This window comes from Phascolarctos cinereus, unplaced genomic scaffold (assembly GCF_003287225.1).
Source record: "Phascolarctos cinereus isolate Bilbo 61053 unplaced genomic scaffold, phaCin_HiC Scaffold_4;HRSCAF=312, whole genome shotgun sequence".
Taxonomy (NCBI): domain Eukaryota; kingdom Metazoa; phylum Chordata; class Mammalia; order Diprotodontia; family Phascolarctidae; genus Phascolarctos; species Phascolarctos cinereus.
Window position 1 is genome coordinate 265,572,721 of NW_027555847.1, and position 576,716 is coordinate 266,149,436.

Below are 576,716 nucleotides of genomic sequence, written 5' to 3' on the forward strand. Positions count from 1 at the left end.
TGGTGAGTCCTCCACAAACAGAGGGTGAACACTGGTTTCCTGTATCCAAGCAGCCACCATATGATAAGTAGATGGAGTCTGTTAGCCCAACTGGAAGGGTGGGAGGTAAGACTCTTGCTCTAAGGTCACTTAGTACAAATCCCTCTTTTTTACAGATGGGGAAAATGAGGTCCAGAAGTGTAAAGTGACCTGACCAAGATTAATTACTCAACTAGCTGGGTTTTTATTCTAATTTGTTCACTTGTATTTTCAGTCATGTCTAACTTTTCGTGACTCCATTTTTTTTTAAATGTTGGTTGTTGGTGGTGGTAGTGGTTTTTTTTTTCAAAGATAATGGAGTGGTTTGCCATTTCCTTTTCCAGCTCATTTTACAGATGAGGAAACAGAGGCAAACAGGGTTAAGTGACTTTCCCAGTGTCACACAGGTAGTGTTACTAAGTGCTGAGGCCAGACTTGAACTCCGGAAGATGTCTTCCTGACTCCCAGCCTGGCACTCTATCCATTGGGTCACCTAGCTACCTATTCAACTAGCTAATTATAACAAATTTAGGAGCAGAACCCAGTTCTCCTGATTCCCAGTCTAGTGTTTTTCCCACTACACCAGAGGTGACAAACACACCAGATTAAACAAATAACAATGTAAATTAAAATTTAAAATTTTTTAATTAAAAAAATTACATTTAAAAAGTAACCCAACATGTGGCCAGCAGGGATCCTTATGTACTGATTAGTTGCCCCATATTTCTATTTGATTGTGACTTCATTGACTATACCATGCCATAGACCCCTGTCTTATGGACACCAGGGGGAAAATTAAATTGGGAGAGATTTGGGGAGAAGGAAGTAACACAATGACATGTTTTAGAAAGATTAATTTGAGAGTGGTGGGAAAGATGAATTTACCAGGAAATTATATTTGCCCCATCTTGTGCCCTTTTCCATTCAGTTCTATTATTCAAAAAAATAAGTGAATCAGTCAAGCATCTAACAGTAGTCTTAAATATCAATAATTAATTTCAGACTAGAATGGAGCAATTATTCTTCTGTGTAAAACCTGAAAAAGGAACTAATGGATTTAAATTAAATGCTCAATCTAGGCATAACAAAGACAATGGAATGAAAAAATGCCAGATCATGAATAAAGTAGTCATTTTGGAGTCAAGCCAGATCCTTTTTTATGCTTGAGATCCATATAGCTGACATGTCCAGTTCTTCTAGCTCTTATGTGCAATAAGCTCTTTGGCCACTTGATAAATATTATTTGTTGATGATAATACTAATGATGGATTACAAGATTTTAAAGATTTATATAAAGTTATTTCCTATAGTTTTTGGCAGCTCTATAGCCTGTATTTATAACCTTACCCCCCAGTTCAGATAGTTATTCAGCTCTGAGGCACAAGGATCTAGGTATGTATCTTTGAGGCATCTGCTTGGGGTGAGGGGTGCCATAGAACAAAGAAGGTGGATCCTATGGAAAGTCCCACTTTGGCCATGTCAACTGGTTAAGTAGATTATTGATTGAGGGGAATGATGATTAAGGGGAAGGGAGTAAGCATTTATTAAGACACACTGTCCTAAATGCTTTACAAATATCTCATTTGATCTTTACAACAACCCTGAGGTAGGTGCTATTATTATCCCCCATTTACAGTTGAGGAAACTGAGGCAGACATAGGTTAGATGACTTGCTCAGGGTCACACAACTAGTACATGTCTGAAGATGGATTTGAGTTTAGGTCTGTGTGAGTTTAATTAGATGGATTAATTAAAGAGTGAGAAGTACATCCCCAGGGAAAGATGTAGAATAATCACTCTGGAAAATTGTGATTGTAGAAAAAAGCCTCATAGTGTTTATTGCAAAACAGAAGGCTTTATCTTTTAATTCCTAGGACTAAGAATTGACCCTCCATGAGAACATAAGCCATAATTGGGGCTTCAGCTGTTGCAGAATAGTCTAGACTAGGGAAGGAAGGAGAATGGTAGATCAGGCAGAACCCGAGGGTCAGTGAAGGCTGGGGAACTGAACATGGGAGCAAAGAGTGAGTTATTCTAGGGGACAGAAATCTCACTGTGGGTTCAAGCTTATAAGTAGGCAGAACTAAGAAAATAAGTGCTTTAATTGAAAAAACACTTCCCTTGCTTTTTTGCAGAGGTGGTAGACTATGGTTATATAATGTAACATATAGCATACCTCATTTTATTGCATGTTTCATATGTTATATTTTTGCAAATTTGCTACCCTGCATCAAGCAGGTTTATCAGCACCGTTTTCCCAACAGTATGTGCTCATGTTTTATCTTTGTGTCACATTTTGGTAATTCTTTCGGTATTTCAAAATTTTTCATAATTATTATATATTATGGTGATCTGTGATTAATGATCTTTGTTGTTACTATTGTAACTCTTTAACTGTAATTGTAAACTGTTTGTGGTCACCATGAACCACACCCATATAAGATGGTGACCTTAATTGATAAATGTTGTGGATGTTCTGACTGCTCTGGATATGATTGCTATTAACAGAAGGCTCAAACTGAACCTAAGATCTATGCTAACCAAGTTATTTTTCTGGGCAGGGCTGGGCAGAGTATTTGGTATTTGGCAGAGTGTTATGTAGCAAGCTGGGGCCATTTCCAGTCATCTTGATCTATGTCTTGCCACTGGACCCAGATGGCTTGAGAGGAGAAAGTGAGGCTGATGACCCTGCACAGCCCTCCCTCACTTAAATCCATTTGTAAATCATGGCATCATCTTCCTGATGTCATGGTCCTCTTGGAGAATGAAGGACAAACAAACAACCTGTAAGTAGTCCAAGCTGCTCCACTAGGAACCCAACCGGTCAGTTCTAAGTTGGGCAACTCAGCTCCTTCCTTTCCTCAACCCCTTCTCCTTTTCTCTTCTCTTCTCTTCTCTCCTCTTCTCTTCTCTTCTCTTCTCTTCTCTTCTCTTCTCTTCTCTTCTCTTCTCTTCTCTTCTCTTCTCTTCTCTTCTCTTCTCTTCTCTTCTCTTCTCTTCTCTTCTCTTCTCTTCTCTTCTCTTCTCTTCTCTTCTCTTCTCTTCTCTTCTCTTTCCCTTCCTTTCCCTTTGCTCTCCCCCTATCCACATATGGTGTCATGCCCTTACATGCCAGCACTCTGCTCAAAGGAATGTAAATTTTGATGGCTGAAACCTAGCAAGATATGTTGGTATTTACTAGCTAGATATCTTTCTTAAAGACCATGCCTTAAACCCAATTCACTCTGACTGTCATTGAATGGCCAACAATTGTTTGTTGTTGTTGTTTGTCATTCACTTTTGAAGAGGACCTTGACAACAGGAAGATGATGCCAGGACTTACAAGTGAATTGGATTTAAGTGAGGGAGAGCAGCCTCACTTTCTCCTCTTGAGCCATCTGGATCAGGATGACTGGAGTTGGCCCCCCCAGGCCAACTATAGGTCCCAGCCCAAGTACCACTTAGTGGTCATTGTTTGGGCCTTGATGGCTCAGAGTGAATGTAAATAGTAATTTTCTTCTATTTTGGTCAGAAACCCTGAGGGTCTTTCCTTCCAGGATTGATTTTTTTTTTAATAGATAAAAGGGGCCATTCCTTGACTCACTTCTTAACTAGCCTTAATCACTGAATGGGTGTTGCCTCAGTCAAAGTGAGACCTGGGAAAGACCTTAACTTAAAAAGGCCAAGGTCTCCCACTTTATCTTGGGCCATCTCCAGTCATCCTGACCTATACTTTGCCACTGGACTCAGATGGCTGTGGAGGAGAAAGTGAGGCTGGTGACAGTGCACAGCCTTCCCTCACTTAAACCCAATTAATTTGCAAGTCATGGCATCATCTTCCTGATGTCATGGTCCTCTTCGAGAAAGAAGGACAAACAACAACAATGTAGCAAGCAGTAGGTAGATGTCCAGGTATGTGTATAATAGCCGTGGGGGAATTCAGCAATTATTAGGGACTCGGTTGTGGGGAAACTAATGGTCAAGGGCAGGAAATTATTTCTATCTCATTTGTTTTCTAAGTTCTCTACTGCCTTTAGCATTTTCTCCCAACAGACTGTAATTAGCCTTCAACAAGCTGATGGGGATAGGGACTAGAAATGGACCTGTGGTTTAATTGATTAAAGGGAATTCTAAGCTGAGGAAACTCTCCTTACCAATGCAGGTTAGCAACTTCTCTGCAATTTAGGGAACTGCCCAGAGCACCCAGATGTTGAGTGATTTACAGAGAGTTCTGTAGCTAGTCTGTGTCAGATCCATGCTTGGATCCAGGTTTTCCTGGCACTGAGGGCAACTGTCTCTCCACTATGCTGCTACAGCTGCCATTTCAATAAACTGATGATAAAATAAGACAAAAACACCATGAAACAAACTCCAGATCTAAGCTAAAAAGAAGTTCTGGTTAGGCAAATAGATTCCAGGACAGACTTTTAAAATAGTGTTAGTTAATTAAGGCTATATAGTTACCAAGGTTACCCATGTAGTAAGTAGCAGAGCCAGGATTTAAACCCAGGTCTTCTGACTCATAATAATAATAATACTAATCGCTAAAATTTACCTAGCACATTAAGTTTTGCAAAGTGTTTTTCATATATCATTTGATCCTCACAAAAACTTTGTGAAGTAGATATTATTATTGTTGTTGCTACTATTATTACTCCCATTTTGCAGATATGGAAACTGAAGATTAGGGACATTAAATAACTTGACCAAGTCAAACAGCTAGATTAAGCAGTATTTGAATTCAGGTCTTTCAAACTCAAGGTCCAGCACCTAACCTTTCACCACTGTGCTGCAGAATCCAACATTCTCCCTATGGTACGATGCTGCCTCTCCACCAGTCCATCAGATGCTCCCCTTTTGAATGTTTAAAAAAGTGAAACTGATTTGTGATGCCCAAGGATATATTCCATAACCTTACTGTTTCTTTTTCATCACTCAACTCACGTCTCAGCTCACAGATGCCACCTTTAGATTTTAAGCTAACACTACTTTTCCTTACTCCCAAGCTTGTGAAGACTTTTCCAGATGGAGTGGGCAGATGAGAATAATGTGTTGCAATGGCCATGAAGGCAGCTGAAGCAGGTGCTGTGGAGCATTTAGAACTTGGTCAGACAGTAAAGACACCAAGGAAGACACTGCGTCCCAGGCCATTGCCAGACATCTTGACTTTTGTCCTGCCGTTGGACTTCAATGACTCTGGAAAGAGAGTGAGGCTGCTGACTTTATACAACTCTGCTTCACTTAAATCCAATTCACGTGCGAGTCAAGACATCATCCATGAGGTCACTGGTCCTCTTCCAAACTGAAGGATGAACAACACAACTTCTCCTTGCTACGTGGGATCCTCAATCTCTAGGTCCCTGGTAGGAGGGTAGAATACTACAGTATTTCTTCATCCTACCCATTCTTCAACCATTCTGTAGAGCAATTTGGAACTATGCCCAAAGGAGTATAAAACCATGCATATCTTTTGACATAGCAATACCACTACTAGGTCTGTATCCCAAAAGAGATTTAAAAAAATAAAAAGGAAAAGGAGCTATATTTGCAAAAATATTTATAGCAGCTCCTTTCTAGGGGTAAAGGATTAGAAATTGAAGGGATGCCCATCAATTAGGGAATGATTGAACAAGTTATGGTATATGATTATGATGGAATACTATTGTACTGTAAGAAATGATGAGCAGGATGCTCTCAGAAAAACCTGGAAAGACTTGCATGGGTTGATGCAAAATGAAATGTATTGGGTACAAAGTAACAGCAATATTGTAAGATGATCAGCTGTGAAGGACTTAGTTATTCTCAGCGATACAATGATCCAAGACAACTCTGAAGGACTTAGGATGAAAATGTTATCCATCCCCAGAGAAAGAACTGATGGTGTCTGAATACAGATTGAAGCATACTTTTTTTTTAACTTTATTTTTCTTGAGGTTTTTTTTGTCTATGTTTTCTTTCAAAACATGACTATTATGTTTTGCATGTCTATGCATGTATAACCTATATTGAATTGCTTGCCTTCTCAATGTGGGATGGGGAGTGGGAGGGAAAGAATTTGGAACTCAAAATTTTAAAAACAAATGTTAAAAAATTTGTTTTTACCTGCAACTGGGGAAAAATTAAATAATAAATAAATACAGAAAAAAAGTCCTAGCATTGTTGCTGCTCATCACATAGTGAGTGTCTCCTGCGTTGGTGTGCGGTTGCATTCACTTTCTCCCTGTTCAATGCCACTAATGACTGAAGACTTATCAAAAAATATGACTCTTGCTTCTCTTAGACTGGAGACAAAGTGATGATGGTTAATTGCTGTGCATCATGTGACAAACAGGAGAGCATGTGTAGTGGCAATCCACCCACCAAGTTACATGATGGGCACAATAGTGACTAGTAGAGGGCAGGTTAATCGGGGCATGGACAAAACATCGTTACATCTTTACTTTCTTTTACATTCTCTACATTTTTCGAGGGCCACCTGAAATCCTTTGGTGGGCCGCAAGCAGCTCGTGGGCTAGATGTTGTACAGGCCTGAAATACATACTCCTTTGCCTCGCATTTAAGTCCCCCAGAATCTGGCTCCAACCTTATTTTATACTAATCCTCTTAATGTACTTCTCCAGCCATATTTCATACTACTCTTAATGCACTCTACATTTGAGCCACACTGGATTATTAACTGTTCCCTGATCTTGACGATCCATCTTCTTTTTAAAAGATAAACATTTTCTTAATGCTTAAAAAAATTGCTATCATTTCCCAATGATTACCAATCACCCCTCCCCATAGAACTCTCTCTTTAAAAAAAAAAGAATACGAGGGCAGCTAGGTGGCACAGTGGATAGAGCACCAGCCCTGGATTCAGGAGGACCTGAGTTCAAATCTGGCCTCGGACACGTAACACTAGCTGTGTGACCCTGGGCAAGTCACTTAACCCCATTGCCTAAGCAAAAAAAAAATACAATTAAGTAAAGCAAATCAATACATTGGCCATGTGTGACAGTCTCATTCCACATTTGTAGTTTAACACCTCTCTACTGATGTGAGGGAGACAAACTAATTCACCTTACATAGCATCAGGATATACCTTCTAGTATTATAGTATACCTTACCTTAATTACAGTTTTAGATTTGCTGCCTAAAAAGATTGATGCACTTCCCCAAAATCTCAGTGACACACTTAAAAAGCAAATGTTAAGGTGTGGAGAAGACTTATCAGAACTCTAATCCCATCTATTATATGTTGACTTAAATTAACTCTGTTGCATCTATTGATAAAATCATATGATTTTTGTTGTTTTTGTTATTAATGTGGCCAATTAGATTTATAATTTTCCTAATGTTGAACCAGCTCTGCATTCCTGGTATAAATTCATCCTGATCATAGTGTATGCTTCTATAGTGTCCTTGCTACTATTTAATTTAAAATTTTTGCATCTATATTCATTAGAGATACCAGTCTATAGTTTTCTTTCTCTGTTTTGACTCTCTCCAGTTTAGGTATCAAGACTATATTTATTTTATAGAGGAATTTATTTGGACTCCTTCTTTTCTTATTCTTTTAAAATAGTTTATAAAGTAATGGAATTAATTGTTCTTTAAATATTTGTTAGAATTCAATTATTAATCTCTTTGGGAGTTCATATATGGATTGTTTAATTTCTTTTTGTAAGATAAAGTTATTTAAGTAGTCAATTTCCTTTTCTATTAATCTGGGAAATTTTTATTTTTGTAATTACTCATCCATTTCATTGATTTTTAAAAAATATATATGTATATATGTATATGTTTATACATATGTATATTTCAATCAGCAAGAGTCTTCCTTCTCTCCACACTCACCTGCCCCCCACAACCCAATCCTCTCTAATTAAGAATGACAGAAAAACAAAATTCCTGTTATAAATGTGTGAGTTAGGCAAAACGAATTTCTACATTGGCCATGTCCCTCCTACCTCCTCTCCCCCAAATATGTCTCATTCTGCACTCTGAGTCCTTCACCTTCATTAGAATGCAGGTATCATATTTCCTTATTAGATCTCTGGAACCATGGTTGGTTGCTACACTGATCAGAGTCCCTAATTTTTTTTTCAGTTGCTTGTTTTTTACCATATTGTTGTCATTATATAAATTATTCTCCTAGTTCATTCTGTATCAGTTCATATAAGTCTTCTCAGGTTTCTCTAAAACCATTCTGTTCATCATTTCTTAGACTATAATAGTATTCCATCACATTTATATACTATAACTTACTCAGCAGTTTCCCAATTTATAGACACTACTTTGGTTTCCCACTCTTGGCCACATCAAAAAGAGCTATAAATATTTTTGTACATTAATTAGAATTTGTTTTGCTTAAGACTCATCCTTCTCTTAATATACCTTCTTTCTAATTCCCCCTCTTTACCTTTACTTCCTCTGTCCTTGTTGAGTGAAAGTTATTTCTGTGTCCAACTCCGTGTGTGTGTATGTATGTGTGTGTGTGTGTGTGTGTGTGTGTGTGTGTATTCTTCCCTCATTTAGCCTGTTCAGAGGAGAGTGAAGGTACAAGTGTCAGCTCCTTCCTCCCACCCTGTCCCCTCTTTGTATAGATGTCTACTTGTACACCCTGATTATGTGAAGTAATTCCCCCTAAACTTTCTTTCCCTCCTCCCCTTACCCCAGTATATTCTTTTTTTCTTCTCTTTTTATTTTCTCTTATCACCTAGCCATAAGAGAATCAGTTTCAGGCTTTGCTAATTAGACTTCCTCTATGACCTCTGGTGATAATAGAGATCAGAGGAGTCACATGTATTATCTTCCCATATTTGAATGTAAGTAGTTTATCCTTTTACTCCTTTATCATTATTCATGCTTACCTTTTTATATTTCTCTTACCCCTGTATTTGAACTTCGAAGTTCTACACAGCTCTGGTCTTTTCATTAGGAATTCTTGAAAATGCTTTATTTCATTGAAGATCCATTTTCCTTCCCTATAATATTATACTCACAGGGACAGCTAGGTTGTGTAGTGAATAGAGCACTGGGTTGGGTGTCAAGAAGAATCATCTTCGTGAGTTCAAATTCAGCTTCACTTAGCTGTATAACCCTGGGCAAGTCATTAACCATATTTGCCTGTTTCCTCATCTGCAAAATGAGCTGGAAAAGGAAATTGTAAACCACTCCAGCATTTTTGCCAAGAAAACCCCAAATGGGGTCATGAAGAGTCTGAAAATGACTGAAAGGATTATACTGATTTTTTTCTGGGGAAGTTATTCTTGGTTGTACACCTAGATCCTTTGCCTTCTCAAATATCATATTCTAAGCTCACCACTTCTTTATAAGAGTGGCTGCTAAATCATGAGTAATCCTGATGATAGCTCCTTGGCACTTTTTTTTTGGATGCTTGCAGTGTTTTGTTTTGTTTTTTTCCTTTGACCTAGAAACTCTGCATTTTGGCTATAATATTCCTAGGAGTTTTCATTTTGTGATTTCTTCCAAGAGATGACCAGTGTATTCTTTCTATTTCCGTTTTGTCCTCTGGTTCCTTAAAACCAGAGCAGTAATTCAGGCAGTTTTCTTTCAAAATTTCTTAAAATTGATGTCTATGATGCCTAGGCTCTTTTTTTGGTCATAGTGTTCAGGTAGTACAATAATTCTTAAAATTTTCTCCTTAATCTGTTTTCCAGGTCAGTTGTTTTAGCTGTGAGATACCTTTCATTTTCTTCTATTTTTTCAATCCTTTGATTTAAAAAAAAACAGTTCCTGTTGTATCCTAGAATAATTGGCTTCTTTTTGGTCCATTCTAATTCTCAGGGAGCTATTTTCTTAGGCAAGATTTTGTACCTCTTGTACCAAGCTGTTAATTATCTTTCCAATTCTTTTTTTTTCATAGTTCTCATTTCTTTTCTATTTTTTTGATCTAACATTCTTGTTTCATTATAAAGATTTTTAACTCTTTTTTAAAACCCTTGTTTCATTTCTTCCAGGAATTCTAATTGGATTTGTGCCTGAGCTATGTTTTTCTTTGACATTTTGCTTTTAGATGTTTGGGAGTTATTATTCTCTTCTTCTGGATTTGTGTCCTCAGCATCTCTGTCACCGTAATAGCTTTTTGTGGTAGGATTCTTTTTGTTTATTTGCTCTTTCTTCCAGCATATTTCCTGACCTTGAACTTGATGTTAAGTCTGGGCTGTGAGCATTTACGGAGGAAAGGTATGGGCTGGTTCTATTGTATTTTCTTAAGGATTTAAAAGTTAGGTAGTTGCTACTCCCTTCCTTCCTCCCTTCTGTGAGAGATGATCTCTCAGAAGTGAAGCCTCCTGAAAGGGTTAATAGTTCTTGTTAATAGTTCTTGATTGTTGCTTTCAAACCCCCCCCCCATTTTTAAGTACTTAGCAGAAAGAATAGCCCTACCCCCAACCTGAACTGCATGCCCTTGCAAAACTTCCCACCTTTTCTTGTCTCTGGGCAAACTTGTGTCCATGAATAGATTGTGTCCGCTGAAAGCCCAGCCAGTGGGATAAGGGGAAGGGAGCTAGGGAGGAGGAGCTTGCATTAGGGTATAAATAAGCCTTGATTTCTGTACTGAACTCATACTCTCCTGGCCGGCAGTGGCGACCAGGGGCAGTACCCTTTCTCATGAGAAAGCAATAAACTCCTTTCTACTTTCAAGGTATCTAAGTCTTTGTTTTTATTTTTGAGTAAGTGGTCTCTGTCCCACACACTTCCTTCTTTCTTTCTTTCCTCCGTCTCTCCCTCCTTCCCTCCTCCTGTCCACATGGGGAACCATGCACTTATATGTGGGTGCTCTGCCCAAAGGAAAGTAGATTTCTTGAAGGAGAGCTCTGGAAAAACCAGGCTTTGGTAAGGTCCATTGGGATTCAAATGGAGCTACTCTATGCCTTAAATCCAAATCATTCTGGCTGTCACTGATTTGCCAAAAATAAGTCCCAGCCCGAGCCTCTGTTGGTCATTGTCTGGGTTTTGGTGGCTCAGAGTCAGGGTAAATAGCAATTGTTTCTGTTCTGGCCAGAAATCCTGAGGGTTTTCCCCTCACAGATTGATTTTTTCCCTATGTTCTGCTATAAATTCCAACCATTTCATTTAGATGATCAGTTTTATTGGCATACAATTGGGCAAAATAGCACCCAATAATTTCTTTTACTTCTTATTCATTGGTTGTGAATTTCTGCCTTTCGTTTTTGATATTGGTAATTTGGTTTTTACTTTAAAAAAAATCAAGTTAGCTAATGGCTCCTCTATTTTATTGTTGTTAGTTTTTTTTAAAATGGGTCCTAGTTTTATTTATTAATTCAATTTTTTTTTGTCTTTCATTTTTGTTAAACTCTCTTTTGATTTTCAGGTTTTCTAATTCAATGTTTGATTAGGGGTTCTTAATTGGATGATCTAAGTTTTTTTTTTAAGTTGTATGCCCAGTTTTTTGATCTGCCTTTTTCTCTTTTATTAATGATAGTACTTAGAGAGATAAATTTTCCACTAAGTGCTACTTTGGCTACATCTCCCAAATTTGGTAGGTCGCTTCACTGTTATCATTATTTTTAATGAAGTTGCTGCTTTTACAATTTGGTCTTTGATCCTCCCATTCTTTAGGATTTTTATTTCATTTCCAATTAATTTTTAATCTTACTTCAAAGGTCCTTTATTGAATATAGTCTTTTAATTGCATTATGGTTGGCTGTTTTTCTGCATTTGTTTTTTGAGGTTTTCTGCTCTAATACATGGTCAGTTTTTGTGAAGGTGCCATACACATATGAGAATAGATATATTCCTTTCTTTTTCCAATCAACATTTTTCAGAAGTCTATCATATCTAAATTTTCTAAAAATCCATTTAGGTCTTTAATTTCTTTTTTTTTTTGGGGGGGAGGGTGGATTTATCTAGATTTGAAAGGGGTCAATTGAGGTTTTACTATTTATTTCTCCATATAACGAATTTAACTTTTAAGAATTTAGATATGATGCCATTTGAAGCATATATGTTTCATATTGATATTAATTCATTGTAGTACCTTTCAGCAAAATGCTGAAATACATGGATGAAATGTATTTCTGTACCCGATTCTATGTGTGTATGTATGTGTATTCTTTCCTCTTTTGACCAGTTCAGATGAAAGAGAAGTTCCAGTGTCAGCCACTCCCACTCCCTCTTCTTTGTTATATAAACTTCTACTTGGGTACCCCATTTTTGTGAGATAATTCTCCCCATTCTTCTTTTCCTTTCCTTCTTTCCCATGTATTCCTGTCTCCTTCCTTTTCCATTCTTCTGTTAAGATCATTAAAACATAACAGAATCGCTCCCAGGCCTTCAGTCTAATTAGACTCCCTTTATGACCCCTAATGATGATAGAATTCTGAGGGGATACATGTATCATTTCCCTATGTAAGAATGTAACTTGTCTTCTCTTTGGGAATACTTGAACATCTTCTATTTCATTAAAGATGCATTCCCCCACCCCCGATTATATTCGGTTTTGCTAGGTAAGTTATTCTTAGTTGTAAGTCTAGCTCTTTTGCCTTCTGGAATATCATACTTCAACTCTGCTCTTTTATAGTGGTGGCTGCTAAATCATGTGTAATGACGGTCATCAAGGACTGTGGCTCTTCAGTACAGTGTTTTTTTCTTTGACCTAGAAACTCTGAATTTTGGCTATAATATTCTTAGGAATTTTCATTTGGGGGTTTCTTTCAGGAAGTGATTGGTATATTTTTTTCATTTTCCACTTTGCCCTCTAATTTTAAGAAATCTGGGCAGTTTTCTTTTATTATTTCTTGAAATATGATGTCTAGATTCTGAAGAACTTATGATAAAAGTTGCTATTCACCTCCAGAGAAAGAATGGATGTAGTTTGAATGCAAATTGAAGCATATTATTTTTTACTTTCTTTATCTTTTTCATGGGTTTTGTTTCTGTTTTTGTTTTTTGTCTGTTTTCTTTCACAATATGACTACTGTGGAAATATATTTTGCATGACTGCACATGTATAACCTATATCAAATTGCTTGCTGTCTCAGTAAGCAGGAAAGGAATGAGAGAATTTGGAACTCTCAATTTTTTAAAAAATGAATGTTAAAAATTGTTTTTACATGTAATTGGAAAAAATATTTTTTAAAAAAAGAAATATGATGTCTTGGTTCTTATTTTGGTCATGGCTTTAAGGTAGGCCAGTGATTCTTAAATTATCTCTCCTTGATCTGTTTTCCAGTTCAGTTGTTGTTGCTATCAAATCTCACATTTTCTTCATTTTTTTCAGTCTTTTGATATTTCTTTGTTTAGATATTTCTGATGTCTCATAGAGTCATTAGCTTCTATTTGGTCAATTCTAATTTTCCTGGGAGTTATTTTTTTGGACAAGGTTGTGTTCTTCTTCTTCCAAGGAATTAATTAATTGTCTTTTTACATCATTCTTCTATAGCTCTCATTTCTTTTCCCATTTTTTCCTCTACCACTCTCATTTAGTTTTTAAAATAATTTTTTGCTTTTTTTTTTAAAAAAGCTCTTGCTTTATCTCTTCTAGGAATTTTGGTTGAACTTGTGCCTAACCTGGGTTTTTCTTTGAGGTTTTGCTTATAGATTTTTGGAGCTACTCTCCTTCTGAGTTTGTGTCTTGAGCTTCCCTGTTGCTTTATTGTGGTATTATTGGTTTTTTTTCCCTTTTTGTTCATCCTTCTAGCCTACTTCGGACTTGTGAGGTTAGACACTTCTGAGAGAGTAGACTGTCTGGCCTGAGTTGCTGTCCTCTTCCATCCTTCTGCTGCTTTCGAAGCTCAAGCTGGGGCCTTGCAAGCTTTCAGTGCTCTCATAGTGATATGATCTGGGATGAATTCTGCTTACTGACTTCTTAGTTTGAGTTTTATAAGTTCCGGATCTAGGTTTGGGTCTCTTGGCTTTTCCCTAGTGGGCAGTATTGGTAGACTGATGCTAGATTTAACTATTATCCACTTACTGAGAGGCTCTGCATCTTCAGATTGCCCGAACTGTAGGCTTCCCTTCGGGCTGGGATTCCTTCCCGTCTCATTCCACTGTAGGCTTTAGCTAGATCTGAGCCTCAACTCTGTTCTTGGGATTAGAAGGCTACTATATACTTCTGAACGTGTTCCTTATTTGGTACACAGCTAGGACCCAAGACTGTGATTGCTCCTCTCCTCTCTGCCACCTCCAGGTACACTTAACACAGTGCTTTGCATATAGTAAGCATTTAATAAATGCTTCCTTCCTTCATTTAGCCATTCATTCAGGTGGTATAGGACAAATTGCTACCACCAGGGGAAGATTGTTACTGATATGATTCTATAGGAGGTGGCATTCAAGTTGGGCTCGAAAGGAATTCTGCAGGTAAAGTCAGACCTTGGCTTGTGCTCACTAGTTCTGTTGTATACTTCTTGTTCTTGGTCTGGAGTCAATCTCCTGTCCTTCAATGACTGTTCTAAATAATGAGACGAGTAAGAGGACCCTAAGACTGAGGTTGCCTTCTCCATGGTCCTGAACTTAGACATTTGCTATGTTACTTCCCCCAACCCCATAACCACTCTGAGGGCACAATGTAGGGCACAGTACAAAAGTCTCCCACTCCTGGCACCTGGTCCCAACCTGGGCATCTGCCCTTTGCCAAGGCTACAGGAACGTGTCATTATTGTCCTGGCAGAGGTAAGACTCACATGCATTTTAAATCCTCTGCTAGACTGTGAGCACTTGAGAGCAGGGACTGTCTTTTTCCTTTCTTTGTATCCCCATCACTTAGTACAGTGCCCAGCAAGCGTATAGGCTTAATAAATGTTTATCAACTGACTTGACTTTTCTAACCCCAAAACTGCACCCCATATGGACTTGGGGGCTGGACCATGTCTATATGGTGGTAAGTGGGCCGATTGTCAGGTGTATATAATGTACATCTGTATAAAAAATAAGTGATCATTCGAAAAAACAACCCAGCAGGCAGGGTCAAGCTCTGGATTTGTCCCCTCCTGAGGGACTTTGACAGGCTGTTGACAGGTTGTCTTTGCAGGTTGGTGGTATTGGAATTAATGGGATGCTTGCTACCCACATCATTCTACGTCCTGGTTGAGTAAGGGTAGAAGAAACAGAAAGGGAAGCAGAAGTCTTGCCCCTGTCAATAGCCATCATCAGTCTATGCTAGTTTATTTGGTTGGCCTTTAGACTGAATTTTTCTGCTCCCTTGAATTGTCATGTATGTCCTGTGTCCAATTATAAACAAAAGAGCAGGCTGCCACCAAATCCACTTCTGATGATTAATGACAGAAGAAGGGAGAGATTCAGGAAAAAATTTTGGCTCCTAGAGATAGGAGACACATCCCTGTTTCAGCTTAGCTTGAGGGGAGGGAGAGGGAGGAGACACTTATCTTGTATGGATTTTTCAGAATGTTAAGACCCCTAGACAAGTGCAAGTTTCCATAAACAAGAGAGTACATAAATAGAGAAACATAATTCAAATACTCCTAGCTGCATTGAGATAGGACCTTGAGCCAAGCTAGGGAAGGACCATTCAAGTACAAATGAGGTGCCCATCCACCTATCAGAGTGGTTGCTGGAGTTTTATCCACACATCCTCTACTTCACAGGGGACATTATCTATTTCAAATGGAGCTCCATCTTACCTTTTATAAGGGAGTTTTCCCCTACACATGCTGTACACAGGACACATGGGCTGCCCACTACATGTCCTTTATATTTTTAAAGATGATATTATTGTATTTTTTTATAACATAAACACTCTCTAATATACTATGTTTTCCCCTTTCCCAAACATTCTTTCTATCAAAGAAAAATAAGAAATTTTTAGGGCAGCTAGGTGGTGCAGTGGATAGAGCTCCGGCCTTGGAGTCAGGAGGACCTAAGTTCAAATTTGGCCTCAGACACTTGACACTTACTAGCTGTGTGACCCTGGGCAACTTGTTTAACCTCAATCGCCTCACTTCAAAAAAAAAAAAGAAATTTTAAGAAAAACCAAGCACCCCAACATAGACAACATTTTGTACCCACAGTCCCCCCACCACTTCTTTACCAAGAGAATGGAAGTGTGTTTCATCATATGTCTTCTGGAATCAAGATTGGTCATTGAATTTCATGAGTTCAGATTGTGCCAAAGAAGTTAGAGTGAAGGAAGTGTGATGGGGTTGAATAGCTGAGGAGCAGGAAGGGTAATAATCACAGAGCCAGAATCTTATAAAATCAGATGAGTTTCAGGCTATTGTTGTTGTTCCTCCATCACACGGGTGATGTCTTGACTTTTGTGTAAATTGGATTTAAGTGAGCAGAGCTGTGCAAAAAGAATATCAGAAGAAGTAGTATCTGTGAAGGGAGTGTTGGGGCATGGGGGGAGTAGGTGTGGGGTGTGTATGAAGTAAGTGTCAAGATAACTGCTTTAGGAAATAGCATCTAGGGGTCCTGAAATTGCAGGAACAATCATGACCCACAGGATAGTATTTTCCTCCTCCTCCTTATCCCATTTATTGCTACATTTTCTTTTGATGCACCATGGAGTATCACAGTGTCCTCACAATTGAATCTCCTCAACATTGTCTGTGCCCAGCAAGCAGTTAAGTAAGGCAACACAAAAGAGTTGTTGTGACTGATGGAACCTTACATTTTAGCAATTTTCTATTTGTTAAAAGGACAGATGTGTTTAAACCATTTGCCACAGCAATTCTAATTAAATATAAAAAGCTGCACCATTAAAAAATTAGAGGAAAACAGAAAGTTAATATTGCTTACCTCCTTGCATAAGGGAAAAATTTGTAACCAGTTACAACAGAGAATATTAGGGTAAAGCACCGGACCTGTGATTTCATGAGTTAAGGAAAACTCCTGGGTGAGGAAACTTATCAATGCAGGTTGGCATTTGCCCTTTCCCCACTACTTTCTCCAGTTTGTAGTCTTAGAAAATTGCCGAAATCACTGAAAGGACAAGAGACTTGTCCAACCACTATGTATCAGAGGCAGGTTTTCTTGCTTTTGGAGTGGGCTTTGTATTCACCATGCCATACTGCCTTCCTGTTCAAGGTCTTTGGTCCTATGAGTAAACAATATTACAAAAGACAAGACAGACTATTTGGATTATGTAAAAACAATGCTTTTTTCATAAATGGAATATATGCAGAAAATAAAATATTAGAAAAGATATGGACTAGGAAAAAAATCTTTCCATGGAACTTCCCTAAACAAAAATCTAGTATCTATAAATAATTGACAACTATAAAATTTGAATAATTTCTCAATAGATAAATATTTGGTCAAAGGATATGAACTTTTTTCCAAAGAAGAAATAGAAACTATTCCAACTATCTAAAAAGTACTTAAATCTCTAGTCATCTGAGAAATGAAAATTAAAACAGCTCTGAAGTATAATTTTACCTATCACACTGGCAAATATAATATACTACAAAAATTCAATATTGGTAGAGATAAGAGGAAAGGGAACACCAATTCACTTCTGGTAATATAGAGATACCTGACCTTTTGTTACCCCATATAAATTTTGTTATATTATCTAATTCTATAAAGTGTTTTCTTGGTAATTTGGTTTGCATAGCAATAAATCTGTAGACTAATGTGGGTATTTTACCACATTGGGACAGCCTAACCCTGAAGACTGAATATCTCTCCAATTATTCCTTCTTGAAAATTGTTTTGTACTTTTATTTATTCATATAAGCCCAGTGTTTGTCTCAGAAGGTTAATTCCCAGAAACTTAAAGCATTTTATTGATATTTGAAATGAGATTTCTCTATCTCTTCTTTCTAATTTTTGTTTGTACTATGTATGGCAGCTAGGTGGCATAGTGGATAGTGCCTTGAGTTCAAATGTGCCCTCAAACACTTGACTAGCTGTGGGACCTTGGGCGAGTCCCTTTACCTTGTTTGCCTCAGTTTCCTTATCTGTAAAATAAGCTGGAGAAGGAAATGGAAAACCACTCCAGTATCTTTGCCAAGAAAACTCCAAATGGGGTCACAAAGAGTCAGATAAGACTGAATGACTAAACCACAACAAATACACAGAAATAATGAGAACTTTAATGGGTTTTTCTTGTATCTTGCTTTACTGAAATAATTAATTGTCCCCAGTTAATTTTTATTGGTTCCCCAGGTTTTCTGAGTAAACTATCATCTTATTTGAAAGCAGAGAAAACATCTTGCTATTAATTTTTTCCTTAATTTTTTTCTTGTCTTATTACTGTAATATTTTTATTACTGTGTTAATTAAAAATGACAACAATGGACATCTTTGCTTCACTTTTGATCTTACTGGGAAAACTTCCATTTTTTTCTGTTACAACACCATGTCTTGGTTTTAGATAAATGCTTTTATTAAGGAAAAGTCTTTTCATTCCTATGCCTTTTAAATAAAAAAAAGTATTATTGGTAGGTTTTGTTTCTACATTACATTTACAGATTACTCTCATTTCATGAGAATTCTTTTGTAACAAAGTAAAACAATTAAGTAAAACTAATAACACAATGACTTCATCTGAAAGTACATGCAACATTTCACATCTATACTACCCCTCTACCTCTCTCGTTAAAAAAAAATAAGCAATCTATTTTCTTTCTTTCCCATCCCATTGTAATAACATTTTTTCTTGTAATAAATAAGCATGATCTAATGAAATGAATTTCTTTAATGGTTTTATACATATATATGTATATATATATATGTGTGTGTATATATATATGTATATATATGTGTGTATGTGTATATATATATGTATATATATGTGTGTGTGTGTGTATATATATATATATATATATACACACACATGCCAGGTGATGCAGTGATTAGAGTGTTGGACCTGGAATCAGGAAGACCTGAGCTGAAATCTCGCTTCAGACACTTACTGGCTGTGTGACCTTGGGCAAGTCCCTTAACCCTGTTTGCTTCAGTTTGTTCATCTGTAAAATGAACTGGAGAAGGAAACGACAAACCACTCTAGTATCTTTACCAAGAAAACTCCACATGGGGTCACGAAGAGTTGAACATGACTAAGACAATTGAACAATCACACACACATATAGATACACACATATATGTGTGTGTATATATATATATATGTATGTATACATACACATATATCTGAATATATATATTCCTGCATTCTAATCCATCACCCCTCTATAATGGTTAGCATGTTTGCCTCCTTTAAAACAAACAGCGAACAAGCATATAGAGAAAGCACCTATGGTTAGACTTGTTTTTGCTGAAAGTACACTAGCCGTTTGTGGGCTGGAGCCTATTACTTTGACCCGCTGGGGTTTCTGACTAGGCAGGTTAATTCCTCTGTAGGCATCCTAGTGGCCTTCTGTCCCAAGGAGTCACCATATTGGTGCAGGACCTAGTTTAGACACCTGATTAGTCCACAGCAGTTCAAAACTCCTGAGATCAAGCAGTTAACCAGCCTCATTCTCTTGGGCATCAGGGATTACAGGCCTCAAAATCTGTCTTCTTCTTTACCGCCAACCAGCCCTTGGCCACCTTCTCTTTTCTTCCTGTACTCTCTCTCTTGGCAATTTCATTCACCTTTATGCTTCAACTATTACCTTTATGTAGCTGCATGTTCAATCTATATTCCCAGTCCTGATCACTGTCGTGAGCTCCAGAACTATATTTTGTCCCACTGGCACATCAAACTCAACATATCTAGAATGTAGTTTATTGTCTTTTACCTCAAACTTGTTCTTTCTTGCAACTTTATTTACTTCTGTTAGGCAGCGAGCTAGACCTGGAATCCAGAAAAGCTGAATTCAAATCCTGCCTCAGCCATTTACTGGCTGTGTGACCCAGGCTAAGTCACAATTTGCATAATCAAGAAAAATACTATCAGCTTCTTTTTCCTCATCTGTAAAATCAGTATAATAATATTACCTTATCAAGTTCTTTAGATAATCAAGTAAAATAATCTTTATAAAAGTTTTTTTTAAACAAACCTTGAAGTGCTATATATAGGCTAGTTGTTATTGGAGGTAACACCTGTCACCTCATCTCTGATCTAAAAACTTTAGAATTATTTTTGACTCTTTTATATTTTCTTATATCTAATCCTTCCCCAAATTCTGTTAATTCTACCACCACAATGATACACACACATGTATATGTACACACATGTATACATATTTACACATGTACACACATATGCCCCTTGATATATTTGCATATATTTTGTATCCATTTAGTGCAAATAATTGTTTCTTCTAATAGAATATATGCTCCCTCAGGTCAGAGACTATTTTACTTTTATCTTCATTGTTCCCAGAACTTAGGACAGTGCCTGGCACATACTAGGTGCTTAATAAATGTTTATGGACATGGATATAAATGTGTGCATGTATGTATGTGTGTACATATACTCGTATGTGTACATACGTACAGTTGTTATGTACTTATAATTACATGTGTACACACACATAAACACACTCACTCCAGTACAGGTCATTTTGACCACTGCCTTGAACTATAGCAATAGTCTCCAAACAGTAGTCTCCACTGCCACTGTCTTTCTTCTTCAATCTGAGTTTCAAATAATTTCTGGGCATCTTCCTCATTTATTGATTTGGTCATGTCATTCCTATTCTCAAATCCTTGCCTTGCCAGTTGCCTACTAGATATTGTTCACTTACTTTATCCTGGCGTAATACCACCTTGGGACCACTTTCCCAACTGCCATTAGCCAGCATTAGCAGGTTGCGTCCCCAGAGGAGGACAGTTAAGTAATCAAGTAAAATTCTCCTTCTTCTCCTCCCTTTTAGCTTGTTTTGTTTGTGATGAGGTTTTTGTTTTGTCATATTCTGCACTATTTTCTAAAAAGGATTTCTTTGCCTCCTTCCCTCCATTAATTCTCTTCTCTTTCTGTCTATTCTCAACTTTTATTCTTTGATTCATGGTCTATATGCTTATTTATTTCTTCTTGTCAGGGATATACTAGAGGGGATTCATGGATTGCATGTGAGATTAAACTACATGAACTTTGCAGTTCTTTGATACTTTTGAGTATATAGGATCATAGATTGAAAAGGGAAATGGACCTTAGAGATCATCTAGAAAACCTGTCTTCATTGTAAAGGTGATGAAATGGGGGTCCAAAAAGGTTGAGAGACTTTCCCCAAATTGTACAAGAATATGTGGCAGAGCTGAGCTTTGAACTCTGGCCCAAATCCAAACTGACTCCAAATCCAACCTTCTCGACACTAATATACTTTGAACTTCAGATATTTATGTGCCATTCTTATTCTGCCTTCTAGTTTCTGTGCTCCTACAGGGTATGCACTGTGTCTTGTTTACCTTTGTATCCTCCTCATAGTGACTAATAGAATGTAAGGGAAGGTAGATATAGTACAAAATTCACACCCCACTCCCCCAGTTCAGACCCTCATCATCTCTTACATGTTGTTTGTTGCATGTTGTATTGCAATGGTCTCCTATTAGGTCTTCCTGCTTTGATTCTCTCTGTTCCTTCTATGAAGCTGCCATATTATTTTGCTAAAACACACATCTGATCTTTTTTTCACTCTCCTACTCAAAAATCTTTTGCAAGTCCCCATTGCCTCTAGCATAATGCACAGAATCCTTAGCCTGGCTTCTAAAGACCTCCACAGTCTGGTTCCCAATTATCTTTGAAGATATTTCCAATTATTCCCATTCACATACTTAATTTTTCAGCCAAACTGGTGTACCAGCTATTCCCTGAACTAAACATGCCATCTGTTTGCATGTTGTTCAGTCACTTTTCAGCCATGTCTAACTCTTCACAACTCCATTTGGGGTTTTCTTGGCAGAAATACTGGAGTGGTTTGCCATTTCCTTCTCCAGCTCATTTTACAGATAGGGAAACTGAGGAAAACAGGGTTAAGTGACTTGCTCAGGGTCACATAGCTAGTAAGTGTCTGAGGTCAGATTTGAACTCAGGTCGTCCTGACTCCAGGCCCAGCACTCTATCTACCCTTGTATAGGCTCTCCCTCATGCCTGGAAGGCACTTCCTTCACACTTGGCTACAATCTACCTTTATAGCCTTGTTATACCTTACTCCCCTTCATCACTCTACAGCTAACCAGATTGGTGTTCTTGTGGTTCCTTACATGTTACCTCTCACCTTCTGTCGCTATACCTTTGAAACAGGCTGTTACCCATGACTGAAATGTAGGCCCTCTTCACCTCTACCTTGTTTGCTTCAAAGTACAGCTCAAGGCCCGAGGCCTTTCTCAATCCTCAGCTCCTAGTAGCTTCCTGCTCTTCCTCCACCCTCCCTGCCCCAGCAGATGCGCTTGTACTTATTTTGTATATTTGTATATATGTACATGGCCCCCTGTAGAAAATAAACATCGAAGGGATATTTCATTTTTGTCTCTGCACCATCGGCGTCTAGCAAAGTGCTCGGCCCACAGCGACATTTAATAAAATACTTGTTGATTGATTGACCTTAAAAATTTAAACTTCCTAGTATAACAGGGGTTTAGGGCACGCCCAGACCATCTGAAATGGAGGTGCTCATGTGGGAGATCCGCCAAAACTCTGGTACACTAACAGTCTTCAAGACAGCCTAGAAGCTACTTCTTGTATGTAGCTTTTCCTGAGTGGTGTGCGTGTGTGTGTGTGTGTGTGTTTGTGAGTGTATATGTATTTGTGTGTGCTGAACTGGTGTGTGTGTGCGCACACAAGTGCATATGTATTTGTGTGTTGAACTGGTATGTGTGCATACATGTGTTTGTGTGTGCATACGTGTGTGTTGAACTGGCATGTGTGTTTGTGTGTGCATACATGAGTGTATGCTTATGTATTTGTGTGTGCTGAACCCATTGCGTATGCATGCATGTTGAACTGGTATGTGAGTTTGTGTGTGCATATGTGTTTGTGTGCACTGAACTGGGGTATGTGTGTGCATGAATGTGTGCATTTTGAACTGGTATGTGTGTTTTGAATGCATACTTATTTGTGTGTGCTGAACTGGCGTGCATGTGCATGTGTTTATGTGTAGACATATGTTTGTGTGTGCATGTAACACATGTATGCACTTGCAAGTACATAGCTGTCTCTCTCCTGAAATTACTTTTTATTTTCTGATGATACACGCACAGGGCAGGTTCCTGGAGTCAGAGACTGTGTTGTGTTCAGTTTATTCCCCAGCACATAATACAGAAGTTTGAACATTCTAGGGGAGTCCAGACCTGTAATTTCATTGGTGTAGTGAGTTTCCTATGAGGAAACTCCTTCTACTACGCAGATCTGCAAACATTTTGCAAATTAGTCTTACAGAGTTGTAGCTAGATAGAGTGCTGGCTTGGAATCAGGGAAGATCTGAATTTGAATTTGGCTTCAGACTAGCTGTGTGACCCTGGGCAAGTCACTTAACCTCTGTTTGCCTCAGTTTCCTCATCTATAAAATAGGAATAGTAATAGTACCTACTTCCCATGGTTGCTGTACAGATCAAATGAGAAAATAATTGTAAAGCACTTAGTACAATGCCTTGTACATAATAAGTGCTATATAAATGTTGCTATTATTATTGTTGTTGTTATCACAGTTATCCCTTCTACATCTCGACTTTCCCTGTCACAGTTTCTATATATCAAGTGTTGGCATAAGAAATTAAATGGAAATTTGGGGGGAATTTTGCGGAAGCCACAGATAACACATGAAGGCCAGCAGATTACACAGAGCCTATGAGTACATGCTTAACCTAAATTTTGCAATAAGATGCTGTAAACACCACATAAAAAAAAAGAACTTAGACTTCTTTGGGTACAAAGGGAGGTCCAAAAATTTTACATGGATTTTCCAGATTGTGGTGGCGATATACTCCTAATCCTGTCAATGTGGAAGGGATAACTGTATTATTATTATTATTATTATTATTACAGTTATCATTGTTATTGTTGTTGTTATTGTTATTTACCATCATCATCATCATCATCATCATCATCATCATAATCATCATCGTTATACAACTTGCCGAGGGTCACATAGCCAGCAAGTTTTCAGAGATAAAACTCGACTCCTAGGCCAGCTCTCCATCTACTATACCAAGCTGCCTTGCTTAATAAATTTTTGATAAAATTAATTGAATTTTACTAATTCTTACGGTTTTTTCTTGTCTGAATCTGTGAATTTGGATGGTTTCAAGAAAAAAAAGAAATGTTCTACTCTTTTCTGGATTGTGGCTCAGAGTTCAGCCAGATGATGGCAGTAAAGGTTCGTCTCTGATTTCTCTGGGTAGGAGGGTGATTTTCTCTTTTCACCTCCTCTCCAGTTAATTCTGTTGTTTGAAAGAGACAATGTTTCATAGCTATTTCCATCAGGTTATATCCCCATTTTTGAATCTTTACCTTGGTACTTGGAAAGATCTGTGGTTTCTTCTCTGTGGGTACACTCTCTCCGCTGATGCAGGTCACAACCCCTTAATAGGCAACATGACCGAAAAATTCATCTTGGAGTAGTAGAGCTTTGGATGATAAAGCTTCTCTGCACTGAGCTAGGCTGGTCACTGAACAACTAACGTTTGGTCCGCCACCAGCTGCACTCAAAGCCTTCCCAGGTTTGTAGGACACATTGGAGCTTGCACTCTGTGGATATGACATTTGAGAACTCAGGGTTGCCTCCCTGCCAAAGTGGATTCTAGTGAAGGGATTTTTAAAAAATCTATTTATTTTTATAGTCAGGTTTGGAGAATAGCCTATGTTCTAAGGTAGGACAATCTGTAGCTCAACAGCTTGGATCTTGGAGAGGGAGAGCCGGGGGGAAAGCCTTTCAAGATATCTGAAAGACTGGGTGATATGTGAATGGTAACAATATTAGGATAACCTCTCTGTCCCCAAAATTAAAAAAGTTAAAAAAACACTTTATTTTTTTTTTTAAAAAGAATGACCTCTCTCTTTTTGCTATAATAGACCTCTGATTTCTTATTTGTTTTAACATTCATTTGAAAATATTTTTGAGTTCCAAATTCTTTCCTCCCTCCCACTCCTCCCCCACCCATTGAGAAAGCAAGCTATTTGATATCAATTATACCTGTGAAGTCATGCAAAACATTGTGAAGTCATGCAAAATGTTAAACCTATGATTTCAATGATATAGGGAAGTCTTGGTGAGAAAACACTTTCAATGCAGCTCTAAAATTTCTCTGTAATTAATAATAATAACTAGTATTTATATAGTTTGAGGTTTTGCAAAGTACTTTACAAGTTATGTTGTTTGATTCTCACGACAGTCTTATGAGGTAAATGCTAGTGTTATCTCCATTTTACAGATGAGGAAACTGATCCTGAAAAATTGATTCATCTAGGATCAGCGGGCTAATAAGTGTGTGAGGTAGGATTTGGATTAGTTTTCCTGACTTCAAATCCAGGACTTTATCCACTGGATGACCTAGCTGCCCCTATGGTACAAGGAGCTACCTATTTATAGTCTTAAACGGTTGCTTGGGGACACTTAGAGATGAAGAGATTTGCCCTGACTCACACAGATAATGTGTCAGAAATAGGATTTGAATCCAGGTCTTTCAGATGTGAGGCAGGCTCTCTATCCATCGAGACCAGCTTAGGCTTAGTATTGGTAAAAATGCTCCTCTATCTTAGAGGCAGTTAGTGATCGTTGTGCATAAAGCACTGGGCCTAGAGTTAGGAAAATTTGAGTTCAAACCTGGCTTCTGACTCTTACTAGCTGAGTGACCCTGGACAAGTCACTTAACTTCTGCCTGTCTCAGTTTGCTCAACTGTAAAATTGGGGCAGCTAGGTGGCACAGTGGATAGGGTGCCAGGCCTGTCAGGAAGATTCCTCTTCATGAGTTCAAATCTGGCCTCAGCTGTGTGACCCTGGGCAAGTTGCTTAACCCTGTTTGCCTCAGTTTCCTCATCTGTAAATTGAGCTGGAGAAGGAAATGGCAAACCACTCCAGTATCTTTGTCAAGAAACCCAAATGGAGTTATTAATGAAAAATGACTTAACAACAACAAAAATAGGGATGTTACTGGCTCCTCCCCCACCCACCCCACTGGGAATTACAACAACTTCTGGAGTTCTTGTGAAGATCAAATGAGGGAATATTTGTAAAGGCTTAGCCTGGCATATAGTAGACACTTAATAAATGCTTGCTTCCTTATTTTCAACCTTTGTACATTTAATGAAAGCTTTTGCATAGAAATCCTCATTGGTTGGTTAATTTCTATCTACATATCGTTGAATCAAAGCTCCTCTCAAGTGCCACCTCCTAAGTAGGGGGCCATTGATTGGGAAATAGCTGAACCAGTCTTGGTATATGATTGTGATGGAATATTACTGTGCTGTAAGAAGTGATGAGCAGGATGATTTCAGAAAGACCTGGAAAGACTTATATGAAATGATACAGAGTGAAGTGAGCAGAACCAGGAGAATGTTGTATACAATAACAGCAATATTGTAGAATGAAGAACTGTGAATGACTTAGTTCTTCTAGCAATACAATGATCCAAGGCAATCCCAAAGGACTCATAATGAAACATGCTGTCCACCTCCAGAGAAAGAACTGATATTGTCTGAATATAGACCAAAGTTTTCTATTTTCACTTTTCCTTTCTTTGTCTTCCTTCCTTCCTTCCTCCTTCCTTCCTTCCTTCCTTCCTTCTTTCCTTCTTTCCTTCCTTCTTCTTCCTTCCTTCCTTCCTTTCCTTCCTTCCTTCCTTCCTTCCTTCCTTCCTTCCTTCCTTCCTTCCTTCCTTCCTTCCTTCCTTCCTTCCTTCCTTCTTTCTTTCCTTCTTTCCTTCCTTCTTTCTTTCCTTCTTTCCTTCCTTTCTTCCTTCCTTCCTTCCTTCTTTCCTTCCTTCCTTCCTTCCTTCCTTCCTTCCTTCCTTCCTTCCTTCCTTCCTTCCTTCTTCCTTCCTTCTTCCTTCCTTCCTTCCTCTCTCTCTTTCTCTCTCTCTCTCTCTCTGTCTTTCTTTGAGTCTTCTTGTACAAAATGACTACTATAGAAATGTTTTACATGATTTCACATGTATAACCTATATCGGATTGCTTATCATCTCAGAGAAGGTAGAGGATAGAGAGAAAGAGAAGGATAGGATTTGGAACTCAGAACTTAAAAAAAAGTTTAAAATTTTGTTTTAACATGTAATTGGGGAAAAATATTTAAAAAAAAAGGCAAAGTAAAACATATTACATTTTTCCTAAGAACAAAACAAAACAAAACAAAGACTGCCTGGCATTGAGTGGCTTATCAACCGATCACTCAATCAACAAATGTGCCAGGCAATGCCTAGGTCCTGGGGATGCAAAGTCAAAAAGGAAACAGTCCTTGCTCTCAAGGAGGTTACATTTTTAATCAAAGAAACTGTGAGTTCCTTGAGAGCAGGGACGTTGTGTTCCCAGCACTTAGTATAGCATCTGGAACACTGTTGTTCAGTCACATTCAACTCTCTATGACCACACGAATCATACTGTAAATGAGGTTTTCTCATTAAAGATACTGGAGTGGTTTACCATTCCCTTCTCCAGTAGATTAAGGCAAACAGAGGTTAAGTGACTTGTCCAGGGTCACACAGCTAGTAAGTGTCTAAGGCTGAACTTGAACCCAGGTTTTCCTGACTCTAGGCCCAAGGCTCTATCCACTGAATCATCCAGCTGTTTCTTTGGAAGGCTCACTGAGAATATAGTAGGCAACTAATACATGTTTATTGACTAAACTGACTGAGACAATATTTACATAAACAAATAAATACAAGGTAATTTTATTAACAAATATTAACAAAATAAATACAAGGTAATTTTTTTTGAGGGGAAGAGGGTATAAGCAGTTGGGAGGATCAGGAAAAGCTTCATGTGGAAGGTGTTATGTGAGCTGAGTTTTGAAAGAAACAAGAGATCCAAGAGGTAGAAGTGAGAAGGGGTTTTGTTTCAGGCAGGGGAGCTAGTCTGTAAAAAAGTATAAAGATGAGAGATAGAGTCTTGTGCGTGAGGATACCAAGAAGTCTAGTTTGACTGGGTTCACAGGGTGTGGCAAGGGGGATGAGATACAATAAGGTTGGAAGGGTAGGTTGGGAAAGTTTTGAAGGACTTTAGAAACTGAACTGTGGAATTTATATTTCATCCTAGAGGCAAGAGAACTTACTGGGGAGGCATGGTCAGACCTACACTTTAGGAAAATCACTTTGGCAGCCAAATGGAACATGGATTGGAGGGGGAAACACTTGGGTCAAGGTCATCAATCAGGAAGCTATTACAGCAGACCAGTTGGTAAGGGGGACCTAAACTAGGATGGTGGCTGTCTGAGTAGAAAGAACAGGTGTAGAAAGGACAAGAATCAGTAATTAATGGGCAATGCCAAGGTTGTAACACCAACAGAAGGGTCTGTGCTTTGGGGGAAATATGGTGGATTTCATTTTGGATGCTGAGTTTGAGATTGTCTCCAGGACATCCAATTTGAAATACAGATATCCCTTCCATATTGCAAAGGGTAGGGGCATGGCAACCCACAATATATCAAAACTGCGATGGGGAAAGTTGCAATGTGGAAGGGATAACTGTAGGGATAACCCAGCAGTTTGGAGATATATGGGACTGTAGCTCAGGAGAGAAACTAGGGCTGGATCCATAGATTTGTGAGTCATCTGCATAGAGATGATACTTAAATAAATGGGGAGCTGACAAGGTAACCAAATGAGAGCGCATAGAAAGAAAATAGAGGCCTTGGGGTACACCCACAGTTAAAGGGCATGCTATGCAAGACCAACCTACAGAGGTGACTGAGGAGCCAGCTGTCAGACAGATTTGGAGGAGAGTCAAGATAAAGTAGTCACAAAAATCCAGAGAGGAAGAGGATGGCCAAGAGTGTCAGATGCTACGGAGACGTTGCAGAAGGCTGAGTTGTAAGAAAATGCCATCAGATTTCGCTCTTAAGACAGTCAGACAAGGAACATTTATTAAGTGCCTTCTATGTGCCAGGCACTGTGCCAAGTGCTGGGGAAATAAAGGCAGGCAAAAGTCAGTCCTTGTCCTCAAGGATCTCACAATCTAATGGGAAAAACAACCTGCAAACAACCCTGTACAAATAGGAAAAATTGGGGAAAAAATCGTCTGAGGGAAGGCACTAGAATTATGGGGTGTCAGGAAAGACTTCCTATAGAAGGTGAGATTTTAGCTGAGATTCGAAGGCAGGCAGGGAAGCCAGGAGGCAGAGATGATGAGAGACAGCATTCCAGACATGGGAGACAGCCAGTAAAAATGTTTAGACACAGGAGTTGGAGTTGTATAAGGAACAGCAAGGAAAACAATGTCATTGGATCACAGAGTACATGGGGCAGGGTGTAAAGTATACAAAGACTGGAAAGGTGAGTGAGGGGGGTCATGTTACAAAGGAGTTTGAATGCCAGACAGAGGATTTTGCATCTGATTCTGGAGGTGATACACACCCATTAGAGTTAACTGTGTAGGAAGACTGACAAGGCCAGACCCCGCCTTTAGGAAGATCATTCTGACAGCTGAGTAGAAGATGGATGGAGTGAGAAGAATCTTGTGGCAGGGAGACCAATCAGTAGGCTATTGCAATAGTCCAGGCCTGAGGTGATAAAGGCCTGCAAAGGATTGGTGGCAGTGTTAGAGGAGAAAAGAGGATGGGTGTGAGAGGCGTTTCAGAGGTAAAATCAACAGGCCTTGGCAACAGATTTGACATGGGGCATGAGAGAGAACGAGGAGTCTAGGATGACACTTAGGTTGTCAGCCCCGTTGACTGGTAGGATGGTGGTACCCTTAAAAGTAACAAGAAAGATCAGAACTAGGGTGGACTTGAGAGGAAAAGTAAGTTCGATTTTGGACATGTTGAGTTAAAGATATGGGATAAGCAGTTTGAGATGTCTACTAAGTGATCTTAAGTGGTACTTAAGGTACTTAACTTTGGTGAGAACTATTTCAGTTAAGTAAGATCAAAATCTAAATTGCAAAGGTTTAAGAATTGATTGAGAGGAGAAGAAATGGAAACAATAGGGGAAGGCAGCTTTTTCTAGGAGCGTGGAAAGGCACAAGAGCTTGAGGGGACTGATGTGGTCTAGCGAAGATTTTTTTTTAGGAGGGAGAAGATTTGAGCTTATAGACCAAAAGGAAGGAAATAGTAGAAAGAGACTGAAAACTGGGAAGGGGAGAGAGAAGAATAAGGAGGAGGAGGAGGAGGACGATGAGAACGAGGAAAGACAGAAAGAAACAGACAGACCGAGGGGGTGATTATAGAGGCATTCTGCTGGAAAAGACTAGAGGGGATGAGATAGAGGGTACATTTAGAGGAATTGACCTTGACAAAGAGAAAGGTCATAGCTTCCTTAGACACTGGAAAAAAGAAGAGAATGAGGAATATTGTCATGGGGTTTTGAGGATATAGAAAAAGAGAGACTAGGAAACTCCTGGTGAATAGCTTCATTTCCTGTGTTCTTGCACAGCTGAACAGGCTTCTTGTACTTGACTCTCCTCAGCTTTACAAAATCTAATGAAATCTCACAAGACCATAAACCTCGAGCTGAAAAAATAAACAAGAATAATCTTCTTTTTTGAAATAAAAAGATTTCCAGATGCAAATATAGGAGGCATGCCCAGAGAAGAGTCATGCCAAAAGAATCCAAGTATTTGTGAGGGGATTCAGGCAGTCTTTTGTCTTTCCTATATATGAGATGGAAGAAAAACCCTAAAGTGCATGAACAGAGCAAGATGTGAGCAGGAATGATGGGGATGGGTGGAGAGAGGACCATAAGGAAAAAGGAGTTTTCCAGGTATGGTGCCCAAGATAAATGCAAACCAGTGGTGTAAGCAGCTGCTACCAGGTAAGTGCAGCTCTGTTCCAGAGGTGAGATAGGAGCTATGGTAGTGATGCTGAGCAGGGAGTGCTAGGCAGAAATCTGTGGAGCTAAAAGGCAGAGAGTTGAGAGAAGGGGATGGAGGCTGAGTGAGAGAGAATGCATTCCCCAGAAAGGAAGAGAGATGACAGTGGATCTGAGCCTGCAGGGCACAAAGAAGGAACTTGGCTATGTGGTGCCATGAGCTTTGCAGGGAATTTGACTGAATCTCTGGGATGGTGCAGAAGAAGGAAATGGCATTTGTTGGAAAGCAATCTATTCCTATTCCTTTGCTAGCTGATATTAGATATGAGTCGCTTTTCTGTCCTTTATATGTTTTGTAATAAATCTATTCTATGTCTAAATGCTTATTAATTGCCTGATGTTTACAAGAAAGCTGGAGTTAGAAACAAGCCTAATTCAGATAATTCCAAGGTTTCCACAGGCAAATGAACCATTTACTGAGAAATCTTCAGAACTGAGATTGGTCTGTGAGCCCAGAGTTGCAGTTCAATGCCACAGATTATACAGAATACAAAGTCTCATGCAAAAAATAAACTCATACTGGACAGAAGTAGCTCAGTTCCCTTGGCATATCAAGAAACTGAACTCAATCAACGTAGCAAACTGGGTCTGGACTTAAAGCCTTCAAGTTTTCAAGTGTCTGTGCATTTCATTGGTGTGGGTACTTCTTCCAATGATGAAGACCACAACCATTCTGGTAAAAGTTACCAAAACAGAGAAAGTCACCACTGCCCTGGAGACCAGTCTGGTGATGAGTCTCTGAAATTAGGCTGGTTCTTAGATGTCAGGTGTATAGTCCTTTGCCAGGTCCATTCTTTGTTTGTTGGCTAGGCAGTAGGATTAAGTGACTTGCTCAGGGTCACACAGCTAGTGAATATCATGTGTCTGAGACTGGATTTGAACTCCTGACTCCAGGGCCAGTGCTCTATCCACTGCACCACCTAGCTGCCCCATGCTAGGTCCATTCTTGAAATCTTTTTATGTTGGTAGACTCTGTGAGGGATTACTTTCCACTGGGATAGTCTTCAAGAAACTAGAATCAGATAATGTCATAAAGAGAAACTCAAAGAAAACTCCTAAATGCAACATTTTTAAATGGAAGAGCCAACTGAAGGTCAATCTTTATCATATAAATTATATGTATGTAATAAGGCTTTGGCACATGCTCAGATCACCTATGATTGAGTACCCAAGTGGGAGATGCAAAAGACCTGCTTCTGGTAGAAGATATTCTGTGTTTCCCTTCCAACATGGGTGGGAGCAATGTCTTCCACTGGCTGAGTACCTGGAATTGCCCATGTCTTTAAAACTATCAGACTGGGATAATCTCTCTCTCTCTCCCTCCCCTTCCTCCCCCCCCCATCTCTGTCTGTCTGTCTGTCTGTCTGTCTGTCTCTCTCCCCACTGAGGGAGGGCCATCTTCCCCTCCCCTTAGGCCCTATGGTCCCAAAAAGACTTGAGATTTTGGTCTTTTTCATTTGTCCTTTCAGTTTTAGGTTCAGGGAGTGGCATCCTGGACCCAGGACCTTGAGCTATGGGGACCTTGGAGTCAGGATTCCAGGCCAGAAGGAAAGCCCCAAGAAGACAAGGTCCCAGGATACAAGCTCAGGGAAGACTTTGAAGTTGGAACTTGATGGGACTAATGCTATATAGGAACTGAGCTCTGTTGTAACTTACCTTCCCCTTCCCTTGAGATAAGAAGAAATAGGGTGGATTATGCCCCTGAGTTGTTGGGGTGGGGTATGTGTATATGTTTATTCTTGCTATGCCTTTGAAGTAAAAATTCATTTGTAAAAACTAATTTAACTGTTAAGTGGTTAAAGGCAACTGGGGTATTGGAGGAGGGATGAAATGTAATATAACCAATCTTTAGGCAATGGGGGCCAGAGTAGCCACTCTTACATTTATATACATACATGTACCACTCAATTAAATATATGTACCAGGTACTGTGCTAGGTGCTGAAAAGAATACAAATACAAAATGAATACAAAAATGAAACTGTCTCTGCTTTCATGGCACTTACATTCTATTAGGGATTGGGAGACATGTAAATAAATAAACATATACAAAATAAATATGTGGTATTTTGGGGGATAGACACTAGCATTTGGGGGGATCAGGAAGGCCTCATGTACAAAGTAGCATTTGGGCAGATCTTTGAAGGATGCTAGAGATATTATAGGTGATGATGAGGAAGGAGTATGTTCTAGGCATAGGTAATAGCCTGTGAACAGGCACAGAGATGGAATATGGAATGCCATGAGTGAGGAAGAGCAAAATAAACAATTTGACGGGACTGTGGAATCTATGACTCTATAAGGGGGATCTCTCTCTCTCTCTCTCTCTCTCTCTCTCTCTCTCTCTCTCTCTCTCTCTCTCTCTCTCTCTCTCTCTCCCCCACCTCTGTCTTTCTCTCTCTGTCACTCTATATCCTATACAATAATTAAATATCTATATCCTCCATCAAAGTCCCACTTTAATTCCTCATCATCATGTTGTGGAATTGACATTCCTATGATAAATGCACTTTGCTTCTGGTCTGCCCTGACCATAAAGCTGAAAAGTCAAGGAGATATTAGAGGTAGATGAAAGAAGATGGTGATCAGGGTGGGGAGAGTTTCTTCCTTCATCTGGCCTGCCTGTGCCTACCCTCCCCTAGACCCACAAGTGATGGATTGGTTCACAAGAAGCAGCTGGAAGTGCTGGACATCAATAGGATGCTGAAAGGAGAACCGCTAATTGTAGGATCTTCTCTGTCTTCAACTAAATCCATATCCCAAACCAAAGAATTGAGGCTTGAGTTCTTGAGACTTAATATAAAGACTGGTCATAATGGAAGAATGAGTTGAACACTGAAAACTGGAATTACTATGTTGTCTCTGTCCTCCCTCACAGAAAGAGTGGCCAGACTCTAATCAAACTGAGCTATCCGTTTCTTGAACTGAAAGGTTCACTATGACTTGTATACCATCTGTGGGTTGCCTAGGTTTAGAAGTGGCTGTTGGCTTGAAGTCATGTGGTCCAGTATGGTACAGTGGGAATAACATTGGCTTTCCTCATATGTTAAATGAAGGGGTTGGGATAGACAGCTTCTGAGGGCTCTTCCAGCTGTAGCTCTAAAATCCTATGTTTTATTAGCTATCATTCATTACTTTTATTGTTCCTTTGATAAGAGACTATATCCGGTATCTCTGAATGCCTGTCTGTTTCTGTGGGGAATGACCCCTTCCAGCCTGTATCACATGACTAGAGCACAATGAAGAATAGGAAATCAGGGAAGAGTTGATATTTGTCAGAAGCAGGGTCTTGAGAGCGGATTCTGACTGGATAAATCCATAATATTCCCTACCTCCTAGATATCAAGTTGGCACACCTTCTTTGAGAACCAATGGCAGTTCATAACTTCCTCAGCACTTTACCTTGCTACATGGATTAGCTTTTCCCAGAGTGAGCACAGAAATGAGCAATTCCCAGGATGAGTGCAGAAATGCCTCCAGATTTTTTTTTAAAGGTTTGTTGATTTTTTTTTGTTGCATTTGACAGTATTTTATTTTGTTCAATTACATGTAAAGATAATTTTCAACATTTATTGTTGTAGGATTTTGAGGATTTTGTAGTATTTTTCTCTCTCCCCCTTCCCCAAGACAGTAAGCATTCTGATACAGGTTATACATGTACAATGATGTTAAACATATTTCCACATTAGTCATGTTGTGAAAGAAGAATCAGAATAAAAGAGAAAAACCACGAGAAAGAGAAAAACAAAAAACAGAAAAAAATGAAAATAGTATGCTCCGATCTATATTCAGACTCCATAGCTCTTTTTCTGGATGTGAATAGCATTCTCCATCACAAGTGTCTTGGAACGGTCTCGAATCATTGTATTGCTGAGAAGAGTTAAGTCTATCATAGTTGATCATTGCACAATGTTGCTGTTGTTGTATACAATGTTCTCCTGGTTCTGCTCACTTCACTCAGCATCACAGATCCATTTTTTAAAATTGTATCAGGATAGTGGCCATCAACACTGTTTGATTTTTTTTTTTTGGGTGAGGCAATTGGGGTTAATTGACTTGCCCAGAGTCACGCAGCTGGTAAGTATTGTGTCTGAGGCCACATTCGAACTCAGATCCTCCTGACTCTGGGGTTGGTGCTCTATCCATTGTGCTTCCTAGCTGCCCCTTGATTTTTTTAAAAAAGCTGAAGATAAGTTCTGGCAGATCACATGGACTATAGGAAGACCAGAGAGGCTAAATTCAGGGAAACATCACCAGATTGACCATAAGATGATGAATTTTGTGGGTACAGCCCTATCATTTACCGAGGCAAAGAGGGGTTTTGATTGGTGATGGTGAAGTAACTGCTCAATCTGATGAAATCATAGATCCTTGAAGTATTAAATAAATATTATATGAGAGCTGGTACCATATATTAGAAAGATCAATTGATTTGGAATAAAAAGATTTGGATTTAGTACCATTTCTGCCCACTTACTACTTGAGTGACCTTGGACAAGTGATGTAACCTTTTTAGGATTTCTCCTTTTCCATTTGGGAAATGAGAGGATTAGATTAGATGAACTGTAAGGTCAACTGTAGCTCTAAATAAGATGAACATCACACATACAGAAAAAGCAGGTGATAGAGTGGATGTACACTGAGGTATGTATCTTCTTCTAGAGTCCTATTCTGATGTCTTATCATGGGTAGATTCTGGGAGATAGCGCCAGAAAGGCCCAAGTTCTGTCAGGTTTTACCAGTGTGAAAAGGCCAAAAATTGACTACTGTCTTAGTTAAATTTGAAGAGACTTTATTATTTAAGAGAAGAGCCTATTATTATTTAAGAGCTGGCCACTGGGTAATGAATTTTTATGGAGGTTGGTAGATAAAGAAAATTTCTAAACTATCTACTAAATCATGGAGAGGTTGTGGGTGATACTTAAGACACACTCAAACACAGACCCCTTTTATAGGATATAGTACTTCACATTACTTGGGAAATGAAAGAATGAGGTACTAACTCATTTTTCAGGCCCAAAGAGAATGTATATAAGTAAGTTGTTGTGTTGCTTTCATTTGTGCCTGCCTCTTCGCAACTCCATCTGGGGTTTTCTTGGCAAAGATACTGGAGCGGTTTTCCAGCTAATTTTACAAATGAGCAAACTGAGGCAAACAGGGTTAAATGACTTGCCCAGGGTCATACAGCTAGTAAGGCTGGATTTGAACTCAGAACTTCCTGACTCCAGGCTAAGTGCTCTATCCACTGTACCACTTAGCTGCCCCATGTGCCACCTAGCTTTAAGTAAGGCAGTCCTTAAATTTATGTCTCCTTCTCTCTACTCAACTTAACTATTACCCTAATTTAAATTCTCATCATTTTTCATCAGGACTATTGCAATAGCTTCCTACTTGGTCTCCTCGACTCAAGTCTCTCCCCACTCCTATCCATCTTCCACACAGCTACCAAAGAGACTCTCATAAAGCCTAGGTCTGTCCTCCTATTTAATAAGTTCTGATGTCTTTCTATTACCACTACAATTGAATATAAACTACATATGGCATTTAAAGTCATTTGCAATCTGTCTCCCTTCTATCTTTCCAATCTTCTTACAGATTATTCCCCTTTACCTTCTCTACATTCCAGCCCTACTGGTTTATTTGCTGCTTCTCAAACATGTGCTCCATCTGTCATCTCTGTCTGTGCCTTTGCACTAATGATCCTTCACATTTATAATGCTCACTCTCCTCATTCCTGTCTCTTAGAGTACTTGACTGACTCAGGATACCTTTCCTGCTCTTCTGCAGGAGAACTGTCTTGATCTCCCCAGTTAAATCATTTCTCTGCTAAGGTACCTTCCATGTATTCTGAATGTATTTTGTATATATCAATTCATATACATGTTTTCTTCTGTATTGGAATGTAAGCTAACAGGGACTTTTTTTTCCTTCTTGGCATCCTTGGTACTTAGCATGGTGCCTGGCACATAGTAAATGCTTAATACATACTTAGGATATACATGTAGTAGGGAATTCTTTTCTCTCTTCTTCTCCCCACCTCTACCCTCATTCCCCTACTGCCCCCCCCCTTTCCATTGCTTGCAATATTTTCTCCTTGACCTGAGAGCTCTGGAATTTGGCTATAACCTGGGAGTTTTCATTCTGAGATCTTTTTCAGGAGGTGATTGGTAGATTCTTTCAATTTCCATTTTACCCTCTGGTTATAGAATATTAGGATGGTTTTCCTTGATCATTTCTTTCTTTTTTTTTTTTTGGCTAGGCAGTGGGGTTAAGTGACTTGCCCAGGGTCACACAGCTAGTGTTATGTGTCTGAGGCTGGATTTGAACTCAGGTCCTCCTGAATCCAGGGCCAGTGCTCTATCCACTGCGCCACCTAGCTGCCCCGCCTTGATCATTTCTTGAAAGATGATGTCTAGGCTGTTTTTTTGATCATGGCTTTTAGGTAGTCCAATAATTCTTAAATTATCTCTCTTGGATCTATTTTCCAGGTCCATTGTTTTTCCAATGAGATATTTCACATTTTCTTATTTTCTTTTTTCTTTTTTTGATTTTGTTTTATTGTTTCTTGATGTCTCATAAAGTCATTAGCTTCCACTTGCCCAATTCTAATTTTTAAGGAATTCTTTTCTTCAGTGAGCTTTTGTACCTCTCTTTCCATTTGGCCAATTCTGCTTTTCAACTGCCTCCCTTAAAAAAAGCAACAACAAAACAGAATAAACCTGCATTCAAATGCCGAGTCCATCTTATCTAACTCCCACTGTGGCTCTTTGGAATATCAGGAACCAAGAGACACATCTCTTCTATTAGAATCTAAGTACTTCGTCACTGTGTAACAATTGCTAACTGCTCAAATGCATGTACTTTTCAAGGTTTTTCTTGATGCTTGCGTTTGTATTGCAAAATATCTACTCAGCTCTAGCTTTTTCAGAAGGAATGGTTGAAAGTCTTCTATTCAATTGAAGATCCATTTCTCCCCCTTGTCATATTATACTCAGTTTTGTAGGGTAAATTGTTTTTGGTTATAAGCCTTTCCTTTTTGCTTTTGGAGTATCAGTTCAATATTTTTATTTTTTATAGTAATTGCAGCATTGTTTTATATCATCTTGACTATGATTCCTTGATATTTGAATTCTTTATCTCTGGATGCTTGCAGTATCTTTTTTTTTTTTTTTACTTGGAAGCTTTAGATTTTGGCAATTGTATTCCTGCATTTTTTGTTTTCTTTCGATACAGGATTTTTTGTCAGGAGTTGATTGTAGGATTCTTTCTATCTTTACTTTGCTTTTAGATGGTAACAGAACTAATTTTATTATGGTTGTTTGAATCTAGTTTTCAGAGAGTCTACTACCTGGGTGAATTTTTCTACCTTCTTTTCTGAGCTATTTATTCTCCTCCTAAGTTGATTTCTTTTTTTCTGACTATGTAGAACAGGCCATTCTTTGCCTCATTTCTTACCTACTTTTAATCACTGAATGGTCATTGCCTCAGTCAAACTGAGATCTGGGAAAGAACTTAGCTTAAAAGGCCAGGGACAGGCAGCTAGGTGGCGCAGTGGATAAAGCTCTGGCCTTGGAGTGAGGGGGACCTGAGTTCAAATCTGACCCCAGACACTTGACACTTACTAGCTGTGTGACCTTGGACAAGTCACTTAACCCCAATTGCCTCACCAAAAAAAAAAAGGCCAGGGTCCCCCACTTTATCTGGGGCCATCTCCCATCATCTTGATCTATATCTTGTCACTGGGCCCAGATGGCTCGAGAGGAGAAGGTGAAGCTGGTGACTTTGCACAGCGCTCCCTCACTGAAATCCAATCCACTTGCAAGTCATGGAATCACTTTCCTGATGTCATAGTCCTCTTGGAGAATGAAGGACAAACAACCACCACCACCACACTTTATTCTCATTTCGATTTTTCTCTCCAGAGTTATTTTAATTCTAATTCCATTTTTCCTCACTTGCTTCACTTCTTTTAGCCACTTTTGTAATCCTAAGCTATTTTATTCTCTAAGGTCCTGCTTGTCCATATGTCCATACCTTCTTTTTGTGGATTTACCTCTTGGGCTTTCCTATCCCATATTTTTTTCCTATTGTGTTTATTGTTTTCTTCTATTTACTTATATTTCCAGTTCTTGTATTGAAACTTTCTGCTAGGATTGGGTTCCATTTCCTTTTTTGGATGGGTTGGGTAGGTCTTATACGGTCTTATCTCTTCCATATTCTGGATGCTGTTCCCACCCCAGTTCTGGATGGGGTGACTGGTAGTAGGCCCCAGCCACTACCTCAATTTCTGGCTTCTGTCTCAGTTTCCTTGATGTCTATTGAAGGTGATGCCTTAGCCTCTCTCTTTCTCGCTAGATGCCGTGGGAGACCTTGGCCTTTTCAAGCTAAGGTCTTAACAGGTCTCAGTTTGACTGAAGAAACACCCATTCAGTGATTAGGGCTAGGTAAGAAATGAGGCAAAGAATGGCCTCCTTTTTGTAGTAAAAAAAAAATCAATCAAGGTTTCTGGCCAAAACAGAAACAATTGCTATTTACATTTACTCTGAGCCAATCAGGGCCCAAAAGATGACCAAGTATGGCTTGGCCTGGGACCTATTGTTGGCCAATCAATGAGAGCCAGAGTGATTTGGCTTTAAGGCAGGGATCCTTAAGGAACAACAAAAAAAAGGTTTCGGTTGATCAAAATTTATATTCCTTTGGGCAGAGCACCTGCAGGTAAGGGCAACTAGATGGCACAGTGGATAGAGCACCAGCCCTTAATTCAGGAGGATCTGAGTTCAAATATGGCCTCAGATACTTACTAGCTGTGTGACCCTGGGCAAGTCACTTAGTCCTGATTGCCTCCAAAAGTAATAAAATTTTTAAAAAAAACCCAACCTTGTAAAATAAAGATACTTATACTTCCAATACCCAATTTATAGGTCTACTATGAGGAAAATGCTTTGTAGATCTTAAGGGATTACATACATGCAACTTATTATTATCCTCGATGGAAGATTTGTGGCAAGAATTGCAAAGGGTGAGATGGTATGGAGGGGTTGCAAGTTGTCATTGTTTTGAGACTGGGTCTTGAAAAGACTCTCACTCAGGGTGAAAGTGTAGTGGCCTCTCAGTCTCTATCCCCCTACTGATTGGCATGGAAACTTTGACCTACTCCATTTCTGACCAGAGTTGGTTTGCTCCTCCTTAGGCAGCTTGGTTGTCCCTCCATTTCTAGTGGCTCCCTACACTGGTGCCAGATTTAGTGTGGACACTTGGTCAGCTCAGCCCTACTGCAGTCAGGACTCGCCAGCTCAAGGAACCCACCAGCCTCAGCATTTGCGAAGCTATGGGAAGTGTCTGCATTCATGCGATCGTGGATCCATTACGTTATCAAAGTAATGTATGAAAGAATCTAATGAACAGTGCTCTCCTCCTCCCCCTCCACCATTTACTTTTTTTGGGGGGGGCTAGGCAATGGGGTTAAATGACTTGCCCAGGGTCATACAGCTAGTAAGTATCAAGTGTCTGAGGCTGGGATTTGAACTCAGGTCCTCCTGACTCCAAGGCCGGAGCTCTATCTACTGCACCACCTAGCTGCCCCTTCCAGAATTTACTCTTCCTGGTCTCTTTCAAATCCCACTCATCGCCATAGGCCTTTAATCATCTTCCCCTTGAAATTACCTCCCTTCTACTCCATGTACATCTTGTATGTATCTAGTTATTTGCTTATTGTCTCTCCAATTAGAAAGTTAACTCCTTGAGGATAGGGACTTTTGTCTTTGTTTTGTTTTATCTTTCTTTGTATCCCCAATGCTCAGCACAGGGCGTGGCACATGGTAAACATTTAATAAGTAAGTGCTTTTTGATTGATAGATTGATTCATCAGCAGAGGGCTGGCTGGCCATTAGCAGATACATTATTTTTGTTTGTTTGGGTTGGCCATGGAAATTCATTACACTATATAGTGAGACACAGAAAGGTTGTTATCTGCACAGGAAAGGTGAGCATGAAACTCACACATATGAAAACATGGGTCACTTAAACGGCGAATTCCAACTCTTTTCTTTCATCCCTGTGGATATCAGTAACCACCTGGTATGGAGATTTTAATTTGGTCCTGATATCCCATACTTTTCTAAAGTGAAGAAAATGATTCCCAAATATTAGCTATTTGTGTTATTAGCTTTTGACAAGATGCAATTACCATATAAAAAAGTATAAAAGAGAAGCAGAAGGCCAGGCATGGTCAATAATTTTACTCATTCATGCATGGTACCAAAAAAAAAAAAGCACCACTCATCTGCCCCTAGAGCTTACAATTCAAACGATGGGATAGGGTAGACTCGGAAAAGGTACAAATTGCATGATGCATGAGGTGTACTGTAGCAACTCTTCCCCCTCCCCCTAATTTTGGAAGATAGCAGTGGTGCCCCAACCTGTAGGTTACCTACAAAGGGATGTCTCTTGCCTTAGACATGGGAGACTTCTTTTTAAGACTAGGATGCTCTGATTCTAAGTTTCTTCTTGAAACCATTATGACTTGGCATATAGCGCAGAGTAAGTCTCTTAACTTTGTTTTATCTTAGTTTCTCTATGGGCTAAACAGGGATGACACTTATTCCTTACTGCTCAACATCAGGAAGATGGGACCCCTTAAATCAGTGACATGAGAGGCCTTGTTTAGCCTGGGGGTACTGACTGGGTTTCATACTCATACCATTTTCTCAGGTCCTATGCCTCTGTTTAGAAATAAAATCAGACATAGAGCCTAATCTTTTCAAGTATCTTTATGGGGCCAAGAGAACAATGTTTGCATTAGGACTAAAGTAGATTTTGGCTACCGTTTAGCTGGGTCGTTAGGACTACGGTTCCCCAAATACTTACAGAAGTGATGAATTTGATTATTTGAGTAATAATACATATATTTTTTTGGCAGTGGTAGATGAATAGATCATGGCTGTCAGAATCATAGCATATCCAGTTAGAAAGCCATTCAGAGTATATTAAAATGACATAAAGGACTATTAAGTTGTCTTTTAAAGAAAGAAATTTCCATGCTCTATTAAATGCATTTAACAAGACACTTTTATATTAAAAGTTTCACATTAAATATACATCTTTATACATTTTATTACACAGAATGAAAACACTCACAATTTGCATTCAAAGTTTCCATGAAACTTTTAAATGGTAAATACCCAATACACAACTTACAGTAGTGACTGATAAGTGACAGGTGACACACAAAACAGCTGAATATAATTGGCACATATTCCACATGGAAGAACCATTGGGAGAACAGCATTTATGAGATTAGAGGTGAATATACCACTTTACCTACCTAGATTTCATCAGTGCTGAGGTCTTAAAGGCACCATTATAAAATAACATCACGCGTGGAGCTGGTTCATTTTGGACAAAACCCCCATTTTGCCTTCTCTCTTGCTATTTGGTGAACTAACTTTGAAGGGTGAAAAGGTTATGTATTCCAACAATCCAATGTGCTGTGTCTACCCAACAGCTGTCATTGGCTTGGTGCCCCAGAGACTAAATCTTCAATGGATTTCACAGGATAAATATAGCATGAGAAGTAAGACAAAGTTCCCTGATAACCCTTGTAATGTACCTTCTGTGGGTTCATCTATGAAGAAAGGGTGAGATTATTGGTGCAACTATTGCCTTTGCTTATCTGTGGGGTGTTCTGTTTGGACTGCCAAGAAAGGATCCAGGGAAATTAGCATGGACAGCCAAATGGCGCCCAGCAAGTCCAATGAATTCACTTCCCATAGAGCCATTAATAACTTTTGTTCTCAGGATGCCCTGTGCAAGGTCATACCAGAACTTGAGTCCAAACCCTTAAAAAAAGAATGTCATTTCATTTTGCAACTGATGGTGAACTTCTTTCAGTGAAATGACTTCACCTGTTCATCCTTCTTGGACTCTTCCTAAAATAATGACTCTGTTCTCTTGCTCTGTCAATGTTTTAACATCATGTGTGTTATTCAAAATGTTAAACCAAGGTGATGTGGAAGGACAGCATCACAAAAGTCTTTTAGAATGAACAAATGCAATGCTTCCAGCAATGATGGGCCCAGGTCCCATCAAGGTTTGTAGGAACAGCTCTGGGCAATTTAAGAAACTGGACTTTCAGAAAAAAAAAAGACAAAAGAGGGAGATAAGGTAGTATCTGTCAATTGGTCTTTGGGTCAGAAAGACCTAGGTCCTATCTCTGCCACAGAGGGGCAGGCTGCTGGTTATCAGCACTAGGGACAAATGACTGAATTTTGGAAAGTTGTAGATTTGCCTAGCAGGTCCCTACATCAATGAAATCACAGGCTACGATCCATTTGCCCCTCTCAAACAAAACAAAATAAATCTTGCAAAAGGCAGTTTTGTCAAAGATCTTTTCGTTAGTCAAGTTCTTTCTTTGTATAGTTCATACCCAAGTCTTTGAAGCACTTGGGGGAACTTGGAATCCACAGATCAGATTCTTTCCTCCTTAAGCCCTCCTTTTCTTCTTTAGAAGGCATATAGGTTTTCTGGGGCATTTGCTTTGAGCTACTAAATAGGGGGGGAAAAAAGGCATCCAAAATGGCCACTTTCTATTTACCAAGTGGTTGAATCTAACAGTGTCATAAGAAATTCTGTGGCTGGAGAAGCCATAAAATCATGGATTCAGAGCTGAAAGGGACACCAGTCCCCTCGTTTTAAAGATGAAGAAACTGAAGCTTCAGTTTTAAGTGACTTTCAGCTAAATTACATAGTTAACAAGTGTGAAAGGCGAGATTTGAACCCAGCTCTTCTTTTCCCCAGCACCAGCACTGTTACATATCTATATTCTGGTTTTAGATGGCATGCAACAACTCAAAAGGATTTTTTTCCTTCCTTAAGATAAAACACTGAGCAGCACTGAGATGCTATGACAGGCCTTCTTTTTCTCCTTATATGAAATAGAATTTAATTAGTATTTTCACTACTTGCTGCTGACAAGCTAGGCTTAGAACTAACCAAAAAAATCCCAAGTAATCTACATGTAAGTAGTCCTGAAAGAGAAAAATAGCTTCAATTGTTAGATGTTCAACAAAACTGAATAGAGGCTGACAGACAGGAAGCAGTCACAATTAGAGGAAGGGGGAGAGGTTCACCAAAAAAGACACAAACAAAAACTGGTAACGGAGAGAGAATCTGTAATAACACATTGCTTCTTCAACCTGCTCCGCTCTCTCAGCCCTCACCAAGGGGGATAGATTAGGAGTCTTGGGTAAACTTGATAATGATGACTGGTGAGCCACTGTGGCTTATAATCACATCAATAAGCAAAGACAAAGTCAGTGCAAACAAACTCCTGTTTTTATTTCAGATGCACATAGGGAGAGGAGCATTTTCTTAAGAAAAATTTTCATTAAAAAAAAAAGCCAAACAAACCAGTATTAATACTATCCAAAGAGAAGATATGACTCTCCAGATTAGGAAACTAATTTAGTTTGTGGAGATGTAATCGGTGGACTGCAAAGCTGCTGTAGACATTTGTATGACTCCAGACTTGCATATTTAAGAAGAATGGCTAATCGTGCAGGACATAATCCTTTCCATCCCTGGATGAGGGAGAGAAAAGATGACATCACTAACATGTTCTCTTGTCATGCTACCCTTGTGTGGCATTTCCATGCAAAATGCAGATTCAACTTACTTGCACGTCATAAAAAGGGCAGGCAAACACAAATCACACTGGGTAATCTGGTTTCATGGAATGTATCTGATAATACAAAATGGGACAAATCCTGTGGCTCTTTCCTTTGGAAACCTAACCAAGATTGCTAGCAGAGCACACCAGCTCAAGTAGACATTTCAGGTTCTGTCAGAAGTGCCTTCTCAGGGATAGGCTTCTTTAGAAGGTAGAAAAAAATATTTTTTTAGAAATGATCCTCCTGGTGATGAATGAGGAAAGTGCCATCCTCAACAAGAAAGCACTTCCTTTGGAAAGAAAGTTTGTGGACTGATAGAAACAATCACTGAACAATCCTTCCTGGGGTACGATAACAGCTTGCTTCCATAGCTCTAAGTCAGAACGTTGAGGTACAACTAAGCCACCTAAGAGGGCAATCTGATTTCTGGCCTCCATTTTTGTTGATGGGCATTAAAGTCTGTTCCAACTTCCCTTCTCACTAGTGTTGGGATTATCTAGACCAGGGGTGAGGAATCTGTGGCCTCAGGGCCACATGTGGCCTTCTAGATCCTCAAATACAGCCCTTTGATTGAATCCAAACTTCACAGAACAAATCCCTTTCATAAAATGATTTGTTCTGTAAAACTTGGACTCAGTCAAAAGGCCGCACCCCAGGACCTAGAAGGCCACAGGTTCCACCCCTGATCTAGATCAAATTCAAATCAGCGCATCAAAGGTTTTGCAGTCAGGAAGCAGAAGACATTAGCTCGAGAGCTAACGCTGGTCCCACCCCCTTCTGCTTTCCCATCAAGGAGTCAGTGTGGTCAGAGACTTCAGAACAAATGATTATTTAAAACCATTTTTTCCCCCATTCAGTGCTGAATCAAAGTCTGGTTGGTGAATGAGTGGGAAATAGTGTGAAAGAAAGGAGAATGAAATAGTGGACATTTTCATAGTTCTCTCATGGTCTGTACTCAATGCAGGTAAACTGCAAGTTACACAACCTTGCTCTGCCTCAATTACAAATGGAGAAACGTGGGATTAGACAGGTTGGTGGGCAGACTGGAGGCAGTTTCAGTGAGCTCTCTGAACAGGTTTGGCATTCGTGTGTGTTCATGGTTTTGTCATTTATCACATTCAGTATACCAGGCACTGTTAGGAAGTCTGGGAGGAGGGTTCAGAGTGTATTTCTGAAACAACATAATTTTGCTGATGGTTTTTTTTTTTGATGATAGCAGGACCTATCCAGGCCTTTGATGGTCTATTTCGCTATAAGGATAAGCCAGAATTTTGGTCACACTTCTTTATGTTAGGTAACCCTACCCACCTCCCACCCCACCCAATGCCTCTGAAAGGCCAGTTTTACTGTGTGCTACAAATTGTCTACTTAAGATTCATTTTGACTTAGAGAAATGGAAACCCCATTTCTAGGATGCTTTTCTATCCCTGAGGCAAAAAGGACATTGGGTATTGTGAGCTGGCTATTTTAGTGATACTCATTCATGCACTATTTGTGAAAATGAGATGAGATAAACAGTGATAGCCTTTGGAAGGCCCGAAACCCAAGTCCGCCCCTCCTCTTCCACTCTCATTGGAATAACTTAGTCTCATTAATGAAACCTTGGCCACAATGCACTAACTACCTTAAGGTAGAAGCCACAGTGTCAGACTTGGCTTCTGAATGAAACTTTGAGTGAGCAGATATACCCTTAGAGATTTATTGTTGTACCAAAGAAAAAAAAAGATTAAAAATATATATGTATATATATTAAACCACTATTTTATTTACATATCCTAGTCATAAATAATTGAACTCTTTCTGCTACTGCAAAATGATTCCATTAAAAAAGGTCTCCTACTCACATCAAGGGAAGAAAAAGAACTTTTTTGTTGGATTAGCCTAACCAACCATGTGTGAAAGCACACACACACACACACACACCCCCTGAGCCCACACATACACTCAAGCACACGTGCAGATACACACGCACGCAAACACACACACAGAGAAGAGGCAGATTTCTGAAGACTCCTGTGGGGAATGGGTTGAATGTGCTGTCATTCTCTAGGTCCTGAAAGGCCCAGCATCTGTCTGTTCTCATTATCGATAGGGGACAGTATAGCACCAGTGGAGAATTATCATCATCATCATCATCATCATTACTATTATTATTATTTTTTTTTTATCATACGCAGGTGTGAGTTCATGACAGCAGGAGAACAAAGAAATGAAAATCCTTGGAGCTCACTGTTTGATATAAGCTGCTTTGCTCTGTTTACCCTGGAAGGCATATCTTTGGATTTGAAAATATTTTAATTCACAGGAAATAAAAGGAGATGTGGGGGTAGGGGCTTAGATTATCTGCTATCACATTTAAATATGGTTCCTCCATCTCCTTAAATAGAAACATAGTTCTAAAGACATGCAGCAGTGCCAAAGTACCACTCTAATGATCTGAAGTCAATATATGGTGAAAAGCAAGTAACTTTCTGTTTCCTCTCTCAGTCCGGAGCTCTGGTCAATGCACAGGGTGGAGTTCTTGTTTGTCCGCTTCTCTGTGGCCTCCCTCCCATATGTGGGAAGAGGTGAGCAGGTCCTTCCTCTCATAGGGTTCGGACAGCCACAGGGTAGAGCAGGGACAAGTGTTCCGCTCCTTTGATGGGCAGTTTTTTGGTTGTGTAGTAGTGGATGACTTCAGGGACGCTGTCAAAAGGAGGGCTGTTCTGCCCCAGGATATATTTCTCTTTGGCTTTTGTCAGTTTCATGTGCATGAAGCCCTGGTTGCTCCTGTGAAGAAAGCAATGAGAGGTTATGTGGGTAAGGTTTGTAAGTGGAGAAATGTGCCAGGGAGAGGGTGCCATCTGTCAAGGCAAGATGAAGAGCAAATGTGAGGGGCAGAGGTGTTAGGAGATAACAGCTCTCTCTCAGAGGATCACCAGAATTAGTTGGAGACCATGCTAAGGGCTTCTGAATGGAAGGCTCCTCTGGAATAAGAGAACTGGAAACTGCAGGGGTGCCCGTCAGTTGGGGAATGGCTGAATAAGTTGTGGTATATGATTGTGATGGAATAGTACTGTGCTGTAAGAAATGAAAAGCTCGATGCTCTCGGAAAAACATGGAAAGACTTGCAAGAAATAATAACGAGTGAAATAAGCAGAACCGAGAGAACACTGTATACTGTAACAGCAATATTGTAAGAGCAACTTGGAGCAAATATTATTATTATTATTATTATTATTATTTTTTGTTTTGAACAGCTGATTAACAGGTTTACTTTGCCCTTACACCACAAAGATATGCAACAAAGATACTCTGGTTCTTATCTTCTCTGGTTGTACTTCCCCTTATATCCATATGGAAATGCATCTGGTCACCAGGGCAGGATATGGTGAAGGACAAGAAGTACTTTTGACTATTATAAATACCCGAATTAACTACAAAGGATCTATGAAGGTAGACACTACCTGCATCCAGAAAAAGAGCTAATAAATCAAAGTAAGTATAGAATGATTTCACCCCCCCCCAATGGTAGCCAACTCTAGGGTGGGGAGGGAAGGGAAGAAAAACAAAAGAAATTTACATGATAGCTTTCTTATATTTAAAAGGAATAGCAAGCTGTACATAATAGATTTGTAGTTTCATGGGCAATCATTTTTATATTTATACTATGTTATGGAAATGCTTGTTTTATTCCATAAATTAAATAAAACCCCACAAATAAATAAATAAATAAATTTCATAAATTAAATAAAAAAAGAGACTTGGGGCCAATCCAAATCCCAGCTTTCCTGCTTATTAGAACCCTGGGGTTGAGGAGTGCTTGCCAGATGCCAGAGATAACTATAGCTATGGATTCACTTCATCTTTTGAGCTCCAAAACTTTTATGTTTGAAATTTTATCTTTGACTAGGATCAAAGCCCAACACTTAGGTAAACTGAAACAACGCACTGTACTCCAAGGTCATGGTGATACCCCCGGCCACAAGGCTGACACCCCCCCAGATACTGGCAACTTCCTCGATCTCCCATCAATTTTTGCTACTGTGATGGAAATATGAGAATTCATATGTAGCAGGAAGTTGGAAATGCTGCTGGGGTCATCTCCAGCCAATCAGGACCCTTTCTACCTTTCTCTGTGTCAGTGTTGGGAGGGGATGCTCCTGGGTGACTATCAAAAAGGAGTGGGGTAACAGGCTTGTGGAAAAGGGTCAGGGCAGGTAGGCAGTCTGCATGAGTGTGAGAGAGAAGGAAATTAACTACTTCCATGATGTCCTTAGAAGTTTCTAGCTGGAAGAGGCCTTAGTCTAGGGGTTCTTAATCCTGTTTTTAATCATGGATCCTTTCGGCAGTCTGGTGAAACCTGGGAACCCTATCTCAGAATAATACATGTAAATGAAAAAAAAAATTACATAAGATTGCAAAGGAAACCAATTATTTTGAAAAAACAGTCATCTCTATCTGTCTGTCTGTCTGAAAATGAATTCAAGGTCCCCAGGGCAAGAACCTCTGAATCAAGTCCTTTGAGCTACTTAGAAGAAAAATGTTACCTAGAAAGAGACCATTATTAATTGAATCGTGACAATTGGTTGAGATATAATGGAAATTTTAAAGGATTTTTTTTTTATTAGGTAAGTATGCCACTTTGTTACATCCCTGCAGCTTGGTCAGATTTTTATAGGGCTTTAATGTGTGGTTACTATTGTGAATGCATAGCCTGGGAACAGCACTCACTGTTAACTTTATCCCTGTTTCAGCAGTAAACTAAAGCCATCACTGACCAAATATTTTGAATTCACATGCACAATAATGGACACTATGAAAAAAGAAAAGCCAGTGTGAAATGGTCATAGCAATAACAAGACTGCCTTCGTTCAATAACCAAGATCAACCCAATTGGATAATTTACATGGTATTAAGCAAACCTCTTGGCTTTACCCAAATTTTCATGCCATTCACAGCACGTATTCCTACATCAACTGGAGCAGATTATATCACTACAGACAGCAGGGACTCTTTAGGGAATACATCCTAAACAGTTTAATTCTTGATACTAAAATTTTTTGGGCCATGTAATGCCAGTGTGTAATAAGAAAAATTATGGCTATCTTATTACATACACACAGAGATATACACACATATGTGTGTGTATATGTCTATCTCTCTCTCTGTATCTATATATCTATATATCTATATCTCAATTAAAATTCTCATTTCAGTGTCATCACAGCAGCCATATTAGTATTATTTCAAGTGTTATTTAAAAATTTCCATTTTATGTCCACGTTTGATTCTCTTTGAAACAATTTAAGTAAATGCAGGCTCATATTTTTCAGATTTGTTGAGGCAATTCTCTGATGAAATGACCCTTCACTGAAGAGTAGAAATCACTGCAGGCACTGTAATTATAACATCACCAACCTAGAAATCTTGATTTAAATTTCAATTCTTTACAGGAATGACTTGCTTTTGAAACATAATTGCTCTCTAAGTGATTTCCTTTAAGCCAAGGGTGACATCTCTAAATACGTTTGCAGCAGCTATATTGTTCTGTCTCAATCATTCATCAAGCATTCCTTCTGCTAGTAAATGGTTTTAAGGTTCTACCCCCAAATAATTGTGATAAGAGAAATAAATGTATACCGTGTTGAGGAACCCAAATTCCAACAAATTTAGACCAACAGTCTTTTTAATGACCTATGTTTCAAGTGGGAGTGAAGATCGTGCAGAGAGTGCTAAAGACTGTTAAAGAGAGAAAGGTAGGGGAAAGGTGGGGACTTGAGGTCTTTTATACAGGCATAGGAATTCAACAAAAACTCATCACCACCATCATCATCAAGATGAAGAAGGGGGAGGAGGAGGAGGAGAAGAAGGAAGAGGAGGAGGAAGAGAGAGATGTAGGGAACTCTGAAAAATGTACCATGTGGGCCAATCCCCAGGACAACATGAGTAAATTACTCCAGGCAGACTGTATAAAACACAGTTCACAATCACAGCAAAAGCAACCTATGAGATGGTGAAATGCCTGGGGAAAAACCCCTTGGAAAATAGGAATGAAATCTGCTGATTGCCATATACAATACCATTTTTTACTACTGAAGTATACTGTAGTCCAACCTGCCTACTGCATATTATAATAAACAAGAAGCCCAGCCCCCAATACTTTAGTCACCTTATTAATCTCCTGCAGCTATGTGCACTTGCATGGCATGGGCATGTTTACAATCAGGGAACAACCAAATCCAGGAATAGGCTTTTGAGTGTCAGTGCCACATATTCCTGGAGTCTAGTCTTCACTGAATAGCTGGAGTTTATTCTAGGCTTGAAGGTCCTGTGTTGCCCCAGTAGATCTGGGAGAAACGGGATTTGTTCTAGGACTACTGATTTTGAATTCACTAGAACCCAGAGGGAAGGGGTCCAGTCTGAACCTCTGGGGTTCTGGCATCAAAGTACCAGGTTGCATCTAGTACCAAGGTTGCTTTGAGGGTAGGGGGAGCCATAGGATAATATAAACTTAATAATAACAACTTTATAACTGATAAAGATCTTTCCTCAAAAAACACTTCTGAGGTGTGTCATTCAAATATCAACTTTTATTATTGATGAGCTAGTTAAATGACCTATGGTCACGATGCTGGCTAGCAATGGAGCTTGGATGTGAAGTGGGTCTTCTGAATCTCATATTCTTTTCACTATACCATGGATATGCAGCCTGGGGCAATGGGAAGCACCTTCCATTTAGAGACTCGGGGAACCTGAGGCTGAGTGCCTGCCCCGCCACTTAACTGCTCGCATGACCTTGGGCAAATCATTTAACTTTTCTGGGTCTCAGTTTCCTCATCTGTAAAATGAAGAAGCTGGACCTCTAAGACCTTTTCCAGCTCCAGATCCGCTGGGATGTCAACCTCTCACAAATGGAACACAACCTCCTTTGCTTTCTTTTTAAGTGGGAGGATTTTAGGTGTAGGAGGGGAAACATGTGGTGTAATGATGTAACAGAGGCAGCTAAGTGGCACAGTGGATAGAGCATCAGGTCTGGAGTCAGAAGACTTGAGTTCAAATGTGGTCTCAGACACTTACCAGTTGTGTGACCTCGGACGAGTCACTTAACCTTATTCGCTTTAGTTTTCCTCATCTAAAATGAGCTGGAGAAGGAAATGGCAAACCATTGCACTATCTTTGCCAAGAAAACCCCAGGCGGGGTCATGAAGAATCAGACACAATTGAACAACAAGGTAAAGGCCACTGGAATAGGAAGGAAGGTAGGAAGCAAACATTTATTAAATACCTACTGGAAGCAAACATTTATTAAATACCTACTATGTGCCAGGCATTATGGTAAACATTTTATCTCATCCGATCCTCATAACAACCTGTGATGTAGGTGCTATCATTATCCCCATTTTACAGTTGGGAAACCTGAGGCTGACGGGATGAAGTGACCTGCCCCAGGGTCACATACAGAATACGTGTCTGAGGCTGGGCTTGAACTCAGATCTTCCTGACTCCAGGCCCCACACTCTGTGTCACCTTGCTGACTCACTGGGAGTCGGGAGACACGAGTTTTGGTTTGGGGTTGCCGTTAACGAGCCAAGTGATTGTCGTCTCTCTGCCCCTGCTTTACCCGGACACACAGGACATGTTCCCGCACAGACCTGCTGCACGATGGAGCTCTCTGATGCCTAGCAGTGCCGTCCTAGATGCCAGATCGCTGGCTCACCTTGGGACCAGTGTCATGGCAAGTAACGCCTTCAGAGAATGTTGTGAGGGGGAAGGAACCTTCACAGTCATCCAGTGCAGCTTCCACATTTTACAGAGGAGCAGACTGAGGCTCTAAGAGGGTATTACTTATCTGTACCAAAAACATGGCAGCTCTTTTTGTAGTGGCAAGGAACTGGAAACTATGAGGGTGCCCATCAGTTGGGGAATGGCTGTATGAATAATGGTGTCTGAATGTAAGGGAACATTCTGTGCCCTAAGAAATGAGGAAAAGGATCATTTTAGGGAACATCTGTATGAACTGATGCAGAAAGCAGTGAGCAGAAGCAGGAGAACAATTTACATGATCACAACAACACTGTTAAGACAAGCAGATACGAAAGACTTAAGAACTCTCATCAATGCAGCGAGAAACCACGAGGGCAGAGGATCGATGAGGAAGCATGTCCTCTTTCTGAGGACTTGCCCAGGGTCACACAGCTAGTAAGTGTCCAGTGTTTGGTCCGAGGCCAGATTTGAACTCAGGTCCTCCTGACTTCAGGGCCAGTGCTCTAACCATTGCACCACCTAGCTGCCCCCATATATATGAATTTTTGATCCTTGTCTGTGGAAAGACCTTTTGTTTTCTGGTTGAGATTCCCAGCAGGGCACAGTCAGATACCTCAGTGGAGTGGGTATGAAATTCACCCAACTGTACAAAATCATTTTTACCCCCTGGGTAAAGGACACTAAGCGGTACTCTTGACCCTGGTGATTATTATTGGTGTGGTGGTGAAAGAGCAGCCCCAAGATGTGTTTGTGATGTAGCAGTTACTGAGTGAATGAAGCAAAGTGGAGGGACAGGGAGAGAGATGGAAAGGGGGAAAAGAGAGGGGGAGGGGGGAAGAGAAAAAGAGAGGGAGAGGGAGGAAAGAAAAGGGGAGAGGGGTGAGAGAGGAGGGAAGGGAGAAAAAAAGGGGAGAGAGGTAGGGAGAGACAAAGGAAGGGAGGAAAGATATAAAGAGAAGGAGAGAGGGGAGAGGAAAAAAAATAAAGGGGGATGGGGCAGGTAGGTGGTACAGTAGATAGAATATTGGCCCTGGAGTCAGGAGGACCCAAATTCAAATCTCAGCCTCAGATACTTACTAGCTGTGTGACCCTGGGCAAGTCACTTAACCTCAATTGCCTCAAAAAAAAGAAAGGGGGATGGAGTCTGAGAGAAAGACAGGGGAAAGACATGGGGAGAAAGATAGGAGGAAGAGGGAGAGACAGGATGAGAAAGACAAGATAAAAGAGGGAAAGGCTTGAAGATCAGATGGAGTTAAGAGTGGAACTAAGGGAATCTGAATCTGATGTTTAGAGGGAATGATGGGAAGGGCAGCTTAGTGTAGATCCTAAGAGGGGAATTCCACGTTGGCTGTGAAGCAAAGCTAAAGCGATCCCTGCCTACAATAACAGATTTCTGAGGGCTGTAACAACCAAGCCCTGGCAGATACAGATCTATAACTGGTCCTGTTTTGAACCATCTCTACATGGGAAAAGAGATTGCCCTGGGACAAACTGAAAGTGCTTGTGACCATATGGGTGAAGGGGTCTGTGTCTCTTTGGGAAAATTAATTGTTCTATATTGGATGTGGAATCAAGAAGTAATATAAAATATATATAACATGTGTATTATATATATATATAATTGAAGGTTATTAAGTTCTTGTGCCAGATTTCTTAATTTGGGACCTAGCATCAGGGGAGAAAATGAACCCAGGTCTACCTGAAAATGACTCCAACATCTATGTTCAATCATATCCTATCTGCTGAGATATAACCAATTTGACTGTGACATTATTTAATATTGCAATGAAGGTGCTCAGCTCTCTTTTTGTGGCAGGCTTTTGTGTAGCCTAAAAGTCTTTGGTCTCTGTTTCTTAATGCCGACTCATATTTTACATCTATCTATCTATCTATCTATCTATCTATCTATCTATCTCTATCTATCTATCTATCTATCTATCTACTTTTTGCTATTCTTTTCTATGTCTACTTTTGTACTGACATCTCTAATACTAAAGTATGTGGTGGCAATTTGAAGGGTCTTACTGAGTCCTAGGAAAGCAGATGTAATCTGTCACCAGGGTTTAAGTCTTTCCAGAACCTGCAGGGATTTACGCTTCATTGGCACAGACTTCTAGAGAACCCAGGCTCCCCTCTATGCCAGGGTGAGTCACGGGAGTAGGACTCTAATTCCAAATCTGATGTCCTTTCCACTGTACCACACTGCCTCCCTAAAGCTCCCTGCTCAAAGGAAAACAGCCACTCATTTTATACCTTTTCACCCACCACACCCAGTCTTTCCTCCAACGGATCTAGGATTGTTTGTTAGATAGGACTTTATGGAGATCAATTAGTTCAAACACCCCCTCTCCACTGGCCCCCCAATTTACAAATGAGGAAACTGAGGCCTACAGACATTAAGTAACTTGCCAAGTCACAGAGGTGCCACGCAGAAGAGTCACAATTCAAATATAGGCCCCTCCCCTCCACAACCCTAAATCTCATTCTTTTTTGGCTGCCAAACACACAGAAAGGCTACGCCTTCACTCACTTGAACTGAATGATGTGAGGTCAGAAGGCAAAATTCTTGGACATAAAAGGAAAGGGTATGGAACGTGTTCTGTTCTGTTCCTGGCTGTCCATAAGTCATAGGATAAATGAGCAGGGACCCTGCCAGAACCATGTCTTTGGAGACCGGCTGGGAGAACATTATTTTTTCTCCTAAATGATTTCCTGGTTGAGGCTCCAAATATAAGGGCAACTCAAAATTTTGTTAATATATACCCAAGCATTCCAGGGTCTTAGGAGGAGGAAGGCGGGGGCAAAGAGAGGGTCCCATGTCCTGTGCTTGCTCATGCTGCAACAATATTATCTGTTTCAAAGACGCCTGGCAATCCAAGGTGACGCCTGAAAAGCCAGTGCTGACAGCTACTTTTCCAGACATGAGACAAGGTCCCATGCCATTTTCTTCTCCTCTGATAGAACATACTGAAGGAGCAAAATCACAATTATAGGGCTTTCCCTGGTGGGCGACCTGCCTAATTAATGCAGCCATGCTCTCTAATGATACATGATACAATCTATACCTATGTTCAGATATTTAATTATCATAACAAAAAGTAATTTCTGATCCTGGAGATTATCAAAAGCTCCTTGTTGGATGGGGCCTCATAACAAGGACCGTCCTCTCATAATAATCAAGATATTTAATAATACATCACACATCCTTGCAGCTGCTAGGGCACAGTGCCTGAAGCACTGTGCCTGCCCTTTGCCTCTCACTTTTAGACGTAATTGCTTAATGCATATTTCATGAAGAATACAGCATAATAGTTATGTTAAATCACCTCTTTTCATGATGAAATGACTTAAAATGCTTACATATAATATTTATGCAATAGAAAGCAAAGAAATTATCTTCTGGTGTCAATGATTATGATCCTGTTAAAAGAATCCACACACAGTAATAATTTTTTGTTCACCCTTTGGGACTAATGCTTATGATGATAGCTAGTATCTGTATAGAGCTATATGTAATGTTTACAAAGCACTTTACACCCACCTCAGTTGATCCTCCTAATAACCCTATAAGGCAAGTGCTATTATTACCCCCATTTTACAAAAGAGGAGACTGAGGCTGAGAGAGGCTAAGTGACTTACCTAGGATTACACTAAATGTCTGAGGTAGAATTAGAACTCATGTCTTCCTAACTCTCAGTTCAGTGCTCTATCCACCGAGCCAATGAAAGGGGAACGATGTTCATCTCTCAGAGTAAAAGCTGTATCCCCTGAGGACACCGATGGGAGATGGGGACACTCTAAGGGCAGACCTGGTGGTCTGTTGTCCAAGTAGACAATGTTTCCAATATCCATCCATTGCTATCTAAAGACTGAAAGAAGGCAGAAGTACTTTTCTTCTATTTTATTTCTTCTGTCTCTATCAAGGAAAAGGTCCTCTGAACAACAAAAGAAAACAACAGAGTGAACTAGAGACTTGAGAACCCCAAGCAGGGCCAAGGATGGTGACTTGCTGCCCGGAGGAGAAATCATGAGCGTGGTGGGGTGAGCACTTGATGTTTCCATGGGAGAGAGGGGATGGGGATGAGAAGTCAGACACGTGAAGGAGGCAGAGGGAGCTCTGCGTTCATCCATGCAGGAAAACACCACCAGTGATCCTGACCTCTCTCTAAGCTCGTATCTTGTTTAACAACGTATGAAACCACTTTGCTGGCCTCACTTTTTACTAGGGAAGCAATGTTGGCCCTTTGGAGAGTAATGTTCATTAAATGTAGTAATTAGAATAATGAACACTTGCAGTTATTAACTAATATCAAACTCATATTCTAAAAACAAATACAAAAATAACCCCAAAATGCAGGAAACCTTCTTGAATTCCCATTCTGAAGCAATTCATGGTTTTGACTACCTTCCCCGTGCTAGGCTTTAACCTTGTCCTGTACACCCCCATGGGATGCAAAAGGGTTTGTAAAGGCCAGGAAGGGAACACCATTATCTTACTCCCTGGAAGCCTAACACCAAGACTAGTTTGTAAGGATGTCAACTTTAGTTTCCCCCAATTCAAGTGAATCTCTCCAGTTCATCTCAGTATCTCCCCGTCTAATCATTCCAGTTCTTGAATTAGGAGGGGGAAGGAGAGAAAAACAAAAGAACAGAGGAAAAAAGTATTCTTCTCCTTCCCCTCACCCCAGCCTCATCCACAGCTTTTAAGGAACTCAAGATCAAAGCCACAGCTTTATTCCACCTTTTTCAAAATCTCTATTTGGTATTTCTATTTGTCTATAACAACTTCACCTTCATGAAACCGTATTTACTGATAATCACTTCTAAGAACTGAACTTAACCAACTTAAAAAAAAAAGACAAAAACAACCAACAAATAACAACAACCCCTAAACACACCAAAAACTGGTTACAATTGACCTGCTTCTAACACTTATTACGTATGTGGCCCTGGGCAAGTTACTTTATCTGCCTCACTTTCCTAATCTGTAAAATGGGGATAATAATAAGGCACCTACTTCCCTGGGTTGTTGTGAGGATCAAATGAAACAGTGCATGTGAAGCCCTTTGTACACCTCAAAGCCCTATGTGGATGTGAGCTATTATTATTAATGAGATTTTATGTACTAAAAACTCACTGCTACAAAAACAGTCTTTATAACTTGTGGTTTTTTTTTTTGTTGTTGTTCAGTTGATTTTAGTCATGTCCAACTCAAACCTCAAACCATTTGAGGTTTTCTTGGTGAAGACATTGGAGTGGTTTGCCATTTCCTTCTCCGGCTCATTTTACAGATGAGGAAACTGAGGCAGACAGGGTTAAATGACTTGCCCAAGGTCACACAGCTAGGAAGTGGCTGAGGCCAGATTTGAACTCAGAAACATGAGTCAGGCACATGATTCCAAGCCCAGTGCTCTATCCACTGAGCCACCTAGCTGCCCCTACAACTAGGTGGGAGGGTGGGATGTGGAGGGGGCAGACCAAGGTAAGAAGGCTTTAGTAAGAGGAATAACTTAAAGGGAATGAAAAGTCACTTTAGAAATAGCGATGCAGGGGGCAGCTAGATGGCACATCGGATAGAGCACCAGCCCTGGATTCAGGAAGACCTGAGTTCAAATCCGGCCTCAGATGCTTGACACTTATTAGCTGTGTGACCCTGGGCAAGTCACTTAACCTTGACTGCCTTGCCCCACCCCCTAAAAACAGAGAAGCGTATTTTGAAAGCTGCATATTCTCTCCTTCCCATTTTGTTTCGACTTGCCTATGTGGTACTGTAGTCAGTGTGCTGGACTTGGAATCAGCCTGCCATGGCATCAGGTTCTTCCTCTGACCCGGACCAGCTGTGTGACCATGGATAGAGCCCTTAATCTCTCTGAGTCTCAGTTTCCTCACCTCTAAAACAGGGATAATGATACTTGTAGGACCAATCTCGCAGGGTTGTTGCACGGTTCAAATGAGATAATGCATAGAAAGCCATTTGTGGACCTTAGAGCAAGGCAGAAATGTCAATTGTTATTGCCCCAAGGGAGCCTGACATTGGCTCCTAGTGACAATTGATACCTTCTGCAAGGCCCGTCCTCCCACCCCAAACTGTGCAATGACCTCCCCCCTGCATCTCCCCACTTCAGATGTGTTCTTTTCAAGAACAGAATCCAGAGTAATAGATTATTCTGCATCTGATATTCACTACTTTAGTGGAACAATGCACTCTTGCTGTGCCGTCTCATACCTTCCTTCTTTCTGCTCTCTGCCACCAAACACACCCTCACCCACAAACCTGTCCTGCCCCTGGACTTTGATGACTCCGGAAGAGAGAGTGAGGCTGACGACTTTGTGCACCTCTGCCTCGCTTAAATCCAATTCATGTGCAAGACGAGACATCACCCTCCTGATGAATCTGGACCTCTTCCAGAGCAAAGGATGAACAGCAGCAAGAACACATTGCAGATGAGGTAGCTGAGGCATTACGCAATTCACCCAGAGTCACAGTGCAGAACCAGAATTTGAATCCAGGTCCTCTGACTCTACATCCTGCCTTCTTGCTTGCAAAAAGAGATAGACTGCTGGTGACCTAACAGTTAACTGTATTGTTAGATGAAACGAAAGAACAAAGACAGTTCTTTCCTTTGAGAAAATAACTGTTATTGTTTGGACCTCAAGGATTCCCAGTTTATTTACAGACTGTACAGTAGAGGGGGCTGGGCACTTGTTTTTCTTTAGATCTAGAATCCAAAAGACAATGGAATTTTAAAAAGAAAAACGCCAAGTCTCCAAACACATGGAATGATTTGGATTGCTTTAAGGATCCCGGCTATGTATATTTTACAACACTAGGTTAAATATAAATTTATGGGACTATGTCAAAGCAAATATTTAAATAGCTAAACATGGACAGAATGTGGCCTAAATTTGGGCTATTCACTCAGGGTTAGAGGGGAGTTACAGCAGGCAGGTCTGACAAAACTGAGTTTGTATCAAACACTGATGCAATATGGAAAACTTCTAACGTTCTTTCCATTAGTAATGGGATAAATCTGTCATTTTATTAATAAACTCCCATTTGAAATAGCCTCCCTGAGAAAGCCTCTCATGCATGGATGCCAAGGGACTTAACTTCAGGGATCTTAATCTAGTGCCTGTGAAATAAAAAGAAAAATTAATAATTATTTCAATATGAGTTTTTTGGTAGTTCTATTTATTTTATTCATTTAAAAACATTATTCTGATAAGGGGTCCGTGACATAAAAAAGGTTATGACCTCCTGACAAACAACTGATGACTTTAGTATTCATGATGGAAAGGCCCACAGTCTCCGTGGCCAGTAAGCACCTAGTGAGGTAGTTTGTCCCCCACCATTTCCACCTGTTGTAGGTCTTCTCTTTGTCTGGGTCCTCTGTCCTTCCTTTTGGTCTGACGTTCAAGCGGTCCTTCCCCTCACCAAGGCCAACTTATTTTCTCTATATCTCAAAACACTCTTGATGGCTCCCCCACCCCCATTCTCTCTTCCTTTGTTGTTGTGAAGTCACTTTTCAGTTATATCTGACTCTTCGTTTTTCTTGGTTTTCTTGGCAGAGGTACTGAAGTGGTCTGCCATTTCCTTCTCCAGTTCATTTTACAGATGAGGAAACTGAGGCAAACTGGGTTAAGTGACTTGCTGAGGGTCACACAGCTAGTAAGTGTCTGAGGCCAGACTTGAACTCAGGAAGATAAGTCTTCCTCATTCCAAGCCTAGTGCTCTATCCACTGCACCACCTAGCTGCCCACTCATTTACTCCAGTCTATGATGAAGATGTGGTCCTTTGTGCCACCAGGGCTAACTCTTCTACGCATATCTTGGCTCCTTCCTCTCTCTCCCCATCTCTGACCTGACAGTCAGCCTTCTTTTTTCCCTAGTCTTCATTTTCTAACCCCACCTCCCCCCAAAAAAGATAAAACCATCACTCCTTCTGAATCTCCCTCTTTTTCTCAAGGCCACAACCACATAATCACCCAAATTTGTATTCCTGGAGTCAACCTCAAGTTCTTTCTCTCATCCCACATATCTAAGCAGTTGCTAAAAGCTTGTCAATTTTGCCTCCAAGGACTCTTGTATACTAATAATTAACAAATAATAATAACAACAATAATAATAGCTAACATTTATATAGCACCTACTATGTGCCAAGCATTGTGCTGAGTGCTTTTACAAATGTTATCTCATTACTCACCATTACCCCACCCCTCCCTGCCCAGTTCAAGCTTTCACCACCTCTAGCTTACCATGGTCTCCTAGTCTCAAGTAACTCCCCTCTCCAACCCAGCCTCCACACAGCTGCCAAAATGAATCCTGATGTGAGCCTGCCTGTCACTCTCCTTGTGACTCACTATGTCTAACGTAACTACCACGATGGCCATTTAAAGCTCTTCGCGACTTGGCTCCAACTGATCTTTGCACAATTACCCACCACACATTCTAGACAGAGCATAGCCAATCTGGCCCTCTTGTCGTTCCGCACTCCTTTTTCACCTCTGACTCTCAGAATCCCTAGTTTCCTTCAAAGCTCGGTGCAAAGATTACTTTCTACATGAAGTCTTTTGTGATCTCCCTGTAATGCCTCCCCAAAGGGAGGAATGGTTTCATTTTCATCTTAGTATTCCTGCTGCCTAGCACAGATCCTGGAACACAGCAGGCATTTAATAATTGCTTATTGATCATCACTGGAGTAGGAGATTTGCACTAGGGTGATAACAGATTTCACCTTATCCTACTACTTCACTTGTCCTCCCCCCAACCCAACTGCCATCCATGCTGTGAAAATTATAGTATACTGGATCGAAAATTGGAAGACCTGGCTTCAAATCTTACCTCTGATGGTTACTCCTTTTGCAACCTTGAGCACAGAACAACTTCCTTGGCTCTCAGTTTCTGCTGAATGGGGTTGGAATGGCATTTGAGATCCATAGTTCTAGATCGATCGATCGATCGATCGATCGATCTATCTATCTATCTATCCATCCGTCTATCCACCCATCCATCTAGGACCTTAAATCAAGGAGAGATCACAGAGTCAGCCCCTTTCCCAGGGTCACACAGCTAGTGAGTGGTAGAGGCAGTAATCAAACCCAGGTCCTTCTGAATCAAATCTAGAGCTCTTGCCCATATACTTTGCCTTGAGGGAAGGGACTGTGTCTCATTTGTCTCAGCCCTCTCATTACCCAGCATAATGCACTGCACATGGTAGCATGGATGTCAGAATGAAATAATGATATTAAACCTGTTTCCATTGTTCTCAAACTCTGTGCGTATGTCTATATTTTGAGCTTAAAAGCAAGAGGAAGTACACAGATATATGTAAGGAGGTAGGGAGGCTGGGGAGACTTTCAGCTACACTAAAATTATCCTCTGAGCCCCAGAGAAAACCTCACTATACGTGTTCCTCTGCCTGGGGGTGGCTGATGGGAGAGGAAGATGGCTTCTGTTGGACTGTCTTTAAAACTAGGGGTGCTTCCAGGGACATGACACAGGGTTTCTCTGGGGAAAACGGATATTTCACCACAAGAATCAGGGCAGCGAGGGAGCAGGTTAGCAGGTAACAACACATAGACTTGATACATTCCAGAGTACACATATGCACACGGATGCCAGTTATTTGGACCCCATTTGTACAGTGAGGAGGCTGGACCATAGGACATGACTTCTGGGGTCTTTTCCAACCCTTCCCAACCCATACAGTCAGTAAATCAAACCTAATAACCTAAACTTTGGGCACTTAGGTGGTACAGTGGATAGAGCACTGGGTCTAGAGTCAATACCTGAGTTCAAATCTGGCTTCAGATACTTCCTACTGTGTGACCTTGGGCAAGTCTCTTAACCCTGTTTGCCTCAGTTTCCTCCTCTGTAAAGTGAGCTGGAAAACGAAATGGCAAACTACTCCAGTATCTCTCCAAGAAAACCCCCAAATGGGGTCAAAATTAGTCAGACACAGCTGAAACAACTAAACAACAATAACAAAAACATTAATAACTTTCTTTGGGTTCCATGCATTATTCCCACTGCTGGGAAAGGAGTGTATTTTTTTTCTTTTTAATTAAAATTTCATTTCATTTCTTTCTTTCTTTCTTTTATTTTTTTTACCATATCTACATTTCCAATTGTATCTTCTTCTCTACTACACAGAGAGCCATCTTTATAATAAATAATAAAAAATAAAAAGTAGCAAAACTAATGAAGTCGACAACAACAGAAACACCTTTGGATGTTATCTGCACTGTTCCATCCTACCCCGAGTCTACAAAGAAGTGGGGCAGCTGCCTTCTCTTCTCCCTTCTTTGGGGCCAGCCTTAATCATTTCAATGTGGCAGCATTCACCGGTGATTGTCTGCTGCAGTCATTGTGTGTCTTCCTGGTCCTACTTCTTTACTTTGCAACACTTTGTACAAATCTTTCCACGAATCTGTGTTTATGACATTCATTGATTCTTACGGTACGATAATACTCCATAACATCCACGTACACCAACTTGCTTAGCTGTTCTCCAACTGACAGGCCTCTACATCGCTTCTAAATCTCTGTGCCTACAAAAAGCAGTGCTTTATTATTGTGATACTATGAATAACCGCACGCTGGCGAGGGAGGAAGTGGCTTTCACGTCCTGTAACACGGGGAAGCACCATGCACAGATTTTCTGATTCTCCCAGGCTTCCTAGATGGAGAGAAGTGAGAAAACTCCCTGGGCCCTTTGGGTCTCTCTCAGAAAGGTTATCTTAGAGTTACTACCTGTACGTATTATGTTTCTCATGTATTATATCTCTGTCTCATTTTCTCTACTAGACTGTAAACTCCTTGAAGATAGATTATTCTATGTGTTACGTACCCTTTAGCCGTGTGTTCAGCTGTTTCAGTCATGTCTGACTCTTCGTGACCCCATTCGGGATTTTTTTGGCAAAGGTATTGGAGTGCTTTGCCATTTCCTTCTCCAGCTGATTTTACAGATGAGGAAACTGAGGCAAACAGGGTGAAGTGACTTGCCTTAGGTCACACAGCGAAGTGAGTGTTTGAGGCCTGATTTGAAGTCAGGAAGATGAGTCTTCCCCACTGTACCACCTAGCTGGCCCTGGCCACGTAAACACCTGCAACTTGCCTCGAAGGCAGGAACTCTTGCTTTTTATTTCTTTTTATCTGCAGTGACTAGCACAGTGCCTTGCATGCAGTAGGAACTTAGCTGCTTTTTGAACCAAATTGCTGAAGGCAATGACTAGCATGCTAGTGGCTCCCTCCTTAGCTTTATGACTAAATATCAACTTCTTTGTTTGGCATTTAAAGCTCTTACAAGCTGCCCCTTTCCTACCTTTCCAGTCTTCTTACACCTGACTCTCCTTCACGGTCTCTATGTTCTAGGAACACACTGGCTTACCTGTAATGACTCAAATATGATGCTCCTCTCCTGTCTCCATGCCTGGCACAAAGTGTCATACGTGCCCAGAATGCTCTGCCCCCTCATCCACACCTCTGGTTTTCTTCATTTCCCTCAAGATTCAGCCCATGTCGAGGCAGCTAGGTGGCGCAGTGGATAGAGCACCGGCCTTGGAGTCAGGAGGACCTGAGTTCAGATCTGATCTCCAACCAGACACTTGACACTGACTAGATGTGTGACCCTGGGCTAGTCACTTAAGCCCATTGCCTAACACAAAAACAAAACAAAACAAAAACTTGCTGACTTGACCGGACTCAACCTTTTCTTTAGTACGTTTCCTGTGTTCTTGGTAGTATATCATACAGCCCTTGGTCTGCCGATCTTGACATCACACAGAGTAACACACTGAAATGAATACAGAAGGATGAAATTGGGAGAAAGGGCTAACCAAGCTCTGAGGAAGGAAACAGAGTTCTCATAATTCTGTTTCTCTTCAACAGAGGTCTCCACTTTTCATTTCTGTAAGTACAAGTAGGCTGGATTTCTGTTTCTAGACATCAGAAATATTATTCTGTGAAGGACCCACACCCAGGTTAATGTCTCTGAAGGGTGTGTGTGAACCTTCCAGCATGTGCCAAGGTGAACCATAAGGGAAACCCAGCACCAATCCCCTTCCCCTCTCCAAGGACCAAGAAGGTAGAGGAAGGATAATGCCCCCCAGGTATTGGGGAGAGAGGAGAGAAATGTAGAAATGCTTGCATATTTGCTCTAGTTATATCTTTGAAGTAAACATTCCTTTGCAAAATCTTCTGTTAGGTGAATCAATGGAGGGAACATAATTGGTAGAGGCTTGAGCCAATGGCAGTGACAGGGGCACCCCCTCCAACCTCCTAGGAGCAGTGAATGACTGAGGGAGGAGTGCAAAGTAACAGAACAGGCCCTGCCACAGAGGAGCCTGAGTGGTCACTGCACGTAACGGGAAATTCTGGAGCCTGAATCCGTTTAGTATCCTGCTCACTGCTATGTCGTCCTTATGCGCTGGGACTTGGAGCACTGCCCCTTCCTGACCTCCCCACCAGCCAGTGGCGAGAAGGGGCTGCCTCACATCGGGCTCGTGTGGACTAATTTTATTTCTGATAACCTGCTTAACAACAGGCTACCACATTTCTTTATTTTTTCTTTTCTGAAGGGAGACAGTACCTTAGACAAAAGATATCCAGAGTCTGGAACCTGGCAACAGGGGTTGACACATATTAGACCCCTTTCTCTCTAAATAATTTTATCAGTTCCTATGAGTTCAATTCCCATCTTCACACACCTCCATCACAGCTCCCTGTGACCTTGGGACAGGTCCTCATCTATCAAATGAGAAGTTTATATTACATGGCCTTTAAAGTTCCTTTCAGCTCTTAATCTAAGATCCCATGAGCCTGTGACTTGGGTCTGGTACTTTCTTATGATCTCTTTTTCTGTTAAAAAATTGGGAAACGTGCTTTGAAATCTCCTGGTGGGGTATTTTGACCTCCTTGGCTGGAAACTTCCTCCAAATTCAATGACAGATTCTGACATCAGGCTGATGGCACTTCCCTTTTTGTAGTGGTTTAAACTATTTAAAAAAAAACCAAAGCAGCAATTAAAGTTAATTTAATTTAGGGGCAGCTAGATGGATCAGTGGAGAGAGCACTGGGCCTAGAGTCAGGAAGACCTGAGTTCAAATTTGGCATCAGACATTTATCAGCAGTGTGACCCTGGGCAAGTCACTTAACCTGCCTTAATCCAGTGGAGAAGGAAATGGCGAATCACTCCAGTACCTTTGCTAAGAAAACCCCACAGACAATATGATATGGTCCATGGGGTCATGAAGAGTTGGACACAACCGAATGACAACAACAATTTAGCTTGAAATGACAAATTGAGTAGGCTCATTTATTGAGGTGGTCCCACTGCAGAAGTACTTTCAAACTATGCAGACAAACCATTTAAGATAAAGTGATTCTGGTCACAGTGGAAGTGTGGCACTGTGGGAAAAGGGATCGATTTGGAGCCAGAGGACCTGAGTTTGAATCTTAGCTGTGCCATCTGTAATCTGCGTAATCGCAGGGCCAGTTGCCCAATATCTCTGGGCCACAGTTTCCTCAGTTATAAAAACGAGAGGATTGGACTCAATAATCTCCATCAGAGAAGCCCTTCCAGCTCCAAGGCCTTTGACCCCATGACTCCGAGATCTCTATATTCATCTCTAGTGTTTCTTTCACACTCTAGTCCCATATGACCTGCCACCTATTTGTCACCTCAAAACGGATGTCCCAAAGGCATCTGAAACTCAATATGTCCCACACAACTCAATATCTCCCTGCTCTTCCAAATCTACTCATTTCTCCTGAACCTTTCTATGTGCCCTATCTTTTGGGCCTGCCCACAATGGCATTTTACTTGGCATACCTTGGGTGAAGCGTTTTGCAAGTTTGGGGGTCTTACGTCTGACCTTGAGGCTGAAAGGACTTGCGGGAAGAGAGAGGAAGCCAGTACAAGTGAAGCTGGGAAAAGCTGTTGTGATCAGCTGCTGTGGAGGAAGCTCTTCCTTTGCCAAGGGGAGCCGAGAAAGATGAATGGGGGTAGGGCTGTTGTGGGGCCATCGCAAAAGTGAGCCAAGGGATGAGAGAGTATCCTACACTGTTGACCAATGCATGAGCAGGGAAACAGAGCTTCTCATCTTCCTCTTCCTCCATTTTCTTTCTCCAAAGAGAAGACAGTTCTCCTGATGCCAGTACAGGGCCTTTTAATTTCCTTTTTACCCATTATACACACACATGTGCTGGTGTTAGATGCCATAAACTGTACCAAAGATATGCCCTATATGCTTTTTTTGGGTTCCTTTTGGGAAAGTAATCATGAGCTTGAGGGGAGGGGAAAGCTGCGGCTATACCTAGAGAGTGGTTTCAAAAGCCTAATTCCCAGAAGGGCGTAGGAGAGCAGGGCCACCCAGCCTCACCAGTTACCAGAGGATGTTACTATAGCAAAATAACAATGCTCCTAAGACCTAAATCCATGCAAGGGATGCTTCTGCTGAGGACACCAGCTTCCGTCCAATAACCCAGGCTTGCAGCCTCAGTCAGAGCGCTTGACAAGCCAACTCCCCCTCACTTGGCACTATCAGTTGCTAAGTTTTGTTGATTCTGCCTCCTCTCCCCTCACACAGCCACCACCCCACGTTCAGGCCCTCATCACCTCTCACTAATGCTGTTCCAACAGCCTAACTGATCCCTGACTCAAGTCTCTGCTCTCCAATCAAACCTCCATAAAGCCACCCAAAGTGGCGTTACTAAAGTGCAGGTCTGACCAGCTCCACTCTCAAGCTCCATAAACTTCCGCGGATCCATGTTACCTCTAGGATGCATGATAAATTCTTTTGTTGGGTCTGTAAAGTCCTTCACAATGTGGCTAGGGCAGTTAGGTGGGAAAGTGGACAGACCACTGGGCACGGAGTCAGGAAGACCTAAACTCGAATTCAGCTTCAGACACTTACTAGCTGGGTGACCCTGGGCAAGTCATGTAACCCTCCTTGCCTCAGTTTCCTCATCTGTAAAATGTGCTGGAGAAGGAAATGGCAAACCACTCCAGTCTTTGCCAAGAAGACCCCAAATGGGGTGATGAAAAGTCAAACATGACTGAAAAATCAACTGAACAACAACAACAAAAAATGGAGATAATAAATAGCACCTCCCTCCCAGAGTAGCTGTGGAGGATTGAATGACACACATGTAAAGCACTTAGCACAGTCAGTGCCTGGCACACAATAGATGCTTAATAAATAAATGCTTATTCCTTCCCTAGCCCCAGTACCTAGGACTGACTTTGGCACACAGTAGGTGCTTAATAAATGCTTGTTAATCACTATGTGGTTGTTGAATGAACCAGCCTAGGAATACTACTTAAATATGATTCCATGGAACTCTGTACTTGCAGTGGGTTTTCACAAAACCAGTTACATCTGTTTTTATGAAATGATGAACCTTCTGAAGGCTGGGACTGTTCCTTCTTTTGCTTTGTGTCCCCAGTGACACTAGGTACCACACATTTTGCATGTAAAGCAAGTCCAAGAAATGTTTGTTGAAAGATTTTGTTTTTCTTTTCTTCAGTGAAGGGTGAGGAGGTTGGAGTAAGGAAGGTTGACTGGCATTGCCAAAAGAAAAAAAGAAAAGAAAGAAAAGACGGTCATTGAAGAATTAAAAAAAAAATGCAGGGAAGAGGGCAGAATGAAATACAGATGCTGCTGTTTAAGCCAGAAGGAAGCACAGATAAACATGATGGTTTAGAAAGTTATATTTCAACAAATGCAGAATGAAGTACATAGAATCAGAACAACAAATACAACAGCAACATGGGAGAGACAAAAAATTTTGAAAGGTTTAAAATCTCGATGGGGGCAGCTAGGTGGCGCAGTGAATAGAACTCTGGCCTTGGAGTCAGGAGGACCTGAGTTCAAATCCAGCCTCAGACACTTAACACTTACTACCTGTGTGACCATGGCCAAGTCACTAAACCCCAATTGCCTCACCAAAGAAACCCCCCAAAAAACAAAACCAAAAAAAACTTAAAATCTCTCACTACTCATGATTCCAGGAGACTGATGCTGATCTATTTCCTACCTCCTGACATATAGGATGTGAAAGACATATTTTTTGGACATGGATAATTTGGTAATTTTGTTTTGTTTTATTTTATTACGAATAAATGTTATAAGGATTTTTTTCTTCTAAATGGGAGGGGAAGGAGGTAGAGAAAGTAAATGCTTGTTAACTGAAAAATAAAAAAGTTACATGTTAAAGTTATCATCTACTCAAAAGGAGAAAGTAAGCTGTATGCAACAGAGACTCACAGTTTCATAAACGATCCTCCTTTTCTGTTCTATTTTTTATATCGAAACGTTCATTTTATTGGAATGAAAGAAAATAAAAAAATTTAAAATGTCTGTTGAGTGAAACTGAATTCCCTTGTTGGTGTATCAGTTATTATGGAACCACTGACCTGCCTGATGCTTGGCATATAATTTTCCCTTCTCTGGGGATTTGGTTTCCTTATTTGCAAAATGAGTAGGTTAGATCTCTAAGGGCCCTTTTGGGGATAATAGTTGATGCTTCTGTGAATCACCATCACACACACACACACACACACACACACACACACACACACACACAAACACTCACACACATCCCCAGTAACTGCTTTCTGTAGGCTGGTGAGGTCTCCTACAAAAGCCTGGTTTCCATTCTTCACTCATGTTTTAAAAGAGCTGGTTCTAAATTTTCTGTGGTACTCTCTGAGCAGAAAAGAACTTGGATCTTTTTAGAAACCTGGTATTTGCAAACGTCTCACTTCTGTTATCTATTAAATCTTCTCTGGGTCTTTGTTTTACTATGGCACCGTGATTCTGCAGCTGCAGCCTGTGTTATAATTATTATAATTTAACATGTACAGAACGCCTCTGGTCTATACACGGAATAGAAAAAAAACCAAACCATATATGTTCCAGTTAAGGCAAGAATACACTTAAAAAAAAAAAGGGTCGAGGACATTATCACAGAAGATCAGGTGAATGTTATCTTTGGCAAGCTGCCACTTTCTAGGATGTTAAGAAACAGCAAATACAAAGATTCTTTTGTACTTCCACAAAATCTACCGGTCAGCAAGTATTTGCTGAGTGCCTTCTATGGATGTGTCCAGTGCCACAATGCTGGTAGAAATGCTTGTGTTCATATCTGTCTTTTTATTCCTGGCTCTGGAGCATTTTACTCTTAATTTTGAAAAAATCTATTGTTATGAGAGGGAGCTGGTGGTTAGAGAGCTGGCCTTGAATTTACAGTACCTGGGTTCAAGTATGGCCTCTGACACAGAGTGGCTCTTTGACTGGGCAGGTCTCAGAGACACGGGTCACTCTCTTAGACTCTAAATTGTAGAGGATGTGCCAACCTGTGCTGGCGAAGGGACTTTCCTCATTCAGGAGTTCTTCATAGCAATAAAATCACAGGTTCAGCAATTTTATTCAGAGATTCACCTCTTACCCTAAATTTGTTAATATATTTTATTTGGACATAATGGGCATTTTCTCATAAGCACCCAAGTAAATCCCTTTATACAACATAATTCCTTAAAAACCATTTATTGATCGACAGAAAAAAGGATCTATTAAAATATATATATTTCATTTGTACTTTATATCTATTTTGTACTTTAGAAATATAAAAGTGTGTATATATGCATATACTATATGTAAACACATGCACACATATTTCTATTGTTTGTACATAGTTTTTAAAAACTATATTGTCTCTTCCATTAGACTGTGAGTGCCTTGCGAGCTAAGTCTGTCTTTTGCCTTTTTCTGAATCCACAGAGCTTAGTACAGTGCCTGGCCCACAGCCCCCACTCCCATGTTTGTTGACTTGATGACACATTTTGTGTTTCTAATTCATCTCTCTCTTTGTTGGAGGGAGGAGGTGCGTTCCATCATCAGTCTTCTGAAGTCGTGGCCGATCACTGCTTTGGTCAGAATTCTGAGGGTTTTTCAATTTGTTTCTCCTTGTATTAGTTGGTCACTGCACAGATTGGGCTCCTGATTCTGTTCATTTCTACCAGTCTTTCCATATTTGTCTGAATGTGTAATATTCTTTATTTCTTTTGGCACAGTAACTTTACTACATTCATATACCAAAATTTGTTCAGTCCTTCGCCTCCTGATCGCTTCTAGTGTTCTGCTACCACAAAATGACTTTTGCTATAAGTGTTTCCAAATAATTTTTTTATAGAAAGGTTAATGACATAGAGTTGGAAGTTCAAGAAAGCACCTTTCTGATATTGTCCTAAGGTTTCAATACCTCCCACTAAATGAAATTCTGAAATAACTAAGGAAAGCTATGAAAAGAAGTTCAAAAGGTTAGAAAAGAAGTGATTCCTTCAGGTTTCGGGGGGCTGTGTGTGTATGTGTTAGTTTGTACACCACAAATACATGCATTAAACTTAATCCTATAAGTCATGACTTTAAAGTGATAAGACAAGTTGTTGTGTATGGCACAAGAAGCCATTCTTACCCTGTCGAGATTACTGGATATATTCATCTATGAGCTACTTATATGTAGGCTGAAGCACTGAAGCCTGGCCCCCAACAGTTTGGGGGAGTGGTGACTTAAGACCCTAAGGAAGAAATCATGGTCAATCCTAACAATAGAGGTTAGTAACAAAGGCTTAGATGGGTCAAGAATAACAGAGGAGGCAGTGTCACCTAATGAATGGAGTGCAAGACTTGGGTTCAAATCCTAGGGTCTGGCATGTGACCACGGGCAACATTTTAACGAACCTAGACCACTCAAAGCATTTAAGGGGCTACTCTCTGCCGGGCTCTGGAGATATAATGCTACCAATGACCTGGTTCTCATACTAAAATAATCCCATATCTTCAATGTATTGACTTAAAGACAATATGAAAAAGGGGCCCAGCCAGATACACACCAAGCTACACATATAGTCAGACCAGGATGTCATGCATGGCTCAAAACATTATTGTTACTCTGTTTGTTTTCTCTGACAAGGAGAATGAATTTACCCTGAAAATGACAGAACAAAAATATTTAATGGGGAGAAAATACTCAAGACTTGTGGGCAGCTAGGTAGCACAGCAGATAGAGTGCCAGACCTGAAGTCAGGAAAACTCATCTTCCTGAATTCAAACCCAGCCTCAGACACTTACTAGCTGTGTGACTCTGGGCAAGTTACTTAACCCTATTTGCCTCAGTTTCCTCATCTGTAAAATGAGCTGGAGAAGGAAATGGCAAGCCACTCTAGTATCTTTGCCAAGAAGACCCAAATGGGGTCATGAAGAGTGGAACACGATTGAAATGACTGAACAAAAAGATATCTAAGATAAGTACTGACATGGTAAGAAAGCACCTGGCCCTGATGGAATTCAAGTCATGTGTCCCAGATGAATTACATCCTTGGGTCCTGAAAGAACGGGCAGATATGATTGCTGACCTACCACCAGTGAAAACTGAAAGATTATACAAAAGGTGAGAGCTGTCACAAGACTGGAGAGGAGCAAGTGTTTCCTGATTTTCTTAAAAAAAAAAAAAAAGGAAGAGAACAGAACCTAAAATCTGAAGGCCAATGACTTTGACCTTGATTTCAAGAAACATTCCAGAATGGACTATTAAGGAGATTGGTTGGCAAATGTACAGAAAGGGAAATAATGATTACCAAGAGCCAGAGTGGTTTCATCAAGACTAAGTTATTCTGGATTAATCTCATTTTCTTTTGTGTCTGGGTTACTTAACTAGTGGATGAAGGGATTGCTGTCAATAAAGTTTACCTAGAGTTTTAGCAAATCTTTTGATTAAATGTTTCACAGTATTCTTGTGAAGACGATGTTGAGATATGGACCAGGCAATAATGCAATGAGACATTCAGAACTGTTCGGACAGCTGGACTGAAAGAGTAATTATTAAAGGTTCAACGTCAACTTGGCAGGAAGTCTCCAGCCGAGCACGCAAGGGATATTAAACAGCACAGGGCTTGGCCCTATGGTGTTTAATGTGTTTATTGGTGATCTGGATAAAGGCGCAGGCTTCTCATTTGCAGGTGACCCAAAGCTGGAAGGGGTAGCTAATAAAACAGATGACAGAGTTAGGATTCAGAAAGATTTCTTCAGGTAAGAATCCTGACTGAATCTAATAAGATTAAATTCAATAAGGTTAAGTACAACCTCTTAAGAGACTTTGGAGTACTGTATTCAGTACTGGCCCCCACAATATAAGGAGGACATTGATAAGCTCACTAGTGGCTTAAGACCTGGGTCACCAGGATAATAGTGAAAGGCCTTGAGTCCTTGTCATATGGAGACTGGCTGAAAAGTCTGGGGGTGGATGTTTAGCCTGGAGTGATCTAGGGCTCATTAAACTAAGACAATCTATTTCCTCGTGTTTGATTTGTGGTTTCTATGACCTTTTTTTTTTTTATAATGTGCATAAGAATATATTTGCTTCTTAGAATTTTATAAGTGTCATCATTCCTTGGGGGAATACAAATTAATTGGGTTTTCTTATTAGAGACTATATACATGTTTAGACATGTTTATCACACACGGCTATATTAACACAATCTTTTTCTGCATCTTAGGATGTTTGTATACCAGACCTCCACTCCCTACAGTGAGGATTCTTCTGTAGAATGCCCCTGGGAAAAGTTCTCAGCACTCCATCAGGGGGCCTTTCATCTTCACTTCAGAGGACAATCCAAGGCCATCTTCCTGGCATGGACCAGAACATTTAGAGGCAGAATTCCCAGAGGAAGAGATCCCGGGAGTCTCTTATCCATATTAATTGTCTGCTTTCCTATGTGCCTATACAGTTGTAACTGCTTTTCACTTTCTTTTGCTTTTGCCCCTAAAATCTGCTGAGATATTTCCTTCATTTATTCAATTATCGCTTCATAGATAAATGTCTACCTGGACCCAAACAGCCCCATAGCACCTGAGATCATAGATAAAGCCATACATAAACTCTGTTAGCCAGCCTGGAGTAAATTAGAAAATAATCCAATCTATATCCTCAGCTCCTTTGACTAATTACCGATGCTCTAAGATCTCCAAATCGTAAATCTGGAAGTTGAGGTAGCAGATAACACCTTACTTGTCTCCAATCTGCATTCTGAAACTCCTCAAACAGATAGAACAATGCAAACATACATTAGAGATGGGACTTCTCCTGTACAGGCAACCTGGCTTGGAAGAGTGCACCCGGGGGGTGTGGGGGGGGATGGGAGGAAGGGGAGGGACCAGGAAACAGTATGTTCTAGGATAGTTTGGATACTTCCACCATCTCAATAACCACCAACTCTTCCCAGACTCTGACCCCAAGAGGTTTGGAAGTGGCAGCACCCCCCAAGACCATCAGCCCTGCTTCTAGCCTGGGCTTCACATCCATAAGTGATGGGATCAAACATTTAGGAGAAGCGGCACACTTTCCTTACTGCCACCAGGGCTGGCTGCTGATGGACAGGTGAGTCCAAGAGTCCTAGGGATGGCAACACCCCCCAGACTTCTGGTCTTGCTTCTAGCCCAGTCCTGAAGCTGTCATCCTTGGAAGTAACCCCATGGAGATGCAGGTCCTATAGCCCACAGTTACAGAAGACTTGGAAAAGAAAGTTCTTGTCACCAAAGTCCTTGGCACTGTCAAATAGTTTGACATCAGAAAACAATGTATTTTTCAGCTTGCGGCTGAGACTTTTTATTTATGTTGTCTCCTCTATTAGAATGTGAGTTCCTTAAAAGCAGGGACTTTCTTACTTTTCTTGTTGTATATTCAAAGTTTAGTATAGTGCATATTGTAAGATCTTAATAAAATTTTTTCATCCATCTATCATCAAATCAGTCAATAAACATTTATTAAGCATCTACTCCGTACCAGGCCCTGTGCTAAGTGCTGGGAGTAGAAAGGCAAAAGACAAACTTTGCTTTCAAAGTACTCACAGTCTAAGTGGGGAGACAGCTTGCAAATAACTATGTACAGGATAAATTGGAAATATTCACCAGAGGGAAGGCACTAAAATTAAGGAGGATTGAGAAAGGTTTCCTGTAGAAGACTCCATCCATCTATTCATTCATGCAGATACGGATTTAGAGGACAGCTGTACCCCTCTCCAGCTGTCTGTGAAGGATATCCTTTACAAATATAATTTAGACCCTAAGTCTTGAGTCTGGGTTCTCTCATTTTCCCTTTCCTAGTGTGGAAGCTAAGATAACTACATAATCATTCATATGGAGGGGACTTTGCTACTGAATGTAGGAAATGAAATAGGCAGAAGAAGCTGATCGAATTTCATTTTTAAATCTCCATGAACTCACACAGAGCTATTATTCAAACTGTTATAGGAAGTGATTCTAATTTAAGAAGACTCAGGGGGGGCATCCTCGCTGACGGAGTATTTGAAGGGCTGTCATTTGGAGAAGGGATTAGATTTATTCTGTGGCCCCTGAGGATAGAATCGGGAGCAGCGGATGGCAAAGAGGCCAATTGGCCCGATGTCAAAAAACCTTGCTAATGGTTAGAACTGTCCAAAAGTCGAACGGGTGGCTGAGAAGTTTCCCCCTCCTTGGAGAGCTCCTAAGGGCCGGATGACTGTTTGTTGGGTGTGCTGAAGTGGGGATTCCTTTGGGGTACAGTTTGGACTAGACAGCCTCTGAGTTCCTTTCCAACTTGCAAATTCGGTGGTTCTAGGATTTTGGCATCATTTTCAACTTCCCACAAGGCAATGTCCAACCCTAAACAGGATCACTCAATGTGTTCACCAAGTTTGTCCTGAAATGCCTTCTGGGGACTTAAAACAATATTCAACCAGCCTTAAACACACGGTGATATACCAGAATGGAGGATATTTAAAATTATATGCTATAGGTACTGAAAGCAATTCCAAAGGAATTAAAAAAAGACTTTGAACAAAGGCAAAAAACCTGGCAGGGCAGAAATAATAACTGGCATTTATGTAACACTTTAAACTACTTCATATGAATTCTTTCATTTGGGTCTAACAAGAACTCTGTGAGGTAGGTGCTATACAGTGCTATTATCCTCATCTTAGAGGTGCACAAGCTGAAGCTCTAGTTAAGGGACCTGCTCATCATCATCATCATCAGTTAGTAAATGTCAGAGTAGGGGTTTGAACCGAGGTGGTGCAGTGCATAGAATGGCATGCCTGGAGTCAGGAAGACTCACCTTCTTGAGTGCAAATCTGGCCTTCCTAGCTGTGTGACCTTAGGCAAGTCATTTCACCCCATTTGCCTCAGTCGCCTCATCTTTAAAATGGGCTGGAGAAGGAAATGGCAAAACACTCCAGTATCTTTGGCAAGAAAACCTCAAATGGGGCCATGAAGAGTCAGACACGACTGAAACTGAGCAACAACAAAGTTACAATCTCTGACCCCGAGTGCAGTACTTTATCTACCATGTTATGCTGCTGTTCAAATAGTAAGTATATGCTCTCCAAAAGGGATAATTTTGAAGGGAAAAACACACGGTTGGATGGAAGTGCTGTTCTCCTCGCTTTTTTTTTTTCTGTTCTCTCTGCTAAAAAAAAATCATTCCCAACTTTCATTCTAGCCTATCTTTATGGACAAGTGGGAACAGCTGGTACCAGAGGCCCACACAACTGGGTGGATTCGGAATGAGTGGCATGACTATGCCCAAAGATTCTTGACTTAGGTCAACGTGAAGGAAGGTCTCTAGTGGAATGCCTCAAGGCTTCTCCTGGGCTTCTGTTCAACATTTTTATGAACGATTCAGATGAAGGCAGAGAAGACATGCTTATCAAAGTTGTTGATGACAAAGAAAGGAAAAATCATTTGCAGCTGGCATGAATCTGGGAAGGAAAACTAATATACTGCATGACAAAATTGGAATCCAAAAAAAAAAACCCAACCCTCTCCAAATCCAACCAAAATCCAACCTAAAAAACCCTCAACAAGTTAGAATGATGACCCAAATCTAATGAAGTAACATTTAATATGGATTATCATTAAATCCATAGTTTAGGGTTAAAAATCAATTGTACAGACATAAGGTGGAAGAAATATGGCTAGATTTGGTGCTGTCTCCCTTGTTAAATTATCTTATTATTTACACACACACACATACACTAGTATGTAAAACATAAGTTCCTTAGGGATAGGAGCCATGTATGTCTCTTTAACCTCAGCTTTTAACACAGTGCCTTGAAAACAGCAGGCACTTTTTTCGGGGGGGGGGCTAGGCAGTGGGGTTAAGTGACTCACCCAGGGTCACACAGCTAGTAAGTGTCAAGTGTCTAAGGCCCATTTGAACTCAGGTCCTCCTGATTCCAGTGCCAGTACTCTAATCTACTTCGTCATCTAGCTGCCCCAACAGCAGGCACTTTAATACAGTTTTGCTCAATTGACATAAATTCATAATTCAAACAAAAGACAATCACCTCCTAGGATTTTGGTGGGCTGCAAGCTAAATACAGGGTGTCCCAAAAGTCTTTGTGCTGTTTGAAGCTATTAATAAGGCTTTAATGGCTCGTTTTAAACAGTGTGACTCAGCAGCCATAGTAGCTAAGATGTTTAATACTGCTTCTGATACTTATTAGCCATGTGGCTATGGGCTAGGTCACTTAATTTCTCTGAACTTCAATTTTCTCATCTCTAAAATGGTGAAAATACTTATATTAGTTGCCTTACAGGGTTCCTTTTAAGGAAAGTGCTTTATAGACCTCAAAACATTCTATTAAGGTGAGCTATTGTTTTTAATAAAGAAGTAGAGTGAGTATGATAATACAAAGAGGGAGATGATGATACCACTGTACATGTATACGGTCCTGGGTCAGACCACATCTTAAGGTTTAAGTGAGGCAGAGCTGGGCAAAGTCTTTCGATGATTGGAGGAGAGCGTGAAGATGATGACTTTTCATAGCTCTGCCTCACTTAAATTCAAAGTCATGAGAAAGTCAAGATGTCACCTTCACGATGTCATTGGTCCTCTTGGAGAATGAAGGACAACCATGATCACCGTCACCACCACTACCACCATCTTGGTGCTGAGTTTGGGAATTCAGGTACACGCATCAGAAGGCACTCTGATAAGCTTGGGTACATCCAGAGAAGGGTAATAAGGATGGGGGGGACTCAAGACCATGGTGTGTGAGGAATAAAGAAGCAACTGAGCATGTTTGTTACTTTTGGTGAAAAGAAGTGTTAAGGGGGGACATAAAAACTCTCTTTAACTCTTAGGAGAGCTGACAGGAAGCAGAGGGTTTAGGTTTATATTACTCGGCCTTAGAAGACAAGAATCCCAACTGGCATTATTAATTGCTTATTATTAGCAAGTGACCTTGGGCAAGTCACAATCCCTCTGGGCCTCAGTTTCTTTTTCTGTAAAATGACAGGGTTGGACCAGACAGCCTCTGAGGCCCCTCCTTCCAGCTCTAGATGTTGGATCAAATAAAAATTACAGAGAGGCACATTTCAAGTCAACATAAGGGAAAACACTTCTGTCCAAAGTGGGATGAACTACCTCTGGGGATCCTTAAGTGGAAAATGGATAAGCATTTGTTAGTGATGTTGACAGAAAATTGAGGCTTTAGGCAGGGGTTTTGGGGAGATGCAAAAGAATAGCAGGATTGATACTAAAAAAGCTGACACTATATTTTAAATATATTTATTGACTTCCCATCTGGTTTGCATATTATGTCTCCAATTCCGTTTTCGCTAGAGTAATAAGTGCTTTCCTCCTTCCTACCCAGCATTCACTGCTGTAGTAATCTTTGCTGAAGCAATGAAATGGGTCAAAACTTTGAGCTATAAATTTCTGTTTATGCTTCATGAAACAAATCATTCCAGGGAACCCAATGATCTTGGGTGGGAGGATGGTGGGGGGGCACGTTTAGAGGGGCAGTCATAATATTTCTGAGAGAAGTTATGTGTATGCGTGTGTGTGTGTGTGTGTGTGTGTGTGTGTGTGTGTATGTAACTACAATTCCCAGGCAGCCCTTTTTAGTTCCATCTGACCCTAGCTGAAACGAAAGGCAAAAAAATTATGACTATTTGTTATGATTCAAATGCTGAATGAATACAAAGTAAAAGAAAGTGGACAGAAAACCAGCCATCCATGGAGTCAGAGAGACCTGGGTCCAAGTTCTAACACACACACACACACACACACACACACACACACACACCACACACACACACATACACATACACTCTCTCTCTCTCTCTCTCTCTCTCTCTCTCTCTCTCTCTCTCTCTCTCTCTCTCTCTCTCTCTCTGTCTCTCTCTCTGTCTCTCTCTCTCTCTCAATGTACCTACCCTGGGCAATTAAATTAAAGTCTTAGAGCTTTAGGCAACTTATGAAAACTATAAGTTGTAAACTCAGTCAGACAGTCTGATAAGCTTTTCAAATGCCTACTATGTACCAGGAAATGTACTAAGTTCTGGGAATACGAAGAAAGGCAAAAGATAAGAGCTGACAACCGATGAGGGAAGAGAACACAAAAACAATTACGTACAAACAAGCTCAATCTGAAGAGGGAGGGCACTAGAATTAAGGATTGGGAAAGGCAAAGCAGGTGCTCAATGCCCATTGGCATTGCTAGAGGGGATTTCCCCACTGGAAGTTTCTTATACCCATGAAATCACAGTTCTGGTTTGAAAGAAAGAAAGAGAGAAGTGAGACATGAAAGAACCTGTTTATGTTTTGGAATTAACACAAAAATATAACAGAAACATTAAATGTGACCTCTGTTAATAAATATCTCCTCTGTTTGGCATTTACAACCCATCCCAACCTGGTCCCTTCCTATTTTTCCAGTTTTCTTATATTTTATTTCCCCTCATAGAATCTACAATCTAGTCACAATGGCCTCCTTACTTCTTCAGCCATGACATTCCATTTCTCAAGCATTTCCTTTGTACAGGTGGTCACCCAGGCCTCTGATGCTATTTTCTCTATCTCCTGGCTTCCCTGAAGACTCAGCTCACATCGCACTTCTGTAGGAGGCCCTTCTTGTTCCCCCAATGGGTAAGGGACTGTCCCTTTGGGATTGCTTTCCAACTATGTTGTTTACGTCTTGTATGCACATAGTTACGTATTTGCTTTTTGGTTTCCCTACTAGACTGTGAGTTCCTTGAGGGAGGAACTGTTTGTCTTTGCCTTTCTTTGTATCTGCAGTGCTGAGCACAATGCCTGGCACATTGTATGTGCTTAACAACTGACTACTGGCATCTATTATGATTGAGGCCTTCTTTCTTTGGGGCTCCTGGACAAGACAATAAACAGCTGACATTTCTATTTGCTTTAAGGTGTATAAAGTATTCTACACACATTCTCTCTCATCTGAGTCTTTTTTAAAAAATAGCATTTTTTTTTCTAATTACATGTAAAGGCAAATTTTAACGTTCGTTTAAAAATTTTGAGTTTGAAATTTTCTCTCTCCCTCCCTCCCTCACCTCCCTGCTCTCTAAGGTAAGAAATTTGATATAGGTTATATACATGCAATCACGTGAAACATATTTCCACATTAGGGATAATAGAGTTACTTAGGGATAAAAGAGAAGATTAAAAGCTTTTTGTTTCCATTCTTGGCCAATGTGGGGAAACAGGCCTCTAGGCTAACCAGGTTAATAAAGTAAAGTTGCTGTTTGGTTATATTTTACAATATGACCCTTCCTGCCTATACTAGGGAGGCAGTACGCTATTTCCACTTGCTCAAGTCCTAGCTTTGGCTCCCTGTGTGTGACTCTGGGGAGGACACAATGACCATCACTGATTGATCAATTTATCTGTAAGGAAAAGAGCATCAATAAAGCACTTTCTAAGAAAGTTATGGGATATTATTTGTCATATGGAATGACAGATATGAAGAAGTCAGAGAAATGCAGAAATACTTGTATGCAATGATAGAGCAAAGAAAGCAGAATCAGAACACAAAACAATAAAATATCACTAATGTCACTTTGTCCCTCAGTTGTGCCTAATTGTTTTTCTTTTTTATGAGACAGAGTTCAATGACCAGAGGATATATTGGGAAATCAAAAAAGGGCACCAATAAAGTTTAAACATCCAGACAAGATCACTTTTCTGAGGCAAAAAAAAAAAAAGCTGTGACAATGTAAATGGAGAGCAGGCAGAGGGTGGCAGCGAAGAAAAGGCCTGTATATTGAGCATTTTCCAAGAAGTCTCCTCAAGGTGTGATCATGGTGGCAAAGGCACCTGACATTTCAAAGACCTGATTCAAAAGGAGATAAGGGTCCTACACATTTCTCTAGCTCTTTACTACTGCAGACCAAGCTAGGAAGTTCCACTGATAAGCCCATGAAGAGCAAGATGCATCCATCTAGCGGCATGGTGCCTTTCTTTGTTATCAGAGGTGTCCAGCGAACCAGAAATGACGTTTTTAGAACATACACACACAACAGTGAACAAATTGATCTGTCATTGTCCATCCAAGAGGAACTAATTATCCTGACATGCAAATCTCATCAGCTATGGAAATCATTCTGCTAATACATTCATTCATTCATTCAAACATGTACAAAGCGCTCACTAGTACCCAGGCAGGTACATAGAAAAGCAGAAATCAAAATGATATATCTCTACAGTTTTTATTAGGCAAAACATCACTGACACAAGCTTTAGAAATGAAATTTGGAAAGGTCCGTTTCATAGCTCTGTAATTTGGGCTCTGGACAGTGAGCCCTCATAGCTGCGGCTGATCTTCTTTTGGGGTGAGGGGAGAGGAAGCAATCTGTTCCTACAGGGTAAAGAAATTTCTCTTACTTAAATCTCCATCAAAATCTTTTCTCCACAAATAACACTGATTTATAGTCTGACATACAACAAAGACTTCATCTTATTGTTTGGCCAGGAACCTGATGACATTAATTATAGTTTTGCCAGTATGGCTGCAAGCAATAGAGCTCTCCGAACTTACTTATTCTTATGAGAGACTGAAAAACAATCCAGACTCTCATGAAAAAAAAACACACACACACACACACACACACACACACACACACACACACACATATAAATATAAAGCAGATGTTCAACATTCCCGGACAGTTTAAAAATGGTAATTAAAAAGGGATTATTCGAATATTGAGGAAGAAGAGAACCCCAAGTTCAGTTATGCTATAAAATGCACAAAAATCTCCTTTGCTCAGAAACTCTTCAGTGATTCCTAATGGCTGACTGAGTAAAGTTCAGGGCCTTCCAACATGCTGGTGACACTCTACCTCTTAAGCTTATCTCATATTACTCTCTTCCACATACTCTGTGTTTCAGCCCAGTTGGATTGCTCTTTGGTCTCTGGGCCGTGCTCACTGCTTCCTATACCTCGAATAAAGTCTTCCCTGCCTCCTGTTCACCTGAATTCCTAATCATCCTTTTAAAGGACAATGGAAATGGGGATGGCGGATGGAAGGGAACAATCATTTATTAAGTGCCTACTATGTGCCCGGGACCGTGCTAACTGCTTTTTACAAATATTGTTGCCTTTGATTCTCACAAGTACCCTAGGAGACAGGTGCTATCATCATCCCCCTTTTACCATTAAGGAAACTGAGGCAGATAGTGGGTTAAATGCCTTGCCCAGAGTCATATGGCTAGTAAGCTATTGTTGAATTGTTCAGGCATGTCTGACTGTTTATCACCCCATCTGGGGTTTTCTTGGCAGAGATACTGGAGTAGATTGCCCAGAGTCATACAGCTAGTAAGTGTCTGAGGCTGAATTTGAACTCGGGTCTTCCTAGCTCCAGGCCTAGCGCTCTGTGCACCATGGCACCACCTAACTGCCCTCTGCTGACATACTATCTCCCTTGAGCCTTCCTGATCCTCATTGTTGGTAATGACCTACCTACTTCACCTCATACAGCATCTTGTTTTGCATTTCTCTACTACACTTGTAGGGTAGCTCCTGGTGCAGTGGACAGGGTGCTGGGCCTGGAGTCAGGAAGACTCTTCTCAAATCCAGCTTCAGACACTTATGAGCTGTGTGACCCTGGGCAAGTCACTTAACCCTGTTTGTCTCAGTGTCCTCATCTGTAAAATGAATTGGAGGAGGAAATGGCAAACCACTCCAGTATCTTTATCAAGAAAACCCCAAATGGGGTCATGAAGAGTTGGACATGACTGAACAACAATAAATTACACTTAAAAGCATAATGTGGCTGGTTAGCATTATCATTTTATCTTGCTATTAGATTGTAAACTCCCTGAAGTCAGGGACCTTTATTTGCCTTATCTAAACATTCCATATCCTCCCCAGAAGATTAATACACATTTGCCAGTAGATGTTAGATTGAATGGAATCTTTTACGGTTCTATTTTCCAATGTCAATAACTTAAGCTTTCCAGAGTTTTAAATCAGTCACTGGAATAGTACCACCTGCCTAAAACTGTCATCTGCAATAGAACTGATCAATTACTACTGTAAAAAAATAATAAATCCCATTCCTATAGGCTTTAAGATTTACATAACACCAGTTATTACTGGGGAAAGGGAAAGAAAAAGACAATATGGCTAAATGTTAGTGCTTTTTACCTTGGGAGATCAAATTCATACATTCTTGGCTTAGGGCACAGGTGAAAAGAACATGGTGCTTCCTTCTCTCCATTCCTTATTTTCATATTATATCCATTTCTAAAACTCTTTATGGTTTGTTTTGGAACATGGGTTAGCCTGTGGAATAGATCACCACCTGATTTTTTTTTTTTTGGGGGGGACCAAAAGTATAAAAGGTGCACTCTTCTTGCAAAGGGCTTACAATTTGGTTCAGAAGACAGGACACACATTTTCTCACTCCCTTCAAGCCTCACTTCCAAAGTTCTCACTCTATTCAGAAGAGAGGCCCTTTCTAATCTTACTTAGAAAAGTAAGGTCATCAAATGAGTTCCTCTAACGTCTTGCCTTTTGACCTCAAAATGTCTCTATCTTCATCCATCCTATTTTTCTTTCTCAGAAGAAAGACTGTCTCATCTGGCTTCTGAGGCTTACACCTCCACTGGGTCCCTGGTTCTATCCTTTCTGTCTCTTCCAGGCCCTTGTTTTGTTAAATACAACTCAACAAACACTTAAGAATCTATTATGTGTAAGGTGCTATGCTAGGAACTGTGGACACAGAGATGAAATAAGGCAATCTCCATACTTGAGGAGCTTACAATCGAAAAAGGGAGGGAATATAATACAAATAATTAATATTTGGCAGAATGTGGTTCTATCAGAGTAGACCAAAATGAAAGCTCATTTCCAGCTGAGTTGGACCTTGAAGCAAGGGAAGGGTTTTGAGATAGAGAGTGACTGTATTCTAGGCACCCAGGCATGGGGGAATGTTGTCAAGAAAGCCCCTAAGACATGAGGGCTTAGAATAAGAATGGGGGACAGTTTATTACCTAGTCCAATTGGAATGGATATAACAGGTACTAATAAGGCTGGAAAGGTAGGCTGATACTGAATATCAAGATCAGGAGTTTCTAGCTTATTCACTAGGGCCACCAATCATGATCCACTTAAGGTTGTTTTTTCCCCCCCAGAAGAGTTAAACAATTTATGCATTCTTTCTTTTGTATCCTCCACCTTTTTTTCTCCCTCCTTACAGGCTCTTTTTCTTCTGGTCCATGACCTTGTTCAAATTTTGTTCTTTTTTTAATTACTTTTTTTTTTTGGTTAACATAACAATCACTAATAAACAGTCTTCCCTCGTGACAAATATGTACAGCCAAGTTTTAAAGACAATCAACACATCGGCCATGTCTGAAAATTCAAGTCTCAATTTGTACATTTAATCTACTGACCTCTTTGCCAAGAGATAGAGGGTATGTTACATCATCAGTCTTTTGAAGTCATGATTGGTCACTGACTTGATCAGAGTTATGACATCTTTTAAAGTTGTTCCCCTCCAAATTATTATTGTGCTCATCATCTAAGTTAATCTTCTGGAACTGTTCATTTCATTCTGCATTAGTTTATCTAAGTTTTTCCATATTTCTTGGACTCTCTCATATTCACCATTACTTATGGTGCAATAAAATTCAATTATATCCATATCCCATAATTTGTTTAGCTATTCCCCAATTGATAGAAACCTTGTTTGTTTCTAGTTCTTTGTTACAACAAAAAGTGCTGCTATATATTCTTGTACATATATTTCCTTTCCTTCTGTCTTTGATGTCAATGCTTTATTGTAGTATCTGTGGGTCAAAAGGTATACAGAGTTTAGTGACTTGTTTGGGTATAGTTCCTGTTTTTCTGTAGTCTTTCTGACAACTGTTATTTTCTCTTTTGTCACGTCTGCCAAGCTGATGGGTATGAGTTGGAACCTTAGTGTTGTTTTATTTTGAATTTGTCTTATTACTGATAACATATTTTTTTCACATGCTTGTTAATAGCTCGTGCTTATTCATTTGAAAAATGTCTGCATATTCTTTGATAATAATAGCTAATAATGATGGCTGGCATTTATAACAGCGCTTTAAGGCTTACAAAGTGCTTTACAAATATTATCTCATTTTATCCTCACAACAATCCTGGGAAATAGGTGCTATTATTATCCTCATTTTACAGATTGGGAAAATAGGCATAGAGTGGTTAAGTGACTTGACTTATGCAGAGTCACAGAGCTAATGTCTGTGGTGAGATTTGAATTCAGGACTTCCTGACTCCATTTCCAACACTCTATTCAGTGCACCAGCTAGCTGTCTTTGACCAAGTTATCTGTCACAGAATGGTTCTTATTCTTATATTTCTGTGTTAGTAGTTTAGATATTTTGGTGGACATTTATCAGTGAAATCTGCTGTGAAGATTTTCCCCGTTGTTTTCTATTCCTATTTATTTTTCCATTGGAAGAAATGCAATCACTGTTGTCCATTTTATCTTTTATGATCATTTCTACACTTTGTTTACTTGATAATTCTCCCCTTACTCACAGGTGTGAAGGCATCGCCTTCCTTTGTTCTCTGATTTATGTTTTTATGATATGACCTTTACCCTTAGGCCCTTTATTCACTTGGAATTTACATGTGGTTACATGGCATAAGATGTTGATCAAAACCTCATTTCTGCCAGAATGTTTTCTGGTTTTCACAGCCATTTTTGTCAAAGTCTTCGTCATCCTTAAAAGAAAAAAAAACAAAACAAAACCAAAAACCCCAAATCACTCCCCTCTAGACTTCAATGCCATACCCTACTGCCTATATTCTGACTGGGCCATACGTGCGACCGATTTCTGGTGTCAGGAAGCTTCAAATTTTCAAAACTTAAGCCATGGAACAACACCTTAGTTCCCCTTCCAGGTTTCTGGTCACCCCTTCAGTGTTAATACTGGCATATTCTCCTTTCTACTTGTATTGAAAAAAAGTAAGAATTCTCCAGAACTCTTTCTTGGGTTTGCTCATTAGGGGTTTTAGGGATCTCATCTCCCCTGTGACGTAGTCTTTTACTGGTCCCTCCTTGCTCTCTCACCCTGCGTGTGACATTTAGCAATAGTGGAATTACAGAATGTTAGCTCTAGAGAAGCACCTGGGCATTATCTAGTTCATCTTCCTTATCTTACAGATGAAGAGACTGAGGCCTAGGAAAGTTAAATGACTCAGCGAATTAGGACTACAGATTAGCCAGTCTAGCGATCTTTCTGCTCCCCGTTATCTCTTTTATGATTTTATTTGGACTGTTCTGTTTCCTCTTGGGAGGTGTTATGTCTTTACGGTGTGCTGTCCATTTTGTAGCCTCCTCCAGGGCACTGGTGAGGCTGCCTCATGTTTCTTTTGTCTCTTCTCATGGATCACTGTTAGGGTCATAGGATTTAGGGTTGGTGGGGGCCTGGGGGATCATCTCGTTCAGCCCTCTCTTTTTTATAGATTGGGAAACCGGGAGTCGGGTAAAATTGCATTTTGTTTTGCTAATGGACCAGCATGGATTTCAGATGATACTTTCTTTTTGGCTAGGCAATGGGATTAAGTGACTTGCCCAGGGTCACACAGCTAGTAAGTGTTATGTGTCTGAGGCCGGATTTGAACTCAGGTCCTTCTGACTCCAGGGCTGGTGCTCTATACACTGAGCCACCTGGCTACTCCTGATAGATACTTTTCAAAAAATGTTGTTGCTCTGTGGTGTCTGACGCTTCGTGACCTCATGGACCTCAGCATGCCAGGTCCTTCTACCCTCTACTATCTCTTGAAGTTTGTCCAAGCTCACGTTTGTTGTTTTCCATGATACCATCTATCCATCTCATCCTCTGCTGACCCCTTTTCCTTTTGCCTTCAATCTTTCCCAACAGCAGGGTCTTTTCCAGTGAGTCCCATTTTTTTTATCATGTGGCCAAAGTATTTTAGCTTCAGCTTCAGTATTATATTTAATGCATGTTTACACAGATGCAAACACATTTGTTCATGTTCATTGATTAATCTGATATTTTCTCTTTCAACTCCTCTGATTAAAGGGAGACGTTGTTACCAAGCTGACTTCAATCACTTCCCCTTTCCTTACAACAGAACAATCTGTTTTATCTAAGAAGCAATAGGGTTTACTGCAGCAAAGTACATTGGACTTAAAGAGTCCAAAGATACAGATTTGAATACTTGCTGTATGTACTGGCTGTGCAGTCTTGGGTAACTCACTCCACCTCAGTTTAATATGCCTCAGTTTGCTCATCTACAAAATGGGGACCCTACATGTCCATTTATCTCAAAAGGTTGACGTGAGGGTCAAATGATACCATGTATAAAAAGTGACGTGTGAATGGGAGTTAATGATTAAGATCAAGTTTGTAATTCCAGGTCCTAGCTTCCTCTTTCTGCTTCCTTTCCCAGACTAGGACTTGGCCTCATTCATTGCATCTCCCCACAGCTGAGCAAGATGCTTGGTATGTAGGCTCTCTGGATCAAATATTTAGAGCTAAAAGAGATCTTGGAAGTCATTTAGTCCATTCTTTTCATTTGACTGATAATGAAATTGAGGACCAGAGAAGCACTCTGCAGATAAGTATGGTTGAACAGAAATAACTCTACCTCTTCAAACTTATAGGGCCCTGATACTTTTAGTCAAAAGAGCAAGGGATCTGATGTCACTGCACTTAGTTTCTTGATCGACTATACTTTCTGTGAATGAATTTCAGTCAATGCACTTTCAGTTCAAGCATTCTATCTTCAAGAGTAGGATAAGGCTTTTGGCATTAGGAAGCATTAGGGCTACGTTTTGAGGAGGCAGGGAACCCTTTCCACTGACCATAAAATCATCCCATAGCCTCTTGGCCCACTTTGGGAATAAAATGTGATTTGGTCTTCTTTGGAATTAAATCAGACTTTACAGGATTACAGAGTTAGAGCTGGCAGCAACCCTACTGATAACGGTATCATGGACCTCAGAGTCTCCAGGATGGGATCACACAGGCAGAAAGTGGAGCCAAGAATCTGACCCCAAGGCTTCTAACCTCAGTCCAGAGTTCCTCTTCAGATTGGAGCAGTGCCACCAAAATGGCCAAACGTCTTATCATTTAGGATTTCAACCTGAGTGTAAGCTGAAGTCCGTTGCTAAAATTAAATGGCAAATAGAAACGGAGAGGTGGCACAACAGATAATGTTGGGTTTGGTGTTCCTAAGTTTTGGTTGGTTGCTTTTCAGTTGTGTCTGACTCTTTGTGACCCTGGTTTTTTTTTTTTTGGTCAAAGATACTGGAGTGGTTTGCCATGTCCGTCTCCAGCTTATTTTACAGATAAGGAAACTGAGGCAAACAGGGTTAAGTGACTTGCCCAGTGTTTGAGGTTAGATTTGAACTCAGGTCTTCCTGACTGCAGGACCAGCACTTTATCCACTCCACATCTAGCTGGCCTTGTCTGAGTCTTCCTGACTCCATCTGGGGTTTGCCTTTCCCAAGGTCACACAGGTTGTAAGCGTCTAAGGCCAGATTTGAACTCAAGAAAATGAAGTTTCCTGACTCTAGGCCTAATGCTTTATCCACTGTGCCACCTAGCGGCTGGGAGTCAGGATGGCTTGAGTTCAAATCCTGCCCAATTAATAGCTGTTTGATCTTAGCCAAGTTAGTCTCTCTCAGCCTCAGTTTTCTCATTTGCAAAATGGGGATTATAACAGCACCTACCTCATAGGACTGTTCTGAGGAACTAAAGAGATAAAATATGTAAAGTGCTTTGTAAACCCTTAAAGTGCTATATAAACACTAGCTATTATGATTATCATTCTTAAGAGCACCTGGGTTTAAATCCTAGTTTTATTATTTCCTATCTGTCAGATCTTAGGCAAATCTTCTGGCTCAGTTTCCTCATCTATAAAATGAGGGCGTTGGCACAGATGACTTTACAACTTCAAATCCACGTTCAATCTAAAGCAGTGGGCTGACTCCCAGATACAACAATATGGAAATTCAGTATGTGTAACGTGTCATGAAGTGTGGCAGACAGAGAGCTCTTCACGGACATGTATCAATCTGTTATGATGGATCCATCAAGCAGCTTTGAGCTGTGGGAGCATGCTAATGGTTTTCCTTTTCCTCCTTTTTTTTTTTAAAGGAAAATTATCATTTTCAATGAAAATATTTCTTATCACAACTGGCTATGCCAACCCACATTTGTTTCTGGTATTCTGATCTCATGAAGAAAATTTTAAAATAAATATGTTACCCTTAAAAGTAGTAGGCACACACTATGGCAATTGATTCATGATAGCACTCAAGAGTTGGGTCCACAGCAGTTCCCTGGGGAGACTTTTCTAATGAGCTGTGAATGTAAGTAGTGCTAAGACCTTTCACAACTCAGCTTTTAAAATCTGAGCTTCAAAAGCATCTTTCCCATTACAACAGGGGTAGTATGTATAAGAGCTATTTTATAACCTTAACAGCTAATCAACAAACTGAGGTAAGAATGAAAATGCTCATCATTAGCTACACACATCAGAGAGGACCAAGGGAGTAGGAAAAGAAGCCACGGTCCTAGAAATTGTACACATCAAGAAAAGGCAGAGCAGTATTACTTGACTGTGAAACCAATCATTTCAGACTCTAGAAGACATAGCATACATAACGGTAACAGTAGACATAATATTTTCTAATGGATTTTCAGAGCTATTTATCCAGCTTTTTTTAAAAAATTGATTTGAGGGCAAAGATGGTCATAAAAATAGAAGTATAGCTTTTCCAGGCACATGGTTGGACATTCTGTACCCTAAGGCAAACATTTGATTATTTTCAGCTAATTTCAATAGCTCTCTAGCCCTTTTGCAATGCAGGGGCTATTTAGGGGATGGAGAAAGAAGAAAAGAGAGAGAGGGAGAAGGAGGGAGGAGAAAGGGGAAAGGAGAAGGGGAGAGAAAGAAAAGAGAGAGAGATGAGAGGGGAGAAGGAAGGAGAGAAAAGGAAAAGAGAGAGGAAGAAGGGAAGAGAGGGGAAGGGAAGAAGGGAAGAAAGAAGACAGAGGAGAGAGAGAGAAAAGAGAGAGAATGAGAACACTGGGTAGTTCTCTTCCTTTTCTGGAGTCTAGCTTCCTCATCTTTGTTTTTTGTACTTTCCCCAATTGGATCAGAGCCAAAGGAATAATTAGACCTATGTCTCAAGCTCAATAACTGACCTTTCATCCAATTCAACAAATACTTATGGAGTACTTACTATGTGCTAGACTCCAAGTGTTGTTTTAGGGGCTGTCGGGGACACACAGAAAAAATCAGAAGACCTGGTCTTCTCTTCCAAGGAACTTACAGTCTTGTTAGGGATATGAGAAGCAGATTTGAAACAACACCACAATACTACAAGCTAATATTCCTTCACCTAACAAATAGGTATTCCCTCAGGGCACTCAGCTAAGCCAGGAGAGATACAAAGTCTAGATAAGTTTTGATCCCTTTCCAAGTGGAATGTAAGTCTTATAGAGGAAGAAGACATAAAGCCAGGTAAGTACGAGACATGAAAAGTGCACAAGGTGAAAAGCAAAGTGCTCCGTGAGGTCTGAGAGTGGGGCAATCAGGGAAGGATTCATGGACGAGGTGTCACAGGAGCTGGACTTTATAGGCTGGGTAGGCATATGCCACAGTACAAAAAAATAGTATAAAGATAATAATCCAGTCAATAAACATTTATTAAGTACCAGGCACTGTGCCAAGTGCTGGGAATACAAAAAGAGGCAAAAGACAGCCTCTGTCCTTAAGGAGCTAATAATCTAATGAGGGAGACAACAAATAAACAAATATATACAAACAACCTATATATAAATAAATAAAATTAACAGCCATATATGTGTACATATATAAAATTAACATTATAATATATAATATATAACATGATATATTTATATATAAATCATATATAATTTATATATATTATATAGAATTACATTTATATATAAATACATATATAAATTATATATGTATATATAATTAACAGCTATATATGCATATATATAAAATTAATAGCTATATATATGTGTGTGTATATATATATATATATAATATATATATAAATAAAATTAACAGCTATATATATGAAATGAACAGAGGAAAGGAAATAGAAATAAGAGAAAGGCTTCCTGTAGAAGGCAGGATTTTAGCTGAGACTTGAAGGAAACCAGAAGAAAGAAATGAGGAGGGACGGTACTCCAGGCATGGGAAACAACCAGAGAAAATGCCTGGAGCCGAGACACAGGCAGAGAGTCTTGTTCATGGAGCTAGGAGGCTGTAGGATACCAGAGTTTAGAGAGCTCAGTGCCATTAGCTAGAGCCACTGGAGAAAACTGAGGAAGAGGAGCTTGGGCTGGGCCCCGAAGGAGGAGGGGATGCAGGAATGCACTGTGAGAACAAAGATAAAGTCTGGGCCCCAAATGTTCATGTCTATTTTAGGGGGCAATGATCCAGCATAAAGGGCACTGCACCTGAATTTGGAATATCTGTGCTGGAGTCTCGCCTCAGCCCTTGGCTAACTGCATTATCTTGGGCAAGTCATTTTGCTTTTGAACCCCTTTCCTCAGGACCTCTAACCTTCCTTCCTCTAACATGATTCATTGAAGAGATTAGCCTAGAAGGAGCTGAGTGTTCTTTTCAGGAATCAGAGGGAAACTGGTTGAAAGGGGAAATTGGAGTCAGTTTGTAAAGGGCATTGAATGTGAGGCTTAGAAGTTCACATTTTTTTTCTGCAAGTGGATATTCTTAGAGATTTGGAGGTTTTAGATCGAGTGGATATTTTATGCAAATGAAGTGATTTAGGATACTTTAGAACTCCCTAAAAAATTCTTACAGGGGAAGTTAGCAGAATTTTGGACTAATAATCCTGTGCTATAGTTGTTTCTAACCTGATGTCATAGGATTTAGAGCTGGACGGGGCCTTATGGGTTTACTGTCAACCTCCTCATTTTACAGATGAGGAAACTGAGGCCTAAGTGATTCATTAGGTCATCGTGGTGGTGGAGTGGTGGAACCGCTGGGTCTCAGGAAGACTGCTTAGATGACTGCTATATTCATGATCTTTCCCCTTTCCCTCTCAAAATCTATTTTTTAAAATGAGTACTAGTTGAGATATAGAGGTGTGATGTGGTGGATTGAGTGCTGGGCTAGGATTTAGAAGACCTGTGTTCCAATCCTACCTTTCCTGTTACCTTGGATAAGTCATTTAACCTCTATCCTGGGTAATTCCCTCATCATTATTAATAAAACAATCAATGAACGTGTGTTTATTAAGTGCCTACTATGTGCTAGGCACTGTGGTTTCTAGCACAAGGGATGAACCAATCACTACTCACAAGAACTTACATTTTAATGAGGAAGACAACAAGGACATATATGAATATATATAATATAAATATAAAATAAACAGAAATATATACAAAGTAGTTAACTACAAGGGAGGGAGGGCGTTGGCAGCGGAGGAAGATCAGGAAGGGCTCCATGATGAAGATGGAGCCATTGGTACACCTTAAAGGAAGATGAGGGCTTTATGAGGTAGAAATAAGGAGGAAGTGCATACCAGGAATACAGGGTCATGGACAGTACAAAAGCATGGAAGTAGGATATAAAATACCGTGTGTGAGGAATAGGAAAAGGACCCATTTGGTTGGACTGCTGAGTATGGGAAGGGAAAGGTACAACACAGTAAGGAAAGATAGATTGGGGCCAGACTATATAGGGCTTTAAAAGCTACATGGAGGAATTTATATTTTATCCTAGAAGCAACAGGAAGCCACTGAAGCTGACTGAGTAAGAGAGTGACATGGTCAGGTCTATGGCTGAGGAAATGACTTTGGCAGCCGTGTGCAGAATAGACTGCAGTAGTGGGAAATGAAGCAGAGAACCCAATTAGGAGGCCAGTGCAATAATCTAGGTGAGAGGCGATGAGGGCTTGAGCTAAGCTGGTAGCTGTGTGAATGGAAAGACCATCACCTGGGAGGCAAGTCTGCACTGGTAGAGAGTTTCCATACTCAGAGTTTCTTCCCTTCCTTGGAAAGATCGCAGATATTTCCTGTATTTATGTATACTACTAAGGAAATTCCTTCTGAAGGCCCTCTAAAATACCAATTACAAATAAGAGGTAGAACAAAATTAAATTAGAGATAGAACAAAAACATTTCCAGTCTGTTCAACAATTTGTTTCTAGGTGTGAGCTCCCTGATGACGAACTGTGCTACTATTAGTACTGAGGTCACGGAGGTATTGACCATAGAACCAATCTTAGCACCATGTGTCTACTTGGAAAAAGGTAAATAGATCATAAATTTAGTGAGTCACAGTAAAAAAGATTCCTTAGAAAACTTAACTAAAAAAGGGTCAAGTTCTTATCTTGCTTTTCTTCATGATTATACAAAGGACACAAGGTGAAATTTATGGTAATTTTCCAGTTTTACCAGGAATCTATTTCTAGGGTAGGAGGGGAGTATAGCTTCATGATAACAGTTAATAAATATCTCATCATCCATGACCAAAATTTATTCTGAAGACTGATTTACCAAATCTTTTTTGGAAATTAGAGATAGCTGTCTTTAACCTTCTCAATAGCTTCTTTCTGGAACAATCCCCCCCCCCACCGCCTTTTTTGCTTAGTCAGAGGTTGCCATTTTCACTAAAGGGCAGCCTTTTTGTAATTGAGTAGAAAGAGCCATGGGTTGGGAGTCAGGAGTAGCATTTGAATCACAGCTCTGTTGCTAATGACTTGAACGACCACCGTTAAGTTACTTGATCTGTCTGGTTGCCTCATCTGTGAGATGAAGGGATTAGCTGAGTAGGAAGGTCCCTACCATTCGGGAAGTGTAGATCTCATACTTAGACTAAGCTTTCTGAAAGAGGAGGCATGTCCCTTTACTACGTGCTGCTGCCTCTTTCTGAACATCCCTTCCCCATTACTCAAATAACCCAGGCCCAGATAGATGACTTTTGCAGAAATCTATATTTTAAAGTATCTTGTTAGCAAGATGTTACAAACACAATTGAAGTCCCCCCCCCCCCATTTTGAGAAGCCATATAAGCCCTCAAAGCAAAGCAATTGGAGTATGTATTTCTTGGCTCCAGGGCATGCTGTTGAAATTTTTCCCTTTACAAGATGAACAGATTTAAGACATCTTGGAAGATTTACATGGAGTAATATGATATAATGGAAAAACCACTATGGATAGAATTGGGAAGGCTCTAAAACCCAACATAACCAAGAGATTCACTGCACTGCTCTGAGAACTGATACTGAAGCTCCGACTGGGCTTGAAGTAAGACAACTAAGTCTGCAAAAGTAAACTGAGCCTCATCAAAGGATATGTTTTGTATACATAGATTGTTCAAAACAGGCTTTAGGGCTGTGCCATGATGCCAGAACAGTGGGGAACATTCCTTCCTGGAATTCCAAAACTTGTTTTAGTGTTTCCCCATTCTTTGATGTGATCCTGTCTAATTATGGTTGACACCACCTCCTCCAGATCTACTCAGCTTCTGTCTACCCTTTCTTGGCTAGGACTCCTCACTTTTGGGAGATGTAATAGCACACACAAATGAGCACGCCAATGGACAGAAAGAAACCAATAGATGTTCTACCCTGATGTGGGACATACCTTAAAATGGCCTATTTTTTTCCTGACTAAAAGAAAGCCAATAAGGAAGGACCCTCCAGGTACCCACCATTTCAAGGGGTACACAATGTGGTTTGGTGATATACAATGGTAAGTGAAGTGATACAAGTAAGACTAGACTGGGGGGAATCATTCTTGAAGCCATGGAAGAATGGTGTGTTTTATTCAAGGCAAACAATTACAGCTGAGACTCTTCTAAATGAGTAAGAAAAGAAGCCCAATCTCTCCTTTTCTCCACAGAAATGGGAATAATTCAGTCAATAAACATTTATGAAGCACTTACTGTGTGCCAGGCACTGTGCTAAGTGCTGGGTCATATAAAAAGAAGCAGAAGCCCTCAAGGAGTTTATAATCTAATGGTGAAGACAATATGCAAACAACTGTATACAAACAAGCCATATAAAGGACAGCTAGGAAATCATTAATAGAGGGAAGGCACTAGAATTAAGAGGCGCTGAGAAAGGTTTCCTGTAGAAGGGGAGATATTAGTTGGAACTTAAAAGGAAGACAGGGACGTCAGTAACCCAGAAGCTTGGATGGGAAAAAGACGGTTTCTCTAGGAAGGACTCAAGAATCTGAACATTTCCTTTCCTATCACTCACTTCCTTCTCCGTAAGTCATATTTCTCTTCCTCCTAACTGCCCTAACAATTGGAACTGCTCTACCTTTCTTCCTTCGGTCCCCTAGGCCCTGAGGGCCCTGCCCGCTAAGTGACCAATCTCTTTGGCTGGGCTAACCCTAGCCTGAGCCAAATGCTACAGTGAAGACATATTATGAATGCTGAACTTTAAATTTCATCAAAATCTTTTCAGCCATGTGAAATAAATGAAACAATAATAAAATTTTCCATAGAACAAATATTAAAATAAACAATGCACCATTTTGGTGATTTCCATTTAATGTCAAATTTAATTAAAAAAAACCTTCTGTTTTTAATCTATTTCAAGCTGGCTTAGAAAGTGATGTAGGTCTGCCCCTGCATTCAGGAGGCCCTGACTATATGGCTTCCATTTAGTTAATAAGTTGGGGGAAATGTGCCTGAAGGCTATTTTTCTGTATTAAATCAACTCTCCTAAAGGTGTATTGTTGGTAATAAATTCGCTGATAATGAAAGTGTGGTCTGGTGCTCTTACACACCACAGGCCATGTAAGGAAATCAATACATTATGTAACAGAAGGCTTGTGATTTAGTAGGTATTGGCAGTAAATTACCCAGGAGCTTTTCTTTCACAGTTTGTCATCGGGCTGGGCAGGAAAAAAATATTTATGCTTTGATATTTATAGGAAATCAGCAAGTACCAAATAGCAGCTTTGGCACAATGTGAGCATGCTTTTGCTGCATCTTCTGTTTTGTTGCTGTTTTTTTAAATTATTGTGATGTAGTGCTTCATCAAAAACTGTGGTCTACTTTGTAGGAATCTGCCCCAAGTAGTGCTCATAACAAGTATGCCGTTCCTTTTTACACAAAATACCTATCATGGGATTTAGCAATCAGTTAATTAACAAGGATTTAATAAGTACCACTTTGTGTCAGGTACTGGGTTTTCTGGGAAAATTTCTTCCATTTATAATTGGTTGCTGATGTTGAGGATGGCAATTGTTATTACTATTTTAACAAACAATTTTCTGGTTTAAATTTAACACTAAGCCTATGGTGACAACTCAGAAAAGAAATGAGATTTTTCAAACCTGCTTTAATGTTTGAATGGATATTCAAAATTCTACTCTTCCTTAAGGTACCTGCTATGATAAAAAAGCTAATTCTAAACTTAGGTGAAAACCAAAAGCAAATGTACACATCACATTAAAAAAATAAACAATGAAAGAGTTTCGTCTTCCAGAAATGGTTCAATGGCACAGAAACCTTCTCTCCATATTTCTAACACACCTGGACTGAAAACAACTCTTTGGATGGTGACTGAAAAAGAACTGGTTTGTTTGAGTTCCTGATATTTATAATGAAAAGATAAAGAGAATGAGAACATAACCTTGGAGGGATGAGGGCTGGTGACTGGGTGGCAAATATCATAAAGGATTCAGAAGAGGGAACTGGGTGGGTGGGTAGGAGGTGGGCACTTCAAACTGGGAGAGAAAAATGAAGCGGACAAACAGTATAAGTAAAGAGGAATCTTTCTAATGAAATGAAGCTTAGAGAGCTATTTTTTAGATAGCACTGAATAAGAGAGTGCAAAGAAATCTCATCTGCTCTTCAGCTATGTACTAGGAAGGAGAAAGCTCGATTTAGGAATTTTTACAGTGGAAGACCAGGGGATTATTTCCTCTGAGAATGGCAGGAGGCAGCTTATATCTCTTACTATGTCCCAACATGGACCCTGCAGTCTGAAGCTTTGATCTCTTATCAACCATTACACACAGAAGCTCTAAGCTGTGCACTGAGTTTCCTTTATTGTCTAGAGACTAGAAAAGCCCTTTTGCAAATCACTTAGCTTCTCTGTAGTTCAGTTTTCCCATCTGCAAAATGGAGTCAACATCTACACAACTTACCTTATGGAATGATTTATTATTCATGGAACATTTCTTAATCACACTGAAGAAACTGTGCTGGGAACTGTGGATATGAAGTTTACAAAGTCTTTCCCTTCAAGTAATTAACATTCTTTTGAGGGTGGAGGGTGATACAGCGTATATGGAGATTAGCACCGAAAAACTAGGATACAAAATGGACAAAGGAGAGACCCTGATAAAATACACTAGGAAAACAGAAGGAAGGAGGGAGGGAGGGAGAAAGAAAGAAAGACAGACAGACAGACAGACAGACAGAAAGAAAGAAAGAAAGAAAGAAAGGGTTAAGAGAAGAAAAGGTTTTATGGCACCAGAGTTGAACATTCATGGAAGATATAAGGGAGGGAGTAGATGACCTATTCAATCACAAGCCCTTCCTTACATAATTGTATTGATTTCCTTACCTGACCCATAGACCAACATTTTCATTATCAATGAATTCATATAGAAGTGGAAAATGGCACATCAAGTTGAAATAGTAGTCCAATTTTCCCTGGAATCATATATTAAAGTGAGTATGTAAGCTCCTTGAGGCCAGGGACTCTTGTTTTTGTCTTTGTAGTCCCATTTGTAGCACAGAACTTCCCACATAGTAGGTGCTTTAACAGATGCTGATGAAGCAAGTAATGTGAAATAAATCTAGAAAGGTAGGTGGGAGTTATCATAACATGGAGCGCTTTAAATCAGAGGATAATGAATTTGTATTTTACCTTAGAGGCAACAGTGAGCCATTGATGGATCACTTTTGATCAGGGGAGTTATTCGCTCACATCTGTGCTTTTAGAAAGATTATTTTGGTAGCCAGGCGGTATATGGCTTGGAAAGGAGATAGACCCACTTAAGAGGCTAATAAAACAGCAAAGGGAGAGATGGTAAACAGAGATGTCAAAACATGTGGCCCACAACATGCCAAAGTGCATCCTGAACTAGAATAAAATGTAACTGGGAAATATTTAACCAAATAAATAAATATACAATAAAACAGATAACATTACATTTTAAAATGAAGTCAACATGCAGCCCACAGAGCTCCTCATGTACAGTCTAGTGGCCCCTGTTTCCATCTGAGTTTGACACCACTGATGATAAGGGCCTAAACCAGGCACTCAACAAGGCAAGAAACATTTCTTAAACACTCACTCTGTATCAGACGCTGCGGTCAGTTAGCGTAAAGGACATATATGAAAGATGCTGCAGAAGTAGCATTGACAAGCCTTGACCACTGATGGGATATGGGGGGTGAGGGAGATGGAAGAGTCATGGATGATTCAGGGATGACAAATCTAGATGACTAGGGGGATTCCAAAGAGAAACTGGCAAGTCTGAAGGAGGGTTTAAGTATGAACATAATGAATTACGTGTGGGGAATGCTGAGTTTGAGATGCCAACGGAACATCCAGGTGGAGAGGTCTAGCAGGCAGTTGGTGCTGTGAGACTAGTTCAGAAGAGAGATCAGGGTGGATGTACAGATTCTGAAATCTGTAGAGAGATAATAATTGAACCCATTGGAGTAGAGAAACTCACCAAAAGGAGAGAATGTATAGAGAGAGGAGAGAAGAGGGCCTGAGGGCAAAAAGGCCTGGAAGCCACACCATGGCTCTGAGGAAGAACACGGACAATGAAACAGCAAAAGAGAAAGACAAGTGGTCAGAGGTGATAGGAGAACCAGGGTAGTGTCATGAAAAGCCAGGGGGGAAAGAGAAGGAGCAAGATCTAGAAGAAATGGAAGGAAGGGGGAGGGGGAAGAGGAGATGGACAACAATCAAAAGCTACATAGAGCTCGAGAAAGAAGTCACTGACATTTAGCAGCTGGGAGGTCATTATTTGTGGCATCACCTTGGAAAGAGCAGTTTCAGTAGAACTGTGAGGCTGGAAACCTGAGTGAGGAGAAGAAATAGTGAGCCTAGATGACTAGGAGTTTGGCTGCAAAAGGAAGAAGAAATGTAAGATGGCAGCCTGAGGAGAAGGCAGAACTATTTTTTTTAAGTATGAGGGAGACCTGGTGTGTATGTGTGTCTGTATACACATATATGTATGGGTACATACATATACATATATGTATACACACATATGTATGTATATGGCTGGGAGAGATTGAAGATGAGAGGGTGGGAATGATGAAAGGTGTTAAACTCCTGGACACGACAGAAAGAAATTGGTTTGAGGGCACAAGGGGTAGGGTTGGTCTCATAACGAGAAGAAATGATGCTACAGCTTTGCTCCAAAGTCTTGAAAATGGAGACAAAGATGGTGAGGATGGTGATGTCAAGTAATTTTGAGGTATGGAGGACGGGAGATAGCATACCAGATGGTCTTGTTTGTAGCGATACAAAGTATCGCTATAAAGTATGCAAAGTACTGATAAACAAGAAAAAGTATTTTGAGGCAGTGAGGTAGAAGAGACAGGAGGTAGAGTGCTGGACTCAGAGTCAGGAAGGTCTGAAGTCAAATCCCATCTGAGACCCTGGGCAAGTCACTTAATGTCTCTCAGCCTCAGTTTCCTCATCTTTAAGATGAGGATAATGATATCACTGATCTTACAAGAGCTGTTGTGAGAACCATATGAGATAATATGTAAAGCACTTCATAAACCTTAAAATGGTATATAAATGCTAGCTACTATTATTATTACTACTGTTATTACTCAGGATTAGCCTGAAAAAGTCTAGTTAAAAATATATGGTATAGTTGAAACACTATAGACCCCCCAAATAAAAGAGGAAAGAAAAGAAGGGGAGAAAAAAGTATAGTGGAGGGGAAAAAGTACTGAGTTCAGTCAAAGCCAGAAGACTTAGGTTTGAATCCTGATTGCCATTTCCTCACTTAAGAGTTCAATGCCTCAGTTTCTCCATTGGCAAAACGAGGCAGCTGGACAAGATGATCTCTGAAGCTTCTCCTTTCTATTTCTGACATGCTGTGAGTCTGTAACCCCAGAGGAGAGTGGCAGCTGGTGGACTGACTTAAACAGAAAGTATAAATTATATCCAGCTACATTGTGGGCTAAAATGACTTTTGTGGGCTGTGCTGGAAACCTAACCATAAATTATAAGACTGTCTCTTGTGGAGACAATGTGTTTTTTAAATTCCAGAGGAAGAAAAAATGTGTCCTAAATTCCAAACAACTGATTTATAACACAACCACTTTGTAAGCTGGAAATTGTCCAATTACAGTGAATACAAAAAAGGGCTGCTTATTAAAAATCATTTTATTGAGCTGGTTATAATGATTTCCATTCAGTGATTAATTGTGTAAAACAAGAGCCTTTGATATAAGTCACTTCACCTCTCGGCGCTCCAGGCAGTTCTGAAGTTGCAAAGATGGCGATGATTGGCATGACTGGCATGGGTGGAGGGAGTTTCCTCATCCGAGGGCTCTCTATATCAATGAAATCACAAGTCCAGACCCTATCCTTAAGTATTCATTTCAACTGCTGGTGCTTTTAATTGCAGCTAAATAGAAAGAAGGAAGGCTTGCAGGTTCTTCTGGGAAAAACCAATAAAGCGGTTGGTGAAGTCGCTTTCATCTTGTGTCCAAAGGTAACCAGAAATATCATGTCATGGAACACTTATTTACTTCTCCTCGAACTGTTCACAGCTGAGAATATGCAGACTAACCACCATGAAAATAACTGGCATCTCCATATGCCAACTTTGGTTTCAGAGGATAAAGAAATAAAGGAATTCTATGAAAAACTTGACAAGAACCTTTAAACCTAGTCAACTGTTTCTTTGATGTCTGGTGTAACATGAAGGTAGACACCAAAACTGTGCTGAAGCATGTGGTTCAGGACCAAAAAACGAAAGGCCAAAGGTCTTTTGAATCCTCATAAGCCTCATGCCTAGGCATCATGAGTATTTTATTTAAGAAAGGCATTGGAAGACTCTGGACATGGTGAATAAACACATCATTTAAAAAAAATGAAACTGACTACATTTTAATGTGCAGGAAATGAGGGATTAAAGATGTAGTAGTCATTTCAGATGCAGCTGTTGGTCAGATCACTAACTAGAAGAAGCAAAAGTAAAAATAAATGCAAAAGATGAAAAGACATTGCATGTGACTATGGGAGATCCATCCAACCCATTTAAATAAGTTGTTGCAGGAGCAATCCTGAAAGCATCCCCAACTAACAGACACCATGACTTTTACATAGGGCCCAAAACCCGTGAAGGTTGTCCTGACTTTTCTGCTTTCGAGGAGGGTAAGGTACCTAGGCAGAACAGCCCTCTATGGCTCTGTCAGACACTACCTTCTTCAGTGGGCTGGCCTATGGCCAACAAGGAGAAAAAACGTGTTTTAAGAGCAAGCATATTGACTTCTCTTGTATCACTACATTGTGAGGCAGAGGGGCCTGTGTAACTCAGTGAAACTATGAACTACGCCAAGCAGGGTTATCCAACACGGACAGGTCACAGAGAAGAATTCTGACTCTGATTCACTGGAGAAGGAAATGACAAAGCACTCCAGTCTACTTGCCAAGAAAACCCCACGGATGGTATTTCCTGGCACGCCATGGTTCATTGCGTCATGAAGGGCTGGACATGACAGAATGACTCAACAACAACAACAAACAACATCAACGTCAACATTTCAGCTATTGGGGAGCTTAATGAGGTACTTATTAAAAATGAAGTTAATTAAACAAATGTGAGGAAGAGACTATATGATGCTGACTGATGCAGCATGACTGAGTTTGCATTGTCTATGTTTTGTTCTCCCCTCCAACTTCTGTGCACTCTTATGCCTTTACCAACCCTTCCCCCATCATATTTGTTGTTATTTTCTAATAATCTTCATTGTTTCCTGCTTGTGGCTGTCAGCAGCCACAAATCCAGATTAATTACATAACCAAACTCCAACCTGTCCATGGCTTGACAACCATCTCTTTTGCTCTATAAATCACTGAGGACCAAAATACCACATCCATATACATATCCGTGCTGGAATGCAGACTATCAACTCTTTCCATTCCTCCTTTCAGTCGTGGGGGGGGGGGGGGGGAGAAAGACACAACAAAAACCCCAAATTTGTCACTTGAGAGAAAAGTGCCAGAAGCAAACTCAACACAAACCCATTACTGCTCTGAAACTGTATTTAAATAACAGGATGTTATTAAATTATTAGTACCACACTGTATTTAAATAACAGTAACTGTATTTAAATGAAACTAGTTAAATAACAGGATATCATTAAATTATTAGTACAACATGATGCTGTGCATGCCCTACAAATTGGCCTGCTGTGACAGCCATCGTCTTCTGGAGCTCCTTCCTTAAGGAGCCAAGACTGTTTTTCTGCCACCCTTAGGGCATAAGTGACAACATTCACCTGGCAGTAAGTCTGGAACTGGGGAAGAGCCTCTATCAGAGCACTTTCTAAAGGACAAGGGAAGAGAAGGGCTAGGCAGAGCATAGCTGTTCACCCCTCTCTCTTACGATGTCTGCTCCACCCTAAATACCTTCTGGGACTTTTCAGAACAGATGAAATCAAATCCTCTTGGAACCTTCTTCCTCTTTGACAGCTGCGTCTGTCAGGGGGTGCTAAAGTGGGGAAGGGTAAGCGCTGTGTATTTGATTTGATTCTCTGAATAACGGGGGTGGGTGAGAGGAAGGAAATACTAAGGGGGTCAGAGAAATTCCTGTCATCTTCCCCATTCTACCTTGAAACAGATTAAGGCTGGGAAAGGGGAAACCACGACTGATTTACTTAAAAATAAGCAGTGTATTTTCTCTGCTGTTATATTTACTGGGTCTTCACAATCTGAAAGGGAAAAAAAAAGTCTTGTCAAGAGGACCAATGGATGACATGTTCTACAGGGAAAACAAAACATACCAAGAGCACTGAACAATTAAGAGAGGGGCTTTTAACAGGGTACCACAGTCTTGAATGAGCAGGCCTTGGTCTCCAAAGGTCAATAATTGACTGTGCAGAGTGATACTTCTGCTGAAACCCAAGAAACCTCCTCTGGTTCCTATTCTCCGAAAGGACCAAGGGGCATTACTACAGCTCTGAGACAGGCCTCGCTTAGCAATCATGGGGAACAGTGACGCACACTGTGGAGAGCTAGGAGTCCAGAAGCTAGGCCGAGTGACGTAAGGCTAAAATTATTATATAGCTAACAGAAGATAAAACTGGGCAGGGAGGCTATTATTAAGTTTCCCCATAGCATTCTTTTGTCCAAGCTGAATAAACATCATGATAATCCCTGAGCAGATGAAGAGATAGAGATGGTGAGAGGGTGACAGTGAGCAGCTCCTCACTGAAGACAGACTGAGAAAGAACAATAGAACAGGCTTGATATGCACCATGTACGGCTGAGGGCAGATCTTTTTGACTTAGAAAGGGTATAAGACTCTGAGCCATGTATTACCAAAGAGTGCCTCCTCTAGAATTTTTTTTGGTTTGCCTTTTTAGCGAGGCAATCGGGGTTAAGTGACTTGCCCAAGGTCACACAGCTAGTAAGTGTCAATTTTCTACAGCCAGATTTGAACTGAGGTCCTCCTGACTCCAAGGCTGGAACGCTATCCACTGTGCCACCAAGTTGCCCCAGGCCTCTAGAAGTTTTAAAGAAGTCTAAACTTAAAAACAAAACAAAACAGATTTTATGTATATCTTTTATTTATTACCCAGATTTCTCCTCCTATATCCCTTCCTCCCCCAGAGATCTGGTCCTTCCATGAAAATTTTTTTAAAAAAAAATAGTATTTTTTTTTTTGCAATTACATGTAAAGATCATTTTTAATACTCTTTTTTTTTTTAAAATTTGACTTCCAAATTCTCTCTCTCCCTCCCCTCCTTCCCTGAGATGGTAAGCAATTTGATATAGGTTATACCTATGTGATCATGTAAAACACGTGAAAGAATTTTTAAAAAGAAAAATGATAGAGGAATAATAGAAACAAATATCAGTAAAACCAGTCTTATACATTGAAAAAAATCTGTCATTATTTGCAATGTTCTATACCTGTGGACCTGCCAGTCAGCTCCACAAAAGATCAAGGGTGTGGGAGAAGAGGTGGAAAATGGATTTTTTGATACATCTTAATTATGTGGTACAAAGAACATTGAATTTGGAGTCCAGAGAACTAGGTCATTATTAGCTGTTTGGCCTTGGGCAAGTTACTTAACTTCTAAGAGCATCAATAAAAATGATCTGTAAAAAATCACTGTAATTATGTTAAAAAAAATCATCTGGGGGCAGCTAGGTGGCGCAGTAGACAGAGCACCAGCCCTGAAGTCAGGAGGACCTGAGTTCAAATCTGGCCTCAGACCAAACACTTGACACTTACTAGCTGTGTGACCCTGGGCAAGTCACTTAACCCCAATTGCCTTTAAAAAAGAATTTAAAAAATTATCTGTAAAATAGGGGATTGTACTAACTGATTTCTAAGAGGCCACCTGGCCCTGACAGTCGTTGATTCTCTCGCGGTCAGAATTTCTCACTGGTCCAACATAAAAACAGGGAATGATTCCTCTCCAAGGAAGGGAGCCCACACTGTGACTTTCCAGGGAAGCTGTCCTTCAAGTAAAATAAAACCAAATGTCTAAGTGATGGCCAATGCAGAATCTTGCCCAAATAACTCCTCAGGCAGAGACCAAACAAAAAGAGATGGAATGAAATGAGAAAGCAATGGGGAGTGACCCAAAGTTCATTTTGCCAATCCTTTCTCCCCTTCATGTTAAATCCCAAAGTCTTTGAAGTGTGATTTAATTTATATGCTCCTTTTTCCTTTGCAGAAAACTCATCAAAATCGTACTTGCTAAAAACTATTCAATATCCCAAAGTGCCTGAAGAGCCTTTTTAATGAGCCTTTTCAAGACTTTTCAACCCCCTCTCCCACTATAGTTTTTCTTAAAGACAAGAAACTGAGTCTTTATTTTTTTGGCCAAAGGTAAATGAGCTCTAGGCTCCTGATATGCTCAAACCTCACTTTCCTGAAGTCAGAGTAAACTCCACTTTGGTGATCCCCAGTGATTACATGGATGATGCCAACCTCAATATCTCTATCTTGGTTCACTGAAGTGGACACCTTTGGCACGTAGAGAAGCACAAAGTTATTTATATGCTGTTTCTTCCAGGAAGGAAGGTCAGATTCTTGAAGACAAGAGGACATTTGGTTTTTGTGTTTCTGTATCCCCAGCACCTACTAGAGTACCTGGTAACACAGCAAGGGCTTAATAACAAATGCTTGTTGAATTTAACTGAATTGAAACTGGCTTAATCTTTCTCCAAATACTAGCAAGAAGGGGATCAACAGAAAGGGTTAAGAGTTTAAAATATGCAGACAGGACCCCCCCCCCAAATTAACTGCTGCAATGCCTTTCATAATGTCTGGCCTTTTTACCACTGTATCCTTTTCTTATTACATGTGTAATGATACGGTTTTACTTCTCAGAATTTTGTAACTGCAAATGGCTATCTTTCCTCATTCAGAGGAATAGAGATGAATCAAAACTACTTGCTATAGAACATATATGCAATTATACATAGCTATGCTAAGTAAGGCCTTTATTTTCATGGTTGGCATATTAGCATTCTGCAAGTTTACTCCCTGTCCCCTATACGGTGAGTTAGCATTTCACATTTTCCAAGGGGAAAAAAAAAAGCCATCAGCGCCACTCTACGGCTGTTGACTCCTTAGCTCAGAGAGCTACAGGACGCTAGCCTTTTGGAAGTAACTGCCATACCAGTGAGTGTGAATCATCTTCTTTTTTTGTTTTGCTTTTTGCTAGGCAATGGGGTTAAGTGAGTTGCCCAGGGTCACACAGCTAGTAAGTGTCAAGTGTCTGAGAATGGATTTGAACTCAGGTCCTCCTGACTCCCGGGCCAGTGCTCTATCCACTGTGCCACCTAGCTGCCCCTGGGTGTGCATCCTCTAAGTGTTAACTGTTCTTTGTTTCCATCCCTACAGGGAGCTGACAAGACCTCTCCTTTTCCCAATAACTTCGGAGACAGCTTCTGTCTGGGCTCAGAGAGCCCCCTAGTATCTGGCATCATGGATAGGACCATTTGCAACTCTCTTATTAGCTAATTCTGGGGAAAATCAGAGAACATTCTACTCTCATATTCTCAACTCCATCCAGTTATCATACTGAGATCCCACTGCATAGACCTGGAAGCTGAGATCAAAGATGTTAACACTGTGCTCTCTTATCAATCACTATCCTAGAACCATAGAAAGGAGGAGTACTTATTAGAGATGAGACTTTTCCTAAAAGGAAAACAGAAGAAAAAAGTAAGAGTTGGTAAGTTATCTTTGGGGTGCCCACACTACCCCACTCCTGCTGCAGTCTGGAAACAGCTTTAGAGACTCAGAGCATCCCAATCCTGTCTAGAGCTGGCTAAAAAGACTTTCCTTCAACAACCCTCCTGTAGACACGCTAGTCTTGCATATGGGCATCTTTCTTCTTTCCTAATGTGAACATGTGGGTTACCATATAAACCAGGGGTTCTAAGCCGGTCATCTGGATGTCTAATGTTCATGGATCTCCAAGGACAGATTTCAAGTAGTTTATTAACTTAGATGGGTGAAAATATTTCTCTTTATTTTCACTAACTTCTAACTGAACTTCAGTAATTCCTTCAAATATTAAAAAGATTATTCTGAGAATGGGTCCATGACTTCACTAGAGTGCCAAAGGGGTCCATGTCACAAAAAAGATTCTGAATCCCAGACATTTGCTTCCAAACGAAGAACTGAAATAGGTGGAAGAAGCAGATATGTCTCCTCTTGATTTTTAAATTCCTTAAACTCAAGGAGTCCTCCTTCCAAATGCTGCAGTAAGTGGCTCTAATTTAGCATGATTTTAGGGGTTTTTTTGTGTGCTTCTTTTACAACATAGCACCTCCCCTTTTCCAAGTGGTAGGAAGAAGTGATGAGAGGTTTGGATTAATCCTTTATTAATTAAAGAGGAGGAAGAGGTGTTTGGAACATGGTGGCTAGTGGGGAGAGTGTGGGTGAGAGAGAGAGAGAAGGAGAGAGAGAGAGACACTCTGTGTATATGTGTGTGTGTGTGTGTTATGGGATCAGTGAAGGAGGACTGAAGGTGGAATTCTGGACTTGAACAGATTGTGAATATTTGGAGCTTTGGGGGCTGAGGGTGAAAAATGGTTATTCCCTTACTGTTCTATATCCCCCAGAAACATCATTCCATTTACCTACTCCGATTGTAAGGACACCACCAACTACAAAGCTGACTGTTTCCTCAGCAAAATATTCTTTCAGGCCCAGTCTCTGCATTAAAATGGCAAGACAGCAGATAAAACTGTTTGAATTCCAGTGTCAAAAAGCTTAAATGGCACTTGCAGGATGGGAAAAACCACCACCCTTCTCAGTCAGGCTGGAAGCATTTGATAACACACCCTTAGCTTCTGGTGGGCTAAGGAAGAATCCAGTAGACTGTTAATTCAATAGTCATTAATGGCCTCAAGTGATTAATTGCAGGATATTACTCACACATCTAGTTCACTGCCTCATTCTCCTCAGGACTCTCATTATCAAGCCCATGCCAAAACCCAGAGGAACTGGAAATTGGATATGGCTGAGCTGGAACCCTTGCTACTGCCTTAAAATAACAAATCACATCTTACTTTAGAAGCAGGGCTGCTTGCTGAAATATTCAGCGTTTTCCTTTCTCCGTCAACTTTGGCTTATCAGTGCAGCTAATCAGGACCCATCAACAATGCTCTTTTATGAATAATCTGACCAATTCTGAAACTTTTTTTAAAAAAAATTCCTACTGGGGAAAATATAATCTCAGCTTGATAGTAGTTCTGGGGACACTGCCTTGTCACTTGCACTAGAACTCACATCAGAGTTGATTCACCCCCTATCATCAATGAAACCTTTTTTTTTCCTTAAAGTCAATTATCACATTTGCTGGTAGCAATTCTCAACAAACAAATGCAGGAAGCAAGTAAGGTCACTTAAGATGTTTTCTAATCTGCATTTCCACACAGTAGCAATAAATAGGAACTTATTTGGTCTTTTCCCTGATTTTTGCCTGTCTCCGATCCTAAAAATAACTTTAATCACAATGCTAGGATCATTCCTTTATAAAGAAGCTGGCACCTTTGTCTCTTGTTTGACAGGCCTGCAAGGCCAATGGAGGCAAGAGGGAAGAAATAGAAATCTAGGATTTCTGGGACCTTCATACATACACATTAGAATAGTTCCAGCATTCTCAGAGTAAATATTTCTATTTCAAGGACAAACTACAAAGTAGGGGGCTTGATTTATTGTTTTTTTTGATCATTTATTTGATTTTATTTAATGATTTGTTTATTGTTTATTGACTAATTGATCAAACTTAAAGTGTTCACGTACCTACGTCATTACTTTTCTGGAGAGCTGGTTGTTAAACACTTATCAGCATAGCCCAGGATGAAAGTTATTTAGAGATACTAGGATATGATCACCTGAATCCAAACTCTTGTGGTTTAAGACCTTACCAGGCGAAACAACTAATTTTTGCCAGGACTTTGCGCATATGCTAGGAAATTCTATTAAAGACTAGAACCTATAATCGCAACAAAATGACTCAGAGAAAAGTACGGGCAGAGTGGTGTAAACTGTGGAAGCTTTTTAAATGAATGGTGAAATGCAGATGAGGCAGAGTATTCAGGGGAAACCCCTATATCTAGGTTTGAAAAAAGGTATCTGTACAACCTGGGCAGGCTTTGAGGATTTCACCCTTTCCCTACTATCCAGTGAATTATTACTCACTGAAAGCTTCATACTTTTGCTGCAATGTAATCAATCACTCAACAACCATTTATTAAGTGCCTACTGTGGGCAGCTAGGTGGCACAGTGGATAGAGTGAGCCTGAAGTCAAGAAGACTTGGGTTCAACTCCAGGCTCAGACACTAACCAGCCGTGTGACCCTGGGCAAGTCACTTAACCTTGTTTGCCTCAGTTTCCTTACCTGTAAAATGAGCTGAAGGAAATGGCAAACAACTACAATATCTTTGCCAAGAAAAACTCAAATGGGGTCATGAAGAACAGGACACAATTAAATGACTAAACAAAACACAACACTATGCGCTAGGCACTAGGGACACAAATACCAAGAACAGAAACAATGGAAACAATCCCTACTGTCAAAGAGTTTACATTCTAACAGGAAGACAGTATAAGTATATGTTGCTTGGTCACGTCTGACTCTTTGTGACCCAGTAAGCAGATTTCCTGGCAACGATACTGGACTGGTTTGCAAGTTAGGTATCCAGTGGATTAATGCAACAGAAGTTAAGTGACTTGCCCAGGGTCACACAGCTAGTGTCTGAGGCCGCATTTGAACTCAGGACTTCTTGACTCCAGGCCCAGTGCTTTATCCACTGAACCACCTAGCTGCCTCGTATAAGCACATACAGAATAAATATAAAGATAATTAATACGAAGTAGTTACACACAAGGTAGTTTGGAAAAGAAGGGCAGTAGCAAAAGCAGTTGGGGGATCAGGAGGGAAGAACTGAATTCTATGACGTGGAGGTGAAGAGGGGTGCATTCGAGGGATGGAAAGACAGTCAGTGCAAAAGGAGAACAAAGACAAGGCCACTTTGAGCAGACTGGGGAGTGTGGGAGGGGGAGGAATATAAAATGAGGCTGGAAAGACAGGTTAGGGCCAGGTTATGAAGGGCTTTAAAAACTAAACACAGAAAGCTTGTCACCAAATAAATGCACAGAGAACAGCCTTTTCTGGAATTAAAAATACGCGGAGTCACAAAATGTAAAATTAAAAGCATTCCTCACAGCACCCTCTGAGTGCTACACGGCTGCCTTCCCTTGCCCACCCCTGGTGCCAGCTCTGGATCCGAGTTACCAAGACAGAAAGAAAGGCAAGCTATTCTGACTGCCCCAAAGCATGACACATTGGTTAAACCGTTGTTCAGTTGTTTTTTCAGTTGCGCCCAACTCTTTGTGATCCCATTTGGAATTTTCTTTGCAAAGACACTGGAATCACTTCAGGGACTTGCCCAGGGTCACACAGTTAGTAACTGTCTGAGGTCAGATTTGAATTCAGGAAGATAGTTATCAAAAATCAAGAATGGGAAGAAAAACTTCTGTCAGACTGAAAGATGCCAGAATTCATTGCCAGAATATTTTAACTTCCTCATGTTCAACATTCCATTGCCTGCTTCTGGGCTGGAATGGTTGCCCTCCTCAGCTCTGTGTTATTTCATAGCTCCTACTCAAGGCTTTTCCTGATTGCCACCCTCCTTCCCCTTCCCCCAAAGAGCATGACCATATAGTGGGCATTTAAAAAATGCTTTAAAAATTTAACCAAACTGAATGCCCAGATTTATTTTGGAAATCAGCATTTTGGTAGCAAATTCTTAATTACATGCATAATTTAAAGGAAAAGAAAGGAGGGTGGTGGCTATCCAGAGACCTTTTTTCCTTTTCTTCTCATTCTTTATGATTTAGGAATGGTATTTTTTGTTGTTTAATTATTTTCAGTCATGCCCTCTGTGTGATCCCGTCTGGGGTTTTCTTGGCAAAGATACTGGAGTGGGTTGCCATTTCCTTCTCTAGCTCATTTTACAGATGAGGAAACTGAGGCTTACAGGGTGAAGTGGCTTACGCAGGTCACACAGCTAGTGAGTGTCTGAGGCTGGATTTGAACTCATGAAGATGAGTCTTCCTGACTAGAGACGGGGCATGCTATCCACTGTGCCACCTAGTTGCCTGGAATGATATTCATCTTTTCTTCCCTACATGATTCCAAAGGGAAAATTTAAAAATATAATCAATTGTACTACTTTCTCTGCCAGTTCAAGAGTCCCTGAATACCGGTCATCTAAGCTCTGCTCATTTAGATTAACTAGATTATCTAAGTATTTGTTTACATGTCATTTATTAAGTTTGCTTCCTAATATTTGTAGATGTTTATTAACATTTATCACACATCCTCCAGTTTCCCCTATCTTTTGTGCTACAGACCACAAAGTTTCCGGTGAGTGCTATTATTTAAATTCCTGAGTTGGCAACAAGGGTTTTTTTTTTTTCTGGGTCTCTCTAGACACGACTCCTTTTCCTTGGACTTGTTCATTCCATACAAATAACAGAAGCACAGGCTTGCAGAACTGGAATAAATCTCCAAGGTTTATTGCCACCACCTGCCCTGAATGCTGAATGCCATAACATACGATTACATACCAATGCTGGTTGATCTAGAGCTCTAGAAATTGAAGAAAGTTATTACAAGGGCCTATAAATGCATTACAAAGTTATTTACTCCAAAGTAAAAACTGACAGACAAGGAAAGTGAAGAATAATGCACACATTTTCTTGAAAAAATGGAACTGAATGAACTTGAAATGCCTAGTTTGTCCAGTGACATCATAATAATCTCTTATGTATAGTACTTAGTATTTCCAAAATTAGCAATTAACTTTTAGGATTCACCACACTTTCCGTCATACTGCTGGGCATTTTGGTTGGATCACAGGTCTAGGGTGGGAAGGAACCTCAGAGGGTTATCCCATCTAGTTCAAGACCCTCATTTTACAGATGAGGAACCTGAGGCTTGAGGAATTTAAGAGGCAGGATTTGAATTCAGGTTTTCTGACAAATTCAGCAGTCTTCTCAATGCATCACTTTGTGAGTGATTAAAATGACAATCTGGTAAACAAACTTACTGGGAAGTTAATAAGAAGTTAACAGTCTTCTAAGGTAGAGTGTGAGAACCGGCCAAAATGTAGGCAAATTAAGGATATAAGTGCAGATCAATCTAGGGCTAATCAGGACACGTGCAAGTGAGGTCCTGAAGCGTAGTTAGGGAAATTTAACAGAAAACACTTAATTGATTTGCTGCTGTCCCCAAAGACAGCTCAACTGCTCTCTCTAGCAGCAGAGAGTAAAGTAATCCACTCACTAATGAAGCAGGCTATGGAATACTGACAGCTTGTCATGACCCATCGAAGGCTATTACTTAGTGGTTTTTTTCATTTACCAGGTTTTGCCGAAAAGTCTAAGTTTTCATTCTCTTGGGATTCTTGATTCCTGAAAGTAATACTGAGAAACTTCTCCCCAGTTCCTCTCCAGAAAGGCTTTGTTTCAGCCTCCTAAGGAAAAAAAAGATTAATTCTGAGAGGCTAAAACATTCAACAACAAGCATTTCATAAAGCCCCAGGCGTGGCTAACCCGCGTGTTCAGTCCGTCGTGCTGTTCTTTTTGAGCCAATCGGTCAAGAGTTTGAACCTCATAGAGGGATGAGGGCACGGGTGAGGTACAACCTCATTCTGTGGGACTCCATTCTGAGATGACGATAACTGAGGAGGGGGGAGGAGCCCTATCCCTTACACACCAAGAACTCTGCTGGATGTCAGCTCCCAAAAGAGTTCTTGTACAATTGGCAAAAGGGAAGAAAGGTGTTTCGGACGACAAAAAGGTCTGCTATGCAGGAGAGTGCAACCTCAAGGGTTTTAAAAATTTTTATCTTTAATTTATGGAATGAAACAAGCATTTCCATAATATAGTACAATTAAAAAAAGATGACTGAACATGAAATTACAAATCTACTATGCACCACTTGCTATTCCTTTCAAATATGCAACAACATTATATAAATCTTGTTTTTCCCCTTCCTTCCCCCTCGCCCCACCACGGCTACCATTAGACACAAATAGGTGTGTGTGTGTGTGTGGTGGGTGTGAAATTATTCTCTATATACTTTTATTTACTAGTTCTTTCTCTGGATGCTGATAGTGTCTTTCTTCATATATTCTTTATAGTTATTTGGGTATCTATAGAATTCAAAATAACCTATTCGCTCAAAGTCGTTCTTAAAACAATATTGCTACCTGGAAAGACTTATATGAACTGATGCTGAGTGAAGTGAGCAGAACCAGGAGAACATTGTACACAGTAACAGCCACACTGTGGGATGACTAACTTTGACAGACTTGGCTCTTCTCAGCAATGCAAGGACCTAAAACAACTCCAAAAGACACATGATGAGAAATGCTGTCCACATGCAGAAAAAGAACTATCGAGTCTCAATGCAGATCAAAGCATAGTATTTGCTCTCTCTCTCTTTTTTGGTTTTGTTTTGTTTCTTCTTTTTTGTGGTTTCTCCCATTCATTCTAATTCTTCTTTACAACATGACTGATATGAAAATGTGTTTAATAAGAATGTATATCTAGGACTTAGATTGCAAACTGTCTTGGGGAGGAGGGAGGAGAAGAAGGGGAAGATAATTTAAAACTCAAAATCTTATGGAAGTGAATGTTGAAAACTAAAAATAAATAAATTTAAAAAATACTGCTGTTACTGTATACAATGTTCTCTTGGTTCTGTTCATTTTGCTCATAATTATTTCATGCAAATCTTTCCATGTTTTTCTAAAATCACTGAGCTCATCATTTCTCATAGCACAGCAGTATTCCATTACATTCATATACCACAACTTGTTCAGCCATTCCCCAATGGATGGGCATCTTTGCAATTTCCAGTTCTTTGCCACCACAAAGAGAGCTGCTATAAACATTTCAGAACATATAAGTTCTTTTACTTTTTCCCTAATTATCTCAGAAATAGACCAATTGTGGAATTGTGAACTGATTCAGACATTTTAGAGAGCAATCAGGAATTATGGCCAAAGAGTTAGTAAACAACTTATACCCTTTGACCAGCAATACCACTACTTGGTCTATTTCCCAAGGGATTTTTTTTTTAAACCAACAGTAAGGTGGCTCAACAAACAGGCTTCAGAAATGGAATCTGTGGGATACTCCAGGTAAAAACCTAAATTTTTTTCTTCTAGTTGAAGCATGGTCCTCCTGCCTTGAGGGGCATTCACTGGCTCAATATGAATCACTTCCAAGTTTCATGTGGTGAAGTTTGGAAATAGAACTATCACCCAGAGGTAGGCGTATGGTCTCAAAGAAGAATGGAGGGAAAGAAGAGGCAGCTAGTTACTAATGCTAGAATTACTCTTTTCCCTCTTGTAGTTGCTGCTTTTCTTTCAGAGAACAAAAAGTTATTCTAAATCAAGCCAGTACTGGTGCAGTGATAAGTTCAATGGAGCAGGAGTCAAGAGACCTGGGTTCTAATCCCTTCTCTGCCACCAATTAGCTTTGGGACCTTCAGGATCTCACTATTTCCCAACTCTGCAAAATGATGAGATCATTAAAAAAAATAAAAAGCCCAAATGTTTCATTATTGCTTTTTCTTAAAAAAAAAAGATTTTTTTTTTCCTAAAGATTCTCTCTTCCCCATCTCCAACACAAGCCTCCCTGGTGTCAAAGTACAGCTAAGCAAAGTAAATTTCCTAATGCTTAGTTTATCACCTCTTTGCTGAAAAGAGGGAAGTATACTTCATAATCTGTCTTCTGAAGTTGAACGCTCAGAGCTCTGAAGACTTACGGTGTTCTCTTTACATCATAGGGTCATAGTGTAAAAACTGTCCTCCTAGTTCTGCTTGCTTCACTCTCATCAGTTCATAAAATTCTTCCTAAAATTCTTTAAATCCTTCATGTTTATGGTTTCTTGCAGTACAACAATATTCCATTATATTCCCATAGCACGATTTGTTCAACCGTTCCCCAAACAACAGGTAGCTACTCTGTCTCCTTTTTTGCCCTACCACAAAAAATGTTGCCAAGGATATGACTGCATATCTGGGATATTTCCCTTTGTCATTGGCCTCCCTTAGGATCCATGTCCTGCACTGGAATTGCTGACTCAGAAGTACATACAACTTGGTGACTTTCTTGTTTACTTCCATATTGTTTTCCAGAATAATCAGAACAATTCACAACTCCACCAATGGTGCTTTGGAGTAGAGGGTGTCAAACACAGGATTCCAACCTGATTAAAATGTAATTGGGGAATATTTAACGAAAAAAATAAAAATACAGTGGAACACAGAAAATGTTGACATGTGTTTTTCTACGACAACCTGCTGCAACAGGGATCCTTATATATAGGTTTAGGGGCCCTATTTCTAAGGTCTTTTTTTTTTTTAAAATAAGCTTTCTATGGCATGAACTTGTGAACCACCTTTGTGCGATATAAATTGTCGGATGCCTGATGACATTCTGACTGTGCACTTATCAGATCACCACATCCCAGGGCTGTCCAGAGGGAATGCCTTTTGGTTAAGAAGCCTCAAGCCAAGACCCACCAAACCTAAGGATGCCAGCCATGCAGTCTGGACCTAGCAGCTGGATGACGCAGAGCGACTATAATATATCACTTTGTGCTTTGGGAAGAATTCCAGACCTAATGCTGGGCTTCACATTCCATGGGCAGGCCAGTGCCAAAAGCACAGGGTGGTGTAAAGTGATGATGTCTGCATCCCATGCAATTTGGAGCCTGCTTCAGTCTCTGGCTGGCCACGGAGAGCCAAAGACTAGGAATTAGGATACTTCGGTTTTAGTCTTTGCCATTTGCAGGGAAGTTCCTTTCCCTTTATGAGACTCTCTTTCCTCATCTATAAAATGGGGATAATAACTCCTTTGCCTGCTTTGTAGGTCTGTGGTAAGGATTAAAGAACAAAATGGACACGCAAACCCTCTGTTACACTGTGAAGAGCTATGCAGATGTTAGGTGTCATTATTCTGGGGACGAAAGGTCTGTCTGCAGATAAGGCGACACAGATCACCAAACCAGATGTTCCCCTCAGAGGACCAGCTATCTCCCAGCTGATCAGAAATAGGATATAGTTCAGACTCCTGCCACCCTCCAGATGTTCAAGGGGAGCAAAAACTCTAAAAGGAACTCGAGCCCACCCACCATGCCAGCTTGTGGTGGACAAATTCTCCCCAATCTAGGGCGAGCTTATTTTCTGTTTCTGTCTAGATAGTTCTCTTTTGTTTCCCTATATGGTTAATACATTTTTATTCTTCTTCCATGTGAAGGCCGCCGGCTGGATGTCATCCATAATCCGACAGGCTAAACAGAAGGCATGTGGATTTCAGGGAGATTGGGTTGTCAAAATTTGTGAAGCAAAAGATGTGCTGCTGACACAATAGGACGGTCTCCCGTGAAGTCTCCCAGCCTGGTTTTCCAAGGCAGGGGCTGCCGCTGGCAAACAACGAGCAGGTGACATGCGACAGATTGTGCTAGATTACAGAATTTAGGCCTAGAAAGTACCTCTCCCCTCCTCTATGCCTATGTCATCTCACACAGGTGATTACGCTTCTTTAAAAGACCTGGAAATGAGATTATCATTCTGTCACTCATTTTCACATTTAGCAACCTTTACCCCTTTTACTATCAGGAAATTTGTCCTTTTGCCTAACTTGTCTCCACCAAACTGTTGTTTTAAGCTCAGTTTCTCTCACTTTGGCCCTTGTGGTAGCTCAAGAAGAGTCGAGCATCCGAGGGGGAGGACAGGGCATTGACTTGGCCTCGTGAAGGGGGAGGACAGCTGCATCTGCACACACACACACTGTTTACACCGGTTAGGTCTTGAAGCCATCAGTTTTTGAGAACTTGATAGAGGTTCAGCATGGTCTGGGGCTTTCAGAAGTACGATCCTTCCTTCCTTCCTCCCTCCTTTCCTCATTTCTCTCTCTCACATTTCATGCACATTAGTTCTCCTCCCAAGTGTTACTCTCTCTCACCTGGATTATTATTCCACCATGGTCTCCTGAGAGGTCTTGAGGTTTTTGTGCATTATAATGACCAAGAAATTTGGGAGTGGAGAAGACCTAAGGAAATGTGCACCCTTCTTCTATGTTAAATTGGGGTCAATGGGTGTAGAGTATTGCACTATATTGTTAGACTTGGATAAGTATATTAGTTGGCTCTGTTGAACTACTCCTCTTCCTATTACCCTCACCCTCTTCCAGTTAGGAAACAGTTCCCCAGATGGGGAATGGGGAGGGATACATTTGGAAATGAAAGACATAGGAAGTAGAGAATGGACCTGTGATTTCATTGTGTATGGCACTCTCAGATCCAGAAACTCCTTCCACCAATGCAGACTTGCACATTCTCTGTAATTTACAGTCTTTAGAGAGTGTCTGGAGCAGAGGTATCAGACATGGCCCCCAGCAGCCCACAACATTCCCAAACTGGAGTAAATAAAATATATTGTAACAATTCAATAAAACATAGACAATATTAATATGCAATTTTCTAAGTCAATAGTTTCTATTTGAATTTGATACCACTGATGGAGCACCGAGATACTGTTAGGCAGGTAGGTGGCACAGTGGATAGAGTAATGGACCTGGACCTGGAGTGAGGAAGACCTGACTTCAAAGCCAGCCTCAGGCCTTTACTAGCTGTGTGACTCTGAGTAAATCATTTGACCCCTCTCTGCCTCAATTTCCTCATCTGTAAATTGAGATAATAATAGCACCTACCTTACAGAGTTGTTATGAGGATGAAATGAGATATTTGCAAAGCTAGCTAAAGCACTACATAAATGCTATCATTATTATCAATTATACTTGTGCAGAGTCACTGAGGGCAGCTAGATGATGCAGTGAATAGTGCTGGCTCTGGAGTCAGGAGGATCTGAATTCAAATCCGGCCTCAGGCACTTATTAGCTGTGTGACCCTGGGCAAATCACTTAACCTTGTTTACCTCAATTTCCTCATCTGTTAAATGAGCTGGAGAAGGAAATGGCAAACCGCTCCAGTATCTCTGCCAAGAAAATCCCCAAATGAGGTCATGGACAGCTGGTCACAACCAAAATGATTCAACAACAACAGGGTCACAGAGCCAGTATGTGGCAGATGCAGGACATGTAAAAACAAAAGAAAACCCTATTCCACAAAAAAGCCTTCCTGCTCTTATTTCTCCTCAGCTCTAAGCCACCCTGCAGACTACTGCTAGCCTGGTCTTTCGGGGGCACAGGTATTACTATGTCACTTCCCTGTTCAAAAACCTTCAATGATATCCCCGCTGCTTACTGATTTGGGACCAAACTCCTTGGCCTAGCACTGGGGTCTCTCCACCGTCTGGACCCAAATGAACTTTCCAGTCTCGTCACATACTGCTCTTTTACACATTTTACCCTTCAACCCAATCCATCCAGCATTGATTAGGCACCTACTGTTTGCAAGGCATCTGGCCTTGAGAGACCAAGAAGAAACAAAAAAGGGCCCTGATGTCAAGAAAATTTCATTCTATTGGGGGGGGTGGGGTTGACAATATTTAAGTGGGTGAGTAAGTACACATGTGGTAATTTGAGGAGGGGAGGTGGGGGAAGGCTAGCTATAAGAGACAGCAAAGGAGCCGAGCCTTGCAAGAAGCCAGGGATCACTCCACAAGGCAGAAAAATGTTCTAGGCATGGGGGATGGTCTGAGCAGAGGCACAGGCAGAGAGGGGGAATGGAGAGCTCGGGGAACAGAAAGCTAACTTAGCTGGAACACATATTACATAAAGAAGAATAAATAAGCCTGGAAAAATAGAAAGGCTGAAGTCTGACTGTGAAAGGATTTAAGTGCCAAGGTAAGGAGTTTTCATTTTGTGCTAGAGGCAAGAGAGAGCCATTGAAGGTTCTTGAGCAGAGGGGAGTTGGGTAACCAAGGCAACCTGGACACATTTTATCACTTTATCTCTGTGACCCTCTTCTGTCACGGGCCCTAACTGCTGCCATTCTCTGCCTCAGAGGTGTCAAATACAAGACATTTGAGTACCTCTGGAACCAGATTAAAATATAATTGGGAAATACTTAACATAATAAATAAAAATACAACAAAGATAATGTTGATTTATAGTTTTTTAATTCAATATGAAGCCAGCAGGGACAGGTTTCCATTTGACTGACATCACTACTCTACCTTTTCTCCATGAAGCCTTCCATATTCTCCCAATTAGAAAATGATTTACCTTCTAAGTGATCTCACAGCACTTTATACTACTCTAATTAATTTAGTTCATTTGTTTTATTTGTTCTACCAAATCTCTCCACACTTGAGCTCCCTGAGTTTATCTGATTATGTTACTTTCTGATTCAATAAACTCCAGAGGCTCCCTGTCACCTCCAGGATCAAATTAAAATCCTTTTTGGTGTCCAAGGGCCTTCACAAGCCAGTCCCCTCCTTCCTTTCCACCTTCTTACACCTTACTCACACCATTCTACAACCCTGTGACATCGGCCTCTTTGTGGTTCTTCCCACAAGACACTCTATTGCCTAATTCTGGGCATTTTTTTTAAAGGCAATTGGGGTTAAGTGACTTGCCCAGGGTCACACAGCTAGTAAGTGTCAAGTGTTTGCTCTGAGGCCGGTTTTGAACTCAGGTCCTACTGACTTCAGGGCCGGTACTCTATCCACTGCGTCATCTAGCAGCCCCAAAGAACAATACTAATTCTGGGCATTTTCAACGGCTGTCCCCAAGGCCTGGGATTCTCTTCCTTCTCATATCCACCTTCTGGCTTCTCTGTAGTTCTTCAAGTTCTGGCTAAAATCCCACCTTCTACAAGAAACCTTTTCCAACCTCCCTTCATGCCAGTGCCCCCACCCTTTGCTGATTATCTCCAATTTGTCCTATCAATAGCTTGTTTGGACATAGTTGTTTGCAGGCTGTCTCCTCCATTAGACTGTGAGCTCCTGGAGCTCAGTCTAATGCTCAGTTTTTCTACCTTTCTTTGTTTCCTAGTGCCTAGCACATAGTAGATGCTTAATAAATGCTTGCTTACTGAGTTATGAAACATTGCCACTAGTAGCTTAAATGTTTCTTAAATGAGTGAGTGAAGATATGACCAGTGCCTCAGTTAAAAGGTCAGAATCCCCTATGAATTATTCACAGGATGCAAAGAGAGCAGATATGAGAATATTAGCAAATATAAGCAATCACTGTGGTGGTTATCTATTTTTGAGTTGTAGCTTATTAACAACTAAGACAGGGAAACTGAGGGAGTTCATTCATCATTATTTTCTGAAAGAGCATTGAACTTGAATTTAGTACTTGTGGTTTCCAGGCTCAGCCTTGCCACTTACCAGCTGAGTGACCTTGGGTGAGTCATTTACCTTCTCTAAGGTTCAATTTCCTCACTATAAAGTGGGGCTAATAATACTTTCATTGGGCAGCTAGGTGGCACAGTGGATAGAGCTCCAGCCTTAGAATCAGGAAGATCTGAGTTCAAATCTGGCCTCAGACACTTGACACTTACTAGCTGTGTGACCCTGGGCAAGTCACTTAACCCTGACTGTCTCACCAAAACGGCAAAAAACAAAAACAAAACAATATTTTCATTTATTAGCCTCATAGGGTTATTATAAAGAGCCAATGAGACAGTGAATGAAAAGTCCTTTACAAGCCTTAAACATTACATAAATATTAGTACTCTATATGCCAGTTATTACAATAAGACTGCCTTCCTACTTCTCCTCATTTCTTTCCAAATTTGTTCTGTTATTTAACGTACACACTGCTGTCCTTGGCCAATACACAAATCAACCACAGTTAGCCTATTTTCTGCAGTTTCCATTTTTCCATCCTTCCTTCCTTGCTTTAGGCAGTTCTTACAGTCAGAGCCCATGTGGGCAAACGAAGTGCTTCTTCTCACCTTGGTCCCCATTGGTGCCGGCTTCCGTCAAAGAGGTGAGGAATCTTTAAGCTAATGATGTTCTTTTATCCATCTGTCCCCCCCCATCCCCCCCCCAAAAATCATAACTTTCTCCTTCACATCACTGATCTCTAAAGGGGATGTTTGCTCAGAAAAGTAGAAGTCTGGTAGCTAGATTTTCACGTGGGTTATAAAGTGATTTTAAAATATTTTTTAAATGAGAAAAGAATATAATGAGAAGGATCAATGTGGAGTCAAAGATAAATAATGTTTGCTTTCCATGCTTATTATAGGCAATGCCCTTCAGGCTTTAGCTGTACTCTTTTCAGGAAGACAGTTGGCTTTCTATAACTAAATTAGAACTTTTTTGGGGGTTCTTGTAGAGCCAAATTCCACATCCTAGTTGATTCAGGGTTTAATACACTGAATTTTCCCTGAATGTGATAACTGACTTGGTTATTAACTGGCTGGATCGAATGTGAAAATTAACATTTTAGGTGTTTGAGGCACAGAGAGCTCCTCGGAGGGCACTATGTAGCACAAATACTAACAATATTCCTTTTTTTTTTTTGATAAGCCATAACTTAGCAGGTTAAAGGTGGCATTTGTAATCAATCTTCAAGAGAAAGAAACTTGTAATTTGACTCATTAAGAATTGTTAAGAGGAAAAGCTGGCCACAGAGCCTATCTCTGACGCTGCCTTTACTGATTCTTTTCTTTTTCTTTCTACTGACTGGAAGATTATTCGTTCTTTGTGAGTGGGAACTGTACTGTTTTTCTTCTTTGTAGCCCCAAAGTCCAGGTCAGTGCCTTCCACCTCAGCAGGTGCTTAATGAATGTTTGAAAAATGGAAGCTGATTCCTTAAAATGCTTTGCAGGCCTGTTCTTCCAATGCTACAGCTTCCACTTTCTGTAGAGCAGGGATTCATAATTCTATGGATAGATTTCAGAAGGTCTGTGAACTTGAATGGGAAAAAGTTACATATTTTCACTAACTTTTAACTAAAATTTAGCATTTCCTTCAATTATGAATGCAAGCAATAACCTATGGGAGGGTTAGTCTTCATCAGACGTGCCAAAGGATCCCTAACACAAGGGAAGTTAAGAGAACCTCCTCTAGAAATTTTGTACTGAATTTCCCATTAGCCTTTGCTTTTTTTTTGGTGAGGCAATTGGGGTTAAGTGACTTGCCCTGAGTCACACCACTGGGCCAGTGCTCTAACCACTGTGCTACCTAGCTGCCCCTGTATAAGGTAATTCTTGCAGAAAAAAAATAGCTGAAGATCAACTCACTACCTGGCAATTCCCATCTCTCTAATCATTCCTGACCTGGCCATCCTAGTCCTACTTCACCTATGATCGTTTGACCCATCTCTGCTGCTATGATTTGCCTTTGAAGTTAGCTTTTGCATTTTTTGGGAGGAGGGTGTTGAGGGAGTTCTTACTTCCAGGATAGGTGGAGTCCAGGTAAGCTTCCTATTTCTAATACCTCCAAACTCTCTAGTTTTTGCAATGAAGGCTATGATGTGTTCTAACAGGACATCCTACTGTCAGGGCAAGTGGAGGCTCCTGAATCTGGCCAGCCCTAAATCCTGAGAAGAAGGAAAGGGGGTGGCAGTGGACAAATATAGAACCTGAGGAAGTAGAAGAAGGTGGAGACTAGAAATGCACTGTTGCTAAAAGAACTAATATAAAATAGGAGGAAAAAGGTAGCCAAGAAGTCAGAAAGAATTTTGGAGAAAGCAAGTGCAAAGTATCTTATAAAATTTAATTTTATTATTTTCAAATTAACTAGCATTTATTTCCTCCCAACCCTACTTCTCTGATCAATTAAACAAAAAGAAAAAAAAACCATGCAACTTAAATACAAAGTCAAGTAAAGCAAGTTTCCTCAGTGGCCATATCCAAGGGCAAAGTTTGTTCAGAGCATAACTCTTACTTGTGTGGGATCACTGAATCTTACATAAGGACCCCCACTGGCTGCATATCAACTTAGAAAACCACATATTAACATTATCTACGTTTCATTGTATTTTTACTTATTTTGTTCAATATTTCCCAATTACATGTTAATCTGATTAAGGACACATTAGATTTGACACCCATAGAACCCGTGAAAAACCAAGAAGACTGGAAGTAGTTAAAAAAAAAGTAGAAGGTTGGTCCCATCTTATCAGTCATTTGAAGTGCCCTGTAATAATGTTTCAACTGGCTACTCTTGACCTCTGAGGCCAACAGACCTTGTTCAACGTTGGGTGAGGAGTCAGAAAGAAGAGGGAACTGGCAACAAGTGCTGGAGAAGGGACTAATTAGGGCTGGGACTTCTCAATGGAAGGGAATGATGACAAGCATATTTTCAGGAGACCTCACAGCAGAGTAATTAAGTGAGACAAACAAGAGCTGACTGAGGAGAAGAAGGCCATGAGCATTTGAAGAAAAGGTCCGTCTCAGTGGACTTCTCAACAAAGAAAACTGAGGCTAGCACAACAAATTCTGCAAGGCCCCTGGGGGGGACAATCAAAGAAGCAACCCTAAGAACTTCCAGAATGGTTGAGAAGAGCAAAGAAATAAAGAAGATATTAAAGAAATAAGGCCATAAATTAGACTTCTCAAAGGAAGAAATCACCAAGTCTAATTACAGACTGGAGAAGACACTTTGACAAGACCAGTCATGCATCTTTATATTATCTCTACTTGGGAGATGAGGTGGTAGTGTATCTGGGAAGATATGACGTAGACAGGATAGAACACGGGCTCACGGGGTCAAAAGAAGAGGTAGGGTTATCATCAAAACAAATCAAAAGGGAAATGCAAGAAAGGATGAGAAAAAAAGGATCAGATCTCTCAGAATATGGTTATAGAACAATTCCCAATATATCATGATGCCCTCTGTCAAGAACTAGTATTCCTGGGAACAGAGCCTAGAGAATCCTCAAAGGTAGAAGGAATAAGAAAAGGGGTGGAGAAAAAACAATACTTTTTGTAAAGTGACATTAATAATTAATATTACCGAGATAGAAGAATGGATGGGAAGGGAGACTTAGGCACCTGAATGCTTATCTGAGGTGGGAAAGGAAAATGAAGAGAGAGAGAGAGAGAGAGAGAGAGAGAGAGAGAGAGAGAGAGAGAGAGAGAGAGAGAGAGAGAGAGAGAGAGAGAGAGAGAGAGAGAGAGAATGTGAATGATTAGGGCAGGATGAGGGGAGGGAGAAGGGAGCTGGGGTGGGGAGGAAGATAAGACTGGTATTAGATTTGTAGAAACAAATGGCAGAGCCTAAGTGCTGACTTGCAAGAGGAGGTAAATTTATATTATACATCTATATTCACATAAATAGCTGATGGAAGTAAATACAAAAACATTTATAACCCTAAACGTGAGCAGAAATCAAACAATTATCAACAATTACCACACATAATTACACGCCAGCACAACCAAGAATTCAAAGGAAACTGATGAGGAGCAACAAAAACATAAAATACCTGCATCAACAAAACAAGAAAGAGATCTTAACTCAATCTCAGAAAAAGAACTTCACAAACCACAAATGAATGGCTAAAAGGTGAAAAAGCTCTCAGGTCAGGTAAATTTACAAGTGAATTTTATTAAACATTTAAAGAGTAACTGATGTATACGCCACAAAAATTATTCTCAAAACAGACAGAGAACACACTGCCAAATGCCTTTTACTGGACAATCACAGTTCTTATCCCCAAACAGGAGGGAAACAAAGCAGAGAAACAGAACTGTATATCAATCTCACCACTGAATATTGATGCAAAAAAAGTTAAGAAAAATCCTCCTAAGACTACAGAAATATATTCAAAAAATAATTCACTAGGACCAAGTTGGATTTACACCAGGTTTGTAAGAATGATGCAACACCAGGAACAATAAAGACAATCACATAAAACAAAAACTACCTGCTTATTTCAGTAGATGCAGAAATGTTCAGCAGTCATTTATGTAAAAAACCCTAAAAAGCACAGGCACAGAAAGGCTCTTCTTTCATGTGATCAAAAGCATATATCTAAAACCAAGAGCTAGACTTGTCAAAATCATACAGCATATCAAAAGCAAAATCTAAAACCAAGTACTAGAATTTTAAAATCATGTAGTGTAAAGACTAGACTCTTTACCAGCATGTATGAAGAAGGTAAAACAAAGATGCTTCCTCTCCCTACTACTATTTGACATAGTTATACCAATGCAGATTATAGCAATAAGACAAGAGAACAAAATAAAAAAACATAAACATCAACCAAAGGGATACACAACTATCTCTATTTACAATCAGCACAGTGGTGTAATTAGAAAAGGTCAGAAAATCACTGAAGAAACTGAAATGATTACTAGCAAGAGAGCAGGAACCAAACGAAATGTACACCATCACTAGAATTTCTGTATATTACAAAAATGAGGAAGAAACTATAGGAGTCATTCTATTCAAATAATTGTAAAATGCACAAAATATTTGAGTTAACTCACTATCACTCACACACAAGATTTATAGAAATATACCTATAAAACCTCTTGACAAAATATGAGGAAATTTAAATAATTGGAGAGATATTCAGTGCTCACACTTGGACCATGCCAATACAATAAAAATGACAACACTGCCCAAACTTATTTACAGGTTTGGTGCTACACCAATGAAATTATCAAGGCTATACTTTTTAGAACTAGATACAAATAACAAAATTCATTTGGAAGAACAGAAAGCCTACCATCTCAAGAAAAATAATAAGAAAAAATTATGAGTGGAAGGGCATAGTATTACCAAATGTTATTTTATATTATGATGCAATGATCATTAAACCTAGTACTAATTTAAAAAAAAAGAAAAATTGAGCAGTGGAATAGACTGGATAAGCAAGAAATAGAAGTAATAAAAATTAGTAGTCCAGTGTTTGATAAACCCACAAACACAAATTACTGGAGGGAAGACTCCCTTTTTGACAACAACTGCTGGGAAAACTGGAAAGCAGTTTGGCAGAAATTAGGATTAAACCAACATTTTATACCATATAACCCAATAAATTGAAACTGAGCATACAACTTAAATATAAACAGTCACACCATTAAAAAAAAAAGGAAGAGAATGAGATCAAGTACCTTTGCTACTATGATTAGGGAAAGAATTCTTAATTTAAAAAGGATAGAAGAGATTATAAAAGACAAAGCAGAAAACCTCAGTTATGTAAAACATTCAACATGCTATCAAAGGCAGGGGGAAATGGACAGGCAAGCGGTTCCTTGTATTTTGCATCTGTTGGTTTAGGGAAGACTAGATTTTATTCCTAGCCTTTGCCTCTAACTAGCTGTCAGTTCATCTGTAAAATGAGGTGGTTGTATTAGATAATCGCTAAGGTCTTTTCCAGCTATAAGATTCTGGTTTCCTTTAAAATACAAAAACCAACCAACAAACAAACAAACAACCCCCCCCCAAAAAAAAACCTCAAGCAAACGCAAAACAATGCCAAGGCCATAGAAATTAAAAAAGATTAAAAAATAATGAAAAATAAAAAGTAACCCTTTTCTCTAAATTTTGGGTGATTTCCCTTTGAAAGGGCCCTAAGACTCTGTATAAATGTCATTCACAAAGAATCAGCAATGAGTAATCTTTGCATCAAAGGTTGAATACAAAACACAGAGGGTGTTTTACATATGTTGTGAGGAGTTGTTTCCCAAAATATCAAAGTCTGTAATGATTTCCTCAGATTGGAAATAAAATTAAAACACAGTATCCCAAATGTAACGCTATAATCTACCGAAAGGTAAAAAGGAAAGTAATCATTTTAATACAAAAACTGGGAGAAAGAACAAGTACATTTTCTTCTTTTGGACAAACAAAGGTGAATGATAAAAATTTCTTCACATCTGAAGACCACATGTTCTAAGACTTGCTAGTTGGAATGGTACATTCTTGGTGGAGGGGATGCAAAAATTCCTTGGGGTGCCTTATAAAAAGTCTTCTACTTACAGCTATCATGAGTTGACTAAGGAAGAGAGTAGGAAAGTGGGTGCCAGCAAAATGTGATTAAATGATACTTACTTCAGCGACAGAGAATAGTCGTGCTTGCTCGTCTGGCTATTTCTTACAAGGTAGCTACACTCTTTACACAACCGGAGAAGATTCTCGGCATCTGTTCTGCTGATTGCTCCATGATACCATCTAAAACACATTTGGAAAAATAAACAATTTATTTTCAAAATTGGATAATCTCACAAAGATGGACATTAAGAGATTCTCTTTTGCTTTGGGGTGACAGCTGTGACGCCATTACTTGGGGCTCATTACACAGAGCATTAATCAGTTGGAATGGGATTATAGCAAACTGTTAACGTGTTGTTGCCAAACAAATTTGGTATTAATTGGATAGCTGGGAATAGCACTATTATTCATTTTTGTGGGATCAATAATATAAAAGGTGCCATACATAACCCATGAGGGCAAACGATGTCAACTGGAGCAGAGATGGGGAACCTCGTTTCTGTTGGAAGGAGAGGAGTACAATGAAAACAGGTTGGATTGAAGTCAGAGGGCCTGGATTCGTATCTAAGCCTTTCTGATTACTACCAGTGGAAAATTAAACATTTCCTATATCTTTGGACCTCAGTTTCCCCCTCTGTAAAAGCAGGGGCTTGAACTAGAGTATCACTAAAGTCTCTTCTATTTCTGAATCCTAAGACAGACACAGAAAAAACTTAATAGAAGGTGACATCCATTTTTTTAAAAGAGAAAAATATAAAATGTGTTAGTCATTTATTTTTAGAATGTTTATTTTTTCCCTCCAAAATTTTATTTTATTTTTCATAATAAACAAACACATTTTCCCTGGCCCACTCTCCCCCTTTTGAAAAAAAAATGTATTCACAATTAAGAGTAAGGAACAGAAAATGAATTTTTAAAATAAATACTCAAGTGCTACTATCACACTTAGTTAAGGACAAGAGACAAGAGGAGAGAGCAGGAGAGACAGACACATCCTAAAACAAAGACACAAAGGGAGGGAAAGAACCATGGACGGATAGATTAACAGCTCTTAATTTCCCATCACACATTCCTCCAGGAGAAGCCTGAAATCTCATCATCATTCAGTGACTAAGCTTGTGTTACATTAACTCTTTTGAGAATTATCTATGTATATCCTTTGAGCACCCACTTCCTGGGGAACGGTTCTTGTTCCAACTATAACTGAATCAACATCTTATATATCTTGAGATATATTTTGTCTGTGCCCATACTTTTCAACTTGTAATCAAGATCGTCCGTTCCATCTCTTATGGTTTTATTCTAGCACTTGTGTATTCAAGAACTGATCCACACTCGGAGCTGTCAAAGGTTTTCCCTGTTTTTTTTTTTTTAATAATGAGAAGATCTTTTAATCTAGTTCCTTTTATCCACTTGGAGCTTGGCGCGGCACATGGTGTTAGTTGCTGGTCTAATCCTAATTTCTAGCAGACTCCATTCCTGTTTTCTAAGCTGTTTTGCTAGATAGTTAGTCCGAGCTTACCCCAGTAGTAAGGGTCCTTGGGTTTGCAGAACACTAGGCTGTTATATTAATTTGCTTCTGGATCTCCCGTACCTAAGCTCTCCCAATGGTCAACTTTTCTATTTTTCTCAACAAGTGTGAAATAGTTTTGACAATTACTGTTTTGCAGCAGAGTTTGAGATCTGACATTGCTAGGCCTCCTTTCCCATTCTTTCTCCATTTAGATTCCTGACCATTTATTTCTTGAATTTAGTGTTTTTTTTCCCCCTAGTTCTATAAAGTACTGCTTTGGTAGTTTGATTAGTATGGCACTGATTCTGTAAATTAGGTGGTGTAATTTTTATTATATTAGCATGGTCCAAGCACGATCAATTAATATTTTTCCAATTATTTGTCTTCATTTTTGTAGTTTTTTTTTTAAAGTTGAATTCATACAACTCTGTACGTCTTGGTAAGTCTACTTTTGAATATTTTAAACATGTAGTAGCTATTTTGAGTGGACCCCCCCCCCACCATGAAGCTAAGCAGTTTTTGAGGGAAAAAAGCAGAGTGGAGTAGTGGCTAGAACACTGGGGCTGGAATTAGGAAGAGTTGGGTTCAAATCCCACACCATACACTTACTAGCTGTCTGACCCTGGGCAAATCATTTGACCTCTTTTTTCCTCAGTTTCTTCATCTGTACAATGAGAGGGTTGGATCTGATGATCTCTAAGGTCTAAATCTCTGATCCTTAGATAAGTAGTCTAAAAAAAAAATCATAGAATCTCAGAGTTGAAAGTACTTCAGAAGGGCAACAAGGATCCCCTTTACAACATACCAGAAAAGTGGCCACTTGGCTTTTACCTGAAGACTTCCAAGTGGAGGTATTCATTCATCCAATCAACAAACATTTATTAATTTTATGCTACACACTTTGCTAGTCACTAGGGATATTAAAAAAAAATTTCCAACAGTCCCTGCCCTCAAGAAGCTTACATTGTACTGGGGAGAAACAGCATATATATGGATAAATTAATACCAAATACATATGGGACAGAGTGAGAGAGAAACATTAGTTGAGAAGAGGCTGAGCATCAAGAGAACACTGTCTAAGGTGCTGGAGAATTCTGTTGAATGTTCAAGCTAGAGTAGTATTAGGAGTTGGAGACAGAGAATTTAGGAAGCTGAGGAAACAGAAACACACTAGAAATAAGAGAGTGAGAATACAGCATTTCCAGAGCAAAGCATGAAGACTTTGGATAAATAAAAAATTATATGGTCAACTATATACTGAAACAGAGAAACTAGGAAAAAAACTGGCAAAGCTGTGCAAAATTGGACTCTCTTTGCATGTTTATACCTTCACAACATACTCATGATTAGTCAACTAATGAAGACTTAAGAGGCTGGCATGAAGGTATACTACAGACAACTTAAAAGAAGGAATGGCATGAGACAGTGAAGAAATTATTGGACAACTGTATTAAAAAAATCAATTATTTCTGTTTAGTGATATGTTTAAAAGGTTCAGAAAAATGCACATTCCTTTAAGAATCAAGTTTGTAAATACAACAGAAACTTCAGAGATGGGCTAATGAATTGGTCTTAAGTCAGTCTGGGTTCTCTCAAATGTTAGTGTGAGGCTTTTATATCTCAGTATTTTTGTACACAGGGCAACCTATACCGTGGTTACAAGGTATTAGCTTTGGCTTTGCTACTAGCTAGCTGTGTGACCTAAGGCAAAACATGTAGCATTTACACTGTACTATAAGGTTTGCAAGAGCAGCTAGGTGGCACAGTGGAAGTGCTGGGCATAGAGTCAGGAAGACTCACTTCCTAAGTTCAAATCTGGCCTCAGATGCTTATTAGCTATGTGACCCTGGGCAAGTCACTTAACCTTGTTTTCCTCAGTTACTTATCAGTAAAATGAGCTGGAGAAGGAAATGGCAAACTGCTCCAGTATCTTTACCAAGAAAACCCCAAATGGGGTCATAAAGAGTTGGACATGACTGAAAAACACTGAACGATAAAAAAAAGGTTTGTAAAGTGCTTTATAGATATTATCTCATTTTATCCTCACAATAATGTTGGGAGGGAGGAGCTATTATTATCCCCATTTTACAGATGGCAAACAGAAGCTGTGTGCTCAGAGTCACACAGCTAGTAAGCAGTTGAGGCAGGATTTGAACTCAGGTCTTCCTGACTCCATGTCCAGTGCTCTATCCACTGTGCTACTTGGCTGGATGACTTATAAAGTCATAGGCTCATAGATCCTGAGTTGGAAAGGACTCCAGAAGCCATCCAATCTAACCCTTTCATTTTACAGATGAGGAAAGCGAGGCCCAGGTAGATTAAGTCACACAGTAAGAATCAGAAGTAGGCTCTGAGCCTATGTCTTCTAGCTACAGTGCTCTTTTCTCCATACTACGCAATTCTATGCTTTTAAGAGCACATTATTACTCAACCTGAGAAATACAGACAGAAAGAACAGATTAAAAACTAGACACAACTGTGATTAGAGAGAAGGCGCCTATATGTCCATCTGATGGTACACTCACTGGATCTGTTCTCTCTCACCAATGTGGACTGTGATGCTAAAGGTACCCTTAAGCTATCTACGCTTTCTCATTCAGCAAGCTCATCCATATTTACCCAGAAATTCTCAAAGAACCTATTTATACAAAAATATGTATAGCAGATCTTTTGGGGTGGCAAAACTGAAGGAATGCCCATCAATCGGGGAAATGGCCAAAGAAGCTGGGGCATATGATTGTAATGGAATATTACTGTGCTATAAGAAATGACAAGTAGGATGATTTCAGAAAAACCTGGAAAGACTTACATGAACTCATGCAGAGTGAACTGGGCAGAACCAGGAATCTGTAGTCTTTACACCTCTCAGACAAATGTGTGGTTCTAAAGATGTAGTTTGCTATAGAATATAATTTTATTGTTCATTAAAGATTTTGTGATGGGAAAGTAAGCTCTTGGATTGGTAATGATGGCTAACTCTTGGGAGGTCATAATAAAGTTTGATTTTTTCCCCCCCAAGTACTTTGTATCATCCCCTCTTTAAGGTATGTTGGGAATCCATCCCTCCACACCTTCACATGGAACTCTGCTGTGTAAATCCTTGGTCAAGTCTAGCTGGTCTTCCCATCTTTGTTTCCATCAGTGCCATTTTTATTTCCTCACGGAGCACAATGGGGAGCTTAATATTAAGAGTGTTGACATCTGGCAGCTTCACTGCCAGTGAGGAAGGAAAGTGCTTGTTACAAAAATCTTTACAGATAATTTCCCATGTTCTGTCTGTTCGTCGTTTTCCAGTTTCATCCTTAAATCTGCTTCAGATGATTTGGCTTAATTGGATATCTTGCCAAGTTTTCTGCAAACTTGTTTCTCTTCACTGCTTTTCAGTTTTATGAGGTGATATAAGATTTTACAAACAAGTTTATATTCTAGAATGGTGCTGTCCTTGGCTGCCATATCTGCTTGGCAAGGAGCTTAAGTTTGCTGGCATAAGCGTCAGATTTTTCAAAATCTTGCTCCAAATTGTTATGACTAATATTCAAATATGAGTAATGACTAATGACACTGGAAATCAGTCTGGAGCTGGAGGGGCCTCAGCAGTCATCTAGTCTAAAGCCCATTATTTTACAAATGAGGACCCAAGGCCTAGGGAGGTAAAGCAAATTATTTAAGGTCACAAAATTTGTAAGCATCAAAGGCAGGATTTGAACCTAAGTCCTCTAAAACTTTTGAGAGTCCCTTGGACAGCAAGGCGATCAAATCAGTCAATAATTGAAGAAATTAATTCAGACTACTCGTTGGAAAGACAAATACTGAAGTTGAAGCTTAAATACTTTGGCCACATAATGAGAAAACAGGACTCACTGGAAAAGATTCTGATGCTGAGAAAGATTGAAGGCAAAAGGAGAAAAGGGTTAGATGGGTACAGTGTCATGGAAGCAATGAACATGAGCTTGGACAGACTTTGGGAGACAGTGTAGGATAGAAAGGCCTAGGGGTAGCTAGGTGGCGCAGTGGATAGAGCGCCGGCCCTGAAGTCAGGAGGATCTGAGTTCAAATCCAGCCTCAGACACATAATACTCACTAGCTGTGTGACCCTGGGCAAGTTGCTTAACCCCATTGCCAGCCAAAAAAAAGAAAAAAACAAAAGAAAGAAAGAAAAGGCCTGGTATGCAATGGTCCTTGGGTCATAAAGAATCAGACATGACTGAATGAATGAGCAACAACCTCTTGACTCCACAGACAATGTTCTTTGTACTGTCCCATGAAGCTTTGTATTTTTTAAATGATGACTTCAATATCCACATTCCCAATTATAGGTAGTGTCTGGGAAGAACTAACCAACTTCTAGGGAACATGCTATATAGGTTAAATTTTATTAAATATGTGGTATAGCAGAAAGCTCACTAGGATTAAAATGAGAAGAACTGGGTTCAAATCCTAGCTCAGTCTAGCTCTGTGACTTCAGTCTCTCAGCTTCAATTTCTTCACTTTTAAAAGGGAAGGGGTTGGATGAGGGATCTCTAAGGCCCTTCCTATCTCCAAACCCCATGAAGTGATGGCAAATGCCACTTGGAGATAAAGGGAGAGAATAAGGAAACAGACTTAAGTCTCTGGACAGCAGCAACCAGTAATTGGATAGGAGAGGGGGAAGAATTTCCAGATCTGGACTTTGCAAATTAAAGATGAATAAATGGCCTCCATGAGTACACAACCGTAGAAAGTAAGGGGAATGGCTTGAATTCAGTTGTTAAGGAAGGCCCATTTAGTTGTTCTACTGCCAGAGGAAACAAGCAGCAGGAACTATACCTCAAAAGGGCAACAATGATGAGGCATCTGGAGGAGACATTCTCAAGGTCTAAACTGATAAAATTCACCAACTCTGAAATATAACTCACAGGAATCACTGTTTACTACACATTTTCAAAAGCCTTCCCTCCTCTCTGCCCACTGACCTCCTAGCAATTCTACCATCCTATCAGGCTGGAGTAATTTAATTCATCCAATGACTATGAAAGAGGTTAGGGATGGGAACCAGCAAAAGCCACTTCTGCTATCTGAAGCTTCTCCAAAGACATTCCACTAGAGAGATAATAGATGTTCATAAAATATATATGAAAAATAAGGTATGGGGAAGGGGTACTCCAAAAGGGCCTCACAAAAGAGATGGCATTTGAGCTAAGCTTTGAAGGAAACCAGGTATGCTAAGAGGTGGAGATGAGGAGGTAATGCATTCCTAGAGCTGGGGCTGTGAAATTCAGGGAAGAGGTAGCCTGAAGAAAGGTAGGGAGACAGAAGATGTACTGTCCCATGTGGGAAGCAGTAATGGGGCCAGTTTGGTTGGACCAAAGGATGCAAGAAGGGACCTCTGCACCAAACGATTTGTCTGAGCCTAGAAGTAATGGGAAGGCCCCAAAATTCACTAACCAGAGCAATGACAAGGACAGACCTGAGATTTAGGAATATCACATCATATATTTGTAGTGCCTACCTCACAAGGTTGTTGGGAATCTTAAATGATAATAGATATAAAACCTTTTGCAAACGTCAAAGTGTTATATAAATGTGAGTTGTTGTTACTATTATAAACATACAGAGAGAGAGAGAGAGACAGACAGATAGAGACGAGTGTGTGCGGGTGTGTGTATGCTTGCCTGTGTGATTCTATCTTTCTTTTCTATCTCCTACAGTGCTGGGCACACAGGAAATGCTCAAGAAGGAGCTGTTGATTGATTACTGGCATATTCTGGGCTATATATGATTCATATTGCAGTATTATTCCAGCAACATTTTAATTGAACACACAGACACAGAGTTTGGCTTTTTTTTTTGCTCTGACAAAAGAGGGATTATCTTTGGGTAGGAAATTCAAGTTATGGTTTTCTGCTTTCACCTGCTTTCAGTTTTCTAAAGGTGCTTTTATTTCCACACATTGGCCAAAATTGGATTTTAAAAGTTAAAAATCATAAAAAACCCTGTGCATTTGATTGTTTTTAATTTAAGAATGATTGGACAAGAAGAAAATGATGGTGGAAAGGTAACTGTGTAATAGTCATTTCAAACATAAGAAAAAGAGCTACGCCTTTGCTAAAATGGCGTGGCTGATAAGCTTGTCCTTTATATTATTGATTTAGCGTTGGGAAGGACTTTAAGAGATCAACTGTGCCTTTTGTTCAGTCATTTTTCAGTCATGTCTGACTCTTTGTGACCCCATTTGGCGTTTTCTTGTCAAAGATATCGCAGTAGTTTGGCATTTCCTTCTCCAGCTTATTTTACAGATGAGGAAACTGAGATAAACAGTGTTAAATGACTTGCCCTAGGGTCAACACAGCTAATAAGTGTCTGAGGCCAGATCTGAACTCAGGTTTTCCTGATTGCAGTAGCTATTAGTAAAGTTAGATTAAAAAAAAAAGGTCATTTGCATGTCAGTAAGATATGCTATTAGAACATTAAGGTTATAAGTTTTAATGCCCCAATCTAACTGCAATCAATAAACAAGCATTTATTAAGTGCTTTCTATATGCTAGACACTATGTTAAGTGCTGGGCATACAAAGAATGTTTTTCTTTTAAAAACAGCTTCAGTGAGCTCTCTCAGTTTAACAGTGGCTCCAACTGATGTAGACATTTTCATGCTCAGGGCAGCTAGTTGGAGCAGTGGGTAGAGTGCTGGGCCTGAAGTCAGGAAGTTCAAATCTGGCCTCAGATACTTACTAGTTGTTTGACCCTGGGCAAATCAACTAATCTTGTTTGCCTCAGTTTCCTCATCTATAAAATGAGTTGGAGAAGTAAATGGCAAAACACTTCAGTATCTTTGCCAAGAAAACAAAACCCCAAATGAGGTCATGAAGAGTTGGCCATAACTGAAAATGACTGACAACTGACACGTTCACCAGAACATTACAGGATCACAGAAGGTAGAGCTGGAAGGTATCTTAGAGATTAAATAGTTCAGGTTTTTGATTTACAGATGAGGAATCTTACGTGACTTGTCCAAGGTAGAAATGATGTTAGAGCTAGAATCCAGGTTTCTTGGGTGCCATGCTAGAGTTGTTTTTTTTTTTTTAAGGCAATTGGGGTTAAGTGACTTGCCCAGGATCACACAACTAGTAAGCATCAAGTGTTTGGTCTGAGGCTGGATTTGAACTCAGGTCCTCCCAACTTCAGGGCCGGTGCTGTGTCGACTTCACCTAGCTGCCCCTCTTTTTTTCTTAAATGAGCTGATTCCTTTTTTTTATGTTAGGGATTCCGGGAAATACACCCCTCCTCCCCACACACAATGAGCCCTCTTGTATAACAAAGAAAAACACTTAAGCAATTGATTGATAAATATTTATTAAGCACCCACTACAGGCCAAGCACTATGTAAAACCAACCCTGTGTCTGTACTTGGTGATGAACCTACCATTCTGTACCTGTGGTCCCCCACTTCTCTCACTATTGGTCCTTCTACTACCCCATGCTGCAGAGGTTTCTCCATGGTATGCTAGGATTTTCTAGATTCAACTTTGGTGGTGAGGGAAGGGGTAGGTCTGTTTAGGACTGAAGTGAAGTATAAGATTAGAGCACTTGAAAAGGATTAGAATTCACTATTTTTGATAACTCCTTTTTTCTTGTAATAAAGAGACTAACTAGTGTTTCAGTCCATTACAATTCAATTCCACTTAGACAAAACATCTACTACACGCAAGCGACTATACAAGGCAGCAGTACACAGGACTATTAACTAGTTACTGTAATATATTTATACTATTTCATCTGGATAAAATAACATGAAGAACTGGCATCTGGATAAATGTAAATATATTTTTAAAACTTCTCCTCTGGCTGGTATGGAAAGAGATCCAGAAGTAAAGCCAACAAATGGGTTATTCATACTCTTTGGAGGCCCAAAGAACAGAGGAGACATCACAGTGCAGTGGCCTAGAAGTCAGGACAATGTTGGTTTTAGCCCTGGCTGTGCCTGAGTCACTTCACTTTCTGGGCCTCAGCTCTTCACCTGTCACCTGAGAAGCTGGTGGATAAGATGAGTCTATGAATGCTAGATTCTGAGTCTACAAATGAAAATATTTAATAGGGAAGAATGTATTAATAACAATATTTTCAAAAAAGGAAATGGTAACTATTGTAATACACTTTTATTTCACTAACACTGACATTTCTATCTTAAGAATGGCATTTTAATTTGGCCTCATTAAGATTATCTGCAGTGGAGATTGAGTTCTATAATCTGGAATCTCTAAAATCTAAGAGATGCTAATGGAAACAGTTCCCCATATCAGAAATTATTTCCCTGAAAGTGGGTTAAGATGCTTAAGGAATAGCATTAAATGTTTGATGGGGAGATTATTTTCACTGGCCTGAAAAAGTAATGATCAAAGGTTAGTAGTAATGCTCTCTAAGAATTAATTCCCTAATTAGATACTTTATTTACACTAGAGAGTAACTGGGGTGCTGAGTAAAACAGTCTGACAGATTGGATATTTACATAGGAATGGATTCATTCAAAACAATACTAAAGATACTATTTAAAAAGTAAAGTGGAGTGTGATATCTCTGGATCTTGTTTTGTTTGTTTATTAAAAAGTGCACAGTTTCTGTGCTCGGTGCATAGAAACAAGAAAAACCTGCTACCCAGTCTGTGTGGTTGTGATAAGTGATTAACTCAACACCTGCTGAGAAATCATCTTTGCTGTCTTAATGTATAGCTAAATCTAAGCTGTTAAGTTGGCATCGAGGAAGCATATTTCTGTTACTGTAGATTTTAAAGACCAAATTTAAGGGGGAGGGGTACATTATAAAGTCTGGAAAAACCTGCACTCTGTTCATCCTATATGCATTTAGAGGGAAATGTCCCATTTGATGCTATTTGAATGACCAAAAAACTGAGTTCTGATGAAAAAAATGTCAAATGACCTGGGCAAATAAGCTGGCCAACTACTTCATTCACAAAATGGTGGCCTGTGCCAATCATTCCTTCAACGAACAAGCATTTATTGAATGCCTACTATGCATATGGCCCAATTCAACATACCATGGGGGATTCTTTGATGGACTCATTATTTATCAACAGTGTGGCAGGGATATCTAGTGCAATCTGAAACTGAAATAATAGAATATTTTGTTTCTACTTTCTTTTTTAGCCTCTCTTCATTTGATAATGGAAGGACAATTTTCATTAAAAAGAAAAGAGAATGAAGGGGAATGCCACATATTATATATGTAACCCTGCATTTGAGGGTCCACTGCTGTCCTCTGACATCACCCTCTAGGAAGTAATTTATACTTCAAATTGTACATGGTTAACTATGAGACACAGTAATTCAGACTGATTCTTAATCATGTTAACACTAAAATATCATTCAGAAAAAATGCCTCAGAATGATGAAGACTGGAATAAATCCAAGAATAACATTAACTTACATTTAAATTCCATTTAGGATTTTTCTGCTCCTTACTCTTTTCCAGCTGACTCCTGTCACTCTGGCAAACCAAATCCTCAGACTTCTCTCTTTCTTATGTTTGTGCCACAGCCTCCTGAACCCCATCTTTCCCCAACTATCTGAATTGTCACCATTTCTCAAGGTGTAGCCCGAGTACTACCTTCTCTGGGAAGCCCTCACCTGGCCCTTTCACGTATAGTGTTCTCTAAATACTCTGAACTTTTTGGCTTCGCTCATTTGGCTCCCGATGTTTACTGTCTTGTGAAGTTGGTTAGTTACTTTTTATTGTGTCTCTGACTTTATTATTAGATTGTGAGATCCCTGGAGACAGGCCCCAAATCTAATTTATCTTTGAATGCTCTCAAATATCTAGCATTAGGCCTTGTACATGATAAGTAATCAATAAATATTTATTAATTAATTGATAACAGAGTACAATGTCACAGACGAGATAACTGACATCAAGCAAGGAGATAAAAATCTTTGCTGGAAGTATTTGCCCATGTCACAGAAGACGCCCTCTATAAAGTCTAAACGAAAGAAGGATTTCATATTGATAATGAGTCTCTCCAACCACTCCTGCTCATAGATGGCATTGCACTCACAGCACGAAACTCCAGACCACCACCAAACCTCCTCAGTGAAACCCACACCAATGTCCCCTTCTGAGAATTACATTACAGTGGAAAAATGACTGGATTTGATTCAGAAGACCCAAGTCTGATGCCTATTACTAATGTGACCCTGGACAAGTCACTTCTTTCCAGGCCTTAGGGTGGCCTTGAGGCCACAGTTTCCCCACCCCTATGTTAGGGTTTCTCATCTATGAAATGGAGTTAGACTAAGATTCGTAGCCCTTTTTGGTATCACGGATCCCCCTTTGGCAGTCTGGTGAAGTCTATGGGCACCTTCTCAGAATGATATTTTTAGAGGCAGCTAGGTGGCACAGTGGATAGAGTTCTAGCCTTGGAGTCAGGAGGACCTGAGTTCAAATCTGGCCTGAGACACTTGACACTTATTAGCTGTGTGACCCTGGGCAAGTCACTTAATTCCGATTGCCTCAACAAAAAGGAAAAAAAACCAGAATGATGTTTTTAAATAAAAAAAAGAATTACAAAGGAAACCAATTATAATGAAATACAGTTATTAACTTTTTTTAAATGAGTTGATGGATGCCAGGCTAAGATCTCCTAGACTAGATAATCTGAGGCTTCTAAACTCTAAAATCCTGTAAACCTGTGGTCCACATTGGAGAAATAAAGTAGAAGAAAATGCATAATGTCCAAGTAATGGCAAGGAGCTGGAGAGTCAGCTCATCAAATCACACTACCAATGTATTTATCTTGAATAAGCTCTGTAGATGGATAATGAGCTAGGCCTCAAAAGTGAATAGAAGGAACCCATGGAGCTGATTGCATGTGGGAAATTACTTTAGTTTGATACCTTCTTTTCGAGTTATACAGATTTGGGTAGAGCAGTGATGTCAAATGGGTCACAAATTGACTTAGAAAATCACCAGTTAATGTTGTCTACATTGTATCGTAGGGCAGGTAGGTGGCGAAGTGGATAGAGTGCTGGGCCTGAAGTCAGGAAGACACCGTAAGTGATCTCAGTCATTTATTAGCTGTGAGACCCTGAGCAAGTCACTTAACTCCATTTGCCTCAGTTTCCTTATCTGTAAAATGAGCTGGAGAAGAAAATGGAAAACCACTCCAGTATTTTTGCCAAGTAAACCCCAAATGGGGTCAAAAAGAGTTGAACACAACTAAAGTAGATGAACAATCACAATATGCTGTATTGTATTTTTGTTTATTTTTCCCAACTTTGCAATCACATTTCAATCTGGGTCTGGAGTTTGACACCTCCAGTGTGGAGTACTGAAGGGTTAAGTGACTTGCCAGGGCTCACAGAGCCAGTATGGGTCAGCTCCTTACACCCATAAAAGCACAAGTCCAGATCCCTAACCTAGCTTCTGCAGGTTGCTTTCTTGGTCTCCCAACCCCCATTGCTAGTGCCTTCCCTTAGAGATTATCTCCCATTCACACTGTATATGTCTGGTCAGACATTTGTACATTGTTTCCCTTATTAGAATGTGAACTCCTTAAGGGCAGTGACCAGGTTTTTTGCCTTTCTTTGTATTCCCCGCCTTTTGCACACTGTCTGGCATACAGCGAAATAAATGTTTGTTGACTGACTATCCCTCTTAAATATCAATGTACTTACATATACACTAAAAAGCAATTGAAGGAAATAGCTATGTTAAGGAACACTGACCTACTCGGGAGAACCTATCATTTTATTTAATAAACGAAGTTTTGCAACATAAGGAAACAAGGCATTATAACAAGTTAAAAGGAACCCAGAGAAGTTGGGCAATTCCTAACAGTGAGCAAATGTGGGAAGTTGGCTTCTAAGGCTAAAGAGGAGGCAAACAGAAATGGATCTCTCCACTTCTGTGCAGTCCCTTCTTTTGTGGCAAAGCTTGGAAACAATTTCATGCACCCTGTACTCCGGCCTCCCTTACTCTCTTGCTCCTTGTTTCCATGATATGGAGCTGCATTTGCACTATTAGTAGCAGTCCTCAGAAGGTGGGGAACAATGCCAGAGCTATAAGATAAAGTGTAAACTTCACGGGAAGGAAGATCCTGCCTTAATCAGCTCTCCAGTAGTCTTCTCCTGCCTTGGGAATGCAGGCAGGTAGTTGGGATGGGGAAGAAAGCACAGTTGGTAGGCTTTGCAGGGAGACCCTTATCTTAAGGAGACAACTGAAATTACTGGGAAAATGCATGCAGAAAGGATCTGCCTTCCCTGTTGACTCTTAGCACTGGTTAGTAGGGGCAGCAGGCACAGGCCCTTTCAACAAGGGTGGTGGCCAGTGCAGAAGCTGCTGCTCCTGTTGCGGCTGCTGGAGGCTATCAGCTGTGTCTTTGCTGCTAAGAGTATAATAACAGACCACACTCAAGGACTGTATATGCCAGATCTGGGGGGAAAAGTGTGGCTTATATATTTGGATGAATGTATGAGTTAGTGGATAAGGGGCCTGAATCTCCAGATGGTCATGATAATAATGATAACTACACTGACTGGCAGTTTATGTTTAATATAGACTTTTCTCAAAATAACCCCATGAGGTAGGCACACCAAGTATTATTACCTCCATTTGACAAGAGATAAAAATGTGTTAGTAAAGAGAACTAACAAGTAACAGATAAGTGCCAATGAATGTGAGCTGGGGGTGCAGAACGCAGATTTGACTAAATAAGTAGAATTCTGCCATGGAACTAAATTACACAATTCTGGCATTTGTCTGCTCAAGAGAGTTCTTGTTATTTGCCAGTCTGTTTTTTGTGACATTATTCATTAATTTCACACTAGAGGTCATAACTTTTTGTTCAAGTTTTTAGAAATAAGAAATTTTTATTCCTAAACAAACACTTGTCAGAGTTCTGATGGTAGCATCTCTGTTCAGTAATACTTCTCTGAATAACAATTGCTCACATTTCTAGACTGCCTTAAATTCTGCTAAATATCTTTTCATCCAATCTGTGAGGTAAGTATTATCATCTCTATTTTACAGATGAAGAAACTGAGAGCAAGTCACTTGACTAGGATTGCATAGTGAGTGTCTGAGGTAGACAAATCTTCCCACTTCCAGGTCAGAGTGCTGTCTCCTAGGATATGGAAGTGAGTTACTAAACAATGTTATTGAAATCTGACCCCACCTCTCATTTGGTGAATGAGGTAGATACAACATTAACGAGGTACGTAGAATGAAATAATAACGTTAGGACAAACTACAAAACTTTCCCAATGGATCTGTCTTGAACCTCAAAGTGTCTATTAAGTGGCAGTGAATTAGTGGGGAATATTTCAAATATCTGAAAGGTTGTCTCATGGAAGAATTACACTCACTTTGCTTAGTGTTAGGGATGGAACTAGGACCTGATGGGTGGAAGCTATAGGGAAGTTGATTTCATCTGAATATTACTTCTGCCTCTCTGATTGGAGGGCAGAGCACAAAATTCTTCCCCAAATCTCCCTTTGAGGAGGTCCCAGAAGCCTCGCCAACTCTTCATTTCTTAACCAGCTGCACTGCTTGGTTTTAACTCTACCATCATCAGCCTCTCCATCTGCAAAACAGCTTATCATCAGGAAACTCATCATGATGGAGACTGCTTCAGCTGAGGTACTCAAACCACATCAGTATCCCCAAGCTGCCTCTGCCTCTCTGACTGGAAGGCTGGAGGGTAGAGTAAAAAACTCCTCCCAATGCCTCCCTTTGAAGAGGGCCCAGCACATAGCAGGTACTTAATGAATATATAGTTAATGTACTGTATTGCTATAATAGGAGGAAGAACTTTCTAACATTTACAACCGTCTGAAAAGGGGACAGATTGCCTGTTGTGTGTTCCTATCACTGGAGGAGTTGAAGTGCAAGCTATTTTCCAGAAATGCTATACAAAATATTTATACATTGGGCAGAGTTGGACTAGACAGTTTCTCTGCCAATTCTAAGATAATACAGTGTCCTTGGGGTGATAGCAGCTTAAGAACTAGTTTTTAAGATCATTTTGCTGTTCTGGATACAACCATTATGGGAAATCTTTTTTGCTTGATTTGGTATATTTGTTGCAAGGCTTTGACTTTTCTTTCTTCCCTCCTTTTTTTTCTTTCTCCTTCCTTTCTCCTTCCTTATTTCTTTTTCTTTTTGGGAAGAGAAACTGAGGCTAGAGATAGGGTTGTCAGAAAAAAAAGAAAGAAAAGAGCTCCATATTGAAGCATTTTAAGAAATACACAGAAGAGAAGGAAAGCCAAAAGGAAACCCAGACAAGCAGGATATCTTTGAAAGTTTATGTTAAATTTATTACATGCTTAAAAGGGAACTGTATGTAATAAAGATTTGTGGTTTCATGTTCAATCCTCTTTTTCTACTCTACTTTGCATATGGAAATACTCATTTTTTGGGTGTTTACATTTAGAATAAAAATAAATAAAATTTAAAAGAGAATGCAAAAAAAAATCATTTTGTTGAGAGAACCCGACCCTCTGATTCTCTTTTACTTCCCTTCATATGCCCATCACAACAAAAGGAATGTCATTCTTGCTGCATCAGCATTTGCATCTTCCGGCAACTTTGTTAGGATATGAATAGCAAAGAACAAATTTGGTAATGTTCTTAGAAGAATCCAATTAATGTGAGTCTTCTGGGACCACATTCTTTATTACTTTACTATAAACTCTAATTCTATTCTAGTGAATTTCTGTAGGGAATATTGCTGTGGCTGTGTACAAGGAAAGCTGCCATCTTCCAGGTCTCAGTGTGGGACCTAATGCATATTAGAAGGGCATCTTAGAAACTGGAAAAACACCTCCTTTCTTTGGTTCAACCAATAAGCATTTATTGAGCACTTACTACGTGTGGTGTGTTGGGAAGAGCCCAAAGGTATAGAAGCCATTGTCTCTGTCACCAAGGAGTTTAAAATTAGATGGGTGAGAGAAGGCACAAACTCAGGGAAAACAAACAAACCAACCTGCTCCATTAAGATAGTACTGGATGAATATATAACTGAGGATGGAAAAAAACCCCAACCATTTTAGGAGTTCTCTGGTGGGAGAGGTTACTGGGATGTTCAGAGAAGACTTCCCAGAAGCGGTAATTAATAAGTCCTCGTGCAAAGGCTACAAATGAGAAAGGAGAGGGATCCTTCCATAGTTCAGGGATCTAATATTTCACTGGCACTAGCACTCTCTCTACTGATTGAGAATTCTCTATGACTTAGTAAATGGCCTTTATGTGTTGCTGTGACCAAAAAAAACCCCAATCATCTTTTGCCCAAGCTTTTGGTAACCGAACTCTCCAAACCTGGCTAGGCTGGTTCAAGAATTATGGTGCATTGTCTGGTCTGTCCAGGGTGTCAGAACTTGACAAAGTTTGCCCTTGAGTGGTACAGCTTTTCAAAACACGGGTCACCTCCATTTCACAATGAATACTGGAATGGGACGACAGTGAAGGGATTGGTTAATTAATAAGCGTGTCAGCCCTTCCAGGCTTCTGCCACAATCTGTACTTGCACTCCGGTGTTGGACCCTCAGATGCCTGATGTCTCAGATTCCAGGGCTGACCTATAGCTGTTAAGCCCCCAGTAGTGTACTTCTCCCAATAATCAGCTGGTAGACAAAAAGCTAAAAAACATTCCCCCTCATAAATCTGGAACCTCTCACTTAATATACACAGCATTTGTGAGAAAATGGGCATAAACTCAGAATAAGAAATGTATATGGCCAATTCAACTCAAAATTCTGGTACTAAAGGGTGGGGCTCACAAATTTCACTAGACTGCTAAAGGAGTCAGCTAGGTGGTGCAATAGATAAGAGTATGGGCCTAGAGTCAGGAAGACTCATCTTCCTGAGAGCAAATCTGGACTCAGAGGCTGTGTGACCTTGGGTAAGTCACTTTACCCTGTTTGCCTCAGTTTTCTCATCTATAAAATGAACTGCAGAAGGAAATAGCAAACCACTCTAGTTCCTTCACCAAGAAAAGCCCCAAAGGGGTCATGAAGAGTCAGATACAACTGAAAAACAACTTAACAACAGCCGAAGGGAGCCATAACCCAAAAAAAGGTTAAGACCGCCTGTTCTAATGGGTGAAGCTGGCATTTAGTACTGGTTTCAGGCAAAGGCCTAGCTAGGGAGGGGGAGTGATGGTGGTGTATATGCAGCACAAGAAGAGTAAGTAGTCATAAGGCTGGGTTGGGGACACTGCCAGAGCTTCTGGAGCTCTCTCTGCACTCAAAAAAGGGTCAACCATGAAGTGATGTGTTATGTGCGTACAGCTCGGCCACTTCCTGGTCCTCAGGAATCAATGCAAGTGCTCCTATGTGCCCCGGGCAACAACGGTCCCCCAGGTATATACAGACTGAGAACAGCAACAGTCACAGGCTCGGGGTTCCACTGGTCAGTTTTGTCCTGGGATGTCCTGAGGGGAGCTTCCATACTGGAGCTGGAAGCACCCCCGGGGTGGGACGACTTGGGGCTAGGAGCAGAAGGAGCAGGGAAGGGTGAGGCTTGTGTGACCAGGATGGGAGGTGGTGTTCCCACAGTGTTTATCGACTGATGAAAGCTCTGGTGGTATGTTATTCTTTCTTTCTGTGAACATATGGAAAACTTGCTAAGAACAAAACAAAATAAAACTACTGGTTTTCAGTTGCCTGGCACTTTCTGAAGTATGGAGATTTACCTTGCTTTAAGAAAATTCTATTCATGAAAATCCAGATTTATAGAATTAATACATGGAGGAGGGTGATATCTCATAAAAAGGATTTAGGCAAATGAAATACACTGGTGAATTTAACTAATTGTTTTTAAATGGTTAATTATAAGAGCACATGTGTATGAGAGAGAAGGACATATGTATGGGGGGGATTAATTGGGGGTAGTTATTGGGGCAGCCAGGTAATGCAGTGAACAGAGTGCTGGGCCTGGAATCAGGAAGACCTGAGTTCAAATTTGGTCTCACATGTTTGCTAGCTATATGACCCTGAGCAAGTCACTTAAACTCTGTTTGCTTCAGTTTTCTCATTTGTAAAATGGGGGTGATAATAACAGCCACTACATCCCTGCGTTGTTATGAGGATCTAATGAGATAATATTTGTAATGAGCTTAGCATAGTGCCTGGCATGTAGTAAGCATTATAAAAATGTTAGCTATTATTATTGTTGTTGATGTTATTATTATAACTTGCACTAGTATAAGGAAGGTTTTATTTGGGGAGACAGACTTGTGATTTCATTGTTTAGAGGAAAACTCCCAATTAGGATATTCACTCTACAATGAAGATCAGCACCTGGTCTGAAACTTGGAACCTAGGCCCCATCCCCCATCCCATGCTGCCGTAGATGGTTCAAATCCTGTCTCCTCTACTAACTAGCTGTGTGACCCTGGGTGAGTCATTTCGTCTCTTTATCTCAGTTTCCTCACCTGTAGAGTGTACTTGATATCCACCAGGGTCCTTTCCAGCTCTAATGTATGACCCTATAAGCTGCTTTCACTGGCAATGATTGGAAGGAATGACTTTGTCCCATGAAATAAAATCTGTGTATTTATTCTTTTACAAAAGGACAGGCAGTAATGAGAATAGTTTGCTGGTTCATCCTTTCTTCTTATTCCTCATCTGTAATAAAGAGGATTACACAAATGCACTATATTTAAGAGGTTTTCTAAGAGAGGAAGGCTTTTGTTTTGGTGGGTCAGACTGATGATTTCATTTACACAGAGGACTCCCAACGAATGAACTCCCTCCCCCAGTGGAGAACAGCACCCGTTCTATAATTTATGGATGGTCTTCGAGAGTTGGCTAGGGCACTGAGAGGTTAGGCAACATACCCATGTGACCTAACTCAGGTCCTCCTGACTCGCAGTGGTCACTTCTTTAAATCCAGTATGTCCTGACACCTCTCACAAAGGGGGTTGAATAAAACATGTTCCCTTTGTTGAGGGCTAGGTGAAGGGGATGATGATCAAGTAGGTATATGTCCAGTAAATGATGACATCTCAAATTAGACCCCTGAATAATTACCTAAATTCCTACCTTAAAGTAAAAATGAGGCAGCTAGGTGGAGCCATAGTGCATAGAGTGCTGGGCCTGAAGTCAGGAAGATTCATCTTCCCGAGTTCAAATCTGGACTCAGACACTTACTAGCTGTGTGACCCTGGGTAAGTCACTTCACCTTGTTTGTCTCAGTTTCCTCATCTGTAAAATGAGCTGGAGAAGGAAATGGCAGACCACTTCAGTATCTTTGCCAAGAAAACCCCAAATGGGGTCATGAAGAGTCGTGTCTATGACTGAAACGATTGAACAAAACAACAAACGTAAAAATGGGCTGTCTCAGTTGGTAGCGGATTCCTTTTCACTGGAGGTCTTCAAGCAAAGGCAGTCTAGTGTGCTACTGTATGGACATGATGACTACTGAGGACCTGCGGATCTAAGAGTCACATTGCAACCCCTGAAGTAGTACAAGTGAGCAGTCAAGTTAACAAGGTTATCAGAACTCCAGGATAACATTCATTCCTCTTTGAACTTACATTTGCTTTTCCAGTGGGACGGTAGGATCGACTCTTTCTCCCAATATCCCACAGAACTCGGGGCTTCCATGTTTGATGGGCTTGAAGCCTCCTCCTGGGGCTCGGAGCTGTCGACGCCTGTCTCTGGAAGGCGAGGGGGAAGACTGCCTTTTCTCATTCCCATTAAACTGAGCTGTAAGAGATAAAGACAAAAGAGTTATCAGAGAACATAAGAATCAGTGATAACATTTTTTGAAAAGTCTAACTATCTGAAGACGGGTCCAATTTGTTACAAGGCTTCCTTCACATGATAAGGATATTATTTACCCCTTCCAAACTGATATTTAATGCTTTAAGTGAAGAAAAATTTTCTCAGCAAGGTGTCCCACTGGGGTAATTTTTCCAGCAGTGAAAACTGCAAGGCTAAAAATTATATTTGGCTTTATAGAACTTGATAATCCAGATGCCCTGAAATCATGAATGAGGCAACTGTTGATGTTGCTTGTTTAAAATATTTAATGTGAATGTAACCGGGATGAGATGATTCAGTTACTATTTCTTCCATACTGACAAACTGGTGGGTGTTCAGATTGGGTGGGAGCATTTTGTCCTTTTTCACTCAGTTATAAAAAGATGAAATGTACTTTTTGCAGATAGGCATGGATAGAACTTACACTTGAGATTCCAGAGTACTCATCTGAAGTCTGATATAAAAAACTTAATAATCCATGTGCTGGTAATCATAAGTATGGAATGAGTCACATACTGAGATCTTCTGCTTGGCTCAGGATACAAGAATATATAGTATTAAAGCCATACCAACGAGCCATCCATGTCCCATCAGAATCGTTATGAATTTAGGAAAGAATGATACGAGGCTCTTCAGTAACATGACATCCAGACCACTGTTGACTGGTCGTGGTCGGACATCACTGAAAAAGACTAGACAGATGTGGATTTTGATTTTTAAGTAAGATTATGGTTTGGGCATGTAAAAGTGAGAGCAATTCACTTCTAGCCAGCTGTGCAAAGATTACTTTTGTTCAGTGGAATAAAATCCGTTACCTTCATCCCTCACTGGGGTAAGGCTAACAGACATTTCACCCCTCTATTCTGAGACCTATGTTGTCCTACCTTGAAATTAGTACTGATTCAAAAGTAAAGAATACTATGGGGAACTGTTAACATATTCCCCCTGGAAAGAAACATCCTAAGAAAGCACACCAGGGCATGTCAGAACTCACATTACTATGACTTTAATGAGACATGGTGAGCTTGCAGATTTCTAAATACATACAACAGGCACATCTTGGGATTGAAGATGACCAAATAAGGTGGTGAGAAATTGGAACCACATGAAAGCCTCTTCAGTGGTGGGATGAAGAGATGACACCAGGGGCCTCTGAAGTGTTACCACTGTCTGCTGAGGGCAGATGCTTGCCAGCGTCGTAGCCCTAACCTTAAGGGTACAAATAGTCAGGGTGATATGCCCCCACTATTACCCTGGCAGAATTAGCTTGGTGAATTTGAGAACTCTGGCTTTTGTAAACCTCCCTGCCTTCAACTGTAACTGTAAAACACTTCAGTAAACACTCCAGCGACTGTGCTTAGATAAGAAAAAAAAAGCAACAAAATAATATATAACTAGCATTTTCTGTAGTGCTCTAGGATTGGCAAAGTGCTTCACAAATGCTGTCACATTTCTATGTTGCACCAACACGGGATTATTATCCTCATTTTACAAGTGAGGAAAGTGAGGCTCAGAAAGGGTAAGTGATTTGCCTGTGGTAACAGAGCTGGTGTCAAAGGCTTCCCTATACACCAACTCTAACTAATTTACATGTCATGCAATTATACTCCATGGCCAGTGATTAAAAGATATGAGTCAGAGTTCACAGGCTCTCATATTTATATCTATCTATCTATCTGTCTGTCTGTCTGTCTGTCTGTCTGTCTATCTATATCTATATCTATATATCTATATCTATATCTATCTATACATGCATGCTTTTTGGTGAGGCATTCGGGGTTAAGTGACTTGCCCAGGGTCACACAGCTATTACGTGTCAAGTGTCTGAGGCCAAATTTGAACTCAGGTCCTCCTGACTCCAAGGCCAGAGCTCTATGTACTGTGCCACCTAGCTGCCCCTCAGGATCATGTATTTAGGCTGCAAGGGACCTTAAAGTTCTTCTAGTCTGTCTGATCCTTTCATTTTACAGATGAGGAAATGGAGGCCCAGGGAAATGCAATGATTTGACTCAGGTCGAGCAAGTAATGGGTGCCTGAGGTGGAACTCACCCGGGTCCTCTCCAATCCAGCACTCTTTCCATGCTGTTATTGTGTGAGTGAAGATTGCAATGTTTTCCATCCCTTAAGTATTGTAATCAAAATCCAAACTTCTGTTTGGAACCAAAATATCTTTACCGCTCATTTTCCCTTTTGGTTAATATTTGTGTGTCAACTATATTTCTTCCTCAAAATATAGTTTAAAGAAATGAAAGAAAACATTTCCTTTCATAATTTCAGCCACACTACACAAATACTTCCTTCAAAAATACAACATCCTTAACAAGGTGAGATTCTGTGAATGGACCAGAGCTAAAGGGCAGTTGCACAGGCTTACAGTACAACTTGCAATCAACTATTATTTTCAATAAGAATAAAATTGGGGTAGGGGAAGCAGCCACTTTAATATGGAAATCTCCTGTCTGTTGGGGATAGATGAATGCTCAATACTAGCTTTGTGCCTGGAGCCCCTGAACAATATACTTAATTAGATACTGAAAACCATTTAACTTAACCCAGCAAAAATTAGCCTTCTAACACATTTTCCTGGATGTAACCATCACAGTAATATCGTGATGGTAATGTTGTATTTAAAAGTCAGCACCCACATGAAATCCTTTGACAAAGAAGCGTGGAGTTTAAATTTAAAGGCTCCTGCAGATTAATGCCTCAGCCAGGATGACATAAACATCTGGCTTGGGGATCCTGGTTAATTAAAAAAAGAAAAAGAAAAAGAAAAAGAATTTTGAGTGACTCTAGAATGAGAAAAGTGTGTGACAAATAACCCTAGCTGCTGAAATGAGGCATTCAGTCAGCCAATAGTAGTTGGTGAAACAGACTGGGGTTCCATGGAGGATTATACTCCAATGACTGGGTGAAGCAGAGAGAGGGAAAAAGGCAAATTTTTTTCCTTCTAGGAAGAGCTGAGCAGCCCCAAGGAGGAGACTCAGAATAGTACAATGGAGAAAGCAATTAGTTCTATGGGCTTGGAAACCTGGCTATTTGGCTAAGTCCCTTACTGGTCCCTGGCCTTCCTCATCTGAAAACGAGTAGGTGAAGAAGTTCAATGTTTAAACCCCATCCCCCCACGATTAGGGGACAAATAATACATTTTTGGTTATAGTACAAACATACACTTTTGAAGTCACAAATTTTAAAGACTCTGTAGTGGCTCCTAACATGCCGCATAATGTAAAGTTAATTTTTGTTACTAAGGTGCCTGATGAACAAAGGAGACAGAACATACATACAGGGATGGATACTATTCTATTGCTCTTTTTAAAAAGTGATCATTCATTTTATTTCTTCCTCTTACACACATAGCATATTGTTTTCTTTTCTTTTTTTAACTATTAGGGAAAACATATCTCTGGAAACATACTCTAAATGACCATAATCTAGGGGCAACTAGGTGAAGCAGGGGATAGAGCACTGGCCCTGGAGTCAGGAGCACCTGAGTCCAAATATGACCTCAGACACTTACTAGCTGAGTGACCCTGGGCAAATCACTTCACCCTGATTGCCCCTTTAAAAAAATGACTATAATCTCTGAGGGCATTTCTTTTCTTTTAAAAATTATTACTGATATCTTTTATTTTAAAATCATCTACAACTCCCCAAAGACAGCTATGCTTATTGACTGATTCAGTTTCCTCACCTGTAAAATGGGGATATTTATTGTACCTGCCTCCTAGGGTTCTTATGAGATCAGATAACATATGTAAAATGCTTTGCAAACCTTCAACCACCATAAAGTGCTAGAAATTATTATCATTGTTGTTGTTAACATATATCCACCCTTCAGAAAGCTCTATAATAAATAAAAAAGAGAAAAAAACCAGTTCAGCAAAATTAGCCAATACTGAAGAAGTCTGACATTTATACACAGTGTTCCACACCATAACTCCCCCCCACCTTTGTATATAAATTTTCTCTCTGCTACATTATGGTAATAGGTTTAATTTGAAAATTTAAGTCTACAAGATAATCTAAACTCCTGACTTTAGATAGGAGTCACTCTCCCCCAACCTACCTTTTAGCCTCAGGGCATCAAAATTAACTGATTTGAGTTTCTCTTCTTTGCCCTTCCTCTGGTCAAATGATGGGAGACATCAGTATTAGAAGCAATCAATAAACATTTATTAAGCCCTTACTATATGTAAGGTGCTGTGCTAATCATGAGGCATGCAAAGAAAGGAAAGAAGAGGATAAATCTGACCCCACTCTGCTGTCCAGTCTATATACAAAGAGAAGGCAGTGCCTTCTCTTCTCTCTTCTTTGCGGTCAAGCTTGGTTATTGTAATTTTGCAGGATTCTGTTTTGATTGTTTAGATGCTGTTATTTCTGCTTCTGTTGTTGGAATCCTCATGTATTTGTCTGTCCTGGTTGTTTACTTCCTTTTGGATCAGTTCATGTACTTCTTCCCTTGGGTCTCTATACTCATCTTATTAGCTTTTTTCTAAACTGGGCAGTAACATTCTTTCCATTCATGGACCCAAAGTATTCTCCAGTATGTGGGTATTGTTCACATTTCCACAAAAGGGTACTATATTCGAATTAATCTCACCTTTTGGGAAGGGGGCCTAAATTTTCTCATCTATAAAATTAGGGATCTGAACTAGCTGACCTTTAAGGTACCCTCTAATTTTAAATCTCTAATGCCATAATTTACTTCCTTTGGGTCTCAATTTCCTCATTAATAAAATGAGAAGAAATGACTGCTAAGGTTTCCTTCAGTTCCAAAATTGTGGGATTTGCTAATCCTCCAAAGACCTCTTGGAACACTGACTGAAAAACAGAAATAAGATAATCCCTTCAAATGAGGATATCTGGTCACCCTCCCTGGGGATGTTTCTACATCTTATTTGTTAAGAAGTCAGAAGTCTGGTGAAGGTTAAGTCTCAAGCAGAGACTAGGCCCTAGAGACAGTATAACATGGTTTCTGGTTTACTTGAAAAATCTGTAACAGGCAAAACTGCTAAATCATACAGTAAAGAACCCGGCAATCTCAGAAAAGTCAACTGGTGTCCTCATAGTAGGGGTGGTTGGTGGTGCACTAGACAGAGCATGGGGCCTGGAGTCAGGAAGACCTGAGTTCAAATGTGATCTCAAATACAAGCTGCACGACCCTGGGCAAGTCGCTTAACTTCTGCTTGCCTCAGTTTCCTCAACTGAAAAATGGCAAAAATAATAGCATCTACCTTCCAGGTAAATGAGATCATATTTGTTAAGTGATTATTAGCACAGTGCCCAGCACAGAGTAGGTGCTATGTAAATACTTATTTCCTTCCCATCCCCAGGCACTGAGCTAACAAATTCTGGAGGCAAGGGCTCAAACCTTGGTTTCATTTGACTCCAGATCCAATCTCTTTTCCACTATGCCATATTAAGAACTGAAACATTCTTCATGTAGAATAAAATAGAATTCTATATTCTACTTAATGTGGAATTTTGTCTATAGGATGCTCCAGGTAAAGTTGGAAGGAAAGTTAGAAGCCCTGTTGTCTGATTTACAGATGAGAAACCTGAGTTAAGTAATTTGCCCAAAGTCACCCAGTTAAGAAGAGTAAGCAACAGGGGTGGGATTTGATCCCACGTCCCCTTGCTCCAAAGCCAGTGTTTTTCTCATTTTGATAAACTAGGAGAGAAGAAGTGAGGAGCACAAAGGTGGAGAGATAAGAGACAGAAGGTTGTACACTTATCCCTTCCACACAGCGACTTTTCCCATCTGGGTTTCACTACATCTTAGGTCAGGGCATAAGAAATTAAATGGAAAATTTGGGGAAGTTTTGTGGGAGCCGTAGAGGACACATGACAGCCAGCAGACGACAGAAAAAGTTTAGCTCAGAAATGCACAAAATACATGTATAGTATTGTATAATATCAACCCAAATTTTACAATAAGGTACTGTAAACACCCTATAAAGGAAAAAATTCAGACTTTTTCTCTGGTATGAAGGGAGGGCCAAAAAATTTTAAGCTTTAAGCAGATTTTCCAGATTGGCGGGGGGGGGGGCGGCACTGCATCCCTAACTCCCTCAATGTAGAAGGGATAACTATATACAGGGACTAACTAGCAAGCTGACCAATCTGATTGGATTGCAAAGCACATACCCGACCTGTAAAGTATGGCTGCCAGACTGCAAAGGATTTTAAAAGTGAAAAAGAGTTTTCAGTTTCTCCTATAGGAAAAAGGGAATCACTGCTGTTTCTTGAGCAGGAGAGTGATATGGTCAGACCTGTGCTTTAGGAATATTAGTTTTGAAGTTATGTATTAACAACATTCATTCAAAGCAAATTTGCTCTGGGCAACTTTGTGTGAAATATGCACTTGTATGTACCTCCCATCCATGTAGGCAGCACCAAGAGAGGTAAAATGTAGGACTCTATGGAAGCTTAAGACATAGTCTCCAGTCCTGGAGGGGCTGGTTTTTAAGTAACAAAGGTTGTGGTATATGTAAATGAGATAAATAAAGGCCCTAAAGCAGATGGTGCTGGCGAGCAGGAAGAGATGAGGAGGCATAGACTGGACAGCAGAGTGGGGTCAGATTTCTCCTCTTCTTTCCTTTCTTTGCATGCCTCATGATTAGCACAGCACCTTACATATAGTAAGGGCTTAATAAATGTTTGTTGATTGCTTCTAATACTGATGTCTCCCATCATTTGACCAGAGGAAGGGCAAAAAAGAGAAACTCAAACCAGTTAATTTTGATGCCCTGAGACTAAAAGGTAGGTTGGGGGAGAGTGACTCCTATCTAAAGTCAGGAGTTTAGATTATCTTGTAGACTTAAATTTTCAAATTAAACCTATTACCATAATGTAGCAGAGAGAAAATTTATATACAATGCTTTGTAATCTTTAAAGGCTATATACTTGTTAGTTATTATTATTTTTATTAGTATAGAAAACTGGGGTATAACTGTACCCAGACACCAGAGTTCATTAATGGAGGAAACTAGACGCCTGCTGTTTTTCTTCTTTATAGTAAAATATCAGTTTTCAAAGCAGTTAAATTGGATAAAATCTAATAATGTCACAGACAATACTTTGATTCCCCACTGAATTAATTTATACAATCATTTGCAACCATAATCGTATACCCATATATGTTAGAGAGAACAGGTGGAATTGAATGGCAAGCTTAATTAGGCAAATCATTTTCCTTAAAATAAAAATATTCAAACTCCAATACAGTAATTCAGTGGTGAAAAAAGAAATCACAGAAGCTCTAAACACATAACAGTTTTCTTTCCTTCTAATTAAATTTCCCTTTAGTCTGCAGTTTAAAATGGCAATATTTTTAATTTAGTGATTTTTCTGCGAAGATAAAGATACAAAAGAATTGTATTTAGGGAAAAACACACCACCCTCACAAGCCATTAAAACAGTGGAAATGAATTAATTTAACAGGTAGGTGATTAAAAATTTAATCTGAATCCAACAAGATGTAAGTTAAACCCAAATCATGGCGGCACACTAGGAAAACAATGCGTTTCTTGGCTCAGAAAACCCTGACCAGCAAATATGAGCTACAATTCTGTGGAGAACATTATTGATTCCAGGTGTTGGGCATTTTATCTGCTGGGTTGCCTTTTCTCCTCTGACACTGCAACCATCCTAGTTCAGGCCCTTATCACCTCATCACCCAAAGGACCTTGGGAATTTTCCATCTGACTTGCAGCTCAAACCTTCTGCATATGTCGTCTTCCTCACTGGAAGATGTGCTCCTTGAGGACAAGGACCTATTACCATTCTTGGTGCTCAGCACAGCGCTTTGTATTTAGTAAGTGCTTAATAAATGCTGGCTTCATCCATTCATTCATGCATGCACAACTAGACTACTGCAAAAGCCTTTGGGATGACCTTCCTGCCTCAAGCTTCTTCCTAGTCCAGTTCATCCTCCAATTAGCCATCAAAGTGATATGGCCACATCACATCCCTATTCGATACACAGCAGTGGCTCTCTTTCACCTCCAGGATAAATTATAAAATCCTCTGTTGGGAGTTCAAAACCCTTCATACCCTGGTCTCTTCCCACCTTTCCAGTTTTCTTACATCTTACTCCCTTCCATGTACCCTATGATCCAGTGACTAGGGCCTCCTTGCTGTTCCTTGAATAAGACATTCTATTTCCTGGTTGGGCCTTTCCATGGGGTAATTCCCTATTCTTGGAATTTTCTCCCTCCTCATTCCTTTCTGAAGTTCTAGTCAATCTTCTCAATATTGCTAATGCCTTCCCTCTGACATTCTATCTCCAGCTCAAGTTGGGAGGCCTATCTATTCCAAAATATGGCATTTCTCTCTTTTACTCCGATTGTTTACAAAGATGGTACAAGGTGGGCTCCTGCCATGCAACGCCTTCTCTTAATCCAGAGCAGTGAGGGTCGTCTGGAGGATGACTGACAAAGCTATAGAACAGCTTGTTATTAATTTTGTTTATATAATTCATCTGGCCACTAAAAAGTTCATTGTCTAAGAGCAAGAGAGTTCTCTTGGGGACCAGAAACAAATTGAGATGTCAATAATATTCATATTTTGGAGTGATTTTCCACATTCTTGTTTCTATACTCCTGAACTGACTGTAAATCCATCCAGTGCCTGGCCAAGAAGTTAGGGAAATGGAAGGAGGAATAGTCTAAGATATCAGTTCTCTACTTTTGTTCTCAGGACCCCTTTATACTCTTAAAAACCAAGGACCCCCAAAAGCCTGTATTTATATGGGTGGTATCTTCAATATTTACTATATTATAACAAACTGATTACATGTTAACATAAACAACATATTTTTATGAGAAACATTTTCTGAAACAAAAAAATTAGAAAGAAGTGTGGCATTGTTTGATATATTTTTGCAAAACTCTTTCATGTTTGGCTTAACAGAAGACAGCTGGATTCTCATCTGCATCTGAATTCAATTTGTTGTGTGAGGTTGTTTTGGCTGAAGTGTATGAAGAAAATCTGGCCTCACACAGATTAATGACAAGAGCTAACACTTATATAGTGATTATGACATGCCAGACACTGCGCTAAGTGCTGTACAATTATTATTTCATTTGATCCTCACAACAATCTTGGGAGGGAGGGGCTATTATTATCCCCATTTAACAGATGAGGAAACGGAATCAAATAGAGGTGAAATGACTTGTCCAAGGTCACACAGCTAGGCGCATCTGGGGATAGATTTGAACTCATGTCTTCCTGACTCTAGGCCTGGTGCTCTATTTACTGTACCACTTACCTGCCCCTGGCTGGGAAAGGGAGCAGTAGTTTCAGAGGCAAATAATGCCTCAGTATTATAAAAATAGTTTTGATTTCATGGATCCCTTAAAAGGGTCTTGGGGATATCTAGGGGTCTTTGGACCACACTTTGAGAACTTCTGGTCTAAGAGCTTATAGGATGAGTCAACAGCGGCCTTTGGGAGAGGCAGCACATGCGCACAATGCTGAGAAAGCCACGTGGCTGGTGACAAGGGAGATAGGCACACTGTGGCCAAATTATGTATTACATGCCACAGCTGCTTAATAAGGTGCTTCACTGACAAGTTACGTACCAGATAAGCAGGGAAATCAGTCAGAGAAGGGGAGCAGCTATTGCTACAATAGCACTAGGGAAATCCACCAAGTAGGCACGTAGCTCAGACTGATTGTCGTTTATTTTGTGAGAAGTCAAAGAGCATGCTGGGACTGAAGGACCCTTTTTGTTCTGGTTCTGAATGTCCTGACACAATTTTACTAACACTTCCATAGAAGGAACGTTGACTTTGTTCCTGCCATATTTCTATTTTCTTTACAGATCAAGTTTATTCTTTGCATAAACAAATTTGCCATTTTTGCCTTGCTGTTTTTAAAGGATATCTATATTGAAATGCAATTATAAAATTAATAATTAAAGAAAGTTCATGGACCCCTAAGTTAAAGAATCCTTGTGCCAAGTGCTTCTTTATTTTACAAAATTCTTATATTATACCAAAGATTTCATAGATATTCTGTAACACTTGAACTTAGCTTGGGCATTAATACATATTAGTACAAAATAACCAAAAGAGTGGGACAGCAGCAACGACACTTTGGAAGGTCTCAGACTAGAGATGGTAACTAGGCTGGACAATCAGTCAGAAAGAGATTACAGGGGACCCTCTGTTGGCACTAGGTGCAACTGGCACTAACTGGAAACTCTATTGCCCACATGCAGTCCTCGGGCACAGTTCCAGGATGGAGAAGAGCACTTGTGGTCAGTCACAAGGGATTGTTACAGGGCTAAGAGGAGAACTAGTGATTACAGCTGCAGGGGACCAGGGATCCTTCCTGGTAAAAGACCATAGCACAGACCAGGAAAGCAGTGATCACATCTCTCCCCCAATCACACCACCCTGGAAGCACTGAAAACTTGCAAACCCTCAGAACTAGCTCTGAAAACAGTAGCACAAAAAGGTCTGAGGCTTTGGACAATTCCTCCCCATCCTTTAGGTGAGGAGAGCTCAATTTATCATAAAGTTCAAAGTCAAGAAGCAGGTTGAGAAAAGGAGAAAACAACAACAACAACAACAAACAAAGAATTTGACTATAAAAAGCTATAGTAGTCACAGAGAAGACAGGACAAATTCAGAAGAAGACAACAATGTGAAAATATCTATAAGCAAAGACTCAAAGAAAAATGCTAATTGAACCAAAGCCCAACAAGAATTCCTATAAAAGTTAAAGAAAGAAATAAGAGTGGTAGAGGAAAAACTGGGAAGAGAAATGAGAGTGAAACAAGAAAATTATGAAAAAAGAATTCACAGCTTGGTAAAAGAGGCATGAAAAATACTGAAGAACACCTTAAAAACCAGAATTGGCCAAATGGAAAAGAAGATACAAAAATTCACTCAAGGAAAGAACTCCTTAAAAAACAGAACTGAACAAATGAAAAAAGGAATACAAAATCTCACTGAAAAAAATTAAAATTAGAATTAAATTAAAATTAGAAACTCCTTAAAAATTAGAATTGGCCAAGTAGAAGCTAATGACTCCACGAGACACCAAGAATAAATCAAACAAAATTAAAGAATGAAAAAACAAAAGCAAGGTGAAATATCTCACTGGAAAAACAAGTGACCTGGAAAATAGACCAAGGAGGGATAATTTAAGAATTACTGGACTACCTGAAAGCCAGGATGAAAAAAGGAGCCCAGACATCATATTTCAAGAAATTATAAAGGATGACTACCCCACTAATTTTAGATCCAGAGGTAAAATAGAAGGAAAGAATCCACTGATCACCTCCAAAAAGAGATCCCCAAACAAAAACTCCCACATTATATCATAGTCAAATTCCAGAGCTCCCAGGTCAAAGAGAAAATATTGAAAGTGGCCAGAAAGAGAAATAAGAAATACAGGAAATGGGGTACAGAAGTCTATCCTGCTCTACAGGAAAATAGAAGGGGAAGGGGATAAGAGAAGGGAGGGGGAGAGATAGAAGAGAAGGCAGACCAGGGGAAGGGGTATTCAGAATGCATGCCATCTTGGGGTGGGGGAGGGGTGAGAAATTTGGAACTCAAAAACTTGTGGAAGTGAATATTGAAAACTAAAAATAAATAAATTTATATTAGAAAAAAAATTAAAAAAAAAAAAGGAAGTGGCCAGAAAGAAAGAGATCAAATATCACGGAGCCACAGTTAGGATCACACAAGATTAAGTAGCTTCGACTTTTAAGGAGCAGAGGGCTTGGATGATATTCAAGAAGGCAAAGGCATTAGGATTACAACCAAGAACAACCTATCCAGCAAAACTGAGTATGATCCTTCAGAGGGAAAAATGGAAGTATTTCTAATAAAAAGACCAGAGCTGAATAGAAAATTTGATATTCAAACATAAAACTCAAGAGAAGCACAAAAAGGTAAACATGAAAGAGTAATCACAAGGGACTCAATAAACTTTTCTATATGGGAAGATGATACATTTAACTCCTATGAACTTTATCACTATTAAGGCAGTTAGAAGAAGTCTACATAGAAGGTATGGGTGTGAGCTGATTATGTTGGAATGATCCACAAAAAAATGAAGGGGTGAGAAAGAAGGATGCACTGGGAGAAGGGAAAAGGGAGAGGTAGAATGGGGAAAATTTTGTCACATAAAAGAGGTGTGCAAAAAAGAGCTTTTATAGTGGAGGGGAGAAGGGGGGTGGTGGGCAACCTCAATGGAATTAGTTAAAAGAAGGAAGAATACACACACACATACACACACACACACTCAGCTGGGTATAGAAATCTATCTTACCCAATAGGGAAATAGAAGAGGAAGGGGATAATAGATATGTATATGTACATATGCGTGTGGGTTGGGGATGACAAAAGGAAGGGCAGATTAAGGAAGGCAGTGATTGGAAGCAAAACAGATTTTTTGAGGGACAGGATAAAAAGTGGAGGATAAATAGAAGTAAATAGGATCGAGGGAAATACACAGTATTCATAACTATGAATATGAAACAGAATGAGCTCACCCGTAAAATGGAAGCAGATAGCAGAATAGGTCAGAAACTGGAATCCAACAATACGCTGTTTACAAGAGACACACACGTAGCAGAAAGACACACATGTAAAGTTAAAATAAGAGACTGGAGCAGAATCTACTATGTTTTAGCTGAAGTAAAAAAGGCAGGGACAGCAACCATGATCCTAGGCAAAACAAAAGCAAAAACAGAACAAATTATAAGAGATAATCAGGTAAACAACATTTTACTAAAAGCTACCAATGAAAATGAAGTAACAATTTTTTTACAGTGTTTCTCTTATAAAGGACTGATCTCTCAAATATAGAGAACTAAGTCAAAGTTATAAAAATAAGAGCCATTCCCAATTGATAAACGGTCTAAGTATATGAACAGGCAGTTTTCAGAAGAAGAAATCAAAGCTATCTACAATTTTATGAAAAAATGCTCTAAATCACGTTTGATTAGAAAAATAAAAATTAATACAATTCTGAGGTAGCACCTCATAGCTATCAGAAATGACAAATGCTGGAGGGGATGAGAGAAACAGGCCCACTAATAAACTGTTGGAGTTGTGAACTGATCCAACCATTTTGGACAACAATTTGGAACTTTTTCCAAAGGGCTATGAAACTGGGCATTTGACCCAGCAATGTCTTTACTAAGTGTTTATGACAGAGATCAAAGAAAAAGGAAAATGACCTATATGCCCAAAATTTGTAACAATTATTTTTGTGGCAAAGAATTGGATATTGAGGGGATGCTTATCACTTGGGGAATGGCTGAACATGTTGTGGTATATGACTGTGATGGAGTACTATTGTGCTACAAGAAATGATGACAGGTGTGGTTTCAGAAAAAAACACATGGCAAGACCTACCATGAACTGATGCAAACTGAAGTGAAAAGAACTGGGACATCATTGTGCACAGTAACAGTAATGTTGTGATGATGATCAAATGTTAGACTTGTCTACTCTGATCAATACAATGTCCAAGACAATTCCAAAGTACTCATGAAAAAACGCTATCCACCTCCAGAGAGAACTGATGAACTTGAGTATAAATTGAAATATAATCTTTTCGCTTTATATTTTTTTGAGATATGGCTAATACGGAAATATGTTTTGCATGATTTCACACGTGTAATTGATACAACTTTGCTTGCCTTTTCAGTGGGTGAGGGAGGGGTGGGAGGAAGAGAGAGAATTAAGAACTCAAAATTTAATAACAATGTCAAAAATTAGTAAATATATTCATATATGTATATATGCATATGTATACACACACACACACACACACATATATATATATATATGTATATATATATTTAAAGAAAATACTATCATGTACCCATGAAATAGGGAACCATACCAATAATAAAGTAATAAAGTACTTTCAAAATAATAATCAAATGTACAAAAATATAAAATGCAAGAAACTATAATTATTAGTAAAAATTCAGTTAAACAAATAAATATACAGGGAAGAAATATGGATGCTCCTCATATAACCTTTAAAAATATTGTGAATGGAGTCCCAGGGTTAATATAAAGTTCAAAAAACCCCTTCCATTAATCACACATATTTTTACTATGTTTAAATTAAGGTAGGTAGTGGTTCAATTAAGGAATAAATCAACACCTGCAGAGGGAAGGTTTTTTTTTCTAACTTAAGAAAGCTCTAGATTACATACTTTCTTTCTCTATAATATAGAGATTGTGTGTGTGTGTGTTTGTGTGTAATATAGAAGGAGAAATGCCCTATATTTCCATTCTAAAAAACAGGAGAACATGTTTCTTTTGACATTTCAGCCTGAGGACATGACTTGGTCCTAAGAATATAGAACTAAAAGCCAGGAGTCTTGAGTTCAAGTTCCATTATCTCTCCAATCTTTTCTGCACCTCAGTTTCTTCATCATTAAAACAGGGATGATATTTAAATGCCTTAAAGAATTGGAAGTTGAGGGGATACCTATCAATTGGGGAACGGCTGAACAAATTGTAGTATATGAATGTAATGAAATACTGTTGTGCTATAAGAAATGACAAGCAGGCAGACTTCAGAAAAACCTGGAAAGACTTACATGAACTGATGCTGAGTGAACTGAGCAGAACCAGGAGAATAGCGTACACAGTAACAGCCACACTTTGATAGACTTGGCTCTTCTCAGCAATGCAAGAATCTAAGACATCTCTAAAAGACTCAAGATGAAAATTGCTATCCACATTCAGAGAAAGAACTGTGGAGTTTGAATGCAGATGGAAGCATACTATTTGCTCTCCTTTTCTTTTGTTGTTTTGTTTTATTGATTCTTTCTTGTGGTCCCTCCCATTAGTTCTAATTGTTCTTTACATCATGACCAATGGGAAAATGTGCTTAACATGAATGTATAAGTAGAGCCTGTATCAGACGGCACACCTTTTTGGCAGGGGGAGGAGAGTGAGGGAGAGAGAGTAAATTTAAAACTCAACTTTCCATATTAAAAATAATATAGAAATGAATGTTGAAAACTAAAAATAAATAAATTATTAAAAAAATAAAAATACTGAAGCCAAAACCAAACCAAAACAAAAATACTGAAGCCAAAAAAAAAATTTGGTCTAATACTATAACATAGGAAAATCCAAGTGACTGAAGAATGATTATTACCTAGACCAGTGGTTCCCACTGGTTCTTAAACCCCTTGGGAGTTTGTGGTGATGATCAGATGAGTTCACACTAAAAATTCTTTAATGCTGCCTTAAATAGCAATAATTGCAGAATATTGGAGGTAGTGTATTAAATTACCCTGAGGTTTCACAACACATTTTTGTTGTTGAAAGGGGAGAAAATAAAAGGGGAAGAGCAAAAAACATTGAGAAGCGCTGACCAAGACTAACTATGACATGTGGCTGAATGGGAAATGAGTTGGTCTGCTGGCATATCTATCTTGGACACAATTTGCAGATGGACAGTGAACAGGGCCCAGAACTGAATAATAAAAAGACTGGCATAGCTTTTCAGCTATCACCTCCATCTCTTAAAAAATCCAACTGTAGGTGACTTAAAAAGAGCAGAAAGAAGTGAGATGTCTGGTTGGTATAAGTAGGTTGTAACACAACACCATCAGTGACTTGCACACAGGAAGCGGGGAGGGGAGTATGATACAAGAGAAGGAGGTGGGCCAGTCATATAGCAAGAGTGAGGGATCAACAGATAGACAACTTGAGTACTGCCCTGGTACTCACATAATATTACAAGACTGTAGGAAGGCCCCTAAGCACACTGGGTCAGTCCTTAATGGAGGATTTGTAAGAATACACGGATGAAAGCCATGCAGAAGAAGGCACGGAGAGCTTGTGTTCTATACTGTTGGAGAGATTACTTAACAGGCACTGACGAGATCCACTGAAATGCTGAAGAATAATGACTCCTAGGGACATTGTGAGGAAAGCTATTTGTAAATTTTAAAGTTTTCTAAAACTTCCTAATCAGTTTAAAATTAGCTTACTTTTAAAAATAAAATGAACTCGTAAAAGTTGAGTTGATAAAAACTGCCTAATCAAAGACTATATGGAGTTAAAATATTTTCCTTTTTTTAAAATTGGAAAACTACACAAAGAAAGTAAACAAAGTCTTAAAAGTCAACAAAGAAAACTGTCACAGATATCTGGGCCTGCTGAAAAACATTTATTATTATGTAGGGGTACAAATACCATATGTGGGGAAAGGTGTGAATCTTATACCTCTAGCAATTCTGCCTTTCAGGTGGGGGGATGCTACTCAAAAGTAAGGAATTAATTACATTGAAAGCAGGCTGGTCATAAGGAGGGAGGAGGGGGCATAATTCACCAAACCTGTCTCTTTAAAAAAGCTCATACCCTTCCTTGCTATTCCTGATTTGGGAACTGGCTATCGAGAGAATTCATTATTATGGGGTGGAATATGCAGAAGGCCCTATTTTATCCACATCAAAATGGCCAATCCTCCCATTTGAAGACTCCAGCAGATTGGACTGACTTTCCTTTAGCAAATCACCTATGATTTCTCCAGGATGGACCTCTACAACTGACAAAATGCTCTGAACTGTCCCATCAGACCATATTTATTCTTCCTTCCTTCCTTTCTTTCTTGGTGACAATTTCATTTTATAATAGTATTTTATTTTTTCCCAACTACACATCAAGACAATTTTTAGCATTCATTTTACAAGATCTTCAGTTCCAAATTTTTCTTCCTTCCTCCTCTCTTCCTAAAATGGTAGGCAATTTGAGATAGGGTATACCTGTGTGATCATGTAAAACATTATTTCCGTATTAGTCGCAGTGGTGAAAGAAACAGATCAAAAGGAAAAAAACAACAAGGAAAAAAATGAAGTGAAAAAAGTATGCTATGACCTACATTCAGAGTCCATCAGTTCTTTATCTGGATGTGGATAGCATTTTCCTTCTTGGGTCCCTTGTACTTCTCTTGGATCATTGTGTTGCTGAGAAGAGCCGAGTCATTCCTAGTTGATCACACAATGTTGATGATACTGTGTACAATGTTTTCCTGGTTCTGCTGACTTCATTTTGCATCAATTTTTACAAATTTTTTCCAGGTCTTCCTGAAATCTGTCTGTTCATAATTTCTTATTGCACAATAGTTTTCCATTACATTCATATTTCACAGCTTCTCCAATTGACAGGCATCCCTTTGATTGGCTAATTCTTAGCCACCACAAAAAGAACTGCTATAAATATTTTTGTACAAGTAGGTCCTCTTCCCTTTTTTTTTGGATGTCTTTGGGATATAGACCTGGTAGTGGTATTGCTGGAGCAAAGGGTATGCAGTTCTATGGCCCATTGGGCATAGTTCCAAATTGCTTTCCAGACTGGTTGGATCAGTTCACAACTCCACCAAGAGTGCATTAGCATCCTAATTTTCCCATATCCTCCCCAACATTTATTTATCACTTTCCTTTTTTGTCAAGTGTGAGGTGGTACCTCAGAGTTGTTTTAATTTGCATTTCTCTAATCAAAAATGATTTAGAGCATTTCTTCATATGCTTAGAGACAGCTTTGATTTCTTCATCTGAAAACTGCCTGTTTATATCCTTTGACCATTTATTAATTGGGGAATGGCTTGTATTCTTATAAAGGTGACTCAGTTCTCTATATGAGAAATGAGGCCTTTATCAGAGACGCTGCTGTAAAGATTGTTTCCCAGTTTTGTGCTTTCCTTCTAATCTTGGTTGCATTGGCTTTGTTTGTGCAAAAGCTTTTTAATTTAATATAATCAAAATACTCTATTTTGCATTTTGCAATGCTCTTTATCTCTTATTTGGTCATGAATTCTTCCCTTCTCAATAGATCCGACAGGTAGACTATTCCTTGCTCTTCTAATTTGCTTATGATATCACTCTTTATAAATCATGTACCTATTTTCACTTTATCTTGGTACATGGTATGAGATGTTGTTCTATACCTTCTTTGTGTCCTACTGTTTCCTGGTTTTCCCAGCAGTTTTTGTCAAATGAGTTCTCATCCCAAAGGCTGGGGTCTAGACCATGTTCTAATGTTACATAGGCTTACTATTAACATTTTTCTTTCAATCACCCAGATCCTTGGGGGTAAAAGCACACCAAGCCTTTTTCTCCCACACAGAGGAAGCCATTCTACAGAACATAATATCTTAGAGGTGAGGATGGAGGAGGGGAGAAGTAATGGGATAAATCATGGGCTCTCCCCTCTGGCTCTAATTCTCACTCATGATCATCCCTGTTCCTATTTTCCTCTCTTATAGCTTTAATTTTGCCAGGTTTTAACACACTCTCCAGAGAAACCTCTGAGTAACAGAGCACACTTTCCACCTGTAGCCTATTAATCTCTACTTCCATTAAAATTGGCCTTTTCACGTGTATAATTACAAGATCCATTAATCTTTCTTTAGCCTGGGCTCAGTCTTTCAAGATCAAAAGCTCATTCACCTGGGTCTCTAATTGCCTAATAAGCACGGACAATTTATTTTCATTCTCCTTTTCTTGGCAATGAAGCTTTTCCAAAGCTGTCAATAAGAGCCAAGGAATATTTTTATTTTTTCTTATCCAATTCTTCAGGTATTCATCGTGCCAATCCCACAGGGTGAATGGGAAGGCACTTTAAATGTTTCATGCTGTGTCTTTCCAAATGCTCACTATCTGAAGGCATGTTTCTGAATGTATGACACAGGAATCGTCATGTTTGAAGGGAAAAAGAGAAGAAAAAGCAGGACCACGACCCCTTTTAGTTCTCTCCCACTAAAAACATTAACTGACAAGCATGTTGGGATGGAAAGAACACTGGATGGCATTGGGATACCTGGGTTTGAGACTTAGCTCTGTCACTAACGTGCTGCAGGTCATGGGACAAGCCGCTCCCACCTTTCTAGGCTTAGGTTTTCCTGACCTCTAAAATAAGGAGTTTGGACTACAGGATCCTAACTGCTCTAATATTTTGTGATTCTTTGCCTATAGGCAGGGAAGGCTATTAAAAAGTAACTGGCTCAAGCTGTATATTAAAAAAATGAGGATATAAATATTTTCTAATAAATTCTACATGTGCTTCTAAAGTGAATTCTAGGAATTCACATGTTTCTAAATTAAGACATTCACAAACAAAATAAAAAGGTCTACCTGTTTCAGTTACATGCCTTGCTATATATATATTTGTACTTCACAATTACGTCCTTGAGCAGAGAGAGACACAAACATACCCCACAGATGCCTAATACGGGAAATAACAAAGCTCCTTAATTTTTCATCTGCATATCATCAAGCATCCAAATTTAACAAACTGACTGTTTTGATGTAGAAGCTGAATTACATCATTCAGAGAACTGCATGTATTTAGCTAAGTTGTTATTCGTGAGCCCTAAACCTCTGTTTATTTGGAAGTGATGGGACACAGAAGATGATAAGAAACAAAACTCCATTTCCCCTTCATTTTGACAAAAGCACAATTCATCAGTGGGCTGCCTAGTCCATTTAGTTAGTGTGGACGTCTTTTATGATATTTTAGTCCACTGTCTCTGCTCACTGGTTATTCATTACTATTTCCTGCACTCATCCTTAGAATATCTACTGGCATTTAAACTGAATAAATCTCTTTCACATGAGCCAGTTAGCATACAAATTGAGAAAACTCATATTATTTTTATTATTTAGCACGTGGAATGGTAAACAATGACAACAAAGATGACAGGACTGAAACAAATTCATGAGAGGAAATCATTTAACAAGCCCAACCTTTTACTGTATGGCTGCAAGCCATGGAACAATACAGTCTCTGATGAACTGAAAATGAGTATACCCAGAGGGCAATGGAGAGGCACAGGCAGCCGCACATCACACATCGCAAACAAGGAAACACGAAGAACAACTAGAGTAAGTGATATCATCAAGGAAACACAGGAATGAAAAAGACAAATTAGCCATGTGGCAAGTGAGAGGGATAAACAATGGACAACCTCCAGGTACCACTGGCATACCCTCGAGACGTCAGGAGAACAGTGAGGAAGACCCCTAACAGATGGACCAGGGTGCCCTCGTAGCCAGTCAATGACATCAACATGGGCATGGGCATAGACGAGTGTTGCAGAGGATGGGGGTGCATTGTGACGGGCATCACCGTATGAAATCACCAAATTTATGAGCTCACTGATACAGCTGAATTGAATATTAAGCTTAAAATATGAGGGAGCTAGGTGGCTCAGTGAATGGAGTACTCGGCCCTGAGTCAGGAGGATCTGAGTTCAAATCTGGCCTCAGAAACGTACTTGTGTGATCCTGGACAAGTCACTTAGACTCTGTTTGTCTCAGTTTACTCACCTATAAAATGGATTAAAGTATTTAACTCCTGGGGTTGTTGTGAAGATCAAATGAGATATTTGTAAAGCACTTTGCAAACCTTAAAGTGCTAAATAAATGTTAGATAATAATAATCATCATAATAATGATATATAACATTTACATAGTGCTATGTACCAGGCACTGTATTATTACCATTAAACAGGACACACTGTCTTTAACGCAACTCAACATGCTGAGGAAACCTATATACATTTCGGAATAGTTAGGCAGTGCAGCAGATACAGCGCCAGGCCTGCAGTCAGGAAGACTCATCTTCCTGAGTTCAAGTCTGGCCTCAGACATTTCCTAGCTGTGTGACCCTGGGTAAGTCACTTAGCCCCATTTGCCTCAGTTTCCTCATCTTTGAAAAGCTGGAGAAGAAAATGGCAAGCCACTCTAGTATCTTTGCCAAGAAAACCCCAAATGGGGTCACAAAGAGCTGGGCATGACTAAAATGACTGAACGACAACAAAACCACATTTTTCCTCCCTAAAAAGTATCCGATGAAATCATTCCTGCTCAAATCTTTGTATGTCCAAAGGTCCCCGATTTGTCAAGCAAAAAGTAAAGAAAATAACATATTGACTCTGGATCCCTTTCAAACAACACACAAAAGTAATCTTAGGGAAAATTCAAATCTACCAATTATCCCATGCAGATTTGCTAAAGCCATTAACATTGACTTCTGAGAAGTCATTAAATGCATCCGTTCATTTTTCAACTAGGAAAACAAGCTACCAAAACCTTGCCACCAGCCTCTTATTATCCAAAGTCAATGTTACTAGTTCCCTAATTTAAACCCCTTTGCTTTGTCAGTGTTAAACATTCATTACAATGGTTATTTATTACATATCCATGTTCATGGTGCAAATAAAATAGCTTCCTTACTGATTGACACAAGAAAACCGGGGAAACTCTGAAAGAGACAGAACACACACTCCTTCTTTCCCCTTCCCTTGCCTCCCACCCCCCTCAAGCTCAAGCTCTTAGGAGAAACAAATAGCAAAATAAAAAGCATGCAAAAATCATGAGAGCTTGGTGTTGAGAGAGACTGCAAAAAGGAAATACTGGAAAAAAAACCCAAAGAAAAAAAAACCCAACCACCACCAATGGGGTGCCTGAGCACTAAACAGCCTCTTTTACAAAGAGATACCATTTGACTAGTACATCTGTAGAGGGCTGATTTCTATTTAATCACAGGACATGATCTGTTAATTTTATAGGCACAATGCCTCATTCACCATCATCAGACAACTGTTCTAGTTCAGGTCTTCATCAGCCTTTGCCTGGGCTACTGCAACATTTAGAAATTATTTCACTACTTTGCCAAACTGACACTTCTCAGCAAAGGTCTATGTCTCTCCCCTGCTAGTGGATAAAAAATCAGCTCCTCACCCTGGCATTTAAAGGCCCTTTCAAAGCTTAATTCATATTATTTCCTTTCATTCATTCCTTTACATTCAAAATGGGCTATTTGATGTGTCTAGTAAATAGCATTCCCTCTCCTGTTTTTGTGGCTTTGAACAGACTTTTCCTCATGTCTCTCATGAATCCTTAGATTCCTTCATACATGAGCTCAAGTGTCTGCTCCAATGGGAAGTCTTTCCTTTTCCTTCTCTTTTCTTTCCTTGTCTACATACGCAGACATGCACACTCCCTACCTTCCACACAAGAGCTAGCCAGCAGAGAGAGAAAAACTGGCCAAGAAGAGAGTTTGGGGGAATAGTAGTGCTTAAGGGGCAAAAGGTAAAGAGCCAAAGGTAAGACGATGAATGGGGGAGAGGAGATGATTAATTAAACAAAGTCACAGGAGGGGATGTGGTTGGTGTACAAGAAGGATGGCCATATTCTAACTCTAAAATTGGGAGGAATGAGAAGAGGAAGATTTCTGAGAGGGCTCCTGGTCTCAATGTTTTCATAAAAAGGTTTTGGGATTACTTCTGGATATCTTTTATCCACACCTAGTCTACTTCTCACTGGCTACAGCAGTAGGTCACCATAGTGTCATTCTCATAAAGAACAGAAATATTTACTTAGAGAATGAAGAATCAAATATTATTTTTGGAAAGCCAATTAACTATGAAAACATCTTCTCCTTCAACAGCCCTTTCTTTTTGTTCTCTGTTGAAGTCATACCCATAGTTTATGGATCTCTCGACAGATGTAGCTAAGTCCAAATGGACTCACCTGAGTGGTTATTTGAATGAAAAAACTAGACCAGTTTTGCCCTTTATTATTCACTGTGATGGTGGCATAAGGAAGTAGTTCATTTGCCAAAAAAGATTACAAATGTGCCCTTTGCAGACATAATTTTCATTAGGAAATAAAACTTGTTCACTTCCACTTCTGACAGGTTCAAACGCTCATTTTTTAAAATGCTGTGTTTATTAGTTCCATCACTGCATTAAAAAAATTACCAATCTACAGCTCATTCTCTTTCACCCCAGAATCTGAGAACATGACTAATGCCAACAGGGTGGTGGAAAGTATCAAAATCTTTATTTACTGCTGAGATATTTCAAGCTCAGAGAGATCAAGAGACTACTTAGGGTCACATAAACAAGTGGTGACAAAGAATTGACACTTAAAAAACTAAAATCCTCATTATGTAGGTGCAAATGTTGGGTAATTTTTTTCCCTCTTAAAGAGTAGGATTGTATGGTATAGGAGATAAGAGTCCTGAATTTGGAATTCAAAAGAAATGGGCTCAGATCCTAACTCCTCTGACACTTATTAGTTGTGGCCACCAGGCAAGTCACTTAATTTCTCTCCATGTCAATTATTCCCATCTGTAAAATGAGGATAAGAAAAAAGTAGGATTATTGTAAGGTACAAATACTCTCATGAATACTGTTCCCTCCCCCAGCCCTGGAGAAGGATAATTTACCCAGCACCGGAGTGAGTCACGGGGCAAGAATCTCAACCAGGTCTCACTACTCTAATAACCAGCCTGACAGGTATGACTCCAAAGACCCCTGTTTTGGCAATCAGGCTGTATGTGGGCATCTGCCCTACTGTATGCATAGCCTACCCCCACTTCCTTTTCACCTCTTTCTCAGGACTTGATAATCAAACCAACGTGATTCTTGTTCCTGAGAAGGGCATCACAACTTGTTTGCCTATGGTTCCACTTAGAATCTCTGTGACTGAGCTGTAGGCTGCATAGGCACAAACCCATTCATATCAGCCTCATCCTTCCAGAGGTTCTATTGATCTCTTCTTTAACCTGATTTGCCCTCTGGAATCTTGGTTTTATTGTTAATAAACTACCCTCATATTAGGCCTGTACCCTATCCCTGTAAATGATTCTGTCTATGTTTTGTCTTTACTTTTATGTGTGTACAGATACACATATTTACTTATATATATATGGCCACTAGGTGGCGCAGTGGATAGAGTGCTGGCCCTGAAGTCAGGAAGACTCATCTCCTGAGTTCAAACCTGGTCTCAGACTTTAATTGTGTGACCCTGGGCAAGTCACTTAAACCTATTTGCTTCAGTTTCCTCATCTGTAAAATGAGCTGGAGAAGGAAATCACAAACCACTCCAGCATCTTTGCCAAGAGAACCCTAAAGAGGGTCATGAGTTGGACATGACTGAAAAACTGACTGCACTGAATATGTGTGATTATTGTTTTCCTCCAATGGAATATAAGCTCTTTGAAAAAAGGGGTTGTTTTTTACAGTGCCTGGTACATAGCACCTACTTATAAAATGCTTTGCAAACCTCAAAAGTACTACATAAACATCAGATATTATTATTCATTTGAAAACTGTTAAAGTGGTAGAAACGTGACCTAAGGAGCATTTTAGTTATTTTGGAACTAGCTGTCTGTGTGCATTTAGACCATTAACTATCAGGGCAAAGGTCAAAATCAACACAAATTAGGATAAATATGAGAAGACACTGTTTGCAATTATCGCAGCTCCAAGCTGAACTATTCAAGCTGGCTACTGACCCTGAAAAATGAGAAAAGGATAAATGTGAAAATACATCAGCTCCGATGATCACCATTTCTTACAGCATTTTAATTGATATAACATATTTACCACAACCAAAGTAGCACAGAAATTGCTTCCACTCACATATGCCATCTCCTTGTCAAGCACAGAGACATGGCAGCCAAGGACAACTACCAGTCTCTGGTATACTTATTTGCAAGGTATTACAATGGATAGCAGACCATCATTAGCAGCAATAGCTAAGTAGCAACCCCTCCCCCCAAAAAAAGGAAGAGAAAATGAGTCTGTAGAAGGTTTGATGGATGGCCCAACTAAGCTAGATTTCCAGGTAAACTCTAAAAAAGAAAAAAAAATCTAATAGAAAATGGAATGGATAAGCCAAGGTTTTGGTGGCATTCTTTTCTAATAATTGTCCCTCTTTTCTTGTAATTGTCAATGGAGCCATTGCATTTGGCATCTAACACACCCCAGTATTTTATGTCTGACATGAGAAAGTAGAACTGGCACTAAAAAAGATGATGTCATCTTCTGTTTGGACTAGACCAAGTATATCCTGAAGAAACCTTTGCTGGCTGAGTCAACACAATTTTGAAAGCACCAAGAGATCAATTTTCAAAAGATCTCAACTATTAAAAAGAAGCCAGATGAAATTATTTTTAAAAGAAGTGATTAAAAACCCATCACCTATTAGTGACACATATGCCTACTTTATGGTCTTTATAAAATTTTAAAAATATGTTTTATTAATTTTTTTTCTCCTGCATCACAGTCCTTTTCCACACTGCTCTCCACTGAAAATTCTCTTGTGATGGAGAAAAAACGATTAAGCAAAAATATTGGCCATAGAAACCTTTCTGACAACATATACAACATTTTCTCCTCACCTTTTAGCTATGAGGGAGAAGTTTTGTTTTATCACCTCTTCTTAGTCCCTGAGAAAGCAGTCTACAAGTGATGCCTCCATTTCCTTTTTTCCCCCCTCCTCACTCTTCTCAATTTGCTACAATCTGGCTTCTTACCTCATCATTCAACTGAAACTGCTCTCTCCAAAGTTTCCAATGATCTCTTAACCGTCAAAGCTAACTGTGCTCTTCCTAATCCACATCCCTCTTGATCTCTCAGCAGCCTCTGACAAGGTCAATAACGCTCTTCTCCTGGACACTCTTCTCTCTAGGTTTCTGTTGACATGATTGTCTCTTCATTCTTCTACTACCTGTTTGCTCCTTCTCAGTCTCATTTGATGGATCATAATCTAGGTAACACATGCTAATGGTCAGTGTCTCTCAAAGCTCTGTCCTAGGTCCTCTTCTCTTCTCCTATAAAATTTCACTTGGTGATCTCATCAGTTCCCATGGATTCAACTATCATCTCTCTGCTGATGAATCTCAGATCTACTTATTCAGTTCCAATTTTTTTCCTAACCTCCAAACTCACATCTCCAATTACCTATTGGATATCTTGAACCAGAGGACCTGAAGACATCTTGAATTAAATATATACAAAATGGAACTCATTGTCTTTCCTCCCAAATCCTCCCTAGTTCCTTTCTTTTCTATAACTGTCAAGAGTACCACCCCCCAACCAGGCACCTAAGTTCTCATTCTCTCTCACCCTCCTCATATTCAATTTGTTGCCAACTTCTTGTCATTTCTATTTTTTATTATCTCATATGTGCCCCCTTATCATCTTTGTTTTTTTAATCTTAAATCTATTTTTTCTGAACATTTCAATTTATTTTTAGCATTTTTTTCTTTTATTGAGTTCCAATTTTGAGTTCCCAATTCTCTCCTCTCTCCCACGGCCATTGAGAAAGCAGGCAATATATCAATTATACATGTGAAATCCCCTTATCTTCTCTGACACTACTAGCATCCTGATGCAGACCCTCACACCTGGATTATTACAGTAGCCTTTTGGTTGATCTTTCTGCCTCACATCTCTCCCCACTGTGGTCCATCTTCCAAGCAGATGTCAAAGTGATCTTCCTAAACACAGTTCTGACCATGTCACCTCTATAGGCAATAACCTCAATTCACTTCCTGTTACTTCCAGGATCAAATATAAAATCATCTGGTATTCAAAGTTCTTCATTATCTGCCCCCTCCTACCTTTCCAGTCTTCCTACACATTATTCCCTCTGTATCCCCCTCCCTCCACCATATACTGGGTGATCCAGTGACACTAGCTTCCTTGATGGTCCTTGAAGAACACACTCTTGCTCAGTGTATTTTCACTGGATCTCCCTAGGCCTGGAATTCTCTCCTTCCTTATTTCCATCTTCTGGGTTCTCTAGCTAACTTCAAGTCTCAGCTAAAATTCCACCTTCTGTAAGAATCCCTCAAATGTAGTGCCTTCCCTCTGTTGACTATCTCTAGTTTGTCCTTTATATGGCTGTTTGCATACTGTTGTTTGCATGGTGCCTCTCCAATTACACTGCTGAACTCTTGGAGAGCAGGGACTGTCTTTTGTCTTTCTTCATATCTTGAGTACTTAGTGCAGTCTCTGGCATACAGTAGGTATTTAATAGATATTTGCTGACTTGACCTCTCTGGGACCTTCTTTGGTTTTTCCATTACTAGTTCAAATTTCCTTTTAGTGATTTTGTTTTATCATTTACATTATTGTGGTCATAATATTTATTGTTTTCATGGCTCTGTTCATTTTGCTCTACATCATTTCATGTAAATTTTCCCATATTCCCAAATTATAGATATCTGTCATTTCTTACTGCACATAAGTATTCCATTATATTAATGTGATGTCATATTTTTTTCACCAATTGCTTAATTAATGTTCATCCATTTTGTTGCCATGCATGAATTAATGAATAAAAAACCATGTAATAAGCACTGTATATCAGGGACTGAGCAAGGCACTAAAAAAGTCCCTGACTTTGAGGAGCTCACATTTTAAGAGGATAAGACAATATTTTGGGGGGAATGGTGGCCAGGGAAGGGAGTTTTGGTTTGGGAAGTTACTAGGATTGTGAGTTGATACAAAGGACAGTCAATGGATACCATCTTTCCAAAAGTAATTGTATTCTGATTTGATACTGTGCCCAGAATAAGAGTTTCGACACAGAGCAGTGATTTGCTCAGGGTCACACAGCTAATAAATGTCTGAGGCTAGATTTGAACCCTTGTCTTTATCCACTGTGACACCTAGCTGTCTTTGGTCAGAAGGTCACAAATATTGTAAGCATTGGTGTTGGGATTTGAAATCAGGTACAGCTGGTGATTTTCAGTCTACTACACTGAGCCCATTTCCTGTGCTATAAGATCTTTTTATAGGCATGAGCTCTATAAGTTGAACAGCAAGACAGCAGATAAGTTGCTTTCTCTAATTGTTTTCAATCTCAAAAAAAAATTATACCAGAGATAGAGGAATTACAACAAAATCTACAGGATATGAAGACAAGACTCTCCTCTCTTACCCCAACCCATTCCCATCCATAAAAATCTTATGAATCATCACCAAAGAGATTTAATCTCTACAGGGCTTACTTAGCTCTCATCTCCCACTCCCCCTCCAGACAGTGAGAATGAGCAAACTTGAAGGCAGGCTTGTGCCTGGGGGCCAGACCCAGGGTACAGACTCCCTTAGTTTTAGTGACTTCCTGAACACTTCCTACCATGCGACTGGGAGACCTTTTTTTTTTTTTCCCTGTCCAACCATGTGAAGGAAAGAAGGGTAGACCATAAATAAGGCCAGTTGAAAATATGCTTGTATGAATACTTTCTGATGGAAAGAGGACTGGAAAATCATCTGGCCCTATCCTGTGCCACACCACGAGGAGGCAGAGGTAGTTTTGAGTCCACCTTTGGGAGCTGGTCTACCCATCAGGGCAAGGAATGTGGCCAAAGAGTTAAGTAATGGCAGAATACAAGAAAAAAGGGTGGAATGACAGAGATGTCAAGAGAAAATGCCTTAGTAAAAGCCCATTGCCAGAGATGATTCCAAAAACAGAGAGAAGAATGAATAAAACTAAGAAATCCAAGTATATTTAAAAGAAATATTATGGATATGAAGGACGGTGGACCCATAGTGCCTGGTGAAAGCCAGAATTCTGTGAACTCCATAGAGATCAATGGAAAAAGAAAACTCCAGAATTATTTGAGAGAAATAAAATTCATAAAAGAAATTAGGAATGAATATAGAGGAATAATATATACATAAATGCTGAGGGCATCACATTAGAATACCAGCTCCTTTAGAGAAGGGACTTTGTATTATTTTTTGTTTTGTTTTTTTTGGGGGGTAACCTATTTTTGTATCTCTAGCACCTAGCAAAGTGTCTGCCACATAAGAGCACTTAACAGACTTTTATAGACCATTTTCAATGGCAGACTGAGTTTTTATAGTCGCCCAATTAATGGAAAGGTGAAAATAATTTAACATTCTGCTGTGTCAACTGTTTGTTGATTACTCAAAAAAAATCAATAAATAACTCTTACTCAGTAGAGCATAATGTAGCATATTAAAGGCTCTCCTCCAACAAGGTGTCTTCCATGTATCTATGTAGATCATACGAGTTCCTTGAGAGGTGCACCCACAAACGCAGCATTGTTAAAGGATATTCTGATCAAATTAAGTGAGGCATAAAACAGGATATATATGCTTATCAAAAATGTTTGCCACAGTCACTGAGGTTATACTATATAGAGTCCAAAGGAAGAGAAATTCCCCTGTAGGATACTCTAGGTCCTCCTGTCTATGGCTGGCATTATTCTGATTTCATCAAGCCCTCTGTTGTGAAATCCCATGATAGCTCAAAAAGGTCAGATCCACAATTCATTCAGGACAAACCATATGCATAAAGAATACCTCCTGCTTGAAACTCTCATATATTTGGATAGCAACCAATTGAATTATTTCATCACATCTATTCTGGAAGGACACTGAAGATGGACAAAGAACGTGAGGAAGAGAGTGGGACTGAATTTGGGAAATGGTGAAGCGTTTTTTTTTTTTTAAACAATTCCCAGATGCTCCTTGACACTTATTTAGGCACTTTGGGGGCACTGCGATGATTGACAGATTTATAGCATGTTTAGAAGAATACTGGTTTTTAAAAAATATTTGTTTCTGTAGCAGGGAGTATCCTGATCTGTAGGTAGTAGGGACCCAATGGAGATCACTGAGCAAGAATGTGACATGATCAGAACTGCTTCACTTTTGGAAAATTATCTTAGCAGCTAATTGGAGGATGAATTGTAATGGGGAGGGACAAGGCAGGGAGACCAGTTGGAAGGTTACTGCAGTAGTTCAGGCAAGAGGTGATGAAGGTCCAAACTAGGGCTGGGGCTTTGTGAGTTGAGAGATTGAGATGTATATGATGGGTGATTAATGTACCACAGGAGAACTCAGACCCCCTAGGAGATGCATTAATGGGTGTGCGAGGTAAGCTGCTAAAGAATTAGACAAGTTAGCATTTGCTAGTAGGAAATTTTAAATAATACCAGTCCCCTGAATGAGTTGGCGCAATTTCCAAAATTATGCACCATTGTAAGAAACTAGCTTACAATAGTATTCTTCAGGCTATAAACAGTACTGTGTAATGAAAAGAGTACTTGGATTTGCAATCAGAATATTTGGGTTTGAATCCTAGCTCTGGTGAACTGGTCTAACTATTCTACATTTAATTTGCTTTCCAAACAAAAACTGCAGGCACATTTTAGGTTTAAAATGTAGAATGCTTCATTCTAAACAAGTCACTTTTTAAGAGTTCCCCAAACTGGACAGGCAACCCACATATTCCCTCTGGGTGGGCTACATTCAGAAATGAAACAGCATTACTAGGATCTTATGCATATTCAATGAATTTTAGGGTTAAAATGTGCCTCAGTTTCTTTATCTGTAAAATAATGGGAGTTGGATTGAATGGCCCCTTCTAGGTCTAAATTTCTGATCCTGTGATTAGAAGCCCTCTACAAGCTGGATAAAACCAACTCAGAACTGACAACCAAGAGAGAAAGTAGAAAATTTAGAGATATCATGAGGTTCACTTTAAGGTACTTGGCCCAGAGCGTCAGTTTGGGATGTGAGTAGCTTTTTGGAGAGTATCTTTTCAGTGACTTGCCCACAGCTATGGGTGTACCCCTTCCTTTTTTCAGGGGGATCAATGGGCTTACACAGAAAACCAAGTTCCATGCCTCGGCTGCTCCTTCTAAGTGAAAGGGAAGTGAATTTAAGAATCCACCTGATAATGGGGTCTGTGGCTGTGACCACGCAATTTGTTCCTACAAAAGCTTCAATGGGAGTTTCAAAATTGGATAGAAACAGATGCTCTCCTGTCTAAAATGCAGGATTCCTGCTGGTGGAAGGGTAGGTGGTATGCAAGGCTGATTAAACTTACAATATCCTTCTGTTCCCATTGAGATCCTATATTGTTTCCCTCTGTAAGCTGTGTGGGTTGCTGGACTGTGAAATCAGATCCTCAGGATCTGCCCTCTGCTGCTGGGACTCATCAAAAGCCAAATGTTCCTAATGTTTTCTGGCACTGGGAGAATTTTAGCCAGTGGCTGCACACTCGTGCTGCTGGATGGGGGAAACATGGTATTGGTCAAGACTCTTTTGAGAGTTTAAAATGTTTCTCACCTGCCTCCTCTTGAAAGCCTCAGCTAAAGAATGGTAGCAAAATTCCAAGAGAAAGAAGGAGTCATGGCACCAAAAAGGACTAGCACCACCTGACGCTTTACAATATGTGTGACTTGGAAAAGTGTTGACACAAAATTCTACTTAGGTTGATTGCACTGGTTTCAAGGAATTTGGGTTCTAGTTTTCCAGGAGATGTTCACACACACATAGAACGCAGACGCCACAAATGTGGAATGGATGCTTCCACTGGAAAATGCAAGCCATTTCTTTTTATCAGACCTTTATCTTTTTAACAAACCTCCCTTTTCATGATGTCAAAGAACTTTGAAAAGGGGCAAAGCACTGTAGAAATTAAAAACAACAACAATAATAATAATTCAGATTTATTCCCTTCTTTGCAATAAATCCCTCCTCTTTCCAATAGCCTGATATTTCGTGTATGAAGAGACCTGGGACAATTTAACATAATTTAGAGAGAAGTATTACAAAGAAGGATGGAAAGATAGGCATTTCCTTATGCCCTACTTATTGGCTTTTTTTCTGTTTTAAAGAAAGCAAGCCAGCAACAATAACAAAAACCCCAAGCCCCAAACAAAAGACCAAAACTAACATAACTCTGGTATGAGCTTTACTTTTCTTTGTAGGAAAAGTAACATTTCTAAGATGTCTGTGGTGCTTGGGTTTACAAGTACTGTGGTTATAGCTACTGAGAAAGGCAATCACATTACATTAATTAGTCCTCATTAGCCTGATAAGCTCTTCTGCCATTTTCCTCTCCAAAGGCCTTTAAGGGAACATGAACTAATGAAAACCTTTCCCAACTGTCACTTTAACTCAATAAGCATTTATTAAGCAGCTACTATGTGGAGACAGAGACAGAGAAAAAGAATAAGAGAAAGAGATAGTGAGAGTCACATAGAGAGACACAGATAGTCAGAGAGGGATGGGAGAAAGAGAGAAATGAGAGACAGAGATGGGAGAGAGACAGAGAAAGAAAGCAATAGACAAAGTCAGACAGAGAGATGGACAGGAGAGAGGAGAGAAATAGAAAGACAAAGAGAGAGAGAGAGAGAGAGAGAGAGAGAGAGAGAGAGAGAGAGAGAGAGAGAGAGAGAGAGAGCAAGCAGAGAGAGATAGGAGGAAGATGGGAAAGAACTAGTGAGAGAAATGGGAGAAAGAAATGAAAGAGAGACAGAAAGAAACAGATGGGCTTGGGGAAGAGGGAGAGAAGGAGTGAAGGGGAGAGAGACAGACAGACAGAAAGACAAAGACAGACAGGGATGGGAGACAGGAGAGATGGAAGAGAGGGATGAGAGAGAGGAGGGGGAAGAAGGAGGGAGAGGGAAAGAGAAAGAGGCAGTCTAAGCTGTAGGACAGAGTCCAGCTGGCCTCCAAATCAGGAAGACCTGGGTTCAAGCCCTACATATGATACGTACTGCCTGAGTCACCCTGCACAAGTCACTTGACTCTCCCCAGTGCTTCAGCCAACTCTCTATGACTGTAAATCACAGAGAAGGCCCTGTTCCGGTAGAACAAGTTTTTCATGGAAATCTCCCTATTTCTCCCAGATGAAATCACAGGTCCAACACTAAAGAGTTAGGCACTATGCTTGTTGCTGGATATATAAAGATAAAAACAAAACCATTTCTGCCCTCCAGGACCTTATGTTCTCTTTTGGGGAGGGGAGAACAACATGTGCACAGAAAATTAAGCACAAAATATGGACAAAGCAACTGTGAAGACATTAGAAACTGAAATTGTGGGGGGATGGGATGGGCTTCCTGTAAGAAGTGAGGAGGAGAGAGTGTTCAGAAGGTCAGAGGATCATGGGTCTGGATTTGGAAGGGATCTCAGAGCCCCTTAGACCAACTCCTCATTTTACAGATAAGGAAACAAAGGTTGATAGGTTAAGCTTGCTCTAGGTCACCTGGGGAGTAAGGATCGAAGGTGGGATTTGACTCAAGAGCAGGGATATTTTCCTTTGTCCCCTGGGGCTGAGGACCTCATGCAAAAGCATGGAGATGGTGATAAAGAACACCAACCAGGTCAAGTTGGCTGGACCACAGAGTGTGACCCTGGAAAGGTATCCTGAAGCCAGACTGAAAAGAATTTTGGAACCCAAAAGAGGAGTTTGAATTTGGTCCTATAGGAAAGAGGGAGTCATGGGAACTTCTAGATCAGAAGAGAGACATAGTCAGATCTTTGCATTAGGAATATTAGTTCTGAAGCTATGTGGAAAAGGGATTGGTGATGAGAGAGATCAGCAGTAGCAGAACAATTAGGAAACTACTGTAACAGTTCAGATGACAGGTAATAAGGTTTTGAAATAGGATGAGGCTGTGTGACTGGAAAGGAGGGTAAGAATCTGAGATATATTGTGGAAACAGGACTGAAAGGCAGGGATAACTACAAGAGAGTTCCAGCATCCCATCTCCCTGACAATCCATAGCTGATAAGACTTTGCAAAGTGATACATTTTTGGGGTTACAGAAGTAGTACCTTCTTGGAAATCACATTGAAAGCCTAACAGGTGAATAATGCAAATGTCATTATCCCTGATGAGGAAAGGGATCTAGCTTAGTAAACTTAGTACAAGCCCCCCACCCCTTTTTAGTACTTATTGGCGAACCTATAACAATAGTTTATTATCTGACAGTTGCAGAAAGAGATGACAAGAGAGAGCTGAGTAGATCATGGGATACCAAGGACCCTCCTTGGCATCTGCAGGAATTCAGGGCTGATTTTTAAGCTTTTGGATGCCTTCCAAACATTATCTGAACAGATATTCTTATTGCAGAATGTTATGATAGCTTTTTGTCCTGGCAGTTCTGATCCAGGCATAAGTTAGACTCCCCTCAATTAGAATCCCTATTCATTGGATCATTATCAAATATCTTAAAAACCCTGAAATATTCTCCTGGGAACTAGTTATCAAAGGTACAGAATTCTAAGATCTGGATGTATAACTCCCATAGGTGGCCTCAATCTGATTCTATTTCAGCAGACTCACAGGCCATTCATTTCTCAATATGGTGCCAATCTCCATGACTCCATGGGACAGCTAGGTGGTGCAGTGGATAGAATGCTGGGCCTGGAGTCAGGAAGAATGAGTTCAAATCTGCCCTCAGACACTTACCAGCTGTGTCATCCTGGGCAAGTCACTTCAGCCTGTCTGCCTCAGTTCCTCAATCTGTAAAAAGAGCTTGAGAAGGAAATGGCAAACCACTCCACCATCTTTGACAAGAAAACCCCAGATAAGGTTATGAAGAGTTGGACATGACCAAAATGACTGAACAATAACTCCATGACTGGATATTTTAAACAAGATCCTTTGCCTGACAATCTGCCATGCGGGCTCTACATGTTAAGTCCAGGTGGCATAAATTAATCTAAAGTAACCATAATGCATCAATTTATTTGATACATTTGATCTTTCTCGAAGTCAGACATGCTTTATGCCAGTGAGGTTCCAGAGCATATCAATGGCCACAACTGATGGCAGAGATACAGCTCAAAAAGACTTTATTTTAGGACCCCTGAGCTGTAAGACCTTCCATACACCTAGAACCATTCCAAAAGTTTCTTAAAGGACTTAAAATCTGAATTAATTCAAGAAAAAGTAATGAAAAGGTTCACAGTCAATGTTGCTAAATTATGAAGAACAAACTTGGCCCAGAGGAAGAGAAATAAGAAGATATCTATCTCCTCGTGCTCCTTTGCAGAGGCTGGAGTCCATCATGTGGAACATCGATGGTGTGTTTTTTTGGGAAATGATTATTTTTTCTGAATGGTTTCTCTTCTTCTTTTTATTAGTTAAAAAAAGTATTATAAAAATGACTGTCAGGTGGAAGAAAGAGGGCTAGTGGGGGAAATCTAGGTGAAATAAAAAGTTTTTTTTAAAAGCTAAATTGCTAATTGCTCAACATAGAAATACACAAGAATTTATTTCTCTTTGGCACTAGAGATCTGTAATATCAGAGATAAAATTATTTTAGATATTACGACCCCTTTGACAAGGTGATAGTCTGATGATTTCTATGGAAATAAATCCAGAATTTTACATATTTGCTTATTTAGAAACTTAAGTCTCTTTTGTCTGAATCTTACAACCTTTCTTTTTCATTGTAATATATACTTAACTTTAAACAAAAAACTTCACCAAATTAACAAACGTTTATAACTACATTAAAGAAAATTTCTACATTCAAAACATCCACAAAAGCGTATTAGTTACTTTCTTGGCATCTCATTCTGTTTGTGTTTGTTCATTCATCCATGTATTTGCAAATGCATTTTTCTCTTAATGTAGTCACAGTAAGTATATACACCTATGCTTTCTTTACTTTGTACTACTTAAATGAGGCATTCCCAAAGTCTTACCTATATTTTCCTTATTTTCATTGTTTTAATGATGGTGTAGTATTCTATTACATTGCTATACCACCATGTATTTAGTTATTCACCATTTGTTAGGTAATGAAGCTGTCTATAACAGTTTGCAATTACAAATAATGTTGTGTACACACGTATATGTGCATGTACATATGTATCTTTCTTTCTCTCATCTCTCTCTCTCTGTGTCACTCTTTTTCTTTAGGATAAGACCAAGGGTATAATCCTAATGAGATTGAATCAGAGTACAATTATTTTTCTGACTCTTGTATACTGCCAGATAATCTCTGAAAAAAGGTTCTATTAATTTGCAGTTCAGTACCTAGAACAGTGCCTTGCACTGAGTAGGTACTTAATTGAATTGAATTCCACCAGTGATGTTTGCATTAGGTAGCCTATTTCTTTAAGAATTCACAAACATGAGTTTTGCCACTCAAGTATTTTTGCCAATTTGATGGTTGTAAAGTGGTACCTCAGAGTAGTTTAAATTAGCATTCACTAATTATAAATGAGAATAGGTTTTTAAATGAAGTGGAGACAATTGGAATCCCACTTCTCTATTACTCTCTCCTTGTATGGAAGAGATTAGAGCAATACAACAAGAAGAAAAAAGTTTTATTCTACCTTTAAAAAAAAATCTCTTTCTCCTTATAATCCTCTGAAAGAGAAAGATCCTCCTTTTCCCCTGGTGGGAGGTTTATCTATCACTCAATGTATTTTAAAGGGATTTTTGGTACTATAAAACTGTAATGGTAGAGTTTTAGAAAAAAAAAATTCTCCTAGGGAATACCTGCTTGATGAGAACCTGGAAAGTGGCCAGGCCTGGAATCTGAGAAGGGAAAAGTTGAATACTGATTGAGAACTATTATTCATTCTCTCTGCTTTGCAAATGAATTGAGAGCTGGAGGCAACCAGCCTTGAGATAGGAAAGGAGACTTGGTGGGACATTCAAAATGTTTAGGCTTTGAAAGAGGAAGAGACAGGAAGGCTGCTCCTGGTCACCAGGGCCAATCAGTCCCTTGGAGTTCAGTGTTGCTATCTATTAAATCTCAAGGCTGGAGTAGAATCAGAGGTTCCCAAACTCACATGTGTACTGCTTCCTTTAAAAAATTACTCAGCACCCCCTCTCCCCTGAGTTAGGTTAGGCTAACTCTTATTTTTATTCCACCCCATTCCCATTACATCCAAGGCTACTATTACCCGTCCCCCTCCCATCATTCCAGGGCAACCTAGAGGGTGGCATCGTCCATTTTGGGAACCAATGGACTAGATGGTCCCTACAGGCTCTAAGATGGAGTGATTCTATGATTCAAAAGGGCTGATAGTAATGTGGAGTCAAAGGAAAGGTGACATCTGCCACTGCCTCCAGTGACACCACACCAGACCAGCAACTACTTGAGAAAAGCTGTGATATTTCTTTCACCTTTTTTGTATCCCCAGCACTTAGCAAAATGTCTGGCACATACAACAGAACAGAAAACCAGCTAACATTTAGATAGTGCTTACTATGTGCCAGGCACTGTGCTAGGTGCTTTATAATTATTGTCTCTTTTGATCCACCCTGGGAGGTAGGTGCTATTATTTTCCCCATTTTACAGTAGAGTAAATTGAGGCAAATAGAAGTGAAGTGACTTGGCTGGGGTCACATAGCTAGTAAGTATCTGAGCCCAGAGTTGAATTCAGATCTTCCTGACTTCAGGCCTGGCACTCTAACCACTGCACCATCTACTTGCCTAGAAATAGGAGGTGCTTAATAAATGCTTATTGACAGGCTGACTTACTACTGCTTCAGAGTTTGGGCCTAGAAGCTACCTTAACACAAGTTTCACAGGAGGAAGAGCTGAGCTAAGCACCCAACTGGTGAATATGATTCAGGTAAATCAAAGTGATTGGAGAGAAATTAATCAAATGGCGAGGGCTGGATTTTCAGGGGCCAAGATACTTTTAGGAGAAAGGCTAAGGAAATTTCTGTAAGGTCAGTGCAGGGGAAGCTGGGGCTGATGGGGGGGATGGGAACCTAGGAAGGACAACAGCTGGGCATTGCAGTGGACTCTGCCACCGCTAGGGTCATTTCCATCATTATTTTTCCCTTTTCTTAGGACACTGATTTACCTAACTCAAGGAGGTGGGGACAGTTTTGGTAATAATCTACATAAACATTGCTGGGTTTTCAAGGAAAAGGTGTGTAAACTTCCTTAATTCAATGGCTATGTGTTTTCATAGATGTGAGGTTACCCTCTAAAATGATGCCAACTGTCACCAATAAAAAAAAATGGGTTTTAGTGGAATGCTCACAGAAGTAAATAGGTGGAAAATGCTGTTGCTTATTTTGGAGAGGCTACAGAGAACTGTGTCCATCTTCTGTAGTAGACAATATATATACAGGATAGACTATTAAAAATGCAGGCATTAACTACTATTCTTTTACCTGCTAAGGCTGGAATTGTGACTTTGTTCCACTCCCATGGCTGATCGTACTCATCTGCAGGCCTGTCGTCATCCTGGGGCAACTTGCTCTCTCGCAAACGCTGGCTGACCAAGCTTTCAGAATCTGAATCCACACCGTTGCCTTCTGGCTCATAAGGTGTGTCATATAACTGGACGCCTTTATTCTGGGATTTCACGCTTTCTTGCCTCTGAAATTCTGCAGAGAAAAGAAACACGGTATTAATGTAATTTGAAAGAAGTCCTGTTATGCAACCTTTACTTAACAAGCATCTATTAAGCATCTGTTTACACGCAACGCGCTATACTTGGTACGTGGGATTAAAAAGAAGAAAGATACAATACAGGGTCTGGGCTTCATTTAAAGTTCTGGCCGCTTCCTAGGTTTCTAGCCTTTTAAGGCTGTGTTCCCCCTTCACACATTCTATACTCCAGCCATACTAGCTGGTGCTCACAATGAACAGTACAATGTTCCCTCTCTCTTATGCCTTCGCATAGGTTGTCTCCTATGCCTGGAAGGCTCTCTCAGTTCACTTTCACATGACTTTCAGAATCCCTGGCTTCCTTTAGGACTCCCCTCAAGGGCTACCTCTTTGCTGAGGCCTTTTCCTGTCCTTACAAGTGACAGTGCCATCCCCTCTAAGATTACCTTCCATCTACTATGTACCGATGTACGTACTGATCTCTATACATTTATGTGTGTAGGTTATTTGGTTTTTTTTCCTTGTGTGGTTTTTTGTGTAATGATTTATATATGTTGTGGTTTCTTGAGAACAGGGATTACTTTTGCTTTCCCTTTCTATTCTCAGACTCTGGTACAGTGCCTGGAACAGAGTAAACATTTAATAAGGTCTTGATTGATAACTGATTGCTCTAGAGGTACTTAACAATATACAGATGGAGAAACAACTATATAAATAACTAATATACAAGAGGAAGGGAAATTAGTGCAAATGAATTGTCCAGGTAAGTTATTAGGGGAACTCTGATGCCCTATAACATCAAAGCTGCACAGGTTTTGCTACCTTCACTGTCAGCCAACTAGCATTTATTAGGGCAGCTAGGTGGCACAGTGGATAAAGCCTGGAGTCAGGAAGACTCATCTACCTGAGTCCAAATCTGGCCTCAGACACTTATGAGCTGTGTGACCTTAGGCAAGTCACTTGTTTGTGTCAGTTCCCTATCTGTAAAATGAGGAGAGGAGAAGGAAATGGCAAACCACTGCAGTATCTTTGCCAAGAAAACCCTACATGGGGTCACAAAAAGTCAGACATGACTGAAAACAACTGAACAATAATTGTGTGCAAGGCAAAGTGCTAAGTGCTGGGGACACAAAGAAAGGTGGGGAAAAACAAACAAACAAACAAACAAATAGTTCCTGCCTGCAAGAAGTTCACAATCTAACAGGGGAGACTAATCAAGAAACATTTATTAAGTGTGTAACTATGTGCCAGGTACTATGCTAAGTAGTGGGGATACAAAAAGAGACAAAAGACAGTCCTTGCCCTCAAGGAGCTTACAGTTTAATTAGGGAGCCAACACTCAAACAAATATACAAAGCAAGCTATATAGGATAAACAGGAAATAATCAACAGAGGGAAAGACATAATGCGAACAGCTCTGTGAAAGAAAGGATAAACTAGGGGACGTCTCAGAGAGAAAGCGCTAAAGATTAATTAAGGAGGCTTAGGAAAGGCTTCTTGAAGAAGGTAGGATATTAGATAAGACTTGAAAGGACCACAGGTCACCTAAGATCAGGCTGGTCTAGCTAGGGGAGCATTACCAGGTGATCAGATCTCAATTCTAGTATGTACTAGCTGTATGACTTTGTGGAAATCATTTAATTTCCATGGAACTCACATTTCTCATCTTTAAAATTTATTTCTGATTTTTGTGTTTAGAAACATATTTTTCAAGAAATTTGTCACCTCTATGAGCCTACAATTCTGCACTGAAAATAATGGGGTATTATTGTTAACTGAATGTTCTGGTAACCAATTAATTGTTGTTTGTCCCTCATTTTGAAGATGACTGATGATATTTGCTTGTGAACTAGATTTAAGCAAGGCAGAGTTGTACAAAGTCTTTAGCTCCACTCTTTATTCTGGTGTCATAAAGCCTGGTGGCAGGATAAAAGTCAAGATAACTGGTGATTGCCTGGGATGTAGTGGATGACCTTGGTGTCTCTGATGTCTGACCAAGCTCTAAGCATTCCACAGTGCCTAACTCAGCTGCCTTCACAGCCGTTGGAACAAAGTGTGCCCATTCTTCTACCATGAGGATGTCTTCACATGCTTAGGGTAAACCTCCAACTAACTCACCAGCAGATCTGGGGCCTATTGGTTACTCTCAACCTGGTTTAGCTCATCCGTCTGCCTAGACAATTTTACCCGGGTATGGCCATTGCATGTGCCACAGCTTCTTGGAGCCACAAGTGAGAGTTGGGTGACCAGTTGGACACCAAAAGTGGATAAATACCCTTGAAAAGGGCTTGGCAAGGCATCACACCAGAGGTGCTAATCCTCCCTGAACATCCTATAAATCCCTACCAAACAATTATACATACACATTATTGAGAGGAGGTGTTAGGTAGTGAATGTACAGCTGGCCTTGCTGACAAGAAGAATGAGCTCAAATACAATTGGTTGGTGAACATAGGTAAGTCACTTCTAACCTCTCAAGGCTGTTTTGTTCAGTTATTTTTCGGTTGTGTTCAATTCTTTGCGACCCCATTTGGGGTTTTCCTTGGCAAAGATACTGGAGTAGTTTGCCATTTCCTTTTCTGGTTCATTTTACAGATGAGGAAACTGAGGCAAACATGGTTAAATGACTTGTCCAGGGTCATACAGCTAGGTCCCATGTGAAGTTAGGTCTTCCTGATTCCAGGCTCCATGCACTACCCACTATACCACCTAACTGCCCAACCTCTCAGTATCTCAGGCAGAAATTCTTTAAGCCTTTTTACACTGCAGAGGTGGTGACGACCTGCACTGGTAAAGGGAGATCTTACCAGGAGCTCTCTACTTTGATGAGATCAGAGGTTCAGGTTAAAAAAAAAAGTTCACAGTATTACTGATTACTAAAGGACAGTAAAATAAATATGCTATAGAAGCAACATCTACTAAGACTGGAAAATCCTTGCTACTTTTTTTCAAATGAAGAGAGAGAGAGACAGAGGGAGAAAATCCTAGAGACTTAATTGGATTGGGAGGGAGAACTAAGGCTCAGACTGCCCAGGCACAAGATCACAGCTATAGGTTAACACATGGTTCAGCTTTGGCAGTTCAACTTGGCAAATTCAAAGGTGGGAGAATTTCACTGAATCAGTCAATGCGGTTTCTTTCCTGAATATCTTTTCCATGCTATTGTTAAGCAAGCTTCTTTTGTGAAATGTTACATAGTTCTAACCCTAAGCCTAAATAATCACATAGGTTTTGAGTTGAGCCTGGCCCAGAACATCATAAAATAGTAAAGTTATACAGAATATAATTATCCTTTAATAATTCATTGATTTTATAGGACCTCTGTAGCATCATTAAAATGACCAATTGTCTTTGCATATTACTGTAAAAAAATTAATCCTATCGTTTGGATTCTGGATGAAACATCATTTATTGTAAATGTTTAGGAATGAAAAACTTAGTTTGGTCTTTTAAAAATTGCCTTTTCACTACTCCCAGAGATCATAGTAATAGTCAATAAAAAGAACTGAATTTACAAGCATGTAAATTTACAAGCATTTATCAAGCACCAGTATTTATGAAGTGCTTATGTACTATAAATATCTGAGCTGGTTACTGGAGAAAGATATAAACACAAAAAGCATGGCCCCTGTCCTCAAGGGGCCTGCAGTTTATTAGGGGAGATAAGACGTATACACAAATAATTAGAATATAGCCTTTGTGCACTTATCATATTTTCTTCACTTGCTATGTTCTTACCCTAAAGTCTAACTCAAAGGCTTTATTCTCAGGAAGCTTCTGCTCATTCCTTCCAGTCTGTAATAACTTCTCCCCTCAGGCCTCATGTAGCACTTTGTCTTATAATTTTCAAATGCATTTATCGTATAATATTGTGCATTTGAGCTATCAGCATTGGTGTCTTACCCTCATCCTATAACAATAAATGTCTTGAGAGTAGAGAGTGTCTCACCCAAATTTTTCTATCTGTTCCAGGGCCTAGCAAAATGCTAGACCACAGGAGTCAGAGAAGGAAAAAACAATCCCCCCCCAAAAAAAAAGGGCTCAAAATTTCAGCTAAGAAACAATTTTAAAACAATTTCTTGTCTAAAACTTCAACTAGAAACTCTGTATGCTGTGCTGATACTAATACATAGGAGGCTACCCTAAAAGGAGGAAGAATCAGTTACTGAGTTAAGCAAAGCTTCATTTGTTCATATTAATAGTAAATAGGCCCGTCTGATTTAGTAAAACGATGAGTAATAGAATATTAGAAACGACAAGCAATTTTGTGATTTTCAAGTACACATTTAAGAGATTGTTAAGAAAAAGTTCCCAAACAAGAGTTCATCGACGTTCATACCCACAGCCTGACAAATCTGGTTGAGTCACATGAGGACGTAAGGATGGCATTTCCACCCTTGGACTACATTGGTATGTTGATACAAGTTGGGGGTGAGTGACAGCTGCCATAAAAAGACTCAGTGAATACAAATTTTTCATTTCTTGCGACACCTTTAGTTTTGGGGAGATTGTTTGAGTCAGAAAAACAGCAATTTCCTTGCTGCTTTCTGTATTTTGCTTCTTCATCAAGAATTAATCCCCTAGCCTGAATCTCAGTACCTACATCTGTTTTTTTCTCTTCTCACTTATACTAACCCTTTGGATTATGGTGCTATGCAGATAGCCTTGTATACCAAACTAACCTGGTTTGGCTTGCTTAGCTTCTGATTTGAACTACATTCCTATCCCCAACTGATCTCAGACAGAGGTGCAGATGAACCCTTTCCCCACCCAGCTATTTACCTAATTCACCAGCACTAATCTAACCTGTCTCAGGCAGATGTGACAATCTAGGGATCTGATGTAAATAAGAATCATTTGTAAATGAATCTTAGAAAAAGTGCACAAAAATAGTTTGGGTCTAAACATAAAATGATGGAATCCTAGAGACATAGAGGTAACTTCCTCCAAATTCTTGCTCAAAAGACAAATAACTTCTAGAACCATTCATTTATTCATTCATCAAACAATTATTGAACACTTTCTATATACCAGACATAGAATCCCCAATATAGTGGATTATCTTTTTGCATAGATAACTACTATAAAAGTGAGGTAAACTTTATTAGAGTTCCTTACCAAATTTAAAAAAAATCAAATTAGTTTAAAAACAAAAGCCTAGAAATTCAACAGTAGGATTGAGTAGGTAATATATGCTTCAGCCTGAATGGAACAACCCAAGGCAATGTATTCTTTTGGGCAATAAAAGAGGTCTAGTGACTATATAACAGCTCAAGCTGGAGCAGGGGTTCTTGGGGGCTGGGGAGAAAGAAGGGTAAGTACATGGGATTAGGGGTAGCAGGACAGATAAAGTGTCTATGAAATCAGATGGGGAAAGAATGACACCTTTATTTCAATATGATTAGTTTCCTTTGTAATCCTATATACTTTATTTTATGCATTTAAAAACAACCCTTCTGAGAAGGGTTTTATTATACACATGCAAGTTAAGATTAATAGTTGTCTTTTAGACTCTTACATGATTCCCTGTTGATACTGATGGAGCCTGTCTGTGGTAGGTACATCGGCTCTTTGTTGACCAAAAGAATACATTGATTTGGGTTGTTTAGTCCAGGCTGATGCGTGTATCACCTGCTGAGTGTGACTCTCTTCTTCTGCTAAATTTCAGTTAGTTTCTCAACTAATTTGATTAAAAACAAAAGATTTGGTCAAGAACTCTGGTAAAGTTTACCATACCTCTGTAGCAATTATCTTTGCAAAAAGATATTCTATTATATGGTGGATGCTGTGTCTGGTATATCGAAGGTGTTCAATAACTGTTTGATGAATGAATAGGTGCCAATGCAAAAAACGTTAAGAATTCCTGCTTTAGGGGGCAGCTAGGTGGCGCAGTGGATAGAGCTCTGGCCTTGGAGTCAGGAGGACCTGAGTTCAAATCTGGCCTCAGACACTTGACACTTACTAGCTGTGTGACCCTGGGCAAGTCACTTAACCCCAATTGACTCACCAAAAACAAAAAAAGAATTCCTGCTTTAAAGACTAGTGTTCTATAATTCAGTATGAGTAATGTGATATGAATCTCATCTTTCAGTTTGATATGTGGTTGAACACTAAGACAGGACACAGGGAGAATACTGAATACTGAATAACAGGGTATTATATATATTAGATAATCGTTTTTCTTTAGGTGAATTGCTGTCTGGTTACAAAACGCTGGTTAAAGTGGACCTTAATAACTTTTACTTGTTAATTCTATTAATTCTGATAGTCTGACTATATCCTATACATTATAAATCACATATTTACACCCTTGAAATATTACATATGTCTAAATCAAAGGAGGATAGCTGCAAAAATGCACAGACAGCAACTATGAAAATGTTCACTGCTTCTTAACCAGACCTGTAAGCATGATGCAGTATGGCAGAATCTACCTCCTGTACCTTGCTACCGGAGGTCCAGGTGTCCTCCTTATGCATTTTCCTGCTAGAATGCTGGCGTGGTGAAATGCAAAATCAAATATGAAAAAGAGTAAACTTGATGGTGGTGAAATCATCTTAGTGGTAAATATTTAAATGTAACCCAAAGGACGGAACATGCAGACTAAGAGTCCTCCTACTAAATTCTTAACCTCCCCCCCCCGGATGCATTTGCATCGTAGCTTTCCAAACTTGTGTCTAAAAATGGGCAAAGTGAGAGGTGCCACAAGAAAAAAATAAAGGTGAAAAGCATTTCCCAGCGACTACACGGTGTAGTGGAAATGGACTACAACACTTCAGCTCAGAGGCTGTTGTCCAACTGTGTGGTTGAGACAGGTGAACCATACACAAACCAATGCTGTGGACAGATTGTAAAAAAGATATTAGGCAATTCAGAGTCTAACTATTAAGAAGGAAGGTTCTAGTCTCAGTTCTGCTAATAATACAGCTTTGAGACTCAGTTTTCTCATCTACAAAATGAGGGGGTGGGAGTAAGGGGTTCTTAACCTGGAGTTGGTCCGTAGTCTTATTTTTCTTTTTCTTTTTTTTGTGAGGCAATTGGGGTTAAGTGACTTGCCCAGGGTCACACAGCTAGTAAGTGTCAAGTGTCTCGTCTGGCACCGGATTTGAACTCTGGGCCTCTTCATTCCAGGGCCAGTGCTATATCCACTGCGCCACCTAGCTACCCTTATAGATTTATTTTTAAAGAAATGTTTTGATAACTATATTTTAATATAATTGGTTTCCTTTGGAATCCTACATAATTTGTTTTATAAATTTAAAAACTTTATCCTGAGAAAGGGTCTACAGGCTTGGGTCTATACGTCTGGCTTCATCAGACTGTCAAAGGGGTCTGTGACACAAAAAAGGTCAGGAACCCATGGTCTAGACCAGGGGTGGGGAACCTGTGGCCTCAAGGTGGCACGTGGCCCTCTAAGTCCTCAAGTGTGGCTCTCTGACTGAATCCAAACATCACAGAACAGATCTCCCTAATAAAAGGATTTGTTCTTAAAACCTGGACTCAGTCAAAAGGCTGCACCCAAGGTCTTAGATGGCCACATGTGGCCTTGATGCTGCAGGCTCCCCACCCTTGATCTAGATGGCCTCTTCTAGCCCTAACATTTGTTGGCACTATCAGAACTAGCATTCCGCCAGAATAAGGCAGCATTGTTCCATGGAACAGCACTGCTAAATGAAAACCGTTCATTAAAATGGGATTCTATTTGTACTACAGGAAAAAAACAAATTTCATTAAGACATTAAAACTCAAAGCAATGCTATTTTTAAACAATTTTGACTTACATTATCTAAAGGAGCTTAAACACTGATCTTTCCTTGTCAATATTTCTGCTCATTAAGCAGGACTTTAGAGAAGCCTGGTATAGCAGCAAGAAAGGAAGGAAACAAACTTTTATTCAGTGCCTACTACATGTCAGGTGCTATGCTAATTGCTTTACAAACAGTATCTCAGTTAATCTCTCCCTATTTTATAAATGAAGAAACTGAGGCAGACAGAGGTTATGTGACTCACCCAGAGTCATACGACTAATAAGTGTCTGAGGCAAGATTGGAACTCAGGTATTCTTGACTCCAGGCCCAGTACTCTATCCACTGGGCTACCTAGCTGCCTCTACAATGATCCTTATCTTTGAATTTACAAGCTATGTGAACACAGGAAAAAGTCCTTAACCTCCCTGAAACTCAGTTTTCTCGTCTGTTAAAAAAAGCTATTTCCCATACAGATCTATGAGTATCAAAAGAGATAAGGCATGTAAATGAGTATGTAAAGTGCTTTGAAAAATTTAAGGCTCTTTATAAATTTCAGTTACTATTACTAATTGTTATTATTTGGTTTCCAAGAAAACCATTTTATATATACAATAAGGGGCAATCATCTCATGCCACACAGTCAAATGTAGTCCTCTCTTCTTGGCTAACAATCTGTGTGGGCTTTCTTTATTGCAGACAGCAACACCCAACAGTCCAGGAATCCATCTAATACAGTAGTCGGTGGTCATATGTTCTAAATCATGTTATTTTTACAGCTATCTATAAATTCATAGAAAATGACCTTTAATACCAAGGTGGCAGGTGGCTATTTCATGCCTCTTAGTCAGAGTACATGAGCATTAAATTGACAGGGTGGATTTTTCTTTCCTTTTTTTTTTTTCCAGCATCTCAGCCAGAAGATTGTCACAGTGAAACTAGACATGAAGACCAGAAATGTAAAAGGTGTCTTTAGTTTGCTTGAATTTTGATTTTAACTTCAATCCTTATCCCAAATATTTCCACAAAAAGAATCTAAAAAAAAAAAAAGAAATCTGCATTCTATTCAGGCAGGCAGCCGTGGCCAATGCACCAGGAGTGTTTTCTCCATATTGTGTGCTGAAGAAATCACAAAAGCACCTGGCCTTGATAGCTAGGTTTTTGTTTTTGGTGAGTCGACAGCATTATCTATAGGGGTTTATAAGCATGGTCACTGAAAGACCTAGCATTTCCAAATAGAGCCATGCCTCAATTATTCAGCACAGTTGGGAAGTAACAGCTACTTAAGGATAGGCCTTTTTTTTTTTAAAGGCTGAAAGAGACTTTAGAGATTATCTTGCTTAACCCCTCATTTTACAGGAGGAAAATGAGGCCTAGATAATCAGCTAAGTCAGTTATTTTGTACCCACAGAGCCTGTAGTACAGGGTTATAATTTAGTGGATTCAGGATATATTTAATCCATGTATTTCTTCCAGCCCTGCAAACTGTAATTCCTCCACACTATTTCATCTGGTTCACAGAGGAAATATTCTTACATATGTTTATTTAATTGTCTCAGTCCTGTGGATTCTGGCGCTCTCGGGAGAAACTCAGGTTCCCGATCCAGCCTCGCCTTCACCATGTACTTTGTGTCTACTGTATGTGTATACACTTGTTTGCTTGTTTTCTTCCCTGTTAGACTTCAAGCTCTTTGAGGGTAGGGACCCAGTTTTTGTGGTTCTTTTTATTCTTAACATTTAGCACAGTGTCTAGAACATAGCAAACCCTTAAAAAATACTTGTTAATTGATTGATTGTTAATGGTGCTTGTTTGGATCTCCTGATAGACTCCACCCTTCTTTCCCCAAGAGAATATTTCTTACCCCCACCTCACCCTTGCAGCTGCCCCTAATAAACAACTGTGACCATCTCTGGCTGACTCCCCAAACAGGCTACCTTTCTGTTGACAGTGGGAGAGCTCCTCATACTTTTACCCCACCAGCAGAGGCCATTAGAGACTGAAGCCTTGAAGAGATAATTGGCCCAAATTACTGAGGAATTGCATGGGCTGCAAGGGGCATGTGTTAGCTGTACAGGATAAAAATGCTTGGTTCAGGGCGGGGAAGGGCCGGGGCTGGAGTCAGATGCCCTGCGGCAAGTAGGAGTGGGGGTGCAGTTTTTCTAAGAATGGTTTAAAATTTGATAAAGCTTTATTTACAAATTTTAGAGTAATTCTTAGCTTTCAGGTTTCATAAAAATGGCCCCAGTGCCTTTGTCTGGACTGTAGTTTGGTGCCCTCTACACAGCATCCTGACCACGCTTGAAATCCCCTGGGCTTTTTTACCAAGCACCACCCCTTGGGCTTTCTACAAGGAAAAGGCCAAGGGAGCCTTTGTGATGTTGCACCTAGGAAGGTAGCTTCCAAGCAGGGCCACAGAAAATAATCTCCTGCCTTAGATGCTCAAGGAAATCTGTGCTTATAGTAGAGGTTGCTAACCAGCAGATTTTCTGGCTACATTAGGGTCATGAAATGCACCAGCTCCTCGGTTACCCTAAGTCAGGATTTGGAATTGCCTACTTCTGCCTCGGTAGAACAATTTTCAGAGAGCTTGGCCCCATCCATGCATGAATTACCCTGAGAAGACCTAGCTACTAGCCTGCCCAAGCCTATTCAACAACATTTGTATCCTGTATTTGGTTGCATTTTTAGTTGTGGTGGAAACTTTACCACTCTTCCAGGCCAATCACGTGTGTGTGTGTGTGTGTGTGTGTGTGTCCCATGCCTACCACCTTGGATATCCTGTTAAAATAGCCACAAGCATTACAATCATTTTAGTTACACAGGCACCAACTTACATTTGTACAATCTGAGTAAATTTTTCTGACAGGCCCCTGGCTTCCTTTAAGACTCTACCCAACCTATATCAGGTTGCACATCATCTTGGGGAGGAAGGGAGGGGGAGGAAAATTTAAAACTCAAAAGCTTATGGAAGTGATTATTGAAAACTAAAAATAAATTAATAAAAAAAGAGAAAAAAAGACTACTCAAGTCACTTCTCTTCAGGAAACCTTTCCTGGTCCCCATAGGTTGCTCTAGTGCCTTCTTCTCTAAAGCTACCTTCTATCTACTTTGAATTTATCTCATATGTTCTGATTTATACTGTTTCCCCATTTAAACTATAACCACCTTTGTTTTTATGCCTCTTCTTTGTACCCCCAGTGCCTGGCACATAGTAAGTGCTTAATAAATGCTTGTTGACTATCGATTGTTTGGGGCCAGAGCTCTACCAACAGCCTACCAGCCATTACAGGTAAGGGGCCCAATGAGAGTTCCTACCCCAATTCTTCATGTGTCACTCCACCTATGTCTGATCCTTGAGCCTGAATTGCCAGAGCTCTGGGTATTGCTGTTCAAAGCCATGACAAACTCAGGGACTTGGGCAAACTTTATGGCCTTCACCATTCTGACCGAACAAGAAGGAATACTCACTCCAGAGATTCAGTGCCATTACAGAGGAAGTAGAATAACTGGTAGGTAACCAGTGGTCCAGACCAATGACTCAGCAGACCAATCCCCTGTAGGCCCAGCTAAAGAGACAAGGTGTTTCACCTCCTTCCATTAGGACAATGGACCACCACAGAATTTTGTTATGATTTGGTTCATGTTGTCTATGCACAACACTGGGTAACCTTTCATATAAAGTATGGCTTCTACTATTTGTACTTGCCAGCACCTCTCACTCCAGAATTTTCCCCCTATTCCTTGCCTATTCTGATACCACTCTTAGAAACCTCAAGCTGGGGGGCACTCCCCTCCCTGGGACCATCACTTTGGGAAGGACTCCAGACATGTTTCACCTCACTCATGCCTTGATCCTCTTCTTCACCTGCTGCACAGTCCCTTTCTCCTCTTTCTTTCCTTTCCAGTTCCCCTTTACCTGTTGTCTTATCCCATGTAAGATCTTCAGGAGTAGGGACTATTTTGCTTGCTTGTGTTTGGATCTCCAGTGCTTAGAACAATGACTGAAACATAGTAAATGCTTCTCCCTACACACCAACCAATCTTACTACAATTTCCTCAGTCAACAATTAGCTGGAGGCAACCCAATTTGGGGGAATAGCTCAAGCGGTATACAACAGAGGCGTTGTAAGCTGCCCATAATACTTCCCCCAGTGAGGACCTGGACCAGCTTAAAATGCAATTGATGTTTAACAAAATAAAATGTAATACAGCATAGATAATGTTAATTTGTTTTTATTTAGTCAATATAAAGCCTACACTACCTTTCTATTTGAGTTTGTCACCAGTGTATAGGAAGGGGATGGGATTGGGGAAGGGGATTATCATAACATAGCTCTAAGAGCCCTGGAGGATAGGAATCATATCTGGTTGTCATCTTCTATCCTTTGCATGTACTAGGATACCTTCCCAGAAGCCTGCAGAAATTGGTTTCAGACCCCTTCTCTGTAAGCATCCTGACTCACTGGGCGGGATTGCTCTGCTTACTCCAAATCTACACCCTATAATAAATACGCTGGTATTTATTATAATCAGACACTTTTATCCTAAACTAAGGCCTTGTCCACCACCACTAATAGTGGAATGGGCAAGAAAAATTCATTGTTCAGGATGAACTTGAAGGCAAGTGCTATTTTCACCTTTTTAAACCCAGAATCTAGTATAGTGTACTTTGCACACAGTAGAAACTTCAGAGTTTGATGAATTGAATTCAGTTGAGCACATCTAATTTAGGAAGTGACAGAGCTGTCTCCAAGAACCTTGTGGACTGGCAGAACCGAGGGCCCCAGAAGAGGTCACAGATGGGGTGTAGCTCACCCCTCTCCTCCATTTTACAGATGAAGAAATTGGGGTCGAGAGAAGTTAAATGACCTGCTTAAAGTCAACAGAGGGAAGATCCTTTACCTCCATAGCCAGAGCTAGCTCCATTGTAATCACACTGCCTGCCACAGTAAGTGATGATTTGCCCATGTTCACTTAGGGAGTAAGTAAAGGAGGGTGACCAAGGGAAAGAAAGGGAAGAATGTAGAGACACGAAAGGCACCTTAGATAGAATCAACTCCAGGTTCCAATATCAACTCCTCCTCTTAACTCCCAGCAGAGGACTTTAAAAAAATGAATGAATGGATGAACAAGCATTTAAGCATCGTGCTCCAGAGGCTGAGGGCAGATACAAAAAGATTGTGAGAAAAGATAGTGTCTGCCTCAGGAAAGATCAAGGCCAAGAGTGAATGCCTTCATTTACCTGATTTTTTTTCCATTTAAGAACGATTTACTGTAAAAAGGAAACAACATATAGACACACATCAATGGCAATTCATCAACTCATTCTATATAACCCCTTTTTTTGATGTTTATGACTGTACAGGGCATGGGTGAATGAGCACCCTGAAACTATACTAAAGTCCTATATGGATTTCTAAATATCTATAAAAATGAAAAAGGTACTTTAGTGTTCTCTTCAATCTGGGCATATTGCTATTGACAACAAGCACTTCAGGCCCTTCTGGTGTGTGTGAAGTCACTCCCCTTCCCCTTCTCAATAACGACACCCTGTGAAATCTAGGTTGGGCATTTAAAGACGTTCACACTCACTCAGTCACTCTCTCTCTCTTTCTTCCTCCCCCCTTCCTCCCTCTCCCTCTCTCTCTCTCTCTCTCTCTCTCTCTCTCTCTCTCTCTCTCTCTCTCTCTCTCTCTCTCTCTCTCTCTCTCTTCACCTCCATGGCTTTACACATTAATTCCCACTCCCCACTGCCTCCAACATACTAAAGGTTTGGCCAAACTGGCCTTCTTGCTGTTCTTCCTCTAGTCCTTTCAATGGCTGACTCTGATGCCTGGAATGTACTTCTTTCTCACCTCTGTCTCTTAGAATCCCTAGTTTCCTTCGAAGCTCATCCTACATAAAGCTCTTTCTGAGCCCCCTAATTGCCAGTCTCCTACCGGGACTTATCAAAAACAAATAAACCAGTCCTGCCATGCCCCCCAAACATGCTGTTTGCCTGAGTTCCTCTATCTGTAAAATGGGGATAACAAAGACACCTACCTCCCAGAGTTATTGTGAGGATCAAATGAGATAAAATGGTAAAGCACTTAGCACAGTGCCTGGCACATAGTAAGTGATTTATAAATGTTAGCTAATATTACTGCTATTATTTCTGCTTGAGAGTCTAATCTTAAGATCATCTAGCTCTTCTAAGATATAGAATTGAAATAAAAACAATGTGGTTAACTTTTGTAATCTCTGTCAGGGACAAATATATTTCCTGCCCTTGGTTGAAGGACAATAAATAAAAAGTCCATATGTCTTATAATAAATTACACTGGGAGAGATGAGTAATTATTGTACTAAGTTAATTTACTTTTTATTCCAAGAACTGGAACCATGTTTCTAATAAGGAAGACTTTAGTGCATAATTACACATAGATGATATTATCTTTTATATTTTGATTCAACTAAGCACATGGTTCCTTAACCAATGACTTCATACAGCATAACCCTTTTCCACACTCATTCCATAAAAAAAGCTCCACTCAGTCCTTTCATAAGACTGAGAAAACAAGGAGAAAGCCTCTACATGATAAGCATGGTAAAACAACAGGTAGAATTTAAGGCTGTAGATAAATATTATAATCGATGAGAAACGAACCACCAGCTCAGTAACACATGAGCTGGGCTCTCAAATCAACCGTTAAGTTCCGATTCCGGTGACTCATGTGGAGGTGACCTCTGGATTCTCAAAAGCTAGCCAAGCACATCGCAAGCTCTGACAGGTCTTAGCAAGACGTAAAGCCCTTTGTGTACAGACCCTGGGAGAGGCATGATGACTTGCTTTGTCAAGTTTAAAGAAGCTCATTATCACAATGTTGGCCATCAAGGGAGAAGTACTTAGCCTGGGCAGCTCAGGAAACCATTGTGTGGATCTGCATTCACAGAGGAAGTATGAAAGAAAGTAAAGATCCCTGAGATATTGAAATAAGAAAAGGCTGGTGCTTAAGTGATGAGCTGTCCTTATGAACCTGTTTTTTAGTGGTCACATCTGGTCTAAGAACACTTGAATAGAGGGACCAGAATCTTCCACGGTGTTACCATATGCCACCAAAAGTCTTCTTTTTTATTTATCCTCATAGTTAAAGGCTTCATTACTTCTGCAGATTTGATCTCACCCATATGGGCCTCCCACCAACAGTGCCAATCTCAACACACGCACATTTCTCATTCTGGGCAGCTCTTGTCCTTGTCCTCACAAACATCCTCTGAAAGGGGCCTGCCCAGTACAAGAGAGGCCTTCCTTTAAGCCTTTTCCCCTTCTGGGGGAACCTGTTCCTGGCTCCTGGACTTCCACACCATGCTGTCTCATCCTGGAATTTTCCTCAGTGCCAAGAGCCTCCTCGCCTTGGACCATCTAATTGCCCCTTTAGCCTTCTCAACTTACAACATATTTATGTAAAACCCACACCTTCTTCTCCCACTGGTGACCTCCTCCTACAGCCTCTATTTTGTAGAGGGGCCCATGCTAATTACTTCATTCCCTTGCAGTTGTGCGGCCCACTCTATGGACACTTTCGCCTTCTCTTCCCCCACTTCTTCCTCCCTTTCAGCTGACTTTTATGTGTCCCTCCCCTCAATTAGAATGCAAGCACCTTGAGGGAAGGGACAAGTCTTTCTTTTCACTTATATTTATGTCCCCACCTTAGCACAGAGCACAGAGACTGGTACACAATAAGCTCTCAATGCTGGTTGCCTGCCACCTGGCTTTATCATTCTAGAAGTACCAGTGCAGGCCTCAGGCTGTCCAGCTGTTATCCCTGGTTCTCACATATTTAGCTTCCTTCTTATACTTGTATCTTCTCTGAGATATCTTTTTCACTTAAGGCATTGTCAGCAATATGCCATAGCCAACTCAGACTCACCATAGTTAAGCTATAAAAAATCATAGGTATAACTATCATAAAATGATATTCCTTCTCTAGTCAGCTTTTTCACCATTACTATTATATCCTTTTTCTCAAGTATCTCCTTGATTCTTTATCCCTCTCTAATGTCAAAAAACTAATTGCCCAAATTTCTTCCTCCTTTCCCAGGTCTAGAGTCCAAGGCTTTCCACTGGCTCTTCCTCACTTTTTCTATCATTTTTAATCCCCTACTAGTTATCAATTAACACACTTTGATTCCCTTTAAACCAAATGAATAGAGATAGAGATAAATCATTTATTTCTGAGCACTTTCTATGTGCCAGCCACTGTGCTAAGACTAGTAAGGAAGACTTTACCTGCCCTTCAGCAGTTTACATTCTAATGGGCAAAGACAACACAGAGAGGTGCTGGAAAAACCAGGGAGGAGGGGCAGCATCCCATGGAGATGGCTATCGAGGCTTGGTTCCAGGGAAGAGAGGGAGAAAACTCACCCCCTAAAAGTTCCAATGGATCCATGGATCAAACATTTAACATTTATTATAGGGGAAGATTCTGCAGAGGTCTAAGTCCCTTCTAGCCCCAGTGCATTTGGAATAGAATTAGCTGGCTTTGTCACTCTGTAGGTGAAAACTCTATTTTCCTGAGTTTTGCCCGAAGCAACAATCGATCAAAAACAGAGAGCCGAAAATACAGGTCAGATCCCATCACATAATAAACTTTAAAAGTGACTATAATTTTACCATATAGTTTTACTTGCCACCATCCTCCAATTTTCCAGGTATCTCTGTGATGCAGTAGAAAAGGCACTAGTGAGAGGACCACTCAAATCCCAGCTCTACGAGATCTCATTTGCTTGATCTTGGGCAAGTCCAATTTCTCTAGACCTCAGTTTCCTCGTCTATACAATGACATGGTTGTATCTCTAAGCTCCAGCTTCCAGCTCTCAATCTATGGATTCTATGATTTTAGCAGGAGGAGACAATTATCTCCCAGGAGTTGCTAGCAAAGTTCTTCCTCCACCCCCTGTGGCTCTGCCTGGGAATTTCATACTACATCCAACCCGCTGGAATAGAAGGACATTAAATTGGTTAAACAGTAATAGAAATCTGGAGTAATGAGTTGTTGTTGTTGAGTAGTTTCAGTCATGTCTGACTCTTTATGACCCCATTTTGGAATTTTCTTGGCAGAGAAACTGGGGTAGTTTGCCATTTCCTTCTCCAGCTCATGTTACAGATGAGGAAACTGAGGCAAACAGAGTGAAGGGACTTGCTCAGGGTCACACAGCTAGTGAGTGTCCGTGGCTGGATTTAAACTCATGAAGATGGGTCTTCCTGATTTCAAGTCTAGAATTCTATGCACTGCCCCACCTAGCTGTCCTGGAGTAATGGTACAAAACAGATTTCCTAATCAGCACAGAACACATGTCTGGGAGATATCTGAGATATACCTTCAAGAAGCCTCTTCTCTGGATTTATCTGGTTTGAAATTTTAGGTCAAGGTTTGAGAAATATGAAGTGAGAAGTATGAGGTGAGGATGTGGGTGGTGATGGTGATGAGGGAAACTGAATGGTTAATTAATGAGTAAAAAAGCTGAGAAGAGCTAAGTGATTGCTTAGCTTTCATATGGTCCCTCTACCTCCATTATTCTCTAGACACCCCCAATGCACAAAACAACAACAACAATAGCTCTTCTATAGCTATTTATATAGTGCTTTGTTTATATGGTGCTTTACTTGTGCTTTAAAGTTTGGAAAGTGTTTTTATGTGTGTTACTTTCAACCACACCGATAGTAATGACTACACGTGGAGATGTGTGTGTATGAGACATACAAACACACAAGATTATTTGTATAAACCAAAAAAATAGTTAGCACGAGCCACTTATCTAGACGTGATTTTATAGAGGTTTTGCTACAATAAAATTTACCCATAAACTCTCCCTCACATGACCCAGAAGCACTGCCAGTGGAAGAAGTAGGGAGGCTTTATTAGCAGGAAGGGAGGCTTTACTGGAGTCATGATAAACATCCCATCTAAGGTTAAGGGGGAAGAGAAATCCTTGGGGACTGCACAGCTCTTTCTGCTGACTGACTCAGCCTTTACCTGGTCCAGACCCCAAGCACCTCTGTGCATACTTTCTGCTCACTGGGCCTAGTTAATTCTGGACCTTCAAAGCTTTTCCCCAGGTTCCTGTTCACTCAACCACAGAGCCAGCCAGTTCAGAATATGGGGTGAGAAGGAAGGAGGGTGAGGCTTCTCAAGAGCTATTAAGCAGAAGGCCTGGAGTGTAGTGAGGGAAGAAAGACAAAAGCATTTAGTAAGCACTTACTATGTGCCAGGCACCATCTGAAGTGTTTTAAAAATAATATCTCACTTGATCTTCATAATAACCTTGGGAGACAGGTGCTATTTTTATCCCCAATTTTACAACTGAAGAAACTGAAGAAAACAGGTTAAGTGATTTACCTAGGGTCATACTGCTTGTAAGTATCCGAGACCTGATTTGAATTCAGGTCTTCCTGACTCTAGGCCCAGGGCTCTATCCAGTACCACTGAGCTGCCTTCAGTTCTTCATTCTGTTGAATGGGTTTCCATCTCAATTCTCTAAGGTTCTCTTATTGGGTAGCAGGCTGATATTTCAGGGAAGCTGGCCTACACTCTTATTTCTCAATTTGCTCTGTCCTGCCAGGTGTTCTGGGCAAACACGGATGGCTTTTCCCTTGGGCCCAGATTTCCAAAGGGAGGGGCCATTTTCCATCTGTTCTCTGAGACGTAGGGACAAGATTAAGACCAGCCTTAGGCAAATATTTGAGGCAGAAGAAATCTGTCCTGCCACATTTTTCTTTGCCCCTCTCTGGCTTCTTAGTGTACCTCTTTCTTGCCCTTCCTTCACTCTGACATAGCCTGAAGTCCCTTACCCAAGCCTGTCTTCCCCCTTACAACATTCCATCCTCTTAAGATCATCCCTCTTTCCAGCCTTTCATCAAAGCGTCCATTCTTCCAGACCATTCAATCTCAGCTCGATATTCCAGGAAAAACAATGTGATTCAGCTGATTTATACTAACCTGTCTTGACCTTGTCTTATGGCTGATTGATAATGTTAAAAGAGAAGCTTATTAATTAATCTCTATTTTGTAGAATTTGGCATTCCAGGCAGTGCACCTAAGATATTTGGGATAAAAGGGGCCTTCCTGGCATAGTACAGGAGAATAAGGAGAGCCTAGCTGTGTAAGCCCCTCTGGTTACAAGATTTTATGAGTCTTCGGGGAAATCTCAGGGAAGCTCCTGCCATTCCAAGCACCACAGCTAATCATAAAAATGTCCTAATGGCAAAACTTCCTATAAACCAAACCCCTCTGCAGCCAGACCTCCCCTGACCAGTCTCTTTGTGCTCCAAAAGAATGCACTATGACTCACTGGGCGACCTTGGCTACAGGACTCCTCTTCCCAAGGCCACTGCTCACATTCACTTAGGAAAGTCAACCTGTGTGGGTCCCACCTAACTAAAAGGCTTAGTGTCTTGGGAGCTTAATGATCTTCTTTCCAAACCAGTTCTTAAATCTCGATCAGTTGTTATTTATTTGTAATTCAAGTAACATCACTGGCTGCTCTTTTGCCTTTCTTTGTATTCACAAGGCTTAGTACATTGCTTGACATATAGCAGATGCTTAATAAATGCTAGCTGACTGACTCCAAAATGTGAAGAGGGCCAATCAAAGGGGGCTAAGCAAAGTATTGTAATTTACTAGTAAAGAAGACAAATGAACACCATCCATATGCTGCCCTTCAACCCCCCCTCATACTGGGGGTTTAGTTGAAAGTCTCTTAACTACACTAGTTAACTACACTGTACAATAGTACAGTGTTGGCGGAATTGTGAACAGGTCCAAACTATTCCCCAAAGGCTGTAAAACTGTGCATACCCTTTGACCCAGCAGTTCCATAACTAAGTCTGTATCCCAAAGTGATCAAAGAAAAAGGAAAAGGACTTATGTATACAAAAATATTTATAGCAGCTCTTTTTCTGGTGGCAAAGAATTGGAAATTAAGGGGATGCCCATCAATTGAGGAACAGCTAAACAAGTTGTAGTACATATATCACTGTGTCATAAGAAATGATGAGCAGAATGCTTTCAGAAAAATCTGGGAAGACCTATATGAACTGATGCAGAATGAAGTGAGCAGAACCAGGAGAACATTGTACACAGTAACAGCAATATTTTAACGATAATCAACTGTGAATGACTTAGCTACTCTGATTAAGACAATGATCCACGATAATTCCAAAGAACCCATGATGAAATCTGCCTATCCACTTTCATAGAGAAAACTGATGAGCTCTGAGTAGAGATTAAAGCACCATTTTTAAAAACTTCATTTTTTGTGGGTATTTTCTTTTGCAACATGGATAATATGGAAATGTATTTTGCATGAATATATATACATATATGTGTGTATATATATATATATTATATATATAAAAAACAAAATTGATATATTGCTTGCCTTCTCAAGGGGTGGAGGGAGGAGAAGGCAGGAGAGAATTTGGAACTAAAAAATTGTAAAAAGAAAAAAAAAGAAGTCTCCCAATTGTTCTCTCAAGTACAGCATATTAAAAATAGAACTTACTATATTTTCCCCCAAATTGTTTCCTCTGGTCAAGGGTACCACCATTCTTCCAGTCACCCAGGCTCATAAAGCATGACTCCTCATTCACACTCACCCCATAAATCCGATCTGTTGTCACATCTTTTCAATTTTACCTTCATAATAACTCACGTATATGTTCCCTTCTTTCCACTCACACAACCACCTCATCACCTTTCACCGGCAGTAGTCATCTATTTGGGTCTCCTTGTCTCGAATCTCTCCTCGCTCTAACCTATTCTCCACTCAGCGATCTTCCTAAAGTACAGAGCTGACCATGTTATCACTCCCACCTCAGCCAACTCCAATGACTCCCTATTAGGCCTCAGACCTAATATATACTCTTCTGTTTAGAATCTAAAGCCCTCTGCAACCTGGTTCCTTCCTCCCCCTTCCAGTCCACTTACTGATCATCCCTTTATGCACTCTACAGTCTGTGTACACAGGCATAATTGTTGTTCCTCACACTATACTCCATCCCTCGCCTTTGGCTGTACTTCATACCTGGACTGTTCTTCCTCAACTCCACTTCCTACCTTTGTTCAAGACTCAGTTCAAATCTTACCTTCTGTAAGAGGCTCTCGCTAAGTCCCTTCCTTTTAAAACTCCTTGCTAGTCACACTGTCTTGATCTTGTAAACACCAAACCACGTGGAAGTTGTCTCTCTCTTCTTGAGAATGAGAGCTCCTTGAGGGGAAAGATCATATTTTGTTTTGCATTTCTTTGTATCCCTACTGCTTAGCCCAGTGCCTGGAACACAGTAAACATTTAAAGGATTATTGACTAATTTGATGAGAAGACCCAGGTAGAAACATGACAGCTATCTCAGTGTGTGCATCCCTGTCCCTCTCACAACATAAGCTACTTGAAAGTAGGGGTTCTTGTATCCTCAGCACTTAGCAAAGTGCCTGGCACATAGTAGGCACTTAATATTTGCCTGCTGATTGGTCTCATTCCCAGTTTTAAGCATCTATTATGATTTCTACCTCATCTTAAGAAGGCAGCCCTTGGTGTCAATCTTATGTTACATTCTCATACAGTCTTATGTCCATTCTCCTGTGCCCCAATTATATGAAGATTGACCAAGACTGGTCCTCTCACACAATAAGATGGTCAGCCCTTGCAGGAATAGTTACCAGCAGGACTACTACACTTTTCAACTGTTCTTTTATCTCCCCATTTACTGGCTATGTTGGAGCATCGAGAAACAGACAGACAGAATGATTATGAATGAAATCTTTGAACTCAGGATGAGTTAACATATTGAAAAAACAAAGATGAACTACATGCCTGCAATTTGTGTACCAAAGTGTTTTATTTTGGGGCTGGGAGTAGAAGAGAGGAAAAGAAAGAGAAGGTTTAAGTAAACGGTTTAAAGATGGAGGTTCCTTCTCTCTAAATGTATCAAAACAGGACCAGAGGCAGCCCCAGTTGCAAAGCTGATAATCTGGTGGTCCACAATCGTTGCTCTATAGGTGAAGCATTCCAGAGCATTTGAACAGAGTTAGCTGGCCATTTCCTGTGCTTGTATCCCAGCCCTGGAGGTGGATCTGCAGGAATACCAGAGGGCAGCAGACAAGCAGGAGCCTAATTTGAAATGACAGAGGCTGAAAAATGTAAAATAGGCCCTTCATTTCTAATTTACCTTGCTGGGCCTGTTTGTCAGTTTTAAAACTCAATCCCTGAATCACAGGCATGACAGGATGAGTTGGGGACATGGAATCTGCTTCGGCTAAATGTTCCCAGGCTTTTGCCACCACCTTGGTGTGAAAGAAACATATATTTAGCCTGTAGATATGAATGCCAGACTAGAATCACATGAACAGCTCTGATTTTAACACAGAAGGGTGTTATGATGCTCACTTCCAAAGTCAACAATTTTATTTATAATCAACAATTGGGTTAACCACAACTAACACATACAGGAAAGACCTCTGAACCTCTCAAACAAGAGCAAACAGAAAGAAGTTATAGTAATTAGTGCATAGGAGAAATAAAGAATAGAAGGTGATTACATTCAGATACACAATACCTACAGTTAACAGGTAAACCAAATAATTTTGCTTTGACTTAATTCCATGTTATCAGAAAGGGCTGACCAAAATGGTTCACTTGTAAATAAGACAAATAAATAGTATCCAGATGTCCCCATAACTACTGGGGCTTTAGTTGAAAGCCTCCCAACTACCCTTTCATCCATTTCACTTATCCCAAAGTCACAATCACGGCACAAAACCAAAATGGCCCCACACAACTGCTTCTGAACATCAAGTCCTTGAAACTGAGCTCCATGACTCCTGTTACTAAGATGCTGCTTCTGTTCCTTAATACTGGGATGAGTAAAAAGTTTCAAAGCAGAAGTACTGGGAACAAGGTGGAGCCTATAAAGCTACAGAATGCTCAAAGAGACCATCTAATCCAGCTCCATTCACCCTTCATTTACAGGAAACTGAGATCTGAAAAATTAATCTCTGATTAGATTGGGGCAGCTAAATAGTGCAGTAGAGAGAGTGCTGGGCATAGAGTCAGGAAGACTCACCTTCCTAAGGTCAAATCTGGCTTCAGATACTTACAAGGTGTATGACCCAGGGCAAGTCACTTCACCCTGTTTGCCTCAGTTTCCTTATCTGTAAAATGAGCTGGAGAAGGAATTGACAAACCACGCTGGTATCTTTGCCAAGAAAATCCCAAGTGGGGTCATGAAGAGTTGGACATGACTGAACAACACAAACAAGATTAATTTAAATCAGCATGGATTGAATGCCTATAGCATGTGAGGAACTGTGCTAGCTATGGGGGATATAGAAACAAAATCCAAGCAATCCCTGTCCTCAGGGAGTTTATATTCAACTTGGAGAAATAACATGTACACAGGTTTTGTGTGTGTGTGAACATTCCAAGTATAGGAGACAGCCTGTGAGAAGTCAGAGTTGAAAGATGGTATATCATGTATGGGGAACAGCAAATAGGCCAGTTTGCCTTAAGCGCAGAATGTATGATGGAGAGTAATCTTAAATCAGACTGGAGCCTGAGGAGAATCTGATGGTGAAGGGTTATAAATGTCAGATTTGTATTTTATTGTATAGGGAAGAGGGCATCACTGAAGTTTCTTGAGCATGGGAGGGATGTGGCAAGACCTACGCTTTAGGAATATCAATCTGAAAGCTGTGTGGATGGATAGATAAAAGAGGGGGCAGCTGGGAGGTGGAGCTCACCAAGTGGTCTTGAAGTCTTTGCTTGAAGACTTCTAGTGAGAGCAAAGTCACCACCTTGCAAGACTGACTATTCTATTCTGGAGTGTTCTCTTAGGCACTTCTTTAATCTTGTTAAACCTCACATCACAACAGATGGTTAGTGGCAGGCCTAGCAGTAGAATCAAAGTCTCTGGACTCCCAGTATACTGACGGCTATTTTCATCAAAATATTTCTTGAGCCAACTTTTCTCTGACATTTTTATGGAGAAGAAAGGTAATCTGTTTTAATCAGACTTCTGAGGTGTAACAAAAACATCCAACAGCACAAACTAAAACCTGAGGCAGTGATGTATTCTGCCCTAGTTCAAGTGTGGACTAATTAGGTATGCATACTTAAAACATTCAAGCTTCAGGAATCAGCATTAAAGAAAAACTTGTGTAACTTTTCTCATCTTGAACTTGACAATGTCTGTTAGTGAAAAAAGGTTTTATTACCAGAAAGCATTCATCTAAGTTCTAATCAAATTGTCCTGCTAAGCTTAAAAACAAAAACAAAAAAACAGAATGAGAACAAACTTTTTTTTTTTTGGTGAGGTGAGGCTACTGGTTGTCAGGATTACACATCATTAAAACCAGTCTCGAAACTGTTGGACATGGTTGGCTCCTGGTTCTCCATGATAATAGGGGACAGAGCTGTTTTGGATAAGTGAAGTTCAGGGATATTCTAAGTATCTCATGTTAGTCATTATTTTCAACCTGTTTCCATCAAATCTTGTACCAGGACTTCACACAAACAGTGAAATTAACTGTTCTGATTTTCTCTTTCTTTTCATTCTCTCTACCTGAAAACACACACACACAGACACACACACACACACACACACACACACACACATCCCTTAAAGTAGGTAAGCAGATAAACTAGGTAAGGTAAGCAGGAAGTACTAATGGAGTAAGGTGAAGGTCAATTTCTCCCAGGTAGGAAGAAATCCAGAGAGAACCTTATAGGGAAAGGGGTAACTGCATCTACCAACTATTACAAGATACTTCTTTGTTCCTGTGTGACTTGCCAGCCTATATATATGTTGGACAGTCAACACAGACTCAGTGACCCTATTTAAAGTTACTTTGAAAATATTAATTAATTTATTTTAAATTTTTAACATTAACTTCCATAAGATTTTGAGTTCCAAATTTTCTCCCCCTCCCCCTATACCGCAAGATGGTGTGCAATCTGATACAGGCTCTACATACACATTCACATTAAACATATTTTCACATTAGTCATGTTATAAAGAAGAATTAGAACCAATGGGAGGAAGCGTGAGAAAGAAGAAACAAACAAAAAAGACAGAGAGAGAGCAAATAGTATGCTTCCATCTGCATTCAGACTCCAGTTCTTTTTGTAGATGTGGATAGCATCTTTTGGAGTCTTTCGGAGTTGCTTAGATCCTTGCACTGCTAAGTCTATCAAAATTAGTCATTGCACAATGTTGCTGTTCTGTGTACAGTGTTCTCCTGGTTCTGCTCACTTCACTTAGCATCATTTCATGTAAGTCTTTCTAGGTTTTTCTGAAGTCCACCTGTTCATCATTTCTTATATAATAGTGTTCCATTATATTCACATATCACAACTTGTTCAGTCATTCCCCAGTTGGTGGGCATCCCCTCAATCTCCAATTCTTTGCCACCACAAAAAGAGCTGCTATAAATATTTTTGTACGAGTGGGTCCTTTTCCCATTTTTATGATCTCTTTGGGATTAAAATTATTTTTTCTTAAAAACAAAATCCCCAGTTGTACCTATGGTTTCATTAAGATGGGAAACTGCCTCTACCAATGTGGATGAGCACCTGCAATCTAATTTACAGTCTTAGACAGCTGCCTGGGGGCACTGAGGGGCTAAGTGACTTGTCCAGGGTCATATGACCAGTATATCTCAGAGGCAGATCTTGCACCCAGGTCTTACTGACACCAAGTCCAGCAAGGACATCAAGCCCTGAATTTGAGGCTAGCTTTCCATTCAGCATGTCATGCTACTGTATTTGGGAAAAAAGAACCCATTTAGTTTTGGAAACAATTTTAAGAGCTTTAAAATGTTTGCCTTTACAGATCTATCTCTCCCCTCGCCCTCCGCCCTAGGAAAGGATGCTTTTTCATCACTGTTTTGAAAATATATGAGTGGAATTTGTTACTATAGCTAAAGTTTTCATATATCATTTTAATGGCTGTACTTTCAAAATCTTAGTTTATATATGCTTCTATACATAATTTATGTACATGTTTTAGTACATTGCAGAAGCAACATGTGGTGTGGAAATAAATAATACTAGAAGATCTGAAATATTGGTCCTATGACTGTCTTTATGGACTGGGATAATCACTTACTTGCATTATGGCAAAATTTCAATAAAGTTCCTTTACAGTGCTAAATGAGAGATAATTCATATGGCACAAAGCCAAGGTTCTAATCAGAATTTTTGGCTTGCTTTCAAAATCACATCTTTATTCTCACCCTATCTGTTCTCATAATTTAACTAAAAATGTAAATTGAAATTAATAAAAGAAATTCAGTGTTAAAAAGAAGATAAAATATATGAGCAGAAAGTAAAATAAAAACTGGATTACAAAATTATTACATAAAATTATTATTATTATTATTATCATCACAGTAATTCCTAACTAGTGTACACTTCAGCTTCTTATCCTGTTTAAAGCAAGACAACACTAGTCTTAATATATATTTTATTTGGAAAGTATCCCAATCAAAACCAAATCCTAAGATCTTAATGAAACCGAGGGCCCATCACCCTAAGGCAGCTATGGAAAGTTAACACTTCCTTACCAAAAAGGAGCATATTAATATATGTTCTCAAAGCACACGATAAACAGAATAAAAACCCAACAAATACTTTAGGAACAAACAGATATCATCACGTCACTAAGCAAAAGTAAAAGAAGGTAATAGGTATGTACACCCCATTGGATTTGTCAAATGTAAAAATGGTTTGCCTCTGAATTGAGCTGAAGATACCAGAAAGGAATCAAAAGATCTTTCATGGGAGATAACTGCATGAACTCAGCCAACTATAAATATCAACAAAGACCAACAAACAAATGGCTGAGTCAACTAGATTTGCTTACTGAAACTGAAGGGTTTATAATGGCATTTCAGGACCAGGTGACTTCCACTCTAAATTACAAAAATCAGTCAGTCCATAAACATTTAGGAAGCACCTACTCTGTGCTAGGCACTGTTGCTAAGCTCTGGGACACAAAAAGAGATAAAAGACAGTCCGTGGCCTCAAGAAGCTCACAATCTAAAGAGGGTGACAACAAGCAAACATATGCAAGACAAGCTATATATAGGACAAATAGAAAATAAATAACAGAAAGAAAACACTAGAATTTGGGATTTTAGTTGGGACTTAAAGGAAGCCAAGAGGCAGAGGTGAGGAAGGAGTCATGATACACTGGTTGGCAGCCAGAGAAGAGTATGTGATGGGGAGTAAGGTAAATGACTGGAAAGATAGGAGGGGGGCTAGGTTATGAAGCACTTTAATACTAAAACAGGGTTTTGTATTTGATCCTAGAGGTGATAGGGATTTACTGAGTGATATGGTAGGACCCTCCAAAAAGATTATGCTTATGGAGTCTGGGTTTGGTAATCAACATAATTATTTAAGTGAATGGTAGAAACTGTGCAACATATCACTGCATGCTGCAAAAATTTTCCTGTCATTTACTTAATGCCTCATTAAGACATAACCTGGCAGCTAGAGTTATACATCAGAAGCTCATTATCTTTCGGAGACTGATAGTTGACAAATTTTCATACTACAAATACAGATCCAAATATCAACCAATAAACTACTGAAACCAGACCATTGTTGCCACGTCACTCAGGCATATTCACAAAAACTTAAGAATAACTTTTAAAAACAGATGTTGCCATACAAAATACACAATCTCCAAGCTACACAGAACAAAGAGCTTTCAAAATATAAAGACCTAGCTCAGAAGGTCAAAATCACTTGAGAGTAGGATGAAGTGAATTGTCATTCTATCTGCTATTAGAGTGGTACCAAAGATGCTGTCAAAAAGCCTATAGAGGATGAGCTTATATCTTAATGGTTTTATTTAGCTACAAAAAGCTGGGTTTTTTTTTAGATCCATCTGTGAGAATTTCTAGAATATTAAATATAAAAGAATAAAAGCAAGATAGCAACTTGTCCCAGTCCTGGGGGCAGGATCTATGTGAACCCCATCAAAAAGATGAGAAGAATATAATGACAATAATAATGATGACGATAATCATACCTTGCTGGCTCTTTGACCTCCTCAGTGTGAGTATTCCATCCCATTGCTTGACTGTCATCTTCTATACAAAGCCCTGTTCAATTCCCCCCAGCTATTAGTGCTCCCTCTCCCAACCACACCTTGTATTTATTTGGTATAAGCTTTCTTATGAATGTGTGGTCTTTCTCTATAGAATATCAGGTCACTGAGAGCAGGGGTTATTTCAGTTTTGTCTCTGTATCCTCAATGCCTACCACATAGTGTATACTTAACAAATACTTACTGATTGACATGTTTCAGTCCATACATGCTTTCTCATCCTGTGTGATTCTTTCCTATGTCATGGTGAACCAATTCATAAGGAGCTTATATACCAGATGTCCCCAAGGTCTTCGTGCAGTTGTTAAGCAGTTAAAGCTTATACAAGGTGATCCAAGATCTCAGTCTTAGCATAGTTTGAAGCTTAAAACTGCACCACGACTCTTGGGCTCCCCTGTATTCAAATGGGGGAGACAAATGCCTATGTAATGTAAGTGCATACCAAATAAATATCTATAACTCCAAATTAAGCTACCTTCACTCTGGTCATCATGACTCAAATCTCCTCCTCATAAAAACATTGGCCTCTCTACCCTCTGGAGCTTTCCTGGGCGCTGGTGGGTGACCTTCACACTATCTTGATCAAATCCAAGCCTCTCCTTCACTAAAGGGCACTTTAAAAAATGCCAAAAGGCAGCTGGACTAGGTGAAGTCTATACGGAGAAGAAAATGACACCATTTTGAGAGCGTTGAGGGAATCCTATTCTCAAGGTAACAGAAAGAGGGGAGGATTTCCAAACACTTTGGTGGGGGTGGGCATGGAGGACAAAACTCAACACCAATAAAAAAAAGGCAATTGAGAAAATGCCAATAACTAACAATCCATATGTCTATTTCCCCATCTCTTCAAATTATTTTTGGGGATGTCCTACACAAACATTGAGGGAATTCTTCATGAAGACATAGGGAAGTGAGAGTTGGCAGGCTTTCACAAATCATATTTTTCATAGACCTTGTCTTTACAGTTACATGATTGACTGAAAGATGCGAAGGATAAAGGACCTCACTGTTGTTTGTAGTGATTATAAGATAAATATTAGATCCATTTGGGCAAAATGCCCTCCTTGAAAATCCACATCCAACAATGATAATGACATTTGTATAGCATTTCAAAGGTTTAGAAAATGCTTTACTTATATCATCTCATTTCATCCTAACAACAATCCTTTGTAGTAGGTACCAGAAGTATTATTATTGTCATTTTACTTAAAGGCAAGTGGAGACTCCAAAGAGCTAAATGACTTGTCCAGAGTCACACAACTAAGTGTTAGAAATGGGATTTGAACCTCAGCCTTTTTAGACTCCAATTTAAACAGTTTCTACTATACTTACATATTATACCAACAGGTGGCAGGTCACAGTTTACGCTGAAAGTATTCCATGATAGAGACTCTGCCTTCTCTGTTTCTCCCACAGGACATAGCACAGGGACACGACAAGAGTGGGCACTGGATATTTTAAAAAATGAATGAACAGCTTGAAGAAATGGAACCCAGGCTACTGTAAAAACAGTAGCAGAGGACGGGGCCTATTGATAGTAGCAGGAACACAATAGGAGGGGAAATATGTATATTGATTAATCAGTAAACATTTATTAAGTGTCTACTACACGCTAAGTCTGGGAATACAAAAAGAGGCAAAAGATAGTTAAAGGATAGACAAAGACAGTCCCTGCCCTCAAGAAGTGCAAAATCTAATGGGGTAGATAATGTGGTAAGACATATGGGTTGCTTAAGATGTATAATTGTAAGAAAACTTCTTGAATCAATCTTTGGATCTGACTGGGTTTCTGGTCAGCATAACCCAGGTCCTAAGTTAAGGGTCTCTTAAGCAGTAAAGGTGGTCCAGCTTCCCAGCCACATAGGGCTAGGTTCAAACAATGCAATAAGGTTTTCAACCAATTCCCACAATTGAATAAAGTTTTCTCCCCAGACAGAAATTGCACTAGACCCATAACTGAATAAAAAGAGAACTGAGCTAGCTCCAGAATTGAGTCACAAGATGGAGGCAGTGTAGTTCACTCAATTCTCACCAGCACTTGCTTCCTTCACACACAAACAAATAAGAACAAATAAGCTACAGAGAGGATAAATAGGAAATAACTAACAAAGGCAAAGTATGAGAATTAAGAGGGATCAGGAAAGGCTACCCGGAAAAGACGAGATTTTAATTGGGATATAAAAGAAGCCAGGGGAGCCAATAGGCAGAGATGAGGAATGAGAGCGTTCTCAACTTGGGGGATGACCAGAGAAAATGCCCAGAGACAAGAGACGGAGGCAAGAAGGACAGTGTTACTGGACTGAGGAGTGACTGGTGGGGAGTAAGGTACCACAGAAGAGGAATTTAAATTTACTAGTGTTATTTTCTTAACTATTCATACTTTTATTAAAATGTGAAAAGTCTCAGGACCAAAATATAAAAACAGGACAAAGTAGATATTACTTACAAAGAACCAAATAATTATATACTTCATGACATTATAGAGAATCTGCACAGAATAAAAACAAGGTAATTTGGGGAGGGGAAGCCTCTGGTGTGGGAGGCTCAGGAAATAAGGCTCTATGTACACATATTGGCTGTGTGAGATTAGCCAAGTCATTTAACTTCTCAGACTTGAAGCTGCAAAGCAGGTATTGATCTGCTACATTGGAAGAGGGAGTTTTCCATAAAAATGAACAAAATGAAAAGAAAATTTTGGATGTTTTAATCACTTGCTGATAATTTGTACTGATCCTCAAAATCATTTGGATCCCATCTTAGTAGATGAAAAAAATCAAAGAAATAGAAGATTCCAGCATTGGCAAATTTCTTTTTAAAAAAAACACTGATAGTAAGCACAATAGAAAAAGCAGGATGACTTATTACTGTACTGAAAACAATGGAAACAAAAGAAGATAACAAGTCACCTAAGGGGAACCAATAGCATTTATCAGAAATGCTGAATACTTAAAAATAAAGGAGCTGCTGCCTTGCATGAAAACAATTAGGATGATACACATTTATGTGGCACTTTCACTTCAAGAAGCTCTATAGATGCTTCATTAGTCCTTACAACATCTCTGGGAGATGGGGGGCAGGGGGAGGTTGTAAAATATCATTATCCTTCTTTTACAGTTAAGGAAATGAGGAGATCAAATGATTTTCCCAAGGTCCCATAAGAAATAAATGGTGGAGGCAGAGGCAAAGCTCATGTGTCCTGATTTTCAAGTTCATATTGGACTAAGGCTTCAGAGGCTTTCAGTGGGATGTTATAATGAAAACGTTGGCCCCATCTTCTGAGGTCTACTGTTTACAAATAACGATTCAGACACAGAAGAGCCCAAGAGGCCTCTGCCCATGCTTTTCAATGTCAACATTATGAATCTTCCAACCTGAACACAAAATTAAAGAATGTTCTAATCGAAATGCAAAATGAATGGATGGTAGCAGAAAAGTCATGCTGCTCCTTACATCTAAGCATTGGGGAATGGGTTCGCAGCATCCTCGCTCCAATTTCCACTGCTGAGAACTAACCTTCTGTGGAGCTAACCATTTGCTTTTCAGGGAATGTTCTTGCTTTGGAAAGAAATACTGATGTCTCTCGTGTCCCTGGTCCTCTACTCTTCCATACTACTTACTACATAGTCCCAGGTCAAATTGTACACTGCTATTTTGTAGGAGAAAAGAAATGCATAGGTACTCTGAAGACCTATCTCTGAAGAGTCAAATGGATTAGAATGAACAGAAACCAGACGCAGCTATAAAAAACAGAAAACAAAACCAAAAGAAAGCCACTGAAATCTGGTAAATAAAGGTCTTGGTTTCAATGAACTTATGACTGATTCAGCACTTTGGAATTATCCAAAGACAGAAAGAACATACATTTTAAGTAAGATATTCTCAAACCACCACTTTTTTTAAAGTACAGCACCTTGTTGATGCACAGTTCAGAGAAGACTTTTGATCTGCTTCTTCTCTACAGTCAGTCTTTTTACACAGTGACACAAAAACTATTTCTGTGGTAGGACTATGTTTACCAGTGGATGGTAGTCTGAGCTTGTGAACTAAACTGATAACAATGACAATACTAATAAAAATCCAAGACATTGGAGGACTCTCTGGCTGCAATCATCCAGGGTTCCCGAAGGCCACGATAAAAAATGTGTTTAAGTTCTGAAGCACTGGCTCTTAAGATGAGTCAAGAAACTCATACGGTTAGTATCATACTTTTCCTTGGGGGCTACTAGTTCTGGACCAAACTTGCCATTGACTGTAAAGTATACATGCAGACTGCACAAACTGCCTTCCAAGAGACCAGGCAGAGGCCAGTGAGAACAGTCTGGTAATGGGGTTGTGATAATCACTGGGAAATCTCAGTTGTTTACTTCATGAATATCCTTGATGAGGATGTAGGCTTGGGGGTGGGGGTGGGGTGGGATAAGTAGTGGAGATAAGCTACTGCTGCCTCCTTTCCCATATGATTGAAGCCTTAGACTTGGTGACATCTGGCCAGGAACCATTAAACTAAGAAAGTGTGCATACAAGCTTCCCCTTTGCCCATCAGCAAACTTCACAAACAGTACCAGTTTCTTAGGCACTCAGGGGTGGTGGTAGTTACTACAGGTGATAATCAGAAGTTTAGTCTGGGCACTAAGGACATTTATTTGTGGAGGTTCATAAAATGAGAACAGCACTAAGATTGCACTTCAGTGTGATGAGGCTTCAGGGTTCATTTAAGTGATCACAAGCAGAAAGTACCACATGATTCAAACACAGATTTTTTTTTCTCAGCACATCCTGGACCAGTGGGTGACGGGGAGGCAGGGGAAAATGAAGTAGAATTGTTTGTTTCCTCCCCTGGAACAACCACAGCAGCAGCAATTTACTGCCAGCCCATTTACTCTGACAAATTATTATTCCCTTTCCATGTTCTCCCCTTCTCACTTCCAAGAAGTCCATCTTGGTGGGGAGAAAGAGACAAGAGTTGAGGAAGATAGAGGAGAAGAGAAAGGGTAAGAAAACAGTATCCTAGCAGGGGCAGGGGTGGGAGGAGGGGATAGTACATCACAAGATCACAGACCTGGATTGGAAAAGGTTGTCTAGTTCAACCCCCTCAGTACACATGAGGAAACTGAGGTTCAAGGAAGTTCAATGACTGGCCCAAAATCACACAGGCAGTGGCTGTCTAGAGGTGGAATTTGAACCCAGATCCTCTGATTACAAAGCCACTGCTCTTTCCAAGATGTCTGTCTCCTCAGTATCAATAATAATAATATAGGACCTACTACGTGCCAGACACTGTGCTAAGCACTTTACAAATATCGCATTTGATCCTCACAACAACCCTGGGAGGTAGATGCTATTATAATCTTCATTTTACAATTAAGGAAATTGAGGCAAACAAAGGTCAGTGACTTGCCCAAAGGCATAAAGCTAGCAAGTGTCTGAAGGTGGATTTGAACTCAGGTATTCCTGACATCGGTCCTGGAGGTCTATCAGCAGCTCAACTATGGTTCCTCTCACCTTAAGCACTCATGACTTGAGAAGAGCCAATGACTTCATTCTGAAACCTCAAAGCCATGGCCCAGTGGCTCTGTGATCATCTCTCCCCTTTTCCCTGGTCCTGATCTGGCTTTCACAAAGGAAGCTCTCCATGTCCACCTAAATGACTCTAAGCTAACACTTGACAGATGGGACAGTCTGCAGGGTGCCAGGCTCACAAGGACAGACACATGGAAGTTTTCAGAGGGTGATGTTTGCACCCAGCATTTTCTTTTAGCAACACTCTCACCACCACCACCCAGTACCTAGTTTTGACCTCAAAATGGAAATATCACATTGGCCAGAGAGCTCAGAATATGATTCAGAAAGATGACTAAAGTTACTTTCTCTGGTAGGGACTAGCATGCAAATCAAGCAAAGGAGTGCCATTAAAATTCCCTTCAAGTGCATTTACTCTTGGCCAGATGACATGGAGAATACATCTGGTGGGTGTTGGCAGTATTCTAGCTGCCTCCTCGGTCATTTCTTCCCTCCTGCCGAGAGGGGGTTTCTGGAACTATGCTCCAATGCCCATCCCAGCTGTCTGACAGGAAGTGCCTCTTTGTGGTCTGGCAAGCTTCTGGCCTCAATCTTCCTTTCTCAGGAACTGTTTTAAGAGACGAATAGGTTCCAAGTATAAATTAATCTCCCTGGCATTTATAAAATCCATCAACCTCGCTGCAGCATTCCAGGATGAGGATGACCAGACTGACAGTGACAGTGTGGAAATGTAAGCTTCCAGCCACACTGACTGAATCGAGGCTTAACTGGGGCCATTATCTAATCTAAGCGGTCCTTCCCCCAGTGGTTCAGACTGCACCTTCCCATGCCTTCCTGTGAGATTCTTGATCATGTTTTTCCATTGCTCTTCTGCAGAGGAGTCACTCAAGCCACTGCAGACTTTCCTCATGACTTTTTTTTCCCCAAATAGATCATAATTATCGATGCAGAACTCAAGCTCTTATTTCCATGGAAGTGAAATGATATACTTTACATGCAAACTATTAGAGTCTATTCATACCACATAATTCTTGAGTTAATTTGGTTCTAAACTTTATCAATGATTTTCTCACAGGCCCCAAATAAATAATACATCACATTTACTTTCCCTATCCATTATATGATAAGGTCATTTATATTTAGGAAGGATGTGTATTTGCTTTTGTTTCTGTATCCCCAGTGCTTAGACTCATTGATATGCTCCCTTTTATGTGTTCCTGCGATAACAAACATTTATTGAGTGCCTGCTTTATGCAGAGCACTGTTCTAAGTACTGAGGGAGCAATGAAGCTTAGAGTCAAGACATGGTTTCTGTACTTGTAGAGTTCACAGGCAAGAGTCAAAATCAGGGGCAGCTAGGTGGCGCAGTGGATAGAGCGCCAGCCCTGGAGGGTCCAGGAGGACCTGAGTTCAAAATCTGGCCCCAGACAGTTGACATTTATTAGCTATGTGCTCATGGGCAAGTCACTTAATCTCGACTGCCTCACAAAAAGAGTCAAGAGCAATTAGTTGACCAATCAACAAATATTTATTAAATACCTACATATCAGCTACTGTGCTTGGTGCTAGGGATACAAAGACAAAATTGAAAAGTCTTTGCCTTCAAGGTGCTCACATTCACTGTATTACCTGACTACTGCAATCGATCTTTAACTGTAGTCAAAGCCTTCCTTTATAGAGGGCAGAAATTGGACTTCCAGCTCATTCCCCTTTCCACCTGCAGCTCTGCTTGGTCTCAACTCCATGAAACTAGATGTCTCCATGCCAGGTAACTCCTGCAGTCCTTTCCTCCCCTCCCTTTCCACCTTCCCTAATGTGCTGTCTTCCCTAATTAGATGTAAGTTCCTTGAGGGCAGGAACTGTCTTTCATACATACATACATACGTACACACACACACACACACACACACACACACACACACACACACACACATACATACACACATACATACATACATACATACATATCCATCCCCAGTTCTTAATTCAGTGCCTGGCACATAGTAGGCGCTTAGTAAATACTAAATTGAACTTATGAAAATGTGGTTGACTATGGTCATAAAAATTATATACTGTCAGTTATGGTCACTGTTATCGGATGGTTTTACTTACTTTTTTTTTTTTTTAAATAAGGGCACTAAGGAATACAGGTTATTGGGAAGTGTCTGTGTCATAAAAATGAAATGCACCAATAAGACATTTTCAAAAAGTGCCTTAGTGAGGTATAACTTCAAGTGTTTTGTTAGGGAGGAAATGCTCCAATTTGAGTTGGGCTTCAAACAGTGGATACGAATTTAACAGAAGATGGAAAGAGATAACATGCAAGGCAGAGAGAACAGTGCTGGGGAAAGGTCAGAGAGCCAGGAGAACTGAGGACATGTTGGAGGGGAGGGGGAGCAGAAAGCAAGTCCAGTTTGGCTGAAGGGAAAAGTGCATGAAGGAGAAAAACATGAGAGGAGGCTGGGAAATGAGGGTAGCATCAGATTGTGGAAGGCCCTTGAATGTCAGGCAAAGGCCTTTTAACTTGACTCCACAGGCAAGGGAGAAACAGATGGTTTTTGAGCAGACCAGATCCATGCATCAGAACCATGTGCTCATATTACCGAAAATAAGTGGGAATGCAAAAGACTTTAAAGCAGACTCTTCCAAATTCTGGGGGCATGTTCCCATGGGGAAAGGTGTGAAGCAACAGCAAAAAATGAGTGGATATTTTAAAATTCAACTCCCTTACAAACAAATCTATTAAAACAAGATAAATTTCAAATCAAACTTGAGATGTACAAGACTTACACGAGAAATTCAAGTATACTTATAGTGACTAAGGCAAAGCAATTATTTATTACATGTAAAAACTTGGAAAAAAATTTTTTTCTGAGAAAATTAGATGCTTTAAAAATGTTGATAAAAACAATTAAAAACTGCTGATGGAATTAAAAGAACTACTCGCATTGCAAAAAGTAGTTTGCAGAATTGCTAAGTGTAAAAAAAAATTCCTCATGTAATAAAAGAAATGGATTAACTGCAGCTATTGATAGAGACTCAATAGTAAAGACTGTCTTTTACTTTTCTTTATGCTTCTAGTCTTTAGCACAGTGCCTGGCACCAAGAAGGCATTTAATAAATGCTTACTGAGTGACTGGTGGAAATGGTGCTTGGTGAATCACATGCAAAGCAGCTTCGAACATAATTCCATTTCGAGATAACACAGTGGAAAGAGGAATTGCCCCAAAGTCTGAAAGCCTTTGTGAGTAATAACTAAGAAACCAAAATCATTCTACTTTCCATTTCAAGTGGATGAAGCAACAGATAGAATTAAAGATATTTGATTAGATTTGTAAGATATACAGTTGAAAGTGATTTTAGGGGAAGATTTGTTACTTTGCAAACCGATTGATGGCAGTGCCACATAAAGAGAAATGTCCAATATAGTTGATGGACTTCTAAAAATGAAGATGATATAATGGTGGAGAAAAATGTATTGGACGCTGCAGTGACAGGGTACAATTTATGTCAAAAGAAAACATAGGTTAAGAAGTATTAGTTAAAACTGTAATTTGTGATGCCATTTGGACACACTGTTTCATGCTCACTTGTATCAAGAAACATGAGTCAAGAGCTACATATGGCTTGTCAATTTGTTACGAAAGAGATTTTGTTTATAACAAAACTCTTGTTTTGTTTTTATAAAACAGTCCACTAAAAAGGAAGATTTTTTTTTTTTTGCAAACTTGCATGATGGTATTACAAGGTGCGGAGGTGGCCATGGAGGCAAAGATTAAGACATCTATTTCACCGTTATACAATACAGGCTTTCTCCAACAGCTAGGTGGAGTAGTGGACAGAGTGCCAAGCCTGGAGTAAGGAAGATTGACTCAAATCTGGCCTCAGCCACTAGTTGTGTGACCCTGGTCAAGTCACTTATCCCTGACTGCCTTAGTTCCTCATCTGTCAAATGAGCTGGAGAAGGAAATGGTAAACTACTCCAGTAACTTAGTGAAGAAAACCCTAATTGTAGTCATGAAGAGCTGGCCATGACTGATAACAACTAAACAGGTGGCTTTCTGAAGCCAAAATATTTCTCAAGATTTTTGAGCCAAAATTAGAAATTGCCACTTTTTTTAGTAATAATGATAAAGATAGAGCAAATTCATTTTACAACAAACATTTCTTCCTGAGGCTTGCACATTTGGTAGGTATTTTTGAAGAAAAAACAACAACAACTCATAATTTTTTTTTTGGCTAGGCAATGGGGTTAAGTGAGTTGCCCAGGGTCACACAGCTAGTAAGTGTTATGTGTCTGAGGCCGCATTTGAACTCAGGTCCACCTGAATCCAGGGCCGGTGCTCTATCCACTGCGCCACCTAGCTGCCCCAACAACTCATACTTTAAATAAATCAGTGAAGGTTTTCAAACTTCTACTTTGATCTAGAAAGATAAAATGAGTGCATTTAAGGAAAAGGATCTTAAATAATAGATTTAGAAACATTTTGATATATTTTCCCATTTGAAAAACACTTATACCTTGCAAAATGAAATAGAAGAAAATAAAGACATCCTTATCAGTCACCTGATCATCTTAAAGAAGGACTTCTATTTGATCTTAAAGACCTACATAATTTACAAGATCCCTTTGAACTCTCAGCATATAAACTGAGACTTTTCTAAATATCAGTGGATCAGGAATCCATTTGCTATAAGCAAATGTGATATAGTTGGTCTTACTTTTATCTGAATAAGAATGGTTAATTGACCTGACTTGTGATAGTAGTCTGAAACAAATGTTAGTACATCAGAACCTTATGTTTTGGCTGTGGATGACTGTTGAGTTGCCTGCTTTACCAAAAAAGTGATACATTGATAATAATAATAATAATGATGATGATGATGATGATGATGATGATGATGATGATGATGATAGCTAGCATTTAAGTAGTACTTTGGAATATCTTGTTTGTGTGAAACAGGGTTTTCTGCTGTAGTTGTTATGAAAACAAAAAATAGGCATACTTTGTTTTATTGCACTTGGCTTTAATGCTTTTTGCAGATATTGAAGGGTTTTTTTGTTTTGTTTTAACAAATTCAAGGTTCATGGCAACCCTGAGTTGGGCAAGTCTATAGGCACCATTTTTCCAACAGCATGTGTTCACGTCATACCTCTGTGTCCCATTTTGGTAATTTTCACAATACTTCAAACCTTTTCATTATTATTATATCTATTGTGGTGATCTATGATGAATGATTTTTGACATTACTGTTGTAACTTTTCTGCACCCATAAAAATGGCAAACTTAATGGATAAATGTGTGTTCTGACTGCTCGACTGACTGGCTGTTCCCCTATGTCTCTCCCTTTCCTTGGGGCTCGCTATTCTCTGAGACACAAAAATATTTAAAACTACTTAGTTGATAAAGCAGCCTCAGGGTGTGAGATGAATGACTCCAATTTTGAAAGAAGTTCTACTGTGGGTAAAATGCTATCAAACAGCATTGCATGATTCAGAGAAATCTTTGAAAGGAACAGTCGATTGACTTTTATCTTATTTTAAGAAATTGGCACAGCCACCCCAACCATCAGCAACCACCATCCTGATCAGTCAGCAGCCATCAACATGGAGGCAAGACCCTCCACCAAGCAAAAAGATTATGACTCACTTAAGGCTCAGATGATGGTTAGCATTTATTTTTCTAAATTTATGCATCTTACATTTCTTTTGAGCTATGTCAATTCTGCTTTGCTCATAGAGCACAGCACCTTCTCAGATGAGGGCACGTCACACTAAGTGGTCCGGTGACAGTATCTCCCATGTCACATAATCAATTCGAAAAGTTCTTAAGAGAGACCTTGAGAGTGTCCTTGTATTGCTTCTTTTGACCACTGTGTGAGTGCTTGACTTGTGTGACTTCTCCACAAAATAGTCTTTTAGGCAAGCGTACATTTGGCATTCAAACAACGTGGCCAGCCCATCGGAGTTGCACTCTCTGTAGTAGAGTTTGAGTTTAGTTTAAGAAAGGACCTCAGTGTCTTTCCAGGGAAATACACATGCATTGCCAGAGGTAGCTCAGTGTTTGGGAGACTCAGAAGGAAAGTGTGAGAGAGAAAAGGTATTAGACTGACTACCGAACTGAAGACCTAAGGAGACATTGTGCTGACCTCATTTTTGTATGCCTGTGAAACCTGGACAGTGTACTAGTACCATGCCAAGAAACTGAATTGCTTCCATTTGAATTGTCTTAGGAAGATTCTGAAGATCACCTAAACAGGATAAGATACCAGACATTGAGGTCCTTTCTCAAACACCTCCCCCCCGCCAGTTTAGACCACATTCTACATCTGCTTGAAAAAGTTACACCAGGGAAGCTGGACATTATTAGATTCTTTTATTACATGCATCCTCGGAATCTCCTCTTTTTGGCCAGGGTGTGGACACGGTGTGGAAAGCCCTGATGATTTCTCCTAAAAAACCTCCCCACGTACTCTGGACTAGTCTGCAGCAGCTGAATGGCAGAACAGCATTGCTGACAGTGAAATTTGAGGATAAACATTTGATGATCAGCTGAGCAACCTCTCTCCTCTCCTTTGCTGGAGAACTAAAAACTATTTTTACAGTAAGATTTTCCAGTATTTGCTTGCCAAGGAGTCCTATTAATGGAAGATAGATAATAATTTCAAAAGGGGCCAGTCAGAACACAGACCTTTAAGGGGGTTAAGGAGGGTGTCTAACACACAGAATGAGCTGATGCTGTGACAACGGTCACTGTACCAGCAACTGCAAGAGACTCACTCATATCCCTGGGAGGAGTCACTGGGCCTGGGCTGGGGAGCACCAGCTCAGTGCCCCAAGCAGGGGTCACAACCTATACTTGCAGCTAACCCTCAAGGAAGCAGTCCCTCCAATATAGAAACAGTCATGTGTTAACAGCTATAAAACTTAATAAAGAATGCTTTTTCTGGCTACCCTCCAGGCTGTGCAGCCTGGAGAGTGATTTGCAAAGAAATGCCCCTGAGACAAAAGGCACTAGGGTAGTTGGTGATGGATCTGTTCTACAAAGAACATTCTTTCACTTTTGCCTCCTGGAAAGAGTTCTAGACTTAAGAGTTAGAAAGACCTGGGTTCAAATCCCACCTTATGCCCTTACTGGCTAAATTACTTACTCTTTCTGAACCTCAGTTTGCTTATCTATAAAATGGGAATAATAATAGTACCTACTTCACTCAGTTATGAGGATTAAAAAAAATAAGATGTAAACTACTTTGCCAATGCTAGAGTGCTATATAAACTGAAACTATTATTAATACTATATCACATATTTGCATGTTTTCCTCTGGTCTGACATCGTAGGTCTCATATTTTGTCCTAATGGGAGAGCTGAGTTCCTTTGCAGGGTTCCGGTTCTCAGTATGTATCTACTATGTATGGCTGGAGGCATTTTCAACTCAGTGAGAATTTTTTTTTCCCCTGTAGGAAGCTGAGATATATTATGGGCACTTTGATTTCCAATAATCTTAATCAATTTGGATAACCTGGAAAATCCAAACATACCATTTCCTCAGAGGGCAGGAAAAGGATTAATATTAACTTAAAATACAGCATTTCAGTGGTGAGAGAGTCCTCAGCAGCCACCTACTCTTACACCTGAACAAAATCCCCTCCACTACATATAACATGTGGTCATCCAGACTTTGCTTAAAGACCTACAGTGAGGGGAAATCCATTGCTCTCTAATCTCCCAGGCATCCCATCTCATTTATGGACAGTCCTAATCCTTAGAGAGTTTTCCTTTATATCTAGCCTCCGTATTCACCTCTGTAATTTCCACTCCCTGCTTCTAGATCTGCCCTCTGGGGCCAAGTTGTACCACTCAGGGTTGGTATGAATCATTACCTATGATGCCCAAAGTACTTACTATATGGACTAGAGCTGGAAGTATTGTTTGTAAAGGAGAGGTGAGAGGATGATGACAGAGGAAGGCCTTTTTGGAAGGAACATGGTACATTTCTCTGCAATCCCAAAAACAATATGGGCAAACTTTTTTTTTTAAAAAAGATGCCTTCCCAGAGACCAAGTCATTGTGGGGTGAAGTTGGAATTGCAAATGCAATGTATCCTGATTAGTTGCATCTGTTTGGATTCAGTGCAAGCTGCCAAATAAGTCAGTAAAGGTGGCAAAAAAAAAAGCATACAGGCAGGTAAACAGTAAAGGGTAAGGATCACTATTATGAGAATCCTGTAAAATATTTATATTAGATACACATTCTACAGATGCCCACGTGGGAAAGAAATTCCAAAAATACAACATTCCCAATATTATAAACTTTCTTTTATGGGGTTCTGATACAAAAAGCTAAACAGAATGCTTAGATATCCTTGCAGGCCAGGTTAGCATGATGCCATCTATACTGATATAATATCAAGGTTGAAATATTTTTTTCATCATCTGCATTTGCATAGGTTTTAATATGGAGGATATGGGGGTACCAAATGATAACAAGCTGCCAGTGAGTGACAGACAAAGAAAATTTTAATTAAGTTATAGATTAAAAACATACATAAAAGTATAGTCTAAATATTTGCTTAAGGATTTGTTTCCCATTTTTGCCAACCTGAATAGAAGTGTACCTTAATGCTCAATGCTTTTGCAAAATTTTCAGTGGGTTTTGATGCTAAAAAAACCTTTTTTTTTTGATCCAATGTTTTCTTTGCTAGAATTCTATGCCAAAAACATCATAAAAAGAAAAAAAGGGAGAGGGGACTATTTGCACAAAAACATTCCCAGATGCTCTATTTGTAATAAAAAATTAAATTAAATTAAATTAAAAAACGACATGTATATTATTTAACTTTTCTGTGCCTAAGTTTTATCATCTGTAATATGAAGCTAGACTCAATGCCCTGTAAGGTCTTTCCAGCTCTAAAGCTGTGATCTTATATTCCCCAAATCGGGAATGGCTGGCTGAATCATAGGATATTCACAGAAGGGAACACTCTGGTGTCATAAAAAATGATGAAGATGAAGCATCCAAGCAAATACGAAAGTGACACCAGAAGAACCCACACTGCCTATTTTTGTTTACTCATTTCAGTTGTATGTGACTCTACATGATCATATTTAGGGATTTGGGGGCAAGATACTGGAGTGGTTTGCCATTTCCTTCTCCAGCTCATTTGACAGATGAGGAAATTGAGGTAAACAGGATTAAGTGATTTGCCCAGGGTCACAGAGCTTGGTTGTGTCTGAGACTAGATTTGAATTCAGGTCTTCGAGAGTTCCAGCCTGGCACTCAATCCACTGTGCCACCTACTGCCAAACTGTACACTGACTATATTAACAAAACAAAAAACAAAAAAGAAAAGGTAAAGACCACTCCAGAACAACCTAAAAGGAGACACAGAATGAAAGCAGTTTTTTTTTGCTTGTTGTTCATTAAGGCATTCAGTTTTGCCTTGATAAATATTAAGCTTCTTTTGTAAGATTTTAATCCCAATTTTTCATGCTGATTGTATGCTTGCTGTACTTGAGACTGTTAACTTCCCTCTACTTCTTGAGAGCAGGGATTGTTTCATTCTTTGTATAGCATATTACCAGTGTCTAACACAGGGCATTTAATGAATGCTTACTGACTGACTGATCCCCCAGTAGAATGTAAGTTCCTTCAGAATGGGGACTATTTTTTCTTTGTCTATGCATTCCCAAAGTCTAGAACAGTGCCTGGCATATAGTTGCTCTTTAATAAATGCTTACTGAATGACATTCCTGCTCTCTAGAACTGTACTCAGAATAAAATCATTTTTATCAAATTTTATCAAAATCTATTGATGACAACATGTCATCAAATTCTAAATCTCCAAATACATAAATGACTCATACAGAAACTAAAAAAAACCCCATAACTTGATTAATCTTACAAAGCTCATCTCAATTCTTCTCCTTAGCTGCACTGCGCTGTCAATTCATTCCTTAGCCTCCAAACCTGGTTGCAAGTTGTGTCTTTGACACAAGTGGGCAGTTTTTGTGAAACACTGATAACTGAAGAAAACATATTTTGAGGGCACCAAAAAGAGATTCCAATGTAACTCAATACAAATTCACTGCATGCATACAGAGCATCAAACAGCTTGGAAATACCAGCTCTAACCTAAGGAGAGGGCTACACAGGAAAGACACAACCTTCTTTTTGAGTGCTTAGTTAAGTATATCATCTGCTTTGGTTTGGCACTTTTCCAACAACTAAGAACCTATAAAAACCAATGCCACTTGACAGCTTATGCAGTATCTCCAGGCAAGCTTGCTGGTTTAAAGGGAGAAGGGGAAAAAGAGGAGGAGGGGCATAGCAGCTGGCTCATTACCGCTGCTGTGGTAGTGGTGGGGAGCCCCCAAGCAAACTGACTTTAGATTTCACTCACCTTTTCCAGTTTGGGACTATGAGAGTTTAAATGAAAACCGCAGGCAAAGTTACTGTATATGCACTACTCAGTATAAACCATACATTCATTTTCATTTAGGCATGACAAAGAATGCTAAACACACCACTTTGAATTTTTTTTCAACCCAAAAGGAATCTTTTGTCAATCTCCCCAGTGTATATATTCTTCTAACATTCAATCCTGTTAGTCTTTTGATCTATTTTTAAAACTCTTCACCCTCCAATTAATATCTAAAGAGTCTTATATGTCTTTATGGCTTAATGCCAACAGAAAATCTGACGGATTTTTTTTTAAAAAGGTGTGTGTGGGGTCACTCAATGAATTTTGTTGAAACTCTTTTTCTCCCCTTAGTTATTTAAGAGGTTTATGATGGTACAGAGTTCTGGTTTAGTGGTGTATAGTGGCATATAGCGGCAAAAAAAAAAACAGAATCAAAGAATTATTTTAGATGAAGCATAATAATAAAAACTGGTATTTATATGGCACTTAAAAGTTTGTAAAATACTTATGTCATTTGATACAACAGTTCCAGGAGGTAGCTGCTATTATTATTCCATTTTACAGATGAGGAAATTGAGGCATATAAAGGTCAACTGACTTGTCCAGAGTCACATAGCTAGTGTCTGAGGCAGGATTTGGACTCAGCTCTGACTCTAAGTCCTCTGCTATAGTTTAGCTAATGAGCCTCTAGCTGCTCTAATAAAATCCCCTTATTTTACAGGTAAAGAAAATTATGTTAGTTTAATAAATATTTTTGCGATTGAAAACAAATTAAAACTCACTTATTAAGGTTCAATTTGTGGATGAATTTTACCTTTTAAAAAAATTAAACATTTTCCTCAGTACAAAAAAAGGGCAAAATTCATTAATAGAGTAAAAATGCTATAGGATATTTAAAATAATTTACAGAAAAAATTTAGGTTATCCCAAGCATTTGGAAGCAGCATTTGCAAACAAGTAAAAAAGATTCAGTTTTGAACCCAGCTCCTTCACTTAATACCTGTGTAACCTTGGACAATATCTCTTGGTCATACAGTTTGGCCTTGAAGGTCCCTTCCGGTGTTAAGTCTATATTGTGATCTCATGAATTCCAAATCATTCTTTTTCATTTTAAAAATCAAATTCCATTGTTAAGCATCTCACTAGGAAAACTTTTTCAGTCTAGTTTGAGTTACTAGATGTGTAGTGGGTAAGAGTGCCAGGCCTGGAGTCAGGAAGACCAGAGTTCAAATCTCAGACACTAGCTAATTCTGTGACCCTGGGCAAGTCACTTAACTCTGTTTGCCTCAGTTTCCTCATCTGTAAAATGAGATGGAAAAGGAAATAGCAAATAACTCCAGTATCTTGGCCAAAAACAAAAAACAAAAAAACCCAACTATGGTACAAAGAGTTGGACATGACTGAAAAACGACTGAACAAACATACCTCAAAAGTAATAAAGCTACTTTAATGCTTCATGTTATTATCTTCAATTATTACTATTATTAATAAAGCTACACTTCTTAAAATATTCCAAAATTCAGTACACATTAGTCTAAAATCTTCAGGCTGTCAACCAGCATTTCCATAACCCTCCTAACACATTCCTGTCTCCTTCTGCTATTCCTGGAATGCCCACCTCCCTCCTCTCAGACCGTCTAAATCCTCCTCACACCTGCCCCTAAATCTCTACCTCCTCCACAGACCTTCCCTGACTACTTCAAGCTAAGGGGGTAGTTTTCATCTGCACAAATGCATCAGTTATTGCATATACAATTCCTCTGGCAATTAGTCAGTCCCGCATTGGTGGCACCTCTTCAATTGTCTTGAAATATTTACGTTTGGCATATTAGTTTAAATTTTCAAGCGCATCTCTAACGAGATACCAATAAGCTGCCTGAGAGGAAGGAACTGTATCTTCTACATTCTTGTACCCCCTCTGAGCCTGGTACAGGGTACAATGTTTAATAAACAGTTATAGATATGATTTGGGAGGGAAAAAAAGATGCTGATTAGGGAATATTTTAAAAGAGTATTTAATCTAAATAAGTGAATTAACTTTTTATGTCAGCTGGGTTCTGAGAGGCTCTGAGACCTATCTGCATGAATTCTGGGAGATTTAATCCTAAGCAGAAAATTTCCTTTCTCTCAACTGAGAAATTATTGAGAGAGATGGATGCAGAGAAAGAAAAATATGTGTGAGAAGAGAAACTGTTTTCAGCAAGGAAGGAAATGGGACAGAGGTCTGAATTGAGGAGGCTTAAGACTGGGAGCCAGGGTTTGGGGAATCTATCAATGAGTGCCAATGGCTGGACAACAGGGTAAGTTTGATGCCCCAAAGAAAGCTGTGTTCAGTCGACTGAACTTTCTCCTGTAAGAGGACTAGTGGCTTATCTCTCCTCCACTTTCTCTCAACAAAACACAACATGTTGAACCTAAAGTTGATCTTGATATTATTTGCTGACTTAAACAGCACCTTCAAGTCAGCTTTGAGAATGCTTAAATTATTTGAGAAATAATTTCTCAGTTTGTTTGAAAAATAAAAATGAGATTGATCAAAATTGCTTTTGAGGAGAAAATGTCCTTACTGTTTAATGGAGGTGGGTGGGTCATAAGTGAGACAAAGACAGTGATAGAAATTGGTAGAGAGAGAGGGAGACTCTTCTAATACTTAATCCTGTTAATCTTTTGAATATTTTTAAAACTCTCCACTCTCCAATTAATTTCCAAAAAGTCTTATACATGTTTGCTGACAATTGAAAATATGATTATGGATTTTTATTTAAAAAGTATGGGGTCATTGAATGAATTCTGTTGAAACTCTTTTTCTTCCCTTAGTTATTTAAGAGGTTGGAATCCTCTATCTCAAAATCTAGGGTTCAAACAAACAAACAAACAAAAAAACCCCACCCCAAATTGCTGGCTGTTCCAAGCAAGAGACCATCTTATAGCTTTGATTAGTAAATCAAACAAATAAATAAAAACAAATAAAAAATAAAACAAAGTATTTGACTTATCATTCAAAGACTTCTTTTCCTTAGAAATCATGAGGTTCAAACCCCTCATTCTGGAATTAGAGGATGGAAATTAAGAACTAGAGAGGTGGCCACACAGGTAGCAAACCCAGAATTTTTTTCCACTGATTTCTAAGTCAGCTAGAATGCAGGGTCCCATGAAGAGTACTCTGGTCATCTGAAATTCTGACTTGGTAGTAATTTTAATAAATCATTCAACAAACATTCATAAAACACATTATGAAATATGGCCCCAGGCACTATTTTAGACAATGGAGGTTCAAAGACCAAAACCTCAACTGTTCCTGCTCTCAAGGAGTTTACATTCCACCCGAAGTTATACTCTGTACAAATATAGTAACTATTAAATATGCACAAAGCAAATACAAAATAATTTGGGGGTAGGGATGATACTAGCAGATAGGGGACTGAGGAAAGCCCTCCTGTAGAAGGAGGCACTTGAACTGAGCCTCAATGCATTTCAGAAGGAATTTGAGCATGAGGAATGTGTGTATCCAAAGACACGGAGATGGGAAGTGGAGTGTTGTGGACAAGGAGGGGCAAGTAGGCAGTTTGGCTGGAATGTAGAATGTGTGGAGAGTACCAGCATACAATAAGCCTGGAAAGATAGGCTGAAGCCAGATTGTGAAGGGCTCAGTGTCAAAACAGAGGAGTTTTATTTTAGCTTAAAGGCAATAGGGAACTTTTTGAGACTGCGGGCAGACATGCTTTAGGAATATCACTTTGGCAGCTGGTTGGAGGATGGGTTGTTGAGGGGAGAAACTTAAGTCTCGAAGGCCCATTTGGAGGTCACTTGATCACTTATCATAGTGTATTAGAGCTGGAAGGGTCCCCAGAGATCATCTAAATCCAACCCTCTCGTTTTACATGTCAGAAAGTCAGGTCTGGGGAAGTTAAGTGACTTACTTGCCCTAGGTTACATTCCCTCATAGGGCTTATTTCTGGGTCACTTAAATGCAGAAGTGGCCGTTATATTAACCCAGGCAAATGGTAAATTCCCTAGAGAATATGGCTCCAGCTCAGCAAAAATAATTTCATCATACTAAAAGTGGCTAACCATACAGAGGTAAAGGAAAGAAGATGGCAAGTGAGTCAGTTCATTTGCAGTATGATAGTGACACACCCCGAGGATGTAATTAAGAAAATTCTATCTCGACAGAGAGATGACAGCTTAAGATGTAGAAGACGTATACTGTTGAACACAAACCATCAGGGAATTTGATTTACTTGACTATACATATTTGCTACAAGAATTTCTTTTTTTATTGTTTTTATTTTGATTTTTTATTTTGTTTTTGTTCAGTTGGGGATGGGTGAGAAGGGACAAAAATAATGTCAATTGAAAAATAATAAAACTTTTTTTTTCAAAAGGAAAAATAAATAAAACTGTGCTATATTATATATACATTTCTGGGCCACTCACATCATTAGCTTTAAAGGTGAAGAGAAATTATCATGTAAGAAATGTAATTACTGACGTCTATCATAAAAGAAAGCCCTCTACTCGTAAAATGATGTCTAGCTAGCTCAAGCACTCCTATAAATATAAATACCAAGTCATTTTATATAGTTCCTATCAGAAGGTCTCGGAGTCCCAGATTATAAACTCCAACTAACTAGTTAGGAAAGTTCTGAGGAGAAATGAGCTCATGTTTCTTGACGCTGAGCACGTCAAAGTACTACATTCAGGGATGCCAACCATTAATTTTACAGGATGACTTCTCCCTTCCTATATAAAAGGGCCCCCACAAATGGCAATAATACTAATGAGGCAATCTTCCCAGAACTGTAGAGCCATTAGTTACTCATTTATATTCAACCTTAGACTTTCACCCTTAAGGCTAGGTCAAATATTTAGATAATTAGTTAAGTAATCCATACTTTCAAAAGAAGAAAAGTGGTTTAACAACCTGATGGTTGTTACTCATTTCTCATGCCAGCAACAAAAGAGAAACTTCAACAATCCACGTTTTTACTGCAATGATGATAATAAAACCAACTTTAAAGTAAAACTAAAGTAAAAGCCTGCAGTGAATCGAGGCATTTCAGAAAAATAGAAAATTTGGCTAAATAACAGTGCTGGACATGCTATAGGCAACTGTACCCACTGGTTGACTGATTGATTCAGTACCAATGTTGCATGTCTTATAAGTCAGGAATTAAGAACAGGGATGGGAAAGTAGTGTGATAAAGTACAATAGGAGAGATATTCACGTATTCACACAGTACTGTGGGACTTCAGAGGAGGCAGAGATGATTTCTAAGGGGATGAAGAAAGCCTCAGAGAAACAAATCCTTTCATCCTGCCTTTCTGTCTCAAAAGATAAAATCGCCTTCTCCCCTTCCAAAGTTAACCCTTCTGGATTCTGTCATTTAATCTAAAGCTTATTCCTTCCAACACTGTGTCATTGGCAAATGGGATAAACAAGCCTTCTATGACTTCATCCAAGTCACTGATAGAAATGTTGAAAAGAACAGGGCCAAGAATAGACTCCTTTGGCACCACCACAAGGAACCTCCTTCCAGGTTGAACATAAACAGCTATCTGAGAGCAGTTTATCCCATCAGCTCCAAAACTACAACTAAATTGTGGTCTTCTGGGTCCCTGCCTCTCTCCCCCAGCCACCTAGCTCAGGGCAGGCTTTGCATTCAGAAGGTCCTCAGCAGAATTTTATTCATAATGACAATGAGATTCCATCTGGGACCACAACAAAGTTCTGGAAGCAGAACTCCCAAATCTGTTGGGTAGAGAGTTCACAAAGCTGCCACACTCTGGAAGTTCACACTGATTTCTCTGGGACTGGTCACTTTAGTTCAAAGTGCAATGGGGATATAAAATCAGTAGGTATAAGGCACATCTTTCAGCAAAGTTTAAACAAAGACAAACTTTTTTGAATGAGTATTACAGTAATTACTTAGGAGCACTGAAACACAGCTCACTTGCATAGATGTCCCTGGAAAATAGGTCATCTCTGACTTAATTTTCTATTTTCAGTTGGCTTTTTCTATCTACCTTTTCTCACCTATATGCTCCAAAACACATTTAAATTATTTAAATATATAATTATCTGCAAAAATAAATAATTAATATTTAATGTTAATATTTACATTATTAAATATTAACTATTTCTATAACAAATCTCTCAAAGCTACAATGTAAAGGGGGGGCTGGGGAAGGCTAGGTAAGCAAGGATGATAGTTAAATTTAGAATAAAAAATAACATCTAATTATAAGAAAAAGATAAGAAATATTTTAATAATTAATTTCCCACTTGAAAAAAAAGTAAAATAATGAACTGAGCATGGACTAGAATACTAGATGATATAATCTAACTAGCTGTAAGGTGGTGTTGTGGATAGAGTGCTGGACTGTGAATCAGAAAGACTTGAGTTTAAATTCTGCCTCAGATACTTACTAGCTGTGTGACTCTGGGCAAGTCACTTAACCTTTAAATGCCTCAGTTTCCTCCTCTCTAAATAGGAAATAATATTCACATCTATCTCCCAGGTTATCGTGAGGACCAAATGAGATATTTACAAAGCACTTAGCAAACCTGAACATGCTATGACATACTAGCTGTTATCATCATCATCAAGATAACATGAAAAGTACAGGGCTACCTTTGCAACCCTGAGTGAAAGAATGTGCAAAGTCATTTAGCTGCTCTGCATCTCAGGTGACTTATCTGTGAACTGAGAATACATGAGGAGGCAGATGAAATGGTGTAGTTTAATGGAAAAGAGAGGACCTGCCTTCAAGACCTTGTGCTGTTATTTCCTAGTTAGGTGAAATCAGGCAAGTCATTCAATCATCTTCAACCTCAGTTTCTCCATCCATTAAATGGAAATACTAAAACTTGCCCTACTACTTCACAGGGTTGTGAGGATCAAACAATATGATGTACGCAAATCTGTACATTTAAAAACACTATATCAATTATTATTACTGAGGAATTAGGCATGAGTATCATATCAGTGCTAATTTCCTGTCTACTGGAGGAAAAAATTCCATTAATGGCAACATAAAATATGTATTTCATCCTGTGTTGAAAGAGGGTACAACATTCCATCTTGCTGATAGATAAGACTCTGATACAATCTTTGCTGCCACCACCCAAAGTAATAAATGGCAAAGGATTTCTCTGCTTGAGATAGTGACCTTGAATCCCTATTCTCTTCTTCTCCAGCCCAACTTTTTTCTCTCATCCTGTCAAGTGCAGCCCTGTGAAGAGTGTGGTTCAAGCACACAACAAAATTTATAATAGTGTAGCGGCATTAGAGGGTAACACATGAAATAAAACGGAGGTAAGCCACATATACAGGCTCATGTTAATCAACTTGCTTGGGACAGTTTTAAATAATTAACAACCAAGGATGATTTGTGGCTTGGCTGGACCCTCTCCCTTCCTTATCTTCTTATACATGCTTCTGACCCCCAAAGTTGTGGCTGCTGCACAATCACAAATCATGTGCATGATGCTAGTGCTTTTCTCTATAAGCACGGCCCCATTCTTAGCTTGTTAGTATCCATTGCTTCTTTCCTACCAACCCTTTCAGTCAGGGACAGCCACATGGCACAGTGGATAGAGTGCTAGGGAGGGAGGGGCCCTAGAGTCAGAAAGACTCATCTTCCTGAAGTCAAATTTGGCCTCAGATACTTGCTAGCTGTGTGACTCTCGGTAAGTCATTTAACCCTATTTGCCTCAGTTTCCTCATCTATAAAATGAACTGGAGAAAAAAATGCCAAACCACTCCAGTAACTGCAGAAAACCCTAAATGGGGTCACAAAGAGTCTGAAAGGACTGAACAACCGCCATTACCAACCCTTTCTGGAAACCCAGATTATTGTATAGTAGCTATTACACCTTTCTCAGTTTCCTTTGCTGGCTCATCATATATATCACATCCCTGTAGGTAGCCCTCAGTCACATTCCTAGGCTGATTTCTCTTAATTCCCTAGATTCTCTCTTTGCAACCTCATCACCTCTCGTGGGCTCAAGTATCATATCCATGAAGATGACTCTCCGATTTTTATCTAACCCACCCCTCCAATCTAAGTGAGCTTTGGTCCTTCATCACCAACTGCATATTAGACATTTTGAATGGATGTCCCAGCAATATCTGGAATTAAATTGGTCCAAACCAGAATTCATCTTTCCCAACAAATCCACCCTCTTCCAAACTTCCTATTTCTGTCAAAGGCATCACCATCTTTCTAGTTTCCCAGGTTCATAACCTAGGTGTTATTCTCGACTCACCACTCTCCCTAAACTGACATATCCAATTGGTTGCCCAATACTGCCATTTTTACCTCCCTAACACCTCTCAAACCTGACCCCTTCTTGATACTCACACATCTGTCTCCTTCCTTCAGGCTCTCCACAACCCTAGATTATTTCATGATCTCCACTGCTGGTGCCTTCTCACTGTAGTCTACCTGAAACCCTGCTTCCACAAGGATTTTCCTTAAAAAAGCGCACCATACTACCTATCGCCTCACCTCCTCAAGATCACACCATGTTACTTCACGTCCCAAACCCCACTATTTCCCTATCAGCTCTAGGATAATACATAAACTCTCGTTTAGCTTTTAAAACTCTACAAAACCTTGTGGTATCTCTCCCATTTTCCAATATATTACTTTCTCTTCCCTCGCTCTGCTGATCCAGCCAAACTGACCTTCTCTTTGTTCTTCGAAGGCGATACTTCAGGGCCCTCTGCACTGGCCATCGACCAATGCCTGCAAGGCACTCCTCCTCACCTGCACCTCACAAAATTCCTCTCATCCTCCCAAATATGGCTCAAGTACCACCTTCTAGTGGATTTTTTTTCCTTCTTGATCTCTATCCTCACCCCTAAGCCAACTGTTAGATCATTCCCTCCAAGACTATCTTGCTGTTACTTTGCATTTATTCTCTCTCTCTATATGTACTTGTCTCCCCTAATACAATGTAAGCTCCTTTAGAACAGCAATTGTTTCATTCTTTATATTTATATCCTCAGTGTCTATCCTCTATTTCTGTATGCCCTGCTGCTTTCCCATAGAATGTAAAGTCCTTGTGTGTAGGGATTATTTTAATCTTTGTATGTGGACCACTAGTGCCTAGCACTGTGCCTGGCACACAAAAGACACTTCATAAATGCTTGCTGATTAATGGATTTAAATGCCCTGACTGTAGTTGAGTTGTTGTTGTTGTTGGCAGCTAGGTTGTGCAGGAGATAGAGTGCCAAGCCTGGAGACTGGAGGACCTGAGTTCAAATAAGGCCTCAGGACTTTCACTAGTTGTGTGACCCTGGATAAGTCACTTAATCCCGTTTGCCTCAGTTTCTCAACTGTTAAATGAGCTGGAGAAGAAAATGACAAACTACTCCAGTTTCTTCGCCAAGAAAACCCCAAATGGGGTCATGGAGAGTCAGACACAACTGAAAATGACTCCACAACAACAAAAACAACAAAAATATTCTGCGATCACAGGCCTGGAAAGCAGTGCCAGGCTCCCTGAACAAGAAGGCTCTCAAGCTGCTTCTGGCCTTGTTTCCTCCCTCCTCCCCTTGAAAGCTCAGTGATTCAGACCCACAGGCTCTCCTTCTTTCTCTCAACTTTCTTCTCTTTTTTCCAGTTAGTCTATAATCCTACAGTCAGATTCTGTCACCACAGCCCTAACCTTTGTGTTTCTTGCACTACCTTTTACACCTGGTCCACACTCCTTGAGAGGCCAAGCGGTCTAGGACCCTAAAACTAAATTCTGGTGATGTCCTCACTAAGCCTTGTTTTCTCCATGTTGATCCTGGCTTACGTTCCCCTCGCTACGACGCAGTTCTGTTGCATTTCTGATTCTGTGTCCCATTGGCCCATCCTTCCTCTTCAATTCACTGGCAGAAAAATGAGAGGAGGTATACATATTTCTAGGAAGTTTAGACACCTGATGCTGGCCTACAGCGTGACAGATGATTTCTACCTACCTTCTCCAATATAATACTTAGTTTTTCATATAGAAAAATGCTTAGATAACAGACGTTAATTAACAGAACATTCTCACCAATATGTACAGGAAGTTAGCATGCCATCCTCTTTGTTTCACAAGAGCTAGGAGTCAGAAACCAACCTAGGTTCTACACACATCATTTCCCTGTTTGTCAGAGCACCCACTGGCGGGGCCTGAGGGAGACATCATGATGAAGTCCATAAAATCAGATGCGCAGCTGGAAAGATGATGAAGTTAGGCCATCCTGGACTGCTCTCCAAAATGGAGGCCCTGAGAGAAAGTCACCAATGGGAGAAAGGGGCTGGAATGACAGCCGGATGTTCCAGCGTTAGCAAGCCCCTGGTGACACAGGGAGAAGTATGGAGCTGACGTCCAGAAAGTCAGAAGCACATCTGGAAGAGTAATGAGCAGGAATCCCCCTCTATAATATACACGACAAGTGGTCATCCATTCTTTGCTTAAAGACTTCCATTGATGGGGAACTCACTACTTTTAAATTTGTAATTTCTCAGTCTTTACCTTATGAGCCATATCTGTATACTGTTCACTACCCTGTCCTTCTCACTACTCTCTCTCTTCCCTGGGCATCCTTGTTTTATTCTTGTATTTATAGGGAAAGCTTCTATGTTTTCCCATTGCACCTAGTACTAGCTTTGGGGAATATGTATGTGTGTGTGTGTGTGTGTGTGTGTGTGTGTGTGTGTATACACACACACACACACACACACACAAATAATCTATATATACATAGATGTGTGTGTAAGTACATGCAATAGCTAGCCTTTAGAGAGCACTTAAAGATTTGCAAAGCACTTTATAAATACCTAATTTTATTCTCACAACAACTCTAGGAGGTAGATGCTACTATTATTGAGGAATGGGAGACAGGCAGAGATTAAATGACTCATGTGTCTGAAGGTAGATTTTGAACTCACTCTTTCTTACTGTAGGTCTAGCACTCTATCCACTATGCCACCTAATATACTTATGTTTACATATACACACATCTATTAATGTTTGCATACACAAACACACAAATGAGTGTGATACAGTTATCCACATCACGACTTCCCCCCATCGCGGTTTCGATTTAGTGCAAGTCGGCATAAAAAATTAAATGGGAATTTGGGGGGAGTTTTGCAGAAGCCACAGAAGACATACAAAGGCCAGAAGATGACAGAAAAAGTTTAGAAACTCAGAAATGCATAAAACATCTGTACATATTGTATAATATCAACATATTTTATCTTTTAATACCATAATAATTCAGACTTCTTCTCTAGTATGAAGGGAAGGCCAAAAAATTTTACACATTTTTTTTCAGATCATGGGAATGCTGTGCCCCTAGGCCCTATGATGTGGAATGGAAAACCACATTTTGTTAAAGGCTTTTTCTGTAGTTATTGATAAAATTATGTGGTTTGAGGTATTTGTATTTAAATAATTAATTTAGCCTTGGGAGGAAACAAGTCCTTTCCACTTTGAAACCCAGTAGTTTCTGTTTGAAACTTCTACTTTATAGCTAGTTTACTCACCCCTATTTCCCAGTGTTCTTCTAAGCTCTGCCCCTAGAAATCTTATAATATCTTTACTGCATTTCCTTTTTCTCTTAGGTCTTTCTCAAAGGATGCTTTTTTGGGTCACTGAATGTTGAATCAAAGCATCTAAGACTCCCAATATCCCAGTCTCTTTTATTTATCTATACTAAGCCTCATTAGCTCCTTCTATTTCACAACAGCCACCTGCATTCCTGTGACATCAAACTATAGTCATTTCCCTCAGCACATTACTTTTACATTACACACATATGTATTTGTTCCTGAGAAGTTCTTTCTGACTTCCCTAAAACACTTAAAGTACTTGAGGCCCCACAATTACACTTTAATGGAGAAAATTCCGTCTCCTCTGTCTGAGTGCTGCATTTGCATCTGCAGTCACCCTCCCCCCCAAAAACAAAACAAAACAAAACAAAACACATACCCTTTTTGGATGAGGATGAAAACATGTCAGAACTACACAGATTCTGCCAATTTAATTTGAGAAGCATTTATTAGCAACCACACTATACATGTGTGTATTGAACAGTGCTAGATGTTGAGGACACAGAGAAGTTTACAACCTAATATATGGCAGGGAAAGCAGAGGGTCAGCTAGGTGGCTCAGCGGATAGCATGTGGCCTTGGAGTCAGAAAGACTTGAGTTTGAATTTGACCTCAGATACTTACTAGATAAGTGGCCCTGGGCAAAATGAGATAAAACTTGTAAAGTGCTTAGCACAGTGCCTGGCACACAGTAAGCACAATATGAATGCTTGCTATTATTATTATTATTATTTTAACATGGCCATAGATCAATATGATGAAAGATACAGTATGACAGAATCATAGCACCATCAACTTTTATAATCAGAACAGATGCCTTAAAATGTTTCTTTCTTCCTTTCAAGTGATGTATGTACAAAGAACACAATGAGAATACTTCAAGTGTTTTTAAGGCATGTTTAAAAATAGGTAAGGCACTATAAGCCAGTCTGAAATGGGTTTCTGTAGAAAGGCCTTTTCTCCAGAGGCTGTGGCAAATTTACTTTTTAAGCAGTTTCTGGTGGGCTAAGTGGAACTTGATGACATTAACAATATGACTATTTACAAAGCTGATTGTAACTTGTGATAAAATGAACCTATTTAGCAACAACAGGACTGCCAAAAAGTGTCCTAGGTTGGTGTAACATTGGAAAGCTCCCTTACAATGGCTGGTTTGTGATCAAGAGAATGTATTTTGTGGGTCTTGACACCGTATGATTTGTACATCTCTACCTACAGGCTGCCACCACCTAGAGTAGAGGAGATAAATTTTCCTTAAGGAGAGGTTTCAGGTAGGTGATGGGTCCAATTTATAGTGGAATCCTGCAAAACATTATGCTGTCACTGTATGGTCTTAGATGTGAAGAAAAATACAGAATCATAGTGAGGAAATAACAGATCAGAAAAGAGCTTAGAGAAAAATCTATTTCATCCCTCTGCCTCCTGAGCAGACAATATTGAAAGGACAAGAGTTTTTTTCTTAAAAATCTCTAAAAGGGTTCTAAAAATTTCACTTGAATATAGCATATCATGAGCATAATGGTCTACCCTTTTCTAAATGGTTCAGCTATTCCTATAATAATAAATCATTTGCGACTACAAATTTTCTCTAGAAAAACCACTCAAAGACAATTCAAGTTGCTGAAATGACAGAAAGTACTAAAGCTGACAGCTAAACTGATGGGGGAGGAGAGAAAAGGGTGTGTGGAAAGAACAGGCAGTCAAAAAACAAACATTCCACAAGAAACCCATTTAAAAAGAACAATCAACCACATGAGACTTCTAATTTTTCGAGCAAAAATGCAACCTTGAGCTTCATGGGGTTACAGAGATATCCAGGTCCAAGTGAGTCTTGATGAGAATTCTAGAGAGTTGCTTTCAGAAGTTGTCCATGAAGGGACAGAAGGAAGGCAGTGAAAATTATTCTGAGAACATTTTGTTGATGAAATCCTCTTGCTAATCTTGAAATTGATGGCATTTTGGGCTTAAATATTAAATGAAAAATCACTGACACACCAGAGAGTAGCCGCTGATGAGAGAGTTCAAGGACTTCGCTGGTCTTACTTGGCTATCTACAGTACATATAGACAGGTCATCTTTTTCCCGTTATTTTGGCTTGAGGTTGTTCTCTATCACCTATCCCAGAAGAATTTTTGGACTCTCATGCCCATTCACTCACTAGAGCCTACAGGTCAACTCTCTTGGGCCAGTCTTGGCCTTTCTGTATGTATTTTAGGGTAATTCATTAACCACTGTTGACTCTGTCAACCAATCAGCCTCATACTGCTTCTAGGTGAGTATCCCTCACCAGATCGTTATAATGTTCATTAGCCTTACACTTTGAACCTTGGTCACTCCTGAATATCTACAAAAGGAAAGGACATTCAGGGAGAAAACCACAGAAAGGAAAATAATGATTCAAAAACCACATCTTACACATGAATGATCCACTTTGTGGAAGTTCTTGGTCACCCTTTGGTCACTCAGCTCTTGCTAATCCCAAGAAAAGACTGCTTTTTGTTTCTTTATTTACAATTCTTAAATAGGACAGCTCACTTTTAATAGTTTCCTCTGAACCTTGCTTTTAGATTTTTATCATCCAGGAAAAAAATCTGTACGTGTTTATATCTTTGTGTCTGCAGGCACAGGGAAGGATTCTCAGCAAGTGAGTAGAGATAATTGTGGAGTTGTGCTCAGTTAGGCTATGGCAGTGACGTGAAATTAAAGATGACAACACTGAGTATGGTTTCAAAGCTCCATTCAGATGCTATTAATCCTCTCTTGACCCCTTTCTGCAATATGTACAACTCTTCAAGGTTAAAATGTCACTGCGACTTTTTTCTTTCCAACTCTCCACTATCAAATCAATGCTCTCTAAGAGTAGGCATGTCCTCAAGGCTTTGAGGAGCAAGAGACATCAACAGATTGTTTAATTTTGCTTCTCTAAACTGCATCCTCCGAAATTTTGTCAGTTCCCTACAATACATCTGGGATTAAGGATGCATTGGTGATTAAACATTTTGAGACTCTCACAGAAGAAAGGTTTTATATAAATTCAAAGTATTCTCATTTGATAGTTTCCCCCACCCCTCAAAGATCAAAATATCCGTAAGAGTCAGCCCAGAATATTGCCTTCTCTAATAAATTGCCTCCGCTTTCTAGGGCTCACTTATGAGCTAAAGTACAAAGCATTCTGCAAATTAGTAATTCTTGTTACTGCTAAGGGGAGACAACTAATGAATTAATTTAAAATGCCCTTTAAGAAACTGGGAAAATGTGATATATTCTGACAGGATAACTAGAAATTGCCACAAGCCTGAAGAGATCAGGAAACAAAAAAGTTATCTTAGTGACCCCTATTTTAGATTTAAGACATTGAGTCCTGATTGTCACCATTAACAGTCACAAGGAAGAGAAGCATAGAAAGGTGATTTTTTTTTCTACAGGACAAGGAAAATTTCTTTTAAACAAGGGGTCTTAGGCTCAGGTTTCCCTGATAATATTTCTAAGGAAATACTTTAAGTACTTGAAGACAAACTTTCGTAACTTCTAGAAAAACACAATTTTAGGCTCAAGAAGTTTTATTGCAAAAATCACTGGCTATTTATAGGACTGCTATAATACAGAGAAAATAATAATAGCTACCTTGTATATGTTACTTGAAGGTCTGCAAAGCATTTACATTTATAATTTTCTCTCAGCCTCATAATTATCCTGGGAGGTAAGTGCTATTATTATCTCCACATTTGACAAAATTTAGGGTGAAAGAGGTTGGGTGATTTCCCCAGCATCACACACCTGGTATCTGGGGCAGGATTGAAACTCAAGTCTTTCTGATTTCAATTTGGCACTTTATCTACAGCCTCTATTACTATAAATATAACATAAAGATATTATAAGTATACAAAAGATAGCTATTTAAATGCTACCTAGATATAAGGCACTGTGTTAGACATTGTGGGCTATAGAAAAGAAATTTAAGACATAGTTCCTGCCCCTTCACAAGTCTGCAATACAACTGGGAAGAGAAGATCATTCAATCTAAAAAGCATTTATTAAGCACCTACTATGTGCTAAGTGCTAGGGATGTTATGACTTACATTCTACTGCGGGAAACATACGTACATATGTATAAGTATACACACATATATAAAATTATATATATATATATACACATTATATATAAAATATATAACGAACATAAATGTAGTTTGGGGGATGAGGACACTATGAATGAATAAATGGATAAAAGTTTTTCTATTATATGCTTACTTTGTGCAAAGCGCTGAGGGTACGTACACATTCTACTGGGGGAGAACCCAATATGGAAGGCCTCAGGTACAAGTCAGATGTAAAGGTATTTAGTGTACAGAGGCAAAACAGATGGTAATGCCCTTTCTTTAGTGTTATTTCCACTTATAAAATCATAAAAAACCTTATAATTTTCTGATATTAAACCATTTGGTAGTTTCAGGGGCTTTGGTAGTAAAAAGCTTTTTTTTTCCCCTAGATTTTCAGTAGTTGTGGCTTTAGCATCTGCAGGAGTAGCTGCCGGCTGCATCTCTACATGGGCGGCTTCTCAGGATGCTGACTGAGGGCACTGGGCTGGAACCCAAGAGTTCAGGGTTCTTAGTGGGATCAAATAATGTTTTGTTTTGTTTTTTTTAAAAATAGGATATGGAGCATCTGGCATGTTTGAAGGTAGCAGGGAAAAGAGCAAGTGAATAAGGAGAGGTTGAAAATTATCAAAATTGAAGAGATGATTGAAGGGGCAAGTTGCTAGTGGAGACAGGATTAAGAAGACAAGCAGATGGGCCAGCCACTTCATTCTTTGAGACATGAGCAAAGAAGAAAAAGATGTGACGACTGCAGAAGAACATAAGGTAGTATATAATTAATTTCTAAGTAGGGCTGGTAAGACTCTATAGAAGTGCTACAGAATTTGGGGAGAGGGAGGACTAGAATTGTCAGAGAAGTCATCAAGGAGAAAGGCAGGATTTGAGCTGAGCCTCGAAAATGAAGGAGGACTTAGAGAGGTTGGTGAGATAGGAGAAGAATGCTCCAAATGGAGAGTACAGAAAGAACAAAGGCATAGAAAGGAGAGGGAAATATCTGATACATGTAGGAAATGAGCTACTAGGTTTGAGGATGGGGAGGAGGGAGACAGAGACTGAGACCCTGTATCTTTCCTCTTTGGACATGAGTAACCATCTAAGAAACTGGCTTTCCTTTCACTTAAAGTGAAAAGTCACACCTTTTTCCAAATCCTTGATCTTTCAAACCCTTCCCACTCTGTTCCTTGCTACTTGGCTGATAAAGCAGGAAGTCTTTGTTGTAAACATACGACCATAATAATGAAGCAGCTCAGTGGCACAGTGGATAGAACCTGGGACTGGAGTCAGGAAGACCTGAGTTTAAATCCGGCCTCAGATATGAACTAGCCATGTGACTCTGGGCAAGTCACTTAAGCCCTATTTGCCTCAATCCACTGCAGGAAATGGCAAAACACTCCATTATCTTTGCAAAGAAAATCCCACGGACAGTACTGGAGTACTATGGTCCATGGGGTCACAAAGGGTTGGACATGACTGAACAACAACAAAAACAATCATGAAGTTCTGCATCAAGGCTGGAATACTCCAACCCCACCTGAAAGGCTAACGCAAAAAGAAACCAGCTATTTTTCTTAGGGCATGAAAGACCCCTTCAAGCACTAAGACATCTCCCCATAGCTCTATGTTTTCTGTCTTACTGATTTAAGCTTCCATTGACCAACATGTTACATGTGTGAATCAGTTTTTGTTTTGTTTTGTTTTCGTTTTGACAATGTTATAGTCTGGGAAATGGCTGGAAATAAATTTCGATGAATGGTGGGAATAGATGACAGAAAGTCTTGAAAGGTGTTCAGATTTGGATATGGAACACCACAAGGAAGCAGCAAACTTTCTTAGGCTAATGAAAAGTGTTTTTAATGACTTAGTCTGGTGGCAATATGTAGAGCAGGTTAGTGGAATGAGAAGAGACTAGAGTCAGAAAGTCCAGGTTGGCTATAGTGACATCAGGTCCGTCAACTAACACACTACAGACAGTTCAAGGAATTAGGTGATTAGCATGTACTAGGAGTAAAAGAGCTGATTAAGTGAGGGTGAGAAAGGTTAAAGAAAAACTACAAGGAGGGGTGGTCAAAGGGAAGAAAGTACCAAATAGTGAAGTGAAATGATGACTCCTGGTGAGAGGTCATGATAATGCATCGTTAATGGAGAGTAGAGATGAATATTTTAAAATTTAAAAAAGTAGGTAGCTATGAAGTCAAGAATCTTTCATGCAGACACTGAAATCACTGAGGGGGATGGTAGGAGACAAGGTAGATAGACAACATTTGAGGCAGATACTAAAGTTATTTTAAGAGGGCGAAGTAGATTGGTAGATAACCACAGAAATTATGAGATAGGTGCTATAGAAAAATATCATGGCTTTTAAATTGTGAGAAACAATTTAAATTGTCAGAAAGGGTATTCATTCAACAGTCAAGAATATTCTTCTCCAAATAATGGCTAATAATATTCACTTCTCTCACTAAATCTGGGGAAACAGGAGGTGCATCTTCCATGGGAAGAAACAGCAGAATTTCTTCTGGGTGGAGCCAAATATTTCTATTACTACCAGAGTAGTAATTATAATTAAGCCTTTATTTTTAGCTAATTGACCAAGAGGGAACTGTATACTACCTCTGAAAGTCAAACTTCTTGTAATTAAGCTGGTTTAAAAAAAAGAAAAAATATATGGACAAACTTTATTGGAAACAGGAAATGAAAAATGTGCTGTAAAATGAGCCTGACTGTATTACCATAGGTTTAAAGCAATAAAATATTATTTTGTGTCATTTTATTAAAAACCTCTCCTGTGCGAAGAAGCCAAACACAGGGCACACTGGCTTCTCAAAGCTTTTCATTAGTATTTGGAACCTTAGCTCATTTCCAACAAATCTTAGTCCAAATGAAAATTAGCTCCAAGTCTCTAGAGTAAACAGGCTTAATGCATTGAAACTACTAATTTCTAGTCCTCTGAGCTGGCTGAATATGTAAGTATAAATTATTAAAATATAAAAATGTGGCATTTAAGAGGTTGTTTTCAAAATAAAAAATTTAGGGCTAGGGTTCTTCTTGACTAACAAGAAAATGCAGTACATAAAAAAGAATATTTTGAGTGGAAAAAATGGAACCTACTCAAAGACATCGCTTCTTAAAAATCTGACATGCTTTTCTCATGCTTCAGTTAAAAAGCTATCATAAATAAAAGTGAATATGATAAAATAAACATTAGGTAACTACAGGATGGAAAGAAGAAGCATTCTTCCCATTCTCACCTTCTCTTGAATGAATTCTTATCAGATATAGTTCTAAAATCACTCCTAAAGCAACTCCTTTATCTAAAAAACCCTCTCTTCTATACACTCCCCAAATCCACACACACACACACACACACACACACACACACACACAAAGCCAGTTCGTTTTGCAATCACTTTCTTACCTTACAATAGCTTTGAGAAGGCTTAAAGAGAGCTTTCACCAGTTCACCATTAGCTCTTTTCTTTTTAAGTACTATTTCCATCAGAAGACATACATGAAATGATCCTAACTGTTACGATCCCAGAATAAAAATGCAGGAGAAAGAGCACAGTCCAGAAAGGAAGGCCACTCAGCCTACAGTTAATTCTTTTCTTTTTAGTCTGTGTTCCTTGCCCCACGTACTTGCTGCTGGAAATGGAGTCTTATCTACTGAATGAAGTGTCTGTTTGTATATGTAGTGCACATGCATGTAGTACATATATGTGTACACACATGTGTAAATATAGCATATACATGTGTGTATGTAGTACATATATATGTAGTATATACATATATTACACATACACACACACACCAGAAGAAAATTCCTTCCAGTCTCCATCCTCTACCATAAGATGTCAGCTGTGTTCCTTTCCCCATAATCAAGGTAACAAATCATTTAAAGTGATTGAGATAGGCTACCTATCAAATTTTAGGTCTCGGGGTTGGTCCTCAGCCAAGCTGAGCAATGGAGGTATTAGAATCAGGCAATTTGCTGTGAGAATTATCAACAGAAGGTTTCAAGTGGAGCTACAGTGAACTATGGTTACATTTGAGGACCATAACCCTACTCCAAATTCTTTCTTCTTTAAGCATGGAAACTATTGGAATGGGGCATGCAAGGTTTGTATTGTGTTTGCCTTCTTCCTGGATGTGCTCACCAACTGTGTGTGAATTAAATGTAAGTTGGTATGTCTACTAGATAAGGGGAATGAGTTCAAGAACATCTGCATTCTTTAGCTTTTCAGAGAGGACAAAGAGTTCCAAGAGAAGTTGGAAACATAGGAGAAAAATAAATATTCTTAGAAAGTTGAAAGGGGGGAAAAAAGCCAGTTTCAGGAAGTTGGCAGAAGCAGAAGTATGCAATAATGAGAAGAAAGGAAAGGGAAAGAATGTTTGAACTTTCTTCAGAACTATATAAAAGTTTCCTATGGAGAAGAGATCTAACCCTTCTCAGGAAAAAGCAGCATCCCATATTCCATAGAAGGATAAAGGGGATTGATTTGGCCCCAGTATATATGAGAATGCCTGTTATTGTCAAAGGAGGAAGAGATGATTTGTGGTGTTTGGTTTTCTATGGTTAAGCAGTACTTTGTTTTATGCCAAAGTAACATGAACATGAAACTTGACTTCTAATGATCAATAGCTCAGACTCCAAATACAGCAAGGCAAGAAATAGGCAGTAGGGATGGGATGTGATTGTATATGTGCTGACTATGATATATAAGTGTGAAAATTAAAAGCTTTCTAACACCACTGAGGGTCAGCACACTTGACAATTTGGGAGAAATGTTAACGTGGATGAAGTAGCAGTGACTGGAAAGAACTAAATCCTACCCCACCACAGACTCATCCAAAGTCACAAACATTCCAGATCTCTGATTCATTTTTCTCATGTAGAGAATGGAAATAATACTTGCTGCCTTCCAGGGGTTTGGTAAGATTAATGAGGTAATATATAAAGTGCTTTGAGATCACTAGATGAAAGGCATCATTTAAGTAGAAAATAACTATTATTATTATAACCAACCTTCCTGAAGTACATACTGGGACCCAACTAGCTGAGTGACACCAATTAGTCAAATAATAGGGTAGGCAAAAGAAATGTCTAATTTTACCATTTTTCTGGCACATCAATAAAAAAGCCAGGCAGTTGGTTAATTTTCATTATTTGCAGATCAGAAGTGGTAGTCAATAGAACACATGTTTCAAGTACAAATTAGCTACTTCAGAAACAGGTAGGATCTTCCTTTTTTCCATTGGATTTTTACTAGACATTTTCATTATTATCATAACCATCATTATTATTATGAGACAACTGAATTTCAGACTTCAGACTCTATTTTTTCTTAGTGTCTATTAAGAGTTTTAAACTTACTGAGTCTAAATGACATTTAGACATGATTAAAGAAGGATTCCATGAGAAGTTGCTGAATTTTTATTTTGGTGGAGCCATCCAGTTTGATATTATCCAAATAGATCAAGTGATTTTAAGATATTTTGGTCTAACTTCCTCTTTAATTTAGAAGCTATACATAATTTTATCTAGAAGAGCTAATAATGGGTTGAAGAGGATGCAATTAATAGTCTATAACTGTCTTTCTGAAAAACAGCCTGTTTTATCTTCTGTTAACATCACAGTGTTGGTGATGTCTTTTAGAAAGAGGATAATTTTCCATGTGAATACCTAATATTCTGGTGTTCTCATACCTGGATCTGTTATATATTTTTTTGCAGTTTATGAATGAACCATGAGTGTAAAGCTGAGTTAAAGACTCTGGAATAATCAACAAAGTTGCTATAACTATCACAGTGTTTTCAGGAGGTTTGTACAGTATGTTCAATAATTACCAAAATGATAATACATAGTTCTTCATAACCCCGGGATTTTTGACACACATTTATTTGATCCTTAGACAATAGTGCACATATATATGTATGTTTACCTCCTCCCCCCATACTCACATACATGCAGTGATACAACAATTTTGATAAAGAAGATAACTATCTTTTTGGTCCACACTTTGCAGGGGTCACTGGTGTTCTCATTTTTTTTTGTAATAGACATAATGCCTCCTTTAAAAAAAGGTGGCATTAAGTTTACATTTCATAGGAGGCTGGTAAAATTCCTTGCAAATAATTCATGGGCCACTGTGAAACATCTGAGCCAATAATTTTGGATCTTTTCAGGGCCTGTCATTTTCCAGTTTTACAGAGAAGCTACAGTTTAAGTCACCTCCATTAATATAATGGTTCTGTTGGGTTATATTCATGATGTGCAAGCTGTTTCTCATTTGTGCTTTTGATATTGGACTTCTTGTGGCCACACATTTTCCACATGCTCTTTCTTTGTGGTTTCTCTTGGCACCTGATTTCTTTAATTCTCAAACCTTGAGAACAAAGTTTTTGGATGATGTTGAATTGCTTATCTTTATTGTGCTGTGATTCATTGTGTACCTTAACCTTTTGACTTTTGCTTTCAAATTGTTGGTTAAAGGAATCTACAGTTTCTGATGTACTTATGTTATATGGATGACTTTTTGCACACTTCTTTTTTTGTTGCCTTTAATTGGGCGATATGACATATTGATGTAATCTTCCTATCTTACATAATGATATTATCTTCCAATACTTTCTCAAACACCTTTGATACCTCTCTGAAGTTGCTTCTGCTGTACTGTTGGATGTCTGTCCTTAAGAATATTCCTTGATTGTTTTATTTTCCTTCTATGGGCCAACTGTGGTAATGACCACCATATTTAATCTGTGTGGAGGTCCTGAAATGGCTGTATACATTTTTGTTAAATACTAGGGGTAAATGTAAATGCATCCATTCATAATGGCTGTAGGACTTAACACTTTTTTGAATCCTGAAACTAGTTAACTAGTTGAATTTAAGTCAAACTAAAAAAAGGGATTTTGAAATTCTAGTCAAAGCATGCCCATCTCTTTCTCAAAATCAATTGAGACAGAGGTACTATCTTTGTCCTCTGTTCTGCTATCAGGTAGAATTTTGAAGTTTACATTTAATGATTTCCCCCCCCCAATGAGTTCAGGTTCTTTAATTCTTTCTCTCTAGATCGTAATACCCCCTAAAATTCATTTCTTATTCTGTCCAATCTAACCTTAAGGATGGAGTTATCACTTATGATTTACTGATACTAGTGGGCAATATTTTGTTGTATGATTTGGAGCTGAGAGTATCATTTACAAAACATAACATGAAGCCCTTGCCTATTACTGGTGAGATGTTTCTAGCTTTGTTAAGATATAGTATTGCTAGTACACTGTGAAAGCATTCCTTTCTTTAGTTCTTTTTGTGGGTACTTGTGGTTTGACTCCACTTGTGGACAGCACCATTTGCCCAGAAGCATTTGAAGCTGGTTGAATATTATCACTCCTGAACTTTGTGTCATATCTTTCCTTTTTGTGCTACCAGCACACAAAAAGTTGCACCTCTTGCTTTGCTATTCCCCCTGTCAAGCTGATCAGGTCACTGTTCCTTCAAGTTGACCGGCCTGCAGCCCTGTGCTGTCTCATCTATTTATTCTGACTCTTGGGAGCAAATTAGGGCACTAAACCAATCAGTAATTCCCATAGAGTTCAATTTTGCTACTGTTTCAGCATTGCTGAAATTATGATTTCTTTGGCATGACTCAATTATTGTTATAGTCAAGGAGTATGGATATTTTGTGGAAAATGGGAATGCTGGGTGTGGGGAGGGGGAGTAGTACTCTTCACATCTGTAACAGTCATTTTCATGATTTAAGAACATTAAAAATGTACAACATACAATTTGGCTCGCTCATATAATTATCTTGGTTGACAAAATTAAGTTATAATATATTCAGATAATAATAAAGCTAGGTGATGAGTAGATAGAGCCTTGGACCTGGAGTCAGGAAGATTGTGTTAAAATCCTACTTCAGGCACTTAAGCTGTATGACCTTGGGAAAGTAACTTAATCTCTGTCTGTCTGTTTTCTCATCTATAAAATGAGGATAGTAAAAGCAACTACCTCCCAGGGTTGTTGTTATGATAAAATGAGATATTTGTAAAGTGCTCTGCAAACCACAAGAGTTATCTAAAGGTTAGTGATGTGCTATTACTATTGTTATTGAGTTTATCTTTAAATGCATTTTTGGGGGAGCTATAAGCTATTGGTATTTCTCTTAAAATGACTTGCAGAACTTCTTGTTTCTGGATTGAATTGTTCAGTTGAGCCACTATGTGTTTTGGAGTTTGCAGCCTTGGGTTTTTTCTGGAGGTGATCTGTGAATTCTTTCAATTAGAATTTCATTTTCTATGTTCAGAGGTTGTGGGCAGTTCTTCTCTATTGTTTGCTCTTCTATCTAAGGATAGGCTGTCTCCACACATCTCTTCTCTGAGATCCATATGTTTTGCTTTCATGTTTTCTTTTTTTTTTTGCTTTTCTTTCTCTGAACTGTCTTTCACTTCTTTGTATTTACATTCCCAATCTACTGTTCCTTTTTTGTTTCTTTGATGAGGCTTGCCATTGTAGATTCAAGTTTTTCTATTTTTGCTTATTATTCTGTATTTGCTTATTCTATATTATTAATTATTAATATATTAACATAGTCTATATCATTATATATTCTTATGCTATATTTGCAAATATTCTATATTTGCTTATTATTTGTGCTGTGTAAGACCTAAACTCTGCTCTCATGATTATCATTTCTCTTTTAAACTAACTACTCAGGAACAGTGTGCTGCAGTTATATGTTTTCCTCAGTGTTGGATCATTTTCTTGCATTTTGCAGTATTTATTCATAGATGTCTGATGTCTGAACTTGTTTACTAGATCTAGAGGCCACACTGCCTTCTCTTGTTACTGTTTTTCCTGTTACTTATCTGTTTGTGTTCAAGGTCTTTGAGATTTCTTCTTACTAGAATCTTTGGTACTTTCTGTGGCCTCCTCCACCTTATTTTCCTTATTGCTCACTTCTGACTCCCTCTTGTTGTGGTTTTCTTAGGGGCTGCATCTCAAAATGTCGCAGCCTCTTCCCACACAAGGTAATTCATGGTTCACCCTTAAGTTTCTGTGCCAACTGACTTTTGGGTGGTCAGAATTGGTGCTGGCTGGATGCTGTGCTCTTCCCTCAGGCTTGGTGGAGTGCTGCACCGAGTCCTGTCCTTATTACCTATCCCACTCTCTTTGTTCTTTACTTCTTTGGCCCAGATACAGCATTCAGAGCCTCCTTTCCTTGACACCAGGACAGTCTGATTTCCCCATCATCAAGCAGTTCTGAACTTTGCAGCATTGGTGCTTCTGGGTTGCAGTCCTTGGCAGGCTTTTGCTTCTGAAGGTCTGTGACCAAGTTGACTGTTGAGGCCTGAGGAAAATTCCACAGCTTAGAGTCAGGGTGTCTACAACACTGGATGGAGAGAGAGGGGACCAGAGGCATGGATTATGATACAAGCCCATGTCGTCTCCTTGGGTTTGCTAATGCAGCTTTGCTTGTTGATAGCACGGGAGGAGGAAGGGTGCTGTATGAGTTCAGGGTTAGTGACTGTCAGTTCCTGTTTTCTTCGGGTTTGTTTTTTGATTTTCTTTTGGATTCTGGGTGTCCTAGGCAATGGAAACAGCTTAAGTTGCTTTATCTTTAGCATATAATTTCTGTTTTTGTGAGGTTTGAGAGGTGATGGGGAATCAAAGAAAATGTCTAGTTGCTGCTCATGTGACCCAGAAGTCCCTAAGATATTGATTTTCAAGTGATGTAATATCACTTAATTTTTGCCAGTTTGTGAGAAGCAGGTAAAAAACTAGAATGGAAGAAATTATCAGTATTACTGGGTCTTCTGGACTTGCATGTCCCTCCACTGGCTCAAGCAACTAGAGAAAAAGAGCCACTGCTGAGGGTGGGAATGATGGGAATCCCAAACTCACTAAATATGACTTTTGTCACATATAATTTTATCTAATGAAGTGCATGTTCTGTTCTTTCATTAAAGAACAGTTAAAGAACATTAAAGAAGCAGTTTCTGCTGCTTCTGATACTACATTTTATCTTTATCTTTATGGACATCTGAACACCACCTTCTCTCCTCTGATGGGAACCCCCAACTACTGCTGTCCTTCTTCACGCAAAACTATATTTACTATAGTGTGAGAAACTTTCAGAGTTCTGATACTTACAAATTAGGTAAATTATAAAATACTATATTATTTAATTAACTTCATTATTGTCTTGCAGTCCAAATGACTTGGGTTCAAGCCCTCACTCTGACACCCCTGGCAGTAGTCTAGGCCAGTGGTCTTCAAAAGCCATGTGACCTAACCCAATGGGTATGTGGTCAGCCAGCAGGGGAGGGGAAAGATGGGGTGAATTCCACCTTCCTTGACATAGTCAATCATAGAAAGTGTCTCCATTACAAGTACAACCACTCATGTCCTTCAACACAGACTGACTACCCTATCCCACCACTTTGCCAGCTACCTACCTCCCCTATTCTGAGCCAGGCTTTAGCCTCTTAGTACAGTTATAACCCAAGCTATCAAGGAACCCACAGCAGCAGCATAGGTGCCATTGGGGAAAATCTCCATGCCCCACCCCCATCTCCTTTTCATTTCAAGTGGGACAGTGTAAGGATGAAGACGCACCCATAGCTCATGATAGGTCACAGATCTCACTAAATTATCTTTCCCCCTAAACTCAGCATTCTTCTGAATAGTCCCATTACTACCAAAGCACAACCATCCTTTTGGTCACACAAGTTCACAATTAGGGATTACTTTTGATTTCTCACTGTCCCTCACTCCATATAACCAATAGTCACCAGATTGTGTCATTTCTATCTCCACATCTCTGCCATTTGTCCTTTTTCTCTCTTCACATATCTAATACCCTAGTAAGGGCCCTCATCACCTTTTCTTTGGACAATTGTAAAAGCATACTAATTGATTTTCTCCCTGTCCAATCCATCATCCACAGTTTGTCCAAGTGATTTTCCTAAAGCATAGGTCTGATCGTGTCACCTATATCACACCTCCCCCATTCAATAAATTCCAGTGGCTCCCTATTAAGATATCAGATATTACTTCGTATTTATCTTAATCCTTTTTAAAGTTTATATCTTTGTGTAACTTTTACAATGCACACAGTATAGTAGTATACATATAACTGGTGTGGTTGATAAAAAATTTTAAGACCACAGGTATCAAAAAAGTTTGGAGGCTCCTGCCCTAAGCAACTCTGTGTAAGTGTCAGAATAGCCATTGTTCTGCATTGGCAGAGAGCATTTCCTCACTGCTTGTTCCCTGTTCCAGGGCAATCATAAATATGGATGCCCTCCCCCCACCAAAATGCACAGGAAACAGAATTTTTCTGGCATTAAAAATTATAAAAATATTTTTTCTTAAAAATCCTTTTGTTACATGTGAACCAATTGCTTTCCTGACCTAAATTTAGTCCTGGAGAGTGAAAGCGCTTTCCTTATAAAAATATAAAGTCACAACTTAGCAAAGAGACATCTCTTTGTCCCTGATCCCAGAATTTTCTGCTTGTTCTTTCTTAGTTCTGGGTACTCATATTCCTATCGATGGCTTCTGCTCCTCCCTACCTTCTCCCACCCCATCTTTTTTCTCTTCTCCTCTCAGGCTCATGACCCCAGACTCTTTTCCTTCTGATCATCTCATCTTGAATTATGTTCACCTCTTCTTGAATCTCCCTTCTCCTAGGACCACAAAATCTCTGTCTTCTTCTTTCTGCTTCTTCACAGCTTTGATCACCCCATCTCCCAGGCCTCTATAGTCCATATGGGAGATTAAAAAAACAAACAAAAACTCTTACTACAACTTTTAGGCAATATATGGTATAGAGATTAAGTACAACAGGCATGTACTTGGGCTCTGAAGAACATTCATCCCACTTCCTGAATTACAATGAACAATGGCAAACATTCACATACTGGTTGGGCTGTTATCATAACCTACCATAGATGCAGGGAGCCCCTCATTTTACTTAGGAGAAAATGGAGGATTAGGGAGATAGGTGACTTGCTCGTGGTCATACAGGTAATATCATAAACAGTATCTGAAGCCCGCCAGGGCTTCTAACTCTATGGACGGTGTCTCCTCCACCATGCACCCTACTATAAAAGCACATTTATGCTTTCTTACCTCCTCATGCCCATTCCAGGGAAGAGTCACTATGTGGTCCATAATCCTATTTGGGAAAGACAGTTGCCACAAGCATATTTATATTTTCAGCCTATATATAGCATGTCTTGGGGGTAGGGAATTCCATAACTTTATAGCCAGCTGTATTCAGCATTCATTACTTGAGGCAGTAGTGATCTCTGCCTCCTCATATGACTTCGTACTTACTTTTCCGTATATATAGGATCACAACTTTAGAGCTGAAAGGGACCTTAGGTCATCTTAGTCCATCTGACTTCCTCATTTTACAGACGAGAAAGATGAGGCTCTAGAAAGGTCAAGTGACTTGGCCCAAGTGACAGAGATATTAAGTGCCAGTGTGTGTTTCCTGTATTTCTCAAGTAAAATGCAAGCCCTTTCGGGGCAGAGTTAGTTCCATTTTTGTTATTGTACCCCTGGTACCTAATCTAATGCCTTTGTACATTAAGAAGTGCTAAAGAAATAGGTATTAAATTGAACTGAATGTATATACCAAATTTACATTTTTGCTAGCTTCAAAGGGTGCTCTTCATTTCTCCTATTTCAAGACTGGGTGAAAGTGTTTATAATTTTATAGACTTGGACAATTTCCCTTGTCATTTGTCCAAAACGAAGAATTTTACTTTTTTTTAAAGCATGCTTCATATAGAAGTTTTTCTATCCTCCACATTTAGTTGCAAGCTGTGCTCCCCCCCCTTCCCTTTTCACCTCTGTCAGGACCTTCTTAAAAATCTGAGTAATTCAGTCAAGAGAATCGAGACCTTATTTAACATTCTCCCTCCCCCCTCTGCTCACACTCAGTCATTTATCACATTAGTCTAACTAACCCCATTCACTGCAGGGTGTGCTGTTCTGTTTCCTAAGTGCAAGAAAGTCATCAGGTGACTCATACAAAATCTATTTACCTTTGATAATCCGTTTCCTGTCCAGTAGGCAAATCATTCTGGTAAATGATAGACTAGTCAGAGAAGCTATAGCTAAGAGATGCCAGAGACCAAACCTTTGATTTGCCAGTGTAGAGGGCGTGCCCAGGAGGAAACTGGTAAAGCTCTCCGGATCTTTCTCTGGTTCTCTTTCTTTTAAAGCCCAAGTCCAAGGGTGTATGAAATGGCAAGGTACACATTAATCTTAATGAATTAAAGGGATAAAAGGGGGAAGGGAGAGGTGGTGATGGAATGAGTCACCAGGGCCAGGCCAGTTCATACCTTACCTCAAAGAATTAACACTTTCTTAAGGAGATAAAGATACACTCAGGAGGGCCTCACTGGCTGGCCCCCATGGCTTAGACAGATCTTCGTTAAGAACGAAGGTAAACATGAACCAAGACAAGCATTATACAATATTTGTGGATAGGTCAGGGTAGTTAACAGTTACAGGAGGTCTAGATTTAAATCATGAGTGCCTATGAACTGTTCCAAAGATATTACTGATATGACTTTGTCCTTTACTCCTTGGCAATGGCATAGAAGGTACTAAAGAAGTAGGACGAGATATTGCTGCACCATGCAGTGAAAACATTCCAGGTCCCCAGAGAAATATCCTAAACTGTGGATGTAGCATATGTGTGTGTGTTCAGTGTCCTAAGGCACTTGGTATAATTTGTAGGGATTGTGCATTCTTTAGATGGGGGTGGATGGGGTGGGGGAGAATGTAGAGGGTGTGCCCAGGATGAACTTGGTAAGGCCCTTTGGAATTTCTCTGGAATCTCCTTAGGGAAGATTATCTTATCTCTAAAGGTTAGCTCTTTGATATGGTGTGAACTCACTCCCCTGACTCTCCCACAGTCCAATCTAATGCCAAAGGAAGACTAATAGGCAGCGTATTAGAGAGAGAAAACGGATTTAGAGTTAGAGGACCTGTGCTCAAATTTTGGCTTTGCTTCCTGGGTGATGCTGGCGATCAACCAACCAAGGAACACTTATAAAGTGCCCATTGTGTGTGAGATATACTAGGCTAGAAAAAAATGAAAGAATCCTTGCTCTCAAGGACTTCACGGGAGGAGGCAAATTTTTCTTGGCCTCCATTTCATCATCTGTAAAATGAGAGGACTAGATAAGTTCATAAATTTAAGAGTTAGAAGGGAGCTCAAAGGTCATCTAATTCAAGCCCCCATTTTGCAGAAAAAGAAACTGAATCCTTGAGATATTAAGTGACTTGCTTATGGTCACTCAGGTGGCAGGGCCAGGACAAGATGGCCTTTGAGATTCCTTCTAGATCTCAAGCTATGATCACCAGCTCATACACCCTGGACTTGGCCTTCATAATGAAAAGAATCTGAGACACTTAGAGAAGACAGGGCTACCAAAAAAACTTGAATTCCTGAAAAGGCATTCTTATATATCCCTGAGGCTGGAAAACCCTATGCCTTAGAGGAGGTAGCAGAAAGCAAGGGAGGCAGTCACAAGGCATTTCAAGATTGAGCCTCCCAGACCACAAGGAATTCCTGGACTGAGCTTCCTAGACATAGTGAAGGAGATTCTGATCAGCCCAGTGGTTGGAATTGGAGCTGGAAGTGAGAAGCAGTAGGGGACAAAGTCACAGTGAGGAGGAGCAAACCTGGGCTTTGCCCCTACTGGTGCTGGGACTGCTGAGTGATTATGTAAACTGTGTAGGTCCCTAAGAAGTCAATTCTTGAGTGACTTCAAATGCTTTAAGTTGTTAGGAAACTCAATCCCAGGACGATAATACACAGTGGGAGAAATAAACAGCCCCCTGAAAGAAGCAGGACTCATCTAAGAGGGAGGCAGTGGTGGGAATCCTTGACATCTTTTCACAGAGTTATCAAAAACAGTTTCAAGTTAAAACTAAGAGGAGCTAAGGAACTCCAAACAGAAAAAGATCTTAGGACTGTCTTACTTTTCTATCCATATCCCCAGCATTCAGCACAAAGTAAGCACCTAAAAGGAGGCAGTGGGGTGGCTCAGTGGCTAGTTCAAATCCAGCATCACACACTAGCTGTGTGACCCTGGGCATGTCACTGAAGCTCTGTTTGCTTTAATCAGCTGGAGAAGGAAACAGCAAACCACTCTAGTATCTTTGCCAAGAAAACCCCACAGACAGCATGGTCCATGGGGTGACTAACAGTTGGACACGACTGAATAACAACAAAGCACTGAAGTGCTTCATTTATTCCAAAGCAGGGGAAACTGACCCAAACTTTCACAGAATCGGAGAATTTTAGAGTTGAGGGGGATAGCAGAAACTCATTGAAGCCAGGCATCCCCAATACTTTTATAAGTGAAGACCTTGTTTGCTCTTCACATTCATGATTGACCAGAGTGTGCATGGGTGTATACAGTGGTGATAATTCTTCGGTGGAAAGGGGTAAGGGATCTTACTAGACAGGGAGAGGAAATGGTGGTGCTGCTTCCACCCACGCCAAACCTCCTTTAACCTTCCAACTCTGGAAATACTGACAAGCTAGGGGAGGGGTGTGTGGCAAAAGTCACGGCCCATGTTTTAGCCCATCAATGGTGAAAGTCCCATTCAGAGAACTCTTGGATGACTCTGACTTCCACTTTTATGCCTTCCCCTGCAGGCATTCCCAGATCACAAACACAAACTAACTCACAAGCCACACTGAAGGGCAAAGGGAGGAAATAGGGACTTTTGGGGGTCTCGGGAAGAGGGAGAGTCTCCCTGAAGCTCATGCCTCAATGACACAGGGAGACATATGGAGCTGTGCCATGGAAAAGAAGGAACTAGTGGTGGTGGTTTCCATCCATTCCTTGATTTGGGGCTGGAAATGCCAGCAAGCTTTGGTGAAGGCTTTATAGCAGACATGAGAACGTGGTATTTTGTTAAAAGTTGTCCCATTAAAGAAAAAGGGTCTTTTCTTTAACCTCGCTAAGCCAGGATAGAAATAGCCAGGATGGGGTGGAGATTCCTTCAGTCTCTGCTGTTCATATTTAATGAACGTCACAATTCCTTCTAGTGACCTGTCACATCTTTTCTGTACGTAAAGGGGCAGTGCCCTAGAGGACAAGAATTGATAGGAAATGAAACACTTCAATATTTTAAAAAGGCAATTAAAAATTAATTGCTTGCATGATGAAAATTACAGAGGTGTTTTAAATTGTTGCTTGTGTAAAAGATGACACATCAAAAATACATAAAAGGGCATTTCAGAAGAAGAAAAAATAAACCAGAAATCTCACCTAATGTGGGGCCCAATGTTGAGGACCAATTAGTGATTCATTCCTCAGCTATATCTTTGCACTTTCTCTAAAAGTATGTTGCAGGAAGCAAGCCATGAGCTAGGTTTTCCTCACTACTGATGGTCTTACATTAATGAGGTTCCATTAATAATAGCAATTACACCTAAGATCATAGACGTCAGAGTTGGAAAAGACTTTTAAAAGTCCTTGAGTCCAACTCCTTCATTTTGCAGATGAGTAAACTGAGGTTCTGGTTACTTGCTCAGGGTCACACAGTCAGGAAATATTCAGTGTGGGGTTCAAACCAGGTCTTCTTGACCCAGGTACAGGACTCTATCTACACACCATGCTGAACTGTAAGCTTTCCAGCTGAGCTGAATGTTAGATGAAGTTTAAAGAGTACTATCTAGGAGATACTGCCATCTCTGAATATTTCATTAGAGCTCTCTAGGTCCCTCTGTGAGGCAGCTGTCAGTATTTTGTAAGTAGCCATAGGATATAGGATTGGGTGGCATGAAGAGTAGGTAGAGAAGAAGGTCTTAACACATGGACACCTGTAGCAAGAAGCCTACAGTTTACTTAAGGCAGATAATTCCCACCTGAAAGGTCAGACTAATAAAATGAATCATGATCTGTCTTTTTCTTTTAAATTAATTTTTTTTTGGGGGGCTAGGCAATGGGGTTAAGTGACTTGCCCAGGGTCACAAAGCTAGTGTTATGTGCCTGAAGCCAGATTTGAACTCAGGTCCTCCTGAATCCAGGGCCAGTGCTCTATCCACTGGGCCACCTAGCTGCTCCTAAATTAATTTTTAAAAATTGATTAAGTTATCCTATTCTGCTCTGGCTGAAGCATGGGCCTCTCATGGGCCTGATCTCACTCTGATCCATGAGGGAATTTTGATTTGCTCTGAATCCAACCTGGGCCAGTTTGCCTCTCCTTAGACAATTTGGTTTCCTCCTCTCCCCCACCCCCACAATGGCTCACCATTATTAATGCGGAACTTAATGTGGACAGTAGACTGGCTCAACCAGAGCTCCTGAGCTCAAGAGATTATGGGCCTTGGCCTCCCCATTAGCCAGATTACAAGCATGCCAGGCCATGATCTGTCTTAAAGAGTAAGAAACAGAGAAGGAGAAAATGAGATGAGACAGGAAGATGACAAAGGGAAGCAAAAGAGGAAAAGAAAAGGAAAAGGAAAATCAATTTCTCATTTAGGAAAATAATGTTGGCACCATTAAGAAGAAGCTTCCAGCCCAAGACTCTCATTCAAAGTGAGTTTCAAAGTGACACTGGGGCGGGGCCTGCTGAAATGGGGCTGGGCCTGTGACCAATCCCAGTAATTGTGTTACAGTGTATAATGGACCAGTTCCACTCTGTTAATCCTTCCCTGTGGAAACAAATCTTTAGGATGTAAATAAAGGAAGTGTGTGATAGTTTAGTGGTGATGAAGACCAATGAATTAAGAACAGTCCATGCAGTGTTGCAATGGGTTCAAGAAGAGTCAGATATGGCTGAAAAAAATGAATGCCAGCTTCTTGGGGGCATTCTATGGGGGGATGGCAATACATGTAAAAAGAGAACTGAATACAGGATAATTTGAAGGGGTAGAAAACACTGACAGGGAGTTGACAAAAGGTTTTGTTGTTTTTCAGTCATTTTTTTCAGTCATGTCTGACTGTTCTTGACCCCATTTGGGGTTTTCTAGGCAAAGATGCCATATCCTTCTCCAGCTCATTTTACAGATGTGGAAACTGAGGCAAACAGGGGCAAAATGACTTGCCCAGGATCACACAAATAGTGTCTGAGGACAGATTTGAACTCAGGAAGATGAGTCTTCCTGACTCCAGGCCCCACACTCTATCCACTGAGCTACCTACCTGTTCAGAAAAGGTTTCCTGGGACCAAATACCAAAACAGATAAAGTCTAAAAGTGTCATTTCCCTGGAGCAAAACTGGGTTGCCAACTATTAAACTGGATGCTTTTGCTATACATGGGAAATCTGTTTCTCATGCCAATCATATATCCATATTTCCCCCTAATATTTGCCAAAGTAAGATGTTAAAAGGAACAACTTTCTTTATCCAAATATCTCTACAGATTTGCATGTTTCAAGAACCCCCTCATTTTGACGACAAAGAAACTGAGGCCCAGAGAGAAGAGGTCAATTCCTCAAGGTTTCAGACCTTGAAAATCAGAACTAGATTTAGACAAGAGGAGAACTCAGGGCTCCTGCTCCCAAGCCTGTGTCCTACTGTACCATGTTACCACTCATGACCACCTCATGAAAGTACAGGTTTGAGTACTGAAAAAAAAAAAACACAACTTCGTCAAAAATTAAGTTTCTGGAAAAAACTCAGACTTTTCTGTCTGAGCCAACAGATAGATCATATTTGTACTTTGCAGTTTACCAGACACTTTACTCATGACAATCTTGTGATAGAGGCAATTCAACTATTGTTGTCCCTATTTTACCGATGAGGAAACTCGGCCTGAAAGAAATGAAGTGCTTTATCTGGCTTGAAACAGTTGAAGCAATCTCCTTACTCCAAAACCAGGACTCTTTCTGGGGCACCCTGCCAAAATTCTCTTAAAAAGGCCTGAGACAGAAACAGAAGGAGTTTGTAATACAATAGAAAAATAAATCACACAAAGTTCTGATCTTAGCTGATGACAGCTGTTTTTTGTTTTGTTTTGTTTTTAGAATTTCCTTAAAATGTATTATGTCTAAGTGAAAGGACAATTAAAAATGAGTGAAAAGCTGTGGACTTGGTGACAAATTCAGAAGATTTACAGCAAAATCCATGCTGTAGCCAAGGGGGAACTTTCAAAAGAAGGAACAAGTCTGGGCATATGACATTAGCTGTAAACTACAATCATAGCTACCAACCAGGAATGCATTCATTACCTTGCAGTGTTGAGAAGCTGATCATGACCTACCCCCTTTTTCACAACCTGGAAAGACCAGTAAGGCAAACTAAGCATTTGTTTTATCCTGTGCTTTGAAACACTTTTGACATAATTGTGGCCTGAGCATTTGAGAGTCTCCACCTAGAACAGATAATTAAATCTTGTGGCTCAACTCACGAGGTGTGAGTGCAAAAGGTATTCTGCTAGGCTCATTTGCATACGTCTAATGTAATTTTAAGAGAAGCTGAGCCCTGCCTGTGTTTTGTGCAACCAAGCCCTTGAAAATGAGGGCCAATGTTTTTATGAATGAACTATCCTATACATGGCAAATAAAAACTCAATATAACATGTAGCATCAAGCTTATGAATTAAAATGGTAATAGCTAGTTTATTAATCACAGCACTAATTTGACCACATTGGACACACTCTATATTTTAAGATTACTTTTTCTTATTTAATAGACTAACCAAAAGTTTTAAAAGCAAATCTCTAATAAGTAAGTGTTAATGGGACTGAGGGTTATAATTTGGGCCTTGTGTACAAATTAACAACTCATCTCAGTGAAAATCTCCATATAACATTTGATGACATTGATTTGTCCATTCAATACATATTTACTGACTGCCTACTGTGTGCAAAGATAACACTGTTTAAAGAAGAGATTTTTGGAGCCCTGCTATCTGCAGATGGTGAGTTATGTAGTCAGCATTTAGTTTTCATACAATAGATTTTGGGTTCCTTTCTGAAATTTCACGGAAGGGAATCTGATTTGTTGTACACTTTTTTTCTTCATTCAATTTCTTTTCTTTTTTAAAGTCAAGAGCATTTAAAAAATTTTTTATTAGTTTATTTTGATTTATCAACAATCACTTCCATATGCTTTTGAGTTGAAAATTTTTCTCCCCCTTCCTCCCCCCCCACCCTCCCCAAGACGGCGCACAATCTGATATAGGCTTTTACATTTACATTCCTATTAAACATATTTTCACATTAGTGAAGTTGTAAGTAAAAATTAAAACCAACAGGAGGAACCATCAGAAAGAGGAAACAAAACTCAACAGAAGAGAAAAAAAATGAAAGCGATTCAACTTCCATAGTTCTTTCTTTGGATGTGGATAGCATTTTCCATCACAAGGCCTCTGGAGATGTCTTAGATCCTTGTAATGCTGAGAAGGGGTAAGTTTATCAATATTAGTGATCACATAACGTGGCTGTTATTGTGTACAAAGTTCTCTTGGTTCTGCTCACTTCACTCAGCATCAGACCATATAAGTCTTTCCAGGTTTTTCTGAAGTCAACCTGTTCATCATTTCTTATAGCACAATGGTATTTCACTACATTCACATACCACAACTTGTTCAGCCATTCCCCACTTGATGGGCATCCTCTCAATTTCCAATTCTTTGCCACCACAAAAAGAGCTGCTATGAATATTTTCGTACATGTGGGTCCCTTTCCCATCTGTTTGATCAAGCCAAGTGCATTTTAAAAAGAAATTTATACTACAGTGAAGGTTCTTCCACAAGAAAACAGATGACACTGTCAAAATGACATCAACTATGTGATTGTTCCTCAAGTTTTACTGTTTGATATATATATATGTTGAATCAGTCAGCAAGTAATTTAGTAAGCACCCACTATGGACTAGGCATTGTGCTGAGCTCCAAGTTGGAGGCTACCCTGCCCCATTCTGGCTATAAGACCACGGGTGAGCCCTTTAATCTCTTGGTGCTCTGGGTAATTCTCTAAGACTAACAATTGTGGAAATTGTGCCCTCCTATCCAGGAGATCACTATACTAATGAAATCACAAGACAATCCATCAATAAACCATTTATTAAGCACAAACTCTGTGCACACTGCGATCAGTGCTGGGGATATCAAAAGAGGCAAAAGATGGTCCCTGTCCCCAACCCTACTAGGCAACATGATGCATAGGAGGGTCCAGTGAATTAGGAGATAGGAGACCTGGGTGCTAGTTTCACTTCTATCCATGAGCAGGAGTATGACCTTGGGTAGCAAACCACAACCCCTCTGGACTTCATAGTTTCTTAATCTGTAAAATGGGGACAATAATACTTGACCTCCCTATCCTACAAGGTGTTTGTAAGGATCCACATATGAAGGTGCTTTGCAAAGCATAAAGTGCTATAGACACTATGAAAGGCTGTTATATATACTGAGCATCACAGTATAGTTATCGATTACTTAGTAAACTCCAATGGCTACTGAGTATTTCTATGATCAAATATCAACTCCTCTGTTTGGCATTTGAAGTCCTTCACATCCTGATTGTAGTCTGCCTTTCCAGTGTTATTATGTATTACTGCTCTGCATGTACTCTGGGAATACAGTACTCTGACTTTCTTGCTGTTCCTTAGACATGACAGTCCATCTTCTTTGTACTTTTGCATCATCTACCATATCATGCCTAGGATGCACTCTCTCTTCAGCTCCAACTCTGAGAATCCCTAATTACCTTTGAAGCTTAGCTCAAAAGTCACTTCATACATGAAGCCTTTCCTGATCCCCCTAGCTAACAGTGTCTCCCATCACCAAATTACCTTGTACTAATTACATATATTTGGCAAATACTTCTATGCATATATGTTAGCAGTTTCTATAGAATCTAAGTTTCTTAAGGGCAGAAACTGTTTCATTGTCTCTGCATCCCCAGAACCTAGCACAGGGCCTGACTTATATTGTTCATTAGGTTTTTTTTAGTCGTGTCCGACTCTTTATGACCCTTTTTGGGGTTTTCTTGGCAAAGACACTACAGTGGTATACCATTTTTTTTTCTCCAGCTCAATTTACAGATGAGAAAACTGAGGCAAATAGGGCTAAGAAACTTGCCTGGGATCACACAGCTAATGTCTGTCTGAGGTGGGATTTGAACTCAGGAAGGGGAGTCTTTCTGACTCTAGACCCATCCACTGTGCCGCTGACACAGTCAGCAGTAATTTTTTTAAAATTATCATTATCATCATTATTTCATCTCTTCTCATTTTTTTTTTGGATGGAGTTCAGAGAGAAACTATCCTGCAACAAGCTGCTATAATTTGCAAACTGTAGGATGAATGGATAAAATAACTTCTTTTTTATAACTGAAAAGTGTTGAGATGTGAACTTATCTTCTGTAAACTCACTGAAAGCATCTTTAGGAAAACAGAGATGATATATTTCATCATGTTTTTACAACATTTATATTTCTTTTCCAAGATGTCTACAGTTTGAAAATTTTTCCTTCAGTGTGGCTTGGAGATTATGAGTATCTATTAAAAACATTGTTCTTAAAATTTTGTGGATCAGCATTGTATCCAGGAGACTGTGGGCAGTCCCTTAATTTGTGACATTGGATCAGTACCAGTACATCTTCATTTGTTGAATCCCCTAGGACATGGTGAAGCCTACATTTCTGGCGTATTGCCTTCTAATTTAGATAGTTGTTTTCTGAGGTATATTTTTAGCCACAAGGTCAGCCTTACTATGTATGTGCCTTTGTTGTTCAGTCTTTTCAATCGGGTCCACCTCTTTGTGACCCCATTTGGGATTTTCTTGGCAAAAAGTCGTTTGCCATTTTCTTCTCCAGCTTGTTTTACAGATGAGGAAACTGAGGCAAACAGGGTTAAATGACTTGCCCAGGATCACACAGCTGTAAGTGTCTAAGGCCAGATTTGAACTTGGGAAGATGAGTTGTCCTGACTCTAGGCCCAGCACTCTATCCACTATGCCACCTAGCTGCCCCCACTGTAAGTAGGAGCTAAAGTTTTGGAGCCAGTAGAGATGTGTTGTACCTTGCATAATCTGTCCTGATCAATAAAATTAAGTTCCTGGTGCAGCTGGGTGGCTCAGGGGATAGAGCACCCGGCCCTGGATTTAGAAGGACCTGAGTTCAAATGTGGTCTCAGACACATAACACTTACTAGCTGTGTGACCCTGGGCAAGTCACTTAACCCCATCGCCTAGCCAAAAAAATAAAATAAAATAAAATTAGGTTCCTTAAGGATAACTCACCTATCTACAACCTCTAATGGCAATAATCTAATCTTGAGTTGCCACCATAAACCCTTTTGTTTCTATATGCAAATCCACGTTTGTCTGACACTCCTTTGCCAACATATTGGTTATTTCAGGTGGCGGTGGCTTGCAGAGGAACTTCTGATAACATAGCTGGATCTCCGCCACCTCCTATGCTCTAACTGGAGGTAAACAACTTTTGGTTACGTTTGGCAAACCAAAAGACAAAAAAGAGAGGATCATTCATTGGATTTGCAGTGTAAAACTATCTATATTTTAGAAGAAACACAAACATCAAAAGCCTGCCATTGTTACTCATGATCAAACACATGCTGCAGTCTCATGGAAACTTCAGGAAAAACACCCAAATGTATAAGTCGTCACTACCTCTTTCCCTTCACCCCACCAGCAGACTTCACTGTCAGTCATCTTTAATCATTACTTCTCTCTTTACATTTCCCTCATTACTCACAGACACTTATTTCAGGTCAGATTGCTGATTTTTTATATACTGATTCTAATTTTTCAAATGCAATCTGAGGGCCTATTGACACCAAGTACCTCTATTTATGCAACCACTTATAATGTCAAACACAAAGAATTTTGACTTTGAAAAGAAACTTACAACAAGAAAAAATCCAAGCAAAAGAGCCTGATTTTGGTCCCAATATCCCTAATAACTAAACAATCCACACAATGTTTGGGTAAACATCCTTTGTCCTAGGAATGGACACAGTCGCTGCCTTTAAAAAGGAATTTGGAAAATGGCGTGAGAAGAATTTGATCAACCAATAACGATTTTTTTGGGGAGAAGATAGAAGTTTTGTCTGTCACAATGAAATCAATCATCTACAAATTTTTCCCATGTAATGATTCATCTAAATAAAAAAACCCCTTATTTTAGATAATTCCACATGGCTAGCAGTCTGCTTAAATCCAAAGTGTACAGGGGCACAGTAGATAGAGCTCTGGCCTTGGAGTCAGGAGGACCTGAGTTCAAATCCAGCCCCAGATTTGACACTTACTAGCTGTGGGACCCTGGGCAAGTCACTTAACCCAAATTGCCTCGCCAAAAAACAAAACCCAAAAACAAAAAACAACAGTGTACAGTAAGAGATGAGGCAAACACTCTAAAAGGATTATCAGCAATGGCAAACCTATCACAAAATATTAGTCTCCCTCCAAGATATTCCTCTAGTCCAGGGGTCAGCACACTACATTTTAAAATAGAATAAAACTATTTAGAAATGTAAAAACCATTCTTTGCTCAAGGGCCATACAAAAAGGGGGCAGCAGTACTGACCCTTGGGAGCCCCTTCAAGCTTCCCAATGTTAGTTTATGCCACACAGTTTTTAAAAACCTAGCCTTCAGATTCTCTCATACACATTCTAGTTATACCAGGAATGATAAAATACTGCCACTGGGATACCAGAAACCCTCAGCCTCTGCTGCACTCATGTAGTCTGGGAGCACAGTTCCCAGAAATGAGACAAAGAGGGGAAAGGATTAGAATCTGTGCTCTAGTCCACTTTTCTTACTAAGGAATATTTGAGGTATATCCCAAAAGCAGCTCTAGGTAATACAGGAGTTGGGGCATTGTTAAAAGTGTGTATAAAAACGATAAGGTAAATAAATAGCTATTGAACAAGATAGTATCAGAATAAGATTTAGATTTCTGGACAACAATTTAAAATAATAGAACAGCATCATGGCCAGGGATGGAGTGCCTCTAACAAGAATTAGTCAAAAAAAAAGTATTTACTTGGATTTTTATAAATATAACATAAAGGGATTTAAACTGAAAAAGAAGTAGGAGGCAGAAACTATGTATATCTAACTAGACTATGTACCGTATAAAGTAGCAACAATGCAGGAAAGGATAGAAGCAGCGATGTTCAGAAATTTATAGGAGGCGAGAGACAAGAATAGAGCCAGCAATAACATCCCTGGCCTGCAATGCTAACATGCAAATGCATAAAGTATAGATGCCAAATACCTCCTGGATAACATTAAGACTTAGTGGGATGGGGCAGAGGGCTGCAATATGGCTCTGGAAGGAGGAACTTTACATGAAAGGAAAAAGATGGATAATGGGGTGATGGAGTAGGATAGCAATGTCTGTTCAGTCGTTTTTTAGTCACATCTGACTCTTTGTGACCCCATTTGGAGTTTTCTTGCCAAAGATACTGGAGTGGTTTACTGGGCCCTTCTCCAGCTCATTTTACAGATGAGGAAATGGAGGCAAACAGGGTTAAATGACTTGCCCAGGGTCACACAGCCAGTAAGTGTGTGAGGGCAGACTTGAACTCATGAGTCTTCACGAATCCAGGCCCAGCACTCTGTGCACTACGGCACCCCCTAACTGCCCCACTGATAGTCTAGGTGCTTACTTATCCTTAATCTCAGTTTTGCCTCCAAAATGAGGGTGGACTATTGAGGGTCCCTTCCATCTCTCAACCTATCATCTCTATGAAAGCAGTCTTCAAGGGTTTGAAGGGTTATCATGTGGAAGAAGGATTAAACATGTTCTTTTTGAGCCTAAAGAGCAGAACTAGAAATAATAGGTAGAAGTTATAAAATGGGTAGATTTTAGGGTCAACGTAAGGTAAAATTTCTTAACTATTAAAATTATTTAAAAGAGGGCTGTTGGGGCAGCTAGGTGGTACAATGGATATAGTACCAGCCCTAGAGTCAGGAAGATCTGAGTTCAAATGTGGCCTCAGACACTTACTAGCTGTGTGACCCTGGGCAAGTCACTTAACCCTGACTGCCTCAAAAAAAAAAAAGGAAGGCTGTTAACCCTTTTCTGTGTCATGGAACCCTTTGACAGTCAGTGAAGTCTGCGAACCACCTTCTCATAAAGTCTTTTTTTTTTTGCTTTATTCCTGTATTTATTTATTTTTTTAAATTAATTAATTTATTTTTAGTTTTCAACATTCACTTCCATAAGATTTTTGAGTTCCAAATTTTCTCCTCATCTCTCCCCTCCCCCAATCCCAAGATTGCATGCAACTTGATATAGGCTGTGCATATACATTCATATTGAACATATTTTCACATTAGCCACGTTGTAAAGAAAAATTAGAATCAATGGGACAAACCATGAGAAAGAAGAAAAAACAAAAAAGAAAAAGAAAAAAAGAAAGAGAGAGAGAGCAAATAATATGCTTTGATCTGCATTCAGACTCCATAGTTCTTTCTCTGGATGTAGACAGCATTTTCCATCATGAGTCCTTTGGAGTTGTCTTAGATCCTTGCATTACTAAGAAGAGATGAGTCTATCAAAGTTAGTCATCTCACACTGCAACTGTTACTGTGCACAACATTCTCCTGGTTCTGCTCACTTCACTCAGCATCAGACCATATATGTCTTTTCAGGTTTTTCTGAAGTCTGCCTGTTCATCATTTCTTAGAGCACAATAATATTCCAACTTGTTTGGCCATTCCCCAATTGATAGGCATCCCCTCAATTTCCAATTCTTTGACACCACAGAAAGAGCAGCTATAAATATTTTTGTATGGGCGGGTCTTTTCCCCTAAAGTCTTTTTTTTTAAATAATCAAATTTTAAATAATCAAAGGAAAGGTATAAGTGTGTGTGTGTGTGTGTGTGTGTGTGTGTCTGTCTGTCTGTCTGTCTATGGCACTGTGCTAAGTGCTTTTTACAACTATTATCTCATTTGGTCACTTGAAGGAAATGCTCAGATTTCAGCTGGAGAAGAGTGAAACCAAGACATCATTTTTCCCCCCATTCCAGTTCAGGCACCCCTTCAAATCTACCCAAGGTACCCTTCCGTGGATCCCATGGGAAGAATCCCTGATCTAATGGGATGCCTCATCAGGTGATAGGTTCTCCCTCCCTCAAGGTCTTCAGGCAAAGACTGACTAGACATTTGTCTAGTATGGTATAGATTGGTGGTTCTCAAACATTTTGGTCTTAGGACCCCCTTCACACTCTGAAAAATTAGAGGACCTCAACAAGCTTTTGTTTATGTGGGTTATATTATTAATACTGATCACATCAGAAATGAAAACTGCTAAATTTTTAAATAAGCATTAATTTATTTAAAAATAACAATAATTCTGTGTTAACATAAATAACATTCTAATGAAAAATAACCATATTTTCCAAAATTAAAAAAGAATTTTGTGACACTGTTTTACATAGTTTTGAAAATCTCCTTAATGTCTGGCTTAATAGAAACCAGCTGGATTCTCACATCAGCTTTTGAATTCAATCAGTTGGGAAATGTTTTGGTTGAAGTATAACAAGAAAATAAAGCCTCACACGGACATGTAGTTAGAAAAGGGAATATCTCAGGCAAATGATATTGTAGTATTATTACAAAATGAGTTTTGACTTTGTGGACTCTCTGAAACAGTCTTGGGGACCTTCAGGGGTTCATGGACCAATGCTTTGAGAAGCTACTGATGTACAGTATACATTTTCCAAAAGGATTCCTTTTCAGATACAGATTAGACTGGGTGGCCTTTGAGGTCCCTTCTAACTCTGAAATTCGGTGGTTGCCCTTACGGCACTATCCTTATCTACAATAATCCTTTCCATCACTTTGCTTTCCCTAATCCTCAACCTGGAATGTAATTCCCATTCCTATCCACCAACTCAAGTCCCATACATACATTTTTCAAACGTTTCCTCCATGAAGCCTTCCCTGATATCTTTCCCTTCTCTGAATTCCCGCAACAATTAGGTTTTCTTTTGAACACATCATTTATCATTGCTGATAAATTATCTTTTATTATTTTCTACTTTATCTCCCTGGCTAGTTCATTATGTTCCTCCAGTGACTGTTACATTTAATTATCCTGTGGCACTGACAGTTAGCATAATGCTAGGTGGCCAGCAAATGCTTAATTAATAAATATTTGATTCTGGGCTTTTAAGTGTATGAGGAAAGTGCAACATCCAGAATTGCTGAGTCAGCACAAAAGCATCACACTTGTGGATCTTTGTTCCACAGCTGTTCACATGAAAGTTCATATCTCAGTCCACTTTGTTGATTTGTTTTCTTTGGGACTTTCTTTTTGGAAGAAGGCCTGAGAGTCAATGTGCAGGGGTTTTGCCCCCCGGTCTTAAGGCTAAACTCTTTTTGTTCCTTCCTTGTCATCACATTATTCATCAGAAATGAGAACCTTAAACACAGTCCCTATGAATAAAACCAGAAGCAGTTAAAAAAAAAAAGGTCTTTATATAGTTCAGAGAGAGGCCTATTTAAATAAATGAGAGCACAGAATTTCTTTTAGTGGCTGCTACTGCTGTCCCTGCTTATTAATCCAGAATTTGAACTGTCAGTAACCGAGGGGGACATGAAGATCCAGCAGAATCGTTTTACTCAGCTTTGCTAGTTACCATCATATTTCTGAATTACAAATTGCATTAACTTGAATTGCACATAAACAAAACAGAAACAATAAAAGGTAGTTCTGAATCAGAAACATGTTTTCTCTGGTTTATTTTTAATGGCACTATCTCAAGGCAGAAAGGACAATCAATATAAATCCTCCACCTTCCCATGGGTCAATAACAAATAATACAATGATAGCAACCATCGTCGGCCCTATTTTATATATATAGCTTTCAATTCATTCACTCTTATAGAAAAAGGGTATGTTCTGAAGATAATTTCAGGGTCATCAAGAGGGACAGAAGCTGTTAACAGTTTTTCATGGATCAGGTACAAAAACACCTGCCAATATTTTAAAAAGAAAACTCAATGAACTCAACCTGACTGACATAATCTAGAAAGCAGAGCAGCCAACTGAATATATTTTATCAGAAGTCTCACTACCAAGAAATCTCCATCTCGGGTCTTCTGCCAACCAGATCTGATGCAGACAGGGACAAGCTAAAAATAGCCACTGTACTGCAGCTGGAACAGAAATCACAGCTTCCCTCCTTTGCAGATGCAGGATCGGAGAGTTAAAAATTTGAGGGTATGAGAGAGAAAATGTGTATGCATGTGTGAGAAACAGAGTGAGAAAAAGAGAGAAGTGGGAGAGAAGAGAGGAGAAGGGAGAGGGGGGGGAGAGGAGAGAAAGAGAAGAGGAAGAGGGATCTGGGAATCATGTGCATTAAAATGATACCCATGGAAGCTAATGAGAGCACCCACTGAGATTATATAGTGGAGGGAAAAAAAAAAGAGTCTGGAACAGAGCCTTGAGGGAAATCTATGGAAGAGGAATCATCAAAGGAGACTGAGAAGGAGTGGTCAGACAGGTAGGAGGAGAACCAGGAGAAAACAATGTTATGAAAAACAGAGGAGAGAGAGAGAGAGAGAGAGAGAGAGAGAGAGAGAGAGAGAGAGAGAGAGAGAGAGAGAGAGAGAGAGAGAGAGGGAGAGAGAGAAAGCAGGAAGGAAACAAGAAGGAAAGATACCAGGATATGCCTTGTTTCCCACAACTTCACATAATCTCCCTGCTGATCACTCCCAATCCCAAGAATGAGGCCCCCAGGTATTGCCCATCATTGTCATCATCTTATCATGTCCTGCACCTCTGAACATCATAAATTGTCCATTCCCTCCACGAGGAGGGTGCAGGCAACAAGGGAGAGGAAAGGACAGACTTAGGCATTTGGCCATGACTAACTTACCACTAGGTAGAGTGCCGGCTTCCTAGACCACAAACCAAAGTCTCCTAACCCTCCTTTCAAATTCCTGGCCAGCACTCACTTTGACAACCACAAATTTTTAACCAATTTCACATGACAAACTGTGCCAAGTAACTGGAGCTACAATGGGGGCTGGTTCTATAATTCTGGAGAGTCTGAATCCTGATCAGCCCAGGAAACAACAGCTTCCATGGCTATGAGGGCCTTGAAGCCTCAGTTGCTGTTGTTTGGTCATTTCAGTCATGTCCAACCCTCTGTGATCCCATCTGGGGTTTTATTGGCAAAGACACCGGAGCAGTTTTCCATTTCCTTTTCCAGATCATTTTACAGATGAAGAAACTGAGGCAAAGAGAGTTAAGGTGACAGCTGGTAATTGAGGCCAAATTTGAACTGAGGGAGATGAATTTTCCTGATTCCAGGCCTGGATGGAGTCACTGTCCACTGAGCCACCCAGCTGCCCCCAATATGGCTCATTAAAGTCCTCCTCTCCAAAAGGCCCAGTGAAGCAGGGTTTCTCTGCTCTATGAAAGGGTGGATGGATCCTGAGATGAGGAACTGGTATTATATATAATTTTTTTTAATCTTCTGTACTTAACTCAACACTTTCAGGATTTGGTACGGACAATCTCTCCATGGACACAAATTACAGATCTTCAGTGATGTAGTCGATAGTTTCAGGAGTTGCTGCTATGGCCAAAAACAACTCCCCACCTGCTGGCCAACTCTCCAGTGATGGAGCTTCCCTTACCTTAGGCTAGCCAGGCTGGTTCTCAGACATACAGTTCATCACCGGGCACATATTCAAAGTCTTTTCAGTCTGGGAGGACCTGTCAGAGCTTGTGGCCCACTGGCAGAGGCTTGGAGAGCTCTGCATCAGCCTCCTCACTAGGATAAGCCTTCGGCTCTGGACTTTTGGGGAAGCTTTATCTAGCATAAAATAAAACTACAGAAAGACAGTTTCAGTGGTGGTGTCATGAACAGACAGCATTAAAGTGAGGAAAGTCATAGGATCTTAGGTTTAGTGCCGGAAGGGGGCTTAGAGGTCAAGTTTAATCCCCTATGTTACTGATGAGAAAACTGAGGCTTGTACGGATAAGTGATTTGCTCAGGGTAAAACACTACGGTTAAGTACATAAAGGTAGAATTTGAATTTGGGCCTTCGTGGCCCAACCCTTCCTGGGTTCAAATCCTGCCTCTGACACATACTTGCTGTGTGAACTTGGGCGAGTCACTTAACACTCCCAGTGACCAAAGGAACTCTCTAAGTTTCTAAATTAACACATAAATTCCCTATTTATATCCACAGAGATTTATATCAGGAGTTCCCCACACCAAGAAGTCCAAACAAAGAAAAAAGTATTTAAAACAAATTTTTTACATTCATCTAAATAGCATCATTAGCTTTCAGTTATCCGATGAGAAACAAAAGTAAACTTTCCTTAAATATTAAAAGACTGTCTAGGAGGGCTCCTAGCTATTGCTCAGTTTCTAAGCCCGGGCTTCTCAATACATATTCACCTTTTCCCAATTACTCCTCAAAGAAGTTGGTTTCCAAAGGGTAAAATTAAAATCAGGAGGATGGAAATCAGTATTTTCAAAGGATGTCTGAATAAAAATCTGATTTTTGTGAATCAATCTCTCCCTTCCACCGTACTTCATTAAAAATTCAGCTCTTTCTTAGGTGATATCACAACTGGTTACTGCAGAAGTCATAAAATTAAGTTTCTATAAAGATAAACTTACTTCATTATCAATACTTTGGATAAAACAACATGACAGGTAAAAAGAAAAAAAAGCATTCCAGAATAGTATTCCAAGAAATAGAGTATCCAAAGAAAGCCTCCAGAGTCATAGAAATTTGGGGGGGGGGAAAAAAGGCACACAGAGAGACCTGGGCACACACCAAAAACAAGAGAAACCAAGGAACAAATTTTTTTTTTGTGCCTTAGAAACATATTACAGCTTCCTAAATCTCTACCAAATTACTTCAATGTGTTCTGCTAACATTTAAGTATCACCCCCTACCCCCATTACTGGAAAACTATAGTAAGTGGGAAAACCTTCTGAGTTGCTTACTAAAGCCTTTCCTTCCCCCTCTTTTCTCTGACCCAAGTCCTCTGTTTTTTTTCCTCCAGAACACACTCACAATTGAAGAAGGGCCATCACTGACTTTCCTTAGGAGATGCCAAATCAAATAGCCTCATCTGAAACGTGCCACCTGCTCCAAATCTTGCACTTGCACACATGTACACCCATCAACTCATCCACTTCTACCCTGCAGCTTGAGGTCTGATTTCTTTATCTGCAGGTCGCTGGCCATTCTTACCCGTCATGATCCTCTGGGCTTCATAGGGCTCCATGTAGCCAGTGCTTTCCCCCTTTCCTGCTTTATTCTTCAGCTCGCTCTTGGCATCAAAGGGATCTGAATAATCGTCTGCAATGATAACCTGAAATGAGAAAAATTTCACTCATGTTATTGCCACTGTTTATCTATTTGAAAACCAAAGGTTGGGCCCCAAAGCATCAGTTAGTAGAGTGCCAAAATACTGAATAAAGCAAGAGAGTCCCCAGAAGTACGTTTCCTAGTGATTCTAAAACATACTTTCCTTACTGAACCACAGAGATCCCCCAAATGCACAAATTCCTCCCTGAAGATAATTATTGAACAATATTCTTTTATCTCTCCCCCCCTTCCAATCTGGAATGCAATTATCTCTTGGGTTAGCAGAAAGCAATTTAGTTAGATAGTGTCCTTTTGTGAGAGATGGCCTATAGTGCAGTTTCCTCAGGCCTAAGCCCTGAGTTGAGTTTCACCTTTCTCAAAAATCCTATGTTTGCTTCTACTGGGTATTAATTGCCGCATTTAGATTATACGTCTCGAGTACCCAGCCAATGGGGGAAAGAGGTAAGAGAGTGGGAGGGGGCCATGAGTTAGGGCTATAAAATGTTGCTTCTCATAGCCGGCGGAATAAAGACCTTTTCTGATTTCTGATTCAGACTCCAAACTTTTGATTTTGGTGGTCACTGCCCCACACACTTTGAAGGACGTGTTAGCAAAGAACTAGAAACATAGTGGGTACCCATTAAAAACTAAGGGGTAGCTCAAAATAGTGTATTAGTGCTAGGGAAAATTATTATGCCATAAGAAATGACAAATATAAGGACTTCAGAGAAGCATGGGAAGATATGTATGAACTGATACGTAGTAAACTAAGACCAGTTCAAAGAATCCGAATACACTTTAATGACACGAATAACGATCTCGTTAAAAGAAAGTCAAATTCTGTAACCACCATTCATATTCCTTCTCCTCCCAACAGCTTTCATTTCCCGACAGATGATGAAACAAGGACCACTGGCCTGTGGACCAGTTCTCATGGACAGCAATCTCAGATTGGAATCAGGGAGCCTGGAATTTAAATCTTGGCTCTCTTACTTACTTTTTGTGTGACCTCAGGCAAATTCCTTAATGTTCCTGGACTTTAGTGTTCCTCCTCTGTAAAGTTTGGGAGTTGGTTTAAATGACTTTTGGGTTCTCCCAGCCCTAAAATTATGATCCTAAGATGTAGCCAATGAGAAAACAGGAATGCCTCAGATGACAGATAATGAAATATTGCCCTCTTCTCACCAGACAGGCAGGTGACTACGGGAGCAGAAAGTCTTATTCACCACTGGATTCTTTGTACTTCTTTCTCCAGTGCCTGGAATATAACAGCTGCTTGTTGGCTGATTAAAAATACTGCTGACTGATTCAGTCATTGTCAGACTTAGTCACTGTAAAAGGTGTGTTTGCTTAACTTTTTTTTTTCTTCAAAATGGAGGGGGGAGAGAGTCGATTACTCAAATGACAGATTTTAAAACAAAAGTCATCAATAAAATTCGTTAAAAAAATAATAAAATGAAATTACTCAGGGCAGCTAGGTGGTGCAGTGGATAGAGCACTGGCCCTGGAATCAACAGGACCCGAGTTAAAATTTGACCTCAGACACTTACTAGCTGTGTGACCCTGGGCAAGTCACTTAACCCTGATTGCCTCCAAAAAAAGAAAGAAAGATTTATCAAGTTTACAAACTGTTCTGCCTTTCCATGTTCTCAAGAGCATATTTAAATACACATTCATCTACACAATACATACATATAGAGACAATCACTACAGATGAAGTCCTGTAATATTTTTGGAATAAGACCTCTGTAGTCTCTAAACTGGAGGGTAGCCTCCTCTCACCCAAAACACAGCTTTAAGCATCATGTTTATCAGGAAACCAAGAGCATTAATAAGACAAGAAACAAACCTTCTTACAACTCTGACCCTTTTTGTCTCACCTGCCTCAGAATTCTTTCTATCTTTGAAGGAAGATGACAAGAGCCAAGTTAGAAAGTGATGGGGAAAAAAACCACTACTTGTGGTCCTGAGGGCTGCTACCAACCAGGAGCACTCAGGAAGGTCTGCCAAGATTCCACTTGAACGGGAAAAGCTCCTGCCGACAGAAACTTTACTGCCAGTGTCCCCCTTTGCTAAGGGCGGCCTTCTCTGTGGGGATTAGAGAGTGGATCCTGGGCCAGGTTTTCATCCCATCCTTCTTATAGTATAACCTCTAGTTACATAGGATAGGAAAACAGTATTCTCACCCTTACCCCCTGTAAGACGTGTGATTCACAACTGCAGCTTAAAGCTTAGATTAAGATCTAGAAAAGCTCATTTCTCTATCACAATGGGGCAAAATGGGGTTTTTTCCCCCCTAAGTTATAAGAGAAATCTTTTAACTCTTCAGTTATAGGGTCACCTTCTGTTACTGAAAAATAAGGTTTAAAAGTTGACATCCTCTTCACCCACATTCAATTCAGTAAGCATTGGTCCAGTGCCTATACTATACAATAATAGAGGCAATATGGGATAGAGAAGAGACGGAAGACCTAATAGACCTGAAAAACTAGGTTTGAATCTTGGCTATGACCCTGGGCAAGCCATTTATTGACTCAGGATCCCAGACAGTTCTCAATGAATGAATGAAATACATGAAAATTCATTTATTAAGCGGTTACTATGTGCAAAGACTACAAATTATAGAGGAGTTGCCAATCTGTACTAATGGAAGGAGTTTCCACATTGGGAATTTTCAAGACCAATTTGGGGCAGAGGCTGAAAAATGTGGAAGTCATTGTGCATACACAGAAAAACATTTCCTGTCCTTGTGGAGTTTACCTTCTTGGGGGGAGGGGAAAGGGGAATGCAGCACTAAACAGGTAATATAATTTAGGGAGAGAGAGGGAAGGAGGGAGGGGGAGAGCGAGGAAGAAAAAGGGAGAGAGAGTAAAAGGGAGGGAGAGAAGGAGAGAGGAGATATGGAGAGGAGAAAGAGGGAGAGAGAAGGAAGAGAGTGAGGGGTAAAAGAGAGGGAGAGAAGAAGAGGGAAGGGGAGAGATAGGGAGGGAGGAAAGAGAGGAAGAGAAAGAGGGAGGGGGAGAGACAGAAAGAGAGAGACCTAACCAAGAAATAGGGAGATAAGGAAAGGCTGGTAGGAGGTGGCACCTAAGCTAAGCCCTGAAGGTAGTTTGGGGATTTGTAAATGGACAAGGGCGAAGAGCAGGGAGGGGAAAAAAGGACCCTTTGTTTTACTTAACCACTGCAATGAATGGCTTGTTATTGCAGCTTTCCTAGTGAACTCCATGACAAAGACCACAGGTTGTCTGTCAGTAATTTATGCAGGCGCTGTAATCAGCAGTCCTGTCAGAGGGTGTCAGCGCTGGGTGCACTTCACACAAAGACAACAATGTGCATCAGGCAGCAGTAATTTCTCCTCAGAACAAGAGCAGGTTTCTCAGTAAAAGCCCCAGAGCTAAAACACCATCCATTTACTTTCCTGATGCCGCCTTGTCAAGAACTGATGGATAGCATCTTGGGCTCCCTGCTATGCTCCGATTCCAGATGCTGACACCGTAATAGTCTCCTTTCTTTAAAATAACAGCACTAAAATGACATGAAACAGCAAAGGAGCCTAATGTGGATAATGTCTTTTATTTGATATTTCTACTTTGCCATTTGCAGAAAACATTAGGGGGAAAATTATACATGTGAACTGCTGTCAAACAGGATAATATCAGATGCTGATCTGGTTTAAATACAATGGTAACATCTTTCAAAGTTCAAGAGACCAGAAGGCAGAATGGATAAAATAATAAACTTTCTCTCTGAGATTTGATCTCATTTCTCCTTTTGCTCTTCCTGTCTGTTTCATACATACAACAGTATCATCAAGCCAAGTTAACATGCATTTATTAAGTGCCTCCTATATGCTGGGTATTGTGCTGAGGATGCAAAGAAAGAAAGAAAAAACAATCCCTGCCCTCCAGGAGCTCACAGTCTAAAGGAGAAGATAATGTGCAAACAGTTGCATATAAATAAAAAATATATGGGATAAACTGTAGATAGGCATGAAGGTTAATAAAGAAGATAGTAGAGGCTTCTTGTCAAAGGGGTGGACTTTAGCTAAATCTTGAAGGAAGTCAGGGAATCTGCGAAATAGAGATGTGGAGGGAAAATGAAGAAAGAGGACAAGTATTTTTTAAAGGGAAAAAAATGTCATTTATCAGGACAGCATTGGGAAACCAGAGAGGAAAATTTTGGTTATATTCAGTCAAAACCAATATATCTGCTAAAATATGAAGCGCTGCATAATTTGAAAATACTGAAGCTTGCAGAGTATAAATTTAAGCCTTTGTTCATTTTCCCCCCTTTACAAGAGACCCAGGGAGTCAGGTTATATAACATGTTCAACCTGTATCTCCTAATTAGAATTCGATCTACAGAACAGAGCTGTCATAGAGGCTCTAGTTGCCTCTGGTCCTGATTTCACTTTAAATAAGAGTTTACAAATTTGTAGGCTCTATAAAGCAGCTGGACTTCACTGACACATGGTTTCACTTACACCTGCTGACATCTGCAAATCCTTTCATTTAAAAAAAAATAGTTTGGATTTTTTTTTTAATAGTTGAAGAGCTCCTAAAAATAGATTTAAATGAGTTTGTTTCTGAACTTTTAAGTGGCACGTTACAGTCAAGAATGATCTTAAAATCTCACCAGATATTAAATTAAATTTCATTTTAGCTGCCTTTTAAAAGAATAGCTTCCTGGGTTTAAATGTAATCAGCAGCTTGAAAAGCTTAGTAAAAGCTGAGGTAAGTAAGCTTTCTACTTACTTGGGCTGGGTACCATTTCCAAGGTGTTGCACATACCAATAAATGACAAGTGCAAACTGATCACTGTCCAGTTCTGTTTGTGGTGATGTTTGGTGGCAGGAGCCTTATTTACATGAGGCTGATAAGTGGCTATGGATCCTTTTCTTCCAAGTGATAGAAAATCACACTACCGTCTCATGATGTCAGCTTTGGTTCCCACCATACTTTGTTTTAAATCCTCTAGATAAGCTGTATAGAATAAACTGAATCTCCAAAGTCAATCAAGGAATTTGACCAACAGAAAGCCAGAAATTCTCTTTTTCCCACTTTTTAACAAATGAAAGGTATCGGTGGTAAAACTCCTGTAATCCCTGTCATCAATGTTGAGGTAGTGGATTACCTGAACTGAAGTTTTAAATTGCCTCGGCCAAAAATCCACTGGGTGTCAGAAATAGGTTTGGCACCAATATGATAAGCACCCTGGAGTGGAGGCTACCTGATTGCCTAAGGAGGGACAAGAAAAATGGAGCAGATCAAAGCTTCTGTGCCTATTGGTAGGGGAACTGGGGTAGCGAGTGTGCTGCCCTTCCAGCCTGGGTGAGACAGTCTCAAAAAACAAACAATTCTCTGTCCAAACGCCAAAAACCAAAACCAAAACCACAAGGAGAAGGCACACAAAAGTTACCTTTCCAAAGAACACCTAGAGGACTAGCTTTACTAACACTTTCACAAGCAAAATATTTCCTGCTGGGAAGGTGGGACATTCTAATCAAAAGCCACTTCTATTTTAAGGGCACAGACATTCATTAAGCTTACCTCTTTACAATCTGATTTAGATTAAGAATATCTGCCTCTTTGCTTCTCTAAAAATGGCAATTAAATTCTTTGTACCTCTGAACAGTGTTTATCAATTTCCACATTTCACCTCTTATTAAGTATGACTGGATAAGTATGCTTATAGTTCAGATGAGAAAGGGATGGAGTTGTGAGGAGCAGAATGCAGCTAATGCATAATAGTGGGAGAGCCAGAAGGTAATTTTGTGTGTGGGGAGCAGTGGTGGTGGTGGAAGTATTGTGGATAGTGAGGGAGGAGGCTGTTTAGCAAGGCCAGATAAAAGAAAATAGAAAGATACAGACAAATATACTGAGGGTTAATTTAATTTAATTTTTTAAGGGAAAGCCTGTTTTAAGGAACGGAGTAATCAGTCACCAAAATGGTGTGAAAGGAGGAGGACAAGGAAGGTCCCCCAGGCCAGTTATATCCTCTACCTAACCTGACACAATGTTTTCAAACCTAGCATCAGGAATTCATTTCTCCAGATTAAGATTTTCCCAATTCCCCTCCACTAGTAACACTCTATTGTAAAAGAGTTTATTAGATTTGGCTTTCTAGTAGAAAGAAAAGCACTGAGTAAAGGCTGGACAGGGATGAAGGGAGAAATAATTTTTAGTATAATTGGGACTGCAACTTAAGACTGATGTAGGAGGGATGCTGTAATGCAGGCGTTTATAATTTTTTTGTGTGTCACAGATCCTCTGGGCACGTGAAGATTTTTTTTTTCTTCTCAGAATGTTTTTAAATGCATAAATTACACAGTATTACAAAGGAAACTATGCTGAAATACAGTTATTAAAAAAATTTGAGTGCACAAACCCAAGAGTTAAGAACCCACATCATATTGGCATGCTTTGAGCTGCCAAGGGGGTACAACAGAGACCACTGGATGCCTTAATGGAAAGGAGGTCAAGAAAAGGCTAGTGGCATAGACAGAAGCTATGGGAGAATGTCTCTTACACTCGACACTTATGTTCTGTTCTACATCTGGGACTTGAGTAGTATTTCTACACAAATGACCAATGCAGAATTCATATTTGATTCTATTCTGACCATGGCCCACCACTATATTGTTAGCCCTCAGAAGACAAACGTTAATAAAAGTAATGCTTTTTTTTGTCTTCAGTTGTGTTATAATCAATGGCACTTAACTTCACACACTTATTTGTAGCCTACTGCAAATAATGAATTGCCTTTAATGTTTTATACATATTATCACAGACTGAAGGAATGGGGGGAAAAAAGCATTTATTAGGCTCTTACTATGTGCCAGTCACTGCACTAAGTACTGGAGATATAAATAAAGCTAGTAAATACAAATACAAATACAAATATGGGCTGCTAGGTAGTGCAATGCATAGAGAGCAGGGCCTGGAGTCAAGAAGACTCACCTTCCTTAGTTCAAATCCGGCCTAGACACTTACTATCTGTGTAATCCTGGGCAAGTCACTTAACCCTGTTTGCCTCAGTTTCCTCATCTGTAAAAAATGAGCTGGAGAAGGAAATGGCAAACCGCTGTAGTATCTTTGGCAAGAAAATTCCAAAAGGGGTCATGAAGACTCAGACAAGACTGAAAAACAACTGAACAACATCAACAAAACACTACAAATACAACATAACTTCTTTCCATGAATGTGAAACATCTTCTAATTCCTTTATGTGAATGTCAATGTCAACTTGTAACTTTGCTTCTTGCTCATGTTAAATGGAAATGACTATACTCACTTATTCAAGACATATTTACTTGGCACCTACTATGACTAAAGTCATAGAAACTCAAGAGTCTGTGGGAATTTCAGAGGCCATCATCCAGACCACTGGTCAAGCACGACTTCCTTTTAGAGTATCCCTTGACAAGTCATTGTCCAGCCTCTACAAAGACACTTCCAATGATGGAGAACTCCTATTTCAAATACTGTACTTGGTGATGAATAGGAAGCCACATATATTAGGCAATATTTTTCCGAATAAGATTTCAAACCTGGAAAGGGCCTCAAGAGTTCTTCGTATGCTTCTTGTTTTTACTGTTGTTTATTGTTCATCATAAATAAAGAGCACTAAGTTCATTTATATAATAAGCATTTAGTGAGTGGGCACTATACTCCTAAGAATCTCAAAGTTGGAATAAACCTTAGAGGCCACCTAAAGGCTGCTGTAGACATTATAAATGCCAAGTATTATGAGACATTTTTATGTATTTTTTAGTCACTGAACTGGATCAATAAGATCAGGTGTCAGGAAATTAAATGTACTTCTGAGTTGAAAAGAAAGCTTCCTCAATAACTTCTTTTTCATCCAAAATCGAGGATGTCATCTCCCAAAAGTCCATTACTTTCATATATTAGTCTGCATTGTTCCCCAGTGATTTTTCAGCCATGGTGCTCCACTTCTGAGTGTGAAGCAAGACAGTAGTGTTACTTCATTCTCCTTCATGTCATTCTGCATTCCTTCTACCTTCCCAGCTCAGTAAGTCTAGATGACCCAATAGCTTCCCCCCCACCTCTAAAATCTAAGACACTAATGTAATGGCATCATCATTCTGTAAGCCTGAGAACTAGGTCCAAGATTGTGCAATATGGTGATCATGGAGATGCAGGGAAGTCACACTCGTGAACTAGCAGTGGGTGTTGGGCATTTAAAGGACAGACAGCAGGGCCTCACACAGGAGAATATAGGGTTTGAATGTTGGGTTTTGCTGGTCCCTGCTATATTCTTCATGGGAATATCTATCATGGCCCCACAACACTACTCTGTCAGATTTCCAAATATACGTTAGTACTGGCTTCACAGAAAATCTTTTCCTTTTTGCAATCATCCCATGTTGGCAAGAGTTAATTAGGCTATGAGGTGGAGTCTTCGCCCACAAAGCACTCCAGATGCAGAACAGAGGGGACTTCTGTAGAAATTATGGTCTCTTGATATAGAGAAAGTGATGAGAGAAGATAAAGAGTCCACAGCTTACAGAAAGCTACCTGGCAGGTTCACAGATGTTTAAATGACTGCACCTACATGACTGGCAGCTGAACTGTCCAGAAGAAACAGCTGCTTTCTGGAGCTCCAAGCCTTGTGCAGTTGCTACCACAAAATACACTGAATGCAGTAAAAATCTGGGAGTCTATTTAATGCTGAGACAAACCATTTGCTACTCAGTTTATCTACTGACCTTTTTTTATTTTAAAGCAACCAGAACTGGACAATTATAGTATCTTTGTCTTTTTATTTAATTAGTGCATTGCCACATTAACTTGATTATATGGTCATTTAAATATATATATATATATATTTATTAAATTAATATCATATGCTAAAAAATACAATATAACAATGCCTGACTAGACATATAATACAGCTTTTTGTCTAGGTTTTTAAGTTAATTAAATTGTTTTTGCCTTGCAATCTGGAAATTCCAAAGCAAAAAAGGGCCTTAAATTTTTTAAACTTTTAATTAAAAAAAACCCTGTATAATCACTCTAATATCTATATAAAAAAGAAAAGAAAAACAAAACTCTTTAAACAGGTACACACAGTCATATTCCCACACTGGCCATGTCCAAACAATATATGCCTCATTTTGCATCCTGAGACCATCACCTTTCTCCCAGGAGGTAGGTAACACACTTTACTGGAGGTCCCCTAGAATCATGGTGTGTCAATACATTAATCAGAGTTCTTAACTCTTTCAAAGTTTTTTTAATCTTTTTGATAGTGTTGTTACAGTAGAAATTGTGCTCTCGGTTCTGCTCAATTCTCTCTGTATTAGTTCATAAAAGTCTTCCCAGGTTTTTCTGAAATTGTCCTTTTCATTATTTCTTATAGCACAATAGCATTCTGTTAAATCCACATACTCTTAATTTTTTAAGTCATTTCCCAACTGATGGATGTTACTATAGTTTCCTTTACAAAAGGAAACTTTTGTTTACAATTACAAAAAAAGCTGCTACATTTCTATGTATGAGCCTTGCCCCTCTTTCTTTAACTCTTTGGGGTAATGACTTGCTAGTAGTAGTGCTGGGTCAAAGAGTACAAAATAAGAATCTTTATCTTTACAGACTTTTTGCCATCTTGCCCCAGCTGCCTTTTCACCTGGGAAAATCCCTCTGCCATTGGAGTGTTCTTGCTGGGGCTTCCATTTGGTGCAGGGGCTCAGGCCCTCTGCTATGCCAGCCCCTTTCTTCCACTGTTGAGTTCCTTCTGGGTCCTTTTTGTTGAACAAGGGCTCGAGTGAGCCAAGCTTCATTCCCCTTTGACTCTGCTTTTGACTTTGCAAACTTCAATGCCATGCCTCTGTACTGGAACCTCCTCTACCTCCAGCAGTTCCCCTTCATGTACTGTTTTCTTCTATTAGAATGTAAGGTGCTTGTAGGCAGGGACTGTCTTTTTGCTTATATTTTTATCTCCAAAGCTCAGCACAGTACATAGCACATGGAAAGTGTTTAATAAAATGCTTGTTGCCTGCTGGCTTTTAAGTATAAAACTCACAATGGCACAGCAGGCAGAAGGCTGGACTGGAGGGACAGGAATCTCTCCTGTAGACCTTTACTAAATGGATGACCATGAGGGAGGCTTCTGGCCTCTTATACAGTCAGTTTCCTCATCAGTTAGAAAAAAAAAACCAATGGCAATACCTGTAGTTTATAATTCACAAAGGTTTTGTGAGGTTCAAATGTTATATATTATATATATATGCTATAAAGTGATCTGGCAAACTTTAAAACATTATACAAATGCTAGTAATTATTTAAAAGAGAGGCTGCTCCCCAATCACCTTAGGCTTATTTAAACGAAATCATCTCCATTTATGGGAGAAAATATTCTATCAAGGCATGTGAACTTTTAGGATTCTCTTTCTGAAACTCAGGAGAGCTAGAATGGACTTCACATGAGCTAAAATGGGCTCCAATAATGCAGGTTCTGTGAGGATGCTGCTCTTTGTTCATTTACTTAGTCATTAGGCTATCTCCGTTTAAAGGATCCGTCAGACCAACCACTTCTTTAGTGTTTTAATGATCTGTCATTTTGAAGGTGGGAATACCATGAGCACGGGTCACAGCCCCTCTATAACTTAGTACACTGCCTTGAAAAGTTGCTATGGTCAAAAATAAACTTAGTGAGGAGTTTCTCTGAGCTTAGCCAGGCTGGTGTAATAAGACCACAGACATAAAATCCACCACATTATTACACTTTATGTACCAGCCAGACTGGCTGACTTGCTGTTCCCTGCACATGATTTTTCATCTCCTGCTTCTGCCTTTGCCTAGGCTGTCCCCCACCACTGGAGTGCTCTCCCAACTCACTTCAGCCTCTTGGAATCTCAAGCTTTCTACAAGACTCAGCTCAAATAGTACTCCTACAAGAGGCCTTTCCTGATGACGCCTGTTGTTTGGAATGCCTTCTCTGCCCCAAGTGAATACTTGGTATTTATTTTAAATGTATGCTGCATTGACTTACCTTGTACATGTTGTCTCCCCCAGGAGAATTTAAGATAGCTGAGGGCAGGGATTGTGTCATTTTTAATCTTGTCTCCATAGCACCTAGCATAGTGTCTTGAACATAGCTACCGAATAAATTCTGGTTGAATTGAATTGAACATAAGACTCATATTCTAAGGCTTCCTAGCTTATGATTCCATCCTTTCAAGAGCTCAGGGTCATCACAATGCTACAATGAGGCACTTTGATAGAACCTTCCTGGGGCCCCAATCAGTTTAGTATTTATTGAGCATCTAAATAAGTGTGATCATGATAACAGATGAAAAGGATTTCACAAGTTCTTAAGAATTTAATTCTGTTCCTAAGGAGACTGATTAAAAATATTGAACTGAGAAGACTGAAGACAACCAGTCTTGCTTCCTGACAACAAAAAGAAATAAGAAAGAAAAGAGAATGGGATACCCAAATAAGAACTTTTGTAGCAAATCTTCATAGTTGTACTCCCAAATTGGCCATGTTCAAATATGACTCATTCTGCACCATGAGCCTATCTCCTTTCTCTAAGGAAGTGAGTAGCATGTTTTATTGGAGGTCCCCTAGACCTCTGATATTAAGAAATTAAAAATGAACAAAGCAATGTCAATTAAAAAATTATTGTACCATAACTGAATCACATATACTCAGATGGGTAAATAACATGAAGAAATTAAATGAGGATATGTAATGTTAAGAAAGAACATAATACAAAAAGTGAGCAAGAAAAAGGTAGGAAATTGAGCAAAAATTAAGAGAATTAGTAAAGAAAATGGCCAAACGGAGAATGCGATGAAAACTTCAAGAAAGAAAAAAGGCACAGAAATAGCAAACAGTAGACTTCGTACAGTGGAAAACTAATTTCACACAATGTAAACCAGCTGGAAATACAGGCTCAAAAAAAAATCATTCAATTATCCATGCTACTGGAACAGAGACTCAACTGATAGACCTGGAGGATAGATCATGACACAACAACCTCAGGGATTATTAACATCCCAGGGAATTTAGAAAAAAAGAAAAAGAATCTGGACTCTAAATTATGTCCAAGAAAATTTCTCGGAATTAGTGAAAACAATTGCTGAAATACAGACAGGAAAATCTTTCTCTTCCTCTCTCTCTCTCTTTTCTTCTCTTTCCCTCCCTCCCTCTGTATAGGTGTGTGTGTGCACATACATATACATTATGAGAGAGAGAGAGAGAGAGAGAGAGAGAGAGAGAGAGAGAGAGAGAGAGAGAGAGAGAGAGAGAGATTGAGAGGCCCACAAGGAAGAACCTAAAAGGTAACTAACTGTACATCACATAGTTCAATGCCAAAGTTACAAATATAAGGGGAAAATCTTGCACAAACTTCCAGGAAAAATGAATCAATAATTTACTATAGGAATGCAATCAGGATTACTGCAGATCTTTCTATGGAAGACAAGAAAGGATTGCAGAAATTGGAATATAACACTTAACAAAATTAAGAACGTGGCCCATGACCCCAAGAGGACTCCTCTGGCAGTCTGGTGAAAGTCCTTCTCAGAATAACTTTTTAAATGAATAAAATACATTGGATTACAAAGGAAACCGACTCTTCTGAAATAGTTATAATAATTTTTTTCATTTCATGGGCCCCAGGTTAACAACCTCTAATCTAGAAAAAGAATGTTTTATAAAGATAAGGAGGTGGGTATTTTTAGAAGCAAACACACTTGGAAAAGTTTAGCAAGAAATATTTCTATTTCATGAACATCCTCCTATAGCAAACATGCCTCTCAGTCAAAAAAGATAAGTATTTAAAATAACCAAGACAAAATAGTTGCTAACAATGTGAGAGTTTTTATGTATTGTATTATCCAAATCACTAATGGTAATCATGGAAGGCTAGTTCAGAGAAGGGAGTAGGGGGGATAACAGATTAGGAGGAGACAGAGAAAGTAGGTGAAAAGACTGAAAGGTACAAGGTGAAGTTTTTATCTTTGGTAAAGGTAAAGTAACCTACATACTTACAGTAATACTTGGTTCAGAAGTCACTCCTACAGTGACTATGGTAATTGTTATTGTACCTTTAAGAGCCAAAAGGAATATTTAAGGATTTTGCATTTGGGGCTGGCAGTTCTTGAGAAACAGAAAAAAGAGAATTAATTGACATGGTTTAGGAGAAACTATCAAGAAGACAGAGAAAAAAAGAATGAAGAAAAATTTCTTTCTTAGGAAAACTGTCTTAAGCTATTATTTAATGAAGAAACATTATAAAGATAATTTTATTAGGAGTCAGTCTATAGAGAGATTTAAGAGTGATGGCTTGAAAGAAACCCCAGTAACCTTTGCTCTTACAGCTTGGGAGAAGGCAAAAAAAAAAAAAAACAACAAACAAAAAAACCCAGAAAAAAGATGAGGGAGATGTCTTATTTCTTGATGGAATCAAAATTTTAATCTTTATCTTTCTGTCAAGGATGAAGAGAATTACTGACAAGCCTCTGATTTGTTTCTTGAGTGAATTGAACGGTAAAACTACGTTTTCAGAAGAAAGTAGTCATCTGCAGGATGGAGGAGACCTTTGGCTATGATCTTTCTGATAGCTATAATATTATACCTAGTTATTTGTCTTTGAGTTATTATTGATTATATTGTTAATAAAGTCTGTATTCAGTTAGCCATAATATTTCTTCAATCCTAGGACAGCACGGGTTTTGATATAAACTGAGATATGTGTAGCTACTAACAAGAAATATTTCTCCAGTTCATTAAATAATATTTGATAAACTGGGATGTGGAGTTCTGAGATAAATTGAGAGATGTTGCAATTTTAGTAATTAATGAGGAAATATCCAAACATATAGCTAGCTAGATTACCCTAAACTTAGAATGGTGAGAATGAATATAGTAAAAACTCAAGCACTATTCTGAGAGATGAACTACAAAGAATGTTGGAGAACCTTAGACCCCATGCCATACTGATACCAACAACACAAAGGCCCTGGGGTTTCTTTCAAGTCATCACTCTTAAATCTCTCTACTTTTTTTTGATAACAGAAATAATAAGAAGGTGAAAGTCTATATTATCTTCAGAAAGAATGAGTGAAAAAATAAACTAGGTAATTTATATTATTAAAGAATATATTATCATAATTTAATATAAAATATAAATAAATGATTTATAAATACATAGCCAAATAACTATGAAAATCAATAAATGTGGATTAAATTCCCCAATAAGGTAACTCACGGCATAAACTGCCTAGCATGTATTAAGTGTTCACATGTCAGCCTTGTGCAAAGAATAAGGGATGTAAAGGCAAAAATAAACAGTCTCTACCTCCAAGGAGCTTACAATATACTGGGGAAGAGGGGAGACATGTACACAAAGTAAGTAGATGCAAGCTACAAACCCAGTAAATACAAGGTAACTGCAAGGGGAGGAGGAGGCCCAGAGGTCAGGGGTTAGGAAAGGCCTCCTGAAGGAAATGGCACTTGACCTGAGCTTTGAGGAAGGCTATGGATTCTAACAGGTGAGAGGAGAAGGAGGGGGGAGTGCCTTTCAGGCATGAGGTGCCTGTACAATGGTCGGGAGACAGATGTAAAGGGCAGTAGGTATGGTGAGGGGCTGAATTTTGAATACGTGAAGGGGAGCAATGCATAGTAAGTCAGGAAAGTTAGTGTGAAGCTTGACTGTGAGGGTTTTAAATACCAAACAAGAGTCTGATACAGACAGGTTCTCGAGGTCACAAATAATGATGAGAGCTTCTGGAGCAGGAGAGTGCCAAGGACTGACTGGTGCGTTAGGAATATCACTTTGGTGGCTTTCTGTGGAGGATTAACTGAAGAAGGAAGACACTCAAGGAAAGGAAAACAATTAGAAAGCTACTGTAATAGTTCAACTGAAATATGATAAGGCCTGAAATAAGATGGTAGTTATGTAAATACATACAAGGGGATATAGGACATATTGTAGAGGTAGAATCAACAAAATTTGGCAAACTGATGGGGTAAGAAGAGGGAGGAAGAGCTAAGAGCTGAAGATGACTCCCAGGAGATGAGCCTGGGTGACTGGAAGGATAGTAGTACCTGAAAGAGAAATAAGGAAGTTAGGGAGAAGGCAGGGATGGGGGAACCATAATGAGTTCTGTTTTCAACATGTTGGATTTGAGATGGCTACAGAATATCTAGTTGGAAAGGTAAAATAAGTGGTCTGAAACTCAGGAGAGAAAGCAGGGCTGGATATGCAGATCTGAGAGTCATCTGCATAGATAAGTAGCTGGAAGAAATAAGAGAAGGTGGCCCAGAACAGAGCCTTGGGTTATATATACACCCAAATGAGAGCACAGGACATGTACGATGGAATAAGCAAAGGAGAATGGGAAAGAGCAGCCTCACTGTAAGGAAGAGAATCAAGGAAGAGCAGTGTCATGGGAACTGAGAAGGGAGAGAATGTGCAAGAGGAGAGGGTGGTCAAATGTTGCAGAGAGGTCAATAAGGGAAAACTAAGAAAAGAACACTGGATTTGGCCACTGAGACATCATTGGCAACTATGCAGACAGCATCTTCAATTGAGTGATGAGGCTGGAGACCAGACAGTAAGGAGGTGAGAAAAGTTAAGACTACAGACAGGTTTCTTAATTGGACATATAAGGGAGGAAAGAATGAACTTCATTCTTATCTGAGCCAAGCAACAGAGGGTTGAATATATATTTAAAAAGTCTGATACAGAAATACATTAAGCTCACTAGGGAAATAAATGAAGAAAAAAGGAGAAGGGAAAGTTGAGTTTAAGAGGGTGTGGAGTGAATTTTGTTGTTGTTATTTAGCCATTTCAGTTGTGTCTGCTTCTTTATGACCATATTTGGGGTTTTCTTGGCAAAGGTACTGGAGTGGTTTGCCATTTCCTTCTTCAGCTCATTTTATGGATGAGGAAACCAAGGCAGATGGGATTAAGTGACTTAAGAGTCACACAGCTAGTATGTCTGAGGCCAGATTTGAATAGACTGAACCTAAACAAGTGTGAACTTTGAAGGGCTATTTGTAAACAGGAATTAAAAGGAAGAAAAAAACAAAGTATAAGAATCAGTGTTTGGGATGTAGGCTAGGTGAAGAAAGGAGGGAAAAGCAATTTGGAACTATATGTACCCAAAAGGTTACTAACATGTGGACACCCTTTGACTCAGCAAAACTACTATTAGGCATATAATCAATCAATCAATCAATAAACATTTATTAAATATCTTCTACAAGCACTACAAAGTACTACAGGCACTACAAAGAAAAGACGGAAATGTGGGAAAGGACCCATACATATAAAATACTCATAACAACACTTTTGTTGCAGCAAAGAATTGGAAACAAAATGGATGCCCATCATTTGGGGAGTTGCAAAACAAATTATGGCATATGAATGTAAGAGAATATCACTGTACCATAAGAAATGATGAAAAAAGTAGCACACTCTCACGGCCTTGAAGGTTGGCCTTTTTATTGTTCCTCATACAGAACTGCTTCTTCATCTCCAAGCCTTTGCACTGACTGTCCTCTATGCCTGGAATATTCTTCCATATTATTGCCTCCTTAGAATTCCTCGTTTCCTTCAAAGCTCTGCTCATACAACATTTAATACATGAAGTCCTCCCTGAAACTCAGCTCTAGCATCCTCTCCCTCCCTGTTCTCCCAACCCCACCTTCAATTTACCTTGTAATTTTTTCATATATATTTTGATACACTTATGTACATGCTGAATCCCTCCTCAACAGAACATAAGAAACTTTCATTTTTGTCTTTGTAATCTCTAGTGACTAATACTTAGCAGGTGCTTAAATAGTTACATGTTGATCACTTATTTCATCTACCTTCTTCCTTCTATGTATCCAGATGGACAAGTCCTTTTGAGTGACTGGATTTAACTAAAGATACTCATTTGTGACTCAGTGCTTTACAGAAGAAATGCATTTTTATAAGTATATATGGCAAAGTGGAAAAGAACCATGGCAACACCTTCAGAAATGAGACCAGAAGCATTAAGCCCTGGGATAAGTTACCGAGAGGAAGGATGTTTGGAATGAGCTGTGTGGTTTGCTCCTAGATATCCTTTTGTAGCTCTGTGTGTATCCTGGTTGCCATGACCCCCTGACTCCAATAAGGGAACGCTGCCCATTCAATACTCATACATCCAACCCCTAAATTCTCACCAAGGGAAAGAAGGTATGGGAGTTCACTAACTCAGTCTTCTTTTCTACTCTCCCATATTTCTGGTGGACTTCAGACTTTCAAGCTAATCTAGAGAAAGAAAGGTTTAGGGTAGCTGAAATCCATGTGAAAGCAAACTCTTTAAACATCACAGGCCAATTTTTCTAATTAGTTCCATGCCTGCTCCCTCTGTATGATAGCACTACTCTGGTTTAAAAAAAATGACTTAGGAATTTAAATTTTAGTATTCTGATTACTGCATGGAAATCACTAGTGAGGTAAAAGACACATAGTTGTTTTTTTTTTAAATCCACTTTTCCACAAAGCTAAACTGTGTTTTTTTTTTTAAACAGCTTACAGTGCTTGGGATGATATGCTGATTCACTTGTGCTGGAATTTTGCTCATCCTACTGACTCCTGTGAAAGCCTGTGGTTAAGCCACCTCTGTCAGTGAAGTAAGCATATTCAACCTTGTTTAGTAAAGCTGACAAGCTTACCTAACCAAAATGGCCAACACATCAGGATGGAAGAAATGTTTAAAGTGGTCACTGTTGGGCTTTCAAGGGCCCACCCTTTTTGTGGCCAGATCTACTCAAACGAAAACAATGTTAGTTAGACATGTCCAAACTTGCCAGAAAAAATGCAGAGCAAATTATAGCCCATGTCAGCTCCGTTCAAAGTTCAACCTGGAAGGCTCTTTCTCTAATCTTTCCACTCAAATGCTTCTAACTGACCTTCTGAGGGTAACTGCCATGATGCAAAGGGACAAGCCCACTTATGTCAGTTTAGGGATAAGCCCACTAGTCAAGGTCAAATAGTTTTCCTCATACTTCATTTTCAAGCCTGACATTTTGCAGATTTTCAGTAACCTGGGAGGAGTTGTTATATTTTGAACTTATGACAGCGATATCTTGGAAAGTCAGAATTCCTTCCAGCCAGGGAACCAGGAAAGCTCATTCATTCTCACTTCCTAAAGAATTCCTACACATCCCTTAAGGCTATACTAAAAAACCACCTTCTCCATGAAGCCTTTCTTGATTTCTTCACTTTTAATGCTGTTGACTTCTTTTGCATTACTTTGTACATATGCCTTTCCAGGTCTTACCTGTTATTTTCCCCCCACTTCTTGAGATTACTTTGTATAGGCGGTGCAGGGGACTGGACTTGGGAATGCTGGATATGGAGTCAGCAAGAGCTGAATTGGAATCCTGTCTCTGATATTTATCTAGCTTGTGGGACCTTTGCCTTTAGTTAGTTTCCTCATCTGTAAATAGTTATAATAATAATTACTTCCCAGGGCTGTTAGGAGGCTTCAAATGAGATAACATTGGTCAAGTACTTTGCATACCTTAATGTGTTCTATAAATGCTAGCAGTTGCTGTGGATGTTACTCATCTATGTTAATGGTGACTCTCCCTACCCCTAAACTCCTTGAGGGCAGGTACTGTCTTTTTTGTATTCCCAGCACCTGGAACAGTGCCTTGCACAGAGGAAGCACTTCACAGTTGTTGGACTGAATATCTATCTCTTCTCCCAGAAATGACCACATTTCTGACTGGAAATAACACATAACACTTTGTTCCGTAATTCTCTGGACACCTAACAGGAGATTACACTGTGCATCTGAGTTAGTGGGTGGTCTTATGGGACTATGAGCCTGCAGACTCCCTGAGAGCAGGGTCCAAGTCACAGCTAACCTTTGTATTTCTGCTTGCACCTAATACAGTGCTCAGCACACAGTCAGCATTTAAGTAATGTCTGTTGTATCCTTCCGGATTCTTTTTAATGAAAGAAACTTACCAGAGCTTACTAAGCCACTCTCAGTCACCTTACAATTTTCTTTTGAAACCACACCCCTGAAATTCATAACTTGTGTTCTTCCCTCATATAAACACTCTGAAAAGCCTTTAAGCCATTCTTTCATGATTCACAATCATACCTCAGTCTTGCCTGGCAGCTCAGGGTATGGCATTGCGTAATCGTTGTCTGCTCTCAACGTCTAAGGCAGTCTTGTCTTCCATATTATTTGATCATCTTATCCTTCACATTTTTTGACCTTGAGAGGCTACAAAGTCACCAGTCAAATCTTACATAGCCCATACTTTTCTGTTCATTATCTGTAGTCTTATCTTTTAGGACAAATTTTGTTTCCACAAAGCATACAGATCCCACCTTCTGGTCACACTTCCCCTATCTAATCTCAGAAATAGTTAAAGGAAAAACCATATGAAAGAGATTTCAACTCTCTCATGTGATCTTACATTGTAACTCGTTTATAATTTGTTTGTTTTTTTTAAAAAGGGTTTGCATTTTAAATTTGTACCAATTTTGTCCATTATTTCTGAGCCGATTTGTTGCTTTTTAAAGTTAATCATTTTGTGCATTGTACTTTCGGTTCATTCTTCACTTTGCCCCAATGAACATACGTTCCCCTTATTTCTTTGAATCTTTCATGTACGTTTCTCCTCACTATGCAATAACATTCTGCTACATTCATATACATCATTTATTCAGATGTTCCCCAATTGTTAGGTGAAATTTCCAACTTTCTGCTACTACAAATAGTGCTAAGAGGTTTCTTTTCTCTCTCTCAAAGATGCCTTTTGGGGGTATAGCGTTCTGTTTACTACACCACACTGTCTCTTAGATGTTAAGTATATTGAAAACATATCGAAAAGAAATATAAAGTTGTATTGGAAGGGAGGGCATTAACAGCTGAGGGAATCCAGAAAGGCTTCATGTAGAAGGTGATGCTTGAGCTGAGTGTGGAAGAAACCTGCAATTCCAAGAGGCCGAAATGAGGAAGGAAAGAATCAGGACTATCAGTGGGTGTGAGGAAAAGCAAATAATCCAACATGGCTAGAGGTCACGGAGTGAGAGTGATGTGTGGGAAGAAAGTTAAGAAACAGTCCTGGTTGTGAAAAGTTTAAAAATTCTCTGTTTTATCATTGTGAGGGGCAAGAGGTAGTAACTGGTCCCTTTGAAACAATTTTTCTTTCATAGGTCTAGCACATTATAGTAAAAAAAAAATCAATCAATCAATCATTTGTCAAGTGCCTACCATGTGCCATGCACTGTACTAAACACTGAAGATACAAGAGAGGCAGGAGATAGTCCCTGCCCAAAAAAGAACACTGGACCAGGAGACAAGAGACCCATGTTCTGGTTCAGCCACTTACTAGCTTTGTGACTTTGGATGAGTCATTTCACTGCTTGGAGACTCAGCCTTCCCATCTGTGAAATGAGGGAAGGACTGTTAGACTAGGGGATTGCTAAGGTCCCTTCTTGTTCTGAACTTCTATGATTCTAAAGACCTTTTAGATAAAAATATATTAGTATGTGCCTATAGGCAGGCCTATGACTACAGATGAAGACACTTTATGATTTGCAAAGTGCCTACCTATGTTATCTGCACCTCCTAACAGCCCTGGGAAGTAGGCCCATTTATCTGCCTCAGTAATGAAACGGCATCTAACTACTTGTTCATTCCAAGATTTCACTTAATTTCCATAAGGAAGCTACATCTTAATAATGATCAGTAAAACAAAATTCTAATGAGAAAAATGAAGCTTCCCTCACTCTTGTCCCTCGCTACGTGTTACCGTAGGTAAGGCATGTCCCTTTCCTGGGCCTCAGCGCCCTCCTGTTTAAAACGAAGGAGTTCATAGGTTCGTAGATCTAGAAGAGGCCTTAGAGGCCGTCTGGTTCAACCTCTTTATTTTACAGATGAGGAAACAGAGGTAAGTGGCAGAGTCAGGTCCTATGGGCTCTATGACTCTTGGTGCTCTTTCCACCATGTCACGGTGCCTCCCTTGTGGACCAGCCATCTCCACGACCTCTTCCAGCTCTGATGTTCTGTGATTTCTATATAACGTTATCCATACCACTTGCTGACACATGCTGGCCCAACCATGACAGGGCTGTCAAGCCTGCTGAAATGGGAAACTGCCAGTGGTTTCTTTGCCTTGAACTGGAAACTCAAAGCTGAAAGTGAGGGCTTCACTAGATGTCTCCCCCTCCATTTCCAGCCCACATCTCTTGTGATGCTTTCCTGACAAAGGACAGAAGAAATAGCTCTTGTCTTCCATCGGAAACAACCAGGTTTCATAAAACATGTGAGGTCCCAGGGAGAAGAAAAGCACTGGAATAAACATTGTAAAAGCTGATTTAATTTGGCAGGATTCATCTCACTACAGCCATTTTATATGTAAGAGTCTCAGAGTCTCTGTGAATTTTAATAATCTCAACTGTTCCTAAACAGAAATAATTTTAACCAGAAGATATTTTCATTTTGGTTTTACTAGTCAGGATAAGCCATTCTCCCAACAAGTGTCTCAGGCATTTTAAATCATTTCTCTGAACAACACAAAGACCCTAATAAAGAGAACGAACACTCACTCATTGATGCCTCCCTACCACATCCACTTTGAATTAGTGTTTTTCAGTGTGCCTATAGGAAAACTAATGTTTAAAGCAAAGCAGCATAATTTAAAAGACAAATGCCTAATCTCTGCAGCACAAAGTACTTTAGGATCAAGCAATTAGAGCAGAGAGCATCACATGCATACCTTGGTAGATAGGTGATGTCAGTACTGTGGGTGTTTCCCTCTGGATACAAATCACAGGCCTTCTTTACCATGTAGTTTTATGTTATACACATACATGATTAGGTATATATAAGTACACTTACATGTATATGCATACACATACATGTATATATGTATCTGTATGCAGTTATTGGTGCATATGCTTATATTCATATGTGCATATATACACCATGTATTTATATACATGTCATATGTATGTACATGTGCATGCATACATGCATATGCTTGATCTAGACCTGTGGTTTCATATGGAATATCATAAGCATATCTTGGTAGATCCGTGATGTCAGTACTGAGGGTGTTCCCCTCTGGATACAAATCACAGGCCCTCTTTACCATGTAGTTTTATGTTATACACACACATTATTATGACTATATGTAAAAGTACACTTTTATGTGTATGCATACACACACACGTGTATATATTTGTGTGCAGTTATTGGTGCATATGCACATATTTATGTGCACGCACAAGTGTATTTATAACATGTGCATGCATATACACATGTTATATGTATGTGCACGCACACACCTACATGCACATGCTTGATCTAGACCTGTGGTTTCATGTGGAATATCACATGCATATCTTGATAGATATGTGATGTCAGTGCTGCAGGTGTCCTCCTCTGGATGAAAAGTATAGTCCCTCTTTACCCCCCTGTCCCACACAGTTTATATATCTCTACACGTGCATTCATATATACATATGTACAGGATACGCGTGTACATATACACACAGGTATATATATACAAGCAGTTATGTACATACATAGTATGTTTCTATATGTATGTGCATGTTATATGTATATTTATATATGTGTGTGATATATATACACATACATAGATTTGATCTAGACCTGTGAATTCATCATTACAAGGAGCTCTTCAATTTATGACCTTAGAATGTTCCCTGTGGGTACAGAGGGGTTAGGTTACATGGCCAGTATATGTCAGAGGCTGGGACTGAACCTTAGTTTTCCTGACTCTGAGGTGGGCTATCTATCTATCTATCTATCTATCTATCTATCTATCTATCTATCTATCTATCTATCTATAGACTGCACCATGCTGCTTCTCATCTTGTTAATTTATGGACCTCTCCATCACCAATATAGATGTCTCACCAAAAAAAAAAAAGGATCAAAGTACTTTAGGACTGGAGAAATTCTTTCCATCACAAAGGATTTGCTTTATATCATTAAAGCAGAAGTTAACCAAGAGGAAAAAAGAAAGTGTGTGTGTGTGTGTGTGTGTGTAGATCACAATGCATCAAGGCTCAGAAATTCTCATTTTAACAGCAAAAGCTTCATTATACAATTATACATAAACAATGAATTTGATACTAAACGAGGAACAACTTCTTTTAACAATGGTGCCCATTAAGGATTATGTCAGCATTTTTCCAATAAGAAAGAGAAGATGCCATAAAATCTCGAGTGGTCAACGAAAAGGACAACAATTTTGTGAATCCATCATCACAGTATCCTAGAATTTTAGCAATTTAAGTAACATCAGAGGTCCAAGCATCTCAATCTGTACCCTACACACCTGGTCAACGTGACACTCCTAACGCACAGGTCCAACCAGGCACTTCCCTGCTTCACAAGCTCCAGTGACTCCCTGTTCCCTCTAGGATGAAATACAAGCTCCTCTGGCTATTGAAGCTCTGCATGACCCAGCTCCACCCTCTCTTTTGAGCTTTATTATACTTTACTCTCTTTAATTCACTCTTTGATCCAGCCCAACGAGTTATCTTGCTGTGTGTTCACATGAGACATTCCCTCTGCCATTGCCGCCACCTCTTAGAATCCCCAACTCAAACACCACTTCTTCATGAAGCCTTTCCTGATGCCTGCAACTACTAGTGCCCCCGCCCCAAACCCCTTGTATTTATTTTGTATATATTCTATGTATAATTATTTTGTATAAAATGTGCATATACAAGTTCCCCCACAGTAGACTGTAAACTCTCTGAGGGTTGGAACCATTTCATTATTGTCTCTGTATCTTCACTGTCTGCCACAGTGTTAGAAACAGTTATTGGCCCAAAGCATAAATACTGTCTACAACATCTCCAATGAGTAGTTACCTAGCATCTGCTGGGAGGGAGGGAAAGAAGGAAACAAGAAAGGAAGGGTGGGAGGAATGGAGAGAGGGAAGGAAGGGAAGAAGGGAAGGAGGAAGGAAAGAAAAAAGAAGGGAGGGAGGAAAGAAGGAAGGGAAAGAAAGGAAGGGAAGGAGAGAGGGAGGAAGGAAGGAGAAAAGGAAGGAAGGAAGAGAAATAAGAAAAGGGAAGAGGGGAGAGAAGGAAGAATTTATTAAGCACTTACCTTATGTTAGGCCCTGTGAAGTGCTTTACAAATATATCATTTGATCCTCACAACAATCCTGGGAGGTGGCTGCTATTATTATCATCCCCATTTTAAAGTAGTGGAGGAAACTATGGCAGACCGAGGTTAAGTGACTTGCCCAGGGTCTTCCAGCTAGTAAGTGTCTAAAGCTGGGTATGAACCCAGGTCGTCCTGATTCCCCGGCCCAACCTCTATCTGTTGCATCACCTTGTGCCTCATTAACTCCTAAGGTAGCTTATGCTACTTTTAGACAGCTCCAATGGTTAGAGAGGTCCTCATCACTCCTGCTTCTGCTCTGTGAGACCAATCAATACAAGTCTAATCCCTCTTCCATGTGACATCTCAAATACTTAAAAGATAGTTAGCAAGTTCCTAAAGTCTTTTCTTCTCCTATTTATTTGAATTCCTAAGAGAGTCTACAAATACCATCATGTTTCAGAACACTGGACCAGTTCCTACTTAAATACTGCTAGGTAGCCTATTATAGATAGCATGTAGCATTGTTTTAAATTATTTAGTGTTTGATCTAAGTCTTGACTCCCCAGAAGGAAAAAAAAAATAGCAACTCTGTGCAGGCAGGGAACGCTTGTCATGTTTCTTTTCAGGCTTACTGAGCATTAGTTCCCTTCGTGTATTCTGTAATTCAACTAAGTTGTCCTTCTAGCTGTCCCTTATATGCAACATTCCTTTGCACAGAGTTGCCCCATACCTAGAATTCACTCCCTCCTCACTCGCATATCTCAGAATTTCTAATGTCCCTAAGGGCTCAGTTTAAGCACTACCTGCTGTATATGGGGCTTTTTCTGCTCCCCCTCCCAGTTGCTAATGCCCTTCCCCCCATTACTAGTTTGCATTCACTTTGGGTAAATGTACTTAGCTGTAGGCATGTTGTTTCTTCTCAACAGAACATACATTCTTCTGGGAAAGGGACTGCTTTTTTCTGTCTCTGTATTAATGCCCAGTGTCTGACACACAGTAGGTACTTAATAAATATTTGAATGAATACACTTTACATTCAAAAGTCCCTAATGAGCACAGTACTGGCTGTAGCAAGGGCTAAATAAACCCTTGTTCAAATGAATGGAATTCTGAGTGAGACAAATCCAGCTGAGGATGAAGAAAAATTCAGCCTAAGATCCCCGGGCTTTCATTAGCAGTGATGAGATTTTTCAAATAAGTACATGGCAATACATTCATCCTTCTCCCAAAGAGAATTTGGATGGCTTCCAGCTAGTCTCAGTATACTGCTACATGCTTTTTTCTTCAAAGTGAGCAGAAAAGCCCATCAATGTCAAATTCTTGGAGAAGCTTACTAGGTCATTTTTTTTGAGCATGTGGTTATGCAAATACAAGCATATGGCAGATGCAAACACAAGCAACTTCTACTTGGGTGTAGGGTGGGGGGAATGAATCCTAGAAAGAAAAGCATGGAAATAGAGGCCAGAAAGTACATTGCTGATCAGTGCACTGAGCATATACAAAGAGCCAACATAGGGTAACTGAAAGAGTCCAGGCCTAAGATTCAGGAGACCTGGGTTAAAATTCCAGCTCAGCCACTTTTCTCATTTGTGAAATGAGTTGGGTGGACTATGAGGTCATCTAATGCCCCTTTCTGCCCTAATAATCTATAAATTATTACAGTAAGCTCTGCCACTATCTTTGTAACCTTGGACAAGTCACTCAGTCTCTCTGGGTCTCAGCTTTCTCATCTATAAAACACAGAAACTCAAAGGTCACTTCCAACTCTGAATTCTTTGTCTCATTTTGTCTAACGAAAGCCTGAGGATTTTAGGACACTGATTTTCCTGTGTTTCTTTTTCGGCTGAATGTGAACCACTAGAACTCCATTCATCCTGTGGGGGGGTGATGGTGAGAGTCGGGGGGAGGGGGTTGGCATCTGGGGGTTGGGAGATTGGGAGACTGGGTTTTCCTAGCTCACCAGGCTGGAAGGGCAGTGATCATTCTTGTGCCTGATCCCACTGATGATCAATCAGTTGAGATTTGTTCCATTTATGACCTGGGCTGCTTTGCCCCTTGTTAGGCAGCCTGGTGGCCCTCTTGTTCCCATGGGTTCACCATTTTGGTGCTAGACTTAGTGAAAACACCATATCATCTTTAGTCTTCTGCAGCTCCGATGTTCTGAGCTCAAGTGGTCTATCAATCTCAGCTTCTCTAGTAGAAAGGATTACAGGCCTGAACCACCACGCAGGCCTCCATTTTAACAAGCAATATTTGGGACATACTACATATAACTGTGCTGGGACTGCTGGGTGTAGAGAAAGTCACTGCTTGACCATGTAACCACGTAGACAATTCATTACTGTGCCAGTGTAAAAAATAAGGCAAAGCAGCAAGTATTTACCAAGTGCCTACTATGTAGCAGTCACTATGTTAACCTCTGGGAATATCAATACAAGCAAAAAAAAAAAAGGTAGTTCTTCTCCTCTAATGGTAGAAGACAACTGCTCCCAAAAGGAAGCTGATGGTAGGGGCAGGGTGAGGTACCAACAAGGGATGTGATGTTGAAATTTGCAGTAGGACAGTTAGGTATGAAGGTTGGTAGGCCTGAACCCTTCACCAAGACGGAGGCCCTGAGAGAAATGTAACCAATGTAAGACAGCTACAGGAGTAAATGGATGCTCCAAAGTGAATAATTACTACATATTTTTTTTTCTGTGACATTGTTTTTAAAAAGGCATACTGATGAAATTGTTCATCCCTTCATCCTCAGAACAGCAGATGTGATTATGGGACAGCAAGATTTCTTAGTTGTAAAAAAAAAAAAAAGAAAACACCTATTCACTGAATCTGTGACCACAGAAGTTAATCTGACCACCTAAATCCTTTAAATATCAGGTAGTTCTATAAGTATTCCATCAGATGTAGATTTAATCTAATCCTATAATCATTAGTCATTTTATATCAGGTAGATTATTAAGAATTTACTTATTTTATCCACCCTTTGGGCTGATACCAGTCAGGTTTTTACTTGCAACTCTATAGAAAGAGAAGCAAATATGTTCTTTAGTTACTACTTTTTCTATATAATTCATCAAAATTAGTTTTCTCCTCCTTGAAAAAAAAGTCAACCAAACTTGGCTTTCAAGAGCCTATATAAAGGCAAACAATAAGACATGACCATTGCCCAAAGCATGTCAAAGCACAGAATCCTTGGATTAGGAAAAGAAACATTAAAGCTAAGACATATAAAAACAAGCCACAAAGCTTGATGCTCATTCAAACTATAATTTAAAAGTGATGCTTCACATCATTACTATACATTTAATTTCTAGCATACTTCAGATTTTTAGGAATTTGGGAGTTGTCAAAGAATCCACAAAGGAAAAGCCAAGTACATGAGCATACCTATTGTTTGGAATCTAGTATGAGTACAGTGCATACCTCTTGGACAGGCACTACAATTGGACAATGAGTTGGGCTCAGAATTCAATGGAACAGCAAGTGTGACTTGCTTATAGAAATTAGACATTGTGCTGTCTGAGGAAGGGTGAAGCAACTCAGGTTGGAAATGGAGTAGGTCAAAGCTTTTCTGGTGATGAGCAGTGTGAATCAGGCTCCACAAGTGGCTCTTGCACTTCCAGTCTGGGCAAGATAGGGAGACAAAGTCTTAAAAGAAAAAAAGGGGCAAAAGAAAGGAAAGAAGGAAGAAGGAAGGAAGGAAGGAAGAAGGAAGGAAGGAAGGAAGAAGAAACGAAAGAAAGAAAAAGACAAGAGAAAGAAGAAAAAGAAGAAAGAAAGAAGAAAGAAAGAAAGAAAGAAAGAAAGAAAGAAAGAAAGAAAGAAAGAAAGAAGAAAGAGAGAAGAGAAGAGAGAGAGAAAGAAAGAGAGAAAGAAAGAAAGAAAGAGGAAAGAAAGAAAGAAAGAAAGAAAAAGGAAAGAGAAAGAGAGAGAGAAAGGAAGGAATGAAGGAAGAAACAAAGGAGTATTACTCAGAATGCAAAAGAGACAGCAAGAGTAAAGACCTATAGTACATAAATAAGGAACTATGGAAAAAAATTGTAAAGATCATAAGGGAAATGTATGACTGAAAAAGATGAAGCTGGCTACATGGTGAGAACAAGATATGATTCATGTGCTGAGCATCTCCATTTGTAATTGCTAGAGAAAGAGTAAGGTCCTAGCATACTAGGACAGGAACGGGGCCTGTGGAAGGGGCAGGAGACGCTCAGTGATTAGCTTATGGGAGGACAAGGAAAGAGGTACACACAGGATTCAGTAAGCATAGATGAATTATAATTTGCACTGTTAAAAGGAATAAGAATAAGCATGTCCAGAGTCAAAGCAATTAAGTATTATTGTATAGTACAGCAAGTAAATCTCTTCAGATTCTGTTTCCATATTACCTAGCATGGAGAATCACAGAGTACAGGGTGCTGGAAGAATTATAAGTTCACAGACTTGAAGCTGTAAGGCTTCAAAGATCATTCAATGAGAAATTATCATCACTAATAATAAAAATAGCTAAAATTTATTGTCATTTGTGCTTTAAATTTGCAAAGTGCTTTACAAATATCTTATTTGAACTCTTACGACAACCTGGTGACACAGGTGCTATTATTATCACCATTTTAGAGATGAGGAAACTTGAGGCTGAGAGAGAAGTTAAGGGACTTGCCCATGGTCACACAACTAGTAAGTGTCAAAAGTAAGATTCAAATTCAGGTCTTACTGCCTCCAAATCTGGCACAACAGTCAATATGCCCAATAAGCTCTATTGCCATCATTTTACATGAGGACATTAAGGCCTAGCAAGATCAAACAATAGACCCAAGATCACAGAGTTAGATGAAGCTCTGAAGGCACAGTGATATGCCAACTGGAAAAAGCTAAACATGAAATTGATTTCCTTTTATTTTTCTTAAATTTCCTTTTTTTAAAGTAATGAATGTAGATATTACAAACAGTAAAATTTCAATACACAAAGGGAAAAGAGGACTATATATGAAACTATGAATTTCTGATATGTTAAATTTATTTTTCCAAAAATGGATATTGAATGTAACACAATACTGCCCTGCTTGTTAGTATCTTCTTCTAAGCCTCTGCCCTTTTCTATATATTTCAATATTCTGATATTCTTACCTTTTGCATTCCTATCACAATCTGTCAATTCCTCACTCTACTCCAGTGAGAAGCCTTCTCTTGTAACAAGTAAATTTATCGCAAGGAAAGCAAATCAACACATTAGCTATGAGGGGAAATATATGCCTCATTCTGTACCTCTAATCGATCACCTTTCTGTCAAGAGGTGGGAAGCATGCTTTCTTCTGGAGTCATGAATGGTCATGGGTTCCTCTGAATCTGACCCCTTTGTTATTTCCTATGGAATATTATTGTACTCTATTACATTAATGTCATACTTTATTTAGCCATTCCCCAACTGGTGGGCACTCATCTTTTTTCCACATCTTGGCTACATCAACAACAACAACAACAAAAAGTGATATTAATAAAGAACTTTGAGCATAAGGGCCCTTTCCTTCTGTCTTTGACCTCTTTGGGGTATATGCCTAGTAGCAGTATTCTTAGGTCAAAGGGCATAGACAGTTCAATGAATTTTTGGTTATAGTTTCAAAGTGCCTTCAAGAATGGTTTGATCATAAGGGCAGCTAGGTGGCATAGTGGATCTAGCACTGGCCCTGGAGTCAGGAGTACTTGAGTTCAAATCAGGCCTCAGACACATAATACTCACTAGCTATGTGACCCTGGGCAAGTCACTTAGCCCCAATTGCCCTCATTAAAAAAAATGGTTTTGATCATTCGAAACTCTACTGTTGGAAAATGACCCTTGTTCTCATATTTATATCCAAATATGTCTGGTTCTTATGCTTTTTCCCCATCTTTTAAATTCCTCCTATCCCATGCTGTCTTGTGCTGAACTGGAATTTATTTTACTATTCTTTAACATCACTCTCCTCTCCTAGTCCCAGAGTACTTCTCTGTTGGATTTAATGTATTTCTATACCAGACTGTTTTTTATGTGTGTGCATGCACATGTACACATTTCTCTACATTCACTCCATCTTTGATCAGTTCAGATAAGAGTAAAGTTCATGAAATGCCTACTTCCCCACAACCTCAACTTCATATTTATATAATGTTCTAGTATACCCCGATTATGAGAACAGTAAGTTCTTCCTTCCATTTTATTTCTGCCCTAAAGTATTTCTTTTCTTTCTACTCCTTTCCCCCTTAAATCAGAAAACAGAACAAAACCACATGCAGACTCTGATTTTTAAACTTTCTTTAATCCCTTAGTGACCCTTGAAGATAGAATTCTGAAGGCACACTTATCCCTTTTCTCCCATTAAGATTAAACACTTGATAATCATTTAGCTGTTCATATTGTTCAACTTTATCTGTCTACGTTTCTCTCGCCTGCTATGTTTATATTTCAAAGATTTTGCCCAAGCTTGGGTCTTTTCATCAGGAATTCTTGGAATTACTTTATTCAACTAAAATTCCATTCCCATCACCCTCCCCCTTTTATAGGATTATATTTACTTAATCAAGATAAGTCATTCTTGGTTTTAAGTCTTATTCTTTCTCTTTTTTGGGGAGGAGAGGGATTTACAATATTCCAAGATTCTTTTCCTTTATTGTAATTGCAACAGAGCCTAGTACGTTCCTGTAATTTCTTGATACTTGAATTCTGTCTTTCTGAATGCTTCTAATATCTTTTCTTTGATCTGGAAACACTGCATTTTTCAGCTATTACATTTCTGAAAGTGTTTAGTTTGGGATTTCTTTCAGGAGGTGATCAGTAGATTCTATTTTCACTTTGACCTCAGGTTCTAATAGTTCCAGGTTGTATTCTTTAAAGATTTCTTAAAATATGGTATCTTGGGTTTTTTTTTTGGTCATGTTTTTTCAGAAAGTCTAATGGTGCCTAATCTCTCAGTTGTTTTTAATAGTGGATGCCTCCCTTGTTCTTCAAATTTTTCAGTCTTTTTTTCTTTTTTTTCCCTAACATTTCCTGAAATCATTGAGTTCTATTACTTCATTCTCTTTTTGGGGGAGAGGTCACTATTTGGGGTGAGTTTTCTCCTTTTTGTTTGAAGCTATGTATCCCTCCTTTCAATTTTCCTCAGGAACTCTAATTTCACTTTTTAAAAAAAATTCCTTACTTAATTTCTTCTATACACTCTTTGGAATCTTTGTGGTCAACTCTTTTTTTTTTTTCTGGGGCTTATCTTGGCTGTACTCTCTGCGAAGATACTCCCTTCTTCTAGGTATACCTCTTTGGCTTCTCTTAACCTACAGCATTTCTTCATTCTATTGGTAGCTTTATTTTGTTTGTTCATGTCTCCAGTCTTTTGTACTAAGGCCAGGCTCTACTCCCTTGATGGAATGACTAGTTCCAGGTACAGTCCCAACTACAGTCTGGGTGGCATTGCTTTTGCTCTGCCATGGTTCTGGATGGGGCAGTTCAGTTCTGGTCACCACTCCCTGCATTCTTCTGCAACCCTGGGGCAGGGGGCAGGGAACTGAACCTGAAGCTGGGAATAAGCCCTGGCTTCTGTTTCAATCCCTGGCTCCTCCTTCTGTCTCTTAGTTGTCCAGAATGCATTCTGATCTCTGTCTCACTATTTAGTCATTTCTTGGGAGTTGGCTCTGTCCATTGGTATGGTCCTGACCTGGTATCACAGGTCAGCTGGCATCAGATCTCCTGGAAGATACATGCCAGGTGTCTCAGCCCATCTGTCTTTTCATGTAGTTACATCCTAAGAATTGGCTTTTTCCCCTTCTACAGCCTGCACAGGCCAGGACCTGAGATCACACTGGCTTGAGGCCCCCGCCCACAGTGCCAGCAGGCTTGCTGCCATCTTCTTGTGCAGTCCTGGACTGGAGGAAGGAGCTTGATTACTGCTCACCATTGCTGGTGCTGTTTATCTTTGATTTAATTGGATCTTTGTTCATCTGGTGCTTGTTCATCTTTGCTGGGTTATTTCTCTGGAACCTCTCGCTTTGCTATCTTTGCCCAAAGTCTCCTTTTCTTTTCATGGGACTATGGATCAAAAAAAAAAAAATCACACACAGAGAGTTGGAAGGGGCCTTTTTTGTTGTTCAGTCATTTTGACTGTGTCCAAGTCCTTGCAACCCCATTTGGGGTTCTCTTGGCAAAGATACTGGAATGGTTTGTCATCTCCTTCTCTAGCTCATTTTACAGATGAGAAAACTGAGGCAAATAGAGTTAAGTGACTTGCCCAGGGTCACACAGCTAGTAAGTGTCTGAGGCCAGATTTGAACTCAGGAAGATAAGTCCTCCTGATTTCAGGCCCCAGACTCTATGCACTGCACCACCCAGCTGCCCTTTGGAAAGGGCCTAGAAGCTATCTATTCCAATTCCTCTCATTTCACAGTTGAGCAAAATGAGTCCCAGGGAAGTTATAATGACTCACCCAAGGTCATACAGGTAGGCTCTTTTGCTTCCTGAGATCAGCTTGGTTGTTCTATGTTGTTTTCTCCTTCTGTACAGGCTATTAAACTTTAAAACAGTTTCCTATGTGATGGAACTGGAGTGAGGACCTGGGTTCAAGCTCTAACTCTGCCCCTGTGGGATCTTAAGCAAGTCACTATCTCTCTGAGTAGATCACCTCTAAGGTTATTTCTGCCAATGATGTCTCACTGGATCAATCGTCCTCCTAGTTCTGCTCATTTCACTGGGCATCATTTCCTAGAAGTCTTCCTAGATTTTTCTGAAATATTTTCTTTTTAAAAAAGATACTTTCTGAGGTAGGTAGGTGGCACAATGGATAGAGCACCAGGCTTGGAGTCAGGAAGCCCTGAGCTCTAATCCTGCCTTGGACACTTACCAGCTGTGTGACCCTGGGCAAGTTACTCAACCCCAACTGCCTCTGCATTAGGGGAGAAAAAGATACCTTTTACTGATGGCTTCCCTCCTGCTCCAAATCTAAGATCTATGATCCTTTTGTCTTTATATCACAGGTATTTCCCACTCTCCTCTGGATTGTATCCTCACTTGTGACAAAGAAGAGCGATGAAGCAAAACCATCTAATACAGAGATGGTAGTCCTCTACCTGTGTGTCATGAGGGAGAACCTGTGTTTCACTTTCATCCTTTCTTCTTGACCTACAATAGCCTATTACTCAGAATTTTAGTGAACATTTCCATTTATGTTATTTGCAGTTCCCGTGGATGTTATTCTCTTACTTTGCTCTATGTCAATTTACACAGCTTGTTATTAAAATTAAGAAATGAAAATTACAATTACTGAAAGTCTGTGTGAATTCCCTGAAAACAAGGATAGAATCTTAGCAGAGAGAACACTAGGTACAGAGTTTGAGGATTTGTATATGTTCAAATCCTATCCTTTGCCACTTACTACTTTGGCAAAGTCCCGCCACCTCTCTGGGTCTGATCATTTGTAAAATAAGGGAATTGGACTGAATGACTGCTAAGGTCCTGGCCAGCTCCAAATCCTATGACTCTAATTAAGTAACAGCAAGCTAATCTAACTTTCTGGATAGGGTTATAAAAACAGTACATCAGTGATACCAAGGACATGGTGAATTTTTATTTCAATAAGGCATCTGAAAAAAATCTTTCACTTTATTTTTCTGGGCAAGATTAATGGCAGGTGGCCTGGATGACATAATTCAAAAGAACAACACCTGGACAAACACAGTAATTATAAGATACACCTCAATTATATGGAGGTCTGTAGTAACATGCCACAAGGCTCTGCCCCCTTGACCTTATCTCGCTTGATCTTATTTTCAGCAATGTTCACTGCAAGAAGGCATGCTTATTACATGAAACCTTGGTCAGTCAATCTACAAAGCATTTATTAAGTGCTTACCATGTGCCAGGCACTGTATCAAGTTCTGGGGACAGAAAAGCAAATCCATGTTGCCTTCAAGAAGCTCACATTCTAATGGAGTAGACAAAATGCAAATAACTGTGCATATAAGATATATGCAGAGTGGATGGCACTAACTCAGAGGGAAGGCACTAACAGTGGCACAGAACAAGAAAGTCTTTTCCAGAAAACAGAATTTGAGCTGAATCTTATCCAGGGAGAATAAGAGGCAGAACTTTTAAAAAAAAAAAAAAAAAAGGAAAGCCTCCAGGCACGTGGGAAAGCAAAGAACTATCTGGAATTTGGAGAATCACTTTACATTCTGTGTGCCAAAATTTAATAGGGGCATTGATAAACAAGATTTTGTCCTAAGGGCAGCAAATAGGATGTTGAATGGTCCTAAAAACAGGTTCTATGAAGATGTTTGAAGGACCTAGCAATGTTGATCTGGAAAAGGGAAAGACTAAAAGAAAAGGTCAGAAAGCTATCTTCTAATAGTGAACTGCTATTATGTAGGAGGAGTCAAATTATTCAGAGTCCATTTAGAACTAGGACCAATTTAATTCAGCAAATATTTACTGAGAGACTATTAACAATAGCTAGCATTTACATAGTGCTTTAAGGTTTGCAAAGTCCTTCAAAACATTAACTCATTTGATCCTCACAACAACCCAGAGAGGCTGGTGGTATTATGATCTCCATTTTACAGATGAAGAAACTGAGGCAAAAAGAAAATATGAAGTGGCTTGCTCAGGATCACACAGTCAGGAAGTGTCTAAGGTAGGATTTGAACTCAGGTCTTCCTGACTTCAGGTCCAACACAATAGCTGTGCCACCCAGCTCTAACCTGTGGCATTTTGTTGCCACTCATAATGCTCTATCCATTCTATCACCCAGCCGCCTCTAGGCTAATTAGAATTAAGTGCAGTGGATAAAGCCCAGCCCTGGAGACACAGAGATCTGAGTTCAAATCCAGCCTTAGACACTTACTAGCTGTGTGACCCCTGGCAAATCACTCAACACTGTTTGCCTCAGTTTCTTCATCTGTAAAATGAACAGGAGATGGAAATGGAAAACCAGTCCAGTATCTTTGCCAAGAAAATCCCAAATTGGATCACTAAGAGTATGTATGACATGACTGAAATGACTCAACAAGAAACACTATGATATTGACACGAGGAGATACAAATATGAATCAGATGCAATAGATGCCCTCAAGAAGCTTCTTCTCTACTAAGGTAGAAAAAACAAGTATACACAAGTACAAGGCACAATATAAGAAGTATCATAACAAGGTACGAATTGCTACGGGAATCCCTTCTTGATTCTGGTGCCTTCCTCTGCTGATTATTTCCAATTTACCCTGTATATAAACCTGTTTGTTTCCATGCTGTCTCACCCCATTAGACTGTGAGCCCTTGAGAGCAGGGATTATTTTTTACCTTTCTTTGCATTCTCAGTGCTTAGCACAGGGCCTGGTAGATAGGAGGAGTTTAATAAATATTTATTAACTGGTGGACACACCATGGATGTGAATGGGCTAGCATCTGAGACAAGCCTAGAAGGATGGGTAAGATTTCAAGAGGAAAGAGACAGGGAGGTCAGTCAGAGTGGAGGGAATAGCATGAGCCAAGTCACGGAAGTGGGCAAGGGACCAAGAAGTGTAATTTATGGACAGTAATATTTTCACTCAACATAAGGAAGAATTTCCCATCAGCTCAACCCCTCAAAGACAGAGGTGGGCCCCCAGAGTAGTGATTAGGATCATATAACTATATGACTTATATTGAGTAGGGGTTGAAATAGCTAACCTCTTAGGGTCTCTTTAACGGTGATATTCTATATTAAATCTTTCTTCATAGGAGATCAAGGTATTTTCATATACTTATGCCAAACAGAAAAAGTTTATAAAATAGCATGACTGAGACTGTAAGGGTTGGTAGTCTCTGATCCACGTAAGAACAACTCTTACATCAAATATTAATGATTTTTTCCAATATCCCCAACAAATCAATTATTTAGCCTCTGCTTAAAGATTCCCAGTGATGGAGAACTCATTATGTACCAAGTTGGCATATTGCATTTGGAGAGAGCTTTAAGGATTAGGAGTTGCTTCCATCCTCACATTTAGATGATTAACTTCCATCCCTTGAGTAGGGCTAAACCGACATTAGTCAATACTTAAAGAAATTTTTCATACTCTTCACTGGAAGGTCAAATACTAAAGCTGAAGCTTAAATATTTTGGCCACATAATGAGAAGATGGCACTCAATGGAAAAACCCTGATGTTGGGAAAGACTAAAGGCAAAAGGAAAGGGGACGGCAGAGGATGGGATGGATAGATGGTATCACGGAAACAACAAATGTGAACTTGGACAGACTTAGATAGGGGAATGCAGAAGGGCCTGGCACGCTAGGGTCCATCGAGTCTTGAAGAATCAGGCATGACTGAATGACATCACAATAACAACAGCAACAAGAGTAAATCTGATCCTCCTTCCACATGACAATCCTTCAGTTATTTGAAAAGCACAAGAATTTTTGTCCAAGTTTCTGGTTCTCCTAGCCAAGTGTCTTTAATTCTTGGAACCAATTCTCTATAGGGCACAGTTTCCAGTTCCCTCATAATACTGATTGTCCTTCCCTGGATCCACTATAGCTAGGCAATGGTCTTCCTGAAATTGTAGAGCCCAGATCAGGAATGGGAAACCTGTGGCCTTGGGAGGCCACATGTGGCCTTTTGACTGGGTCCAAGTTTTATAGAACGCATCCTTTTATTAAATGGATTTGTTCTGTGAAGTTTGGATTCAATCCAAGGGTCTCACCCAAGGACCTAGAGAGCCATGTGTGGCCTCTAGGCTGTAGGCTGCCTGCCCCTGGGCCAGACCACACAAAAAACTGCTTGTGTATACTGACCAGGGCTGAATACAGTGGGACAGTTACCTCCTTCAATTTGCTGGTCTCAGACTGCACTGGGTTTGTTGTTACCACATCACACCACTGATTCACATTGTGCTTGCAGGTTCACTAAAACCCCGAAGTCCTTTTTCATGGAAACTGCTGTCTAAACACATCTGTGAGGCCCGTACTTGTGCAGTGTCAGGGAGCACAGCAATAATTAATACATGTTTATGGAATGAACAAGTGGTAAAATGAAATGTATAAATTGATCCTACAGTTAAAAGAAGTAGTGCTCCAAAGTAAAGAGAGATAATGTTGACTTGACAACCAAAAATCATAATCATCCGCTAAAAGCTTGTGTTTGCAGCAATTACACAGTAATTTCACTGCTTGAACACAGTAAATTTGCTATGGAGCAGCATTTTTTAAAAGCACAAATGAGCATCAGTCATTGTCACAGTCCCTGCAAGGGAGCTTATATGCCAAATATTTGGTTTAAGGAATTAACTAGGAAATGATGTGCCCCTTCTTTGTCAACGTGAGCTCAAAGCGAACAGGCTTTTGTTATCACTTTTAATTTAAATGAACTTATGTTGCCACCTTCACCCAGAGGCTGTCTCACCCCTAGCAGGCTCCATCAAGCCTTCTGTCCTCAGCTGCTTTGTAGATGCAGTGATGACTGTGGATTCTCCTTGTAGCCACTCACCTTCAAGCAGTCATGAACTGCCCTCAAGCCCCTTTTCAAAAAGCAAACCAACTGATGTCCTACTGCTGAGCCCCGCTGGATAGGTACTATCAAATCCAACATATTGTATTCATAAATTACTATCCCTGCCTCATTTGCCTAGTCTTAGAGAGCCCCTTCCACAAGAGTAACAGGGCCATTTGGCAACTGGCCAAGATTAGGAGAGCTGATGCCTACTTTGCATAGCTATTTACATAAATTTAAATTTATTGCAGCTAAAGGAAGCAATTTCCTTCCTACAAAGCGGCCGCAACTCTAAATCAAAGAAAGGAAGCCAGGGCAAACGTGGCAAATTGGGTCAGCACAGCTGCCCTCCATGCACACAGCTGGTTACTGACGGCGGCCTGTTGGTAGGTTTTCACCATTGAGCTCTGGGGCCTGAGACAGGCACCCTGGGATTCTATTTCAGGGACTGGATGGCTGGCTGCTGCTTCCAGGTGCAGGCACATAATTCAGCTCTTTGTACCAAGGGTACTCTCAAGAGGAAAATGGGAACAATGATATCTGCCGGCTTACTGCACTTCCAAGAGAGGCAGGAGGATAACTGAAAACCTCTAGGATGCCCGGATTAGCAGCATTATCTAAGTGTGCAGTGCAACCATCGTTATTAAAAATAAGGATAACAGGAATCTGCATAAAAATTCCACATTCAATGATCTTTGGTTCCCTAAAAGGGTTCTGATCCTCTGGTGATTCAACAGATGACAACACTCCACATGACTCCAACGTTTTCTTACTTCCCAACACAGATATTTCAAGGGAATAGGGCAGGGGTTCCCAACCTTTGTCAGACCGTGGACCCTTTGGCTTTCATTAAATCTTCTTGTACTTCTAGTCAACATGAATGGAAATGAATTCTGGAGTTTTCCACACACACACATATATATATTCATATACACATACACATATATATATATACACACATATATATGTAAAATAAAAATAGGATAGGGATAGGATCTATGATTGCACTGACATATGGAACTCTCAGAGGAGCAAAACCCCTCCCACCAAAGCAGATCAGCAGCTGCTTAACTGATTATCTTAAGGGCTGCCTAGAGCACCAAGAGGTTACCTGTTTAAGCCCAGCTCTCTATCTACTTCTCTATGGTTTCTTCGAAAGTAAAACACTAATTTTTCACAAAGAAAACTCAACAACATCTTTTCACCTACACTACTACTTAAGATAATATAGTTTTTGGTCTTACACTCCCTTGACAAGTTTCTCTTTCCTCCCAGTAGGAAATTCTCTGTGCTCCCAGGTCACAAACTCCCAGTGGAGAGGCTATATTCAGACACTAGCCAAGACGAAGTTGGTAACTGTTGATAACTCTGCTTTAGTGAGAATATCACTTTAGTATCATCTTGTTGACACTCTCACTTTGCATCCTATGGGGAAAACAATGGCCAACTTCTAAAACATTTCCTTCAGTTTCTGTGACATAACAATTCCCTTAATAATAAACAAAATTGTTTTTAGAAACGAACCAATGCAAAGGAAATATGCTAAATTCCTCAGTTTTAGAATCACAAAATTGTTTTTAGAAACTTTAACTAATGCAAAGGAAATACACTACATTCCTCAGTTTTAGAATCACAACAAACTTGTGATTCTAAATCACCTATCAGAAATATACAAGCAAGTATATTTGTAGATGGGCTAATAAGTGGTAGAGTGGATAGAGCACCAGGCCTGTAGTCAGGAAGACTCGAGTGCAAATGTGACCTTAGACACTTAGACTCCAGCAGCCTGGGCAAGACACTTAACCCTGTTTGTCTCAGTTTCCTCAACTGCAAAATGAGCTGAGAAAGAAATAGCAAACTACTCTTTGCTGAGAAAACCCCAAATGGGGTCATGAAGAGTCAGACACAACTGAAACACAACAAATATTTGTATACTCATTTATATAAAGTATAAAGAGATGCACTTTTTTATTATTATTATTAAAGTATAAAGAGATACAATTACTATAATAATGAAAATGGAAAGCACAACAAAAAATGCAATGGAAGACTTTGTAATTATAATGATCAAGTTTGGCTCTGCAGAAGAGATAAGAACACATACCTCCCCTGCCATCTTTTGGAGGTGGGACACTCCCTGTACTGTCAGACTTAGCTGATGAGTCGGTTAGGTTCACCGAACTGCCCCTCCCCCCTTCTTTGAGTGTGTGTGAATGGGGCTTAATCTTTTGTTTTTACATCACCTTTATTTTAGAATATGACAATAAACATTTAATTTTTTTTTTAAGAAATTCTTTTGATGATCAACTGTAAAAGGCTTAACTACTGGATGGAAACAACGACCCTAGACAAAAGGACCCATGAGGAAAAATACTATCCATCTCCAGAGAGAGCACTGATGAACTCTGAATGCAGATTGAAACACAGTTTAAAGAAAAAAAAATTTCTTCATTTTAATTGTTTTGTTTTGTGTTTCCTTTTGCAATACAGCTGATAAGGAAAAAATGTCTGACACAACCTCACCAGCATAAATCAAATTCAAAGTGTTTGCTTCTCAAGAAGGGGGAGGGGCCAGAGGGAGAGAATTTGGAACCCAAAATTTAAAAAAAAATTGTTAAAAATTCTTTTACATATAATTGGAAAATATTTAGTGAAATAAATAAAAATAATTTGTAGAAAAGGAAATCCTTTCACTACTTTTCAACTATCTCTAGCACAACAAATGGTTGACTTCACCTGCCTTGTTTTCCATCACTCTGCCCCAAATTTCATCTCTTTTGTTCTTTCCTCCTAGGCTCACCTTCATCAAATATCTCTCCTTCATTTCTTTTTTCCTAGTCCATTGCACTCTGTCCTTCCTTGTCATCGTAAATATCTTACACAATCTTTCATAGCCTACTTTTATTCCATAAATCTTTGCTCCTTTCCTTCCAAAAATTTACTCAAGAAATTCATATCTTTCATAACTGAGATTATCATAAGCTCCCCAGTGAAACTAATACATGAACAGTAGCTATGCTGTCATGGAAAGGGAAGATTTGGGGATAACAAGAATTTCATTGGAATCCTAGCTTTGCTATTTTTAGCTGTGTGATCTTGGGCAAGTCCCTAGAACTGTCTCATACTCAGTTTCCTCATCTGTCAAATGTAGATAATAAATAACTGTAAGATTAGCCTCAGGATCCGAAGATATTATGTATGGAAAACTTTCTGTAAGGTGCTGTGGAAATGTCAAGCTTGCATTCATTGCAATGCTAGGATTCTAATCCTCATGGATTGTCTTGTTGGGGCCTACAGAGGTCAGCTGAAATGCCCTTCACCGACATTCATTAAATATTAAAGGATTAGCTGCTTCCCACAGCTCTCAGCTGCTGCTGTGGGTATCAGGTGTAAATCTATGCACTTACTTGTTAATCTGCATTCCAAACTGCCCTTCCAAGCACAGAGTCATAGACTAAGAGGGAGCCTGGTTTAGTGTAATGAAGAAAGTGCTGGGCAGAGTTATGATGACCTGGGATAAATCACTTAGTCATTCCAGGTCTCAGTTTCATTGTCTTTTAATCAATCAAACAACAAGCATCTATTAAGTACCTACTGTGTGCTAGGCACACACAAGGATAAAATTGTCTTCAAGGATCTTACATAATAATGATAATAGCTAACGTTTACATGAAAACGCTTACTGCGTGCCAGGCACCCTGCTAAATGTTTTACAATTATTATCTCATTTAATCCTCACAACTCTGGCATGTAGGTGCTATCATGATCCTCATTTTACAGATGAAGAAATTGAGGAAAACAGAAGTTGAGTGACTTGACCAGGGTCACACAGCTGGGAAGTATCTAAGGGCAGAAAGTGTTCGAATTCAGGTCTTCCTGACCCTAGGCCCAACTGTCTATCCACTTCCCCACCTACCTGTACCCTTATTACATCTTAAATTCAACTGGGGGAGCCACAGTGTACATACACAAAGAAGTACAAACAAAACAATGCCTGCCTCTTAGGGCGGTTGCAAGACTTGAAGATAAAGTAAAGTGTTTTTTGAATACTAAGTTACATCAATGTCAATTGTCAGAGAGTATATTACTATCTTAAAAGAAATTCAAAAGTATCCTGAAATGAATCCACTAGGATCTACTTCAGAAAGTAGACTTTTGTCAGCAGCTTGCTTGGAAGGGAAGGAGATTCACAGGTAATAGTGCTGTCATGTTACTGTGTTTACTCAAAAGCATCCATAACCCTCTGCCTACTCTCCTACAGGGAACACAAGTTCACAGGAAATCACTTTGGACTTCCGGTCAGGAGATGTAGGTTCAGACCTGACTGCCATGAACTACCTGCGTGACCTTCAGAAAATCACTTAAATTCTCTGGGTCAGTTTCTTCATCTATTACAGGAGGGAACTAAATGTTTGTGAGGGTGCTGAAATTCTTTCTATTCCATTTCTTTCCCTCCTGATGAAACAGACACATTCCAGGACTACCAGACAAACAGATTTCTGTATTCCCTGACTTCTCCCTCTAGAAGGAAATCACCAATGGGACTGTAAAATAACTTGCCTCAACTAGGCAGAAGGAAGGGGAAACACCATTAATTTGGCTTGGTTGTGCATTCTCATTACCAGCTTAGGGCAAGGCAGGGTAGGGTGCAGAGAGGAACCAATCAGTCTCCAAGAAGCCCAGAGAATCACACAAACAAGACAGACTGGCCTCCCAGAGGAGAGCACAGAGAGGCCTTGTTCTCCACCTTCTTTCTGTCAGTGATTCAGCTGTCTGTGGTATGCCTTCTTACCTTACCGGAAGTCTCCTCTTCCTCTTCCTAAATGCATGTTGCAACACAACAGAAATCTGTGCCTCGAAAACAAGGCAGGAGCCTGAGCCTGAATGCACCTGGACAGCATCTAGCCCTGTGGCTAGCTCTCTCCCTACCCCTTCCTTCCCTTCTCAGTTATCACCAGCCTTTAGGAAATTCCAAATCCGGACTGTTGGCTTCACTCCATGTCCCCTCTCCCCTCCCTCCACCACCAAAATAAAAGCATGCCAGATGGCATAGATGCATTGTACCTTTTGTACTTTAACCAGTCATCTAATGAATTTTGAATGACAGTGCATTAGGTTTTGTTGTCCTTGTTGAGTCGTTTCAATCTCTTTGTGACCCCATTTGGGGTTTACTTGGCAAAGATACAGGAGTGGTTTGCCATCTTCCTCTCCAGCTCATTTTACAGATGAGGAAACTGAGGCAAACAGGCTTCAGTAACTTACCCAGGGCCACACACAACTAGGACGTTAAGAGTCTACGGCCAGAACTATATATTCATAATTATTTTAGTTCAAATAAATGAATTTCATCATGGAAAATGTTTATGACAACTTATCATTTAACTCTCTCTGTGTCTGTTTTAACTTTCGGCCTTATATAGTCATACCGCTTTCTCTCCGTTCTTCTTTTAGCTATCTGGCTGACTTGCTATATAGCCCAAAGGCTCTACAGTCTCCTGGTGATCTCTATCAACTCTCATGGGTTCAACTGTCCCTTTACAAAGATGTCTCCCTAGGGCAGGTAGTGGCTCAGTGGATAGAGCACTAGCCTTGGAGTCAGAAAGACCTGAGCTCAAAACCAGCCTCAAAAACTTACTAGGTGTGTGATCCTGGATAAGTCACTTAACCCAACTGCCTCAAAAAAAAAGTCTCCCAGCTCTAAGTATCCAGCCCCAAGTTCCCTCCTAAACTCTAGTCCTGCACCACCAACTAGCTGCTTCTTGGACATCTCCACATGGATGTAACCATGGGCATCTCAAATACAACATGTACAAACAGATCTCTTTTTCCACCAACCCTCTCTTCTAAATTCCCTGTGTTTGCTAAGGGTAACCACCATTTTTCCAGTTACCTAGGTTCACAACGTCTCTCTCTGCTCCCTCTCCCTCTTCTCTTCCCCCCACTCCCCCAATCCCTCTCTTATTTTCAGAGAGTACAGGAGAAGAGGAGAGAGTAGGACATTCCCTACCATACTCAAAGGGTTCTGAGACGAAGAGAAAGAGAAAAGAAGGAAAGTAGAACAAATGGCCGCAATTTTCTCACAAAAGTAAGAAGGGAGTCAAATAAGCCATCCTGGCCCTGGCTTCCAGCTCTAAAATCCAATTAGTCCATCCTTTCTTCATAAGACTCTCGCCTTCAGAAGGACTCAGGGCCTGTATATCCTTGCTCAGGGCTTCTAGGATTGTACATGGGAGGTACTCAAAAAATAACTACTGTCTGACAAGGTCACAGGGCATGCATCCTCTCTGATCCATTAACGTGAGGACACATGGATCTCATTTGTCACAGCATATTTATTTTCTCAGGGGAAAAACTTTTTTTCAGTCATTATAAGCATGGGATGCTAGGGGAGGGGGGAAGATGAAGAATGCCCTGAAACTACCACAGATCGTTCCAAATAGATGATCAAACAAAATCTGAATGGCAGAAAGACTGCAATTCAGAAGAAATTTAAAAATCCTATTACTAGAAGAGTCACACAGAAGGATTTGCTTGGCTAGTCGATCTGTGCTTGGTTTGAACTAACACATTCCCACCAGGCACATCCTTTCCATGCCAGTTTAAGAAACAACTTTATAAAGTGGTAATCCATATTATCAAATTACTTTTAGATTCCCAACTAATAATGCTTTGCTTTCTTTATCATCAAGGGAGAAGACAAGCTTTTGTTTACATTGGAAATAAACTGGGTTGTCCCTTACTTTATCTGCTGATGCCTGAGTCTTGGCTGTGTCTGGGGATTAAGAAAGGAAGAGAGGAAAGGAAGAAGGCAGGAAGGGAGGAAGCAAGAACTTATTAAGCACCTACTATATGCAAGGCACTGTGCTAAGCTATTCACAAATACCTCCTGTGGTCCATACAACAACCTTGGGAGGCAGGTGCTATTAATTATCCCCATTTTACAGTGGAAGAAACTGAGGCAAACAGAGGTGCAGTAATATTCATCTCTGAATATGTTCCCCTTCTTATCTCCTACCTTGTGAGGCTTCCCTTGTAAAAATGATTTTTTAATAAAGGGTGGGTGTAGAGAAGAATTTTAGCAAACCAGTGAATACATCATCTGACAGAATAAATGGTATTAGAAAATGACAAATGACTATGTTGGGAGGCAGGATTGGTTAGCATAAGAGGACTTTTGTAGCATTTCAAGATTTGCAAGGTAAAAGATTTAGATTAACTAAACCTGCATTTTAGGTTAACTCATTTGATCTTCAAGACAACCCAGTAATGTAGGTGTTACTACGATCCACATTTTACAGATGAGGAAACTGAGGCAAAGAGAGGTTAAGCGATTTGCCCAAGGTCATATAGATAATATCTGAAGCAGGATCCAGATTCGGGTCTTCCTGACTCCAAATCCTAAGCACATAATTTGTGTAGCATAGGTATTAATTGCTCTTTAAATCATTCATAGAATGAAAGCACTTATAACATTTTTGAACAATACTTACAATGTATTCCCTCCTTATCCCCACCCCTCTGGTAGATTCTTTATAGTTTATTCCATTGTGTTATCTGAGTTTGGGTCAAGACTTCTATTTTGTGTTCTGTTAATGTGAATATTTTATATTTTTGTAAAAGTAATCATCCGTTTCTTTTAAAGTTTCACTAGCATATAACTGGGTAAAGCTAGTTCTGATAATTTCTGCTATATACTGTGAGAATCTACTTCATTTTTTTTTAAAGTTGATTTTCATCTTTTTAAAAACAGGTTAGGTAAATGTTTACCAATTTTGTTTTTTTCTGAGAACAACTTTTTAGTTTTGCTAATATTTCTATAGTGTTTTATTTTCTATTTTATTTCTTTCTAATCACATTTGAGAATTCCTCGTGTTTTTGTTGTTGTTGATTTTCTATATATACATATAGATAGATAAGATAGATAGATATATACTCACACACACACACACACACACACACACACACATACATATATATATATACATATATATATATATATATGTTTTTAATTGCATAAGGGGCAGTGTGGTATACTGCTTAGATAAGAAACTCAGCCTCAGAGCCAGGAAGACCTGGGGCCTGCCTCTGATATGGTTTGCATGCCCTTGGTAAATCATGTTACCCCAAGAGAGATTAATCTTAACCATAACCTTCTAGAAAACTCAGTACAACTGTAAGTTGTAGAGAAGGTCCTGGCTTGCATTGCTAAAGGGAGTCTTTTCTTCTGGGAGTTCCCCATGCCAATTAAATCACAAGCCCAGTCTCTATCCCTCTCCCTGTCTATACTCAATTTATTAATCTTCTCTTTTGTTAATATTTTCAGATCTTTATTCAGAACACTAGTTTAGCTACATCCCAGCAATTACAGTATATCGTTTCACTGCTATAATAACAATGACTTATAATTTCACAGTTATTATTTCTATGAGCTGTTCTTTGACCCTTTCATTATTCAGGATATCAAGAATCAATTCTGCCATAACTTGTGTTTTTAAAATGTGAATTTGTTCCAATGCAAGTGGCATATTAGAGAAGACTGAACTAGAATTTCGATTATGCTTCCATGAAATTTTGAGAGAACTTTAAAAACTGTACTACTATAATAACTCAAGTTGCAACTCTTCTGATGTCCATTTTTATAAGCAAACTTACTAATAGGATCAATCACCACTCAGTAAGGTCAAATTATCCTTTCTCTGCTTCTATACTTCCTCTACCACCATTAAATGCCCTTGGAAACCCTTTCCTAAGGTGGGATATAATCCTTTCTCATTCTCCTAAAGTACAAATTTCCCCCCCCAAAAAAATCATTATAAAGTTCCCTTCTCTTACCATAGATATATACCTCCCCATCTTCCCCAACTCCTTGAAGAATGGTCTTTGGGAGCATCTTTCTTTTCCTCTCTGGGATGAGATTTCTTTTCTTTGCTGCCCTACATGGCTTTTAGGCTATTCTCCCCAGAGGCCAATCTCTGGTTAAAAGACTAAAGAAATTACAATCCCTCCTCTGTTCTGCTATGGACTTGGTGGGATGCATCTTTAGCTTTTCAACCCTGGACTCCATTTTTGCCATTTTAAATTCTCCATTATGACTTCTGATTTCTGACCTAAGTTTATTTCCAATATCTTTTCTTTTTTGAATCATTCTGGAGTTTATAGCTGTTGCTACGTGATCTCTGCAGAATCTAATAAATATTGTTTTTGACCAAGGAATTTTTGTTTTCCTTTATAATATAATAGTTGTTCATTGAGTTCTGGTCTCTCATTGTTTTAAATCGTTCTTCCTTTTGACTTAATGAATTTATCTCTCTGTTACCTGCTTATAAGCTAAGTTTGTTCCCAGCCTCTCTATAAAACTTGTAGTCTTTCCTCTTGTTTTCCCAATCATTTGCCTCTGGTTTCCCTTTTAAGTCACTGGACCCTCTTCTTTCTACCGGCTGAGAATCCACAGTACTCTAATGTTAGGGATGGGTGGATATTAGGGGCCCAGCCTGGGTCCCTGCCCAGAGTAAACTCAGAGGGAAGGGGACTTGGGTTTCTGGTCCCCTTTGCCTTAGGAGATGTTCTTTTCCCTGCAAGTAGTTCTGTTACATCTATGTGTTCTGCTCCTTCTCCCACAGTTATTCTCCTTTAATTTGTGTAACTGGAAGAATCAGTGTCAGGTGCCTCTTTCAGGGTGAGAGGATGGAGAGAAATCCACCTGGGGAATCCTCACAGCCAATGTCTGAAGCACAAGCCTGTGGGGTTGCTTGCGTGGTAAAATAAAGACCAGAGAACTAAGCCCCTCATGCTTAGTTCAACGAGGCCGAAGCCCATAAGCCTCAATAACAAAACGAAACGGATCATGTTTGGTCTAAGCTGCATTCATTCAGAGTATGGGATTTGCATTTGCTTTCATTCTCAAGTTAAATAGAGTCTGTTCCTTTCTTTGAGGTGCAGGGAAGAGGTAGAGATTTCGGGTGCAGAGAGTGCCTGCCTAAACAAGAGAGGATTACAAATATCTGGGTCCCTTTTGGGCCTCACACTGGCACTGAGAGTGGATGGATTCATAGTGGGTGGGCAGATAGAGGATTATTGTTGCCTAGGTACAGGGTTCAACTACATCCATTCCTTGGTTTAAAATAAATCAGTAAAAAAATCAGAGTTTGGGGAACAGGAAAAAGGGAGAAGAAATGACATCACTGAAAGATGTAATCAATACTGGAACTCTTGTTCTAAGTAGCTCTAGATCAGGAGTTCCTAACCTGAGGTCTGTAAACTTAAAAACTTTTGATAACTATTTAAGTGTAATTGATTTCCTTTATTAAAATCTATGTATTTATTTTATGCACTTAAAAACATTATTCTGAGAGGGGATCCAAAGGGGGCCATTGGTACAAAAAAAAAGTTAAGAAACCCTAGTCTAGATCTATGAATTTCTTTTTTTTCTTTCATTCTATTTTTGTTTGCAATAAATACATGGCACCTTTGGGAGTTGGGAAAGACAATAGAAAAACAAAAACAAAAGAAACAAAACTGAAAGGCATTTAAGCATAAGACTGTCTTGTTCTAATGCCAAAACTCTGCCTGATTCAAAAGAATACTGAAAAGAATTTCAAAAACAGCCATTTTTGTTTTTAGAATGAACATGAAAGATGTTGTCAGAAAGTGTAAAATGTTTATTACCTGAGAAAAAAAAAGAGGTACCACCAGGTACCTACCAAGATGTGCTTGCTCTTGGGAAGGTTTTGTCCAATGTCTAGAAAGAGAACACGTTCAAGTGGACCTGGGCAAGCTGAGTAAATCCCACTGTCTATCTTTAGCAGTACTGCTGCTTATTTTACTGTTGGTTAGCTTTTAAATTATTATATAACTCTTCAGAAAGGCTCAACAAGCAATCCTCGAAAACGTTCCCTTCGCTGCACAAGCTCTCTCACGACAAAACATCACACAGCATAGACTTTTTTCACTCTTCTCTTACACTCCTATGAAATCAGTTGGATGGTGAACCTGGGGAGACTATTCCTTAAGCACACTGGTGGATGGTCAACATTAGGCTCTATAAATAGACAGAATGAAGAGGGAAATTAATTCAGGCCAGAATGAAACTTATGTCTAAATGAATCAAGAAACAGAGCACAAGGAATGAGAAAGACCTGGGTTCAGGCTGTGACTCAGACCCTTCAGAGTCATGTGACCCAACCTCTTAGCCTCGGTTTTCTCATTTGTAAAATGGAGATAATACTAACATGTACCTTACAGGACTGTTGTGAGAATCAAAAGAGATAACATATGCAAAGTGATGCAGATCTGACCATGCCACCCCTCTTTTCCACCTCACCCCCATTCAATAAACTCTAATGTCCCCTTATCCCATGCAGAAGCAAATATAAAATTCTCTGACTGGCTTTCCAAACCTTTCATAACTTGGTAGCACCTTCCTATCTTTCCAGCCTTCTTATACCTTACTCCAACCCCCATGTACACTGGCTTCTTCCTTGCTGTTCCTCACACAAGATGTCCCATCTCCTAATTTGAGCACTTTTACTGGCTCTTTCCCTATGCTTGGAATTCTCTCCCCCCTCATCTTTGCTTCCTGGCTTTCTTTGAGTCCCAGCTAAAATCCCACCTTCTATAGGAAGCCTTTCCTTATCCCTTTTAATGCAGGTGCCTTCACTCTGCTGATTATCTCCAATTGACCTGCTCTATATCCTGTTTGAACATGGCTGTTTTCATAGGGTGTCTCCCATCAGACCGTGAGCTTTTCTTTGTATCCTCAGGTCTTAGAACAGTGCCTGGCATACAGTAGGAGCTTAATATGTGCTTACTGGCTGACTGACCTTGAAGTGCTACATATGTTATATTGTTATATTGTTACTGGGCAGGAAATACTTCTTTTTTTTCCTTTGCATCCTTTGAGAGTAAAGTGACTTGGACATAATAGGCACATATAATAAATTTCATTTAATAAATAAATTATACTGAATTCATATTCTCTATCATATTCAAAATATTTTGGTATTCTTTTATTTATCCAGAAGATATTTAGTTTCCTAGCACTTTGACCAAGTTAGGGAGCATTGTTAAAAGTGTACCCTTTTAAACTACAAACTAAACAAAATAAATATCTGTAAAGCACTTAGCACAGTGTCTTGGCACACAGCAGATGCTTAATAAATGCTTGTTCTCTTCCCTTTCCTAGAATTGATAGAAGGGCACTAGTCCTTGTATTGCATGTAGATCATAGTGGGAAGTCATGGTGGTAGCTGATGGTGAGTGAAACACTCCTTGGATTATAGCTTCCCCTAAATTTCTAGAGTGACTAGGTTCAACTTATGATTAAGTATCAGTGATACGGCAGTTTGGACATTTCTCAGCCTTTGTTACCTGCAGTCTAGTTTGGTGCCATATTAGTATAATTGTAAGACAACTTTTTGAAGACTATACTCAAAAGCATTAGCTGTGGTCTGGTGGAAACAGCACATCTTGGTTCCTGAGTTAGCACAAATTTATTGAATAATAAAAGCTTACATTTATATGGTGTTTTACTATTATGAGACATTATGAAACAAATTGGTCCTCTCTTAAATGCACATGAGGTCATCTAGATCATAAACCTACAGGGGCCATTACTTAAGCATGCCGGTGGATGCTCAACATTAGTCTCCATAAATATACAAACTGAACTAGAGATTTAAGGCCATAAAACAGGTCATTCAAGCCAGAAAGATATACTTTTGCCTGAAGGAACCAGAAGGTAACCTTGGAAGGAAACATTTGCAAATGAAAGATGAGAAAAGGATTCCCTCAATCTGTAAAGACCTATATAACCCTGGAGAAGTCACTTTAGCTTTCTATGTCCCCGAAGCAATTCTGTGAGGTGCAGAGCAGGTGGTGATTTGCACTGATAGGAGTTTCTTCACCAGGAATTCCCTATACCAACGAAATCACATATCAAGTCCAAAACCAGGAAAATGGGCTGGATAATATCTAAAGTAATGTCCAGTTCTGATAGTCTATAATTCCATGTAAAAAATATTTTGCAACTGCAAAAACACCAACTAAACAAAAGTAATTAATTATTATAAATAAAATGGTACAACAAGGTGCCTCAGAAGCATTCTAGCATCACTGTGTGCAAGGTACTGAAGAGGAAAACATATTTGCTGGGCTGCAGTATTGGAAAAGTACCTTTTTAGCATAGTAGTGCCTTGCATATGCGCTATGCTTTGGTATGTCTGAAATGCTTTCCAACATATTGGCAAGAGTAGGTCAACTCCAAAGTGCTGCAATATATATATATATATGATTATTATTATTATTACTATTATTATAATACCAACATTGCTAAGAGCAAAGAAACAGCATTTCCAGTTACTATTTGCCAGGGAACTTATGCTCTAAGAGAGTACAGTTTTTCTATTTTATTCACTATGGTAGGGGCAGCTAGGTGGTGCAGTGGATAGAGCACCGGCCCTGAGGTCAGGAGGACCTGAGTTCAAATTCTGCCTCAGATCAAACACTTGACATTTACTAGCTGTGTGACCCTGGGCAAGTCACTTAACCCCAATTGCCTTAAAAAAACTAAAAAATTAAAAAATAAAAAATATTCACTATGATAGTAGTCCATATTGCTTCTTACAGTGTGGACCAGAATTAGGGTTTGAAAGCTAGCTACAGAGCCTCCATTAAACTCCAGAATTTGTTAACTGCAAGTGTCAATTCCATAGGAAGGTAATTATCACCATCAAAGGCATCAGTGCTGTCCAAAAGTGGAAGGAGCTGGCTGGGGACGAAGCAGGTCTCCCCTCTGTTGAGGTCTTCAAACTGAGGATGAAGGACTATTCATTGAGGACATCACAGAGGAGATTCCTGGTCAAAGTGAATGTGGGGCTGAGATGGTGTCTAATGTACCTTCCAATCCTCAAACTTGAAACTCCACGACACTGTCCGAACAATGACTATGCTCTCTCTTAATATTCTGAGAAGTGGTCATCCAAAGCTCTCTAAGGTTTCTCTCAACTTTAAATTCTATCACTATGCTCAAAAAAAAAAAGTTAAACAAGTAGCCCAAAGGTCATTTTTGAACCAGTTAAAAGCTATTTCACATTCTGTCAAATTTTATTTCAGTTTTCTTAGTTAAGCAGTCTTAACATAGAATGAATTATTTGCAGTAATTCCTGGCATTTATGTAACAGTAAAAAAGGCCAAACCACATGTGCATAATTCCAGGCAAATTCCTGAGTATCAAAGTACAGCTCCCAAATTTCTACCCTTCCTCCTACTTTCTGTAACTTGGGTTCAGTTCATCTGTCTCCTGCCTATCCTCAGCCTGAACAAACACATACATCCTTCCCCTCTCCCCACTCCAGTGCGTTAAGGAATGATAAGGGGTCCCCTGAACTTGTTTTTTGAGTTGCCTTATTTTCCAGAAACACTGGACCTGGAGTGTGCAGGAGCCCCTGAATGAGTCAAGGACTAATCTCCCAGCTGAGCTGGCATAATTTGATGTTTGCATCCCAAACTGGACTCCCTGTGTGTACTTGGGAGTCAAGACAGGCACCAGTCAGTCTGCACTAGGCTTAGAAACTGCTTGTGCAGCTGGGACCTGTGCAGATAAGCAGACCCTCCTATCTTTGTAGTCTAACAGCTCCCAAGGGAGCTTTTGCCATCTCCTTGCTCCCCAACCTTCACAAAAGGTTTTGTCCTTTTCCCACCTTTACTGCACCTTTCTCTCTCCATACTATGCCACTTTAGGTGGGAACTTGTGTTTCTTCCTTTTCCCTTTGTCCTACTGCTATAAAAATGCAAACTTCTATATGGATTGTGAACTCTTTGAATTCCGCATACATGTTGTGGTAAACCTAGTTTCCACATAAGTTTTGTGAAGTTGTGATTGTCTGTTGACAAGTGGCACAGCAGATAAATCACTGGACCTGGAGTCAGGAAGACTGACTGAGTTCAAATCCAGCTTCAGACACTTATTAGCTTTGTGACTCTGAACAAGTCACTCAACCTGTCTATCTCAGTTTTCTCATCTGTAAAATGGGAATAATATGTATTATTAAAATGGGAATACCACCAACCTAGTTTTAGTGAGGATAAAATGAAGCGAATTTTGTAAAGCTCTCTGTAAAACCTCAAGCATTATATAAATGGTAGTTGTCATGCTAGCTATCGATATGTACCTTCAGGACTGAGCTCAGAAGGCACAGAATATGAAGAAGAGGGTGAAGTAGTTGAGCTAGACTGTCTAGAAAGTGCAGATGAGCCAAAAATAAAAGGATAGCTGTTCCACTCCACACAAAACAATTGTAGGATTCACAAAACATTCCCATCCTCACCTCAAAAAAGACCCAACAAAAATTAGTCTGTTCTTGGTTGAAAGGAGCCTGAGGACACCAAAGGGTACAGTAACGGCGTTCTTTAAGTGAAAGGAGATTAGAAGCAAGAGTGTATATGTACGAATGGGTATACATGAGTGAGAAATGCAGTGTGAGTACTCAAGAGATTGTGTGTTATAAAGAGAATGACAAGAAGACACATGGAACCATGAGGCATGATACATGAAAGAAGAAAAAAAATTGGGGAAGGCACTTTTACTGCATGGAGAACAAAAGCAGAACCGTGAAAAAGGCTGCCTATTTGACCATAAGAAAGGAGATTATTAATATTTTATGAGGCAGTAGACTTTCAGCAATAAAAAGGCATTATTCCATGCTTTTGAACCTCTGCAACTTATTCGGCAAAGTTTTTAGTTAGCAACATGAAGGTTCAAAAAAAAATTAGGATTATGACAGCTGTTTTTCTGGAAACAGAAATGAAAGGCAATGTAGTATGATAGATAAAGTACAGTGGTTAGATGGCTAGCCTTACAATTAGGAAGATGTGGATTCAAGGCTTGTCTCTGATACTTGTGTGATCATAGGCATATGCTTCAAAATGTCTCAGACAATTCTTATAATAAACCCGGTGTTTTAGAAGAATCGTCAATTTACATTGTCAAAAGGAGTTTCTACATAGTGGAAATTTTTAGAATTATAAATAAAATTCTAAGAATGAATATAAATAAATACAATAAAATCCCAACCATATGGCTCATATATTGCTAACTAGCCCCAACCCAACTCCCCCCAAATAACTTCTAAAAACAAAACTGTAAGATTAGTGTTAATATCTATAGCAATCAATACATCGAACCAACTGACTAAAATAAAATCACCTCCTCTAAATATTTTCAAAAAAAATTTGGGGGTGGGGTTGGGGCGCAGATCTAGACTTGTGAATTCCTTCACGTGGGGAACAGTTTGTGTGAAAAATCTGTCAATGCAAAAGGCAACTCTCCTGGACCTTCTGGTCTTATTAAGAAAATTGCCTGGGCAGATTTCAGAAAAACCTGGAAAGTCTTAGATGAACTAATGCTGAGTGAAGTGAGAACATTGTATACAGCAACAGCAACATTGTGTGATGATTAACTATGATAGACTTGCTCTTCTCAGCAAAATAAAGATGCAAAATAATTTCAAAAGACTTGTGATGGAAAATGCTAACCACATCCAGAGAAAGAACTATGGAGTCTGAATGCAGATTGAAGCATATTATTTTCATTTTTTTTTTGTTTTTTCTTTCTTGTGGTTTTCCCTTTTGTTCTGATTTTTTTTTTACAATATGACTAATGTTGAAATATGTTTAACATGACTATACATGTATAACCTATATTAGATCACTTACTGTCTTGCGGAGGGAGAAAAATTTGGATCTCAAAACTTTACAAAAATTAATGTTGAAAACTATCTTTACATGTAATTGGGGAAAAAAATACTATTAAGGAGAAAAAAAAGAAAGAATTGCTTAGAGCACTAAAAGTGATTTGCCTATGGTCACATAAATGTCTGTGTCTAGTGCAATATGTACCTGATCCAAAATCCCCTTCACAGTTAGAGATCCCTGAGGCAAGTACATAATCCTCTGGCCTCAGTTTGAAAACCTCCAGTAGCAGGTACTCATTCACCCCCCAAGGCAAGTCATTCGACTTTTGGACAACTTCAACTTTTTTTTTTTTGATGATTATAAGAAGCAGCATGGCATAGCAGATAGAAAACAAATCTCAAAGCCAGTAAGACTTGTGCAAGTCGCAATGATATACTAGCTACATGATGCTGGGTAAGTCACAAACTATAAGTGCCCCCAACAACTCTACTTTGAAGAATAGTTGCTGATCACAGGTTTACACACACACACACACACACACACACACACACACACAACCTTCCTGTACTAATGTCACTAGCTATTAATAAATCCTGAGGTTGAAAGTATTAAGTGAATCTCTAATATATAGTCATGTCTAGTCATCCAAGCCCTACTGTGGTACTCTCTGGAAGAGACCACTTTTGCTAAAACAAAACAGAAGAACTATATTCTCTCTTAAAGGAAGCTTCCCAAACATGATTTGGGAAAGCTGCTTCATTGTTCTTGGCAATGCTGATATAATAATAAAATGTTTCCAAATTTCTAAAGTACAATATCAATGTAGCAGTTACAGACTCTAAGGGATGCTTATCCCATCTCCCAGTCACACTGATAAGCCAAGTCCTGGATGGAAGCTACATCTGCCCCTTGGAGTTCTAGTATCCCTGAAGGGCAGTGGCAGTAGGGGGTGGGGGGTGGGGGCTGGGTGATTCTATCAAACGCTATCAGTTTGAGCTCCCATTCTATTTTCCCCACGATTATGAGTTGATTATCATTTAGTTAGCTGGACTCAATTTTTACAAAGGGGTATTTAGTAAGCTGATACAGTAAGAAACATCTTGACACCCATTCCCTGCCTCCTTCTCCCCCTCTTCCCCCTTTTTAAAAAATCTGTGATGTTCCCAAAGGTACATACAGTGCCCAGTGGAAAATGTATTAAAGCTCACACAGAGAGGACATGGAGAGCACATGGAGCAAAGGAGAAATGGATCTGGTCACAGGAAGTTCTTTTCTCCCCTTCACTGTACAACTTAGGAAGTTGCCCCTCATTGTGGTGAATATGAATCCAGTCTGTCCTAGGCTCCCTAAAGCAGACCCTGCTCTCAGGTGGTCTGGGGATGATGTTAACACAGAGATGTAAAGAAGAGAAGTCCCAGATACCCCAGACCCTTCAAGGCTTGCAAGGTCCCCCTATGGCACAGGGTGGGGTGGGATAAGAAGACTAGCCTTGGCCTCTTCTTCCCCAAGTGGTTCTTTCTCAAGGGGTTTAGCTACAACACCATACTTGCTCCAATATCTTCAATAACTCATTCTAAACTTGCTTGATATTTACAGAGAAACCCCTAAGACATGACCAAGTTTATTCAGCCTATTGTAGCACTCTTCACATGCTACATATCACTCCAGTTCCAAGTATTGTTTTTGACTGATGGATTGTTCTATCACTTGTCTCTGGGCATTTTCCACCAACTGTTTCTCATTCCTGGTGTACTCTCCCTCCTCATCTCTACGTCCTGAATTCCCTGGCCTTCTCAGCTAAAACCCCATCTTCAATAAAAAGCTCTTCCTCATTTCTCTTTGACGCTAATAGCTTCTGTTGATTATCTTCAATTTATTCTGTATGGATCTTGTTTGTACATAGTTGTTTCCCCCATAAGACTGGGAGTTCCCTGAGTGCAGGGACTGTCTTTTGCCTTTCTTTGCATTCTCAGCACCTAGCCCAGTACCTGGCACCTAGAAAGCACTTAATAAATGCTTGAGACTTAGTCTTACCCTCTTAAAGTAAGGTATGGGGTACCTTATTCCTTACTCATGGGGAAGAAAGTGACTTGATCGATTTAATCAATCAGCCTCACACTTATACAAACTTCAGTCATCTATGCTAGAAAGATTCTTTTCAAATAATGTGACCACTCAGCATATTCTCTTCTGACTGACCTGATGCAAACTAGGCACACTAACAAATTTGTGGCCTGTTTATCTTTACAGGTTTGATTCAGGAATGCAGGCTGAGATTCTGCCAAATAATCCTTCTTAAGGCCTGGTTGGGGGGTGGGAGGAGGAGTATACAATCAATCAAGCAATCAACAAATATTTAAGTGTCAAGCATTGTACTAAGCAGTGGGGATGCAAAGAAAGAAAAGGCCTCAACCCCTCAAAGAGCCAACATTCTATTGGGGGAGATCAGTCAGCCAATAAACATTTATTAAGTGCTCATCATGAGCTTACGATGTACTTTGAGAAGATAACACAGAAAAAGAAGCTGGGGCGTGTGTGTGTGTGTGTGTGTGTGTGTGTGTGTGTGTGTGTGTGTGTGTGTGACACAGGGTAGAGGGTGGATAGAGAAGAGGGGAGCTAGATGGAAAATGATGAAATGGATGCTCTAGGAGGAGGAGATCTTCCCAGTAAAGAGGGGGGGAGGGGACCCAGGGACAGGAAGTGCTGAGGAGTTGTGAATTTTAGAGTTAATATGATTATTTCAGGATGATGAGTTTCTAGAGACAATGGCAAAGGCCAGGAGTTTAGCCACATGAGAAATTTTACATATATACACACACATTTGCAAATATATGTGTTGATATTTTTTTACATATATACAAGATACTGACAATACTGCATAATGTTTTTGACTAAATAAAATGTGAAGTAGGCCCAGTGAAAAAGTTATTCTCCAATTAATGGGCATTCCCTCAGCTTCTAATTCTTTACTACCCCCTACACCCCTGCAAAAAGAACTGTTATAAATATTTTTGTACAAATATTTTTGTACCCCTTTTCTTTGATCTCTTTGGCATACAGGCCTAGTGGTGGTATTGCTGGGTAAAAGGTTATGCACAGTTTTAGGGCCCTTTGGGTATAGTTCCAAATTGCTCTCCAGAATGGCTGGATCAGTTCATAACTGACTTACCAACAGTGGATCAGCATTCCACCAACAATGCATTAGTGTCCCAATTTTTCCACATCCTTCCAGCATTTGTCATTTTCCTTTTCTGTCATGTTAGCCAATCCCCTGGGTGTCAGGTAGTATCTCAGAGTTGCTTTAATTTTCTGTATTTCTCTAATCAGTAGTGATTGAGAGTGTTTTTCATGTTATTGCTGATTTTCCATAACCAAAATCTTCCATTGTATCTATATCACCCCATATCTCTTATTTAGTTAAGAATTTTCCCTTCCCCACAGCTGAAAAAGGTACTTCTTTCCATTCTCCTGTAATTTTTAAATGATGTGATGCTTAATATTTAGGTTAAGTGTCCAAACAACCTTTTCTATGAATCCTCATCCATATCACACCCCAACAGAAGTATTCTTGCTCCAGAGTACTTTCTCATACTTCTTCCATGGCATTAATCAAATACTACCTTTTATAAAAGTTGGTTGTACACCTGTCTTATCTACTAGACTGGATCTCCTTGAGCATCATCTTTTTTGTTCCCCTTTCTATATGCTCCAAAGTGCCCTGCTCATAGTATGAAGTCAATAAATGTCTGTTAAATGAATTCATTTCTAAATCTGCTTTTTCAACACTGTCACCAGTTTTTGTACCATGAGAAAGACATGCTATAGTAAAAACCAAGTGAGAGTCTATGCTATCTAATAAACACTAAAGTCATCACTGCAAAAAGTTCAAGTCATGGAATAATATTGAATCTTAACATTTCTCCTGAGCTTCAACAGACAGATTTGGTGCCATGTAAACAGCCAAATGAAGTGGTTAGAAACTCTATGATTTGAAGATTTATCTTCATAAAATCTAGAATCCTAGTTTTCCCTCGGAGGACTTTGGGCTGTACCTTGCCTATGACATGGGTATTTTTAAAAAGAAATTATTCAAGTATCTGATTTCTGAGCTCCAAAAATGAAACATCTACCTGTTGTAACATGGCAGCTAGGTGGTGCAGTGGGTAGAGCGCTGGGCCTAGAGTCAGTAAGACTCATCTTCCTGAATTAAAATTTGGTCTCAGACACTAACTAGCTGTGCGACCCTGGGCAAGTCATTTAATCCTGTTTGCCTCAGTTTCCTCATCTGTAAAATGAGCTGGAGAAGGCAATGGCAAACTACCCCAGTATCTTTGCCAAGAAAATCCCAAATGTGGTCACAATGAGTTGGACACGTCTGAAAACTAAACAACAACAAACTGGCTGTAATGGATGATGGCAAAACTCTTTCGTTTTTTGGAGGCAAAAACCAAGAGAGTGTGTTTTTGAGCACTATGCAAATATAGGTTTTTGGTTTAAGACAGCTAGGGGGTACAGAGGATAGGACATTGGATTTAGGGTCAGAAAGCTCTAAGTTCAAATCCTGCCTCACACATCTAGCAGATCTGTGACACTGCAGAAGTCACTTAACCTCCTCTCTTAGGCTCGATTTCTGCATCTGTAAAATGGGGATAATGATACCACCTAGTTGCCAGTGTTGCTGTGAAGACCAAAGGAGATAACATATGTAAAGCAAAATTTTAAAGAACTAAATAAATGCTATTATTATTGTTGCTGCTTAAGCCTTGATAAAGTCTACAACAGAAGTTCTGGATATAGAGTCAGAGGATCTGGGTTCAAATACTAGCTCTAGGGGCAGCTAGGTGGCACAGTGGATAGAGCACCAGCCCTGCAGTCAGGAGGACCTGAGTTCAAATCTGGCCTCAGACCAAACACTTGACACTTCCTAGTTGTGTGACCCTGGGCAAGTCTCTTAACCCCAATTGCCTTAAAAAAAAATACTGGCTCTACTTACTATGTTTTGTTGTTGTTCATTTTTGTTTTTATAAGAGGACCAATGACATCACAGGTGATGTTTTGACTTGTGCATGAATTGGATTTAAGTGAGGCAGAGTTGTACAAAATCAGTCTCACTGTTCTCTTACAGAGTCATCGAAGTCTAGTGGCAAGACAAAGTTAGTATGACTGGAGATGGCCCAGGATGCAGTGGATGACCTTGGGGTCTTCGAAGCCTGACCAAGATCTAAGTGCTCCATAACACCTGCTCCAGTCGCTTTCATGGCTGTTAGAACAAATTGTCCTCTTCTACGCATTCCACTGGGGGAAGTCTTCACATGTTTGGAGTAGACATCCCCCTAACTCCCTGATGGGTTTGGGACCTGTCAGTGTAGCCCATCTGCCACGACAATTTTATAGGGGGGTGGGTGCTGCACATGCTACAGCCTTTTGAAGCCACAGGTGTAAGCTGGTTTTGTAAAAGATGGACACCAGAGGAGGATGAGCAGCCCTCACTCCAGATACACTAGTCCTCCCTGAATAGCCCATACTACGTGTAGGACCTTGGACAAATCTCTTCTCTGTATCTTACTTCCTCGTCTATTAAAGAAGGGGTTGGAGTTGATGGCTTCAAAGTTCTCTTCCACCTCTAAATCTATGAACCTAAGAGCCAAAGACTCTAATTTCAGCCTGAAGCCATGTTTTACATGTACTGCTATTCCCAATGCACTAAAAAGCAACTATGTAATTCCAATTGCAATAATCTTTTACAGAGAGCTGATGCTTGGTCTTTTCACTCAACAGTGACATCCAAGTTGACATCACTATGTACAACAAGTGATACTTGGAAAAACTTATGGGACCATAAAATTCAGAGCCAGAAGAGACATCAGAGATCATCCAGTCTGACCCTCTCATTTTATAGAGAAAGAACTTCAAACCCAAACAACTTGCCCAATAAAAGCAGCCAGTAGAAACAACAGGGTTATAAGCCCACTATATCTGACTCCAAATCCATTTCTCCTTCCTGGGTAACAGGCAGTGAGGTGACACTGTGGATGGAGAAAAGGGCTTGGAGGCAGGAAGACCTAAGTTCAAATCTAGCTTCAGACACTTTATTGTGTGACTTTGCAAGTCATTTAACCTCTACCTGTCCAGTTTCCTCAACTGTAAAATGGAAATAATCCTAGGACCTACCTTCTAAGGTTTGTTTTGAGGATCAAGTGAGATACTATTTATAAAGCGCTTAGCACGGTGCCTGGTACATAGTCGGCACTTAATAAATGATTATTTTCTTCCTTCCTATATGGTATGTTGCTTGCATTGACAGTAGATTAAGGTACAGGTCTACTATTCAAAAGAAATTTGTTACCTGTCCTTTTTCTTTATTTTATTCTTATTTTTAGGCAATTGGGGTTAAGTGATTTGCCCAGGGTCACACAGCTAGTAAGTGATAAATGTTTAGTCTGAAGTCGCATTTGAACTCGGGTCCTCCTGACTTCAGAGCCGGTGCTCTATCCACTGCGCCACCTAGCTGCCCCTTTACCTGTCTTCTTAAACCATTCACATACAACCTCTAAGATTTCTTGCCATGGTCTTTTCAATTATTTGGCTCTGTTTTCTTTTAACTGTTTGAAAGTAGCCTCTTTTTCTTCTACTCTTTCATACTGATGAGAAAAGCTCACAGATTGAGAGATAGAAGGGACCATGGCACTTCCCTAGACCAACATTTCATTTTACAGACAAGGGAACAGGGACCATAAACAACTTGTGCATTGACTTATGCATCATCACAGAGATAAAGAGGAAGATACCAGATTAAACCCACCCGTTCTGGTGCCCAGTGAAGCTCTCTTCCCATCGCACCACATGACTAAACATCAACACACGGATCCTTGCATCTGACAGCACCGGCCCCTCCGAAAGGTAAGCAGGGATAGCGCCGGCATGAACAAATCTGGTGGAAAGGGAACCCGCAGCTGGAGCGTCCATTCAAAAGGCAAGCTGTCAAACAGTGATATGCTCTCCTTCTGGCATGATTTAGTTTTCCTTGGCTCAAGGCTCAAGCCTTGCTCTTAGCCTGGCTTCTGTGCGTGCCTGCCTGCTAATTCCAGTCTACTAGGACTCAGCCTGCAAATCTTCACTCTGCCGTCTCCACTGGCACAGTGATTATACTCTATGACTCCCCAAGTTTTTGGAGCCTTGCTTTGTACACTGGAGACCATCCGCTTCCCTCTGCTGCTGACAGCAACTCCAATATATCGCTTCTGTGAGGGACAATGGTCCTCTTTCTACCAAGGTGGCTGTAATCTGTCCCTGACGAATCCTAACAGACTGACCACCACACGTCAGGAGATCCTAGAGAGAGACTTCAGGTTTGCCTGAGATTATATATTCAAGTGATAACGATGACCTTAGGTCCTCTAAAATACCATAATACAAACTGAACTGCAAGCTTCTTTTAACCTTATTTTTACGTTAATTATTTCAATCTCCCCTTAAACTGTCTTGTTAGTCTAATGGGATCTAAATATAGGTGTAACATACATCTTTTTTGTTAGAGAATGAAAGTTAATACTTGGAAAATGCTGCCATTCTGACAAGTAGCCTTTTAATATAATAATAGCTAACATTTAAATAGCACTTACTATGTGCCAGGCATGGAACTAAGCATTTTACAACTGTTATCTCATTTGATCCTCACAATAACCCTGGGAAGTAAGTGCTATTATTATCCCCATTTTACAGAAGAGGAAATAGAGGCAAACAGGAGGTGAAATGACTTGTCCAAGGTCACACAGCTAGTGTCTAAGGTCAAATTAGAATTCAGATCTTCCTGACTCCACACCCAACACCCTATTCACTGTGCCACCTAACTCTGAAGCATTTTTTCCAGTTAATTAAATAAACCAAAAATATTTATTGTACATCTGGGTAAAAGGCTTTGTTAGGTATTGGCGGATGGCTAGGTGGCACAGTAGATACAGCCTCAGGCTTGGAGTCAGGAAGACTCATCTTCCCAAGTTCAAATCTGGTCTTAGACACTTACTAGCTGTGACCCTGGGCAAGTCACTTAACCCTGTTTGCCTCAGTTTCCTCATCTGTAAAACAAGCTGGAGAAGAAAATAGCAAACCACTCTAGTATCTTTGCCAAGAAAATCCAAATGGGGTCATGAAGGGTCAGACATGATTGAAAACAACTGAACAGCAACAGCAAGAAATTGACAAGGAATGTACAAAGAAAAAGACAGTTGCTGCCCACAAGGCACTTACAGTCCAGTTGAGAAATAAAACTAAATAGATACACAGCCAGAGGTCACAATACAAGTGACTAGATTAACTGGGTCAAACAAAGCATAGCAAATTTGGTTGTGCTACATTTTGCTTGGTCAGAAAATTAGATTCAAGTTCCCAACAACCAACCCACAAGCTTTTGAAGCACAACTCACTGATAAATTGGGTGCTGCTGTCTTCTTATTCCAACCGAGAAACTCAAATGTGCACCAACCCGGTGGCTAGTCTTAGGTCAGCAAGATTTCTGGGTCACAGTTACTCTGATGCCAACAACAGAAGAATAATTTGAGTTCTACATACTATTCCCCCTTTTAAAATTCATTCTTCTTAACATTGAAAAGATCAAAATCAAGTAAGAGGAGGATGTCAAAGGGTGTCTGAGAATATGTTACAGGAAAACATTATTATTATGCCAGGTGGAGAAATAATTTTCTGTTCTGTTTTGATGCAACTGTGGATGAGTCTTTCAGACAGAGATAAGAGAGAGATTCAATGCTTGCTGCTAGGTTCTATTTTTATCTAACTGAAAAAGGCATTCGGCATTTAGCGCCTAGAAAAACCACTCTCAAATCAAGAGTATTTTATCCTCACCTTGCAAGCTTTAAGTGTTTCAAAAGGCCCTTTCTGTCTTAGTTAAATTGTTAACTTAAATCCTTTTCTGGTAATTACATTCTGTATGTGCCAAATGTTCTGTCTCTTCCTTATCATTTCTTAAGTCAATTTTGTTCACTTTGATATTTTTGACCCTTTTCATTTTAAAAAGCTGACAAGCAGAAACACAGAATTTCTTCTAATCTAACCCAAAGTTGAACAGGGATACCATTCTATAACACTGTTAACAAATGTTCATTCAGTCTCTAGTTAGAAGACCTCTAGTAACAGGAAACTCACTACCTAATGAAGCAATCCATTCCATTTCAGGATAGACTCGGATACTAACTCTCTATAATTATTATTCACTGGTCTTCTACGGCCAAATAAAACAAGGTTTAATTCCTCTTCCATATGACAGCTCTTCAAATACCTGAATACTGGTATAAGACACAGCTTTACATGTCAAAAACAGAATCTCACTGCCAACCAAAGAAATGCGGTAGCCAAGAACCCCACCAGTCTGGAATACAAGTTCATTTACATTATAGAAAAGGATTGAAGTCTATGAACAGTATTACTACCTCACATAAGGACAAGAAGCAACTAAGAAAACAAGCCTAAAGAGAGTTTGGCACGAGATCCTCTTCATAAGCCAAGCATTATCAAGAACATTTATTGATGAAACTAGGACAACAAAAAGACATGAAACTGAACAGATCTCCCAGCATGTTCACAGTAGGCTATTTTGATTAACAACAAAACTAAACCAAAATGATACACAGTGCATCAGAGAGATAAGAGCAAAAAGCTATGTGAGGTCTCATGGCTGGTACCTACTGGGAGGTGTTCTGGGAACGGTTCCTGCAGGAGGTAGCAAGGGAAGGTTTCACTGTGAGTTTGGAAGTCAGAGTAAGGTATTCCAGGCACTGGGAACAGGGAGAGCAAATGCAAATAAGAACGTAAAATGTGGGCTGTGTATGAGGTCCAGTTTGACTTGGCCCACTTCTAAAGCAGATACTTTTTGATTAATTGAATGGGAATCTTGAAAAAAAATCATTATCAAAGAAAAACCCTAAATGCATGCTGGTTGAAGTGGCTTCTCCTGGGTCACTGCTCATTTTTGTGGCTCACTTTCTGCAGGCAGGAGGAGCCAGGAGTGGAGCCTGACAAATTTTAGAGTTAGGGTTAGTCATTATTCCGAAGTAAAAATTAAAAAGAGAAATGGAAAATAACCAGAAAATAAAAGGTTAATGGAACCAAATATATGAATGAAAGAATTGTGGACCCAAGACTTATTTGGCACTGGTGGACATTTGTTTAAAAATGTCCTTCAAATATTACTTTAGGCTTTGTGAAAAATACTTCATACTGCACATATTACCCTTTCTTCTACTTCCCAAGTTTCTGAACATTAATCTCTTGAGGAAGCCATTAGCCCAGTCCTGCAAGCTGTTGTAATTAATAAATAATCTCTAAGTTTCAAGAAAGAGTGGAAATGTATGTCTACCTCCTTTTGGAGCTATAAAGTTACCTAGAAACCTCCAGTCCCTTAAAAAAGTAGTAAATAAGTTTGATTTCATTTTTATTGCTGTCATATTTTTTATTAATGATGATGATGATGATGATGATAATATCTCTTCATCATGGGGGTTAGGAGCACAGCACCCTCACAATCTGCAAAATCCAAGTAAAAGTTTTTGATTCTCTCTTTGCACCAGAGAAGTCTGATTTTTTTCTTTTTCTTTTATGGGGTGATTACAGTATTTTGTTGTAAAATCTGGATCAATATGATACAATACAATACATATATTTTATGCATTTGAGTTTCTAAACTTTTTCTATGTCATCTTCTGGTCCTCACATGTCACCTGTAGCTTCCACAAAGCTCCCTAAAAATTCCCATTTAATTTCATATGCTGATCTGGATCCGTGACATATCAAAACCACAATGGGCACAGTTGAGATGTGGAAAGGAGGTACGAGCAAAATGCTGTATGAGTTCTCACGGCCATTATCAGCTCACATTCCTATAGTGCTTTCAGGCTTACAGAATATTTTTCTCTCAATAACCCTGTGAGGTAGGTTTGTTTGCCTTTTTGAGGACATGATCCTGTGTGGGGGCCATACCCAACCTGCCACAAAAGCAGTCTAGTTAACGTGCTACAAAACCAAAGATCAGATATACTCTACTATGATAGGAAACATCTGTCATTCACAAAAGGGGGGGAAAATTTTACTGTTATTGATAGTTGTAAGTATTCAATGCTTTTTTTCTCATTTAGGACAACTTATAAAAGTATAGTAGATGGACAGAATTTCCTATATGATAAACCTGCTACTAATACCACATAAGTGCTTTATAGATAAGGATCCTATTCACTGATTATTTCCAAATCTGAAAATCTCATTTGATTCCTAATACTCCTGGACTATGCATTTCTTAAGGATAGGGCTTAATTCTTGTACATGACTAGATCATTCACTATACTTGGCAGAGCTGCGTATATTGCAGGAACTTGGTAACTACAGTCAGTTCTACTATAGCGCTTTTTTAAAAGCACAAATTTGTCCCAATATTGTTGATAGATTAGGGAACATTTGAGCATGATATAAATTTTGTGTTTGCTTATGCACAATACGACTCACCTGAAAGAGAACACATTAAACTGTACCACTTCACAATAACTTAAACTCTTCCAATGTCCACTTCTACAAGCAAGCTTTCCCACAAGAAAACTTCCTTTTTCAGAATTGGAAATTTGAGGGGATGCCCATCAATTGCGGAATGGCTGAACAAGTTGTGGTATATGAATGTAATGGAATACTATTGTGCTATAAGAAATGATGAACAGGCTGACTTCAGAAAAACCTAGAGAGACTTATATGAACTGATGCTGAGTGAAGTGAGCAGAACCAGCAGAAGGTTGTACACAGTAACAGCAACACTGTGAGATGACTAACGTTGATAGAATTGGCTTTTCTCAGCAATGCAAGGATCTAAGACCTCTCCAAGGGTCTCATAATGGAAAATGCTATCCACATTCAGAGAAAGAACTTTGGAGTCTGAATGTAGATGGAAGCATACAATTTGCTCCCCTTTTCTTTTGTTGTTTTGTTTCTTCTTTCTTGTGGTTCCTCCCATTAGTTCTAATTCTTCTTTACATCAAGACTAATGTGAAAATATGTTTAATATGAATATATAAGTATAGCCTATATCAGATTGTATGCTGTCTTGGAGGGGGGTGAGGAGAGGAATGGGGATTAAATTTAAATCTTATGGAAGTGAATGTTGAAAACTAAAAATAAATTAATTATTTAAAAAAACCCTTCTTTTTCAAGATAAAGTATCATATTTCTTGTATATCTTCTAGTGCAGTACGTGCTGCAGGTGGAGGACTGATCTGCATGACTCCTCCATCCACCATGATCTCTAGTCTTGGACCAGAGTTGCAGCCTGCCCAACCTTTTCTAGACTTTAAGGAGGTTGAAGGCTCAGATGCTGGCACCATTTGTTGCAGTATTCTTGTATTTCTTAACCACTTAAGATGTATAAAACTGTGCTATCATTTATATTAGGTTCCAATTCTTTCATGTGTCACTGATGAAGTTTTTGAGCATTGCGCTCCTAACCCCACTTTCCCTGTAAGTCCTGCGATTTTTATTGCACAATTTTGCATATTGTGGTGCTTTGGGAGAACACAAGTCTCATTATAGTAGAACAGACTGAATTGTTTGAATGAATAAATGGAAACATGAGTGTTATTTCACTGACGTTTTTCACTGGCATCTCACACAATTTCACATCCTCATACTTTTCAAAATGCTTTCCTATATAACACGGGTTAGATCAAAGTACTTTGAGTTGAAAGGGGCCTTAGATGGCATTGGTTCCGACCCTGTCATTTTAAAGATTTTGAGTTTGAGAGAGTTTAAGTGAATTGTCCAAGGTCATACAGGTAGTATCACAGCTAGGATTTGAACCCAGGTTTCCTGACTCCAAATTAGTTTATTTGTACTGAACTATGCTGATTTTACCATCTTGTGAAATAAGTAATGCAGGTATTACCTTTTTATAGATGAGAAAACTGAGGCTCAGAATGGTTAAGTAAATTGCCCAGTATAAAACTGCTACTTTGTGGCAAAACTGAAAACAGAACAACAAAGTCACCAAACTATCAAATGTTAGTGCATAAAGGGCCCTTACTAGAATTTACTTAGTTCACAGAAGCAGAAAAAAGAGGCTTCTAAAGGTTAAATGAATTGTCCTAGTTCACACAGATAATTAGTTTGGAGTCAGGACAAGGTCCTAATCCCTAGACCAGTGTCTATTCCAATACATCACTACCCTAGAGGAGCCCATATTAAGACGACAGGGAAGGGTTTCTTACATGAGAGGACAAGCTTCATGCCAACCTTAACTTTTCATTTTACCCACTCTTAAGTGACCATATTTAATTAATGTTTAACCTCAAATTTCACTCACAATTTGTTGGAACTAAAACTTAAATTTTTTAGCTGACACCAAAAAGTTGGCGCAGGTGTCCAAGCAGGTCTGATACCCAAATCAAATGCACTGGATGCAGAGTCTGAAAACCAGACCTGCCTGTGGACAAATTCCAAGGATTCCGTTTCCCTGTCTTTAAAATGAAGGAGGCTAAGCTCCATGTCCACTAAGGTTCCCCCCAGTTCTCTGATCCTAAGTGTGAAGTTGGCAGCTTAAATTTTCTATCAACTAAAGAAAAATGCTTGAAGATCACTGAATTTATAATTTGTCATCGATTTGTTTCTTCTGGAAAGTATTTCTCCTTTATTCTATTTGTATTACTGGACTCCTTAACCAGAATAGCTTAGTCTGGTACAACTGCTTGAAAAACCCCCATTTGTCTTGCTGCTTTTGAAATGCTTCTTTGGAGAATTAAAAACAAAACCAAACCCTAGGGCAGGTTTGCATTCCTTATAATCTTTCTTTCTTTTAGAGCAGCATTCCCTGCAAAAGTAGCTCCTCAGTACCTTCCCATTCCCCAATTGGCACCTAAAATTTAATAGCAAAACGGGGTGGGATGGGAGGAAAAGAAAGGAAGAGGGTGAAATGGAGTCTGCAACTAGGGAAAATGTATTAAATATATGTCCCCCTTCTCCTTCCTATTTCCTATAAGGGCAAATGTACAAAATGGCCCTCATATACACCTCTTAAAAATCACAGAATTTTAGAGCTCAAAGGTCATATAGTTCAGCTCCTATGTTTTAATAAATGACAAAAGTTAAATAACTTGCTTTAGGCCACCAAGAAAAACAGCATGGCCTCATGCATAGAGAAAGACTAGGATCAAGTAAGGCAACTGGCTAGTTGTCCAGCACAGTGGACAGAGCACAGGACCTAAAGTCAGGACCACTTGAATTCAAATCCTGACTCACACACTCACTAGCTGTGCGACACCGGGCAAGTCACTTAAGCTGTCTCTCTTTCAGTTTTCTCATCTATAAAATGGGGATAACTATGACATCTACCTCCCAGATGTTGTGAAGACCAAAAGATATTTGCAAAGTGCTTTGCAAACCTTAAAGCCTTATATAACTGCTAGCTATTACTTGTGATTATTAAGTAAGTCTTGCCTCTGGCATATACTGTGACCCTCGGTAAGTCACTTAGCTTATCAGTGCCCTGAGGCAACTAAGATTATAAATTGTAAACAGAGTAGGTGACAACCTGTATAGACAAGAGGGAATTTCCTCTCAGAGAATTCTCTTTTTTTTCTTTTTTTCTTTTTCTTTTTTTTTTTTTGCTAGGCAATGGGGTTAAGTGACTTGCCCAGGGTCACATAGCTAGTAAGTGTTATGTGTCTGAGGCCGGATTTGAACTCAGGTCCTCCTGAATCTAGGCCCGGTACTGTATCCACTGTGCCACCTACCTGCCCCTACAGAATTCTCTTTATCAAGGAAATCACAGGACCATTTTATAAACAAAAACAAAAAAAATCCATAGCTAGTTAAGTGAAAGAATTGGGATTATTCAGCTGGGATGGATCTGACCTCTATAGCACACCCATGCATTCTCATCTTTCTGCCCAAGTTACTTTTTTATTGCCTTTTGTCTTTACTTCACTCCCCCTCCCCCAATACCTTCCTATCCCCACCCCTCATCTAACCTTTTCTTGTAACAAAGGAAAATATTTAATATATTTAAAATACTTAATATATAAATATTTAATATTTAAGCAAAGACAACAGTAGCCACGTTGGATAGCATATTCTGCATTGTGTCTCTGCAGTCTGTACTGAGGTGTACCTATCTACACAGGAAGGAGAGGTATGCTTCATTATCACTTCTCCAGGGCTAAGGTTGATTGTTATAATATATCATGATTGCTTGTACTATAATAATTCACTTTATTGAAATCATTGTGCATATTGTTCTTCCCAACTTACTTCTCCTTCCATTCTGACCATTAAAGCTATTCTTCATAAAGAAATAACTCCAATTATTTTCTAGAACTCATAGTTGTTCATTTTTCTGAGAAAAAAAGAGTCCACTTCATCCTTCCAAAGAAAGCAGAGACTCCAGACTAACAACATTAGCTAACTTGTTAGTAGCTACGAAAGAAATCAGCATGGAGAATTTTTACCCTCCAAGGCTCACAGCAATCTTCTTTCTATTCCTCTCAATAAGACTTGACAAAGGGAGACATACTGGCTAACAAATGTTGACTTGTCTGAGTTCACTGTGAAAAATGCCTCTTCACCCACCCCCCAAATTTGGAAACTGATACTTCTACTTAGCTACAAGTAGCTGGGGTATTATAATCTTAGGGGATAATCTTACTCTCCCCTACCCTGTATGTTTCTTTTTTTCCTCCAATTTTTAAAACATTTATTTAAAGTTCTGAGTTCCAAATTCTATTCCTCCTTCCCTCTTTTCCCCTCCCCCCTCCCTATGCAATCATAATAGGTTATATGTGTGCAACATTTCCATATTAGTTATTTTGTACAAGAAGACTAGAATAAAAGAAAAAAATGAAAGAAAGTGAAAAGTAGCATGCTTCAGTCCGTATTCAATCAATATCAGTTCTTTCTCTGGAGGCAGATAGTATGCTTCATCATTAGTCCTTCAGGATTGTCTTGGATCACTATATTTCTGAGAATAGCTAAGTCATTTACAATTCTTCATTGAACAATACTGCTGTTACTATGTACAACATTCTCCTGATTCTGCTCACTTCACTTGCATCAGTTCATGTAAGTCTTTCCAAGTTTTTCTGAAATCATCCTGTTTGTCATTTCTTATAACACAATAATACTCCATCACAATCATATACCACAGCTTGTTTGGCCATTCCCTAACTGATGGGCATCCCTTTGATTTCCAACTCTTAGCCACCGCAAAAAGAACTGTTAAAAATATTTTTGTGCAAATAGGTCTTTTTCCCTTTTTTTGGATGTCTTTGGGATACAGACCTAGCACTGGTATTGCTGGATCAAAGGGTATGAACAGTTGTATAGCCCTTTGGGCATAGTTCCAAATTGCTCTACAGAATGGTTAGATCAGGTCACAACTCCAACAACAGTGAATTAGAGTCCCAGTTTTCCCACACCTGTATATTTCTTAATTGTAATACCAGAGAAGTTGCATCATTCCCAGGAAATTGGTCTTTGACCATCAGATGTAGGTGGAAACAGGAAACTGACAGAACTACCTTTAAACTTGTGTGGGAGTGTCCCAAGTTTACAGAGCTTTGGAATTCAGAGGATGGGAAAGGGAAGAGGGCAAAAAAAAAGGCCAAAAGTCAAATGGCAATATACCATAAATATGAAACTACTAAGTCAGATATTTGGGGTGGCTAGTGTTCCCCGAATGCCCAAATCTTTATGAATTTCTCCTTCCTTCTCTTCCTAAAAGAAAATCACACACTTTTTTTAAGAGATGCACTTCCAAGCCATAGGAACAACCAGCTATTCAGATGGCAGCAAGTGGAGATGTTAATTTGGGGAAGTCACTACACTGCATACAACTCCTAAACAAAATCTAAACATATAAATTACACAGGGAACGTTGTGAAACAATTCTGTCAAATGATCCCCCCGTTAATGTTTGTGCCCTTCCCCTAAGATTACTTCCAATTTATCCTGCGTGTATGTGTACAAATATGTATATGTGTGTGTATGTGTGTGTGTGTGTGTATCTTGTTTGTACACATTTGCATGTTGTCTTCCACATTGAAATGTGAGCTCCCTGAAGGCAGGGGCTGTTTTTGCCTTAATTTGTAGCTCCAAGCACTTAGCACAGTCCCTGGCATGTAGTAGGCACTTAATAAATGCTTGTTGACTCAACTTGACTTTCATTTAACTCCAAACTTCCATAAGGACAGTCATTGTAAGATAAAGTTCCTGATTATCAGAAATCCAAATAGCCAGAAAAAGTCACATAACTAGATTTCTGTGAAGAATGCATGTCACGTCTGGCACTCTGCTTTTATGAGAAAGCAACAAGTGGAAAATAAATTGAATGGAATTATTTAAAATGAAACTTCCCAGGAATGACCTGGAGTTAATACAGAAATTACACAATTTCCTATACTTACTATCTCTTCATTCCTGGACAATGAATTATAATGTTTTCTCTACTGACCAAAATGCTCCATAGTATCCTGAGGTGCCTTCTAAATGAATCATCAAAGAATAAATCCTGGTAAATAGTAGCAAGGACAACTGAACTTTGGTGTAGGTCGTGGGGAGGAAACAACACTTCCCTCCCTCCTTGGTGGAGGCATGGCTTTCTTTGTCCCCCTCTCCCCTATCCTCCTCTCCCACTCACAGGGGAAAGGTTTTCTTTTCAAATATAGCCCACCAAATACAGCAGCTATGTGAAAGGGAGAGTAAACCTCCCCGCTTCTAGGGCTATCTGAATCCCAAATTCAAGTCAGGCTTGTATAGTGTAATACCATTCTCCCACTTTGTCTTAACAGCTCTAACCACAACCCCCGCCCCCCAATCAGGCCTTTTGTCTCTCTAAAAAGGGGGTTGGTTTGTCTTTCATATGTCATAAACCCTTTTGATATCCTCAGTAATCAAAATATTTCCTTTTTCAATAATGGAAACCAAGTTAAAAACTACTGCTCTGGAATAAGGAATACTCTCTCTTAACCTCTTTCTCTACCGGTAAGCCTTAAATACAATGCACACAGAGCTTAGTATCTCTGAAGGCCAACAGGGTAGAATAGGTAAATAAGATTTAAATGAAAAGCAACAGTGGGTCAGCCAAGAAGCATTTATTAAGCATCTCACAAAGAACTGACCAGCTTAGCCTGTATACCTGGCCATTGAGGACAGAGGAGCCTTTACTTGTAGCAGAAGGGGTCCCTGATCCCACTATTCCTTGAACAGGCCCTTAACCCTTGGTTGGCTTATCTCTTCAGCAACTGCTCACTTCCATGCTCAGATCCTAAATCCCTTCTTTCTGCTTGCCTGGCTCTTCCGTCTTCTATTCATAATTCCTTTTTGCAAAGGTGGTAGTAGTACAAGTTTGGGAGTCAAAATTAGTCCATCTGACAGTCCCTCTCCCAAGTCTCTTTATCCCAAAGATAAGTCACATATATATAAAGACATAATATTTGTAAAGCACTTAACACAGTATCTGCCACATGGTAGGAGCTATATAAATGTTAGCTATTACATTATTATTTGCATGTAATAATTTCATATGTAATCCACATATAGTAACCAAAAAGTGACTGTAAAATAATGTGATCTTTAAAAAAAAAAAAAAACGAAGCATTCAGATGAATGTTATCTTTTCCATACCATCACTTTTGGAGGCCATACGCTTATTCCAACAATTATGACACTGCTTAAAATATTTTTGTTTGAGGTTAGGAAGCTCCAGGTTCAAATCCTTCCTCAAAAAGATACTAATTGTGTGACCCTGGGAAAGAAAATTTCACCTCTCTGGGCCTCAGTTTCCTCATGTGGAAACTGAAGAAATTGGATCCAGCAACTTCTAAGAGCACTTCCAGCTCTGATTCATTTTGGAACTGTCAGTCAATAAGCATTTATTAAGTACCTACTAGGTCCCAGACATTGTGTTACATGATGAGGATGCAAAGAAAGGCAAAAAGACAGTTCCTGACCTTGAGGAGTTCACAATCTAAGGGGAGACAACATGAAAACAACCACATACAAACAAGCTTTAACCAGGATAAATGGGAAATAATCAACAGAGGGAAGGCACTAGAATTAAGAGAGATTGGGAAAAGCTTCCTATAGAAACTAGGATTTTAGCTAGGACTTGAAGTAAAGCCAAGGATGCCAGTATGCAGGGAAAAAGAGGGAGGACAGTCAGTAAAAACGTCTGGAGCCAAGAGATGGGAGTGTCTTGTTTAGGGGTGAGAAACCTGCAGCTTCAAAGACAAATGTGGCCCTCTAGGTCCTCAAGTACGGCCCTTTGCCTGAATCCAAACTTCACAAGAACAATCCCCTTCATAAAAGGATCTGTTCTGTAAAACTTGGGCTCAGTCAAAAAGCCAAACCCAAGGACCTAGAAGGCCACAGGTTCACCATTCCTGGCTTGCTCAAGGTGGAACATGGAGAAGGCCAATGTCACTGAATCCAAGAGTACATGGGAAAACGTAAGGTGTAAGAAGACTGGAAAGCTGGGAGGTGGGCCTATGTTATGAAGGGCTTTGAATGCCAAAAAGAAAATATTAAATTTAGTCCTGAAGGTTATGGGGAACTACTGGAGTTCACTGAGTTGGGGCGGAGGGTGGGGAGTAGGGTGGGAAGATGACGTGGTTCACTTCGGCAGCTGAATAGAGGATGGTCTGGAGTAGGGAGAGACAGCAGTGAACAGAGCCACCAGCTGGCTATTGTTATAGTCCAGTCCTGAGAGGATGGCCTGTTACTAGGGGGATGGCAAAATTAGAACTGTCCTCCAAATCTAAAGCACTGTATTTGGTTATCACTGCTGAAAACATGTGAGTGACAAACCTTCATTTTTTGAGGATGAAGACTTAACTTTTGGAAACAGTCAAAAGTAATTTAGAGTATGGTGAATAAGGTAGGTGATCAAACTTAATAGACAAGCTGGACAGGATTACTTTTGGTCAAAAACAAGGTGTGACTCATGCTAAAAATTGATTTTCCCAAAAAAAATTCCAGCAGCTGATCTTCAAAAGTTAAGACCACTGATATCTCAGATCTATCCCCTTTTACAAACAATGCCTGTTGGTCATTATAAAATGGCTAATAAATTCAGATCAAACTAAATATTTAGCATATCTTGGGAGAGAAAAAGACAAAGAACTTTTACTGTTAGAAACTTCCAGGTCCAGGCACCAAGAGAGTTTATTTACACTTGTGAAGACAAAATTACTAATCTTTAAACTGTAAATATTTGCAAGAGAAAGAGCAAAAGTTACCCCTCCCCCCGCCCACCCTCTACCCCCAGGAAGATTATACTCCAGTGGGGGGGGGCAGCAAGGGGCAAAAGTCTAAAGCACATGAAAGAACTGGAAAACAATATCAGAAGTATATCATTAAGTTTACCATAGTGAGACAAATTTTAAATGCCGTTTTCAGACTTTTTTAGATGGACTGATCAGTTTTAATGATTGTTTTCTCCTCTTCCTTTTGTCCCCTTTTCTTTTAAAGAAAAATTATTTGCTATAGAGATGGCTCCATGACAGGGGGTAACAGGAGGGAAATTTGTTGCAATTTTGGCAATGTGAAAACAAAATATTTCAATAAAAATCCATTTTTAAATATGTACATGCTTTTAAAAAGGGCATGGTTCAAAGCTAAAAGGCCCAAGTAGTCAGTAGCATTTTCCTAAAGCAAGTGGAAATTGAATAGAACTTTTGATAGCACCAGTTCAAAGTTCTTACTTCTTTCCTTTTGAGATAATATGATAAGAAAATCTTCATGAGTAAGCATTCCTCTGCAGCACAGGGTGGTACAGTCGGAAAAGTACCGTACTGGAGTCAAGGGAGCTGGTTTCAAATCCTGGCTTAGTTGCTGTGTGACCTTGGACAAGTCAGTGACCCTAAGCACAGGACTTAAGTTTCCTCATAGGTAATATCAGGAGCTTGGAGTAGATGACCTCTTAGGTCCCTTCCAGCTCCAAATTGACAATTTTAAGTTGCAATCTATACTTTCTGATTAGATGAACAGTAGTACACTAATTAATAACTATGGGCGGAAGTCACATTACAATAAAGGGATTTTCCAAATGATTGAGTTGGACTAGAATTTTGTACTAGGACTCCAAATAGAGTAGGGCCCTAGAAACCCTTTTTTGTTAAATAGCATTTTCTTTTGTAATGGTATTCATTTTTAGTAAAAGACTTATCGTGGAAAAGAAGACTTAGGAACTGGAATCGGAGCCTGGCCATTTCCCTTACACTTCTGACCAACCTGTTTTTTCGCTCTATTTATACTGATGGCAATTTGTATGAAATAATAGAGCAGCAGGGTTTGTTATGCTAGAACAGTGATTCACATCCCTTGTTATGCAACATCCCAGCAGGCAGACAGTGATCCTGGGATCTCAGGATTTAAAGTTACAAGGATTCTCGGTGGGGTGGGTATCATGACATTTGAAAACAAAATTAATATTGATTGGCTTTAAGGTAAAATTAATATGCTACTAGGTGCTATTTTTCTGGGGGAATGTAGTAAGGAAACATTATACTGAAATCAAAGACTTAATTCCCCAAAGGCTGGGATCGCTGAAGAAAAGGTACAAAATACCCCCTGAAATAAGGGGTAGCCTTTCATGAGGAAGGATGTCAAATACTGCCATGGAGGAAATGAGAGTCTCAGGAAAGTCACCTGTAGCCTGACAAACTCAGGTCTTAAAAAAAACCAAAACACCAAACCTGTTCTTAAGAAGGGAGGGGCTTGTTATTTACTTTAAGCCAGAGTTCTACAAAACATGAGCAGGTAAGAAAGCAGATACTATAACCCACTCAACCTGTTTTAGCTAACTTCCACATCAGATGACTCAAAACACCTAATTCAATGGCAAGTTTTTCCATGGGTTACTTCTAGGAATACTTGGTATTTAAGGACCTTTTCCCTTTTTGCTCAATTTATTTTTGGTAACTTCATATTATTTGAGGGAAAAAAAAGATGTGACATTTCTCCATTTTGAACATGGGCACAATGCTTAATATCCTAAATGTCGTTCTACAGCTTCCTTCTGATAAACTGAGCCAGATGAAAAAAAATCCATTTAGCATGAAAAATCCTTGTGTACTACTAATGGGAAAAGGCTAAATTTCTAACAGTTTACTGATTTATTTCTCCTTCTAATTGCTTAACCAACATAAAATGTAAGGAAATGTATATCCCCCTTTTCAATACAATGAACCCAAGATTATTTTTCATAAAAAAGTATGCTCAGTTAACTGTAACATACTATTTCCCAATGATTCTAGATAAAAAGGTATTTACCATATCAACTAATATTCAAAATTTGCATTATGAGAGCTTTCTTTTTAACATGTTTGAAAAGAATATTTTTTCATAATATTTTTTCCAACTACATGCAAAGATAGTTTTCAACATTCACTTTTACAATTTTTTTTCTCCCTCCCTCCCTTCCCCCTTCCCCAAGACAGCATGCAATCCGATACAAGCTATACATGTACAATTATATTAAACATATTTCTACATTAGTCATGTTGGGAAAGAAGAATCAGAACAAAAGGGAAAAACCAGGAGAAAGAAAAAAAAAGAGAAAATAGTATGCTTCGATCATGGATTCAGTCCATGGATTTGTTGCGGTGTAAGAGGTTGAGAGGTTGTGACCCCTCAAAGACCAGAATACAGGATGGGTCATCTGGAATGAATTCACAGACTCAAGCATTCTTTAAGCCAAGGTGGCAAAGTTTACTGTTACATTTTTCAGTGGGCAAGGATTCTTAAAGGATCCTGCGAGAAACTGAGAATGCAGCTAGGGTTTATATGTTAAAGAGCATGGGAAAGTAATGCCAGGGACACTGAGGAGGTAATCCAAAGGTGCAGGTATCTTTGGGGGCTATGGATGGGAAAGTACAGGGAGTATACTGGACAGGGAGGGAGATGACAGAGGTATGGATCTTTGGAGTCTGGCAGGAGGAAGAGTCCTTGGGCTGGCCAAGGACAAAACTCCTTGGGCTGGGCAAGGCACCCTTCTCCCTCTGTCTTGATGAGAGAATGCTCTGCAACAAGGGAAAGCTTTCTCACAAGACAGGAACTTACTAAGGAATTGGGAGGCTTCCAGAGACATGCTCTGAGCAGCCCAGCTCCGTGTAGCTGTACCAGGGAGAGAGATAAGGGTCGTGCTGAGGCCCATGCATGAATAACTGCTAGGTACAGTGTCTTTGGGCTGGGGAGAAACTGTCAGGGATAGTGTTTCTGAGGCTATGGAGAAATTGGGGTACAAGTACAAGCACCAGCACCCACGCACCCCATTAGATTCATTCATATGATTCAGATCATAGTATGGATTCAGACTACGTAGTTCTGAATGTGGATAGATAGCATTTTCTATCATGAGTCCTCTGGAATTGTCTTAGATCATTGCACTGCTTAGAAGAGCTAAGTCTATCACAGTTGGTAATCGCACAATGTTGTTGTTACTGTACAACGTTCTCCTGATTCTGCTCACTTCAATCAGTAACAGTTCATGTAAGTCTTTCCAGGTTTGTCTGAAGTCTGCCTGCTCATCATTTTTTATAGAACAATAGTATTCCATTACATTGATATACCACAACTTGTTCAGCCTTTCGCAATTGATGGGCATCCCCTCAATTTCCAATTTAAAAAGAATATTTTTCAACACTCCAAAATAACATATCCTTTTATTATGTTCTAACAATTATCTAGCTTCATCAACAAGAACACAGCCTGAGCAATAACACTGGATTTTTAGAGTCAGAGGATCTGGTTTCAAATCCTGACTGCTGCATACTACTTCCTTGATCTTGGGTGAGTCATATAACTTCTCTTGGCTTAAATTACTTCTTAGGTCCCTTTTCTAGTTCTGAATGCTATGATCAGAACTGCAGAACGAAGCATGGGAGTATATGAAAGTTTTCTTTAGTTTTTGACCTTTTCACGCTCAGAACAGATACGTAACAAATGTTCAGTAATCATTTTAGTCTGTGTCCAGTACTGTGCTGAGCTTTACTTCAGACACAAAAGAGGCAGAAAATCTCTGGCCCAAGGGCCTGTTTTGCCTAGTTCGGGAGGCAAAGTGTATAGACAGTGAGATAGGGATATCTGCATGCACATACATATGAAAGATGTATTTATGTAAGAGTATATTACTATGAAAAAAAGCAGAGCCCTTCTACATAGTACTTCTATGAAGCAATGTCACTGATTTTTTTTTAAGAACATCAGAACTTACATATCTGAAGTGAGTACAGTTCTTTTCAATATGGTCATTTTGAGAGGTCATACATTTATTTCAAAAATTCTGCCACAGTTAAAATGTTTTTGAAGTCTTCCTTTACTATAACTTTCAAAATTTGCACTTTCTTTGAATGGCCTTCAATTGTGACAATTATTTATTCCTCCAGGGGGTTGGAAACAGCCTAAAATCATTCTGAAGCTGATCAGAAGAATTTGACTAAATTAAAGAGAGTAATTTTTTGTATTAACATAAGCTGGCTTTTGAAGACAGCCCCACTGGAATAAGTACATGGCCTCAACAAGAGAATGTTCTAGCTTCATCAATAAGATAATTAAGTTCTGATTTATTCATTTTTTAAACAGTCGCATTATTTTTTCCCATATAACCAAGTATGATATAGACTGTTGGTAAGGGTGGCATAATAGGAATGTAAGTGAATGATCATTCTATGTTGGAGGTGATCTGGAGAAACCTTAATGAAAAAATTGAGGGTTGCCATGGCATAGACAGAGTACAAAAAGTTGACCCACATGTTGGGAACAGAGGTCTATAAGGAAGAAAAGTGCATAAGAATGAATAGAATAAAGGGCAGCCAGGTGAAGGAGAGCCTTAGGTACCAACCTAAGGGGAGAGGCTGGCCTTGACCTAAAAAGCAACAGGTTAAACTGTCAGAAAATTTTAGTGGACGGCACTGAGATAAGGAAAATGGTAGCTTAATGAAACTACTCTGGTAATGGTGTCCAAAGTGGAACTGGAAGGACAAGAGCTTTTAGGAAGGGAAGCTAACAAGGAGGCTAGTGGAATAATCCAAGACTGAGGTGTTAAGGCTGGGCCACAGAGACAACAATGGAAAGAGAGACAGGCACTCACTCAGCAGGAAGAAGCATCAGTACTTGACAAAAAGCCCCTTTAAAAATTTTAGAAGTCCCAACTTTTGGACTACTACCTCCCACTAGTACACTGATGTGCCTAAAGATAAGAAAATAAATATGGATATTCTAAAGAATAATACTTTCAAAATGAATAAACAAATCAGGTACCCTTAGCCAAAAAAGGTAAAGGTACTGGTGAACTGAATGATGTTTGATGAGTTGCATTTATGTTTCAATCAATGATGCAAATATAATGCAATTAAAGTAAAGGAGGGAGGTTTTCATTCAATTCACTTTTTACCTATTTTGGCAAAAGGTCCCTGACTTGTTTACTTTTTATTTAAAAAAGATTTAAAAGACACACTGATACAAACATAATGCAATGAAAGGATGTAGGCTTTCATTCAATTCACTAATGGTTGTATTTCTTTTGATAAAGAGGTTTCTATAGTCACTTTGAAAGCATTGTTCTTTAAAATACATACATGTGTCAGACTTCAGAAAGAATGTATTCATCATGTGGTCATTTTGTATTATTATTACAGTAAGCACACACACACACACACACACACACATACACACACTCCATGTGTATTCAAATCACAATTTCTTATCCTCTTTTCTTCCTGCAGTGAAGTTAATTGAGACAACAAACTGGATTACAACCTTAATAAGGCCATAGTTACACTAGATTAGAGCAATTATCTTTAATTGATAACTGTTCTAATGTAACCAGGGCCTTAAAAGTCCTGGCAAAAGTGAAATGGGAAAGGGATATGATTCAAAAATGAATTGCAAATAATTAAGTAAACACGTGATTATACTGGCTAGGTAGATTGATTTCAAGAAGGGAAAAATAATCCCATACATTTATGCAGAGAGGCGGCATTCTCATACAGGATATGCTTGATATATTTATCATGGTTTCCTACTTTCCATCCTATTGCAAAACACCAGAATTGGAGCCAACTGAGAGTAATGCAGTTTCCCGTATCTGCCTGTATGTTTTTGATAAAAGATCTCTGCATATGCCAAACAACCACTCAGAATAAAGTGTGTGCCTTGGGCACCCAGAGATGATGCAACTAACACATTAGTTGAATGAATGGGCTGGTATGGATGAGAGTGTCACATTAGAGAATTGAACAGTGTTTGTCATCACTTCCTGTTATCCTCATTTGCCACATTCCAATACAATGAGAAACTCACTATCAGATCTGCCTTTGAGGCGCCACAAATCACTCTAATAGGCCAGGCATAAAACTAATTAAGGCACAGAACAAATATTCCTTTACTGTCTATTAGCAGTATCTGTGAGGTGACACAGGGAGGAATTTTTCTATAATGCTTTATTATTTAAGGTTTGGCATAAAAAAAAAGAGATGATACAATGGCCTCTCACTGGATCTATGATCTATAATCTCTCAGAGTTTAACTTAAGCTATAGCACCAGATTTCTAGACCTCTCACAAGATTTTGAGCACATGATGGAATAGACATTGACGCATGATGTTGGTGTACACTCTTATATATTTAGTTACATGAGGTAGTGGGAAAATCATTGGATTTGAAGCCAAGGCATTCTAGGTTCAAATCTAAGTTCGGCCACTATAAACTAAGAAGGTTGGATCAGATGATCTCTGAAGTAACTGGCAACTCTCAGTAACAGCAGCCCATAAAGTCAGCCAGTGTTTACTTAGTTCAAGGAACAATGCCAAGTGTTAGGGATAAAAAAAAAAAAAACACGACATATTAAATAGGGTCTCCTTTCAAGGAACTTAGAATCTAGCAGTTAGGATGACTCATATACAGAAGTAATTACAGGTTGCAAAACAACTAAGTACATTAGGGAGAGGGATGTCCAGAAGGTAGCTAGAAATTCAGGCCTGGTGCTCAGTGGAGAGATCGGAGATGCAGATGTAAATTAGGAGTCACCTACACATGAGATGAGCTCACCAATGGAGGGAAAGCAGAGGAAAGAGAACAGGACTGAAGAGAGAGTTCCAGGAGATGCCAGTAAAGAGGGTGGAAAAAGAAGAAGGAGATGAAGGAACAATAAGAGATAGGAGAATCAGAAAAGCAGAGTACAGAGTCCAAGAAAAGATGGTCCCAAGAAAGGCCAGTCAGTCAAGGGCAGTGGTATCAAACTCAAATAAAAACAGATAGAAACAGTGGGTGTATAATGACTTAGAAAATACATATTAACATTTTCTATTGTATTTTTATTTATTCTGCTAAATCTTTCCCAATTACATTTTAATCTGGTTTGGCCACACACAGGAGTGCTGTAGGTAGTGTGTCTGACACCTCTGGTCAAGAGTGCCAAACGCTGCAGAAAGGTCAGGGAAAAACAGAACTGGACCATGAAAACAAATTACACATAAAATGGATTGCTCATAAAATTATCATGTTTGGCATGCTCCATTCAAAAGTTTTGGGGATTAATCCTAGTGCTTATGTGTATGGAGGGGGATGGAGACCAGCAACAGGTCTGGGCAAGTGGAGAAAGGAGGAGGCTAGGTTTAAGAGTGGGTGATGAAAGATATAGATAACAACTTATGTGAAACAATCTCTAGAGTTCCAGCCAGGCTGATCCAGCCAGGAAGAGAAAGGAGAAGCTAGGATGAAACATTCTCATAGTGTAATGAGACCACAAGGCAAATGTGATTATAAAAAAAACCAATCAAGTGAAGAGAAGTAGTTTGGGGGTGGCTAAATGCCACAGTAGGGCTACTATTGGGGTGCAAGGTAAATCGGGAGCTGAAAATATCAAGTAAGGGTTGTCAGAATAATAGTTTCAATTAGCTTGATATGTCTTGTAACAATGGAAAAATCAGAAGGGTAACCATTTCTTATCTAAGCAAAAGGTGTGTGATTAGTAATAGGTTACTGTTATTATGTGGTAGCCAATCAAAGACTAGTATTAATTAGTAACAAATAACTAGTAATGCAAGATGTGTGTGATTATGTTAACCCTGTGTTTAGATGTTTAGGAGTAGAGGGTATCACCACAGGGAAATGGCTACCTAAGTTGCAATACATGAATGTAAGGGATATTACTGTTCTGTAAGAAATGATGAATGGGGAGCAGCTAGGTGGAGCAGTGGATAGGGCACCAGCCCTGCATTCGAGGACTTGAGTTCAAATTTGGCCTCAGGCACATAACATCTACTTAGCTGTGTGACCCTGGGCAAGTCACTTAACCCCAATTGCCTCAACAAAAAAAAAAATGATGAATGGAAGCACGGGAGAGCTTCTGTGAACTGATGCTGGGGGGAGGAAGCAAAGCCAGGAAAATAATACACAAAATGATTTCAACAAAGTTGGTGGAAAGGACAACGAAATAACTGAAACTGAATGTTGTGAAATTAAAATTTATCAAGCCTGGTCCTAAAGAACAGATGTGAGAAGTTACTTTTCCCACCACTCCTAGGTTCTCTGCAGAAATAGGGGACTACGGGATACTAGTGGCCTAGATGCAGCGAGGTAGCACCAGTAAACAAAATGCTAGGCCTGAAATCTATAACACCTGAGCTCCAATCCTGCCTCTTACACTAACTAGCTGTGTGGACAGAAGCAGTCAATTCTGGTAAACTGTCAGGGTCTAACTAAAAGCATAGTTTACTCAAAAGTTCAGTGAATTTCTAATTATTGTCCAAGTCTTTACCAGGCACTTAATGAAATTCTTATTGCACAGAAGTGTTAGAAATGGAGCTATAAGCTGTTAAACTTCAAGGAACTGCAGCATCTTGGGGGGGGGGGGGTTAACTTATTTCTCCTGTCCGTATATAAGGAAAGGAAACAGAAGAAATGCTCATTGTGACTATAATTTAATTAACTAAATTCATGAAGTAGAATTACATAATCAACTTATTGTGATCCACAGTGTTAATCAGATACAGAAAGAACTCATTTTCAGAAAAAGAGCTGCTAAATAAAAAGAAAAAATTCCAAAGTTCATCAGCTAAAAATTTTCCCTAGGAAACTGTATAATCAATGTCATGTTTATAGTTGCCTTTATCTGCACTTTCTGTAACTTTTTTTTTATCTTCATTAACTTCTAAGAACTGAAGGATTTTCTAGATTGGGCTGTTTTATCTTTTCACATTAGCTTATTTCCCAATTTGTTCTGTTTCCAACATAGTCCTTTCCCCCTCCTCACTTCAAAAGAAGAATCTAAGGCAATAAGAAGGAAAAGGAATCAGGAGCTCCAACCTGGAGGGGTTTGTTTGGCAGAAATCTGGTGGCAGAAATCCACACACTGGAAGATACCCTTTGTTCTGCAAAGTTAGAAAGTCCATCCCAACAGCAAGATCTAAGTGTGCTGACTGTTTTGTAAACTTTTAAAATACAGCAGCATTATTACCAATATTTGTGCATCATGACTATAAAATAACAAGATGGGTACCCAGAACACTCTTTACTTGAGCATCTCATCATGTATATTTTTGCCTTTATGTCTTAGATCCGATAGAGTTACAGCAGCAGCAGGTGGCTGCCAACAAAATCCTAACCATTTCTTAGCCTATCACCTTCACTTTCCTTGGGGACTTACAAAGGAGATATGCTAATACTCTCAGAAACAACTGATTTTATCTGGGTCATTCAGCAAGACATCTCTGACACAGGTACACTATCTTATCTGCATTTAGTTTTGCTAAAGAAATTGGGTTTAGAATTATTCAGGGAGCTCTGCAATTTTTCAAATAGGACAAGCATTTATTAAGTATTTACTATGTGCCAGGCTCCATGTTAAACTCTGAGGATATAAATATAGCAAAGAGACTTCAAGACAGTTGGGTATCTATACTGTCTGGCACCAAGATGGTGAACTCCTGGAAGAGGAGAAAGAGGAGAGGAAGAGAAGAAGGAGGGAAAATGAGAGGAAGGGGAACAATAAGGGAGGAAAAGAGGAGCAGAAGAGTCAGCTACCATGCTATCTAAGGAGGGGTGACCAGGTGCAGATAAAAAATGGAGGTCAAAACTTCCTTGCCAATCAGCAGTAGGATCTGGTGGTATACTTTCATTCCAACCTGGGCAAGATACGAAGGAAAGAAAGGGAGAGAGAAAGAAGGAAAGAGAGAAAGAAATGCAGTGCCATTATTTAATAATAGCTAAATTTATATGGCATAACAACCCTGTGAGACTCCATGTTACAGATAAGGAAACTGAGGCCGAAAAGTTAAGACTTGCCCAGAGTCAGTTGTAATTCAGGTCCTTCCTGCCTCCCAAGTCCAGCACTCTATCCACACACCATCCATTCTGCCTACTCTTTGCTCTCCTTGAAGGCTACAAATACAAGCAGTTTTTAGAGGCTTTGACGTTTCTTTTGCTCTTCTATAAATTTCTTACAGATGGCTAACTTCAGTACATAATTGATAAATAGGTCAGGCCTTGGGATGTACTTGTTGCAATAATGAGGATACTTATCCATTATCCTCACATGCAACTTTATAGTGCTTGCAGAGAAGTCAGCAAATATTTTATTTTACATATCTTATTATTTCTATACTCTGCAGTATGTTTTCTTTCAATATTTGTATAAAAAGGGGCTGAGGCATTATCTCATCTATTTTATGTATTATAACACAAGAGATCCCAATCCCACTTCCCACTCACATTCTGGCTTAGATAAAAGGCTTGCTCCAAGAATATTTGCTGAGCACATCGTAAAATTGTGTTAGACTTAAAAAACGTCCTGCTCGAATGCATGTTCAGTCGTTGGATTCAGAACAATAAATTCAGCTTGTAAGACTTTGGTCACTCCTGCCCATCCTCCCTTTAAAGTTTCTTCTTGTCTGAGGTATCACAGTGCATGGTACATGGTAAAAGAGGAAGACTGTCAGACTTGGAAGTCAGGAAGACCTGGCTTTGAATCTGGCCTCCTGACACCTCCTAACCATGTGAAAATGGGCAAGTCACTTAACTTCTCTCACCCTTGGCTTCCTCCTCAGTAAAATGGGGATAAGAACAGCACCCACTTCACAAGTTTGCTGTGAAAATCAGATGAAACAATGCCTGTGTAGAGCTTTGTAAGCCTGAAATGGGTTCATTCGGGTACCAGAAAAAAGGATTAAAGTGACCGAGATGAGTAAGAGGTACTCCTGATAGCTCTAGGAGACAAAGTTGGCAGTCTCAGATACAGATTGGGACCTGACTAGGCCACAACAAGGTGACAAAGTCAAAAACTGGGTGGTGATTGCATGATGAAAAGGGGTCAAAGATGGCCTCCACACTGCACCAGCAGGAAGAAGCCATGAATTGTAGCAGAGGGTGTAAGGTGGTCCCAGCCACCCCATCCAATGATGTAGTACTCTAGTAGCATCCATGATGCAGAGTGGACAAAATCAGTCACGGTCTTCCTACCTGATCCAAGAATGTGGAAGTGGGTGGAACCTGGCCCTGGAACAAAATCTCTACCAAGGGCCCAAGGCTAAAGATATGAGTAAACAGAAGAAATACTATGTGTTAAGAAAAGCACAAGAGGTAAATGCAAAAGAAGAGACTAATTCTACAAGTAGAGCCTCATATCTTATTTTTTAAAAAAATGATTAGCTACAAGAACTCAAAGAGTGAACAGAAGAAAAGAAGAGGAAAAAAAATTAAAGAAGACCTCTTGAGGAAAAAAGGAGAACAAATAGTTAAGATAGACTAATAATAAAAGTAATGGACTCCCTGAGAAACAGAATGGAACAAACAGAACTTAATAATTAAAAAGAAATATTAAAGTCAAAACACTGAAAAATTTGGACATGCAAGTATCCAATACAAAAAACAATGAGTCTAAAAAACAGGTGAAGGAAAGGAAAAAAAACAAGCAGACTCTCTGAAAAACATGACCAAATAAAAAACCTGGATACTATATTTCAAGAAACCACAAAAGAAAAGTGTAATCAATTAGAACCAAAAGATAAAGTAAAAATAGAAAGAATCCACTGGATTCTTTCCATAGAAGAATCCTCAGAAAGAATCTATAGAAAGAAACCTCCTAAAAGAAACCCCAAATGGAAAATATCTGGAAATACAGAATCAAAAGCCAGAGTTTATGTCCGAAAATGTTAGAGCGAAAGGAAGGGATATGGAGAGGAATTTGGGGGGTAGTGATAGTAAAACCAATAAAAAAGGGAAAAAAAGTGAGCATCAATGAAACACAAGAAAAATGAAATGGAAAGAAGAAAATTCATAGATGATAAGCAGGACATTATTGCTACTATGGTATTAAATTTAATACACAATTCTCTTCTGGTCTTTGACTATCTAAATGTTTGTGTTTGATAATGTTAAAGTGCAAAATAAAAAGAAAACTAAAAAAAAAACAAACCCCACAATCATTTGACAAGTGTTTGAAAATCACCTCTTCCCCCTCTCAGGAAAAATTGTAGCAAGGAAATGCTTCCAGACTCATGAGTTGTTTTAATATAGTTTGGAGGAAGGGGGACACAGCATAGCAGTGGTAAGAGTGGGTACAAGGTATAGTTCAGAGGCTACTAATGTCACTTGCATGCAAGCTGCCACATGGAGTACTGGCAGCTCCTCAGAGATGCCTCAACAACTTTCTAGGCTTCCTGGACTCCCACCACTCTCCCCACTTTATTGTTAAGTTCATGTAAAATGTTTTGGACACAACTCCTCAGGCTGGTAAGAGTTTAACAGTGAGGGATATGGGTTATGAAAATATGCCAAGGAAGCTAGAATATCACTTAATAGTCTGGATTCAGATCAAGTTGAATTCCCATCTTTCGATAAAGAAGTCTACTTTTCTTTCAGCTCTTTTCATAGTTTTCAAAGGCACTGGGCAGGAGGCACCAGAATTTAAATGCAAAAGCTTTAAATTTGCTCTTGGTCCCCTCTTCTCTGAGTTATCTGAAAAGGCAGGTCAAAAAGCCCCGTATTTATATTTTCCTAGGAGAAAACATAGGTGCTATTTGAAAGGTCCACTTCACTCAGTTCTTTGAGACCTAGGCAGGCAGCCACATTTGCTAACCTCTAGACAAGGAGTCAATAAGCAGAAGACTGTAGGCCAAGAAGGAAACAAAAGCTTCTTCCCTCTTTTGTGAAGTTGGACAGAAAGGCATTGTATCCTCTTCCATGTGAGAGCAGGATTGTAACAGCAGACCTCAATGATATGATACTGCAGGTAGGTTTTTATGTAAAATAATTTCCAGCATCACTTTTTTTTTTTAAAGAAATACTTTGTTGGACTAAAGATTTGGTAGCATCATATAAACACTTCATTTTAATCATATAACCTGAAATAGTTTCCCCCCCTCCCTTAGACCTTTGATTTGGGGTAAACATTAACAAGGTTGGATGAAGGTCTAAGAATTTAAGAATTTGATGAAGAAGGAAATATTTTGGAATGTCTAAGTAGCCGCTGGCCAGCTGAATGAACCTCTCTTCCCACCGGATTTCTCACAGATTATAAATTTAAAGCTGGAATGAATCTTATGAGGCTATCTTGTCCAACGCTCTCATTTTACAGATGAAAAAAAAATGAGGCTCAGAAAAGTTAAGTAACCTGCCAAATTCCCATGCAACCTGGCCTTGTAATATCACTACCCTTTAGGGGCAGCCAGGTGGCGCAGTGGATAGAGCACTGGCCCTGGAGTCAGGAGGACCTGAGTTCAAATCCAGACTCAGACACTTAACAGTTACTACCTGTGTGACCCTGGGCAAGTCACTTAACCCCATTGCCCAGGCAAAAAATAAACAAAATAAAACAAAACAAAAAAACATTACTACCCTTTCTATACTCTCAAGTACAGTTAAGCTGACTTTGCTGTTACTTATACATAGCTTCCTGTCTCTGCTGCCTTTGCACTTACTGACCTCTCTGCATCTCTACCTATGCACCAGTTCCTACCATGAGGCCTTCCTGATCCCTACTGCTGCTAGTGCCTTAGCCCCATGACTGCCTCACATTTATTCCGTATGCTACATGTATGTGTTGTCCCCTTGATAAACTGCATGATCCTAGAGGAAAAGAATCATTTCATGTTTTGTCTCTGGGTCTCCCGTGTGTCTAGTACACTGCCTAGTAGACACTAGGAGCTCAATAAATGTTTCAAGGATGGTGCAAGGTCACATGAATTAATGACAAAAGTGGGATTTAAATCCAGGCCCTCTCACTAGCAGCTGCTTGCCTGGGAGTTTCAACCTCTGTGAGCTACAGCCCTCGCATGGTCAGGATACAGAAAAGGAACATGGAGACTGATCCCCTCTGCAGACAAATGCTATTGTCCTGCTTGAAAAAACTGATCACCCGAAACACCAGCACACATCAGAACAGGAGAGAAAACGTTGTCAGAATTCCTAAAACAGATAAAAGTCTAAGCCTGCTTTAAATGTCTCTTTCAGGGAGTCCTATGGGTGTTACCATCTCATTCTTTTCTGGCACAACAGTCATAAAAGAAAGCAAATTTCAAATGCTTAGAAAAAGAACAGAAAGACTGTTTTGAGTAACAGTATTGTGATGAAGCTAAAAAAGTTGATAAAAAGGATCAAGATTCAACAACATCCTTTTCCAGAAGGCCACCATTGAACAGACAAACTCTTCATCCAGAGAGGCTAATAAATTATCCAGATACAGCATATGCCAGATCTATCTAGTCTGCAGGCAACTAGGTGGCAAGGTGAAAAAAGTGCTAGGGATGGAGTCAAGAAGACCTGAGCTCAAATCTGACTCACTTACTAGCTGTGTGACCCTGGGCAAGTCACTTAACCTTGTTGGCCTTAATTTCTTCATCTGTAAAAGGAAATGGCAAAACACTCTAATATCTTTGCCAAGAAAACCCCAAATGGGATTACAAAGAACCTAAAACAACTGAACAACAACATCACAGTATATACTAGATCTACTGAGTCTATGGACAGCTAGGTAGTACAATGGATACAGTGCCGGGTGTGGAGTCAGGAAGACCTATATTCAAATCTGGCCTCAGACACTAACTATCTGTGTGACCCTGCGCAAGTCACTTAACACTGTTTTCCTCAGTTTTCTCATCTATAAAATGAGCTGGAGAAAGATGGCAAACCATTTCAGTCTCTTTGCCAAGAAAATCCCAAATGAGGCGCAAATCACTCAATTTCCCTCAGCCCCAGTTTTCTTAAATTATATTTTTAATTCATAAATTTTAATTTTAATTCTTAAATTACGTTTCTAAAACTACAAAATGAGAGGTTTGACCAAGACAGGCTCTGAGGCCCCTTCCAACTCTCTACATATATGCTGTTGTGCTCCTATGAAAATGTCAGCTGCAGGGGCAGCTAGGTGGTATAGTAGATAGAGCACTGGCCCTGGAGTCAGAAGGACCTGAGTTCAAATATGGCCTTAGACACTTGATACTTACTAGCTGTGTGACCCTGGGCAAGTCACTTAACCCCAATTACCTCACTAAAAAAAAGATAATGACCAAGGAAAAAAAAAGACTTTTTCCATATTACTTTATAGAGCACTTTTCTTTCCAAAATTAGTTTTAAAATGCACAGTATCTTCTTCAGTATGAAAAACACGTTGGGATCAATAAACTTAAGACTTTTCTAAGACAATCAATTCAACAGAGACAGTGGAATGAGCACTAGACTGGAAGTCAAGAGTTTGCCATTGGCTAGCTGTGTGACCCTGGGCAAGTCACTTAACCTTAGTAAGCCTTACGTTTCCTCATCTGGAAAATAAGAGAGCTGGATAAGATCAGTGTGTCAGTGGGAAGAAAAAGACTGCAATGGCAGAATAAACTACCTTGTCAGTGTGTGATCACCTGAGAGACTAGAGGGAAATTAATCGAAATTCACCCTACAACTGAATAGTTAGGGTCTTACTGGTCTAGAATCAATCATTGTACATGTCCAATAATGAATGAAATCCAATCAATTCACTGTCAGTGTGACTGCAGGGAGCATGTGCAAAATAATCAGTTTCTACCTATATTTTTAGTTGTTTGTTTTAAAATACAAATTTATTTTGGTATCAGCATCTGCAATATAAATGAGTAAAGCTGGAGACTTTGCAAACACCAAAGAGACAAAACAAAAAACAACCCACAAGTATTGAAAATCAAGAGCTGAGGATGTGAAACAAATATCCACAAACTTGATATGAAATATCAAATTCAAATTCAGAAAAGTCACACACACATACACACACACACACACACACACACGTAATCTCCAAAATGGGTCAGGTGGCATTCATGGGTAGAGCAAAAGGCACTATAAATAGAACACTGAACCTGGAGTCAGGAGGAATTCAAATCTAGGTCAGACTCTCACTAGTGGGGCAAGTCACTTAACCTGTTTGCCTCAGTTTCCTCCACTGTACAATGGGGATAATAATAGCTCCTACCTCCCAAAGTTGTGAGGATCAACAGGGATAAGTTATGTAAAGCTTTTCACAAACCTGAAAATTCTATACAAATGTTAGCTCTCACACTAAAGTTCATTGTGAATTGTTCATTCTTCTGAAGTTCTACAGATCTGGAGATATTTAAAAGATTGTATTTACTTACAAACAAAATGATGCAAAATTTAAAACAAAACTCTCAATAGTTTAAGGGGAAAGTATAATGAACTAAAACAACTTCCCAAAGTTATCAATTTGTATAAGTAAAAGGGGAAATGGAAATTATTGTAAGATACTTCATCATAAGGAAAGCTATGATTAAAATTATTCCTAATTATTTTAAGAAGTTATTTGTAACAATTAAGGAGGCGGCGAGGTGGTTCAGTAGATAGAGCCCTAGGCTTGGAATGAGGAAGTCCCCCAGTTCAAATTCGGCCTCAGACCTAGCCTGGGCAAGTCAATCAACCTCTGCTTACCTTATTCCACTGGAGAAGGAAATGAGAAACCACTCCAGTGTATTTGCAAAAAAAAAAAAAACCAAACCAAAACAAACAAACAAAAAAGAAAACCCCAACTCATGGACAATATGGTCAGACACTATTAAGTTATAGCATTTTAATGAAATTAATATTATCTGGAAATGTTTTGGAGTTCTGTCTGTGGTAAGATTTTTTTTTTTTAAATCAATCTTATCCTTGTTGGCACCATCAGGCAGAAAGCATTCCAACTCCTCTTAAAAGTATTTATTGCAAGAGTTCTGACAAAATCTTATTTAAAATGAAGGGTTCTATCATGGCAAAAAGTTTGAGAATCTTTATGTTTCCTGCCAGTTCTTTGAAGGAATGATGCTTCATATTCAGATGCTATTTTGAAAGTCAAACTCCTCTTCTGTGACTCCTTCAGAGTCTACTTGTCATGCCTACACTCAGTGCAGACACCCCCATGCCCATGCCCACACAGAGCAATCTACAGCAAGGTCTAATCTACCAGGTACTGCCAGGGAGTGAACTCTTCAACACAAGTAAAATTTCCCCTTTAAAGTGCCAAAGCCTTTTTAAATAACCCTGTAGCCATCATTTTATGTAAATCAAAATGTACTGCATGCTTTCCTGCTTCAATCGAGTTTATGGAATACACTGGATATTTTCCTGATCACCAACATCAATTATTGCATTGGCTACAACACAGGGATCACATCAAGGGCTGCTTATCTCTGCTAAGTAAGTGTCAAGTGTCTGAGGCAGCATTTGAACTCGGGTCCTCCAGTCTCCAGGGCCACGCTCTATCCACTGCACCATCTAGCTGCCCCAAATACTTTTTGAGCTTTTGTGACTACTATATTAAATAATCCAAAACGCTATTTTTAATTTATTTTTTAGTTTTTTTTTTTAATCTGCTTTAAGGCTCAGCCCATGGTGCCACCTCCTCCCCATAGCTATCCCTGATCCCTCTGCTAATAGTGTTTTCTCCTCAAATCTTAAAAACACTTTGAGATCTCCCCCTTCCTTGGGGGAGATCTTCATGGCCTCCTTCATCTACATTAGAGTGTTCTCTGCCCACCAACAGTTGCTGCTGTTTGTCCTTCATTCTCGAAGAGGACCATGACATCAGGGAGGTGATGACAGCCAAGTGAATTGGATTTAAGTGAGGGAAGGTTTATGCAAAGTCACCAGCCTCACTTTCTCCTCTGGAGTCATCTGGGTCCAGTGGCCAGACACACACCAGGCTGACTGGAGATGGCCCAGGATGCAGTGGCGGACCCTGACATTTTCAAACTAAGATCTTTAACAGGTCTCAGTTTGACTGAGGCAATGCCCATTCAGTCATTAAGGCTTAATTTTTAAATTTTAAATTTAAATTTTTAAAAATGAGGCAAAAAAAAATAGATGTGAGAGGGGAAGACCCTCATGGTTTCTGGCCAAAACAGAAACAATTGTTATTTACATTCATTCTGAGCCAATCAGGGCCCAAACAGTGACCAAGTTGGTCTTGGTCTGGCACCAGAGTGATTTGGGGTTAAGGCCCATTGGTAGAGCTGGCCTTGGAGCTGGGAAGTTCTCCCTGTGACTTACTGGTCGGCTGTGTGACCCTGGGCAGATCATTTTATCTCTTGGTCCTCCCACCAGGAGGGAGGGGGAAAGGAGAAAGGAAGGGAATAAGCATTTATATACTTCCTACTATGGGCCAGTCAGGCACTTCGCTTCACAAATATTACCTCTCTTGAATCTCACAATACCAGGAGGTAGGTGCTATTATAATCCCCATTTTACAGATGAGGAAACTGAGGTAGAGAGAGGTAATATAGCTAGTAAACGTCTGAAGCAGGATTTGAATTCAGGTCTTCCTGACTCCAGGCCCAGAACTAGATCCACTGTGACATATAGCTTTCCCTAAGACTATAAAATTGTAGAGAGGCCTTTATTTGTTATTTCATCCTCTGGTTCCTTACAACTATGAAATCACTGATCCAGTCCCTATCCAAGCTGCCTCTAAAGTTCTCATTGAAAAGTTGGACAACTCTCAATCTCATTAACATCAAACCTGTAGTCCTAGAATCATGAGGTCTCTTATGGGACACTGAGGTGGCAGTGTTTAGAGCACTGGGCCTGAAGCCAGGAAGATCCTAGTTCAAATCTGGCCTCAGACATTCACTTAGCCTCGGTTTCCCTCAGTTTCCTTATCTGTGAAATGGGGACATTAACAGCCCCTACCTCCCAGGGTAGTGGTGAGGATCAAACAGATAACTATGTAAAGTGCTTCTCACAGTGCCTGGCTCGTAGTAAGCACTACATAAACATTAGCTATTATTATGTTGATTAAATATTGGGCTGGGCTCAATTAAGTCCCCTCAATTTACTAGCACCTTGCCAAAAAAAAAAAAAAGCTACAGGCACAACTGAAAGTTTTACACTAATAGTATTATAAGGACTGAATCTGGTTCTGTTTTCATTCACACTACTAACATTTTAAAATGGGAAAGCCCAAATAATGTCTTCACTAACAGCTTCACCCACAGCTGCATGCATGAACTACCCCAGAGAGCACAAAGTATCAGGGAATGCTCTTAATTCCAGGTATTATCAGAGACCATGTCCCAGCCAAGTAACCTGAGAAAAGTAAAGGTAACTAAAACATATGATGACTGAAGATGCCAAGTCAGGGCCTATATCAAATGACAATCTTTGGAGCAGGGAACTACACATTTCTATTCCTTTGTTTGTGAAGTTTTTATATGGGCAGGGTTGGACTGTCCCCAAATGAAACAAGGATAAATCCCAGAGGCCCAGAGCCTGAGTAGTCCCAGATTGATAATTTCAGCAGTTCTCTCTCTAATACTTCTCCTAGAAAAATTTTTTTCTTTAAAAAAAAATCATAACAATCTAGAAAAGATGTAGTTGTCATCTTAGAGCTCATCTGAATCCCTAGTCTTCTCAAGTTACATGGGTTGTGCACACCAAACGTGGTACATAAAACCAGGGAAGACAGGAGAGCCTGTACTGTGGGAGCAGTTGTCTCAATCCCATGGGATTTCTTGTATGGCCGTGGGGGTCTGTGCTCTGCTCTCAAGGAGGCTACCCTAAGTTCAGTTTGCTTCAGGTGCCCCCCACTATCTGCTCTGGACTAGATGTTCAGACCTGGCCCACTTACTTGGACTCTGTTTTCTTCCTATCATCTTCCTTAAAGGCCTGACCATGAAACTCCAGTTGCCTGTTTGGAACCCAGGGCGTCTCTGTCTCTTCCTGCCTGTACGGAATCCTCAGCCTCAGCCCCAGCCCCAGCCCCAGCCCCGTGCTCTTTACTTAAGACAACCTGAATGCCCTTTTCTATAGCAGCTCCCCCCCTGCCCATATAGAACATCATCAAAACCACTGCCATCTAGCTCAACACCAGGTCCAGGCCTCTTAACAACGCAACTGACATTTATACAGAGCTTCAAGGTTTGCAAAGCACTTTTATAATATTACCTCATCTGGTGCTTACAACTATGGGAGGTAGATGCTATCATTATCCCCATTTTATGATAATAAAACTGAGGAAACCGAGGCATGGGTCAAGTGACATACCCGGGGTCACACAGTTAGTAAGTGTGAGGCCACTTCTGGACTCTAAGTTCAGTGATCTACCCACTGTACCACCTAGCTATGGCCCACAGCACTCACAACTGTGCCATGATGTTCATTTGTATGCACAGATCAGAAGGGCAAAAAGAAGCACAAATAACAAAGTTTGGAAAGCTACAGATTGATGTTATTAAATACTTTCAGAAGAAAAGCAAGCTGTACATAATAGAGGTCAGCAGTTTCATGGACAGCACTCTTTTGCTATTCTACTAAATATATGGAAATGCCTGTTTTATCTGGTGTTTGTTAAGTTCAGCAACAAAAATAAAATTTTAAAACATGCCGTGCATTTTAAGGTAGTAGGCAGATGGGCTGCCTTGGCCGAGGAGAATAACTGACATTTACATGGTGCTTTTAAAGTCTGGAAGGCACATTATCTCATTTGAGCCTCTCAAAAACACTCTTGAGGTAAGGGCTACAGGTATTACTATCCCAATTTTCCTAATTAGGAAACCAGTTGAAAAAACGTTAAGAGATTTACCTGTGATCACAGAACTAGTTAGGTGTCCAGGGCAGGGTTCTAAATGGTTCTTCCCGACTCCCAAGTTCAGAACTTTATCCATGACAACAGTGGTGTCAAATAAACAGAAATGGGGGCCACTAAACCATATTTAAGTATCCCTGTGGGCTCCCCACAGACTCAGTTTTTAAATGTAATATTATTTATGTTTTACTGCATTTTTGTTTATTTTGTTAAATATTCCTCAGTTGTATTTTCCACATATGAGATGTCACGGGCCTCCTGCAGCCCATGGCTTGTGTGTCTGACACCTCTGCATTATACCATGCTGGGACAGAAGATCGTAACGGACCTCTCTGCACTTAGATAGGTAGACAGACAAAGTTTACATTAGGACCACACTCAAAACTTTTCCAAAATGCACTCCAGTGGTACTATACTTTGAGAACTTAGGTTTACCTCCAAGACGGGCCAGGCATCTGAGAAGATTAGTTCAGAATTTCTCCAAAATTCCAAAAATGTTCATCTAAAAGAACCCTAAATCTATATTTTGTATTTTAGTTCCACCCCCACTGCCCCTCTCTGACCATCTCCTCTACTTGAAATCCGTTCAGACGAGACACATAGCAGGTGCCTGATTTCTTATTCAGAGTCCTCTGGTGGCATTGTTGTCTTGTCATTTATCTGTGCAAGGCGGGGAGGTATGGGAGAAGGAGCAAATGGTAACTGTTTGGCAGCTGCTACCCAGCACATAGAAGAAGAAACAGCTTCCCACTGTCTAAGGAGATCAGAAATCTCCCTAGAGATGAGAATAATTTCAAGGAAGACAGGAAAAAAAAGGAAGGAGAACTGGATTATATCTCATTTTTGTAGAACTCTGGAGGGAAAAATATGTTTAAAATCCAAGTCATCTGACAGTGGGCCGTGAAAACCAAAGAAATTCCTTCTGCAAATAGAGTCATTAGTTTTGAACCTTGGAAGGGACCCCCAGGAAACAAAATACAAATGACAGATCATCATGGGGAGCCACTGCCATCACAGAAGCAGTCCAGCCAACCCTGTTCAAGAAGAGCCAGAGGCAACCTTTGGCAGAGGAAGACATCAGACCTCCCCAGGTCTACCACAGCGCATCACTGAGGTGCCAAGTATCTGGCCTGAGCACTGTCTTTCTACTTTAGTTTCCTGATCTGTTACAACTTGTCACCTACTGTTATTGGGGTGGTGTGAAGATGAATGCCTGGCTATGTATAGATTCAAGGTGTTAACTTCAAAAGGCAAAGCATCATTACTATTATAATAATTAGTAATCCCTGGACACATATGATAGCACATTTTTGTAGCACTTTGCCATACACCTCATGAGGCTGTTAGCATAACTTTTACTGTTCCCATTTTACAGAGGAGGAAACTGAGAGGTCAGTCACATCAATGTATTTAAATTTAAAATGGTAATAGAATTGTCTCCTCCCTCAATCTAACTCAACAACTCCATATTATAATAAATTCTTAATAACTCCTGCCAATGGGGGCAATTTGAGACTACATAATCTGGTGCTAAATCATCCATTTGGCTTTCAAAAATATTTCTTACTTATATTTTATATGTAATGAGTATGTATGCTACTCTAGGAATTCACTACAACCAAAATAATAAAACCACACAGTGAAGAGTTGACTCCCAGAAAATGTAACAAAGAAGGTACCATCATGAAATCCTGGCTGACAAACCCATTCCAACATAGGGACAGATTTTAATTCATAGAAGCCAAAACCCTACATCTAAACACTTGGATTTTCTGTCCAAGTAAAAAGAGATCAGAGTGTTCTTGAATCAAATAATCAAGTCATAAATATTACTATACTTCAAATATTATTTTAGTTGTTAAAAATGCATCTGAATAAGACAATACACTTTCCTCCTCTTAGCAGAGAAGTAGGGGACTATGAGGGCAGAACACCCCTACATTTATCAGACGGTTGTGATAGTGATGGTGGTTTTGCTTTAAATGTCTTTGTTATAAGACAAGATTTAGAGGTTGGGGGAAGGAGGGATACATCAAGAAATTATTTATGTAAAAATAAAAAGCATCCAATAATTGGAAAATACCTAAGAAGATAACTGCAGTACATGAACGTAATGGAATATTATTACTACAGTGTAGAAAGTGACAAATAAGAAGAACTCAGTGGAGCATGGTAAGGCTTACGCAAAAACTCATGCAAAGTGGAGAGACTCCAGGAATGTAAACCCAAGAAAGGCCCAAAGCTGAATGCTGTGCGATGATAATGTCTAAGAAGCCCGGACCTGGAGAAGAGCTGGAGAAATGCTCTCCTTCCCTTCCTGGAAGACTTGGGTAGGGATCTGGACTCAGTTGACATGTTAGTTTTGTGAAATGTCTTTTTCTTTTTGCTATTCTTTGTTGGAACAGGATGGCTCACTGCATATGGAAAGGGGAAGGAATGTATTCAGAAATAAAGATCATATAAAAATTAAAGATATCAATAAAAATTCTAACAAAAGATTTAAAAATCACTGAAGAAACAACCAAGTTCCTCTCTGAAGAAGAAGAAAAATAAATAAGAAAAAAAAGGGAGATTTCTGTTTTGCAAGAGAGATGGGCTAGTATTGTGAAGACAGCCTTAGAGATGTATTCAGTTCATCATTTCTTAGTTCACAGCTGTAATCCTGAATAAATATACTTAAATTGGGAAAGAGAAAGGGAACCAAAAAGCTGAAATCAAACTTATTTTTCTTTAAATCAAACTCCACAAATATTAGTTTCTTTAACAAGCATGTGTTCCAGGGAATATTTTTTAGCAATTCAAACACAACTTATATGCTAATAATTTTAAGACCAAAGATAACAGAAAAGTGAAAATGGTCAAAATGTACACAAAAATGATTTCGAGGGTGATCTAGATTTTTACTTGGGGGGAAGAAAGAAAGAGCAGTCTGTAAAGTTGTGTCAGGACTTGCCTGTTCTTTGTCCCCATGTTCCCTTTATGCCAAGTAGGGGGCTCCTATTTGACTCTACCTCTGCATGCAGGCCTTTTACACTCTGACTTCGTCCTGGTCCTGGGAATCAACCAAGTAAGAAGTCTTTACCTTTGATGATGAGGATGATGATGATGATGCTTTAGTATTTTGTGCTATGCCCAGGTTCTTCACTGCTGCCATCCAAGTCCCCAGGACCTAAATACCAACCCCTCCCTATGCTTCCCAAGCTCTACAGCTGGGTTCCTGATTTCCTGATCTCTGTTTTACCTGCTTGAAGCTCTGTAACTTGTGATTCCTCCCAGTTACTGAAGCCTTCCCACTTGGATTTACAACTTCGGGAGGAAGCCTTTTGCAATCTCTCCCCTCCTTCCCCTTTCCTCAGAGATTACTTCCCACTACACAATAACTATCTGGCATGTTCGTAATTATTTGCATGTTGTCTCCATTAGAAGAATCTTTGAAGGCAAAACAAGGCAAGGTCTTTATTTTTGACTATGTATTCCTCAGTGCCACACACAGTAAATGCTTAATATAATAAATGTTTGCTGGGTGACTGACCTTCCCAATGTTGCTTGCCTTTCCATTGGGAACTGTCCCTCTCTAGTCAGGGTTGTGGCCCTCTTCCACTCCACTCTGCTAGTAGCCCATCTCTTAATGCTGAGATGATACCAGATCTTGCTTTAAAGAATAAGAAACATATTCTACCTAAGGCTGCTGGAAAAAAAGGCTTATACACCATAAATAAATGAATGAATGAATGAATAGATAAAAAAATAAATAAATGAGGGGCAGCTAGGTGGCACAGTGTATAAAGCTTCAGTTCTGGAGTCAGGAGGACCTAGGTTCAAATCTGGCCTCAGACCAAACATTTGACACTTACTAGCTGTGTGACTCTGAGCAAGTCACTTAACCCCAATTGCCTCACCAAAATAAATACGGGGGGAGAGAGAGAGAGAGAGAGAGAGAGAGAGAGAGAGAGAGAGAGAGAGAGAGAGAGAGAGAGAGAGAGAGAGAGAGATATGAATGAATAAATAAATGAATAAATAAAGAGAAAAAAGGTTTTGGAATCAGACAATTCAAATCTGAATTCAAACTACAACTCATTAACTACGTGTTTTGGGTTTCTTTTTTGTTTTTTGGTGAGACAATGTGTACGATAAAAAGAACATTAGAAAGACAAACAACTCTGAGAGACTTAAGAAGTCATATCAATGCAAAGATAAACTATGATTCCATAGGACCAATAATGAAGCATGATCCCTACTACCTAACCCCAGAAAAGACAGACTCCAGTTGCACAAAGAGACAAATTTTGAGACATATCCAATATGAGAATTTGTTTTGTTTGACTTTTCATATTTGTTACAAGGATTTTTTTCCCATGGGGGTAGGGAGGAAGAGAAAATATATTTTTGTTCATTGAAAAATAGTTTAATTAAAAAAATAAAATGTAGCAACCATTATACTTCAGTTTTCTTGTTAGGAAAAAAAAACCCACTGAGGTTCACAAATTAGAGAAATGTCAACTGTTATTAAAAGACATTGGCAGTGTCTGATTGGGCTCAAACTTTAGATCGCACAGATAGAAGACACACCTGGCAAACCTATAGGCCTGTGATTACTGGAGATATTCACAAAAATTCTCTAGTCATGTCCGTTCCCCACTCTCCCTAATATTAAGTTACATGACAAAAAAAAATGAGTCATCCACAAAAGTGTTCACTTTTCCTATCTAAGTCTTTTGGACCCACCTCTGAGGTCCTTCCTCTACAGTCTAATGAGAAATCCAGAAAGAACACTTGTTATTAAAATGGTAGGGAAACTGAATGACTTAGAGGAAAAGCTAATTCTTTTTTGTTCAACAGTTGAGAAAGCTTAAAAAACTCAGGAAGTTAACTCCTACTGAAAGTGAAACATTAATAGAAATATTACTGGAAAATACCAAACAGGAAGAGAAGGAAAATTCCATTGTTGCGCCCAAGTGTTCCATCTACAGTTAACATCCTCAAGACTGAAGAATCAGAAAATAATTTAAAAATTAAAACATAGAACAAAATGGAAATTAATCAGGCTTTCACCCTTCCTGCTTACAAAGTAAAGCAAGCCCACCCAAGATCAGCTACAACCAATCACCTGAAGCACTAGTGACGGCTCTATAGAAGATCAAAGACCTTAGTCACGCTCTATTTCTAAAAAGTAGATTGCTTAATACAAGCAAAGATTTTAAATGTTGCTGAATAGGCAACAATACAATTTAATACAAATTAGAGCGCATACAGGAAATGGGATGGTTCACTAAAGCAAAGGTAGCAAGAAATTAATATTTTACTAATTTAATATTTAGCAATTAAATCTTTAGCAATATCTTTTTCTATCAGAAAGCCTGAGGCCAAAATGGTGGTAAGAAATGATAAATTTGCACCTTTCCTCCCAAAAGAAATCCTCCTGTAAATATGACTAAACCCAGAAAAGCCAAAGGAACAAGTTAGCTAAGGTGGGCTAGAATTAAGACATAATTCTAGTTACAGGATCTTGGGAGGGATTCTAGATGCCTTCTAGTCCAATGCCTGAATGAGCCTCTGCTTTCATACCTCCAACGACAAAGAACTCACTATGTGACAGGGTGGTCTATTCTACAGTTTGAAAGGTCTAATTATTAGGAAATTCTTCCTTGTATGAAATTAAATCCTGCTCCATAACTTCTACCAACTGGTCCATGTTCTCTCCTCTGAACTTACAGAGAACAAGTATAATCCCTCTTTTATAGGACCAAAGAGTAGTGTAATGGAAAAAAGCATTCAACAGGGAGTCAAGACCCCCAGGTTTTAAATCTCAGTTCTTAGGAGTTGTGAGCTGCATAACCTTGAGCAAGTTGCTTCACTTTCAACACCTTCACCTGCAGCAAAGAGACTGCATTAACTGATCTCTTAAGGCCCATTTTAACACTAATTTTCTATAATTCTAAGATTTAAGCGTGCCTTCAAATATTTGAAGACAATACCATGTTGCCAGGAAGTCTTCCATGTTCCAGGCCTGTAAAGTAGCTCCATAACTTCAAAGCTATGACTCTAGGATTTATTTTTAAAGACAAGTATTACAAAGCTACTCTCTTCATTCGTTATTATCACTTTATAATTAGCTTGTAACTCAAGCTATAAAGATTTGCTCCAGGTTGAACTTGCTTGTCAAGGTCTCTGACCACCTGTAAATTCAGCCAGCTTTAACTGAATGGCCACAGAAAGCCACACCTGTTTCAGATTTGCTTTCTAAAGCCATATTTATGGGCAAGGAAAGGTTTGGGGAAGGGGTCAAGTCTCTGAGTTAAATCAAGTGGTAATCAACCACTCTGAGGTTGTCAAAATGGAGAAGATATCATTTGATCTATTCTTAAGAGAACAAGTGATGAGGTACTGAGGAGCTGTCTATTTTCAGTTCTTAAAACACTAAACCTACCTTTTCATACATAAGCTGTAGAAATATACTAACTTCCTAAGTTATACATTTTATTGCAAACTATACATTTTATTAATGTGTAAGTGCCTCTGTGTATGCAGCAATTTCTTTATAAAACTTACATGATGTATTCAATTCTCCTTTTATGAAATTTTTAAGAAGATTGAGGCCATTCAAAAGGAACTCCCCTAACAAAGATCACTAAAATTTATTTGCATCACATCATCTATTCTCACCTCCTTCTTTCTCAGAGAAAAGAGGTATAGCCAGCTCTCCTTGTTAAGAATAATCCCACTACCGAAGCCCTTGATTCCAGCCATCTAGCCTTGTTTTATCAATCATCTCAATCTCATCTTCACTTTCTTCCTCTCCACTGGGTCCTTCCTGTTGGCCTACAAACATAATCAAATTTGAAGGAAGGAAGGAAAGAAGAAACAGGAGGGAAAGAGGGAAGGAAAGAGAGAGAAAAAGAAAGAGGAAAGGGAAGGAAGAAAGGAAGGAAGGGCTTTCTTTGAACCTTCTGACTTCATCTCCTCTCTGTCAAAGTCAAACTTCTAGACAAAGTTGTCTAAGACTGACCCTTCCATTGGGTCACACCCACCCTTTCCTCTAACTCTGGTATTCTGATTTTTTTTTCTTCAGAGCTCCATTGAAACTGTTTTCTCCTCCCACAGGTAAGTACCTCATTACCAAATCAGATGGCCTTTTATAGATCCTTATCCTCTTTGAAAGCCAGGGTCACAGGTGTAGTTTTGGCCATTCCCTTCATCTGCATATTCTCATCTCTCTTGGCTTCAGAAAAATCAACTATTTTGTTTTTTTAATCTTTTTCTCTCTCTCTTCACTGGTCCTTTACCTGTGGTCCAGCCTCTTAAGGTGAGTGTTGACCATGGATCTGGCTTAGCCCTCTTCCCCCTCAAAACACTTTTGGCAATTGAATTTGCTCCCATGGCTTCAATGGCCATTTGTTCAAAGGTAATTCCCAAATCCCAGAGCTGAATATTCTCTTCCAAGCTCCAGACCCACATCCCCAAATGATTACAGCAGTGGTGTGAAACCCAGACAGAAAGAGGAGCCACTAAACTGTACATAAGGATCCCTGTGGGCTGCATACTGACTTGGAAAGCCACAGACTAACATTATCTATGTTTTATTGTATTTTTAATTGATTTTTATTAAATATTTCCCAATTATATTTTAATCTGGTTCAGGCCCAACTCGGGAGTGTTGTGGGCTACATGTGGCCCGTGGGCCTTGTGTCTGATACCTTGTGATTTACAGCATATTCCCACCTGAATGCCTCACTGAGACCTCAAACTAAACATGACCAAAACAAGCGCATTATCTTCCCTGCCCCCCCAAATATGCTCCTCCTCCTGAAATTACTAGTTCTATAGGAAACACTAATATTTACTTGGCCTCCCAAGTTCAGAAACCTTGGAGATGCTTTTGACTCCTCCCACCTCATCGCTCATATCCAATCAGTTACCAAGTCCTGTTAATTTTATCTCTACGCCTCTCACATCTATTGACTTTTCTGTTTCCACTGCTACCAGCCTAGTACTGACCCTCATTACCACCCACCTACCCACAGTGGTTTCTGAACCGTTTTCACTGTGCACCCCATCACTAAAAAATGTTTGAGTATGCATCTCCAATATATGTATATTTACCTAACTGTAAGTTAGATACACATATGGTTGTAATATAATTACTTATATTATAAAATGTACACAAAATAGAAATTAAAAAAAAAACTATGAATGAAAAAGAAATAATATTTGATCCTAGATAAAAGGGGAATTTCCTGAGGAGGGGAGTAGTATGGTTAGACCAGCACTTCAGGAAAATCCCTTTGGCAGCTAATGTGGAGGATGAATAGGAAAGGAGAGAAATTTGAAGCTTAAGAAGACCAGTTAGGAAGATGAACTACTTAAGAGATGAAGGACTAAATTGGCATGGTGACTCTGTGAGCAGAGAGAAAGGGACAAATGTAAGACATGTCAAGGTAGACACAAGATCTGATGACTCAATGGATATGAAGCAGCAGTCAAAGAGGCGGGAGAAGCAAAGAGATTCATGTCATGACAACCTAGAAAGGAGAGAGTACCTTAGTGCAAAGGGTGGTGAACAGGGTCAGATGTTGCAGACAGGTCCAAAGATGAGAATTGGGGAAAAGCACACCCAATGTGGCAATTAAGAGATTACTTGTAACTTTAAAGAGAGCAGTTTCAACTGGGAGAGGAGTCAAGGATAATGAGGAGGCTGGAAAACTGAAAAACTCTAAGGATGACAGTGACCTCAAAGGAATTGGGGAAGTTTTGAAGAGGGGTAGGTTTGGAGGACAAAAAGTAATGTAATCAAGATCCATCCTATTGTGCTCATCTTGTACTTCTTACTGGAACATGAAAAGTAGATGGAGGGACAGGGATGAAGGCACTCATCACTTCCCCACTAGCACTTGTGGGATGGGCATCTAGAAGGTCATCCAAGGAACAGGGATGCTGGGAGTGGATATGCAGAATTTTGTCTGCATAGCTGCTGTGGATGCCTGCATCATTTTAGGTTACCACTTCCTTGAGGAGCCCACCAGGGTAAGCTAAGTGAGGGAGTATTAAAGGGGTTAGCGTAGTTGTGTTGTACACAAGCCTATGATTAGCTATGGGCAGGAGAAGGTGGGCTGCAACTCATCTTTCTAAACTCCAACTGGATGATCACACTCCTGCCTGAGGTCAAGCCACAGCCCCTTGGGCATCATTCCATGGCCCTCCCCACAAGACCTGACCTATTACAGGTCAACCCAGCCTCCCCTTTCTTCTCTCTCCAATTCACCTCTCCCATCACTGTCAGACATAAGCACAGACTTAGTTGTCATGCTTCTTCAAAACCTCCAATGGCTTGTCAAGGCAAGTTAAATCTCCTTAAACCTGGCATTCAGTACCATCCCCAATCTAGTGACACATTACTTTTATGCATTATCTCTTACTACCCCCCTTCACATACTCAACACTACAACCAGACTGGTCATTCTCCACCCGTATTCCACATTCTTTATCTCCAGGTCTTTGCTTATACTGCTTCCCCGTCCTATCGATCCTCTAAAAGCCAGCCCAAATACCACCAAGTCCACAAAGGTTTTGGAAGGGAGGTGTGCAGCACACATTCCTGGGTTCAAAGGTGAAAGATTCATAGGCAGATGTCCTTCTGTTTTGTTTAGAAAGCAGGAACCATGAATATTGGCTGAAATAGGATAGAGAACAAGAGGATCATAGGGTTTAGAGGGAGAAGGAAACATTACAAATTCCTCATTTTTACACGGGATAAAATGAGGCCCAGAGAGGTGAGGTCACTTGCTCAAAGTCATACAGATGGCAAATGCAAAGCAGAAATTCAAATTCAGATCCTCTGATTTCAGATTTGTTGCTCCTTCCACTACACTGCATCTCAGGGGAATGCAAAAGAAGCTCATAAGATGCCCCTTTCTCATGCTGCTGTTCAGTTGTTACAGTCATGTCCTATTCTTCATACCTTCTAGGAGTTTTCTGGGCAAAGATGCTGGAGTGGTTTGTCTTTGCCTTCTCTGGCTCATTTTACAGAGTGAGGAAACTGAGGCAAACAGGGTAGGCGACTTGCCCTGGATCACACAGCTAGTGGTTGAGGCCAGATTTGAACTCAGGCCTTCCTAATTCTAAAGCTAGCACCCTCCACTGTGCCACCTAGCTGCCCTCTCCTTTTTCATGCATCATACATACAGCCTCACTCTTTTACTCTTCAATACTGTGAACCTCAGCAGACAGTGCTAGACTTGCAATTGGAAAGAACTGGGTTCAAATATGACTTCTGGCGTTAGCCATATTACCATGGACAAGTCATTTAAGCTCTCAGCCTCAACCATCAAATGAAGATAATAATGATATCAACCTTGTCATAGGGTTGTTGTTTCAAGACTTGAATGAGAAGATATCAAGCACTTTGTAAAACTTTAAAGCGCTATAAATTTGCCAATTATTATGAACCTGGGTTAAAATGACACTCTGCTACTTATTGCATGTGGGATCCCAGACAAATCACTTAACCACTCTGGGCCTCAGTTTCCTCATATGTAAAATGAGGGGGGAGGGGAGAAAATAGCCTCCAATATCCCCATTCAGGCCTAACTCTAAGATCAATAAATTAATTCCTGAATTCAGGAATAAATCTAATTCCTTCTTAATATGGGGGTTTTCTTAACAGAAATCAACAGGAAAATGGGATTTGGTGTACTGAATTTTGATTATGCTAACTCTTCAAATACAGACCTGCTCCGTAAATCAAGGGATACCTGTAATTCATTCTTAAGGTTATGATACCATATGCAGAAACCATTGCATAGCCGGGAATACAAATGATCAGCCCCAAAGCTCAGAACTACCAAGTCTGCTTCTGCATTTTAATCACGTCACTTCTAAGAATTATTAATGGAGCTATACAGAAATGTCTCTGACAGTGCAACCTTTCAGTTAAAGTCTAACAGCTGGCTTTAACCTAATTTTATTCTAAGGGATTTTTTTATCTGGTATAGTGAATAGAGGGCCTGCTTTGGAGTTAGAAAACCTGGGTTCAAGACCTGCTTCTGATACATACTGGCCATGTGACCTTGGGCAAGTCACAACCTCTCAGCACAGCCCTCCTCCAACTCTTTAAGACAATAAGTTACGGATGACTTGCCAAGCTCAGCAGTGGAAGGAGTTACTTGGCTGGAATTCTGCTGTACAGATGAAATTATAGGTCTGGACCAACAGGGAAAGACAAACTATTATTTGTTATTTAAACACAGGGTTTGTGTTATTATTCAATTCAACTACAGCCATTCAGTTTACCTAAAGCTCCAACAGGCCAGAGACCATACCTAATTTATATATGAATGCCCCCCACCCCTATACACACCAAGTATGCTGCTTATAGTAGTTAATATTTGTTGAATGAATAAGAAAATAGCACTTAGCACTGTACATTCAGAGTTCATAGGGTGGTAGATTTAGAACAGGAAGGGGCTTCAAAGGTCATCTGACCCAACTCTTTTATTTGACATTTGTGGAAACTGAGGGCCAGAGGTGAAATGATTTGCCCAAAGTCACACAGGACATAAGTGTATAAGAACATAAGCTAGGATTTGAACCCTGGCCTTTTCATTCCAAATCCAATGTCCTTTATTAAACTGATAATACATCTTTTCCATTCGTTCAGCTGTTGTAGAAACTAACATTTCAATAATTAGGATAAAGAAAACATGAGCCTTCAGCAAAAAGAGAACAGGATGGTACAGGTTTTACTTTATAGAACTTCATGCATTTTCTTGAAAACAGCATTTGGGGAGGGGGAAACTAGGTGGTACAGTGGATAGAGCACCAGCCTTGGAATACCTGAGTTCAAATCCAGCCTCAGACACTTACTAGCTAGCTATGTGACCCTGGGCAAGTCACTTACCCCCATTGCCTCCAAAATAGAAAAAAAACAAACAGCATTTTCCCCCAACTGTTATACAGCATTGGATTCTATATTAAGCATTTATTTGTCAAGATTTCAAAATGACATGGCTAAATTGAACCTTTTTTTTTTAATCAATCATTCTGCAGTAATGATCCCATGGCTTTCCTCCCTCCTCCATCTGTGGCTGCCTCGGGGCAGGGGTGAACCCCCTTTTTCTGCTTCTGGGGTGAATCTTTCCTTCATCCTCCACACAGACCAAGCACTAGCAAACCCTCTTCTTTGCAGCCCTGGTCATAACCCCGTAGCTATTCACTACTGGTACAGCTTCTTTCATAGGGCGAGAGGTGATGAGGGAAAAAAGGCTGCACATTATGTGCCATATTATGTAGATGCAAGAGATTCAATGTACAAGGTATGCAAGGAAGAGAGACTACATGAAACAAAGAGGGTGAACATTTAAAACAAGACCTTATAGAAGGGGAAGAGGTTAAATGAAGGAGGCCAACACCAAACTTTAGTGACTAACACAAATTCTAACTGTATGCAACAAAACAAAAAAGCAGCATGGTGTGCTGGGAAAGGAACTAGGAATCATCACTCAACTCACTGAACAATTCTGAGCAAAGTCATTTCATCTCTCTGCCTCACTTTCCTCACTAGATCTTCACATCCCCTTCCTGCTCTAAAATTCACGGCATCAGACTGTCAGCCCATGAATGACCTTATAAATGAGGTTCTAGCTCTAGCAAAGATACAGTAATTAAATCTGAATCTCAGCTTCTCATCTGTAAAATGGGAATAATAGTATCTGAGTACTTATTGTACAGGGTTATTGTAAGGATAGAGACAGAGACTAGAGAAAGTGAGATGGACAGAGACAGAAATGCCTAGCAGAGAGATTGACTAGATGTAGGGAAGTAGTGGGGGAAGTCATCAAGCTACAAGCCCACGGGTAGGAATCCAAGGCTGAATCAAAAGATGTTAACCTATTTCTCTCCTCCTTTCTTCCATTGAGATCTCTCTCCTTTACTCAGATGTATTTGTTCCCTGTCTCCTCTTATCTTTTCTACTTAAATGGTCAAATATAAATATAATTTATTAAACACAGTTATTGAGTAAAGTTTTATATTCCCTGTTCTCACCTTTAAAAGTGAGTCAAAACTTCACTTTTCTCACTAAAAATAAAAAATAATTTTCTTCATTTGATCTTCAAAGGTGTTTCAAATTTTGTAGTGGATTCCTTTTGTTTTCATTTTCAAACACATCCTTCCCTCTCTTCTACCAACAAACTATTCCTTGTAATAAAGATAAAAAGGGCAGCTCAGCCAAATCATATATAGATAGACAGATAGATAGATAGATATGTTATATAGATAGATACATAGATTTAGATATAGATATATGCCATATCCTTAGTCCCCCACCTCTGCAAACGAAGGGAGGGAGGTGCAATTTTTCAATCCTTCTCCACATCCAAGCTCAGTCATTATGATTATATAGCATTCTGGTTCATGAGGTAACAGAGTTAGAGCTGGGAGGGACCTTGGAGGTAGGTCATCCAGTCCAACCTTCTTCTTTGAATGAAGTTCAGCAGCTTGCTTAAGGTTGTGCAGGTAGTAAGTGGCAGATATAGCTGGGATTTAAACCCTGGCCCCCTGACTCCAGGGTCAGGATTATTTCGGCTACACTCTCACTGCCTCTCTTTCATGTTACCATCCTTTCCAATTACACTGTTGTAGTCTTTGTATAGACTGTTTTCCTGGCTTGCTTCACTCTGATCAGTTCACGTGTCTTCATGTCTCTCTGAATTCTTCATAATGCTCTTTTCTCATGGCAAGGTAGTATTACATGATATCTATGTACCATGATTTGCTTAGCCATTACCCAATCAACGACTATCTTTGGTTTCCAGTTCTTTGATACCACAAAAATAATGACAACAAAACACTTTTAATATTTTGGCATATCTAAGACCTTTCTCTCTCTTTGAGATCCTTGAGGGCACAAATGCCTGGCAGTGAGATCTCTGAGTTAAAGGGTATGGATATTTTAATTACTTTCTCAAGCAAAATTCCAAATTGCTTTCCTGGATGGTCAGACCAATTCACAGCTCAACCCATGTATTAGTATTCCCATGGTCCCTCCAAGTCCATCTAATGTTATCTTTCCTAATTTTCTGATTGTGAGGCTAACCCTCAAAGTTATTTATGTGTTGCATTTCTTTTATTTCTAATGATCTGGAGCAATCTTTCATATGGATATTAGTAGTTTTCAGTGTTTCTTTTGAAAACTCTTAATTCATATCCTTTTTCATATCTCATCTTTTCCCCCCTTGTAGATGCTTGGCATCTAACATGGGAAAAAAGTTTCCTATCCCTTTTCTGAAAAAGCTCCACAGGGGAAAAAAGGGAGCTATTTTTCATTTTTGTGGGAAATGATGTAAGACAAGGTAACAACAAAAATTAAGCTCTTCCTTTCGTTACTCTTCTTTATTTGCCCCTACAAGTATTGGCCTGGCTGACTGGCCAAGACTCCCAAATGGTAAGTGAAATTCTATGGCATGTTTCTGTCAAGTAATAGCAACATTTCTCTGCCTCCTGCACCTCTGCTAGCCAAGTTAACTCCCCCAAAATCTTCAGATCTTCTTATGGATGCACTGCTTTGGTACCCTAGCAATAGAAGTTTCCTGCTTATAAGTTAGAATGGAGTACCTTGAGAACATGAGGGGGAAAACATCCAACTAGTACCAGTGAGGCAGCTGGTGGGAGCTATAATCAATGATCCTCTCACTACAGCTTCTCTAATGATTCAGTCAATCTCTTAAAGCAGCAAAACAGCCAAAGTAGTGATTTTAGTGACCTGGAAGGTAAGTGAGGTACTGACTGACCTTGGGGCAGAAGCCTATTTGTTTATAGAATAAGACATGCTAAGGTTTTGTAGGGGGTGGGGCGGGTTAATTTCATTTATCTTTCATAACATGTATCATTCCCCTGCCCTTTCCCATTCTTTCTCTTTTTGAAGGTATACCATAATAAAGATGATCCAATTAGCCCATTGAATTCATCTACTCCAATCTAGTAAGATGCACTCACTGAAGATAAATCCTACCATGCTGAAGACCACTTTAGGAAGCCCCATTAGGGAAAAGTCAGCCTTTGGGTGACAGGTGACAAGAGGCCAGTAGTAACAGAGAGAAGAAGAGAGACAACAGAACTTCTGGTTCTTTCTCTGACAGCTCCCACACTGCATTCTTGCTGAAGATGATTCAAGCTTTTTGTTTGTTTCTTTCTTTTTAGGGGGTGGGGAGTGGTAGGGAAGGAGTAAGGTTCCTCCCATACCCCTCAGATGGATTAGGTCAGTTCCATCGTTTTCTACCCATCACTCCTTCCCAAGAGATACCCAAAGAATAACAACCTTAAACTAAAATGGGCAAAAGGATTTCTCAGAATGGGCTTTCTTCTCATACAGCTAAAATAATCATCGCCAAGTGAAAAAATTTATCCCAAACAATAACAATGCTCCCTTTCTCCCACCTTAATGGGATTAGGGAGAAAAAGCAAACAGTATGTTCCTGTTTTTAAATTCCTTAGGTAAAACAGTTTCTCTCTATAACCTTTGTCCCAATGAATCTGAGCAAGACTCCATTCTCCTCTTTGTCCTTGTGTAAAACTGAAGTTAGCAAACCCAGGAATCTGTGTGTTAAGCAGGTAAGCAGCACTATTTCAACCTGCCAGTTACATACCTTCCATAAAACACAAGGGGGATGCATACAATCTATGTAGCTATGAGAGAACAGGTTGACTGCCTGTCTCCTTGGTTTGTGAGCCCCCAAAAGGAAGAGGGTAGTAAAAATGGAATTAAACAGAATAGGGAGGAGGAGTTGCAGCCACCCACTAGTGGTTATGACCTTGTACAAATTATTTCACTTCTGAGCCTTGGCATAATCTATAAAATGGCAGGTTTGGTCTAGATCAGGGGTTCTCAACTGAGAGAATTTTGTGAATTTTATTTAAACACACACTTCAGGAGATTTCTAATATATATTATCATATAGAGAGATACAAATGGAACCAGTTATATTGAAATAAAGTTATCTATATATAGACATATGTATAGATATAGAGATAACTATAGGTATATATGGATAACTATTTCAATAACTGGCTTCACATAAGTATATGTATATGTGTATGTATATATGTAACATATATAATATACACCACACACACACACACACACACACACACTTCAGGAGATTCTCTCAGTTGAGAATCCTGGAACTAGACCCACCAAATCTCACATTTTACAGAGTAGCCAAGGCTCTGAAGTAAAATGATTTGTACAAGGTCATACTACTAGTAAGGGCTGCAACCTCTTCTTCCCACTCTGTATATATATATATATATAACTTTATTTCAATATAACTGGTTACATATATGTATCACATATATATGAAACCAGTAACATTGAAAGTTTTAAAATGCATATACAAATGCATACATGGAAATACCTATTATTTTATAAATAACATTTATATATACATAACATTACAAATGTATATGTATATTAACTTTATTTCAATATAACTGTTTTTTCTGTAATTCTATGTATTTTATTTGATGCATTTTAAAACATTCTGAGAAGGGGGTCCATAAGCTTCACTTAGACTGCTAAAAAAATCCATTACACACATGTCAAGGAACCCTGGTCTGTGGATCTTTAAGATTCTAGAAGTCAAGAACGCTTCCCGGAGGGCCAGTGTTTTACCAGGATCTCCTTCCCACTCTACATATTTGCCCACTGACGCACCCACCCCAGACAACTTCTGAAGCTTCGTGCCCCCTTCCCCGCCCCCTCACCAAATCCTTAAGCAACAGGAGGGACCCACGAAGGCAGGAGCAGCTCCTGAAGGGGAGGAGGGAGCCATGCTAAGGGTGCAAGAGAGGGAAGGGCAGCGGGCAGGGGAGCCAAGGGGAGGACGCGGAGGCTGGGGGACGGTCGGGGGGCGAGGGGAGGGTCTCTCACCTTATCTTTCTTGCCTCCGGCGGCGCCGCTCTCCTCCGGGCACCTGTTGAGCAGTTTCTTGCTGCTGCTGCTGCTGCTGCTGCCGCATGCGGACGGACTCCAGGTTCGGACGCTGCCGCCGCTGCTGCTGCTGCTCTTGCTGCCGCCTCCCCCCGGGTCCCCTCCGCCGCCGCAACCGCTGTCGATCTTGATGAGCCGGTGCTTGGGGGAGATGTATTTGACCTCGGGCGGCGTGGCCGGCCGCCGCTCGCTATTGCTGCGGAAGAGGTGCGGGGAGGAGGAAGAGGAGGAGGACGCGGCGGCTCCCCCTCCGCCGCCCGAAGTGCAGCAGCAGCCGGCGGACGAGGAGGCGGACGAGAAGGTCCTGTCCCCGCCGCTGTCCTGGCCCCCGCAGTAGTCCAGGCGGCACATGGCCCGCAGCTTGCGCAGCGACGAGCCGGGGCCGTTGTAGGGGTCCTCGAAGTCGCGCTCCTTCTGGGCTCGGTAGGCGCGGATCAGGTCGCTGGTGCTGCCGCTGTCCTCCCGGAACGAAGATGAAAAGCAGGAGGACGACGAGGACGCGCAGGAGGCCGCCGGGGGCTGCTGCTGCTGCCGCCGCTCGCTGCCCCCACCTGCCCCCGCCGCCGCCCCCCGGCCGCTGCCCCCGCCGCCGCTGCTGCCCCCGCGCCCGCGCTCGCGGTAGTCCGGCCGGGGAGGCTGCGGGGGGCTCTTAGTTTTGTTATTGCCTAAACTGAAGTACTTGTTCAGCCACTTAGCCATGGTGCCGCCACCTGGACTGCCCCGGAGCCGACCCCCCTACGGCCCGAGGAGCAGCAACAGGGGAGCCCCGGCCGGACCGGCCGCTGCCATCCGGAGGCTGCAGGGGACGTAGGCGGCGGCCACCACGAACCCCTCTTCCCTGCGAGACAGGCAGGCAGCTCGGCCCCGGGCTCCGCTCCTCGGAAAGGCGGCGTCAGCGGTGAGAGGCGGAGAGAAAGGCGAGCAGCTGCAGCCGAACCCTCTCCCGGCTAACTTGCCGAGGGTCCTCGAGCCCCGGCCCAGACCCCTAGAAAAGGTTCAGCGTCAAGTTCAAGTTCTGGCCGCAGCCGCTCGCGGGGCGCTCGGCAGCGACGCCACCTCCCCCCTCGGCTCGGGCTCCGTGGGTCCGGCTGAAGCCCAGGAGAGGGGGCCGGGCGGCCGCTGCCCCCCGCGGCGTCAGCACTATGGCAGAGGGAGGGAGGGATGCGGGCAGCCGGGGCACCGGCACCTGGACGGGCGCTCGCTCGCTCCCTTCCGCTCCTTCGCTTTCGCTCGTTCGGATATCCGTCCTGCGGCAGGGCCCGCTCCTCCTTCTCCTCCTCCTCCTCCTCCTCCCGGCTTCACCGAGGTCGCCGCAGCCGCCGCCGCCGCCTCTGCCTCTGCCTGGCTCCTGCCGCTTCGGCTTCAACTTCTCCCCCGTCCCTCTTCTCCTGCTCCCGGCGAGGGATCCGGGAGGGATCCTTCTCGGCTCCCCCTATCAGCTCCACTGACAGCGAGGAGGGCTGTGCGATCCTCTCCCCGCCTCCCCGCCTCCCCCCTCACTCCCCCCTTCCCTGCCCCTCCTGGAGCCTGGAGAAAGAGCGAGAGAAAGGGAATAAGCAACAGACTGTGCCCGTCCCGGCGGCGCCTCCTGCCGCCTCCGGAACCGCCGCGTGTGTGACACTACCGCAGCCAGAGCCCGCCTCCGGGCCGAGCCCCGCCTCTACGGGCGGGGAGGTTGGCCGCACGCCCTCCTCTCCCTTCCCCCGCCTCCCACCTTCCCCTAGGCCACGCCCCTCCCTGAAGGCCACGCCCCCACCCCCTATTCGAGTGCCACCTCATTCACTCCCTGACCTCCCGACGCACGGTTGCGGGACCGGACACCGACACAAAACCCCACCCTCTGTGGGGTTTAAGCCGTCCGGGTCACTCCGCCTACCTGACACATTCTAGCTCTCGCTCCGTATGTCTCGCGTATGCACTCTCACAGGCAAAATTCGTGCAAGCTTCTTGCACTCTCGGACCTGCTGGGGCACGGAGTGAGATGAACGACAGTTACCTGGAAACGTGAACTCCCAATATCAGCAGCAACAACAGTAAGAACTGAAAGCAAACGTTGCTGCTAATTTCAAGGCCCTGTTGCAGTAATGAACTCTCCAGACTCGTAACCCGCAAATCGCTGAGGCAGAGCCGGCTCGGAGGGCAGCTCGTCCATCCCCCGCCTACACCAGCTGTTACTAAGTCTCCTGCCTCCAGCATCTTGCACCCTGCTGCTGGACATGGAAAGAACACTTTGTTGGGAGCGGATTAAAACCCGGACGTTCGTGGGTTTATAGTTCTGTAAATACAGACAGGATGCCGTTTAATGTTGTCTTTGCGTATGTATAAGCCCCCTTGTTCTGTAAAGGGGAAGGTAATCTTTCAGTGTCGGTGGTCTTTGAAGGAAAGGAGGCTTTATGTTAATGAATTAATTAGCATCGCAGTTGACGGATAAAGCTGGGATAGGCGCCATTTAGGAAATAGGAGCACCAATCAAAGCTAGGCTGAAGCAGCAGGGTCTTCACTTACCTTTCCAATTCAGATGAAGTCCAATTCTTCATAGCCAGTTGCACGGAGTAAACTGTTGTTTGGAGGGTATAGGGCAAGAGGTTAAGACAGCGTTTTAAAACCTGAAAGGCCACTGGTGCAAGCTTTCCATTCTACGTAAAGAAGCCCAGAGAGTTTGTCATTTGCCTGATATCATAGGGTGATTAAGTAACAAAGTTGGGGACAAAACCCAAATTTCTCGATTTCCTGATGTTGTGCGTGCTTTATAAATGCTTTTTAAAAAATTGATCTCACTCTCTCCCCGCCCCCCCCCAATACACCTTCCTCTCCAAGAGAAACCTTCCTTGTAACAAAGCCGTCCGATGTCTGTTCCTCCCCTCCCTTCGCACCATTCCCAAAAAGATCCTTCCCCAGCTACCTGAAATTTAGGTGCCTGGATTCTCCCTTTAATTTTTTTTTGAAAGTGGATAGGGAAAGCCCTAAGGATAACAGTTAACCCTGCCATCACCACCCCCTCAGCTGAGTTTTCAAGTCTCAAAGACCCAGCTGGAAGGTTGTTCCTGAAACTGAGCCAGCCATTACATTACCATCGCAATTACAACACCTGTCCATTGGGGGTGCTCTGATAGCTAACTCTTTAGGGCTTAACACCAACATATTCCTTTTCTTTTTTGTTTTGCCAACACAGATTTGAGATTTTTCCCCCCAAAGAATTTTAATGTGTAAACTTAAGAGAAAACCAACAACACTGACAACTCTAAAAGACTAGAAATAGAAAATGAATGAACACATATGTCTTATCTTGCACAATTTCAATCTCAGCTGATATAAAGTTTTGCTGGTACAGTTCATGGGGTACCCTAACCCTGTTCCTATTCCTTACTTTAATCTTCCTTGAAGATGCCAGGATGAGTATGGCACTACCTCCTCTAACCCCTGAGCTTTAGGTTCCGTGGTAATGATCAGTCCAAGCCAACAAGCATTCATTTAGCATCTTGTGATAGGAATAACTGACTAAATTTCCTGCATTGTGGGTTGTGTTAGGTTTTGTTTTTCTTCCCTAAAAGGCAGCTAAACTTTTAAAGACATCAATCCTATGATGGGATTTTGGGGGTGGGGTCCTGACAAGTTCTGAGCCGCAAACCACGTGGCTGGTTCATGAGAGCCTTATGAAAAGGGATAGATGAAATCTTTAAATGATCTGTGTCCTGAAAAAAACAGGACTAGACAATCAAAGGCTCTCCTCTTTGGGATCAGAACCAGCAGAAGAATTTTGTCCATATGATGTCCCTATCTAAGGACAAAATGCCTATTTCTGCCCAATGGGGCTCCTTGTACCAATCATAGTGTCCACCTATCCTAACTCCTCAGTCTACCCCCCCATGGCAAATTGGACTTGTTCCCCTATGTCGTGGCCAGAAAGTTTGCCCTGCTAAACAACATTTTTGTTCTAGTGCCACTGACTTATCAGGGCTAAGTGTTTGAAGGGTTAGGGAAAGGGAGAGGAAAACACTATGACCCAGCCTGGAGCTTGAAAGATGACAACATCTGGACAGGTTAACATGAGAGCAAAAGCATGAGAGGTTGTGGATGAGTGATGAAGAAGTCTCAACATGGCAGTGAGGAGTAAGGGGTATTCCAACTCCTCTTATTGGCCCTATATGTCTTGATCTTTCAGCTGAAACTGTCCTCTCAAAAGTTACCAGTGTTCTCTTACTTGCTGAGTCTAATTGCCTTTTCTCAATCCTGAGCCTCATTGACCTTTCTACAATCTTCAGCATATAATAGCTAACATTTATATGGTGCTTATATGTACCAGGCACCTTACAAAATATCTCTCAAGGGGGAGAATGGCCCTTAGCTTACAAATGCCAGCTTAGCCCTATCCCACCAAATCTGCTTACACAAAAGACTATTACGGAGTCAGTAAATCCTTTTTTTTTTTTTAAAGCAAAACAGCATCTCATTTAATCCTTACAACAACCCTGGGAGATAGGTGCTATTATTATCCCTACTTTATGGACAAGGAAAGACATAGCTTGGTACAGTGCATAGTGTGCCAGACATGGAGTCAGGAAGACCTGAGTTCAAATCCAGCCTCAGACACTTACTAGCAAGTCGCTTAACTATATTTGTCTCAGTTCCTCATCTGTCAAATGAACTGGAGAAGGAAATGGCAAACCACTGCAGTATCTTTACCAAGAAAACAAGTAGGATCATAAAGAGTCAGACGTGACTAAAATGGCTGTACAACAACATGGACGAGGAAAGAGTCTTGTCTAGGACCACATAGCTAATTAGCGTGTGAGGTGGGATTTGAACTTTGGACTTTTTAACTCCAGATCCCAAGCTATATCTATTGCTCCCTCTACCTGCCTCATGAACCAAAGAAGGTTCAGAAAGGGAGAGCAGAGAAGGATAGTGAGTGAAGTATTGGTACAAATACATTTACTATGGGGACAGGGAGAAGGTGGGTTCAGCCATAGCCGTATAACACAGATCCCCCATTCAGGCAACTCATTGTGGTGTGAAGAAAGACAGTCTGCCTACCTCAGTGGGAATACATCCTGGAGACTGACATGAAGGACATGGTGGTGACAGCCTGGGGCTAGTGAGGGGAGGGGCAGGAGCATCCCTCCCAACATGTTAGCACATCTGGTTGCCCCATGTCAATTCTGTGTCTGCTAAATATAAGGGTAAAACAGATGGAAAGTAAAAGGGGAAGGATAGAAAATTACCTCCATTTTTTTTTATAGCCTCAATGTTCTTGAGACTTAACTCTTCACTCTCCTCAATCTTTTTCTACAATGAGCCAGAAAGCTTTTCACCCTTGGATGCTCACTTCACCTCTGTACTTAACTCTGATTCCACAGCCTCTTCCTCTGATGAGCTGGTTCCTCCTAAAACCTCCATTATAAACAGAGGCCCAGACATGCCATGTCTGTATTCCTCTATTGATTTTCCCTGACTTTCTCTGCAATGCCCACTAACCAAGTACCTTTATCTCTTGCACATCAGCCTCTCCACTCCACCTTTTCAGCTTCCTTTTATGTTTTGTCTTCTTCCATTAGAATGTAAGCTCCTTAAGGACAGGAACTGTCTCTTTCTGTTTGTATTCCCAGAACTTAGCCCCAGTGCCTGGCACATGCTAAGCGCTTAATAAATGTTTGTTTGACTACGCTTCTCCCACCCCAAGCCCATCACCTTTCCTAATCATACATTTCCTAGATGACATTTTATTCCATTACTTGTGCACAACATGCTATAGATGACTGGTTTCAGCCTACTTAAGTGTATCATGTCTCTCCATTGCCCTTTGGTTGTTCTGTTGTTTAGTGGTGTCCAACTCTTGGTGAGCTTGTGGACCATAGCATGCCAATACTGTCCATGGGTTTTTCTTGGCAAAGATACTGGAGTAATTTGCCATTTCTTTCTCCAGTAGATTAAGGCAAACAGAGGTCAAGTGACATGCCTAGGGTCACACAGTTAGTAAGTATCTGAGGCTGGATTTGAACTCAGGTCTTCCTGACTCCAACTCACCTAGCTTTGGGTTATATGGAATTCTGATTCACCAGAAACTGTGATATCTTATAATTTATAGACATATACATAACATGATCAGAAATTTGTGGGCTTTTGTTTCTGGAAACATATTGTGATCCTAAAAGGTACTACACAATTTCCCTGAATTCTGAACCTGTTTTATTGTCCACATGTAGTGTTTATACAAGCTTATGTTGATGGATTAACTCAGTTCAACTGTATGTCCATCCAACTGCATATTATTGTGTGGACAATAGGCATTCTTTCACCACTTTTTGCTTTCTTCTCTGTTATGGGTGCAGGTTTTTGATTTTATTGATGTTTGCAGCTTCTTTGTAAAAAAACTCTCTCTACCAATACAGATCTGCAACGACTATTCAACTTATATAGTCTTAGAAAATTACCTGGGAATAGTGAAGGATTGCAGTGACTTTCCCAGGGCTACAACACAGAGAGTTTGTTTCAGAGGTAGTACTTGAACCATGTCTTCCTGGTTCTGAAATAGCTCACCATACCATGTTACCTTTTTTTAACTTAGTTTTTCCTACGTGAATGTCTGCCCAAATTCTTTCTAATGATTGCTAATCCCATTAAAGAGACTCTGTAGTATTCCACAACTTGATGCCATCAGTATAGTGCATCCACAAACTGGAGCATCTGGCAGACTGCTCCCCTGCCCACAATATATATAGAGAGAATCCTCCCATTTAGACTCTTTGACAAGTATATGCTCCTTGTTTTCTGCCTTGCTTGAAATTGGTAATTAGGAGTATCAACAAATTTTAGTCAACAAATCTGCTATTTCATATGTAACTATGTGTGTACATGTATATATATGTATATTTATATGTGAATATATGTAAAAATGTGGATTGTTTACATATATAGAGCAAGCAAGCTTTTCAGCCGAAAGCAATACAGTATCTCAACTCACACGAGGAAAAAGAGAATGATCTTACTTGGGGGAGGTCCACACTCAATAGTCTCTAGAGGTGTAAGCCTGGGGAGTCCATCCAGGAACATAATGGGGCTGGCTTCCCATACATGTATGTGGCTCTGAGGGTTCACAGTAACCATTCAAAGTTCTTGCCTTGCTTCTTTCTCAGTCTCTGTTTCTCCTCATGTCCTCTTTCAAAGTACCTCTGCAACTAACATAGGTACGTGTGCCACCAACAGATAGGAACAGATCCAGAGACGCAGTTACCAAAGGCAACTGTTTGAAGAGCAAGACCTCTGGCAGCAGAAAATAAAGCTAATTGTGGACTCAAAAAAGAGCTACCCCTGGCAATGAAAAGCTGAGTTGTAGAGAGAAGCAGACACTTAATGAATCACCCAGCAAAGATACTGCATGCAAGTGGAAACTTTGTGAGAATTCTGTGAAGAAAGGACAATGTGGTCCTGCAATGCCACAGTTGCCTTGACTACCTATGGTCCCTATAAGGATGCTTCTCTACCATTGTACTCTTAAGTTTGTGGCCACTCTTCTCACATTTGCTGTGTATATTTGTGGGAGTTTGCCCTAGATATATATTGGAGGAGGGATAACTATTTTGTAGCTACTAGTTCCTATTGTGCCACCTTAGTAAATACCTTTTTGAAGAACTAGTTGTGTCTATTAGCTGATTGCTAATGTAGAGCACACAAGTTGAGACTAATGAGCTATAATTTCAGGAGTGGAAGATATCTACTTATAGGACAAGCTATAGGTACAGTTCATTCACTGGTACCCCTATAACAAAAGGTAGTAGCAGTGACCTTCTGAATATATAACTAGTGAGCACAAGTGCGAGTAGGTCAGAAGTGCTACTGCTATAAAAAGAATTCTTAAAAGACTGACTCTATCCTGAGAAAGTTGAATAATAATATTGAGCAGTAAGCAGTTACAGTGATAGTTAAAGTTGACTTGTGATCTTTCTCATAGCTGATACATTGAACATAATTATTTTTATTATGTGTTATACTGTTAAAAATTATATGGCCAGTAAACTTGATGTTTATTTAAGCCTAGGAGATTAGGCAGTTTGATTTATCTATCATATCTGTATGTCCAGAGAGAAATGCGCAAGCACTTATAGGAAAATAAAGTTTTAAAAACTGAGATGGGGGCTCATAGTTAATTGTTTAATAAAATAAATATTGACAATTTAGTAATTAATATGAAACTATAAAAACATAACTTTTGATTTCCTAAGATCACAATATCTCAAGTCACACTAGGAGAAAGAGAATGAAATCACAGGATGAGAATAAATTAAGAAACATGAGCTAATAGCATGTAGAGAAAAAGAAGTGATTCCAACTCAAAGGAAAGAAAATCCTAAGTGTAAGTACCACATTTTAGTCTCTTTAAATCATTTTCTTCTTCTTCTCTATCTCTATTTTCCCAGCTTCCTAAACGAGCTAGAACCAATTTTGTGAGAGGCAGGGAAGCTTGGCCACCTGAACAAGAAGGTAGATATTGGCACCAATCAGAAGGTCTGACCACCTTTTGTGGTCAGTCACCTTTTGTAAATTTCACATAGAAAATACTGGTTTCTTATTTTCCAAAGTTCTTGGGAGCTATTTCTATTTCAATATCTTTTCCTTCCCTTCTTTTTCAATTGGAGCAGACTTTTCCTATGTGCAGGCTCAGTTGGGGGATATGATTTGCAAGCTAAAATTGTGATAATTCTATAGCATTATGCTGAGAACTTCTATAGCACTTTGAGTTTGTACTCAACATTTAAAAGTACCATATATAATTAACCCTCATAGGATCCCTATAATATTGATATTGTTCTCAAGTTTCTGATAGGGTAATTGTAGTAAGATAACATTTTCTTCTAATGCGCCCCCAGATATCCATATTTTTTTCTTTAGGAAATAGTAAATCTTCACATTACAAGAATGTCTATAAGAAATCATTGTAAAAAGAAATATAAATAGTCATAAATAATAAAGCTGGGAAGACAACCTGGTCAGGATCCCTAAGGTTCACTCTCAGCAATGACACTAAATCACTCAGCCTTCTTGCTCCTCAGCTACCCCACTGGTAAATAGCCTTCCCTTCTTTTTTACGATGTATTAGATTACATTAAATTGCCATGTATCTAGCATTAATTCAGACAGACCAGTGCAGCAGCATATATAATCCAGGCTTGCCACATTCCCAGAGTTGTTAGCATGGAAACTTGGAGGGCTAGGTATCTTTCTGAGTTCCCCAGGTTCCTGTGGTTGGGTTCTTGACCTTGAATGGACTTTCAAGAAGAAGCCAGGAGGTTGTCCGTGCCAGGGGCAGTCTCAATCTTGCCTGAAGAGTCCAGACAGTGGTCAAAGAAGGAGTGGCATCCGTGTTGGAGAATATGGTGAAGGGGGGAGGGGAATGTTAGTCAGAAGCCCCGACCAGCACTGCACCTTGGACTGTCTGAGCAGGGAGTTAAATGGCTAGTGGCTGTCTCCCAAGCTTTGAGTGGAGGTCTCTTGAGTGGAAGCTGCAGAGCTGGAGGCCCAAAGGAGAGCAGAACAGTGAAAGGTGAAAACCAGGCCTGCACAACCTGTGGCCTGTGGGCTGCACACCAAAGGATTTCGGGCGGCCCTCGAAAAACGTAGAGGAAATGTAGAGGAAATCCGCAGGTTGTACAAGCCTGGTGCTGACCAAAAGTTGAAAATCTAGTGGGATAAGGTTGGTGATATGTTGGTAAATGTTTAACAATAGTCCCTCAAAAAAAATGTACCACGGTAGGGAGGCAGCTAGATGGTGTAGTGAGTGGAAAGAGCATCGGCCCTGGATTCAGGAAGACTTGAGTTCAAATCTGACCTCACACACTTGACACTTACTAGCTGTGTGACCCTGGGCAAGTCACTTCACCCCATTGCCAAAGGGGGGGAAAATGTATCTACTATACACTTTTAAGTTTAGTCTGAATTATTAACATTTTCTCCATCATTTTCTTTAGTCTAGACAGTCAACAAAACAAGTAAATCAAGTTCTGATTTGTGGCATTTGCTGATTTTTGACATGTAGATGTTCACACCTAAAATTTGACAAATCACCTCCTCAGCTGGAGCTGGCTTCAGCAAGCCCCTATGAGGTGGTGGCCAGGAGCAAGTCAGAGACCCGCAGGACCTGGGTAGGTGAGGCATCCCATTCCAGTTAAGTGCATCTTCCTTCCCCTCCTCTGTCCCTGGGAGGGTTTGGTGAAGAGCTGTTTTCCCATTAGCCAGTCTTTTTGTTTTCCCCTTTCAGATTCACTGGAGTATTCCTGGAGAGAGCGAAGAGGCAATTTTGTCCCTTCACCTCAGCAAAGTTATTGCATGCTTGTATTCAGTTTCAATGCTGTTGAACCTGTTATTATAAAAACTTAATGGCAATTGACCTGAGCCATTTGCATATTAAATGCTTGGAAAGAGTGTGTAGAATGGAGAGGGAACCAAACCCTTAAAGGTACAGGAAACATTTCCCCCTCAACCCAAGCTGGGTACTGGCTGGAGCCAATTGGAGAATCTATGCGACTTATTATTTGAACTCTGAAGTGGTGCGGTTTTTTGTTTTTTGTTTTTCAAATGTAAGGAAAGGAGCAAGCTGAGAAAAGCCAGGAAGAGACAAGCAGCTTTGTTAGCCCTAGGCTGTGAAATAGCCAGCAGCCAGCTCTTCTGTGCTCAGCTGCCCACCTGATAGCCTGGCCTGGGGGAGGTGAAGTCATTTGAGCACCTGTGAGTTTAGCCAGGCCAGGGCTGGCTAACTGCCCTTTTCCAGCTAGAAGGCTCCGATCCTGGGAACGCTGGTAAAATCAAGGTTGGCCTGATGCCTTTGTTTTAACAGGAGAGGAATTCTGTTGTCACTCACCACTCATTTTTCCTAGTCATCACACAGACATATATGTTGTTTGGAGTGACTGAGGAATGGATGAATGGAGGAACAATTGTGGTATGTAATAATAATAATAATAGCTAACATTTTTAAAGTATTTTAAAATTTGCAACACATTTCATATGTTGGATGATTTTATCCTCACAACCGCCCAGGGAGGAAGGGAAGATATATTTTCATTTTGCAGATGAGGAAACTGAGGCAGTCAGAAGTTAAGTGACTTGCCTAGGGTCACAGAGCTAGTAAATGTCTGAGGCAAGATTTGAACTCAGGAAGACCTTGGAGTTAGGAAGATTCCAAGTCCAGCACATAATGGGATATTGTGTATAGGAAATGACAAATATGAAATATGAAGAATACGAAGAAATATAGAGACTGTTGTAAAGTGTTGAAGAAAGCAGAATCAGAGCAATAAGCTATGTTTATAGAAGAAGGAGGACATCATTGAGATGATAGCCTTATGAGTAGGTATACCCTGCTCTGTTGATACAATCCCCATGCGGAATTCAAAGCATGCGCAGATATTTTTCTAATCTGCTTACTTCTTAAAGAAGGGTAACATTTTGATGGACTGCTGGGATAGAAGTGAAAATGCTTGCAAAAGGCACTAACCAGATGATTTGGTTCTGCCTTCCTCCCTGGCTGCTGCTGAGGGAAGACATGCTATAAGCCTTTGGATGGGAAGGTTCCCAGTGCCTAGAACATTGTTCATGTTGTTGAGTTATCTCAGTCATTTATGACTCTTCATAACCCCATCTGGGGTTTTCTTGGCAAAGATACTGAAGTGGCTTACTGTTTCCTTCTCCAGCTCATTACAGGTGAAGAAATTGAGGCAAACCAGGTTAAGTGACTTGTCTAGGGTCACACAGGTAGTAAGTATCTGAGGCTGGGTTCAAACTCAGGAAGCTAAGTCTTACTGATTAGAGGGTTAGCACTCTATCCACTGTACTACCTAGCCGCACATAGTAGGTGCTTAATAAATGTTGGTTGACTGACTATTCTGGCCCACAAGTAGCCATGAAAATGGGTCTCTGTTCTCTGCCTCTTTGTGTTTGTTCCTTTCTACTCTTAGACTAATGAATATGGGACAACACTACCACCTCATGAGTCTTGACAAGTTGGAAGAGAAGGTCCAGAAAGTAGAATTAGTGAACAGGTAAGACCAGTGAATAATGTAATCTCCAGTGATCTGCTTGATCCAGTATAAACACTGATTGAAGGCAGCCAAGAGGAAGTGACTCATTGACTCATCCATTGTCAATGCCACATTTGGAAGTGAAATTGGTGGTGAATATTCATAGCAAGCACTTTATGTTTGAGACCACTCTCCCCAGGAACCAAAGTAAAATAGGTGACCCTAGGTCTTGGGGGCAGAGGGAATGTTTGTACTTCTATTTGTGCTATATCTTCCTAAGAAATATCCCCTTGGAAAGGTTAACTGGACAACTAGGTGGCACAGTGGATAGAGTACCCAGGCATGGAATCAGAAAAACTCATCTTCCTGAGTTCAAATCAGGTCTCAGACTCTTACTAGCTGTGTGACCCTGGGCAAATCACTTAACCCTGTTTGCCTCAGTTTCCTCATTTGTAAAATGAACTGGAGAAGGAAATGGCAAATCACTCCAGTATCTTTGCCAAGAAACCCCAAATGGGGCTACAAAGAGTCAGACAAGACTGAAAAACAACTGAACAACAACAAAATGCTAATTGTTGTTAATTGATTAAGTGATATTGGAGTGCTAATCTTTGGAAGGTATCAGAGTATTGATGATATAAGGATGACACACTAGTTATAACTGTCAGTTAACATTGGGGAGAAAATCTGAATGGGGGCTTGAGATGACAGAGTATTAGTGAAAATTCCACTGGCCCTCGGGAGTAACCCCAGAATCCCTGAGGTGAGTGAGCTAGGCTTGCTCTAGGGGTCTTAACTAGTCAATGAGAATGGGAGTTGTGACACCATGAGGTCTCACATAGCTCTCTTGGTTTCTCTCCTGCCAACACATTTGCTTTATAACCATAGGATAAGCTTTTACAAATTGTCTAGAGGTAGCCTTCAAGTAAGACAAAAACCTAGCTTCCTCACTGGTGCTATTGGATTATTGCTACCTTTTTTTTCCTTTTAGACAATTGGGGTTAAGTGACTTGCCCATGGTCACACAGCTAGGAAGTGTCAAGTACTTTGTCTGAGGCTGGATTTGAACTCAGATCCTCCTGACTTCAGGATTGGTGCTCTATCTACTGCATCATCTAGCTGCCCCCTCTTTGCTACCTTCTTGTTTTAACAACTCAGCTACCCTTATTCTCTAAATGCAGCAACACTTTGGGTTATGTTTATTTGTATTTCAGAATTCTGTTCTTCTCCTAGATAAACACCAAGGTCTTCCATAAACAAGTTCATATAGTACCAAGTATCCAGATTTAAGTGGAAAAACTATGATTTGTGGCATATGTCTACTCTTATCGCTTATTTTTTTTTATGAGCAGAGAGTAATATGGTGTTGGAATAGGATTTCATACTATTTGAATGTTTATAAAATCAGGATCAGGATGGTGAAAACTATTTGTATGATATGACGTTAGGGAAGTGCAGTAGGATTTCCAATGTACTCTTCACTCTATTACTTGGGATGTACCTGACTGGAATTCTGGTGGATCATAGACAAAGGTCTATGATTTAATATTACACTTTCTATAGAGTAGTAAAGTTACCATCGCTCTTCCTTATGCATTGACAATTGCACTTTTGTATACCAGGTTTTCCTGAATGAGTGGGTCCAATATTACTTTGGCTGTTATACCCTTTAGGTGACCTGTGAGATTATCATTGGGAATGAAACACTCCAGGTTTTAGAGTTTCATGAAACTACAGTTTCTGTCTCCTGTCAATTTCCTTTGAGGATTTGCTATTTTGGTGTTCTGCATTGGTGATATATGGAAATTTGCATTGGGGAAGGAGCCTGCTGAATAATTTCAGGAAGGCAGCCATTTAAATCTAAACCAGGGGTTCTTAAGGGTGTGTGTGTGTGTGTGTGTGTGTGTGTGTGTGTGTGTGTGTGTGTGTATTTCATGGACCCTTTTACCAGTCTGGTGAAGCCTGTGGCCCTCTCACAAAATTATATTTTTAAATGTCTAAAAGAAAATAAATTGGATTACAAAGGAAACTAATTATATTGAAATAGCTATCAATTTTTTTTAAAATCATGGACTTTAGGTAAAGAACGACTGAATTCTAAGTCATTAATTAGACTGAAGTAAACTTGGAGATTAACTACTATGCACTGAAGGATTTAAGAGATTCCCTCTAGTCTTGCTATAATCCAGTCCATGAGTCTCAAATTCGATTCTGCATATTTCTTTTAAGCCTCTAGCCCTAATCTATTTGTACTACTACCATCTAAATCCTTATTTTATTCACAAAATTTTGTTAATCTGATTACATATTCATCTGAACAAAGGGCTGCATAATATGACTTGGGAAAGCCTAAAGCCAGGCAGCTCATTGGGGTTGGGAGGCTGGTATATGCTCACCAGAGGGGATGCTTGCTTGTGGGCATCAGAGAGCTTTTGAGCATAATACCTAGGGGTTTTGGTGGATTGCAAAGTCAGTGGATGTCAGCTATGTGAGGTTAGCAGCCCCAAAAGCTAATGGAATCTTGGAAAAGGATAAGAGCTGCAGAGCTTCAGGAATAAGGAAGGGATAGCTCCTCTATTCTGCCTTAGTCAGACTATATGCTGAGTGTTGAGTTCATTCTAGATACCATAGTTTAGAAAGGACATTGACAAGCTGAACAGCATTAATAAGAAAGTAACAAGGAGGGTGAAGGGTCCTGGGTCCAAGTCATATGAGGATCTATTGGAGGAAGTAGGGATGTTTACCCTGGAGAAGAGAAGACTCATGGGGGACATGAGATTGTAGATTTTTGAAGGGTATTATATGGACGAGAGTTTAGATGTGTTCTGTTTGGCCCCAAAGGGCAGAACCAGTAACAGTGAATGGAAGTGGCAAAGAAACAGATTTGGATTTGAAATCGGGACAAAAGCAGCATCACATAATAGATAGAGAGCTGGCCTTAGAGCCAGGAAGACCTGAAACACTGGCTGTATGACCTTCGACAAGTCACTTAACTTGAAAGTTGTAGAGGAGATGCTGCCTGAACTGTTAAAGGGAATTTCATCATCCTGGAGCACATGCCAGTGAAGTCACAGGTCAAGTTCCTATCTCTGTCCTGATCAGGAAAGACTTCCTACCAATTAGATCTGTCCAAAAGTAGAATGGACAATATTTAAAGTTGGTGGGTTGTCCCTCCTTGGAGATCTTCAGGAAGAAAACCACTTGTCAGATAAGTGATTCTATCACTTAAAAACAAGCTTCCTTCCCCCCCTCCTCTCCTCTGCCATGTTGCTTTATTAGAGACAGTTGGTTTTTGTCTGGCATCTAAGATAAACAGTTACCAATACGACTGCCCAAAGCCCATCTATGATATAGCCCTGGTCAGTACTGAAAATGGCTGATGAGAGAAAAAAGCTGCCCATGATTTCCCTGTGTGATCCTGAACTGCAGCCCTGATTTTCCAGTAAATGAATGAGGCCAGACATTAAGGAATGTGGCATGATCTATCCTAGCCCTGTGCTTCACAGAGAGCTGAAGAGCTTGGAGTGAAGCTAGATGCTGAAAGGCAAGGGGAGTTTGAAGCTCTGACTTACAGCCTTATTCTCACTGGGAAGATGGGGATCAATCAAAGGGCTACTAGAAACAGGGACAGAACCTCTTCCCTTCTTTGCAAATTTGGTGGGCTATAGGTGTGGAATATTGCTTGATATACTACCAGAAATAGATAATGCATTAGTTGGTTTTGCTAAAATTGCTTTTCTCACCCAGTCAACAAGCATTTGTTGTTGTTATTCAGTGGTTTAAGTCATGTCCAACTCTTTGTGACCCCATTTGGGGTTTTCTTGGCAAAAACATTGAAGTGGTTTGCCATTTCCTTCTCCAACGCATTTATGAATCACCTACTATATGCAAGGCACTGTGTTAAGCATTGGGGATACAAAGAAAGGCAAAAAGTGGGTATACCCAAAGAGATTATGGTCTAATAGTGGAGATAGCATGCAAGTAACTAAGGACAGACACAACATATGGAGGGTTAACTGGAAATAGTCTTAGAAGCTATCATTAAGGAGGGGAGCAGGAAAGGCTTCTTCCAGAAGCAACGATTTTAGATGATGTTTGAAGGAAGCCAGGGAAGCCTGAAAATAGAGAAAAGGAGGGAGAGAATTCAAGGCATGGGGGCAAATCAATGAAAATGTGGTCAGAAGTTGAGAGGTGAGAGCACGGTGTCATTGCCTTGTAGAGTATGTGGAGGGGAGTAAGGTATAAAAAGGCTAGAAAGGTAGGAAGGTTATGAAAGACTTTAAAGGCAAAACAGGATTTATATTATATTTTAGAGGTGATGGGGAACCACTGGAGTTTAATGAGTGGGGGGGATGTGTATTATTTGATCAGACTTGTGCTTTGAGAAGATTACTTTGAATAGTTAAGGGAAGGATGGACTAGAGTGGAGAGAGACTTGAATCAGGGAGACTAACCAGAAGATTATTGCAAAAATCCAGGTGTGAGGGCGCACACTAGCACGGTGGCAGTGTCAGAGGAGAGAAGGATTAAGACCATTTTTGTCTTAGTATCTCAACATTCACTCCCTTACATGTTCATTCATGGTAGGAGCACCAGTTTGCCTCCTCTCTGGGCTATCCCTGCTCCTGTGCTAGTGTCTCTAGTATAGTAGCTACAGTGGCCTTGACTTCCTCCTGGGCTCCAGCATGCTTGTGCCCATCTCCCACGCTTGGTTATCCTCTACTGATGAAGCTCTATTCCTCCTCCTCCTCCTCCTTCAGGAATGGAAAGAGCTAAGTTCTCAGTGCAAGGGGGGTGGGCTGGGGTTCAGTAGATAAACACTGGTGAATTCTAGTCTGTTTGTGGAAGTCTACCAACCTCTGGTGATTTATAGAAGCCAAGAGAGGAGAGAGTATCCAGGAGGAGGGGGTAGTTGACATTGTCAAAAGCTGCCGATAGGTCAAACAAAATGGAAACTGAGGGAAAATAATTGGATATAACAGATAAGAGATTGTGTGTAACTTTGGAGAGAAGTTTCAGTAGAGTGGTGGTGGGGGAAGACAGATTGTAAAGGTTTGGGAAGTGGGTGGTTGGGGGAAATAGGGGCAATGAATGTGGATGACCCTTTCTAGGAATTTGTCTATGAAAGAGAGAAGAGATATATAGGACAATAGTTTGATGGTTTCAAGTAAAAAGTGATTTTTTTTAAAGGATGAAGGAGATAATTTGGCATATCTGTATATAGGTGGTAGGGAAGAAGATGGGGGAGGAGAGAGAGAGAGAAGAGAGAGAGAGAGAGAGAGAGAGAGAGAGAGAGAGAGAGAGAGAAACTTCAGTAGGAGACTGAACCAAAGAAGGCTTGAATTGGAGGGGGGAGTAAAGAAAAAGGTTTTAAGTAGTGGGATACGGAAGAAGAGAGACATACTAACTTCCACAGTATGGAATGACTTTTACAATAAAACAATTCTGCCACCTTGACCAACCTTGGACACCTTTAGTGTTGTAGAACATGTTATGATGAAATTATATTTGTAGTAGCTAGGATGTCAGGCCCATTACTGAAACCCAAATTGTTTCCACATACCAACTGGCTCTTGGTAGGTAGATGCCATCTCTGCCAATTGCACAGGTGACATGCTTACATACCTGAATCCAGCTATTCAATGTTCTGAAAGGATCTGTTTGCCAAGGGTCTGTTTCTAGTACTCATAGGCAAACAGAAATAATATTCATTCATCCATCCATCTATCCATCAATCTCCGCACTCATTCAACAAAACAGACTCTGTTCCAGATAGGGGGTGGGGTGGAGTGGGGGTAACATACAGATGACAAAGGTACAGTCGCTGCCCTCAAGAAACTTAAATAGTGAGTCAAATAATTGCTGTCACGTCAGTCACCTCACTGCTCATGTCATTATGCAAATCCATGGTTTAGTGGTTTCATCTGGAATCCAGGTACAACTAATTTTGAGAATTTCATTACTGTTCTCAAGGCAATTCTCTATTCCTAGATTAAAGGCTCTGTTTTGACCATTACTACACATTGAGCAGACAACTTAATTGAGCTGTTTATGCTGATACCTTGATCTGTTCCCTGAGAATTTTATAACTAATTCCGAATGTCTCTGTGAGTTAAGTGGTCCTTTCTAAATGTGCATTGCCTTGCATATATCTGCACTAAATTTCATTTGTCTTCCTGTTGCCCAATTATCGAGCTTTACTAGGTCCCTCTAGAGTGCCTTACAACTTTCCCTAGCTTCTAATGTCCTAGACAATCTTGTACCATCAGCATATCTTCCTTGTCCAAAGGCTCTTAATAAATATATAGTACTGAAAAAAGATCATATATCGTGAAGAACAGCTTTAGTATATGGTGGCTTAAAAATTAGGTTGTTTTGAATGAATACCTTGTTGCAATGTCTCTGAACAATTTACTACTGTCATTCTGAGCATTGAACACAGGGCTCTTTCCCTTACTATTGGTGAGAACTGTCTGTTATTATTATTTCTTCATGTATTATTTTTATAATCCTATAATAGATAGGCATTGTGCCTGAGTGGGTAGACTACCGGACTTGAAGCTGAGAAGAACCAGTTTCAATATCACGTTTTCCAGCTGTGTGACCACAGTTATGTCACAACCTCTCTGAGCCTCAGACAGTTCTCTAAGACTATAATTTAAAGAGAGATTGTGATCTGCGTTGATTGAAGGAGTTTGCACAGAATTCCCATACCGAGGAAATCATAGGTGCTTGACGTGTTGACATAATCCAGTAATAACAAAACTCTGCAAATACCACTCATGGGGTACATCATATGACAGATGAGTCAACAGAGATAACCTGGAGAGGTGAGCAATGCTGATAAATGGGGCTGTTGTTGTGGTTCCTTCTTTGTTCTCAAAGAGGACCAAAGACATCAGGAGGATGATGTCTTGACTTGCAAGTGGATTGGATTTAAGTGAAGCAGAGCTGTGCAGAGTCATCAGCCCCACTCTCTCTTCCAATCATTGGAGTCCAGTGGCAGTTAGAGAAAGGCTGACTACCAAGCTTAAGACCCATCTTAACTTTGTAGACAAGCTGAGACAAAGAAGTATCCCTCAGATCAGAAATAGAAATATAATGGAATGTCTAAGAGGAGTTGTGGTCTTTGAAACAGGAAGTTAAGTCCATCTGCTTTCCAGTCTTACTGGGAATAGCCAGAAGGGAAACAGCTTTGAAAGAGTAATGACATTTTGTCACCTAGACACTTGGCCACAGATACAAATGACCTTTAGAGGGAAATTAAGCCAAGGTATTAGCCTAGAAGAAAATGTGAAGAACTCAAGTCTCACCTAAAGGATAGATACCAACTGTTATATCTTGCTAGTGAATCTACTTCAGGAAAACCAACCAGGACAGAGGAACAAGGCAAAATGCAAGCTAGAACTTCTAAAGTATTGAGACCATCAGTCTCCAATGAGTCAGCTGCAAAGTCTGTACAACTACCTGAAGCCCAAGAAGGAATCTTTGAAGCCTAGACAAGAAAAGGTTTGTTGAATCCAGGCAAGCAAAGGTGAAAGGGGTCCAAAGGACTGGAGCTAATATAATATTCAGGGAAGGTAAAACAGGTTACCACAAGGTTCCTTTAAGAATACGTGGAAGTCATGGCAAAAATTTAGGGAGATCAGAGAAAAGAGCTTTTTACAAATTGATATAGTAGATCAATTAACAGTTATTAAGGGCCTACTATGTGCCTGGCATTGTGTTAATGGTGAAGATAAATAACAAAACAAAAAGCAAAAGACACTTCCTGATATCAAGGAGTTTACAATCTGAAATCTAAAAAGAAACTGAAAAGTTTACACAGCATGGGGTCATGATGAAGTCCAGATGTGTGCAGCCAGGTGGGAAATAATGACCTGGTTGTTCTGGGTGTCCTCCTTAAATGGAAGAATCCCTAAAACAATTGGAGCTGATGCTGATTCTGCTATGGATAGGTCCAATTATTCCCTCAATCTTTTCTACTTCTCAGAATTCTTTTTTTTAAATTAATTTTTATTGTATTTTTTATTTTTTTGTTTTAGTTTTTTTATTTTAATATAATTTTAATTTAATATAATTTTAATATAAATTTATTTATTTTTAGTTTTCAACATTTACTTCCACAAGATTTTGAGTTCCAAATTTTCACCCCATCTCACCCCTCCCCCACCCCAAGATGGCATGCATTCTGAATACCCCTTCCCCTAGTTTGCCCTCTCTTCTATCTCTCCCCCCCCTTCTCTTCTCCCCTTCCCCTTCTATTTTCCTGTAGGGCAGGATAGATTTCTGTACCCCATTTCCTGTATTTCTTATTTCCAGTTGCATGTAAAAACTTTTTTTTAAAAACATGTATTTTTTAAAACTTTGGGTTCTAAATTTTCTCCCTTCCTCCCTCCCCACCCACCCTCATTGAAAAGGCAAGCAACTCAATATAGGTTATACATGTGCAGTTATGCAAAACACTTCCATAGTAGACATGTTGTGAAAAACTAACTCTATTTCCCTTAATCCTATCCTGCCTCCCCATTTATTCTATTCTTTCTTTTGACCCTGTCCCTCCTCAGAAGCATTTGCTTCTGATTACCCCCTTTCCCAATCTGTCCTCCTCTCTATCATCCCCTTGCTCTCTTGTCCCTTCCCTCCCTATTTCCCTATAGGGTAAGACAGATTTCCATATCCCATTGAGTGTGTATGTTATTTTCTCCTTAAGCCAAATCCTATGAGAATAAGATTCACTCATTCCCTCTCACCTCCCTCCACTGTAAGAGCCTTTTCTTTTCTGTTTTTTTGTGAGGTAATTTACACCATTCTACCTCTCCCTTTCTCCTTCTCCTAGTATAATCCCCTCTCATTCCTTAATTTTATTCTCCACATATGACCCCTTCATCTTCAACTCACCCTGTGCTATCTATCTATCTATCTATCTATCTATCTATCTATCTATCTATCTATCTATCTATCTATCTATCCATACATATAATTTTTTCCCTCCAACTACCCTAATACTGACAAAGGTCTCATGAGTTATAAATATCATCTTTCCATGCAGGAATGTAAACAGTTCAACCTTAATAAGTCTCTTATGATTTCTCTTTCCTGTTTACCTCTTTCATGTTTCACTTGAGTCTTGTATTTGAAAGTCAAATTTTCTATTCAGCTCTGGTCTTTTCATCAGAATGCTTGAAAGTCCTCTATTTCACTGAATGACCTTTTTTTCCCCTGAAGGATTATACTCAGTTTTGCTGGGTAGGTGATTCTTGGTTGTCCTATCTCCTTTGCCCTCCAGATATATTCCATGCCCTCTGGACCCTTAATGTAGAAGCTGCTAAATCTTGTGTTATCCTGATTGTGTTTCCACAATACTTGAATTGTTTCTTTCTGGCTGCTTGCAATATTTTCTCCTTGACCTGGGAACTCTGGAATTTGGCTACAATATTCCTAGGAGTTTTCCTTTGGGGATCTCTTTCAGGAGAGATCGGTGGATTCTTTCAATTTCTATTTTGCCCTCTGGTTCTAAAATATCAGGGCAGTTTTCCTTGATAATTTCTTGAAAGATGATGTCTAGGCTCTTTTTTTGATCATGGCTTTCAGATAGTCCAATAATTTTAAATTCTCTCTCCTGGATCTATTTTCCAGGTCAGTTGTTTTTCAATGAGATATTTCACATTGTTTTCTAATTTTTCATTCTTTTGGATTTGTTTTACAGTGTCTTGATTTCTCATTAAGTCACTAGTTTCCAATTGCTCTATTCTAATTTTTAAGAAGTATTTTCTTCAGTAATCTTTTGGACTTCCTTTTCCATTTGGCCAATTTTTCTTTTTAGGGCATTTTTCTCCTCATTGGCTTTTTGGACCTCTTTTGCCATTTGGGTTAGGCTATTTTTTAAGGTGTTATTTTCTTCAGTATTTTTTTGGGTCTCCTTTAGTAAGCTGTTGACTTGTTTTTCATGATTTTCTTGCATCACTCTCATTTCTCTTCCCAGTTTTTCCTCTACTTCTCTTACTTGCTTCTCAAAATCCCTTTGGAGCTCTTCCAAGGCCTAGGACTGAATCATATTTTTCTTGGAGGCTTTGGATGTAGAAGCTTTGACTTTGTTGTCTTCTTCTGGTGGTATGTTTTGATCTTCTTTGTCACCAAAGTAAGATAATATGGTCTGACTCTTTTTGCGCTGCTTGCTCATGATCCTGGCAAATTCCTTGAGTTATGAACTCTTTGTTAAGGTAGGGGTCTGCTTCCAGTGTGGAAATGTACTGTCCCAAGCTTCAGGGGTTTGACAGCTTTTTCAGAGATACTTGTAGGGACCGTAAATTTTCAGTTCTTCCAAGGTGGTATAATAAGGGGTGAGGTGTTTACTCCTTTCCTGGCCTGTGCTCTGGTCTATGAGTGACCACAAGCAGTCTTTTCTGTCTTGGAACTGTGAGGAGATTTTCTCTCCCCAGTCACTACAAGCTCCTCCACACCAGCGCTCCTCCTCACCCCAGGACTGCCCCAGAACTGTGACCCAGATCCAAGCATGGGCAAAGCAAGAGATTCCTGCCTCAGCACTGCAATCCCCTCGGAGCAGCCACCAGATACCCCCTCAGTCTGTGGGCCGGAAGCTCAGGAAGCAGCCACCGGCCCAGGACTACGCTCGCTGGGGAACTGAGGCAGAGACCCAGCTCCTCTCTCACCCTAGAAACAGACTTTTCCCACTGACCTTCTAAGTTGTCTTCGGCATTCGTGGGTTGAGAAGTCTGGAAACCGCCACAGCTGCCTGTAATTCAGTCCACTGAGGCCTGCTCCACGTTTGCTGTGGCCTGCACGCCCACGCCACACTGCACTCCTCTTTCAGCCAGACGCAACATACCTTTCTGGTCAATCTTCCAGGTTGTCTTGGGCTGAAAATTTGCTTCACTGTCTTTTTGTGGGTTCTGCTGCTTTAGAATTTGTTTAGAGCCATCTTTTTATGTGTATTTGGAGGGGTTTGGGGGAGAGCTCAAGCAAGTCACTGCTTTTACTCTGCCATCTTGGCTCCGCCCTCTACTTCTCAGAATTCTTATAGTCCTTCAAGGTTTAGTTCAGGTGTCAACTCCCTACCCTTGGTCATTCTATTGGGCAAATAAAAAGTCACAGGCAGGAGCCAAAGAACACTATGAGTGACCATCTAGCTGTTGTGAATTCCCCAATTGTTGGTATTCTTTCTATTCTCAAATTTGTATTTCCTTATTTGTATACATGTTTGTCCCTTTTGAAAGCAAGGCCCTTCATCTAATGGACTTTAATTTTTCATCTTTGTAAAATGATAGTGCCAAGCATATCACCTTAAACATTGTAGGTACTAGTGAATGTCTGTGGAATTGAATTAAATTGAATTGGTCAGAGGAAAAAGGTTTAAAATTTGTTTTTGGATCCTCCTAACTACCTTATGCCTAATTACCTAAAATATAGGACACAAACTACTAGGTTTGCCATTAAATTGTCATATCAACTTCGTTGTAAATTTTACTTGATTACAATGCAAAACTGGTCATATCTGTATGTCATCTTCATGCTTTTTTGTTCATGGAGCCTGGAATATTGCTCACACTACATGGTGGTGGTATGTGCTTAATAGACTCAACAGTGTTGTAATAGACTGGGTCTGGTTCAGGCTGGTCTTCTGGTAGTTTAGGTCTGAAATTGGAATGAAATAAGACGCTCATAATTCATCTAAGAAAAGCAGATTTACTTGGGAAGGATGTTCAGAGTAAGGAAGGTATGCTCATTCAGAATAAAGCAGTAATTTCGTTGAGCACAGCTATCCAGTCTTGTTCATGCTGCTAGTCTGAAGCTTCAATAGGGCTGGGGAGTGGGGGCTCCAGCCCCTCATCTCCTGGCTGTTTTATAAACATGTGACTAGGAAGCTATGTCAGTGGCCTAGAGCCTTAGTCTCCTCAGCCAATTAAATCTCAAGGACATTGTCAATACTGTTTAAGGAAAAACTAGACAAATTTCCGTGGGGATGGAGTTAGTTAGGATACTGCTCCTACCACAAGTGGGCAATAATTTCATGAATGAGCAGATTGCCCAAGAAAACTGTGTAGGGGCTACATGAAAAGACTTCTTCATTAGGTGTGTGGAGTAGATGACTCTGGCTAGAAAATGAGTTGGTCTGATATCATATCCTGTTTCTGATATGTACCTAGGGACCACCAGAAAAATGTGTTGTATGTCTTGATAATATGAGAAGTCTCCCGGGTATGCCTTCATATCTTGATTCCCCTGCCCTACTTTCACAGTGAATTCAATGTGTCAGCAAGTAATCTTCATTTCTATTGCCTGAATTGCTTACTGTCTTCAAGTGTTGAGCATCCAAGGAGTGAGCATGCTCCTAGAATTCCTTGTCCAGTGTCTGCGGAAAAATTAAACAAAGCAAGTGCTCTTAGGCTGAATAGATGATTTCTGATCCTTGCTGTTGGTGGGAAGTCATCTTTGTTGACTTAGGCCAATCAAACTGGTCTATTTGCATTTCCTTTTATGAGACATTACTTTTCCCATTCCCTTGACTATGCACAGGCAGCTCCCATGCCTGGAATGCTCTTCCCTATCAGCTCCACCTTCTAGAGTTCCTAGCTCTCTTTAAATCTCAACTCAAGCACTACCTCCCATAAAAAGCCTTTCCTGTCTCCTTCCCTACCAGTTGCTAGAGCTCTCCCTTCACATGAAATTACTTGTATATATTCTCCTCCTGTCCCCTGACCTCACTCCCCCAGTAGAATGTAAGCTACTTGAAACCAGGAATTATGTTATTTTGTTTTGGTTTTGCATTTGTATCTCTGCACCTAGCTTTGTGCCTGGGATAGAGTAAGTCACTTAATAAATGTTTTCTCAATTGAATAGGAAATTCTGTGTGGGCATATAAAACATATATTTCTATAAAATTTACTTTTACTTGGCATGGGGAAGGAGGCTATGAAGCATCTATTTGTTTGGGGATGTGAGTAAAATTTTCCTCATTTGTCAGAATCGTAACATCCCAAAACAATGTCCTGGGAACTTAGTGGGAGGAATCAGGAGTGGCAAAGGGTTTAATAAAGGAAAGAAAGAGGTACTTTATTGTTTGCCTCGGTTCCTTCATTCATTCATTTAATGTCTCTCCAATATTCCCCCTCCTCTCCTCTGACACTGCCAACACCCTGGTCCAGGCCTTCATCACTTCACACCTGGACTCTGGTAATGCATCAGCTGGTTAGTCTACTTGACTAAAGTCTCTTTTACTCCAGTCTGTCCTCCATTCAGCTGTCAAACTGATCTTTCTAAAACACAGCTCTGCCCATTCATTCAACTCCCATGGCTCCCTATCACCTCTAGGTTCAAATAAAAAATTTTCTTTTTGGCATTCAAAGCCCCTTCATAACCTGGTCCTCTCCTACCTTTCCAGTCTTGAACCTTGATCCCCATCCTCTACTCTGTGATCCGCTGACAACAGCCTCCTTTCTGTTCCTTGAATAAGGATGACTTTGGGCATTTTCACTGATTGTCCTCCATTCTTGGAGGACATGTTTTCTCTCATCATAGACTTCTACCCAAGAGGCAGTCATGCAGTGGATAGAGCATCGGCCCTGGAATCAGGAAGATGGGAGTTCAAATCTAGCCCCAGAATCTTACTAGCTGTGTGACTCTGGCAAATCATTTAGCCTCTGTTTGTCTAAATTTCCTCATGTGTAAAATGGAGATAATAATAACCTACCTCCCAGGGTTGTTGTGAGGATCAGATGACATATCTGATGCATAGTAGGCATTAATAAATGCTTCCTTCCTTCCTGGCCTACCTAGCTTCCTTCAAGTCCCAGCTAAAATTCCACTTATATAAGAAGCTTTTCCGAATGCCCCTTAATGCTAACACCTTCCTTTTTTGATTGTCTCCAACTTATCCTGCATACATCTTGTTTACGTGTAGTTATTTGCATATTGTCTCCCTCAGTAGACTGTGAGCTCCTGGAGAGCAGAGACTATTTTTTGCCTTTTTTGTAGCCCCAACATTTAGCGTTGTGCCTGGCACATAGCAGGTGCTTAATAAACACTTGTTGACTGACTTATCAACATTTACCATGTACTTACTATATGCAACTTACTTTGCTAAGCGCTGTGGAGGATGTAGTAATGAAGCACGGACCCTGTTATTGAGTGATTTACAGCCCAAAGTCTAATTTCTTCACAACCACAGCATCATTACCCAACATTAAACAAATAAAGCTGGATAGAGCGAGGAGGGTCCAAACTTCTTTAACTAAAGGTAAATAATTTACTTGTCATGTATTTTTACATTCACCTATTATAGACACCCTAGACAAAAATTATTTGAAAAATCATGGATTTGTTTATAGAGATTATAACATCTCCCTCCCTCTTCAAAACCAAACAAAAATAAAACACTTTCTATACTAGCAAAAAGTCTGGTTGCCCATTAGTTAGAGAAGGGTTGAGGTACAGGAATATAACGGAATATTATTTACTCCATAAGAAATTACTAAGAGGATGAATTCAAAGGAGCATGGGGATAAACATATGAACAGATGAAAATTGAGAATTGGGAAGAAATATACACATGATGTAATGATGTACATAAAACACCACTAAAATACAGACGAACTTCGGTTAATTGTAATGACCAACCTTGGCTCTGGAGAACAGAGAAGGAAACAAACTTCTCTCTTCTTGGTAGAGGACCATGAGTATAAAATACTGCATGTTCAACCAGAAGCAGTAGCAACATCAATTAATTTTGCTTAACTATTTTTCCTTTGTTACAAGGACAGGTTCATGGGAAAGCACATCAAGAAATAATTGATGTATAAACAAAAAACATCAATAAAACACAAAAGAAATTTTTGTAAACCCTCATTGTAGCTCTTTTCTGCCCTTTGAAATTCACTAGCAATATGACTAGAAGGCATTAATACCATTCATAGCTGCAAAAGGGAACTGAATTATCTGAAGTCTGTAGCATTGGCAATGAAATGCATGGACAGTATTGATGCCATCAAAAGAACCCAGAGCTATCTTCCTTTCAGCCAGCAGTTTAAATTTGCTTGTGGTTGATGCATAGAGTAGGCCTTTAGAAAGTTATCAACAGTGACCATTCACCTGCAAAAGACGAGTTTGGATGACCTGTTTTAATGTTACAAGAAGAAAAAAAAATAAAAGAACTTGCTTTTGGCCACCCTCATATTAGTGGAACATTCATTCACCATTTTTAGTCATTTCATGCCTCAGTATCCTCCCAAGGTATAAGGAAAGTGATCTATTCATCTCATTCAATAATATTTATTTGGAGGAATTATGTGTTACGTGTACAAATACTACTACTAGATATCATCTTTTGCAAAATATCCATTTCTATTAAATTCATGACAATGGAAACCTTTCGTACTTCGGTGGAGCTTATAGCCATGGCTGAAATACTCTGTACAGAAACAGCCATCATAGAAAATGAGGCAGGGGTGGGAAAAAGGAATGACAAGGGGGAATGCCTGAAGAAAAAGGAGTGGGGTATTATGGGATATTTTACTAGAACACAGGTTTTAAAATGAAGCTTCAGAGATGAAAGAAAATGTCTAAATGACTTCCTATATCATTGGTATATTTATGGCATGGCTTACATATGGATAAGCTGCTTAGCCTTGGTTCTCCTGAAGTGTTCAGCCAGAAGTTGAGTCCGGGAGCTTTGGAACAAATGACAATATTAGCACCTTTAATCAAATATTTTCCCTTCCCCATGCCACCTTTCTCTGTTTCTGCCTTCCTGGATGACTCAGACCAGACCAATATTCTTTCCGTCCCTTCACTCTCCCATTCAGTCAACAAGTTGCACAATCTAAGAGTTATGAAGGGCTTTAAAAGTTATCAAGTCACAACCCCTTCCTATGTCCTACAACATTCCTGAGAACTGGTTACCCAGCCTTTCCCTGAAGACCTCTTGTTCTTTTAAACTAACTTAGATTTTATTTTTTTTCCTTAATAGTGTTTTTTTTCCAATTACATGTAAAGATAGTTAACAACATTTATTTTTGTAAAATTTTGAGTTCCAAATTTTTCTCCCTCCCTCCCTTCCATTCACCCTCCCCAAGATGGCAAGAAATCTTATATAGGTTATAAATGTACAATCACGTACAATCTATTTCCACATTAGTTATGTTGTGAAAGAAGAATCAGAACAAAAGGGAAAAAAAACTACCAGAAAGAAAAAACAAAAAAACAAAAAAGTGAAAATAGTGTGCTTTGATCTGCATTCAGACTCCATAGTTATTTCTCTGGATGTGGTTAGCATTTTCCATCGCAAGACTTTTGGAATTATCTTGGATTGCTAAGAGCTAAGTCTATCATGATTAATCATCGCATAATGTTACTGTTTCTGTCTGTGTACAATGGTTCTACTCAATTCACTCAGCATCAGTTTTAAGTCTTTCCAGGTTTTTCTGAAATCTGCCTGCTCATAATTTTTTTTTTTTTAGTGAGGCAATTGGGGTTAAGTGACTTGCCTAGAGTAGTCAAACAGCTAGTGAGTGTTATGTGTCTATAGGCCGGATTTGAACTCAGGTACTCCTGACTTCAGGGCCAGTCCTCTATGCACTGCACCACTTAGCTGTCCCCTGCTCATCATTTCTTATAGCACAATAGTATTCCATTACAATCATATATCACAACTTGTTCAGTCATTCCCCAATTTATGGGCATCACCTCAATTTCCAATTCTTGGCCACCACAAAAATAGCTGCTATAAATATGTTGTACATGTGGGTCATTTTCTCTTTTTCATGATCTCTTTGGGATACAGACCTAGTAGTGGTATTGTCAGACCAAAGGATACACACAGTTTGGTTGCCCTTTGGGCATAGTTACAAATTACTCTCCAGAATGGTTGGGTCAATTCACAACTCCACCAACAATACATTAAATTAATTTTCCCGTATCTTCTCCAACATTTATCAGTTTCCTTTTCTGTCATATTAGCCTATCTGATAGGTGTGAGGTGGTACCTCAGAGTTGTTTCAATTTGTATTTCTCTAATCAATAGTGATTTAGAGCATTTTTTTATATGATTATAGATAGCTTTAATTTCTTCATCTGAAAACCGTCTGTTAATATCCTTTGACCATTTATCAATTGGGGATTGAAGACCTCTTGTGAAAGGGAACCTACTACCTTCCAATGTAGTCCATGGTACTCTTTTGGGTAGCTCTAATTGATAGGAAATTTTTGCTTACATCAAGCCAAAATCTATCTGTCTATAACTTGTACCTACTGCTACTGATTCTGCCCTTGGTGGGGCAAGCAGAAAACATCTAATCCCTAAGTTTTCTCTTTTCCAGACACAACATCTCCAGCTCTTCAATTGATTCTTTTTGTTTGTTTGTTTGTTTGTTTGTTTTTAGACAATAGGGGTTAAATGACTTGCCCAGGGTCACGTAGTAAGTGTCAAGTGTTTGGTCTGAAGCTGGATTTGAACTCAGATCTGGTGCTCTATCTACTGTGCCACCTAGCTTCCCCTAATTAATTCTTACAATGGCAAGGCTTACTACCTTCATCATGCTATTCTAGATATTAGTTTGTCAATGTCCTTCCTAAAACGTGATACTCAGCATTGAATATTATACACCAGATATGGCCTGATCAGAGCATTATATAGCAATGTTATCAACCACCTTTTTCACATTTAAATTTTTTTTTATCACATTGCTGCAGTGGTCAGGCTATGATCTCCATTTTGGAGACCACTGCCTAATGAACAGAGTTGATTTCAGAGTCAAGAAAGCCTGAGATTAAGCCCTGCTTTCCACAAATAACAGCTGAAGAGAATGAGATGAAATTAAGTTCAGGCATTTCAGGCACCCAGTGTAAATGGTTCTTTCAAAGAGTTTGGTTGAGAAAGGGAGGAAAGATATAGGACAGTAGCTAGCAGTAAGTATGAGATTTCATGAGAGTTTTTTTTTTAAGTATAGGGGAAACTAGGGAATGTTTGTAGGCAGCAGGAAAGGATGTAGTACACAGAGATTGACTGAAGATTAGATAGAGGATGATATTTGGGGCAATCTTCTGGAGAAGACAGGAAAGAATGGGATCAAAGGTCCAAGAAGTAGGGTTATCTCTTCATCAGAGACTACAGGAAAAGAGGAGAGTAAAAGATGATAACAAGGTATTAGGAGATGATGAAAGGAGAGAAGACAGAGCTCATAGCAAATGGCTTTGATTTTCTCAGTAAAGGTCTCAGCTGAGATGGTGGATAGTAAGGGTGCAGTGGAAGACTTGAGGAGAGATGAGATTTGTAGTAATCATTGCAGAGAGTAATATAGACAATCAATTATAATACCAAAAGGAGATTAAAGAAGAAGGAAAAGACCCATATGGATAAAAGTATTTATAACAGCTCTTTTTGTGGTGGCAAAGAACTGCAAACTGAGGGAATGTCCATCAGTTGGGGAATGGTTGAGCAAATTACAGTACATGAATGAGATGGAATACCATTGTGCTATAAGAAATGATGAAGGGGACAGTTTCAGAAAAATGTGAGAAGATTTATATGAACTGATGCAAAGTGAAGTGAGCAGAATAATATACACAATGATAGTAATGATAAAACTGAATAGGAAATGAAAAAGAACTACCAACTAATTTTAAGTCTGACATGTATTCCCTGTGGCCTTAGGCAAGCTTCACCTACAGGCTTTAAATGAGTGATTTAGCCATTGTCTCTATGTCAGTTAACACTTATGTTAAAGGAGGATAAAATATTTTACCTACAGCCCCTGTAGGCATCATGGGGCTTAGTTAGTGAGTATCTGTCAAATAGCTTGAGAGGGAATAGAAATTCCTTACATACTTTGGCATATCTTTGGTTCAGGATCACAGTTGTAGAAGTAGAGGAAACCTTGGAGAAGCCATCTAGTCCAACATCCTAATTTGACAGATGAGGAAACTGAGGTTCAGGGAGGTTAAGTGACTTGTTCAAGGTCACACAGCTAGTAAACCGAAGGGTTAGGATTTGGACCTGTGTCTTCTGATACCATATTCTGATACCATGTTCTTTCTGTCATACCAACTTGAGATTACACAATGGGAAAACTATATATGTACTCTGCCCATAAAATAGCTTGGCCAACTTGTAGCTGTCAAAATATTTTCATCTATAATTTGGAGTTTTTGGTGAAGATATTATTCTCATCTGTCAAAACAAATCAATTCACTTCAGATTGATTCAGTTCTATTTAATTTAACAAATATTCATTAAAGGAAGGAAACAAGCATTTACTGAGCACTTAGGAGATCTCAGACTTGGTCCTAAACCCTGGGGATACAAACAAAAGCAAAAAGACAGCCCCTGCCCTCAAGGAGCTTACATTCTAATGAAGGAGACAAAAGGAGGAGGTGAAAGGTAGAAGGGAGAGGAAAGAAGGTAGGAGGAAGTCAGAAACAGGGCTTGGAGGGGAATGAGGGCAGGACTTCTGGGGCCTTTCCACAAAATAGAGCCTCCAGAAGGAACTTAAGAAGGTGGGCCTTGTGGAGGAATGTTCTATGGCGAGTGGGCACATGGGGTAGTAGATTGTCCCAGGGCAAGGAGGCCCAAGGGCTGAGGAAAGTTCTAGTCAATAGTAGAGGAGGCATAGTTTTGGAATCCAGAACAATTCAGGAACAGGACCAGAAAGGAGATGAAATTTAGTGCATTGTGCCAAGAATGAAAAGCAAAGTCCAGATATGAAAGACAGTTCAAAGGAAAAATCAGCAAGGTCTGGTGACTCAGTGAATATAAAAGCAGTAGGGGAGGGGTTGGACAAAGTTGACTTCAATATTTCAAGTCTAGAAGGCTCAGAGATGGCTGTTTCCATCAACAACAGTAGGGAAGTAATGAGGGGCAGAGGTCAATTTTGGATGGAAGACAATGAGATCAATTTTATGCACTTTTTTAAAATTCTAGGTTAGGTTAGAAGGGAAAATTTTTATAGACATTTGGAAATACAGAGTTAAAGCCTGGAAGAGAGGCTACAGATAGATGTACAGATTGGTTAATCATCATTTAGAAATAGTTGAAGCTGTGAAAAGAGAGTCAGGGAGGAAAGGAAAGAGAGACAGAGATAGAGACACAGAGAGGCAATGAGAGAGAGAGAGAGAATAATAGCAGAAGACGGGAAGCTGATCCTTTGAGAATACCTATAGATAGAGGCAGAAAGAGGATGGGGACTAATAAAAGAAATAAAGGGGTGGTTGGAAAGATCACTTTCTATTCCCAACAGTCTTAATATGTGATATGTACTAGGGCTTCTTAAACTTTTTCTACTCTCTACCCCTTTTTGGTTTCAGCAGCATTTGTTGGCATTGTGTGGTCTGTGGGCGTGCACAGCGCAAAGTGCACATGCTTTGTGTTCAGGACCAAGGCTGCAGTGAAGTTACTCAATGCACCATGGGCAAGTGCTGCCAGAAACACCTTGGATTCATTACATGTTTGATTCTGAATTAATTTTGGGTATTTTCTGTTCAGAAACCTTTTACTGTTGCCAAATTTTTCATAACCCCACATGGGATTGCGACCCATAGTTTAAAAAACACTAGCATAATATATACAACAGCCTTTTGAATGTTCCTAACCACTCTATGAAGACCTGCTTCAGGAATGGTGTGTGAGTTGGAGGGAAGGTACCTTTGGAATTGGGGCAAGCCTTCTATAACCTGGTCCCACATCACCTTTCTAACCATATCTATCTAACATGAACCCTTTTCTTTAGAGGCAGGATAATCTCGTTATTTCACAAACACTTTATCCTCATTTGTAGCTCTCTATTTTGTTGATGTCATTCTCCCAGCTTGGCATTATGTCTTCCTTTTCCTCTCCACTTGACCAAATCCTAACCATACTTCAAGGTCCACATCAAATTCTACTTCTTCTATGCACCCTTTCCAGATTTTCCCAACCTATAGTTAATCTTCCTATTTATTATCTCAATCACTAATTTTGGTACTTCTTCATGTACTGCCATGTGTTGGTACTTAACTGCATCATACATACTAGATTATAAGTATGATATTTAACTGCATCATAAATAATAGATTGTAAATTTATAGAATAGTAAAGCTGAAAGGAATCTTACATCTAATTCAATCCCTTTATTATACAAAGGAGGAAACTGAAGCCCAGAGATGTTGTCACCATCCCAAAGTGACAGGAGTACGTGTCTATGTCTTGTCTTCTCATTTCTTTTAGGAGGCAGCATGGTAGAGAGCAATGGTCTTTAGGTTGGGGGCCAAGGCCCTTTGTAGGCCTATAGCCAGGGTCTGACCCTTAGGGATGTGTATTCAAACCAATCAGAGAGTAGGAATAAAAGGTCTGGTGGGGTATGGGCTCTGGGACATCTCCCCATGCTCTTTGAACTTTCCCATATAGCCCAGTCCTTGGTATTTGCTTGAGGCATAGGCTCATCCCAGAATAATCCTTTTAACTGTCCTTTTGTTGGGCCTCTCTACCACCCCCATTCTCTGTTACCACTGACCACCCCAGGCTATTTTCCACCCTTAATCCCATCTAGACCCCTTGTTACCTCAGGCCACTCCAGGCTATTGGCCACTCCTTGATCACATCCATATCTTCCCACAGTCTTTCTGTATAAAAGTGTCCATTTTTCTCCAATTAAATTGCTCAGATTCTTAAAATCTGGCCCCCTTCTATTAGTGTCACAAATAGCACAGATTCTATTTGTGATGCAATACACCTGACTAAAAGAAGGTTTGAGTCAAATTCTTTGAGACAGACCCATGCATTTTGCCCTTGAATTTTGGGGTGCTCAAGACCTCTAGACCACAACAGATTCCTCTTATACTCCCTGTGATAGGCAATCATAACACTTGTGCCCTACACAACGACACCTAACCTCATCTTCAACACTCCCCCATTCCTTCCTCTCTCTCTACTGTACAAATTCCTATCTTCTCCTTTTCTGTACCTGGAGTCTGGACTTGAGGGCAATTATTACCTAACTCATAATCCAGACTACCCAGAGCAGTGTCTGCATGGACACCATTGGTAAAAATCTTGCTTCCCCACAATGTTCATCACCCTGTACCCTAGATCATCTTGGGGTACAGTAAGTATCCTCCAGATGGCAATGTCTGGCTTCCACTGTGGCAGTAATGGGTGATTAAGAATCTTTCCTCTTTTCATTTTGGGTGGGACACAGTACAGCATATGAAAGAATTGTTTGCAGTATACATTGCAGATATTATTACACAATTCTCTTTCCTAAATCTACCCCTCATTCAAACTCCTATTACTGCAAACTGGGTTCCATTTGCCCTTGTGGTCCCCCACATTAGTGTCATTTTGGCTCCTTACTCTCTCTCACACTCCAGATGCTAACTCTTATCATTTCTACTTCAGCAGTACCTTTAATATCCATTTCCCTCTCTACTCACATCTTTATTTAAGTCCTCCTCTCTTCTTACAGCTATTATAGCAGTTGTCTCCTCATTGGTTTCCCTGCCTCTTCCCTCTCCAATCCATCCTTCACACAGTTACCAAAGTAATAATTTTTAAAGCTCAGTTCTGATCATGTCACTGTCTTACTCAATAAACCCCAATAGCTCTCTAGTGATTCTAATATCAAATATTATTTTGTCAATGTCATTCTTTTAAAATTTCCTTTTTTTAAAAAAAAATAAGGCCTTTGTTTCTTTTCGGGAGTGCATGCTTTGAAAAAGCCCATTGGGGTTCAAATGGAGCTACTTGACCATGTCTTTAAACCCAAATCACTCTGGCTGTCACTGATTGGCCCAACCCAAGCCTCACTTGCTCACAGTTTGGGTTTTGATGGCTCAGAGTGAGAGTAAATAGCAATTGTTTCTGTTCTGGCCAGAAACTCTGAGAGTCTTTTTCTCCCAGATTGATTCTTTTGTGAAGGCAAACTAGGCCCTCTTTTGCCTCAATTATTACCTAGCCTTTAATCACTGAATGGGTCTTGTCTCAAACAAACTGGGACCCGAGAAAGACCTTAACTTACAAGGCCAAGGTCCCCCACTGCATTAGGGCCATGGCCACTCATTCTGACCTGTGTTTTGTCTCTGGACTCCAATGACTCTGGAGAAGAGAGTGAGGCTGATGACTTTGCACAGCCTTGCCTCACTTAAATCCAATTCACTTGCAAGTCAAGACATCACCCTCCTGACGTCATTGGTCTTCTTCAAGAAGGAAAGGTGAACACCAACAAAGAACAACAATTTCCTGAGCACAGATGAACAAACAATATTGAGACAGATGTTTCTAGCCTTGACGCTACCTCATAAGTATTCAGGGGCTCTATGATTGCTGGTTGCCCCTAGAAGGTATGTACATAACAACTACTCTGGGAACAGGAGATGGAGACTGCCAGAAGAATACTGTAGATGAAAGGACTGAGACAGCCCAAGCCATGTTCTGGCTTGCCAGGAAAAATCCTGACGTGAATTTCTCACATAATGTAGGTTAGAGGTAAGAATGATTTATCTGTTTAACAATTCTAGAAGTCTTCTGAGAGTCTTTGCCTCCTGGGAATATATAATAGGAGTGATGGGTTATTGTTATATGTTTTAAGTATTTATCAATGTAAGTTTATGAGCCTTTTGTATATTAAACATTTTATTATGGTGGAGTAAATAAATAGCTGTCCTATACCTGATATCTAGTATTTTGTACATCGAATAACTCTCTAGTAAGCACTCCCTTAATCTCTTTTTACAGGAGACCTAAATATGCGATATCCTTTTGTTTTATTTAAGAGATAATCTCTGGTCATAAATAATTGGGAAACATTATAACCAAGAGAGATTGAGAAAAGCCTGGTCCTCTTTCTTTGGAGTCAGACTCCTCCACTTGGAATTACTTGAATCTAGAGTAGAAACTCCATGTTGGAGGGTGTGCCCATTGGCCTCAGGTAACGTTTACATTAATCCTCTAACCGGCAAGCCACTCTCCCTTTTCTGAATTCTAATTGCACTTATATTCAGTATTACACAGATTACCACTTAATTATTCTTTAATTATTTCATTTTTGAGTCAGTCTGGCATAGTAGTGTGAACACTGGTTTGAGTCAAGAGAGATTAATACCACCATCTGTGACCTCAGTTTCCATATAATGTAAAACGAGGAAGATAAATGTGGTACTTGTTAGGAGGATAAAATGAGGATAATTATTGTGGTACTTCACAAGGATGTTTTCAAGGATCAGCATCCTTCCCCTCTGTTCTGTGTGTAACCTTATTTACATGTTGTCTTCTCCAACTAGAATGTAACCTCCTTAAGGAAAGAGAATGTTTTTGCCTTTCTTTGTATACCCAGAACTTAGCACACAGATGCTAATGATAGGCGGGTAATACATGCTTGCTGACTGATTAATGGATGCAAAGCACTTTGTAAACCCTAAGAGCTGTATAGGTGTTAGCTATTATTATTAATTGTCACATTAATAATGATAAGAAATATTTGAATTGCTTCCTTACTAAGTCTGTAAGCAACTTGAGAGCAGGAGCTCTATCTAAAGCTTTTGTATTTCTTATAGCACAGGGCATATATTAGCTTACTACATGAAATCCACGTTCCCTTTCAGCTCTAGTATTCTGGAATTCTGAAAGTGCTTGTCATGGATTAATGAAAAAAACAGGCAAACAAACAAAAAAGACAACCCCCCTCCAAAACTCCAAACACCCACAAGTGCACACAACTATGTCGTGATACTCTGATTTCTTATTGTACTATCATCTGTGATTCTTGAAGAGTGCTCAGGCAGGTGTACATTTTTATATTCTATACTAAGCAACATTTAATGACACCATAATCTCTACAATCGGGTTATACATTAGACAAAGCATAATTCTGTTGACTGCTACAATTATCTGTATTTATAGATAAGTTGCATTCCTTTCACTATGAATTTTTCCCTGTGAAAGACAAATCCTCATGTTATCCTTTCTTGGCTCACGAACACTCTGAATGATTCATGAGGGGAAAAAGGCAATGGGGGATCCCTTTAGTAAGTATCCTATTGCTACAGGGAATGGGGGTGGATAGAGGAGGTAACAAGGAAGAAGACCCTCTATAGTCTTTCCTTAGGCTTCTAGATTTATTTGGTTTGACAATATATCACCTAACCTCCTCCTACTTTGTGACCATTGACTCTTCTGCCACTTCCTGTAGCTCAGTTTGGGGTGCTGAAGTCCAGAATCCTGTCTTGGGCAGGGACTGGTGGAGGCAGCTTTTGTCCGTTTCACAGTTCTTGCAATTTATAAAATAATTAGGAATTCACTTTAATCAGGAGGTAGAGTGTCTCCCTCCTAGTAAGGATGGAATGTACTATATTCATATCCCTGTATCATTGGGATTGGTTTTCTTAAGCTCAAGAGAGACCTCGGCTCCTAGGGATGGATTATCTGAATGTGGCTTATAAATTTCATTCAGAGTTTTATCAGAAACCATAAAGATATTGTTGGGGGGGTAGTAGGGGGTTTGCTTCCAAACAGCTGAAGTCTACTGGCTGTTAGAAGCATGACAAGTGCCAGCCTGCCATCCAAGTCTGGCACTGAACACAATAGGTTGGCTGCCACGATTGGCACTAGGTGTTTTTTGCATCTATTGCCAAAAGGGCTTGAGTTTTGACATGTTAGGAGCTTGGTAAAAGCCTGAGAACAAAACTTTGCAGGCATACCTTAGGATGGGCCAAAGGAAGACACAGGAGAATCTACTAATTTAGGCAGTAAGGAAAAATATCACCAGCATGTGATACTCCTTCCCCCTCAATTTAATTCAACAGACATTTATTAGGTACTTGATCAGTACAACTAGGCTAGGGTAATATGGTTATAAAGACAAATAAGGCAAAGAGTCTTATAACCTAGCAGAGGAGATGACTTGTGTTAGTCAGTCAGTCAGTCAACAAGCATTTATTAAATGCTTACTACATGCCAGGCACTGTGCTAAGACATGGAAATAAAAATTCTTGTTTGTCCTTCATTCTCAAAGAGGACCATGACTTCTGGAAGATGATGCCATGACTTGCAAGTGAATTGACTTTGAGTGAGGGAGGGCTGTGCAAGGTCACCAGCTTTACTTTCTCCTCTGGAACCATCTCAGTTGGCCTCTTGAGGATACAAATAGAAGCAGAAAGAAAGACCATATCACCTCAAGGATTATATTCTAATGGGTGGAGACAACCTGTAAAAGGAAGCTGGAAAAGTACCTATCAGGGGAATATGGTGGAGAAGTCTGAGCTGGTGAGAAATGAAGAAATGGCAGTCTGGCTTGGGTGTTCTTCTTCTTTTTAATAATTAATTTATTTATTTGTTTTTAGTTTTCTACATTTACATCCGCAAGATTTTGAGCTCCAATTTTTCTCCCCATCTCTAACATCCCTCAACCCCAAGATGGCATGCATTCTGCATACCCCTTCTCCCAATCTGCCCTCCCTTCTATCACCCCACTACCCCCTCTCTTACCCCTTTTTCCTTGTATTTTCCTTTAGGGCAGGATAGATTTCTATACCCATTTTTTTGCATCTATCTTATTTCCCAGTTGCATGTAAAAACAATTAACATTTGCTTTTAAAACTTTGATTTCCTAATTCTCTCCCCTTCCATTGAGAGGGCAAGCAATTCAATATAGGTTATACTTGTGTAGTCATGCACAACACTTCCATAATAGTCATGTTGTGAAAAACTAACTATATTTCCCTCCATCCTATCCTGCTCCCTGTGTAATCTCTTCTCCTCTTCTCCTCTCTTCTCCTCTCTTCTCTTCTCTTCTCTTCTCTTCTCTTCTCTTCTCTTCTCTTCTCTTCTCTTCTCTTCTCTTCTCTTCTCTTCTCTTCTCTTCTCTGACCCTGTCCCTCCTCAAAAGTGTTTGCTTCTGATTATCCTGTCCCTCAATCTGCCCTCCCTTCTATCATCTCCCCTTCTCTTATCACCTTCTCCCCTATTTTCCTTTAGGGTAAGATAAATTTCCATACCCAATTAAGTGTCTATGTTATTCCCTCCTTAAGCCAAATCCAATGAGAGTAAGATTCACTCATTCCCTCTCACCTCCCTCTCTCCCCCTCCACTGTAAAATCTTTTTCTTGTGTGAGATAATTTTTTATGTGAGATAATTTACCCCATTCTACATCACCCTTTATCTTTCTCCCAGTACAATCTCTCTTGTCCCTTAATTTTATTTTTTAAATATCATCCCTTAAGATTCAGCTCACCTTGTACCTTCTGTCTACATGTGTATATATATGTATAATATATATATACATGTATGTATATATACATATATACACATATGTACACACACATATGTGTATATATATTCCCTCCAACTACCGTAATATTGATAAAGGTCTCATGAGTTACAAATATTATCTTTCCATGTAGGGATATGAACAGTCCAACTTTTATAAGTCCCTTATTAAGTCTCTTTCCTGTTTCTTTTTTCATGCTTCTTTTGAGTCTTGTATTTGAAAGTCAACTTTTCTACTCAGCTCTGGTCTTTTCATCAAGAATGCTTGAAAGTCCTTTATTTCATTGAATGTCCATTTTTCTCCCTTAAAGGACTGTATTCAGTTTTGCTGGGTAAGTGATTCTTGGTTTTAATTCTAGCTCCTTTGACCTCCTGAATATCATATTCCAAGCCCTTGGATCCCTTAATGTAGAAGCTGCTAAGTCTTGTGTTGTCCTGATTGTATTTCCACAATACTTGAATTGTTTCTTTCTGGCTGCTTACAATATTTCCTCCTTGACCTGGGAACTCTGGAATTTGGCTATCCTGTTCCTAGGAGTTTTCCTTTTGGGAACTTTTTTAGGAGGTGATTGCTAGATTCTTTTAATTTCTAGTGTACCCTCTGGTTTTAGAATATCAGGGCAGTTTTCCTTGTTAATCTCTTGAAAGATGATGTCTAGGCTCTTTTTTTGATCATGGCTTTCAGGTAATCCAATAATTTTAAAATTATCTCTCCTGCATCTATTTTCCAGGTCAGTTTTTAAAAATTTTTATTTATTTTTATTTTTTTAAATTTTAAAAATTATTTTAAATTTAAAAATTAAAAAAAAATTTTAATATGTGTTTTTAAAACTTTGGGTTACAAATTTTCTCCCTTCCTCCCTCCCCACCCACCCTCATTGAAAAGGCAAGCATCTCAATACAGGTTAGAGATATGTAGTCATGCAAAACACTTTCATAGTAGCCTTGTTGTGAAAAACTAAGTGTATTTCCCTTCATCCTATCCTACCCTCCCATTTATCTTATTCTCTCTTTTGACCCTGTCTCTCCTCAAAAGTGTTTGCTTTTGATTATCCCCTCCCCCATCTGCCCTCCCCTCTATCAGCCCCCTGCTCTCTTGTCCCCTTCCCCTCTTATTGTCTGTTTCATGTGAGATAATTTACCCCATTCTACTTCTCCCTTTCTCCTTCTCTCAGTATAATCCTCTCTCACTGCTTAATTTTGTTTTCCATATATCACCCCTTCATCTTCAACTAACCCTGTGCTCTCAATCTATCTATACATACATATAATTTTTTTTCCCTCCCACTACTCTAACACTGACAAAGGACTCATGAGTTACAAATATCATCTTTCCATGCAGGAATGTAAACAGGTCAACCTTAATAAGTCCCTTATGATTTCTCTTTCCTGTTTACCTCTTCCATGTTTCACTTGAGTCTTATATTTGAAAGTCAAATTTTATATTCAGCTCTGGTCTTTTCCTCAGGAATGCTTGAAAGTCCCCTATTTCATTGAATGACCATTTTTTACTCTGAAGGATTATACTCAGTTTTGCTGGGTAGGTGATTCTTGGTTGTAGTCCTATCTCCTTTGCCCTCCAGAATATCCTTCTCCATGCCCTCTGGACCCTTAATGTAGAAGCTGCTAAATCTTGTGTTATCCTGATTGTGTTTCCACAATACTTGAATTGTTTCTTTCTGGCTGCTTGCAATATTTTCTCCTTGACCTGGGAATTCTGGAATTTGGCTACAATATTCCTAGGAGTTTTCCTTTGGGGATCTCTTTCAGGAGGTGATCGGTGGATTCTTTCAATTTCTATTTTGCCCTCTGGTTCTAAAATATCAGGGCAGTTTTCCTTGATAATTTCTTGAAAGATGATGTCTAGGCTCTTTTTTTGATCATGGCTTTCAGATAGTCCAATAATTTTTAAGTTCTCTCTCCTGGATCTATTTTCCAGGTCAGTTGTTTTTCAATGAGATATTTCACATTGCTTTCTAATTTTTCATTCTTTTGGATTAGTGTTACAGTGCCTTGATTTCTCAAATTGTCACTAGCTTACAATTTCTCCATTCTAATCTTTGAGGAAGTATTTTCTTCAGTAAGCTTTTGTATTTCCTTTTCCATTTGGCCAATTTTTCTTTTTAGGGCATTTTTCTCCTCATTGGCTTTTTGGACCTCTTTTTCCATTTGGGTTAGGATATTTTTTAAGGTGTTATTTTCTTCAGTATTTTTTTGGGTCTCCTTTAGCATCACTCTCCGTTTTTCCTCTACTCTTACTTGCTTCTCAAAATCCTTTTTGAGCTCTTCCATAGCCTGGGACCAATTCATATTTTTCTTGGAGGCTTTGCATGTAGGAGCTTTGGCTTCGTTGTCTTCTTCTGATTGTATGTTTTGATCTTCTTTGTCACCAAAGTGAGATAATATAGTCTGACTCTTTTTGTGCTGCTTGCTCATAATCCTGGCCAATTACTTGAGTTATAAACTCTTTGTTAAGGTAAGAGTCTGGTTCCAATGTGGAGAATGTACTTTCCCAAGCCTCAGGGGTTTTGTGCAGCTGTTTTCAGAGATACTTGTAGGGACCTGTAAATGTTCAGTTCTTCCAAGGTGCTACGATCAAGGTCGAGGTGTGTACTCCTTTCCTGGCCTGTGCTCTGGTTTATGAGTGACCACAAGCACTCTTTTCTGTCTTGAAACTGTGAGGATTTTCTTTTCACAGCCACTAGAAGCTCCACCGTGCCAGCACTCCTCCTCACCTCAGGATCGCCACCCAGAACTGTGACCCAGATCCAAGCATGGGCAAAGCAGGAAAATCCTGCACCAGCAGAGAGATCCATGCAATCCCCCTCTGATCATCCACTTGATTTCCTCTCAGTCCTTGGGCCAGAAACTCAGTAGGCAAACTTGGGGCCAAACTTGGGGAATGGGGCTAGGACCCCGCACTTCTCTCTCAGCACTGCAGAAACAGACTTTTCCCACTGACCTTGGAAGTTGTCTTTGGCTTTCATGGGTTGAGAAGTCTGGAGACCACCACAGCTGCCTGTGATTCAGTCCTCTGAGGCCTGCTCCATGTTTGCTGTGACCTGCTTGCCCACGCCAAACTGCACTCTTCTACCAGCCCAGTGAAATATACCTTTCTGATCAACCATCCAGGTAATCTTGGTCTGGAAATTTGTTTCACTCTGTCTTTTTGTGGGTTCTACTGCTTTAGAATTTGTTTAGAACCATTTTTATAGATATTTGGAGGGGTTTGGGGAAGAGCTCAAGCAAGTCACTGCTTTTACTCTGCCATCTTGGCTCCGCCCCCCTCAGTTGTTTTTCCAATGAGATATTTTACATTGTGTTCTATTTTTTCATTCTTTTGGTTTTGTTTTGTAATTTCTTGATTTCTCATAGAGTTCCATTTGTTCCTTTCTAATTTTCAAGGAATTATTTTCTTTCGTGAGCTTTTGGACCTCCTTTTCCATTTGGCCAATTGTGCTTTTTAAGCCATTCTTCTCCTCATTGGCTTTTTTGTACCTCTTAGCCATTTGGGCTAGTCTTTTTTTTTTTTTGTTAAGGTGTTATTTTCTTCAGTAATTTTTTGGGTCTCCTTTAGCAAGGTATTAACTCATTTTTCATGCTTTCTTGCGTCACTCATTTCTCTTCCCAATTTTTCCTCTACTTCTCCTACTTGCTTTTCAAAATCCTTTTTGAGCTCTTCCATGGCCCGAGACCAATTCATATTTTTCTTGGAGGCTTTAGGTGTGAGGGCTTTGACTTTGTTGTCTTTTTCTGGTGTGTGTTTTGATCTTCTTTGTCACCAAAGCAAGATTCTATAGTCTGAATTTTTTTCCTCTGTTTGCTCATGTTCTCAGCCAATTATTTGACTTTTTAACTCTTTGTTAAGTTAGATCTCTGGTTCCAGTGCAGAGGATGTACAGTCTCAAGCTTCAGGGGTTTTGTGCAGATATTTTTAGAGATATTTCTAGGAACCTGTAAATTTTTATTTCTTTCTAGGTCGTTTGATCAAAGGCTAGGTATTTACTCCTTTCCTGGCATGTGCTTTGGTCTGTGAGTGATCACAAGCACTCTTTTCTGCTTTGGAACTGTGTGAGGATTTCCTCTTCACCATGGCCACAAGCTCCATGATGTCTTGCTCTTCCTTATCCCAGGACCACCACCCAGGACTGTGACCCAGACTCAAGCATGGGCAAAGTAAGAGAATCCTGCCTCAGTGCCAGCAAAGTGATCCCTGCAGTCCCCCTCTGATCAGCTACTCAATCTCCCCACCTTCTTCGGGCTGAGAGCTCCAGAAGCAACTGCTGCTGCTGTGGCCACCACTTGGGGGTTGCACTAGGGCCAGGGCTGGACCATACTCCTCACTCATCCAGGTCTGACAGACCTATTCCATTGACCTTCTAAGTTGTCTTTCACATTTGTGGGTTGAGAAATCTGGAAACCACCACAGCTGCCTGTAATTCAGTCTTCTGAGGCCTGCTCCAGGTTTGCTGAGGCCTGGTCTTTGCCTGTATGCTCATGTTGAACTGTGCTCCTCTACTAGCCTGGAGCAATAGACCTTTCCAATAAACCATCCAGGTTGTCTTGGACTGGAAATTTGTTTCATTTTGTCTTTTTGTGGATTTTGCTGCTCTGGAATTTGTTTAGAGTCATTTTCTGAAGGTATTTGGAGGGTTTAGGTGAGAGCTCAAGCAAGTCACTGCTTTTACTCCCAGGTGTTCCTCTTAAATGGAAGTTCTTGGAGGAGACATCCAATTTGAGAGAGGGGCCCTCAGGGATAGAGGATACTTCTCATATGTCAGTTCTAGGGCTGAAGTGACCTTCTAGGAAAAAGAGGTTTCTAGTACATGGCAGAGGAATCTGGAGTATAGCTTGTAAGAAATGAGGATTTGTGCACAAATAAGCAGAATTTGAAAAGATTTTACTAACAAAATCGATACATTTAAAATAAAAAAGGAAACAGTTAACTGGGGGAAAATCTTTGCAACAAGCTTCTCTAGTAAAGATCTGATATCTAAGATATCTAAGGAACTAATTCAAATGTATAAGAATAATAGTCATCCTTCAATAGATAAATGGTTAATGTGATTAGGCAGTTCTCAAAGGAAAAAATCTTAACAGGTATGAAAAAAAAATTCTCCAAATCACTAGTAAGTAGAGAAATGAAAATTTGAAAAAAAACAAACTCTGAGATTCCATTTTAAACTTATCAGCTTCGGCAAAGATGAAAAAATAAAAGGAAAATAACAATTGTAGGAGGGATTTGGAGAAGACAAGGATACTGGTACTTTGCTGGTAGAGCTGTAAACTGGTCCAGTCGTTCTGAAAGCCATTTGGAACCATGCCCCCCAAAGTCACTGAACTGTGCATACCCTGTGCATACCCATAGTAATACCATTACTAGTCCTATACCCCAAAGAAGTCAAAGAAAGAGGGAAAATATGCATATTTACAGCAATATTTGTAGCAATCCTTTTTATGATGGCAAAAATCTAGAAGCTAAGGGGGTGCCCCTTAATTGAGGAATAGCTGAACAAATTAGTATATAGGAACATAATGGAATATTATTACACTGTGAAAAATGATGAAAAAGATGGTTTCAGAGAAACCTGAGAAGATTTGTATGATCTGATACAGAGTAAAGTGAGCAGAAGCAGGAGAAGAAATTTTACAGTAATTACAGTATTGTAAAGAAAAATAAGAGAAATAGGATCTTTGAACCTTGCAGTGACCAACTATGATGCCAAAGGACTGATGATAAAGCATGCTACCCACTTCCTGACAGAAGGGTGATAGACTCAAGGAGAAGAATAAGACGTACATTTTTAGACGTGACAAATGGGTAGATTTGTTTTGACACATTGCTTATTTGTTGCAAGGATTGTATTGTATTTTTATGGGGGACACAGAGAGGAAAGGAAAGCTAGTGATGGAGTCAGCAAAAGAAAAAAAGAAGAAAAGAAAGAAAAAGAGATCATAGAAGCATTTAAAAAAATACACAGAAGAGAACTGAAGGAAGGTCAGAAGAAAACAAATAGGATAGTTTTGGAAGTAATTGATTTATAATATTCTTTTCTTTTGTTTTTTTTTTAGGCAATCGGGGTTAAGTGACTTGCCCAGGGTCACATAGCTAGTGAGTATCATGCGTCTGAGGCTGGATTTGAACTCAGGTCCTCCTGACTCCAGAGCCAGTGCTCTATCCACTGCGCCACCTAGCTGCCCTTATAATATACTTTTTAAAAGCAAATTGTACATTAAGAGATTTTCATAGGTAATTCTCTTTTTCTATTCTTCTTTGTAAGATGAAATGTTCCATTTTGGTGTAGAATAAAAAGCTAAGTTAAAAAATAAGCAGAATTCAGTTAAATTCAACAAGCATTTATTAAACATCTTACTGTTATAGTGTTATAGTTAGCACAACTTTCTTTTCAATTCTGGCCATAGCTCATTGTCCATCTATAGTGTCTGTTCCAGATTTATATACTGTTGGACAAGCTTTATAGGGTGTCCATTCAGATGCATGTTGAAATCAGGACAACAAACACTTTTCATCCATTTGGTCTTTCCTGTGTGGATAAGTAAGCCAAACTCCTTGGAGTGATTACAGATCTCCTCCAGGAAGCTCTGCAAAGTCTTGGCACTTGATGCAATAAAGACAACGTCATCCACAAACAAGAGCATCTGGAGGACTTTGCCACCTACAGGAAATCCTGCCTCAACCTGGACTCTGGCTAGATCTCTTCTATGTTCAATGGACATAGAGAAAAAAAAAGACGTAAGTGAGAGAAGTGAGAAGTTTGCTGAAGCAGCAAGGCACTTTGAACCTTGAAGGAGAGGGTCAAACCACTGCTACCAAGTTAACCATCTTCCTTCAGATCCTGATGGAGCTAGCCCAGGATATGAATAGGCCAGGGGCAGGGAACCTGTGACCTCAAGGTCACAAGTAGCCCTCTAGGTCTTCAAGTGTGGCCCTTTGATTGAATCCAAACTTCACAGAACAAATCCGTTATTTGGTTGTCCACCCCTGGAATAGGCAATTTTCAGAGGAAGAAATCAAATCTATCATGTAAAAAAATGCTCTAACTCGCTAATAATTACAGAAATTGAAATTAAAACAACTCTGAGGTACCCCCTTATACCTATCAGATTGGCTAACAACGGAAAAGGAAAATTACAAATGCTGGAGGGGGTGTGGGAAAATAGATAACACTAATGCATTGTTGGTGGAGCTGTGAACCAGTGCAACCATTCTGGAGAACAATTTGGAACCAAGTATACTCAAAGGGCTATAAAACTATGTATACCTCAAAGAAAAAGGAAAAGGACCTATCTGTATAAAATATTTATAGCAACTCTTACTGTAGTGGCAAAGAATTTGAAATTGAGGGGATGCCCATCAATTGGGGAATGGCTGAACAAATTATGGTATGTGCCTGCGATAGAATACTATTGTGCCATAAGAAATGATGAAGGAGATGGTTTCAGAAAAACCTGGAAAGACTTCTATGAACTGACACAAAGTGAAAGGAGCAGAACCAGAAGAACGATCTACACAGTAATAGCAATATTGTAAAGAGAATCAACTGTGAAAGACTTAGCTACTCTGATCAATACAGTGACCCACCACAGCTCCAAAGGAGTCATGATATAAAATGCTCTCCATCTCCAGATAGAAAACTGATGGATTCAGAGTACAAATTGAAGTGTGTTCCCCCCCCCCTCTTTATTTTTCTGGCTTTTTTTTTTTGGAACATGGCTAATGAGGAAATACATTTTGAATGACTGTATATGTATAATAGGTATCACATTTCTTACTTTCTCAATGAATTGGAGCAGGGTGAAGGGATGGAGAGGATGTAGAACTGAAAATAAAAATCTTAAAATGTGAGATGCTTAAGAGTAGGGACTGTGTACATTTTCTCTATGTATCTCCAGTGCTTAGCACTGTGCTTTGTTGTTGCATGTTGTTCTTGTTGTTTAGCTGTTTTCAGTTGTGTTTGGCTCTTCATGAGCCCTTTGGGGTTTACTTGGTAAAGATACTGGAGTGGTTTGCCATTTCCTTCTCCAGATCATTTTACAGATGAAGAGACTGGGTGATGTAACTTGCCCAGGATCACACAGCTAGGAAGTGTTTGAGTCCAAATTTGAACTCAGGCCTTTCTGATTCCAGGCCCATTTCTCTAACCATTGTATCACCCAGTAGCCCTGTTTGCACATAGTAAGTACTTAATAAATGTTTTTTCTTTCATTCATTCATGAAAAAAAAAAGTAAACTCCCTCCTCAGCATCTTTTAATCCTTTCCTTCCATTCCATTCCTATCATCACCAATACAGCTCAATAAAGTCTTCTTTATTTCTTACCTGAACTGTGTAGACTGGCCTCAGTCAGATCCTATCTAGAATATTTTGTTCAGGTTAAAGGTTTTAAAACATTTTTTAAACATTTGAGGTTGGGATCATAGATTTAAGAGTTGTAGAAAATCTTAGCAGGTATCTAGCCCAAAATCTATCATTTTACAGTTGAGGAAACTGAGGCCCAGAGAGAGAAATGACTTGCCTAAAGTTACACATACAGTAAATTGCAAAGCTGAGATTTGACCAGGCCAGCTGATTGCAGGGCCACTGCTCTTCCTATTGCACCATAATGTCTTAAGGAAGAACACTGATAAAGAAATCTATAGGACAGTGAGGAAACTAGAGATCATGCTATAAGAGGATAGAGTGATGTGACCTGGAGAGTTTATTGGAGAAAAAAGAGGAATGAAGGGGAGATACGATAGTTGTATTCAAATATTTAAAAGGCTGTTATGTAAGAGAGAGATTAGACTTATTCTTGTCCCCAAAGGGAAGAACTAGGAGTAAGTAATGGAATGCCTATAGAGAAACAGATTTTAAGTTAATCTTTGGCAACTCTGGGGTGGCTAAATGATGCAGTAGATAGAGTACCCGGGCATAGAGTCAGGAAGACTCATCTTCCTGAGTTCAAATCTGACCTCGGACACATAGCAGCTGTGTGACCCTAGGCAAGTCACTTAACCCTGCTTGCCTCAGTATCCTCCTCTGTAAAATGATCTAGAGAAGGAAATGGCAAATCACTCCAGTATCTTTGGCAAGAAAACCCCAAATGGGATCACAAAGAGTAGGACATAATTGAAAATGACTGGCAAACAACAAAAGGCAACACTTCCTCACCATTAGAACCATCCCAAAGTAGATTGGACTTACAAGGTTGTGAGTTCCTCATTCCTGGAGGTCTTACAGAAAGCTGAATGACCATTTGTAGGAAATTGTAGCAATTCCTGTCAAGTATGGTCTACGACAACTTTGAGATTCTCTAATTCTGTTGGAATAATCTTTTGATTACTTTCTCTGCTTCTGCAATGCAATCCATCACAAAAACTTACCCTGGAGTAAGCCTCCTAATATCCATATTAAATAATGTTATTCCATTATTCGTAAACCTTTAGTCACTCTCCAAATCAACTTCTTACTGCCTAGCCTGGTGCTAAAGGTCTTCCATAATTTGGTTCTAAGCAACGCCTCCAACTTTATCTCAAAGTAATTGCCTTAATATCTTCAATGCTTTGGTAAAACAGTACGATTCACCTTCTGTTTTCTATGCTTCCCCACTTATTTGCCTTTGCTCCCATCATTATCTAGGTGTTGACCACCTTCCAGCCCACTTTCTCCGATGCAGTACCCTGTCTGTCTTTCAAGTCCAAGCTCACAACTCATCTCCTTCATGAAGCCTTCTCTGATCCCTTAGTTGAAAGTGATCTCTTTGTCCATCTGAACCCTCATGTAGATTTATTTGTATCTCTTCTGCGAATTCTTTATAGATGCAGTCATTTGTGTCTATGTCTTATATTTCTTTACTTGATTATAGGTTCCTGGAGGGTAGGGACTATATATTATTTATCTTTATATTTCCCTCAGCTTCTAGAACAGTGCTTTGTAAGACAGTGTTTAAAAAATGTTTGGTGAAAATGCAAATTTTTTTTTGGTCTCCCATAAACTTTTCTTTTCCATGAAGAAGACGCTCCATTTCTAGGCTCTAGTCATTTTCTCATGAATGTTTTCCCTCCTCTGCTCTGACTACTGACCTCCCTGGCTTACTTTAAGTCCCAACTAAAATCTCACCTTCTACAGGAAACCTTTCCCAACCCCTCTTTATTCCAGTGTTTTCTCTCTTTTAATTATTTTCTATTTATCCTGTATATAGCTTGATTTGCATATATTTGTTCATATGTTGTCTTTCCTGTTAGATTGTAAGCTCCTTGAGGGCAGAGACTGTCATTTGTCCCTTTTTCTATCTCTAGCACTTAGCAGAGTGCCTTGCACTTACTAGGTGCTTAATAAATGTTTATTGATTTATTGAGTTCAAGTTTTATAGAAGTCCATAGAAATTACAGATGGGTAAAGAATGGAAAGAAAATAAAACCAGGAACAGAATCTCTACCATATCCACAGCTACGTTGGACTTGGAGAAATTTAGGAGCTAATTTTGGATCTTTTTGGGAGGGGGTACTCAAAAAGTAAAATTCAAAAGTCTGCAAGTCTACCAGCAAGTTAAAGAAATGATCTTAATTCCTTCATTACATTTTTGAAGGAGAAAATGTATGTAAAGTGCTTTGAAAAACCTTAAATATACCACCCCCCTTTTTGACCCAGAGCCTGCTCTCTTTTTGTATAACCTCTGTGCTTTCTGATATATTGACTTGAATAGCTTATTAGATACTGATACAGAAGATCAAGGAAATAGAGGTGAGCCCTCTATGATGATATAATTGCCATGGAGATGGAAATAGCAAACCACTCTAGTATCTTTGCCAAGAAAACCCCAAATGGGGTCATGAAGAGTCAGACGCAACTGAACAATAATAGTTCTTTTTTTCTTTTTTAAATAAATAAAAAAGCCTGTGTTAAGTGCTTGCTACGTGTTAACCATTGGGGATGTGGGTAGAAAAGCAGGATGGTCCCTGTCCACAAGTTCACCTTTTAACTGGGACACATAATATACCCAGGAGGGTTCAAACTCTTAACTGGATGGGAAGACCTGGTGGTCTTATTTGCAAGTAATCTAATTTGGCTGGAGGATAGAGGGGACATGAGATGTAAGTAAGTACAAACAAAGGCTCTTTAGTGTCATTTAGATTGCTAAAACCATGCCAATTATATCATGATAGAGACATGCCAAGACTTTGGGGTGAGATGACCCTTTCTTTTCCAGGTTTTCAGTTGCAGCTTCTGAGAAGCTGAGGGGCTAAATTGCTGCAGAGAGAATTGCTCTCGAGGAAGGCAGATCCGGATGGTGATGGTGACCACACTGGCCACAGGGCCAAGGGCCTTGGACAGCATTGGTGCTCTTGGCTTTCCAATCCTGGGTCATCTCCCAGGGTGGTGTCAAGGTTTGAGGTGAAGGATGGTCATGGTGGTATCTCCTTCTCGCTCTTACCATCTACTGTACTAGTGCCCCCTGAAGTTTTCTGCTGGTGATAGGTAGTGTGGGCAGTGGCAGCAATGGTGGGGCCTCTTGTCTCCTGGTGTCACTCTCAGCAGCCCTTAAAATGTCTTCATGATTGCTCTGAGAGGACATTACACTCAACCATAAGAATTTAGGAACAACGATTTTAATAGATATCACCACACTGAATATTCATAATCTCCAAATTAGATGAAGTGAAAAACTTTAAAAAATATGGAGATATAACTTGGGAAACTAAAATGATGTGGGAAAAGAATAAAGTACATTACACATCATTCTGGTTGTCCTAGCTGCTATAACGGATGTTTCAAAGATGTCTTTGGTGATTCTTTAGATGATCTTACATCCTAATACCCTTACTCAATTACAAAAACAGTCATTTTATCTAACTGTAATAACAGCCTTGGGTCATTGACTATATAAGAATAAGAGTAGAACAGCAAGCTGTCCTTGGACTATTTCAACCTGAACTCTATAAAAAAGATGAGAATGAAGTAGCAGTGATAATAACAATAAAAACTAGTTACATATATATTATACACATGTGTGTTTGTATAGTGCTTGTTGTTCAGTCATTTTTAGTTGTCTGACTCATCATGACCCCATTTGGGATTTTCTTGGCAAAGATATGGGAGTGGTTTGCCATTTCCTTCTCTAGTTCATTTTACAGATGAGGAAACTGAGGCAAACAAGGTTAAGTAACTTGCCCAGGATCACACAGCTAGTAAGTATTTAAGACCTGATTTGACCTCAGGAAGATGAGTCTTCCTGACAGCAGGCCTGGTACTCTATTCACTGTACCACCTCATTGCCCCATGTATAATACATTATAACACATATGTTTATATTTCAATATTCAAGTGGTTTCACACTGACAAAAAATTCATCATTGATGAGTCTACTGGTGATGACCCTCTCACTGTCTAGTTAGGTTGATCCTTGGAAAGCAGACACTTTCCAGAATGGGAGAACCTGCCAGAGCTTGTAGACTACTGACATATACTTTGAGAGTCTAGGATCATGTCTATACTGTGATATGAAACCATATATGGCACTTTACATTTCATAGTATATTTTCTAATGCATTGGAAAATATTTCAAAAGTTCTTCAGCAAAACACAAAATTAAGCCCTTGCTGTTTTGGAAAGTTTCTTTTTTAAAAAATAAAATCATAATGATATCTTTTATTTTTATATCACCTCCATTTCTAGATATTCCCTCCATATCCAGTGAGCCACACTTTATAACAAAGAATAAAAAGGAAAAAGGGGGGAAAAAGCAGTTTAGCACAATTATCAACACAGCATATGAGTATGATGGCACATGAAATGACCCCAAACCAAAGTCCTGCTATTTGTAAAGAAGGATTAGGAAGGTGCATTTTCTCATGTCTAAGGACTGAGGAGACCTCAGTTCAATATTAGTCATTATAATTGTATAGTGTTTTTCGCTGGGCCCTACTAGTTTATGTTTGATATTGGAACAAAATGAGATATTTGCCAATCATATGACAATTAACAAAAGGAGATTTCACTTAGCTGTAGCATCAGGAAGATATTCAACTAGAATATTCACTGGGGCATTCAACTGAGCAGTGTTCCTTTGCCTGAGCTGCTCATCTGTCATGTAAGCATCATGTAAATCATGTTAAGTAGCTGTTTTGTACTTAAGTGAATAGGAAGTAATATCAATGACCTAGTCCTAGACCTTTAGTATGAGGTGGGGGTGGGGGTGGAATGGGGTGGGGGTGGGAAGGGTTGGGAGGTTGGGGGGTGGGGCATTCAGAATGATTTTAATACCTTTGGAGGGGAAAAAAAACCCAAAACTAGCCTTAGTTTAGGATCTTATTCCTACGACATGCACATAGCATTCAGTTTTGTTACTCTGGTATTTAAATTTCTCATGTTTTAATCACTGTGTATACTGTTTCTCCCTGGTTCTGCTGAGTTGATTTTCCTTCAGTTCACATATGTTTTCCTTTATTCTCTGAATTCTTAATATCTTGCTCCTTACTGCACAATAATATTCTATTACATATGTTAAACACTTTCTCGTTACATTTGTGTACCACACAGTTTGTTTAGTCATTCTCCAACGGATACATATCCAATTTGTTTCCAGCTCTTTGTTATCACACACACAAAAAGTCCTGCTATGAAGGTTTTGGTGTATGAAGGAACTTTCTTTCTGATAGTGGCTTTCTTGAGGTATTTGCCAACAGGGGAAGCTCTGGGTCAAACGTCACAGACATTTTAATCCAAATTATTTTCCAGAATCAATTCATAGTTCTGTCAACAATATATTAATATGCTTATTTTTCTGCAGCTCTTCTAACATTAATTATTCCCACTTTTGTCATTTTTTTTGCCACCTTGCTGGGTGTAAAAATAACTATTGTGTATCTGTAAGCCTTTTTTTTTTCCAGCTCAAGTTTCTTTAACCAGCCCTCATATGTCATGATCTTGAGACCTTTTATCATTTTGGTTCCCCTCTACTGGATAACATTTAGCTTGTAAATGCCCCCCTTCCCCCAAAGTGGGGCCTAAAACTGCACACAACCTCCACATTTGTTCTGACCAGAGTAAAATATCAGGGGCATCAACTCCCTGGTCACAGAACCTCTTAATTCAGCCTAATATTTGGATTTCTTTGGCTGCCATATCACAGTGGTTGACTCATATTGAGCTTTTATTTAGTCCACTAAAAGTCCCCCAGAGGAATTTCTGTCTAGCCATGTCTGCCCTGTCTTATTCTCGTGAATTTGATTTCATGAACCTGAGTGAAAGATGTATTTTTATTTCATTTCGTTTCATCTTATTACATGTAGCCCAACATCCTAGACTGCCAAGATCTTTTTAGACTACGTTGTTATAACTCAGTGTGTAACCTATACTTCCTAGCTTTGTCTCATTTGAATATTTAATGAGTTTGCCCTTTATCCAAATTGTTGATTAACACATTAAATAGAACAGGTCTAAGCACAGAAACTGAGGCACTTCCCTGGTGACCTCTTCCTCAGTTTACATGAGAGCATTAATGACTAATCTTTGGGTCCAGTCATTCAGCCAATTTTGAATCTAGCTAATTCCATTATATATCATCTCTCCCACATGTCACTATCTTGTTCAAAAGAATAGCATGTGAGACTTCTGTGTATGCTTTACTGCAGTCCAGGTAAACCATATCAATAGCATCCCATTGCCATCTATGAGGCTAGTAACCTCATGAAAAAAGATCATAGGATCATGGATTTGGAGATGGAAGGTCATCCAATTCAATCCCCTTATTTCATAGATGAGAAAACTGAAGTTAAAAAAAGTAGAAGAGACTTGCCCAAGGTCACACAGGTATTAAGTAGCAGAACCAGAAATTGATACCAGGTCCTCTGTCTACAATCATTGCAGCATACTTTTAAATAATTCTCATGTGACTTAGTTTCTGATTTCTTTACTATTCTAGTCTCCCTGCTGCAGGCAATCTGTGCTATTTCTTATAGCCAGAAGTTTTCTGTCCTACCTCTTAGCATGTTACTTTATACCTCTCATTGCCTCTTCACCAAGGAGGGCAGAACTAAAATCAAAAGGTGGAAGCTATAGAGAATATATAACAATTAGAGCTATCCAAAAATAGAATGGAATGTGTTCCTCATCACTACAGGCTTTATGAGCTCTTCTCCACAATGAGGTTAGTTTGCCATGACTTGTTTGTGATGAAGTCAGGTTGGCTCTGTATGATTATTGCTTCTTTTCTAGATGTTCATTAGCCATACCTTTAAATTCCTAGAATTTTGCAGATTACACTCTCTTCCCTTTTGCAAAAAAAATGGAGCAAAATTTGCCTTCTAGTATGAGGAGCTCTAGTACCAACTTCCTCCACAAAATTTATTCATCTCTTCATTCATTCATTTGAACCCCTACAAAAGAATTCATTCATTCATCCATCCATTCATCCATTTGTTCATTCATTAGTGATTAACTGCCTGCTATCTACACAGTCTCTACAATACAATATTATTAACTTGCTTCAGAAACTCTTCTTGCATAGCCAGATATTACAAAGGTAAAGTAAGCTTCAGGGGAGCCCAGCTCAATTATTACAAATTTAAATTAGTAGAGCAAAAATTAGTGAGATTTCTGTTTTTTTTTTTAAATTGTATTCCAACAATGTAAGATAAAAAAACAAACTCAGCAAAAAATTACATGCTTAAGCCTGAGTTAACAAAAGTAGGGCCTTTTATTCTACTGGGCAACCCAGAACTAATTTTCCTATCTCAAATAGTCTTCATCAATATCAACAAGACCTTTGATAATTCCATGAAATAGTAATAACAATCACTATCACCATCATCATTGTTACAGTCATTATTACTCATGTGTGTGATATATAGGTAGGGACATTGAGGTGGTAGTGGATAGAACACCAGGCCTAGAGTGAAATCCAATGCTGGAGACTTACTAGCTAGGGAATTGTGGGAAGATGGCAGAATAAATCTAGAAGTTACTTGGATTCCCCAAATCCTCCCCCCCAAACTTTAATTAATGCCTTAAAGTGAACTTCAGAGTGGCAGAAACAATGAAAAGTCAGGAAAGCACTTGTCCAGCCTGAGCTAACTTGGGAGGATGTTCGGAAAGACCTGACCTCCTGTAGTGGCAAGTGAAGATACCACAGGGCAGAAACAGAGTCAGCAAGTGGCAAGCCCTGGGGGGCAGCTGTGTCCGTGGCAGCAGCCTCAGTTTTGAGAGCTTTCATGCCATGGAAAGTGAGGGGGGTCAGGCGGCTGATCAAGGGAAGATTGTGGGAGCCCTCCACTGGCATTGGATGTAGGGCCTTGAGGAGTTGACCAGTTGTGGTCCCAGGCTGTGGCTGTGGGAGAGGAGGTGGTGAGTGCAGTTGTAGAGGGGTGGGGACCTCACTGGTTATGGTCACATACAGGAGAAGATTCTCTGGTTTAGGTTCCCAGGCAGAGGTGAACTGATGCTTGCAGCCACCTGAGGGACCCCATAGAGCAAGAGTGATTGCAACAGCAGTGGTGCTGGGGGCACTGATCTTGGCTCAGTTGTGGAGAGAGGAGCACCTGAGGTCACTCGTAGACCAAGGTGTAAGTGAGATGAGAGCCTGACTCTAACATAAAGTTAACAGCCAAGAAAGAGGCCACTAAAAATAATGAGCAAACAACAGAGAAAGAACCTGACCATGGATAGCTACTATGGTGATAGAGAAGATCAGGGTTCAAATTCTGAAAAAAGACAATGAAGTCAAAACAGCTACTTATAAAGCTTCAAAGAAAAATGAAAATGGTCACGAGCCCAAAAAGAAGAGCTTAAAAAGGACTTTAAAAAATCAAATGAGAGAGTTTGAGGAAAAATTGGGAAAAGAAATGAAAGTAATGCAAGAAAATCAAGAACATTATGAAAAGAAAATCAACTAATTAGAAAAAGAGATCCAAAAACTTACCAAAGAAAATGACTCCTCAAAAATTAGAATTGGACAAGGGGAAGGGCTTTTATCCATATAAATTCAAATCAATTCCCTATATCTCTTGGAAATTAAACCTTTATCAGATAAATTTGCTGTAAAGACTTTCCCCCAGTTACTTGCTTTCCCACCAAATTTAGCTATATTGGTTTTGTTTGTACAAAAACTTTTAAATAAAAAAATTGTTCATCTTATTATTTGTGATCCTCTAACTATTCCCTTATCCATAAGTATGACAAGTAATTTCTTCCTTGCTCCTCTAATTTGTCTATGCTCTAAACCCCTTACGTCAAGATCATGTACCTAGATGGAGCTTACTTGATAAGCAATATGAGATGTCGCTCTATACTTTCTAGCAACTAAAAAGGTTTGAGAGACATAATTTCTGGGTAATTTAATCATTTTATTAATAAGGTCAGCATGCTTGCTAATGAAAGGATGGTCATTTGGCTCTTTCTTAGAGCAAAGACAATCATGATGGCGGGTTCCAGGTTTATATACCCTTTGAAGAGTAGGTGTTCCCCATGGTGGGAATCAACCCTGATTGGTTAACAATTAATGAGAGAATGGAATATTATAAGGAGGGGCTGAGGGTGACATCACGTCACCCTTGGACAGAAAGACTCTCTATACCCAGACCACCCCCAGCCTTGGGCAATGCATTCAAAGAATTTGTGCCCCATCCAAGCCTGAACAGAACACAATTGCTATTTCACCTGGGTAGAGTCTGAACAAGAAAGTTAGTCCAATCTCATTATCAGAAATGTCCTTTGAGAGACTAAACTTTTTAATACTTTAGAAAAAGAGGGAAACTCTGGATTTTCCCCAATCATTGATCACTAATATTCATTTCTCTCATCCAGATATTTTTTATCAGATTGCTATCCAGTTTTCCCACCAGTTTTTGTTAAATAGTGAGTTCTTTTAAAAAAATTTTTTTTATTAATTTATTTTGATTTATCAACAATCACTTCCATATGCTTTTGAGTTGAAAATTTTTCTATGCCTCCTTCCCCACCACCCTTCCCAAGACAATACACAATCTGATATAGGCTATACATTTACATTCCTATTAAATATATTTTCACATTAGTGACGTTGTAAGGACGAATTAGAACCAATAGGAGGAACCACCAGAAAGAGGAGACAAAACTCAACAGAAGAGAAAAAAAATAGCAATTCAACTTCCACAGTTCTTTCTTTGGATGTGGATAGCATTTTTTTATCATGAGGCTTTGGAGATGTCTTAGATCCTTGTATTGCTGGGATAGGCTAAGTCTACAAATATTAGTCATCGCACAACACGGCTGTTGTTGTGTACAACCTTGTCTTGGTTCTGCTCACTTCACTCAGCGTCAGACCATACAAGCTTTTCCAAGTTTTTCTGAAGTCAGCCTGTTCATCATTTCTTATAGCACAATAGTATTCCATTACATTCATACACCACAACTTGTTCAGCCATTCCCCAATGGATGGGCATCCTCTCAATTTCTAATTCTTTGCCACCACAAAAAGAGCTGCTATGAATATTTTTTGACCATGTGGGTCCTTTTCCCATTTGTATGATCTCTTTGGGATACAGCCCTAGAAGTGCTGTTGCTGGGTCAAAGGGTATGCACATTTTTATAGCCCTTTGGGCATAGTTCCAAATTGTTCTCCAAAATGGTTGGATCATTTCACAACTCCACCAACAATGCATTAGTGTTCCATTTTTCCACATCTTCTCCAACATTTGTCATTTTCCTGTTTTGTCATGTTGGCCAATCTGATAGGTATGATGTGGTACCTCAGAGTTGTTTTGATTTGCATTTCTCTAATCAATAGTGATTTAGAGCATTTTTTCATATGACTATAGATGGCTTTAATTTCTTCAACTGAGAACTGCCTGTTCATATCCTTTGACCATTTATCAATCGGGGATAAATAGTGAGTTCTTACACAGAAACTGGGGTTTTTGGGTTTAACAAACACTATGTGTTTACTGACTTCAGCATGTTTCACACCTAATCCTTTCCACAGATTGACCCCTACACTGCTTAAGCCTGTACCAAATTGTTCTCATGATTATTGCTTTGTAGAATACTTTGAGATCTGGTTCTGCTAGGTCCCCTTCTTTCCAACTTTTTTTCATTACTTCCTCTGAGATTCTTGATCTCTTGTTCTTCTAGATGAATTTTGTTATTTTTTTTTCTAACTGTATAATGGTATCCTTTGGTAGTTTGATTGGTATGGGACTAAGTAAATTAACTTAGGTAGTATTGACATTTTATCATATTGGTGTGGTCTCTCCATGAGCAAATGTTTTTCTCATTATTTAGGTCTGATTTTATTTCTGTGGAGTGTTTCAAAGTAATATTTTTTTCATTTCTGCTTATGTCTTAGCAGATAGACTACTGAGTATTTTATGCATTTTGTAGTTATTTCAATTAAATTGCTCTTTCCGTCTCTTCCTGCTGTGTCTTGTTGGAAATATACAGAAATGTTGATGACTTATGGCAGTTCATTTTTATATCTTGCAACTTTGCTGAAGTTAATTGTTTCAATTAATTTTTTAGTTGACTCTCTAAGGTTCTACGGGTAAACCATCACATAATCTCCAAATAGCAATAATTTTATTTTCTCTTTGCCTATATTTCTTGTTCCTTCAATTTTGTTTTCTTGTCTTATTGCTATAACTAGCATTTCTAGCACTATATCAAATAATAGTAGTAATAATGAATGTTCTTGTTTTATCTCATCTTATTGGAAAGGTCTCTAATTTGATCTTCATTACATATAACTTGGGCTCTTGTTTTTAGATAGATACTAGTTATACTAAGCAAAGAGCCATCTCTTCCAGTGTTTTCTGATTTTTTTAAATAGGAATGGATATTGTATTTGGTCAAAAGCCTTTTCTGTTTCTAATGGTATAATCATGTGATTTGTGTTGTTCTTCTTATTAATATGGTCTGTAAAGTTGATAGGTTTCCTAATACTGAAGCAGAGAAGGTGCAAAACTCCTTTGGGCTATCATTTAATTCTGAAGTCATAAACCTTGTAGCTAACTGACTAGATCCTCACTAAATTAAACTGTTTTTACTTTTGTGTGTCGCATAATTGTTTCTCCTTCCCTATCTTTATCCCCCAGTGAATCTGTAGCCTATGCTCAGGGAAAAATATTTCACAATTGGTCAAAAACCTTATTGCTGTCATCAAGGAGTGACCTTTCTACTTAAGGATCTTTCTGTCACTTTTTCTCATTCATCGTTCTTCACCTAATTCCTCTCCCTTCCTCTCTCCTTTTAGAAGGGTTATCCCTTCTCTCCCTAGTAACAGCTCTGCTCACACAGAAACAAATACACAAAGAGAGGCTGAAAGGGATAATGACAGACATAGAGGAAGAGGGTATCTTAGGAGCTGAATTTTAGAGGTAATTTATTTGAACTCAATTAAGTACATACTATGTGAAAGGCATTGTGTTATGTGCTAAGGATACAAAGACAAAATGGAAAACAGTCCCTGTCCTCAGGAAGCTTACATCCTACTAGTAAACAACTTTCTGATATCGTGCTTATTATTCACTTGGGTTCTGGCTCTTTCAGAGTCAGCAAACACCAGCTAACCTTTTAAAATCTGGTAGCAGATTAACCAGAGTTGAGGTGCTGTGCTTTGTTGAGCCAAGCAGATTTAGTAGTTTCCCTTCCTTGGGCTGTAGTGACCCTGGTCAGAGCAAAATCATTTCATGAGATGCTCTTCATAGCCAGAGGAAAACAAGCCGAATTAAGCCTCTATCCTTCTTTGTCCTTCACGTTTGTTTGTCTCATTTTACCATGCTATCTGTATAATTACGGCAAAAAAAATAAAGGCCTTTTCCTCAACAGAAAGGACTTATTTTGGGATCTCAATGGTCTAGATAATTATTTCCTCTTTTCTTTGCCTGATATATTGTATACAGGCCCCCTAACTTCTTCTGGATTAACAGTAAATAGAAAAGAAAAGTATTACCTGGTTTGAACGTCAGTGGGATGGAGAGGCATCCAAACAACTGGCTCAGATAATGTGCGCTCAGAGAATTCTTCTCAGCCAGAGCACTGGGCCTGGAGTCAGGAAGACTCTGGCCTCAGATATTTACTGTGTATGACCCTGGGCAAGTCATTTGACCTAGTTTGCCTCAGTTTCCTCATCTGTAAAATGAGCTGGAGAAGGAAATGGCAAACCACTCTACTATCTTTGCCAAGAAAACCTGAAGTGGGGTCATGAAGAGTTAGATGTGACTGAAACAACTGAACTACAAGAACAGAGCACCAAATATGTCCTTTCCTCCCTCCAAAATGGTAAGGCAGTTAATGATCTCATTTCTCCCAATAAACAACCTGGAAATTAGGCAATCCTCATGTCGCACATTTCCTTACACCAAAAAATAGTGGTGCTCAGCCTAGAGTCAGAAAGACCTGTTTTCCAATTTGACCTCAGATACTTTCTATCTGTGTGACACTGGACAAGTCACTTAACCTCTATTTGCCTCAGTTTCCTTAACTATAAAATGGGGATAATAATAATACCTACCTCAAGGTTGTTGTAAGGATCAAATGAAATAATATTTGCTAAAAGTACTTAATACGCCTAGCTCATAGTAAGCACTATCAGTGTTTATTCCCTTCCCCTTTGTTCCCTCCCCCAATCCAATTCAACAAACATTGATCACTGTGATAAGTGGGTAGAAGCACTGTATTAGCCAGTATCATAGATAGAATATTAGATTTCACGTTAGAAGACCCAGATTCCAGTCCCAGGTTTATCATCTGGGTGGCCCTGGGGAAGGTCATTCACCTCTTCTGAGTCTTGGCCTCTTTACCTGGTAAGTGAGGAAATTGGATTAGATCGTCCCTAGTCTCTTTCAGTTCTAATAATTCTTTACTTCACTTGTTTGGGCCTCAATTTCCTCTTCAGTAAAATAAGTGGATTAGATTTAGTTGACTTCTTAACTTCCTTCTAGCTCTAAATGCTATAATCCTACGAAGAAGGAGAAAAAAAATGCCTCTAATCCTCAATTTCCTTACCTGTAAAATGGAGACAGAGCTGTGACTAACTATTTTCATGCTAGTGGGTTTTGAGCTAGGGTAAGAAGAACAGAACATGGCTGGGGTGAGTGATATGAAATACTCCCTCAAGCCCTGTTGGAGAGGTCATGGAGAAGGATAGGGGAGAGAAAGGAGAAGGGAAAAGCTCCCTGGGGAGTGATTGACAATGTACAATCTGGGAGTTTCCCATTTCAGCTCATTATTCTTGCTAAACTCAGTTGTTTAAACACTGCTGACACACCCCAGGCGCTGCCAGTGTTCTCTAAATTTCATCCTTTCATTTCATTTCAGTGTCCTTTCAAAATCTGGGACAAAGTCCTAGTTGCCTTGCCTTAGTTATGACTCTGAATGGGAATAATCATCTTTGTATTACAACATCTCCCTGGATTGTTTTAAGGAAAAAACTGGGTGAAGTGCAAAGCGCCATATGAACATCAGCTATCGTTATATGACATACATTCATAATCAATACAACGAGCATTCTAAGCCTGTGTCCCTTGGGTGCAGTGAGTGAAGGAAGAAGTCATGAGGGGTGGAGAGGCAGCTATCTGTGTTAAGTCCTGTAAGGCTTAATGAAGGAGCATGGAATTAGGAGGAACCTGAATGTTGGAAAGTAACCCATTTAGTAGGCTAGGGTAGGAGTGAGGAGAGACTCCTAGCTTTATGGGGTAGCTTGGGAGAAAGCTTGGCAGCATACAACTCCTACCATAATTGTAGTTTTCCTAGCAACAGCAATATGTATATGATGAATTTACAGAAATTATTGGAAGTGTTGAGTGCACTTGCTCCTATTTTGGTATTGCTCTTCCATACTTTTTGTATGATGAATTGGTTTGGATCTTTATTTGAAAAATGAGCAAAGTTTTAATCATGCCTCCATTCCATTCCCCTAGTTAGCATCTGCATCTTTCTCTCTCTTATTTCCCTTAGAGGCAAAAAGGTGACAAAGATAAGAGTTGACTAAACAAATCAGATGTTTAATTAATGGAATGTATGGATGTGGCTTAGAGGACCAGGGAGAAAGGTGATTTGTATTTTTCATTTCTCTAGAAACCTAGAGGAAATTGAAGCATTTCTACAGCAAATTAGATGCATGAGGACTTCTGAATCAGGGTTAGAAAATGTAGACTCTCAAGTGATCCCTGCTTTCTGCTGGGTATAGCCCCGTTACTTTTAATTGTGTTTACTAATTTGATTTAGTTTCAGTAACATTCAACTTGGGTGTGTGTATTGTGTGTGTGTGTGTGTGTGTGTAGATCCGAAGAGAGTCTGAGTAATTCTCTGGGGGAAAGAATGATACTTTTACTAGAAAAGATGAAAAACAAATAAATCAAAGTTTCTGGTTCTTTGGAATTTCTCTTGAGGGCTGAGGGAAAAAAAATGTCTTGATTGTCATAGGAATATCACCTGAACTTTACCAAATTTGGGCAGGCTTAGCTGTCAAGTTGGGCAACTAGCTGGTGCAGTGCATTGAGCACCTGGCCTGGAATCAGGAAGACCTGAGTTCTGATCCAGCCTCAGACACTTACTAGCTGTGGACCCTGGGCAAGTCACTTCACCCTTTTTATCTCTGTGTTCTCCTCTGCAAAATGAGCTGGAGAAGGAAATGGCAAACCACTCTAGTATCTTTGGCAAGAAAACTCCAAATGGGGTCATGAAGAGTCAGACACAACTCAACAACAACAACATCTACTAAGTTGTTCTTTCTTTCAAGCAGAAAGTTACAGCTCTCTTTCTTCCCTCATTGCTCAGCTTTACCACCCCCTACTCCCACCATTTAGCAGCTTTTCTGGTTGCCTTAGCTAGTCTAGCCATCAAGACATATTCATGTTTTTATTCATTTGGTTGGAGGAGCCAACTGTATTTCCTTTTTCTTAAAGTCTACCTCTAGGATAAAATATAAACTCATTTTACATTGAGGGCTGTCTCATTTTGGTTCCAGTCTAACTTTTTTGGCTTTTAATTTTTTTCTCTTTTAAGGCAGTTGGGGTTAAGTGACTTGCCCAGGGTCACACTCCTAGTAAGTGTCAAGTGTTTGGTCTGAGGCTGGATTAGAGCTCGGGTCCTCCTGACTTCAGGGCCAGTACTCTATCCACTGCACCACCTAGCTTCCCCTGCTTTTAAATTTTTTTAAAAAGATTGAGTTTCCCTATCTCACTCAGGCCAGAAGTACTGGTGCTACTCACCTGAGGATCCCACTCTGATCACCAGCAGAGTTTCGACCTCTCCATTCTCCACCTGGGCTGATTCACCCTTCCTGAGGCAACCTGGTGATCCCTATTCCCTGAGAGCTCACCACATCAATGTCACCTTGGTGTGGACATCCTATTGGTTTAGCCAACTGCTGCTCAGAGCTCCAGAGCTCAAGAAATCCTCCAGCCTCACCCTCTTTGGTAGGAGGGATTATAGGAGTGTGGTGTGCCATTATGCCCAACCTTTTTTAGTCTTTTCGTACATCCTTCCCTTTCAAATTCTCTATGTTCCACGCAAGCTGGACTACTTGCTATCATCTGAATTCGGCACTACTTCCTCTACTCTCATGCCTTATCACAAGCTGTCGCTCAAAGCTTGGAATGCACTCCTTCACTTCTGCCTCCCAGAATCCCTGGCTTTCCTTTCAAGCTCAGCTCAGGGGCCATCTCTCATTGGAAGCTTTTCTCCCTGGTTTTAGTCCTCTCCCTCGTGTTTTGTTGTATTAAGGAATTGCAAACAAAACAAATGCCCGTCAGCTAGGAAATGACAAATTATGTTACGTGAATGTGATAGGGATATTATAGTGCCATAATAAAGGACAAATATGAAGGACTGAGGGAGACTTGGGAAACTTTTATATGGACTACTATAATATGAAATGTACAGGATCAGGAGGGTGATTTAGACAATGACCACAATCACCTAAAAAAACCCACCACTATTTTGAAAGACTTTAGAACTCCAAGCAATTCAGTTAGACTGTCAATAAGCATTTATTAAGTGCCTACTATATCCCAGGCACTTTGCTTAGTGCTAGGGATACAAAGAAAGGCAAAAGATGCTACAGGTTTTCAAGGACCATGCAGTCTAATGGAGAAAACAACTATGTACAAGCAAGTTATATATAGGATAAATTGGGGGGCTAGTCTCCGAGGGAAAGTACTAGCAGTAAGGGGGATCAGGAAAATCTTCTTGGGATTTTAGCTGGGATTTGAAGGAAGCCAGGAAACTCAAGAGGTAGAGATGAAAAGAATTCTAGATATGGAGAACAGTCAGTAAAAATATCTAGGGTTGGGAGATAGAATGTCTTGTGCAAAGAATAGCAAGAAGGCCAGTGTCCATGGATGGCAGACTGTGTGTGTGTGTGTGTGTGTGTGTGTGTGTGTATTAAGTGTAGGCAGACTGGAAAGGTGAGGAGAGGACAAGTTAAGAAGGGTTTCGAGCACCAAACAGAGGATTTTATATTTGATCCGGGGTGGGGGATGGGGAGCCAGTAGAATTGCTTGAATGGAGGAAACGGGTAACATGGTCAGACCTTAGGAAGAACTCTTTGACAGCTGAATGAAGGATGGGCTGGGAAATCAACCAGCTATTGCAATAGTCCTACAAATGAGAAGGGCCTGCACCAGGGTAGGGGCAGTGTCGGAGGAGAGAAGGGAGTGTATGCAAGAGATATTATGAAGGCAAAATAGACAGGACTTGGAAACAGATTGGATATGAGGGTGGGGTAAGAGTGAGGAGTTGAGGATGACACCTAGTTTTCTGGTCCAGGTGACTGAAGAATGATGGTACCCTCCACCACAATAGGGAAGTTCAGAAGCAGGCAGTGTTTGGGTAGAAAAATAATGAATTTAGTTATGGACTTGTTGAGTTGAAGATGCCCACAGGACATCCAATTTAAGATGTCTAATAGGCAGTTAGAGATGTGAATCTGGAGGTTGGGATGATGTATATGATGAAGACTGCCCTTAGAAGATGAATGATGAAGTATGTCTCCGCCTCTTTGTCTCTTGGCAGACTTGCAAAATTACACATACATTTTCAGATAGGGCCAACGTGTTGATATATTTTGTATGACTATAATTATCTGTTATGGTGGAAGGCTTCTATTTGGGGTGGGCAGAACATTGAATTATCAGGTAGAAATAGAAGCAAAAAAAAAGATGAAAAGAATATTAAAACACAAAAAAGAAATTCTGAAGGGGCCACAAACAGGCTTGCTGTGGGAATCAAATGAGCTCATTTTTGTAATATGCTTTGTAAACCTTTAAAGTCTATTTAAATGTCAGCTATTTTCATTCTCTTCCCAGTCCCTTTGGCTCATCAGCTTCCTGTGTCCTAAAAAACCTTAATACCTTTAGCACCAAGAAGGATGTCATTAGACTATTATCAATAACACTTTCTATTCTTTAAATTCAGAAAACTCCATGTGAAGGCAGTTTTAGCTGCCTTAATTCTCTCCACTTATGTATCTTGATCTAGGTTTCTCAAATTATAAAAATGACCAAGTCAGCTTGTTCAGAACAAAAATGTCAATGACAGCAAAGCAATTAGTCTCTGGGAAAGATTAATGGGATTTCTATTGTTCCATTTTGTAAAAATGAAACATGTAAAAGGTTGTGTCCTTGTCTCTCTTCTCTTTTCTCTATAGGCTTTCTCCTTCAGAGACCTCGACAATTTCCATGGAATTAGCCTTTCATCTCTGGGGACTCCCATATCTGTATCTCCAGCTTCAGGTTGTCCCCTGAGCTCAAGTTCTGAATTTCCAGTGTTCTTCGGACATTACCTCATATCCCAGAGAAACTCAATCTATATATTTTGAGATACCTCAGATAAACATATCTTCTCCCTGCTTGAGTGGAACTCCATGATTACGTGGTGAGGGTGGATCTGGCACCTTGAGCTACACTGGTTCCCCTTCATACCTGGTTCAATGCCCATAATATCTGGTTGAATGCTAGAGGGTCTGCCACAAAATTGTCAATGACTGGAGGTAGGACTCAGGGAACATGTATTGCCTGGTAAGTGCAGGCAAGGGAGTAACTGCATCTAGCCAGGCTAATAAATCCTGCAGTGGGTATAGACAATGCCCCTCCCAGAAGAGGAGCATTTTATGCCAAGTCCTAACAGGATCCAGAAAACTGTGGTATACTTTCTTGTGGTCTTCTCTTTCTCATGTTGGTAAATCTACTGCTTGGGGCTGGGGAAGGGGGACTGGAAGTTGCAGAAAGGAGATGAGTATCAAAAGTCTCCTTGAGTACCTGGATAAATCTTTCTACATTGGCCATTGGAGACATTTAATAAATGCTTGGTGATAGTTGATTTCTAGGCCAACTCTCTCATTTTATACAAGAGCCAAAGAGGTTGTGTGATTTGCCTATACCTACCCAGGAAATAAGCGGCAGGGCTGGGATTTGAACTCAGCGAAGGAGCAACAGGTAGTTTGCCCCACTTAGCATAGCATTGTACAGGCTACAACCCTAGACTACTGCAAACTTCTGTTCTCCCTGCCTCAAGTCTTTCCCCATGCCAATTTATTCTCTACTCAGTTGCCAAGGTGATTTTTTCTCCTAAAGTGTAGAAATGACCACATCACTCTCTGGCTAAAGGATCTCCAGTAGCTCCCTAATGCCAGCAGGTTAAAATAGAAAAGACAGTGATCCTCTTCATCTTCTTCCTTCCTTTCTCTCTTTCAAGGGGAAGCAGAGTGTTCCTGTGGGTTTTTCATTCATTGCCGCTTACTGTTTCCATCTCCCAGCCAGGTTGTTTAAATGGGAAAATGGGGCTTTGGTAAACTTCGTTCTTTTCATAATTTTTTTTTTACTTCTAAGTATTTGAAATGTGATATAACTGTTAACCACTAAAAAAACATTCAGACTAATTAATATGTTTAACTTAATGCCTCCAATTAGAATGTAGGCTCCTGGAAAGCAGCGATTGTTTCATTCTTTGCATTTTTAGCCTCAACACTGAGAACAGTGCCTGGTATATAATACGCACATAATAGATGCTTGTTGGTTGATAATGCTCTAAAAAAATACTACAGTGACACCCTAATATAACTCTCTTCTCTAAGAATCCTTCTTTATAACAAGGGAAAATTGTTAAGCAAAACTGATTGACCATTGCAGACGAAGACAGATTTTAGTCCCTTATGATGGAAAACAACAATCAGAGTTGTCCAGAACTGGTAAGAGTATCTTTCCTGTCTCTGGAATTGATCAAACAAAAGTTGGATGGCCGCTTATTAGGGAATTTGTGCCGTTGGAGTTATCTATTGAATGAGGAGGTTTTGGTGAAATGACTTCTAAGATTTCTTCTAACTCAATCACTTTCTGATTCTTTGATCATTTATCCTTATGTTATAATAGTTAAACATCTTAAGTGAATTAATGTTAACCACACAAAGCCAATCTTAGACATAATCAGTAGGCACAGAATGTAACAGAACAGAATGTAAGCTCTTTGAGAACAGGAATAACTTTAAAAATGTCTCTGATTCCCTAGTGCCCAGAACTGTGGCTTACATGAAGCAGGTGCTGTATATTAGTGATTAGTGAGCTAAATATTTTTATGCGTATCACATTTTATGTTTTGGATGGTTCAGGTGTGGTTCTGCCTGAGGTAGTAGGTTGGACTAAATTATCTAGAGGAAGAGTAGTATAATGGATAGGGTGCTGAACTTGACATCATAAAGATCTAGGTTCAAATTATCTGAGATACATACTAATTGTGGGACCTAAGTTACATCATTTAACCTTGAGTCTCACTTTCTTTATCTGTATAACAGAGAGGGTTGTTGTGGGGATCAAATAAAATAACGTAAAGTGTCTTGCAAACCTTTAAGAGCTACATAAATATGTCATTATTATTATATACTGGACATTTTGAACTGGACCTCCTCTAGATATCTCAAATCTACTCCTCTTCCAAACTTTTCCTATCTCTGTTGAGAATACCATCATTCTTTTTTTTTTTTTGCCTAGGCAATGGGGTTAAGTGACTTGCCCAGGGTCACACAGCTAGTAAGTGTTGTGTGTCTGAGGCTGGATTTGAACTCAGGTCCTCCTGAATCCAGGGCTGGTGCTCTATCCACTGTGCCATTTAACTGCCCCCACTTTTTTTCTTTTGGTACCACTATTCTGAGTTCCTCCATTAGATTATAAGTTCCTTGAGGGTAGGGACTGTCTTTTGCCCCTTTTTGTATCCCCAGTGCTTAGCAGAGTGCTTGGCATGTAGTAGATGCTTGATAAATGTTTATTGACTGACTGACTCTTCTAGTTGCTCAGGTTCACAACTCAGAGATGTCTTTGACTCCTCACTCTCACTCACCTTACCTATCCAATAAGTTGTCAAGTACTGTTGATTCTACCCAAGGGTAGAATGTGATAAATGTTTAACAAATGAGATATCTGAGGGAAAATGTATGCACCACACTTTCAAGTTTAATTTACATTAGCGTTAACAATCAAGAAAACAATAAATCAAACCCTGACTTGTAGCAATTGCTGGTTTCTGAGGTGTAAATGCTTACACTGAATACTTCACAATCTGTAAGGCTTTAAGCACTGGTTGCAGAACACCCATGGTAACTCCTTCATCAAATTTCCTTCTCTCTACTCACATGGCCATCATTGTAGCCCAGGCTTTCATTATCTTTCTCCTATATTTCTTCAATAGCCTCATAATTGGTGTCCCAGCTTTCAGCCTCTCCCCTCTCCAATCCATTGTCCACACATCTGCCAAGGTGATATTCCTGAAGATAGGTCTTATGGATGAGCTTATAGTCTTACCCTCCTTAATAGCTTACAATGTCTACCTATTGCCTCTAGGATCTAATATGTATATGTATATGTATATGTATATGTATATGTATATGTATATGTATATGTATATGTATATGTATATGTACATGTACATGTATATGTATATGTATATGTATATGTATATGCATATGCATATGCATATGTATATGTATATACATGTATATATGTATATGCATATGCATATGCATATGTATATGTATATACATGTATATATGTATACGTATATGTATATGTATATGTACATACACACATATATGGCTTTTTGAGATTTAAAGCTCTTCACAAGCTGGATGCAACCTATCTTTCCAACTTTATTATTTTTTGAAAATTTATTTTATTTTTAATTTATGGAATAAAACAAGCATTTCCATAACATGATATAATTAAAAAAAGATGATTGCGGGTGAAACTGAAAATCTATTATGTATAACTTGCTATTCTTTTCAAATGTACAACAAAGTTATCATATAAATTTCTTTTTTTTTCCCTTCCCTTTCCCCACCCCCAACACTTTGTCATATATTGCTCCCTTTCATGAAATCTATGGTTCAGTCAATGGCCTATGGCCTTCTTACAGTTCCTCATAGGTGACACTCTCCATTTCCAGGCATCAAGCCTTTGTATAGAATGTAGCAAATTCAATTCCTCCTTATTCCTGCCTCTTATAATCCCTCATTTTCTTCAGCTCAAGCATCACCTCCTATTTATACCATCAACTTCCTCCCAGAAATTGCCTTATGTTTATTTTGTATATATTCGTTATACACTTATGTGTATAATGTTATTTCCTCAAATAGACTATAAGCTCATTGAGTGTGGACATTGCTTTAATTATGCCTTTTTAGTCCCCACTGCCTAATGAATGTAGTATCTAACATATAGTAGACATGATTTATAACCCAATTTTTCACCTGTGCACTCAGGGGACCTTAACTAGAAAACCTAGGTGACAGAAGCTACCTACTAAACATATGGTTTACCCAGAATCCCTCATGTTTGGGGGGAGGTGTCTCATCATTGAACTAAAACCAGCTTCTGGGAAAAAGAGGAGGATTCTAGGAAACCTCTGTGGGCAGCTGAGAGCTCCAGAAGCAGCTGTTGGGGTGAAGCCACCAGGTGTGGTAATCATTCAAGTGTCTCGTGGTAAAAAGACGACCAAGAAAAAGAAATGGTGGAGGCGTTCCTTGGGTGAACTGTGGATTGGACTCAACATGAATTGCTGCATGAGAAGAAAGGATGAGATGAGTTACAGGTTGATTATTATTGTCACCTCTCAAGTACTTCCCAGGACTTGAATTATCTTAGTCTAGTGAATAGAAAATAATAATCCTTATCCACATTTTGAGGATAGAAATATATAGGCAGCTGGTGTGTTGGAACATGCTTGTATTCCTGGCTGCTAGGAATGTTGAGGCTAGAGAGCAGAACCTGGGAATTCTGAGCTGCGCTGGGCTACGTCTGATTGGTTTGTACAAGCTTAAGTTTGTCATTGATGTGATGACTCCCTAGGAGTAGGGAGGGGGCAAAACAGATTGCCTAAGGAAGGGTGAACTAGCCCCAGTCAGAAATGGACTAAAAAGCTCCATGTTGATCACAGAGGAATCAGTCCTATGAAAGGCTACTGACTTCCATCCTAGGCAATATAGTATGATTCAGTTTTTAAAAAGGAGGAGAAGAAAGAGGAGAAGGAGAAGGACGAAAGGAAGAAAAAGAAAGAAAAGATAAAGCAAAGGAAAGAAACACATAGGTTCAGAGGATTTAAGTGACCTATTGTCAAACTTGTACCTTCCCCTGTATCTGAAACCTTAGATCCATATTAATCTAAATATCAGAGTAATGGACTTAGCCTTTCCTACTCTAGCATCAACATTCTAAGATTCTGTTATGCTGTGACCCTTCAACCCTCAGTTAAAGCTCAGCTGTGTGTGATCTCTTGTGACTCTACCTAATTGAAATTCTCAAACATATGGGAAATTCTGGATCTGATTCTAAAAGTCTTTAGTAATGATTATTAAGCTTGATATCATCATTAAATGGGCCACATACAGGGCAAGCTTTTTATTCAACAGAGATCAAATGATGCAAAGTGATACAGGAAAAAGGAGCCTGAACTAAAAATTAGAAATCCTGTCTTCTACTTGTGACTCTTCTAGTAAGTAACTGTGTGAACTTGGGAAAATCATATTATTTCGTTCTAGACCTTAGTTTTTCAATTTGTGAATTGAGATGTTTGGATCAGAAGGTCTCTAAGTTTCTTCTACCATTCTGACCTCCTATATTTATAAGGCCAGAAAGGACCACCAATCTATTCTGTCTCTTTATACAACCCATGCGTCACTGATATGTCACTGATACCACTTGTTTTTTCCCCCTCTAATACTGAGGCTTTTATCAACTGGCGGTCTCTCCAGGTGAAAGACAAAAAAAGGCATGAAACCATTCGGATTGATATTTCTGAATTGTATTCCTTGGGATATGCAGAAAAGCTTCTGACGGATATTAATTCTGGTGATTTTTTCTTAATTTGGGAGTAAATTATGGTCAGATAGTGGAGCAACTTGTCAGAGGTAATACATAGGTCCCTGTTCACAACCTTGAAGACATTATCTTCCTTCATCTCACCTAAGGGAGGTGTTATTAATAGAAAAGTTAATGATAATTTTTCCTTCTCCTCAAACTGCACAGCTGGTTATGCATCACTTCTCTAAGCCTGGCTTCTAGCTTTCCCTTCCCAACTCTCCCCCTTTTTATTCCAAATGAGAGCCCAATTTTGTCATTTCCTGAGAACCAAACGCTGGATAGATCACTTTCACCGCAAAGTATGTTTGTGATGAAAATTTTTTGCAAGATAAGTAATTATTACCTAATAGAGATAAGAGAAGAATAATGGAGAACTTCAAGTGATGTACTAAAGTTTTATTTGTAGTAAAAACCTGGTATCACCTTTGCTTGTTATCTCACAAGTCAGATCATGTGCTCCCATCCACATGCATTTTGTTGCTACCAGCCCATGCTATTTGTATGTGTATCCTCCGACTCCAGGTCCTAACCCCCAGTAAGATGCAATGCTAATTAGTATTAGAGTTAGTCCTCAATGCTAATTTTGCAAGAGGAGCTCATTTGATTGGACATTTTGTTATATAGGATCACAGACCTAGAACTAGAAAGGGTCTCAAAGTCTATGTAGGCCAGCCCACTCATTTTATAGTTGAGGAAACTGAGGCCCAAGAGGGTTGAGTGATTTGCTGAAGGTCACACAGATGGTAAATATCAGAGGTGGGATCTGAACCAGGGTCCTCTGACTTCATATCCAGTATCCTTTCCACTGTGTCACACTGCAGTGAGCTGAATATTCTATGTGAGCGACAGCTGGGTTGTAACGGATAAAGCAATGGACCAGGAGCCAGGAGATTTCTGTTTTAAATTCTATCTACCAATTCATTCTTGGGGTTCGGCGGAAATCCAACACGAACCAATGAGATGAGCTAGGAAATTTTTACAAAGAATTTTTGGGACAAATAAAGGTTGAAATCAATAGTGTTGTTAGAAAGGCTGTTTTTGTTATTGCTTAGATGTGTTTGGCTCTTTGTAATCCCGTTTGGGGTTTTCTTGACAAAGATTCTGGAGTAGTTTGCCTTTTTCTTCTCTAACTCATTTGAAAAAACTTTTTAAATTTAATTTTTGATTCATGGAATAAAATAAGCATTTCTATAATATGGTAAAATTTAAAAAAGATGATTGCACATGAAACTGTAAATCTCATGTACAACTTGCTATTCCTTTTAAATATATAACAAAATTATCATGTAAATTTCTTTTTTTCCTTTTTTTCTTCCCTCATCCCCCTGCCCTAGAGATGGGTACCATTAGACACAAATACACATACACACACACACACACATGCATATATGTAAAATCATTCCATACATGCTTCTATTTATCAATTCTTTCTCTCGATGCAGATAGCATCTTCCTTCATAGGTCTTCCATAGTTAATTTGGATATTTATAATAGTCAAAATGACTCTCAAAATCAGTCAAAGTTGTTCTTCAAACAATATTGCTGTTACTGTAGACAGTTTAATAACTCTTTGGACACAATTCCAGACTGCTCTCCAAAATGGTTGGATCAATTAACAATTCTACCAACAATGAATTAGTGTCCCAATTTTTCCATATCCCCTCCAACATTTGTTGCTTTCCTCTTCAATCATTTTAGCCCATCTGATAGGTGTAAAATGATACCTTGAGGTTGTTTTCATTTGCATTTCTCTAATCAATGATGATTTAGAGCATTTTTATGTATGACTATAAATTGTTTTGATTTCTCCATCTAAAAATTGCTTGTTCATATCCTTTGACCATTTACCAACTGGGGAATGACTCGTATTCTTATAGATTTTACAAAATTCTTCATATACTTGAGATATGAGACCTTTACCTGAGAGACTGTCTATAAATTCTCTGCCCCCCAATTTTCTGCTTTCCTTCTGACCTTGGCTACATTTGTTTTATTTGTACAAAACCTTTTAAATTTAATGTAACAGAGATTATCCATTTTAAACCTCACTCGGCTTTCTATCTCTTATTTATTCATAAGTTGTTTGCCTATCTATAAGTCTGGTAAGTAATATATTACATGTTCTTCAAATTTTCTTGTTACATGCAGCTCATTTTACAGATGAGGAACTGAAGTAAACAGGGTTAAGTGACTTGCCCAGGGTCACAGTGTCTGTGTAAATGTCTGAAGCTGATTTGAACTCAGGTCTTCTTGATGCCAGGCTGGGCTCTATCTACTGCACTATCTAGCTGCCCCATATTAGAAAGATATCTCTGGCCAAATGTGAAGCAAGTTGCAAGTCAGGCCATTGAAAGAGCATTGAATTATAATTCACCTTCCTCTACTAGGTGGCACAGTGGTTAAAGCCATGGGCCTGGAGTCAGGAAGACTTGTATTCCTGAGTTCAAATCCAGCCTCAGATACTTACTAGCTATGTGACCTTGGGCAAATCACTTCACCCTGTTTGCCTCAGTGTCTTCCTCTGTAAAATGGCAAACCTCTCCAGTATCCTTGCCAAGAAAACCCCAAATGGGGTCATGAAGAGTTGGACAGCACTGAAATGACTGAAAAACAACTCTTTTCAGAGGTGGGGACCTATGAGTATGGAATATTGCAAGCTCTTTGAGAGTAGGGATTGTTTTATTCCTTCTGCTTGTATTTCCAGAGCCTAGCATAGTGCTGGGCCTATAGGACATACTTAGCATACTTCTTGATCAGTTGACTGTTGAATGACACTATCTGATAGTATCAGTTCACAGGCAGCTAGGTATCACAGTGGATATGATGCTGGGCCTGGGTTCAGGAAACCTGAGGTCCAATCCATCCTCAGACACTTACTAGCTGTGTGATCCTGTGCAAGTCACTTTATTTTTGCCCACTTCAGTTCCCTCATCTGTAAAATGAGGATAATAATAGCACCTGCCAACCCTGGATTGTTGTGAGATCAAATGAGATGGTAATTGTGGAAATCTTTGCAAATCTGAAAGTGTTATACACATGCTAAATTTTATTATCATCACACTGGTTTGCTGTGACATTGACTTTGTTGAACTCCTTTGTTTTTCAAAAATCTTTAAAGAAGAAATGTTTCTTTTGGTAAGGGAGGAGAGAGAGAGATATGTTTGGAAAGTGAGGTCATGTAAAAGCAAATGACATGAATGAAAATAAGACTTGTAAGAAAGAAAGTTGAATTTGGAGTCAGAGGACTTAGGCCCTGATCCCTACTCTGCTTCTTACTTCCCATATGACTCAAGGCACCCTTTAACCTCTTCCAGCCTCAGTTTCTCTATCTGTAAATGGACGGGGTTGAAACGGATGATCACTAAAGTCTTTTCTACATCTAACATTCAAGGGAAGTAAATGGGTCTTTGTCAAATCCGTGTTTGTGAAGACAAAGTGGAGTTTTAAAAAATGGGGCAATTAACAAGTTAGAACCAAATGAGACTTTTTGCCTGAAAAATTTGGATATTTTGGTAATAGTGCCTTTCACTGATAACATTTCTTGATGCCTTATTTAATTTTCTCTGTGTAGGTAAATATAGCCTGTAATCTAATTATGTTGTCCTAATTTGCAAGGAGAGAGACAAAAGGCAGGCTAAGGTAAGTTACTTGCCTAACATAGCCCCAGAAAGAACTTTCATAATAGAGCCAAGGAAAGGAGATTAATTTTCTTGGTTTCTGCTCCATTGTTTTGACCCCTAAAACATATGATCTTCTAAATTTGTCACTTAAGTGTTGGGCAACTCACTGTGTTTCTCCCTATTGATCACGTGAGTCTGATTTGAGAATACACGTTACTAGTCTGGTCTAGTGTATAATGGAAGTTAGGTGGCTCAGAGTAGAGTGCTGGGCCTGGAGTCAGGAAGACTCATCTTCTTGAGTTCAAATCCAGCCTCAGACACTTACTAGCTACATGGCCCTGGGTAAGTCACTTAATCCCGTTTGTCTCAGTTTCCTCCTCTGTAAAAATGAGCTGGAGAAGGAAATGGCAAACTACTCTAGTATCTTTGCCAAGAAAACCTCAAATAGAATCATGAAGAGTTAGACACAACTGAAAATGACTGAACAGCAAAATGTGATGTATTACTCATTGGAACAGGAGTCAGAAAACCTGTGCTTCAGTCCTAGTTCTACCTTTAACATGCTATAACTCTGGGAAGTCAGACTCACTCCTTGTGCCTTGGTTTCCCCTGTTGTAGTAAGATGAAAGCACTGGAATAGGTGATCTCTTACAAGTGTCCTTGCTCTAATGTTCCATGGCACTATGAAAGATTATCGAATGCTAGGCTTGGGAGTTGGAAAGACCTAGGTTCCAAGACCACCTCTGATATTTACTAGCTAAGAGACCCTGGGCAAGAACTTCAGGGCATTTGTTGGCCTAAGATGATCTCTGGGCTCCCTCCTGCCCCTGATCTTCCATTTCAGGCTTCAAAGGAAATTGCTGCCTCTTTTTGAAAGGATTTCAATTTCAACTGTAAACATTCTGATTTATATTCAAATGACTAGAGATAGCTCATTTTATCAGAATGATTTTCCATTGATTTTCTTTGAATTTACTACTCAAAATCAATGGCAATGCTGATGATGCTGGATGGCATGTACAAATGTGTTCTCATTGACCATTTATTTCAATTTGTCACCCTCTGGAAGTCAGACCTCTTGGACTAGTCAAGGAGAAACCTCCAACCCACAAACCCTTCTCACCAACTCCAAGTAAATATGAATTATTTAGATCTTTGAAATACTTAGGATCAGAATCTTTGGGTTAGAAAAGGTTTCCATTTTGTCAAGAACTTTCCTGGTTTAGGCATAAATTTGGATGCCCTAATTTGAGAGCAAGAGACATCCTGGCATAGTTAATGCATCAAGAGTTAGGGGCAGTTAGGTGGCACAGTCCATAGAGTACCAGGCCTAGAGTCAGAAGGGCCACAGTTCAAACTCAGCCTTAGCTAGCTCCTAGCTGTGTGACCCTGGACAAGTCACTTAACTTATATTTACCTGTTTCCTCACCTATAAAATGGGGATAATAATGGCACCTGCCTCCCAAGAATCTCATGAGGCTCAAATGAAATAATAATTATAAAGTGTTTTAGCTCAGTGCCTGGCATATAATAAATGCTGTGTAAATGTTGTTGTTATTATTGTTATTCCAAGGTAATTAAACTTGAGTTAAATCCAACCTCTGACACATATTATCAGTGTGACTCTAAGTCACTTAACTGCTCACTGCCCTGGGAAATTTTCTAAGAATGGAAGTGGTAGAGCAGGTACCTACCTGTGTTGGTAGAGAGAGTTTCCCCATTGGAAACATTCTCCTCTACTAATGAAATCATAGATCTGTTACCCTCCCCTCACCAAAAAAAAAAAAAAAAGAAAAAAAAAAAAGAAATCCCCTGGCTTCTTTCAAGCCCCAGCTGACATCCCTTCTTCTACAGGATGTCTTTCCTGATCCCTTTTAATGCTAGCACCTCTGCTCTGTTGATTATCTCCCACTCCACCTGTGTACATTTTATTGGTACATAGTTGTCCACGTGCTGTTTCCCTTGTTAGTCTGTGAGCCCCTCCAGGGTAGGGACTTATCTTTTGCCCTTCTTTGCACCCCCAGTACTTAGCATAGTGCCTGGCACAGAGTAGGTACTTACCACCTCGACTTGACCTGACATTATCAGGCTGGCGTAATAAACATCGGAGAGGGAGTCAGGATACCTGAGCTATGGTCACAGATAGCTGTGGTGCTATCTCTACCCTTAATTTTCTTTGTGACCCCACTTTGAGCCTCAGTTTTCCCAGTTGTAAATTGAAGGCATTGGACAAGACAAAGGAGAACTGTTGTTTTTTACTGTATTGAAACGTACTACTACACATTATTATTTGGGAACGTATGGACACAGGTTGAAAGAGCAGTTGTTGCTGCTGAGTCATTCCCGTTGTGTCTGTCTCTTTGTGACACCATTTAGGGTTTTCTTGGCAAAGTTACTAGAGTGGTTCATCATTTTACAGATGAGAAACGGAGGCAAACAGGGTTAAGTAACTTACCCAGGGTCACACAGCTAGTAAATGAGTGAGGCTGGATTTGAACTCAGGTTTTCCTGTCTTTAGGCTTGGTGCTGTACCCACTGTTCCACCTAATTGTCGCTAGCTAAAAGAGCAGACAGAACCGTAAATACATAAAATTGTTTTTAGACATTTTATTATTAATATAATAAGCCCTCCATCTCCCACTCCATGGATCTAGAGAGGCAGCTTGACTTAGCTATAGCAGACAGAGTGCTGGGAAAGATCTGGGTTCACACTCCATCTCTGATACTAGTTGTGTAACCTTGGACAAGTCACTTAACTTCTAGGCACCTCACTCAGTTTCATAGGATGCTACTAAGTCATAAATAGTTGGTAATCTTTTTTAACAGAAGTTCCCGCACTGCCAAAATCATAGATTCCTGGTAAAATGGTTTCACTTAATCCAATTCAATTTAGTCCTTGCTATAGCGTGGTGTTGTGTCAATTTTCTGTCAGTTTCCCAACCTGCAAAATGATGAAGTTGGATTAAGTGATCTCCAACTAGCTCTAAATTCTATGATCCATTTCAATTAAATTCACAATTATTGAGCAATTAGGTGCCAAGGACTCTGCTAGTTATGGGGCAGAGAGGATGGGGAGTGCAGAGAAGAAAAACACCAGCACCTCCCCTGAAGGAATGTATCATCTAGGAGCGGTGGATAAATTAGGCAGCACACACATAACTATTGTAGAAGATGCAATGTGGAGAAGCACAGATGACGGTCTCTGGAGGGTCCAAGGATATGTGCCTGGGGAATCAAGATGTCACTTGAGAGTTCTATAGAAAAGCCATTTGATCCCAAATATCTACCTACCTTTCCCACTCAGAGTTATTCTTTTAGACTAATAAAACAGAAATTATTTATAAAGGAGGACAAACACAATAATGTAATAATTAACAGAATATTATATTATAAATAAAACAACAATAATCAATATACCATAAGTAATATATAAGTATTATATACAATATAAATATATATAAATATGTATAGTATGTAATATAATAATATAATATAATAATAATGTAGCATAAGTAATGTAATACAGCAATCGATATAGCATTATAATAATACAATACATATAATAAAATAATACAGTAATACATATACATATATGCACATACTACAATATAATATATAATACAAAAATACAATAATATAATAATAATCAGTATAGTAAATTATAAGTAATGTAGTACAACAATGATAAATATAGTATATTATAAGTGACATAATAATTGGTATAATATAATGAAATTGGTAAATAAACTGGTATCTGTGTAGGGTTTAAGGTTTGTAACCCGCTTTACTCTCATTTGATCCTCACAACAACCCTCAGAAATAATTGCTATACTATTATTATTATCCTCATTTTATGGATGAGGAAAGTTAAACCAAGAGAAATTACTGGATTTGCACAGGGTTACCCAGCTAGGAAGCATCGCAATTAGCATTCTAAGCCAGCTCTTGCTAATTCCCAGTCCAGGGCTCCATCCACTCTGCCAGGATGTGGAGAGTTCACAGGTTCCCTAGCAGAGAGGATGGGTCAAGCTTGGCAATAATAAAGATATCTAAAAGCAATTTCTTTCTTTCTTTCTCTCTGTCTTTTTTAACTGCTCTGTCTGCTCTTTCAACCTGTGGTCAGTGTTCCCAAATGAAAATGTAGAGGAGAACCATCTTCTTATAACTCTTTTGTGCTTTGTAAAGCAAAAATAACAACTTGAGTTTATCCAGGGCTTTAAGGATTACCAAATACTTTCCTCACAAAAAATTGCTTTCACCCTTCCCCTCTATCTCCAAACTTTTATAGTTTTATAGACTAACAAAATTTGCCCGTCTTATTTGCTCCAAGTTTTTGTTGTTGTTGTTCAGTTATTTTAGTCATGTCTGACTCTTTGTGACCCCACTTGGGGTTTTCTTAGCAAAGATACTGGAGTGGTTTGCCATTGCATTTCCCAAGTTTACAGTATAATATTAATTTATGAAATTAATTAATTTACTAAATCAAAAACACAGTACCAATCTTAGGGAGCCACAGGTAGGAATGTGCTGGTAATTGTTTGACAGTGTTCTCTTAAAAAATGTGCAAAGGACACACTTCTAAATTGAATCTACCTTATTAAAATTTCCTTCTTATTATTTTCTTATGTCTAGAGAGACAGTCAACAAAACAATACATCGAGCCCCAATTTGTAGCTTCTGAGGTGTAAATGTGCACATTGAAAATTTAACATTCAGTTCTAATAAGCTACTTTGAGCTGGCTCCCATACACCCCTGAATAGGGCACTGTGGGGTATGTGTGTGCAGGGAAGGAACAACGACATGATAGACTTTTATTTATTCATTCATTCATTCATTCATTCATTCATTCATTCATTCATTTATTTACGTATCTATTTTTTCATTTATTTATTTATTCATTCATTCATTTATCTATCTATCTATCTATCTATCTATCTATCTATCTATCTATCTATCTATCTATCTATTTATTTATTTATTTTAGGCAGTTGGGGTAAGTGACTTGCCCAGGGTCACATAGCTAGTAAGTGTCAAGGGTCTGGTCCGATACCAGATTTAAACTCAGGTTCTCCTGACTTCAGGACCAGCGCTGTCTCCACCGCGCCACCTAGCTGCCTCCTGGGATTTTATAAGAAGCCTCTTCTGAACCTCCTTCATGTTACTGCCTGACCTTTGTTGGTCATCCCTAGTTTATCCCCTATGTAGCTTGTTCATACCTAGTTGTCTCCCTCATTAGACTGTGAGTTCCTTGAGATCAGGTTCTGTTCTTGCTTTTCTCTGAGTCCCTAGTGCTTAGCACAGAGCCTGATGTGTAATAGGCAATTAATAAATGCTTGTTGACTTACTGACTGACTGGTAGTGGCGGAAAAGAAATTTTGGCCTTCTGGAAGGCAGGCTGAGGAGCATAGGGTCAAGAGCTCAGGCAGAGAAGCAGCAGGCCTAGGCTTCCATCTTGATTGCTCTTCATTACAGTGTGATACTGGACAAGTCTCGTAGCCTCCTTGCATCTTTGTTTTCTCCTTTGCAAAATGATGGGGATTGGATTTGGTTCCTGGAGCCCACAGTCAGGGTCTCAATTAGATTTTAGGGAATCTACTTACTTGCATGGGAAAACTACTACAGCTTTATTTTCACTAACCTGTAACTGAGATTTAGCAATTCCTTTAATTGTAAAAAGTAGGCAAAAGACATCATTCTGAGAAGGGGTCAAGGATATCACTAGACTTCCAAAGGGGTCCATGACACAAAAATGGTTAGAAACTCTTGGACTAGATCAGTGGTTCTTGAACTTTTTCACAATAGCAGAACCCTTTAGTTTAAACAAAACTTTGGCAAAATTCTTGTAGTAAAATCCTCTAAAATTATTATTTTTAATGCCTATTCACAAACAACATAAGGTATACTTGGCTAATGCAGAAATTTGTTTTGCTTGATTTTTAATTTTTCTTGGGGGTGGGGATGTGGGAGGAAAAGGGGTGAGGAAGAGAGTTTACAACTATAAATAAAATAAAGTTGAATTTAAGAAAGTAAACAACATAAGGTTCACTAAATAACAACCACCACCACTTCGGGTATTTCAAAGTTCCTTGCAGCACAGTCTGAAATACTGAAATATTGAAATACTGAAATACTGGACTAGGTGATCTCCAAGTTTCATTCCGGTTCTGATAGTTTTCTGTGGAGTGATAAGTAATATGATCAAAGGTTTTTCAGTTTTATTTTCTCTGGATCCTGTTCTTTCCTGGCTCTGGAACCACTCCAGTCACTATTAATGTAAAAGTGTCTGAGGCTGAATTACATTTTTGTCTTTAGTGCTCTCCCACCTTCCTATTTTCCTGTCTCTCTCTCTCCTTTTCCCCACATTCCGCCTTTCATACTATATTGTCCTGAGCCCTAATGTGCTCCTAGGCTTCAAGAGTCCTGGGTCCCTAGAGTAGAGCCTTACTTCTACGTTTTTCTAAATCAAGCAGCTCATTATTTTCTACAGCACAGCAGTATTCCAACACAATCACATCCTATTTGAGAGATCATCTATGAAAGTTTTTACCCCATTTTCTACATTCCTTCTATTCTTGGCTATGTTGGTTTTATTTATACAAGACATTTTCAATTTAAAATAATTAAAATTATCCCTTTTGCACTTCAATAATGCTTGTGCCTTATAATATAGTTTAAGGTCTGATACCTCCAAATCTCCTTCCTTTACATCTTTTTTCCCTGACCTTTTGTTCTTCCAAATGAACTTCGTTATTATTTTTTCTAACTCAGTAAAATACTCTTTTAATAATTTAATTGGGATGGTGTTGAATAAATAGATTAATTAGGTAAAATTGTAATTTTTTATTATATTGGCTTTACCTATCTGTGAACAATAAATATTACTCCAATTATTTAAATCTGACTGTTTTATATTTATGTTCATTTAGTTCTTGTGTCTGTTTTGGCAGGTGTACTCTCAGGTATTTTATACTGTCTAGTTATTTTAAATGATTTAAGCAATGGTAAATACTATTGGTGACACATAGTGTAGTTTCTCTGTTTTTTTCTTTTAATTAAATCTATTAGCTTTAACTGTGTCTGAGATCATGCTTACTACTCCTGCTTTTTTCTTTTACATAATTCTACTCCAGCCCTTTGTTTTGTCTTTGTGTGTATCTTTCATTATTATTGTGTTTCCTGAAAGCAGTATATTGTTGAATTCAGATTTTTAATCTGCTGTTTTTGTTTTATGGGTTAATTCATCCTGATCACACTATAAACTATAATTACTTGTTGTGTATTTCCCTCCTTCCTATTTTTCCTCACTATCCTTCTTACCCTATTTGCTGTACCCCTCCTCACTCCCCTGCTTTACTTCTACCCACTACCTTTCCCTCCTATTCTTTAACCTACCTATCCCTCTAAGAGTCCCTTATCTTCTCCCACCACCCTATCCCCTTGCTCTGTTATTTTTTTCCCTAAATTTAGAAGACTTTCATTTCCTTCGAGATCTATGTTATTCCTTCTTTAACCCATTTCCAATGAGAGTAAGGTTCTAGCACTACACGTCCTCCCCTGTATCAATTCTTCCTCCTCTCCTGTCTCATTTGTATGAAATAATTACTTCTTTTTATCTCTTCCCACACAATTTTATTCTTTTAGACACACACCATCATACACAGCTTAGCCCAAGCCTTTCTTTCAGACTACTCAAATAATGATGACAATAATAAGAGTGCTGATAACATTTTCACATATAAGAAGAAAATAATTTTACCTCATTGAGTCCCTTATAATTGGTCTTTAATGTTTACCTTATATTTCTCCTGGATCTTATATGTTGAATTTTCTACTACATTCTACTATTTTTGTCACAAATACCTGAAAGTCTTTCATTTTGTTAAATGTCCATTTTTTTTTTCCATTTAGGATTATACTTAACTTTGCTGGGTAAGTTACCCTTGGTTGTAGCCCCAGATCTTTTGCTCTATGAAATATAATATTCTAAGACCTATGGTTCTTGAATGTAGTAGTTGCTAGGTTTTTTGTAATCCTTATAGTAGCTCCACAATATTTAAATTGTTTTTTTTCTTGTTGCTTGCAATATTTTCTCCCTAACCTGGGAAGCTTTGAAACTTGGCTATGATATTACTATAGGTTTTCCTCATGGGATCTCTTTTAGGTAGTGGTTGGTAGATTTTTTTTCTATTTCTGCTTTGCCTTCTTGTTCTAGAAAGCTAGAGCAGTTTTTCTTGATAATTTCTTACAATATTGTATCAAGATTCTTTTTTTGATTATACCTTTCAGGTAGTCTGACTATTATTCTCATATTGTCTCTCCTTGATCTGTTCTCTTGATTAGTTGTTTCTCTGATGAGATGTTTCACATTCCCTTCTATTTTTTATTCTTTTGATTTTGTTTTATTATTTCTTGGTGTCTTATGACATCATCAGCTTCCCCTTGCCCAATTCTAATTTTCAAGAAACTATATTTTTCTTCAGTTTTTGATTCCTATTTCCAGTTTGTTGAGTTGCTTTTCATAATTTTCTAAGATTGCTCTTATTTTTTTCCTTAATTTTCCCTCTATCTCTCTGATTTTTAAAGTCCTTTTTAAGTTCTTCCAAGAACTCTTTTTAGGCTTGAGACCATTTGACATTTTTCATTGAAAAATGAGTGGCTTTTTTAGCTCCACTATCTTTCTCTGAATATGAGCCCAGATGTTCTCTATCCTCATAGTAGCTAGCTATGGTTGAGTTCTTTCTCCTTCACTTACTCATTTTTATTTATTTTATTTTTTAGCAGCTATTAGTGTAAACCTCGAGTTATGGGGAATGATGCCCCAAGCCTCAGGTCCTTCTTGCCTTTATTTTTTGAGTCTGTCCCAGGGCCCAACATTGGGCACTCCTCTCTACTCCTAAGCCACAGCTAGGACCCCCAGTCGCATTGTCCCACAGATGCTCTTGTTCCCTCTGGTCCCTCTGATTTCTACAGACTACAACTGTCTTCTGTGCCCTGGAACTGAAACCAGGGACTCTGTTCTCCTGCAAGTGCCCACCGCCAGCAGGGTCTCTACCCTTCTGCTGTTGCACTCACCAGGCATATGCTAGCTCCCTCTCCCCTGCAGGACCATGTTAGCTCAGCACAGCTGGGCTTGGCATCCCTCAGCAGTGGAAGGTCTTTTAATCTTTTCCTCCTCAGTAGTCTGATCCCCTCATTCTGTTTTGAGGTGAAAGTTCCTGAGCCTGAGGCTGCCTCATCACCCCACTTGCCCCTGAAGCTTGTTTGTTGATTCTGCAGAATCAGCCTGGAGGTGTTTGCATTTCACTTAGGCCAAATCTCTGCCCTTGGAGGGTGGGTTTTTCCAAGGGTCTTCTTAAGATGTCTTAGGAGGGCAGCTGCCCCACCCCATCTCCTGTCTGTCTCCTGTTTATTTCTGCTGCTCTATGTTCACACTGAGATGATGTTCTGTCATTTGTAGTAGAGGAAATTTGGAGAGCTGAATGCTTTCTGACCTATTTTGCCATCTTCTCAGAATCTTCTATCACCATGAGTTCTTAAAGGCTGGGTCAGTAGTGCACAACCGCTGACAAGTCTGGCAAGTCTTAGAAAGGCTTCCAATAAGGCCCATTTTGACTCCGTGCCTATTGTTTGAGGTCTGGCCAAGCTAAGCTCAGGGAGGCTGATCAATAGCTTGGACACTAGGTAATGATTTCTTTTGTCTACAGCAATTCATCTAGACCTTATCCTTACTCATACAGAGTAAGGAGTTGCAAACTGTGGTGACAAAGAGAGGATCCATACCAGTGCAAGTGATGGTCCTTGAAGTATTGAAGGTGAAACACTTTGCCATCTTGGCAGAGTGAGGAAGGAACCCTCTGAAGCCCTCTCAAATTCCTCTCCAAACAACTAGAAAACCACCTCAGAATTGACCTAGGAGCTGGGAGGCGGCTGACCAGCCTGGAAGGAAAGGTCTGTCTCATTGGGGTGAGGGGATTGAGGTCCATGAGCAGCAGCAGCAGTCAGCCTCACAGCAGGAGGCCTGGAGCAAGGCTCCAAGCCCAGGGCAATCCACCAGCAAGGCCTTGCCCTCCTGCAAACCAGTAGCCCCCAGGCAAGTGAGCAGGCTGTGCAGCACAGCTGATTTCACTTCTAGCATAAACCACCAGTGAGGCCTTGAACCCATTGCTGACCAATAGTGAAGCTGGACCCAGGGCTGACCAGCAGTGAGACGCTGCCCCAGGAGTCTACCAGCAGAGATACTCTGTTTCCGTAACAACCGATCAACAGGGTTCCATCCCTGGGCAGACCAGCCACCAGAAAGACTTTGTTACCATAGCAACTCAGCAGCAAGGCCCCCACCCCTGGAGCAGGCCAGCAGCTAAACCTCATACCTGCGGAGGCCAACAGGGAGGGCCCCACACCCCAGTGCAAACTGGAAGGGAAGCCTACTGTCCAGAGAAAGCAATTAGCTAAGCCTTGAAGCCAGCTGAAAGCCAGCAGTAAGACACAGAGCCCCAGCACAAAAAACTTGGGATAGTGCAGATCCTGAGCCCAACTCTCACATAAAAACACCAAGTCACAAAAAAGGGCCAGAAACAATGAGCAAAAAACAAAAAACAAAAAAGAAGAAAGAGCTTGACTATAGAACGTTACTGTGATAGGGAGGTTCAAGGCATAAACTTAAAAGAGGACAATAGTGTCAAAATGGCTACATGTGAAGCCTCAAAGAAAAATGTAATTTGGTCTCAGGCCCAAAAAGAATTCCTGGAAGAACTTAAAAAGGATTTAAAAAAGAAAATTAGAGAAATAGAAGAAAAAATGAGAAAAGAAATGAGAGTAATGCAAGAGAATCATGAAGAAAGAGTCAATAGCATGGGAAAAGATATACAAAAATTTGCCAAGGAAAATAACTCCCTAAAAAAATAGAATTGGCCAAATGGAAAGGAAGTAAAAAAGATCACTGAAGAAAATAATTCCTTAAAAATTAGAATTGAACACGTTGAAACTAATGATTCTAAGAGACATCAAGATACAATAAAACAAAATGTGAAATTTCTCATTGGAAAAACAACTGACCTAGAAAATAGATCCAGGAGAGATAATATAAGAATTTTTGGACAACCTGAAAGCCACAATAAAAAAAAAAAAGCCTGGACAACATCTTTCAAGAAATTATCAAAGAAAACTGCTCTGATATATTAGAACCAGAGGGCAAAATGGAAATTGAAAGAATCCAGTGATCACTGCCTAAAAGAGATCCCCAAATGAAAACTCCCGGGAACATCATAATCAAATTCCAGAGCTCGTAGATCAAGGAGAAAGCATTGCAAGCAGTCTATAGGGAAATACACAGTTAGTTATCGTAAGTATAAATGTAAATGGGATGAAATCACCCATAAAAGAGAAGTGGATAGCAGAATGGATTAAAAACCAGAAACCTGCAATATGTTGATTACAAGAAACACATTTGAAACAGAGAGATACATACAGGGCAAAGGTAAGGGGTTGGAGCAGAAACTATTATGTTTCAGCTGAATCTAAGAAAGCAGGGATACCAATCATGATTTCAGATAAAGCAAAAGCAAAAATATACCTAATTAAAAGAGATAAAGAAGGAAACTATATCTTGCTGAAAGGTACCATAGACAATAAAGTCATATCAATACTAAACATATATGCACCAAATGGTACAGAATCTAAATTTTTGAAGGAGTTGAATGAGTTAAAAGAGGAGACAATAAAACTATACTAGTGGGTCTCGAGACCTCAACTTTCCACTCTCAGAGCTAGATTAAATCTAACCAAATAATAAACAAAAAAGATGTTAAGGAGGTGAATAAAATTCTAGAAAAGTTGGATATGATATGTCTCTGGAGAAAACTGAATGGGAATAGAAAGGAATATACCTTTTTCAGCAGTACATGGCACCTATACAAAAACTGCCCACGTACTGGGACCAAGTGCACACAACCAAATGCAGAAAAGAAGAAATAATGAATGCACCCTTTTCAGATCAACATGCAATAAAAATTACTTTCAGTAATGGACAATGGAAGAGAGATTAAAGATTAATTGAAAATTAAATAATTAATTCTTAAAAAAAGTGAGTTAAAGAACAAATCATAGAAACAATCAATACTTTCATTAAAGAAAATGACAACAATGAGACAACAAGTCAAAATTTATGGGTTGCAGCCAAAGTGGTTCTTAGGTGAAAAATTTATATCTCTAATTGTTTACATCAATAAAATAGAGAAAAAGCAGACCAATGCAACTAAAAGAACAAATGAAAACCCCCCAATTAAACATCAAATTGGAAATCCTGAAAAATCAAAAGCGATATTAATAAAATTGAAATTAAGAAAACCATTGAACTATAAAATAAAACTAGCAGCTAGTTTTATGAAAAAACAAACAAACAAAAAATAGATAAACCATTGGTTAATTTAATTAAGAAAAGGAAAGAAGAAAATTACTAGTATCAAGAATGAAAAGGGTAACTTCATCACCAACAAAGATGAAATAAAGACAATTGTTAGGAGCTATTTTGCCCAATTGCATGCCAATAAATCTGACAACCTAAATGAAATGGATGAATATAAAAAAAATTTAAATCATCCAGATTAACAGAAGAAATACAATACTTAAATAACCCAATCTTAGAAAAAGAAATTGAACAAGCCATCAATGAACTTCCTAAGAAAAAATCACTAGAGCCAGATGGATTCACGTGAATTCTACCAACCATTTAAAGAACAATTAATCCCAATAGTATATAAACTATTTGGAAAAATAAGGGAAGAAGGAGTCCTACCAAATGCCTTTTATGATGCGAATATGGTGCTCATACCCAAGCCAGGAAGAACCAAAACAGAGAAAGAAAATTATAGACCAATTTCCCTAATGAATATTGATTGAAAAAATTTTAAATAGAATGCTGGCAAAGATATTACAGCAATATGTTACAATGACCATGCACTATGCCCAGGTGGGATTTATAGCAGGAATCCAAGGCTGGTTCAATATTAGGAAAACTTAAACAAAACCAACAGAAATCATAATGACTTCAATAGATACAGAAAAAGCCTTCGTCAAAATATAGCACCCACTCCTATTAAAAACACTAGAGAGCACAAGAATAAATGGAACTTACCCTAAAATAAGTAGTATTTATCTAAAACCATCAGCATTTACATTGTCTGTAATAGGAATAAGCTAGAAGCCTTCCCAATACAATCAGGGGTGAAATAAGGATGTCCATTATCACCTTATTGTGTAACATTGTATTTGAAATGTTAGCTGTGGCAAAAAGAGAAGAATAAGAAATTAAATTAATTAGAATAGGTAATGAAGGAACAAAACATACACATCACTCTTTGCAGATGATATGATGTTATATTTAGAAAATCTTATAGAATCAACCAAAAATTACTTGAAATAATTAACAGCTTAAGCAAATTTGCAGGATTAAAAATAAACCCACATAAATCATCAGCATTTCTATATGTTACCCAAAAAGTTCAGCAGCAAGAGATAGAAAGAGAAATTCCATTTAAAATAGCTGTAGAAAATATAAAATAGGAGCAGCTAGATGGTGCAGTGGACAGAGCATTGGCCCTGGATTCAGGAGGGCCTGAGCTCAAATCTGGCCTCAGACACATAACACTAGCTGCGTGACCCTGGGCAAGTCACTTAACCCCATTGCCTAGCCAATATACGTATGTGTGTGTGTGTGTGTGTGTGTGTGTATGTGTGTGTATTTTATATATATATATACACACACACACATATATACACACATATGTACATATGTATATATATAATACACACATGTACATACATACATACATATATATATATATATATATATATATATATATATATATAATATATAAAATACTTAGGAGTCTACTTTCCAAGGCAAACCCAGGAACTATATGAATACAACTGTAAAACACTTTTTATACAAATAAAGTTACAACTTAACAATTGGAAAAATATTAATTGCTCATGGATAGGCCAAGCCAATATAATTAAAAATGACATCTATTGTCTATTTATTCGGTACCATACCAGCCAATTAAATTAATCTATTTATTCAGTACCATACCAATCAAACCACCAAAAGATGATTTTATAGAGCTAGAAAAAATAAGAACAAAATTCATCAGGAAGAACAGAAACTCAAGGATATCAAGGGAATCAATGAAAAAAAATGCAAAAGAGGGTGGTCTAGCTATACCAGATCTTAAGCTGTATTATAAAGCAGTAATTATCCAAACAATCTGGTACTGGCTAAGAAATAGAGTGGTGATCAGTGGAATAGGTTAGGTACAAATTACATTGTAGTAAATGACCATAGTAATCTAGTGTATGATAAACTCAAAGATCCAATCTTTTGGGACAAAAACTCATTATTTGGAAAGAATTGCTGGGAAAACTGGAAAACAGTATGGGAGAAACTAGGGATAGACCAACATCTCACACCTCATACCAAGATAAGGTCAAAATGGGTACATGATTTACACATAAACAAATTAAGAGAGCATGGAATAGTCTATCTGTCAGATGTATGGGTAAGGGAAGAATTTAGGACCAAAGAAGACATAGAGAACATTACAAAATGTAAAATAGATACTTTTAATTATATAAAATTAAAAAGTTTTTGCATAAACAAAACCAATGCAACCAAAATTATAAGGAAAGCAGAAAACTGGGGGAAAATTTGCAACAAATATCTTTGATAAAGGCCTCATTTCCCAAATATATAGAGAACTGAGTCAAATTTATAAAAATAGAAGTCATTCCACAATTGGTAAATGGTCAAAGAATATGAACAGGAAGTTTTCAGACAAAGAAATCAAAGCTATCTGTAATCACATGAAAAAAATGCTCTAAATCAGTATTGATCAGAGAAATACAAATTCAGATAACTCTGAGGTACCACCTCACACCTGTGAGAGTGGCTAATAAGACAAAAAAAGAAAAAGTTGGATGTTGAAGGGGACACTAAAGCATTGTTAGTGGAGTTGTGAACTGATCCAACCATTCTGGAAAGCAATTTGGAACTATGCCCAAAGGGCTATAAAACTGCATTCCCTTTGATCCAGCAATATCACTGTAAAGTCTATATCCCAAAAACATCCCCCAAAAGGAAAAAGGACCCACATATAGAAAAATATTAATAGCACCGCTTTTTTGCGGTGGCTAAGAATTGGAAATCAAAGGTATGCCCATTAATTGGGGAATGGCTAAACAAACTGAGGTATATTATTGTGATGGAATATTATTATGCTATTAGAAATGACTAACAGGATGATTTCAGAAAAAACCTGGACTTACATGAACTGATGCATAGTGAAATAAACAGAACCAGGAGAACATTGTACATAGTAACTGCAGTATTTTCAATGAAGAATTGTGAATGACTTAACTATTCTCAGCAATACAATGATTCAAACAATCCCAAAGGACTAATGATGAAGCATACTGTCAGCTTCCAGAGAAAGAACTAGTATTGACTGAATACAGACTGAAGCATGTTGGTTTTTTATTTTCTTTCTTTTATTTTTCTTTTATTTGAATCTTCTTGTACAAAATGACTAATATGGAAATGTTTCGCATAATTACACATGTATAACCTATATCTGATTGCTTACCTTCTCAGGGAAGAAGGGAGGGAGGGAGGGAGGGAAGGGCAGAATTAACAACTCAAAACTTTAAATAAAATTAAAAAAATAAACTTTACTATTCTCTCTCTATAATATCTCCCTTAGATGTCACCTACTCCCATGGCTTATACTATGTAGGACTAGCATCTCCGGTGTGAGGATTTACAGAGTCATTTTCAGGGCTGCTCACCCACCTTTGTTGTCTGCCTAGCAATCAACTCTCACCCATGGCTCCAAAAAGTTGTAGCATTTGCAGTGGCCCTACCTTGGTCAAGTAGCAGACAGGTTAAACTAGGCTGAGGGTAGCTGATGGGTCTCAAACCCATCCGTAAGTTAGTGGAATGTCTACCTAAACCATGTAAAGACTTGCCCTGGTGGAATAGGTAGATAAGAAGAATTTTTTTCAACAGCTAAGAAGGTGACTGAGGCAGGTGCTGTGGAGTGCTTAGAGCTTGGTCAGACATCAAAGATCTCAAAGTTATCCAATGCATCTTAGGCCACTGCCAGTCATCTTGATTTTTGTCCTGTCACTGGATTTCTAGGATTCTGAAAGAGATTTTGGAAGAGAGGGGCTGATGACTTTATGCGACTTGAGCCTCACTTAAATCCAATTCAGCACAAGATATCACCCCATGATGTCACTTGTCCTTTTCAAAAAAGGACAAATCACAACCACAACTACAACAAGTTTTTTAGCTCCCTAATATTGATCTCATTCCTAATCCAGTTATGGATTTCCTACTACATGTTGGATATCTTTACCTGGCCCAAATTCAACATATGCAAAATTAAACTTATCTGTTTCTTTAAATTAGCATCTCCTTCCAACTTTCCAGTTTCTCTTATTGGTGTCAATATTCACCCAAGCTTAGTCTCAGAATTGGCTTTGACTTCTTTTCTCTCCCACCTCCATTTCTACTAATATTTACTGAGTACTTAATGTGTGCAATGTCCCCATCTAATCAGATACCAAATCCTGTCAGTTTTTCTTCCACAATGTCTCTTGCCTCCAAGAAGAAGAGGAAAGGACTTTAGACTTTGCATAAGAAGACCCATTATATTAGTGAAACATATCTAAACCTCTATTTTTCCTTATCTGTAAAACAGGACTAATGATAACTCAAGATGTTTTAAGGAACTGCTTGTTCATAAACTGTAACATCTTGTATAAATATGACCTATTATTACTGCTTTTCCATTTCCACTGTCAGCATCATAATTCAAACTCTTTTAATCTCATCTAGGGCAATTGCAGTAGTCTTCATTTGGTCTCCCTATTTCCAGTCTCTCTCCTTCAATTAATTCTATTTAATGCCACTTTATTATTTTTCCTAAAGAACTCCTTCTGTTACATATCTATCTTGCTCTCAAACTTTCAAATACTCCCCATTATGTAATATATTAATGTCCAAATAGTCAATATCTGGTAGACTGACATTCAATGTTCTCTGCAATCTGGACACAATTTGTGCACTAATCTTGCTTCCTACTTCTTTTCAATTCAAGTCATCTGATTCAAATCATTCAAATGACCCATTTACTGTTTTGCCTTACATGTCTTCCATTATAGTTACAGTTCTTGCCTCCACGCCTTTGTAGACAGCATTTTCCTGACTTGGAATGCCCTCTACTCCCTTTCTATCTACTCACATCCTACAATTTTTAAAAAAAAACTCAGCTCAAATTTTGCTTCCATCATTATGCCTTTCCTGACCACCCAGTCATGCAAGTAGATAGTATCATCTGTACCAATCATGTAGTTCTTGTCACATGCTGACTTGTAACTTTCTTATTTTTTTTAACACAAAAATACCTTTTTTCTCCAACAGGATTGTAAATTCCACAGAGACTATGTCTAACTCATGTCTACAGCCCCTATATATATCACCGTGCACAGAGAATTGCCCATAGTAGTTGCTCAATAAATAACTGCTGCTGATGATGAGTATTATCATTTTTGGCCAAGGACACTTTTCTGCCTTAGTTATCTTTTTCTCCACATTTGCAAGGAGCAGCATAGTGCAATGGATAGAAAGGGATCCTCACAAGCAGGATAAGGATTCCTCTTTTATGAGGGAATTTGGATACAAAGCAGGAAGAGTAGGTAAAGGAAATATTCAAGAATATATTTCTTCCTGTTGAGGTGAAAGAGGATGAGGGGAAATACTTGGGGGTGAGAAATATTGATCAAAATTTGACATTGTCTATGATGTCATGTCCTAGCAAGATGGTGGCTCGGTAATAGCATAATAGGTGATATTGTTAGAAAAAGCTGTTCAAAGCAGAAGGAAAGGAGCAGGGAATCTGGACAGGCTTCTAAACAGAAATGAGAAATGATGGCTCTAATATGAACCTACTGTCAAGTCCAGAGAGTCAGAGAGAGATCACACCAAAGAGTGTCTAGCAAACCAAAGTCGAGGAAATCAAAATCAGCTCATTATATGAAGTAAATCAAACAGGCAATGGTCTGGGATTAGTATGATGACTGGAGGCTGACCAATGTTGGAAAAAGCCACAGATGTAAGATTAAGTCAAGAGATCAGCAGAAAGAAAATTCATAATGTACATATATAGTACCTAGGGCATCCTCTTACACATGGGTCCTCCAAAACAGCTATCCTAAGATCAAAGTACTCTGTGAGTCTACACCCAATTAAAACCATAGTGTATAAGCCCTGACTAATATGTTTACTTTTTCTCTAGTCATCCAGAAGACATATTTTGTTTAAAGCAAAGGCATTTAATAAAATGACACTATAAAAAAATCAAGATTGGATATTACCCACCTCCTCACCCCTAAACTTGGGCATGCTTTCCTACTGATACATATATCATAAGTGGAGAGAGAGGGCAAAAAATAAGGATAGTATATGAAGGATATACATGAGAACACACACATGTAGTAAAGTTCCATGAATGGAAGGTCAGCTCCTTGAGTTCTTATGCTTCTGCATCATGGCAGTGAAATCACAGATTTAGACTCTGTCTCTCTCTCTTCCCCCTCCTTCTTTCTCTTCCCCTCTCTCTCATTGTAAGAAAGATACCAAAATATAGGTAGAAATGCTCTGTGTGTGTGTGTGTGTGTGTGTGTGTGTGTGTGTGTGTATGTTTGGTTATATAGATATGAGAGGCAGCATGGCATAGTGGATAGAAAGTTGGTCTTGGAGTCAGGAAGACCTGGTTTCCAATCTGCATCTGATACAGACAGGTTGTGTGACCTTGGGCAATTAAATTAACCTCTCAGTGATCTAAGCAAATTTCAGAATATAAGTTTCAGAGAAGATGTTAATATACATTGGCAGAAGGAGTTTCCTTATTTTGGAGGTCATGATACAAATGAAATTATGATGCCACATCCTATCCTTAGTCTATAGCTATGACTGTGCATATATATGTTCACATAGATATTATCATATACACACACACATAGATATATAAAAAGGTATGTGCACCCACAGGTAATACATGTCTCCATGGATTGTCTAAATGCGGCTCATTTTATGCATGGAGCAGTCCTGATCTTACCTGAGAAGACATTCCCTGAAATTTTCAGAAAATCAATCCATAAATCAGAGACATGTTCCCCCCTCCATGTGTCTAGAGTTAATCCCAAAAAGTCTTAAATCACTGCTGACACTCTTGCAGAATGAATGGCTATCCTCTCCAAAGTTCTGCTCCCCTCACATAGACACTTAGCATCACATGAGCATTTTCTCTACCAATTAAGAAAGTGTCATGCAAAATTCCCTAGCCTATAAGCATGAATAAATGTACTTGTAAGATGGAAACTTAGGGAACATATATATCTATTTATGCTTATAGAGCACTTTAAAATTCACAAAAAGCTCTCTTCACAACAACTCTTTGAGGTAGACAGTTTGAATACTATTACCTCCATTTTCCAGATGAGATTCAGAAAAGGTTAGATGATTAGCCCACAATCATACTGTAATGACAGTAACTCATAGATAAGAGTTATTTCCAGCACACCTTTACTGACTTTGGGATGGTCACTGATTACTCCAACATATTGTTCTTTTAGCAGTTGATGATTACATATTGATCATGACACAGAAGAAAACCCCAAAAACTAAACCCAAGAATGACATTTCTAAACCTCTCCTTTTTTCCCCATCCTACCCCACCACAATCTTAGTCCAGTAGGTTCAGTGTCTGAGTAATGATTGGAGCATTGTAAGTCACTGTATCAATGGGTATACTTTTTCCTTTCAATGGATAAGCACTTAGTATTTACATGCTTCATATGTTACTTAGACAATCTTTCTGAACCTCTATGATTCCTACGCTAACTTTATAGATAATGTCATTATTGTTCAGTACTTTACATCAGTGAGGCTTCCTGATGTCATAGCCTGAAAAAGAGGACCCTAGTCAACTATGGACTTTGAAAATTATTTGAAACTGACAGCTGTACCCAGATAGGACTATGACTCCCTGATTAATTTAAAATGTTTTCTCTTTATTCCTTTTGTATCCATTTTGATCTTTTATCATTTAAAAGTTAACATCACTAAAATTATGAAAGTATGAAAGCTCTTACTTTATTTCAAGAAGTCATGTCTCCCTATCAAAGATATAGATATCCCCATTGAGATGATTTATGGCAGCTTGACATGATTATGAAAGAGTAACCTGGTCAATTTGGTGAGGTTAAAGAATGAGGCTTTTATTCTGCATTTTAAGACATTTCCTTATGGAATGGACATGTCTTGATTTGATTGAACCATGGCTATTTTAAATCTAAGCTATATCTTGGACTCTAGCATATAAAATGCTCAGATGTGCCAAAGATTATAAGACTAGACCTGAGAGACGGACTATACAGAGAGAGGAGACTTGGCTCTTTGTTGGGTAAAACCTCCACATATGCATAGTCCTCTGTCTCTCGTTTCAGTAAACCCTCAACCTCACAGATGGCAGCTATGGAAAGACAGTAGCTGAGTGTCTCAGTTTACGAAATGATAGCATCAGGGTGGGGATGGAGGTGGGGGGGAGCAGTGATAGAGCTATGAGAATTCTTGGCTCCAGTCCCCTGAAGAGAGGAGAGATTTCTTGGACCACACCAAGTCCCTCACCTCAAAATCCTCCAAATAAGAAAAAAAAATGTGGCCCCAAAGCTAGAGGATCAGCAAAGAATTGAGAACCCGTATGAAGGGGCAAATATGGCCATTTATCCTTTACTACTTTATGTGGACCACACACTTTATGTGACTTTTTAGCAGATCCAAATACAAAATTCCAATTCACGAAAGCACAAAATTTCAGAGTAGTATTATAACTATGGAAGGCGATCTAGGATTGCAAAAATCTGAGGGCTTGTCTTTCTATTCAGATATGTATCCTTTCTGGGAGTAATCTCCATCACAGTGTTGCCACTCTGAATTTAGTGCACTGTACAGGTCCCTTAGGGGAAGGTGAGACTCCCCTGACAGGGAAAGAGTTAATCTTTATAATTTGTGAATTACTACTAGACTTAAATCTGTGAGTATATATGTATCTTGCATTCTTTTTTTTAAGAATGAAATAAAGGCTGTTCTATTTCCTATATATTTATTATTAACTTGAATGCTTGCATGAAAGTAGAGAGCCCTTTTCATCCATAGCTACAACAACCTAGACATGTTATGTTTCTAAGGGAAACCCTAAGGATGGTAGTGGTAAATTGAGTCAAAGTCTGATGTTCCCAGTGGAAACGTTGGATAGGGTCATTAACCAAAAAGTAGTTTATGGGAAGCCACAAGGTTTGAACTCAGCACATGTAGACATAGAACTTGGAGATCAAGGCCCCTGGTTATATTTTTCTCCATAAAATCACCCAGTGAGTCTTAAAACTGGTTAATTTATGAAGTATTTTCCTATAAACTATAGAATAGAGCAGAACATCACACATTTTCATATTTCTCCTGGATGTGTCATGGCATGGAAAATGATAGATGGCTGAGACTGATCAGGGCAATCGATGCTATATGAGTATTTATGCACTGTGTATCATCTGCAGGATGTTTCATGTTTGCAAAGGCACCGTTGCTAATAAAACACTTAGTTTACATTTGTTATAGTGACTGCTCTCAGGACTGTTTTGTAGTATTTCAGAAATTACTTTCTTCTATCTCCTTTACATCATCCAGTAAGACAGGAGCATTGCAAGTTTCTTTGCTCCTTCCTAAAGAATATTTTGACTTGTTCTCAGGTCTTTATCTCTGAGGCAGCTCTGATACAGTATCACTCTATAGGGTATCCCAAAAGTCTTAGTAAAGTTTTAAGTTTTAATAACTATTTTGCATTAAATCATGAAAACAATAACAAATACCTTTATATATTGCTTTACAGTTATAAGATAGATTCATATACATTACCTTATTTAATTCTCACAATAGCTCTATGAGATAGGTCGTATAAATATCATCATCCCATCTTATATATGAAGAATTTTAGGAGCCTCAAAGAAAAAACACAGCTTAGACAAAAATTCAACTAGAATTCCCGGGAAAATAAAGCAAGTATTAACAAGTGATTTTATAAATGAAATGAGAGTTCTAGAGGAAATCATTAGAAAAAGAATAATAGGTTTGGAAGAAAGACTTGGGAGGAGAATTAATATCTTAGTATGAGAGATACAAAACCTCATCCAAGCAATAGATTTCCTGAAAATCAGGATGGATAAAAAAATAGGCTAATGATTCCAGGAGACAAAAATAATTATTAAAACAAAGTCAAAAGTCTGAAAAATAAAAACAATTGTAATTTATCTCATATAAAACATAATTGACCTGTAAAATAGAATAATGAAAGATAATTAAAGTATAATTGTACTTCCTGAAAGCTATGACCAAGAAAAGAGCCTAGAAATCATATTCCAAAAAATCACTAAGTCTCATAGAACCAAGGGACAAAGTAAAAATGGAAAAAAATCCACTAATTACCTTCTGAAACTCCCAAATGAAAATTCTCATGAACATTGTTACCAAAATTTCAGCATACATTTATTTACACCAAATGACATAGCAATATTTAAGGGAAAATCTAAATAAGTTACTGGAAGAAATAGGCAGAAAAATAATAATAGTGAGGGGTCCTCAATGTGCTTCTTTCAGAGCTATACAAGTCTAAAAAAAAGAAATCAATAAACTAAGTAGAATTTTAGAAAAGCTAGATAAATGGATATTATTGAATAAGAATAGAAAGGAGCGTACCTAGTTCTCGAGCTGTATGTGATTCTTATAAAAATTGACCATATGTTAAGGAATAAACCTTAAAAAACAAATGTGGAAAAACAGAAATATTAAACACATCTTTTATAGACTACAAAGCTATAAGAAATGAAAAGGATGGCATCAGGGAAACCTAGGAATACATATATGAACTGATGTAGAGTGAACTAGAACAATTTATACAGTAACAACTACATTGTAAAGACAAACACCTTTGAAATAATTAAGAGCTTTAGTCAATGCAATGAATAACTAAAATTCCAAAGGACTGATCATGAAAATGTTACCATCTTCTGTCAGAGAAATGATTTACTCAGGGTGCAGAATGACATTCTTTGACATTACTTATGCAGAAATTTGTTTTGCCAAACTATTGAAGAAAGACAAGGGTATTGCTTTTATTTTTAATGGGGTTGGGGAAGTATTTGTTAAGCACCTACAATGTGCAAGCAGTGTGCTAAGCACTGTAAAAATATTATCTCATTTTATCCTCAGAATAATCCTATGAAGGCATTTGGGGGAGATGAGAGGGAGAGAAAATATGTTTTCAATCATTGAACATTTTAAATTAATTTTTAAAACAAGAAACTAATAAGGATCAAAAAAGGTAAATGACTGCTAGACCAGTGGGTGTCCAAAGTAAGGTCAGTATTATGACTCCAAGGTCATGACTGACCAAGTAGAGTGTTAGAAGATGGATTATTATATCCTATCCTCCCCACGACAACCAACCATAGGACTTTGCTCAAATACAGCTATATCCAATTTATCACCTAACATTTCTGCACTCTGTTCTATCTTCCTCTGTGCAAATTTGTAATCTCCCTACTTCCTTGTGGAGCATCAGTCTATCATGGCAGATAAAAAATGAGAGAAGTTATGCAGCTGCTGTAACACTGAGGAAAGACTAAGATAACTTCTTTACTAAGGGATCAACAGTAACCAATATTACAGAAATACAGACTATTCAACCATTTATCATCTGTAAGAAAGATCACATCTAGAGTTACCTCTTACCAACAGCTGTAATGGCTGAGTAGTTAACTACTCAGTTTTTTAAAAACTCCTTCTTTAGTGACAATTAACCCACCTAGTCTCTGCCAGATTCTTTCTCCAAAATGGTTAACTCTCCAATTCTCCTCAGGAAAGAAGTTGTCTTAATCTTTTCTCAGTGCTCACATAGACTTTTTTAGACATAACTGTTAACTGTTATTTCCAAAATTCTTTTGCCTCTTTCTTAAAGGTACGGTAATAATAACCAAAATCTCTTTCAGAATGGGTCTTTAAGTTGAAGTTACAAATATATTCTAAAATTTTACCAGGAGTAGGAATTAAGCTCACTGGCCTATCATTTCCTGGATTTGAAAATCTCAAGGACATTTACCCTCTTGTAGACACTTGGGACCACTCCTGTCCTCTATAAGTTTTCAAAATTCCTAACAGCTTCTAATGTCACAGTTGCCAATTTGTATGTTGCACTAGGACTTAGTTCTTCGGGCTTTGGTGGCAAACTCATTGAAGGCAACTAGGGGCTTTCTTACTAGCTCCTCATTCATCTTTACTTTCAATAATTTGTTAACCATTGTTTGATCTATTCTTGACATTCCAAGGACATTTTCTTTGACTGAAAAAAAAAGATTAAAAAAGAGATAAATAAGAATAGAAAATAAGACTTTTCTCTGTTATCTGTTATCATTGTCCCATCCACCTAGAGGAGAGATTCCATCTCTTCCTTGATCTTCCTTTTGCCCTCAATAGTGCTTAAAAAGTTCAGGTTGTTATGGAAATATATTTTGTTTGTCTAAAGACAATCTTTGCTTCTTAGTAGGTAAAGCATTTACCTGGGGTGCTTAGGAATGGAATGTGCAAAAATGGTGGTAATTCCATATTTGAGTGGATTTGATTTGGAGTAGCAGCCAAACCACCTATTCCACCCCCACTCCCAAAAAAGACACCACAAAAATCCAGTGGTTCTCACAGCTATATAAATCCTCTGATTATTTGACTTATCTGAAACTTCCTCTTTCCAAATATTGTCCTGGTAATGGGAGAGAGGGTACTTCTGGGTATCTCAGTACTATTAATTATAAGCACTATCCCAACATCTCTAAGTGAAACTTTTTCAATGCCTTAGGCAATGTTCTTCATAAGCATGTGCATTTTGTCTTATGTATACCAGGGGAAGACATTTATGCCATTTATTTCATAAATGAATAATGTCAGGACATTATTGATGGCAATAACCACTTGTAAAAATCTCTTTACCCTGCCTTTTCCTACTCCCAATCACTCTCATGCACAATCAGAGCACTGATAAAAATCTTTATTTGTCTTAATGAAAATTTCTTTTGGTCAAGGATGAAAGAAATGAGGAAAAATGCTGTAGCCAACTCTTAAAAGTATAAGCCTCATGTTTAGTATGGTTACAAATTTTGCTAACCTCCATGTAAGTCATCTCTCATCCTGCTACTTGAATAATTACCATATTGAATCTCATTCTGACCTGCAGGGTAATCCAGAGTGTGTTTGTGTATTTCCTCATTCATTAACTAAATTAAAACACATATCTCAATTAAGCAACTAAGCTCAGAGCCCCTACTAGTTAATCAAATATTATTTATTTAAAAAACTGTGGAAACCTCCTTTCTCAAGAGTGGTTTACCCACATCTTTCTTTTCCTTTCTTTTTTTAAAAATTAAATTTCTTAACGTTCTAGAACTAAATACAGTGACAGAAGATACAAGTTCTTAGCAATGAAAATCATAGTAAAGACATTGTTAATTAATTGCAATATTTTAGCTATGAGTAAGAGCACAACCAGAATCACCTCAAACTGTCTCTGTAAAAACAGATATCTCTTTACTTACAAGCTAAAGATTAAAACAATTCCATCCAGAAATGAGGCTTTTTCATCCTCTTCCTCTTCTTTTGCTTCTTTCCAGCCATAATTGGAAAAGAGTACCTTCAGTTTTGCTCAAGCCATCACTCTTTTTTTTTTTTTTTTGGCTAGGCAATGGGGTTAAGTGACTTGCCCAGGATCACACAGCTAGTAAGCGTTATGTGTCTGAGGACGGATTTGAATCCAGGGCCGGTGCTCTATCCACTGTGCCATCTAGCTGCCCCTCATCACTTTTAATATTCTCCACATCCACTCTGCTTTCCAACTTGACTCTCCCTGATTTTCTGACTTGTGAATTTGTCCAATGCTTTTAGTTGGCCTGGCAGTATTTAACTGAAGATTTAACAGGAGCTGTTAAATGACGATGCTATAAGAGAGAACTAAGATCCATGGGTAGAAATATAGGGAGGCAAAATTTGAGCAAATATAAGGAAGGACTTACTAATGAATGGCATGAACTCACACTGGAAACATTCCATTTTACTGGAAGTGGTTCCGTCTTGGTCAGTATGGTGGTTTAAGTTGAAAAAGCCCTGGAAACAGGAGCATAAGGCCTGTGTTCAAATTCTGGGCCTACTAATTACTGATGTGATCTTAGCCTGGACCTGGAGTCATGAAGTCCATCCTGGGTAGGTCACTTAATCTGTATCTGCCACAACTTCCTCATCTGTAAAATGAGGATAATAATGACACCTACTCTGCAGAGTTGCTGTGAGGCTCAAATGAGATAACATATGTAAAGTGCTTTGCAGATCATAAGACACTACATAAATGCCATTATTATTCCTCTCTGGCCATCAGTTTCTCCATCTTTAAATGAGAGGGATTGAATTAAATGATCTTTAACTTTCCTTACAGTTCCACATCCTATAAGATTCCTATAAAATACTACGAGACACTTTTACCTTCCAGCCCTAGAATTCTATAATGCTTTTGGGGCTACAAATCTCATTTCAGCATTTAGACAGGACCTTGCACACAGTGGGAACTCAATAAATGTGTGTTGAATGAACAAAGTAGAAATTTGTTTTAAGCACATTGTCAGACTTTAAAGGAAGATATTTCACCCCAAAATTTTGGGATATAATAATCAAGACTTCGTTGGCCCTTTTCCTACAGTTAGTGATTCTATTTTTAAAATAAGTACACCATGACTAAAGTTTTCTTTCTACTAAGGATCTACAGGATTACAACATGATTGCAGCTGTACTCGAGTTGTAACTAGTAGCGGCTCCTTCTTATCGCAGCTCAAGACCCTGACTGGTGTGCTTCTCATTAACATTTAGTTGATTGTCACAATTAGCTCTTTGCAAAGGCATAGCAAGACCAATAGCTGCAAAACTTTCCCCTCCATAAGCTTGGGTCCTACTCTCCCAAAAGTAATAGCATCCATGGGAAGAGTAGGCTCAAACAGAGTGCACTGATAGTGGTGGCACATGAGCAGGATATGCATATGTCAAAGTTACCTTACAAGTCTTGATTCACAGGACCTGGATGTCCTTTCTCTCACTGTAGAGTCATCTCTGTGGTCCAACTCTTGATGGCCAGGACTAGCTCTCTCTGGAGTCTCTAGTTGGCTCTCTTCTTTACTGCCAGGTGTCACGCTCTTTGAAGCTGCTTCCTTCATCAGGTTACAGTCTTTCCATATCTGTGCCTATTTGGAGTATGTCTTTGCTTCCCCAACAAATCTTGGAGTTCTCTTAAACTTACTTTAAACTTTTGGATAGAGTATCCCCCTCTGGATGAATAAATCTGCTTCTAGGTGCCATTGCTGATGGGAGAGGAGAAAAAGAGAGAGAAATCCCTTCCTCTTCCCATCTTCGTCCTTGAAGATGTCTTCCTCCACAACTGCTCACACTCTCCAGGGCTTAGTTGTTTAAATCCCTGAGGAGTTCAGCTAATTTAATTTCTTGGCCAATTATAGTTACTCTTTTCTGACTCAGATTGGTGGTTGTGCTTCATAAAACATTTGAGGAAAAACTCCTTAAGACCTCTTTTACTCTCATTTGAATGAAGAGCTTAAATGATCTTAACTTCATTAAAACATTCCTAATTTGCTTAATCTTATCCTGCAGAAACAAAGTTGGATTAATCTATATGGACAATTCATTCAACAATATTTATTCAATAAATGTTTTTTAAGTGTCTAATATTTGCAGAAAACTATTATAGGTCTTACAGAAGGTGTAAAGCTTTGAAGATATAGCCCCTTCTTCCACGGAACTTACAGTCTAGTAGAATTCCAAATCATTTTTTAGAGAGATGTTTGAAATGACAATGACATCTTTCTGCAGGCCTCATTCCTCTCTCATTCTACAAGGAAAGAAAGAAAGGTTTCCTGGCTATTTATCATGCCTTGACAGGTAAGGTATAAGGTGGAAGTCACTAGTTGGGAATGGGATTCTTAAATTGCTCCCATTCCACTACAACTCACTGCATGTTTTTTATGTATTTTTCATTATTATGTTAAGTATATTGATTTCTTCTCTGTCATGTAAAGCCAAGTATTATCACTTTAAAATAGAAATATCAAGCTGGCATCATCATCACTGATTCTACCCCTGCAACATTTCTCTCATCCCTCCCCTTCTCTCTACTCCCAAAGCCACCACCCTGCTTCAAGCTTTCACCTTTGTTTATTCTGGACTATTACACAAACTTCCTAATTGGTCTCCCTGACTCATTTATTTCCTCTCCAATCCATCTTCCAAACAGTTGCAAAGTAATTTCTTCCCCCAAACTCCATCTGTGCCTATATTCAAATAAAAAAAGTGAAAAAATGTTATCTACCAGTTAAAACATCAAATAATTTAAGTAAAATTAGAAACTACAAAGTATGAGAAAAAATGTGATGTTTTAAAGCTCATAATGATTAACTAGGTAAAATATAAAAGCAAGCTAGGGAAACCAAGGGAAACATTTAGATGTGAAAAAACAAACAGGTATATGAGGAATTGTATGTATATATGTATGTACTAAACATACAAAAATACACAATGCATATCCCTGATTGACTTTTGATTATATCTGCTCACTAGTGAAAAGAGAGTGGTGGTAGCTTGGGAGAAGGGTGCCAGGGAGGCATTTTTGTTACATGGTTAAAAGAAGAAGAATATGTTTTAAACTTACATTTTTCTTTATTCCTTGTTAAGGAATCTTTAAATTCTCTTCTAGCTCTGATATTCTATGCTTCTGTTTTTTTTTTTTGCATAATGCTATTTAAAATTTATATTTAAGTGTTGACTTTGGTTCTACTTCTGGGCAAGCAGCTTATACACAGTGAAAAACTGAATTATTTTCTTACCTGTATTTTACAAAGTATTAAGAAGGCTATCGAGCCTGACTAGAATAGGTGAATGGTATGGGTATAATTTTGTTCATGAATCATCTGTTTTTCTTACTGCTAAACCTCCACTCTTTCTAGTGGCCAACTTGCTTTGCCACTGAACTACATGTAGACATGCCCCACTTAAAATCAGCCTGGTATGGAAAAATTCTAATAGATGTACCATTTATATAAGGAAGTTCCTCACCCACAGGAAGGGTGGCAGCAGAGTAAGGAGCAATGTTAACAAGTCCATGGACACCTATCTGCCCAGACAAAATGTCAGTGTGACTGAAATCCCTAGAGGGTTGTTTATATAAGAAGGCATGCAATTATTACCACATCTGGTGGTCACAGATGGCTAGAGGCTTGCAGTCTTTGCATCTGGTTAGTTTATTATGCCTTTTGGGGATTTGTTTGATTATATTTTTAAAAAACACACCCTAACTGTTGCTAAAATTGAATTTGGAAGGGAAGGAAAGTAGAATCTATTACAGTAATTAAAGAACTAAATTGACTATTGTCTTGATATAAATCCTCCCTCTCTTTATGCAATAGCATGTTGTACAAAACTTTGACGTGGTTTAAAGTCTAGAATTTTCCATTTTAAATTGTTTTTTTTTCAAGTGGCTTTTTCTGTCATAATTGTTTCTGAAAATTTGGCCATAATGCTTGCTTGCTATTTAAAGGAACTCTAAAGTAAGTCCTTTGTATATGAACATTCATATACACCAATCTCGCACTTCTCATTTGTTGGCCTTTTGAGTGTAGATTTTTGTATACTGATCTGTTTAAGGTGAAACACACCTATATGTAGTTTACTGCCAAATTGGGCTTGCCATTAACTACCATTTTTAGTGAGACTCCCAAGGGTGCATCAGCCAAATTCTCCTTTCTATGTCATCACCAACCAGGTGCTTTTGGTCATATTTAGATGGAATGGGAATATTTTCTAATTTGAATAGTCATTATCTAGAATTATTACTCCCCTTGAATCCATTAGATGATAATCTTTTGGGAAACACAATTGTCTCTTTAGTTTTGAGATATTCTACTCAGGCAGAAATCCCTTGATGGTGACAGTTTCAGAATATTCTGCCTCTTCCCTCTCTTTAAATGCTATACCTCTCCAACCATCTGCTTTATGAATTTGCATGACTCTAATGGGAGTTTTCTAATATGTAGATTAAAGAACATGGCATTTGATATTCAGATGCTGGCTGCCTGGAGATGGGAAGAGCAGAGCAATCAGCAGAAATGTCACTTCTACCCTTAGTCCAGTTAATTTCCAGTTGGCATCTTTCCTATCTCAATGACGCCTTCTCTATTAGAATGTGTCTTGCCAGGACTTGGGTGACAAGGTTCTCCAGAAGGGATTAGAGCTTCAAATGCAGATTCACAGGGGGATGGTAAATGAAGAGGGACAGAGGCCAAGTTGAAAAAGCTTAGATAAGACAAGAAGGAAGGAACAGAGAGGTATGATAGGTCAAGACAGGTGAAATATCAAAATCAGCATGTCTTACAAGGCCAGGAGAAGCAGATTAACACTTTTGCCATAGGCTTAGTAAGTCGGGCTGTAAGAATCAGGAGCCCAGTTTCCTAGGAAAAAAAGGACCAGGAACCCAAAACAAAAATCTGGGGGGGAAATAAGTGAGGCCAAAGAATCTGGGAAACATGAAGGCAGGATCTAGACAAGCAATCAGCATAATGCAAATAAGGCCCCTAGAACAAGAACAGATCTTGTTAAGCCAAAGTCTTTGTGGACAGGGGACAACACTTGTCTCAGAGTGTGAATAGGTTTAAGCTTGTTGGTGGGTCAGCTCACTGATAGACTGGGCCCAAGAGTTCTGTGTTGCTTGAATGCTATGGTTTTGGTGGCTCAGACTTTAATAATAGTTTATTGAGTAATACTGTACTTGATTCAATATTTCCAAGAGATGCTTTTCCTTTCACTGACATTCACAACCTCATTATTTGTTGTAGGTTGCATGAGTTGCTGGGGTGAAAAATGTTACTCAATTGGTGATGAGCCTCTCCAAATTTAGTTGGTTTGGTCCTTGAATAACACATAGTACAGATATCTCTTCCACATTGCAACTTTCCCCATAAGTTTTGATATATTGTGGGTCGACATAAGAAATTAAATGGGAATTTTTAGGGAGATGTGTGGAAGCTGCAGACAGGTGAAGGCCAACAGATGATACAGAAATAGTTTAGAAATTCAGACATGCATAAAATATATGTAAGGTATTGTATAATATCAACATATTTTATCTTTTAGTACCATAAATATGCACAATTTTTTTTAAAGTTAAAATGAGTAAAAAGTTAAAGTTTGTGAAAAGAACACAAAAGCCAGCAGATGATAAGCCCTTGTGGGCTAGAAATATCTTTTTGCTATGCATGTATCATGTTTGGTATTATTCTCAAATTTGTTTCATTTTTAAAAAATGTTCACTTTTTCACATTTTTATTGCTTTTTCATACAGAATTTTTATTTTACATTGACCTATATATAACCTATGATCAAATACTTAATCCAAATTTTACAATAAGATACTGTAAACATGCCATAAAAGAAAAAAGAAAAAATTTAGACTTCTCGGGTATGAAGGGAGAGCCAAAAGGATTTTACATGGATTTTCCAGATCATGGAGGTGCTGTGCCCCTCCCCCCCCAAAATGTAGAAGGGGTTGTATATTTCTGGTGCTTTGAAGGCTTTCTGGCTTGACAGAAGTGGCCAGGGAACTTTAAAATCATGACGAATCATTGAAGTAGGACTTCAGTAAAGGTTTAAAATAATAGTGTTATATTCATTCTGGAATTCCCATGGGCAGTAGTTTTAATATGTGACTTAAACCTCCATCCAGTGCCCACTCAACTGATACACAGCGCAAAACCATAAATCAAATAGCAAAACATTAAATTTGGATAGAAGAGTAACATAAACAACAACGAAGGTAAGCATATGATTCTCAGTTATACATACACGAAAAAAAAATTAGGAAGGAGACTATTGCAATACTTGAGGTAAGAGGTGAAGAAAACCTGAATACAGTTGTGGTTATGTGAGAGGAGAAAGGGTTGTGTGAGAGATGTTATAGAGATAGAAACAAGAACATTTGCTAAATGATTGGTTATATAGAGTGAGGGAGAGTAAGCTGAAGATGACATTGAGATTGTGAACCTAAGTGACTAGAAGGAATGTGTTGTCCTCAGAAAAATAGTCAATCCTCAACTTTTATGGGGGTACCATTTCTATAAAATGATACAAAAGTAAGAAACCTCAACATTGATATGCTGAGTCTATGGGAAGTGGGGGTTAGGTTCCTGCAGCTATCAATCTTACACTTTTCTGCATAGAGTGCCTTATAACAAAATGTTAATTCTGATTATATGCACTTTTCCTAACACAGTAACCATGAAACAACTCACAAAATTCAGTAAACAAAGTAAAATTGACAACATGCAAAACATTTTTTCTCACTAGTAATTCTTAGACTTTTGTGACTGTGCCAACGTCTCAATGAAAAACAACAAAAAACACTGATTTCAGACAATAGTATATTGCTGTAAACTTTTGTACATTGGCTGCCCTCTGAAAACCAAGGGAGAGGTTGCTAATACTTTAGTTGCTGCTGTTGGAAAACTCTGAAACTGTAGAGCTCTCGACATTATTTCAGATACTCCTAATGCACGGGGAGCTCTTTATTCTACAGTGGTAGGAAGAACAAGGCCAGTGAAGTGGCAAGTAGGATACCAGGTGCTACGCAAACTTGTGCACATTGCACCTCTCATTTTTTTCTCCATTGTGCATAGTCGTAAAATTATGTGAATGCTTGAAGTCATAAAAGTCAAACTTGACTGTAATAGGGAAGCTTGGAAGAGGGATAGATTTTGGGAAAAGACAATGAGTTCTATTTTGGCCATTTGGGGTTTAAGGTGCCAATGAGATGTACAATTTGAAAAGTCCAATAGGAAGTAGATATGCAGGACTGTAGAGCAGGAGAAAAATTGGAGTTAGATGTATAAATCTGGGAGTAATCTGTATAGAGGTGAAAACTGAACTCACTAAGTGAGAGATGTATATGAGAGAAGATAATAGGGCCCAGGACAAGATCTTGAAATATAGGAAGTTGGTGGGAAAGACATAAATGAAGGACATGCAGCAAAAGAGACTGAAGAATAGCTAATAGGTAAGAGAAGAACTAAAAGAGAGCAGTATCATGAAAACTTAGAGTGAAGGAGGGTGTCCAGTAAAAGGGGGTAGGCGACAGGGTCAAACTACAGAGAAGTCAAGGATAACAGTTGAGAAAAAGGTCATTAGATTTGTCAATTAAGTAATTGTTGGTAACTTCAAAGAGAGCAGTTTTAGGTGAGTGATGAAGTCAGAATCAACATTGAGAAATGGGAAGTGGACATCAGAAACAACATGCCAGGGGTGGGGAACCTGCAGTCTTGAGGCTGTATGTGGCCTTCTAGATCCTTGGGTGTGACATTTTAATCGAGTCCAAGTTTTACAGAACAAATCTTTTTATTAAAGGGATTTGTTCTGTGAGGTTTGGATTCAAAGAGCTGCACTTGAGAACCTAGAAGGCCACATGAGGCCTTGAGGCCCACCCCTGAGTCGTAGTCATTGATTACAATAATTTTATATAAAATTTAACCATTATAAATCTACTGCCCCAATAAGATAAAAGAGCCTATAAAGTGCCTTAGCAAACAAATATTTTACTTTTTTTTTTTGCCAAGCAGAGAGAGAGCTACCAAAAACAATAAGGATTTATTGTTGCTTGGAAAATGTTATGAAGGAGGATGATGGACAATTATAAGCAGTACCATCTCATAAAACAAAGAAAAGCAATAAATGGTAAAGACAGCTGAAAAAGAGCTTGGTAAGAGAGTAAACTAAACAAAGTCATGCTAAGGGCATTTAAAGATTAAAAATAGGATGACAGAGGAAAAAATGGAAAAGATTAATAAACATTACTTTAACACACTATTTTCACTATCAAGGGTAATGGAAGCACCATTTGTTGACCCTAATATTACATTACTGGGTGCTCTTATAGAAAGGACAGAAATGGTATTAAAGAGAAAAAAAATGGGAGCAGTAGCCAAATTGGACCAAGTGTATAGAGAAGGCATCCATATCCATGCTGGAGGAGTCATAATTGTGAAAACGAATGCATGAATGAAATGATGAATAAAAAACCATTTATTAAGTGCTTATTATGTGCTAAACACTGAGAATATAAACACAAAAGTGACAATAGACAGTACCCTCCACTAATAGGGAGAGATAACACTTATAGGGGATGGCAGGAGATTGGATATGTGGGTTAAGAATGAAGAGTCAAGTATTACACCTTGATTGCAGGCTTGGGTGACTGGATGTGGGTGCTCTTGGCAGTGGTAGGGAAGTTCAGAAGGAGAAAGTATTCAGGGAAAGATAATGAATTGTTTTGGACATAATGGCTTTAGATGCCTAGGGGACAACTTGAGATGCCTAAGAGGCAGTTAGAGATATGTGATTACAGCTTAGCAAACAGAATAGATCCGGATATATAGATCTTGGAATCATTTGCATAGAGATGATAAGTGAACCTAAGGTCACTAATGAGATCACCAAACGAGATGATATAAAACGAAAAGAAGAAGGGGTCCCAGGACAGAACCTTGGGGACACCCATGGATAAAGACATGACATGAAAGAACTAACAAAGGAGACTGAGAAGTGGTTGGACAGATAGGAGCAGACTCAGGAGACAGCAGATCACAAAAATCAATACATAAGAGACAGTTTTCAGAAGAAGAAGGTGATTAGTGATGTTCAAGACTGCAGTGTGAAGGAGGATCAAGATTGAGGAAAAGCAATTAGATTTGGCAGTAAGAGATCACTGGCAACTTTGGAGAAGACAGATTCACTTGAATGATCTTAAGTCTTAGGATTATGCAATACATACCAATCAGTTTAGGGGCAGCTAGGTGGCTCAGTGGATAGAGTGCTGGGCCTGGAGTCAGGAAGACTCATCTTCCTGAATTCGAATCTGGCCTCACACACTTACCAGCTATGGGACCCTGGCAAGTCACTTAACCCTGTTTGTTTCAGATTCCTCATCTGTAAAATGAGCTGGAGAAGGAAATGGCAAACCACTTCAGTATCTTTGCCAAGAAAACCCCAAATGAGGTCACAAAGAGTCAGACATGACTGAAAATAGTTGAACAACAGCAACCACCAATCAGTTTGTAATTTGTGCCCCACCATTAGGAAATAATTTTCTTAAAGGCATAATAAATATCTAATGATCATAAAAATTAAAGAGTAATTCAAAATCAGTAGTACCCATAATCAAAAGCAATACACCAAAATTTATAAATCCCTGTCAATTAGCAGTAATAATCAATAGTTAACCAAAAGATAGTAATTAATAGTCGATAACTAATATTCAGTAACCTTAAATTAACATTTCACAGTCAGTAGCTAATAGTTAATAATTATTATTTAATGATCAATAGGAACAATAACAATAAATCTACAATCAATAATCAGTAACCTCCACTACAGAAATGAAATTGACACCAACTAACAGTGATGTTTGATTTCAAATTTCTACATTCATTATTTCTCATTCCCATTCCCTAATCATTTTCATCTTTAATAGTAGCAGGGATATTAATCACATTCTAAGAGGTATAGTAATGTCCAATAGAGAAATCAAATGTCTCAAGAAAAACCAAATTATATCAAAATATAATTAAGCCAAGATCTAAAGCCTTTCAGCATCTTCATAAAGTTGAGTTATCCTTTTTCTAAAATATGCTTTGTCAAAATGGATACTTCCAGATCTATCAGATAGAGAAAATATCTTCAATAAAGCATAAAGCAATAAAGCTCTATAGATCACTACATCCTGTGATTTGCAATTAACCTATACAGTATTTCTTAAGAAGAATAAATAATTCTAAGACTTGTAAGTAAAGGGGAAATTTTGGAACATATTAAATTATTAAATAATTAAGTTGCTGTAACAATATTTGGGATTTTACATTTTGATGCTCTAGATCTATCAATGAGAAGCCTTTTTGGATTAATTTATGTATTTTGCTTAATTACACAGAATAATTGATTTCCAGAATTATTATCATGATAAGAAGGTTTCAGGCAAATCAAACCACCACTGCCTGCTCTGACACAAATTCTCATCAGATCTGGATGGAGCAGACCAGGACCATGAGCCCAAGGGCCCTGGGGAAAGCAGCTCCCTGTCCCTTCCCTCTCCCCCACAAAAACCATTGGCCCTACTTTCACAGCCTAGCCTTCACAGTCATTGTCCAGGTAATCAACCTTTGTGCAGAAGTGAGCAGGCAACTGTTTCAGCAGACGCTACGGTCCTTGACTCATCCAGCAGCCACAGCTACGGAAGACCCAGAAAACAAAATCCTCACCATCAGTCTTTGACATTGTTGAATGGTTCAACAGCTGTGGTTTTATCAATGGAAAAGTCACTAAATGCGAAGCATTACTATCTGCTTTGCTGCTGTATTCTAAAGTCCACTGGCTCTTTCTATCTGACTGGCAGCTGAAACCCCCTGTATGTAATGTCTCTGCCTGTTAGACTATGAGCTCTTTGAGAGAAGGGTTTGTCTTGCTTTTCTATTTGTAACCCCAGAACTTTGCACTTAATATATGATTTTTCACTCACGCATTCTTTCAGACACTAGATTTTAGGTTCACATTTTGCTCATTGAGTTCTAAATTTTCCATATTACAGTTCAACGAAAAAGTTTAAAACTCTAAACAATCAATGTAGCCTAATGATTATGTAGCTGGGATTTTGTATTAAACACTTTCAAGAGCCAGATTTCTAGTGGTTGCTATTAGTGGGGGAAGGAAGGGGGGAAAAGAGAGAAAGAGGAAGAAAAAGAAACATAGTTCCAGAAAGTACCACAGAAAAATGTGAAGGGCAGTGATAGAAACATAGTCATTTGATTAGCAGCGGTAAGGTTCACAGAACTGAGCCACCCCCTTAGAACACAACACTCCTTGCTTATCACCACTCCCAAATACATCCTGTGTTCCCTTTGAAGAATTTAAACTCCTTGATGTCAGGGACTGTCAATTAGTATTCTTGGCCTTAGGATAAGGCTTGGCACATAGTAAGCATTTAAAAATACTTTCCCATTTACTCATTAGTCTATATATTATAAGCAAACTTCGTAATTAATTATATCCTATCCCAGTTCATGTCGCTGAACCTGCTCTCCATATGGAAATTTTTTTATAATCGTGTGACCTATATTTGGTTTGGCACGCAATAGTAATTTAATAAATGCTTATCCCCCTCCCCTCTTCATAAATGCACAAAATCTATTAAAATTGAAAACCAGTTTCCTAATTATATTTTGAAGGATCGAGATTTCCTGTTAAGCATGATGACATTTCTGAATGTCATTTCAGTTTCAATTGATAGCTTTTTTTTTTCTAGATAAATTGTTTTGGAAGTTCCTCACAGATGTAGTCTGTATAACTCAAGGTCTATCATAATACAATCTAGAGAAGGACAATTGCTTTGGCTGTATGAGGTCCCAGAAGAGTCTTTGTTGATTCTGTCTTAAAGACATGTTCTAATTAAGGGAATAGCCTCTTAAATGGTGAGGGACAAAATGTTAACAGCTATTTTTACAATATCTTAAGTGTTGTAAGCTGTTGTCTTTGTTTTTTTTTAAATTTAAAAAATTTTTTTTTGTCTTTGTTTTTTGTCCTTCATTTTTGAAGAGGACCATGACATCAGGGAGGTGATGCCATGACATGCAGGTGAATTAGATTTGATTGAAGAGAGCTGTGCAAAGTCACCAGACTCGCTTTCTCCTCTAGAGCTATCTGGGTTCATTGGCAAGACATATAATCAGGACGACTAGAGAAATGTTGTAAGCACCTGACAGGGTAAAGAAGCTAAATTTTCAAACCTGAAAACTCTTATCTTTTTGCCTTTCTGTAGGTGATTCAAAGGTTTCTTTTTTTAAAGCCAAGATTCTAAATTCTCCTATACCATTGGTTGACATGAGAATTTCATTTCCAAATATCATCATGGGCTCAGATGGATTTAACATTAGGACATGTTTCAAACACATTTGAAACTTTACACTGTATACATTTGTAAGGAATGGAGGGCCTCACATGTATAGCAAGCACATGGTGTCAGGGACACTGTTCTTGGTGGCTTTAAAGGAGGCAGAATACACATCTCTAACCTCTTCTCCCTCCACCCTTTTGTAAGGGAGACTTTGATTCCCACCAGGAGGGGAAGTAGGAGGTTGGGGCCAAAAGCCTGGATACTTTGCTTTCCTCAGCATGATGGGCTAGAAGTATATCTATCTGCTTCCTTAAATATTATTCATCTAGGACAGGGGTGGGGAGCCTGTGGCTTTGAGGCCACATGTGGCCTTCTAGGTTGTAGTCTTTTGACTAAGTCCAAGTTTTACAGAAGTGGATTTGTTCTGTGACATTTGGATTCAGTTAAGGGGTCTCACTTGAAGACCTAGAGGGCCACATGTGGCCTTGAGGCGGCAGGTTCCCCGCAGCCCTACTTTAGGGGATATAATTGGGTTTCATTTAACCTTTGGTCACTTTGTCATTTTGGGGTGGGGTGACAAAGTATCTAAGGCTTGGCACCTTTCCCAGCAAATACTAGTTCCACAATGAGCACACATAGGGAATAGCAAAGAAGTCTGTCTATCCAAATCATAGTAAAATAGAAATCAGAATAGAAATCAGGAGAATGTATATTAAACAATACAAAGTGAAAGAGCTCTCCATTGGGAGTAAAATAACTCAGCGCAACCAAGAGAGAGGGTCCTGGACCTCACCCCAAGGCCAATGGGCCTTGGGACAGGGGTTACACATCATTAGGATACAAAATATAATGATTCTCCCCAGCAGTAGGATATAACTTGGTCGTGTTCAGGAAAGGCTCAACTTGAAGGAAAGTATGCAAATCACTGTTTCAGTAAAATGGAGGGGGGTAATGCGGGGGATTGACTTCTAATAATCACTTGAATATAGCAAAATAATCAGAAATTACCATGTTCTGTTTCAATTCTACAATGACAAAATCCTTTCACCATCCTGGAGAAACACAATAAAGAAATAAATGTCTATCACATAGGAGGAAAGTAGAAGAATAACTCCTGTGTTATTAATTTCTGCATCTGTGACAGCTAAGTGTTGAATATCAGAGAAGAATGTTCATGAAGACTGAGTGAAATTTTTCAACCTTTTTTTCTTCCTATTAACAATCTATGGTAAAAGCATCCATTCTGTCTACTTATAACTTTTAAATATTGTATACAGTTTATAAAGCAAATTATTTCAATCAGGGGGATATTTTCTCCTCATGGAACTGATATTATCATATGTAATAATTCCAATAATTTTTATTTCACCCATTTACTTTTCTTTTTTTCCTTTTTTTAAGGACAAAATTTTGCTGATGTCTTCTGTTTCTTACATCATCATAGTGATTCCAAGCATTCCTCTCTCTACCTGTCCCATAGAGTTATTTCATATAACAAATAGTATTTTTTTAAAGAGGAAAAAAATCAGCGCAACTGATTTATACATTGAAAAAGCCCCAAACATGTGCACTGTGTAATACCCATGGATACTGGACCTCCATGAAGTAGTAGGTTGGGTTTGTCCTTTCATATCTCTTCAATAAAGTTATGCTTGATCTTTATGAGTTTGTTACATTCACTTAAAACTTTTTTATGTGAGGTTGTTCTTTCCATGTATATTGTACAGTTATTGTATACATTGTTTTCCTGACTCTGCTTACTTCAATCTGCATCAGTTCATGTAGATCTTTTCATACTTCTCTCTATTAATCACATATACCATTTCTTATAGCACAGTAATATTCCATTAAATTCATGTACCATAATTTGTTTAGCCATTCCTTCAATCAATAAGTATTTATTTTGTTCCCAATTCTTTGCTATTATGAAAAGTGCAACTATAAATATTTTGATATATATGAGGACTTTCTTCTCATAGATGGCTTGCTTGGGGTATAAGCTGAGCAGTAGATCTCTGGTTCAAAGGATATGGACCTTTTAGTCACTTTACTTGTATAATTCCAAATTGCTTTCCAAAAATAGCTATAGCATTTTACAACTTCATCAACAATGTATTTAGCGTGCCCTTCATTCCACAATCCCTCCAACATTGACTATTGACTTTTTTTTTTTGCCAACTGTGCCAATTTACAGGGCATGAGGTAAAGGTTCAGGGTTGCTTTGATTTTCATTTCTCTTATTATTAGTGACTCGGAGCAATTTTTTTTTGTATAGTTGTGAATACTTTGTAATTCTTTTGAGAATTGTTTTATCATATCTTTTGACCACTTATCTATTAGAAATGGCTATTAGTCTTATATATATTTATTAATTGATACTATTGATTAATAACATATTGGATATGAAACTTTTATCAGAGAAATTTGATAGATTTCCCCCCATTCAGCCACTTTCTTGCTTAGTAAGTGAATTAATTTTGTTCAGAAGTTTTTCAGTTCCATGTAATCAAAGCTATTGCTATTATTATTATTATTTGTAATTGACTTACTCTTCCTTTTTTTGGGTTAAGAATACTTCTCCTACCCATAATTGTGAGAGGTATCTAATCTGTTTCTCTTCTAATTTTTATGTATCTATATAGAATGTATTGTGGAATATGATCTAAGGTGTTGTTCTAAACCTAATTTCTGCTAGGATACTTTTTAGTTTTCCCAGCAGTTTTTATCAAATAAGGAGTTTTTCCTTGGTAATTTATATTTTCCACTTTGTCAAACACTAGATTATTGAGTTCCATTGTTTCTGATTCTAGATCTTTTGTTTTTTCCAATAAATTTTGTTATTTTAGAAATCAAATTCTATAAATTATCGCCTTGGCAATTTGATTAGTATAGCATTAAAAGCATAATCAACTTTGGTAGTATTATAATTTTTATTATATTGGCATAGCCTAGTCATGAGCACTGAATATTCCTCTAGCTATTTAAAATGTTTTTTATTTCTTTAGGGAGCATTTTGTAATTGACTTTGTACAAGTCTTTTATATGCTTTGGTAGGTGACTGCCAGATGTTTTGTGCATTTTGCAGTTATTTGGAATAGGATTTCCTTTTTATTTTTGTTCTTGGGTTTGGTTGTTATATAGAAATGCTGTTGATTTTTAAGAATTTATTTTTGTGGCATACAACTTTGCTGAAACTACTGTCTTGCTTAGTATCTTTACTGATTTCCTAGGATTTTCTAGGTATACCATCATATCATCAAGCATAGGGATAGTTTTATCTCTTCTTTATGTGTCTTCATGCTTTTGATTACTTTGTCTTGTGTTATTGCTGTTGCTAGCATTTTCAAAACTATATCAAATAGTGGTGGAGTGAGTGGGTATCCTTGCTTTACTCCTGACACTTTGGAAAGGGTTCTATGTATCCCCATTTCATATGTACTTGATTTTAGATAGATGCTTATAGTGATATTAAACAGGTTATTATATGCCCATATTTTATAGAAGTTTTAGCATAAAAGAGCGCTGTACTTTGTCAAACACTTTTTCTGCATCTACCAACGTGATTGTCTGATTTTGGATGTTTTGGTTTTTAATATTATTATGTTGATTATTTTTCTAATGTACCATTCTTGCATTCCCTGGTATAAATCCCACTTGGTCATAATGAATGATTTCTTGTATAAATCACAGTAGTCTGTTTGACAGAATTTTGTTGACATTTTTTGATTCAGTAATCATTATTGTTATTGTCTCATAGTTTTCCTTCTATGTTTCATCTTTCCATAGTTGTTAGTACTATATTTGTCTTATAAAAGGATTCTGGAAAGGTGTTTTCTCTAAATTTTTGGGATAACTTGTGGAATATGGGTATTAATTGTCCTTTAAAGTTTGGTAGAATTCTCACCAGAACCAGGAGATTTTTTTTCCTTTGGTACTTACTTCGCAACTAGCCCTATTTCCTTTTCTGAGATTAAGTTACTTAAGACCCTTATCTGGTCTTCTGATATTAGAGGTATTTTGCATTTTTCAAGGTACTGTATTCTAATTCTTTTGGGCTCTCAGTTTTGTTATCATATAAACATATGTTCTGAGTATTTTTTTATTTCTTCTGGTTTTGTTGTAATTTCACTTTGCTTATTTGTTATTTTATTAATTTGATTTTCTGCCCTCTTTTTAATCAGATTAGGAAAAGGTTTATCAATTTTGTTGGTCTTTTCAAAGAATCAGCTTTTAGTTTTATTCATCATTGCTATCATCTTTTTGTTCCCAATTTATCAATTTCTCCTCTAATTTTTAATATCTTCTTTTTATTTATCTTGGGTTTACTTTTTTGGCTTTCCATATTTAAAAAAAATGTATATTCAGTTCATTAATCCTTTCCTTTTTATTTTGTAAAGATTTGTTTCAAGGGATATGATTCCCCCCCCCCCCCACGAATACTTAAGCTTCACTCCAAAAATTTTGGTATATTGTTTCATCATTATCAATCAATTAATCAATAAACATTTATTAAATACCTACTATGCACCAGGTATTATTATGTAATTTATTCTTTGACCTATTCATTATTTAGGATTCCATTGTTATGCCTTCATTTTGGTGTGTATCTTTTGTTTGTGGTCCCTGAAATAATTACTACTTTTATTGGTTTATGATATGTAAAGAATGTGTTATTTCTGTCTTTTAACATTTATTTGTAATATCTCTGTGCCCTAACACACTGTCAATTTTAATAGAAGTTCCATATGATGCTGAGAAATGTATATATTCTTTTCAAGTCCCATTTAGAAGATGCCATAGGTCTTTTAACTTTATTTTCTTCAGGAATTTGTTCAGTTGCATATTTCTCCTACTTTTATCTTTCTGTTGAACTTATATAAAACAAAGAGAAGGATGTTGAAGTTTCTTGTCACTATTGTTTTACTGTCTGTTGTCCTATAGCTCAGTTAATGTTTCCTTTATAATTTTGAATGCTAAGACATTTGAACATATAAGTTTATTGATATTGGTTTGATATTTATAGTTCTTTTCACTATAATGTCCTCATTTATACCTTTTTCTTAAAATGATTGTTTTTGCTTTGTCAGATAGCAAGATTACAACTTCTAATTTTTTTTATTCACTTGATGCTTAGTAATTTCTCCCCCATCTCCTCCATTTTGTTTTGTGTATATCTTTGTTTTTAAATGTTTCTTGTAGTGACAGAATTTAGAATTTTCTTTTCTTATCTAATCTGTCACTCTTTTTCATTTTATTGGATTATTTAATCCATTCACATTTAAAGTTATGAGATTCAAGTTTATATTTTTCTCCATTAGAATCTAATATTGGATTATTTTCAAATTATGCTCTCCCCCTTCTTCTGTAAGTGAGTAGATTTTCTCTTAATCTTCTAAAAATTCTCTTCTTTTATATTGTCCTTCAATTCCACATATTTGTGCTCTCAATTTATTATTCCTTCTTTTGTTTCTTTAGTGAGACTTGCCAATGTAGATTTAAGTTTTCTATTCTGCAGATTATTTTTTGCAGTACTGGCCACAAATTCTGCTCTTGTAATTCTGATTTCTCTTTTAAGCCATTCAGGAACAGCGTGTTGTGGTTCCCTGCTCTCTCAAATTCCATAGGGTCCTCTGTCTCTTCAAGTGTTGTATCATTTTACTTTGCAGAATTTATTCATAGATGGCAGAACTCATTTATTCAAGATATATGAGTTTTCTCCTTCTTGAGATTTTTATTTTTTTGGTAATTTCTAACCTCCCTCCCCCCTTTATTTTCTCCTATTGCTCATTATCTATCTCTCCTCTTATGGTAGTTTCCTTGGGGACCTAACCTCAAAGCATGTTAGCTTTTTCCCATGCTGAGTAATTCATGGTTCAACAGCTTAGGTTTCTACCCCAAATACTTTTGAGGGGACAAAACTGGTCTTGGCTGGATGCTGAGCTTTTCTCTCAGGTGTGCTACACAGTCCACTGACACAGTGTACTGTCCTAGTATTCTATCTTGCTCCTTTTATTCTTCAGTTCTCTGGACTGGCATTGGCACAGGCACTTCAGAGGGCTGCCACACTGCTGCTATGGGGTTGATTTCTGTAATTTAGGTCTTTGAGACTCTGATAGGAAGGGTGGTAGGGTGTGAGGTTGAGTTCTATTCCTTCACTCTTCTGCAGAGATCTTTTGTAGCACCCTGAAGCTAGGATCTCAATGGTACTGGAAAGAGGGAGGGAGGTTTGGCATATAGGGTTGGGTTTTGTTGTTAACCCATGTATCAGGTTCTTGGGTTGGCTAGTGTAACCTCAATCCCAGTAGTGTGTTGAGCTGTGGGAGAGGGGCTGCTTAGTGAGCTCAAGGTGAACTTCAGTTTTTGTTTTTACTTTGTTTTTAAACCTTCTTCTTCTTCTTCTTCTTTTTTTTTTTGGAGTAGAAGTCCTAGATTACGGAGGCAAGTGAAATTTCTTTTTCTTTGTTGCATAATTTGTGTTCTGGAAAGGTGTATGAGGTCATGAAGGATCAAAGAAAATGTCCTGTCCTCCATCTTGTTGGTCACATCTTTAAACTCGGAAAATCTTAGCTTAAAAGACCAAGGTCTCCCACTGCATCATAGGCCATCTTCAGTTGTCCTGATCTATATCTGGCCACTGGACCCAAATGACTCTGAAGGAGAAAGTGAGGTTGATGACTGCACAGTCCTCCCTCACTTAAATCCAATTCAATTGCAAGTCATGGCATCATCTTCCTGATGCCATGATCCTCTTTGAGAATGAAGGACAAACCACAACACATCTTTGTTTACTTTTCAAAGCAAATGATGTTACAGAAGGACAAGGAAAGAGAAACGCTCCTCTCCTCTCTGAAGTCTTCTGTTTTCAGCTTTTCTCTCTGAGTGACTAAATTCAGAATGAAAAGAGGACAATAGTAGCTGTTCATGCTGAGCCTAAAAATATAGAAATTTTGGTAGTTGAAAAAACTTTCTTACTGTAAATTTTCACACCAAAACTTAATAACAGCTGAATTAACTGATATTTACGAAGCCATGACACCCCAAGCAAGCACAGCTAGTACAAATAGGTACTGTTCAGAAGATCTTTTCTTATATCGGTTGATCAGGCTTAGATTGGAAAGATTTTCACTCAGATAAGACTCCAATTCATTTAATCATACATAAACAGGCATGATATAATAAAACAACCACTTTCCTAACTTCATCCACATACACATGAAAACAAAACAAATATTTTCTTGTTTTTATACATGCTCGTTTAACAAAAACAAATCAAGATTAAACCTAGGTATGCTTTTTAATATTAAAAGGCACTATCATACTATTTAAATTTGAAGAGAATTATAAATTACACAGATCCACAGAACTTACTTGCACAGGCCTTTCCTCTTTCTGGGCATTCATAAGGAAGACATATAAGGGCCTTATGTCCACATCCCTTGGGGGTGGTGGTGAAAAGGGGAGTCAGGGTCCCCTGTAGGTGAAAAGATTTAGCTGAGGACAGGCTCAGAAACACACAATAAGGGGGTAAAGAGAACAACAATAAACACATTCTCCCTGGAGAGTACACAACTGCTCTCCAATTTAAAAAGAAAATATGCATACAGGAAAGACACGTAAGGAACTCATAGCCACATCACTGGGTGTGAGGGATGGGGAGTGTGTCTAGCTCCCATCCATCCCAACCCCTCCAGATGGGAAGGCTTTGTGGAGAAAAGAAACCTAGAGACACACAAGTGGGAAGCATTGACAAACAATACACCCATTCTTTCTGTAAAGCTCGAAAAAACTTACAACAGCTCTCTCCAACTCTGGAGACAGACATATAAACTTAGTTAAATAGACCAATCCTTCCACAACAGTGAATAGAGGTAAGAAAACAGATTCTTTCTTTCAGGATCCTAAATTTCTTGCTGGCTGTAAACAAATAGAAAAGGACTTGAGCCAGTTGAACTTAGAACAAAAATAGAATAACAGGAACATATATATTTTGGGGTGGAGGCAAGTCTGAGCCTTGGAAATATCTAGAACCCATAGACAACAACTCTGTCCAGTCCCCTAGGAGAGAGTTAAAAGGAAGCTCTCTTACCTCAGATCTGATACCAGGAGGGGGAAAGAGAAAAGGAAGCAGACAAGAATTTCTCCTCATTTTTCTATCACACTTCTGACAAGTCTCTTTTGGCAAGAAAACTCATTTTTATTATCGTTTGTAACATGTGAGTAAAAGAGTTTATTCTTTACATTGTTACAAGCCTAGACAGGGCAACAGCTGAGACCTAGATAAATGTGTGTTTGTGGCCAGTGAGGTTCTCTGAATATGAGCCATCTCCCAAAGGTACTTAGAATTTACAGTGAACATAGAATTGTGCTGTTTTTGCTTTTCTCTCCTTCCTTTCCTCCCTCACTCTTTTCCTTCCTCCCTCTTCTCCTTTCCTTTCCTTTCCTTTCCTTTCCTTTCCTTTCCTTTCCTTTCCTTTCCTTTCCTTTCCTTTCCTTTCCTTTCCTTTCCTTTCCTTTCCTTTCCTTTCCTTTCCTTTCCTTTCCTTTCCTTTCCTTTCCTTTCCTTTCCTTTCCTTTCCTTTCCTTTCCTTTCCTTTCCTTTCCTTTCCTTTCCTTTCCTTTCCTTTCCTTTTTCCTTTCCTTTTTCCTTTCCTTCCTACATTCCCCAGCTAGTCATTGGCCTTGGGAGTAGTTCATTGTGTTTTATGGGAGGAGATACAGAGCCTTTTAAATCTTCTACTGTGATATTTATTGGCTCCCTAGGGTTTGAGGCAGGACAGGATCTGTTTATCCTTTAATTGATCATGCACAAGAACTAGGGGAAAGGAAGGCAAATGTGAAGATTAGATTAATTACTGCTAATTAAGCATTGAAATGAAGGCTTATCATAAAATGACTATTATTCACATCAATAAAGAGAAAATATGGTGACTCTGCCATCATCCTTCCCTTCCCTTCGCTTGCCCTCACCTTCCCATCTTCCAAAAAGAAGTGCTCCCTATACAAACAAATCAGCAAAGCAAACCGAATCAACACATTAGTTACATCTAAAGATATTTGTTTCATTCTGCACCCCTAGTCCATTTAGAGTTGGGAGGCATGCTTCATCATCAGTCTTCTGAAGTCATGATTGGTCAGTCATTATATAATGATCACAGTTCTAAAGTCACTTAAAGTTGTTTTCTTTTACATCATTTCCATCATTGTCTCAATTGTTCTTCTGGTTTTGCTTACTTCACTCTGCATCAGTTCACACAAGTCTTCCTAAGTTTCTCTGAATCTTCTAAAAGTATAGTAATATTCCATTATATTCATATACCATAATTTGTCTAGCCATTTTCCAGTTGATGAAAGCCTACTTTGTTTCCAGTTTTGGGCATAAAGTGTGCTTTTTATAAATATTTTTGTATACATGATTTTCCTCTGTCTTTGACTTTTTTGGGGTATAGGCTCAGCAGTGATGTTGATGATATGTGTTGTGAAAGAATGCTCCTAGGATTTGGAGAGGATTGTACATTTTAATATGGATAGTTAGTGAATTTTAGGGTCTATTCCAAATTGATTTTCAGAATGGTTGAACTAAATTCCCAGCTCCACCAATGGCATATTACTATGTATGTCCTCTAACTGGCACCCCCAACAACTGCCATTTTTGCCAATCAGATGGGGGTGAGGTGAAACTACAGAGTTGCTTTAATTTGTATTTCCTCTATAGTTAGAATCTGGAGCATTTTTCATATGGTTGTTGATAGTTTGGCTTTCTTTTACTTTTGAGAACTGATTGCTCATATCCTTTGATCATTTATGTACTAGGAATGGCTCTTATTCTCTAACTATCCAGGACATCAGATTTTTATCAGAGAAATTTGCAGCAAAAATGCCCTCTACCAGTTAACCATTTATTTCTAATTATAACTACATTGTTTTTCTTTGTGCAAATCCTTTTCAGTTTTTTAAAATTAAAATTATCTATTTTATCTTTTATTATCATCACTATCCTTTCTGTGGTCAAGAACTCTTCTCTTATACTTAGTTGTAAAAGGTATCTCCTTCCTTTCTCTAATTTGTTTATGCTGTGACTTTTAATACTTAAATCATGTTTTCCTTTAGAGCTTATTTTGAAATATGGTGTAAGATGTTGATCCAAACGTAATTCCTTCCAGCCTGCTTCTAGTTTTTCCAGCAAGTTTTTTTTTGTGCATTGTTAGTGTCCTTGGGTTTATCAACTATAATGCTGCTATATCTTATTGCTTCTAGGTCTTTCTTACCTAATCTGTTTTATTGATCAACTTTAAAAATATTTTTAGACAATATGAAATAGTTTTGATTATTATCATTCCATTATATAGATGTATGTATGTGTTTATATATATATATATGTATATTATATATATATATATGTATGGAGAGAGAGAGAGAGAGAAGAGAGAGAGAGAGAGAGAGAGAGAGAGAGAGAGAGAGAGAGAGAGAGAGAGAGAGAAAAGTATGAGATCTGCTCTTGCTAGGGCCCCCTACTTTGTGCTTTTTACAAATTTAGTTCCATACCAATCAAATTATCAAAGGTTATTTTAAGTAAATTAGAGAAAATAACAAAATTCATCTGAAAGAATAAAAAGTCAAGAATTCCAAGGGAAGTAATTAAAAAAAAACCCTTTTATCCTGACCTGGTAACTAGTACTGAGTTATGCAAATTTTCTTGAAGCTTAGATAAGTCTCAAGAAAGCATTAGATATGGAACTATGACCAAACGGCTATAAAACTCTACATACCCTTTGATACAGCAATACCACTGCTAGGTCTATATCCCAGAGACATTCAAAAAGGAAAAAGGACCTCTTCGTACAAAAAAAAAATACTTATAGCAGCTCTTTTTGTGTTGGCTAAGAATTGCAAATCAAAGGGATGCCCATCGATTGGGGAATGGCTAAACAAGTTGTGGTATATGATTATAATAGAATAGTGTTGTGATATAAGAAATGACAAGCAAAGGATTTCAGAAAAACCCGGAAAGGCTTACATGAACTGGTGCACAGTGAAGTAAACAGAACCAGGAGAACTTGTACATAGTAACAGCAGTATTATTCAATGAAGGATTGTGAATGACTTAGGTATTCTCAGCAATACAATGATCCAAGACAATCCCAAAGGACCAATGATCAAGTATGCTATCTGCCCCCAGAGAAAGAAGTGCTATTGAGTGAATACAGACTGAAGCATGCTATTTTTTATTGCATTTTTTTCTTTTATTCTAGTCTTCTTGTACAAAATGACTAATATGGAAATATTTTACATAATTGCATATGTGTAACTATAACTGATTGCTTGCCTTCTCAGGGAGGGATGAGTGGAGGGACGGATAGAATTTGGAACTCAAAACTTCAAATAACAATACTAAAAATTTGGAAAAAAGCTATCCCCGAAAGCATTAGAAACACTAGAAGGAAAAGATGAAAAACAAACACATGTAGTGATTTCTTTCAATATTCCCATCTTCACAATAAAGCCTATGTCTTTTTTATTCTAGAGAACATCAAATACATTTTTTAGCTGAGGTGGTAAGAAGTTGGTTTTGACCTGTCATTTAATTAGTGTGGGACCCAAGAATGAAATTCATCCAAAAACTCATTCAATTCAGAGACAGATAATTAGTTAGTTGGCCATACTGAGATATGAAATCCTTTTTTTTTAAGAAAAAAACTTAGAGAAAATATAAATGTTATATTATGGCTAGAACTCTATAATAGGAATAAAGTACAGAATGATGAGAGGCCCTCAAAATGAAATTCTGACAGGACAACGTCTAATGTGATGTGAAGGGGAGACAATAAAAGAGAACATTGTGGCTGCACTGCTGTGATAAACTCCTAATTGGTGTCTCTCCTTTCTCTAAGCTATCCTCCACATACCTGCCAAAGTGATTTTCTTAAAGGTCATGTCTAACTATGTCATTCCCCTATTCAATAAACTCCAATGCCCCCACGCCTATTAACTCTGGGATCAAATATTATTTCATCTTTATTTCTTCTTTTTAACATTTCTATTTTAGTGTAGCATGATTATCAGTATAGTAGTACTTGATACAGTTTACAAATAAGTAAATATATACATATTGGTTGTTTATACTTCACAACATTTTATTTATAGGGCTGTGTGATCCCAAAAGTTTGGAGAATGCTATTCTCTAAAAAAATAGGACTAAGAACAGTGGATAGAAATTATAAGGAGAACACTTTGGACTCATTATTAGGAGGAATTTTCTAATTACGAGAACTGTCAAACAATGGAATTATAATGAGTTAGAATCGTCCAATCAGAGGCTGAATGAGCTTCTCAGTGCTGTTGAGGGGTGGAATAAGTGTGAAATTTTCCCTTATAGAATTGGAGGGCAGCTTGCCAAAGATTGGCCATGCCCCTGGTGGCTTTTAAAAAGTGAGCTTACCAGCTCTGGAGAAAGAAGCAAAATAGAAATCAGCTATTGGCAAAAAGAACCCAGCTCTTAAGGAGTCACTCTTTGCCTTTCTCTACCAGGGAGGGAAAGAAGAACTTTCTCTTCGACTCCTCCTCCTTTGTGCTTTGTGTTACAACTACTTAGCCAAAAGGAGACATTATATCCATATGGGTGAGGAGGGAGGGAGGGAGGGAAGGAGAGACAGACAGAGAGAGACAAAGAGACAGAGAGAGACAGAGAGAAAAAGAGAGACAGAGAGAGGGAGACAGAGACAGAGACAGAAACAGAGAGAGACACAGAGAGGGACACAGAGAGAGAGAGACAGAGACAGAGAGCGAGACAGAGACAGAGAGTCAATAAAGATAGCTCTAAGAAAATTGACCCTGGCAGCAGAGAAGAGGACCAACTAAGGATTTCAAGAGAGAATTAGCCATAGCAGTCAGGAGTTGGGCTGTAGAGAGAATAGGCTTATGGAATCCAGCTGAGAGACATTTTCAGTGGAGACACTGAACCCAGGGAGAGGAAGGAAACATGAAGATACCATGAGAAAAGAAAGCACATAGGAGTCCTGCATTACCGAAAGAGTGATTTACCTCTGCTGTATTTGTTTCGTACATATGGGCTGTTCTATCAGTGTAGTCTTGATTTATGCTTATGCTTTCCACTGGTGTTGGGTATGTTTGTAGGAGAGTGCACCTCAGATTTGTGTGGAGAATGTTTTGTTTACTATGCCATCTTAGTAATTTCCTTTGCTTTGAGCTAATCGTATCTACTGACTGACTACCAGAGGTAAACTTGATGGTGGGGGGGGGATTTTGAGCTACATGTAACTATAAAACTATATAACTGTTTTCAGGACTGCAGACTCATAGAATATTCTTGAACCAGGCGGTAGCTGTTCCCCTGGGTACCTAATAAAGTTCTGAATTAGGGACTGATGTGGGTAGCTTTCAGTAAGCTGGTGCTATGTTGTGAAATGGATTTTCAGTGCTACTAGTGGAGATTTGGATGAAATGTCAGAGTGCTACAGTGGAAAGAGAATCAGCTCTGGAGTCAGAGTTCAAATCACCCTTTGACACTGGTGTGATGTTGGTCAAATCACTTAACCTTCTTGGGCCTCAGTTTCTTCAACTATATCATGAGATGATTGGACTAAATGGCCTCTGAGATGCCTTCCAGCACTAGCTCTATGATCTATGGTCCTGTGACCTGTCAGGAATGCTTATTGATAGGAGAACAAATGAGCACACATGAGTGCAAAACTGTTCCTGCTAGAAGAAAAACATCTCAGAGACCATGCTCAATGGATGGTGCCTTGGTGTGGTTATTTCCACGTGAAGCAGCTCATTACTGATATTCAGAAATTTCTTTAATACTGATAGTGAAGCTGTGAATTAGACTAACTGTTCTGGAAAACAATTTGGAATTATGTGGGAGAAGTTACTGGACTGTTCATATCTTTTGACTAAGTGATCCCATTCCTGCACATATGCCCCATGAAGGTCACCAGAAATAAAGGTCCCATTTATGCCAAAATATTCACAGCAGCAGTCTTTGTGGTCACAAAACACTAGAACCAGAAATGGATGCCCATTGATGGGGGAATAGTTTAACAAATTGTGGCATATACATGTAATGGAACATTAGTGACATTTTATGCAACTTGGGGACATTCATATTGATCTGTAGAGCATATAACTATCTCTCTTCCTTCCTTTCCTTCCTTTTCTCCCTTCCTTCCTTCCTTCCTTCCTTCCTTCCTTCCTTCCTTCCTTCCTTCCTTCCTTCCTTCCTTCCTTCCTTCCTCTCTCTCTCTCTCTCTCTCTCTCTCTCTCTCTCTCTCTCTCTCTCAGGAATGATAGTGATCATAATTGTGTTTAAATAGTGTGCCATCTTGCTTTCTTTTATATTGTTCAAGAAATTGCCAGGATATAGAGAGGGTATCATGTACTATATAGAGCAGGTAATTGTACTATATGGACATGCAATATATTTTAAACATGTCTTCAGCATGCTTACTCCACTCATATATAATACTATTCTTACCTGTTCTCTCAGCTTAATTTGCAAGAATATCTCTTTTATTTAACAGATTACATATTTTTAGAAAAAGAATTTTAGAAAGATCTTTGTTGCATTTGACACTTTCAATATCTTTATTTAGATTTCGTTTATGTGGCTTAGATAGTCCCTAAGGTCCCTTCCAACTTGAAATCCTCTGAACTAAGGTATAATTTGAAAGGGGAGTTGTGTTCAAAAGGTAAAGATTCATAATATTTTTGAGCTGGAAGGATTTAGAGGTCACCCAATCTGGCCCCCTCTGTTAAAAAAATTATGAATGCATTGTTTTGACTCATTAGTTGCTTCCCAACAAACAATCCACCCTTTCCTCCCCTCTCCCAAAAACATACCATAGAACCTTCCCATAAAAACCAATTAAGCAAAACTGGCCAACATTCCTGCTTGAAACTGATAGAATGTCATTTTCCATTTTTGTAGTTCATTACTTGTTAACAGGAAGAACGGATGTGTGCTTTTAACTCTAATAATTTGAAACCAACAATGTCCATTTATTCGATCTGAGTTTTGATATTCTCTTCATTTACATTTTTATTGTCATTATATGTAATAATAATAGCTAACATCTATATAGAGTTGTAAGGCTGGCAGGGTACTCTGTGTGTATATATACATACATACATACATACATATATGTGTGTGTGTGTATATATGTATATATGTTATATATATAATATATAAAATCTCATTTGATCATCACAACAACCCTGAGTAGGTATTATTATCCCCATTTTACAGATGAGACAATTGAGTCTCAGAGAGGTTAAATAGAAGGGAATTCACAGGTCCAACCTGCACCAGACACAGAATTCCCTTTATATCACTGACAAATGGTGATCCAGTCTCTGAGTGAGGATCTCAAATGAGGCAGAACCCATTATCTCTCAAGGCACCCAATTCCACTTTAGGATAGCTCTGATTGTTACGACGTTTTCCTGGAATCAAGACTAAATCTGACTGTGCAACATTCAACCACCATTTCTAGTTCTTCTCTCTGGAGACAAGAAGAACAAGTCTAACTTCTTTTCCATATACAGTCCTTTAATTGTTTAAAGATAGTTTTACTACCTCACACTAAAGTCTTCTATCCTTTAAATTACACACACTCCCTGACCAGTTCCCTTAACCAAATCTCCTTTGCAATCATCTCCAATCTACCAATTATCCTGATCATTCTTTTCTGGACACACTTCAGATGTTAATGTCCTTCCTAAAGTTAGGCATGAAGTAAAAGCAGGCTATGGCAGATGAGCATCCTTATTTTTCTATTTGTAACCCTAGTGCTTAGCACGATGTTTTTTGCACATACTAAGCACTGAATAAATGCTGCATTCATTCATTCATTCATCCATTCATTCATTCATTCAGACCTCCCAAAATATCACTCAAAACAGAGACTCAGGCTAGTGAGCCTTGAATCCTCTAATATGAAAAGAAGTTTTTGAAGCCCAGCTTTGGGTGGGTGCACTCATCAGCAAAGGGGGAGGAGTCAGAAAGTGAGTGACAGGGTAGTATATTGGGGGGCGGAAGCTGAATCACCCAAAATTTTAAGATGAAAACAAAACAAAACCAGATAAAGTTCTAGAACATAAGTAGATAAATCAACAGAGAAGATCCTAAAGTGTGGAGGAGGAATGAGTAAAAAATCCTCTAAGATGTTAAAAAGCTCTCTTAAGATGAAAGTAAAGGAAGCAGCCAAACTCTCCTGACATTCCCCTTGAAACAACTTTAAATTATGCCTCAAATTGAATTCTGGAGCAGCAGTGTCAACAAAAAGCTGGAGTGAGATATTTTTCCAGCCTAGGAAAACTTAGTGGTTAGAAGGAGAGATCTGTGACACTGGGGTGGAAGCTGGCCCAGAGCACAAACAGCAGCCACATTACCATGGGTCTTAAAGGTGACAGCAGCAGCAATAGCAGCAGTTTGGGGAGCTCTCAAGCAAGACACAATTAAGGGATCTGGCTACAGATCAGAAAGATTTTACAGGGGATCCATGTGCTAGCACTGAATGCAGAACAGGGCACAGTTTGGCAACTTCATTGCCTATATTCACTTTTGGATCTAAGTTCCAGGGAATGCTTGCAATCACAAGGGAGCAGAGGCCTGGAGGAGTAATATCACTTTATGTCAAAAGGGGGTAGGGCCCTTGAGGAACAGTATCATGTGCAGCTCTAAAACTATATATACTATTTGAAAAAGACAGAGTCCTGCCCAATTCCTTTTATGAAACAAATATGATTTTGATACCTAAACCAAGGAGAGCAAAACAAATAAAAATATAGATCAATTTCCCTAATGAACATTGAGGCAAAAAATTTAAACAAAATACTAACAAGAAGATTATAACAACATATCACAAAGATCATACACTATGACTGTGTGTGGTTTATGCCAAGAATGTAGGGCTGGTTCAATATTAGGAAAACTATCAGCATAACTGACCATATCAACAATGAAAACAACAAAAATCATATGATTATGTTAATAGATGCAGAAAAAGTGTTTGACAAAATACAACACTCATTCTTGTTAAAAACACTAATAGGCATAGGATTAAATGGAGCCTTTTAAAAAATGATATGTAGTGTCTATCTAAAACCAAGAGCAAACATTATCTGTAATGTGGCTAAGATAAAATAATAGGTGGGCAGCTAGACTGTGCAGTGGATAGAGCACCAGCCCTGCAGTCAGGAGGATCTGAGTTCAAATTTGGCCTCAGACACTTACTAGCTATGTGATTATGGGCAAGTCAAGTAACTTAACCCTGTTCACCTCAGTGTCCTCATCAGTAAAATGAGCTGGAGAAGGAAATGGCAAACCATTCTACTATCTATGTAAAAAACCAAAGCCAACCCAAATGAGGGTCACAAAAAAGTTGTATATGACTAAAATGACTCCACAACAACAAAGAATAGTAAGGTAGAATAACAATTAATAATAAGGTAGAAAAGATCAGAGGTAAAGCAAGAATTTCCATTATCATCATTATTAGTTATTATTGTATTATAGATGTTAGCTATAGCAATATGACAATAAAAAGAAATTGAAGGAATAAAATAGGCAGTGAGGAAACAAAACTATCATTCTTTGCAGATGATATACTTAGGAGAACCGTAGAGAATCAACTAAAAATTAGTTCAAACAATGAACAACTTTAGCAAAGTTGCAGGATATAAAATCAACCCACGTAAATGATCTGCATTTCTATATACTACCAAGAAAACCCAATAGGAAAAGATTGAAAGAGAAATTCAATTTAAAATAATCACAGACATTATAAAGTGCTTGGGAGTCTGCCTACTGATTCAAACCTAGGGACTATATGAACACAATTACAAAACACTTTTCATGTGAAGAAAGGCAGACCTGAACAGCCAAAGAAATATTAATTTCTCAAGGTAGACAGAGCCAATATAATAAAAATGATAATTCTCCCTCAGTGCCATACCAATCATACTACCAAAGAATTATTTTATAGAGCTAGAAAAAAATAAAAAAATTATCTAGAAGAGCAAAATGTCAAGATTATTAAAGGAATCAATGAAAAAAAGTGAAGGAAGGTGGCCTAGTAGTACCAGATTTCAAACAATATTACACAGTGATAATCATGAAAACAATCTGGCACTGGCTAAGAAATAGAATGGTGGATCTGTGTGATAGATTAGGTATGCAAAACATAGTAATAAATGACCCTAATAATCAGTGTTTGATAAGCCCAAAGTCCAAGCTTGTGGGAACTTACTATTTGAGAAAAACTGTTGGAAAACCTGGAAAGTAGCTTGGCAGAAACTAGGCATAGACCAATATCTCACACCACATACCAAAATAAGGATAAAATGGGTAAATGATTTAGACATAAAGGGTGATATAAGTAAATTAGGGGAACATAGAAAAATTTACATGTCAGAAATATGGATAAGGGAAGAAAATATGGTTAAGTAAGAGACAGAGAAGATCACAGAAAATAAAACCATAATTTTGAAAACATCAAATTGTATAAGTTTTTGCATAAACAAAACAATGTAGCCAAAATTAGAAGGCAAGTAGGAAACTGGCAAAAATTTTTTACGGAAAGTTTATCTGATAAAGGTCTCATTTCTCAAATACATAGAGAATGAGCCAAATTTATAAAAATAAGAGCTATTGCCCAACTGATAAATGGTCAAAGGATATGAATAGGCAGTTTTCAGAAGAAGATATCAATGCTTTCAATGGTCACAGGAAAAGAAAATCCTCTAAGTCACCATTGATTAGAGAGATGCAAATTAAAATAACCTTGAGGTATCACCTTATAACTATCAGGTTGGCTAACATGACAGAAAAGGAAAATATAAATGCTGGAGAGCATATGGAAAAATAGATACAGAAAAGTACTATTAGTGCAGTCGTGAACTTTCTCAACCATTTTAGAGACCAATTTGGAACTATGCCCAAAGGATGATAAAACTATATATGTGCTCTTTGACCCAGCAGTACCACCACTGGGTCTGTATTCCAAAAAGTTCAAGGAAAAAGGAAAAGGACCTGCATGTACAAAAATATTTATATTGTTGTAGCAAAGAATTGGAAATTGAGAGGATGCCCATCAATTGGGGAATGGTTGACCAAACTGTGGCATATGATTGTGATGGAATGCTATAAGGAATTATGAGCAGCATAGTTTTAGAGAAACCTGGGAAGATTTATATGAATTGATGAAAAGTGAAGTGAGCAGAATCAGGAGAACATTGTATGTATAATAACAATATTGTAACAATGATCGACTGTGAAATACTTAGCTGTTCTGATCAATGATCCAACTCCCAAGAAAAAACTAAAGGACCTATGAGAGGGAGAAATGATGAAACCTCAGTGAAGTTTGTAGTATACTTTTTTACTTTTTTATTTTTCTTTTATTTCTTTTTGCAACATGGCTGATATCGAAATATGCTTTACATGACTTCACATGTATAATTGATATATTGCTTGCATTCTCAATGGGTGGGGAAGGGGCAGGAAGAAGGGAGAGAATTTAGAACTCAAAATATTAAAAAAATGAGTGTTAAAATAAATAAATGAAAATGTTCTCTTAAAAACATAAAACAAATGCCTGGTGAAATACAGAATCCTATGGACTCCTAACAGAGCATGGAATAGCAAGAAATTCCAGAAATATTTAAAAGATAAATGAAATCCATAAGATACTAAGATTGAGTGTGTCAGAATTTAGAAATAAATGCAGAATTTAGAAAAAAAACTTAATTAGCAGATTCATTTTTAAACAAAAAGAATCCAAGGTGGACAGTTTCTCTAAAAAAGAAAAAAGTGAGATTAACAGATTTTTAATACAAAATACCGGTATAGAGGCAAATCTATTAGAAGAGAAGTAAAAGGCAACAATGTAAAAAGAAGACTAGAGGCAGATAGGTGGCCCAGTGAATAGAATGTTGGCGTACAGAAGACCTGAGAATACCTTAGACACTAACTAACTTTGTGACCTTAGGCAAGTCACTTAACCTCTCCTGTCTCAGTTTCCTCATCTGTAAGATGGAGGATTATAATGGCATCTACCTCCCAAGGTTGTGGTGAATATAAAATGAGATAACATTGGTAAAGTACTTTGCAAACCTTAACATGATACATAAATGCTCTCTATTATTATTACAACCACATGATCTCATTGAAGATAGGATATGAAGGAGAAAAATCAAAGAACGTAGGACTTCCACAAGAAAACAATAACAACAACAACAGCAGCTGCAAAACCAAAACCTGAACTCTATAATGCAGCATATAATAGAAGAAAGTTGTTGTCTAGAACTTCTGAATATAAGAAACTAGGCATCAGTCAAAAGAACGCATAGATGGTCTCTAGGAAAACAAAACAGAACAGAACACTACGCTTCATACTCCAAGATTCATAGAGTTTCAAAGAAGTTAAATTTAGTAACTTAAATCTCTCTCTCTCACACATACACATCCTAGCTAGTGCTATAAGTGACCATGAGAAAGACCTTTAAATATGAAGGAAATGTTTTTAGTACCATAAGAAAATCCCATACCTATGAGAATCCACAGAAGGGAATGCTATAAAATGCTTCAAAAAGCAAGGGAATTCTAGCTGCACCACAAAATTACATTCCTAGCAAATCTTAGCCTAACCATCAATGAAACAAATGAATATTCAATTAAACAGAGGCATCTGAGGCATTCTTGCTCTTACTCCTATGCAAATAGTCAAAACAACAGGAATATCAGAAAAGTAAATAAGTACAATTATCCAGGAAAGAATTAATAATGAAATAAGTTACTCCATATTTGGATGTTATTTTTGAAAAAGGAAAGAGACAGAGAGAGACAGAAAGAGAAGCAAGATCAACTTACTGGGGGAAAATACAACAAAGAGGGATCCTGGAGAGATTAAAAAAAAAAACCCTCACTAGGGGATAAAGATTAAATCAGAAATAAAAGAAATATGAGAAGTGAAAGATACATGAGCAGAGCTGAAATTCTATGAAATATTGCCCCCGTGGTGATGTGGTGTATTTTGTGAGATGGAATTGTAGAGTTGGAGGGTGTATAAATGAGAAAAAGAGAGATGGAAGATAGAGGGGAATCAGTCAAGTTAATGGGCGAAAAGTGAAGGGATAATGACTCCTATAGTCTGTCAGAGAAAAGAAGACCTATAGGAGAATGGAAGGGATTGTAAAGAGGAGAGACTGAATTCAGGGGAATGTAAAAGTGGTTTTCTACCCAAAGGGGGAGGGAAGTCTCACTAAGTATCCTCTCCCATGGATAAGGAAGTGTGCTTGCGATGGAAAATGGTGGTGAGTTTATTTTTAAGAAAGTTGATGAATTTGGAGACCACTTTTGAGAGGATTGTGCCTTTGCTGATAACATTCTGTCATAGGAGAAGGGATCTGTGAGCTTCTTTGGGCATCTGGCATCCAGAAAGATGGGAAGCATGGATCTAGAAGAGAGATGGCATAGCCATTTGCAAGGCCAACAATCATGGGGAAGGAAAGGGGTAGGATTGGAGTGTACAATTGGGGACACAGAGTTACTTCTATCACATAATGTTGCTTCTATTAAATATTATTTCCCTCATAAATTGATACCACTAAGAATGTGACAGCAGAAAAAAAGGAAAGTTGGGGCAGATTTATAGAAGTACAGACCACAAATTAGAGAATAAAACTACAGAAGAGACAAGAAAGAAGAAAATTAAGGAAAACAACAAAGCAAAGGAAAACTTTTTAGAAAAGGGAACATACATGCACACACGCACACAGACATACACACAAAAGAGAAATTACACAAAAGAAGTAACCTGGGGAAGCAGAGAAGGGATACATTTTGAACTAAACACTTAAATGAGAGGGGAAAGAAAAGGGAAGAAAGAGGGGGGAAACAAAAGGATAACTAACTAAGATAAAGAAAAAGAAATCAATAATTTTGGTAAGGTATTATCAGTGAGAGGAGAAAACAAGTATTTACATGCCACTTATTATCTGCCAGGTACGGTACTAAGTATTTTTACTGTTTGTTTGTTTGTTTGTTTTTAGGCAATTGGAGTTACGTGACTTGCCCAGAGTCACACAGCTAGTATGCGTCAAGTGTTTGGTGTGAGGTAGGATTTGCACTCAGGTCCTCCTGACTTCAGGGCCGGTGCTCTAACCGCTGCACCACCTAGCTGCCCCTGTACTATGTACTTTTAAGAACAACTATCTCACTTGATCCTCAAAACAACCTCTTGAGGTAGGTACTATTATTATCCCCATTTTGCAGTCAAGGAAACTGAGACAAACAGAGGTTAAATGACTTATCCAGAGTCACACAACTAGTGTTGGAAACTGCATTTGAACTCAGGTCTCAGACCCAGTGCTCTATCCAGTGTGCCTCCAACAGTCTCTATAATGATCCCTTAATTGTCAGACCTGATGATATTTTTTTCTGTCCTAGCTCTTCTCAACATATCTGTTGTATTTGAGACTGTTGACCACACTCTCATCCTGGATAATCCTTTTTCTCTGGGTTTCCATGGTACAACTCACTTTTTACCTGTCTGATTACTTCACAGGATGAGTGTGGTCAGCAATCTCAAAAGCAGTGGATATATTGAGAAGGGTTAGGAATGAGAAAAAAAATTGCTTCTCACTTTCCTTTACTCGTTCATCATGCCTAACATTGATTTTTCTGTTTTGGGCCCTTTTGTCTCTTCTCCCTCTAAATTTATTCTCTCTCTCTCTCTCTCTCTCTCTCTCTCTCTCTCTCTCTCTCTCTCTCTCTCTCTCTCTCTCTCTCTCTCTCTGTAACCTCATCAGGTTCCATGGTTTTAACTACCATCTCTATGCACATAACTCCCTGATCACTCTCAGGTTGTCTCTAAGCTTCAGGCCTGGATTGCCTTTTGGACATTTCAAATTGGCTGTCCCTTAGACATCTTAAATTGAGCATATTGAAAACTGTTTTAATTATATTTTCCCCTAAACCTACCCTTCTTCTAAACTTCCTTATTTTTGTTGAATGAACCACCATCCTTCCATTGCCTCAGGTTTGTAATCTCAGCATTATCCTGGGCTTCTCCCTCTCCCTCACTCCACATATCCAATCAGTAGCCAAATCTCGCTATTTTTGCCTTTATAGCATCTCTTGTATTGGACTCCTCTCTACTAACAGTTACCACCTTAGTTCAGTCACTCATCACCTCTTGTTTAGATTATTTTAACAGCCTCTTAATTGTTTTTCCTGCTTCACGTCTCCCCCCACCCATAGTCCATCCCACAAAATGCTGTCAAAGAATTTTCTTACAAGCAGATCTGAACATGTGACTCCCCTACTTGATACTTCCTACTGCCTCTAGGAGAAAATATAAACTCTATTTAACTTTTGAAATCTGCACAACTTTGCATCGACCTATTTTTCCAGCCTCATTGCACATTACTCCCCATCCTGTATTCGTGATCCCACCAAACTTGCCTCCTCTCTGTTTCTCACCCATTCCACTCTACCTTACACCTCTGTGCCTTTGGACTTGCCATCTCCTATGTCTAGATTGTCTTCTGTCCTTATGTCTACCTCATGGAGTCTCTTTTTTCCTTTAACGTGAAACTGAGACACTGTTACCTAGGTAAAGCCTTTTTTGATCACCTTAATTGTTAGTATTTTCTCTCCCAAATTCTCTTGTATTTCAGTACATTGTGTATGTGTGTGTGTATGTATGTATGTATACATATACACACACACACACACATATATATGTATACACACACACACACAGTATTTTATTTTCCCCAATTAATTGTATATATTTATAAACTTTATATTTATGCTGTATATTTTAATGTTAATGTTAATCTGTCCACTGCTCATCCATTTAAGTAACAAAACAAAAAAATGACACCAAAAAACTTCTCATGGAAAGCATGCATAGTTTAGCAAAACAAATTTCCATATTGGCATGCCTAAAAATAAATGTCTCTCTCTGCTGTTGAGTTCATCATCTCTCTGGCAGAATATAAATGGCAAGTTTCATCTTCATTCTTTTGGACTTATTTATCATTTCATCAATCAGAATTCTAAAGTCTTAAAGGTTGTTTTTCAATATAATGCTGTCATTGCATAAATTGTACTCTTAGTTCTGATCACTTCATTTTGCCTTATTTCATAGAGGTCTTCCCAGATTCCTCTGAAACCATGCATTTTGTAAGTTCTTGTGGGACAATAATGTTCCATTATATAGATATGCCATAATTTGTTTAGCCATTTCCCAATAGGAGGCTACCCCCTAAGTTTCCAATGTTGGATTATTTGCTGTATATATTTATATTTATGTATATATATATATGTAAATTTATATATAATTTATATATATGTGCATGTAAATTTACATATAAATGTAAGCTCATTGAGAATAGGGAGTGTTCCATTTTTTGTACTTGAATGTCCATTGCTTACTGCATAGTTATCTCTTAATAATTTCTTGTTGAATGATTAAAACTCTAAAACTAGGAAGAGAACAGACAAGGAGGAGCAAGGCAGAATCTCTGTAATTTGTGGCAGTGGTGGTGGAAGCCAGGGACAATAGAGTTACATCAAAGTCACTTTAACAAAACTTAATCAAAGGGACAAAGTATTGACTTAAAAGAGGAAGGGGATAAATCTAAAATTTCCCCAATACTAAAGAAAGAAACAGTTGGAAGAAAACACAAATCTAACTCTCATAACTTTGGATGTGAATGTACTAAATAATCCAATTAAAAAAAAAAGAATGACAGAATGAGTAAGAAAACAAAACCTCACAATCTGTTGTTTATACCAAACACATCTGAAAAGCAAAGACACGGAAAATTGAAACAAGAGGCTGGAACAGAATTTATTATGTGTCTAGTGAATTAAAAAACCCAGAAGTAGCAATCATGTTATTTCGTAAAATAAAAATTCACAAAACAATAGATTGTTTGCATAATACTTAAAGGAAACAATGTGAATCAATGTCAATTTTAAAATACATGAACCAAGTGGTATAGCATCCAACTTCATGAGGGAAAAATGAAATGAAATATTAGAGGACATCATTAGTAACATAATACTACTTGAAAACTTTAATGCTCATCTCTCAATAGCTATAAAAATCTAATAAAGACAAAAGAAGGGAAATAAAGAACTGAACAAACAGGTAGAATAATTTAGAGCTAAAAGACTTATGACATCTTCTGAATGAAAATAGTAAAGAACATGCATATTCTGAATACCACATGGCACCTTTAAAATAGACTATTGTATACTAATATGCAGAATAATTGTTAATAAATGCATCCTTTATAGATCATAGTGCAATGAAAGTAGTAATAAATAAGGGAAGCACAAGTAAAAGATGCAGAATATGATTTCACTAATGAAATCATAAAAACTTGTGGGTCAAAGAACCAATCACAGAAACTGAACAATTATGTGAAAAACAATGATAATGATTAGGCAACATCCCAAAATTTCTGGGATTCAGCTAAAGAAGTCCTTAGAGGGAAAATAATTTTATATAAAACCTACACTGACAAAATAGAAAAAAAGATAAATGAACTGAATATGCAATTTAAAAAATTAAAAGCATAAGAAATTAACTCAAAATAAGCACAATTAAAGAAATCTTGGAAATCTGAAAAGAAATAAATTAGAAACCAAAAAATAACTATAGAACTGATGAAGAGAAGAGCTGTTTTTTTTTAAAGACTAATACAGGGGCAACTAGGTGGTGCAGTGAATAGAAAACTGGCCCTGAAGTCAGGAGGACCTGAGTTCAAATCTGGACTCAGACTAGACACTTGACATTTACCAGCTGTGTGACCCTGGGCAAGTCATTTAACTCCAATTATCTCACAAAAAAAAAGACTAATACAATTGGAAAATCTTTAACCAGGCTGGTTAAAAAGGAGAAAATCAAATAACAAATTTAAAAATATGAACAAGGTGAAATTATAACAGGGAAGAAATAAAAAGACTAATTACCTACTGTATAAAGTTACATGCCAACAACAAACAGAATTCAAAAGAATCACAGCATGATCTACAAGATATAAAATACCTAAATTTATGGATGATATAGAATTCTTAATACATTCAGAATATTTCAAAGACATATTAATAAATAAGGGGAAAACATAAGACCAAAATCTATTTCCTAATAGATATGTGCAAAGTATATGAACAAACATTTCTCAAAAGAATTGTAAAATATTGACAACTCATATTGTTGAGTAAAAGGATACTCCAAATCACCTGTGCAAATGCAAATCACAACAATCTTGAGGTTTTACTGCACACCCATCAAATTGGAAAATATGACAAAAAATGGGGAAAATCAGTGCTGGAGAGGTTGTGGAAAGATGAGTATACTAATACATTGTTAGTGGAACTATAAATTGGTCCAACTATTCTGGAAAACAAGTTGGAATTTGAAGGAAATGACTAAAATATCCATATTCCTTTGACCCAGAGTTTCTACTGCTAACCATATACCCCAAGGAGGTCAGTGACAAAAAGAAAGGCCCAATGAACACCAAACTATCTGGAGCAGCACTTTTCATACTAGTGAAAGTCTGAAAACAAAGTACATGCTTCCTCATTGAGGAATGGCTAAACAAATTATGTTTTGCGAACATAGTGGTATTTTACATTAGTATTAGAAAGGAGAAATATGAGGAATATGCAGAATCATAGAAAGACTTTTATGAACTGATGTAATGTGAAGTAAGCAGAACCAGGAAGACAATATGCACAGAGACTACGACAATGTAAATATAATGATCAACAACAATAAAACAATCAAAACTGAATGTTGCAAAATTGTAAAAAACAAGTTTGGTATCAAAGAAGATATATAAGAAGATACCTCCCTTCACTTTTCAGCAGAGATGTGGGACCACAGGTGTGGAATGTTGCATAGAATGTCAGACATTTTGACGTGGTTGTTAGTTTTGCTGAATTTTTGGGAGGGAGAAGAGAAAGAAGAATACATTTGGAAATATAGGTGCTGTAGAAACAAAAGCTATCAATAATTTTTTTTTAATGCAGTAAAACTGTTCTTGAGATTTAGTTGTTGTAGAAGACTAAGGCTCGTGCCATCAGTGAAGGTTCCTGATCACCTGGGTACTAATACATAACACAGGAGGAGTCAACATTACTCAGAACTGACACAAGTTGCTAATTAGCATGCCTCCATGGCAGAAGCAGAGCAGGAAAGCAGTACCCACCTGAATCAATGTTGTATCCTTGCTGAATATCCTTTCCTTGTTACTGTTAAGTAAACTTCTTTGTTGGATGATAGATAAGTGTCTCATTTTGTTCCAATTCTGAACCTGAATCACCAGATAGGCCTGAGTCAGGCCTGGCTGAAAACAGTCTTACTTTGTGGGATGATTGTCTTGAGACATCACAAGCACAGAGATTATGAATTGCTTAGGAAGGAAGGAAACATGCATTTATTAAGCACCTATCACATGCTAGGCACTATGCTAAGCAGTTATTAATGCAAATAATAAATAATTAATGCAAATTAATAAACACATATGTTATCTCACTTAATCTTCATGATGACCTTGTGAGGTAAATGCTGTTTTTATCCCTATTTTTCAATTGAGGAAACTGAGGTAGACAGTAATTAAGTGACTTGCCAGGGTCAATAGGAAGTGTCTAAGGCTGGATTTGAACTCAGATCTTCCTGACTCCACTCCTAGTGCTCTGTACATCGTGTTGCTTACTTCATGATAGGAAGACCACTGGAATTTATTCATTTCTAGAGTTTCCTAGGACTTATGGAGTTGAGAGGAAGTAAATATGAGGTTAGTGTTGTCACAGTTACTGTTATCCCTAGGTATAGCAACTGGTACAGTCAGCACCACAGCTGGGACAGCAGCAGAGGTGATGCTTCCATTGCAGTACCATGCTGGGCACTAGCCAGGGATTTAAGGATGCGGGAGGGTTATTTCTAAGAGCCAGTAGATTTAACTAGGCTGGGCAGACTTTTTTGTTTTGGTGGTTTTATATGGGCACTTCCATCATGCCCCTCCCCTTTTCAACTCCCTTTTTTGTATTGTCTTCTCTCCAATTAGAATGTAAGCTCCTTGAGGGCAGGAAATGTCTTTCTTTCTACTTGCATTTGCATTCCCAGTGTGTGGCATGGGGCTTGGCACATAGCAATCACTTAATCAATGCTTCTTGACTTGAAGACTCATGGTCAGTCAGGTGCTAGAGGAATGTGAAAATACTGTAGAATAGCAAGTTCAAAAGAAAGTAAAAGATGAGTGACTCAGACCCCAGGAGCTGATTTTGGGGCCTTACTTCCAGCCTCCAGCTCAGGCTGGAGGCTGCAGATGAATAACCAGGGTAGAAATATCGGACTAGAGCAGAGGCTAAAGATCAGTCACACTGAATCAGCAGTTTTCCATCTAGCTGATGGTGGATGAGTTCCGGGTAGTCTTCTGAAACTCCAAAGGAGGTAAGCCTATAGGTGTCCCTAGTCAGGAACTTGCAGAGCTCAACCAGGGGGCAGTAAACCAACCTTGCCCTGGATCAGATCACTTTGGAAGCACCAAAAGCTTTCAGGTCACCAGTTCGTGCTGTCCTTGAGATCTTGGACTAACAATACTCAGTAACCCCAAGAAAACACAAGAGCAGGACCAGCCCACACATTCTCTCCAGAAGTATAAAGAGCTTGGCTATAATATAAGGTAAGCTGGAAGAATAAGCAGGGGGAGGAAGGGGGAAGAACCCCACCATAAAAAGCTATTGTGATAGACACAGGTCCAGAAGAAGAGAATGACTTCACGATATCTACAAGCAAAGCCTCAAAGGAAAATACAGCTTGGGCACAAATTGACCTAGAATTCCTGGAAGAGAGAAAGAAAGAATTAAAAAATATTTTTATAAATGAAATTAGAGTATAAGGAGGAAAAATGCAAAATAAATGAGAGCTATAGAAGAAAGAATTGAAAAGTGAATTAACAGCTTGAAACAAGAGGTATAAAACTTTGTCCAAATAGCAAGATCCCCACAATAAGAGTTGACCAATTCAAAGTGAATGACCTAATAAGAAAACAAAAAAATACTGAAGTAAAAAACTGCAAAAAAAGAAGAAAATGTAAACCATCTCATGGAAGAAATAACTAACTTGGAAAACAGATTGAAGAAAAAATATTTAAGAAGTACCTGAAAATTCTGACCAAAAAGAAAAAAGAGCCCAGATATTCTATTTGAAGAAATCTTAAAATAAAACTGTTTAGCTCTCTTAGAACCAGAGGATAAAGTAGAAATGGAAAGAATCCACAGGCCACTTTCTGAAAGAAACCCCAAAATGAAAGCTCCCAGGTACTTATAGTCAAAGTATAGTCAAAGTCCAGAGGTTCCAGGTCAAAGAAAATATACTTTGAGCAGTCAGAAAGAAAAAAAATCAAGTACTGAGGAGCCACAATCAAAATCACACGTTATTTACCAGTCTCCCATCATCAAGGATGGGAGAGCTTGAAATATGATATTCCAGAAGTAAAGGTATAGGCTTACAGCAAAGAATAACTTACCAAGCAAAACTGAGTATAATCTACATGAGTGGGGATGAGGGGGGGTGGGAAATGGACCTTTAATGAAATAGAAGACTCCCAAGTAAACATGATAAAAAGATCAGAACTGCATAAGAATTCTGAAGTGAAAACACGGGAGTCAAGAAGATGAAAGGAAGGGAACAAATATTTATTAAGTGCCTACCACATGCTAGACATTGCTAAATGCTTTACAGATATCTCATTTGATCTTCCCAACAATCTTATGAGATAGGTACTATTATTATCCCCATTTGACAGTTGAGGAAACTGAGGCAGATAGCATTTAAGCCACTTGCCCAGGATCACATAACTAGGAAGTGTCTGAGGTTGGATTTAAACTCTGCTTTCCCTAACTCCAGGCTCAGTGTTCTATCCACTGTACCACTTAGCATGAGAGACAAGGATAAACTGCTTATTTTCTAATAAGAGGAGATGATACATGTGTCCCTATCATTATCAGTGGTCATAGAGGGAGTCTAATTAGACAGAAGACCTGGGAGTGGTTCTGTTATGCCTTGATGAATTAAAAAAAAAGAATGGAGAGGGAAGGAAAGTAGAATGTGTTAAACGGGGAAGAGAAAGGAAGATTGGGGAATTATATAATTGGATTGTGCAAGTAGAAGTCTATACAAACAAGAAGAAAGGGGTGGGGGGAGTGGCTGACACTTATATCTCACTTTCATCTGAGCAAATCAAAGGAGGGAAGAATACACACACAGCTGGGTACAGAAATATATTTCATTCAACAAGGAAATAAGAATGAATGAATGACAAGAAGGGAGCATTAGAGGGAAAGTCTATTAAGGGAAGGATTAGTCCTAAGCAAAACAATCTCTAAGGATGCACAAAAATAGTCAACACTCTTTTTGTAGTGCCAAAGAATTGGAAACTAAGGAGGTGCTGATCAGTTGAGGAATGACTAAACAAGTTACAGAATATAAATGTGATGGAATAAGATTGTTCTGTAAGAAACAGAACAGAGAAGAAGAAACCTGAGAAGACTTGGACAAACTGATGCATAGTGGAATAAGCAGAACTGGGAGAATGATTTATACAATGACAACAATACTATAAGGCCAAACAACTTTGAAAGACTTGGGAATTCTAATCAGCATAATGACCATTCATGATACCAGAGGACTTTTGAAATACGCTACCCAGCTCCTTAATAGAGAAGTGAAAGACAGTGCAGATTGAACACACACACACACACACACACACACACATTTGGATACAGTCAAGTGTAGAAATGTGTTTTGTCTGATTTTATATGTTTGTAACAGGGATTTTGTTTTTCTTTCTTTTTCATTTGGGGGTGGGTGGGCAGAAGAGTAAGTGGATTTTTACTGTTTAAAAAAGTTAAATGAAAAGGAAAACTGACTTTGTCCTGCAGGGGTGGGGCCAAGTGCTGCCACAGGACACCGGCAACATGGGGAAGGGAAATGAAGATACGCACATTCTCCCCAGTCGTCTCTCTGCTGGTTAGTGCACTGGGATGAAGACACAAAAACATGCCCATGTCATGGAAATCACTCCAAAACCCAAACAAGGTGGTAGCATTTTCCTTAAATTTTAGAGCATTAAATCAGTCTTACTCTCATTCTGTGAAAAATTTATAATGTCCAAAGCCACAAAATCGCCTACATCAGTTGGATCTACTAGCAACTTGTAATAGCCCCCATTTTTTTGGAGCAGGGAACAAGACCTGTGATGTTACTGGTGGTTGTTGTTGTTGTTCAGTCATTTCAATATGACTGACTATGCATCCTCATTTGTGGTTTGCCATTTCCTTCTTCAGCTCATTTTACAGATGAAGAAATTGAGGCAAACAAGGTGAAGTGACTTGCCCAGGGTCACACAGCTGGTAAGTATTTCAGGCCAGATTTGAACTCAGAAGACAAGTATTTGTGCCTTCTAGCTGTCCTATTATTGGTATAGGGAACTCCTAATAAAGAAACCACCCTCTTCTAAGGCATAGTGGCATCTTCTCTACAACTTAGAGAATTGCCAAGAGCACTGAGCAGCTAAGTCACTTGCCCAGGGTTACAAAGCCAGTATGTTTCAGAATCAGAACTTGAACTCAGGACTTCCTGATTCCAAAGCTCTGTCTCTATCCACTCATTGCCTTTAAACATGCTTTATTCCTCCCTAAATCCATAACTAATGCATTGCAGTGGCTACCGCTCAGTGTTGTTAACTATTATATTCTTGCCTGGGTCCATATGTCCTCACAATGGTGCATCAATGCAGCTCACCTACACTGACTCCATTATTTTACTCTAGCCTTGGTCCTAACTACATTAGCTATTATTCCTTGTACCCCTTAGTGAATACATTTTTAAGTAGTGAAATATGTAACTATATGTTTTCTTAGAATTGAAAAGATGTTAAATAATACAGTGGTTTTGAGGTTACTGTGGCCTGGGGTTCTTGGAAGTAGATTTAATGCAGAGATCTTCTAGTATGACCCCACCTTTTCTAAATAATTGTAATTATTTTAATGGACTATGGACCCAGTAACTTGGAAGACCAAAAGGCCAAGAAACATGAAGAAAGACAAATATGTATATTTACAAAGAAAGAGAAATATGGGGTTAAAAAGGCAAGGGAAATAGATTGTTTATTTCCTACTGACAGCTCCAGTCATGTTGATCTAACCTGGCAGCTGCTAATTGGCTCTTTGAGCAATTAGGTGAGACTTTCTGCCTTTCACAGACCAAGGGGTACAGAATACTAGCTTAGTTGTCTCTGAGCTCCTGGAATCTTCTTCCCTCACCCTTCATCCCTTAGATGTGACACTTGGGATGGCAGGTGTTATTGGTGTCATTCTGGGCTTTACAGGAGCTGTTGGAGAAATCCATTAATATCATGGGAAGACATAGACCATTGTATATGTTTCTTTCCACAGCAGTATTCACAGCTGCAGAAAAACACCTTTGGAAAAAAATAGGTCTGACTGACCCATAAAATGTGATTTTAGTTCATGGCTTATCAAATGAGCAACTGTTGTTTCAGACACACTGGGATTCTGATGTAATTTGGCTGCTAAACCCTGACTCTTTGTACTCTGACCACTACATTTTCCCCATTTTTCTTTCTGTCTTTTCTAGTGCATCTCAAACTATCTGCATCCAAAGTCTTAGTTTTAAAAAAAACTGACAATCCCAGCTACCAAACCCTAAATATTTCATTTGACTCTTAAGGCTTCAGTAACAACAATTATATAGCATCTATTGCGAGAGGCCTTTGAAGCAGATGTTACATATCAGTTTGTTGTCTTCCCATGCTTCTTTCTAATCTCTACATTCATTGTTTCTTAGGGGCAGCAATATTTGATTTCTGTTAGGTTTTTTTTTTTTGGGTTTTTTTGCGGTGGCCATTCATTATTTAGGTTGAGCTACCACTTAGTTTCATGATGGCATGCCTGCACAGGTTCTGGGTAATGGGTGATACTCATGCATTTTCCCAGTCACCAATGAAGTGAAGCAGGGCTGTATGCCTGCTTCCATGCTTTTTAGCATGATGTTTTCAACAATGATGTCAGATGCCTTTAACAAGGATGAATACAGCATTAAGATCAGCTACTGTGCTGATGGTAAATTATTTAATGTGAAAAGGCTACAAGCCAAGACTAAAGTGGAGGGAGAATTGGTACATAAGTTTTTGTTTGCAGATGATTGTGCACTCACTGCAGCTTCTGAAGCCGAGATACAACAAACTATGGATAGATTCTCTGTTGCTTGTGCTAATTTTGGCCTAAGAATTAACACCAAGAAAACATAACTCTCCACCAGCCAGCACCACATCATCCATATGTGGAACTATTGGTTACAGAAAATAGAGAATTGGTTGATACATGCATTGCCAGAACTAGCTCAGTGTTTGGGAGGCTCTGAAAGAAAATGTGGGAGAGAAGAGGTATTAGACTACCTACTAAGCTGAAAGTCTACAGAGCTGTTGTGCTGACCTCATTGTTATATACCTGTGAAACCTGGACAGTATACCAGAGCTATGCCAGGAAATTGAATTGCTTCCATCTGAATTGTCTTAGGAAGATTCTGAAGATCACCTGGGAGATAAGGTACCAGACACTAAGGTCCATTCTTGAGCTAAACTGCTAAATGTTCAAATTCTACTGCAGAGAGTGTAACTCTGATGGGCTGGCCATATTGTTCGAATGCCAAACATGCATTTGCCTGAAAGACTATTTTAGGGAGAACTCACACAAGGCAAGCTCTCACATGGAGATCAGAAGAAGCAATACAAGGACACTCTCAAGCTTTCTCTGTAGAACTTTGGAATCTATTGTGAGACATGAGAGACACTGGCACAGGACTGTCCAGCATGGCGTGTCCACTTCAAAGAAGGTGCTGTGCTCTATGAACAATGCAGAGTTGCAGTAGCTCAAAATAAATGTGAGATGTGCAAATTTAGAGACATCTCCACTCCAAATGTTCAAGTGGACTATTTGTACCCAACCTGTGGTAGTGCCTTCTGAGCTGATATTATTCTGATCAGCCACAGTCAGATGCCTGTACCTTGAACCACAACATAGTGATGTCATTTTGGTCCTCTTTGAGAATAAAGGACTAGAACCAACCAAGGTGAGCTACCACTCAGAAATCTGGGAAAATCTCTTCATTGGATCTACACCAGTTCCTCCCTTGAAAAATGTATGGGTTTGGTAACTATGCTTAAATGTTACTAGAAGGACTTTTGATGTTGTCTGCAAGTGTGCACACATTCCATGTGCCAATGATGAGTGAAATTGTCTCTGCAGATATTTTTGTATATCATATATATATATATATATATATTTTTTTTTTGGGGGGGGCATTTGACTGCAGAGTAGAATCCCCCACCTGCCACAGTAGTCAGGTCAGGGTTGGGTAAGCAGACAATTTTTTAGGGCACCTTTTGTAGCCTCTTCCTCACATCAGGAGGTGAGCAGTATGGTCCTTAAAAGGCTGCTTAGACACTCAAAGGGCTGCCAAATCCCACTGATGCTTCCACTGAGAAAATGACCCTATGGCCTGGGACACCTGTGTGCAGGATTGCGACTACAACTCCCAGTGTATCCACACCTGCTGCTTTGTCACTTGCCTGTTTCCATAGGACTTTGAGATAGGTAAAATGGTAAAATGGTATGGGTGATGTCTTTTGACTTGTGCATAAATTGGATTTAAGTGAGGCGGAGTTACAAGAAGTTGTCAGCCTCACTCTCTTCTTCAGAATCATCGCAGTCCAGTGGCAGGACAGAATCAAGATGACTGGTGATGGCTCAAGACGCAGTGGATGACCTTGGCATCTTCCGTGTCTAACCAAACTCTAAGTGTTCCACAGCACCTTCTTCAGATGCCTTCATGGCTATTGGAACAAATTGTTCTCATCCACCCATTCCACCAGAGGGAGTCTTTGCATGCTTGGGTAGACACCCCCCCTAACTCACTAATGGGTTTGAGACCTCTCTGTTACCCTCAACCTGGTTTAACCCATCTGCCAAAACAGTTTACTGGGGTGTGGCCTTAAGAATTTTGGAATTGATTGTGTGACATGGGAGACACTGGCATAGGACTGCTAGGCATGGTGTGCCTACGTCAGAGAAAGTGCCATCCTCTATGAGCAAAGCAGAATTGAAACAGGTCAAAGGAAATGCAGGATGTGCAAATTTAGAGAATCCACTCCAAATATTCACATGGGCTATTTGTGCCTGATCTATGGTAGAGAATTCCGAGCTCACATTGGTCTGATCATCCACAGTCAGACACACTGAAACTTGACTCTGATATAGTGATGTCATTTTGGTCCTCTTGGAGAACAAAGGCCAGCAACCAACGAACAAGAAGAGCTTTCATTTTCTTGTTTGTGGTAGGGAGAGTGGGGGACACGGAGTTAGTAATAATGATCCTAAAAAAAGGAAGAAAGGAAATTTTCCTATAAGAGGAAAATTTCATTAGAAGATAGCATCCCTTTTTCCAAATTGAGATGGATGCTTTCAGGACAAGACAGAGATCCTCAGTATATTCCGATCCTAGGATTAGAGGGGGTGTGACTGTTAGAAAAGGGTAATCTTCCTTTCTTTTTTTGTTTAAAGGGAGAAGGAAAAGCTGAAATCACCTGAGAATTGAGAACTCAGGACGTCATGTTGAGGAGGCTGGAAGAAATTGAGTTCCTACAGGACTGGACCAAGGGAGAGGGAAAGAAGTCAGGAGAGTAGTAGTTACTGCTACTGCCACTTCCTCTCTCCTCAGCAGGAATGAGGCAGTAGAAAAGATTATTAACTCAACTCTGTGGAAGCCACATAGAACATGGCAAAGAATGGCTGCAGCTGCTAGTATTTGTTAAGAACCAGACTCATGGTGCTTCAAGTTCCCTGCTCCTTCGTTCACCGTGTTTCTTGTTGTTGAGCCTGTAGTTCTAATCTTCACTTCTTTTAAATATATCCTTCCTTTCTTCCGTCTTTCCATCCTTCCTTCTTTCTCCCTCCCATCCTCCATGCTTCCTTCTTCTTTCCTTCCTTCCTTTCTAGCCCACTATACTTTGGACAGAAGCTTTGACCTGCTTCATTTGCAACCTGGGACATATATTACTATATGCACACAGATAATATTTAGTATATAATAATATAGAACATATGCAACATTGTATGTAGTCTTATAATGAAATAAAATATAAGTATAGAAATATGCATGCATATATATACACATACACATACACAAACATGAGGGTAGCTAGGTGGTGCAGTGGATAGGGTGCTGAGCCTGAAGTCAGGAAAACTCATCTTCCAATCTGGCCTCCGACATTTACTAGCTGTGTGACCCTGGGCAAATCACTTCACCATGTTTGCCTCAGGTTACTCATCTGTAAAATGACTGGGAGAAGGAAATGACAAACCGCTGCAGTGTTTTTGTCAAGAAAACCCCAAGTAGGGTCATAAAGAGCCAGACATGACTGAAATGATCTAACAACAAATCCAATACGTCAAATAGTCTACTCATGTCCAAAGGACAAATTCAAGTCATTTTGGAAAAGTGAGAGGGTACATTAGCTCATAGTGGCATCTTTAGGCTTGCTTTTGCTTTGGGACCCCAGCTGTCTTAAGTATGGAGTGGAGTGTAGCTATCAAAATGACTCTAATGAGTGGAGCCATAACCAGCACAGGGCCACCAGGGCTAAGTACCAGAATCCTGTTTCCTGTCCCCCTACTCCTACAGAGCACCTGACATTCAACTGACCCCACTCCCTATATGCCTCCCCTTTCTTACCACTAGAAGGGAAAGGGAGTAGAGCCAGTCCCTCTCCCACAAGTACAGAGACAAATCTTTTGCATCCCCTTTGCATATAGCTGTCAACATAAATAATTCTGGCCAAAGATAGATAGGTTTTGTGGGGATTTGGGAGCCCAGAATAACAAAAAGCTTCAATAACACATACATCCCTAAATAGTAAAAGCCAGATGACCTCTGTCCTCAAATCAGGCAAACTACTGAAAGCCTACGGCAAAGGCACTGAGGGAATTCCTGCTGCCACCTCTGTAGTCTCCCAGGGATTCTGATGGCTCTCTGCCTGGAGTGCAGAAAATATTCCATTTGCATTTCATTTAGGTCCAAATCCTGTGTGCTTGCCCTTAGCCTTTTGGTTTTTATTCTCCGTGCCAAAAAAAAAAACCAACCCAAAAAAACAACCCACCAAAAAACAACAACAAAAGACTATGTAGTGCAGAGATCATTTAGAGAAACAGAAGAAACAAAATTTGAGGGGAAAAAAATAGCATCATCAATCCAAAGAGATAGGGCTGACTGCACTGGACCTGTGAAGCAAAGAGTTACTGTGCTGGATAGTCAGATATTAAAGGTACAATTGAAAAGAAGTGCCACAAAATTACAAACAACGAGGTTGGCCCCAAGAAGAGATATGAGAAAATACCACTTCTGACTCCATCGCAGAGGGGTAAGGTCCTTGGGTATGGAACAGTGCATTGCACAGCGTGTCAGATTTTTTTTACCCCAATGTATTGATTAGTGGTGCTGATTTATTTTTTCTTTTTCTTTAAAAAAGTTCTTTGTTATAACACATGGCTTGCTGTGAGGCAGGAAGGGGAAATCTAGGCAATGTATCAATCAAACATATTAAAATATTAAGGTAAGGACAGGTTTAGGGATTATTAATTATGTGGGTGACTGCTGATTGTGAGGGACAGACAGGATCCAGTGTGTTGTTAGGAGCGGAAACTTTCCAGTCAGCACCTGCAGCCAGTTTACTCTGGTACAGGAAAGGAGCCCCAGTGGGTCACGGGACGGGAGGAACTGGAGAGACCCTATAAATCATCCTCTTGCCTTCAACACCAGTGAGCAAACAGTTCATCAGCAGCCTTGCCATTACTTATTGCAGGCTGGCTGAGGTCGTGCAGTATTCTGGCAGCAGGGTTTTCCCAAGTGGAGGAGGAATCAGAATGCTTGGCCTGAGCCCTGCATAATTATAGTAGAAGAAATAGTCATAATGATGATAATAATGGCTAGCTTTTAATAATAATAACAGCATTCAGATAGGACTTTAAAGAGCTTTACAGATATTATCTCATTTTATCATCACAACAACTATGAGAGGTAGGGGTTATTATTTTCCCCACTTTACAGATGAGGAAACGCAGGCTGGGAGGAGTTAAGGTATTTGAAGGGGTTACACGGCTAGTAAGTCTTCCTTATTCCTTCACTCATATCCACTGCAAACTCAAGCCCAGTTAAACAGCTAGTCAGTCAGTCAGCATATATTTGCTAAGTTTCTACTATGGGTTAGGGACTATTCTAGCCAGTAGGGATTAAAAAAAAAAGATAGTCTCTGCTCTCAGGGTAATGTAATGGGGAAGACAACATGCAAACATCTACATGCAAACAAGATTTATACAGGATGAATTGGAGATAGTCAACAGATGGAGCTAGCATTAAGGGGATTGGGAAAGATGTTGTGTGGAAGGTGAAATTTTGGTTGGTAATTGAAGGGAGTCAGGGAAGTGAGGAGGAGACACACACACACACACACACACACACACACACACACACACACACACACACAGAGCGATACTACTTCGAAACAAAACCAAAAAGCAAAATTGAAAGTTTATACAAGTCAGCCCACATCTAATACCCCACGCCCCACTCAGACAAAAAAGTGGAACTCTACCTTCATTTCCCCCAAGAATGTCCTTTTGTGATTCCTGATATTTTCATGTTCATAATAAACCTAATTCTATCTGGGAAAAAAATATTGGACAGGAGCATGCATTTCTGTGAGATTTGCTTAACGTCTTGCGCCCTGTATATGTATGGCCCATTAAGTATATAGCAGAATCTATTGGGTCAGATCCGCCCTTGCTCCCCAAAAGTAGAATTCTATGGCGTCTTTAGATGACAGGAAAGCTTCCAGCAGACTAGGTCACTCAGTCTCTGATGGAGCAGCTCCTGTAAATAAACTGGTAATAAATGTGAGGCTTTTGTCTCCTGCTCACCACCATCAATCAATAACTTGTATCGAACAGAGATGGTATACCAAACACTGGACTAAGCATTGTGGATCATACTAAAAATGCTTGATATCTGGTCTTTGCCCTCAAGATGCTTTACAATCTTGTTAGTGACAGAACCTGCACTTAGGGAAATGACTTAGGAACACTTTGAAAGCAACATGTCATCAAGAAGTGATCTACCTATCAATAATCACACTGTGCATTGGAAAATGTGCTGGATAGGAAACAGACTACATTTTAGTCCCAGCTGTTCTGCCAGTGAAGGATGTGTGACCTTAGACCTTACTGGACATCAATTTCTGTATCTTAATAATGAAGATATACCTTCTAGGAGAGCAAGTAGGTGGTGCGACAGATATTGAGAACCAGGCCTGGAGTGTGGAAGACTCATCTTTCTGAGTTCAAATGTGGCCTCAGACATTTATTAGCCATGTGACCCTAGGCATGTCACTTAACTCTATTTACCTCATTTTCCTCACTTGTAAAATAAGCTGGAGAAGGAAACGACAAACCACTCCAGTATCTTTGCTAAGAAAACCCCAAAATGGAGTCACAAAGAGTTAGAAATTACTGAAAAACAACTGAAACTGCCTCCTCGGAGACCACTTTTCCCAATTCAATTCAACAAATATTTACCAATCACCTGCTGAGGACAGAGCCTTCTATGATGCTAAATGATAGTTCATTCTAACCCTTTCATATTACTGATGAAGAAACTGAGGCCCAGAGAACACCCCAAGTGGTAGGGTAAGTTGAGGTATCTCTGAGACTGAGTTGTCTCTTCAAACTCATTTTTTTTTGTTTTTTTTGAAAATCAAATGAAAGGAGATGTAATACATTTTGTAATGGTGAAGTGTGACAATTTAGGCATTGTAGCATAATAATATTAGATAGAGAGCAACCAGGGAGTCAAGAAGACCTGTGTTCAAAGTCCTGCTTTTGACACATGCTGGCTATGTGACCTTGGGCTAGAGGTTTAACTTCTCTGTGCTTCAGACAATTTTCTAAGATTGTACATTTCAGAAAAGATGCCAGCCTGCCTTAAAAGATGGTGTATCCTCATCTGGAATTCTCTATCTCAAAGAAATCTCACATTCCCCACCCTCTCATTCAGGAATCAATCCACCCCCATAGATGAAGAAGAACTATTGCCCAGACTACAACCTGCCATTGGAAAAACAACTTCTTGAGTTTATTAATACATCCTAGCAAGTAGCCTGGGTGTAGGATACTTCTGAGGATCCTGGGTAAGCTAAGATCATTCTCAAAAAATCAATAACAATTCTTGGCTTAAACTGGATAATGAACCTCTTTGGCCTATGTTGTGACCTCTTCAGTTCTGCTTTTGTTGCTGACCACTGGGAGGTGACCCTTGGGTAAATTCATCTTCCTAAACCCAGTGCATCCTATGACAAATGAACGTGTAAGTGCCAAAGTTCCTGGAGCTGTGAGCATAGAGTTGGTGGATTCTTGGGCATAGAAGAAATTATGATATTATGAAGAGAGACTCAAAGATGATCGATGGCATAGTTGTTGTTATTCAGTTATTTCAGTCATGTCTGACTTTTGTGACCCCATTTGGAGTTTTATGGCAAATATACTGGAGTGATTTGCCATTTCCTTCTCCAGCTCATTTTGCAGATGAAGAACTGAGGCAAACAGGGTTAAGTGACTTGCCCAGAGTCACACAGCTACTAAGTATCTATGGCTGGATTTGAACTCAGGAAGATGAGTCACCACCTAGCTGCCCCAACAAAATGATGGCACAGAGAACACACCAAATGACACTGGGAGATTGAAAGGCTAGATGGAACTATAATTTCCCGGAGCCATAATAAGGCTGGTAGCCTATAATAGTAGGCAATGCTACATACTATGGAGTTGGCTGCCACATTATATTCTTTGCGAAATGTTTATATCTGCCTGTTAAGGAATTTGAGTGAAAAGGAATACATCTCCATTCGCATAATGTAAGTCAAAAGGGAAAATAGGATTCAATGGACAAAAATTTGTATTTTTTTCTGGAACATACATTGTCAGGAGACCCAGACTAATTCTAGTTCTGCTATGAATTAACCATGCCACTTTTTGCAAATCACTTCCTTTTTTTGGGCCTCAATTTCCTCAACTGTAAAATGAAGTTGTACTCTATCCACATGATCTCTAAAGTGCTTTCCAATGGACAGTCTACAAGTCTATATAAGCAAGGTGTTAAAGAAGGCAAGAAATTTCTAGCTAGTGAGGTTCTGAGTAGAAGAGTGATGAGATTCAGTGTGTGGGTGGGATAAGAAAGATCAGTCAGATAAGGTTTATTTAGAGGTGAGAGGTGGCCTAGATTTTGAAGAATGGGAAGGATGTACATTGTTGGGAAAAAAGGGGAGTAAACAATCTCTAGCTCCTGGCATGCGGAAAAGCTTTGAGAAATAAAGAACAGCCTCTTTTGAAAAATGTTGTATTTTCAGAATTGTGATTAGAATAGATGAGATTATTCTTCCCTACTTTTCCCTAAGTAGTTTATGGAGTAGTCTGCCACTTTACTACCCCTGAATCTAAAATGAAAATGGTTAAGCATGGAAAATAATTCTTTTTCTCATTTCTCCAGCATCCACTTCATCATCCCTGAAAGAGAGCAAAGCCTTCTTTCCTTTGGGGGCAGACCTCAGGTTGAACTCAGAGTATCAAGTGATCTGCCATAGTAATTCTCAGTTTTAATAGTTATTAATAAAGAGGGTCAGGAAAGCCTAATTCAGGCTTGTAACTGTATTCAGAGCCATCCTTTGCTGGACACAATAGGAGGAGTTGGCTCCAATTTCTAATATTTGAGAGAACTCCTCAAGGATTTCACTGGAAATCCAATGTGATCTGTGTTTTGTTTCCTGTCTTCTTTCTTGATTATCTTTTTTTTTCTGCCATAGAAAGATTGATTTTTCCTTAAATGGCTATTAGCATTTATGAGTGTCAAGGATAAATAGATTACATTTGACAGATTTTTGGGGGTGTCACAGAAACAACAACAAAAACAGCAATAATAACACTAGATTAAGTAGACTTGGAGTTAAGCCCCAGATCTTCAACTAATTCACTGTGTGACCTTAAGAGAATTGCTTCCACTGTTTGGCCCTCAGTTCTCTTCTTAATAAAATTAATCTGTTAAGAATCATTTATTAAGTGCCTACTATGTGTTAGGGATAGAAAAAAGGTAAAAAATAGTCCCTGTCCTCAAGGATCTCACAGGCTAATGGGAGAGACAACATGCAATCAACTATGGACAAACAAACTATCTACATGATAAACTGGGGGTAGTCTCAGAGAGAAGGCACCAGAATTAAGAGGGATTGGGAAAAACTTGCAGAGGGTAGAATTTTAGCTGAGACTTAAAGGAGCCAAGAGGCAGGCATGAGGAAGAAAAGAGCTCCAGGCATGGAGGACAACCAATGAACGTGTTTGGAGTTGGGTTGTGGAGTGTTGTGTGCGTGGAACAGCAAGGAGGCTGGTGTTATTGGGTCACAGTGCACATGGAGGGAGGGAAGTAAATATAGTACTAGAAAGGAAGGAAGGTTGTGAGGGGCTTTAAAAGCCAAATAGGATTTTAGATTTGATCCTAGAGATAATAGGGAGTCAGTGGAGTTGATTGAATGGGCTATGACATGTACAAAACCAGGGCTTGGAGGATGGATTGGAGTAGGGAAAGTCTTGAGACAGGGAGACCAAACAGCTGGCTATTACAATAGCTCAAGTGTGAGGTGATGAGGGCATGTACTAGGGTGGTGGCAGTTTTAGAGGAGGAAAGGTAACATGTTCAACAGACATTATGAAGGTAGAAACAGCAGGACTTGACCATGTATTAGATATAAGGGAACGAGAGAGAATGAGGAGTCAAGGATGCTATCTAGGTTGTGAGCCTGGGTGACTGGGAGTATGGTGGTACCCTCCAGAGCAATAGGCAAATGAGAAAAGGAAGGGTTTTGGGGGAAACAGAATGAGTTCAGTTTTGGACATATTGAGTTTAAGATGTTTATGGAGCATCCAGTTTGAGATATCCAATAGGAAGTTGGAGAAGTGAGACCAGAGATCGGGAAAGAGGTTAGGCCTGGACAAATAGATCTGATAATCATCTTCAGAGAAATGACAGTTGAGTCCATGGGAGCTGATGAGGTCATTAGGTGAAATAGTAGGGAAGGAGAAGAGAGCTCAAGACAGAGCCTTGGGGGGGGGGATGCCCATGGTTATTGGGCATGACCAGGATGAAGATCCAGCAAAGGATACTGAGTCCAATAAGTATGAAGAGAGACCCAGGAAAGAAGAGAGAGAGAACAGTGTTATGAAAACCAAGAGAGAAGGGAGTATCAAGGAGAAGGGGGTGAGAGTGTCAAATGCTGCAGAGAAGTGAAGATGGATGAGGACTGAGAAAAGATCATTAGATTTGGCAATTAAGAGATCATCAGTAAGTTTTAAAGAAAGTAGTTTCGGTTGAATGATGAGTTCAGAAACCAGAGGTAAGATGAGAATGAGAGGAAAGAAAAGTGGAGGTACTTATTATAGAAGGCCTTCCAGAGCAGTTTAGCCACAAAAAGAGGGAGAAATATAGAATGATAGTGGGGATGGATGGATAAAGTGAAGATTTTTGGAGGTTGGGAGAGACATAGATGTGTTTGTAGATATGGTTATAGAAGGGAAGCAGCCAGTAGATAGGAATAGATTAGTGAGAGAGCAGGGTTAATAGAAATGACAATCTGCTAGAGAAACTGGGACATAATGGGATGAACAGACTAGAGCAGGTGGTTGTTAAGGTCTTTTTCAGCTCAAAAAGTTTTCAGATGAAAAAGAAAACCACATAGTTCTAGTTAGAAAACTATATAGTTCAAATGTGATTGGTAGCAATTCTGACATCCATCAGATTTTCCCAGTTCTTGGTTTTGTAAAAGTCACATCTTGAAAGACAGATAGGAATCATGGATTTTGAGCCATGTGATCTTTACAGCTGGTTGAGGAACCAGCCTCTGGTATAGTAATGATTGTTCCAGCATGCAAATTCATATCCTTTGGTTTGTATCTGAATATTTTAATTTAACATAGTAATAGTAGGCTGCATTTAGTCAATGTTTTAATATTTACAAAGTAAGGTCAGCGGTGCAAGTGTTATCTCTGTTTCACAAATGAGGAAATTGAGGTTAAGTAACCTGTCCAAGGTCTCACAATTAGTCTATGAGAACTGGGTCTTGAGAAGTTCCTCATGCCAGGCCCATGCTTTTTCTACAACATGACGTGTCTCTCCATGATTTTTTCATCACATTGTGGACGTGGATAAGCTTTGGTTCAAAAAAACTCAAGCAAACAAACTATAGCTCTTGACTTTACACCAATGAATTTCTTCTATAATCTAACCAGAGGACATATTAATCAAAAAGACATTTATTTATATAGCATAAAGTTGCTCTGAGATTACTCCATGTATGTATTGAGGGCACATATGAGGGTGTACAAGGGAAGAGGTAGGCTTTCACAAGCAATATTCCATAGGGGAACATATCTTTACTGTCACACAATTGATTGTAACAAATGTAAGATTTCATGGGGTACTTTTTCTTTTTTTGCTTTTTGGTGAGGCAATTGGGGGGTTAAGTGACTTGTCCAAGGTCACACAGCTAGTAAGTGTCAACTGTCTGGGGTCAGATTTGAACTCAGGGCCTCCTGATTCCAAGGCTGGATCTCTATTCACTGCGCCATCTAGCTGCCCCTCATGGTGCTTTTTTTTTTAAGTATAAAAAAGTATTTGATTCACTAGAGCAAAATATTGCCTTAAAGGTTTCTTTTACAAGGTATCTCCTTTGCATATATCAAGATTATGTAAAGTACCTTGGAAAATAAAACTTTATTTGATTATCCCCAATTATTAATGTTAATAGAGGTACAAAACAGGTAGAGGTGTTCACCATTGCCGTGGAGGAGATCTAGCACAAGAGTCCATGCTGAAAAGTAATTTGCTATAGATGGTGAGGTCCTCCAGATGTTCCTGTTTGTGGATGATTTTGTCCTCATTACATCAAGCTTTGGAATGCTATGGAACTTCCTGAATGGGATCCTTAGCTACTCAAAATAATTTGGACTATACACATTGGGAAAAAGGAATGGATGAAGAATCAATCAATCAATCATTTAATAAATCTTTATTAAGCATCTACTATGCACCATTTATTAAGCACTTACTACACTGTGAGAAGCAATGGAGGCATTTTGTTAAGTGCTGGTTGCCAATATATAGCACTTTTACACCAGTATATATACTTGGATAGATATTGCAAATGGACAATGAGTTGGACTCAGAATTGAACAGGAGAATGAGAGCAACCTGCTTGCTTTTAGAAAATTGCAAAGTCTTTTTAATGACCCCAAACTTCTCTATCAAAGGCCAGTTTTAAGAAAAATATCAATATTATTCCTGTCTTATTGTATGACTTAAATTCGCAGGGCAACTTTGGAGTCTTTGAAGAATTGAAAAGGAGGATCTCCCAGAAAGCAATGTTCAGGTTTGCAGTAGGCACAAGCTGGTTGCAGCACATTACAAATATAATGGGGCCTGGCCAATGGAACCCAATCTTGAGAGCATGCATGGCACACTCTTCCTGTTGCCAGGCAAATGAAAGCTGCTTCCAGAAAGGCATGATGATATGTTGGGGAAATGCCCCACTCCCTGAGTCAAAGCATGTGCAGGTATTATTACTATTTCCAGTCCTCTTACAACATGAAAAAGAAGAAGAGCCTTTTAACTGGCTGCTGAGTCAGAACAGACTGAATTCAAAAAGCACTAACTGGATGAGGCATTTTCTTTTTACTGTCTGGCTGTGCTTAAGTGAGGTGTCAAGGACAGCTGTTAGTCTACTGGTGAGGGGTGGGAGGTGGAGGGAGGGGGGGAGAAAAAGAGAGAGAGAGAGAGAGAGAGAGAGAGACAGAGGCAGGCCTTGGAACTTTATATACCTACCTGGACTACTGCCATTTAGTCTGTGAATGCATAGCCCTGCTATTGCTTTTGTCTCTGTTATATCTATTCTTTCTTACTGTAGGTGAGAAATATTAGAGATGGCTTCAAAAGGTCAGACACTTAGGAGGTCAATGACAAGATTTGCTGGAAGCAGAGCATAGGTGAGGTGGTAGCATAGGTCTTAAATAGTGACTTGTTTGACGCAGCCTAGTGGTAGCCAAAATGCCAGTTCCTCTAGTGGCTTGCCATATTTGGAAGTGAACTTTATAGGGCAAATATTTTCTAGGAACTGATTTAATTCTGAACCTACTCTACCCAGACCCCAAGGTGGTACAAGGAAGAGTGTGCTCCCAAGGTGTTGGGGAAAAAAATTGGAAATGTCTGTTCTTACTATATCTTCTCTGTAAATCTCATTTTGTAAAAACTAATTGAAATTAATTAGTTAAATGATACTAGGGTGCTATTCACTGAAGGGTATTGATAATATAAGGTAGATACTAATAGTAACTGGTGGTTAACATTGGGGAGAACACACCAGAATGGGAGCTTGAGTCAATGGCATTGGAGAGAATCACCTTGACTCCTTAGGAGATACTCCTAAAGGAAGATACAGTCTTAGGAGATACCCTAAGAGGAAGATATAGTCTTGTTCTGAAGGACCCCTCTCACGGTTTAAGTAGGAGTTGGGATGAGAATCTTCAAAGTTTATGTGTGCTACATAAATAAGGAATTATGGAGAAGAGTAAAGGATAGCATCAAAGAAAGGTCAGCTAGGTGGTGCAGTGGATAGAGCACCAGCCCTGGAGTGAAGAGGACCTGAATTCAAATCAGGCCTCAGACACATAACACTCACTAGCTGTGTGATTCTGGGCAAGTCACTTAACCCCAATTGCCTCACCAAAAAGCAAAAAAAAAAAAGTATGAGAGAAACAGATGATGTCATGACATGGCACGAGTACAGCGATAACTGGTGATTAGCCCAAGTGCTCCATTGTGTTGTCAAGAGAAAGCAAGAAAGGCCTTTACATGTTGGTTGTACTCCTTTTTTTGAATTTGTGGGAAGATATGGTCCAAGAGTCACACAGGATGGGCAGATATGGATTGGGTATGATTTTAGTCATTGGAAAGAGTACTTATACCAATGAGATCACAAATCCACGTTGAGTGTTTGAAATACACTATCTCAAAGATTGACATGCCATCAGTGGGGGAGGGGACTTACATAGATTAACAAATGATTTGGGAAAGCTCATGTTAGGGCCACGTGGGCAGGGCACATACATGTCCAGGGCAATTCATACTCCTGATGCTACAGAGCTGCTGATTGCTCTGATGATTTCAGAGCTAGCTGCTTTCACCACTGAGCGGGAATCCCTTCTGCCCTTTTGATTGCTCTTTCTACCTGCTTCTACCTGCTGGACAGCTCTGTTCAGTCTCTGCCACTGCTGCTGATTTTTGCTAGGCCTAATTTTCTTTTACTATAATGCTTCTTCCACCTTAAGGGGAGGTGTTTGCCCACTCTTCAGCTTGGTAACCCCAACAGAGCCACTGGTATTTATCGGATAGGAGAGTAACATAGGGCTGCACTTAAATTTTAGCAACAAACAATATGGAGGATGGATCAAAATGGGGAAAGGCAGGAGGCAGAGATACTGTTCAGGAAGCTGTTGGAACAATCTGGGAGGTGGAATAACGCGGTCCTGAACTAAGATAGTAGCTGAATGAGGAGAGAGAAAGGATTGTTTGCAAGATTAATTTTCTTTTTGGGGGGCGGGGTAGAAATGCCAAGATTTGGCAATTGATTATGTATATGTGATGAAGAAGAATGAGGAGTTGAAGATACTGCTGAGGTTACTGCTCTGGGAGACTGGAAGAATCATGGTGTCTTGGCCCTTTTATTCTATTCCAATCACAGAGTTGGGTAGAGATGGACAAGGCTGAGAAAGGGATGGGGCCCCTTTTATTCTGATTTATGGGTAGCACAAAATTACAGATTCTTTAATGAGATATTGATAAAGGACCCATTCTATAGAAAACATTGAGGCAGTTTCTGGGGATGGGCACTATTTAACTCCTTTCTTCTTTTCTTGCCTTTCTTTGTTTCTTTGCTTCTTTTTTTCTTCCTTCCTTCCTTCCTTCCTTCCTTCCTTCCTTCCTTCCTTCCTTCCTTCCTTCCTTCCTTCCTTCTTCCTTTTCTTTCCTTCTTTCAGCACCTTTTTCACAGGATTGTGGTGTGGTGAGTGAAATGACTTAGGAAACAAAGGTTTGAGCTTCTGAGCACATCAGTTTATTAAACAATGCATGCAAATTGCATAACAAATCAGTTCCAGGCCTTCTTTCACTCAGGCACTGGATCCAGAATACAGAAGACAGATTTTTATGCATTAAAAACAATTAATCAAGTAAGACCAATTAATTAAAAGAAAACAATTAACCAGGATATAGAATTAGGTAATCTAAATTGAAGGAAAGATTAGGGACTTTCCAAGTTGGGAGGGGGAGAGTGAATAGGTACAATTCTTTGAAATAAAAAAAGAAGTGTACTTCCTCACAAGTGTTTATATTCAATTAAAGGAACATGGAAACAATAACTGATTGATCAATATGTGTCTAGTTTTCAGATATATGGGTTTCTTGAGATGTGTAATTGTGAGCAAACTCCTTGAATCAATCTTTGTGTCTGACTAGGTTTCTGGTCCACACAACCCAGGTCCTTAGTTAAGGGTCTCTAAACAACAGGTAGAGGTGGTTCAGCTTTCTGGACATGAAGGCTAGTTCAATACAATTTTCTCTCAATTTCCATAATTGAATAAATTTTCTCACAAGACAGAAATTGAACTAGACGCATAATTGAATAGAAAGGGAATTGAACAAGTTCTAGAATTGAGTCACAAGATGGAGCCAATGTGGTTTGCCCAACTGCCACAATTAACCACTTGCTTTTGTAATCCCCTCAGTGGTAAGGATCAAATGTGAGAACATGTAAAACTGTAACATATGATATGTAAGTGCTTTGAAAACCTCAAAGCATTATACAAATGCTATTGCTGCTACTACTCTACTGCTACTGCTGCTACTACTACTACTACTACTACTACTACTACTACTACTACTACTACTACTACTACTACTACTACTACTATGCTCAACTCTTTATAAAATCTACAAGTAAAGGAATCCTGGATTGCTATTTAGAGGACCTGAGTTAAAATCTTTTAACATTTCAGGAGAGATGATTGTTAAATTTTCAGTGTGAGCATTCACATCTCAGAAATCAGCAATCTACAGATCAGGGATTAATTTGTTGTTTGGTTGATTATCTAGACAAAAGGAAGCAACAGAGAAAATGTTAATAATGCAGGTTAAACTTAAAAGTTTTTCCTGCATTTTAGGCGGGCTGGTTATGAAAGCACACTCCTGCTTTAAGGTCCATTTCAGCTCTGAGTGTATGATTCTATGAATTCTGTCAATGGATAGAGTGTTGGGTCTGAAGTCAGGACAACTCATCTTCCTGACACTTACTAGCTATGCAACCCTGGGTAAGTCACTTAACCCTGTCTGCCTCAGTTTTTCTCATCCATAAAATGAGTTGGAGAAAGAAATGGCAAACCACTGCAGTACCATTGCCAAGAAAACACCAAATGGGGCCAGGAAGAGTCAAACGGGACTGAAAGGTCTGAAAAGACTGGACAACAACAACATTAACGATGCTATACAGTCCCACCACCACTCCCATTCATCCCCATAAGAATCATCTCCTGAAAGAATGGGAAAAAAAGGAATGACAATTTATAAATAGCAATGATAACTTTGAATGTGAATGAGATGTTTATAGCAGCTTTGTTTGTGATGGCAAAGAAAAGGAAACAGAAGGGGTTCCCATCAATCAGGGAATGGCGGAACAAGTTGTGGTGTATGGTTGTGATAGAATACTACTGTGGTGGAAGAAATGATGAGCTCAATGATCTTAGAAAGGCATGGAGAGACTTGCATGAAATGGTGAAGAGCAAAGTGAGCAGAACCAAAAGAACATTGAGCACAGTAACAGCAACATTGTTCTAAGAATGACTTTGAGCAACTGAGTCATTTTGACTATTATAAATACACAAGTTGAAAATAAAGGACATATGAAGAAAGATGCTATTTGCATCCAGAGGGGGAAAAAAACTGATAAATAGAAGTATATATAGAATAATTTTACATATCTGTCTATGACTAATTGTAGCCATCTCTAGGGTGGGAGGGGGAGGAAGGAAAGAAAAAAAGAAATTTACATGATAACTTTGTTATATATTTAAAAGGAATAGCAAGTTGTACATATAGACTTGCAGTTTCATGTGCAATCATCTTTTTTATTATACTATGTTATGGAAATGCTTAGTTTATTCTATAAATTAAAATAAAAAAGGAGTGGCACTATATATGATGAGGTGCCAGAAGGGACTAAGAGGCATCTTAGCCTCCTCATTTATAGATGATGGACTCAGGCTCAGAGAGGTTTACACAGGAGAAAATTACTCACATGTATCAGTGATCCATTTGTGATGATAGTGATCCCTGCTCCAAATTTTCTGGTGACAATAAAGATGTAGACAAATTTGCTTAAGGGGACAAGGAGGAATGCATCGGTAATGCTGATGTGTTAAGTATCTTGTATTCTAGCCCAGTTAAAGGAAATGACCACTTGACTTGTGGAAGTAGTTGCTCCTTTTATTTGCCATTTTGTGCCATGGCATTTTTCCTATTACTTAAAAGGCTTTCACCAGCCTATTTTTTATTTTTTTACTTCTAGGTCATTTGGCCAGGCTGGGGTGGTCAGCCAGATCCTTTGCATGCTTTGATCTGCAGGAGGTCTCAGTTTCTTTCAATTAAAGGGAAAACCATAGAAAACACTGAGAAAACACTACTTCTTCAGTCAGATTTGGACTCTATAATGAGGTGGCACCCAACCATGACAGCTGAAGTCCTTGATGCTGTGTGGCTTGTCTCTGGTAATGAGATGTTTTCTAGAGGCTGCTAATAGATTAATTTGGATGCTCAGAGCATTAAAGAACTGAAAAATCAGTTTTCATGGAGGCTTTGTTTTCAGAACCAGACCCAGTTTTCATGCCAAAAGTGTATAGCTAGGTTTTTATTATTGTGAATAATGAATCCTCTGAATTTGGTTACGTGTATTGGAATTTGCGCTATTCAAAGTTGTCATTATATAAAATATGGTGATTGGTCCTGGCCAATGAAAATATGTGGTGTAAATTCAAATAATGCAACCAGTTCAGAAGACTGATTTCACTAGTGATGGAGAATCTGTGGCCTCAAGGCCACATGTGACCTTCTAGGTCCTTGGGTGTGGCCTTTTGACTGAGTCCAATCCTTTTATTAAGGGGATTTGTTCTGTGAAGTTTGGATTCAGTCAAAGGGCTGTACTTGAGGACCTAGAGGGCCACATGTGATCTCGAGGCCACAGGTTCCGCACCCCTGATCTACACTATTCAGGACCTAGGTGTATTGTTTAAAACTGTAAGTAATGCATGGCAGAGATAGGATTTAAATCCAGGTTTTCTGAATTCAAATTGAGTGCACTTTCTATTTCATCATATAATATATGAGGAGGGGAGGGTGAGGTGCAAGTGTTCTCATCAATTCAAGGGCTTTCCAAATAGATTTATGTGTACCAAATGTTCCTCCAATTGTCTTAGGCACTTGTCTAGACAGACTCACAGGCAAGGCTCACAGTGATTCTCTCAGGGCTAACTCTCATCGATGCCTAATATTTTAGAGCTGGAAGGAATATTAGAGACAATTGAGCCCAAACTCTAATAATTTAAATTTATCAGCAAGATAACAGTAGAAATGGAGCAGCTAGAATGGTGGTGCAGTGGATAGAGTGCTGGGCTTGGAGTCAGGAAGACTCATCTTCCTGAGTTCAAATCTGGCTCTAGATGATTACTAGCTGTGTGACCCTGAGCAAGTCAGTTAACCCTGTTTGCCTCAGTTTTCCTCACCTGTAAAATGAGCTGGAGAAGGAAATGGCAAACCACTGCAGTATCTCTGCCAAGAAAACACCAAATGAAATCATGAAGAGTCAGACATGACTGAAAAACTATTGAACAACAACGAAGACATAGTAGGAATAGTGCTGGACGTGGAGAATTAAGTTCAAATTCAGCTCTGTAGCTTAATAGTTATATGATCTGAAGTCACATTCTGCTTCTCTCTGAGCCTAATACTCCTCATCTGTAAAATACTTGGCACTATTTGACTCACTGGGTGACTATGAAAAAAACTACATGGCAAACCTCATAGTGCTAGATAAATGTGAACTGGGTTTAAAGTGTTGTTGTTTTTTTTTTTAATAGCAACTCTATGAAGTAAATAGGGCAAATATTCTACAGATGAGGCATAATTAAGTGATCTATCTAGTGATACCTTGATAGTCAGGCCTATAACCAAGATTTGAACTCAGGTCTCCTGTCTCTTCCTCCTAGTTCTTCTTAATATGGATCTATGGACTCTCCCCCCCCCTTTTTATATTTTTGTAACTGTAGTTCAATATAATTGGTTTCCTTTGTAATTCTACATATTTTATGTTATGCATCTAAAAAGCATTATTTTGAGAAAATGTCCTTTGACTTTTCCAGATTGCCAATGAGGTTCATGACAAAGTGGTTAGGAACCCCAACACTGTATCATTCTAAAGAAAATGAAGGAGTGAGTGATTATTTAAAAATAATAATAATGGGGCAGCTAGGTGGCGCAGTGGATAGAGCACTGGCCCTGAAGTCAGCAGGACCTGAGTTCAAATATGACTTCAGACCAAACACTTGACACTTACTAGCTGTGTGACCCTGGGCAAGTCACTTAAACCCAATTACCTAAAAATAAAAAAAAAGAATTAAAAATAATAATAACAATAAAAATAGCTAGCATCCATATAGCTCTTCAAGGTTTGTGAAGTACTATACATATATTTGCCTTGTTTAGCTCAAGTAATAGGGTGTCCTTGGGACATTTCCAGGGCCCTTCTGAGAATCCCTGATGCTCCGAGTATAACTGTCATTTATCATATCATATATGTCACTGATGTTACTCTCTTCTCAGTGAAGAGTCAGTGATCTGAGGCTGCAATCTGGTGGTATGATCCTTATTTGCCTGGTCCACATTAGTTTTTATCATTGGCTCCATGAAACCACTGATTCTATGTTTTGCCTGGGCAAGAGCTGGCTTAAAGCAAAGGCTGTCAAAGCCAAAAGTGACCTTTGAAGTCACAGTCCTCATTTCCTCATCCTTTCTCTCCATTTTACAGAATGGAAAACAAAGTCCCAGAGAGAGTAGATGAGTTGCCCAATGTAGCATAGTTCTTAGGATCATAGATTTGGAACTGGAAAGGACCTCAATAGCCTTAGGTCAATTCCCTCATTTTACTGATGAGAAAACTGAGGCATGGGGAGATTAAATGAATGGCTTAAAGTCACACAAACTGTCAGAAGTTGGATTTGAATACAGGTCCCCTGACTCCAGTGAGTGGTTTTTCTGCAGTATAAATTAGTGGCAAAGCTAATAAATGGCAAGAACTTAAATACAGGTCTCCTGACCACTGAGTTCAGTATTCTTTCTACAACAAAATCTCTCACCTTGTGCCTCCTCCTCACCTCATCTCACTGAGTAGGCAAAGTGGGGCAGCAGATAAAGGCTTTGGACACCATATCAGGAACACCTATTCTCACTTTCTTTCTCAGACTGTATGACTGTCAAATCCTTTGCTTTCTTTGAGCCTCAGTTTCCTTCTCTGTAAAATCAGATTCATTTAGTAGTACCTGCCAGATTTGTAAGGCTCAAATGAGGTAATGTATATAAAAGGCTTGCAAAGTTTTTAGTTATTATTGAGAAGGAAAATTTTTTTTTTGTTACTTGAACTGAATAAGCAGGTAGAGATCACACCGATATGGGAGTTTTAGAACTAACTCTAAAGCAGTTTTCAGCTTTTATATTTTGGTTTCTGATATAGAAAATCTAACAGATAACCGTTTTCAATTCTAGCATTTTAGAAATGTTGCCTGTACAACTCTCCTCCCTTTGCTTTCCATTCTATTTTATACCCCCAACACCTCCCCACACTGTTCTTCCATTCCCTACCTGCTTTCTGGCTAAGGCATCAGACTCCATAGATATCCTTGTGATGAAATATATAGTGAAGAAGTAAATGGAACAGTGTAATCAATTTTGGTCAGGAACTTCTATCAAACTAATGGTTTCAAAGATGAAGGAGGAGACTGGAAGTCAGGGCAACCTCATCAGAATCTAACAGCCACCATTGAGAGGCAGGCAGTGAGCTGCCGTGGGTACTAATAATGGTGGAGCCTTGTACTGTAATACCATCTTTCTCAGACTCAGTTACACGGGAAATGGCAGGGGTGGTAAGTAGGAATAATGATTTTTGAACTCCGGCTCCCCACACAACCTGAAGTGACATCATTGCATCCTTTTCTTTTAAACACTCATTTCAGTGCCACTAGGAGGGTTGAAGAGAGAAGATTTGGTCTGTGCGGTGTGTCACTTTCCAGAGAGAATACTGAAGAAATCATTTCAGTAATTTTGAAATAATAGATTGTATATTCATAAATGCACTTATATCTATATATATAAAATTCTTTAGTCTATTTACACATATAAGATAGGAACTGTATACATGATTTCATTGGTATAAGGAACTCCCCACTCCTTCTTTGCAATTTAATAATAAAAAAACTGTGTAGTGCTCTGAGGTTTGCAAAACACTTTATGAATGTTATCCCATTTCATCCTCACAACAATCCTGGGAGGTAGGTACTATTATTATCTCCATTTTACAGATGAGGAAACTGAGGCAAGCAGAAGTTAAGTGACTTGCCCAGGGTCACACAGCCAGGAAGTATTTGAGGCCAGATTTGAACTCAGGTCTATCCTGAGTCCAAGTCCAGCGCTCTATCCACTGAGCCATCTAGCTGTCTCTAAGTCTTAGAGCATTGCTTAGAGTACTGAGAGGTTAGTTGGCTTTTCCAATATCACATAATCGGTCTGTGTCAGAAGCAGGACTTGAACCCAGATCTTCCTGGCTTTGAAGTCAGCTCTTTGTCCATTATACCACATCCTACACACTTATATATATATATATACACATACATAATTATATGTGTATATGTATGTATATGTATATAAGCATATATGTATGTATGAATATACATGCCCATACACATATACAGACTGTTCTAAAAGTATTGGTGCAGATTTAAACTGTAAGCTTAAAACTTCACTAAAGCTTTTGGGATATCCTGTATATATGTGTTTATATATATTATACATACATGTGTATGTTCATATGTGTATATACATACACAAAACAAATGTATTCATATGTGTTTGTGCATGTGTGCGTACCTACATGTACACATAGGTGTGCTTTCTTTGTCTCTGTCTGTCTATCTGTCTCTGATGTCCCAAAAGTCTTAGTGCAGTTTGAGCTTTAATAGATTAAATATGCACTAAAACTTTTGGCATATTCTATTGATATGTGTGTGTATGTATACACATCTCTCTCTCTCTGTATACATACACTTACACAAGTATATGTATACATATATTCATATGCATATGTTCATATATATGTGCATATATAGGAATATATATAAGCTATCTATTCATACATCTACGTACGTATGTTATGTTTGTCTATGTATCTACCTATGTATCTATGGATCTATCTACCTTGCTATATGTGTATGTATGTATCTAAGTATCCATCTGTCTGGCTATCTACTTTCATACCTTTCAGCTCATTTCATAGTCCCACGAGGAAAGTATAGGAGCTGGAGTGGCACCGTGGAGAGAGTCTTGGCCTTGGAGCCAGAAGGCCGTCTAATACATATTGACGGTGTTACGCTGGGCAAGTCCCTTAATCTCTCCAGGATACTCTCTAAGGCAATAATTTACAGAAAAGTTAATGGATTGTACTGGCTGAAGGATAGTTTCTATGCCTGAATATATAAACAAAAACAACAACAACAGAAGAGTAGTAAGAGTGAGATGTCGAAACCCTCACTGATTCGAAGAGAAGTCAATATGATCTTGAGCATAATGTGTCCTTGGATAGCCTCAGTCATTTGTCTCTTAGAGACAAGGGGGCAGGCCAGGCATCATAGTGAATATTTATATAACAGAGGACTGATCAGTAGGGGCCCAGGTATTTGACTGTGCCATGTGCCCTGGCAAAGTGAATCCTCATATGCCCCAGAGAACGCGGAACAAGTTGTGGGGAATTTTCCCTGCCTATTCCACATGTTACTTATTACCTTCTAAGCATAATGGGGATAATAATAGGATAAGAGGTTGAACCAGATGAGGGGCTGGCATAGGCCAGAAGCAGTCCTCTACCTGCCCTGGTGCGGTCTGGGAGTGAAGAATGGTTTTTACATTTTTACAATATCATTTTATTTAAAAATGTAGAAAACATTCTTAGCTCACAGGCTGTAAAACAAAAACAAAACAAATAAAAAACAACCAAAAGGCATCTGGGCTGGACATTGACTTAAAAAACTACAAATTAACATTATGTTATATTATACTTTTACTTAGTTATATGTTTCCTAATTACATTTTAATTTGGTTCCAGTAGCACCTGGGAGCTTTTGAGTTTGATGCCTCTGTAACAGATGTAGGGGATTGATGTGGGGAGTTCCCTGATTATCTTGACGAGCTTACGGGGTGGCAAGTTTTTGGTTAGGACTTTTAATCTTATACTCTCTAAACCTCCTCCTCATGTAGCCTTCCTGGTCCTCAATCTTCTCAGTTATAAAAGGATAAATATTCTACACTTATCTCATGTGATGATTTATGCATATGCGATTCCTCCATTCTTTTAGAATGTAAGCTCCTGGAGGGCAGGGACAATTTTTTGCTTCCTATCCCATATTCCCCATTCAGCACTGTGCCTGGCACATAGTAAGCTCTTCATAAATGCTTATGATTGAGTGATCATTGGAAGATATAGACATGCCTCTTTGCCTTCTTATAGAGGATGGGTTTTAGCAATTGCTTTACTTGAATTGTTGTTGAAGGAGCTGTGCCTTTGTGCTTGCCTATTAAATGGAGTCTTTGGTGGCAAATTTGACTTTTCCCTTGTTCAGTAGACAGACTAGGAGAGCTAAGAGCAGACTTGGGTCCATATCAGGGGTACAAGGGAGATATATATTTTCAGGTCCTCTTGGCCTAAAAGGAGAATTTCTGTATTTTATATCCCTTATTCTAGCCTTGGAGAATTGGTGGTATAACTTTTCAGCTTAAAGGGTCATAAGATTATAGATCTAGAGCTGAAAGGGACCTTTGGGACCTTCTATTACCAACCTCTCATCTTATAGATGAGGAAACTGAGGCTTTTGAAGCAACGTAGCTCAGGTCACACAGGTCATAAATGTTAGAGGCAGAATTTGAAGCTACATCTTTTGACTCAACAGCCAGTGCTTTCACTTTACCAAAATGGAAGCTATGAAAAAGAGAATCACGCCATTGAAGTTTCTGAATCTGCATTTGCTGGAATAATATAAGGACACTTGATCATGGGTTAAATATCCATGAAAGGAAATTGCTCTTCACCTGAGACTTTGAGCTTTCCTTGTAATATATATGATCTTGACTAATTACATATTCACATACAATCTCTATATAATAGAAAACAAATATTTTTAGCATTAAAAATTGCTACATTTATAAAAGGTTCATTAAAAAGTGTCCCTCGCTGAACATCTATGTGTGAGTTGTATCTGATGTGGCTGTTTATTGTGCTTATTCCTACCCAGACCTTCCCAGGTCTGCTCTGGACCATCTCATAGAAAACCAGAGATTGGTACCTAGCATAATGACTCTCAGTTATGTGCCATACTTACTGAATGACAATAAATAAGTCTGGCAGCTTGAGATAAGTACCAGCCAAGATGAGTCTACAAAACATCTGACCACAGGACTGTTGTAGAGATAAGATTGTGTCTGGCATGCCTAATACCTTTAGGATAGACAGCAAAAATGGTCAATGCCACTTAAGAGGGCCCATTTCACATAATAGACTATTGACAAATCCCAGGAAGCAGGAAGGAAATGGATCTAAAAAACTGCCCATATCACCACTTTGTTATTGATATTTTTTAAAAAATTGGTTTTCTTTGCACATTTCCATCCAGCATAAATGTTCTCTCTACGGCCAAAAAGAGATCTAAGGATGGCTTCAGAAATTGATGTGTTTGAACTTCTGCCCAGATGTTCTCATTAGGAGCTTATTTATTCATATTGGAATTGCAGATACACTCATTTCTACCCTTCCCCTCAATCCAAAGCTCCATCTCTTCCATTAATTTTAAATCTCCTGAGCTGTCAGTCATGAAGGGTTTTCCATGTGCTAAGCTCATACACTTGTGTGGTAGTACCTATCTCATCTCACAGTATAGCACTTTTGAGATTTACAAAGTGATTTGCTTCTAATGAAATTATGAAGTAAGGTAGCGTAGGTATTATTAGTCCCATTTTACAGATGAGGAAACTGAGGTTCTGAGAGATGATGTGCTACTAAGGTCACAAAAGTGATTTTGTTCAATCATTTTCAGTTGTATCTGACTCTGTGACCCTAGCTGGGGTTTTCTTGGCAAAGAGACTGGATTGATTTTGCCATTTCCTTCTCCACCTTATTTTGCAGATGAAGAACTGAGGCGAATAGGGTGAAGCGACTTGCCCAGGGTCACACAGCTAGTAAGTATGTGAGGCCAGATTTGAACTTAGGAAGATGAGTCTTCCCGACTCCAGGCCTGGCACTCTATCCGCTGTGCCACCTAGCTGCCCCATAAAGGTGATAATAATAACAATAATAATATATTTCTCTCTATATTTGAATAATAATAATAATAATAATAATAATGCATTATAATGTTATGTAGTGCATATCTATGTTGTCCTGTCTGCTACAGGGATTGTACTGAGGATGCTTTTTAGGATCCTAATGCTTTCATTCAAATATAAATGATTTATTCCACCTATACAGCTGTCCATAGAACATTAGATAAAAGAATAGTAACAGGACTTGTCCCAGGAACATTTCTATCTGAACTTCACTGAAGAAGATTCAGATGATGGTGATGAGGATAATAAGGAGGAGGATGAGGATATCTAACATCATTGAAGCAGGTATTGCAAATTTTGTCTCTGTTTTAGAGATGAGGGAACAGAGACTCCAAAAGGTTAAGTGATTTTCCCACGGTCATTCCTTGAGTAAGTAAGTGAGGCTGAGATCTAAGCTGCAGGTGTAAACTCCAAGTACAACCTTCCTTCCACTACACCATGGTGCCCACTAGCACCTATTAAGTGCCAATATATGCTTGTTCACTGACTGATTATAGGTAGAGCATCAAAAAATGAACCGATATCAAAGGAAAGGAAAACAAACACATATACCACTTAATGATCTCCTTTTAAAAATGATTTTAAATAACTCAGGAAGCAAACATTGTTGCTGAAAAGCCACAAGATTTTTTGATAACCTCTCTATTGTTGACTGGGTAAAAGCTGAGTTAACGTACCAGAAAAAAAAAATCAATAGTCATTGACTGGAAGATATTTGGCAAACATTCCAACTACCAACTTGCATAGGAGAGAGACCTTTGTTGTCAGGTTGTCTGTGGGCACACCAGTGTGTAGGTGTCATGGCCAATGTAGAATGGGGATGGTCTTCCAAAGAAATAAACTTGAGTAATTAGTAACAAACTCTAGTTATTCACAGAAAGACAAACATAAACCGTTGTTTTCCAGCAGGTGGTAATCCATGCCTTTTCCTCACCTTCCCAGCCAGGTTGGGATGGGAAGCTTTACTAGAAAGCATATTTTCTAGGCATCTAAGAAGGTTCTAGGTTTCAGCAGCAGGACTTTAGGTGGATATTTTCTGATGCAGAACAGTAAGTAGGAGTGCCAACTAGGATTTTACCCCCTGATACTGAAATTTAGAGGGTTCTGACAGTGTTTGTATTCCCTGTAGCACTGAGAAACAACTGAGTTTAGCAAGAATTAAGGGATAAGCAATAAGGATTAGGTGTGTGCTTTCATTGGGATAGGGTGATTCCTGAATCAGGAAATTCCCTCTACCAGTGCAAGCCTGCATCCGCTCTGCAACCTTTAGGTTTAGAGAGTTGCCTAGAATGTTAAGGGATTAAGCATCTACATCACCCTTGTGATGTCACTGGTTCTCTTCCAGAATGAAGGACGAACAGTAATTCCTCCCAGGGTCACACAAGCAGTCTATGTCAGGGGTGGGAGCTGAACCCTGGTCTTCTGGGCTTCAGGGCCAGCTTTGTAACTACTACACTATTCTGCCTCTCATAGGTCCTGTCCAGGTGACCAGACTCCTTTCTATAATTATACTAGGCAGAGGTAAGGAACCTATAGCCTCGAGGCTACATGCGGCCCTCTAGGTCCTCAAGCATGGCCCTTTGACTGAATCCAAACTTCACAGAACAAATCCCCTTGAAGTTTGCATTCAGTCAAAGGGCTGTACCTGAGGACCTAGAGGGCCACGTGTGGGCTCCAAGGCCACAGGTTCCCTGTTCCAGGGGCACCATGTCTGTAGAAACCAAATGCCACTGTATCCTTGTTGCATATATTAAGACTAAGTAAATCTTTTTTTTCCTTAAACAGTTCAGTGACTTCTACAAGTGCCTCATTTCATCACTACATTATAACTGAACTGACATAGTGCATGTTCAGGCCTGTCCCTCTAACAGCATGTGTATGTATGTATATATATATATATATATATATATATATAGTGTGTGTGTGTGTGTGTGTGTGTGTGTGTGTGTGTGTGTGTGTGTATACATGTACGTGTGTACACATGTGTCTATATGCATTCATACATAAACACACATGGTTTTCCCTGCTCCAAGTTCATCTGGACTGCTTTCAACTATGCCATTGTATCTCTCCGTTGAGGCCAAGGTCTGGCTTTCCTGAGACTTGTGGAAGAGTCACCTTCCAAAGTCTAGTCTGTGAGAGGTAGGAGAGTCACTGCAGTGCAGTGGAAGCTTAGGGTGAGGTCCTCAGTGGGGCTGCCGTGAGTGCAGACCTTGATGGTTGTAACAAGAATGGCTAGTTAAAAATAGAAAGCTGCCCAATGTCAAGAGCTTCCATCCATTGGCTGCAGTATGACAAATGAGCTACCCCTGAAATAGAATTGCCCATCCCTCACTATTTTTTCTTAAAAATTTGATTTGAGGATTTTTTTTGTGAAGCTTTCCCTAGATAAGAAAAATGTTAGTTATACTTCTGCAGTTTCTTTGGCATGCAGGAAGAAAAATGCATTTTGAGGCAATGGTCATAGAATTCAGGTCAATTCTATTTGTAAACATTTATTAAGTACTTAATGTATACAGAGCACTGTCATAGGTAGATATGAAGTGTAGTTGGTATTAGATATTTTCCCCTTCTCCTTTCCCCCTCTTTTTTATGTTAATGACTGGGGGAAATAAATGGTGTTCTTGCCAGGTAAAGCTTGGTAGCTTAATTCATAGATTGTTGGACTTGAGATTAAGATAGACTTGAGACAATGGTTTTACACACACACACACACACACACACACACACACACACACACACTAATGCCTAATGATAGGCATCTCTAGGGCAGGGGTGAAGGGGTGAAGGGGTGGGGAGGAGGGAAGAAAAAAAGGGAAAAAAGAAAGCTACATAATAACTTTATTATATATTTAAAAGGAATAGCAAGTTGTATATAATAGATTTGCAGTTTCATGTACAATCATCTTTTTTTATCTTCTATGTTATGGAAATGCTTGTTTTATTTCTCAAGTTCAGAATCAAATAAAAAATTCGATCTGAGCTTTCATCCTTTGCCAATCACTCACTAGCTATCTGAACCTGGGCAAAGCACTTGAACTCTCAGCCTCATTTTCTTCCTTTGTAAATTGATGGTAATAATTGTTGTGAGGATCAAATGAGAAAATTCATGCAAAGCCTTTTGTAAATCTTAAAGCATTACTCCTCCTCCTCCTATTACTACTTCTACTTCTACTACTACTTCTCCTCCTCTTCCTCCTCCTCCTCCTCCTCCTTCTTCTTCTTCCTCTTCTTCTTCTTCTTCTTCTTCTTCTTCTTCTTCTTCTTCTTCTTCTACTACTACTACTACTACTACTACTACTACTACTACTATTACCACTACCATGTATGTGATGGTATTATTAATTGGTAGATAATAAGAAAGTAAAAGAAAAAAAAAGAGGTCCACTGGTAGAAGAGAGAGTGACACTGGGAAAGAGGAAGAAGATTCTAGAAGTTTTGCTTTAATTTTGCACTGTAGAGAGTTCGGGGAACTCTCTTGTTTGTTGTGAAGGTTTTGTTTTTTGTGCATTTTAAAAAATTGCTCAGTGGGGGAGTATGTGGCAGATGGAAGAAACTATATATTTTTGTAAAAAATGAATGAATGAATGAATGAAGGAATGAATGATTGTCCACTCCAGCTTGGATCTGTGAACTGTTTATAATTTAGGTCTCTTTCCCTTTGGGTTTTCTCCCTTCCTTTCCAATCAGGGCAAGATTCTGAATGGTGAGAGAGGTACCTCCAGCCATCTCAGCTTCTATAACTGACAGGGAAGGGAGATCTGATTTTGCTGGTTAGCTCCCTTCCTGCACACTCTCAAATCTTGCACAGCAGTCATTTAAAAGGCTTTCTCTCATCACAGGAGTAAGCTGACTGAGACATACTTCTTGAATAACACTAACATGTGCTCTGAAGTACAGGACAGGGACATAAATTCCACTTTTCTGGAAGCAAGCTCCAGAAGCATCCACCTTGTTTGGCATCAGTAGGGCGGGGCCCTTTGAGCATGATCTTAGCAATGGCTCTTCAGCCATTCCCTCCCTGCCTCTCTTAGATTATTTAGGCAACTATGGACCAGGCAATCTCTCAGAGCTTCTGTCTCCCTTTATAGAATGCGATCAATGATAAGTGTGTAGTCTACCTCACACATTTGTTAGGGAAGTACTTTGTAAAACCTTAAATCCTCTATAAATGCAGGCCTTCAGGTTAGAATTATCATTAGCATCCTGGCTCCTAAAGCCTTCCTATTTTCTGACTTCCTTCTCCAATCAAAACTGAAAAAGATCTGATATGCCTCTTTACATTTTGACTAACTCATTTACCAAATGAGAAACCTTTTCCTTAGGGTATTGCATTTTGATCCTTTTATCTTTAATTGTGGAATGAAAGGCTTATCTCCCAATTAAAGGAATTTTGTGTATCTCTACCACCTACTTGCTGAAATTCCTTTAATGTGTTGCCATTTCACCAAAAAAAGGCTTAAAATATACTCAGAAAAGTAATATGTTGATTAAATTTGCACTGAATTGTAATGGGAGGTGGGGGATGGGGGGAGAAGGAGACGTGGGCTTTGGGAAAGGGCAGGGAAGAGAAGAGAGCATACAGCACTGGTCCCTAAAATGAGATGGAAAGACAAGATACCACCCTATCTGGATAATGCACAAAAGGGATTCTGGGAGCACTGAAAGCAAACTTTACTTCAGGCCTTGTTTTTGCCTTCACCCACAGTATTGCAAACTCAAATGACTTACATTTTCCCAAACAACATCATATTACTAAAGATGCCATGGTGGATCAAATGGAATACCAGATCTGAAGTTAGGGTTTAAATACTATCAATCAATATGTATTTATGAAGTCTCTACTAGAGACACTGTATTAGGCTCTGAGGATACAAATGCAATGGATGCAACAATCTTTTTTCAAGGAAACATTTATTAACTGTGTTACACCGGGCAGTTGTGTAACCTCTGCAGGCTCAGTTTTCTTGTCTGTAAAATGGTAATGCCTCTAATTCTTGCCTCACAGGGCTGTTGTGAACATAATATTGGATAAAGTCCATGAACTGCTTTTCAAACTTTACATGACTATAGAAATGCTAGTTATTGTTACTGTAAGCTGGCAACTGATTTATCAACAATTATGATTGTAAGTCAGCGATAATTGTAATAGTGAATTAAAATTGGTTTTGCCTTAGTGGATCAATAAGTAATTAGGAGTAAGTGAAAATCTGACTTTATGTTACTGAATCCAGGGGGAATGTAGAAGCTGTGAATTCACCTATTAATTTACAAACTTGTTCACAGCTTATTTTAAAGTTCTTTAGGCGTCACCAAAATATTGTATTGCCAAGGTATATGTGTGTAAGGAAGGTGCCCCAGTAAGACTTCAGAAAAAGTAATGTGAAAATATGGATATTGGGAGGAAAAAAGGGGAAAGCCTTCAGATGCAAAGTAGACTTTTCCTACCCTAAAGATATGAATACTTTGTTTTTCGTAGTAGTTCAGTCCATGACAATGGTCCAGTTCCAGAGTAGAGTTTATTAGTTGAACTCTCCAGGGTCTTTTTTTTTTTAACATAAATTTATTTATTTTTAGTTTTCAACATTCATTTCCACAAGTTTTTGAGTTCCAAATTTTCGCCCGATCTCACCCCTCCCCCACCCCAAGATGGCATGCATTCTGAATATCCCTTCCCCTAGTCTGTCCTCTCTTCTAGCTCTCCCCCCTTCTCTTATCCCCTTCCCCTTGTATTTTCCTGTAGCAGGATAGACTTCTGTATCCCATTTCCTGTATTTCTTATTTCCCAGCATGTGAAACATTTTTTAAAACTTTAGTTTCAATTTTTCTCTCTTCCTCCCTCCCCACCCACCCTCATTGAAAAGGCAAGCAACTCAATATAGGTTGTACATGTGCAGTTATGCAAAACATTTCCATAGTAGACATGTTGTGAAAAACTAACTCTATTTCCCTTAATGCTATTCTGCCCTCCCATTTATTCTATTCTTTCTTTTGACCCTGTCCCTCCTCAGAAGTATTTACTTCTGATTACCCCTTTCCCAATCTGCCCTCCTCTCTATCACCCCCTGCTCTCTTGTCCCCTTCTCCCCCTATTTTCCTGTAGGGTAAGACAGATTTCCATACCCAATTGAATGTGTATGTTATTCCCTCCTTAAGCCAAATCCTATGAGAATAAGATTCACTCATTCCCTCTCACCTTCCCCTGTTTCCCCTCCACTGTGAGAGACTTTTCTGTTTTTTTTGTGAGATAATTTACCCCATTCTACCTCTCCCTTTCTTCTTCTCTGAGTATCATCCTCTCTCATCCCTTAATTTTATTCTCCAGATATGACCCCTTAATCTTCAACTCACCCTGTGCCCTCTATCTATATCTATCTATATATACATACATATAATTTTTTCCTTCAACTACCCTAATACTGACAAAGTCTCATGAGTTATAAATATCATCTTTCCATGCAGGAATGTAAACAGTTCAATCTTAATAAGTCTCTTATGATTTCTCTTTCCTGTTTACCTCTTCATGTTCCACTTGAGTCCTGTATTTGAAAGTCAAATTTTCTATTCAGCTCTGGTCTTTTCATCAGGAATGCTTGAAAGTCCTCTATTTCACTGAATGACCATTTTTTCCCCTGAAGGATTATACTCAGTTTTGCTGGGTAGGTGATTCTTGGTTGTAATCCTATCTCCTTTGCCCTCCGGAATATTATATTCCATGCCCTGCGGTCCTTTAATGTAGAAGCTGCTAAATCTTGTGTTATCCTGATTGTGTTTCCACAGTACTTGAATTGTTTCCTTCTGGCAGCTTGTAATATTTTCTCCTTGACCTGGGAACTCTGGAATTTGGCTAATATTCCTAGGAGTTTTCCTTTGGGGATCTCTTTCAGGAGGAGATCTGTGGATTCTTTCAATTTCTATTTTGCCCTCTGGTATCAATCAGGGCAGTTTTCCTTGATAATTTCTTGAAAGATGATGTCTAGGCTTTTTTTTGATCATGGCTTTCAGATAGTCCAATAATTTTTAAATTCTCTCTCCTGGATCTATTTTCCAGGTCAGTTGTTTTTCCAATGAGATATTTCACATTGTTTTCTAATTTTTCATTCTTTTGGATTTTTTTACAGTGTCTTGATTTCTCATAAAGTCACTAGCTTCCAATTGCTCTATTCTAATTTTTAAGGAAGTATTTTCTTCAGTAATCTTTTGGACTCCTTTTCCATTTGGCCAATTTTTCTTTTTAGGGCATTTCTCTCCTCATTGGCTTTTTGGACCTCTTTTGCCATTTGGGTTAGGCTATTTTTTAAGGTGTTATTTTCTTCAGTATTTTTTTGGGTCTCCTTTAGCAAGCTGTTGACTTGTTTTTCATGATTTTCTTGCATCACTCTCATTTCTCTTCCCAGTTTTTCCTCTACTTCCCTTACTTGCTTCTTAAAATCCCTTTTGAGCTCTTCCAAGGCCTGGGACTGATTCATATTTTTCTTGGAGGCTTTGGATGTAGGAGCTTTGACTTTGTTGTCTTCTTCTGGTTGTATATTTTGATCTTCTTTTTCACCAAAGTAAGATAATATAGTCTGACTCTTTTTGTGCTGCTTGCTCATGATCCCAGCCAATTACTTGAGTTTTAAACTCTTTGTTAAGGTAAGAGTCTGCTTCCAATGTGGAGAATGTACTGTCCCAAGCTTCAGGGGTTTGTATAGCTGTTTTCAGAGATACTTGTAGGGACCTGTAAATTTTCAGTTCTTCCAAGGTGGTATGATAAGGGGCAAGGTGTTTACTCCTTTCCTGGCCTGTGACCACAAGTACTCTTTTCTGTCCTGTCCTGTGAGGAGGGGTTTCTCTCCACAGACACTACAAGCTCCACCAGCCAGCACTACTCCTCACCCTAGCACCACCGCACAGAACTGTGACCCAGATCCAAACACGGGCAAAGCAAGAGATTCCTGCCTCAGCACTGGCAAAGAGATCCCTGCAATCCCTCTCTGATCAGCCACTGTATTCCCCCTCAGTCTGTGGGCCAGAAGCTTGTGAAGCAGCTGCCCTCCCCAGGGCTATGCTCTTGGGAAACGGAGCTGAGACCCCACCTTCTTCTCTGAGCACTGTAGAAACAGACTTTTCCCACTGACCTTCTAAGGTGTTTTTGGCATTGGTGGATTGAGGAGTCTGGAAACCTCCACAGTTGCTAGAGATTCAGTCCTCTGAGGCTCCAGGTTCGCTGCGGCCTTCGCACCCACGCTGCACTGCACTCCCAGCCCGGTGCGATACACCTTTCTGATCAATCATCTAGGTTGTCTTGGGCTGGAAATTTGTTTCACTCTGTCTTTTCGTGGGTTCTGCTGCTTCAGAATTTGTTTAGAGCCATTTTTTATGAGTATTTGGAGGGGTTTGGGGGAGAGCTCAAGCAAGTCACTGCTTTCACTCTGCCATCTTGGCTCCGCCCCCCTCTCCAGAGTCTTTTAAAGGACTGTGTTTGTGATAGATGGATTTGTAATCTGTCATTTCATGAAAAAATAGGGAGTTCTGATGAATAATTTTCATCACCAGTTCATCTCTTGCTGTTAGGTCATGTCATGCTAGGTAATTTTTGAGTTTTGAACTTTTGTTGCCTTCAGTGATACATTGCACTGTATCTAAAATTTCTGGAATAATCTACCTTGATCACTAAGTCCAGGCTTCTTAAAGGTACCCTTTCTGTAGTTTCTAGTGGCAATAGCCTTGTCCTGAATTGCTTATTCTTTTTGCAAACAAATCTGCATGACTCAGCCATTTGTTTTGGATGCTTCCTTGTTGATATACTTTTGGCTGAGTTTCTGGGGATGTTGCCTATAGCGGGCCTTTTGATTCCACTTTGTAACTTAGTTATTTCACAGACTCCATTAAGTGATAAATATACTTTCAGGTACATCAGACAAATCCAGTGGTGTATACCTGAAATTATCTTTGACTATTGCTCAAGCATGTGATATTAGTTTGTTCCAAAAGTTTGTTGGACTATCAACTGATTGATTGCTTGATTGGTGGTGAATGTATTTTGTGATGAGGGTGAGTGGTATGAGCTGAGCTTGGGAGATGTAGTATGGCTATGGTGCACTCAAAGACAGGGACTGGATCTTATTCTGCATGTGCCGTCATTGTAGTGACTAGGGGTGTATAGAGTGCTAGTCTTGGAGGAAGGCATAGGAATGCCATAGGAATGTCTATCATTTCTCTTCCTCCTTTTTGATGTGGAAATGTTCCTCTTTCTATAGCTACCTTGAGGTGATGAGCACTATGTTTTGTTAATGTTTTATTTTTCTTTACCAGTATGCTTTCCAGATCTGTTAGAGTCAGTTTTGCAATTCTGAAAGTATACATTAAGACCAGTATTTATTATGTTTCAATTGCTTTAAACAGGATCTTCCCATTCAGTTTTGATACTAGAATACCAGTAAATCTTTTAGAATATTTATAACCAAGCTTTTCCTTGATATTTTTTATGCTTAAAGCGTCATGCCTAGAAGACGCCAAGCTATTTGTAGATGTCACCTTCAATCATTGGTCCAATGTGATCTCCAGATTCAACCCTGCAGCCATCAGTCTCTATCTTTTCCTAGGCTGCACCAAGAATTTCACATTTTGTCATATCCAACTAATATTTCAATATAACCAGGGATTAAAGAGATGCTTAATTTGTTTTCAATGGAGGCATATAGTTTGATGCCATCCATATACCTCAATTAGTTAATAATATGCTTTTGTTCAACATCTTCTTTAATTTGGAAGACATATATAGTTCTAACTATGAGAGATGAAAATCAATTTAGGTCTAAACATAATAGTCTTAAGCTGTCTCCCTGAAAAATGCCACATCTATACAAATTGTTATCGACAGTATTGTGTTGGTAGCATATTTTCCCTGATATTCTCACTATATTTAGGTCATATATACATATGTGTATATGTATGTATATATACATACATACAGCTAGTGGCTAAGTGGATAGAGTGCTGGGCCTAGTGTCAGGAAGACTCCTCTTCATGAGTTCAAATCCAACTACAGACACTTACTAGCTGTATGACCCTGTGCAAGTCACTTAACCCTGTTTGCCTCAGTATCTCATCTGTAAAATGAGCTAGAGAAGGAAATGGCAAACCATTCTAGTATCTTTTCCAAAAACAAAACTCAAACCCAAATGGGGTCATAATGAGTTAGTATACATGACCAAAAAACAATTCAAGAACAATCAACATATATATATGTTTATATAGGTATATACATACATACAGGTATATATGTTTGTATATACACACACAGAGTATGCCAGTAAGTCATAAGTACAAAACTTAATCAAAAGCTTTGAGATAATCAACAAAGGCAGTACACGTCTTGTTTAATAATAACTCAATAAATTATTCTTTATTTAAATTTGTTTAATAATAACTCAATAAATTTATTTAAATTTGTTTAATAATAACTCAATAAATTATTCTTTATTTAAATTTGTTTAATAATAACTCAATAAATTATTCTAGTTATTCTTTGTACTCCTGGAAATTTTTGGCACATCCTTTTTTCTCCTCAGTCAATATATGGCTTTCTTGTAAGTGTTTATAGATTCTGTGTGTGTGTGTGTGTGTGTGTGTGTGTGTGTGTGTGTGCAATACATATTACGAATGCTTTGTACAAAATTAATAAATACATAATTTCCCCATATTTGGAGTAGTAAATAGTGTTCCCATCCATTTATAGAAAGAAAGATTAGATTTGTGTGTGAGAAAAAGCTGGTAAAGTCCCTTGCTAGTAAGTCATGTACCACCAATAAGACTTTGAACCAATAATTATGGATCTTATCCTGCTCTACTCCTTTCCAGTTTTGTAGAAGTTAGAGCTGTCATCTCCCCTGACATAATTATTCTGTCATTCATTATGTTAATAGTGCACAAATTTTCAGTTTCTTATTTGATCTGATGATGAACATTTGTTGTTTTAGACTTCTTGTGGCAATATAGACAACCAAAAGCTCCCCATATTTTTGGGAGTGAGATTCTATTTTTTCTGATTCTTAAGCCTCGGTAGTGCAGTTTTCGAACATATTGCCAAATGTTCTTTAAACTTGTTTTTACCTCCATGGCTTCTCTCAGTTATATGGGATGATACTGTTCACAATCATCCATCATTCTTCTTTGTAATATTTAACAAAGGTTACATTTTAACCTGGTATTAGGTTTGGCAGTCATCTATCTCTGGTAAGTAAGTCATGTTTGTTTACTAGGTTCCTTCTGGTCTCCTTGTTGTGGCACTTACTTCATATTGGTTAAATTTCTGGATCTAATTATTATAGTTGATGTCAATATCAGTTGTTTCATTACTCATATATCTTTTTTCTTTCTTTCTTTCTTTCTTTCTTTCTTTCTTTCTTTCTTTCTTTCTTTCTTCCTTTTCTTTCTTTTTCTTTCTTCCTTCTTTCCTTCCTTTCTTTCTTTCTTTCCTTCCTTCATTCCTTACTCTCTCTCTTTCTCTCTCTTACTTTCCTCTTCCTCCTCCTTCTTCCTAATCCTGTACCTGTGAAATTAATTCTTTAAAAATGGGAATGTATTTTATATTATTTTTTTCCTATCTGATTTTATCCATCATTCTAGCAATGTTTTTTGACCTTGATTCTGTCAATCCAGTATGTTACTCATCCGTTCCATTCACTAAAGTCATGATTCAGATGTTGGGACAAGTATAAACTATTGGAGAACTTTATTAGAGGCTGTTCTGTAACATGACATTGAACTGTATATGAGTATTGTTTGAATCTGATGATTTAGCTCATTGAATCTGCCCAACTGTATTATGATCTAGCCCATGTCACTCCACCTTGTCCAAAAGTACAGCTTGGCTGCTACTTCTGCCATGTAGGCTAGGATAATTTTTCCACTAAAAAGTAGTCAAGCTGTTCCTGAGACCTGATTGGTTTAGGAGACTAAGGGTTAACATGCCTTCTTAGCTGTTCTGGGCATAAAGGGCCAGTACAAAAGGAATTAGTGCCCTTCAGACTTGACAGAAGTCCTACTGCTATATGCATACCCACCCCGAACACCTTTCCGCATGAACACAAAGGAGGGTGAGTCTACCATAATTAGTGATATACCCTTGTTGACATTCTTTCCATGTTATGTCTAGCAAACCTCCTCTTGTTAGAAGGCTTACCAATGTTTCATTTTAGTCCATTCCCAGGCCTGAACTACCAGACTGGCCTGAATCATGCTTGGCTGACAATACAAGCATTAGACACTTTGTCAAATGCTTTGCTGTTAGCTAGGCAAACCATGTCTATAGATTTTCCTTGATCTACCGGTCTAGCTACCTTGTCAAAAAAAATGCAATGAAGTTAGTCTGGCATAACCTGTTCTTATAAAGCCATACTTCCTTTTATAGTGCTTCCTTTTCTAAGTACTCACAAGCATCACTTTAATAATGTATTCTAGAATTTTGACAGGAAATGAAGTCAAGCTTTCAGGTCTATAGTTTGCAGAATCCACCTTCCCTTTTATTAAAAATCAGGACAGCATTTCCCCTTCTCCAGCTATGTGACACCAGTTTCATTCTCCCATAGCTTTCTATGAGAACTTATTGAAGCTCAAAAATTACATCTGCTAATTTTTTCAATATTTTATCTAGTTTTATCCAGGTCTCTATTTTGCCCACCATTTTTGTTCTGTTCTTCCCAGAACAAAGATTATCCTCCTTGAAAAAGAAAACTGGTAAAGAAGGAATTAATTTCTCTCTACTGTCCATTCTTATCAGCCCACCCATCCCAAGGAGCTGGCCTGTTCTTATTTTGCTTCTCTTTTATCATTCAACATAGCTAAAACAAAGCCAAACCATTTTGGATCTATTAAATTAAAGATGTTGATAGGACACTGAGCTTTAAATATTGGAGGAAGAGGCAGGAAGTCTATTTTTATGACGAAAACTGAATTTATACTACCATTTCAATCCACTTGAAAATGTAATGCTGAGTTGCATGCTGTGTAGTAAAAAATGTGTTAAATCATCTAATGGAAACCTTAGGGTCATATGGAAACATTTGGGCATGGTTTCATTGTACTGCATGCTGCCTCTCTCTTCCTATCCCATTCCTTCTGTTTCCCTCCATAAAGTCGTCATTTTCCCCTATTGTTTGGTGGCCTCATTTAATTTAATTCAACGAATATATATTGAACACCCACTCTATGTAAAGCACTGTGCAGGAGGTAGAAGGGGAAAGATTACAGAAATGAATAAAAACTGGTACCTTCCTTCAAAGGAGTCCATTCCCAAAACTAGAGCAAAGTACACAAATAACTACCAGATAGGGTAGAATGGGCAGTTAGTTGGTGCAGTGGATAGAGTGTCAGGGCTGGAGTCAGGAAGACTCATCTTCCTGAGTTTAAATCTGGCCTCAGACACCTACTAGCTGTGTGACACTGGACAAGTCATTTAACCCTGTTTGCCTCAGTTTTCCTCATCTGTAAAATGATCTGGAGAAGGAAATGGCAAACTACTGCAATATCTTTGCCAAGAAAATCCCAAATGGAGTTACAAAGAGTCAGACATGACTGAAACGACTGAATGCAAATGACGCAAAGGGTAGAATAGGATAGAATATATGTACTACAAAAGTAGTACAACATGCTATGGGAGCAGAGAGAAAAGGTTCTAGATGGTTGGAGGGTCATGAAAGAGGCAGAATTTGAGCTACACCTTGAAGGATAGTTAATTTTTCAATAAGTAGAGCTGAGTGAGAGGAAACATTCTGGGTAGAGGGAGAGTATGGGCAAAAGTATAAATGTAGAAGTCCAGTAGAATTGGAGTACTGAGTTCATATAGAGGAATAACTAGGTATATAGTGGAAAGTAATAGAAGACAATCCTGGAAAGTAACTTAATTTAAGGCCTTGCTTTCTTCATCTGTAAAATGAAAGGGTTGGGTTAGACAGCCTTTGGAGGTCTCTTCCAGCTCTAAACCTATGATACAATAATCCTTAATGTAGTGGGGGAATTAGGAGGGACATAGCACAAAATACACAAGTATGCTAGACTAAGGAATGTGGAAATAATTTGGCATCATTGGGAGCAGGAGAGATTTTTGAATGAGAGAGTTATTTTTGAACCTATTCAGCATAATCAGGGATGTGGTTGAAGAAAATCAATTCACCAAAAATTCAATTCAATGAATATCCATTAAACATCTAGTTTTGGTGATGCCAAGATGTTAAATGACATAGCCTTTGCCTTCAGGAGCTTACACACATTCACAAATCAGTATAATATTTGTTCTAAAATGGAGAAAGGTCAAATGGAGTGGTCTGAGAGCATCAAGGAGGAGGTTTACTTTTGGCTGGGGAGACGAAGCTTCACAAATTGGGGAGCATCATAGCTAGTCCTTGAAGGGGAAGAATGCCAATAGGCAGAGATGTTAGAGAGCAGTGCAGGCATGGGGGCTAGTGTACTTAAAGGCGTGGAAGTTGAAGATTTCCAGAATAAGACTAGAGAATAGTTTGTTACTGCTGTTCAGTTCTTTTAGGCACGGCTTACTCTTTGTGACCCCATTTAGGGTTTTTTTTTTTTTTGCAAAGATATTGGAGTGGTTTGCCATTTCCTTCTCAAGCTCATTTTACAGATGAAGAAACAGAGGCAAACAGGGTGAAGTGACTTGCCCAGGGTCACATGGCTAAGAAGCATCTGAGACTAGATTTGAACTCATGAAGATAAGTCTTCCTGATTCCAAGCCTAGTGCTCTATCCACTGTGCCACCGAGTTGCCCCAATCATAGCTTTTCATTTAGTCTTTACTCCTCTGATCTTAGTCTCTTTTTCCAGTCATTTGCCCTTCATCAGAGCTGAGAGAAGATGGGGAAAAATCATGATGTGGAAGGGATAACTGCACTCCCATTTATACACTCCACAATTCAACGAAACTGGCTTTTCCCTTGCACGTATGACATTCCATTTCCCATCTCTGTGTTTTTACACAGGCTACTGCTCATACATGGAATGCCCTTGCTCCTTACTGCTGCCTCTTAAAATGCCTAGTTTCCTTCACAGTTCAGCTCAAAGGCTTTGTAGGTCCCCCAGTTGCTACTGCCTTCTCCTCTTCAACATATTTACTTGTATTTATTTTGTATCTAATTAATGTGTATTTTTATGTGTATATGTCTCCCCCGTGAGAATATAAGCTTCTTGAAGGCAGGGAATATTTTTTTGTTGTTGTTGTCTATGTATACACCTAATACAATGTCATGATCCTTGGACAGGTCATTATCCTATTACAGTTTTCCTTTTCACATCACAATTTTCCCCATTGTAGTTTCCATATATTGTGGGTCGGCATAAGAAATTAAGTGGGATTTTTGGGAGTTTTGCAGAAGCCATAGATGACATAGAAAATGTTTAGAAATTTAGAAATGCATAATGTATATTTTTAGTATTGTATAATATCCACCCACATTTTACAATAAGGTACTGTAAACACTCTACGAAAGAAAAATAAAAAAATTCAGACTTCTCTGCTATGAAGGGAGGGCTAAACAATTTTATGCAGATTTCCCAGATCGTGGGGTGGCCAAACCCCTAACCCCTGTAATGTGGAGGGGCTAACTATTCTTTTATGTTTATTGTTTAGTTGGCTATTGTGAGGGCTGCTAGGTGGTGCATTGGATAGAGCACTGGGCCTGAAGTCAGGAAGACCTG

The 576,716-nt window shown here is 39.3% G+C and overlaps 1 protein-coding gene across 2 annotated transcripts; it reads right to left on the minus strand.

Moving 5' to 3' along the window:
* Positions 1-41,873: 41,873 nt before the first annotated feature.
* On the minus strand, positions 41,874-390,114 carry SHB (SH2 domain containing adaptor protein B). 2 transcript variants are annotated; one of them, XM_021004560.2, is made up of 6 exons: positions 388,572-390,114; positions 276,167-276,287; positions 184,215-184,430; positions 146,257-146,428; positions 126,282-126,401; positions 41,874-47,260 (listed from the first exon to the last, which is right to left on the minus strand). In XM_021004560.2, the coding sequence occupies exons 1-6, from the start codon at positions 389,328-389,330 to the stop codon at positions 47,077-47,079; spliced, it is 1,572 nt and encodes a 523-aa protein (XP_020860219.1). In that variant the 5' UTR covers positions 389,331-390,114; the 3' UTR covers positions 41,874-47,076. The 2 variants fall into 2 exon arrangements, with proteins under 2 accessions (XP_020860219.1, XP_020860220.1); XM_021004561.2 differs by lacking the exon at positions 41,874-47,260 and adding an exon at positions 110,836-111,815.
* Positions 390,115-576,716: the final 186,602 nt, after the last annotated feature.

Bases quoted from the DNA above. Each gene is read 5' to 3' on its own strand.
- SHB (XM_021004560.2), bottom strand. From the start codon at position 389,330: ATGGCTAAGTGGCTGAACAAGTACTTCAGTTTAGGCAATAACAAAACT. The intron at 146,429-184,214 runs GTAAAAGAATAG...TATCTCTTACAG, and splicing joins CACAATTCCAGCCTTAGCAG to CTCAGTTTAATGGGAATGAG. The intron at 126,402-146,256 runs GTAAGTTCAAAG...AATGTGTTTTAG, and splicing joins GTCCCACTGGAAAAGCAAAT to ATGGTATCATGGAGCAATCA.